Raw genomic sequence first — 576,716 nt, 5'->3', positions numbered from 1 at the left:
TGGAATGTGCTGGTTGGCTTCCAGTGGGGAGTTCCAGATACTTCAGTCAGAGTTCTAGCTACTCAAACTTCATAACTTTGCACTGGACCCATCCTGAACTTTGCAGTTCTTGGAGCTACCTATTATCTTAGGTCTCCATATTTGCCTCCCACTCTTCCCCACCCTCTGCCCCCCCCCACCAGTCCCACTCATCAGCTTCTTAATCTGTCAGTGCCTTTCTACTTACCCTTCTAGAACTCAGTTCAGATATTATAGGTCTGGGATTCCCTCCTTGCCCATCTCTCCCCAACCTGGAGCTGGAGTCTGGCCTCCAAAGCATCCCGCACTTCCTTCTTTCCTCCTATCTTTACAGTATCTCTTCATTTGTAAGGGTCTCCTATTCCACTATGAGCTCTAACAGGTAAGGCATGGTGACTGGTTTCTGTATTCCCGGTACAGAACTAAGATAGAGTAGCTTATCAAAGCATTTTTTAAACTATAGAGTATCTTCCATTTTTGCCAAGATGTTTTAAATCTAAAGATTAAGGTATCTGCTTGGTACAAATTTAAACAGTACAAGATGTAGCATAATGGATAGGGTTACCTGAGTTTGAATCCAGGCTTCACACCTTAACTTCCCTGTCCCTCTGTTTTCACATCTGTAAACAGAAGGTAGTAATAGAGGCACTATTGTGTAGTGATGAAGTGCAAGTGCTCTAGAGGCAAAGCTCAAGTTGCAGCTCTATCACCTACTAGTCATGTAATCTTGGGCAAATTGCTTGACATCTCTGTGCCTCAGTTTATGCAAAGGTAAATTAAAGATAATAAAATCTGTCCTATGGGTTTTTGGATGATTAAATGAGATGACATACCAGCACTTAACACACTGCCTTGCATAGGGAAAGTACTCAATAAATGTTAATTCATATTATTATTAATAGCAAGAGTATTATAAAAGAATATATATTAGAGATACCAGCTTCCCTGAACAATGACAAGTATTTTTAACATTTTCTTATGAATTACTGCAGAAATGCTATCTACATACCCAGTAATATATGTATGGGTTTTCAAAAACAAACAGCAAATTATTCATTTCTTACTTTTCCTCATTTAACAATATGCTCATACTTACGGCTAAGATGGAGGTGTAGACAGACATGTTGCATCTCCCTCCACAACTAAGAAGGAATACAACTACCTCAAAACTAAAAACAACCAGAACTTCCAGAAATTCAAACTACATGGAAGTCCAGCAAACAAAGATATAAAAAAGAAATATTCATCCAGACAGGTAGGAGGGTTGGAGCCGGGGCGGAGAGGACATGGTGTGGTGGCTGCAGAAGCGGCGGCAGTGGCAGGCCAGCATAAAGCGCAGTCACATGTTTTAAAAAGTCAGAAGGGACACCTGGGGAGCATTGCCAGCTCCTCACTGGGCCTTGCAGCTCACAATCCCAGCACCAGGTAAAATCAAGCCTCATTGCTTCTGAGTGTGCAGACTAGTGGGGGTTGGGATGGAGGCAGAAACTGCTGATCTCTCAGCAGAGTCTGCTTGTTTAAAGGGTCCCCATGGTCCTAGAACATCCGCAGACCCACCCACTTTGGGAATGACAACCAGGGCAGCAGCTATAGAGGCGCCAGTATAGTGCGGAAGTAGGAGAGGTGCCTGGAAAAGGGGCGAGTGCTGGGCAGGCAGCATTGTTCCCTCTCGGACCCCTCCCCCACATACAGCGCCACAATGTGGTGAAACAGGTCGCCCTGTACTAACGAATCCCTAAGGCCCCACCCCTTATAACATAACAGGAGCAACAGCTCTACCTAGGACATGGAGGCAAACAAACACAGGAGCCTGTCAGAATGAGGTGACAGAGAAGTATGGCCCAAAAGGGGGAATGGATCAAGGTTCCAGTGGGAGAACTAAGCGATGAGGAGATAGCCAACCTCACAGATGAGGAGATAGCCAACCTAACAGATGCAGAATTCAAAATACTGGTGATAAAGATGCTCACAGGCTTGATAGATATGCTTGAGTATGGCAAACACATAAGAAAAGAAGTGAAGGCTATGCTAAGTGAAACGAAGGAAAATCCACACAAAACCAATGGTGAAGGGAAGGAAACCAGGGTTCAAATCAATGATTTGCAACATAAGGAAGAAAAAACAGTCAACCAGTGCAGAATGAGGAAGCAAGAGTTGAAAAAAATGAGGAAAACTTCCCAAATTTTGCAAAGGAGATGGACATACAGGTCTGGGAGGAACGGAGGGTCCTGGGCGAGCTGGACCCAGAGGGGACTACACCAAGACACATCATGACTGAGATAGCAAAGGTGAAAGATAAAGAGAGAGTCCTGGGGGCAGCAAGAGAGAGGTGGAGAGTTGCCTACAGTGGGTTGCCTAAAGGAGTATCAGCTGATTTCTCAGAGGACACTTTGCAGGCAGGAAGGGACTGGCAAGCAGTATTCAGTGTGATGAAAGGCAACCTACAACCAAGATTACTCTATCCAGCAAAGCTATCATTTGGAATGGAAGGGCAGATGAAGTGCTTCTCAGACAAGGTAAAGCTAAAGGAGTTCATCATCACCAAGCCATTATTATATGAAATGTCAAAGGTACTTACTTAAGAAAAAGAAGATCAAAACTATGAACACTAAAATGACAGCAAACTCACAACTATCAACAACTGAATCTAAAAAATAAAAACAAAATCCAACTAAGCAAACGAGAATAAGAATAGAATTATAGGTTTGGGGATCATTTGGAGGGTTATCAGCTGGGAGGGGGGAGGGGGAGAAATGGGGATATGGTGCAGGGATTAAGAAGCATAATCAGTTGGTACAAAATAGACAGGGGGATGTTAAGAATAATATAGGAAAGGGTGAAGCCAAAGAACTTATATGCACAACCCATGGACATGAACTAAGAGGTATGGGATTGCTGGAGGGAAGGGGGGTACTGGGCAGAGGGGAAGCAAAGGGGAAAAACATTGGAACTACTGTAACAACATAATCAATAAAATATACTTAAAAATAAAATAAAATAAAGAAATAAAATAAAAAATAAAACAATATGCTCAGAGACCTTTGCCTAACAGAACATGTAGGTCTAACTCATTATTTTAATAGCTTCATTTTATGGCAGTTTGATGATTTATTTACTAGTTTCATAATTTTTTTTTTTTTACCAACTCCCCTCAGTATTGGTAATTATTTTCAGTTGTTTGCTATTGCAATGAAAATTTATTGTTGAGTAAGTGCATTCCTCACAGATACTTCTCTTTCCCTTAATAGAAAACAGTTTCAACTTACTCTCTAAAATCAGGAGGCTGCTCATCTCCAGGCTCCCTTGGTGGTGTCCTGCATTTTCCCATGCTAAGGGAGTAGAGATGCAGATGACCCAGGGCTACCTTGTCTCTACCTTGTCTCTCCCTCAAGGCCTTTTATCAGGACAGTCCTCTAACCCCACAGGTCATATAGCCTTTGGGATCCATACAGACTTAATTTTCACTAGTAAATAGTTCAAGTAATTGATTACTACTGTTAAAAATGATTAAAGAAGACCAGTTAGGTGATACAAACAAACTTTATTTAACACACCCTGAAGTGGTCAGTCTCCCATCAGAGAACTGCAAAATGGGCAGAAGGCAGGAAGAGTTTATATGACAAAGGATAAGGGACAAGGAAGCAAGTATTGAGCCCAGAGTTGATTTGGTGTTTGCAAATTTGCTGACTGGATACACTGAGTTTCTGGTCAAACAGCATTTATTGGGTCATAAAAATTATCTAAGCTTCAGTTTGCTGACATGGCTCCATCTTGGACCTAGGCATGTATTTCAGCACTGCACAGGGAAGAACGATGTGGAACTCTAAGCTCAGAGATGGCTGCAACTGGGCAGAAGGGGGAAATGTGCTCCTTCATCTTTTCAGAAGGGGAAATGATTCATAACTGCTGAAAATCTGACAAAAATTTTTACAAGCACATGCAATCAGTTACATAAATTATAAAACATAAGTCATGTTCTATTTGTTCTGTGACAACTTAAAAATGGCTAATTTTCATCAATATAGAAAATAAATAAGAATCACTACAATATCCAAGTGGTTGTTCCCCCTCCCTCTCTCCCCTGCAGACATTATACTCACTTGTGCCTACAGATGGAATTCAATATTGGGAGTGGAGGGGCTGGTGGGAGCGGAGGAATCCAAATGCAAGAGGTAGGGGAAAGTCAGAGAGAAATTTCCCTTGTGTCCCGTTTTGCCTCGAGCAGTTTCTACCTGGAGCTCTACAACAGAAACTATTCGGAAAAAAGGCCAAAGAGGGAAAAAAAAAAAACCTCTTTTGTGAAGCTTTCCTGGGTAAACATTTCTGAAAGCTGATTGTGTTTCTTCCCAATCATGCAGGTCCGTGGTCACCCACATCCAATCAGCACAAAGACTGAGATGATAAACCCATTTCACAAAAGTGTCTGGGATCCAGGCTTCTCCTCAGAGACAAAATTGCTTGAAAGGCACAGTTCCGCTCTGGAGATTGTTCATCATAGCCCCATGTTTTAATCACTGTCAACGGAAGAAGCAAAGTTAGGAATCTGTGCCAAGTTATTTGCATCTATCTTCTAGGGACACCATGCAGCACCAGGGATGTAAGAGCTACATCCTGCCTTTGCCCTGGAGGGGAAGTTCATCATTCTACTGTATTTTGTATAAAAACAACCATTTTTCAATCGGATCGAAGTTTTCCTACTTTTGTTCAAAGTACTACCCTATTTCTATACAATCAGTCAGATAGGCTGAGCAGAAAGACTAGCCTCTTCATCAGTGTCTGCAAATGCCAGAGGTAGTGTTTCAAAAAATCCTGGAATGCTTTTCATTGAATGAGGCCAAGCATCTCTCCAGAAGGTTCTGCCTGGTGAGTAGGGCAGGTGCTGCACCTGAACTTGACTCATTGAGCTGCTAGGTCTGCACCTCAGGGTGGACTCTGAGGGTCTGAGCTTTCCTGTGCATGAACCAGCATGCAGCAGTGGAAAGAACGTGGGCTTTAGAGAACGTTTATAGCAACATTTCTTACTAGCTCTGTGACTTCTTTTCTCATAGGTGGCACCCAGGACACACTAGCTAATATTATTACCATTTATCAGTAACCAGATGTTACCAGCACTGTGGCACTATTGTTGTCTAGTCCCTTGCTACTCATGGTACATCAGCAGGTTATCTGCATCTTCATTGCCTAGGAGCTGCAGACTAGAAATGCAGACTTTTGGGCCCCTCCCCAGAACTTGCATTTTCACAAGATTCTTGGGAGGTTCCCACACATAGTCATGTTTGGGAGGCCCTGCAATCTGGTTAATCAACACTGCCTGCCTCTCTGAAAGGGCCAGCCCTCCCACACTGCTTTATTCAGAAGTGCAATCTCTCCTAGTGTTCTTGTAGTGATTTTCCTACAACCCAAATCTAGACACCTGGTCAAGTCAAATGTGAACTTACTTAATGGGAGGAAAGGGGACAGAATATTTGACGTTGAGTTTGACCATCATCATGTTTAACTCCTATTTCATAACCATTTTGTTTTCTTCTTTCTGAAAAGAATAAAGAGTTATTTTAAAACAGTCCACCTCTCAAGTCTAGTCATGGATGAAACTGTGTGGTAGCTTTTTATAAATGTGTCTGCCTAAGATTCCTTACCAGACACTCCATAGGAATCTGCCCCCTCCCTACCTTGCTTCTGGGGGGGGGTGGTCACTGCTATCCCGATGGGGCCAGTCCATGTGGCAACCTGGCCTCTCCCTTCAGTGAATGTTACAGGTCCCACCTATTGCATACTGTTTCCTTCTGCTGCCTATGTGGGACACCAGGACATTTGCAATAGCAGTTTTTGAACATGACCTACAATGCATACTCAGCAGAGAGCAACTCCTCATCAAGACTGACTGAACTAGGGGCAGAGGGAGCAGCTGCTGCCAGAGCCCTGGTTTCCTGATCAGAGGCCTTTGTAACCATCTGTGACATCATGGAGACCCTGTTTAGAAAAAGCAATACTGCCTGAACTGTGAACTGTGACTTTTACTGTTTGTTCATAGAGAGCTCACATTTATATTTGATAACTTTTTTCTATTTTCTCTCTTAAAAATGTATATCTCTGCTCTGTAAAATGTTCAGCAGGCATGGTTTTTGTCAAGCACCTTTGAACAAGAGCTGTACAGTTCACAGACTGCATGGAATTGCTTTCAGACCACTGAAATTAAGGGATGATTTGGCTGTGGGTTCTGGATGTCGAAAGATATGTTAGCCAGGATTTGGTCATTTGTAAGTTATAGGAGTCCAACTAAAACCAACCAGGTTAGCATGGTAACTGGGAAGAGTGCTGAGTGGCATCCAGGAAGAAGAGAAAGTTGCACAGGCAGGGTGCTAGGGACTCTACTAGGAGCCTTAATGCTTCCAGCAATTTCTCTCCTTGCTCTGCATGTGCATGCCAGTTTCCATGGCGCCACCAGCAACAGTGACTGCAAATAGCTCTCTTTGCTTCATTTTTTCTGCACTTTCTTTACTATGACCCTAAGGGCTCAGCAAACTACTGACCTGGTAGCCTGTTTTTGTACACCCCCAACTCCACTTATGGCAAGTTAAGAATGCCCTTAAATGTTTAAAGGGTTGTAAAACAGCAAATAGCTATGAGACAAGACCCTATGTGGGCTGCAAAGTCCAAAATATTTACTATCTGACCCTTTACAGAAAAAAATATTTGACTCCAGAAAGGAAGGAGACAGTTTCTCACTCACTCCACCAATTCTAGCAGAAATGCCCCTGGGAGACATGTGCATCTTTGAGGCAGTCAGTGTGGTAAGGGAGGTTGGGAAACCCTGATTGACCAGACTTGAGTCATATGATCCCTGAGTACCTGGGGGCAGGACAGGAGTTCTCTTAAGGAAAAGTAGGTTGCAGTTTCCAGAAGGAAGAGAGTTGGGCAAGCCCAAACAACAAATACTTGGTAGGAAACAGATGTCACTATTAAAAGGGGTCAGTTTTCAAAGGTATGGACAGTGGTGACAGATGAAGAACACTTGGATTAGCCACAGGGGACTCATAGGCCTAAAGAGGTACAGAAGGAACCAATAACTAAATTCACGGGAGCTGAGACCATGAGATTGGTCACTGGGCAGGAGAGGGTGGGAAGAATACAGAAACCACCAAATTGCTGCCTGGTGGAGAGGAGGCTCACACTGTCCTGTCCTCTAGCCTTCTGCCAGCGCCTCCCAGTGGCCAACTAAACCAGACAGGGTACACAGAGAAAGAAAGTTTGTATTCTAACTACTCAAGGCTGGCTTCCAGGGATAATGAGCCGTGTGATCACAGAGGGACTTAGTTTAGAAAAGCCCCACACTTGGTTCAATACTCTCCAGTTGTCATCTTGAAATTCTTTTTTTCCCAAAGTATATTTTATTGATTATGCTGTTACTGTTGTCCCAATTTCCTTTCCCGTTGCTCCCCTCCACCCAGTACCCTCTTTCCCTCCAACAGTCCCACTCCCCTTAGTTCATGTCCATGGGTTGTGCATCTAAGTTCTTTGGATTCATCTTTTCCTATACTATTTTTAACATCTCCCTCTCTATTTTGTCCCTCCCAATTACGCTTCTTAATCCCTGAACCTTTCCCCCCTCTCCTCCTCTCCGCTTCCCAGCTGATAACCCTCCAAATGATCCCCATACCTATGATTCTGTGCCTATTCTGGTTTGCTTAGCTGGATTCTGTTTTTAATTTTTAGATTCTGTTGTTGATAGTTCTGAGTTTGTTGTCATTTTAAAGTTCATAGTTTTGATCTTCTTTTTTCTTAAATAAGTCCGTTTAACATTTCATATAATAATGGTTTAGTGATGATGAACTCCTTTAGCTTTACCTTGTCTGGGAAGCACTTTATTTGCCCTTCCATTCTAAATGATGGCTTTGCTGGATAGAGTCAGCTTGGTTGTAGGTCCTTGCTTTTCATCACTTTGAATACTTCTTGCTAGCCCCTTCTTGCCTGCAAAGTTTCTTTTGAGAAATCAATTGATAGTTTAATAGGTACCCCTTTGTAGGTAACTCTCTTCTTTTCTCTTGCTGCTTTTAAGTTTCTCTCCTTATCCTTAACCTTTGGCATTTTAATTATGATGTGTCTTGGTGTGGTCCTCTTTGAACAAGGGGCTCTGTATTTTAATCTCACACTCAGTCCCACACATTCTTGACTATTCTTAGGACTGTGTGATCTCAACAAGTCATTTTAGCTCTTCTGACTTTCAGTTTTGTGATCTGTAAAATGATCTGAACTATATTTTTGTTTCAGGGTTAAAAAGCAAATGAGAATGTATGTAAAGAATGAGAATAAGCCATCAACAAGGACTGTTTCCTTCCTTTCCCAAAGTGCTCTTTCTCCTGATTCCCTAGGAAATGCACCTTAATGGCATTGGGCACTGATTCAGGAAAGAGGAGCATGCCCTAAAACAACGTGTCTAGACAACCCAACTAGAAAGAATCCTGGTCTTACCTCAGGCCAAGGGCTGATCAGAAGGGAAGAAGTGAAAGATGGGTGGAAGGACATTGCCAATCTGTTGTTTTTGTTACTAGTCATTGGGAAACTTTTAGAACAAACTTTAAAAATCCAACAGATCCCTTGTTTGATGTATGAGGAAAGTGAAGCTCATATATAACAAACGCCTTGCCCAAAGCCACAGACCTAGTGAGTACCAGAGCTTGAGGTCAAGTCCAGAGAGCTTTGGACTCACTACTGTTTAATTAAACAAGGAAGCTATTAGACTGAAGTGAATCTAATGCAGTAACAGCCTGTGTAAGCAAGCCAAAACCTTAGCCTGTAAATGTCTCAGGTTTACAGAATCAAAATGCTAAGGACAACCATTCACAAACAGCCAGGAAGGCTTTAAGCTATTAAAAAAAAAAGGTTTCCTTTCTTTGCTTCTGCACTTTTTTTTTCCTGGCTCCATTGGCCAAGCACTCCTGACTGTTTCTGGATTGGTGCTGACTCATTCAAATGGGTAAATGCTCAAATAAACTCTTAAAATTTTAAGATGTCTCACTTTATCTTTTAACACAACACATTCATACTTGCACCAGAAACTTAACTATAAGGCTTGGGAATGATTATCAGTTTGTGGGGAACAGATTACCCTTTTACAATGTTTCTTTTCTCCTCCATTCCCCCCACTCCAAGAAATCCCTTCCCTCTCTCTTCCTCTGTGTTTCCAACTCAAGGAAACTTGGGGTTTTTATTTCCTTGAGGATATGTACTAGCATCATGAGTGTCATGGGCCTCAGGACACGATGCTACAAACTTAATGGAATTTGGATAGAAAACTTCATTTTCTCCACATAATGTCTGGGCTCTAGAATGTTCAATGTCTGTAAATCTTGTTAAGGTGAAATAATTCTCTTCTTACTGACTTATAGATTTTCTGCCTGCATATGTACCTAAAGGCTTTTTGCAATTCTCATCAGAATATTTATTTTTAATGCAAAATTGTCTTCTATCCCACAGAAAGCTTTAATGTGATGAGGACAGTCTGTTTCTTCTGGCAACACTGAGGATACTAGATGAACAGGGGTCAGCTGGGCAGTTTGAAGAGAAGCCTTGGTAATCTGTTAAACAAAGCTGGGAATTCTCTGAAGAATGTTTAGCAAAGATACTACAGTTTGAAGTGAATAGGAGGGTTTTGTTCACAGGCTCTGACTTGCTGTTGGATTCAAAGAGTGTTCAGCCCCAGGAAAGAACATCAATGTCTTACTTGGAACTTAAACACACACACAAAAGGCTTCTTTTCTGCCCACGCTGAGCTTTGCTGAACCGTAGAAAAAGTTCATTATGCCTGAAAATATGTATCTATGCCTTTGATCCAAAGCGAGTGTTATATAGGAACAAAGACATCATATCTTCTGTCTTTGGCAAAATGAATTGTCAAAGATTTTGTTTCAGAAACATCAACAAAAGACTCCAATGATTCCACAGAGTGGGACCTCGGAGACTGGACTGTGGACTGGGAGTTGGGGTCCTGTGTTGTGTTGGTTCTCAGCTTTATCACCAGTCCCTGTTTGTGACCCCAAACAAAGCACTTAAATTCTTTGTACCTTCGTTCCTCCATTTGAAATCAGGGATAATACTTGCTGCCTTCTTAACCTCAAATGGATAAGTGAGGATTAGCCAATTAAAGTTTGTCAAATGCTTGGAAATCAATGAAGGAAAAAATCTATATGAATATAAAGTATTATTCTCATTCCCCTCTATCTTTCTCCTCTCTGTCTCTTTCAGAGGATTACTGTCCTAGGAGACTCAGTGAGCATTACTTGTGCTTTTGCTATTGCAGAAAATGGTCTTCCAGTATTATCAAATGATTTATTCAAAATTCTATACTATCAAGAGGAGGTTTCCAAACCAAAGCATCCTAGATTGATTGTCAATGAGTTACACCTGGTAAGGTTTCCTTTGGGGTTATCTTTAGAATTCTGTAGAGAGCAGAAAACAACCATTTTAAGGTAAAATAGTAAGTGTAATTTGGAAAAAAATGCCCATTAGTGATTCAAAGCTAGTGAAGTATAAAAATAAAGTCAATTTAGAGCCCTTGTTGCAATCCTTAAAGAACTTCCCCTTTAAACCAAAACAATAATAATATTTTATATTTCATAAACATTGCCTCTCTGGTTTTAACCACCACCTGTAAAATGAGTATAACACAATTTGGTCATATTATACTCATTTTATAGTTGAAAAAATTGAGATGCAGAGGGATAGTGACTTTGCCCAAAGTGTCATTTAACTAAAGGGTGACAAAAGCCAGGACTAGACTCCCAATTTGTTTATCTTCTGGGTCCAAGGGCAGTTAGATTTTCCCACACACCTTGCTGTACATTGTTTGACTATGGCCCAGATGATATTAAAAGTCCAAATCTCATTGCTTTGGTACTTCAATATATATATTTTTTTCATACCACCAAACTGTTCGCTCAATTCTGACAATATCTGCATGGAGATAGAGTCAGATCCACAGGCCAAGTGTTTGGTCCCACAAGACTGCCCTGTCCCTGAACTTCAAAGGCCAGCCACAAGCAAGTTGTCACCTATGCTGCCAACCTATGCATTGTAGCTCAGCAGCTCCCACAACCTCCTCCTGGGCCCTATTAATGTGCTAGAGTGGCTCATGGAGTTTTACTTACTAGATTGCCAGTTGTTATAAAATGATGTAACTGAGGAACAGCCCAGTGGAAGAGAAGTACAGATATGAGGAGAGGGCATGAAGCTTCCATGCCCTCTCCGGGAGGGCCACTCTGCCCACATCTCCCTGGGTTCACCAACCAGGAAGCTCTTGGAAGCCCAAACTTTTGGATTTTGGCAGAGGCTTCATGGCATAGACATGATTGATTGATTGTCACTGGTCATTGGCTATATAACTTACTCTCCAACCGTCTCCCCTCCCTGGAGCTAGGGTGGTGGGACCGAAAGTTTCAACCTTCTAAACATTTGGTGGTTTACTGGCAAATGAACCCTAACCTTTGTTTACCTAGGGGCTTTCCAAAAGTCACCTCATTAACATGATGAGAGATGCCTTCACTGTTCCTCCTCAGTTAGGAATTTCCAAGGGTTTCTAGGAGTTTGGTGCCAGGAATAGGATGAAAACCAAATATATATTTCTTATTATAAACTACAGCATGGCAGAACCCTTTCCTTTACTTTGCAGGTCAGTTGAACTTGTGCAATGTACCTAATCTGGTATGAGAACTCATGGAGCACCTGGAATAGAACACCCTTTCCTCCCCGTGTGCTGTGGGATCGCGTGACGCCAAGGGCACAGGATTGCTTTAGGAAAGCTGGGAAGTCAGGACCAGAATACTTATTGGAGCAGCATTTGTCTCCCACTCTCTCTTCCACCTTGGCTATTGCTCTGCTATGTCTAGAGTGGGGTAAACAGTTGATCTTTCAAGAATACTTGGTAGGCCCTAATGCAGAGTTAGAAAATGGTCATCTTGTGAGATATAGTGGGTGTCGTGGTGTGAACCAGATTCTTCTTTCAGGACCAAGGCTGTCATCCCCCCAGATTCTGGGAGCTCTCAGTTGAGCTCCTCTCCAGAAACTGGCAATAGCCAAAGAGAGTTGACCCAACCAAGGTCACCCACCCTAACAGGTGGCAGGATATCGGGCTTGGGAGGGAGGTGGTTAAAGGTGAACTGTTAGGTAGGATAGATAGCAAACCAGGGCAGGGAGGAGGAGGGATGCATGTCCCACCAAGGGACTCAGCAGTCCTTAGACATCTTTGTATCTTTTCCATTATCTGAAAAAGAAAGCTTTTGCAACTGTGCTTTCATCCCAAGGCCTGAAAGGCAGGAAAGGGCCCATCTTGCCTAAAGGAAGAAGCCCATTAATACCTTTAGGTATTCATACCCCCGACCTGGAAAGCCAGCACCACTTCTACCTGTCAAACCTCCCCCATCCCACCAACCACATAAGTCCTTAGAACAAAGGATAACTCTCCTGCTCTTGCCACCCCTGCTCTTGCTGCCCTTACTTTTTGTCACCCATGCTCTTGCCTTTCTCCCCCACCTCAGCAAGGCCCATTCTCTTCCATGAGAACTTATCACCAAAAAAACCCTGCTTGCTTGCACCATAACAGACTTGCTGATCTGTAATTCTTTACTGCGTGGGTGTGAAGAACCGAGTTTCTGGGAGTTTCTCCCGTAACATAAAATCCCTGCCTCAGGGTAGGACAACTATAAAGAGCCATCAGGAATGCCTTTTAAGATTGATTGAAGCCTTATTATAATTGCAGGGCAGTTTGATTTCTTTCTAGGCCCAGCCCTTTTCCCCTTACCTTTTATGGTACTGTTCCTGAGAGTACTCTCCCGATAAACCTCCTGCACACAAATCTGAGAATTTCAGAGTCTGTTTCCTAGGGAACCTGACCTGACGCAGATGGTGCCAGAAGATACCCGAGAAGGCAGACTTCAGCCAGCTGGCAACGATGGCTCCATCGCTGGTGCGAGATAAAACATTAATAGCCGTTGGCATGTACTTGCAGCTCAATCATTAAAACTTCTACCAGCGGTGAACTGGGATGGGATACTGCTGCGAGGGAATGGCACTGGCAAGTACAATATTTCTGGCATTTGAGAGGTTTGTGGCAAATGGTAATTATAAGGACTTTGGAATTGAATGACTGTTGCTAGGGTTCATCCGTGCATTTGGGGAAGTCAATGAAAGGCTGAAAGCAACTAACCACCATTATAAGAGAAGTGTGAAAGCCAGAGGGCCATCTCCTAGGATTTAAAGACACTCTCGTCTCCTGCAGCAGGAAGGTAGAAAAACCTGAGGAGCAGGAGCAGGATTTAAGTATAGAAATAGCAGAGCTCCATGGAGATTAAAATTCACCTTGATAGGCTTCCTGCAGTAAAGTTATTGCCCTGTTTGGGAAAGAATGGGACCCTAAGATTTAGGATAAGAAATCTAAATCCTCAGATTCTGCTAGACTCTCTGGATCTAGAAAGGCCCACTCCTTGTTATTAAAGGTTGCCCCTCCTCACTTGAGCATGATGCAGAAGACTCTACTTTGCAACATGCATCCCTCATAATCTACCCCTCCCCTTGTAATCACCAGAAGAATAAGTAAAGTCAAGCCACAATATAAAATCCAGCTGAGGAAGCTGGAATTGCAAAGTGAAAAGGGATTATATGCCTAAGGAACCGAAGAACCCGGCCAACATCACTGGCATGATCCAGCAAAATATAAATAGACTGGATTCTTGGAGATGCTAGATTAAGGGAGAAGGAATATAAAATTTGATGAAGAATAGTTTATAGATATTGGAGCACTCACCTTTGCTGGCAAGAACCTTGGGGAGGGGCAAATGATAGAAGAAAGGATCTAAAAACTCAAGATTTAGGGCACAATGAAATGGCTGTAATATGCAATGTCAGAAAACCTGTTAGCTTATTATGTTCTTCGAGAGAGTTCAGAGGACATTCCATTTACCAAAGGAAATGAAGTTTTCTAGGGACACTAGCATTCTTAAGAATCCTTGTGGTGGCTGACCTCTGTAGACCAGGACTGATTTGGGGGGATGTTGTTGCAGAACTGGCTTCCAGATAGCAAAATGCTGATAGACGCCTAAAAGAACGGAGGCCAGGTGGTAGCACTTATGTATCCAAAGAAAAGTAAGCTCAATCACTATAAAGAGGGACAATGGTGGAGGAGAGTGGCACAATTCACGCAGAACTGTGGAGGTAATTAAACAATAAAAAGAAACAAAGGCCAAGGGATGCTGCCCCCATAAAATGTCATAATCCCCTACTAAGTTTCCGGACCTGATCCAGAGCCCATCTACAGAAAGAAAGGCTGGATCTCACGAGAAAAGGATCCTGCAAGATCATAGCAAGCACTACTGTGATGATTCTCCCAGTCATTCTCCAGAGGGATCAGGGAACCATGTACCGGACAAAGTTTCAAAAATGGTGTGTTAACATTGATATCTGGCTCATAGTAGGTCAAATAAGTGTATGGACCCAACTAGTGGTCATTTCTCCAGTCCCTGAATGTATAACTGAAACAGAGTTAACACAACCTCCATATCCATTCCTTGGCCTTGAGGTAAGAATTAAAATAATGGGAAAGGCCAAATGGAAGCCTCAGGAATTGCTCCTCCCCCACCGTGGACAAGATATTAATTAAAAAACAATAGTGCTTTCCCTTCCAGCAGCATACCCACACCTTTCTTCCTGCTCAGGTGTGCATCTCCTGAGCTCTAAAGGTCCTCACAAGACTTACAACTAGAGGAGCAGTGGGCAGCAGCAGCTCATCCTGGGCTTACCCCCAATGCTGTATCCAAGGCCCCCTTTCCTCTGACTTTTCAGTGAGCCAATAGCAGCCCCACCTTGGCTCACTTATGTCACTGTGACTTTTCTCAGTGAGCCAAAGCAGCCCTGCCTAGGTTATCCTTTTGCTTTTTCTGTGCTAAGCCATTTTTTTGTTTCATTGTCCCCAGCTGTAATAAATGTACTCTCAAAAAAAAAAAAAAAAAAATCAAAAGCAGCGTTGCATTGTGGGGGAAATGGCAGAGATTAGTGTCAGCCTGGAAAACCTAAAGAATACAGTACCCTACCCCCTACTTACTACCTTACCCCATTTAATTCACCAGTCTTGCACTAACTAAAGCCAGAGGGACTCTACAGTGTGAGAGTGGACTATGACAAATCAATTAAGTAGCAGCCCCAGTTGTAGCGGCTGTACCAGAAGTGGTACGGGACCTGGTTATCATGGAGCAGGTTATCATGGTGTCTCTCAATGGCATGTAGTCACCAATCTTCATAGGAGATAAACAACAATATCTACTTATAACCTTGCCCCAGGACTATATTAACCCTCTCCCTCTTTCATAATTTAGTGGCTGGCCTGTTTGAGCATTCCAAAGAACCATACAATTGTGCACTTTACTCGTAACATCATGTTAATCAGGTCAGATAAGCAGTAAGTGGCAAGTATTTTGGAGGCCGTCATAAGATACACAAACTCCAGATAATATAAGATACATTTAATGAAGATTCAGGGACCTACCAGATCAATGAAATTGATAAGGGTGCAGTGGTTTGGGGCATGCCAGGTTATCTTCTTCAAGGTAAAAATCAAAGTGCTGCCTATTGCCCCTTCTATCACCAAGGTGGGAGCACAATGCCTGGTAGGCCTCTTTAGTTTCAGGATGCAGCCTATTACATATTTGGTAATAATGCTCTGACCAAATGTTTATTGCTTTGTTTAAAACTTAGCTACAAGCCACAAGTATTTTGTTTGCAGTCACTGTGGGGCAGTAACCCAGGAAGGTCTCAGCTGGGTGGGTCTGGCATGGGTCTCTCATGTACTTGCAGTTGAACACTGGTCGAACTTAGAATAGTAGTGGGGTGGATGAGTGGAAAGGGGAAAGAGAGGAAAGTGAGAGTGAAGGGAGGGCGGGAAGTGCTGGGAGCTGTCAAGGCCTCTCTCTCCCCTTCCCACCACGCCCCCAGACCTTTCCACACAGTCTCACCATGTGGGCCAGGTGGGGCTTCCTCACAGTATGGTGGCAGGGTTCCAAAAGCATTCACAGAGGGCAAAGTAGAAATTGTATAATCTTTTCTAAACTGGTCTCAAAAATTATGCAGCATTACTTCTACTCTCCATTGGCTGGAACTGTCACAAGCTCCCATCCAGATTCAAGGTCAGAGGACATGGGCACGAACTCTTGATGGAAACAGTGTCAAAGGATTTGAGGGCCATTTTTCAAAAAATGCCCTACTGTGATAAACTGAAATCAGCACCAATTTTAGAAAAGGCTGGGTATGTGTGTTGGCTCCACTACATTCTGTTGGGTACTATGAACTATACAATACAATCCATCCTTTCAGGAATAATTTTTCCTCTCTCTTTTTGCTTTAATTTCCTCAACAGCAACATAGAGGATAACAATGGTTTTTCAGTCAGCCTCCCTTGGATGCAGGAAATAGACACTCACTCATATTACCAAAGGTTGCCAGTTAAAATCAAACCGAGAGCAGGAACAGCAGCTGCCACGTAACTGAAGAAGGATCCTAGTGACCTCCGCGGCAGGAAAGTCATGCAGTCCCTCTCTAGTGCCCTTTTATTTATCTGATTTGACTGTTTCCTGCCTTTCAATTTCTTCCCTCTCCCTGCTCACCTTCTGCTACCTCTATGTCCTGACTTAGTTTTTGCTCCCATAGAGCATTGTGGCCTCTCCAGTTTCTCTCTACCTCAAGACATTTCAACATCAGCTCTCAACACTGTCTTATTTATTAGGAATTTTTCGGTTCAGGTTCCCAGGAAAGGGGTAATTTCCTGACCTCAAAGTGTTTGAGTCACATCCTTTCCTTGTTCATTTAGTGATCGCTCTTGTAGAAAGAAAATTCAGCTCTTCACGATTAAAGCTGGAAGTAAAGGCAGCCACGATTGGCATGGCTACATATCCGTCAGCATAGGCCAATGTTGATGTTGACCTCCAAAAGCTTGTAGTGTGGATCAATTAAAATAAGAAAAGTAAAAGGTAAAATATAAAGTTATCTAAGAAGATATGACACTGTTTTAAACATATATTCAATTATATCCACAGATTCACTTAACAATCAATACATCAAGTTAACATCATTGTTCATTAATCTAGTAAACTAATATTTATGGATTAATGTTTTATTTCCAAAAATTATTATTGCAACTATTCTTATCTAACACTCAGCTATGTGCTAGCTATCTATTTCAGGACCTTCAAGAGTTGAGACCGACTCTTCCAAGTTTCAAGCAATTAGGTATTCAAATGAATGCCACGCTACTATATAGAATTTAGCATTGTATTTTCTTGGATTCTCTTTGAAAAGAGGGAAACTCAGAAATTATTCTTTGTTCAATAGGCTTGAAAATGCATCTGTTTGTAACTGCATGTGGTATCTACTCAAATCTGTATTGGAAAATTACACTGTAAATGCTTTGTAGTTTTTTTTTTTTTTTTCACTCATTTTCAGTCTCTCACAGTCTCTCACTTCTCAATCAATTCCTATTTTCTCAGCACAGACTGCGTTGTCACCAAGCTATCAAATAATAATTTTTCAGAACCAAAAATGAAAAGAAAAAAACCCAACCAAACAAACAAATAAACAAGAGGAAAGCTTGAGGAACCTTTTGAACTCATATCATTATATTCCGACATTCATTCCTCTGCACGTGGTGGGCTGAATTCATATAGGCACCTGGTATGATGATTACAATTTTTTAATTCAAATTTTTAAAAAAATCTAAAATGAATTTCCTTTCCCTTTTCTTCAGGCAAGCCTGCAAATGCCAAATCCAATTATAAGAGAAATTTAATTTCCCTTTTGGTCTGTGACACAGCACAACAATTATCTGTGGCTGTTGAAAGAAAATTCATCAAGTAGAATTCTCTTGGTTCACACCGGATAAAGTCCCCATGAAATGATGCCGCGGTTGGTGTCATCTGCTGACATTCATGCATGATTCAGCACCCCTAGATGACAATTTCCGGGAATCTGTTTCTCCAATACAAGCCAGACTCTGTCTTTTTTTCTAGAAACTGAAAGGATCAGAATTCCAGCTCTTAAGGCTGCCTGCCTCCTGTTACTCCCAGCACCCAGAAACAACCCAGTGCTTTGGGTGTTTCTCTGAAAGCTGTTGAGCGACACTGCAGAGATGAGGCAGCCAGGTGATTGACAGATTTCTCACTTGTCCTGTGGCTGCTTTTGCATCTGTTGTTATGGCCTCTGTGTTTATATCCGTGATTAGGCTGAGAATTCCAGGGTCAACCACCCACAGATTGTATAAAAAACAATCAATCAATCAATCTTATTTGACTGTCTTAACATTTTGGCTACTTTAGTTGTTAAGGCAACTGGATCTGATGAAGTATTCACTCATCAGTTTGATGTTCTGCAATTGTCTGTCATGGTTCTGAAGTTGGAGGGAAAAAATAATAAAAATCAGCTGTCAAAACAGTCAATCCCAAACAGTCAATCCAATCACGAATTTCTCCCTGACACGAGAGAGTATTGCTTCTCCTTTCTTTTTCCCCCATCCTCCTCCTTTTCTGCTGATATCTGTGCCTCCCACAAACAGTGTCTTTTCTCCAGTGATGCGGATGAATAGCAGTGAAGGGAGATTATTTTAGTTTCACAAACACTTACATTTTCCAAAAAGGTTTTCCTTTCCTTTGTTTTGATGTTAGATAATTCTTTTATTCTATTAAGTAGTCCTATAAGGATAGATACATTGAATGTACGGAGAATGTTTATCTTAATGGAGAATTTGGGCAGAAATGTCCTTTGCTTTCTCTTCAAGATGAATTTCCCTTTTTGGGGAGCATAGCTCCAAAGCCAGAGACAGGCAGCTGGCTTGCACAGCCCTTCCTGCCTCTGAGTCTGCTCCAACCTCCTTGGAACAGAAGAGCTCCGAGTCTGGCCCTGGTGTGGGATGTGGCTGGCTTTCCAAGTTGGGAAATGTGTTAGTAATTACTTTTTACTGCTGTCTCCATTTTAATTTCCAGCCTGTGTTTCTCCACCCAGCTTCCTACCTCACCATGACTGCGAATTTAATACTGGCTTCCTTCTTCCAGAAACATTTGACCTTGTGCAAGAACTTGGCATCAATTTCTCTCCTACTTCCCCAGACTAGGATAATTAGCATCCGCAAGCAGCACTGCCAGACTGCTGCCTGTGTCTGCTGGGCTCTTCCTGGTACAACAGATACCCCTTTTTTATGGGGAAAAGGCTAGTGGCCTCTAGTTTCCAGTGTCCAGGAGACCCTGTCCAACATTTTACTTCAGGACAGTGTTACCAGGGATGTGAACTAAGCCAATTAGCTTGTCTAATGAAGAAACTCTACAGGGGGGGAAAATGTAGAAGAACTGAAACCTCCTTAGTTCATGTATTCCCTGCTTTGAATTTGAAATGATTCTATTGGATTTTCTTATCAAGAAAGGTTATTCTGTGTCAATTGATAATCTGGAAAGAATTATAAGGAAATTAAGAATTGTTTAACCTCCTTAAGGGAACAAACTTTGCAATCACTTAAGAAATGCCTATTTCTTCCTTTGGTTGATAAGCTGATTACATACCACTTTTATCTCCTCTTTAATTAAGTCCCCAAGGACAAATACCGGGTCTTGTTTCATAACTGAAATACCAGTATATAGGTGCTTAAAAGTAATGCTACTTCAGTTCTTTAAAAATAGTTCACAATTCTATATTTTCACTTATCAGTCCCACCTTCCCTTATCACACTGAATGAGTAGTAGGGTTTCATGGTACATGTTGGTAAATGTATGTTTTTTGTGTTTATAGAACTATCTTTGTAAATGTCTTTGGCTATAGAAATTTATTATTAAGCTAGAAATTGGGTGTGTAGAGATGGTGATAAAATTATAGATAGGGACGTTATCTCTACTCATTTAAACTACACATTTTTTCAACCCAGACTATGAAGTACGAAATACAGAGTATAAAATTGTGGATAAGCTATGCTATCCTTCTATTTTTGGGAGGCAGGGATGTGTGGGTCCAAGTGATGTGATCTCTATGTTTAAGGAGATGGATATTCAGGGATGGGATCTTTCCATATTGTTTCCACATCTCAGATAAATGAAAACTGGGACTATCTTTCTAACAATGAGATTTTCCCTGCCCACCCTTTGGAGGACTGGCCTTAATTAAGCACAGGCTTTCAGTAATGAAGTAGTATGTTACATATGGCCAAAAAGAGTGGATGTGGGAGCAAGAGCATGTGCTCTGGAGCTAAAGTCCCAGCTTTGACTGTGGGACTGTCAAAGCATAATTGTTAGTAAGGTAAACACTTGACTCTCATACAAATATACAAAGAACAAATGTTAAAACTCATTTAATCTATTAATGAGGGAGCAATAGGATTGTAAAACTGGTTCAAGAATTGGAGAAAGAAAGCTTATATCTATAGATAGATAGATAGATAGATAGATAATGTCCCCTTGAAACATATATATTCTACTGGACCGAAATCACTTATATTTGTAGTAGACAAAAATCTACAAGTTATCCTAGGACCTCACAGAGCCTGGTAGTAATCAATAGTAAATATAAGTCAAACACAGGTACATCCCATTAAAAATTAATAATCTGTGGACTCTAGTTAGATAAAGCTCCAGTATGAAATAACTTGCATGCATCTTTTTGCCTTATTTTCAGGTTTGGGATAACTTTTCTTAATTGAAATTAAGGCAAATTACCTCATCCCTCTGAACCTCAATGCCTTTATTTGAAAAACGGAATAACAATGAAAAATACCTACCATATAAAATTGCTGCAAGATGTAAATAAAGTTATATACCTAAAGCACCTCCCATGATACTTTAATAAATGATCATTCCCTTCTCTCCATGTATTCCTTTTATTCCATATTACCTGACATTTTGCCAATCAGATCTCTTTCAGTTGACGCTTCCACATGTTATCTAAATAATGATAGTTGATGGTTATGGTGATGACCCTGAGGTTCACCACAGCTTCTGTGTCATTACAAAGAAAATTATGTATGCAAAGAAAGAAAAATAATAAGAAAGAAAAAAGAGGAAAAAAAAATGAAAAAGAACAAAAAAAGAAAAAATTATGTATTCAGCATAGTATTAAGTGTAATTTATTATGTTCTACTTTTAAAACAATTTGTTATCTATGAACCTTGACTCAGTTAAAACAAAATAATTAGTTAACAAAAACCATATTTATCAGATTATTAAGCATAAAAGAAAATTCTAGTAAGTATTTTTACCTGGAACACCAATTTGAATCCAGAAGTGCCTCTGTGAAGAGGCAGATTTGAACAAATGTCCTCTAAATTTTCTTCCTACTCAAAGATTTTATAAGTAGAAAAGAATACCTAAGAAAAAATAATATGCAAAAAGAAGAATACTCATGCATGTTAGTCCTTAGAAAAAGCATACAATTGTATATTAAAAATAATAACTAAGGGGATAGTGTTTTTATTTCTTTAAAAACATGCAATTATGAAGTTTCAAATATACAGGAAGTGATAAAAACACCCAGGTATCCACCACTTAGATTTAACACATCTTAATATTTTGTTATGTCTACTTGAGACATTTTTAATAAAAACTTATATATAGCTAAATTTCTCTTCTCATTCTCACTGTCTCCCTTTCTCCATCCCTCACTACCAAAGGTAAGCATTATGCTGAATTTGATCCATATCCTTATGACAATGTTATGCATCCATAACAATATATAGCATTATTTGGTGAGATTTTAGACTTTATTCAAGAGGTATCATATGCTATATGTCATCTTTCAACTTATCTTTTATTTTTCACCCAACATAAAGTTTTTAAACTTTATTTGTGTAGATATATTTAGATATACTTTACTTCATACCCCGAAATGTAATTATCCTACAATTTGTTGAACCATTTCTTTACAAAGTCATTATCTCCATTTTTTGCTAGAACAACTCTGCAATAATTCTTTGTGCATACAAAGAATTTTGTGGATTACAGAGAATATACACCTTTTACGTTAGTAGATCTTGCCATATCTCTCTCCAGAGTAACTATACTGATTCATCTATCTACTAGCATGTATATTTTCATATAATTATGGCCACTTGAATTTCCTTTCCAATAAAGTGTCTGTTCATAAGCTGTTTCCATTTTCCTTTTGGATTTTTTCTTTTCCATATTAATATGTAAGTGTGGGTGTATGTGTGTGTGTATAATTCTTTGAGGATTATATGCACTAAAATATTTTCTCCTGGTACTGGTTTGTATTTTTGATTAGTTTATATGATATATATTCTTTTAACTTGAACATAGTTAACTTCCCTCTCCTGAGAGCTGGTATAGATCCAGAATGCCTGCGATAAGCTCATACTTCTACCACTTACCACACAGGTTAGGGAAGTCAATAGTCTCTGCAGGCCTCTGTCTTTTATGAAGATCATCATAATATCTGCCTCACAGAGTTTTCATGAGGATTACATGAGCTAGTGTATATAATGTACTCAGAATACTGTGTAGCACATAAAATAGCTCAGTAAATATTGGCTTATTGTTATTATTTTACTTTATGGTTTATACTTTTTATGTCTCATTTAAGAAACAGTTATCTGCCGGGATATAAAAACATCTTAAATTTTCTATTAAAATTTTTAAAATGTTGTTTCTACATTGATCCACCCGGAATTTATTTCTAAGTGCAGTATGTGTAGAAATTCTTTTTCTTTTTTCCCCCCTCACATGGATAGCCATTTTTTAGCAGTATTTATTGATAATTTATCTTTTCTTCATAGTGTAACTCTGTCAGGATATCTCAAATATTTAAGGTCTGACAATAAGTTCTTGATATGTTCTAATAGTCTATTTATCAATACATGCTGCTTTAATTACTATAGTTCTATAAAACGCCTGCAAATATAACAGCATGGGCATTCCCTCACTCATCTTCAAAATTGGCCTTTACTATTCCTGACCTTTTAATCTTCCACATGAATTTTAGGATCGGGTTGTCAAGTTCCATGAAAAATTCCACTAGTTCACTTTGGTTTTAAGGAAGTTTCAGTTACAAGGCTAAATTTCATCCTAAGGAAGTTCATTTATACTCATGTCAGGCAGTATGTTATAAGGAAGGAGACCTGGACTAAACTCTGAAGATCTAGAGTAGAATATCTAATTATATACACTCCTATAAACAAGTCCATTCATAACTCTTAGCTTTGGTTTCCTTACCTATAGAAGAGGTTAGACTATGATAATCTAATAGCATACCTAGAACAATACTATTAAAAAAGTGATACATGGAAGAGCTTCTGTCAGCACCAACTGGAAGTTCATTAGTATTGCCAATTAGAATCAGAATCTCTGAGGATGGAGAGCCGGAATCTATTTTTAACAAGCTCTCCAGGTGATTCTCATACATAATGTGATGATTAATTTTATATGTCAGCTTGGTTAGGCCATGGTATTTGGATATTTGGTCATATAATGTTCTGGATGTTTCTGTAAGGGAATTTTTTACATCAGACTAAGATTTATATTAGTTGACTTTGAATAAACAGATTACTCTCCATAATGTGGGTGGGCCTCATCCAATCAGTTGAAGGCCTTAATACAAAAAGACTGACCTCCTCCTAAAAAGAGAGAAATCTACCAGCAGACTATCTTTGGACTTAAACTGCAGTTCCTCTATGGGTCTTCAATCTGCCAGTCCCTCAGCAGATTTTGGACTTGCCAAGCCTGCCTAATCACTTGAGTCAATTCCTTGAAATAAATCTCTTTCTATGGTTAGGTAATAAATAGATAGATAGATAGATAGATAGATAGATAGATAGATAGATAGATAGATGATAGATAATTTCTTTCTCTTACTAGTTCTGTTTCTCTGGAATAGAGACTAATATACACGGTAAAGTTTGAGAAACTGACCCATGGACGCACCTGACATAACTCCATCCTTTCACGTATGACTTATCCAGATTCATCCATTTGTGGAAAAGCTATGTCTAGAATCTAGGTCACAGAACAAACAGTTTGATGTTTTCTGCAGTGCAGTGTTTGTTATGGAAAACACATTGTAAAGAACTTAAGCTGTTTATGTTGAGTGGGTGAGTTAAGGAGAGCAGAAATTTTATTTTCACAAGAAATTAGTTTAAGAGTTGCATTTTAATAAGGAGCTTACCTGGCGATTCATTTATAAATTTCTATATGCTTGACAGAAAAAACATCAGCAGGGACTAACACATTAGGGCTAAATATTCATTTAAAGTTGAATTATAGATAAAAATAAAGTATCTCTGAAATAAAAATGTAAGACAATATGCACTTCTTTTAGCAAAATATTTTATTTCCCTCTATAATTTAAGAAGAGTTTGTGTGTATGTACAGTGGGGCATAAGGTATAAGTGTAGACATAAGCACTGTATACTCATTTGTTGGACCCTAAAGAGCATTTACTGGGAGAAATTCACCACTCGGGTCCCAGGGATGTGAGAGACCCCAAATCCCAATAAGGGAAAATGAGTAAACAAAGGACTAGACTTCATCCACTCCATAGAAATATACCCGGGATGTGGGGAGAACAGTTAGCACAAAAGGATCCAGGGTTAGATCATAGGAAAATTTCCATTGTATAAGCATTTTGAGATAATGGAATACTCTGTGCTTGACCTGAATCTGAATTGTTACCCAACAAACCAATGGCCTTTGTGATTCCCACTCAGCATAATGCTTTATGTTTCTAAAGATACTATCCGAGAGATTTTGCTGACGTGCACTCAATAACGGATCGGGTCTTAGTGAGTAACCAAAGGATTTAGAAAAAGGGAAATAAAAAAGAGCATCTTTCCAACCAGTAGATCTGTTTCTCACTGTGTGAAGCACAAAACACACAAAGCCATGACTTCTTAAAACACCTGGGAGAGTTTGCAGAGGGTGGAAGCTAATCCTCTCATGTGGACTATAAGCTTGGACACACAGACATTTATAACATTTTATCTTGACTAAAAAGTCTTCGGTGTTTTCAAATGGCTCTGGGTTGTCAGAGGCTGACCCTGGGCCTTGTCAGAAATTTAGCATCTTTTTTTGGCACCACTGTCTTTTTGGGGTGGGGAGACTGCACTGAGTCAGCTGTGGAGGCAATGGGAACACTGCATGAATATTTATAAGTAAAAATGTATTAAGAGAGCTTAAAGAATCTTTATCCTCAACCCTCCAAGAGACAAAAGAAATGTCCAAGGGAGACAGCTGACTAGAATTTTATAAGCTACTGATATTTTAAAATTTATTATTTTTAAATGGCACCTCTCCTCCCAGTATCTGGATGGGGAATTTCCAATACACACTGCCCATTCCCTGCCTTTATCAGTTCTCCTCTTAGGGACCCTGTTGGAAAACTTTCTTTTGAGTTTATCAGAACTGACTCTCCAAAGAGAAGCCCACAAAGCCGGCATGTTTCAGAAATGCATATGCTGTCATTAAACTAGCTGTCCGCTCTCCCAGAGAGCCTCCCATAAAAGCATTTTAATTCTCTAACCAAAATGTAGTTCAGCCTTTATTCCGCAAAGCCAATTTGTTTATGTTTCCAAGTTCAATCACAATCTATTTGTAAAACCTATTTAGAACGAGAGTCACATAGCCAGAAATGATCATGCTCTAATTTCCTTATTAGAGAGATTCTTGCTGCAGCTGGCAGCTTGATTTGACTGCTCCCAGGATCTGGATGACATGTTCTTAACCTTGTTTCCTGATTTTGTTTTTCATTCTCCCCCCCTCCCCACCCCCAACATACAAATATCGACTCAGAGAGGAACAATTCTCAACATTGCTTAGACAGAGGTGAAATAAGAGACTGCCACCTTTTTACCTTCCAAGAACTGAACAAAATTGGGCTATTTGTACTATCTGCAGGAGAGAAAGGAAGGAAATGTTCACAAAACACACCATGATGGGGGAAAAAATGCTTGAGGATTTAGGTAAAAGGTCAATTATTTCAGAGGACTTGGGAAATTATGTTTTCTGGATAACTGAATCAAAAAGCCAATGTGGCATTAGAGAAAACTTACTTTATCTACTTTTTCTTTAAATGTTTCCTTCATAAAAATAGGTGAGCCAATCTTTTTTGGCATAGTAAAACAAGCCTTTTGAGATAATTTTACAATTCTCTAAGAGCACAGGGTCTTTGAGTGTCTCTGCTTTACTTGGTGAAATATTACTCATCAATTAAGGTCTGATTCAAATGTCATTTTGTAAGCTGTCTCCAATGTCTCACTGTTTTCTTCATGTAATGTAGCATTTGCTTTATATATATCATAGATTTTACTAGTCTAAGCTGAGGATGCTATGAAAACTGAAAAGATGCTCCCATTTTGCTTGTAATGGTGTTTAAAATAATGTCGTATCATAGGTTGTCCCTGTAATAGGTTATCAGTTGCCCAGAGAGCTTGCCTACCATGTCTCTCAAATGAAACTAGACTGAGAAGCAGCATGGTCTACTAATAAGTAAGTGTGAAATAAATATGTAACACGTCACTCAGCACTAAGCTCATTTTCCAAAATAGCCTGGAGTACAGAGAAGCAGGCTAAATGACATGTTCCAGATCTCAACAATGAAGCTTTACTTTGAATTGGGCAGTTAAAACCTTTCTTGAGGTCATGTAATACATTCCACGACCATCCAAGTAATACATCTCCTTCACTCATGCTTCCAAATTTCTCTTGGATAACTCCATTATTTACTCATTCTTTCTCTTTTTCTTTCATCCACTTTTTTAAAAAAAGTATATTTTATTGATTCTGCTGTTACAGTTGTCCCAATTTCTTTTCCCTTTGCTTCTCTCCACCCAGTACCCTTCTTCCCTCCAGCAATCCCACCCCACTTATTTCATGTCCATGGGTCATGCATATAAGTTCTTTGGCTTCACCCTTTCTTATATTATTCTCAACTTCTCCCTGTCTATTTTGTACCTACCAATTATGCGTCTTAATCCCTGCACCATTTCCCCCCTTCTACCCTTTTCCCCTCCCAGATGATAACCCTCCAGATGATCCCCATAGTTTTGATACTGTTCCTATTCTGATTTGCTTACTTGGATTTTGTTTTTATTTTTGAATTCAGTTGTTGATAACTGTGAGTTTGTTGTCATTTTAATGTTCATAATTTTGATCTTTTTTTTTCTTAAATAAATCCCTTTGACACTTTATATAATAATAGCTTGGTAATGATGAACTCCTTTAGCTTTACCTTGTCTGGGAAGCACTTCATCTGCCCTTCCATTCTAAATGACAGCTTTGCTGGATAGAGTAATCTTGGTTGTAGGTCCTTGCTTTTCATCACCTTGAGTACTTCTTGCCAGTCCCTTCTTGCCTGCAAAGTTTCTTTTGAGAAATCATCTGATAGTCTTATAGGCACCCCTTTGTAGGTAACTCTCTACTTTTCTCTTGTTGCTTTTAAGATTCTCTCTTTATTCTTGATCCTTGGCATTTAAATTGTGATGTGATCCTTTTTGGGTCTAGCTTATTTGGGACTCTCTGTGCTTCCTGGACTTGATTGTCTATTTCCTTTGCCAAATTAGGGAAGTTTTCCTTCATTGTTTTTTCATATAAGCTTTCAATTTCCTGCTCTTCCTCTTCTCCTTCTGGCAACCCTATGATTCGGATGTTGGCCCAGGGGTTCCTAAGACTCTACTCATATTTTTCAATTCTTGTTTCCTCATTCTGTACTGGTTGACTGTTTTTTTCCTTCCTTATGTTCCAAATCATTGATTTGAACACAGGTTTCCTTCCCTTCACCATTGGTTTTGTGTGGGTTTTCCTTTGTTTCATTTAGCACAGCCTTCACTTCTTCCCTCATGCATTTGCCATACTTAAGCATATCTGTCAAGCCTGTGAGCATCTTTACCACTAGTGTTTTGAACTCTACATCTGTTAGGTTGGCTATCTCCTTGTCGCTTAGTTCTCCCACTAGAACCTTGACCGTTCCCTCTTTTGGACCATACTTCTCTGTCTCCTCAACTTGAGAAGCTCCTGTGTCTTAGGTAGAACTGTTACATCTGTTACATTGTAAGGGGCGGAGCCTTAGGTATTCCTTAGTACAGGGCAACTAGTTTCACCACGTTGTGGTGCTGCATGTGGGGGAGGGGTCTGAGAGGAAACAATGCTGCTTGCTCAGCATGTCCCCTTTTTCCAGGCACTTGTCCCACTTCCTATATAAGACTAGTGCCTCTCTAGCTGTTGCCCTTGTGGTGGTTCCCAGAGTGGGTGGGTCTGTGCTCATTCTAGAACTGTGGGGGCCCTCTAAACAAATGGACACTGCTGAGAGATGGGCAGTTTTTTTCTCTGCCCCAATACTCACTGTTTTTCACAGTCTGAAGCAATGAGGTTTTATTTTTCCTGGTGCTGGAATCGTGAGCTGTGTGGGCTGATGTGGCACTGGGAGAGCTCCCCCAGTGTCCCTCTCTACTTTTTTAATGTTCAACTGCTCTTTCTGCTGGCCAGCCACAGCCACTGTCACTACCACTGCTGCTGCCTCCACACTGCATCCTCTCCGCCCCAGCTCCACCACTCCTACCTGTCTGGAAGAGTATTTCTTCTTTATCTTTGTTTGTTGGACTTCCATGTAGCTCAGTTTTCTGGAACTTCTGGTTGTCTCCAGTTTTGAGGTAGTTGTAGTTCTTCTTATTGCTGTGGAGGGAGATGCAGTGTGTCTACCTATGCCTTCATCTTGGCCGGAAGTCTTCATCCACTATTGAAATGCCACTTTTTCCAAAAAATTCCTTTAAGACATACATTGCTACCTTTTTCAAAAATTCCTTTAAGCAAGGCCCACCAAATATTCATTTATTCATCCCTTTTTTTCTTACCAACTCAATCTTGAATCTAGTCAAGGCTCATGTTTTCTATTTAAAATAACTTGCAGACCCCCACTATTCAGGAATGGTCATAGGACCTGTTCTGGCCAAGGAGAAGAAACAACGAATCCTCTGGGTGCAAATTACAGGAGCTCTTTTTACAGACAATTTCAATTGATGTGTTCTTGCCCTTTTCCATCTTTTTACCTGAGACCTAGACTTAGTATCTGGAAGTGCAGCCACCATTTTATAATGTTAAGAACTAGAAGTTAAGGATGATGAAATAATAAGATGAAAGAAATCTGCACCCTTGATGACATTGCTGATTCACGTTCATCTTGGACTGCTTAACCCTGATCTTCCCTGCCATGAAACTGGTAAACTCCTCTCCCAAGATACCTTGTGTTATGTTTTGTTGCTTGATATTGATCCTGACCAATATAACCCTCTCGACTTTTTGAGAAGCCTATAGTAAACTTGCCTGGGATCTTCCCTGTCCAAATGTACAACTCCAACATCTCCTATTTCACTCACCACCCTACAGCTTCCCTTTACAATCATGCTTGAGAGGCCTTTCAGAGAAACTGGCAATCTACATCATCAAAATTCCCAGATATTATAAAGCCCTCTTATTTTTAAACAATTTTTAGGCTTTCCAGATAAAATATTTTTATTTGCTAAATCAAGAACTCCACCATTTTGGAGAGGAAACTATCTAAAATGTTTTGCATGTGCCTGGCCAGCATGGCTCAGTCAGTTTGAGCATTATGCTGTAACTGAAAGGTTTGGGATTCTATTCCTTGTCAGGGCACATACCTAGGTTTCGGTTGGATCCCAGTCTAGGTGCATAGGATCCTCGGTCCAAGTGCAGATGAGAGGCAATAAATTGAAGCTTCTCTCTTGCATCGATGTTTCTCTCTCTTCTTGTCATTCTAAAGAAAGGAATTTAAAAATGCCCTCAGATAAGTATAAAAATAATAATAAAATAAAGTGTTTTATATGCTTTCCAAATATCTTAAACATTTTGTCTTTTTAGTATTTTCTGCATGTTCCTGTCATTACTACATCCTGCTTTCTATATTATTTTCTCTGTTGATGTTTACTCATGTTTTTCTCCTATATTAAATGGTTCCAATCTGTTACATTTTTATTTATTATTTATTTATGTGTTTGTTTGTTTGTTTATAGAGAAAAGGGAAGGGAGGGAGAAAGAGAGGAAGAGAAACATTGATGTGTGAGAGAAACGTCGATTGGTTGCCTCTCACATGCATCCCAACTGGGCACCTGGTCTGCAACCCAGGTATGTGCTAGACAGAGAATTGAACCCCTGACCCTTCACTCTGCAGTACAATGCCCAACTAATTGTGCCATGCCAGCCAGGACCCAATCTATTAAGTTTTACATGTTTGTATGCACACACGCACACATACACACATTTTTTCCCTCTTGCCAACTGGCTCTTCTTTACTGTCAGAATGCCTGCCTATAGTATCTTGACCCCACTTGTCTAATTTACTCTTTAAAATCTGTTTTTACTGTGACTGTGTTAAGATTTTGTCTAAAATATAAATAAATAACTCTAAATAATGATTTAAAGGACTAATCTATAAGTAAAAATGATGTACTTCAGGATATTTATTTTGACTACTTATATAAATGTTTCCAACCGCCTGGTTTTTTATGATGTTTATTTGCAATACCTGTATATTTAAGTTATCTCAGTAAAAGAGGTGCTATTATGTAATATTGTCTCTTTAAATATTTGCTCATTGTCTTTTTGTGTATGCACACATGATCATTCCCTACATGTGCATGCCCACACATGTGCATTCTTCTACACATACACATACATACACACATTTAGTACTTATCTGATAGATTTTTTTATGCCCTGAAAGTCTTTCTGAACATTGTCCATGCCAGTGTTTAAGCTCCTTGATGAGAGAGAATAATTTTTTAAATTTACTTGACACCCCAGCATTACTCATCAGATGGGCTTACCCAGAACATCCCATTGGTGTTAATTCTTGCTACTCAAGCAAGGACTGGCAGCATGGGCAAAGCCAGTGACCTTGTTAGAAGTGCAGAATCAAAACCCCTCCCCAGACCTACTGAATCAAAATCTGTATTTTTAACAAAATTGCCAGGTCACTCCTGTGCACATTGAAGTTTGAGAAGCATTGATCTAGACCAATGGTTTTCAAACTTTAGTGAACATTAAAATCATTGGGAAGACTTATTAAATACTGATATCTAGGGTCCAATTCCATTATTTTGAATTCAGTAGGTCTGGGGTGGTCTAAGAATTTGCATTTCTAAGAAGTTCTCAGATGCTGTCAATACTGCTGGTCTTTGAACCACACTTCTGAGAACCACTGGTCTAAAGAAAACTGAATGGTAGAATTGGCCAAAATTCAGAGGTTTAATAACCAGAGATCTGAATTTTAGTTTTTATTCTTATAAAAAGATATTTCTATTGGCTGTTTTTAAAGAAGGGGGGGAGGGAGGGAGAGAGAGAGAGAGAGAGAGAGAGAGAGAGAGAGATTTGTTGTTTCATTTAGTTACGCATTCATTGGTTGCTTCTTGTATGTGCCTGGACCAGGGATCAAATCCACAACCTTGGTATATCAGGAGGATGCTCCAACCAACTGAGCCACCTATCCAGTACAGTTTTTATTCTTCTAGTTACTAGCTGTGTGACTTTGTGAAGGTCTTTTTTGTTCTCTCTCTTTTTCTCATTGGTAAATAAGACAACTTGAGGGTCAGCTCCAGTACAGCACGTGTCTTCTCAGTATCTGTTTACATGTCTGGTCTCCTCTCTGCAGTGTCAGCTCCTTGAAACCAGGAACCATATTATAATTATTGTTTTATCTCCAATGAAACCATAAAGTCTCTTGGTTGAATGAGTGAATAAATGAGCAAATAAATAAATGAATCCAAGATGTGAGATACTGGTTGGGAAAGTTTTTTTTTTTTTTTTTTTAAGAAAAATATTTTTATTATTGTTTTATATGATACCCAGTTCTTTAAACTACTATACTGTTAAGGACACAGATAATAATAATAATAAATAATACTTATATGGTGATAATATTGGACTAGATGCAAAAAATAAAATAATTGATGAAGAGACATATCTAAGATATTGCATGCAGTAAGCATGGAAACTATAAGACACCAGGAGGCATGATTGGGTGTGTCTAGAGAGATGAGAAATGGTATGACTAAGCCAGACTCAGAGCCAGCCAAACTCTAGCAAACTGGCAGCCAACTCTGCTTTAAGGGTAGTACTGTTGCTTAGGCGAGTTAGAGGACTTCTGAAAAAAAGAGTCTGCATTCTCGAGTTTAGCAATTTAATTTTCTTTTTCATGAGGGTTGGAAGAATGAGCAGTAATGGGAACTGCCAGCAAAGCACAACTTTGCCTGCACCACTGCCTTTATTTGTGCCCCGTCCCTCTGGTTCCTTTCATGACCTCAACGTACAATTCTAAGCTCCAAGCCAGGCCTGGGCCCTCACTCTCATTCCACAGGTTTGCCTACTTCCCCGGGACTCAAACTGGCTTAGAATCTTTCCATTGCCAGAGGACCAGATGCACAGGGTGTGACACTAGGAAAGTTCCAACTTCTTTGTTACCTTAGGAAGTATTAAAGTTTCTGTGGGCCACCACCTCGCCAAGTCTGATCACAACAAAGGCAAGAAACAAATGTTTCTGCCCATGCAGAGAGAATAAGAATTGAAGAAAGGAAGATTGAATCAACAGCTCTATACATAAGAAGATGAGTGGCCAAATGCAATCAGGGACTAGATTATCATTTTATTATAAAGGAGTAGATGAAGATGCCCTTGGTACTTGAGGACTCAGATTTGTTTTCTCAAGAAGATATCATTTTCTTCTGCCACATACATCTCCCACCAACTTGCTTGCATAGATATTTTTTAAAAAGATAAAATGCAGACCATAACTAGGATAGTTTGTGGTGGGGTTTAATTAGTATTTGGGAAGTCTTTTAAGTTTCTTTGATGAAAGATGTTAGCTGCCACTCTGGGTCTTACAGCACAATTTTTCTGGTGGTTTTAAGGTTTTAAAGTGAATAAAAATTCAACTGGATCTGGAATGCTACTGATGGGTGAGTTTTACTTAATAAGTTAAAGAAAATAGAACATTGGAATCACCTAAGCACATGAGTGCATCTATAATACTGTTAAGCTATAACATCTGCAAAAGAAAAAAATAGGTAACAAAGCTCAGGGAAGTAAGTATCAGCTTCCAACCAACCGGTAATTGCAGTGCCAATGTGGGTTCTTGAGAAGTATGCCAGTAAAATTACCAAGAGTCAGTGTCTGCAGTCGTAGGCAATTTATGTGAAAAAGTTGAATATAGTTACTACTTGAATCTACATTTGAGATCAGCAAGGAACAGAACACTTAAACAGAGCCAATGTGTGTGTAACAGGCATAAACATCTATGTATTTATGTATGCAAATTAGTATAAACATTTGATAGGCTTCGAATTATTTTGAACAGTGTTTCCTTCTCTCTGCTGACACTGAAATGTCACAGTCTCTAAGCTCTAACACTTCTCTGTGTATCTCAGCTTCCTCATTTATAAAATGAGTCAAAAACTTGTATCCACATCATAGAGTTATTGGAAGGATTAAATAAATTAGTGCATGGATGGCACTTGAAATAATTCCTGGAACATAGTAAGAGCTCAATAAATCTTAGCTGTTATGACCTCATAGGATTGTTCAGAGGATAAGATAAGATAGGATTCATATGTCTAACATATAGTAAGTACTTCATAAGCATTCACTATTATTTTATGTTTGTATATTTTTATCATTCACAGACTTGGTGATAATTATTGTTGAATTAATAAAGTCCCAGATCAACCCATCCAGGACAGTTCTAGATAGATGTCTTGTCTAGGTTGAACCTGTATAACCTTTGCCACTGAGATTCTAGGACACAGAGCAAGCAACTGGGCAAGTGTTATCCCTCCACAACCCACCTTGGAGAAGGTTGTTCTAAAAAGAGATTTTTGTCTGGTACATACAGTGTAATCCACCCAAAGGAGATTACATGCAATTTATTTTTCTGATGACATTGGTAATTAAAGAACACCAACCAAAAAGAAGGATTCAGCAATCTCTTTTGAGAAATCCTGAGGATTAAAGGTCATCATAGATTCCCTCCTATGAACCTCTTCCGAGATTCTTCCCAAAGAGTAAACACTGACATGCTGCTTTATTGGGGGCAGGGGAGAGTCCTTAATAATACCAATAAAAAAGCACTTCATTTTAAAGAATCATAGCTGTTCCTATGTACAAAAACTGAGAAAAGTGAGATTCATGGAAAGCGGCAGGAGAATATACTGACCATCTTTGCACCAGTCAATTAGTCAATTGAGATTTAGAATGAGGTTCACTAAAAAACAACTTCCAACTGGTGATTTACATGGTCTGAGTTAAATAATAAAGCAGCCACTGGGGTAAAACACACAAAAAATATTCTTTTCTCTGCTGTCTGACTCCAGGGTAGAAAGTGAAGCAATGCAATCCCCAGAGAAATTAGGAGACTGTGGGTGAGTGTGGAGGCAGTTGGGGGTGGGCAGAATCCAGTTAAAACGGCTTCCCCTTTACCCAGAGAGGTGTTGAAATTATGGAGCCAAAAAGGAAGCCTTGGCAGCCTAAGGTCTGTGATAAATAAAGCAAAAGCAACCATGTGACAAATAAGATGCCAAAAGAATATATGCTGTTTCAAAACAGCCCTTCAAATCTCCTGAATCACAGGTAGAATGTTCATGACATCAAAAAACCCAGCCTTAAAACATCCAATGTGAAGTTTATTTTATTTTTTTATTATATTTTATTGTTATACTATTACAGTTGTCCCAATTTATCCCCCTTTGCCTCCCTTCACCCAGCATACCCCACCCTTTCCCCACATCATTGTTCATGTCCATGGGTCATGTGTATAAGTTTTTTGGCTACTCCATTTTTTATCTTGCACTTTACATCCCCATGGCTATTCTGTAACTACCACTTATTTGTACTTCTAAATCTCATCACCTCTTCACCCATTCCCCCACATACCCTTACAATCTGGTAACCATCAAAACCCATGATTCTGTCTCTGTTCTTCCTGTTTGCTTAGTTTGTTTTTGAGATTCACTTGTGGATAGGTATGTATTTATTGCCATTTTATTGTTATAGTCTTGATCTCCTTTGTCTTAAAGAGTCTCTTTAACATTTTATATAATAATGGTTTGGAGATGATGAACTCTTTAAGATTTTTTCTTGACCGGGAAGCTCTTTATCTGCCCTTCAATTCTATATGATAGTTTTGCTGGGTAGAGCTCACTGCTTTTCATGACATTGAATAGTTTTTGCCAATGTCTTCTAGCCTGCAAAGTTTCTTTTGAGAAATCAGCTGACAGTCTTATGGGAATCCCCCTGTGGGTAAATAACTGCTTTTCTCTTGCTGCTTTTAAGATTCTTTCTTTATCTTTAAGCTTTGGCATTTTAATTATGATGTGTCTTGGAGTGGGCCTTTTTGTATTCATTTTATTTGGGACTCTCTGTGCTTCCTGGCCTTTCATGTGTGTTTCCTTCACCAAATTAGGGAAGTTTTCTTTTACTGTTTCTTCAAAGAGATTTCTAATTTCTTGCTCTTTCTTTTCTCCTTCTGACACTCTTATGATGCAAATGTTGGGATGTTTGAAGTTGTCCCAGAGTCTTCTTACACTATCCTCTTATTTTTGCATTCTTTTTTTTTCTTGCTGTTCTGATTGGTTGTTTTTTTCTTCTTTATGTTCCAAATCATTTATTTGATTCTCGACTTCATTTATTCTATTGTTGTTTCCCTGTAAATTGTTTTTTATTTCAATTACTGTGTCCTTTATTTATGCCTGGATATTTTTTATGCTGTTGAGGTCCTCACTAAGTTCCTTGAGCATTTTTATAATCAGTGATTTGAACTCTGCATCTGATAGATTGCTTTTCTCCATTTTGTTTAGTGCTTTTTCTGGAGTTTTGTTCTGTTCTTTCATTTGAGCCATCTTTCTTCCTCTCCTCCTTTTGGCAGCCCCCCTGTACTTGTTTCTAGGTATCAGGTAGAGCTGCTATGACTCTGTGTCTAGGTATTGTGGCCTAATGTAGTAGGTGTCCTGTAGGGTCCAATGGCACAGCCTCTCCTATAATCCAAGCTGGGTACTCGAGTTGTGCCCTTCTCGTGGCCTGAGTGTACCCTCCTCTTGTAGTTGAGTCTTGATTGCTGTTTACAGGTCTATGGGAAAGAATTACCCAGGCCAGTAAGCTACAAAGACTAGCTGTGACCATTGGCCAGCAACCTCCACCCTCCATGGAGGATCAGCTGTGCAGGAACAGTGTGGTGGTGCTTTGATATGGTCTGTAGCTGTCCAGTTGTGTGCAGGCTCTGAGGTTTCCCAGGTGGTGCAGGCCAAGGTCAGCCCTCAGTTGTGTTTTTCCCAGAGCACCCTGCATGAGCTTCAAAGCAATCTGAGATGGCTGAACTTGTGCTGGGATTAGAGATTCCCAGGCAAAGCCAAGCTATGAATCTACTCTGGCTGCTACTAGTATCAGGCCTGGGGCCACTTAGCAAGAGGTACAGGGGATGAGGGTTTATTGAGAATAGCTGCGGCTTGTTTGATAGGATTTGGAAGTTTTGAAGTATAAGCCAAGACCACTCATTCATATGGAAAAGTCACAGTTAACAGTTTGGGTGGGTTTGTAAGTTGTTTGGGGCAGAGTCTCAGGGGATCTTCATGGAAGATCAAACAGTATTAGCCAGGTTGATGGAGTCTCAGATATGGCACCTGTCTGTAGGCTCTGTTGCTCTCTTGGGGGAGAGTTCAGAAAAGGAACAATGGCCTCTGTCCACTTTTCTGTCTGCAAGAAAGCTGTCCCAAAGCTCTCACCTTGATGCCAGACACTTCAGTTTCTCCATGTATACTACTGGTGCATTTTAGGCTGCTGCCTTGGTGCTGGAGCTCAGAGGAGTGAAATCAGAGGGCGAGAGTCTGTGTAAGGTTGTGTGGATGAAGGGGAACTGCTTGGGTCTCCAGAAATTTCTTCCACTAATTCAATCCCTGCTGGTTTTTGCAGCCAGAAGTTATGAGGACTTATCTTCCTGGCACTGGAACCATGGACTGGGGGCCTGCCGTGGGGCTGGGACTCCTTGCTTCTGAGATATTCATTCCAAAGTTTTATCAACCATACATGGATGTGAGACCAGCCAATTCCACATCTCTTTCCCTCCTATCAGTCTGGATGGATGTGGTTTCTTCAATTCCATATTTATGAGACTTCCATTCAACTCAAATTCTGATGGTTCTGAGTGATGGTTGTTTTATATTTTAGTTGTAATTTTGATTTGGTTGTGCAAGGAGGCAAGCCATTTTTACCTATGCCACTATCTTGACTGGAAGTCCTATTTTATTTTTAAAAGAAGCAGCTTTGCATTCTCAGGCTGTTTTTATGGCTATGCAGTTACTCTGGCTATTCTGAATGACATGACCAGTCCATGCAATTGAGCCAAATCAAATAAGAAGTTTCCTTGGTAAAACTAATTGTTGGATTTGAATTCTACACTCTTCTCACTGTGAAGCACTGTGGCCAGCCAGCCACTCAGGCAGTCAGTCATTCAGTCAGGATGTCTAAGAATTTCTCTAGAAGATTCTGCCAGATACATACAGTCTGGCTCCAGTGGAAACCTAATTTAAAGTGGTTACCAGAGGGCTGGCCTGGAGTCACTCTGTCCCAAATACAGAGAACCTAGGGGCTATGCATTTTTATTTTGACATGATCATCAGCCACTTAGATTCCTTCTGGCAGGAAAAGTGAAAGTGAAACTTGTGTATACCGTCATTTTGACATAATGAAGCATTCCATAAACAGGGAATCTCAGGACCCAATTATAAAGGCCAAATTGCTATTTTACTCACTAAGATAAATAGCTATGGTGTCATCGATCTTGCCCTTGTAATTCACTTTATCTCATGGGTTCCTCACAATCATTTCCTCTATGAGGAAAGTGTTCGTTCTCATCAGGAATTTGTTCGGCGCAGGTTGCAGAAGCTCAGTTTAGCCTGAGAAAGCAAGAGAATTGGGGTTGGGAGGTTATTGTGAGGTTATAACAGCCTCACTGGAATCTAGGTAAAGCTGAAAAAACAGGTCTCAGGATAGACAAACTTGAGGGAGCTGTGTGACCTGTCATTCTCTGTTCCACCTTTCCCTCCCTTGAGTCAGGTGTCTACCCTGGTCTGTCCATCTGGAGGGGTGTGTAGTTGTGGTACAAAGATTCCCAATTATCGGGGGCTAATGTGAGGTGCACATTGCCAGAGAACAGGTTTCAAGCAAAACACTAACCCCAAACAATTCTCAAATAGTATTACTATCTACGTTTACCATGTAAGGCAACTGAGGCATGGAATAATTAGGAGGGCTTAGTCAGTAGCTAGCAAATGGCTCTCCACCTTCTGAGAGCATGGGTGTTGAATTCAGGCAGAGCTACGTTGAAATCCTATAGCTTATCTGCAGTTGGCTCCTAGACATTTTATTTAATCACTTTCTGCTTCAACTTACCATCAAAATGAGCTGATATCAAAGGTTTGTGTTTAGGATTAAATGAAATAAGGTAATCTATTTAACCCATTTAATTTAGTGTCTGGTATATAATAAGATGGGAAAAAATGATAATAATGAAAATAGTCTTTCTCTCACTTATGAAACCATGTCCTAAGCTGCCTCACAACTTACTACTGAATGCAATTGATCTTTTGCTGTTCTTCCTCCATGTCTGAGTGCTGCCACTCCCTAAGGCTGTTAGCTCCTTGGAGACCATGCATTATTTCTCTCCAACCCCAGACTGGGCTGGCAGACCACCTTGGCAGTCTCTTCAAATTCTTGTGGAATTCAAATGGCTGAGTCAGTTCACATGTCACTCTTTCCCTTGCAAATCCTCTAAGAACCATGCCTCCTCTCTGTATTTTATTGTCTTTCTCTGAGATGCTAACCTGGTTTTTTCCTCTTGTCCCTTCTGTCTCTTTTTCATGCAGCTCTACCTGGAGGTCAGTGACTTGAGTTTGTTATGAAGACAAATTTATCACAGAGGAAAAGTGACACCCCAGACCCCAATTCAAAGAAGACTGTTCAACATCAGATCACTCCAGATGAAGAGAAGGAATCCTGAATTTTACTTCTTGGGTATCCTGTCATGGGATTTCTTTTGGGGGGGGGGGGGCAGGGGAGAGCAAGGGCAGGAAATATTTATGCCAAAGGGGAAAATAGGGCAGTATTTAAAGTGAAGGACTACTCCCAAAGCAGGTATCAGAATTATGAGGGCATACAGAGTAGGAAGTAAATAATTGCTTGTCTAAAGATGGCCTCACATTAGTCATCATCTCACAAACCTCCCCCAGTTATTTGCAAAGTCTGGATATCACCAAGGTACTCAAAAATCTCCTAGATCAGGTGTTCACTTTGGAGAGAGATATTCCACAAGGATGCGTTAACTATGAGCACAGAAAATGGAAAAGAACTCATCTTTGTGCTGAGTAGAGCAGAAAGAAGGAATGGAGTTGCTGTTTAGAAACTAAACCACTAGTTAACCATCACTCAGAAGGAAAGATCTGCACCACTCCTTTGGAGCCATTGAAAGACCAATCTAATAAGTACAAAATCATTAGCACGTGGGCTTTTGAATCAGACTGAACTGAGCTCTACCTTTTATTACATATCCTTAAGCCAAGTTTCTTAACCTTGCTAAGTCTCAGTTTTCTCACATGTTAAAAAAGGAGAATAATAGTAATACCTACCTCATAGAACTACTATAGAGATTAAATGCTATAACTCGCATAAAGTAGTCCCTGTTTAGGAAAATGCCTGGTATATAGCAAGTACTCAAGAAATGTTAGCTATCATCTATAGTGGCTAATTTGAACAAAAAAGGGGGGAATTTCTTTGTCACAGTAATTGCTAGAAGGATGATAAATAAAATGTTCTTCCTTAATGAAAAGATGTGATTCATTTACAAATAGCACATGTTTACATGCAGACAATAATGTGATAATATCCTTAAATACAGTTTGTTTCTCTAAGAAGTTTGAATGTACCACTTTTCATTGATCCTGAACCGAACCCCTTACTTGTTTTCACAATTCAATTGCTTAGCAACCTCTCTTGTAGGATTGAGCAGAGATATAACATTTCAATGAAGAATAGGGCCAAGTACCACAATCTAAGATAAATATACTACTACCATATTAAAGGTTAAACATAAAAATCACATTTATTGTAAAGTATCTTCTCATGATCTTGACTTTCTGCAAATCCAAATGGTTCTTCCTACTCTATGCTAATAATCATGGTAGCTCAGTGTGTTGGCGGAAGGGTGAGAGTATCTTAGGAAGGGATGGGTCTCTCTGCTAATTGTTCCAGAGTTCCAGCTCATCATTAATCTTGTGTTTTCTTATTCTTTCCTTTCAAACATTAACTAGCTCAATAATGAGAGATAGGAGAAAGGTGTCAGTTACAAACTCTCCCTATATAGAAAAGGATAGAAATATTTACCTTTTATGTTTTCAAAAGACACAGCCTTTATCTCAGTTACTTTGTTCAGCAGCATAATTCATGAGCCTACAACACCCCAAACTTACATCAGTTTCCAAGATCCCTCTGCCAAGGATAATATCCTCAGCTTTCTGATAGAAGCCATCTTTCTTTCCACATTACCATCCTATCTATAACCTTCTCATTGGTATTATATTTTAAATCCCATTTTCTAAGTGTAAGGAAAAAAAGAAATAAGCAAGTGTTAGGGACTAGACCTCAGGTAAGTTCTTCAGCATGAATGTCTGAGGACTCATCACTTGGACTGCTAGAGCACAGGTTCCAAAAATTGTTCTCCATTTCTAATGAAGTCTTTTCTATGGTATAGTCTCTCTATTTCTATGTCCTTTCTTCCTTCTTGTCCTCTTGAATACTAAACTTGGGATCAGAAGACCCACCTCAAAATTTACCTCCAATCTAGTTTCTAGCCTTATTGGGTTTTGGCCTTGAACAAATCATTTTACCATTCTGAGCATCTATTTCTCAATATGTCCAATGAGGTAGCTGTACTAGTGCCAAAGGCCTTTTCAGCTCCAAAATTGCTAATCCTTTATACATCTGAGAGGGACATTAACTTCTGGATAAAATGTAGAAAGTCACAGCAGGCTAAAATTCACACTGTAGCAAGGAGGAAAAAAACAGGTACATTGCAAATATCATTAAGGACACTGGAGAACTATGCATGCAAAGAGAATCAGATAAACTAAAGTTTCTAAGTGTTCTTACAATGACCAGTTGTTTGATTCCCGAGGAGCATTTTCCCACTGTGGGTATAGGCTGAGGAGTAGATTTGGGTCAAGGAGGACTCTAGTGGGTTAAAGAGAAACCAGAAGAATTTTGGGTGAATGTGTGGGACTGGAGTGATGGATTAGAAAACCAAGAAGTGCAAAATGTAAGACCCATTCCCTTATGTTCTAGGATGGTGGGAAGGCTGAGGAGGGCTGAAACAGGAAGAGAGAATAAAATCTCTTATAGTTTCCTGTGTAAGAGACAAAGTCTCACTAGAAATATGGGTTTCCAATGAATGCACAATAACTTTTCCCCTTAAAATATGTACCAGGTTTTGAACTTGTGTGTAATGGAAGTGTAAGATGTAAGTTCAAAACCTCTGAAGAGACTTCCAGTCAAGATAGAGGCATAGACAGATATGCTGCATCTCCCTCCACAACTAAGAAGGAATACAACTACCTCAAAACTAGAAACAACCTGAAGTTCCAGGAAATCAAACAGCATGGAAGTCCAGCAAACAAAGATATAAAGAAGAAATACTCATCCAGACAGGTAAGAAAGGCAGAGCCAGGGCGGAGAGGACGCGGTGTGGTGGTAGCAGCAGCGGTGGCAGAAACAGGCTGGCAGAAGGTGCAGTCACATGTTTTAAAAAGTCAAGAGGCATACCTGGGGAGCATTCACAGCTCCTCACCAGACGTTGCAGCTCACAGTCCCAGGATTGGGGACAATCAAGCCTCATTGCTTCCAACTGTGCAGACCAGTGGGGGTTGGGGTGGAGGCAGAAAATGCCTATCTCTCAGAAGAGTCTGATTGTTTAAGGGGCCCCCACAGTCCTAGAACGTCCGCAGACCTACCCACTCTGGGAACAACAGCCAGGGCAGCAGCTAGAGGGCCGCCAGTTTGATGCGGAAGTGGGAGAGGTGCCTGGAAAAGGGGCAAGTGCTGGGCAGGCAGCATTGTTCCCTCTTGGACCCCTCCCCCACATACAGCACCACAATGTGGTGAAACAGGTCTCCCTGCACTGACAAATCCCTAAGGCTCTGCCCCTTACAATATAACGGGAGTGACAGCTCTACCTGGGATGCAGAGGCAAACAAACACAGGAGCCTGTCAGAATGAGGAGATAGAGAAGTATGGCCCAAAAGGGGAAATGGATCAAGGTTCCAGTGGGAGAACTAAGCGACAAGGAGATAGCCAACCTCAGAGATGAGGAGTTAGACAACCTAACAGATGCAGAATTCAAAATACTGATGATAAAGATGCTCACAGGCTTGAGAGATATGCTTGAGTATGGCAAATGCATAAGAGAAGAAGTGAAAACTATGCTAAGTGAAATGAAGAAAAACCCGCACAAAGCCAATGGTGAAGGGAAGGAAACCAGGGTTCAAATCAATGATTTGCAACATAAGGAAGAAAAAACAGTCAACCAGTGCAGAATGAGGAAGCAAGAAATGAAAAAAATGAGGAAAACACCTCAAATTTTGCAAAGGAGGTGGACATACAGGTCCAGGAAGCACAGAGGGTCCAGGGTGAGCTGGACCCAGAGGGGACCACACCAGGATACACCATGACTGAGATGCCAAAAGTGAAAGATAAAGAGAGAGTCCCGGGGGCAGCAAGAGAGAGGCAGAGAGTGGCCTACAGGGGGTTGTCTATAGGACTATCAGCTGATTTCTCAGAGGACACTTTGCAGGCAGGAAGGGACTGGCAAGCAGTATTCAATGTGATGAAAGGCAACCTGCAACCCGGATTGCTCTATCCAGCAAGGCTATCATTTGGAATGGAAGGGCAGATGAAGTGCTTTCCAGACAAGGTAAAACTAAAGGAGTTCATCATAACCAAGCCATTATTATTTTAAATGAAAAGGTACTTACTTAAGAAAAAGAAGATCAAAACTATGAACACTAAAATGACAACAAACTCACAACTACCAACAACTGAATCTAAAAAATAAAAACAAAATCCACAGCCCTGGCTGCTGTGGCTCAGTGGATTGAGCGTCGGCCTGCAAGCTAAGTGTCGCTGGTTCAATTCCCAGTCAGGGCACATGACTAGGTTGCACGTCAGGTCTACAGTTGGGGGCTCAGGAGAGGCAGCCACACAGTGATGTTTCTCCCTCTCTCCTTTCCTCTTGCTCTAAAAATAAAATAAATAAATAAACAAATGAACAAATAAATTAATTAAAAAAAAAACCCAGAGATGGGGAAGATGGCAGAGGAGTGAGGGGAGGTTGTGCTTTCTGGCTCCCGAGACCCGTCTGTAGTTTGGACTAATTGCAGACAGAACATCTCAGTGAGCAGCTGGACACTGGCAGGAGTCAAGCCTTGGCACTGCTGGATTAGAGAAAAACCATCTGAGAACGACCTGTTTGGTGAGGATAGCGAAGGAAAAAGGGATGAGATGGGATTCCTGACTGGAGTGGCTACCCAAGCTGCAGCTGGAAGTACAGAAAGGCATTTTGGCGACCACAGGCTTCCCCAGAGAGGAGTCGGGAGGAGAGCGGATCTCTGCCCGCTGGCAGTCAGTACTCGACCAGGTGGCATTGGCGCTGAAAGACAAGAGACAGCGTACTGCTGTGCATGTGAGAATGTAATTTTCCTTTATATTTTTCTCTTGTGGACTGTGGAGAGGGGAGAAAAGTTTGGGGGTGATAGGACATTCTTGAGGAATGCAGGCACAGAAGTGCGCTCACCCACTCCCCAACCCTCCCCTTGGGTCACGTGGGAGCGCATAGGGAAGTGCCCTCATTCACTGCCCCAAGTGCGCAGGGTGTGCATCCAGGTGCCCCTTGGACACACCCCAACAGACATAAGATCAGTGACCCAATGGGCTCAGGGAGGGCCCACTGGACATGCAGAAGACCGTGCGCAGACACCCCTGGCCAGCTCCAGTGGGCACCAGGCCAGAGTGCAGACCACTTGCTCAGGCTCTGCTCGTGCCTGCCCAAGTGGGTGCTGGAACAGCAGGCCACAGCGACTTACAGACACTCACTTCCACTGCGCACAAGTGTCTGGGGCCCCGCCCTAAGAGGCAAGAGACCAAATCCCGGAGCACAGCTCAGCAAGCCTGAGGCTAGTGCTCAGACCGCCCTGCGAGCTCACAGGCACGTGCACAATAGCACCTTGCTGGCTCCAACAGGCACCAAAGGAACGCGCCACGCCGGCCACCGCAGGCACACAGCACTGCTGCAAGGAACAGGCACCTCGGGCTCACCTCATTAGACCAGCTGTGGATGCAGAAAAAGAAGACAACACACAAAGGCTGAACTGAGTAAAAACGTTTTTTGTTTTTTTTCCTTAAAAAAACTATATCTCTAATTTGTTTCATATAATCTCTCCTTCTCATCCTTCCTCTTTAATTTTTGTTTATTTGTTTGCGTGTCTAGTTTAGCCACCCTTTCACACTAAATAAATAGAATATAACTACTATATAAATCTAATACTATACAATCCCACTTTATTACTATATTCTGCATTCTTCCATGCTTTTCTTCTATCATTATTAACACACAATGTAAATATTACCTACTGTCTTGCATAGTCTCAACTATTATTAATCTATCATCACCTCTCTCAAAAATAATATTTATCCTCCCTAAAAACAACTCTTATCTATTCTTCTTATAGTATCGAAGCTCTAATCTCTCTACATTTATAATAATACTGGCTCGTTGGCTGACGATAGCAGGATAGAGGGTGGGGGTTATTTTTGAGAGTGTGGGTCTCCTGCCTGGGCTGTGTGTTTATGTTTTTAACAGCATCTCCACAAAAGAACTCAAGACAAAGTGGATAGAGTGACTCTCAATCAACTAGCCAGAAGGGAGATCCTACCAAAGAGCATCTGAAACATAACCAGACAGCATAAACAAATGACATAAAGGGTACCCCAAGGACATCAGGCTCAGGAGCTCAAAGAGACTGCACCACTGAAACCCCCAGATCTCCTATAAAGAATCTCATACCACAAAGGTGGGAAGTCAGAGCGGACAAATCCAAAAAACAAAAACAAACAAGAAGAATCCAACATGGTAAGAAGCAGAAACAACCTCTCAATGAAAAGAAAAGAGGAATCCCCAGAAAGGGAGGTAGATGGAATAGACATAGCTCAAATGTCAGACACAGAATTCAAAACAATGGTGGTGAAGAAGCTCAATATACTTGACAACCTCAAAAACAACTATGACAACCTCCAAGGAAGTTACCAACAGCCCCAAGAAAATTACAGGGAACTTGCAGAGAACTACACCAGCATTAAAAAAGACATAGAAACTATAAACAAGAACCAGGAAGAAATGAAGAATGCAATCTCTGAACTGAAAACACAGTGGAATCAGTCAAAAGCAGACTAAACAAAGCAGAGGATTGGATTAGTAAGATAGAAGATAATGAAGAAAAAAATTCCCAGACAATAAAACAAAATTTAAAAAGATTGAAAAGGTACAAAGAAGATGTATGGGAATTACAGGATAGCATAAGGAAAAACAACATCAGAGTCATTGGAATTAAAGAGGGAGAAGAGGAACAAGGAATAGAAAGACTGATAGGAGAAATAATGACAGAAAATTTTCCCAACCTGATGAGAGAAAAACGTATGCAAGTTCAGGAAGCACAGAGAGTTCCAATGAAGAGGAACCCAAAAAAACCCACTCCAAGGCACATCATAATTAAAATGGCAACATTCAAAGACAAAGAGAGAATCCTAAAAGCAGCAAGAGTAAAACAGCAAATAACATACAAGGGAGCTTCGATAAGGCTATCGACCGATTTCTCAACAGAAACACTACAAGTCAGAAGGGAATGGTCAAAAATATTTCAAGCAATGAGAAACAAAAGCCTACAACCAAGAATACTCTTCCTAGCAAGGCTCTCATTCAAAATAGAAGGTGAAATAAGGAGTTTCCCAGAAAAAGAAGACTAAAAGAATACATCTCCACCAAACCAGCATTGCAAGAGATGCTAAAGGGAGTTTTAAGAAAAAAGAAGTAAAAAAGAGGAGAGGAACACAGGTACAAAGGGAAATGAATAAACACATGTCAATAATAACCTTAAATGTAAATGGATTAAATGCTCCCATTAAAAGACATAGGGTAACGGAATGGATAAGAAGACAGGATCCACATCTTTGCTGTCTACAAGAAACACACCTCAAAACAAAAAATTTACATAGACTGAAAGTAAAGGGATATAAAAAAATATTCCAAGCAAACGGACCTGAAAAAAAGAGCTGGGGTAGCAGTCCTCATATCAGACAAAATGGATTCCAAAGCAAGGGCAATAAAAAGAGACACAGAAGGACATTTCATAATACTAAAAGAAACAATCCATCAAGAAGATAAAACACTGATAAACATATATGCACCCAACATAGGAGCACCCAGATACATGAGGAAAATACTAGAAGACCACAAGAAGGATATTAGCAGTAACACACTCATAGTAGGGGACTTTAACACTCCATTATCAATGATAGACAGATCTTTGAAGCAAAGAAATACCAAGGATATACAGGCATTGAACAACACCCTAAACCACATGGACTTAACTGATATATATAGACCTTTTCATTCAAAAGAAGCAAAATATACCTTCTTTTCAAATGCACATGGAACAGTTTCAAAGATAGGCCACATGATAGGACACAAAACAAGCCTCAACAAATTCAAGAAAATTGAAATCATATCAAGCATCTTTTCAGACCACAATGCCTTGAAACTAAAATTCAACCTCAGGGAAAAAAATCAAAGACATTCAAACTCATGGAGAATGAATAACATGCTATTAAATAATGAATAGGTTAACAATGATATCAAAGAAGAAATCAAGAAATTTCTAGAAACTAATGATAATGAACACACAACTGCCCAAAACTTATGGGACACAGCAAAAGCAGTCCTAAGAGGAAAGTTCATAGCAATACAGGCATATCTGAAAAGGATAGAAGAATCTCAAATAAAAAATCCAACTCTGAAGTTACAAGAACTAGAACAACAACAAATAAAGCCTACAGCAAGAAGAAGGAAGGAAACCATCAAGATCAGAGCAGAATTAAATGACATAGAGACTAAACAAACAATTCAAAAGATCAACGAAACTAGGACCCGGTTCTTTGAAAAAATAAACAAAATCGACAAGCCTCTAGCCAGGCTCATAAAGAAAAAAACAGAGAAGACCCAAATAAACAAAATCAGGAATGAAAGAGGAGAAATCACGACTGATACCACAGAAATACAAACACCTGTAAGAAATTACTACAAACAACTGTATGGCAAGAAATTTGACAACCTAGAAGAAATGGACAAATTTCTAGAAACATATGACCTTCCAAAACTGAATCAAGAAGAAGTAGAAAGTCTCAACAGACCAATAACAAAGACGGAAATTGAAACAGTAATAAAAAATCTCCCTGCACACAAAAGCCCTGGATCGGATGGCTTCACAGGAGAATTTTACAAAACATTTAGGGAAGAACTAACTCCTACCCTCCTCAAACTATTCCAAAAAATCCAAGAAGAGGGAAAAATCCCAAACTCTTTCTATGAAGCCAGAATTACCCTAATCCCAAAACCAGGTCAAGACACAACAAAGAAAGAAAACTACAGGCCAATATCACTGATGAACAACTGATGAACATAGATGCTAAAATCCTCCACAAAATATTGGCAAACAGGATCCAGCAATACACCAAAAAGATCATACACCACAATCAAGTGGGATTCATCCCAGGGATGCAAGGATGGTTTAATATTCGCAAATCAATAAATATAATATATCACCTAAATAGAATGAAAAATGAAAATCACATGATCATATCAATAGATGCAGAAAAAGCATTTGATAAAGTACGACACCCATTTATGATGAAAACACTCAGCAAAATGGGAATAGAAGGAGCATACCTTAACATAATTAAGGCTACATATGAGAAACCCGAAGCCAACATCATACTCAATGGACAAAAGCTGAAAGCATTCCCCTGAAATCAGGAATTAGACAAGGCCGTCCACTCTCTCCACTCCTATTCAATATAGTGTTGAAAGTCCTAGCCACAGCAATCAGACAAGAAAAAGAAATAAAAGGCATTCAAATTGGGAAAAAAGAAGTAAAACTATCATTATTTGCAGATGACATAATAGTATACCTAGAAAACCCTATAAACTCCACTAAAAGACTACTCAATATAATAAGTGAATTTGGCAAAATAGCAGGGTACAAAATAAATATACAGAAATCTAAAGCATTTCTGTACACTGAGAATAAAATCTCAGAGACAAAGACAAAAAAGGAAATACCATTTACTATAGCAACAAGAAAAATAAAGTACCTAGGAGTAAACTTAACCAAAGAGATAAAAGACCTGTACTCTGAAAATTACATAACATTGAAGAAAGAAATTAAGGAAGATACAAGTAAATGGAAGCAAATACCATATACTTGGATGGGAAGAATTAACATCATCAAAATGGCCATACTACTCAAAGCAATTTACAGATTCAATGCAATCCTTATTAAAATACCAATAACATATTTCACAAACCTAGAACAAATACTCCAAAAATTCATATGGAACCAAAAAAGACCCCGAATAGCAAAAGCAATCTTGAGACAGAAGAACACAGCAGGAGGAATCACAATACCAGACATCAAACAATACTACAAAGCCACTGTGATAAAAACAGTCTGGTACTGGTGTAAGAACAGACATATAGATCAGTGGAACAGAATAGAGAGCCCAGAAATAAATCCAGGCCTCTATGGTCAACTAATATTTGATAAAGGTGGAGGGAAGATAAAATGGAGTGAGAAGAGCCTCTTTAACAAATGATGCTAGGAGAACTGGACAGGGACATGCAAAAAAATGAAACTAGACCACCAACTTACACCTCACATGAGAATAAACTCAAGATGGATCAAAGACTTAAATGTAAGCCATGACACCATAAAAGTCCTAGAGGAAAACATAGGCAGGAAAATTTCAGATATCTTATGTAACAATATTTTCATGGATACATCTCCTAAGGCAAGAGAAATAAAGGAAAAAAACAAATGAGACTACATCAAACTAAAGAGTTTCTGCTCAGCAAAAGAAAATATCAGCAAGATGAAAAGGAAACCAACCATATGGGAAAACATATTTGCCAATGATATCACAGACAGGGGACTGATTTCCAAAATATATAAAGAGTTTATATGACTCAACATGAAGAAAACAAACAACCCAATTAAAAAATGGGCAAAGGACCTGAACAAACACTTCTCCGAAGAGGACATACAGAGCGTCCATAGACACATGAAAAAATGCTCAACATCACTAGCCATCAGAGAGATGCAAATAAAAACCACAATGAGATACCACTTTACACCAGTCGGAATGGCCATCATCAACAAATCAACAAACAACAAGTGCTGGTGAGGATGTGGAAGAACGGGAACCCTATTGCACTGTTGGTAGGAATGCAGACTGGTGCAGCCACTGTGGGGAACAGTATGGAATTACCTCAAAAACTAAAAATAAAACTGCCTTTTGAACCAGCGACTCCACTGCTAGGATTATACCTGAAAAATCCTAAAACCCTAATTCAAAAGAACTTATGCACCCCTATGTTCATAGCAGCACTGTTTAAAATAGCTAAGTGCTGGAAACAGCCTAAGTGCCCATCTGTAGATGAGTGGATCTAAAAACTGTGGTACATTTGCACAATGGAATACTGTGTAGCAGAAGGAAAGAAGGAACTCCTGCCATTTGCAACAACATGATGGAACTAGAGAGAATTATGCTTACTGAAATAAGCCAGGCAAAGAAAGAAAAATACCATATGATATCACCTAATACAGGAAATTAAAGAACAACATAAACAAACTAACTAAATAGGACAAGGAGCAGAATAGCAGTCAATAGTGGGGAGGTAGAGAAGGGGGATAAGGAAGGAAAGGGTTTAGTCAAGGAACGTGTATAAATGACTCATGGACATGGACAACGGGGAGGGATATGATTGTGGGAGAAGGGGTGGGTGGGGTGGGGGAGAGCAATGGGGGGAAAAAATGGGACAACTATAATTGAAAAACCAAAAAATGAAAGAGGAAAAAAAAATAGAAAAAATAAAATAAAATTAAATTAAAATTAAAAAAATTTAAAAAGATCCAACTAAGCAAACCAGAATAGGAACAGAATCATAGATTTGGGGATCACTTAGAGGGTTATCAGCTGGGAGGGGGGAGGGGGAGAAGTGGGGATATGGTGCAGGGACTAAGAAGCATAATTGGTTGGTACAAAATAGACAGGGGGATGTTAAGAATAATATAGGAAAGGGTGAAGCCAAAGAACTTATATGCATGACCCTTGGACATGAACTAAGGGGGGTGGGATTGCTGGAGGGAAGGTGGGTACTGGGCAGAGGGGAACAAAGGGAAAAAAATTGGAACTACTGTAAAAACATAATCAATAAAATACTTACAAAGTAAAATAAAAATTAAAAGAAGATATAAAGAGGGGAGAAAGAGAAGAAAAAAAAGACCTCTGAAGAGCAAAACTTCTCCAACTAAGGAGACAGGAGCTGCTAAGTTCTCTATCAAAAGCCTAAAAGTGCCTTCTGCAAAGAACAAGAACAAACCAGAGCTAAACTGAGACTTACTAAAAACTTAAATCCAATTTTTGCCTGTCTGCCTATTAGAGAAAAAAAAGGAAACTTTACTGGTAGATATCTTCATCTGATCATTCTGCATTTTTGTTTGTTTGTTTTGTTTTGTGTTTTGTTTGTTTTGTTTGTGTTTTTTTCAATATGCGTATCTACTATATAACTCAAAATTACTAACATGAGAAGAGAATGGAAGATATGATTAATAATCAAGAAAAAATCAAACAACAGAAGCAAGCCCAGTTAATTCAAATATGGTAATTAGCAGAGAAGAATTAGAAAATATAAATTATTATATTAAGAAAATAGAGAAAATAGAAAAATGGATTAAAAATTAAGAATTTAACAGTAAACTGAAATTGCTAAAAATATAAGATGGTGATTATAGAATTGAAAAATATGATATTATAACTTAAATACTCATTAGATGAGCTTATCAGCATGAGGGACACAGTATATTTAACTCAAAGACAAGACCAATTTTTTTTTAATGTATTTTATTGATTATATTGCTACAACAGTTCCAATTTTCTCCCCTTTATTCCCCTCCACCCAGCATCTCCTTCCCCCAGCAATCCCTCCCCAAGTCCATACCCCTCGTTCGTAAAAAATAACTATCCCCCCCTCTCAGATATTAAGACCCTTTGTAATCTTGTAAAGGACAATGGGCGAAGGTCTCAAGCTCCTCTAGCTGCTTCAAGCTAGACATGGTCGTCGTCCTACCTACCCTTGGGTCCAGAAAACCCTAATAATAGTGGGGGTGTGGAGGGGAGGGTGGCCTTCCCACATGGAGAAGGACCGTGCAGACTCCAGGTCAGTTGGCTGTCTCCTGTCAACGGCGTGCTTGGTTTAACAGGCTGGCATCCTTGTTGTGTTCTGGGGGCAACAGATTTGGTGAAAAGGGTTAAAAGACATCATTCAATCCATAACTACTAGATGACAAAAGGCAGGGATTAATTTTTCAATGTTCCATATTAGGAGAAAGAAAAGAAAAAAGAAAAAAAGGGCTTCTTTGGAGGAAGGTGTGCTAGGCACATCTCACCTGTCCAAAACCCTTTTGCCCATTATACTTAGTTTGGGCTGAGGGAAATAGTTTAGGTTTTCCCCCTCTCAGACCTCTGGGCCCTTTCTGTCCAAGCCATCAGGATAGAAAAGAGAAACCAGTTTTAAAGTGAAGCTAACAGACCACCCCATTCTTCACCAACCCAGCCATTTAGTTCAGCCAAACCGTTGAGTCTCAGGAGGCAGCACTGCAGAGAGGATTAAGTGAGGCTTATGCGTACAGACAATCACTCAGGTAATGCGATCATAGGCTTATGTCCTTTGAAAACAGAAAACACGTGTTAATTTATGTAACATAACCCACAAACAAGTCTCTAAATCTGTAAGACTGTCTTATTGGGAAGACATCCAGTTGCACGGCACTTGAAATTCTATTTGCCTGCAACTTGAATATCTTTGATGATATCACAGATATGGTTTAATTTTCAAGTGAAACCATATTTTAAATGAGAAGAAACTTTTAAGACGGTTAGTTGCCCTATTTTATACTCTACTACTGATCATTGTGATTTTCCTTGAATAATGATTTTTCTCCCTAAGGTTACCCTCCTTGTCTTTAAAGGGACTGCATTAAGTCCATTTTTAATTTATCCTGTTTATTTGCATAAACATAACAAGAGCAGCAAATGATCACTTATGATCTTTAGTTCTGCTTTGCTGGAACTTACCCAAGGAATATTTGGGGTGACCCTCAGTCTGTTCTTCAGGGCACAAAAGGACCAGTTTTTTTAAAGTCCAAACTGAAACATAAAAGAGAGGGAAAAAGGTGTGGAAAGAATAAAACAGAAGGCACATGTGGGACATAGTCGAGAAACCCAATATATGTGTAAATTAAGTCCCAGAAGGAGAGGAGTGAGGGATGGGATAAGAGCAATTTTGCAGAGATAAAACTGAAAATTTCCCCTAATTTATCAAAGATATAAACCCACATATCCAAGAATAAGAAACACTAAAAAGAATACAAACAATTAAAACCACATGTAGGAACATCATCTTCAAAGTACTGAAAATTAAATACACAGAATAAAAAACACCTCATTGTGTTCAAAGCATTAAGACTGATAGCTAATTTTTCAGTAGAAACTAAGGAAGCCAGAAGATAATGCTTTAACATCTTTAAAGAGCTGAAATAAAAATAATATACCAAGTGAAAATATATCCAAGTAAAAATATACTTCAAAAGAAAAGCCAAAATAAAGATATTTTCCAACAAAAAATAAATAAATAAACTTGACAGAGTTTATCTCCAGAATATGGCATCATAAGATTTACTAAAAGAAAATTTTCTGGCTGAAGAAACATTTTCCCAGATGGAAATATTAAAATTTGGAAAGAATAAAGAGCACTCTAAAGGTTAAATATGTGTATAAATATTTTAAATATTAACTTTTAAAAACAAAAACAAGGAAACATTTGTGAGAACATAACAATGTAGAGGTAAAATTGAAAATAATATCACAAGGAATTGGAGAGTCTAAAACAAGGTTAACCTGTTGTAAGTTTCTTGCATTACTTGTGAAGTGGTAAAAATACTTAAGATGTGTATTGAGAAGCTAGAAAGGTATATTGATTCTCTAGGGTAAAAACTAAAAGAAAATCAAGAATGTATAACAAAAAACTAGTAGAAAGGAAAAATGGAATATAAATATTTCAAAGGCAGGTAGGAAAGAGGAATAAATAAAAAAAGAGTATGAAAAAAAAGAATATGAGAGAATTAAATGAACAAGTTCAGAAATTATATAAGTAAATGCACTAAACACTGTAATCAAAAAGGAAGGAAGAAAGCAAGCAAGCAAGCAAGAAAGAAAGCAAGAAAGAAAGAAAGGAAGAAAGAAAGAAAAAGAAAGAATTTTTTTAAACAAAAGACTCTAGACTTCCAGTCAAGATGGAGACATAGGTAAACACAGCTCACCTCCTCACACAATCATATCAAAATTAGAACTAAAGACATGGCTGGTGTGGTTCAGTGGATTGAGTGCCCACCTGAGAACCAAAGGGTCACTGGTCCAATGCCCAGACAGGGCATAGGCCTGGGTTGCAGTCCAGGTCCCCAGCTGGGGGCACACGATAAGCAACTGCACATTGACGTTTCTCTCCCTCTCTTTCTTCCTCCCTTCCCCTCTCTCTAAAAATAAATAAATAAAATCTTTAAAAAAAAATTACAACAGAATTAAAGAAACCACATCCATCTAGACTAGTAAGAGAGGTGGAGACTCACAGACATGGAATGAGCTGGTTCTACACCCATGTGTGGTGGATAAAAATTTGGGAGGGATGTCTCCAGAGCAAGGAGTCCCAGCCACACAGCAGACTCCCAACCCGGGGTTCCAGTGCCAGAAAGATAAGTTCCCATAACTTCTGGCCAAAAATACCAGTGGAGATTCAGACAGTGGAAGGAACTGCTGGAGTTCCAAGCAGTTCCTCTTAAAGAACCTGTACATGGACCTACACAGACTCACTCCCTCTGAGCTCCTTCACTAGGGTAGCAGCTTGAAAGGCACCAGTGGCATACAGGGAAAAAACCAAAGAGCCTGGCTTCAAGGTGAGACCTGAGGGACAGCTTCCTCCCAGACAGAAAGGTGAGCAGAGGCCATTGTTCCATGTTTGAACCTTCCCCCAACAGAGCCACAAACTATGCAGGCAGGTGCCATATCTGAGACTCCACCAACTTGGCTGACACTTTTTGCCACACCCTGGAGATCCCCTGAGGCTCTGCCCCACCCAAATTATGGGCCCAAACAACTGTTAGCAGTGGATTTTCCATATGAGTGGCTGGTCTTGGCTCATGCTTCACAACTTCTTTAACTCCTTCAAATAAGCAACAGCTGGCCTCAGCGAGCCTCCAGCCCTCATACCACTTGCTAAGTGGTCCCAGGTCTGGTACTACCCCGTTTCCCTGAAAATAAGACAGTGTCTTATATTAATTTTTGCACCTAAAGATTTGCTAGCTCTTATTTTCAGGGGAGACCTTATATTTCTAAGCACTAGGTCTTATTTTTGGTGGATGTCTTATATTTAGGGAAAGACGATAGCAGCAGCCAGCCTAGGTTCACAGCTTGATTTTACCTGGGAGCCCAGCACAAGTAGCAGCCATCTCAGATTTCTTTGTAGCTCATGCAGGGTGGCCCCGGGCAAAACACAGGTGGGAGCTGACTTTGGGCTGCACCACCTGGGAAACCTCAGAGCCTCTGCACCACTGGACAGCTACAGACCATGTTGGAGCACCACTACCCTGCCCCTTGCACAGCTGATCCTCATGAAGGGTGGATGTTGGTGGTCAGTGGTTATATCAAGTCCTTGCAGCTGACTGGTCTTGGTAAATTCCTCCATTGACTTGCCAACAGCAACCAAGCCTCAACTACAAGAGGAGGGTGTACTCAGCCCACACAAAGGGTGCACCTTGAGTAACCAGGTTGGGTGATAGGGGAGGCTGTGCCACTAGACCCTACAGGACACCTACTACATTAGGCCACAATACCAAGATAGGGAGTAAAAGCAGCTCTACCAAGACATTGAAACAAACAGAAGGAGGCTGCCAGAATGAGGAGACAAAGAAACATGGCCCAATGAAAGAACAGATCAAAACTCTAGGAAAAAGAACTAAACAAAATGGTGCTAAGTCAGCGGTTCTCAACCTGTGGGTCATGACCCCTTTGGGGGTTGAACGACCCTTTCACAGGGGTCACCTAAGATCATTGGAAAACACATATATAATTACATATTGTTTTTGTGATTAATCACTATGCTTTAATTATGTTCAATTTGTAACAATGAAAATACATCCTGCATATCAGATATTTACATTACGATTCATAACAGTAGCAAAATTACAGTTATGAAGTAGCAACAAAAATAATTTTATGGTTGGGGGTCACCACAACATGAGGAACTGTATTAAAGGGCTGCGGCATTAGGAAGGTTGAGAACCACTGTGCTAAGCATTCTATTAGATGCAGAATTCAAAATATTGATTATAAGGGTGCTCAAGGAACTTAGGACTTCAACAGCGTAAAAAATGTCCAGTCATAAATGGAAGATACACTAATTAAAATAAAGAACAATTTATATGGAAACAACAATAGGCTGGATGAAACTGTGAATCAAATCAATGATTTTGAACATAAGGAATAAAAAAAACAACCAATCAGAACAACAAGAAGAAAAAGGAATCCAAAAAAATGAGGATAGTATAAGCAACCTTTGGGACAATTTCAGGCTTTCCAACATTCATAATTGTGGTTAGGCTGGGCTGCTAGAATCACACCGCTTGACTTTTAATCCCAGCTCTATCTGTTATTAGCTAATATGACCTTGTGTAAGTATTTAAACTCCTGACACCCTGACTTTCATACCTGTAAAGTGAGTACTCTCAGAATTGTGAAAATAAAATTAGGTCACCTGTTAAGACACTTAATACATTACATAGGACACAATGAGGGCTCCGAACATAGCAGCCAGAGTGACTATTAAGACATGTCAAATTGTTACAGAGTGGGGGTCCCAAAAATCCCCAGAGCCTACGGGTTGGGGGATGGGGAAAAGGAAACAGCTTTTAAGATGCCTTTGCATGACTATGGCTGGTAACTAGTGTCTCAGTTATGCAAATGACTTTGGTTCTTCCAAGGCCCAAGAAGATGGGAGTGGTTTTGACCATGGAATGGTGCAGAAAGAGCATGCAGAGCCTGTGCAAGTTTCTGTGAATGGTCAGAACTGGTTACCACGCCCACTGTGTCACAGGATGCAGTCAGGGGTTTAAAAATAGGTGGCAGACATTTTGGCTAGGAAAGAATACCATGTGGCTTTGAAAGGAAGGAAGAAGAGAGGAGATCCATGCAGTTTGCTAGGAGGGGAGAGGAGATGTCCATGTGGCTTGGAAAGGAAGGAGGGAACTCCATGCAGCTTGGAAAGGAAAAAGAGAACTCCATGTTGTTTACAAAAAGGCTGGAAACTCCACATGGTTCTGCATTAAGAGCTGGAGAGCACCACAACACAGGCAAAACCTCCCCAATCAGGCTCGAATGATTGGGAGCTGCTGGTAAAGTTGAACTGTGTCTGGGAAGTAGGAAGACTGTATCTCTGACTTTTCTAAAACTAGCCTGGTTTGGTAGGGGGAGGCAGAACTATGTATATGTGGGTGTTTAAGAAAAAAATAAGACAATGGCAGAAATCTGCAAATAATCTAAATCTATATAACCATTAAATAAACAATACTTTTTCTTTTCACCAAACTCTGGTATTGAGAGTTATGCTTCTGGTAGTGGGCAGTCGGGCCCCTAATAACTGAACAGCCCATGGTTTCTGTTACAAGATACTGTAATGTCAATCATTTGCTCAAAAACTTCTAATATCTTCCTATTCCACTTAGAGTAAAAGTCAAAATCTTTACAATCATCTACAAAGTTCCTTAAGATCCATTAAGTCTTTGAATAGATCTACTACTTACCCCTTTGCTTACTCCACTGACTTTAGACACAGCAGTCTTTGTTCTTCCTCAAATAAGTCAGGTATGCTTGTCTCAGGGTCATTGTGATCATATAGTCCTCCCGGAGAGTTCTTCCCTCTGCAATCACTGCCTTGCCTCTCAGATCAGTATCACTTGCTCCTTTATTGCTGTTGGGTCTTCCTTAAGTGTGCTGTTCAGTGATGGCATTACAGGACTACCCTTTGTAAAATTGTACCCCACTGCCTGACCCCATCCCACTCCCCTGTCTTACTTCCTGGGTTTATTTTTCTCCTTAACAGAAATCACCATCTGACATTCTCTTCTATAAGAATTGTCATTTGTTATTGTATGCCTTCTCCCATTACAGTGCAAGCCCTAGCTGGAGGCATTTTGTCTTTGACCAGTAGAACTGCAATCCCAGCACCTACACAACTATCTCTCACATAGCAGGTACTCAAGAAATATTTATTAAATATAAGAATTTAAGAGTTAGTCACCATTATTATTACTTATTTGATTATTTCTTTCTCCTCTCCCTTCTTTTTTTTTTTAAATGTATTTTATTGATTATATTATTACAATAGTTCCAACTTTTTCCCCTTTACTCCCCTCCACCCAGCATCTCCCTCCCCCAGCAGCCACCCCCTCCAAGTCCATACCCATGGGTCGTACATACAAGCTTTCCCACTTCACCCTTTCATATATTCTTCTTCTTCTTCTCTCTCTCTTTTTATTAAAGTAAATATGTGATAAATTAATTATTTTAACAATAAAAAATAACTATTTCTCCCTCTCAGATATTAAGACCCTTTGTAATCTTGTAAAGGACAATGGGCGAAGGTCTCAAGCTCCTCTAGCTGCTTCAAGCTGGACATGGTCGTCGTCCTACCTACCCTTGGGTCCAGAAATCCCTAATAAGAGTGGGGGTGTGGAGGGGAGGGTGGCCTTCCCACATGGGGAAGGATCATGCAGACTCCAGGTCAGTTGGCTGTCTCCGGACAACGGCGTGCTTGGTTTAGCAGGCTGGCATCCTTGTTGTGTTCTGGGGGCAACAGATTTGGCAAAAAGGGTTAAAAAGCATCATTCAATCCATAACTACTAGGTGGCAAAAGGCAGGGATTAATTTTTCAATGTTCCACATTAGGAGAAAAAAAAAAAAAAAAAAAAGGGCTTCTTTGGAGGAAGGTGTGCTAGGCACATCTCTCCTGTCCAAAACCCTTTTGCCCATTTTATTTAGTTTGGGCTGAGGGAAATAGTTTATGTTTCCCCCCTCTCAGACCTCTGGGCCTTTTCTGTCCAAGCCATTAGGATAGAAAAGAGAATTCAGTTTTAAAGTGAAGCCCACAGACCACCCCATTCTTCACCAACTCAGCCATTTAGTTCAGCCAAACTGTTGAGTCTCCGGAGGCAGCGCTGCAGAGAGGATTAAGTGAGGCTTATGCGTACAGACAATCACTCAGGTAATGCGGTCATAGGCTTATGCCCTTTGAAAACAGAAAACACATGTTAATTTATGTAACATAACCAACAAAAAAGTCTCTAAATCTGTAAGACTGTCTTATTGGGAAGACATACAGTTGCAAGGCACTTGACATTCTACTTGTCTGCAACTTGAATCTCTTTGGTGATATCACAGATATGGTTTAATTTTCAAGTGAAACCATTTTTTAAATGAGAAGAAACTTTTAAGACGGTTAGCTGCCCTACTTTACAGTCTGCCACTGATCATTGTGATTTTCCTTGAATACTGATTTTTCTCCCTAAGATTACTCTCCTTGTCTTTAAAGGGACTACATTAAGTCCATTTTTAATTTATCCTGTTCATTTGCATAAGCATAACAAGAGCAGCAAATGATCACTTATGATCTTTAGTTCTGTTTTGCTGGAACTTACCCAAGGAACATTTAGGGTGGCCCTCAGTCTGCTCTTCAGTGCACAGAAGCTGGGCCACATACCTGGCATTCATCCTTGCCTGTACACACCTGTCCTTTCCAAGTCTTTCTGGTTTTCCATTGTGCCTTAAGGTCCCTTCTAGCCATCTTTCAGGAAAACAACCTTCGTTCCTTCCCTGGAGAGATTGCTGTGGACCGCACAACCAACCATGGCAGCAGGCCTTTTATTTCGCGGGCTTTTATTACCTTTGAAAGTCATTCCCAGTTCCTTAGGGCTTTTTGGTAACAACATGAGCCCAAGCATGTCTCCTTTAGGCTTGACATTCCAGTCAAAGGCTTGTTCAGAAAAAGGAACCTCTATTAACAACTGGTCTTATTAGGTCCATGCAAAGAAACTTAAGTCATTACTTATTTGTTTAGAATGCCAAACTCTGGAGAGATCAAATAGGGAGAAAAATATACAACGTGAAGGAAAATCTTTGTCCTAATATTCACTGAACTGGCATTTCCATTCTTCATATTTTCATTTTCCCCCACTAAAAAAAATTTTTTTGTTTGTTTTTCCATTACAGTTGTCTCACTTTTTTTTTTTCCCCTCTTGCTTCCCTGTATCCTGCCCCTCCCTTCCCCCACATTCAGTCCCCACTCAGTTGCCCATGTCTGTGGGTCATTTATACATGTTCTTTGATTTTACACTTCCCCTTCTTACCCCCTTTTCTCCCTCCCCCCTCCCCCCTTGTTACTGTTAGTCTACTCCTTGTTTACATACCTCTGGTTCAATTTTGCTCATTTGTTTGTGTTGTTCATTAGTTTCCTGTAATAGGTGACAGCATAACGTATTTTTCTTTCGTTGCCTGGCTTATTTCGCTAAGCATAATTCTCTCTAGTTCCATCCATGTTGTTGCAAATGGTAGAAGTTCCTTCTTTCTTTCTGCTACATAGAACTCCATTGTGTAAATGTACCACAGTTTTTTGATCCACTCATCTACAGATGGGCATTTAGGTTGTTTCCAGCACTTGGCTATTGTAAATAGTGCTGCTATGAACATTGGAGTGCAGAGGTTCTTTTGAATTGGTGTTTCAGGATTTTTCGGATATAATCCCAGTAATGGAATTGCTGGTTCAAAAGGCAGTTCCATTTTTAGTTTTTTGAGGAAATTCCAAACTGTTTTCCATAGTGGCTGCACCAGTCTGCATTCCCACCAGCAATGCACCAGGGTTCCCGTTTCTCCGCATCCTCTCCAGCACAAGTTGTTTGTTGATTTGTTGATGATGGCCATTCTGACTGGTGTGAGGTGGTATCTCATTGTGGTTTTTATTTGCATCTCTCTGATGGCTAGTGATGTTGAGCATATTTTCATATGTCTATGGGCCCTCTGTATGTCTTCTTTGGAGAAGTGTTTGTTCAGGTCCTTTGCCCATTTTTTAATTGGGTTGTCTGTCTTCTTGGTGTTGAGTCGTATGAGTTCTTTATATATTTTGGAGATCAATCCCTTGTCTGAGATGTCATTGGCGAATATATTTTCCCATATGGTTGGTTTCCTTTTCATCTTGCTGATGTTTTCTTTAGCTGAGCAGAAACTTTTTAGTTTGATGTAGTCCCATTTGTTTATTCTTTCCTTTATTTCCCTTGCCTTAGGAGATATATCAGTGAAAATGTTGCTACGTGGGATATCTGAAATTTTCCTGCCTATTTTTTCCTCTAGGACTTTTATGGTATCACGGCTTACATTTAAGTCTTTGATCCATTTTGAGTTTATTCTGGTGTATGGTGTAAGTTGGTGGTCTAGTTTCATTTTTTTGCATGTCCCTGTCCAGTTCTCCCAACACCATTTGTTGAAGAGGCTCTTTTCACTCCATTTGATGTTCTTTCCCCCTTTGTCAAATATTAGTTGACCATATGAACCTGGGTTTATTTCTGGGCTCTCTATTCTGTTCCATTGATCTATATGTCTGTTTTTATGCCAGTACCAGACTGTTTTGATTACCGTGGCCTTGTAGTATAGCTTGATATCAGGTATTGTGATTCCTCCTACTGTGTTCTTCTTCCTCAAAATTGCTGTGGCTATTCGGGTTCTTTTTTGGTTCCATATAAATTTTTGAAGTATTTGTTCTAGGTCTGTGAAATATGTTGCTGGTATTTTAATAGGGATTGCATTGAATCTATAAATTGCTTTGGGTAGTATGGACATTTTAATGATGTTGATTCTTCCCATCCATGAGCATGGTATATGCTTCCATTTATTTGTATCTTCTTTAATTTCTTTCTTCAATGTTATGTAGTTTTCTGAGTACAGGTCTTTTACCTCCTTGGTTAAGTTTATTCCTAGGTATTTTATTTTTCTTGTTGCTATGGTAAATTGAATTTTTCTTTCAGTTTCTATCTCTGAGTTTTTATTGTTGGTGTATAAAAATGCCTTTGATTTCTTAATATTGACTTTGTATCCTGCTATTTTGCCGAATTCACTTATTAGGTCGAGTAGTTTTTTTGTGGAGTCTATAGGGTTTTCTATGTACACTATCATGTCATCTGCAAATAATGACAGTTTTACTTCCTCTTTTCCAATTTGGATGCCTTTTATTTCTCTTTCTTGTCTGATTGCGGTGGCTAGAACTTCCAAGACTATGTTGAATAGGAGTGGGGAGAGCGGACATCCTTGTCTTGTTCCTGATCTCAGGGGGAATGCTCTCAGTTTTTGCCCGTTGAGTATGATGTTGGCTTCAGGTTTCTCATATATGGCCTTTATTATGTTGAGGTATGCTCCCTCTATTCCCATTTTGCTGAGAGTTTTTATCATAAATGGGTGTTGTACTTTATCAAATGCTTTTTCTGCATCTATTGATATTATCATGTGGTTTTTGTCTTTCATTTTGTTTATGTGGTGTATTACGTTTATTGATTTATGAATGTTAAACCATCCTTGCATCCCTGGGATGAATCCTACTTGATCGTGGTGTATGATCTTTCTAATGTGTTGCTGGATCCGGTTTGCCAATATTTTGTTGAGGATTTTAGCATCTATGTTCATCAGCGATATTGGCCTGTAGTTTTCTTTCTTTGTTGTGTCTTGACCTGGTTTTGGAATTAGGGTTATACTGGCTTCATAGAATGAGTTTGGCAGTCTTCCCTCTTCTTGTATCTTTTGGAATAGTCTGAGAAGGATAGGAGTTAGTTCTTTCCTAAATGTTTTGTAGAATTCACTTGTGAAGCCATCCGGTCCAGGGCTTTTGTGTGCTGGGAGATTTTTGATTACTGCTTCAATTTCACTAGCTGTTATTGGTCTATTCAGACTTTCTGCTTCTTCTTGATTCAGTTTGGGAAGACTATAGGTTTCCAGGAATCTGTCCATTTCCTCTAGGTTGTCAAATTTCTTGCCATACAGTTGTTCATAATAATTTCTTATAATCCTTTGTATTTCTGTGGTATCAGTTGTGATTTCTCCTCTTTCATTTCTGATTTTATTTATTTGGGTCCTCTCTCTTTTTTTCTTGATGAGCCTGCTTAAAGGCTTGTCAATTTTGTTTATTTTTTCAAAGAACCAGCTCCTACTTTTGTTGATCTTTTGAATTGTTAGTTTAGACTCTATGTCATTTAATTCTGCTCTGATCTTGATGATTTCCTTCCTTCTACTTGATCTGGGCTTTGCTTGTTGTTCTTCCTCTAGATCTTGTAGCTGTAGGGTTAAATTTTTTATTAGATATTCCTCTAGCTTTTTTAGGTAGGCCTGTATTGCTATGAACTTTCCTCTTAGGACTGCTTTCACTGTATCCCATAGGTTTTGGGTTGTTGTGTGTTCATTATCATTAGTTTCCAGAAACTTTTTGATTTCTTCCTTGATGTCATTGTTAACCCATTCATTATTTAATAGCATGTTATTCATTCTCCATGAGTTTGAATGTTTTTGAGTTTTTTCCTTGAGGTTGATTTCCAATTTTAAGCCATTGTGATCTGAGAAGATGCTTGATATAATTTCAATTTTCTTGAATTTGTTAAGGCTTGTTTTGTGTCCTACCATGTGGTCTATCTTTGAAAATGTTCCATGTGCACTTGAGAAGTATGTATATTTTGCTTCTTTGGGGTGAAAACTTCTATATATATCGACTAAGTCCATTTGATCTAGGGTGTTGTTCAGTGCCTCCATATCTTTGGTGTTTCTTTGCTTCGAAGATCTGTCCATTGTTGACAATGGGGTGTTAAAGTCCCCTACTATGAGTGTGTTGTTGTCTATATCTTTCTTGGAGTCTTTCAAAAGTTTCCTTACATATTTGGGTGCTCCTAAGTTTGGTGCATATATATTTATAAGGGTTATATCTTCTTGATGGATTTTTCCCTTAAGTATTATGAAATGTCCTTCTTTGTCTCTTTTTATGGACTTTGCTGTGAAATCTGTTTTGTCTGATATAAGTATTGCTACCCCGGCTTTTTTTTCATGTCCATTTGCTTGGAATACATTTTTCCATCCCTTTACTTTCAGTCTGTGTAGATCTTTTGTTCTAAGGTGGGTCTCTTGTAGACAGCATATATGTGGGTCATTCTTTCTAATCCATTCAGCTACCCTATGTCTTTTAATTGGAGCGTTTAATCCATTTACATTTAAGGTTATTACCGATAAGTACTTATTCATTGTCATTTTTCCCCTTTGTACTCGTGTTCTTCTCTGTCTCTCTCTGTTTCTTTATCTTCTTAGAGCAGACCTTTTAGCATCTCTTGCATTGCTGGTTTGGTGGAGATGTATTCTTTTAGCCTTCTTTTGTCTTGGAAGCTCCTTATTTCACCCTCCATTTTGAATGAGAGCTTTGCTGGGTATAGTATTCTAGGTTGTAGGCCTTTGTTTTTCATTGCTTGGAATACTTTTTGCCATTCCCTTCTGGCTTGTAGTGTTTCTGCTGAGAAATCTGAGGATAGCCTTATTGGAGTACCCTTGTATGTTATTAGTTGTTTTTCTCTTGCTGCTTTTAGGATCCTCTCTTTGTCTTTGAATGTTGCCATTTTAATTATGATGTGTCTTGAGGTGGGCCTGTTGGGGTTCATCTTCATTGGGACCCTCTGTGCTTCCTGGACTTGCGTGACTCTTTCTCTCGTCATGTTAGGAAAGTTTTCTGTCATTAGTTTTTCAAAGAGGTTTTCTATCCCTTGCTCTTCTTCTTCTCCTTCTGGAATTCCTATGATACGGATATTATTACGTTTCATGTTGTCCTGCAGCTGTCTTAGAACCTCTTCAGTCTTGTTCAGTCTTTTTTCATTTTGTTGCATTGTCTGGGAGTTTTTGTGTAGGTTGTCCTCCAGCTCGCTGATCCGATCTTCTGCTTCCTCTAGCCTGCTTTTAATTCCTTCTACTGTGTTCTTCAATTCAGAGATCGTATTTTTCATTTCCTCCTGGCTCTTATTGATAGCTTCTATGTCCTTTTTCATGCTCACGTAATTTTCTGTGAGTTCCTTGTAGTTTTTCTGGAGTTCTTTGAAGTTTCCGCTGAGCTCATTCAGCTTCTCCATAATCCATGTTTTGAATTCCATATCTGATAGTTCGCTCCCCTCTATTTCATTTAGCACTCTTTCTGGGGATTCTACCTTTCCTTTTGATGGGAGGTTGTTTCTCTGTCTCCCCATTTTTTTGACTCCTATTGTTTGTTGGTGCTTCTTGGAATGATCTGCACTTCCTGGATCTGCCTCTGGTGGCGTCAGATCATGTACCAGTCTGGCCCTAGGCAGCCTGTTGGAGACTTCCAGGGATCTACTGCTGTTGTCTGTCTTCTTTGATTGTTAATCTATTCAATCTGTGATTAGCTGTCAGGCTTAAGGACTGTGGGTGTGGCAGCTTAATTCCTGCAGGCAGGGCTTTTGCTTCCCCTCAGGCTAACGCCACTTGGAGGGGAATGGTCTACCCGCAGTACTGGGGATGAGTCAGCACTGGGACCCAGTCAGCTGCTCCTCCAGTTCTCCCCTCAAAGCCACCGTGCCAAATTCTCCCCAAGTGTCTCCAGTCCTCTCTGCCTTCCCTCTGCTTGAGCCCAGGGTAAGTGGTGGCCAAAATATTTTCGTATGTGATCCACTTAAGAGCTCTTTTTCTCCTGCTGTTTCTCTCCGGCTAGCAAGAAAGCCTGTGGCTTTTCGCTTTTCACAGCTGATACTATTTTACTTTCCACTCTGTCGCTGTAGGCTGGGAAGCCCAGCTGGGGGTTTAGACCCTGCCCTTCTCAGGGGGAATCCCCGGCTGCTGAGCTGTTTCTCAGTCCCTTCAGCAGCCACCCGTGTGAGCCCAGCCAGCCCTTCCGCGTCTCCGCACTCCCTACCGGTCACGTTGTGATGTAGCGGCCTTTTCTGTCTCTCCGTGGTTATAAGACTTCTTTCCAGCTAGTGTTCCGTTGGTTATTCCAGATGATTTCTCCAAAATTAAGTTGTAAATCCAGACTGGTCCTGGGAGGAGGTTAGTGTAGCTTCCACTTACTCCTCCGCCATCTTGGATCCTCTCTCCTCTCCCTTCTTTAGCAATCATTGGAGGTATCACGCCATACCTGAACTCAAGACATAGCTCAGCTTAGTCATCACTTCCTTCAGACATTCTCTCTGATTCCTCTATGTCTGCTCTTCCTGTTTTGTCCCATCACAGCACTTATCTTTATTGTGTGACCCTATGGTTTAAATCTGTCTTTTCAGTTAGACCCATGTTGGTAGAGGTCTCATCAACTTTTGCTTGCCTCTATATTCCCAACATTTAGTACAGTGCTTGGCACATAAAATACACTCAATAAATAATGAATATGTAAATGAGCAGAATGGTCTCTTGATTTATTTTGCCTATTGTAAAACTAATTTTACACATTCCTTGATCCCTCTTGCTGTGTTATGTTTAGTGTTTGTTTAGGATTGATAAGCTTGCGCATTTTATGTGCCATTTCCTCACCGACACTGAACTGTATAATTTAAACTAAGCTGTATTCTCGTAGGTATTCACAAACATCTCTCATTGCTTTGTATTCAGAGTAAAAGATAAAAGAGCAATAGGTTGTCAGTTAGCAAAAATCCATTTGTAATTGCTCAGATCTGTGAAAGTATCTAATTAACATTATATATTAAAATTTCATAACATGAAGGATCCTGCAGATCAGTTTAATAAAGAAAAGAACAAAGCAAAGATACACGCATTCTTCTTTATTGAGATGGGAGATTATGGCAACCGTAGTGTAGGCAAGAAGAAGGAATGATCCTTTATTAGGAACCTGTCACATACCAGACTCCATTCAAAGTATCAATACTTTGCATTAATGATCCCATTGGATCCAAACCACAAATGTGGTTGAGAAGGGGGGATGTTGATGAATGTAGACACATGTGGGCATGGTTTTATGTGTGCATATTTGTGAATGTTTGAAAGAACAAGCTCTAATCCTGTCTCTGCTTCATATTAATTGTGTAAGCATGAGGAGGTCAGTTAATGCCCCTAAGCTTCAGTTTCTACATTCGTAAAGTGTAGATCAAAAAGCCCATCTCACAGAGCTGGTATTAAGATCAAATAAAATCATGAATATGAATTTTCTCTGAAAACACTGAAAATAAATTTGTGTGTGGTATTATAAGGATCAAAACAACAATCTATCCCTTTGGATATCAATATTTTTACACTTTTCCTGGTAAAACTAGATCTGGGACGAAGTCACTTTGTATTAGCTCATTACCTAATCACTTACTGCAATTTAATCCAATAAATATATTGAACACCCGCAATGTGCCAGACTCCATATAACCATAGAGAATAAAATGAAGTAAATATGGTACTGTCTCAGGGAGTTCATGCTTGAGAAGAGGAAGCTTGTAAGTATAAAAATAACTATAGGGCAGAGATGGGACTCGACCAAGTGGCATTGACGCTGAAGGACAGGAGACAGCGTGCTGCTGGGCAACATATCCACAAAAGAACTCAAGACAAAGCGGATAGAGTGACTCTCAACCAACTAGCCAGAAGGAAGATCCTATCAAAGAACATCTGAAATATAACCGAACAGCATAAACAAACGACATAAAGGGTAACTCAAGAACATCAGGCTCAGGATATCAAAGAGACTGCACCACTGAAACTCCCAGACCTTCGATAAAGAATATTACACCACAAAGGAGGGAAGTAAAAGCAGACTACCCCCCCCCAAAAAAACCAAATAAATAAATAAATAAAAACAAACAAAAAGAATCCAACATGGTAAGACACAAAAATAACCCCTCAATGAAAAAAAAAGAGGAATCCTCAGAAAGAGAGATAGATGAAATAGACATAGCCCAAATGTCAGACATGGAATTCAAAACAATGGTGGTAAAGAAGGTCAATATACTCGACATCCTTAAAATCAACTATGACAACCTTCAAGGAAGTTACCAGCAGCTCCAAGAAAATTACAGGGAACTTGCAGAGAACTACACCAGCATAAAAAAAGATATAGAAATTGTTAACAAGAACCAGGAAGAACTTAAGAATACAATCTCTGAACTGAAAAACACAGTAGAATCAGTCAAAAGCAGACTAAACGAAGCAGAGGATCGGATTAGTGAGTTAGAAGATAATGTAGAGAAAAACTCCCAGACAATACAGCAAAATGAAAAACGATTGAAAAAATATGAACAAGATGTAAGGGAATTACAGGATAGCATTAGAAAAAAATAATTTAAGGATCATCGGAATACGAGAGGAAGAAGAAAAGGAACATGGAATTGAAAATCTGATAGGAGAAATAGTGACAGAAAATTTTCTGAACCTGATGAGAGAAAAAACTATGCAAGTCCAAGAAGCACTGAGAGTTCCAATCAAGAGGAACCCCCAAAAACCCACTCCAAGGCACATCATAGTTAAAATGGCAACATTCCAAGACAAAGAGAGAATCCTAAAAGCAGCAAGAGAAAAACAGCAAATAACATACAAGGGAGCTCCGATAAGGCTATCAACTGATTTCTCAACAGAAACATTACAAGCCAGAAGGGAATGGTCCAAAATACTTCAAGCAATGAAAAACAAAGGCCTACAACCAAGAATACTCTACCCAGCAAGGCTCTCATTCAAAATAGAAGGTGAAATAAGGAGTTTCTCAGACAAAGGAAGACTGAAAGAATACATCTCCACCAAACCAGCATTGCAAGAGATGCTAAAGGGAGTGTTCTAAGAAAAAAGAAGAAAAAAACAAGAGAGGAGAGGAACAGAGGTACAAAGGGAAATGAATAAATACACGTCAATAATAACCTTAAATGTAAATGGATTAAATGCTCCCATTAAAAGACATAGGGTAACGGAATGGATAAGAAAACAGGACCCACATATTTGCTGTCTACAAGAAACACACCTGAAAACAAAAGATTTACACAGACTGAAAGTAAAGGGATATAAAAAAATATTCCAAGCAAACGGACTGGAAAAAAAAAGCCGGGGTAGCAGTTCTCATATCAGACAAAATGGATTTCAAAGCAAGGGCAATAAAAAGAGACAAAGAAGGACATTTCATAATACTTAAAGGAACAATCCATCAAGAAGATATGACTTTGATAAACATATATGCACCCAACGTAGGAGCACCCAAATACATAAAGCAAATACTAGAAGACCACAAGAAGGATATCAACAACAACACACTCATAGTAGGGGACTTCAACACTCCATTATCAAGAATAGACAGATCATCAAAGCAAAGAAACACCAAGGATATACAGGCATTGAACAACACACTAAACCACATGGATCTAACTGATATATATAGAACTTTTCACCCCAAAGAAGCAAAATATACATTCTTTTCAAGTGCACATGGGACATTTTCAAAGATAGACCACATGATAGGTCACAAAACAAGCCTCAACAAATTCAAGAAAATTGAAATCATATCAAGCATCTTTTCAGTTCACAATGCCTTGAAACTAGAAATCAACCTCAGAGAAAAAAATCAAAGACACCCAAACTCATGGAGATTGAATAACATGCTATTAAATAATGAATGGGTTAACAATGACATCAAAGAAGAAATCAAGAAATTTCTAGAAACTAATGATAATGAGCACACAACAGCCCAAAACCTGTGGGACACAGCAAAAGCAGTCCTGAGAGGGAAGTTTATAACAATACAGGCATATCTGAAAAGGCTAGAAGAATCTCAAATAAAAAACCTAACCACAATGCTACAAGAACTAGAACAAAAACAACAAACAAAGCCTAGTGCAAGAAGAAGGAATGAAATCATCAAGATCAGAGCAGAACTAAATGACATAGAGACTAAACAAACAATCCAAAAGATCAACAAAACTAGGAGCTGGTTCTTCGAAAAAATCAACAAAATCGACAAGCCTCTAGCCAGTCTAATCAAGAAAAAAGAGAGAAGACACAAATAAACAAAATCAGAAATGAAAGAGGAGAAATCACGACTGATACCTCAGAAATACAAATGATAGTTAGAAATTACTTCAGACAGCTGTATGACAAGAAATTTGACAATCTAGAAGAAATGGACAAATTTCTAGAAACATACAACCTTCCAAAACTGAATCAAGAAGAAGTGGAAAGTCTCAACAAACCAATAACAAAAAAGGAAATTGAAACAGTAATCCAAAATCTCCCAGCACACAAAAGCCCTGGACCGGATGGCTTCACAGGCGAATTCTACAAAACATTCAGGGAAGAACTAACTCCTATCCTCCTCAAACTATTCCAAAAAATCCAAGAAGAGGGGAAAATCCCAAACTCTTTCTATGAAGCCAGTATTATCCTAATCCCCAAACCAGGTCAAGACACAACAAAGAAAGAAAACTACAGGCCAATATCACTGATGAACATCGATGCTAAAATCCTCAATAAAATATTGGCAAACAGGATCCAGCAATACATCAAAAAGATCATACATCATGATCAAGTGGGCTTCATTCCAGGGATGCAAGGATGGTTTAATATTCGCAAATCAATAAATATAATACATCACCTAAACAGAATGAAAGACAAAAATCACATGATCATTTCAATAGATGCAGAAAAAGCATTTGATAAAGTACAACACCCATTGATGATGAAAACACTCAACAAAATGGGAATAAAGGGAGCATATCTTAACATAATTAAGGCTATATATGAGAAGCCTGAGGCCAACATTATACTCAATGGACAAAAACTGAAAGCATTCCCCCTGAACTCAGGAACTAGACAAGGTTGTCCACTCTCTCCACTCCTTTTCAACATAGTGTTGGAAGTCCTAGCCACAGCAATCAGACAAGAAAAAGAAATAAAAGGCATCCAAATTGGGAAAGAGGAAGTAAAACTTTCATTATATGCAGATGACATGATAGTATACCTAGAAAATCCTATAAACTCCACTAAAAGACTACTCGATATAATAAGTGAATTTGGCAAAATAGCAGGGTACAAAATAAATATACAGAAATCTAAGGCATTTCTGTACACCAACAATAAAATAGCAGAGACAGAGACAAAAAAGAAAATACCATTTACTATAGCAACAAGAAAAATAAAGTACCTAGGAGTAAACTTAACCAAAGAGATAAAAGAGCTGTACTCTGAAAATTACATAACATTGAAGAAAGAAATTAAGGAAGAAACAAATAAATGGAAGCAAATACCATGTTCTTGGATGGAAAGAATGAACATCATCAAAATGGCCATACTACCCAAAGCAATTTACAGATTCAATGCAATCCCTATTAAAATACCAATGACATATTTCACAGACCTAGAACAAATACTCCATAAATTCATATGGAACCAAAAAAGATCCCGAATAGCAAAAGCAATCTTGAGACAGAAGAACACAGCAGGAGGAATCACGATACCAGACATCAAACAATACTACAAAGCCACTGTAATCAAAACAGTATGGTACTGGCATAAGAACAGACATATAGATCAATGGAACAGAATAGAGAGTCCAGAAATAAACCCAGGCCTCTATGGTCAACTAATCTTTGATAAAGGAGGAAGGAACATAAAATGGAGTGAGAAGAGCCTCTTTAACAAATGGTACTGGGAGAACTGGAAAGGGACCTGCAAAAAAATGAAACTAGACCACCAACTTACACCACACACAAGAATAAACTCAAGATGGATCAAAGACTTAAATGTAAGCCGTGACACCGTAAAAGTCCTAGAGGAAAACATAGGCAAGAAAATATCAGATATTTCACGTAACAATCTCTTCACGGATACATCTCCTAAAGCAAGAGAAATAAAGGAAAAAATAAATAAATGGGATTACATCAAACTGAAGAGTTTCTGCTCAGCAAAAGAAAACATCAGCAAGATGAAAAGGAAACCAACCATATGGGAAAACATATTTGCCAATGACATCACAGACAGGCGACTGATTTCCAAAATATATAAAGAGCTGATACGACTCAACATCAAGAAAACAAACAACCCAATTAAAAAATGGGCAAAGGACCTGAACAAACACTTCTCCGAAGAGGACATACAGAAGGTCCATAGACACATGAAAAAATGCTCAACATCATTAGCCATCAGGGAGATGCAAATAAAAACCACAATGAGATACCATTTTACACCAGTCAGAATGGCCATCATCAACAAATCAACAAGCAACAAGTGCTGGCGAGCATGTGGAGAAACGGGAACCCTACTGCACTGTTGGTGGGAATGCAGACTGATGCAGCCACTATGGAGAACAGTATGGATTTACCTCAAAGGATTAAAAATGGAACTGCCTTTTGAACCAGCGATCCCACTACTAGGATTATACCCGAAGAATCTTGAAACACCAATTCAAAAGAACTTATGCACCCCTATGTTCATTGCAGCACTGTTTACAATAGCTAAGTGTTGGAAACAACCTAAGTGCCCATCTGTAGATGAGTGGATCAAAAAACTGTGGTACATTTACACAATGGAATACTATGTAGCAGAAAGAAAGAAGGAACTCCTGCCATTTGCAACAACATGGATGGAACTAGAGAGAATTATGCTTAGTGAAATAAGCCAGGCAAAGAAAGAAAAATACAATATGATATCACCTAATACAGGAATCTAAAGAACAACACAAACAAAGGAACTAAATAGAACAAAGAGCAGAATAGCAGTCAATAGGGGGGAGGGGAGAGGGAGAGAAGGGGGATAAGTAAGGGAAGGGTTTAATTAAGGAGCCTGTATAAAAGACTCATGGACATGGACAATGGGGAGGGATATGATTGCGGGAGAGGGGGTGGGTTGGGTGGGGGAGAGAAATTAGGGGAAAAGGGGACAACTGTAATTGAAAAACAACAACAACAAAAAAAAAGAATTAAAAAAAAAGCCAAAAAAAAAAAAACTATAAAATTTAAGACAGAATATGCGTAATACTAGACATACTAGGAAATCGTCGTCGTCAGCAGCCGTCCGTCTCGAGAGACGATGGTGTAGCTTCTTAAGAGTCTATCTGCACCGCCGAGAATGGTTGTGCAGTCCGACTCGGGAATGACACGGTATCTGTCTCCTCCCGTGTTGAATCGACATCTTGCGATGACGCTGGAGTGTCCTCTCCAGTGAAGCTGAAGCTACAGAGCCTGGGCAGGGTGATATGGAGGGTCTGCTGTTGCCCATGCAGCAGACCCCCCCCTCTCTTCGCAGCTGAAGGGTCCAAGGGAAAGATGGAGTCAATACAGCTTGGTTTCAGGTGCGCCGCAGGAGTTGCCGGTGTTGACTACAACGTCAAACCGCCTTAGGGACTCCGGCTCCGGATTTTCTGTCGGGGTTTACTCCTTAGCCTTTCCCCTGAAGAGGTATGCCGCAAGGCAGCGGAGGTTTTTTGGAGTCAGAGTTTTCCTTCTCTGATGTGCCCTGACTGGAAGATCGAACCAGCGACACTTAGCTCGCAGGCCGATGCTCAATCCACTGAGCCAAACCAGCCAGGGCTAACTAGGAAACCACACCTAATAATTTATACAATAAATATATATTGAATACCAACAATGGGCCAGGCACTGTTCTAGAATCCAAAGAATTAGTAGTGAACAAAAAAGATAAGGAGCCTGTGTTCATGGGGCTTACATTCTAATGTGTGAAAAGAAAGGGTAAACTCATAATGCAATGGATAAGCAAACCAATTTCAGTTAACTGCTAAGTGGAAAATAAAATAGGGTAATGTGATAATGAGTTCTGGAGGGACAGGAGGTGGTCAGCTAAGGGCTCTGAAATTTGAGCTGAGACTGGAATGATAACGACAAGGCAGCTTCAAGAAGATCTTTTGAAAAAGAGTTCTTCACAGAGTACATAGCAAGTGCTAAGAATTTGCAGGCTTGAGACTCAAAGAAGGTGATGTGTGGAAGCTTGCTATGACAAAAGTGAGAGAGTGAGAAGAGATGAGCAAAGTGCCTACGGGCCAGATCACACACCACCTTTTGTTTATGGTGAAGAATTTGGGGTCTAATCTAGGTACAAGGGGAAGCCAAGAAAGTTTTTAGAAAGACAAGAGATCTGATCTGATTTGCATTATGAAAGAGCAATCTGGTTGCTATGTGGAGCACGAATAGACTGCGTGGGGAGAAAGTGGATCAAGGAAGACCAGACAAGTTACTATTTTTGTAATCCAGGTGGAGGATGGTGAGTGGTGACTTGTAACTAAACTAGGAGCCATAGAGATGGGAAGAAAGGGACAGATAGATGTAGGAGATATTTTGGAGATAAGCCAACAAGAATTTGAAAAGGATGAAAAAGGTTTTTTCTAAATGAAGAATACTTCAGTTTCTATCTTTAGTTCAAAATCCTTTTATGTCAACCAATAATAAATTCATTCTATAAATACATTTAAGCTCATTAAAATTCTTTGTCTATTTAAAGTTTTTCTATGTAAATATAGTACATGATTATTAAATAGTTTTAAAATAAGGCAAAATTTAAGAAAAATGTATAAATATATAGTATATAATATAAATATGCAACATATATACATATATAACTAGAATACCTATTTTCCTCCAGAAATATGATTTGATCTTGTGGTGCTGTATCAGATTTTCTTCCTCTTTTTCTGTAGCATCTTTCAAAAACTGAAAACAATTTAAACAACTCTAACACAAATGCTAGGTGTGACCTTTCTTCATATATGGAAGCTGACTTCCACCCATTGGGGCAAATAGACCTGGGAGTACCCAGACGCCCCAGTACGTCAGGGGCTGGGTGGAGGTGGATCCGTCTCCCCAAGCCCTTCAATATAACGCAGTCAAATTGCTGTAAATCCATTTTTTGCCTTACTTTGACGTGGGAGGAGAGGGGTTGTAGCTATTTACAGCAACAATTGTCTAAGCAAGCACTGAGTAATGCAGTCCCCTGGGAAAGCTAGGCTGGAAACCTTTGTCAACACAGTCGATGTGCGGTCCGCAGCTACAAGGAGGGCCTGATGTTTTTGCCTTTTGGGCCCTCCTCTGTTTAAAGACCAAGGATTCCTTCGAGGTAAGGAAAGAGCGGGAGTGAGTCCTTGGGGGTCAGGCCCAAGGAATGAGTCCTGTAGAGAGCAGCGCGCTGCTAACTGCAGGAGTGTTTCCTCCCACTCCCTCCCCGTGCGCAACGGAGGCTGGATGAAGTCCCCCGCGAGCCAGCGAGGCTGTAATGTGGCATGTGGCTGGCACCAGCTCCTAGCAGCATCCTCTCCCCTGCCGCGCACAATAATGGATCTTTGCGTCCTAAAACAGGAAGATAATGCCCGGTTTAGCTTATGAATAGATGGTTGTACGCTCTCCCTGCAAAGCATTGATTGAGAGAGCCAAGCTGACTATTGATCTAATTTTAACTAACATTTTAGTATGTACCTTCTCCGTCTGCCTGTCATTGTTCGGCAGAGCGCGGGGCACAAGTCTCAGGCGACCGCGAGAGGGCGGGCCGCTTGTGTTCCCGCTACCCTACCCTTCTACTCTCTGTTTCTGGAGACAAACAATACCCACCTTTGTTGATTTGGAAAAATAGGAGTTTGATTTTCCTGCACCAGGATGACCTCGTCACTCACGAAAGTCAGAGGAAAGCAGGGAATTGGATGACAGGCAATCTGGAAAAATAAAGCTTGCATTTCACCTCCTCCCACTCCACCGCGTACAGAGCACTGCGGGTGTTCTTCTCATTTGAAAACCTCATTGCTGAAGCTGGGAAGTGGGGGAGGGCGGTAGGAGTGGAATGTTAAATTCGTCGTGGTACCCTGGCACTGGGTGTGCTAAGGCTTCTGTTTAGAAGGTTATTATCACCTCCTCTCTGCCTGCAAGGGCTCTCTCTATTGAGCTGTCACCAAAATGCCAGTGTAGCCACGCTCCCTAGAAAACAGTGACCTGACTTTAAAATATTAGCTATTCCTAAATATGGTTTTCATCTCACCAATGTTTAAAAGATGGCCATCAGCAATGTTACTCTGTTGGCTTGTTTATGACTTCAAATGAATAGGGTCAGTAATTAAAGTTTATCATACTTGCTTGCCACCTTTTGGGACCATGAAGTATAGGGGATAGGAAGGTAGAAGACAAAGAAAGATGCCTCCTAAGACATTCCCCAGACCTAGACCTGAGCATTTGGAATTCCTTCTTGAGCTGAGTGAAACATCTTACTAAATATAATCTAATGTTTATAAGCACTTGCTATGTGTCAGGCATTGTATCATACTAACAATTTCACATTGGTTACCTCCTTAAATCTTCAAGACAACCTATCCGTTGAGTTCTGTGATTTCCCACATTTTAGAGTTGAAGAAGTTGAGGCAAAGTTACTTGTCCAAAGTAAGGCAGCTAGACAGAGGCAGAGTTAAATTCAGGTCTCAGTAGTGAGTGACCCCAGAGCCCTTGCTCTTAATCTCCATGTTATGTCTTGAAAATGAGGCTACCCTTGAGAGTCTTTAAGTTGTTGTATCCCTAAACAACAGAAATTGCATGTGAAGAGAGGATGGCAACTTTCTAATCAGACCTGCCTAGGTCGAAACCAAAAGGTTCTTTATAGGAAGAGCCATGAAAAAGTGAAAAATGTACAAAAAAATTATCATCTGCAGTCATGCTTCTGACAATAGCTTTTAAGATGGCAATAAAGGAACCAGAAGGAGGGAACTTTCACTAAAGGGTTCTTACTTGGCCAATCATTCAACAAATATTTGCTCACAGTGGACTAGCCACGGTAGTGGGCACTGGGATACTGTGATGGAGAGAACAGACACTGTCCCTCCCCTCATGGAGCCTCATGTGGGAGAGAGTTGTAAGTGAGCAATGAAAGACACTATTATTGTTGCCTCCAGTCAGAAAGGTACAGTAGTCCCTCTCTATATCGTGGTTCACTTATCGCAGCCTCACTGTATTGCGGGATTTTTAAAAATATTATATTTAATTATTTATTGCGGACTTTTTGCTATATCATGGGATTTTGCAGTACTGTATACGTATGTTGTTAAAGTTACGTAGGTTTAAGAGTGTAGAATAAATGTAAGGTTCCTGCTTCGCAGGGGGGGTCTAGAACGTAATACCCGTGATAAGTGAGGGAATACTGTATTAGTATTGTTGTGAGTAAAATGGATTAAGAAGACAATGAAGTGGTAGCATATGCATTTGCTTGTGTTATTAAAATTGGAGTCTGTGGAACCTTAAGAAACCAACTAGTAGCAGCTCTCAGCTTGTATAATATTTGCAGGACTAGTCAGCAGCACTATGGTTTAAAGTCCCACAAAACAGGAGAATCATGGAGTGCAAGAGTTGGAAAGGATCACATTTAGTTCCCCATAGGAAACTAAAGGCCCAGAGAGGTTAAGTGATTTGTCCAAGATCACACAGCAAAGCCGCAACTGAACAGGAAAAAAGAAAAATCAGATCATCTAGTTCTTTCCTAAGCCACTCTTCCCCCCAGGGGTTAAGGCACACAAGCCTTCTTCTTCATGAGGAGAGGTGCTAGCAATACACTTGTATCCAAACGCTGAGAAGTGCAAGGCTCTAACATTTCCCCAGAATTCTGTAATTCTCCAGGTTAAGAACCTTAACTTCTCTTAGCATAGTTTGGCATTTGCCCAGGCAGTCCTGCCTGAGGAACCCAGTTCCTGGCAACAGATCACTCTTTCCCAAGTCAGAAGGGGTGGATGGATTAATTCTTTCCCTCAAGGCAAGTAGGATATGTTCTTGAGCCTATGGGAGGCTCCCAATTAAAAAGGAAGAGTTGATCGCCTGCGATGCACAGACCTTTTCCCTACTGAGTTCTTCTAAGTCAATGAAGTAAATGCTAGCTGCTCCTTTCCTTTCTCCCCATTCTATTTTCTTGCCTTCCTGTCTCTGGAAATTTTACAGTTGGACTGGAACTGAAAATTGTATCCTATGCTAAAGAAGCACTTCTACTTTAGAGTAGTGGAAATGTCTGTTACTTTTTCCTAATGTATGTAGAAATGGGAGATATAATCAATTGTCCATCCACTTAGACTTATTAAGACTATAAACATAGATAAAAAGACAAAACAAGAAAGATAAAAATAGCTTAAATCCACTTAACTATCACATTATTTTGAAATAAAATTCTTTACAACTATGATTATTGGGGGTATTTAACAATTATGGGTTTTGGGTGTTAAGTATAAACAGTTCTATCTGCTCAAATTCACTAATTCCTTTTAATCTCTTCAAGTGATAAAATTTGTGTGTGTGTGTGTAAATTTTGTTTTCCAGTTTTATTTAGATATAATTGACATACAGCACTGTATAGGCTTAAGCTGAAAAGCATAATGATTTCAAGTGGTTTATATTATTGTTCTTATTTATATAGCATTTAAAAAATATTTATTGTAATTTCCAAAATTACCACAGTCTCTTCTAGTACAAAGATGGTGATATTTAATGGCATAGTTTTCTAAAGAAGGATACATTCTGAACTATGATTTGTAGAAAAGCACCTGAAGGTATTCATCAGCTGAGATCAACATTTATGCAAGATCAACATAATGCTTTTTAAATAAACAAGTAGGTAAAAGTAATGGCATGAGGAAATAGATATGAAATATTCTTATAGTACAGAATCTAATCAGAGGGCTGCCTATAATTTAATCAAATCACTTAAAGACTAAAAGCTGCTTTGTCATTTAGTCATAGTTCCTTTCCAAACTCTTCCCATATTGGCTAATGTGTATACATGACTTTTATTAAGAAAAAAAAAAGAATTAAAGAAAACTTATCCCATCTAAAAAAGATACCTCAAAATTAGAGGACTGTTGCATAATAAGAGGATGATCCTTCGATATTAATCTCCAGCAAAAATCATTTTGGGCAGGATACCTGTAAAAGCAGAGAGGACCGACCATACAAGCAAAAGGAGGAGCTTGACAGCTAGGAATACTGTTGATCAGGCTGCTCTTAAATAGGAAAATGTTTATTCTTTGAATAATGCCAGTGATTTCTAACCCATACACCAAGATATACACTGAAGTGACACAGCTTTGAATTGTTTTTCTAGGCTTGTGCTGGCCCTGAATAGAGGCATTAAATTCAAGGATGTCTATCTGAGATTAGGCATCCAGATTGTAACTATGAAATACAATGAGTTAACTGTCCTAGTTAGATTTATAGTCCATGGCTTTGATCTCATTAGCAGACAGTGACCCTACGCGTTCATCAGCTAGCAAAAGCATCAATAACCTAAAATGCAAAAGTAACAAAGGAAGAAAAGCAACTCAACTCTGTAAGAGCAGACCTTTCCCAACCAGTCAGCGGGCCAGGAGAAGCAGTCTCTTTCCAGAAGTTATAAACAAATGAAGTAAGAACACCTCTCTGAAATAAACAAATACAGAAGCATTTCCCCCCTGCTTTTCATGCTGCTTATCTGGCCTTGGCAAACTCTTCATTGATGAGAAAACATGTTTCCTTGTTGTGAACACATTATCTTGTCTATTTGGGGGGCAGGTAGAGAATTGAATTTGGCTTCTGATGTTAATTAAGGAAAGAAGAAAGAATGAACATGTTTAAAATATTTTTTTTTCTGTAGTTTTAAGACAGAAACAACTTTCCCACTTTTCAGACATTCTAACTGTCACCTTCCCCCTTTCATTTATTTAGTTTGGAGCTGTGGCTTCAAAGCTTTTCCTGAAGAAATCTTATAGACCTGTCTGTCCTGTGCCAACCATGGCTCACTGTCAGGGCGGGGGCGGGGGAGCGGAGTTAAGATGGACTCAGGCTGTTCCCCCTCCTCTACAGCTACTGTCCCTCTTGAAGTACATTGGACAAGGATAATCTTACTTTCACTCCAATTTACATGAAAAAATACCTCAATTACAACCTTCAGAACTTTTTTAGTTGTAACAAAATGCATGTGACAAACTCCACAACTGACTAGGACACTATGTCACCACACTGTGCTTGGGAATTAAAACTGTAATGTATTCCAATTTTCAAGATGAAGTGAGGGACAGAGTCTATAGCATTTTCCCACAGAGAGCCCCGAGACCCACCAAGCACCGTATTTCATATTTAGAGCAAAGATTTCTCTATGAGTCAGTGTGTAATCTGTAAGAGAGAAAATTAACTCTTTAAGATCTGATGAAAATTAAAAGAAATACATTGTACAAAAATAATAAAGCAATCCAGGTTATGAAGGTATATATTAACATGGAGAAACTACATTGATCAAAGCACTAAACATTTTTTTAATCCTCACCCAAGGATATGTTTATTGATTTGAGAAAGAGAGAGAGAGAGAGAAGGAAACATCAATGTGAGAGACATCAACCAGGGATCTAACAGCAACCTTTTTGGTGTATGGGATGATGCTCCAACCAACTGAGCCATCTGGCCAGAGCAAGGCACTAAACTTTGAATGGAAGTTCCCTCTTCTTTAAAACTGAGGGAATAATAGTACTTACCTCACAGGGCTGTTCATACCTGTAAAACACTGTATATGCTGCCTGCCATATAACAATCTTTCAGTAAAGGTTAGCTACATTACTATTACTAGTAACCCCATTACTATAACATGGACACATCCATTTTTGTGATTAAACTGAAGATAAATTCAAACACTGCTAATTTTATTAGCACTAAATTCACCCTTACTATGACATAACAGTGGAAGGGAGATATGATTATTGTTGAGCCAGAATAGAGGCATAAAGAAATAGAAAATTAGCCTTTAAAAAAATTGTTAATTTCTAGTAGAAGTGTAAATTGGGACAAAGCTTCTAAAGGGTGTTAAAAACCTTAAAATGTGAATACCCTATGTCCCAGCAATCCATTAACTGTGAATTTATCTTATGAAAATAATCAGAGATGTGTGAAGAGATACGTGTGTAAGATTCTTCGTCAAATTTATTTATAACACTTAAAAACTGGAAGAGCCTTAACGTCCAACAATAAGCTGCTAGTTTAGTAAAATATGTCCATTTATATAATGGAACACTGCACAGACATTAAAAATTATGTTGGAGAAGACTATCTAGTGAATTGGACAAATGTCCCTGATATGTAGTACAGTAAAAATGGCACATTACAAAATAATACATTATAAAAATATTATTCATATATAAATGTAACAGTTGGCCTGAGGTATATCAATGCAAATGTTTTTTAAGCAAAGTTTGCTATATTCTCAAAACTTCTTTGAATTTTCCAATCTACCCAGAGCATACATATTTTGGGACTTAGTGTTCTTTAAACCTTAGTGTGGTATGCTGAATTTTGTAATCCAATCTGGTTATTAAAGTCTTAAGTTCTTTCTGTTGAATACTCTGTCAAAATTCAATATTATTAGCTGTCACTGTTCATATGCTAAGCTTTCTCTTTCTGAATGCATACTGTCTACACCACCTTCACAAACTCCAAGCATAGCAGGGAAGAAAGAGAAATCCTCTTTCTCTGCCTGCCTGAGAAGATCAGTAGTGGGAGGAAGACCTTGTCCTGAGCTGGTGCCACTTCCTTTCCATGGCACTTGCTGCTATTGAATCTCCATGTAAGCTCTCTGCATGGTTTCCCAAGACCATATTTTCTGTCACCTAGCCCCTCACAGAGCATTACCTCACCTCAGAGGGACAGCTGCGTGTCCTTCTGGCCCCTACCCAGGAGGCTCTATACCTCCTATTTGGTAGCATGTACCCTTGATATGCTAATTTCTGTGCTCTCATTAGACATTGGGATCTTCTGAGAGTCATGGAGAACTGAGAAAGGCATGTCCCCTCTCTCTTTCAAGAGCACTCCAACATCTCTTTGAGCCCTGCTAGCATTGATTAGTCCATCAATCTTTCTGCCTTCTGAAATCACCTGATAAGCAGGAACTCTCAATCTTAAAAGGTCAAACAGCTCCCTCACTCTTTGGGGTGGTGGTGGGCATGATAGCAATGAGATGGGATGATGGAAGGGCCATGGAGCAGGAGAAGACAACTTGCCATCCCTGAAGGATCTCAGGGGACCATCCTCAGAATCCCTGCTAGGACTCCCTCTATTAAAAAAATTATTATAAGTGTATTTACATAAGATAAAATACTCCACTGTAAATGTACTTTGCTGAGTATTAACAAATGCATACCCTCATGTAATCATCACAGTCAAGATACAGAGTATTTCACTTGTCTAAAAAGTCCCCTCTTGCCCCTTTGAAGTTGACTCCTGCTCCTGTGTCCTAGGCAGCAGCTAATCTGCTTTCTTTTCTGTGAGATTTGTTAGAATTCCTTGTAAATGATATAACACAGCATGTACTTTCTTGGGTCTGGCTAAGCATGATGTTTCTGAGATTGTCCATGGTGTTGCTGTAGTTTCTTTCTTTTCATTGGTAAGTAACATTCCATTAAATGGAAATGTCACAATTTGTTCATTCACTTGTTGATAGATATTTGTGTTGTTTCCAGTGCAGGGTTATTACAAGTAAAGCTGCTATAAACACACATACAAAACATACAAGTCTTTATGTGAACATATGTTCTAATTTCTCTTGGTCAAATACTAGTAGTGGAACGCCTGTGTTATATGATAGTGTACATATAACTTTATAAAATTGTCAAACTGTTTTCATTTCCATGGGAAGTATATAAAAATTTCAGTTCCTCCACATCCTTGTCAACACTTTTTTTGTCAGTCTTTATAACTTTAGCCTTTCTAGTAGATGTATAGTGGTACCCCATTGTGGTTTTAATTTGCATTTTCTAATGACTAATGATTCTGAGGAAACTTTCATGTGTTTATTAGACTTTTGTATGTCTTCTTTGACCAAGTATCTGTTCAAATCGATTGCCCATTTTTTAAAAAAGATTTTATTTCTTTATTTTTAGAGAGAGGGAGGGAGAAAGAGAGGGAGAGAAGCATCAATGTGTGGTTGCCTCTCGCACGCCCCCAACTGGGGACTTGGCCTGCAACCCAGGCGTGTGCCCTGACTGGAAATCGAACTGGCGACCATTTGGTTCACAGGCCAACGCTCAATCCACTGAAATACACCAGCCAGGGATGCCCATTTTTAATAATTAAACTTTTTGTTCTATATAGTTTTTTGATTTACACAAAAGTTGCAAAGATAAAACATAGCGTTCCTATATATCATACACTTGGTTTTCTCTACTGTTAACATCTTACATTAGTATGGTACATTTATTACAACTAATAAGTCCATGTTGATACATTATTATTAACTAACTTTCATACTGAATTCTGACTTCCTTTCTTTTTACCTAATGCCCTTTCTACTCCACCCTCAGGATCCCCAGTACCCCAGGTCCCTAGGGTACTACCTTAAATATAGTAATGTTACTTCAGGCTCTTCTAGACTTTATCAGTTTCTCAGATTTGACTTGCTTTTGATGATCTTGACAGTTTGGGGAATATTGATGAGCTATTTTATAGAAGTCTATCAATTGGTGTTTATCTGGTATCTTTCATATGATTAAACTGGGGTTGTGAGTTTTTGGAAGAAGACCACAGAGTTAGAGTGTAATTCTCATTACATCATATCAAACATGATAACAACATGACTGATCACTGTTGACATTAACCGTGATCACATGGCCAAGGTTACATTTCTCAGGCTTCTCCATTATACAGTTACTCTTTTTTCCTCCTTCCCATCATGTACTCTTTGGGAGGGCATCATAATGCACAACTCGCATCTTAAGACTGGGGAGTAATACTTGACCTCCCTGAAGTGGAATATATGAATAAATTATTTTGAATACTTCTGCATATGAGATTTATTGATTTGCTCAGTAATTTATTTATTCAGCCATTTATTTATATCAGTATAGATTTCATATTTATTTTACACTTTGGATTACAATCCAATACTGCATTATTCATTTTGTTGCTCAAATTGTTTCAGCTTTGGCTGCTGGGAGTTTTTTCAGTTAGCTCCTGTATCCATCTGACATAATTCTCATCAGTGTGTTTTTTGGAGCACTTCTTTTCTGGAACTACAAATGCATCTGGAAGAAAAGATATGAGTTAATTCATTTGCATTTTCTCCTACCCAAGTACTTGCAAGGTTCAGCTGCTCCCATACCCTCTGGCTGCCATGCCCTGCTTGCCTCCCACCCAAGATGTCATCTCTTGTTTAGAGGACATAAGGCAAGACATGTAAAGAAATATTTCTCTACATGTTTGAATGGTGCTTGAATGGTGTTAGTAGGGAAAGAGGTTTAGAGTAACTGGTAGCCCTGTGACAACACTGAGTATAAGATTCTTCATGTCAAGGCAACAATGTGTCCTATAACTGTATAGTGTAGAGCTGGCCAAAGCAAAGCCAGACAGTGATATCAAATGTAGGAATAAACATACGTAGGTCAAACCAAACAAGTGACTTTCGTTCTGTTTTTTAAAAACCTCATGCAAGCTTTTTCCTCTGGTAACTCTGTGTCAGTGGTCAGAAAACTACAGCCCACAAGCCAGACCCAGCCTACTGACTGTTATTGTAAATAAAGTTTTATTAGAACACGGCCACTCATTCCTTTGCACATTGTTTATGCCAACTTTCATGCTCAAATGGCAGAGTTGCATAGTTGTAAAGACTAAAGAAATACATCTTTGGCCCTTTGCAGAAAACGTTTCCTGGCCACTGCTGTGTTTCATGACTAGCCTAAATCTTACACAAGAGAGGGACCTTTGCATCAGTAACTTCTGGGGAGACAGAGAACCACCCCATCATCAGTGCTGTCTCTACAAGTTACCTTCATATAAGATGTCTTAAATACTCGCTTGTTAAATTAAATAACACTGCTTATCAAATTCCCTTGGTTTGAACTTCTCTCTCTTATCTGAAACAATTATGCTTAACTGCTAAACAGGTTCACAGGTTAGAAATACGTATACAAAAGACAAACTTTTTCCTTCACTGGAGGCCCTTATGTATTTAAGTAAGTGAGGCACACTCCTAGATAGCTCACAGGGCCTCGGTTATTTCAGTGTTTCTGCCCCCTAAATTCAGGACATCTCATCTGCAGAAATGTTTTGGGCAATCTGTGTGGAGAAGACACCACAAGTGTAACAAAGGTTTTCAAAATAAAATGTGAATTAGATTCTAATGAAGTACAGTGATACCTCGGCTAACAAGGGACCCTGCTAATAAACTTTTTGGCTAACAAAGACTTTTTTTACCGTTTTCGGACTCGGCTAACAAATGTTTTAGTGGAAGCACACACTAACGTAAGGCAGCAAACATGAACGGTTGGGCCATTCCAGGAGCTTATCTTTTCCTATATGTGTGTGATAAAGGAATGAGCTGACCACATCATATAGGGGGACCCACCAACCCGCCTGGGTTGTTTACGTTGGAGACAGTGAGAAGTGAGAGGCCTGATAACATGAGCTGCTTCGCATTTGATGACGATGTACTGTAATAGTGTAGAGATCGTCAGTTTTTCATTCTACTTTCCATTCTCCTTCGTCCATTTGGGTAGCTGTTCCTCTCAACTTTTGGCGAGTTTTTGCCTTTTTATAGTGTGCTTTTTACTATTTTATAAAACTTATCTTTAAAGAGTGGGCAGCATCCAGAATGAATTAAGTGATTTTCTATAGAAACCTACGGGGAATTATGTTTCAGCTAACGAAGATTTTGGCTAACGAATGTGATTCTGGAACAAATTGTCTTTGATAGCCAAGGTACAACCATCGCAAAACCATGAAGCGACCGAGTTACTTTCTGTTCTTTCTAATTGACCTGACAGAGTTTTAATATATATACATTTTTATGGACATACTTCAAAAGAAAATGTGCAGACTACTGAGAATGGTTACGAGAGCTATCAAGAAGGATCTAAGCCTGCCAGTAGCTATCCTAACTCAGGACAAAGTGACTACCAGAGAATTCTGTTGTTCAAGCCTAGCCAAAGGTGTGTTTGTCTTTGTGACAGTTAGACCCAACTGGTGGGAAGACAGTTTTGTCTGGCCTTGACTGCTGGGTCACCCACCCATAGTCCATAAACTTCAGCAAATTCTATAGTCTCTCTGAGCCTACTCTGCAAAGTGGGGATTGTATGTGCCATGCAGAGTTAGTCTGAGGATATAAAATAATAAATGTACAGTATCACTTGATAACACTAGTTTTCATGACTATTACTATTTCCAGGACACTACACAGCTACATACTCTAAAAATAAGAGTGTCAGAGAGTGGAGTGAAATGAGACAGACCACGGGTATTCTGGAATGATCACTGTGATCACTTCACCGTCAAGAATCCCCTTTAATGTATACAGCTTGCTTAGACCTGGAGAAGGTTAAAAGAGCCCTGCCCTAGTCTCCATCCCACTCTCATTTCTCTCCTCCTTCTGCTCAGAAAGTCAAGGACCTCTGTGACAAATTGCAGACATCCTTGGAGGAAATGCAGACTCCAACATAATGAAGACTCAGACCACAGGGCAACCCTCAGACATGCGACACCCTGGCGGGCCCCTGCCTCTGATCAAAAATCCATTTTCTCTAGCTCCAGAGAAAAAAATTAGAATTGAAGTCAGAGCTTTACTTGGATTCTCTTCTATTTCCCTTCACAGCTGATGGGCCTGGTTTATTCCTGAAGGTGCCTAAGTAAGTCCACATTCTGTTCCTCTTTCTCTGAAAGATCAGAAAGCAATCCAAGGTTGGGTACTCCAGGCTCCACAGGGGTCAGACCTGGGAATGAGGCAGCGATGAAGCTAAGCTGCAGGGCTGAATCCCAGGCAAGGCTGGCATTAGGTAGGAGGAAAGCGCTGGTGCTTTTGGATTGTGGAGGGAGGAGGGTGAATTTGCTTGGGGGAGGGGTATGTTAGTTTGCTAGGGCTGACATAAGAAAGTACCGCAAACTGGGTGGCTTAAAACAACAGACAATCATTGTCTCACAGTTCTGGAGTCTAGAAGTCCCCAATCAAGGTGTTGGCAGGGTTCTTCCTCTGCAACCTGTAGAGGAGAATCCTGCCTTGCCTCTTAGAGCTTCGAAACCAGAAGAGCCAGTGTTTGTGCTGCCTGTCACCTACCAGACCCAATAAGCGGAGGCAGGGATTGAATCTTCATGGGTATTTTATTCAGATGTTGACAATCTGAGAAGATGGGAGGTTTGTACTCCAACAGACCATCTTAAATTCCATTTTAAACAGACTCTTTTTATAAGGAGAAGAAAAGTGTAGGTAAGGGGTTTGGAATTCAGGAAAAAGTGAATCAGATAAAAGCTGCAGCATTCTTCCATCTGTGTCCTGAGTGGTGGTCTTCATGTCCTGGGTGGTGGTCTTCATGTCCTGGGCAGTGGTCTTTGTGTCCTTTGAGGTGGTCTTTGTCTGTGTCCTGGGTGGCAGTCATCTCACCCTGGAGTGCAATGGCTCAGATACCATCTTAATTGCTTGCAGTCCTCCTGAGGCATAAAGGTGGAACTGCTTATCATCTCCTGGAGTCAAATCTGTAGTTCCTGAAACAATAGCTTTATACATACATTGATTACTAAGCTTCCCCCCTGGCTGGTTTGGCTCAGTGGATTGAGCATCGGCCTGCGAGCTAAGTGTCGCTGGTTCGATCTTCCAGTCAGGGCACATCAGAGAAGGAAAACTCTGACTCCAAAAAACCTCCGCTGCCTTGCGGCATACCTCTTCAGGGGAAAGGCTAAGGGAGTAAACCCCGACAGAAAATCCGGAGCCGGAGTCCCTAAGGCGGTTTGACGTTGTAGTCAACACCGGCAACTCCTGCGGCGCACCTGAAGCCAAGCTGTATTGACTCCGTCTTTCCCTTGGACCCTTCAGCTGCGAAGAGAGGGGGGGTCTGCTGCATGGGCAACAGCAGACCCTCCATATCACCCTGCCCAGGCTCTGTAGCTTCAGCTTCACTGGAGAGGACACTCCAGCGTCATCGCAAGATGTCGATTCAACACGGGAGGAGACAGATACCGTGTCACTCCCGAGTCGGACTGCACAACCATTCTCGGCGGTGCAGATGGACTTGGGAAGCTACACCATCGTCTCTCGAGACGGACGGCTGCCGACGACGACGACGACGATTACTAAGCTTATTAGCTATTACCTGAAATTAAACTTTTCCCAACATTTGAGTCCTGCATCAGCTTTTGGCATTTGTCAGCAGTCCTTGGTGATCTTCACTTCTGGACTCATCCTTCCTTTCTCTGCCTTTGGTGTCATATGACCATATCTCAGCTTTATTTATTTTTTTCTCCAAAAACCTAATTTCCAAATAAAGTCACATGCACAAGTTCCAGTAGAATTAGGACTTCAGCTTATCTTCTGGGGAAACAAAATTGAACCCATAATAGGTGGCAAGAGTGGGGAGGCAGTAGACCAAGTCCTTTAAGTCCCTCCAAACTTCTCCTTTCCTACAATAAGACCCTTGGTGCTTCATACCTTTAAGCTTCACCCAGGGTTTCCAGCGTGACTCCCAGCATTGCAGTCCCCTGTGGGCTCTTGTTCATAGTGTAGATTCCTAGTATGAGGGAGTGGGGTGTATTCAGAAGACCTGCAGCCCTGGAATCCACACCTTTTAGCCAGCCTGAGAATCACAGCCCCCAGTAAAAAACTGGGAGCATTGCTTTATCACCAGCCTCTTTCACTATACAGTGAATAGACTTCAGATTCTTTTGCCGTTAAGATGTTGATAAAGTAAAGGGAAAGAGGTCTGAGGAATTAGTGAAGGATAAAGAAAAACAGGGATTTGAAGAAGGATGCTGGGAATCTTAGGAGGGAAAAGAAAACTTCCCTCTACTCTGTTTGGCTAACACTGGGCCCTGGACGGTAGCCTTAAATGTGGAAACCAAGAGAAATGTCATTTAACTGTGCAACTTCAAACCAAGCATCAGTGTTGCCTCTATCCCCATGTCACTTGGCAATGTGGATGAAAAAGGGGCCACATATTAAACCTGACAAGCCTAGCAGAGAGAGGCCTGCATGATGGGCCTTAGAAACTCAGAGACCAAACGTGACCACATAGGATTGTCTAAACATAAAAATTCCTAACTAAAAACAGGTCATGGCAGATAGTAATGTCCTAGGCCTGTAGCTTCCTTAACAAAAGTCAATCTTTAAGTGAGCCTGTCTATTGTCCTTTTGCATCTAAGATAACATACCTTTGAAATGTCAGTGTAATCTCCTTTTCCAGATCCTTGAGGGTACAACCTCTGCACCAGAGCGTGAGACAGAATTCCTCTTTGTCATCCTGTTTTCCACATACCATCTCTATGTGCTGTAAGAGTTAAGCAACTATCCTGTACCCACCAATGTAAAAGAAGCATGTGCCTCTCAGTTTTACCTTTTATACAATACTAGAGACTTCTCTGCTTTGTTTCCTCCCACCCCCTTTATCTACCACTAATGGACTTTATGTAACCTTTCCTACGTCTCCTTCTTTTATTCTTTTTTGTAAAAGATTTTATTTATTTACTTTTAGAGAGAGGGGAAGGGAGGGAGAAAGAGAGGGAGAAAAACACCAGTGTGTGAGAGATACATCAATTGGTTGCTTCTCACACGCCCCAAACTAGGGACCTGGCCTGCAACCTAGGTATGTGCCCTGATTGGGAATTGAACCAGCAACCTTTTATTTCACAGGCCAGCACTCAATTCACTGAGCCAAACCACCCAGGGATATTCTAATGTATAAAATAAGAAGCAAAACGACCTTTCTCAGAAGCATTTTTTTCAATCTGTTGAGATTTTGCCTCCTGGCAATTGTCATCAGTTTGGCTCAAGTAAACTCATAAAGTTTTTTGACAGGTTTGGATGCTACCATGACAGCAAGTTAGGGCAGTTAAGCCTGCAGGCCAGGGCCCATGTTCTCCATTCCCCAAGTCTCACAGGACACACACTGGTCCCCTTGGCCAGAATGCCATCACCCAAGTAAACCCTGATCATTTCTTGCTGACGTGGGAATATGAAAGTGGTTCAGAATGAGTAATGTGGCCTGTCCTGCCTGATCTTTTAACAGGCAGAGTAAGCAATGGATACTTGGGGCAGCTAACTAGGAATAAGTCTTGTTTAGGCCCCACTCCAGGGGCGAGAGTACCTATGTTCTCTGCACACTTTGGGCACTAGAATTTTTACTGTAAACAACATTGGTGAGGAGAGCAGTAGGGGGAATGGTAGTCAACCAGCTCAAAAACCCCTCCTTTGTAATATCTGAGAGTTATTGAACCAGAACAACGTAATGAATTATCCACAATTCACTAAACGCACAGCAAGCTATAAATAGCAGAGTAATATCCTTGGTGTGCCTCTGATGTTTCCTGTTAGAAAGGTCCTGGCCTTGCAAATATTTGAAGGAGACCCTAGGTGCCTCTTCTTCAGTCTCTTTTCAATATTGCTTAAGGATTTAGCTTCCTGTGAGGCCAGTGGCTCTTTTGTAGAGGAGAACTATATAGGAATGTACTCAAGAACTGCATCATTGGTCTTGAGCAAAGTAGAAAAGGGGAGATGTCCCAGGAAGAGGTAATAAAAGAACTAAATAGATTTTGTGTTCCCAGGAGGAATGGTAATATTAAAGCTCCATGTAGATAGACAAAGGAAATTAGAAAAGGAAAAGTGTATCATGGCCACTCACACAAGGGATTGAGTTAGGAGTAAAGATTCTGTGTCTGTTGGGGAAGGAAATGGCCAAGAAGGAGTAGAAGGAGAATATAATCAACTTTATACTTTTATGTTTTGGGTTTAGAATGCTGGGATATGGCTCTGTCTTCCATAGTTGATAAACTGATATATGGAATGCAAATTGAACTTGAACAAGCAAAGCTATGAAACTTCGGACTGCCTCTGCCTCCAAGCTGGCTCATGAGGTAGGATACCCACAGTTAGAATTGTTGTACCCCACCACCCCTCTGCTCCCCGGATCTGAATCCGAAGTCCCTGGGTCTGAATCCTAAGTCTGTCCTAACTCGTGACATAATTCCAGTCAAATTTAATTAGTTCATCTGTTTCTTAGTCACAAAGAATTTAGCTATACAACAGGGATAAAAACACTACTTACCTCAAAGTGATGCTGTAAAATTGAATTAATCTGTATAAAATAGAAAAGTGCCAGGAACATACATAGCAAAGATCCAGTAAGTATTTGTTATTTATAAAGTAATTGGCCGAAATTATTCCCTTCAAGGCCTGATTTGGTTCTGGTTTTGTTTGTTTTTTTAATTTTTAAAAATTTATTTAATTAGAGAGAGTGTAAACTATGGAGAAAGAGGGAGATAAACATTGATTGGTTGCCTCTTCTACATGCCCCAGCCAGGGACTTGGCCCATAACCCAGGCATGTGCCCTGACTGGGAATCGAACTGGTGACCTTTTGCTTTGTGGGATGATGCCCAACCAACTGAGCCACACTGGCCAGGGCCTCTTATATAATTTTTTATAATAAGTCTCTATTCCAGACTACCAGAGTGGAAATTTGGATTGAAGAGTATTTTTAACTTAATGGATTTTGTCACATTGCTTTCTAGAAGAGACTGCAATACTTCATGTTTCCAACACTGTATGGGAGTTTTCATTTTCTTTTATATAATTCATATTACCTCCTTTTATGTAAATGTATAGCAAGCGTTCTTCTAATTTTTGGTTGTTCTGGTTTTTATCTGAGGTCTGATTTAACATTGTCTTTTGTTCTTTTTCTAGATGTCATACTTGTCCATATTTTCTAGTGTTCCACCATAATATGCGCTAAGTGAACAGGCCTTTAGAACAGGGTGAGTCAAATTTCAGAAGATGTGTCTGTATTTGTTCACAGTTCAGAATCTTTAAGTTTTTGTTTTTGTTTTTAAGTATGCTTCCTGTATCCAGCTATTTCTGTTTCTATGTGTTACTGCATAGATTTAGGCAGATTTTTCATCTTCAGGAGGAAGGTCTTTCTTAAAGTTCTGCAAAATGGCTGATGGTAGCTTCCTAGGAATGCCTTTTCCCACTTCCTCTGCTTTGGCGGGATAGGTTTGTACACTTTCCTAGCTTTAGGTGGAAAGAGAAAAACTTCTAGGATGCATTCAACCTTAAAGCTCTTCTTAGGAGCCATTTCCTCTATGTATACTTCCCATATTGTACTATTTTAGTCAATATCCTCTTTCTCTCTTTTTCCCCCACTTCACCCCACTGCCCTATCCATCTCTCAAGTCTTTCAGTGTAATACAAATACCCACAGAGAGCAGTGTTCCAAACTATTACTGTTTAAGGAGTTTGAATCTACGTATCTGTGCTTCATATATGGTGTGAGGTGATAGGTGCATGAGGCTATAGCTACCCCAACTATCATCTGGGTTAGCTTCTCCCGAAGTCTGAAGCTTCCATGATTAAGCCCCTTCCTCTGGTTTAAGGCATTTTCTCCCTCAGGACTTCTGTGAACATGTCTCTTTCCTTCCTAGGAAAGGTAACTCACTGGCAACATTCCCATGGTTTATCAGGTTCCCACCTGACACTGTGTGGCTGTAGTCTCAAGGATGTCAAATCAGTCTGTGAAGGAGAGAGAGGTATGACGTAGCAAGAAGAAAATTTCTTTGCCCATCAGCCTCCACCCATCAAAGGGAGGAAGCTGCAGAGGGGCTGGCTGGAGATAGTCCTGCAGTGTTGGGACCCTGGCAGGACTCATCAGATGGGGCCAGGGTGGGTGGAGGTGGACAATCCCAAAAGGGTGAATTGGGAAACACCAAAGATACACTCAATTTGTTGGCGGAAGGCCTGCCATAAAAAATATGGTTTAGTTTTGGTTTTAACTTCTAAAAGGCATGCTTTATGTTTTAGGAACTCTCTATTTTATTGCAACTTGAAAGAGCATATTTTCATTAAGTAACACTACGCCAGAGATGACATTACTCAGGATGTTGAATGTGCCGACATTTCCTTGAAAGGGATGTACTTCAGTTTCTTTGCTTGCTTTTAGCTCCCCTGAGACAGGCACAGCTGCAGGGCGCCAGGGCTCTGCTCTTGCTGGGGTGTAATTTCTTCCTCTTTCTGATTCTTCCTTCTCTTTTGATGGTCTCAGTGGCCCTGGGGCTCTCCTCCCTTCTGCACAGAGCATACCAAGATGGTCTTCTTTATACCCTTCCTAATAAGATTGTTTAGCCTGAAATTTTATTATTGTGCATTTTGAATTCTACTATTATTACAGTGAAGTCAATGACAAAAGAACAGGTTTATAGGGCTAATGTGAAATACAGATAGAGCACAGAATAATTAAATACAACAGAATCCCTTTTCAAATCTTCTATAATGTTTTGCAAATCTCTGCTTTAGGGTAATTTGAGAAGGGTTTCCCTCCTTTCCTTTTCTTTTTTTAAAGAAGGCAGTGGGCAGAGTGGGAAAACCATGAGCATTGGACCCAGACACACAGGAGTTTGAACCAACTCTGCCTTTTGTTTGAAGTGTGGCAGGTCAAGCTTCATACACTCTCTGATCTGTGCCCACTCAGTATGGATTGAAAGCTCTGTGTTGTAAGGATTCAAAGTAATTCTTAAATCCTAAGGTTGTTTTGAGAACTAAATAAATAATGTAGGTAAAATAACTAGTATAGTGTCTTGCCTGGCATTTAGCAAAAGCTAAATGCAATGTTTTCTTATTAATATTATTAATAAAAATGATCTAAGGAAGAAAACAAGAGGTGAAAAATGTAAATCAGGCAATAAAATATTATTCAATGCTAAAGAGAAACGAGTTTATCAAGCCATAAAAAGAGATGAAGGAAACTTAAATACAAATTACTAAGTGAAAGAGACCAATGTGAAAAGGCTGTATTCTGTATGATTCCAATTATATGGCGTTCTATAAAAAGGCAGAACTGTGGAGACAGAAAAAGATCAGTGGTTGCCAGGGGTTGGGGGTGGGGAGCTGAACAGGAAAAGCACAGAGGAATTTTAGGACAGTGAAAATATTCTGTATGAAACTAAAATGATGAATATATGTAATTATACTTTTATCCAAACTTACATAATGTACAAACTAAGAGTAAGCCCTAAAATAAACTATGGACTTTGGATGATTATTATGTTTCTTTGTTTTAAGTATATTTTATTGATTATGCTGTTACTGTTGTCCCAGTTTGTTATTCTCTTTGTCCCACTTTGCCCGGTATGCCTCTTCTCTCCAGCAATCTCCCCCTTAGTTCACGTCCATGGGTCATGTATTTAAGTCCTTTGGTTTCACCCTTTCCTATACTGTTATAAACATCCCCCTCTCTATTTTGTTCATACCAATTATGCTTCTTGATCCCTGCACCATTTCCCCATTTCTCCCTCTTCCCACCCCCAGCCAATAACCCTCCAAGTGATCCAATGCCTATGATTCTGTTCCTGTTCTGGTTGTTTGCTTAGTTTGTTTTAGTTTTTATTTTTTAGATTCTGTTGTTGATAGTTCTGAATTTTTGTCATTTTAATGTTCTTCTTTTTCTTAAATAAGTCTCTTTAACATTTCATATAATAAGGGCTTGGTGATGATGAACTCCTCTAGCTTTACCTTGTCTGGGAAGCACTTCATCTGCCCTTCCATTCTAAATGACAGCTTTGCTGGATAGAGTAATCTTGGTTGTAGGTCCTTGTTTTTCATCACTTTGCATACTTCTTGCCAGCCCCTTCTTGCCTGCAAAGTTTCTTTTGAGAAATCAGCTGACAGTCTTATAGGAACCCCTCTGTAGGTAACTTTCTCCTTTCCTCTTGCTGCTTTTAAGATTCTCTATCTTTAACCTTTGGCATTTTAATTATGATATATCTTGGTGTGGTCCTCTTTGAGTCCAACTTGTTTGGGACTCTGTGCTTCCTGGACTTGTATGTCTATTTCCTTTACCAAATTAGGGAAGTTCTCCTTCATTATTTTTTCACATAAGTTTTCCATTTTTTGCTCTTCCTCTTCTCCTTCTGGCACTCCTATGATTCTGATGTTGGCACATTTAAAGTTGTCCTAGAGGTTCCTAAGCCTCTCCTTGTTCTTTTCTTTCAATTCTTGTTTCTTCTTTCTGTTCTGGATGAATACTTATTTCTTCCTTTTGTTCGAAATCATTGATTTGAATCCCAACTTCCTTCCCATCACTGTTGGTTCCATTTATTTTTCTTTATTTCACCTTGTATAGCCTTCGCTTCTTCCTTTATCTTGTGGCTATATTTGATCATTTCTCTGAGCATCCTGGTTACCCGTGTTTTGGACTCTACATCTGATAGGTTGGCTATCTCCTATTGTTTAGTTTATTTCTGAGGTTTTGTTCTGTTCTTTCATTTGGGCCATATTTGTTTGCCTCCTCAATTTGGCAGCCTCACTGTGTTTGTTTCTGTGTATTAGGTACAGGTGCTATGACTCCCTGTCTTGGCAACATGGCCTAATGTAGTAGGTGTCCTGTAGGGTCTAGTGGCCCAGCCTCCCCTATCACCCAAGCTGGATACTCGAGATGTGCCCTTCATGTGGGCTGAGTACACTCTTCTCTTGTAGTTGAGCCTTGGTTGCTGTTGGCAGATCAATGGGAGGAATTTACCCAGGCCAGTCAGCTGCAAGGACTGGCTGTGACCACTGACCACCAACCTCTGCCTCCATGGAAAATCAGCTATGCGGGGGCAGGATGGTGGTGCTCCAACATGGTTTGTAGCTGTCCACTGGGTGCACTGGCCCCAAGAGGGGTGTCCCAAATGGTGCAGGACAAGGTCACCCCCGACCTGTGTTTTGTGCAGGGCACTCTGCCTGAGCTATAAAGCAATCTGAAATGGCTATTACTTGTGCTGGGCTTGGAGATTCCCAGGCAAAGCCAGCCTCTAAATCTAGGCTGGCTGCTGCTAGTGCAAGGCGGGGGGGCTCAGTGAGGCCAACTGTTACTTGCTTGAGAGGATTTAGAAAGTTGTGAAGTATGAGCTGAGACCAGTCATTCATATGGAAAAGCAACTTGGGTGGGCCTTTAAATTGTATGGGGTGGAGTCTTGAGATCTCCAAGGCAGGTCAAACAATGTTAGCCAGGTTGATGGAGTCTCAGATATGGCACCAGCCTGCAGGCTCTGTTGGGGGAGGATTCAGAAAAGGGGCAATGGCCTCTGCTTGCCTGATGCCAGACACTTCAGATTCTCCCTGTATATCATTGATGTTTTTCAAGCTGCTCCCCAGTACTGGACTTCACAGGGAGTGAGTCGGAGTAGGTGAGTCTGTATATGGGTTCTTTAAGAGGAGCTGCTTAGAGCCCCAGCAGTTTCTTCCACCAATTCATTCACCACTGATTTTTGCAGCCAGAAGTTGTGGGGACTTATCTTCCTGGCACTGGAATCCTTGGCTGGGGGTCCTGGTGTGGGGCTGGGGCTCCTTGCTCTTGAAATATCCCTCCTGAATTTCTATCCACCACAAGTGGATGAGAGACCTGCCCATTCCATGTTCACACTCCTCCTACCAGTCTCCATGCATGTGGCTTCTTTAATTCCAGAGTTGTCAGACTTCCATTCAACTCAATTTCTGATGGTTGTTCTATATTTTAGTTTTAATTTTATATGGTTGTATGGAGAAGTGATCCATGTCTCCCTACACTGCCATCCTGACCAGATCTTGGATGATTATTATGTTTCAATGTAAGTTTATCAATTTTAATATATGTGCCTCTCCAGTGAGAGCTACTAGTAATGGGGAGGCTGTGCATGTGTTGGACAGGGGGGTACATGGGAAATAGCTATACCTTCCCCTCAATTTTGCTGTGAAACTAAAATTGCTCTAAAAAAATTAAAGCCTTAAAAAATTTTATACCAGACAAGGAACAGAGAAGAAACACTGAGCAGAGAAGAGTAAGTTAAATTCTTTCCCAGTCTGAATTAAGGACCTGACTTGCACGACTCTGGGCATGCAGCAGTGAAAGAGAGAAGAGTTCTGCCCAAGGCAGGAACAGTGCAGCTTAGAGGAAAATGAGAGGAAGGGAGGTGAGTGCACAGGCTTTCAGACACCCACACTGTAACAGCATCTGGTAATAGTTTGAAAATGGGAGATGCTATTATCATAAAAGCATACAAATAAGGAAGTAGAGATGTATTCATTGTTTTAAAGTCACTTAGTCAATAACGTTTATCTTTTTATCTGATTATGAAAGTAGTATATGTTCATATTAAAATAAATTGAAATATACATAAACACAAAGACTAAAATGAAAGTAATCTGTGATACTAAGAGGCCCATTCATCATTCAGGGGAGGTTCTTACAGTATTTTAAATATAAATTGGTATACAATGTTTAACTGGAAAAAGTCCAGCCACTGTTAATATAACGAGAACAGTTTGAGCACCGTCGATGTAACCTGGCAACCAAGGAGAGTACACTGGAATGTGCATGTGTGAACAATGATGACTTCACTGTATTAGTCAGTGGGGGCAATAGATGACATTGAGTGAGCATGTGTACTGTGTGACCATCACATTCAAAATGACTGAGCGAGTAGAGCAACAAATCTGCATCAAATTTTGTATTAAGCTTGAACATTCCTCTGTGGAAACTATTGGGATGATTGAGAAGGCTGCAGCTATGGGCAGCTGGTAATTGACAGCTTCATGCATCAGCCTCATGCAGAGTTTTTGGCAAAACATCAGATCACCCAGGTGACTCAGCCCCCCTACAGTCCAGATTTGGCACCCTGCAACTTGCCTTTTCCCAAAACTAAATTCACTTTTGAAAAGGAAGAGATTTCAGAGTATCGAAGAGCTTCAGGAGAATGCAACAGGGCAGCTGATGGCAATTGGGAGAACTGTGTGAGGTCCCAAGATGCCTACTTTGAAGGGGACTGAGGCGTCATTGTCTTAATATACAATGTTTCCTACATCTTGTATCATCTTTAATAAATGTCTCTATTTTTCATATTACATAGCTAGATACCTTCTGGACAGACATAATATATATACTTACTTTTTTCTTCTACAAATTTGGGTTTATTTTACAAAGTAGTATACCTACATTTCATTTAATTATATAATGTGAATATTGTGGTGTCATTAAATATTCTCCTAGAACATTTTTAAAAATGTGTAATGAAAATTTTCACCCATATAAAAATGTTGTGACTAGAATAATGAATCCCCATGTGCCCATCACTCATATTCAACAATATCAAATTATGACCTGGTTCTTTCATTTATACACCATCAATTTCTTCCTGCCAATTCTTGGATTCTCTTGAAGGAAACTTCATGTACCATGAAATTTTCTCTATAAATATTTTAGTATGTCTTATCTCTAGAAGAAATGAAGTTCTTTTAGAAATGGTTTATAATAACATTATCACACCTAAAAAATTGGTAATAATTTCTTGATAGCATCAAATTGCTTTCAGTGTTTACTTATAATATGACTGGTTGTCATATTTAACTGTTTGAATCAAGATCAGATTTGAGGTATGTATGAAATTAGGCAAAAACCCTGTGTTTAAATTGGAAGTACTAATTTGAACTCACAATGTATTTTATCTAAACCAAATAGATTTTTTAAAACTCTGTACACTGAAAAGGCCTAGAAATGATGACTAACCCAGTAGCAAAGAACACTCTAGTGCCAAGATTCTAGACTCTATATACCATTTTCCACTAAAAGAAATGAGTGCCTTAGAACACAGGCCCCAACCTTCCTCCTCCCCATCTATGGACACCATTGCATTACCACTTGCGCTCTGCCTCCTGTCTCCCACCCACCTCCCCAGTCCATGGAAAAATTTTCTTCCACAAAACTGGCCTCTGGTGCCAAAAATGTTGGAGATGGCTGCCTTAGAGGAATATCAAATTCCAGATTTGGGAAAGAAAATGAACAAGATGACTCTGAAACACCTTATACTAGAAAGCAAAGAAAACATGCAAGATCATTAGGTTTATGTCCAAAGCACTCAGGAATTTGAATAGGTTCCCAATGGTCAACCATGTGATCATGTAATAAGATACCATGGATATAGATAACTGTGATAAATTGAAGTGGGTCAAATATGTGTGAATACATGAGTTCACAATGACATCACTCCCTATTTCAAAGTCCTCATAGGTAACAGATAATAGGAAAAAAACTTTTTTTTGATAATAAGCAATTAAAGAGAAAACATCTTGCCATTTCTTTACAAATTATACATTAATATAAACAAAAGAGAAAAGTCCCTCTTTAAATAATATTCCAACTCATAAAGTGGGAAATGATAGTAGCCTTTATGATTTAATGATGCTAACATCACCAAAGACAAACAAAACAAAACAAACCAGGTAACAGCTATTTGTTTGTAATTATTTATTTCCTCTCCAAACTCACTGTGATTCCTGGCATGCCCTCATTGACTTTAAACTTCCTCATGAGACTGCTTTTGAACAATGCAATGTGAGCAGGCCACCTCCAAACAGAAGCAAACAAGTGGGTTGGCTCTGCCCTCTCTGAGCTCCATCCTCAACCAAGGTAGTGGCAAGCACTAGGTAATGTCTGCTTTCTCACCTTGAGCCCCAGAATGAGAAGGCAGGGAGAGAAGACCTGAGCATAGCCCACAGCTCAGAGGAAGGAAGCACTAACCTGCAAAGCCTGTGAGCAAGAAACATCATTAGTCTTACTGAGCATCGAGATTTGGGGAGTTCACTCATGAAGTAATTTTGTCAAAAGTATCAAGCCTGACTCTGAGCTAGTTTCCATCTTCAGCAATGACTGGAAATATAAGAGACAGAGCAACATCAAGGGGTTCACTCAGTTAAGTCCAGAGTGTGAGAAATCTTATGAGACAAAAACTCCAGTGCCTTTGCAAAAAATAAGAAGGGGCTTAAAAAAATATTTAACCAATTGCACTTTATACTATCATTTAAATTTAATCAAGACACCCTGTATCCAAAAGTGACCAGAGAATGACCGTTTGCAGGCGGAGGCTGGAAGGTTATGGACAGAACTTGTTTATAGGCTGGGTGTCCATACACATGCCCATGCCCCTTGGGGTTAGATGAATATGACCAGCAATGGTGCTGGCAAGACAGATCAGGGGCTGGGAGGGGATTCCGCTGCCTAAGGGTCTCTGTTTTCCATACAAAGAAAAGAGGGGTGAGCCAGAGACATTATTTGTACCCTTATTCCAGTACTACAAATGTTAGGGGTGTGCCAGATTGGTCGAAAGAGTTTGCAGGATGGTTTTCCACAAGCAGTGGGAGCCAGGGGAGAGTTGGGCACCGACATGCCATGAGGTGAACGAGGTTTTGGAAGATTGCTTTACCAGTCCTGAAGAGGAAGAATTTGTGGGGGCTGGGAGAGAGGTAAGCAGCGCTGCTCAGAGGCTCTTCCAATAACAAAAAATGATGAAGCAGCTGACATGGGGATGGAAGAAAACACTGGAAAATCCTAACACTTTTAAATTAATCTCCAGTTCTGAAGAATTACAATATTCCTCCAACATCTCCAGGTCATAAAATGATGATGGTAACTACATCCAAGAATAATTTTTAAAATTTAGGATTTTATACCTACATATGGTTTCAAAGGAGGAAAGCGGAGGCAGAAATGTAAGTATCCATCAGGAGAGAGGACCCAAGGAGATGGCTACAATAGAGAGTGCTTTAACAGCTGGGTGTACGAGCTGGTAAGAGACAGCTAACTGTGAAATTACGGTGATGGAGAAAAGGAAATTTTCAGCAAAGGAGATGGGAGGCAGATGGGGGCACTGTGAAATTAAAGAAGAAGGCAGGATAGTTATTCATAGCTGTTCTTCTGTTATAACTCTGAAATACACGTGCTTAAAAATGAATAGAATGTAATCAATGTGAAATAGAAAAGCATTAAAGCTTAGAAATATGGAAACATGAGAAATGACCCTGAGTTAAATGTGTTTAAAATGGTTTTTAGGGCTTTCTGTGGTCCATATAAGTCACCATAATGAAATATTTTAATAAAACCCTCTGGAAAAAAAGTAGTCATTTGAATTTTTAGAAGAAAATCTCACTACCGATTCAAGGCGAACTGTGGGGTTAAATATTATGAAAATTGTTGCAGAGCTCCAAAAGACAGGCGGCTCTTGCCTTAGTGTGGGTGCTGACTTTTGCGGTACAGGGGCTGTTCCTGTCGTCTGCACCAGAGCTCTCTGCCCGTCCCAAGTGAGCGGTCCCACATGCAGACCTTGAGATGAGTGATGTGACCAAAGGCAGTTCTCTAGCGAAGAGGACAGCTGGAGGTGGTCATTAGCCAGCAAGCAGCATCTGGGGGACAGGTGTGCCAGCTGGCAGGGCAGAGCTGGGCGTGGGGGGCACCGAGAGCAGCCACTCCGCCACCTCACCACCTTCCACTCAGAGACCCAGCCTACATCAACAAGTAATGTGCTTTCAGCAAGATCAACATCACGAGGCAGTGAGGCAGCTTAGCGTGGAGAAAAGAAGCCCTGTGATGAAGGGAGCAGATCTGGACACGGTTTCTCTTCCACCAAAACTGGGAGATTTTGGACAAGTTACTCAGCCACCTCCAAGCTTGTTTCTTTATTTAAACATGAAAATGCCTATTTTGAGTCACAATAGAAAATAAATATGATGTATAGAGAAAGTACAGTTATGTATGTATACAAGTGAATCATAGATTCATTTTTTAATATTAATAGAAAAAGGTCTGGAATGCACTCTGCTAAGGTTAACTGTGAGTTATCCATGAATGAGGGGTATTGTGAATAGTTACAGAGAGGACTACAACAGTGTGGCAAAGACTTTGCAGCCAGACTGTTTTAGGACTTGGGGAAAGTTGTCCAGCCTCTCTGAGCCTCAGTTTCCTTGTCTATAGAACAGGGGTAGAAAGAAAAAAAACCTACCTCAGAAGGTTTCTTTGAGAATTAAGTGAGCTAGCATAAGAAATCATTTATAATAGCGCATAGCATGTAGTAAGGGCAACATAACTATTAGATATTTATATTTTATTTTGCTTTTTTCTGCTTTCTAATTGCTCTACAGTGATTACATATTAAAAATGTATAACCCCCTCTCCAAAGTTCTTTGTAACATATGAACTGTTAATATCTGGCAGACATTTTAATTAATTTCTATTCTAACTGGAAATAAAATAATCCAAAACTGTTAAAGACATACATCAAACAGAGCACAATAGCCATATGCTTTCTACTACACTACTCAAAAAAAAAAAAAAAAAAAAGTTCTTAGGATTGAGATTTATATATTTGCATGAGTCTGGGCTGCTGTTACCTTTATCTTACCCTTTGCATGGCACTGAGCACCCGAAGTCCTGCATTATACACTCTCTTGTTCGTAGCCAACTCTGGAGAGATGCAACATCAGTTCTTCAGCTGTCAGTGCTGGGGGTCAGCTTGCTGAGCTGTCCAAGCTGTGCAGTGCTTTTTTTTTTAAGGGTGTAAAAAGGCGACAGCTGCTGCCTCACTCACTATGGATAAATGAATACAAAGTGTTTGAATCACCAGCAGCTCCTGACAGACTCTGCACCCTGTGGACAATAAAGCTCTCCTGAGACCGGACACCTGTGTCACAGCCTCATGCTGCCCTGGCCATGCAGACTCAGCATGTTTTCCTCGTACTGGTCGTTGTTTGCCTAACACTTGCCTCAGGCATGGATTCAAGACAGTCGGTTGCTGTTGTATCAAGAATATTCAGCCAGCTGAGCAAGTTCAATGTTGAGAAAATTAATTATTTGAATTGTTCAATTCCCTAAGAAGTTTCCTCTTACTGTTCATGAGGAATGAAGAAATGGCAGTGTAACACACACACACACACGCTTTAGGTCAAATTATCATCAAGTAGCCGGCTGGATACCTCTTAAATGGGCAGTAGCAATCACACTTTCAATCCAGCCAACTACACTTTGTAGGTAATTGTAAGCCAGGGGCAAGACACAAATACCATTAAATACAGATATTATCATCCCCAACCTCCATGAGTGCCATCATAATAATGAACTACCATTATACTCAGATTCCTTGGTCATGTGGACGATGCTTTGCACAAGGACTTTTAAAGTCCAGATTAAGGGAGAATTTCTCTAAACTATAAGAGTTCTTTGGAGAGTAGATGAATTCAGAACAACAAAGTTAATTGAGGTAAAACAAAAATGGTGATGGATTTATTCTAAACTTAGAGAGCAGAAATAGTTTTCTTTTCTGGCTCAGCTTTTTTCCTCCAAGGTTTCTTTCTATCTTTTTCCAATGAGTCTATTAGCATAACTCTCCAGACCTAACTGGCAAACAGAAATAAATAAGTCATGGGCACCCTCCCAAGCATTTTGAGGGAATTTATAGCTGGAATGTGTACATATTGATTGAAACAGGCATCCTGCCATTGTTGATGCAGACCCTGGGAGACAGACCTCAAAAAACTGAGCAAAATTATAATACCATAAACTGTAGGATCACTAAACATTTCAGCACATACCACAAATAAAGCAATACAGTTTCTATCAGTGGAAATTATTCCTAATGCAGTCACCAGACTGTTTTGAGGCATTAGGTATGAATAGATGAGCTATTAGGAAACTTGTTTTATTTACATTAAAAAAAAAAAAAGTCCAATGAGATTTTATTTAAGATAATTTGAACCAGCAGGCCAAGTTAGGATGGGGACCCTCTAAGAAGAATGTTTTGTTAATAAATAAAGATTTTGGGACAAATCAAAGTTTAGGACTAAACAAGTATTTCTCTGTGTAAAGAAGCATAAGAAACAGAGTCTTCAAGAAAATGTGTCATTTAGCATATTTTATAAATATTCAGGAAGAGGGAATACAAAAAAAATACCTTCAGGGATATAAAGATATTAAACTTTTTAGGTAGTTTCATGGTATACTAAAGGAAATGATTGACTGTATAGCAGATAATGTGACATTTGAGCTTCAGGATGAGTAAGTCAAGAGGAAATACCTTTAAGGAAAAACAAAACAAAAAATTACTTACGAGATTATAGGCTCAGATATGATCTGTCCAGTGTCTTTTATTCTGAAGAGAAAGAAATTGCATTATAAAGTATCTCAAAGACATGGAACCAATGTGTTGCTAAAGTCAAAATGGAAGATAAGCATTGGTTATTAGAATAAGAATTAGGAATAAAATGGAAAATATTCCCCAACCTTTACACAAAATCATGTTGCTTGTACATTTGGGAAACTGCTTCAATTTTGGACATCAAGAAATGCTGTGAAGCAACTGAGTAGGGAAAATCTACTGGGAGGACAGAAGGCCTGGTTCACATATAAGGAGAGACATACACATCTTGAACATTAAAATAAGAGGAAAAGGATACTCAATGAAATTCTGAGGGTTATTGAAAAGGTCCACATGGACTTCATCCCTATTCTCCCTTTCTTGTGAAAATTTCTTAATAATGTATATATTTTACATTTCCAATTTTGATTTTCTCACCTCCATTTCACTCTTCAATCATTTATTCGCATATATGAACCCAATGCTCCAGAGAAATAACTCTTTCTAAAGGAATTGACAATTTCCTAATTCCAGATCCAATATAGAATTTTCTCTCATTTATTTGATCTTTCCCCCTTGACCATTTCCTTTTTGAAATTCTCTTATCCCTTGTCTTCTTTCTGCCTCTCTGATTATTCCTCGTCACTCCATTGGCTCCTCTCCCTCTACTTGCCCCTTCAATTAGGTTATCCTTACCTCTTCTCAAGTTACACACCTTCTCAGGATCTTAACCATGCCAAAACTTTCATTATAACCTATCCTCTAATTATTTCCCAAATCCCCCTCTCTCTCCTTCATCTTTCCCCTGAGCTCTACATCTATACTTTCAGTTGTCCACTGGACACCCCCACTGAATGTCCCTTGCAAATTCAAGGACAACATGCCTATAATCAAACTCAATATTCTTCCTACACTCCTGGCCTACTTCTCCTCAGTCTCTGTCTCATTGGATGGAACCACTGCCAGAGCTCATACTGGCACATACTGGGTATTAGGTGAATTAAAAAAAGGCACCCTTTTCTAGGCTGGTTCAGCCCTGCACTGGATTGGACAATGGCACTCATGAAAGACTTTAGCCCTCACACCTCCTCTGCTGGGTGTCCTTGTAGAGTGTAAAGACTCTCTTTACACTCTACAGTAGCTTGTAGCAGGTTGTCCTGCCATCTCCTTATCAGAGTCAACATCTCTATAACTACTCAGGCATCAAGTTCTGTCCATTTTAACCTAGAAATATCTGTACTATATGAGAAATGTTTTGCTTAATAACCATCTTTTAATTTATACAGTAAATAGTAGCAGGATAATTTCTTTCTCATTTGTTAACATAAATAAGCATCGATAGAAGTTCTAACATTTTTCTCTTTGTCTGGGCTGCTATAAAAATATTCCATTGACCAGGTGATTTAAATAACAGACATTTCTTAGAGTTTTCAAGGCTGAGATCAGGGTGTCAGTACCTCCGGGTTCTTGCTGAGGACTCTCTTCTAGGTTGAAAAGTGCTTATTTATCATTGTATCATCACATGTCAGAAAGAGAGCAGAAGGAAGCTCTCTCATGACTTTTATAAGGGTGCTAATCTCATTCATGAGGGGACCAACCTCATATACTCATCAAATTCTAATTACCACCCCAAATTCCCACCTCCTAGTATCATCACATTGAGGGTAGGGTTTCAACATATGAATTCAGGAGGAGACACAAACATTCAATTTATAACATTTTTCTTCATTCAGTGCAGTAGATCACTCATTAGGGTAATCCCACTGTGGAGACTACTGATAATAAAGTTCAAACTTTATAGCATAATGTAGAGGACTCTTAGCAACTGGTCTAAAAAAATGCCTTTCCAGCCCCAGGTTTTATCCACCCATTATTGCTCCACCCAGAGCCCAGTACTTAGCATTTCTTGGAAGAATCCACATGGGTTCCTACTTCTGTTCATTTGCACATGTCTGGTATCTCCTTAGCCCTCTTTTTTTCTAGTGCACTCTTCCTCATTTTTCAGGGCTTAGATGAAAGGTTAATTATTGTGTCAAACTTCCTCTAATCCTTCTCTCACCCTCTCCTACCCCAGCTGCCACCCAGGGAAGAGTTACTATCTCCTTCTGCCAGGACCCTATAGCTCCTTCCACATGAAATATATACAATTCTCATATTAATTAGCTATCTATTTTTAACATGGCTTTCTCACTCATTAGATTTTGCTCTTTATGAAACAGAAATCATGAATCATCTCTGTATATCAATGGCTTAAGATTACTTGATACATTTGTACATGTTTTGTGAAGGTTAAATAGATGGATGAATAAATAAAATGAATGAATTAGTTAAGTTAAAATTCTCTTCAAATATATTGGGCTTCCCCAGGAAGCAGAAAGTTCCCTTTCCCTGTGTCCAAGCACAGGCTGGTAGGAGGAATTAAAACATTGACTAGATATGTAGTCTAGATAGGATTCAACACACTTGAACAACGTGTGTGTGCACAAAGCTTCTTTTAACTTCAAAATGTCATTTCAACTTCTGGTCAAGATGGAGGCATAGGTAAACATGCTTTGCCTCCATGCAAAACTACAGAAAAAATTACAACTAGACTACAAAATAAGAATCACCCAGATTCATCAGGAAATTGAGCTGTATGGAAGTCCAACAACCAAGGACTTAAAGAAGCCACATTCATCCAGATGGGTAGAAGAGGCAGAGATGTGAAGTGGCATGGAAAGGCAGCAGAATCGGTGGTCCCACATTCATATGTGGTAGATAAAAATCAGGAGGGATACCTCAGAAGCAAGAGATTCCAGCCCCAGACCAGACACCCAACCCAGGGTTCCAGCACCAGGAAGATAAGTCCCCATAACTTTTGGCTATCAAAACCAGTGGGGGTTGGTGTGGTATAAGAAACTGTGGGATTCTCAAGATACTCCTCTTAAAGGACCTGCAATGGACTTAGGACTCATGCAGACTCACTCTTCTGGGATTCAGCACCAGGACAACAGCTGGAAGGGTACAAGTGGCATACGGGGAGAAGGGAAGTAAGTGAAGTGACTGGCAACAGGGCAAGAGCCAGGAGACAGATTGCTTTCAGGGAATTTCCACAGGTCAGGCAGTGGTATTGTCCTCTCTCTGAACTCTCCCCAACACAGAGCCACAAGACATGTGAAACAGTTTGCCTCATTCTGGTGATTAACTAAGGCTCCACCCCACACAATTTACAGGTGTCTTTTCTATAATAGACCACTGTACCAAGACAGGGAGTCAAAGCAGCTCTACCTAATATAGTAGTCCCTCTCTATATCATGGTTCACTTATCGTGGCCTCACTGTATCACAGGATTTAAAAAAATATCATATTTAATTATTTATCACAGATTTTTTGCTATAGCATGGGATTTTGTGGTACTGTATATGTATATTGTTAAAGTTACGTAGGTTTAAGAGTGTAGAATAAATGTAAGATTCCTACTTAGTTGGGGGGGGGTCTATAACATAATACCCGCAATAAGTGAGGGACTACTGTACATAGAAACAAACACAGAGAAGCTTCCAAACTGAAGAGACAAAGAAATATGGTCCAAATGAAAGAATGAAACAAAATTCTGGAAAAATAACTAAATGAAATGGAGATAAGCAATGCATCATATGCAGAGTTCAAAACACTGCTTATCAGGGTACTCAAAGAAATCAATGGATACTTCAACAACATAAAAAACACCCAAGCAGAAATGAAGGTTGCATTAAGTGAAATAAAGAAAAATCCATAGGGAACCAATAGTGGAAGATATGAAGCCAAGAATCAAATCAATGATTTGGAACAAAAGGAATAAAAAAAGCATTCAGTCAGAACAGCAAGAAGAAAAAATTGAAAAAAAATAAGGATAGAATAAAAATCCTCTGGTACATCTCCATATGTACCAATATCTGAATCATAAGGGTGCCATAAGGAGAAAAGAAAGAGCAAGAAATCAAAAACCTATTTGAAAAAAATAATGAAGGAAGACTTCCCTAATTTGGTGAAGGAAATAGACATACAGGTCCAGGAAACACAGAGTCCCAAACAAGTTGGACCCAAAGGACCACACCAAGACACATCATAATTAAAATGCCAAAGGTTAAAGATAAAGAGAGAATCTTAAAAGCAACAGCAGAAAAGCAGAGAGTTACCTACAAAGGAGTTCCCATAAGATTTCCAGCTGATTTCTCAAAAGATACTTTGCTGGCTAGAAGAGACTGACAAGCAGTATTCAATATGATGAAAAGCAACCTGCAACCAAGATTACTCTACCCAGCAAAGCTATAATTTAGAATGGAAGGGCAGATAAAGTGAGTCCCAGACAAGGTAAAGCTAAAGGAGTTCATCATCACCAAGCCATTATTATATGAAATGTTAAAGGGAACTATATAAGAAAAGGAAAATCAAAGCTATGAACATTAAAATGGCAACAAACTCCCAACTATCAAGAGCTGAATCTAAAGAACAAACTAAGCAAACAAGCAGAACAGGAGCAGAATCATAGATATGAAGATCATTTGGAGTGTTATCAGCTGGGAGGGAGAAGGGGGAGAATGGAGGAAAAGGGTGCAAGGATCAAGAAGTACAAATTGGTAGGTACAAAATAATTAGTGGGATGTTAAAAACAGTATAGGAAATGGAGGAGCCAATGAACTTATATGTATGACCCATGGACATGAACTAAGGGAGGGAATAGCTGGAGGGAGTGGAGGGGGTAAAAGGGGGAGTTGGGACAACTATAATAGCATAATCAATATAATATGTTTTTAAAAATGTCATTTCACCCCCCCCCTTATGACACCTTCAGTGTCTGACAGAAAAAATTGAGGTCCTATAAGTCTGCTATTTAATTTTACCAGACACAAATGTACCAAAATTACTTCTATTCCCTAATTCAATTGTTCATTATAGTGGTTTTAAAATGTATGCAAATCCTTTGCCATAGTTTTCTTCAAAATATAAAGCTTAATTTCCCTCTTTGAATGTGTGCTGGACTCTCAGATGAATTCTAAGAAATAAAATCAAGTGGAGTGGTGGTGTGAGACTTAAGAGTCTAGAATTTCAGATCATGAAAGACACTGTGGCTGCTCTCTTGGGCTATTTTTTTAGGGGGAGCCTAGATAACATGTAAGGACATTCAAGTCCCTTACAGAGGAGAACATGTGGTACCCAAGAGCAGAATTCTGCCAAGAGCCATGTGAGGAACCATCTGGGAGCAGATCCTCTAGCTCCAGTCAAGCCTTCAGATGGTGCAGCCCTAGAACATCTTGACTGCTACTTGGTGGGAGACCCTGAGCCACACTATCCAACTAAGAAGGTTGGTTTAGGAATATATATTCCTGACCCTCAGAAACCCTGTGAGATAATAAATGTTGTTTCATACTGCAAAACTTGGGGGTCATTCATGAGATTGCAAAAGAAAACTAATATATGTGTTGACTTTCTTTGTTTTGAGTAGCTCCCAGGATATTAGAAATAAGTTCTCCTTCCTCTCTGCAATCCTCTGAAAGAGATCATTTCAAGGTTAAAATAAAAAGGAAATAATATTTTCAAGGCATAAAGTAAATGTATGGAAGTCATTAACCCATGAGGCATATAATACATTGAATGTATTCTTAGGTTCAAGGAGGGCTTAGCTACATTTACGGATGATGTTAATTTATTAATTCATTCATAAGTCACTTTATAGCACCTATTCGGTGTCAGTCATTGTGCCCGAGAGTGGTAGAATCCTACTTGGTTACTAGGAGAAAATGACTTATGCTTGGAGGAGGCATCTGCAGCACTCCAAGTCTGACGCAAGGGCAGACATCCATGCCGTCCTTCAGTCCACAACAGCGTGGCCCTCTGGGAGAGGAACTGAGGGGGCATGCATGAAGTATGGGACCAGGCAAGGATTAATTATTCCTTCATAGTTAAGGTCTTTGAGTTGATCACTCACTGACTTCTAAATGATAACCCTGTCATTTTTATCTCTGTAGCATCCAATAAAGTTCTTTCCACTTTCAGAGACAGAGTGTGCCCTCTCCACAGAGCACTGCAGACATGAAAAGCAAAGGCGCACAGCACAGAATACCAGTACTGTTGAAAAGCTAGAGTTCCATCATCCTTCCCAGCCAGAAATTTTTAGACACTTTAACAGGATACTTGTGGCATAGATGAAAAATGAATTTCATCTAAGTTAAGCAGAGTAAATGAGGAAAAAATAACCTCAAAGATCAAAGAACTGTGTAAGAGATACTCGAAGAACTCAGATTATATAAATGCTTATAAGATACAAGTGTTTTCATACACTGCTATTAAGAAACCTGCAATTAAGGTGTTGGAGGTTTTTCTTCACTGCGCACACACACATACACTTGCAGGGAAATCAATCCCCTCATAAAAAAACAGTGGTAGGTATGTGGTGTGGTTTCTGTGCCCCAGGAAGGCACAGAGCTTCTTGTGGAGAAGCAGCCCCCTCAAGGCAAGTCAATGTCATCTGTGGAAAGATATAATTCCCTGTACCAGTGAGAGCCCATAGACAGCAACACCTCCATAGGAGCCTGCCGCTTCTACAAACCCCAAGTGAAGATGATGAAAAACCTTGCCGCTGAGCAGGGGAAATGTATTGTCTTCTGTAGAGACAAGGAGGGCATTTATGTGACACTCCTGTCATCATCTACCAAGGTACACAGGTGGGCTTCAGGCTGCATCCTTTCTGGAAGTAAGCCACAAGGCCTTTTCTAAAGGGCACCGATGGCACCCTAACATTTCAGCATGGCCAGTGCTTTGCCAGTGTTCTCTTTGTGATGCTGGTCCACGATTAAAGTGTTTGAGTAATTTAGACCCACTGCCTCTGAAAAAGCTGTCCACACCATGTGAAACTTTACCAAATGAGACTCACCTAAAAAAGTGAGATATGGGTAGAACCAGAATCTCATATCACACCTTTAGGACAGCAGTTCTAAAAGTGTGGTCCCTGGAATAGCAGCATTGGCAGCACCCAGAACCTGTGAGGAAGGAAAATTCTAAGACCCATCCTGGACCTCCCAAAGTGAAACCTGGGACGCAGTGTCCAGCAGTCTGTTTTAACAAGCCTTCCAGGATTCTCATGTATGTTAACATTTGAGAACCAGTGCCTTAGAGATATGTGTTGATTCCATTCTGTGGCTATTTATAGAATAACATTCTATAATTCTATATCTTATATATATAATATTCAATAATATTCTCTAATATTTATAGAATGGGAAGTTCAAGCAGACGACCGCCTAGCCTGGAGGCTCGCGGTCAGGCAAGGTACGACACGCGCGGAGGCTGCGCGCAACGAGGAGGCGGTCCAGAAAAGATCGAGGCGGAAGCAGCGTCAGCAGCAGCAACAACGGCCATCTGCCTTCACCTGTGACAAGTGTGGCAGGGATTGTCACTCCCGAGTCGGACTGCACAGCCATTCTCGGCGGTGCAGATAGACTCTCAAGAAGCTACGCCATCGTCTCTCGAGACGGACGGCTGCCGACGACGACGACGACGACGACGACGACGACGGTAGAGCAGAACCTATGTGGTTACTCCCAAGGGTTATAAAGCAATTATATTTCTGCACTTTTGGATGAGAACATTTAGTTTCTTGTCTTCCCTAGCTTGTTTCAGGAGCCATGGTGAAAATTCAAGAGTGCCTCCCACCGTCAGACTGATTACTGCTGTGGCATTTGTGAGGCCCTCATCAGCTAATGTTAACCCTGCCAAAGATGCATTACATGCCATGGAGTAACACTCTCCCAGAGGCCAGGGGCAAGCAGGCAGTGTTGCTTGCGTGTTGATATCAGGTAATTGTATTATGTTGAAAGTACACCAACACCCACACAGAGGAAAATTTTGTCCAGCAACAAACAACCACTTCCAGATGTCAGGGAAGAGCACTGGTTTCAGGGAAGGGACAGATAGCAGACAGAGATCCCATGGCATCACTCCTTTCTGTCATTCAAACTTCACTTTGAAAATGGAAGCTTCCTTCACAATTAAAAAGAAGGAGGACCCATGCTTTCCACTTAAATAAAATAGCCTCTCGATTCAAGACTCTCATAGCTATTAAGCTAATGTTAGTGCAGAGCTTCTGGGCTTACGAATACAAAGAGCTTAATGACTGCATGTGTAGTTTTATTACAAGCAACATGAAGCAGAAATGTCAGGGCTTGCAAAAACCACAAATCAAATGTCTCATTGTTCTCCTTGACACACTTACTCTTTTCCACAGGTGTTATTAGTCCCTGGAAGCTGACCTATAATTTCTTTAATCATAACTATCCAGTATTATAGCTCCAAATGTAAAATTTTCTTTTCTCCTAATGTTCAGTGAAAGATTTCTACAGTCATGTTTCCTCTATAGTGGTAGTCAGAAAGTGAATAAAATCTTGATTCTGAGATCTTTTGAGATGCCATGCAATATAATACATAACTGTCCTTGTGTTTTTCATTGGGTTATTTTTCCAAGAGAAGATTCCAGACTTTCTTGTAGTGGTAATTATTATGAACACACAGGAGTACCTGTTGAGTGGCTCTGTAAAGGCAAGAAAGTGGGAGAGGACTAAAAAGGATGCTAAGCTCTCAGGAATGGTTCTAAAAAATGTCCTCAGCCACATCAAATACATCATCATCTCACTATTCCTAGAACAGGCCTGAAAGATGAAACAGTATTTAAAACTCCTGGCTCAACTTTCACAGCAACATTATGATTTCTGTAAATGTTCCCACCCTAATGCCCAAAACTTGAGGTGTATCAATAAACCCTCTACTTAAGCCCCCATGTCTATAGTGTTATATCAGATGTCCAAGAGTTTTCTCAAAGCATCTCAATTTCTGTCCTGTTTCCACTTTGTGTGTAACGTTATTTTTGATCAACACAACAGTTATTCCTGGCCCTCGTTTTCCTGCACCATCTTCCACATAGAGGTCCAAAAAGTGATATTATCTGCTTTCCCAGATTCCCTTTCATCTGGAGATAAGTAAGCACATGGCCTAGATATAGCTAATAAACCAAAAAGAGGCTCTGGAAAAGCTTGTATTCTCAGTGATGTAAAAGATGCAAAAGCCTTTGGCTTCTGTCCATTGTTTAAAATGCTGATGTTGGGACATTCTGCCCTAACTTGGGTGAGAATCAAAGGACCTTGAAGGGCAAATTCAGGATAAAAGTGATTCTGCTGAGGATGGAAAAGTGAAAGGATGGCGAGAATCTAGCTTCTGGTGGTGTCACTGAATTACTGGGTCAGACCTGGAAATGCCTACCTTGAACTCATTGATAAGTAAAAGATCAAATGTCTTTATTGATTAAGATATCTTCAGGTGGGTTATCTATTATTTGCAGCCCAAGTTGCTCCTAATTGAAATACATATCATAGGTCAGAAATTGTCTTTTAATTATTTGTTTAGAAAATACCAAGGTACCATGGCTAATCACTTTCCTACATACATGTTTTATTCTCCCCATTCCTGTTGTCATCTTACTGGATACGTGAATCAAAACATTTTAGGGACTGAATGTTTGGTTCCTCTCTCAATTTATATACTAAGCCCCTACACCCCAATGTCATAGTATCTAAAGATGGGGCTTTTGGGAGGTAATCAAAATTAGATGAGGTCATCAGGGTGGGGTTTTTGTTCAATGGGATTAATGGCCTTATAAGAAGAGAGGCACCCGAGAGCTTAGGCTCTCTCTCTCTCTCTCTCGGGGATACAGTAAGAAGGCTGTTGTCAATAAGCCAAGAAGAGAAACTTCACCATAAACCAACCATGCTGGAACCCTGATCTTGGATTTTCAGCCTCCAGAACTAAGAGAAAATAAATTACAATTGTTTAAGCCTTCCAGTCTATGGTATTTTATTATGGCAACCTCAGCAGACTAACATATCTGTTTAGCCTAAGAATTTTTTAATACATAAGTGTAGTGTTAATTTTATTTTAGAGACATTACATAAAACAAATTAAGAAACAAATAATTGTTAATCATTTGTATATATCGAGAACTTTAATTCTAAACTTCCCTGTAAGTAATAAAATTATTATTATTGTTGTTATTGCAAATAGGAAAACTGAATTTCAGAAATGTTAACTTATAATATGTTGAAGGTCTCTTTAATAAGGATCAGAAGCAGGATAAGCCCCATAATCTGTCTACAGCAATGACTCTGCTCTTTGCTCCCCACCTACACCCTCTTTTTCCACAATCTTAGAGACCTTGGCTTGTTTCACTTATGAAATTTTTTATTATTGTTTTTCAATATAGGCATTTGTATATACAAAAACATGTGTACATCATCATTGACAATATAATGAATATACAGTCAAAAGATTGTTTATGTTTATTTCTCCTTTTCACCTTATGAGCCCTTGAGTCCAGGGCCCATAGAAATGAGAAATTATGTCTGTGCACTGCAGTGGCAGCACCTGGAGTACCTGGCACTTGATGAGAGACTTAAATTCCTGTTACGGAAAGTATAAGCTTATAACAATCACTCTGAGTTAGAGTTTTTATAACAAAACTATCTTAAAATAAAGATTGGTAGGACCTTTAATTTTTTTGTGAAATAAAACCTCAGTAGATGACTAAGGTAAAAAGTTGGGAATAAAATAGTTTTTAAATTGAATTATTATCTCACCACTAAAAAATAATAGGGTATAGGACTTCTGGCCAAGATGGAGGCCTAGACTGACACACTCTGTCTCCCTCCACAACTAAGAAGGAATTCAAATACCACAAAACCAGAAATAACCAGAAGTTCCAGAAAATAAATGGAAGTCCAATGTATGAAGTTATGAAGAAGTGGTGCTTGTCCAGACAGTAGGAGGGGCAAAGCTGGGGTGGAGAGGTCAAGCTATGCTGGCGGCGGCAGCAGCAGCAATGGTGGCAGGAGGGCGGTAAGCACAAACACCCTTATTTAAGGGGAGGTGAGAAGCACCTAGGGAGCACCCCTGGCTGCAGACCAGACCTGTCAGCTTGTGATTCCAACACTGGGGAAGGCAGATCCCCATTGCCTTGGACTGTGATGCCCAGAGTGGGTGGGGATGGAGAAGGAGGCTCCCGGCCTCTCAAAAGAGAGTGAACGGCAGGAATCCATCTTGGACCCCTGTCCCACACAAAACGCCACAGAGTGGTGAGACAGGTCGCCTGGTTGTGACGAGTGCACAGGGCTCTGCCTCCTATAGCATAGGAGGTGTGACAGCCCTACCCAGGAAGCAAAGGTACAGTGTAAACACAAAACTGTCAGAAGGGCACAGATCATGATAGAGATCCCAGTGATGCAGCTGACCAGACAGCAAATATCTAATCTAATGAAGCACCAGATAGGAAATATTCCTGAGGCACAGTTCAGAGCTTTGGTTATACAAATGCTTACAGACCTAATAGCAGGTCTTAAACAAGACAGGGAAGGAATGGAGGCTAGACCTGCTGAAATGAACAAAAACACATAAGAAACTAGTGGTGAGGGAAAGAAAACTAGGGATCAAATCAACAAATCAGAACATAGGAAAGGAACAGTCAACCAGTGCAGAAAGAGGACACAAAAAGTGAGGAAAATGAGGAGAGGCTCAGAAACCTATGGGACAGCTATAAGAAGGCCAATGTCTGAATCACAGGGTTGCCAGAAGGTAAAGAAGAAGAACTAGAAATTGAAAAGTTATGTGAAAAAATAACGAAGCAGAACTTCCCTAACTTGGGAAAGGAAATAGACTTACAGGTCCGGGAAGCACAGAGAGTTCCAAAAAAACTGGACCCAGGGAGAACCACACCAAGGCACATTATAATCAAAATGTCAAAAATTAAGGAGAAAGAGAGAATTTTAAAAGCAGCAAGAGAGAAGAAGAGAATTACATACAAAGGGTTCCAATACGACTATCAGCTGATTTCTCAAAAGAAACTCTGCAGGCAAGAAGGGACTGGCAAGAAATATTCAAAATAATAAAAAGGAAACACCTACAACCACAATTACTCTATCCAGCGAAGCTGTCAGTCAGAATAGAACGGCAGAGAAAGTGCTTCCAGGACAAAGTAAAACTGAAGAAGTTCATCAGATCCAAACCACTGTTATATGAAATGTTAAAGGGACTTGTTTAGGAGAAAGAAGATCAAAACTATGAACATTAAAATGACAACTGTATCACAGCAACCAACAACAGAAACTAGAGGACTGAAACAAAGGCAAACTAAGTAGACAATGAGAGAGGGAAAAGAATTATAGGTATGGGGAACCTATTGAGGGGAGGTCAGCAGGGAGGGGGAAGGGGGGAAAGGGAGGGAGATGGTACAGGAATTAAGAAGCATAGTAGGAGGGAGTCGAGTAGACAGAAAGATGTTGAGAAGAACTATATGTACAACCAATGGGCATGGATTAAGGGGGGGCAACAATTGAGGGGGGTCACTGGGTGAAGGGAAACAAAGGCGAAAGAAATTAGAACAACTATAACAGCATAATCAATAAAGCATATTAAAAATAATAATAACAGGGTATAGAATATGTTTTTGAATAAGATTGTGAGTAGAAATTTGCTGTTATAGATTCTATAGAACTCTTGGTGCATTAAGAACATTTCACAGATGTTACTTGTTACTATCACTTACAAAAATAACAGTGATAAGATTGGTAGGCATACGATCCAATATAAATCCTAGTAAAAAAATCACCTAAGGCAAAAACAAACTACCAAGAAGTGACCTTAAAATTACATTATTTGCTAAGCTAATCTAGAAAGCTTCCTAAATGTGTGTATATAATTTATACATACATTATTTATAACATTTATACATATAGTACATATAACCTTTATACAATATAAGGTCTGTCTGGAAAAAGTCCAACCATTGTTAATATAACAAAATAGTTCGCACAACATCAATGTAACCTGGCAGCCATGGAGAGTGGACTGGAATGCGCATGCATGAATAATAAAAACCACTATACTAGTCAGTGGGGGTAGTAGATGCTGTTGAGTGAGCATATGTACTGTGTGGTCATCACATTCAAAATGACTGAGTGAGTAGAGCAACAAATCTGCATCAAATTTTGCATTAAGCTTGAACATTCCTCCATGGAAACCATTCAGATGATTCAGAAGACTGCAGCTATGGGCAACTGGTGATTGGCAGCTTCATCACAACAATGCACTCACTCATGCATCATGTCTAGTGCAGAGTTTTTTGGCAAAACATCAAATCACCCAGGTGATTCAGTCCCCCTACAGCCCAGGTTTGGCCCCTTCGACTTCTGGCTTTTCCCAAAACTAATATCACCTTTGAAAGGAAAGAGATTTCAGATCACCCGTGAGATTCAGGAAAATGCAACGGAGCAGCTGATGGTGATTGGGAGGACTGTGTGAGGTCTCAAAGTGCCTACTTTGAAGGAGTCATTGCCCTATGTACAATGTTTCTTGTTTCTTGTATATTCTTCAATAAATGTCTCTATTTTTCATATTACATGGCTGGATACCTTCTGGACAGACCTCATATATATGCCATTTATACATATATAACATGTATTCATATTGGGCTCAAATAAGATAACTGAAAATATTTTTTATTTCATTTTTTAAAAAATAGTTGATATTATTTTAGGTGGATGGGCATAAGAAAGGAGTAAAAAACAATACTTTCAACTTGAACACTGGTAGTTTTTTATTTTTTTTTAAACTACCTAGCTCTTGTTCTGACTGCTTAAAAATAAAAATGATTTAAGAGCAAGTAGGTTTGAAGCAATCTTTAAGTCAAGTAGTATATAAAAGCAATTATAGGGGGTAACATGTTCTGTGCTATGTGGGGAGAAGTATATAAAAATGTCAAAATACTAGCAATAAAAAAACTATAAACTTCATTCTCATGTCCAGTCAGGAAATGAAAGATCGTTGTACAGCCTGTGCTTTGAAAAAGTTAAAGTGCTCTATGAGTTAAGACATTGTAGAATCAGGTCATCACTACTTCCCAGAAAGGAGAAGGGGGAGAAAGTATACACAACATAAAAGGGGTTGTTTTACAACTTTCTTTCCATTTCTTTGTACATGGGCTTTTGTGGGGAAAATAAAAGGCAGACAGGGTTTCTCTCATTTCTTCCTTCATAATGTGTGTGTCCTGAACATATCCTGCCCTTCACTGTGGTGCCCCCTCTCTCTGCAAGGGTCCAAGGTGTGGACCCCACCTGTTCTGCCTCCCAGACAGCTCCCTTATGTCTCGATCCCTCCTTCCTCGTGCTTCCCCACCCACATTTGCCTGCCCCCAACACCATCCTCCAGAGTCTGGCTAGGTAACTTGCCAATTAGAACATAATAAAAGCTAAACATTTCTCACTGATAAATGACAAAGTATGTTACCCAACCTAGGAGGCACTTCATTTTAATACTTTATTCCAGAAAGAAAATGGCATAGACCTTTTTGGCAAGACCTAATAAAGAAAACCTCTGTTGATATTTGAAATGTTTCCATTTAAACCTTTTACACATATTCCCAAACTGAACCAAGACTTAGCATGCCAATCTCACTCCTAGTTTCACCAGAAAAAAACCATAAAACATCAGATCTTAAATCCTGAGATTTCCTTACCTTAAAGATGCCATCATACATTTTTTTAAATGTATTTTTTGTTGTTCAAATTGGCCCTTGAACAACACAGGTTTGAACCATGTGGGTCATCTTATATATGGATATTTTTCAGTAGATATACAGATGACCTTTCCTGTTCTCAGGTTTCAGATTCCTAAATTCAACCAACCACAGATGGAAAACAGTATTTTGCACCTGCAGCAGGGAATCTGTGAATCTTGAGGTCCAACTATATGCATTGTTATGCATATTTATATAAGGGACTTGAGCATCTCAGATGGGTATTTGCAAGGAGTCCTAGAACTAATTCCCCACAGATACTGAGGGACAACAGTAGTTAAGTCTTTTGGGAGTCAAAAGTTATATACAGATTCTCTCAACAGTGCATGAGTCAGCATCTCTAACACCATCATTGTGCAAGGGCCGGCTGTATATTAATTAAAAGCTTAGTTCTGACCAGGTAGTTTGGTTGGTTAGAGCATCATCCCAATGCCCTACGGTTGCATGTTGGATCTCTGGTTGGGGCACATACAGGAAGCAACCAATGAATGCATAACTAAGTGGAACAAAAAATTGATATTTCTCTTTAGGTCTGAGTAGAAATTTTACTTATATGGTTGTACTAGCTTTTTATTGCTGCATAACACATTACCACAAACAGAGACTTAAGGCAACATCTACCTATTAGCTCATAGCTCTATAGGTCAGAAGTTTAGGTAGGCTCAACTAAGTTACCTACTTAAGTTCTCACTTAAGGTGAAATCAAGGTGTCCATCTGACTGGACTCTTATTTGGAGCCTCTGGGGAAGAATCACTTTCAAATTCCTTCAGATTGTTGGCAGAATTCAGTTCTTATGGTGATAGGACTGAGGTCTTCAGTTCAATAGCGGCTGTCAGTTAGGGACGACACTCAGTATTAGATGCCACTCTCAGGTCCTTGCTCTGCAAGTCCCTCCACGTCGACAACACAACTATCTTCACATTCATTCACTCTCAGGCATCCACTCTCCCTGAATTTTCCCTCAGCCACTAGCCTGAGAAAATTTCCTGCTTTAAAAGGGCTCATGTGATTAGGTTGGTCCACTTGGGTAACTCCATATCTTCAGGCCGACTAATTAGTAACCTTAGTTACATCTGGGAAATCATCTTTTGTCATGTAAGGTAACATAATAGTAGTGTTTACAGGGTGGAAAAAAAGGGGTCCCCAAAATTCCCCACAGCCCGTGGTTTGGGGAATGGGGGACGGGACTCAGTGGAGCACAGCCATTTTCCTGAGGGAGACTTAGTTTCTTAATATTTAAATAGCTATAGCCATTCCATGTGCCAAGGAAATGGGAGGGGCTTTGACTATAGAATGGAGATGAAAACCTTACAAGGCCTGTGAGAAATTCTACAAGTGACCACAACTGGTCACCATACCCACTATAACAGAGGCCATGGTCAGGGATTTAAAAATAAGATGGCAGCCATTAAGCAGTTACACCCAAGTGCCTTGAAAGAGAACAGAAGCACCTCACCAGCTGGCCATAAGGTCAGGTGGGTGGTGCCATGTGGTTCCAGATTAAGAGCTGAAAAACACAACACAAGCAAGACCTCCCCAATCAGGTACAAATGATTGGGATCTGCCAGTAAGACTGAACTGTGTCTGGGAAATCCATGGACTTCTATTTTCCTAGAGGGACTTTCTATTCTAAAACTAGCCTGGTTTGGCAGAGGGAGGCAGAACTATGTGTTTTGAGGTGTTTTAAAGAAAGTAAGACCTAATGGTAGAAATCTGCCATTAATTGAAATCTGTATAACCTTTAAATAAACAATTCATTTCCCTTCCACCAAACTCTGTTATTGGCGGCTGTTATTGCTTTATGGTGGCAGGCAATTGAGTCCCTCATAACTGAACAGCTCGTGGGTTCTGTTTCAGTAGGAGTAACATTAGGGGTAAAATTCATGGGGCCCTCTTAGAACCCTGTCAACAGTGGTGATCTTCAAGAAATTTTCTTAAAATACTTTTATAGTAGTAATTTTTGCCCTTTTTAAATAAGTGATTGTGTAATGTCTCAGCTGTCTCCAATAGAAAAATAATTCTTTAGGGAAAATAGATTTTTTTTTCAATAAATTACTTTGGAAGAGAGTTAGCTAAGACAAATAGAAAAGTAAAATACAGTTGACTTTTGAATAATGTGGCAGTTGGGGCATTGACCCACACACTATCAAAAGTCTGCATATAATTTTTGGCTCCCAAGAAACAAGTTCTCCCTTGGTATCCACGGGGGATTCTTCCAGGACTCCCACAGATACCCAAACCCCTGGATGCTCAATCTATAAAACAATGCATGCAGTTGACCCTCCACATTCATGGACTCCAAAAAATGGACCAAAAACAGTGCAAGTGTTTACTAAAAAAAAAAAAAAAAAAAAATCTGCATATAAGTGGACACATGCAGTTCAAAGGTGTTGTTCAAAGGTCAGCTGTATAAGGAGGGTGCCGAATTTGTTATGTCTAATCAGGTAGCAAACAGATAAGTTGCAATTTAGGTAAGGAGTTCAGAATTCTATCTAGGGAAATCAAATAATAAAAAGTTGAAAATTTGCGTAAGACTAAAACTTGAAAGACACACATTATGCTTTGGACTGTGAAACTAAATTTTATCCCAGGTGAAAACTGCAAGCTTGAAGTCTACCAAAAATAAAGCAGCTAAAACCAAATTTTAAAAAAGGACTCACAGAGTTGGCCTGTGGCTCAGGTAGTCTCATCCTTGATGCAGTACCAAGATGCTGTTCCCAGGCCACATTCCTTCCCCTTGAGACAGATTAGGAAGCCAAGACAAATAGAATAGGGAAACTGAGACAGTTAAATGGCCAAGCAGTTTACAGCCATCTAGTAAATTGCAAAATCCTATCTTCTCTAACCAAGGTCAGAAGAGTAAATGGTTTACTCTTCTTCTCCCCAACTAAACAGTAAATAGCTTAAATCACCCTACTCAGGGAGATAGAGAGCATAAATTCAATTAGTGCCATTTGTGCCAACCACATTCAAGGACAGATAAAATCAAGGGAATAAATCTCATTTTGGTGCATCAGCATAATTCTAATGAATATTCTATTGAGATCCTCCCCTAAGATCTCCCCTAAAATTCCTGCTTTCAGAAAACAGATAAGAATTCTCAAGACAAGGACCCAGTACAGGACTTCTGGCCAAGATGCTTTGCCACCCATCACAACAATAAGAAAAAATACAACTACCTCAAAACTATAAACAACCAGAACTGCCAGAAAATTGAACTGTATGGAAGTCCAACACACAGAGCTATAAAGAACCAATACTCATCCAGATGGGTAGGAGGGATGGAGAAGGGGCGGAGAGGATGTGGTGTGGTGGTGGTGGTGGTGGCGGCAACAACAAGGCTGTGGCTGTGACCAGGTGGCAGAAAGCACAGCCACACATTATAAAAGTTGGGAGGGACACGTGGGCAGCAATCCCAGCCCCAGATCAGACCATGCAGCTCACACTTCCAGCACTGGGGAAAACAAAGCCTCATTGCTTCTGGCTGTGAAAACTAGTGGCAGCTGGGGTGGTGGAAGAAACTACTGCTCTTTCAGGAGAGTCCATTTGTTTAGAGAGCCCCACAGTCCTAGAATGTCTGCAAACCCACCCCCTCTGGGAACTACAGCCAGGGCAACAGCTAGAGAGGCACCAGTCCCATAAAGGAAGCAGAAGAAGTGCCTGAAAAAGGGGCAAGTGCTGAGCAAGCAGAATTGTTCCCTCTCAGACCCGTCCCCTACATACAGTGTCACAACATGGTGAAACAGGTTGCTCCACAGTGATGAATACCTAAGGCTCTGCTCCTTACAACATAACAGGTGCTACAGCTCTGCCTAAGATACAGAGGCAAACACAGAAGGCTGTCAAGTTGAGGAGGAGATAGCCAACCTAACACATGAAGAGTTCAAAACACTGGTGGTAAAGATGGTCATATACTTGACAGACATGCTTGAGTACAGCAAATGCATAAGGGAACTGAAGGCTAAATTAAGTGAAACAAAGGAAAATCCACATGAAACCAATGGTAAAGAGAAGGAGGCCAGGGTTCAAATCAATGATTTGGAACAAAAGAAAGAAATAAACAGTCAACCAGTACAGAATGAGGAAACAAGAATTGAAAAAAATAAGGAGAGGCTTAGGAACCTTGGGGACAACTTTAAATGTGCCAACATCCGAATTATAGGGGTGCAAGAAGGAGAAGAGGAAGAGCAAGAAATTGAAATCTTATGTGAAAAAATAATGAAGGAAAACTTCCCTAATTTGGTGAAGAAAATAGACATACAAATCCAGGAAGCACATGAGTTCCAAACAAGCTAGATTCAAAAAGGACCACACCAAGACACATCATAATTAAAATGCCAAAGGTTAAAGATAAAGAATCTTAAAAGCAGTAAGAGAAAAGAAGAGAGTAACCTACAAAGGGGTTCCTATAAGACTGTCAGCTGATTTCTCAAAAGAAACTTTGCAGGCAAGAAGGAGATGGCAAGAAATATTCAAAGCGATAAAAAGGAAGGACGTATAACAAGATTACTCTATCCAGCAAAGCTATCATTTAGAATGGACAGGTAAAGTGCTTCCAGTCAAGGTAAAGCTAAAGGAGTTCATCATTACCAAGCCATTATTATATGAAATGTTAAAGAGACTTATTTAAGAAAAAGAAAAAGATCAAAACTATGAACATTAAAATGACAACAAACTCAGAACTACCAACAACAGAATCTAAAAAATAAAAACAAAAACAAACTAAGCAAACAACCAGAATAGGAACAAAATCCTAGGTATGGGGATAATTTGGAGTGTTATCAGCTGGAGGGAGAAGGGGGAGGAAGGGGAAAATGTGTAGGGATTAAGAAGCATAATTAGTAGGTATAAAATACACAGGGGGTTGTTGAGAATAGTATAGAAAAGGGAGAAGGAAAAGAACATACAGGCACAACCCATGGACATGAACTAAGAGCGGGGGCACTGCTGGAGAGAAGGGGGGTTACTGTGTGGAGGGGAGTAAATGAAATAAAATCGGGATAACTGTAACAACATAATCAATAAAATATAATTTAAAAAGAAAAAGACCCATGACAGGTTCTCTCTGGAGATCACCCACGCCTTTCTTCCCTCTCAGGTTTGCACCTTTACTTTTTCTCCTAAACTGTAAGGGCCCCCAAAAGACAACCAGGGAGCATTGAGCAGCAGCAGATGATCCCAGTCTTAGCCCCTAAACCTATCTCCAAGGCCCCCTTTTCTCTGACTTTTCAGTGATCCAAAGCAGCCCCCAACCTTGACTCACTACTTTCACTGTGACTTTTCCTTCTCAGTGAGTCCATGCAGCCCTGCGTGGCTCACTCCTTATAATATTTCCAGAGAGCCAAAGCTCTCCTTTTGCTTCTTCTACCATAAGCCCTTCCTTTGTTTCATTGTCTCCAGCTTTAATAAACATACTCTCAAAATCACCTGGACTCATGTTGTAACATCTTCTCTGTGCGAAGTCAAAAACCCACACACTGCAGGCCGGCCTGATGCAGAACTGCTCCAGTCCAGGTCCTGTCCAGTGACTACCTGACCTGGATCAGTAACTGTCTTCTGGTCCTAGGTTTTTTACCAAGCAAGCACGGAAAGCTCTCCCTTTTTACTCAACTTTATAATTGACAAATAAAGTGTACAACATGATGAGTTGATATATGTATACTTTGTGAAGTGATTACCACAATCAGATTAATTAACATATCAATCACCTCACATAGTTAAGTGTGTGTGTTGAGAACACTGAAGATTTCCTCTATTAGAAAATTTCAAGTATACAATACAGTATTATTAACCATAGTCACCAAGCTGTACATTAGATCCCTGGAGTTTATTCCTCTTACAAGGGTTTGTAGCCTTTGACCAGCATTCTCCCCATTTTGCCCACTCCCTTACCCCCTGGCGACCACCTTTGTATTCTGTTTCTGGTAATTCAACTTTCTGTTGTTTTAGATTCTACATATAAGTGCAACCATGCAGTACCTGTCTTTGTCTGTCACACATGACAGGGCCTTGATGATAATCTGCTCCCTTCAGTAGAATAACTGAGTGTGAAAGTTTTTTTTGTATAAGCTGTCTTGTAGTTATTGTGTTGCTTTATGTCTGCTTTATCTGTTTTAAGATGTTATAGGTAAGAGAATCTTCTTTATTAAATTTATAAATCAGATTTGTTAGAGTTACAAGAATTTTATAAAAAGATACATAAATATCTTGCATGTTATTTATGCAAGATATTTGCCTTGCTGGGTGTTTGAAATATTTGAATCACTTTATCAAATTAGTAATGATAGTTTAAATAGTCTAAGAAAATCTAGTTAATAAAGTTTCTATATAACGTTAACATTTAAGGGCTTAATCCACCAAATTTATAAGCTAACTGAGCATTAATTAAGTTACAAATAAATTTAAGTGTACAAATATCAATTGCAAATGTAGAGACAAGATTGGTGAGTTAAAAGTACAGCCTTATAAAACTTGGTTATAAAGCGTATGTATACCTTGTATTAATGAAAAATTAACACAAACATAAGGAAGTATAAATATTACCTTCTGGGCACTAAAACTCAATTATCATTTTTAAACACTGAAGAGCAATATAACTGCAATGGAGATTAATCATAATAGCTACTACTTATTAGGTACCAACTACATGTCAGTTCTGTGATACAGGCTGAATTTTTTCATCTATTTGTTTTTCTTTGACTATAAGAGATAATATAAAGTACCTTGCTCTACAAGTGTGTGTTGAATTGAGCTGATAATTTTTTTATTTAAAAATATTACTCTATATATTAGTTGGAATTTCTTTGCTCACGGGTATCAGAAAACTGAAGTCAAACTGTTTTAATAATAATAACAGCAACAACACAATAAGAAGAAAGAGATTTAATGGTCAAGTCATTTAAGAAATCAAGAGATAGAGAAGTACAGTGCTTGGATCTTCCAAAGAGAACAAACTGTCCAACTATAAGGAACGCAGGTAACTGACAGCCATCAGCTCCTGGGCATTCAGCGTCCTCTACTGGCAGCCCCTTGAGCTGAGACCGCACTCTTTCTGGATAGCCAAGTCAACAAGCATAGCAAGAATACCAGGACCTGGGCATTTCTGCTCAATGTGGGTCTTCTCCGACAAGCAAACTTTGTGCTAATGCTCCCTGATGAGTAAAACTATAAAATCTGCACCCACAGTCCAAGTGCCCCTTGCCCAATCCTATTTCGTACCCTGTTGCTTTCATAGGTGTCAGACTTGCACCGAGGATTAAAGGTTTTCACTGCCCAATATGTTCCTTCCTTTACCTTTATTGGACATTTAGGCAAAATTTGGTCCAGCAGTTTAACAATGCCATGCAGCCCACTGTCTTTCTGTCTCTCCACTCTGCCGTCCCCAGCGGCAGAATCCCCCTAAGGCTGTCACTCTTTATGACAACATCATGGCCACAAGCATTACCTGGAGCTACCTGCTTCCTCATTCACAACCAATGGAAGAAAAGAGCCTCTTTTTGTAGCATTCTTGAGAGAGAGAATAATTTTCTCCTCCAGATGCAGCCCAACAAACATCTCCTTTCTGTCCTTTTAAGACAGTTTGAGTCATAACCCTAAACCAACCATCATGACCAGAGCCCATCCTTAGAGCTGCCGTGAGATCAATTTCAACCAGTCTGCAAGGCTAGGGAGCCCTGGGTCCCATTAGAAAGGGCATAGAGAGAACGAACCCTGGGGATGCAACCACTGCATTTCCCTATGATGCTTATTTTCGTGTAGTTTCTCTTAAGAAGATGAAATAATTCATAATACCCCAAACAGTAACATTTTGAAATGGACTCTTACCATGGCCCACTAGCTCATGCACCTGACCTAATGTGAGACAACAATCAAGGCCAGCTGCACAAAGTACTTACTTCCCTGAACATCACCTATGCAGGACCTTAATTTTACGATTTTGTAATTACTTGGGAAAAACACTTTTGCACAATTAACAAACTTTTTCTGTTTTCACCCAACTAACTTTGAGCCCTAGACCATTATGAAATTTTCCTCTGAAGTAAACAGTATACCTTAATTTACTTTATTCCCTTAGGAATATTTTATCTGTTTTAGCTATTCACAGCTGCTTTGTAAAAATGGACACATGCCAGTTAGGTTCTTAGTTCTAGATTAAAAGAGTAAGTATCTTTGAACACCACCCACATCACACTGCAGAATTAGTCTCATGAGGATACCACTGTTACCAGCATTGAGCATAGACACCAGAACAAATAATGCAGGCAGCAGAATCCAAAAGCTGCCATTAGAACTGTGGCCACTGCAGCTTCTGGAATCTAGATGTCCTGTAACCTGTCTCAGACTTGCCAGAGTAGATTCCGTAGAGTTCTTCCTTCTTCAGGTCATTGGGTTCACATTAAAACAGGGACCAGTGCATCTGATTAGCAGAGCCTATGTCCTGAGCCCTGGCTGCAAGGGAAGGGGTGGGCAGAGATCTTTGTCTGTCAATTTCAGCTTTTAGAATGGGAGATGAGCTCTACCTTCACAACATGGGAGATTCCAGAGACTGGATTCTTTGCAATTGTTTTTGTTCTGCTAGAGTCTCTTATGTGTGCTCCTTAGACTTTATGATGAAGACTTTTGGTCAAGATGGAGGCACAGGTAAACACAGCTTGTGTCCTCACACAACCACAGCAAAAATTAGAACTAGACTATAAAACAATTATTACCTAAAATTGTCAGAAAATCGAGCCGTATGAAAATACAACAACCAAGGTTTAAAGCCACATTCATCAAGATGGGTAGGAGGGTTGGAGATGCAGACACTTGGAGAGGCACAGAGACATGGAGATACAGAATGGGCAGACCCACACCCATGTGTGGTAGATAAAAATCGGGAGGGATACCTCGGGAGCAAGGGGTCCCAGTCCCACACTAGACCACTTGGCCGAGGGTTCCAGCACCAGACAAGGGAAAACTAAAGGAGTTCATCGTCACCAAACCATTATTATATGAAAAATTAAGGGCACTTATTTAAGAAAAAAGAAGACCAAAACTATGAACAATAAAATGGAAATAAATACATATCTATCCACAATTGAATCTAAAAACAAACTAAGCAAATAAGCAGGGCAGAAACAGAATCATATATATGAAGATCATTTGGAGGGTTACCATTGGGAGGGGGAAAGGGGAGAAAGGGAGAAAAGGTGCAAGGATTAAGAAGTACAAATTTGGTAGGTACAAAATAAGACAGGAAGTTGTTAAGAACAGTGCAGAAAATGGAGTAGCCAAAGAACTTATAGCATGACCCATGGACATGAACTAAGGGGCTGATGTCAGAGGGATTGGGGGGTACTGGGTGGAGGGGAGCAAAGAGGGAAAAATTGGGACAGCTGTAATAGCGTAATCAATAAAATATTTTTTTTTAAAAAGGATTTGATGTGAGTTTTTTTTAGTATCTAATGCTATAAGAAAAGAATAAATACACTGGCGCTCAAATGTGTTAGTCAAGGACAGTGCCAGTCACCACTTTCAATGGTCCCATTCAGTTTGGACTTTTTTAGGAAAGCTGGTTACCGTGTTAATAATAACATTTGCATTTTTTTTTTTTTTTAGTAAGGCAAAAATATATTCCTTTATTTAAGCTAAACCCATAGACTTTATACAGAGTGCCACTATTATCTCACCATTCCTATAAACATTCATCTTGGGAAGAAGAAATTCGACTCAGGAAATGTTTATTCATCTCATAATAAATGCAAGGCATTGTGCTAAGCAGTAAGGGATGACACATTTGTCTTAAATTGTCACTGTGGTGACCACTGAGTTATTTTAATTCTTCATCATAGAAGAATTGGATATTAACTATTCATGATCTACTTTTATATTTCATTGTCAATTTTCCATTATTTCCAGTTCTACAGAACTCCAAAGTCTCCACAATACATTTTTAGAGGTTAATCTTGTTCTTTCTTTTTCATATTATGAATAGTATTTTGGAATTCAGGCAATATATATTTGAATATAAAATGCAACTGTTAAAATGTTAATTATTTATATACAAAATGTATTACTATTATTCTTAAGACAAAGGAACATTAGAAATTCACAAATGTAAGTATATGTTTGAGGAGAATTACTGTTTGTATTCGTGTTAATACTAACATGATATTTAGTATATTAACAGCAGAGGAGACTTAGAAGAAAATACTGATCAGAGCTCTGTTTTGATGCTGGAGCCTGGTGCAATTCCATACTGTTTGAACTGGATAAAAAGGTAAAGATCATGACTCATCTTTGAACTGAGTTTTGAATTGACTTTCATTATCACCTTTACATTCAGTGAGTTCTCACTTAACACCATCGATAGGTTCTTGGAAACTATGACTTAAAGTGAACTAATTTTATGCTAGGCTAGTAGATATAAACTAGTTTCTATGGCATATTTCTGGTCACAAAAACATCACCAAACTTCTAAATGAAGGTCCAAAACAGTTCTAATGTTAAACAAGAAAATAAACGTGAACCGTGCATTCATTTAAAAAAGATTAATAAAAACAAGTAAGAGAATTACTTTCCAACCTGCTTATTCACGTTTAGGGTCACAAGTGACCAGAGCCTGTCCCAGTAGCTCAGGACATTAGGCTCAAACCCACCCTGGACAGGACACCCTTCCATTGCAGGGCCACTCACACCCACCGCGCTCACTCTGATTGGGGCAAGTCAGACACACCAATTCACCTACCAGGCACATCCGTGGGATGTGGGGGAAGCTGGCGTTCCTGGAGAGAACCCACACAGACATGGGGTGAAGGTGCAAGCTCACACAGACAGTGGCCACAGCCTGGGAGCTGCACTTTTTTTCCTCATTAACATTATAACAACATGACGTGCCATATTTGCCCCTGTGTTATCCATTCTGATTTCCCCTAAGTCAATTCTATAAAGACTTTTCATGTTATACTCTAATCCTTTCATTTCTCCATCTGAAAACAAGTCTTATCACAGGGTGATGAGATGATACTTTTTACTTTAATATCCAAAATGGTGAGACATTCACTGGGATTAAGTTAGTAGTAGCTACAGAAGAAGTAATAGTTAAGACCTCAGTACCTGCAGTCAAACCACCTGGGTTTCTCCCCACTGGCCATGTAATTTTAGGCAATTACATAACTCTATAAGTGTAAGCTTTCATCTCTGAAGAGGAGCTCATAATAACACTTTCCACAAATCACTGCTGGTGAGAATTAGCTGACATACTATATTTAAAACTCACTGTTACACCACTTCTAGATATTTACCCAAGAGAAGCAAAGACATGTAACACCCCAAAACCTATACACAACTGGGTTCTTTAAGCAGCTTTATTTATAGTGCCAAAAGCTGGAAGTCGCCCAAAGTGTCCATCAACTCTTGAATTACTAAATAAAATATGGTACATCTGTACTATGAAATACTAGTCAGCAGTACAAAGGAACGAACAACTGATGCATGTAGTAGCATATGTGAACATCAAAAGCATTATGCTAAGTGAAAGAAGGCAGGCTCAAAAGGTAACGTACTATGTGATTCTACTTACATTCCATTCTAGAGAGAGCAAAACTATAAAAACCAAACACAATTCAATGGTTGCCGAAGTCTAGGGATAGGGATAGGAGATTGACCACAAGAGGGCATAGGTGAACTTGTTGCCAGAGTGAAAATAGTTTATATTTGGATTGGGCAGTATTTGCATGATTGTATATAGTTGTCAAAATTCATAGAACTGCACACTTAAAAGAGTAAATTTTACTATATGTAAATTAGAACCTCAATACCCTGACTAATAAATATCACTAATGGTGTCATGAAATGTTGATTTAAAATTTTTGTTTAAAAAATCTCTTGAACGGCATGCCTAGCACTAAGTAAGCACTTAAAGTTTTTGTTATTATTATTATTATTATTATTATTATTATTATTATTATTAAGTTGATTGACAGCAGCATGGAAAACTAATAAAGAAAGAACTGTTTATTTATTGTAGAACATAGGTTAGGATTTAATCTACTTAAGAGTCCCGAATTTTTTAAGTGTCTATAGATTCAACATTTTAACTCAGTAAGACATGTGGTCAAAGGCCAAACCATGTGGGCAAGTCTGGAAAAACAAAGGGGAGAGAACTTTCTAGAGAAGAGGAAACTGGTAGAGCTGTTATAAACAAAGTTGTCCTGTCAGGTCCCACCATTTACTTAGGGCATGAGAGATCTCCCTTCCGGCCTCTCAACTTCATTTTAAATGAGGTTTTTGTTTATTAATGTTTACCACATCTAGGAACTCAATATTTATCAGTTCACTTTGAAGTGACAAGGTTATAGGAGACTGATTTACATTAACTAATCTGCGAAGGCATTGATGTGTCAAGGTGACATCAGTCACCAACAGAGTTATAGCTGCCACTGGATCAGCACAGCCTTCGCTCTGGTGTGGGCTTCACAGCGTCTCCTCATGGGCAGATCCAAAGAGAAGCCTGACCAGGCAGGGGTGTCTGCACAAGGGAGAGCAGTTAGTGCTGAAGGACACACAATCCCAGTCAGAGTAAAAGCCCTGTCAACCATTCCTGTTTTCATAATTCACCAGAGAATGCCTTTGTTTATTGAATAGTGCAGGATAAAAAAAAAAAAATTCAGCAACTAAATTAAAAATCTAAGTGGCTTTATTAAATGATTCATCCGTCTAGCAAATAGAAGGGCTCCCTGAGGGACTGTATAAAATGGAAGTTTTTTATATAGGAAAGAGGGTGGGGCAAGGGAGTTATTAAGGAAAAAGAAATAATTATTTTGGGGCCGAGACATCTTCTTTTGGGGAGAACAGGAAGGGTTTTTATAATGCAGATTGCTTGTTCTTTCTATGAAAGATGGAGAGAGCCCCCATGACAGATTACTTCACTAGGGTTGACCAGAATATTCCAGACTAGTTGATTAAGGCTAGGATACTGGAAGAGGCTGAAACTGCAATTAGATCAGGCATTAAATCTGTTTCCTATCATAGGCTTTCAGCAAGAGTCATGCCAGTTTGGGCCTGTAATTTTCTCTTTAACACTTATAATCATACCTGTTCCTTCCTCCCTGAGATTTTGCCTGTACTGAATTTGGTGTTTCCAAGTCACCTCCACCTCATACTGCGACATTTTTATTTAATGTTACTTCTGCATATAGTTACTCTCATTCTTTTATGTATTACTTTTGCTAGTTTAACAATCAAAGAATGTTTTGATTATATATTGCCCCATAACCAAAGCTTAGTGGGTAAAACAATAGGAACCATTATATTATTAATTCTCCTGCTTTGAGAGGTTGACCAGGCTCCCTTAGGAAGTTGTTACCCCAGTACCCCATGCAGTTGCAGTCGAATGCCAGCTGATGCTTGAAGACTCTGAGTGCTCACTCCTCACATACCCAGCATGTAGGCTGGGAAAACTCAGCTAAAATTTGGAGCTTCTAGAGGCCCCCAAGCATGTCTCTTTATCTCTGCATGTTTCTCTACATAGTCTCTTCAGTGTAGCAGCACTAGGGTAGTTGGACATCTTACAGGATGGCTCAAAACTTCCTGTCTTCAGGGAGAGAGAGCCAGTCAGAAGTTGTATTGCCATTTATTACTGTGGTATTGTGATTTATAATAAGAAATATGTTATATATAATAAGAATATATAATAATTATACATAATTATATATTCTTATTACATATAAATGTTTTGCAACAAGACAATAAAGGTGTCTTTTGTTAAGTCAATGAGGTGACTTTTGAAAGGCACCTAAGGATGGAAGCTGGTTTCCAGTTTGATTAGAGAGCTGAAACTTTCAGTCGCAGCCCCTGAACTTCGAGGAGGGGAGAGGACTAGAGCCTAAGTTCAATCACCGGTGACCAATGATTTAATCAATAATGCTTATGAAATGAAGTCTGTTGTAAAACCCAAAGGGGTCGGGTCCTAAGCATTCCTGGTTGGTGAACACATGGAGACGTGGGAAGGGTGGCCCTCCTGGAGAGGGCATGGGGCCCCTTGCCCTTTCCCCACACCTGTCCTGTGCTTCTCTTCTGTCTGGCTGTTCATCATATTCTTTAATATATTGGGTTCGCCAAAAAGTCTATTCAATTTTTTTCATAAAATAAGACACATTTTTCATTTTCACCAATAATTTTATTAATGTGGATATTTTGAGTATGTCAGCTATCTCCTGCTATTGGCTCTAGTGGGTGGAGGCCAGCAGTGCTGCTAAATGTCTTCCAATGCATAAGGCTGCCCCAAAGAAAAGAATTATTTGGCCGAGTTGTCAAATAGTACCAAAAAACTTTGCAAATCATGTTTGACACGTTGGATCAGTCACAGCACCTTCTCCATACCCTACACTAATCTTTTTTTTTGCACTATAGTTGTGTTATTACCTTTCTTGAAATAATAAAACATACTAGGCTGAAAATGTTGCATATTTTCTTTCACCTTCAATATTAAAATGGCTGCACAAAAATTCACCAATTTTAATGTTTTTTTAAGTGCATGTTGTTGTGACAGCTGTCACAATGCAATCTAACGAAATTGTTTCAAATAAGCTCAAGACAACTAAGCACTACTAGGGCTATCATATGGAAGAAACTAAACAAACTTTTTGGCCAACCCAATAGTTCGTAATAAATGGGTAATCCAGTGAGGAAACTGGTTTCCTGAGTCCTATGAGCTGCTCTAACAAATTAATTAAAGCCAGGGAGGGATCTTGGGAACCTCTGTTTACAGTCTGTCAGTCAAAAGTACAGGTAACAGACTTGGCTTGAGACTGGCATCTGAAGTAGAGGGCAGTCTTCTGGGACTGAGCCCTTATCCTGTTGGATCTGACAATATCTTTGGGTAGATAGTCAGAATTGAAGTGAATTGTTTGTATTCTTGCTTTCCAGTAATTCCCAGTCCTAAGGACATAAGCTCAGGAGAGTAAAGTGACAGTCATGTTTAATAAGGTCATAGGCCTGCTCGGCAAAGGGGGCCATGATAGCAGATGGTGCTGGCTTTGTCTTTTTTGGAGGTGTTTTATTACAGATCAGTCAAGTGCCTATTTTCAGGAGTACTGAATGCTACGTTATAGGACCTCTCTGACACAGCACCTTTCCCCAGCCCTGTGAGGCGGGGATTCAAAGTATAGGAATTGTAAATGAATAGATGAGAACTTTAAGTGATCTTTTAAGCTGATAAATTTCCCCCTAAATATAATATGGAAATACTTAGGGATTTCTGACTCTGACCTAGTGAAATGTTTTTCAAAATAAAATTGGCGATTAAAAAAGAAGAACATATGCTAAACATTTTTTTAAACAGCTACTTGAGTCAGTCATGTTTCAGGTGCATGTCAGGAAGTTCATATTCTTATGTTTCTGCCTGGTGAGGGCCTTCTTGGCAGATTTGACTGGGAACTGGTTAAAAGACAGGCCTTAGAAGTTAAATGATAACTGGATAAGTAGAAAAAGATTTTCCTCCCAGGAGGCATGTGTTTACATTTCATGGGTGGATAGTGGGTATGGGAACCAACACCCAAAGCCTTGGAGACATTCTGGAGGCTATAAACTCAGAGATGATTATCTTTACTTTGCCCTGGAGACATTTATTTACTTTTCTAAGGATAGCAACCCAGGAGCTTTTTTCTTCTTTTCCCAAGGGGATTTTGCTTTCATTAAGGAGATTAAGTTTGTTTTCCACCCTCAGGAGGGGAAATTTTATACAAGCTCCCAGATTCATATTTGGAAGAGAAGTCCCTTGCTATAGTGCAGACCTTGGAATGTGTAGGGCTGACATCGTAGGGGTTTCAGTATGAGTCACCCCAAGATGTGCCTCTATTTTGAGCTAAAGGCAACTGAGACCCTGTGGGCTCAAGAGAAGTATTTTAAGTAGGGGTCTTGCCTGTAATAAGAGATTATCAGAGATAACCTTTTTGACCTTTCCATATGGCAGGACAAACTATTAATAACCGAACATCTGCTTTTCTTAACATCCTGTCCTCCCCTCTGAATCCCCAAGATGCTTTACTTCATCCTTAGCTCAGAATGCCATATATGACCATATATACATCATTTTTAACTTTCTTTGAACCTCTCGGGTATGTGGGGTTTTCATATGTAGATATGCTAATTAAATTTGGCTATTTCCTCTTATTAATCTATCTCATATAGATTTAATTATTAGACCACCCTAAAAAACTCTGAAGGGCAGAGGAAAGTTTCTTTTTCCCCAACAACACTGTGCTCTCATCACATCTCTCCAAAGGAGAGCCTGTGAGATTTTTACTGTAAATAATAATAATCTGTCTCAACCTCAGAAATCCCATGTCTATGTGAATATAGAAATTAAGGGCCAACAAATGTGAAAATGGTACAAAATATATATACATGTTTAAAGATTTTATTTATTTTTAGAGAGAGAGGAAAGGAGGGAGAAAGAGAGGGAAAGAAACATCAATCAGTTGCCTCTTACAAGCCCCCAGCTGGGGACCCAGGCGCAGCCCAGGCATGTGCCCTGACTGGGAACTGAATCAGCAACCTTTTGGTCTGCAGGCTGGAGCTCAATCCACTGAGCCACAGCAGCCAGGCCAAAATATATTTAAGTAACCCCATTTAGATACATAACATTTTAATTTTCTTTTTGTGGTTAATGTATTTAGCGTTGTACTGCTGTTGATCATAAAGAGTTAGAGTTTTTTGAGGTTTTTTTTGTTTTTGTTTTTGTTTGTTTGGTTTTTCTTTGTTCGTTTGTTTCTAAGCGAACTGTGGGGAAGAAATATTCTCCTCTACCCTCTTTAAGCCTATGAATTAAATTGATAGAAGACAAATTAACAGGAGCATAGCATACATATTGTATTAAAATACACATGTACATGAGAGTCTTCACAAAAGAATGAAGACCTGAAGAAGTGACCAGAGCAGGAAGCTTTTATATTTTTTAGGCAAAGAAACAATAAAATAAATGAAAAGAAAGAATAGACAAGACAAAAGAGTTCGGGCTCGGGTTAGGAAGCCCTGATGGATAGCTCAGTGGATTGGGCATCATACTGCAAACTGAAAGGTTTCTGGCTCAATTCCACATCAGGGCACATGCCTGGGTTTCAGGCCAGGTCCCCAGTTGAGGGTGTGCAAGAGGCAACCTATTTTTTTTTAAGGTTTTAATTTAATTTTATTGTTGTTCTGTTACAGTTGTCCCATTTTTTCCCCCATTTCTCCCCTCCACCCAACCCACCCCTTCTCCCACAGTCATTCCCCACCCTGTTGTCTATGTCCATGGGTTATTTATACTAGTTCCTTTACTAAACCCTTCCCATATTTACTCCTTCTCTCCCCCCCTCCATAACTATTTTTCTGTTCCTTGTTCAATTTTGTTCATTTGTTTGTGTTGTTCATTTGTCTCCTGTATCAGATAATATCATATGGTATTTTTCTTTTATGGCCTGGCCTATTTCACTAAGCATAATTCTCTCCAGTTCCATCCATGTTGTCACAAATGGTAGGAGTTCCTTCTTTCTTCCTGCTACATGGTACTCCATTGTGTAAATGTACCACAGTTTTATAATCCACTCATCTACAGATGGGCACTTAGGCTGTTTCCAGAACTTGGTTATTGTAAACAACGCTGCTATGAACTTAGGGGTGCATAGGTTCTTTTGAATTGGGATTTCAGGATTCTTCAGGTATAGTCCTAGCAGTGGAATTGCTGGTTCAAAAGGCAGTTCCATTTTTAGTTTTTTGAGGTAGTTCCACACTGTTTTCCATAGTGGCTACACCAGTCTGCATTCCCATCAACAGTGCAGTAGGGTTCCCTTCTCTCTGCATCCTCGCCAACATTTGTTGTTTGTTGATTTGTTGGTGATGGCCATTCTGACTGGTGTAAAATGGTATCTCATTGTGGTTTTTATTTGCATCTCTCTGATGGCCAATGATGTTGAGCATTCTTTCATGTGTCTGTGGACCCTCTGTATATTCTCCTTGGAGAAGTGTTTGTTCAAGTCCTTTGCCCATTTTTTAATTGGGCTGTCTGTCTTCTTGGTGTTGAGATGTGTAAGTTCTTTATATATTTTAGAGATCAATCCCTTGTCTGAGGTATCATTGGCAAATATATTTTTCCTTATGGTTAGTTCCCTTTTCATCTTGCTGATATTTTCTTTTGTTGAGCAGAAACTTTTTAGTTTGATGTAGTTCCATTTGTTTATTCTTTCCTTTATTTCCCTTGCCATAGGAGATGTATCAGTGAAAATATTGCTACTTGGGATATCTGAAATTTTCCTGCCTATGTTTTCCTCTAGGACTTTTATGGTGTCACGACTTACACTTAAGTCTTTGATCCACCTTGAGTTTATTCTGGTGTGTGATGTAAGTTGGTGGTCTAGTTTCATTTTTTTGCATGTCCCTGTCCAGTTCTCCCAAAACCATTTCTTGAAGAAGCTCTTCTCACTCCATTTTATGTTCCTTCCCCATTTGTCAAATATTAGTTGACCATATAGACCTGGGTTTATTTCAGGGCTCTCTATTCTGTTCCATTGATCTATATGTCTGTTCTATGCCAGTACCAGGCTGTCTTGATTACAGTGGCTTTGTAGTATAGTTTGATGTCAGGTATTGTGATTCCGCAGAGGCAAACTATTGATGCTTCCCTTGCACACTGATGTTTCTCTCCTTCTCTTTCTCCCTCCTTTCCTCTCTCTCTAAAAATAAACAAAATCTTTTTAAAAAATAACTAGGAAGGTAAGAATGAATTTAACAAAGTTTATTTATACAGATTTAATGACCCCAAGTTTCCTGCTTCTGGTGATAGGAATATTTCCCTCCTGGTACAAGGAGGGTTCCTTCGAGAAATTTATCTTTTGCTCTCAGGAGGAAAATATAACCATGCAAAAACTCCTTTTCTTTAACATGACCCTTTTTCCTTTCTGTCTGTCCCCTCCTTTCCTTAATCATCAAGGTCTTAGGACATCAGATTCTGCTCAGCATCAAACATCTCAAGATCAAAGCCTCAGGTCTCTTGACCAAAGAAACAGAGATTAGTCAGGTCAAGATAATGTCTAGACTTCAGTTGTGTTTCAGCCCCAAGCCCTTGAAAGCAGAACAACAGACCACACCCTCACGAAACCAGACAGAACAATGTGACGGCTGACGTCAGGACACAGAAGTCAACTATTCCCTACTCTGGCCCCAAGCAATCAGTAGAGCCTGTGACTCTGGGTTTGGCACTGTTTTCTCAAATAATAAACCCTTAATTTCTTGGCTGCAAACGTCTTTTTGCGTATGATTGAGCGTTGATGCGTGCAGGCTAATGAACCTCTTTAGTCTGGTGACAGAAAGGTAGGTGAGAATGGGTTAGAGGGACCTTTCTGCTTTTGCTCTTTTTTCAAATGCCTTCAGTTTAAGATGTTCACTATGCCAATGTGCCCTTCTGAGGGGGTAGCATGTCCTGAACCCCACCAATATGGAAGTCTTAATCCATGAGTCCATACCTATGAGTCCTAAATTCCTCTTGACTGGTCCTCTCATTAGGGTAGAGAAGCCTTAATTCCCAGAGAAGCCAGATTCAGCCCGCATAGAGATTGTGAGTACCTCTTTTACGCCAGTATGGTACGAGATTAAAGGTTTGGTGAAGGCAGAAATTTTGTGTTTGTCTCTTCCACAGTGCCTTTTGCCTTTTTAATAAGTATTGGTTGAATCGAATTCCATTAATCCAAAAAGATCTAATTTAAAGACAGTGAAACTCTCTGACTTGCTTAATTTATTCTCTATCTTACTATTTACAGGAACTATTTGTACCAGAGAACACAGTTCAGAAATGAAACACTTTACCATATCGATGTCAGTAGGCAAGAGCACATCATTTGCCCTTGGTTTCCCGTTTTCAGCCCTACTTCTGAGGCATGGCAGAAAGCCCGCAGATTTAAAATCTTTGCACATGTGCACTAAATCTTCTTCAACCTTTGAAATTAAACCACTGAACTTTTGTCAGCCCCACTCTTACCAAGTTTCCACGCAAGGTTTGCCTCTGTGCTACAGACATAATGGTGACATGAGGCAGGGCTGACCCAGGTTTCCTCAGGTCTAAGTATGAGTAGGGCGGTGGGAACAACTGCTTGCTGAGTCCCAGCCCAGGCCTGCAGGCCAGGCTGCTCATCTGGGTTACCCTGATACACATCACAGAGGAGATCCTACGAGCAAGTGAAAATTCCCTAAATGGACAGGGCCGGTCCTTTGCTGAGTCTATGTTAAAATGTAAGCTGCAGGCAGGGGTGCCTGTAAAGTAGCAATTCTCTGAGAACACTGTTGATTCTTAAATCAATTACTTTACCTCTTAGCAACACTTACTTTCTTCCTCTTGATTCAAAGCTTCTCACCTACTGAGATCCAGAGACACTCAGGCCAGGGAATGTGAGATAGCTGCCCAGATCTAGAGGTAGAGGGCCACCACAGAGGGCCAGAGCCACTGGTGGACTCATGTAGCAAATGCCAGCTGCGCTTGAATTGGTCTCCGTTGTTGAACTTCACAATTACTTTTGATTAGGATATGTTTACAGCATGAGAGAAGTCTAAATAATCCCACAAAGGAAGATACATATTACTCACACGTGTTGAAAAATTAAATATACTCTCAGAATTATTCACAAACTGATATTCCAGCAAAGCTAGTTGTTCCCAGAATGGTAATCAGTAATTACAATATCAAGACAGGAAAGAAAACATCCACATTATAGCTTTATTTCAGTGACTTAGGAATTTTCTCACAGGTAACATTTATATACAATCCCATTCCACCCTAGTTTAAGTCACTCATTAACAAATATAAGAACAAAATTAAAAAGGAAGGAACAGAAGACTTTTTTCCCCCCAGGGTAACTAGAGAGACTGTGTTCCCCGTAGGAGCCAAACGTGAGGAAGAAACACTCTTAGTATTTTACTCATTTATTCATTTTTTTAAAACACATTTGTTGAACTCTCATATATCACTCCTGGGAGTGAAAACTGGTACAACCACTTTGGAAAACTGTTCGGTGATTTCTATGAAAGGTCAAAATACACCAAACCTATCATCTATCCATTTTGCTCTTACAAATGCCAGTATGTGTGTACCAGAACACATATATAAGAACGTTTAGAGAAGTATTATTCATAATAGCCCCAAACTGGAGACCTAAATGCCCAACAACAGTGAACTGAATAAAATATGGTGTATTTATACGACAGAATACTAACAAGCTAGGGGAACAAAATAATTACAGTCAAACATATAAAAACACCTGGGTGAATCTTCCAAACATAGTGTTTTATGAAAGAAGCAAACATACACACACACAAATGCAAACTATGTTAGTACATTTATATGAAGTTCAAAAATAGGCAAAACTAATGTATGGTGTTAGAAGTTGGGACAGCCATTAGCTTTGAGGAAGGAGTGGCAGTTGGAGGACAGCACAAGGCGGGTTCGGGGTGGGGACTTCTGGGGTCTTGGCAATATTCTCTTCTTTTATCTGGGGGCTGATTACAGGTTGTGTTCAGTATCACAAAATTAACTGAACTGTAGAGGTATGATTTCTGTAACTTCCTGTGTTGTGCAATGCTTAATGAAAGTTTACTTTAAAAAATTGTGTTGTGTTGTATGTCAGGTACTGAGCAACAGAAAAGAACATTATTTTATGACAGTTTTGCCCTCTAGTAGCTCGCAAGCTGGAAGGGGAGTTAGACATTCCAGGAGATGATTTTAAACAACACTGAATGACTGTGAAAGAGATGGAAGCTCCGTGGCAGGGGCCTTAAAGTAGGTAGCAGGAGAGCTTCTTGAGGAAGGTGAAGCCCATCTGATGCCAAACTGGTAACTAGGAGCCAGCTGGTGAATAAAGAAGGTGGGTTAGCTGCTATTCAGAGGAAGGAAAGCAGGCAAAGCCCCAGGACCCCGCTGAAAAGCCAGCACATGAAGGCGCCTATTTGGTCTTGAAATCGGGGTAAGTAGTCCTTGCAAGGTCTCTGATTCCTCTCAGTTAACAGAAGAAGAAAGCTCAGAAGTTTCTGTCTGAGAATTGCGACCACATATATCAACATGACTTACCTGCTGTTCCCAGAAATTCTTTTGTCCAAGAACATAAGACAGTCCCTGGTCACAAAATATGGTCTCCCTATAGTCCTGAGCACTTGGGTTCTACTCAATCCATTTTGAAAGGTATAGTGAAGTTAGAGGCACAAACAAGGAGATTTTTCTTTGCAATAGACACTAGAAGGACTGTGAGCTTCCTATTTTCAAAGGTTGAAAGAAGTATTAATCTCTCAAGTGTTTAGTCAGTTTGAAAGGTTGGCACTAAAAATTGAGCCTGTAGAGGAGAAAAGATAATTTTCCCTCTGCCCTCCTGAGTTCTTGGCTGAGACCTCTATAATAAGGGGTCTCAGCCCTAAGACAAATTAACAAGAGAAAAAACCCAGAAGTTTATCAACATGTGTATACATGGTAGATACCCAGGAAAAATAAGTAATTCTCTGAGATGGCTCAAGTCATCTCCTTAAATAACATCTTCAATTAAAGACAAAATAAAAATGTAGGGTGGTGAGACAGGAGCCAGTTTTCCTGGAAAGTTACCAGGGAAAGCACAGTGAACAAGAGCACAATTTGTTATGCATATTTCAGTCTGTGCCTTCTCCATCGATTAGAATTTCTTATGAATTGCAGTCATATCTGTCTCTTTCTGGTACAGAAAGGGATACACCCTTATAAATGGAGATTTTCTTTATAAATGTAAATTTCCTTTACAAAACAGTAACTTCTTTACTTTCAGAGCTTCTCCTTCATCTGCTGTTTCTCAAAATAATCTTATGCCGAAGAGGCATATTTGGAGGTGGCATATCTGCTACCCTTCTAGCCTGTATGGGATATGACATGCCAGCAGGCCAGAATTCAACTAAGTTTCTATGCTTGGCCCTCCCAGGAAAGGAAGGCCTAGGTCAACCAGCACTTACCTGCTCAGCACAAGTTACCCGACCTGGCTCCAAGACTACCCTTTGCTCCATACAGGAAAGTAACCCTGCTTTAACCAGTGAACAAATGCCCAGTATTACTTTCTTGTTCCTGCTCAGGTTAATCTACAAAAATCTCTTGCCTTGTACAGCTCTTCAGAGGTCCTCTCCGTCTCCTGGGTTATATATGGCCTGATTCATGAGTGGCTGAATATAAACCTACAAGATCATAAATTGTCTCTAGAAAATAGTTTTTTAACAAGACTAAGAGATTGTCTTTCTTCTTATCACTAACCACTTGGCCATGTTTACACAGAAATATGTGCCTAAGGACTTGAAGTTTGTAGGATTTCTTTAAAACCGTCAGCTGAAGCTCTTCTAAAGAAAAGGGCCTTCTTCATTAGGGGGCCTCCCAGGCACCTGCAGTAAACTGCTCTCTCCCTGCAGTTTCATTTATATTGGCTTGGCCAAAAAGTTTGTTTAGTTTTTTTCATATGATGTCTCTAGTAGTGCTTAGTTGTCTTGAACTTCATTTTAAACAATTTTGTCAGATTGCATTGTGACAGCAGTCATATCAGCACTCATTAAAAAAAAAACAACTTATCAAAATGATGAATTTTGTGTAGCCATTTTAATATTGAAGATGGAAGAAGATATGCAACATTTTTGGCATATTATGCTTTATTATTTCAAGAAAGATAGAAACGCAACTGAACCACAAAAAAAAAAAATTGTGCAGTGTATGGAGAAGGTGCTGTGACTGATTAAATGAGTCAAAAGTGGTTTGCGAAGTTTCTTTGTACTATTGACATTTTGGCCAAATAATTACTTGCTGTGGGGCTGTCTTATGCATTGGAACATGTTTAGCAGCACCCCTGGCCTCTACCCACTAAAAGCCAATAGTGGGAGATAGTCAACATACTCAAAATACCCACATCAATCCTGTTATTGGTAAAAATGAAAAACGTGTCTTTTATTTTATGAAAAAAACTAAACAGACTTTTTGGCCAACCCAAAACTTGAATTAACTAACCTTTTGTATGGGTAACCCTGGCTTGTTCTCTTGTGCCTCAACCTGCTGTTTCCACTTCAGAAGACTGATGAGCAGTTCCTTGTGAACTTACCAACAACCCCTGCCCCTGCACCGTGCTTGTTAAGGGAGTTTAACCTGAAGTTGAGAAATTAAGGTTTTAACATTCTTATCTCAAAAAAGAGAGAAATAGTTGAAAATAAAGTTTTCTTCAAAAATGCTCAGGTATTAGTTTCTGCACACCAAAATGTTTCCTTTTACAAGTTGCAGAGTTACAGCCCTCGATGTCCTCTTCTTTTAGTGACTAAACTCAGGGAACTAGACTATTGAACATAATCTATAGATTCTTTTTCATACGCACGTCCCCTCACCATAAGACCTCGGGGCACCAAGGCAAATTAAGACCCAGGGATTTACCACTTGTGTATCCCACAGTTCTTCAAAGTACAGGGTGGGGCAAAAGTAGGTTTACAGTTTGTATGGAAAATAATACAATAATTAATATATAATACAAGAATAAACTCTATGTTTTGTGTACTCATACCTGTAAACCTACTTTTGCCCCACCCTGTAGTTGTACAGATTTAGTTGCAGTATCTTTCTGGATTAGAGCCACATACTGAAAGAAACAAATTACATCACCAAAAAGGAGATAGGATTGGCAAGATCCTTACTTCAAAGAAAAGATCATAAACTGAAATCTTGGAATAAGGCAGAAGGAGGAGTGAGAGATAGAAAAAGCAAATCTAAGTCAGGAGCCAAAATTTAGCTCAACAGTACTTGGAATGGGGCTGGTCATAGCACAGGTGCAGTAGAGACAAACTCAAAAGAAATCCAGAAGTGAAGCGTTATGGCTCTCAAGAAAAAAAGTGTATCAGGATCATAAACAGGAGAAACTGAAGTAGACCATCTCCACAGAGCTCAGGTAAGTAACTCCATTGGAAATACTACTATAGTTGGCTTCCCACTAAACCCATGCCTCCACTGGTGCTGAGAGGCTTCTGTGTTCATCATGACGTGGTTGTCAGGGCAGAGCAGCAAGCAGTGTCCCCTAGTTGAGCTGTGCCTGGGCCAGTGAGGTCTCAGGAGTCCTAGGGTCCCACCAGCTCACCAAGTATTTGAATAGGAAAACTGTTTAGATGCTAGTTTCAACAATATTATCTAAAAACTCTTCATCTGCAAAATACCTAGGGATGCTGTATAAACATAAATGAACATCTTTAAATTTTCATTTGGGAATATCAGAAAGTAAAGGAATTTCTAGTGGTCAAAAACAAAGAGTAAACTAAACAGAGTATAAGTGCTTGAGTTAATGCTGTGGCAGCTGTGGAAATGTAATGGTGTGTATTTCCATTACCTAGGGGCTTAGGGATGAAGGGGAGGAAAATAATTTTACCTCCACCTTTCTGTGTTCTTAGATGATATCCCTGTAATAAAAGACAGATTAACAAGAGAAAAAAAATTTTATTAACATGTATACCTCATGTATACATAGGAGATACCCAGGGGAAAATTGGTAACTCACCTCATGTATACAGAGAAGATACCCAGGGGAAAATTGGTAACTCAAAAGGGTAGCTTAGAATTCAGGCTTAAGTAGCCTCTTAACAGGGAAAAGGAAGATGTAGGCCTCTAAGAGAAGAGTAGATGAATTTTAGGAAAGATAAATGGGCCCTTAGGAAAACAGATGGGAGGTGTGATAGTTTGTGACAAAGTCTGTCTTGGTATGGTATTGACTTGTAGTCACCTCTCCTGTGATAAAATTCAGTCTTTTGTGGTTGATGAAGCTTCTCAGGGTAAGGGTGGAGTGTTCCTTATTCACCTGGTGCCTATTTACCAAATTTATAGCCACTTAACTGGAACACACAGCTGGTAAAATATATATATATTTTTTAATTTAAAAAAGGCCCTGGAATGCTGACCTTGTTACCTTGAGGTTGGTCTTTTGGGTGATGGTAAACACCCAGCTCAAAGCACATGGTATGTAACAGCAGCTGAATGTTTACACATGCTATAACAGATAAGTAGAATAATGCATAGGTTCCTATTGTGATATATTAATCATTCAGTGTGGACCTACTGTGTGCAAAGCAAAATAATAAATTCAATTTGGACATAAAAAAATAACACACGTAAGGCAAAATACACTCTAACACTGTTTTGGCAACTTCAACATTAACATTTCTTTGTGGGCACTTACAGATTTAACAGAAGAGTCCACCTTAATTAAATGAAATACATCTCTATAACAGATATAAATCAGTAGAGTTTAATGGTGAAGTGAAATAGTTTGAGAGTCATAGCAGTTATTCTTTGTGGATGTCAAGGTAGGAATACTGATTTATGTAGGAATATGGGAAAAAAGAATAAAATGATCTCCATAAACATTAATTCCCCTGGGCAAAACTCTATTCCCTGGCAGAAGAAAAATGAGAAAATAAATGAGTCCATACTCATTTCTACTTAAAAAGAGATCAATGCAGTTGGACTAAAAGTAATTCTCAGCCCTCGTTGCAAGTTAAAATCCTCCAGGGAAAGTTTGTTAAATGTCAGGGTCCCCAGCAAATGCACTGAATCAGAATATGTTGGGATGAAGTCTAGCACTGAGGCTTGTGAACTAATTAAGTGGACTTACAAGGACTTATATGAACAGAAAATTTAGAATTATCTAATTCAGTGGTTTTCAGACTATTTCCAAATTTTTGGAAACTTTTCTATAAACCCAATGAAAGCAAACAAATTAAGTATATAAAATACAAGCTGCCCTGGCTTAGTCAAAGCTGGGAGGGCAGTATTGGGATTGGGGAGAGGGTGTCCAGTTCCATGCCTATTCATGTGTGCTATCCTTCCTTCTCACCTCCCAGACCCCATGTGGTTCTGGATTCCTTGGAACCAAGTTTAAAAACTCATCTGAAAGTTTTTAATATTTCATTTTGATATAGAGACATCTGATTAAGATCACTGGGGAGAAGCAGGAGGGGCTGTAGGAAGAGTTTGCCGAGGCAATGGGAAGCAGTCTGGGATAGGATTGGCTGAGAAGCTGAGTGCCTCCAGAGCCAGTGGAAATAAAAAGGGGGCTGGCTCTTTGACTTTCGAGTTTTTCTGGCTCTTGAGCTGGCTCTCTCCAGGCTCTCAGGCTCTCAGGCTCTTCTTCCTCGAGGATGCCTCAATGGTTGTGCTGCAGCTGCCTGCGTTCCTTAATGGATGATATTTTATATGGGACGAAACTCCAGGCACAGCCTAGGATCAGGCTGGCCTGGCAGAGGGTAACAGGTTTATTCTCTGGGTGCTCTAGAGGGAACAAGGTCTGAGGCAGAAGTCTGCCATTCTTCCAAAACTGTGTCGCTTTTGTGTATTATGTTGTTTTAGTTTGTAAACTAACCCTACAGAAACTATAACTATCCCCTGTATAACACGGTACTTCTATAACACAGTTTTGCTCTAACACAGTTAAATAATTGGGGAAACCCCCCATTCAACACGGTACTTCTATAACAGAGTTTCACTCTAACACTATATGACTCTAGAAGATATCCAATAATTGCTGGTAGAAGAAGAAACTAATGAAGTAATTTTTGTGGAAATGACATCTGGAATGTGCCAAGATAACTTAGGGGATGATAGCACTGATGAAAACGAAGAAGTTAAACAGTTTACTCTAAAAAGCACAAAGAAGGGCTTAGACTTAGCCGAACACTTTAGAGTCATATTTCTTAAGTGAAGATCCTTGCACTGAAAGGTGCACAAAGTTTAAGAGAGAACTTCAAAAGTGGTTAGCACTGTATAACGAAATTTATAAAGATCTCTCAGCTAAAAGCAAACTATCTAAAATAACAGATTTTTTGCAAAAAGTACAGCATAGAAAGAAAGATAATGCTGAAGAAAGATCAGAGGATGAAGATATCTTGTCAACAAGAACACAGATTCAGTTAATGAAGCTTAGTAGTGATGATGAAGAAAACATTACTTAATTCATATTACTAGGTAATACTTTTGATGAAAATTGTTTTATTAAGGTTTTTTCCTTAATTATAAAAACCATAGTGTTTTTTTAATTTTTGGAACCTAACCCTCCTTTTTGTACTAGTTCTTTGTTTCGTATAACACAGATTCACATAACATGGTATTTGTTAGGAACCTAACAACCGTGTTATATGGGGGTTACCTGTAACAGGGAAATGAAAGGAGAACTCAGGTGTTAGTTTAGCTTTAATTGATAGGCTTAATTGATTAAAGCTGTGACTTGATAGGCTTAAGTGATGGCTTTTGAATAAAAGCCATACCTTTGCCTTCAAACCCTTGCCTCCGGAATTCTGCCTAGAGGATGGTGACAGCAGGCAGCAGGGCCCCAACTTGCTGTTTGGTAACAATATGACAGATTCAAAAGTGAAGAGCCAGATGCTGCTCATTAGTGCTTTGGTATAGGTTAATCATTCTTTTGATATCTATAAATAAAAAAACACAATAAGATCTAAAAAAGCTTATAAATTTTTAAAAAAAAATCTTTACAATGAGGAGGCATCTGTCTGCATTGCTTTAAATACTAACTCAGTGAAATGGACCCAGTGAACTCACGGGATTCCATTTTCACATCTGTTATTTTTCCAATCAGCTGCTCTTTTAACCACCTTTTTCTAGGAGAAGGGCACTAAGACTACTGTTGAAAAAAATTTTTTTAATATATTAGCTTAAGCCATTAATTACTGTTGCTGTTTAATGATTCATTTATGATAATTAATGTATTAAATCTTTGTACTTGTGCCCTAAAGCAATTCTGCAAAGGGCACGATTTTAAAAATTCAACAAATATAAATAACAAGCAGTAACTGTCCAAGCAGTACCATTTAAGTGCTATTTCATGAATTATAACCTTTCAATTCCATTAATTTAAAGGCATTAACTTTCAAGGTATTGTTGTGTTCTGATTTCTATTTTGTGTTAATTACTCTTGCAGTACCAATAATATCAGGGTTTGCACATCATATTTCTTTCACAGGATCTTTATTCACAGTGAAAGCATGAGTGTAAAAGAGAGGGGGGAGTACACCAATTCAATTCAATTAAACAACTATTTATGGAGTTCTTACTGTGTGCTGGACTCTGAGTCAGACATGAAGAAGTGCTGAGTCATGCTCGTGGTCCAAGGCAAGTTAATAAATTTTATGACCTAGTAACTTTAATTTATTGAGCACCTACGGTGTAGCAGAATAATGTGTATTATCTTTCATCCTCGTTACAATGGTGCAGGGTAGAAAGCAGAATCTCTATTTTACAGATGAGGAAAAATTAAGAAGAGTTTGATAACTTATGCACAGACACCAAGCTAGTATTTTGCATTGCTGGAATTTGAACCCAGAGATAACTAGCTGGAAAAGTTTGCCTTTTCCTAATAGAATACATAATCAGGAGACTCTAGGAAAAAATTGTGAAGTAGGCAATGCTTGCCTGTGGTTTTCCTGACAGCCACACCTTCTGTGACCTCATTTCCCTAGTGTAATCCTTCTGCTTCCCCGCAGCTTTTTCAGGAATTTCTTTGTTGTTTTGTGGGTTAGGGGTACAGCGTAGAAGTGGTTCATTTAGATGTGCCCTTTCCATTAAGTTTCCTCTACTCTACTCCAGAACTGTCTAATAAAACTTTTAGCAATGACTGAAATGTTTCACATTTGCACTGGCCAGTACGGTAACCACTAGCCACATATGGCTATTCGGCACTTGAAATTGGCTTATGAGACTGAGCAATAGTTTATTTTAATTAATTTAAATTTGAATTTAAATTTAAGTAGCCACACATGGCTAGTGTCTATCAGACTGGACAACATAGTTCGAAACATCCTCAACGAGGCTACCTCCTCGTTGCTTAGTTCTCCCCCCGGAGCCTTGATTTGCCCCCCGTTTGGCCATATTTCTCTGTCTCCTCAACTTGACAGGCTCCTGTGTTTGTCTCTGTCAACATTCCCTGTGTTTAAAACATGATTTTTCTATGTTTGACCTTTTTCAGAGCCTATTCAGCTGAGACATGGTATCACTTATTGCATCGAACATGTTGATGGTGACTAATTTGTATGTGTACCTCCCAGAAAAAAATGCTTACATTTGAACAGAGGCCTTCTGGACATGAAAATATGAATTTTCAGACACAATGACATACCACTAAGGATGTTTTCTGTCAAAGGGACCTTTAAATCTCATTAATTCCATGACATAGCCAGATGTTCATCCCACATATTTTTTGTCATGTGCACTCTTTATGATAATTGAACAATTTGTATCTTATACCTTGACACAGAAGTAGATGTTTTCAAGTATTTTTTCCAAGTACATTTCCAGGTAACATTCTATTCTGTTTTCTGCCTTTTTAAAAAAATACTGGAATACAAAAAGTTAACACCAACTGGAGTACTCAGTGTCATGAAAAACATTGCTGCTGGGAGCCCAACAGCCTGTCCCGCCCTCGCAGCACACATCTGAAAGGTGCCAAAGAGGCTACAACAGGCTCTCTGTCCCAGGGATATTGCCTTTTTTTCCTGCAGAGTTATAAAATTGAAGGCTTTCAGAGTACAAAATTGAAGGCTTTCAGAGTACAAAACTGAGGAGGAGCAGAGTATGCAGCTGAGACACAAAAGCAAACAATAAGGGCTGACTTCTCCCAACCAAGGGACTTTGGGGAGAGGGAGAGAGGCACACGGTGGGGCCAAAGCCGAAGCTGAACTCCAGGGACCAACTAAGACAACTTGGAAGCTTGAAATCATGCCCCAGGTGGGAGAAGACTGGCTCAAAGGGGTCTAGAAAACCACGCGCCCTCTGGAGGTTAATTCTTAGGGTTTGTTGGTCTAAGAGCACCTTTGCTTTCTGGAAGGGTTTCTATGTGACACACAGATGCAGAGGCAGATTAAGGTCGGTTGAGGCCCCAGGTGCAGAAGAAACTATTGGGCCCCTTTAAAAAAAGAGAGAGACAGAGAAAATAAAAATACATGTTAACCATATTTTTAAATAAATAAAAAATAGTATATACTATTAATGTTTTATTTTTAATAAAATTTGATATAATATATGTATAATATAATTAATGATAGCATAATAATAATAATCACAAAGTTTTGAACTAATAGTTGAACATATGTAAAAGTATAATTATAATTAATGATAGTGTATGTATAATAGGAGTCGGCAGCGGCGGCAGCCATCCGTCTCGAGAGACGATGGTGTAGCTTCTTAAGAGTCTATCTGCACCGCCTAGAATGGCTGTGCAGTCCGACTCGGGAGTGACACGGTATCTGTCTCCTCCCGTGTTGAATCGACATCTTGCGATGACGCTGGAGTGTCCTCTCCAGTGAAGCTGAAGCTACAGAGCCTGGGCAGGGTGATATGGAGGGTCTGCTGTTGCCCATGCAGCAGACCCCCCCTCTCTTCGCAGCTGAAGGGTCCAAGGGAAAGACAGTCGATACAGCTTGGGTTCAGGTGCGCCGCAGGAGTTGCCGGTGTTGACTACAACGTCAAACCGCCTTAGGGACTCCGGCTCCGGATTTTCTGTCGGGGTTTACTCCCTTAGCCTTTCCCCTGAAGAGGTATGCCGCAAGGCAGCGGAGGTTTTTTGGAGTCAGAGTTTTCCTTCTCTGATGTGCCCTGACTGGAAGATCGAACCAGCGACACTTAGTTCGCAGGCCGACGCTCAATCCACTGAGCCAAACCAGCCATAATAGGGGTAACAAGCAGAAATTTGAACAAAAAATCATAGAATTTTACTTAAAATTAAAATTACAAATGTGAAAATATTTAAATTTTTTTCTTGCTGATGTAAGAACAGGGGTTAATTTTATCTTAATATAATTTCAACAGTAGGAATTAATTTTATTTTAATATAACTTCAACTTACCTGAATATTTATTTATATGCACAGAAAACTATTTTTAAAACTAAATGAAACAAGTACATATCCACAAACTAATTTACATCCCTGTGTATTTGTGTATATCGTAAGTCTGTACTGTAGGAGAACCTTTGTGAGTACAAAGCAGCAAATACGGTTCTATTGCTCCGATTAGCAGTAGCACAGCCGCGCGGGGCCTATGCAGCGTAGTGTGTGTATAGTATGCAGCATAGTAATGAAATAATGAAACTAAGTGAATATAAACATACTATCAGGTTTTACCGCTGATTGTAAACTTGTATGTAGCTGAAGTTGCACATATGAAACCAAACTTGGTGTCATTAGAAAAAAGTGTAAAGTTGGGATTTTGCAGGGCCCTTCAGAAGTTGGGGTCCAGGGCGCATGCCTGGGGCACCCACCGTTAAATCTGCCTCTGCACAGATGCTCATCTGGCCTTACCTAATTTTAAAGCAGCCTGACAGAAGGATTTGCCTTGCCCTGATATGTCTCCTCTTTCTTGCACACAGATTTAGGGCTGATCCCTAAGTGGGCCATATGCCATTGGTCTTTAACTTCAGGAAACTGAGAGGGCTAAGTGTGAAATAATAAGATACACAAATACTGGTTTCTGACCCAAGTTCCAGCTAATATTTGGTCTTTGACCCCATTCTTAACACAGAGCTCCTAAATCCCTTGGAATTTTCTGAATAATAGGAGCATCTTTTTTCCAACAAGACAACTCTTCGTGGGACCCTGGATTGGGGCTGGTCACCAGAAAGACAAAGTCATAAACTTTGAACTCGGAACTGTCCACCCCACTCCCTATCCTCTAGAAGCCTCTATTAAAATTCTGAAAGGATGAGTTCCGATAGCTTTTGAACTGCTAAAGGCATCCACAGAATGGAAGGGTGGTGCACCCCCATCTCCGTGAGCAATTGTGAGCCTTCTGTACCTGGTCTAGGTATCTCTTTATCTGGCTCTTCAGACGTATCTTTTATTTATCCTTTGTTATAGATTGGTAAATGTAAGTGTTTCTATGAGTTTTGTGAGCCCTTCTTGAAATTTATCAAATCCAAAGAGGAAGCTGTGGGACCCCAACTTTTACTTGCTGGTCAGAAGTACAGCTGACCCTTTGACAACTGGGACTTGCAATTAGACTCTGAAGTGGCAGCAGTCTTGTGAGTCTGGGCTCCTTGCCTGCGGAATCCATGCTGCCTCCAGGTAGAGATATTGTCAGAACTCCGCTGAATTGTAGGACACCCAGCTGATGTCAGAAAACATGTGGGTGTGGGGAAAACCCCCACACATCTGGGGTCAGAAGTACTGGGAGTGTGAGAATAAAGAAAAGCCCAGGAGTTACCCTTAGACTGGAGGGGAAAACGCAGGAACCCACAGAAAACAACTGAACAAATACCTGCAAATTTTCACTCAAAAACAACGTAGGGAAAGCCACTCTTGTAGATATTGCCAATGTTTATTCTCAGAAATGTTTTAATTCTTTCGTTTACAATTGGCACACCTTTACTCTGGGCTACTCACATAAAAACACCATGTTGCTCAATTCTTATTGAAATTAGAGGGTTGCCCTTTGAGAAAGCATTGTAGTTTGTATTTCTACCATTAGATATGACTCTTCAGTACCCAGGGCCTCTTTCTGCAGGTACACAAGCATTACAGCATTAAGGCAGCAGATGTAAAATACTATGATTTCTCAATGAAAATAGTAGTAATTTAGGTAAGTAAAATAAACCGCTATATCATTTTAGAGGGTTTGCAACCATTAATTTTCTTTTGAAAACGACTTTCTTTAGTGTTTAGGTGGATTGCATATGCTTTGGTTCAAGACCCTGGACAGGAGAACTGGGTAATCTCTAACCTGAGGCTATTCTTGGAAGGGTCCCTTTCCAAGCCTCAGAAACAGGTACAGTTGTGCTCACTGTTCTAACTCTTCAGGTTTCTCTCTGAGTACATATTAAAAGGAGCTTATCCTCCCTGGCAGAGCCTTTCTGATTTGACAGAAAGGTATAAGATATATCCACTCAAGTGAGAAAAAAGGAAATTGAGGTCTGTTTGTATTTCCTTCAGGCCATAAGCTTCCTAAGCAGAGACTATATGTTTTTGCTCCTTAGTGGACTGTAACGAGGACATTATATTCTGCATCTAATTAGTCATTTCATTAATTGTATTAGATCATCAATAGTGACCACTGGCCTAATTCAAAGGAATTGCCCTTGGCTTCCAGGCTTACAGATAAACCCTTATAGTATTGAAGGGGAGATTCACTTTACAAAAGAGGTAACTGTCTGCTGCCCAGGACTGCTGTCTGCTTTGCATTTCTCATTTCCTTCAGTGGTCAGGCCTATGTGTGCTGCCTGGGAACAAGAGCAAGGCGGTGCCCACAACCCGAGAAGAGGGAGGGGCACAGGTGCCACTGTGTTGTGATCGGTGGCTTCAGCATGTCAGTTGACAGCTTTATGAGTGGATTATTGTTTTTTAAATTATGAAATAAGAGTATACATACATGTGCATTTATGTGTGTGCTTATATATTTATGTGTGTATATATTTTTAATCAAAAGATATTACTCTTAGAAAAGGTTGCAGTTGTTTAAGAACCTTTACCAAATTTATAATCTACATGATGACGAATATTTAAACTGACTTCTACCAAACACGATTTAACCAATTCCCCAAGCTCTTTCAAGGGTGCTACTGATAAGCTTCTGGCAGCACCTAGGGGAGCGCTCCTGTTGTGTCGAAGTCCACCACAATTCCAGGCTGAAAAAGAGAAGGAGCTGTCATTTTCACGCCTCACAGAGTTTATTTCCCTGTTTTCAGAAGCCAGTTCCTGCCCCAGTTTTCTCATAACAATTCATTATAAAAAAGTGACTTAGGAACAAACGGTTAAGCAGGAAGATTTAGTTGTCCTCTAGTTTGTGCTCTTTTATATTCACACTGCTTAACTATTCTGGTGCAAAGTACAATTAACATTTGAGCCTGTTTAGCCATGAAGAAATCAAGATTGCAGTTATTACGGAAAATAATTCATTTCGGTGTATTCTCACATTCTGCTTGCCCAATTTCTCCAAGTTCATCTAAGGTTCCCCCTCTCCGTGACAAACCATGTAACCTGACTTTCTTACTGCCCTGGTGTTTTATTACATACAAGCAAAGAATCACTTATGTGCTGCTTGATATGTTTTTGCCAAAAGGAAAAAAACTGTTGAAGACAGGGGCTGAATTATACACAGTATTTCTTTAAAAGCCCAGTCAGCATATAAAATAGTGTTAGGTACATAGAAAGCCCTCCATAAATATTTGCTAAAATGAAATGAAAAGCAAATGTTAAGTCAAGCTCAAACCCATAAATCACTGGCTATTAAATCTTTACAAAGCATTTAAGTAATTTCACAACTATTCCTTTAAATTATTAAGAGATCCTTTTTCTGACTTTTGTACTTGCCATTCAATCACATACTTCTTAAAATAATTTTTAGCCAAACCAAAGTGTCTGAAATTCTAGGCTAGCTGAGCAGTGGATTTTTTTTTTTCAGTGAAAATGTTTCAGTTTTTCTCATTTGGAAATAGTGAGATACCTCATCAGCTCACAAATCCACTTGTAACCAGAAAAAATAAAATGAGTGGCTACTGACTAATTGTTTTGAAAGTGAAAACTGTCATTTTTTTCTGTTTTATTCAGTGGTGGGTTCCTGCTGAAGTCACTGATACTATCTTGTCTTTCTTCTGGTACCATCTTGTCTCTGCTCTACTGTGACCAAGAAGAAATACATTCCTTGCTTTGCTATCGTCATGAAACCCCAAACGCACTGAAGTACATGCCCCTCCTTAAGGGCAAGGAATACGAGATCTGTCCAGAAAGTGACCAGCCATGTAATACGAAAAACAGAGACATTTATTGAAAATACAAGAAATATTGTACATAGGACAATAACACCTCAGTCCCCTTCAAAGCAGGCACCATGGCACCTCACAGAGTTCTCCCATCGCCATCCGCTGCCCTATCATATTTTCCTGAATCTCATTGACAGTCTGAAATTGCTTCCTTTTCAAAGGCGATTTTAGTTTTGGGAAAAGCCAGAAGTTGCAGGGCGCCAAATCTGGACTGTTGCAGGCTGAGTCACCTGGGTGATTTGATGTTTCACAAAAACACTCTGCATGAGCAGGTATGTTGTTGTGATCAAGCTGCCAATCACCAGTTGCGCATAGCTGTGGCCTTCTGAATCATTTGAATAGTTTTTCAGAGGAATGAATGTTCAAGCTTAATGCAAAATTTGATGCAGATTCATTGCTCTACTTGCTCACTTTGAATATGATGGCCACACAGTACACTGCTCACTCAATAGCATCTGCCACCCCCACTGATCAGTACAATGAAGTCATCATTGTTCTCTATGCACAGTCCAGTCCACTCTCCTTGGCTGCCAGGTTACAGCGATGTTGTGCAAACCATTCTCCTTATATTAAAAATGGCTGGGTTTTTTCCGGACAGATCTTGTATATCTCTTTCACTCTTGTTTCAGGATCCTATATTTTCATGTGTTTTATCTCAGTTTTCACCACAATCTAACCAGTAGTCATATTTATATCCCCTTTAGAGATGAGATATCTTTTCAATGGATAATTCAGTTCCTTGATTCAAAGATTTAAAACTGTATCTACATAAGATGAAAAATTTCCCTCCCCCACCCCTCATCTACTCAGTTCTCATTTTCCCAGCCCCAAACCACTTATGGTTGGTTTCCATGTATCTTTCTAGAGTTGATTTATGCATAAAGAGAAAACAGTGAATATATAGTCTGATTATCCTGTTTATTTTTAATTTTTTTGAAAAGCTCAGTATACTACCATGAAGTACGTGCCTTCATTGGAGGAATATGAATCCAGTTCTATTAGTCTTCAAAGCTCAAGCATTCTCCACACTGAAAAACTACTTTCTTTCTTTTTTTTTTTTAAGATTTTATTTATTTATTTTTAGAGTGAGGGGAAAGGAGGGAGAAAGGGAGAGAACCATCAATATGTAGTTGCCTCTCATGCACCTCCAAATGAGGACCTGGCCCACAACCCAGGCATGTGCCCTGAGTGGGAATTGAACTGGCGACTCTTTGGTTCGTAGGCTGATGCTCAATCTACTGAGCCACACCAGCCAGGGAAAAACTGCTTTCTTAACTAAGGAAAAGACAAAAAAGATATCTTGGACCTTGATCCATATTTTCACCCAGCCATGTCCCAGTCATGCTGACTGCTGGAGGCTCTGGGATTGATGATGAGCTGGGGAGTGCTCAGAAGATCATATGAAACTATTTTAACTTTAGGTTCTTGGTTTCAAGGTATGCATTAGGTATGATAAAGGCAGAAAAAGAAAAAGAAAATATCTATGATCCAGAATATTTTCTAACCATATCATCTTTTAGTCAGCTTGCATCTCAGTTTAAAATCTGTTTCTTTATATCAGTAGTTGCATGTTTTACTGGTGTTAGGATGTCTGGGGTGTATTACAGACCTGGCCCAGGTTGTTCCTGGGAGCTGGGTGTAGGGAGTAGGAGAGAAAGGGGCTCATTTCTTATCAAGCTCCTCATGGCCAAGAATCCCAACAGGAACCATTTAAAATGCAAATAGGATCATATCATTCTCTTCCTTGAAATCAGCCAACAGCTCTCATTACTTATAGATGAAAAGACCAGACTGCTAGTGGTAGCACCCAAAGCCCTCCTGAACGCAGCCCTTGATTTCCTTCAGGCCTCCTGTCTCAGGATACCTGCACACCACCGGCCACACATAAAGCTAAGATTGCTCTCTTAGTTTGCAGTGCTCTTTCATTCCCTTTCCCTGGTTAATTCTCATTTATTCCTCAAGACCCCATTGGGCCTCAACTTCTCCAGAAAACCTTTCCAGACACCCGTAGTCTGGGTGTGTTGCCCATCCTATGTGCGCTTCATTGTCATTTTCTGTCTCCCACGCCAGTCTTGGCGATCAGTCCTAGCATTTAATAGGTAGTTTTCAGAGTTTTATAGTGTATCAGGTACAAGCATGAGCCCTGGGATAAGAATTCTTGGGTTAGAATTTTATCTCTGCCACTTGTAGCTTTGAGAGCTTGTGGAGAGTTCTTTACCCTGCCTGTCCTTCATTTTATTCATTTGTAAAATTCAATGAAGAGTAGTACCAACATATTCTGATAATTAAATGATATGGTGCAATTAAGTGCTTAACACACTATAGAAAAAGTGTGATTAACTTGTTCATTTATTTTCTTATTTTTTGTGTTTTTTTTTCCTTTCCTTTCTGAAATATGAACTCCAGGGGGACAAAGAGCATGTCTAGTTTGTTCACTGCCATAACCCTAGCATCTAGAACACTGCCTAGAAGCCCGGTACATATGTGTAGACTATTCGGTGAATGGGTGTATCAATGATGACATGTGAGTTAGTCATAGTGTGTTCAAGCCACTGCAGGTCATCCAGTTTCCCTAAGAAGAGGAAGTACCACATCCTCCTAGCATGATTCCTAGACATATTAGTTACTCAAGAAATACTGATGCCTTATCATTCCCATTGTCAGCCACCAACTCTTGTGTGAGAATGAAGCCATTTGGCAATATCCACTTTGGAGTTGAGTGACAGTGACAAATATAAGTACAAATATCAGTAAGCATGATCTCTCACACAAGCGCATATAGAGCCTTGCTACAAACAATGACAGTCATCACAACTATTTCAAAACAACTCACACAAAGCAACTTTCTCATTATCACTCATATCTCTAAAGATATTGGAATTCAAGTCTTTTGTAGAGTTTATATCTTTAACCATAAATTCATATTTTGTAGTCACTGACATCATCATTTAACAAACTAGACCTTGACAGTTTCAATATGAGAAATTTATTGTGACTCCTTTTTCTGTGTAGAAGATATCAGAAGATATATTTTTTTAAGTTTTATTTATTTTTTAGAGAGAGGGGAAGGGAGGGAGAAAGAGAGGGAGAGAAACATCAATGTGCGGTTGCCTCTTGCGTGCCCCCAACCTGGGACCTGGCCCACAACCCAGCATGTGCCCTGACTGGGAATCAAACTGGTGACTCTTTGGTTTGCAGGTCAGCACTCAATCCACTGAGCCATAGCAGCCATGGCTACAAGATAATTTCTTAAAGTATCTCAAGTGAGGAGAGCATTATATGCTAATAACGTTTTTTGAGGGGGCATGAAGGCTATTTTTTATGAATGGATTTTGGAGGCCATTGTTAAATTCATCGAAGTTTGACTTTATTTTTGCTCAAGCTAACTGGCAATGCAGAATATAGGGAATAAGGAGCCCAGGTTTTATTACTATTCAGCGTGTTCCTATCTCACTACGCATGCAGGGAGTTGAGCAGGCAGTCTCCAACCTCTTCCAATCCCTCACCTTCTGGGTATTTTCAGCTAATTTTGCCCTAATAACTCTATAATGAATGAATCAATCAGGGAATAAAGTCCCGGTTCTGACTCTATGTAAAACATAGTAAGAGATGAATAAGAAGTGTTTTTTTTTTTACCCTCAAAAAGCTTCCCAGTTCAATAATGCTGAAGAACAATGTAAGTAGGTCAAATAAAGTTCAAAAGTAAAGCAATTTTTTGTCCCCTTGTTTTAATTATTGGAATTTGTTCTAAAAGAGTATTTTTAAAATCGTGCTAAAAGAGACATGAAAGTTTTTATGATCTCACAGAGAAGGGGTACAAGAAGTGGTAGGTGGTGGAAGTGGTGGTAGGACGGCTTGAAAGGCTTGATTAGCACTAGTCAGGTGAAACTGGACATGGGCCTCAGCTGTGTGATGCTGACCTATCTCCTTAGTCTCTCTCACTCTGTTTCCCAGCATCCACATCCGTGCTAACTGCATAACACACTTACTGCCTACTGCACTGCTTTGGGGGAAACTCACATTTTTAACAAGTTCATGGAAATGCTTTGAAATGGTAAAACCTACAATTACAGTTTAATTATCTAAACATCTACCAAATGAGGTAATGATAAATAATGCTATAAGTGACATGAACTTTATTCATAATTTAGATGTACGAAACATTGTTCATTTTCTACCAGTGAAGTTATTGTCTCTTTCAAGCCTAGAAACACACTTCTGCTTCCTTCCTACAGAATTGAATGCAAGTTTTAGAGTACCAAGGCATGGGTATGATGTCGGGGGGCACCTGGTTTTGATATTCTACACACATATATCTTCTGGGGTACGTACTTGTCCTCAGTTGTTGGCACACACACGTTGCCAGTAATGTATTCCTTCTTATTGTCCAACTGGCACCTTTAGGTCCCACGACGCTCCCCACTTGGAGGTGTGGGAGTTTCTCTGTGAGACTGTGTAAGGACCTGCTTCCTATGTTCTCTCTAGGGTCTTCCTATGTCTGGGCTCAATCAGCTCTTCTCATGTGTCTCTTGGTTCTAAGATCGTCCATCTCTCAGCTCCTAGTTAGTAATAGAAAGAACACATCTGTCTTCTGCTTTCTAGTCTCCACTGGTTCTGGGAAAATCCCTCCAAGCCCCCAGAGGAGACTTCTCCCTTATAAGCCCTTATAATATTCTCATTCCCAGAGATTTTGTTTTTCCCCCAAGCCCTCATCAACCCCAAGGCCTTATTATTCGCTTGCTCACATTCCCTGCCCTGCTCTACCCTCTGAGTCATATCCTCTCTGGAGCTGAGCACAGGATTGCCCGGATACCTGCAGGGACAGAGGCAGGGGGGCCATACTGATACAGAGATGAAAACTTGACTTCATATCTTATAAAACATAAAATAGTTTATAAAACTTAATATCCCACCATTGCTACCGACAATAGTAGTGGATGTATATAAATAGATCCAGGTTAACTGAGTTTGAAAGAGTTCACCCAGCCATAAAAAAGGATTTCAGATAAAGAGAAAATAAAACATGGTCTCTGTAACATGGTTGCTTTTGAACTTATTAGATTCATGGCAAAGAGCATAGTTTTGTCACATGACTCTCTTGCCTCTCTCCCAGGTCTGAGCCTGTCTCTGAGACCAGTGGGGAGCAGGAAGAAGTGCCCGGGTCTGTGCCCCAGGTCAGCATCCTTGGCACCAAAATTCGATGTACCTTGCCAGACTGGCTGATGAGAAAGCTGTCACCCTCCTCTGCTCCCTGTGCCCACTCCAATCCTCCACCTCCTGCTAGCCTGTCAGGCTGCATTTTCAATTACTGTCTTTGAAAAATGTCCAGGTGAACCTATTAGATCAATGAATGCGATGAGCTAAATACGAGGCAATGGCAATTCTGTGGCCTCCCTTGGGCTAATTGGCGATATCATGGGATGTTGAAAATCCACGCCTGAAAATCATTGCTTTGAAGGGAGGACAACTGAACCATTTCTTCTATTAAAATGCATGAAGTTTAAATAAATATCCCTGTTGTTCTTGGGGCCCGTCAACCTTCATTATTTTTATACATGGAAAAGTTTAAATATTTATTAACTTCAATGTACAGAATTCATTACAGCTACATTCAGTCAGGGAACATATACATTTAAAAATATATGAACTTTAAAATAGCATTGTTTAAAAATAAGAAGTAATTTTGTTTTTATTCTAAAGATACCAGGTACTATATAGCTTAATAAAATAAACGAACAAACAAACAAAAGACAATTCTTGCACAGTGGCCCACAATCAACAAGTTCACATTACTTAGGTCAGCTAGCTTTATCTGGTCATGTAAACAGAGTTGTTCACAATAGGGGAAGCATTAGCTGGACCAGTTTAATTAACTGACCAGTGTTGTGAGAGTGAGCAGAGAAACCTCTTTAGGAAGTCTGCTTCTAGCCTTATTCCAGGAAATCTAATCTGGCTCTTCTGTGAAGTCAAGAAGCTGGTTTGTACTATATGCAAATAAGTGAGACCCAGCTCAGACTCTTTTCACTTGGAGGGTCACCTTTTAATGTAGCTCTAGATGTCAAAGACTGGCCAAAGTGGGGGAGGGGAAACTGGCCAACTCTATAAGCCACTCACCCTCATTTGTGACAATTTGACTGTTGGAATTGATATTGTCACCATCTTATCTAAAGTAGTCAGAAACACCGTTTCAGCCTGTTCCTCCCAACAGATTCCTATACAGATGTTCTGGAACTGCCTGTCTATGTGTTTATTAATGACCATTTCCCACAAAAGCTATAAGAGATTAAGAAGATGCTCTGTCTTCCTTTCCTATCCCCTTCATAACTCTTACAGAGCCCCTGGGCTGCTCCAATTGAAAACAAACCCACAGGCTCTTTAGTTAGGGGTCCGATTGCCCGCCGCCAAAATTACAACTCTGAATATTATATTTGAGTGAAAAGAAAAATTGTTTATTTAACAGTTACACATATCCTTGCCTCCCCTCTACCAAACCTAACCAGTTTTAGGGGGGTCAGAAACACCGTTTCCTTACTTCCTAGGCACACTTCAGCTTTACCAGCAGCTGCCAATCACTCAATCTGATTGGCGAGGTCCTTTCTGAGCTGTGGTGTCTTCCAGCTCTCAATGCAGGACCACCTGGATTCTCAGCCTCCTTGAGAACTGTCTTCTTTCTGTAAACTGTGTGGATCTCCTCTCCTTCTCCAGAGCACCTCTGCGAACACTCACTAGCGAGGGAGACAGCCCCAGAGCGTGCCCCCCCCCAAAGTGTTCGCAGCTGCCTATATATCCCTGACTGCGTCCTCTGACACAGTGGGCGTTGCCAACAGTTCTGACCATTCACAGAACCCCACCTAGGCTCTGTGTGCTTTCCATACCATCACTTGGTTCAAGACTCCTCCCATCCACCTGAGGCTTTGGATGCATTAAAGCAATTTACATAATGAAGGACACCGGCCATCAGCCTCAGGCATATGGAGGCATTCTGAAAGCTGCTTCCTTCTCCCCATCCCCCAGCCACAAACTCCGGGGATTTTTGGACTCTCCTGTTTCTGTAACATAACCATGCTTTGTTACTCAACTAACATAATTTTGGGATATAGATTAGAGAAAAAAAAAGCCAACAAAGGAATATAATTTGAAATTCCACCATGCAGAGGAAACCATTTTTCCTAGTGAATTTAGACCTCTTCCAATTTATGCAATCATCAGTTTTCAAAGGTCTTGAGCAAATCACATTTTATACACATTGAAATGCTTTAGATTTGCTTCTGCTGCTTTTGTATCAGCACCAGCAGTGTTACTATTCTAGTTTAAAATGATCTTTAAAACTATTGAACGACCTGTGATTAGCCACAGTACTTGTACCAGGGAGGCTGTATTTTTCCTTTTATGCCTTCAAACAGACTGCTAGCCTCCACCTTATCGCCACACTGCAGTCACGGTTAGAATGCAGTGAAGGTGAATGACACCAACAACCTGAGGCCCCACCAGGTCATGGATGGGGTCAGAGTGGTGGCAGTGGGGAAGCTGCTGGGGGCTCGGAGTTGCATTTCCCACTATGCACCTCTGCACTGGGCTACTTGGTGTTGCACACCGGATATGAAAATGTCCATGTCTCTAAAATTAAATGATGTGCCATATGGAGCAACTTGCATGAAACAACTTTGTGTTCATTCTGTGTCCCATAACCTGGAGAACATCTATATATCTGTAGTTTTAAAATAAGTAAATAAATAAACACAGAAGATATGTACCACTTTGTAACTTGATTTTTTTGGTGGTGTTGGCAAATGCCTCTTTATGTCAATAAGCAAGTACAGACATTATAACCACTGGTGATTGCAAAATATGCCATTGTATGAATCTATAACAATTTCTAAAGTCTCCAATTATGTGACATTTTGGGTGTTTGTTCCTTGGGTTGACACTGCTGGGTCACAGGCCATGGTCCTTGGCCTGCCCCTGGTTGTAGCCACAGCTTCTATGGTGAAGTGTCACAAGAGCTCAAACTCATCTGTGCTGGAGCTCTAGCCTAGCCAGCACAGGGTCTTCCCAATGCTGAAGGAGCGAGGAAGTAATGAGAGACAGTTGTCCCGCCTGCCCCAGCAATCTTCAACCGTTGTGGGACAGAACTGGTGAGTCTATGCTGCTGCTCCCTCTCCTTCTAAAGGATATCTCCAGTAGGCCTTTTGAATGATACACATGAGGGCCTAGTGAAGTAGAGCCCCAGAGACCCAAACCATCCACATTATAGCTGCTTTTCCTTCTTCCTTTCTTACTCTCTCCCTCTGGCTTCTCAGGATCATCTTGGAAATAAATCCACCTGTATCCAGGCAGGTCTTGCTCTCAGACTCCGAACCAACACGAAGACTATAACAATGATGTCCTTGAATGTACCTCCCTGCTATCGATCTGCTTATTTCCTTAGGATCAGTTCCTGGAATTGTACATTGCTGAGTCAAAGGGCACAGACTTTTAAAAACAAGCTCCAACTAGTGCTCTGTTTAACAGAGTTCGTAACTGTAAGAGGATTGATTGCATTTTATTTGCCTGTGCCTACTCAATCCCAGAGTGATCATGAAGCGAAGCACTGCCACTAGCTTCCTGGAGTCTTTAAGCCACCCTCCCCGGAGCCTCCGGAAGCCCTGCCTTCCGCTACCCTGAAAGCATAATGAATGAAATAATTAGAATGCCCGCCCACTGTCTCCCAGATAGACATCTCACTTTATTGCTTGGTAGTTATTAAAAAATGAGTAGTCATTTTGCTGCTGAAAAGACTACTTATGGGAAAAGTAAAAAGTAAGAAAAACATTTACTCATAATGTAAGCCACAAGATAAACCAACCATCAGATAAAATGTCTGCTTCTCAAACGGCTCAATCTTTATATTATAGCAACAGTGGAACTCTTAATTATAGCCAGTAAAGTCTCTGGGCTTTATTTTTCACCCAGCATCAGTGGTAAGAAACGTAGCAGAAGTAACTGCCTGGAACAGCTCCAGAGGCGCTTTGGCGGGACAGCAGTGTGCTCTCGCTGGAGAGGGGACCGTGGAAGGACAGCGTCGGCGCTAGATTTGGATAAGTCACAGCCTTTCCATGAGAGGGACTGCTGAGCATATGTTTGCATGTATAATTTATATCAACACATATGTGATTATTTTTAAAAATAAATGAACTATTTTTAAATCATTTAAAGAGGCAATGTACCTTTCTGATATCTTTCAGGAAGTCATTTTTTTTTTTTTTTAATTTTAAGACAGAAGGAAGTTTTATTTGACTTTTGAAGGTAAGCAGGACATAGCGTACCAGATTTTAATGTATACTCCCCTTTTTTACCCCATCTGCATTTTGAAATCCCAGTTCTTCAGGAAGTCTATTTTAAAATGGTATATAAAATCTTTCTCTTGGCAAACACATGCAGGTTCTGCCCTGTTGGATGGCTTCCAAAAAAAAAAACTTCCTTGGCTGTGTTTGCCATCAACATCAATAACTGCAGCAAGGCATTCTGACTGCTATTTATTCTGTCATAATTACTATCACCAAACTTACATGATTACAGCATTAGTAATTCTGTTGATTATGAATAGCATCAATGCTGTAATATATCAGCAAAGACTGGCAGCATTATGGAGACATGGTCCATACACACATGAATAGTTGTACCTTTGAGAGTTATAATTTCAACATTTCCCAGAAAGTGTTATCCCCACTGGGCCTTTCCTTCCAATCGCTCATATAAAGGCTTCATTTAAACATTACTACCATTCTCCCTATTCAGGGTCTCCGTGGCCTTCTTGAATGTCCTTCATGCAGTCTAGGTTGTGTTTTGTATTCAAAAGATAATACCTTGACAGTATATGGACCTAGTAATGTCCTCATTTCTTGAATTTGCTAAAAGCAGGGACAGTGGGTTGTGAAAGCCCACTAGAGCCAATTCTATTTCTATTTTAACAGTGATTGATCTTCCTTTAGGCAAGAGTCCTATAGAGTGAATTCTTGTAGCATTGGATCCTTCTCTGCTTTTTTTTTTGTAACTTTTTATTTTTTGAAGGAGACAGGCAAAGGGCACAATTAGGCCTTTATGCCAAGCACTGACATATAATAAAGGGAATCTGCATTTGCTGCATTTACTGTGTAATTTTAGTTTTCAGAATTTATTTCACAGGGTCACCTGAGTAAAGAGAATTCCCTTGCAGAATAGTGTATTCCTGTCTTCCCCAGAGAACACTCTCCCTCCAAGGGATGATGCTCTCATTTTAAATGGTGTGTATTAAATAAAGCTGACATATTTCCTGTTTTCAGCTGTCTACCTGATTCCTGGGAGCACGTCCCCCCCCCCCCCCCCCCCCCCGCCCCCGTGTTCCCTCCCCTTAAAGGTCGGGCCTAGGTCACGTTTCGACGCTGGGAGCACGTTTTTTAAACATAAACTTTTTGTTATTGATTCAGGCCTAGAAAAATTTTTTAATGTGGTAATGATATTTAGTAACTCAGAGAAGTGCACTTTGGGCAATTCTCTGGTCTATGGAAAGAACGTATGAGTGTGTGTCTGTATACAAAAACTTATTTGATTTATTTTAAGTTGGGTTTATAAAAACAAATATATAAATTAGTATACTGATAATTGAGACTACAGCTTGATGTTTTATGACATTATTTTCTGCTCACATAAAGGCCCCATATTTTGAAGTTTCTTAGGATAATAAATATTTTAACTATTTTAAATATTCTGTTCTGTTGTTAGATCATTTATCTTGATGTGAGGGTATAGAAAAGATGTCACCTTAGGTAAAGACCGAAGAGAGGATAATTGTAAAACAGATAAAAATGCACAGAATATATTATCCCAACCTTCACTTCAAAATATGTATTTGTTACACAAGAAAGAGTTTTGAAGCAAATAAATCTTTTAATTGGCTCCTAAATTTATTTAAAATTAAATTTGTTTTCTGCTTAATCTTCTAACCACTTTGTAGCTATATATAGACACCAAAATAATGAAGCACATCAGCTGTCCTGTGTAGACCCAACTTAAAAGAAACAAAAGTGGTAGATAATCAGTATTGTAATTTTTATTCTAAAAGGATAAAGAAAAGTCATTCTCACTGTGGAGCTTATTTGTAGCATGAATTAACCTTCTTAACAAATAAAATCAATCTTCCTACTCTACTTGACTCTTCCCCAAACAGAATATAGACTGCACAAGGTTATAGAACATTTCTGAATAGCAACAGCCTTCATATTCTTGCACCAATTGTTACAAATGTCAGGTAGAGAGATTCTGATGGCATTTTCCTATAACTACTATAACCATAAAAAGACTTTTTACAAGGCCCCAAAATTTGGATGAACATTAGAATGTATCCAATGGCTCAAATGGCTGCTTGGGTCTCACATGCAGATGCATCAGGCATGACAGTGAGCTGGCTTTCATGTTGCATTTACTCTGATTGAAAATCTCATGGCTTGAAAGAGGGATAAATTACAGTTATCCCGATACTTCCAGAATACTTGTATAGTCATGTACCATTTAACAAGAGGGATATGTTCTGAGAAATGCACCATCGCACCAATTAGGCGATTTCTTGTCATTGTGCAAACATCACAGAGTACATTTGCAGAAACCTAGATGGCACAGCTTACTACACGCCCAGGCTATGTGGTACAGTCCACTGCTTTAGGCTACAAGCCTGTATAGCATGTCACTGTACAAAACAACACATGATTAAAAGAAGCAGCAGAGAAAATTATGCAATCAAGAGACACAGTAAATACAAGATGTGAGAGCCTGTTGCCTGTGTAACATGGCCTACTGTTTCACAACAAACTTTTTTAATAAGTAGAAAATTTCCATTTATTTTTAATACATAGAAAGTAAAATAACAAAAAGTATAGTGTAGTAAATACATAAACCAGTAAGATGGCCATTCATTATCATTTTCAAGTAGTACATACTGTACATAATTGTGTGTGCTATACTGTTATGTTCCTGGCAGCACAGGTTCATCTACACCTGCATCACCACAGACATGTGAGTCATGCCTTGCTACATGACTCTAGAATGGCTACAAGGCAATAGGAGTTTTCCAGCTCCATTATAATTTTTGGGGACCATCACTGTATATGTGGTTCATCGTTGACTCAAACACCATTATGGGGAACATGACTGAATGTCCCTAGAGAGAACAGGAAGAACATGGTCACAAAGCCTCAGTGAGAGTCACGTGTTGCTTGCTGATTCTCTAATGTGGGGAGCACTTGCCCTGTGTGGGGCTTGTCTTCAAATATGAACAACCAGGAGTTGATTAGATTGTAAATGTAGATGCCCCAGCAGGCACAGCGTACCCAGAGGGTGGGCAGGTCAGGCTGTTTTTTCTTTACTGGTTTGATTCAATCCTCTGGTGGCTCAGATATAACTAAAGCATGACTAAACTTTAGAACAAGCTGCCAGGAGGACTGTGAAATCTTCATCCCTAAAATTAGGAATGACAGACATTTGGCTCAGATGATTTCTGAAGGCAAAAGTTGGGACTGGATTTGTGATCCCTAAATGCTGGCCCATGTTCCTGGGCTAGACCACCATGTGAACACCATTCTTAGCAAAATGAAAAAAGTACAAGAGATATTATCATGTTTTTCCATAAGTTAAAGATATCCCATTTTAATTATAGATTTTATTTGTAATACAGCTCCCTTGGTTTGTAGCACCATATTGTTACTGCTAGTAGCTGGAAATTAATTTTCCCATGCCTTAGCTTGGAAAACTAAGATGTAAACAATTGGAATCTATATCAATTCCAATTTCTTTTCTGAAGTTGTAATAGGCCTTGAAATCCAAAATTCTGTGAACCACTAGTCTAAATAACCTTCACTCAACAAATATTCATTCATCTACTTGTTTTTATGACACACAAAGGAAAAATAATAATCCTATCCTACCAGAGAATTGAAATAATAAAATCAACTAACATCCCTTGCACATGACACTATGCTAAGTGTTTTATGTACATTATTTTATGCAATTCTTGCAACACTTGTCAGACAAAGACACCCAACCAAAAGCAGAGGGTCTCTCCCATAACTGACCTGGTTCTTTACCCACCTAAGAAAGCAAACTATTATTGGTATTTCCAGGGAGGTGGCATAGTACCAGAGAAACACTTTAAGATTTTTCATATATTGCTTTTTCATGAAACCAAGCTAGAGCAGTGGGGTGGGTAAGGCATGGCAATGAAACCAAACAAAAAAACAAGGCAGATATTAGAAGCTTTGGTGAAACTGTATGATGTATGGAACACCTCCATTCAATCAGTTTCCAGGTAATCAGGTAATCGTCCAGGTGGCCTAACCTTCCCAGCTCCATAATTCAATCATATCCCCCTCTGCATCACATGGTGTCTGTTTTGGGCTCTGGGGTTCATGGGAGCATTTCTGCATATGCTGAAGCACTAAACGTGGTGTGAACAGGAACTGGCTTTTAGCTAATGGTGATGGCTAGTTATAGAATGGAAAAAAAACAATACTTTGGTTTTGATTGAGCTATTTTAACCTTAATTCCGAATTCAAGATCAAAGGTAGGAATGTGAGTATATGCCAAGGCCACTCGGAACTACAATGCAGGTCTTTAGTTGCTGAGCCCTAGGTAAGTTAGGTTGTCATTTTGATGCTATTTTGAACAAGTAGGGTGAGATGCTCTCTTGGAGATTTAAGTAATTTTTTGTTCTTTTTCTGCAAAAAGCAGAGGAGTGCTCAGAAAGCATTTTGGCTTAGGCACAATAAGGGAAGTAAATCACCTCTAAGTTACAGAGCTAGTTCTACCCTGTGGGAGGGGTGTGGGATGGAGGGCCCCTGGAAGATAATCTGTTGGTGGCTGTTGTGCTGCTGTGGGCTACATTGTGTCTCCTCATCTCCCCAAAATCGATGTCAAAGCTCTAACCCCAGTATGATAATATCTGGAGATGGAGCCTTTGGGAAGTACCTAGGGTTAGTGAGATCACAAGAGGGGAACCCTCCAGATGAGGTTAGTGCCCTTGGGAAGAAGAAGAAGAGATGCCAGAGCTCTCTCCACCATGTGAGGACACAGCGAGGAGGTGGCTTTCAGCCAGCCAAGGAGAGAGGCCTCACTGGAACCAGTGCTGCTGGCACCTGATCTCAGACCTCCAAAACTGCAAGCAAATAAATCCCTGTTGTTTAAGCCACCCAGCCTATAATACTTATCATAGCGGCAGAGCTAAGATGGCTGTCTTTAGGACCATGAGCAGATCACTCGATTGGAGGAAAGTAACCAGTATTTTTTTTTTTTTTTTTTTCAGGTTTGAGAAAGGAAAAGCAGCCTGACCCCAAGGCGCATGAATCTTTAGGGTGGAGAGGGGAGAAAGGTCTGCATCCATAAGTGAGTCGAGGCCTGCTTCTATTCTGACCCAGGGCATTGGGAGCTGTGACCCTAAGCAAGTCAAGTAGGGAGTGTCTTCTCTGGCCATCTCTGGCACTGAGAGACTGTCTGGTCCATCTCAGAAAGTGGCATCTGAGGCAGTGATGGTTCAGCCGGTGGGGCCTGCTCTCAGCTGGGGCTGCAGGCAGCAGCACAAAGGAGTGGCCAGAAGAGGGCCAGAGGAACCCAGAGCTCTCTGGGAGAGTAGATGCAGTGGTCTCCTCCTGAGTCCTGCGTAGCCTGTGGCCTCGCACAATTCAGTGGGAGGGGAGCATTCACAGGGAGAAGACAGATTTGCTGACCATCTGGCACAGGGAGTCCTAAGCTGGTCTGTATTTTTTAATTGGAGAAATAGAGAAGATATGTACCTGTATTTGTACCCTTATTTTGAGTTCTTACAATAGTCAGATATAAATAAAGAAAAAACAGCTTCTTTTTGTAAGAAAATCATACAGAGCCAGTATTTTATGCTTAAGACCATGGGCCCAGTACCTTGTCACCTGGTTTGGAACCCAGTCCTTCCAATTTACCAGCTGTGTTACCTTAAGCAAATTCCTTTATCTCCATGTGTCTCATCTGCTAATGGATGTGATAATGCCATATGGTGAATAAGTATTAAGCTTAAAGTATTTACAACTGTGCCTTGTACAAAGTAATTTCTTATTATCAGTTCCACATTTAATATTTTATAGAAGAGGTTACTGAAACTCAGAAGTAATTCCCCATTCACAAAGCACCTTAGCATTGTTACCGTTTAGTAACATGTTACAATGAGCAACCGGCTCAGTTTTCCCAGTGCTATCTTAATTTTAGCATTGCAAGTCCTGCATTCTGGGCAAACTGGGACAATGGGTCACTCTACCGTGAAGTGGAATCAGCTGAATAAGGTCATAAAACAGAGGAGAGTTTCCTCTGGAAGGGAGCAATGCTGCTACGGAAGCTATAAACTCCAAATGCAAGCTTCTGGTGCAACTCAGAAAGCAGTTACGAAAGCATCTGTCAAGTTGTATGTGGCCGTATAAAGCAGAGGTTCTCCAGTAATGTGTTTGTTTGGTGGTCAGGAATTTTCCAGACTGGCTTTCTATCCCCTGGGGGAAATACAGCCGTGTAGATGTGGTCTGGTCTCATAAGCTGGAGGTCTGTCCTGACATTTACAGAATGGAGTTCTGAATAATAAGCTAAGATTGCATTTGTAGAGCATTTATCTCAAAGGAGCTCGGTGTTCTTGGCAGTCATGATTTAATTAATCCTCACATTGTCTCTCGGTGACGCAGAGCAGGCAGGTGTAATTATCTCTGTTTTGCAGATTACATGACTTGGAGGTACGCCTGGTTAGAAGGTGCCATGGAAAGAGATGCTCCACTCTGATAACGGGTTTGATTTGCTTCCCATTCTTTCCAGGGAGCCTTAGACTTGATGTGACTCTAGTGAACCCTAAATGAATATTATAAATGATACACTCCAGAGAGACAGTCCATTTGTCTTTGCTTGTCACACAATATATTTGGTCATCCCACTGAACAGCCTGTGCCCAACAGGCAGAGAGCTCAGTCCCAGGTCAGTCAACGTTCAGTCCATTCCCTGCGTGGGAAATGTGTGCACTATGCCTTTGTGTAAACTGTGAGATCTTTACTAATTGATTAAATAATGAATTAATAATTGAGAAATGTCATGCAGCTCAGTCCTCACCCTTGCCTCCGGAGCAGTTCAGTCCAAACAGGAAGAGGATAAATGAGAATAAGAATTGATTTCCCATCAGAAGAGACGGGTAGAGGAAGGTGGTGCTAAGAATAACAAAAGGACATTATCAGTCAACATGCACTGAATTCTTAAAGCTCACCAAGCCCCATTTTAAGCATTTATATGTAGCACTGCAATGGACTGAATGTTCGTGCCCCCTAAAATTCATACATTGGAACTCAATCCCTGGTGTGATAGTATTAAGCAATGGGGCCTTTGGGAGGTGACTGGGATGAATGCTGTTATCAGAGAGCTCCCTAACCCCTTGTGCCATGTGACAATATAAGCAGAACACAGTCATCTATGAACCAGGAAGTGGACTATTACCAGACATGGAACCTGCTGATGCCTTGATCTTGGACCTCCCAGCCTCCAGAGCTGTGAGAGACAAATGTTGTTGAAGCCTCCCCGCCTAAGGTATTTTTGTTATAGCATCCCAAACTGACTAAGAGAACCAATTCATTTAATCCTCATCAGTAAATCAGGAGTTAATTTTTCAGATAGGGAAACTGAGGCATGAAGAACTTAAATATTTTACTGAAGGTTACAGAAGTAGCAAGTGTCAGAATCAGGGTTTGAATCCAGGCATGTTGCTTTCAGACACTGTAAACTTAACCACTATGCTACAGGGAAGGCAAGGGTCAAACACAAAAAATAACTTCCTTTTTATTAAGTGGAATGCATGTTCTGACTAAATGACAAACCAATGGTTGCTTGTCCTTTGGTCAATCCTCAGATCTGATTGGGAGATGAGAAGAAAGTCGTGTCTGTCTAATCTGAGATGAGAAGTGACAATAATGAAAATAGCAGTGGGTTAGCCAGTATTGAAGGCCTTTCCTGGTTTAACTAGTTTCCCAAATATGTCATTCAGGCTAATCAGAGATCAACATTCTTACACTATGCCAAGTGCCTCCACATTTACCATGGTTTGCTTATAAGGATACAAACTCATCATTTATTGAGATCACAGCTACAGCAACTCAGTTTGTCCATCGTGAAAGTCAGGGGAAGGTAGGGTGAGGGAAATGCAGAGCAGAAGGGGAGAGGCTGTTTCTTTTTGGAACATCTCTCTAGTTGCAAAGGCCCAGAGATTTCACTGTGGGTCCAAGGCATACTCCAGGGTCAGGCGGCCCCTACAAACATTTGTGGCCATGAAAACAGTGCCTCATGAGCACAGAGCATTTGCAGAATGAGAGGTGCATTTACGATGCTAGTTTTGTGATAATCCTAAAATATTGCAGAATGACATCATGAATGAGGTCTTAAATCAAGTCCCATAGGCAAATGCAATCAGTAGTTGCTTTTGAAAAATTTGGAAGTTGCCACCAAGTCTTTGGGAGTGAAAACAATTCAGCACAACTGGTTTATATTTCTGTTGTACTTTTAGAACACAAATGTATCACTTGCCAATTTGAACATTATTCTTAGGCAGTCAAAAAAGTGTGTCATCAACCCCCAAGTTACTTCTGCCTTTCCCTGCCTCAGGCTCCCTTAGTGAATCTCCCACCTATATACAGGGTGGGGCAATAGTAGGTTTACAGTTGTGAGTAAGTAAAACACAGAGGTTATTCTTGTATTTTTATTTATTAATTATTTTATTACTTTCCATACAAACTGTAAACCTACTTTTGCCGTACCCCGTATTCTGTCCAGTCTCCCAGTTCCCAGAAGGCTGGAGGCAGAACACAGGGATATAGTGTAAACATGACCTTGCCTTTACCACCAGTCTCTCCGTGGACACTGGTTCCGCCTTCCCTGAGACAGAGCTGCTCATCCTCTGGGCCAGACTGCAGAGCCTCGTGTGTAACACTGGATCCCTGTGCAGTCCAACAATTCCTCTGGGGTCCTAGGATCCTTAGCATTCCCAAGGCGTGGAGGTAACCATTCATACAGCATGTATTTTATGTGTCAGACACTGTTGTAGGAACTGGGGACAGTGCAATGAGCAAGATGGACAAAGTCCTTGCATCTTATGGGAAAAAAGAGAAATGGACAATGAACAAATAAAAAATAATGCTAACTGAAGGAAGTGAAGACCGCTCTGAAGAAACATCATGCAAGGTAAGGAGATAGTGATGGAGATTGTAGAGTGGGATACAGTTTTGCCTCAAGCCCTAAACTGATGTTTGGGGCCATGTCACCTGAGAAGAAATGTCACCCTACCCTCCCTTGCCCAGGCCCCAAACACCCACTCAGGACTGGCCCAGGGCAAAATGAAATGCCAGGCCCCCAATTAAAATATTATTAAGAGTTTCAAGACCAGGAAAGCAGAGCAATCAACCAAGTTCAGAACTCTGCACACCTGCACAGGCTGCCAGCCCATGACGTCACCCTGCCACAGCTCCACCCCTTTGGATGGCCTGTCCTGGTTCCCACACAAAGGCTCAGCTCACCTGTGAGGTTGCCATTCTGCTTTACTGCAACCAAAGCCTTGCCTGTTTCCTCTCTATGGCTGGGGCTTGCTTAACCCCTGAACCTGAGCCTGCACCCCCACCGCCCCTTCCCACCCAGCCTCCAAGCACCTCAGCTGCCAGCCAGGCCCATTCCAAACCCTTGTTTTGCAGTAAGGTCCTGGATTAGCCTTCCTCACTCCCACTAGCTCCTCTCTCTACCCGTGCTCCATTCTTACCTGCTCAGTCTTGCTACCAGTAACAGGATTAGATCAAAGTATAATACTGATGTTGGTATTTGGCCTTGAGTTCAGAACCTCTGGGGCTGTTCCCCTAAGCACCACTTAAAGAGAATGCTCAGAGGATCGCCCACAATAAGAGCATGGCTGCGAGGAAATAGGCAGCCTGTCAGTCTGAGCAGAGCTGACCACTCAATTACTGAGCATGCTGGGATGGGAATACATGGTGGGTTCTTTAAACTACATGCAAAGGCATTTCAGTGCCTAAGTTTAAATGGAACGTTCATCCTGTCTCTGCCATTGCTACTGCGTGAGATGAAGGGGAAAGTATAATTGAATATGTGTTTGTTGAATCAGCATCTGTGACAGGAGAGATAACAAATGTGAGTCAGAAAGTGAAAGGGATGGGTCTTACAAATAGGAAGCAGTGTGATACTCTTTTTTCAGGGCTGGAACATGGAGCTGAGTCACGTGGAGAGGATCAGCTGGCTGGGTAAGCCTCTTTAGTGTACAGGAATGAGGAAGATAAGGACTCCTGCCTGGGACTCATTATTGTATGTGTAGGAAGAAGGGAATTGATCTAGCTTAGTAATGAAGGGGATTAAAAATGTGCTTTCAGGACTGTGTCAGCTCTTTTTTGCTTTCTATGGCAATAGGAAAGGACACATTAACGTGGTTCCATCTTCCCATCACATAAAAACTATGAAAAAGAATTTCTTAATTGTATGAGTTAATATGACTTAAGCATATTCAGATCATGTGAGATGATGGCCTATTCTGACACACTATGAAAGCACGCAATAGATTCCGACTGAAAAGAAACTGTCAGCCAAGGCCTGGTTTCACTCATATACTCCAACAAGAGCCCGTGGAAAAGTTCAAGCTTGCAACTGTGGCATGGATTCCTCCAAACAGAGGAAGATCTGCACGTGACAGCAGAAACAGGGCAGGAAGGGGGAGCGCACAGCTGCAGAAGCGCCGGGGCCCCCTGCGGCAGAGTGCTCAGCTCCCACCAGCCCTCCGCCCTCCGTGTTCTTAAGACCTCTCTGTTCTCTCCTCCTTTGGATCCTCCTACTTTATTTTGCTTTGCTTTGTTTTTGTTTTCTTTATCTTGACCCACTTCTGACTGTGTCGTCCTTGATCTCCAATCTCTCTCAAGTGTCCACTTTCACCCATCTAGCTTTAGACTCCTCTCTGGCTGCGGAGCGTCCCCTGAGATTCAGCGCAGATTCTGCACTCACGTGGCCGGAACCCCTGCAGCCTGCAGCTCCATCCATCTCTGCAGCTGGCCGTCCAGCATCCAGCGGCACACCGGCCCCCAGGGCAGTGGGTTTCTAGCAGTTCTTCTAACAGGGAATTTATAAAATGGAGTCACTTTAACCAATCTGCTGAAAGTATTAACATTATGAAGGTTGAGGCATGAGGAAAAACTACATTCTTGTGCTAACTATTGGGAACTTCAGCTTTTTTTTTGGACTTTCCAGTCCTACAGCCATGCCTAGGTATACATCTGGACCTCCAGAGAACCTTCTGATTACCCCCTGATGGATTCATACATTTACCTCAATTCTATTACCCAAACTGCCAGGCCTAACCAGACCTCCTGGGACCCATCTTCCAGACCACGGGGCATCCATCATCCTGACTGCTGGTGTCTGACTGATAACCACCCTGGACCAATCCTATGGCTAAGAATGCAGAACTGATTATTCTCAGGAATGTGTTTTTACTAGAAGAACTTATATCTTTTCTTTCTTCTTTGGAACACATCTAGGTTTTGGCATTTCCAGTTTGGAAACTCTCAGGCCTTGAATAAATCTTTATCATTTGTTTCTAGCAAAGCTTCTGGAGTCTTCCTGAGTGTGTTTGACAACCCCCAAACTGCCCCAGCCCTTACCCCTCAAACCGCATGGTAGCTGTGGCTTTCCCAAACCGCTGCTTCAGCTGGTACCAAGCACACCTGGATAATGGGTAAGCATCATTGAACAAAAGCATTTTCTACCTTCCTTTCTTGGGAGAGTTTTTCTAAAAATAATATATTTTTATTATGCCTGGTCTTATGAGTAATACACAGAATAGTTCTTTGATACTGTAAAGTGCTGTTCAAACATTAGATATTATGTTCTAGCTGAAGGAACCCTTCTGTAACAGCAAATAGAAATAAAGATTTCACAAGGGACATATCTACTTCCTTTAGATTTCTGTTTTGGTTTTTCAAAAACATTCTTAAAATTGAAGCACCATTTAATATTTGAAGTTCCCCTCATCCTTTTCCATGTTTGTAAACATATTGATCTTCAAGAATTCCATTCAGAGTACATGCCTGTTGTATGAAATTACAAATTACTTACCCAAGAGCCCTGATGATCCCTAACAGGCAAAGTTATGTGCCAAATAGAATGTTTCAACCTTCTCGTAAATACCTCCTTAGGGTAACTTCCACCAGAGACCTGTTTTAGACCCAAAGTAGGCTCTGATGTAGGGTTCCCAGGACATGTATGTAGAGAAACACTCCCATGGGTCTTTAGAGATATTTACCCAATTCTCTGTTACACTGATTTATCCATACAATTTTCCCCAAATTGCTTTTGCTTATTTTGTCTTTATTGATCTGATGTGATATATGATAGCAACATTAGATTTAATTCTAAATCAAGGTTTTATAGGCTCTTTAGTGATGTCATTAATTTGAAATGAACCTATTTCATCTAAAATGTGTTATATTGTTCCCATGTTATAGTCAATAATACATTTATTTGTTTGTTCAGCTTCCTCATGTTTGTTCAACATTTTGTTAGTCTCTAATAAGGACCTTAGCGAGGTCTGAGTAAAACAAATGGAAAGATATTTAGGAGTGCAATTAAGCAAGCCTGTTGTTGTTTTTAAGTATGCAGTAAAAATTATTTTAAGAAGATATTCATAGCCTTACAAATATTATATGTGTTAACAGCTCTATCTATTGTTGGCATAATAGTTAAGTCAATAAGTGCATTTAGAATTAGGTCCCACTCAGCATTCAGCAGTTGGTGTTATGCTACATTTGTATTTAGCATAAGATTTTCCATGTCACACTCACCTTGATATAAAAATTTTTAAATACACATTTCTAGACTTCCAGTCAAGACAGTGGCATAGGCGGACAAGGCTTGCCTCTTCACACAACTACATCAAAATTACAACTACAATACAGAACAAACATTACTCAGAACCATTAGAAATTGAGTTGAATGAAAGTCTGACAACTATGGAATTTAAGAAACCACATCCATCCAGATTGGTAGGAGGGGCACGGATGCGGAACAGGCTGGTCTCTCACCAATGTGTGGTGGATAAAAATTTGGGAGGGATATCTCAGGAGCAAGGAGTCCCAGCCCCACACCAGGCCCCCCAGCCCAGGGTCCTGGTGCCAGGAAGATAAGTTCCCACAACTTCTGGTTGCAAAAACCAGCAAGGATTGAGTCAGAAGAAGAAACTGCTGGAGTCTCAAGTAGTTCCTCTTAAAGAATCTACAAATGGACTCACCTACTCAGACTCACTCCATCTGAGCTACAGTGCCAGGGTGACAGCTTGAAGGGCACCAGTGGCATACTGGGAGAAGCTTCAGTGTCTGGCATCAGTGCGAGGAGACACCATTGTCCCTTTTCTAAACCCTCGCCCAGCAGAACAATAGAGCCAACAGGCTGGTGCCATATCTGAGACTCCATCAACCTGGCTAAAACTATTAGACCTGACTTGGAGATCCCCAGAGACTCCACCCACCCAAATTATGGGCCCACCCAAGCAGCTTTTCCATATGAATGACTGGTCTTGGCTCACGCTTTTCACAACTTCCTCAATCCTCTCAAACAAGCACCATCTGGCCTCAGTGAGCCCCAGGCCCAGCATTAGCAGCAGCCAGCCTAGATTCACATCTTGGCTTGCCTAGGACTCTCCAAGCCCAGCACAAGTATAAGACATCTCAGATTGCTTTATAGCTCAGGCAAAACATAGGTGGAGGCTGACCTTGGCCTGTACCACCCAGGAAACCCCAGAGCCTGCACATCCAGTGGACAGCTACAGACTACGTCAGAACACCACCACCCTGCCCCTGCACAGTTGACCCTTCACAGAGAGAAGAGGGTGGTGGTAAGTGGTCACAGCCAGTTCTTGCAGCTGATTGACCAGAGTAAATGCCTCCCATTGACCTGCCAACAGCAGCCAAGGCTCAACTACAAGTGAGGGGTGTACTCAGCCCACAAAAAGGGTGCACCTCGAGTACTAGTCTTGGATGATAGGGGAGGCTGTGCCACTGGACCCTATAGGACACCTACTATATTAGGCTACAATACCAAGACAGGTAGTAAAAGCAGCTCTATTTAATACATTGAAATAAACACATGGGGGCTGCCAAAATGAGGAGACAAAGAAACATAGCCCAAATGAAAGAAAAGATCAAAACTCTAGGAAAAAGAACTAAACAAAATGGAGATAAGCAATCTATCAGATACAGAGTTCAAAACACTCATTATAAGGCTGTTCAAGGAACTTAGTGAGGACCTCAACAGCATAAAAAAGATCCAGTCAGAAATGAAGGATACACTAATTGAAATAAATAGCAATTTACAGGGAAACAACAGTAGAGCGAATGAAGCTGAATATCAGATCAATGATTTGGAACATAAGGAACAAAAAAACCCCAATCAGAACAACAAGAAGAAAAAAGAATCCAAATAAATAAGAATAGTGTAAGCAGCCTGTGGAACAACTTCAAGCATTACAACATTTGTATCATAGGGATGCCAGAAGGTGAAGAGAAAGAGCAAAAAATTGGAAATCTCTTTGAAAAAAGAATGAAAGAAACCTTCCCTAATTTGGTGAAGGAAATAGACATGTAAGTCCAGGAAGCAGAGTTTCAAACAAGATGGGTACAAAGAGGCCCACATAATTAAAATGCCAAAGCTTAAAGATAAAGAGAGAATCTTTAAAGTAGCAAGAGAAAAGAAGTAGCTGCCTACAGGGGACTCCTATAAGACTGTCAGCTGATTTCTCAAAAGAAAGTTTGCTGGCTAGAAGGGATTGGTAAGCAATATTCAAAGTCATGAAAAGCAGGGACCTACAGACAAGGTTGCTCTACCCAGTAAAGCTATCATTTAGAAAGGAAGGGCAGATAAAGAGCTTACCAGGCAAGAAAAAAACTAAAGGAGATCATCATCACCAAACCATAATTATATGAAATGTTAAAGGTAATTATTTAAGAAAAAATAGAAGATCAAAACTATGAACAATAAAATGGCAAAAACCATATATTTATTAACAGTTAAAATGGTTTCCAGATGGGAGGAGGGTGTGAGGGAATGGATGAAGAGGTGAGGAAATTAAGAGGTACAAATAGGTAGTTACAGAATAGCCATGGGGATGTAAAGTACAGTATAGGAAATGCAGTAACCAAAAATCTTATACGCATGACCCATGGACATGAACAAAGGTGTGGGGATTGCCTGAAGTGCTGGGGGGAGGGGGCAAAGGAAAAAACATTGGGACAACTGTAATAGCATAATCAATAAAATATAATTTTAAAAATGCATATTTCTAAGAAATGTGTCCACCAGATTTATTAGTAATTCTCAACATTAGAATCACCTGGGGAGCTTTTAAAACTATGTGAACACTCAGGCTCCATCTAAGACCAACAAATTTTGAATATCTAGGTCATAATTCTCAAAGTGTAGTCTCTGGACCTGGAACTTCAGCATTGCATACAAATTCTCAAGCCCACTCTAGACCTATCTACTGATTCATCTCTCTGGGGTGAACTTGGGGCCCAGCCATCTGTGTGATTCTAACGCTGAAGTTCAAGAACCACTGCTTTAAGTACTAACATTTGTATTTTTGAAAAGCTTCCAGAGATTAAAATATGCATCCAAGGTTGAGAATCACTGGAATAGTAGTGGTATGTGATTTCCAAGGCAGAAGAAGAAGAAGAAGGAGGAGGAGGGGAGGGGGGGAGGAAGAGGGGGAAGAGGAGGAGGAGGAAGAAATTGCTAGAACAGAAAAACACATAAAACTTCTCTTTATAGGGGAGCTGCTTTCTATACCCTGAATGCACCTCTGTGAAGAAAATAAGTCAGTGTAGCTAGCCAAGTTCATGCTTGGTGACTGGAGTGGATGTGGCTGTCTTCATGGATGGGACATTACCCATGGCCCGGCCACGCACACCTGGCCCTCCCAGTCAGTCAGGAGGCAGGTGATGGTGACAAGAATGTCCTGGGACGCAAGACTCAACTGCAGAGTCAGAGATATTAAAGCCCTGTCTGGAGAGAGAGTATTTTAGACCACAAAGTTAAATTTTGGATTTCCAGTTCATAACATTTTATGTGAACTTTTACCTAATAAATTTCATTAAAATAAACATTCCAAGTGATTGTCTCTAAGAACATTCAGATAAATACATAATTATGACAAAGGAATAAATGCTTTCACTTCATCAAGCATTCAGATGAATACAATAAATCATCTTTAAAATGTTTGAAAATCTTTATTTTTGTTTATTTTTATTTTTTTACATTTTCTATTATATTTCTTTCCATTACCATTTAGTTCCCTATACCCCCTTCCCTCCCAGCAACCACCACACTGCTGTCCATGTCCATGAGTCTTTTCTTTTTGCTCAATCCCTCCATCCTCTTCCTTCTCCACAATTTAGCTGTCATCCTGCTCTTTATCTATGATTCTGTCTCTGTTTGGCTTGTTAGTTTAGTTGTTTATTAGGTTCAACATATGAGTGAAATCATATGGTACTTGTCTTTCTCTGACTGGCTTATTTCACTTAGCATCATGTTCTCCAGGTTCATCCATGCTGTCACAAAGGGTGAAACTTTCTTTTTTTTTTTTTTATGGCCGAGTAGTATTCCATTGTCCAACCATATTTTCATATTAATGTTTTAAAAGGGCTTTTTATTTCCAAAGTCATTGCTGAACTGTAATGGATGAGATTAGTTGTCTGCATGTTCCATACTAAGTTATCTACAGGCAACAATGTCCAAACAATTGAAAGATATAGTGAAGATTGGAAACAAAATATAATTTGGAAAGACTACAATTGCCTGATTTATGAATTTTATTATAAAACATTAGAATAATGTCATTAATAGATAGTTCATTACTTACTTAATTACTTAACAAGCAAAATTATATTGTTTAACACTTAACTTATTCAGAAAGTTGTACAGGGGATTGAACATTTTATTATTTATTTATTTATTTATTTTTAAAGTATATTTTATTGACTATACTGTTATAGCTGTCCCAATTTCTTTTCCCTTTGCTTCCTTCTACCCAGTACCCCTCTTACCTCCAGGATTCCCACCCCCCTGACTTCATGTCCATGGGTTGTACATATAATTCTTTGGCTTCGCCCTTTCGTATATTATTCTTAACTTCCTCCTGTCTATTTTATACCAACCAATTATGCTTCTTAATCCCTGCACCATTTTCCTATTTCTCCCCCTCCCTCCTCCCAGCTGATAACCCTCCAAATGATCCCCATACTTGTGATTCTGTTCTTATTCTGGTTGTTTGCTTGTTTGTTTTTGTTTTTATTTTATTTTTTTTAGGTTCTGTTGTTAATAGCTGTGAGTTTGTTGTCATTTTAATATTCATAGTTTTAATCTTCTTTTTCTTAAATAAGTTCCTTTAATATTTCATATAATAATGGCTTGGTGACAATTAACTTCTTTAGCTTTACCCTGTCTTGAAAGCACTTTATCTGCCCTTCCATTCTAAATGATAGCTTTGCTGGATAGAGTGACCTTGGTTGTAGGTCATTGCTTTTCATCACTTTGAATACTTCTTGCCAGTCCCTCTTGCCTGCAAAATTTCTTCTGAGAAATCAGCTGACAATCTTTGTAGGTAACTCTCTTCTTTTCTCTTGCTGCTTTTAAGATTCTCTCTTTATCTTGCACCTTTGGCATTTTAATTATGATGTGTCTTGCTGTGGTCCTCTTTGAGTCTAGCTCGTTTGAGACTCTCTTTGCTTCCTGGACTAGCATGTCTATTTCCTTTGCTAAATTTGGAAAGTGTTGTTTCATTATTTTTTCACATAAAATTTCAATTTCTTGCTCTTCCTCTTCTCCTTCTCGCACCCCTATGATTCAGATATAAGCGTGTTTAAAGTTGTCCGAGAGGTTCCTAAGCCTCTCCTCATTTTTTTCAATTCTTGTTTCTTCATTCTGTACTGGTTGACTGTTTATGTCTTCCTATGTTCTAAATCATTGATTTGAACCACAGTTTCCTACCCTTCACCATTGGTTTCATGTGGATTTTCCTTTATCTCATTTAGCATAGCCTTCACTTCTTCCCTTAGATTTGCTGCACTCAAGCATATCTGTCAAGTCTGTGAGCATCTTTACCACTAGTGTTTTGAACTCTGCATCTGTTAAGTTGGCTATCTCCTTGTCGCTTAGCTCTCCCACTGGAACCTTGATCTGTTTCCTCTTTTGGGCCATACTTCTCCATCTCCTCATCTTGACCGACTCCTGTATTTGCCTCTATGTCTTAGGTAGAGCTGCTGTACCTGTTATTACATTGTAAGGGGTGGAGCCTTAGGTTCTCCTCAGTACAGGGCGATTTGTTTTACCACATTGCAGCACTGTATGTGGGGAAGGGGTCTGAGAGGGGACAATACCTTTTGCTCTGCACTCACCCCTTCTCCAGGCACTTATCCCACTTCCTATAAGAGACTGGCACCACTCTAGTTGCTACTCTAGCCATGGTTCCCACAGTGGGTGGGTCTGCGGACATTCTAGCACTGTGGGGGCCTCTAAACAAATGGACTCTGCTGAGAGATTGGCAGTTTCTTCCTTTGCCCCAACTCCCACTTGTTTGCACAGTCAGAAGCAATGAGGCTTTATTTTTCCTGGTGCTGGGACCATGAGCTGCACTGTCTGATCTGGTCTGGTCCTGGGAGTGCTCTCTAGGTGTCCCTCCATACTTTTTAAAAAATGTGTTACTGTGTTTTCTGCCAGCCGATCATAGCCATTGTCACTGCCTCCCCTGCTGCCTCCACACTGGGTCTTCTCCATCCTGGCTCTGCCACTCCTACCTGTCTGGATGAGTATTTCTTCTTTATATCTTTGTTTGTTGGACTTTCCTGTAGCTAGATTTTCCGGAACTTCTGGTTGTGTCTCTAGCTTTGAGGTAGTTGTAGTTCTTCTTAGTTGTGGAGGGAGACATAGCATGTCTACCTATGCCTCCATCTTGGCCGGAAGTGAGTCAACAATTATCTTGAAACCCTCTTTGGGAGTGGCTCTTTAAGAGGTTGTTAATAGACATGTGAAAAAATACTGATGTGACTCAGTTGTTTACAAGTAAGTCCCTTACTAAATTCTTAGTAATTAAATATATTAAAGAATAAAAGGCCTATATATATATATTTACCTATAGTTCAGATATACATATCTTTTAGCTATAAAAATTTCTAGATGTCAATAGAAATGTCTTTTTAAATTATTTACTATTTTTAATCTTACCTTTGGCAGGCACTTTAGGAGTAAATAATTTTATTGATATCACTTTCTTCAGAAAGAATGGAAGACTTCTATTTATACCCAGTAATATATATTTTAAGAATTATTGAAAATATCCCTGCCTGACCAGTGTGACTCAGTTGGTTGGGCATCATTGCACAAACTGAAAGTTTGCCCATTTGATTCCCAGATGGGGCTCCGTCCCAATTTGGAGTGCATACAAGAGGCAACCAATTGATGTTTTTCTCTCACATTGATATTTCTCTCCCTCTTTTTCTCCCTTCTTTACCTTCTCTCTAAAAAATCAAATAAAATTTTTTAAAAAGGAAATATTAAAAATAAAATTATCTCAAAAGTGTAAGAAAAAATATATTAGATTTAAAGTCAACTCACTGCAATAAAATCCTCCTAAGTTGAAACTGTCTCATCAATCCTTGACCAGAAGACTGACTCCTATTTAGTGCCATTTTTAATTCTACTTTCTGTCTGGGAAAGATGTCATTTGAAACTTGAATCATCTCTCCTATGTTCCTCTCTAAATACCTCTAGTGACATGAAACCCACCCCCTTCCTGACAGAGAGGGTGCATCCTATTTTTGTTTGAAGGTTAGAAAATGACTTATTCACACTGGCACTTTTTCTCTCTATTGCCCGTCTTTGTCTAGCCTCTGGCCCCTGGTCTCATCAACTGTGGCTAATCCCTTTACAAATACACTAACCCTTCACATATTTGAAAATTATAACCAAGATAAAAATTTACTGAGCTCAATGTAAAGTTTTCTACTAGGAGCTAAGAAATAAACTCCATGAGTACAAGATTGGAACAGCATGAGTCAGTGACCCCATATTATTTTAGCTCCAATTTACAGAAGAGGAAGTTGAGGCTGAAAAACATGAAGGAGCCCCTTGCTCACAAGTCCAGGCCCATGCTGGTGAAACTATGGCTTGAGCCCAGAACATGTCAGTGAAAGTCCTGTTCTCTTTCCACCTCTCCATGATGCCACACTCTATTCTGTCATGTACAACATTTTAGAATTTCCTACTATTACTCAGTTTACAGTCCTCCCATGCCATCGCTCTCTACATTGTGAACTGTTTGCCTGGAGTCCCTTGCCTTCTGTATTAGAATGTAATTTTTCCCCCAATGGCACAGACCATGCCTTTAATGCAGTCTAATATTTCCCATATTGTCGCCCACATTGAGATGTGCACGAAGTATTTATTGATGTGAAATGAAAAGTTGAATATCTTCATTTTGACAATCTACTTTCTACCAAAGCAACCTCAGGAAAAAGAATGATCTCAATCTAAAAATGTACATTTTTTTCTAATGTGGTCTTACATTACATATAGTTGCTAGGGCCAAAGACTTGTCTTAGTGAAAAACTTGGCTCCCTTATATATTTCCCCCCTCAAGATATGAATGCTTTAAGTACAGGACTAACAAATGCATTTTCCACCTCTTTGATTAAACATGTCTTAATCAGTATCTCTGCTTCCTATTTTTCTTTCCCCCAGACCTGTCTATAAATTTTTTCTGCACTACTCTTCCTACATAATAAAAAGAGTCTCCTGGCCTTCAGAGTCAATTGCACACTTGTTGGCATTGTTCAGGAAAGTGTGATCCTGCTCGTTTATCTCACTCTGCTTGCCATGCAGGCGCCATGCATGCCTAGCCAAACAGAAAGAACTGCATGTCCTGCTCCAAGTCCATGCCAAGTTCTCCTGCTCTGCGCTTGCCATATTCTCTCCACTGTCCTGTTCAACTATGGTGTGTTAGCAGTTCCTTATATAATAAGACTTAGAGATAAAACATGGTTCATCTGGACAGCAATGACCTGAAAAACACATGTTGTATTCAAGGCCATTATTTATATTTGGAATTCACTTTTTGAAGTTGATTAGCTTTGTTTATTTTTGGTTCTCTTCCAAATTATTTAAAAATTTTCAAGTGACAGTCTATAAACAATAGACTAATCTGGTTCTAATATGACTATAAATCCTGAAAAGAACACATGAGATAATTCCTTGTTATTCCTTACATAGGGAGAGCACTGGCAGCAGAGGATCTGTCATTGATTTGTTTCAAGTTGAACTTTGTCAGCTAGAGGTGATGGTTAATTTCATGTGTCTTTGAGGGCTTGAAGAGAACAGAAAGGCAAAGAAAGGGCACATTTGCTCTCTTTGCTTGAACTGGGACATCCATCTCCTCCTGCCCTCAGACATCTGTGCTCCTGGTCCTCTGACGTTGGACTGAGACATGCACCACTGGTTCCCAGTTCTTGGAGCTTTGGACTCAGACTTATATCATCAGCTCCCCTTAGGCTTTTGTACTCAGACTGAATTATACCACTGACTTCCCTGGTTCTCCACTGTGCAGAGGTCAGATTGTGGGACTTCTTGGCTCCATAGTTATGTCAGCCAATTCTTCTAATGAATCTCTTATCTATATCTATATCATCTATATCTATATCGTATTGATTCTTTTTTTTTTTTTTTTAAGAACCTTGGTCAGTGAAGATTTTGGTACTGGGAATGGTTGCAGAGGAACAGAATTTTAAGGATAAATTTTTTGTTCTGGAGTTTTTGGAAGTCTCACTAATCTGATTAGATTAAAACTCTAATGGCTATATTTCCAGTGGGAAATAGAGCACTGATAGAACATATTGTTGACTGTCTACAGAGATCTGCAAAATATCTGCAGTGAATATTCCCAATCAACCAGTTATAAGAAGCAATGAGCTAAGTGAGTATGTATATGACACTTATAAGCATTTTGGAAAACTGAGGAATATAATGACAGTGGTTGGTTGCTCCTAATGTTACTGGACAAAGTGGTGGAAGAAAAAGATGAAGTCACGGATTTAAATTCCCAAATCAAAGGCAGCATAAATGACCTGAAAGCTTCCTTGTGCGCTGAAGGAGAGCCTTACCTCCTGTAGCCACAGAGCTGAAACTGCTGAAAAGTGCAGAACAGCCTCCTGTGATTGGCTACATTACAGCACAGGTTGAACTCTCACTGCCGTCACAGTGAAGCCATTGACCGGAAAAGGATGAGGTCCTGGAAGATGGGATAGTGATATGTGAGAAGATCCTGATGAAGCTGGGGACATTGAGCCCCTAAGTCATGATGACTTTTCTTTGCCAGTGAGAGGCCTCCACAACCCCCGTGGAACTGGCCTCCCGATTCCAGTAGAAACAGCCTCTTCATCTCAGTCTAAGAAATTCCCTGCATGCATGGGAAAATGGTAATGGCCTCTCCTGAGGCAGTTGCCATGCAAGGCAACGCTAATTCTCCTCAACCCCCACCCCCACCACCCCACCTCCTTTCTTCTAGACTTGTAATTAGACTTAAGTCCCGGCAGGCCCCTAAAGGTGAGGTACAAAAAGGGGGCCCATGAGAAAATGTGTTACATTCCAAGAGAACTACTGGAGTTCTTTCATTTATACAGACAGAAATGCAGGGAATATCCATGGGAATGGATACTAAGATGTAGGCTAATGGCAACAATAACATAAAGTTGGATCAGGCTGAATTTACCGATACGGGCTGAATTTACTGATATGGGCTCTCTAAGCAGAGATTTTGCATTTAACGTTGCAGCTTGGGAATTCGGAAAGGGTGCCAACAGTGTGTTTCTAACAGGAAGTCACAGCCCCTCAACTCATTCCCAGACTTGAGCCTGTTTACAGACCTAGAGCCCCTTGAATGAAGGGAAAGTCACATCGTCTTGTGGAAGGGGCTTAGCATATGACCAAAAATGAATTGTGTTACTCTTTCTCCCAGCCTTCCCCAAAGGGACCTATGGCCTTCTCTGAGGGTGACTGTACACTGGGGAAAAGGAAATAATCAGACCATTCAGGACAATTAGACACTAGCTCTGAACTGACCCTGAGTCCAGGAGACTCCAAACATCACTATGGCCCTCTGGAGGAGGGGCTTACGAGGGTCAGGTAACCAATAAATTTAAGCTCAGGTTCAGGTCACAGTGGGTCTCTGAACCCATCCTGTGGTCATCTCCCCAGTTCCAGGATGCATAGCTGAAGAGACATGCTCAGCACCTGGCAGAATTCTCACATTGGTTCCCTCACCTGTGGAGTGAGGGCTATTATGATGGGAAAGGCCAAGGGGAATCCATTAGAACTACTTCTAACTAGGAAAATAGGAAACCCAAAGTCATACCACATTCCTAGAGGGATTTCAGAGAACAGTGCCACCATCAAGGACATGAAAGATATAGGAGTGGTGATTCCCACCACATCCTATTTGTCCTGTGTGGAAGACAGATGGATCTTAGAGAATGACAGTGGATCACCATAAGCTTAACCAGGTGGCAGCTTCAACTGCAGCTGCTGCACCAGATGTGGTTTCATTGCTTAAGCAAATTAGCACATCCCCTGGTACCTGGTATGCAACTATTGATCTTGTCCATAAGGGCCACCAGAAGCTGTCTTATTAATTTTTTACTTTATTTTTCAGCTTGAAAGTCCAGCAATACAAATTCACTGTCATATCTGAGAGTATATCAACTCTCTAGCCCTACATCATAATTTAGTTCTCAGAGATTTTTACTGCTTATCTCCATTAAACTGTGATGTTATGCTGATTGGACCCAGTAAGTGAGAAATGGCAACTGTTTTAGACTTAATTGGTAAGCCATGTGCATATCAGAAGGTAGAAAGTAAATCTGACTAAAATTCAGGGGCCTTCTATCTCAGTGAAATTCCCAAGGGTCCCGTGGGTTTAAATATTCCCTCAAAGGTGAAGCCTAAGTTGTTGCATCTGGCCCCTCCTACAGCTAAGGAAGAGGCACAAGACCCTGGGCCTCTTTGGTGTTATTCAGCCTATCTACCTAGTGATTGAAAAGCTGCTGGTTCCAAGTGGGGCCCACAGTAAGAGAGGACAGCAACAGGCCCAGGCTACTGTGTAAGCTCTTCTGCCACTCGGGCCAGATGATCCAGCAGATTCAGTCGTGCTTCATGGGTCAGTGACAGTTAAGAAACCTTTCTGTTTGCAACATTTACAGCTCAGGCCTTTTGGATTTTGGAGCAAGGCTCTGCCATCATCTGTTGTAAACTACTCTCTTGAGAAACAGTGCTTGGCCTGCTCTTGGGCCTTAGTAGAGAGTGAACACCTGACTATGGATCACCAAGTTACCTCTTGATGGTGTCATCTGACCCACCATGAACTGGGTGCTATCTGACTCACCAAGCCATAAATTTGGTCATGTACAGCAGCACTCCATCATCAAATGTAAGTGCTATAGATGTGATCAGCTCTGAGCAGGCTCCAAAGGCACAAGTATAGGTTCCATGAGAAGTGGCCCAAATGTCCTGGTCCAGGAGCTTGCTGCACTGCCCCCTCTCTCCCAGCCTCACCTGTGGTCTCATGGGCAGTTCCCTACAATCAGTTCCCAGAGGAAGAGAGCCCCTGGGCCTAGTGTGCAGGTGGTTCTGTACAACATGCAGGCACTGCCTGGAAGTGGGCAGCTGTAGCATTACAGCCCTTCTCTGGGTCATCCCAGGACAGTGAAGGGAAATTTTCCCAGTGGGCAGAACTTCAGGCATGCACCTGGTTGTTCACTTTGCTTGGAAGGAGAAATGGCCAAACATATAGTTATATACCAATTCATGGGTTGTAGCCAATGGTTTGGCAAGATGGTCAGGGACTTAGAGGGAGCATGATTGAAAACTGGTGATAAAGAAATTTGGGAAAGAGGTATGTGAATAGACCTCTCTGAATGGTCAAAAGACATGAGATTTTTGTGTCCCATGTAAACACTCACCAAAAGATGGCCTTAGCAGAGAAGGATTTTAATAATTAAGTTGATAGGATGACTCATTCTATGGATACCAGTCAGCCTCTTAGCCCAGTCACCCTGTCATAGTGCAATGGGCTCATGAATAAAGAGGCCACAGTAGCAGGGATGGACGTTCTGCATGAACTCAGCAATATGGACTTCCATCAAGAGGGTTGACTAGGCTATAACCACTTCTGAGTGCCCAGTCTGCCAGCAGAAGAGACCAACACAGAACCTCATCCTCTGGGGTGATCAGCCAACTACCTAGTGACAGCTTGATTATATTGGGCCATTTCCATCATGGAAGGGGCAACATTTTTCCCTTACTGGAATAGACACTCACTCTGGATATAGATTTGCCTTTCTTGTACACAATGCTTCTGCCAAAATTACCAACCACGGACCTGTAGAATGCCTTATCCACTATCATGGTGTTACACACAGCATTGTTTCTGATCAAGAAGCTCACTTCACAGCAAAAGTAGTGTGACAATGGGCCCATGATCATGGCATTCACTGGTCTTGTAGTACCCACCTTCCTGAAGCAGCTGGCTTGATAGAACAGTAGAATGGCCTTCTGAAGACTCAGTTACAGAGCAAGTTGGATGGCAATACCTTGCAGGGTCAGCACAAGATTCTACAGAAAGCTGTGTGTGCATCCTGTGGTGCCATTTCTCTGATAATCAGGATTTATGGTTCAAGAATTAAGGGGTGGAAATGTAAGTCATACCACTCACTATTTCTCTTAATGACGCACTAGCAACATTTTTGCTTCCTGTTCCCTTTTCTTTTTTTATCTTTATCTGAGGATATGCTTATTGACTTTAGAGAGGGAGGAAGGGAGAGAGAGGGAGACAGAGAAACATGGATGTGAGAGAGACACATTGATCAGTTGCCTTCCATATGCATCCCAACCTGGAATCAAACCTGAAGTCTAGGTATGTGCTCTGATTGGGAATCGAACCTACAACCATTTTGGTGTACAGGATGATGCTCCAACCAACTGAGCTACCTGGCCAGAGCCTATTCCCATTTCTTTATGCTCTACTGGCCTGAAGGGCTTAGTTCCCAATGGAGGAACTATGTTCCTGGAAGAACTTCCACCAGCAGACACAACAATGATTCCACTGAACTGGAAGTGTAGATGCCTCCCACCCACTTTGGACTTCTATGCCTCTGAATAAACAAGCAAAACAGAGAGTTACAGTGCTAGCTGGGATGGCTGATTTAGACTACAGGGAAAATGGGACTGCTACTCCACAGTGGTGGTAAGGAAGAGTATGTCAGGAATACAGGAGACTCCTTAGGGTGTCACAAGATTTCCATGCCTTGGGCTTAAGGTCAATGAAAAACTAGAAACAGCCAATCCAATCTGCCCTACTAACGGCCCAGTCACTTCAGTAATGAAGGTTCAGGTCACCCCACCAGGTTAGAACAATGACCAGCCGAGGTGCTTGCTGAAGGCAAAGGGAATACAGAGAGGGTAGTAGAAGAAAGGAGTTACAAATACAAGCTACAATCATGTGACCAGTTACAGAAATGAGGATGTAATTGTCATGAGCCTTAACTTTTTATTTTGTTGTGAATGCATTTGTATGCTAACTATATATATTATACAAATATGTTGTTTTCTTTTCTAATTCTCTTATGTAACATAAGTTGCAACAACTGTATATCAGTATTTAAATGTTGTTAGTTTTACATCATAGTATTTAAGTTTTGGGAAACCAGAAGAATAGTAAACATCACTTAAAGACCTTATACATACTCTTCTGGGGAAGGGATCAATGCATTTTTGGTTGGACGCAGGATAATTGTTATGTTAAGCAGAAGCAATATTATTATTTTCTTTATTTGAAGATTAAGTATGGTTTAAGGACATGTGTTTGGGTACCCAGTTGACAACTGATGACATTTTGATGATTAATTTTATGTTGGTTTGGGCTAAGAGATGCCCAGATAGCTGGTAATGCATTATTTCTAGTTGTGTCTGTAAAGGTATTTCTGTAAGAGATTATTATTTAAATCAGTAGACTGAGTAAATAAGATGGCTCTCACCAACGGTAGAGGGCCCAAACAGAACAGAAAGGTGGAGGAAGAGGAAACTTGCTTTCTTTGCCTGAGCTGGATCATCATCTTCTCCTGCCCTTGGACATGGTGCTTCTGGCCCTCAGGACTTCAAACTTGGCCTGAATTATACCACCAACCTTCCTGGTTCTCCAGCTTGCAGAAAGCAGATTGTGGCTTCCGTAGTCATATAGTATATACCCCATTGGTTCTGTTTCTCTGGGGAACCCCAATTAATACACTAGAAAAAGCCTACTGATCTGTATTCTTATGAATATTCTGATCTATCCTTGGGCCAAATGGTGAGGTTGAGGAGAATAATAAGGAAAGTAACGGTAGCTGATTTCTACTGAGAGCTTACTAGATGCCAGGTACTATTCTAAGCTCTTCACTTGTATACTTCTATCCACAACTCTCTACATTCCTGTGAAGTTGATACAATTTTTAATGAGAAGACTGGGACTCAGAGAGGTTAAGTAGCTTACCCAAGGTCACAGAGCTAAGAAATAGTAGAACGGCACTTAAATCCACAGAGTTTGATCCAAAGCCCTGGGTTTTGAGCACCATGAGACTGTGTCCCCAGCTTCAAGGGTCTATGAACACTCACTCTGGGTAGATGGGCTCATACATCATATTTCATTAGTATCAGATCTGTTCTCAGGACCGAAGGACTGTGGAGCTGCCTCCCCACATTTAGTGCACAGAAGTACACCATCTGATAGTGTTCAGATGTTGCTGTGGTTCTCCACCTGGCTCTATTTGCAACCACCCAGTGGACTCTTTCAAAATAGAGATGGTGTATCCTGGAGATTCTGATTAAGCTGGCCTGGGGTGTCAGTAGTTTTTAAAAGCTATGTATTCTAAGGAGAGCCACTGTGGACAAATAAGTGGGCCAAGACTTTAATTTCATTGAAGAGGAGCCTACAAATCCACTCGCCAGAGTGCAGACAGTTCTCTAAAAGGGACAGAGCACCAGGACCCCTCTCAGTCTCCTGCCACATTCACAACCAGGTGTTACTCCAGTTTAGAGCCTACCTTGCTGCTCAGAGAAGGGAAGAGAAGCTGCAGGCAGCAGAGGGCCTTCAGCCAGTGTCAAGTCCCTGATGTCCCCACAGCCCTGGCCAAAGCCCAGCAGGCAGGTATAACCAGAATTTCCTTGGGAATATTCAGAGCAGATCCCTTAGCAAGCACAGCTTCTAAATTTGTCCTCAAGAATGATTAATCTGTTGAAGCAAATTCCTAGAACATAATTAAGATGCTCTAATCAAGGAAGAAGGTTGTTATGCGGCAGACTCTGGTGCTGATTCCGTGATAGGAGCTCGTGACCAAATGGCCTCAGTAACCTCGTAGAGGCTGGGAAGGTGACAGAGTGGGCGTGGCCAGGCAGGAGGGAAGAGCAGGCAGTTGGGAATTCGTGAATGTTGAAGGGGAAATGTCTGGGAGGGCACAGGGGTCAAACAGTGGAACACTGGTGAGGGTCAAGGACAACGAACCTTCAGATTTAGGGTGCAAGCTATTAATGGCTTTGGGAACAACAGCAATGTCTGTGGAAATCTTGCTCTGTCAGAAAAAATAGTTCAGGGGAGGTAAGAGTTGACTACCTGGCAATCAGTGGGGGTTCCCAAGGCTGGAAATTTGAGTGTCAGGGTCCCTGGGGGAGTCTTCATTAAAGGAGCTGACTCTCCCGCATGTGTCTCCCTCTTTGGGGAGTAGGGCAGGACAATGATGGCTCACATCACATATCGGGGCCCTGGTGAGCGATGGTGATATAGCCAAGGCTGAGCATCATGATGGCATTGGCCTTGTCCCCATTTGGTCTGGGCACTGGGGCCACTGCTGCCAAGCATGTATTCCTCAAGGGACACGATGACCTCCCCACTGGTCCCGGGGATCGAATGGCAGTGACAGGTAGATTATCCCTTCTCCTTTCCTCTCCCTTGCACAGAATAGTGCAGGTAGGGAGGACAGGGCCCCTGCCCCCACCCCTATCCTGGAAGAGGCTTGGTGAAGGGGGAGAGATTTGGAGGGGGAGAAGGAGAGAGGACTGGGGGAGAGCAGGGGAAGACAGAGTGGGGTCCTTTGATATTCCTAACCTCATCTCTGTCTCCGATTGGTCTGCACCCACCGCGGACCCTGTCCATGGTACTGTGTCACCCAAGTCCCTGGATAACACCGCATCTCACTAGTCCCCTCCTTCCAACCAGCCCCCTCAGGTTAGACCCAAGTCACCGATGAAATGTACGGCTTTCAGTGGGTGCTCTAATTTCCCTCTCAGCCTGCATGCGGCCCATTAAATGAAGCGCTCTTTACACCCAAATTCTTAACACAGAGCCGGCTCAGAGAGCTGCATGGTCAGAATAGGAAAGAGGGTAGCGAGTTTGTCCTGGCCCCTTCCTGGGTTTCGGGGACTGGAGCTCTCTCACCTGTGAAGCTCAGCTGGTGTTGAGGGTCCCCATGGTACAAAGAGGAGTGGTATAAGGACACTACAGATACAAGGGATGGCCTCAACACAGGCCCCTCTGCCACCTACTCAATGGCTATGCTCCCTGCTGGTGCATTTCCTGCCCTTCCAAGACCTTGGGCATCGTTTCTGAATGTAGGGGCCAGGTTAAGTGGAAGGAAGTGGAGTCAAGTGTATGAGGCCAGTGTGCACAGGCTAGAGATGAGTTTTCTAGGAATTCAAGGTAAGTACTCAGCTTCACCCTGGAGAAAAGCTGTGCCTCTCTCAATGGGGCCTAATTAATGGGGTCAAATGCATGCCCTCCAAAGTGAAATTAGCAGGAGCGGGAAGAGCAGCCAGTGAGGATATCTTCGAGGTTCCTGCCTTCCTTGCCATCCCCACCCTCTGAGTTAATCGTCTCTGTTCTCCAGTTCAAGGGCCCCTTTGAGTAGCTCACAGTCTTGATTCCAATTCAAATGTTTTCTAAGGTTTGTTGGCTAATATTGAGGACAGATTCCAACTCCCTAAAGAGGGTAGCTGTGGAACAATGTCAACAGCATTAATGCGCTACAAACACACGATATGTTTAACTAAAATATTTAAATACAAATGCTACGTTTTGGTACTGAGTACAGATGAAAATGCTCTGATGCTTTTAACTTCTGAGAGCTAGTGAGAGAAATCAAAATTATTAAATTACCACAAACATTTTCCCTAGGAAAAATCCATCAGGGTGCCATATACTGACCCCCCTTTTTTTCTGAATTGGCTGGACAGTGGGACAGCTTTCCCCCTGAAGTATGCGTCTCTCTCCGTACCTGGCAGACTTGAAGTGTGCCGTCCTCACTGGACTGGTTTGGAGGGCTGATGGCAGGGCGGATGTGCGGCCCCATTGGCAGGTTACAGCTTGTCTGCCCTTCAGGCGGACAGCCCAGCTCCTCTCAAGGTCAGAGCAATACATACACACATATAGTCCCTCCTCAGGAGCCCTTGACATTCTGAGATGGAGCTGACTAAAAAATACCAAATTATATCACCTTTCTCTTTGAGTCAGACACACAAAATGGGGAGGCTTAGAGCACGGAAAAAAATGATGGTTTCTCCTCCGCCATATATTTCAAAATAATATAATAAGATGTAAAATAAGCCGAGACTACTTTGGTGCCATCAATAAATACGTGTCCGCCCTGGCCCATGTGGCTCAGTTGATTGGACTGTCGTCCCGCAAACCAAAAAGTCGCAGGGCACAAGCGTGGGTTGAGGGTTTGGTCCCAGTGGGGAAAGTGCAGGAGACGACAGATCGATGTTTCTCCCATCGAAGGTTCTCTCCCTCTCTCTCCCTCCCTCTCCCTCTCTCTCAAATCAATAATCATGTCCTCAAGTGAGGATTAAATACATACATACATATGTATACACATACATACATGCCCCATGCCAGATATCTTCCATTTGCTGTTTTGTCTCACTCCCCACCTTTCTGTATCCTGCTCTCTGTGCTGCGAGGCTCAATGAACTGACTGTTTCAACAAGTTCTTCAGTTCTTGGATTTCAGTTGGGTTTGGTCAGCGGGGAACAGAGCAGGAGGTGAGGGGGCGGGAGGAGAGGGAAGTGGATGTCACCGTAGGATGACTGGCTATCTGCCTTCTCCACTCAGCTCCATGTGTCTCCAAGTTCAGGATATCTTTGCAGGACCTAGACCTTTTGGGCCTGGGAGGGAGGGAGTGTTACAAGGCCCATTGTTATTAGCCTTGCACTGCCTTTTGTGGTATCCCTACACCTTTGTAAATAGTTCTCTTATTATACACAAATTTGCTCAATTTGAATATGCCATCTATTTGCTGCTGGGACTTAACTAATACAATATCATATGTCAAATTATTGTTTTTTAATATTTTGGGGTGCCCAGCTTTGTTGATGCCTTAAAAGTATCCTGAGTTTTGTTTTGTTTCTTTCCTAGAGTATCGAGTGTCTCAATAGAGGGCCAGTTTGTAAGGTCTTGAATCTCCCAAGCAAGAACATCTACCCCAACATCATACATCAGGACATGTGTACTAAAGTGCAGATGGCCATGGGCAACCAACGCAGAAAAAAGAACAGGATGCCAACATTCAAAGGCAAAAGAATCAATACTTTTATTACAAAAATTCAAGGAATGATTACAATTTCTAGTTTAGTTTTATTAAAGATTATAAATGATTAGGAAAATCTAATTAAATAAAAATGATTGTGATTTCAGCATTGCCATCAGAAACATTATGAAGAAATAGGATTAAATGACCAAATTTTGTACATTTGTGCTCACTTGAAAATTCTTCCATGCCTTTTCTCTTTCTCTCTAAGCCATGGCTTTTCTGCTTCCTACAGAAATGAAACAGGTTAGTCCACTCTCCACAGAGAAAGGTATGTGGTCTGCAGTATACCTTCTGATTGCCTGGGTCACAGAGTTCAGATGACTCGCCAGGGTCAGAGAGGAGGCCTATCCTCCAGTTATGTCCCACATAAAGTTAAGGATTTGTTGCTGAGGAGATGGATAAATGAATCTGTGAGAGAGTGAAGCTCTATCACACCTCAAGATAGATTCATGCTTCTCAGATGCCCTAATCAATGCTGTATTACTTCCAAATGGGTGTCAGCATAGTGGTAAAGTGTGTAAGTCCTTTTCCCCAAAATACTGAAGTGGTTTAGTCAACAAAACAAGGTACCACCCCCACCCCTGTCAGCGGCATCAGGACTTTCTGGTGATTACATTAAAAAAATTTTTTTTAATACAGGTAGTCCCTCTCTATATCGCGGATCACTCATCGCAGCCTCACTGTATCGCGGGATTTTAAAAATATATTATATTTAATTATTTATTGCAGATTTTTCACTATATTGTGGGGTTTTGTGGTACTGCATAGGTATGTTGTTAAAGTTACGTAGGTTTAAGAGTGTAGGATAAATATAAGGTTCCTACTTCACAAGGGGGGTGTCTAGAATTTAATACCCACGATAAGTGAGGGAATATTGTCATTTATTTATTTTTAGAGAGGGAGAAGAGAGAGTAAAAGAGAGGGAGAGAAATATCAATGTGCGGTTGCCTCTTGTGTGCTCCCAACTGAGGACCTGGCCTGCAACCCAGGCAAGGAATCAAACCAGCAACCTTTCGGTTCTCAGGCCAGCGCTCAATCCATTGAGACACACCAGCCAGGGCTGATTACACTTTTGAAAACATTCTTTTATATCTGGAATCAAGCAAGAGCACCTAGGTAAGTGGGTAGCTGTCCCCCACAGAGAACTTTCTTTTTATTTTCACTTAGATGTAGTAGTTACTAATCTTTTTTGCATGTAGTCCAATTCAGGAAAAGGAAAAGTTTACCAATGATTTATTTTTCCCATCCAAATATTTTTTAAAGTTTTACTTTTTTCTTCCCCTCAATCCCAAAGGAAGAAAATTGTATTTTTTCACTTAGTTTGTTAAACAGAAGAATGTCAGTAAGAAAACTAACATGGCTTTTTAGCCAGTAAATTGTTTCTTTTTGGAGATATTAGAGAAGCATACATGTAGAGAAGACTTTCTAATTTTTTGTTTAATGAATAGACTTTATTGTTTATACTGGTTTTAGGTTTACAGAAAAATTAAAGAGAAAGTACAGAGTTTCCCCAAACCTCACATTCTTTAAACTCTGTCTTGTATTAGTGTAGTACCTTGGTTACAACTGGTGAACCAATATTGATACATTATTTTTTAATTAGTTAATAGTTTACATAAGAGTTCACTTAAAACATTTTTAAAAATCTCACCCAAGGACTTTTTTTTAATTGTGCTTAGAGAGAGAAAGGGAGCAAGAGAAAGAGAGAGAAACATCAAAGTGAGAGAGAAACATCAATTTGTTGCCTACTCATACGTGCCCTGACTGGGGATTGAACCCCCAACCTGAGTATGTGCCCTGACCATCATTTGGTTCATAAGACAATGCTCCAACCAACTAAGTAAGCCACACCAGTCAGGGCAAGAGTTCACTTTTTGTTGTGCTCATACTATAGGTTTTGACAAATGCACCATGCTATGTATCCAACATTATAGTTGCCATTCAGAATAATCTCACTGCTCTAAGGACTCTGTTCTTCATGTATTTATCCCTTATTCAACCACTGATCCTTTCACTGTTTATAGCTTGCCTTTTCTAGAATGTCATTTAGTTGAAATCATACAGTGTCTAGCTTTTAAAATAGGCTTCTTTCGCTTTCCGATATGCATTTAACATTTTTCCATGTCTTTTCTTGACTTGATGACTCATTTCTTTTCTCTGTATAACGTTCCATTGTATGGATGTACCATGGTTTGTTTATCCATTCACCTATTGTAGGGCATCTTGGCTGCTTTCAGTTTAGGGCATTCATTCATTCATTCTTTAGCTTCTATAAGCATTTGTGTGTCCTTCTTGTATGGATATGAAGTTTTCAGCTCATCTGGGTAAATACCTAAGGGGACAACTGTTGGATCCTATGGTGAACCTATGTTTAGTTTTGTAAGAAGCTGCCAAACCATTCCAAGTGGCTGTGCCATTTTCATTCCACATTCTTGTCAGCATTTGTTTGCTCTGTCAGTGTTTAGGATTTTAGCCTTTCTAGTAGGAATATAGTTGTATCTCACTGTTGTGTTAATCTGCACGTCCCTGATGACATATGATGTGAGCATCATTTCACATGCTTATTTGCCATCTTTATATCCTTTATATCTATCTTTTGTGAAGTGTCTGTTCAGATGTTTGCCTACTTCTTAACTGCGTTGTTTTCTCCCAGTCTATGTCTTGTCTTTTTAGTCTTTTAAAGCTTTCTAATTTTTAAACCATTACATCTGTGTCTAGAATTTTAGAGTTTATAAATTTGTTCAAATGTAATATCTCATTGCCTCCACAAAATGCCCCCTGCAAATCAATGTTAGAGTGCCCACATTAGTGATATGGAAACAAAGAGGTGAGGTGACTTGGTTCCGGTCACACAGGGTGGGAAGGAGGGAAAAGGTCTGCCCCAATCAATGGGACATTGGGTTGCCTGTTCTGTGTGCCAACCTGTGCAGGGTGGTGCTACAGGATAAAACAGCTCTCTCTCCTCCCAACTTGGCTCTCTGACTCTTGAGGATGTCTCTTTCCTGCTTAGGGAGGCTGAATTTTTAAATTAAGGTGGATCCTGGTTTTCAGAGATCCCACATCTGGCAGACCTCACCTCACATCCCTCATGCAGAAGAATCCTCTCCACTAGTTCTCAGCCTCCACCTTGGGGAGCCTGTGGTCTGGGTCCCCTGGGGAGCAGCTACTTTGAGACAAAAGATTTCAAAATATTGTTTTTAGAGTTCAAGGTGATTGTCCTGAAAACTCCCTCTCCTGCTTTGGCAAACACATACACACACATACCAGCAACAAACAATACCACCCCAAAAAGTGAAACTCTGTCTCTTTGTGAACTGAATATTGCACTTTGGCTCAGTTGTGAACACATTTGAGGGGCTGCTGATCACCACCTTACTCTGTAGTCTTAGCCTCCCAGTAGGAGGGTACTGCATGTTGGGGCTCATTGGCACCAGCTGAGTCACCTCAGGGTGTTGCTAGTGTAGGAAAGGGGCCATGATGAGGACGCTGAACCATATAGGGATGATCCCAATGACATCCACAGGGGTCAACACACCAACTTCTCCCCACTCTGAGCTTCACATCTTTCCAGAGCCCAGAGAAGGGAAGTCCCCTTTCTTCTTGCTGAATCAACTGAAATAAAGATAGCAGTAACAATAGAAATAATTTATTGGAGTGGTCAATGCCTAGGGTGATGTCAATAGGAATTTGGCAGCCTCTGTGAGGGTAATCTGAGAGGAATAATCAAGAATTGAGAACCCTTCTTTTCCTTCAGGAAACAAAATTGTCTAGTTCTGGTTATACCAGTTGTTCCTGGCTTCCCTGTCCACAAAAATCTCATGGTAATTCCAGTGGAGTTGTTTACAGAAACAGGAAAATCTGACCGTTTGATAACATGTTTCACTCACAAAAAAACGTTTAATGACACTCAAAGGCCTTCCAATAAGAGAAAAATTTCCTCCAAACTGAGAGACAAGTTATCTGGGAACAGTGCCCTTCCTCGGTAAGGCTATTTATGTTCATTGGGCTAATGGTTTTTGTCTGGTAATACATTTAAATTGCTTTTCATTTCATAGTTATGCTTCACTATCACATTTCAGAATGCCGCTTCTCTTGCCGGGCCCAGCTGGCAATTTCCTCCAGTGTGTGATGACAGCGTTGTCCTTTTGAAGTCATTTGAAATAGACCCGGTCTCAGCCATCTCAGGAGAATATTCTCCGGCTGATAATCATAGCCAAGTGGAAAGTACAAACGAACTAAGGCTGTCTGGTAGCTTTCTCTCTCACTGGCTCCCTGGAGGCCTCATCACAGGGTGATGGTGTGCCTATTGATCTGGGAAGGAGCCAGACAGTCAGCCTCCAGTGGTCGTGAAAAACAGATCCCCAGCTCAGGTGTAAGGCATGCAAAGAGGTTGAGAGGAGGTTCTCTCCAAGTGATTTATAAACTGAGTCACACTTATCTGATACAATGGCAAATAATAATAATAATAAATAAGGAAGCTCTGTAAAAATGGGCATAATTAGGTTTAAACAACCTCGTAGCAGAAGCTGCTCAGTGAAACTGGCAGCTAGTTCATGGGCAGTCAGGGAAAAAAGAACATTCTTTTTAAAACTGGAAAAGGTAGATCAAGCTGTTCAGTGGATTTGAAGCACATATAATTCTATTTAAGCATCGTGGGTAATAGATCCAACATCAGTGCTATAGAATACTAACTTTATTTTTTGAAAACAGAGGTAAAGAGGGTAGGAGGAGAAGTGCTCATTTCTAGCCTTTACTTTGTGTCCTAGGGACACATCAAGATAAGTTGTTTGTTTACATGAAATTGGATCACCCTTGCGCCTGATTTCAAACAGAACTGTGTATGTGGTATGTTTTGAAGGTAAATCGCTTAAGCTAATCCAAGGTTAACATTCAAGTTAAAATGTTTTATCCTTCATATATAAAATTGACTAGGAAGAAAATAAATAAAAGGGGCCAAGAAATGTGGATTGCATTGCTCATCCATAGCAGTTTCATCCCGAAAACCTCAGCTGTCCGTGTTTTGCAGGATTGCGAAGGCAGCCAGCGCTCCTCAGCAGGGAGACGTGAACAACCAGGATTTTGGGCTCTGTGACTGAGGTGTCTTCCAGGCCCCCTATGCCGTGCCACCTTGCCACATGGTTGGTTCTGTCCTGTATTTGACTGTGGGGGAAGGCGGGCCTTTTCCCAGGAAATATTCATCAGTGCATTTATGATTCAGTTCATCTTGCCACCACCAATTACTGACACTGCTCTCTGCAGCAGGCTCAAAAGCTGGGACGGATCCTACCTGAAAAAGATCTTTAGCCAAGGAGCAGGTGGTACAGGTGGCAAGCTAGAATGTCACACAAAGGCAACTTGGAAAAGTGCACACCTGCACTAGAAAACCATTTGTTTTTAAAAAGAAGACATACGGAATATTGGATGTGTGGGTAGGAGTGAAAGAGAAACCCCAAGGAAGTAATTCACATGGATAAATGCCCACATATAGAAGAACAAACCTTCGTCCGACTCCAGTTCGAACAGTGTCCGAGGGGGGACTGTAGCATGTTTATCTGTCAAACCCTGTGCGCTCCTGTTTGACTTCCAGGTTCCGTATTATGTGGGCTTGTGAAGGTGTTTGAAGACCTTCCCTGCTGCTTCAGCCACAGTCCTTGACACACAATAGGTCCTCGGGAAATGTTGCACCCACTCATTTCAAGTCTGATTTTGGGGAACTGGGGGGAGGTGAAGTCTTTTGGCAAAACACATCTCATTGACAGTCTTTGGGGCAACAAATGGCTGCTCAATGAACTTCACATTTAACTGTTTAATTTTCTAAAACTTTTCAAATTTCTTCCATAAATTTCAGTGCATACCTAAGAGAAATCAACTTGCTTCTTAAAGCAGATGACTTTGGAGTTCAAGAATGTCATTAACTATTCATCCCTAAAAAGGGTTTTATTTTTCTTGGGTTATCTTTTTTTTTTTTTTTTGATTGTCAAATGATCTTTGACTGAAATATTTTCCTTTGTAGTTCTTAACTAGTCGGGCATTCCACTGCTCCACTGTTGATGTCATCTCTGATGTCATGAGGGTAGCGACCTTCAACATTGCAGCCCACAGACCAGGCAGTCCCCAGGATCTCTGTAACGGTTCCAGAGAGTTCTCTAGCTAAAGTTCAGTGCCACATCTGTTGGGCAATGTTGACAATCTCATCAAAAGTGTATTTCCACTGTGCTTAAGGGTTTTTATTTTTGTTTTTGTCTTTCTTCTTTCTGTCTCGTGGTGGTTCTTTGAGCACTTTGATGATCAGGGCAGAGGCAGGAGACACTACTTCAATCTGAGCCTCTCCTGGTCACTTTCACGTCATCCTCAGACTCTTCCAATCACCAGATGCTTTGGTGATGTCGTCACCAATCTCTTTTGGAGACAGGTCCAAGGGGCTGATCTTTGGGGGCCAGGACAGATGTGGCACCAAGTTCACTGCTGGTGCACCCCAGGTATGACTTTGATCTTGTTGGGGTTGAACTTCCCCAGCACAGAGGAGGTGGCTGGTGTCAGATGAACCTGGAGTGGGGATGACTCCATCCAAAAAGCCAAAAAAAGTAAAAAGGGGGTTTTGATTTGACCATACTGAGGTAAATGTTTAGTTTAAAAATTAGATCCAGACAAGAAAAAGCTAAAGGAGTACATCACCACCAAATCAGCATTATATAAAATGCTAAAGGGTCTTCTTTAAGGAGAAGATAAAAAATAAGAATAAAATGGCAACAAATATACATCAACAATTACATCTAAAAAACAAACAAACATGCAGAACGGAAGCAGAATCATAGATACAGAGAACGTTTCCATGGTTGCCGGATGGGAGAGGAGTGGCGTGATGGGCAAAAAGGTGAAGGGATTGAGTAGTACAAATTGGTTGTTATAGAACAGTCACAGGTTGGAAAGTACAGCATAGGAAAGAGCAGCCAAAGAGCATACATGCATGACCCATGGACATTAATAATGATGTGGGGATTGCTTGAGGTAGTGGGGCGGAGGTTGGGGGAAGAATGGGTGGGCTGGATGGAAGTGGGCAAAGGGGGAAAAGTTGGGACAACTGTAATAGCATAATCATAAAATATAATTTTTTAAAAAGTAGATAAACAGCCTTCAGTACTCCCAAAAGGGAAGTAATTCTTCAGAGTCCTAGATAAGAAGAGGCATTTCCTGTAGTAAAGTCCTTTATAAAGGCTCAGGATTAATTAGCAAAGGAAGACTCAATTGACCACTTTAGATCCACATTGAAATGGCAGCAGCACACCTCAGAAATGAGAATTCTTCACAACAGCTGCTTTACTCTGGGAATTCTCCTGGGGCAAAGGATTTGCTGAGTCACTTACCCGGCCATAAAAAACCTTAGTTATTCTCAGTGGAGAAAAAAATAAGGCACACAGAGAAACCTAAACAGCTTTTTTAGGATCTGGAAGGGGATGTGCCATCATTGAAGAAAAATGCCAAGATTGAAAAAATTAAATTTCAGCAGTATGTAAGAACTGGGACTAAGCTGAAGAAGGAACGATGCAGTAAATTAAGAAGGAAAAGAAAATCATGTAGAATCACCTATCTGGCTACCAGAACTACCTCTCTAATTAAGGCTGAATGCTCAAACCTCGCTGCTTGAACTTCAGGATTTCAGATATTTCTAGGTCATTCCAAGGCTGTGCTACCTAACTGTGTGGTCACCGGAATCAGCCTAGTCCAGGGCATGCATACAGGACATGTACACTGATTTGCACCATGGCTCTTTTATCACATTTTGTCAGTCTCAGCCATCTGTGGTCTTAGCAGCACCTTTTTCTTTTTTTCTTGTGCCAAAATCTCTTATATGAAAAAGAATTTCAAAAGAATAAAACTCTTTAAAAGTACAACAGAAACACATAGTCATTTCTTAACAGTCTTCTAAATGCCAATGATCAAGTTTCACATGAGTTTATATGTAAATCCTTCCTGACAGCCTTTGATTTCCTTGCCCAACTCTTCTGTATTGCATTTCAATGGAGTCTCTAACCCCCAGAAGGTTGTCTTGTTGCTACTTTCTAGGTATCCAATAGTAGTCATTCCATGCAGACTTGCTGAATGAGTAGATTCTTAGAGCCAGATGAAAGCAGTTTAATGGACATGAGGTACAGGTAGCAGAACTTTTCTGGAGCCAAAACAAGGGATGTGAATTATTTTTCATGGGCTTTTGAAATAGCAAAATGGAATGAAGCAGCGTTTTTAGGGAATTTTATTCTAATACAATTTTGATTTCGATTGATATACAATACAGGTTTAATGCAGGTGAGGCTAGCATCGGCGTGTTAAATACTTCTATTCACAAAAGGGGTTTAGATTTTCAAGGACTTGTGTGCAAAATGTTCTTCCAGTTTTATTTTTTTTTTTTAATTTTATTTTTTGTTATTCAATTACAGTTGTCCCATTTTTCCCCCATTGCTCCCCCCTCCCAGCCCATCCCTTCTCCCACAATCATATCCCTCCCCGTTGTCCATGTCCATGAGTCATTCATATACGTTCCTTGACCTGACCCTTCCCTTACTTATCCCCCTTCTCTCCCTCCCCCCTCCCCCCTACTGACTACTATTCTAGTCTTTGCCTATTTAGTTCGTTTGTTTGTGTTGCTCTTTAGTTTCCTGTATTGGGTGATATCATATGGTATTTTGCTTTCTTTGCCTGGCTTAAAAATATGGAACGCTTCACGAATTTGCGTGTCATCCTTGCGCAGGGGCCATGCTAATCTTCTCTGTATCGTTCCAATTTTTAGTATATGTGCTGCCGAAGCGAGCACTGTTCTTCCAGTTTTAATATACTGCTGTAAATCCCCCAGCCAATATTTACTATGGGAGAAGTGAAAATTTAAACTTATTTTATAAAACGTCTTAACTTCTCCAGTACTTATATGAAGGATTATATGTATATCTTGGAGAAAAATTTTAAAAATTACTATCAATTCTGACTTCCTATTAAATATATGTCAATAAGTGTTTCATATTAGATGGTAACTCATTACCTATTTTTGTACCTACCTTGTATTATACTTCAATTGTTTGTATACTTTTTCAGTGCTTACATGTTTATTTCTGAAAGATAAGAATTTTATCTAATTCGCTTTTCAGAAGCACCACAGATATGGTGTCCAATAGTAGAAAAGATTAGGAAAAAATAATCATTATAGTTGAATATGTTTCTTGGAAATATTTTCATGCTGGCTTTAAAACCATTTTGATTTTTGACATTAAACTGTGAAGGCCTATTTGTATGCGCTTTCCCTTTTCCCCTTTTGTTCTCCATCACTCTCAAGACACTTTGAATTCTCACATTTCTCTCTTCTGACTCTGCAGTACACACTGGAGACAAAACGACCTTTTGCAAAATTCCTTAGGGTAAGAGATCTCCAGTTGTGGGGGCGGGGGGGTGCCTTAAAGTAAGAGCTACCATTTTATCTCTTCCAGCAAGGGATTTCACTTGATGCTTTAACTTCTGACCTATTAACCCAGAATGCCAGACTTTAAAGATGTTTTGTACCAGCCTTCTAGAGGTCATCCAAAATTTTGTCTTTACCTATCACCCATAATACATTTCACTCTTGCAAGTTTGGGGAAGAAAACAGTGGGAACAGGGTTGGAGGGAAAAGTGTAAAGGACATATAAAAGTTTATGAAAGTTTTATGTAAAATCATAAAAATTTTAGCACTTATGCCTTTCTAGTCATTAAGTCTAGCAAAGAGAAAAGATCATAAAAGAATGACATGTTAAGAAAGGGCTTTGTTTGATCAAGTTAAATCTCCTTGGAAAATTGTGGATCAAAAAAAGGTAAATATAGAAGTATGCAATTTGAAGTCTTTTCTACTTTCAAATAATCTTCACTCCAGCCTTATCATTCTTGTAGCTTGTGGATTCCTTTTGTTTTAGACAGGTAATAAGACGTATTTTTGGAATTGTGAGGTGACACATAAAAAAAAATAGTTCATATCAAAAGATTCGTTTTTAAAGGCTTCATCTAAAGTACTTACACGTGGGCTCTCTGCTCCTCCTGTTGCACAGACAGCCGCGTCTTCCTGCACAGGGCCGGCCTCAACCCTGAGTCACGATGGTAAAGGTCAGAGTGAACAGATGTGGCCGTACTGGGCGCCTGATTACCAGGGCTGCTTTTTACCCTGGCAAAGTGAATATTGTCACCATCAATGATCTCTTCATTGCCCTCAAATACATGGTCAACATGTTTCAGTATGATTCTACTCATGGCAACTTCAAAGGCACAGTGAAGGCCGAGAACAGGAAGCTTGTCATCAATGGAGAGTCCTTCTCCATCTTCCAGGAGTGAGAGGCTGCTAACATCAATGGGGGTGATGCTGGTGCTGAATATGTTGTCCACTGGTGTCTTCACTACCATGGAGAAAGCTGGGGCTCATTTGAAGGGTGGAGCCAAGACGGTCATCATCTCTGCCCCTTCTGTGGAGGCCCCCATGTTTGTAAGCTATGACAAGTATGACGACAACTCCACGAAGATTGTCAGCAATGCCTCCTACAACACCAACTGCTTGGTCTCCTTGACCAACGTCATACATGACAGTTTTGGCATCACGGACGGACTCATGATCACAGTCCATGACATCACTGCCACCTGGAAGACTGTGGATGGCCCCTCTGAAGAGCTGGGTGTGATGGCTGAGGGGCTGCCCAGAACACCATCCCTGCTTCTACTGGCACTCCCAAGGCTGTGGGTAGGGTCATCCCTGAGCTGAATGGGAAGCTCACTAGCATGGCCTTCTATGTCCCCACCCAAAAGTGTTGGTCGTGGATCTGACCTGCTGTTTAGAGAAAGGTGCCAAATATATCAAAAAGGTGGTGAAGCAGGCATCAGCAGGCTCCCTCAAGGGCATCCTGGGCTATACTGAGGACCAGGCTATCTCCTGCAACTTTTAAGAGTGACACCCACTCCTGCACCTTCGATGCTGGGGCTGGCATTGCCCTCAATGACCACTTTGTCAGTCTCATTTCCTGGTATGACAATGAACTTGGCTACAACAACAGGGTGGTGGGCCTTATGGTCCACTTGACCTCCAAGGAGTAAGAGCCCCCTGGATCACCAGCCCCAGCAACAGGAAGAGAGGCCCTCAGCTGCTGGCGAGTCCTTGCTGCAAATCGATTCCCCAACACACTGAGAATTTCCTGACCTCCAGTTTCCTAGACTGCCTAAAAAGGGGAGGGGCTTAGCGAGCCCTGCCTTGTCATGCACCATCAATAAAATTCACTGTACTCAGCCAAATAAATATTTATATATGAAATCACACTTCTAGGATAAATCTATCTGAGGTGGGGTGATGAAATGGAGGAAAATAAGCAAATTAGAAATGAAACAAATTGAGAAAATGTTATTTGCTGACATGGAATTCAATATACTAGCCTACTTTTGCATATATTTTTCCCTAATTTCAAAAGGTGAAGAGGTTTCTGATGAATTATAACTAACAAGTTTATGTCCTTTCAGTATGCATGCAATGGAGCGTTTAACTCACTTATTAAGAAGCATTTTATTTTCCTTGAGATTGCATGTCCCACCTGAAAAGATGTAGTATTGTCTAATACATGTAGGACCATAAAACCACATATATGTATATTCTGCCACCTTTTTATTCTAACAGTATTGTTTGGTAAACAGCCCCCCCCCCCCCAAACACATGACTCTCGGTGCTCCAAAGGAAGTGCACTGTAGTATTAGAAAAGAGTAATTCATTAGGCAGACTGATTTCAGAGAAAAATCTTAATAGTGCTCCATATTGAGATAGCTATGTGACTTTAACTTAGTTGCCCACACCATCGTACCTCCTGAAACTGCTTACCCCTAATGCATCATCTCCTACAAGTTGAGTACAAAGGAAGTTATACTTAGCATCTCTTTTCAATATTCTTTAACATATTTGCCTTAGAGTTGAAATAAAAATACAATCAATGACTACCATTTAATGAGTATGTCCATTACAGGCCCTATGCCAACATTTCTGAACCTACTCTTTTAGTCTCAGTGATGGCGTGAGGAGGCAGTATCAACACCATCGTTTAGATGAGTGAAGTGTGGTTCAGAGAGGGTAAGAAACCCTGTGGGAAGCTGAAGCCAGAATCTGAAGCCAAGTCTGTCTGAATGCAAAGCCTGTTTTATATAATTATACCAAACATGTATTTGTATCCTGTATTATTCCAAATAAAACATATCCAAGGTCCTAAGGTTCAGAAACAGTGTACTTAGCAAATCTGAGGTCCGAGTTTATAATTTAGGTTATAGTCTTAATGTCATTTGCCTAAGTTGTTATAGTTCAGGGAAAGACAGGATGTTCAGCTCACACTTTTCCCAGTGAGGCGCCTCAAAGATTCTTGTCCTGAGGAGGAGACTAAAGCAGATCTCCGTTCGGCTGATTTCTGCTCCACACAGTAGGGAAACACAACTGCCTGCCAGACAATGATGAATCCCAGGCCAACAATTTAGGGGAGACCATCATTTGAACATCCTGAAATAGGTTCCTTTTATGAAAGTATTGTCTATTTTTCACGGGCATGGTATACTGAAGGCACATGCTCTATGGCCGGTAGTGTGAACATAAAGAAATATATTTGAATATCTTTAAAATATTTCAAATTTTTATTAAATATTTTATTCAGTTTTAAGATCACAGTTAAAGTACTTTAGCATGTTATACACATGACTTACATGTGCAATTTTTAGAAATATCAAATTAAGTATAAGATTTTAAAGAAAAAATTATATAAATGTGTATATTGACTTTTACTACACATACATCTAAGAAAGCAATAATTTTGTTGTACCATTGAGTAGAAATCATTTATTACATGGCATGTTTACACCAACTCTAAAGAGAACTGAGCCAATTTCTGAAAGAAAAAAAAAAAAAAGCACAATTCGGTCATGCTGAAACTGTCAACAGACTTAAGACCTGGTAGCCAAATGAAGCTGTGGTTAATTTATGACAAGTAAGCAATTCAAACGTATGAGAAAAGATCATAATCGGCTATGTGGAATCTCAGGTGGTTTTAATTCTTTTTTGGATAAATTCCTGAGAGCAAGAGACTTGTTTAGTGCTAACGAAATGAGCAACATTGCTTAGCATGTGCTGAGCTCCAGGTCATGAACCTCCCCACCCCCAGCTCTGCCCCTCTCAGAACTGGAGGCACTAATACAGGTATCAGGGGACAGGAGCCAGACCCCTGGGGCCACGGGAGGGCTGTTAGTTGGTGAAGCATGCGTGTCTGCGATTTAGAGCATGTGAGGTAAGACTTGTGGTGTGGGTGGGAGGGTTGAGAGGCATTGAATTAGGTTGTTACTCAGTAACCAGCTCTGGCCTAAGTTATTAGAAAATCTTTGGAAGTAGTAGTATGTTCACAACTAATTCTGTGCATAAAAATCAATTTGAGGGCATGATCAAGTTTGACCACTGATTGCAACAAGAAAACAGTGGCCATGGAACTTTTAAGTACAAGGTTTCCTCTTTTAATTTATTAGTGTAACTCATACCACCACAAATAAAATTTGGCCAGGAGAGGAAACTTTTTTTAAAGAAAACATATATTCATATTTTTAAAAGAAAAGCTTAGTACAAACAGATGGAGGTGTATGACAGAATCAGATATATTTGTCTTATTTACTCTTGTTGTTTCTTTGTTCTGAAATGCAAGGAAGATAATGTCCCCAGTGAAAAGAACAAGGTCATTTATTATGGAGCATAATAAACTCAGCTGTCACTTCCAAACTAAAGCAACGCAGTCCATCAAACCCTGAATACTTCACCAGACATATCTGGTAAGATGAACTGAACACACTGTTTCTTTTTAAAGTATAATGCTAGTGAATCTAAGTAAGATAATTTTTAAGAATCTCCAAACCCAAAAACAAAAGTCCAAATTAACTCTTTGGGAATGCTTGTATAAATAAAAGCAATATCTATTTAACAATTAGTACACTCTTCATAAGGTGCAAAAGAAGGTCCTATGTGGGGAAAGCTAAACTTTAATTTCCACCTAGCAGTCACTCTGAATACTTTATAGGTCAAATGTAGTAATAGCATTTGCTTCTACTGCCCACTTTCAGCAATACATTGTTCTCTCTGGAGAAGGCGGTGTGTGAAGCCAAAACACTGCAGTGGAAAATAGTGGCACTGAAGGCAGAAGCAAAACAAGACAAACCTTTGAAACAGGACTTAACTGAAACGAACTTTTAAAGCCGAGGTAGCCCATTAGAATTGGCCTTATCTGAGGGCTCTATGGAGCAGTGCAATCAAAGGTGCATCTCTTCCTCAGCATCACATACACCCCAACGTTCCCTTTATAAACGAGGACTCCAGGCCTCTCGTCTTCCTTCCTTCCTCTCAGTGAAGAGGTGGCGCTTCTCCCTGGTGTGCGGGTGCTGGCCTCCGGCCTCCAGCCGCTGGTCTCCAGAACACTTAGGATTCATACAGTAGTTGAGCAGGCAGCATGGTCCCACTGCTTCACATTAATGCCAAATGCCAAACTTGGAACAGAGCTATTTGATAGTTCCCGCCCCTCCCCTCCCCCACATAATGTATACACAAAACATGTTATTCAGTTTGCAGCTTCCTCCTGGTTCTGTAGCAATTTCTAATTTGCTTGAGCTTTTACATAGGTGCAAACACTGTCATGTGATGAGCCAAAGACTGCAGAGAGCAAACAAAATTTTATGACTTAGGCAGAGTAGCATCTGACTTAATAAGAAAATGCCAGGATTAGACATCTTGGATTCTAAATAACCAGACCAGTTCAGATGCTGCTTGTTCATAGTGTTCACTTTTTTCCCCTCCAGCAGTTTTAATGGCAGGAACTAGAATATCAGTGATAAGGTGGGAATGGTGTCAGCATTTCGGCTTTGAGATGGCATTAGTAATAAGCGGATCTGACAGAATTAAATAAATATATTTCTGATATAAGGCTGTCAGAATTACAACAGTGTGATTTATCCTCTAAAAAGGGTTTTAATGAATTAACAGTTTTGATCTAAAAATCTGGGAACAAACCTAATTTGGGGATAAGAGCCTGTATCTTCAATGTGGAGGTGGGACATTTTCCTTCTCCTGATCTCATTACAGTATCCAAACAAATAAAAACTTACAAAGGATGTCTTACAGTATTTTTTCTTTCCCTCAGCTTCTTAGAGCTGCAGCTTCAGTTACTATAATATACTCTACACATTTCAAAATTACATAGGAAATACCCAGAATAACTAAATAAATAAAAGGCTAAAGGAAACTGGAACAGTACTGTGTCTCCAGCAGAGACTAGATTACCCACTTCCAGCATCACAGAGAAGGGCTAGGACAATTTTTTTTTTTTTTCAAAAGATTTATATACAGGTTTGAATCCAGAAATTAAGGTTAAAAGTATAAATATTGATATTTTCAACTAGATTCAGAATGGTTTCAGAAAGATATGATACAACAATTTAGAATAAAACAAAGCAGAAGAGCATCATATTTTGGTTTGCTTGAGATATACATAAGGTGCAACTTTTTCTCTCGAGGATGCTTGTGGGACAAATGTTAGTGTAAATGGTGTTTGCTGGCAGATTAAGGTACACACTATAGTAATACAATTCCAAAATAAAGAAGAATGAGAGAAATGAAATGAAAATGATAAATGGGGGGTGGGGGACAGACTACATATTGGTCTGAAATATTTGTGCTAACAAATGTTGTTACCTGAAAATACCAACACCCCTTTCCAGCAGATTCAGGGCATGAGAAAAGCATTATTATTGAAATCAAGACTTCCACCACTCAGAGAAACGACAAGGCGAGTGTCTAAAGAACTATAAAGCTTTGCAGGATTTCTGCTACTCTCAGTGCCTAACCGCTTAAAAATTAAGCATTTCTACAAAAAAAAATTTTTTTAAAGTATCTGAAAACAGTCATATCCAGTAGGCTGCCCTCCCATTCCCACCCCTGCTTAAGGGGAAAGCCACTGAGGTTTAGGAAAAGCAGATCAAGTAAGATATTAATCACATAGAAAAAAAGCAATCTTTTGTTTTGCTTCTTTTTTAAAAAAAGGTCCCATGAATATACAGCAATCTCTTGAGGAACTCTAGTGAAATGTAATTGGAGGGCTGAAGAAGGGTGCTCTGGCAAAAATAGATCTATTCTAACGTGTTCTATAGAATAACAAGTTAGTACCATTGTCAAGGTGCATGTTCTGCACCATACAATTTTTGTTGTTTTTTTCTTCTTTTGGATTTTAGCTAATAATTTTAAAATCACTGCTAGCAAGTGGTCCAAAAACTCCTAACAGCCACCAACACTGGGACCCAGCAACTTCCAAACATTCAATTTGTGTTTTGAGATTTAGAAAATATTAATAAAACAGCATCATAGTAAAAACATTATGCTGAAATCTGGGGCTGCTCACCTGATTTATTTCTAGGTGAATGGGGTTAAGCTTTAACCTCTGATTAACCTTGCTTACTAATTCCTTCTTCCTCCAGTCATACAATGAGTATGCATTGTGGATAATACCATACCAATGCTCTGCTGTCCTCTTTACCTGCTTTGAATAAAAAGTCTTTACATATTCTTCTTCAATTCTGTTAGTATGTTGTACATATTTTCCAGCACCGAAACTGAAGTAATATCTACAACCATGAAAAGCTAAATCTAGTCAGGACTAATAGAGTCATTTTTTTTTATATGGCTATTAGGTCAAATTACGATTAGAAAAAAAATTGTCATTATAATTCAGTCAAGTATAAATAAGAAAGCTAGATAAAACCTTGTAAACTGTCACCAGTTAGAGATCTAATTAAAAGCTTCAAACTTGAGCTAACACTATCAAAATTCCGCCAGTTTGAAAATCAATAAAAATTATTGCTGGAATCCAATAATTAAAATTTGGTAGTTTGTGCTGCGATGCAAGAGTGGGGAAGTATTTTGTGCTATGGAACAAATACCCTGTAAAATCTGTAGTCTCTGACTAATTTTGATTTATCACTTTGCATCTGTTGCTAGGAAACAAGACACTGTTAAGTCAATATGTTGAATGTTCTAAGCCAGTTAATCCAGTCGGCACTGGCATATGTGTATGCTGGCTTTTACGTTCAAAAGCAACAAAACACAACAAGGAAACAGAAACTCGCAGGTGGCTCTATGACTGAGAGTCCCACTCTGATCAGGCATACGTCCCTTATCATTGACTCAATACCTCCTTAACAACACAAACTCAAAATGGCTCTAAAAACCTTCAGTGCCGATTAGGCTGTGCATAGCAATTGCTACCCGTCCAATCAGTCTGGGATGGATGGAAAAGGTCTGTGGCTCAAAGTCCACGGGTGAGTGTCTTCAATGTGTTCAGGATACTGAAGTAATACTAAGGTCACTTCTGAATAATATTTTTCTCTCTTTTTTTGTTTGTTTGTATGAACAATCCATTGGTCACGTAGACCCCTGTGTAAAAATAAAAGAATCCTCAAGGCATGAAAACATCAGTAATCTGTAATCTGCAGGACTCTTCCCCTGTCTGGGAAAATATTTGCCACAATTTGCCCCTAGCAAATTCTTCTTGGTCACTCAAGGCTAAGAAAAAAATTCAGCTTGTAAGAATTGTAATTCTTTTCCTTTTTTTTTTTTGCCAGCAAACTACCACTCTGGTGGCAAATATAAAAGTGCAGAATATATGGACCACGAGGCCGAGCATACACCGCTAACAATGGTACATTTGCCTGCCCATGCTGCGTGGGAGTCTTGGAACAGGCTTTTTAATATTATTCTACAATATAAATGTAGGTATAACCTATTATATAAACAATCTTAGAACTTAAATCTCCATGTACAAAAATGACTAAGAATATCTAATAATAACTAGTGCAGTGCGTCAGTTTGTTTTTTGTTCTTTTTTTTGTTTTTTGTTTTGTTTTGAAAGAATAACTAGGTAATATACGAAACTAGTTTCACACTCTCCGGTTGGTAAAAGAAATGCTGGATGAGCTACAGTAAAGGCAGCCTTTTACCAAGTTACCACCTGATACCGTCAACAGCCTTCAATAGAAAGCAAAGCTCCAGGATCATTCCATTTCTGCTCATTATCAGACAGATAACATCATTCTCAAAGACTCTGGGTTCTGAAAGAACAAAAGGGCCCAAGATGCTAACATCTGTTTCAAGTGAATCTGGGCCATGTAGGGCAATAAGCATTTGTTTACAGTCTATGTTTCCCATCACATGGACTCACGAGCATCCCTCGGTAAAGACAAGGCTAGGGTAGTAGGTAAAGCACAATGTTTTACAATTATAGGGCGCTTCACTGGTCAGCGCAGGAAATAAGTACAGGAGCCTGTGGCATTTCTTTTGGCTGTCCATCGTGGGTGAGCGGAGTTGACCTCTGACCTCTGTGAAGCAAGAGAATGAAAAAAAATTCACTTATTCAAAGTATGTTATCAGAAATAGGACAGAATTTTAAATAACAAATAGGTTTCCAATAATTTATTTAATAGCTACCACTGACTTTATACTTATGCTGTTTAATTACAACCAATTTTGTCCTTAGAACTTCTTTCTTTCCATATTTTTTAAAGGATTTCTTACCTCCATTCCCCCCACACAACTCAACAACATAACTCTGTCCCCAACTGACCATGTCCACTTTGTAGAATCTGAAGCAACAACAGATTTGGGAAATTCCCTAAGAACTGGGAAACTTTAAGTCAAAGCTGAGGTTCTGGGACAATAATCTTCCAATTTAAAACTTAAGGCCAATAAAAGCAATGATCCCTGAAGAGAAGGAGGTATTATATACATTATTCCCTCATTTATTGCAGATATTACGTTCTAGACACAACTCCCCCTGTGATAGGTGAAAATCCATGAAGTTAAGAACCTTACATTTATTTTAGTATTTATATATATTTTAAGGCTTTATAAACCCTTCCCACACACTTATAAACCATTCCCGGTCCCTTATTAACCTTTCCCACTCCCTTATTAGCCTTTTCCACACTTTTATAAACACTACTTATGTTCTTAAACATATTCTATATCTTAAACCTACGTAACTTCAACAACATACGTATACAGTACCGCAAAATCCCGCAATATAGCGAAAAATCCGCGATAAATAATTAAATATAATATTTTTAAAAATTCCGCGATACAGTGAATCTGCAATAAGTGAACCGTGATATAGAGAGGGACTACTGTACTATGATTTAAAAAAGAAGTGAAAACAATGAAACCATCCTAACTTAAGAAAAGTTTCACAGGCATATGGACAGAATATATAGGGGGAAAAGGCAAGTAACGACTGAATTTTAGTGTGTGAGAAAATCCAGTGAATTTGTACCAAAATAAACAAATACGGAGAAAGAATTCTAGGCAAGACTAGAAAATTCATGAAAATTCCCATCATGTGGATTGGAACTACACTGAACATAGCTGATTTTTCTTTCAGCTTTCGTTTAACAAGTAGGACAAAATATAATTTATTTCATAGTTCTAAGAAAACTATTCAAAATTGTTGGTAATTTCTACAGGGCTTCTCATTCTAAAAAGACAGGATTGGGCGCTGCCCTGACAGTTCCCAGCAGGCCCACCAAGCCCGCACAGCGCACACCCGCTGCTCTGGTCCACAGTGGTCTGCAGCGCGCAACACAGCCCTGAAGATATGTGACATCGCAGCAATGTTCTCATTGGTTTGACGGTTTCAGTAGAGGATCCTCTTCAGATTATGTGCAACAAAAGGAGCTATTTTAAAACTTAAATGATATCTGCTCCATAACTATATCCAATTCCTTTCTCTTGATGCACAGAATATAACAATGATGTGCATAAGTAACAACATTTGGGGATGTCAGAATCCAATGGTCACTTAGCCTAAGATATTAAGATTTCAGAAAAACAAAACATGTATTATAATCAAAGTTCTGGATTAATCTGTTTATTCATATGGGGATGCTATAAGCATCAGCTGTTCAATATGTTCAACTCTCTTCAAGAAAGATGAAATACAATATTTTTTACTTTTAAGATAGAATATGTAATAATATTACAAAATCAAAGGAATTTTAATAAGTATTAGAAAAGGAAACAAAAAGAAAAAAATAAGAGTAAAAACGAAAGGGACAATGTAAAAAAAGAGAGAGAGCAAGAGGGGGAGAAATTGGGGTGAAAGCCCAGTTTAATCAATGGAAAAAAGAAGAAAGAAGCTTGATGGGAGAGAACTATGATTTCTTGTGGCAAGAATGCAGGTAACATATTTCTACCCCTAACTCTGTTGACCACCCTCTAAATTGTGAGCCTAGGTGATGCCTAAGCCATCATTATTTGATGTGCAACAAGGTACAACTACATTAAGCCTATAGGTAGGGGGCAGCCTGGCAGCCTGGCAGCTCTGCTTTAACAAGTAGGAGCTAAAGTTACTACTAAGATTCCCTGGGGGGAATCTGTTTTTCTAGATATTAAGAACACTGTTTGTTAAGTTGATAGTAAAATTCTAGTAAGCAATACTGTTCTGAGATGACGTTAAAAAAAAAAAAAAACACACCACCTTTACTCACACCACTTTTTCTATGTCTGCTAGCTAACTTAGGCAGTCATACTTTAAGAACACCTCAGTTATCCATTCGCCATTCATTTGTTCATTCATTCATTGATGTGATAGGAACTAAGGAAGCTGGGGACATGGAGAATAGAACCAATGCTTTGTTTTCAAAATATACTGGGAAGGAGATAGAGGCATGGACAAACAGTTCCAGACCACCATGGCCTATGAAGGTATGTGTGGAGAGTGCAGAGGCTTCAGGAGGAGAGAAGAGGACAAAGAGCTAGAGCTGGAAGGAGGAGCAGCAGTTCGCCTGAGAGGAGCAGGAGCAAAGACAAGAAAGCCCGTGGCTCATCTGGACAGGAGCAAGCAAGTCGTCCTGACTGCAGCGCAGGGAGGCGGCGTGGTGGTGGTAATGAGGGTGGAATGCAATGGCATGGAAGGACCTCGAGAGTATTATGCTCAGTGAAATAAGCCAGGTGGTGAAAGACAAATACCATGAGATCTCACCTGTAAGTGGAACCTAATGAACAAAACAAACGAGCAAAATAGAACCAGAGGCATAGAAACATGGAACAGGCTACAGTGACCAGAGGGGAGTGGGGAGGGGGATAATGGAGGAAAAAAGGGGAAGGGTCTAGTCAAGGAACATGTATAAATGACCCATGGACAGGGACCACAGGGTGGGAACTGACTGTGGGAGCAGGGTGGCAGAGAGAGGGTGAAGGAGACAGGGGGAGAGCAATCAGGAAAAATTGGGACAACTGTAACTGAATAACAATAAAACTTAAAAAGAGAAGAGTGGAGTGGTTTACAGAGGTAGGTTCAGAAGGAAGCGCTGCCAACAGCAAGTGGGGGCTGCATGGTAGCTTATTCTGAACACTGAATTATCATTCCCCCTCTAAATTCTTTTTAAATTTTTATTTTTGTATTGTTTTTCTGTTGCAGTTATTCCATTTTCCCCCATTGTTCTTCCCCGCCCCATCCCCCACTCTGAATTCTTACATTATTCCACAATTTATGGGGGCACTTACTAACACTCAGACATATATTTAATTTCTTTTGTACGTGTATGAGTTTCTCCTCTGTGCATGATTGTGAAAGTTCATGAATGAAGAAGAGCCCGTGTGTTCATCTCCCTCAGAGACCTGGGCAGATTTTCACAATGTCTGTCAGCATCTACTTGCTGTTAGGCACTCGCAGTGCACACATGAAAAGGAATCTGAGTTATTGGAAATATCTAGAGGCTATTTGTGAAGCAGGACTGGAACTGTAATGTGACAGGTAAAGAGCAAGAAGCAAACAAAGCTTACGTCAGGGCCTCCTAAACCTGGATGTAAGGAGAATGGAGCCTGCCGGGTGGGTATACAAGTTGTCCTTAATTCCAAGCTCTTTTGTACTGAAGATTGAAAGGCTAAGAAAGCTTATCTGTGGATAATCCACTCTGGATAAAAATATGAAATACCCGAATTTACAAAAGGCTTTTTTTGCCTTCTCAAAAGATTCACTAAGTCGCAGAACACTCAATTTTGTACTTAGAACTCAGTATGCTTTCTGTGGGGCTTTACTGAGTTCACAAGGCTTTCATAGCTATGATCTTGGCTGATTCTTACAACTGTGTGATTCTTTGGAGACATCGTTGTGCTCCATGTAAGAGGAGAAAACTGAGGCCCAGAGAAATAAATTACTTTGTAGCAAGCACAGAGAGTAGAAGATAAATCCAGACTTCCTGACTTCCTGCTAAGACAGAGACCTAGACAGACACGCTGCGTCTCCCTCCACAACTAAGAAGGAATACAACTACCTCAAAACTAGAGAGAACCAGAAGTTCCAGAAAATCGAGCTGCATGGAAGTCCAACAAACAAAGATATAACGAAGAAATACTCATCCTGACAGGTAGGAGGGGCAGAGAGGACTCGGTGTGGTGGCGGCAGCACTGGCAGCAGCAGCGGCAGGCCAGCAGAAAGCGCAATCACATGTTTTATAAACCAGGGAGGGACACCTGGGGAGAGCTCCCAGCACCAGACCAGACCGAGCAATTCATGATCCCAGCGCTGGGGAAAATCAAGCCTCATTGCTTTTGACTGTGCAAACCAGTAGGCGTTGGGATGAAGGCAGAAACTGCCGGTCTCTCAGCAGAGTCCACTTGTTTAAAGGGCCCCCCCGGTCCTAGAATATCTGCAGACCCGCCCACTCTGGGAACAACAGCCAGGGCAACAGCTAGAGAGGCGTCAGTCCCACACAAAGTGGGAGAAGTTCCTGGAAAAGGGGCGAGTGCTGGGCAAGCGGCATTGTTCCCTCTCAGACCCCTCCCCCACATACAGTGCCACAACGTGGTGAAACAGGTCGCCCTGTACTGACGAATCCCTAAGGCTCCGCCCTTACAATGTAACAGGAGCAACAGCTCTACCTAAGATACAGTGGCAAACAAACACAGGAGCCTGTTAAGATGAGGAGACAGAGAGGTATGGCCCAAAAGAAAGAGTGGATCAAGGTTCCAGTGGGAGAACTAAGAGACTAGGAGATAGACAACTTAACAAACAAGGAGAGAGCCAATCTAACAGATGTAGAGTTCAAAACACTGGTGATAAAGATGTTCACAGGCTTGACAGATATGTTTAAGTATGGCAGATGCATAAGGGAAGAAGTGAAGGCTATGCTAAATGAAACGAAGGAAAATCCACACAAAACCAATGGTGAAGGGATTGAAACTGGGGTTCAAACCAATGATTTGGAACAAAAGGAAGAAAAAAAAAACAGTCAACCAGTACAGAATGAGGAAACAGAAATTGAAAAAAATGAGGAGAGGCATAGGAACCTCTGGGACAACTTTAAACGTGCCAACATCCGAACCATAGGGGTGCCAGAAGGAGAAGAGGAAGAGCAAGAAATTGAAAACATATGAGAAAATAATGAAGGAAAACTCTCCAAATTTGGTGAAGGAAATAACCATACAAGCCCAGGAAGCACAGATAGTCTTGTGTGTGCTGGACCCAGAGGGGACCACACCAAGACACATTATGATTAAAATGCCAAAGGTGAAAGATAAAAGAGAGAATCCTAAAAGCAGCAAAGAGAAGTGGAGAGTTGCGTACAAAGGGGTGACTATAAGGCTATCAGCTGATTTGTCAAAAGAAACTTTGCAGGCAAGAAGGGACTGGCAAGCAGTATTCAATGTGATGAAAAGCAAGGACCTACAACCAAGATTACTGTATCAAGCAAAGCTATCATTTAGAATGGAAGGGCAGATGAAGTACTTCCCAGACAAGGTAAAGCTAAAGGAGCTCATCATCGCCAAGCCATTATTATATGAAATGTCAAAGGGACTCAAGAAAAAGATAGAAATTATGAACATTAAAATGACAGCAAACTCGTAACTATCAACAACTCAATCTAAAAAATAAAAACAAAATCCAACCAAGCAAACCAGAATAGGAACAGTATCATAGGTATGGGGCTCATTTGGAGGGTTATCAGCTGGGAGGGGAAAGGGGGAGAAATGGGGAAATGGGGCAGGGATAACAAACATAATTGTTTGGTACAAAATAGACAGGGGGAAGTTAAGAATAATATAGGAAAGGGTGAAGCCAAAGAACTTATATGCACAACCCATGGACGTGAACTAAGGGGGGTGGGAGTGCTGGAGGGAAGGGGGGGTACTGGGTAGAGGGGAGCAAAGGGAAAAAAATTGGGACTACTGTAACAAAATAATTAATAAAACATACTTAAATTTAAAAATTAAAAAAAAAATCCAGACCTCCTGCGTGCCAGGAGTCAGAAGCCAGTTATACTCCTCTCCTTGAACCAGCACTGTTGTCTGCTGCTGGTACCGCCACTACCACCAACACTGTCCTCAGCAGGGGTGTTTACCCTCTGTGAGAACTGGGACATTAGATTCATTCCACATAATGTGACTACAGAATGAGTACCAGTTACACACATTTTGTAGAAGAAAAAACAGAAGGTACAGAGGTGAATGATCTTGCTCAAGACCTGGAGTTTGCAAGTGACAACTTGGACTCAAACCAAGGTCTGAAGCCTGACTCCAAATCTCATGCTCAATGATTAGATAACGCTGCTTCTCTGCTCTCTTGGGCTTTTTGCAGAAATAGAAGTTTAGCCACAGAATAATATATTCAAAAGAAAATACTTGCCTGTCCACATTCTCTTATTTAGCACATGTATGTTCATAACCTCACAGAAACAGGAGTGCTCTTAAGCCAAGTCTTATGAATCACAATGCATTGTGAAAAAGACCACAAATGAGGTCAGAAAAAATGGTTTCGACTTCTATGTTGCTTCCTCCATCCATGTTTTGTGGAAGGGGTGAAATTGAACTGGATCCCCAAAATCCCGATGGAACAAGGCTTTCCACCACTGACCTGTGCACGTTTTCCATGGCGGCCACTTCAGCCAGTGCGGCCAGGCTAAAGAAAGCAGACACGGCCGGCATCTCGGGAGTGCTGCTCCGGGTCTCGGCGGCCTCGGTGCTCTGTGCGCACTCGTCACTGCAGCCAGTCTCGGCCACTTTAGGGAGACTTCTGTGCAGTTGCTCCTTTGGTTTGTCATCTGTAATGAAATGGAATTCCATCACGAGAGGATCCCTCTGTTCTCTTCAGAGAAAACTCTGTGCAGACAATGTAAAATGAGCTAATATTCTTTACTGTTCACTTTTGTGACCCGCCAAATAGTAAGGCTTTTATAGAATTTCTTCTTCCAGGGTCACAAAACTCTTTTAGGAAGCCCAGGTGCAACCATGGGCAGCAGTGGCCCTGAAGCTGGGCCTATGAGAAGATCTGTTTTAATCAAAATTAAAGAATAGGTCAGTCTTGGAGAAGGAAAAATGGACTTTGGCCAAAATAAAACCCAAGAGAACTTCTGCAGAGCGGCCAGTGTATGCTGTGAAAGGCCTTTAAAAATCCAACTGACCAAATTGTTATGCTGGAGCCACAGCATGCCCTGCCACACAACCAGACTCTCAACATGTGGTGGCACTCAACACTCAGGGTGGCCAACACTAATCCCCATGTGAGCTCGAGTTGTCAGTTTTGTTCTGAAGACATACCTACTGAAACAAAGATAAAGGGCCAGTAGATGTGCTAGAAATGAGTCCGCTTTCTTTATTATATGGCCATTACATAATAGCATGGTTTCAAAAACACTTCAACTATAGAAAATCCGTCCGTCGGCAGCCGTCCGTCTCGAGAGATGATGGTGTAGCTTCTTAAGAGTCTATCTGCACCGCCGAGAATGGCTGTGCAGTCCAACTCGGGAGTGACACGGTATCTGTCTCCTCCCCTGTTAAATCGACATCTTGCGATGACGCTGGAGTGTCCTCTCCAGTGAAGCTGAAGCTACAGAGCCTGGGCAGGGTGATATGGAGGGTCTGCTGTTGCCCATGCAGCAGACCCCCCCTCTCTTCGCAGCTGAAGGGTCCAAGGGAAAGACGGAGTCAATACAGCTTGGCTTCAGGTGCGCCGCAGGAGTTGCCGGTGTTGACTACAACGTCAAACCGCCTTAGGGACTCCGGCTCCGGATTTTCTGTCGGGGTTTACTCCCTTAGCCTTTCCCCTGAAGAGGTATGCCGCAAGGCAGCGGAGGTTTTTTGGAGTCAGAGTTTTCCTTCTCTGATGTGCCCTGACTGGAAGATCGAACCAGCGACACTTAGCTCGCAGGCCGACGCTCAATCCACTGAGCCAAACCAGCCAGGGGGTATAGAAAATAATAAAGGCAGAAATGTCATATATTAAATGAACATGAAAGTGCTATGTGCTTTTCTACATGAGAGAGTTATTTTCTAAAACCTTTCACTCTCCTTACAAGTAAAAATGAGGCTATAACCATTTACACATACACACACGAAAAAAAAGGAAAGGAGGGATGGGACGGCTGGACTAAATATTAGGAAATTAGATTCTAGTTCTCATCCTACTTCTGCTTAGTAGTTCAAAGCATTCAGAAACAAAATTCTACCTCTTTGAGCTTCATCTCTTATATGGCAGGATAAAATTGGGGATCTTTAGTATGCTTTACGGCTCTAATAATCTACACATGCAAAACAAGTGCATAAAATTCGCTAGTTGTCCTCTATCTCAGCAAACAATGAATCTTTATTAACTACATTAACCTAAATCAGACATTTATAAATTTTACTCTCAGAAATACTCATTTAAACATTTTTTTTCCTACTTATAGAATTTGGACCTTTGACTTTTTTCTGGAAATTGGACTAATGTTGGGGGAAGGGATGCTTCCTTCAGGGCCGATGGAATGGGATGCTAGAGTTGCTAAAAGGCAGAAAGGCAACAGCTAAGACCGCTAATGCTCAGCTGGTGTAGCACCCCCAAGATCTGAGGGAAGATGCTCAGTCACTCTCTGACCCCACACCTTAACTTGGGCCTATCAGGAACAACCACGGAGACCACCAGAACAACCAAAAGACCCAGACCACCACTGAAAATGGAGAAGTACACTGTAAGTTAAGAGTTGGTTAAAGACTAGCCTAGAGAACTCAAGAAATCCAGAGGCATTCTCAAGCTCCCTTGTGGTCTGCATCAGTTTTACAGGAAGAGCTGGATGTTTTCTAAGGTGTCTTAATTCATTGTTTTAAATACTGGATAATCTGGCTTGTGGTGACTTGAGCAGTGAACCATGGAGAAACAGTGACTCATCCAGTATTTTTAAAAGCCTTGAATCTTCCGGAATTCACTGAACCAAGACTGTTTTTGTGCATGCTGAGAAAGAGAAGAAGCAGCTGACAGTCCTAAAAATTACCTTTCCTTTCTAGGAGTTCAAGATATGCTCTTGGGAAAAAAGCTGTAATTGTACAACATGGACTGAAACACGGACATTTGGAAATCTGTAGAAAACTAGTTCTCAAGGAGATCCAGAAAGAGAAACTATCACTGTGACCGAGCCCACAGAACAGACCTGTTTCTCAGCAAGGACCCACAGTTGGTGTGGTCATTTGCTGGCCACAGTGGCCATGTGGGTCAGCTGCTCAGCCTGGTTTTCTATGCCTAATGTTCCCTCTTCTTACCCAAAGTACCTCCTGCTGGTGACACCCGGCCATCTGCTGTCCTGACCAGGTGTGTGATCTTGGTTTTCCTTGCTTTTCTCTTTTGGCTGCCCACCAGGGGTTCTTGCGTTGCTGTTGGCTCTGGAGTGTTGGGAATGGATGGGGCATTTTTAACTTTATGAGCAGGCTCCGTGGTGTTTTTGTCTTCTGTAAATATGGCTGAAATAGGACAAACCATATATAGTTACACACAAAAACACAAGGCACCAACATTGTTCTTGGAAGGAAACATTTATTAATGTCTAACCCATCTGAATGGAGAACTTACACTCAAGAGTTTTCCAAGCATTGATTGGGGGTGGGGTGGAGGGGAAATAAAACAATGCCCATAATTTTAAACGAATATGTTTATTTATATTAGTTTTGATAGATTAAGTACAGATGCCCTCTCTCTCTTTAATAGAATACTGAACACCTAGAGGCCACTGGAGTAACACTTTCTAAATGTTTGGATCTTGCAGGTTATTGGAGAGGATAGTGTATGCGAATCTGTGTAAACTCTGTCTCAAGTGACCACAATTTCTACATGTGGTGAGGGTCCCTATCTGAGATCCTTATGGCAAGCTGGTCTAAAGAAGATGGAAGAAATTTCTCTTCTTCTTGAGGACACTAAGATTAAATATGTGCTTCTTAAAAGTTATAGTGATCACTGGGACATTTGCTTTCAATCACCAAGTTAGACTGATCAGAAAAAGAAGTGGTTTGTGAGGACAGATCTTCTTACTGACTGCTCAGTAAGGACCTGACTGACATACATTAGTGAAGCCGGCACATAATGAAACTCTCTTATTTGCTAAATTCTAGGATCAGGTCAATGTGCTTAGTGAGATAATTTAATGAAGTACCATATGCCAGCAGGGCTCCTTGGAAAGTTTAATTTTAGGTACCCTTAATTCTAACTGGATTATCAGTAAATCATTTAATAGCACACGATTGTTTCTTAAATACAATAGTCAACAGTAAGGGACACATTTGCCATCAAAGACTTAACGTCCAGTTCAAAGAGTTTGGGAGTGCTTGCACTTTATATACTCATTTCTTTAGGAGCTCATCCCTCTCCCTTTCCCCTTAATTTCAAAATAATACAAGAATATGCAGATATTAGTATAGGAAGCATTTAGGAGTACAAACATGTAGTCAGGTTTCATGACTGGGGCTTTTTTTTTTTTTTAAGTCAGTGGCCAAAGGTCTCTTGGGCAGGGAAGAAACACATCTTTCCATTTTTTAACCCTCCAATCTCTTAAAACAGGCACAGAAATTGTTTTTGACAAAGACAGGGGGTGTAGTTCAGGAAGTCAAGGTCTGACATGACAAACTCCAGGCAAAGTCGATCTGGGGATAAGTGAACGTGCTTATCAGAGGAGGGTGTGAAGGCCAGCATTGGAAATAGGAATGTATATAATACAAGAAGAAAAAAAGCTGTAATGGATAAAAGAATAGAGAGAATAAGGGTGTGAAAAAATGCACTGTTCATATAAATACTTGTGTAGGCTTCATTTAAAATTTTTAATCTCACTCTCTAATGGGTTTAGTTAGATAAATCCTTGAGAAAGGAGGGCTATGAATCTGTAAAATCTTTGCCCTCAAGGGGGTGATTCCCCTTCCAAAACAGGTGGGAAATAATTTCAGTTACATCAAAAGAAAGAATATAAAGCATAAATCATAACATAATTTGGGACCTGGCTTTACCTCAATATTGCCTAATAGATGGCTATGTGGGGACAGTCTTAAAATCATCATCATCATTATTATTTTTTAAATGCACTGTTTGGTAATGCTCCCAAACACCTTTTCAAGCAAATAATCAACATTAGGAAAAAAGCTCCTTTTAAATTGTAGATCTATCCCCAGGCCAAACAGTCTTAGCATATTTATACTTTGATATTTAGTGTAGTGTAGGTCAGTAGTAATATATATTAAAAATTTTTTTTCAGTTTATACTTCAGTAAAAGCTACATACAAGCAAAATAAAAGATAATTTCATTAGAAACACTCCAACGATGTTTTCATGTCTCTGCATTAGCCTTGAAATTCAAAGCCTCCTATAGGTGAAAGAAGCCCAAATCTGAGTTCACAATGAGAATTAAAGCACCTCTACTGGATATTCACAAACTTCAGAATTTCTAGTTTCTGATCCAGACCCATGAGTTATCCCTTCTGATTACAGGGGAATGTTATTCACTTCTCCAGTGTGATCACTACATTATAGATGTACCTTCCAGAAAAAGCACTGGCCTCTTCCCTCTTCTCAGAAAAATCCAGAACTTGTGGAAATAAGAGTATAGCAAGTTCTAAAGAGGAGGGGTACTTAATGAAAGAAAGAACCAAGAAGGTCAAAGACAAGGCATGGACACCAAGAAGTCAGGGGATGATGGAAATAACACAATCACAGAGAATACTGCAGTCTACTCATGACTTTTAAATTCATTAATTGTGGGACCATGGGTCTGTTTCTTCACATAAAGATGGGGACTGAACTAGATTAGCTCTAAAGGAGCCACCCAGCCCTAAAGTTCTTTTCATTTTGCCACATAGACTAGAATCAGAGTCCTGATCAGGGAAAAACAAGTCTCCAACCTGCTCCAGAGGGTCAAGGCTAGGAAAGAGTATTCCCTTAAGTATACAACTATCTAACCACTATGCTGTATACCTGAAAGTAACACAAAAAAACAATAATACTGAATGCCAGCTCTAATTGAAAAAAAAATTTTTTTTAAGAAGGAAAAGAGTATTGCCTTGATTAGGACTGTTAAGATTTTTTGTTTTGGTAAGCCTTCAAATGGTTTCATTTCTACTATTCAATGCTCACTCCTTTTCCTGTGTATTCCAGATGCACTGGTAAACACGCAATAGAAAAGCCAAGGGATGGCTGCAAAGGGCCTACAAACGGGAGGTAGAGTTCAGGCCTAAAAGCTTATCGGGACTGGGGGAAGCTCAGACACCAGCATGCCAGGAGCACGGGGGTGAAAGGCGAGCCAGCTAACAGAAGCCAGCGATCATCACATCCCCAACGATGGTGCACTGGGAGACAGTAAAGGAGTGAAGCAGGTTGCTGACTAAGAGGCAAAAAAAAAAAAAAAAAAAAAAAAAGAATAATGGAAGTTCTCATAAATCACTGAAAAGGAGGCAATGCCACCTCTCTAGACATCATCTTCTCTAAACCTACTATCAGGACAAGAAGTAATTGTGGGCTCTGCAGATTGAAAAGGGTGTGTAATGTGATCTTGCCAGACTTTGGGGAGGAATTAAGAGTGAGCCCTGTCCCATGCTTTGACCTAGGAGTTAACCCCAGAAAACAATGTGCCTTGTCTGTTGGCCTGAAGCGATGACAACCTTCAGGGTCAGCACTCAGGGAGAGCTCCCCCACCCCCCACAAGACAGAAAAATAGGAAAAGGCAGGTAAGGCTAAGTCAAAGAAGTAGTTGTCTGGGACAGTACTGTAGATCCGAGTCCAGCAACATCAGTCAGCAGAGGCTTGGTGGGAAGTGAGAGGAAAAGAAAAAGCATGAAGCTGAGTATCAAGATAGCAAGCCAGGTCCTTTTTTTTTCTCTCTGGCAAACTAATGTAAATGCGAGAAAAGAAAGCCTTTGTCGTCTAAAAACAAATTAAGTCATTTCTCTTTCGGCTTGTAATTGAACACACAAACCTACCCAAGCGCTGCAAAACAAGTCCACAGGGCTAGTTTTTACACTCCACGATAATCATAACACACTTGGAGCGTACCACTGGAGAGTGATAATGTGAGCTCACTCCTGGAGCAGCATTAGGAATGTGGCAGTAACAGGCTCTTGTTTTCCAAACCCTACTCCCAAAATGTGGAGTTAAGTTTTTGGTATTGTACCCCAGGAGACCACTAGAGTGCTCCAGAGTCATGAATTCACATTCCAACTAGGGGAATCAACTTGCACTGAAATTATTATAGCCAAATCCGGAATCTCATTGCCTTTGGTTGGTCTCCTGTGAACTGAAAATGCAGTCAGAAGCTGACTGGAACACAGGAAAAAGAATCAAATGAATGAGCCTAATCTAAGATCCCGGGAGACCTTGCTGAAGTTTATAGCAACTATTTTGAACAGAAAAGAGATCAAGTAAGCCTGAGTGCTATGGCTCCTGCTTGAAAATCTAACTATAAACCAGATTTTTCTCCCCTGTAATTGGATGTATTGCAAAGAAATGAATCTTACGGCGATTCCTAGTCTGAGGGTTTTTGCTTTTCTTTTCTTATAGGGTACCATTTATAATTTCAAGATCTGAGCCAAATGAGGGACATCAACAGATATGCCTAAAAAATGGAAACTGCAGTAGCCAATGTGGTTTTCTGGAAAAGAGCACTGGTTTCTTCCCTTCCTGCTTATGCTGGCCAGTCTTCATTCCCTTATCATGTATTAACCTAAGCCTGCCTTAATTCACTGAGGTTGCTGTCAAGATTCATTTTCAATAAAAATATATGTAAAAGTCCTCTGGAAACTATAATGTAATATAAAGTATTAATTACCATCATCCTTTCTATTACCAATAGAAATCTTAATCTAGCTGCAGCATGAACATGACACCATAACTTGGTAGAAAGATAAATGAAGTGACAGTGGTAGGTTGTCTTGGTTTATCTGCACATTTTACCTTTAATTCTAGGCTATAGGCAATCTTCTTTTATGATCTGCTCAAGTTTCAAGAAATAGTTTAGTGATTTTGAATTTTTAAAAGCATGGGGGAAAATGCTTAAAACAGATTATAAACTTAGCATTTAAACCTCAGATGTGATTACTAAGCACCTAAAGATTTCTGATATTTTGAAAAAGAAATACAAAGTGCAATCCAATTATACTCAGGACGACGTAAAGAAAGCATAGTGACCTTTAAGTCCTCCACTTTCACAGAAGTCAGGAACAGTTAACAGCTGTGTAATCTCAGTTGAATCAACATTTCTATTACAACATCAGCTACAAACAACTCCTGTCTACCCCTTGCCTAGGGTGGCTTACACGTGCTACAATTATTCTGATTATGGTTTCATTTTCTTAAATTTTACACTCTCAAAAGTAAAGTTTCAATAAGCAGTGGTGTGGCCATAGGTGAGAGAGAGGCTTAAGTAAAGACATGAGATAATTCACAAAGCACATAGTTTACCACCCAAACAGGTAAATGTAGGGAATGGCATGAAAGTAAGTAACAAGAAAAGGTCAAGTTAAATTACTGGTAATTTCCAATGCTCGAACTGATTCTGTTTTTCCTGTAAAATGAATTTGCACTGTACATTAAAGGACAGTGTATGTATTCCAAAGTTTTGTTCCATATACATTAATCATATATATAATTAAATATCACCAGTAATAACTCTATTCCCAACTAAACCCTTGGGATTGCCCAGAAAACTCAAAATTGATTTACTTTTCTATTCCCAAAAAGGCAGAAAACTAGGGCTTCAGGATTAACCTACTTTTAGCATTACACCACCCACTCAAGATATCACAGTAATGAAATCATCAGGTGTTAGAGGGGAAATGAGATTTATGGTTCATGCATTACCACACTTCATCACTTACCCAACCCCTAATAAATGTATCACATACACACTGAGCACCAACAAGGACAGTGAATCCTAGTGAGGTTAAGCTATCTGTCCTGTTGAAAAAAGCTCGTTAGTGATGAATCCGCGACTAGTACCTAGGTTTCCTAATTCCTACCTAATTCATTCTTTCTACCACACTGCCATGCTGTGATAACCCATTTTATATGAGTGAAGGTTTTCATTGTTTAGAAAACAAAATATAAGAGCAGTATCATTAAAAAGAAAATGTACCGTGGTCTTAAATGCCTCTTTTAGATTCCTCTTATACTTCATCAGTGCCTCACATTTATTAAATCTGTGTAGAATATATTTTAAAAATATGCAAGGGCTAATGTGTATCAATTTTAGGATGTCAGGATTTAATGCTGAGAGCAAAACAACAATTCATATTTTGTTTTCCCAGATAAGTGCAGAAATAATACTCCACAGAGGTTGCAATATGAAATACCAGGTCAGAAAACAGATATGCTGCTGGCCTTTTTTTGTAGAAGTAAAAGGTGTAAAAGCAGGCATGTGGCTCATGGGGGCTGAAACTACCAAACAAAAATATTCCTCATGTTTCTAATGAACTAAAATATGAATGAATGTGATAAATATCTTTAAAACATGTGTCTTTTTGGTAAATGATTTAGGCTAAATGTGCATTTTAATTTTTTTCTCCTCTTTAGTAAAGGAACAAGGGTGCATTTGGGAGTCTGGAGACGTGGGCTATTCATTAAGTTCCCCTTTCTGGCCCTAAGTAAATCAAAGAGGTTGAACTGGATTGACCTCAAAGATCCCTTCTAGTTTCCAAGATAATCAACTTCTAATTAAACACTACAGAAATGGTCAGCTCTTTAAACCTACCTACAATGGAAACCAGGGAATCAGTGGGAAGAGGGAAGGATGGCCCAACAACCATCACAGAAATGAGCATTCACCTGAGAGGTCAATATTTAATAGAAATTAGATAACATCACAAATTAATATGGTTGTGAGAAATTCTGAAATAAAATGGACACCGAGGGTTTATAGCATTATATTGGCCTTATGTGGGCCATTTTTTGGCTATACATAAGCCTCAGGGGCATTCCATGTAAGTGTATTTACAGGTACTGGGAGGTTGGCTAGAAAAAGAAGAAGTCCAGGCCAGGAACCATTTCCTCAGGCCTGCCCATGCCCAGCCCTCCAGAACGACCCCACGCTGGTCCTGTTCTAACTCCCGTACGCATCCGCCTGCAACACCGACTGCAAAGCTAAATATTTTTAGTTATGAAAAATCTGGTTAATGTGGCTCAAAGGTTACAAATCCCCCTTTGACAAATTAAACTCCGTATGACACAGTGCCTGACCCTGAGCAGGGTCAAAAATATTATCAGTTTTGATTTGAAATTTTAAAATAACTCAATTATGCTGTGGGTTGAGCCCATATAAATTACGCCTTTTAAAATCTATTAAAATTGTGCCATTTCCAGCACAGATGACCTGAAATGATACAATGAATATTGTTTTTCTTTACCTTCTGTAGGGTGCATGGCATCCAAGAAGAATTGCTTGTTTGACCATTTATCCCCACTTCCTAAAAACAAGGACAGAAGGGAAAAGTGAAACTCCATTCCCACAACAGATATGTGCACTATAAAAATAAGACAACATACAAAACAACTTAAATAAAAAGCATTATCACAAAAATAAAGCAGGATTTTATGTCAACTATTTAATTCTCAGAATGACATTTGCCAACTAAAACATTAGGCTATACAGGAAATGGATCAAAAATAAACTTATCTTTTATGAAATACATCCTATGACTTTAATAAAAAAATATGAATATCAGTTAAAAGGGAATGATACAAACTCACATTTTACCTGAAGAGTAATGTTTCTCCACTGGAAGCAGAGAAAAAAGGACATTAACATACAAAACAAAACTGAGAGGCTGAAGGGGAGGTGAAAATAAAACCCAAATTAATTAACAGGTTACATACAGCAATACATAGGCACTTATGTCTACACATGGGAGACAGCTCTATTTTAGGCCTCATCCCAGAAACATGAAAGGCTTCGCATCTGGCCATGCTAGGAGGGTGCAAATGGGCTCGAATGAGTAGGCTCACAGCAGTCACGACACTGACATGCAGGGAGATGCTAAAGAAAGCCTGACTCCCAGGACACGTGGCTGTATTGAACAGAATGGGGAGATTTATCTTTCCTGTCAAAGAAGAATGGAAGTCCTGCACTATGAGAAGAAAAAAAACAAAAACCTACAGATGAGCCCTGATGAGGTTCAAGGGCCCATCAGGATCGTAACAATGGGACCGACGTTAGAAGTAAAGGGAGGGTAGAGTGCAATATATCTCTAGTGCTCTCTGGAAGGAACAGCTGTGCAACTGAAGGAGGTACAAAGAGGAGTCTGGCAAATGATGAAGTATATAGTTGGAAAAAAAGGAGGCTATCTATGACTTAGGAGTGAAATCCTCCTTGACAAGAATCCTCAAGTGTCAGAGAAAGTACAGAAGCCGTGGGACTTTCATGATTATGAAACTGGTAAGGTTTCAGGAGGTAGGAAAATGTGGTCCTGGTATGAAGGCTGCCAAACATGAGAAGAAGCAGAATAATCAAAGAAAATAAATGGATAAAAGAGCTCAAGAAAACTAAATTACAAAACACCACCAAAATACAGATGAGAAAAAGCAATTTTAGGTTTCATATGGAACTCTGAAAATAGACAAATACGGGATTTGAGTAGAAATCCAAGGAGATCTCTTTTTGCAATTAGCTGCAGAATCTAGAAGTAATGAACTTGCCTGCATCAGGGGCTGATGCCACTGAAGGAAGTGAAGGTGAGGAAGAGGCAAAGCCCGTGTGCAGAAGCGCTACTCAAAGATGGCTTCACAGTGGAGGTGGCTGAGAAACCTTAATGGAGGGTGGAAGGCACCAATACCTTTTTCTGGAACATTAGGCTTCTCCTTTTTGTGTTTATATTTGCTGACAATTTTGTGGAATAAGGTGTTTTTCTGAGACTAGAGAGAACCTATAGACAATATTAATATAAATATTTTTTTAATTCACAATGTTCTATAAAACAGTACTGTGTGTTTCTAAATAAGTACACCTTCCTTCCACCTGTAAAGTAAGCAAACTGAGTCGTAAGAAATGTCACCTTGAATTGTTACTCATGTAAACGGTGCTCAGTCTCCTTCTTTAGGCTTATATAAAAAACCCAGTGAGATTTTCCTTCGAAATGTATTGGGCAGAAGCCTCCAGTAGGGCTAGACTCCCTCAGCAAGAACTACAGATTTAGTGACTAGAGACAGACCACAACTAGCAAGAGCAGAGTAGCTGTGGTCTGTAACAAAGAAAAGATTTTACTTCTGATTCCTAAATACCATGAAGAAAAGGATGACACAGGCATTTCACCTCTCCCAAGAAACCGACTTTCACAACAAGGAGAGCACTTTCAGGATAACGGTTGGCTTGATACCATTAGATAGCTTTCGAGCCTTTTCTGAGGATACTCTAGGAAGAAAAAAGTGATTTAAAAATAAAAACATATTTGCCAACCCCCCCCTTTTTTTTTTCGCAAGGAGAGAAGTCTCAGATTGTATCTTACTTTTCTCAGAGAAAATAGAAATGAGAACTTCAAGTCACCAATCAGAAATGCCAACAATAGCACTGACCTCCATCAAATAGGTTATTTCTATACTTTGTTGATATTCCTATGTGAAACTGATATAACCATTTAAATAACTTCTGTTTCCTCCTCTTTAGATGGGAATAAGTGTCCAATTCACAGGCTTGATGTAAGGATGAAAAACATTAGAAGCTCCATAAACTGCCCCTACAGCATCTACCCACCTACCAGCACTGCAACCACATGTCTGCCTTCCAGGGGCAAATATGCATGTAAGTCAATGGCTTTTATATCCACAGATATTTGCAACCATTATCATTTGGGTACATTTTTATCACTTCAAAGATAAATTCCATATTCTTTAGCTATCACTCCTCCCAATAACTGCATTCCCCCAGAAATTTCAATGTAAATGAAATCAGACAATATTGTCTATTTTTAAAAAACTGTATTTTTTCACCTAGTATAATGTATGCAAGGCTCATTCATGTTGTAGCATATATCGGTATTTCACTCCTTTTTAAGGTTGAATAATATATCATTACATGGCTATACCACATTTTGTTTATTCATCAGTTAATGGATATTTGAGTTGTTTCTATCTTTTGGCTATTATAAATAATCTTATTATGAACATTCATATACAAGCTTTTGTGTGGATGTGTTCATTTCTTTTGGACATATACCTAGGAGTGGAATTGCTAGCTAGGTCATAAAATCATTGTGCTTCATCTTTTTGTGGAAATGTCAGACTAACATCCTCATTAACACTAACACACTCTACTAGTACTTATCTGTCTTTTCAATTGAAGCCATCTTAAGCATGTGAAGTGGTATCTCTCTCATTGTCATGGTTTTGACCTGCATTTTCCTGATGACTAATGCAAGCATTTTTTTCATGTGCTTACTGGCCATTTGTATACCTTCCATAGGGAAACATCTATTTAAATAATTTGACCATTTTTAAATTAATTGTTTGCCTTCTTGGGTTCTACATTTTTTATATGCTCTAGGTAAAAGTTCCTCATCAGGTATGTGATTTGATATTTTCTTTCATTCTGTGGGGTGGGATTTTTTTTCCACTTTCTTATTAGGGTCTTTTGAAGCACAAGTTTTAAATCCTGATACAATCCAAAGACCTATTTTGTCTTTTGCTGCTTGGGTTTCTGGGTATCATATCAAAGGATACATTAACAAATCTGAGGTCACTAAGATTGGCCCCTATATTTCCTCTGAAAAAATTCATAGATTTAGTTCTCATGTTTAAGTCTTTGATCCATTTTGAGTTAATTTATAAGGGCCCAATTTCATTCTTTGGAATATGGACGCCCAGTTTTTCCAGCACCATTTTTTGAAAAGACTGTTCTTTTTCCCTTGAGGAAAAATCTGTTGACCAATGATATACAGGTTAATTTCTGGACCCTCAGTTCTATCCCACTGACCTCTGTCTGTCTATTACAATGTCTTACTATTTTCATAGCCAGTTGTTGAATTAAGAAGTGTCTTGGCTCTTCCGAATCCCCTGAAATGCCAAATTAACTTTGGAATCATTTATCAATATCTACAAAAGTAGACAGGCTCTTTCTATCTTAACAATATTAAGCCTTATGATCCAGGGAACCTGGGATGTTTTTCCATTTGATCATCTTTCTTTAAACAATGTTTTGTAGCTTTCAATGTGTTACACGTCTAAGTACTTTATTCTTTTTGATGCTACTGTGAATGGAATTGTTTTCCTAAGTTCATTGAAAGTGTATAAAAAAACCCACTGGCTTTTGCATAATGATCTTGTATCCTATAACCCTGCTGAACTCATTTATTAGCTATAATAAGTTTTCTAGTGAATCCCTTAAGTTTTCTATATAGAAGATTATGTCATCTGAAAACAATGATAGTTTTACTTCCTTTCCATGATCTGGATGCCTTTCGTTTCTTTTCTTCACTAAATGCCCTGGCTAGAACATCTAGTAAAATGTTGAGTGGAAGTAGTGAGTGACAGTAAACAGCCCCGTTTGTTTCCTATCTTAGGGAAAAATCAGCCAATCTTTCACTATTAAGTAGGATGTTCGTTAGTTGTGGGTTTTTTGTCGATACCCTTTATCAGGTTGAGGAAGTTCCAGTCTACTCTGAGTTTGTTATCATGAAAAGGTATTAGATTTTGTCAAATGCTTTTTCCACATCTACTGAGATAGTTATGTGCTTTTTCGGGTATTGTTCTGTGGATATGATGTATTAACTGAATTCTGGATGTTAAACCAACCATGCATTGCTCGGGTAAGAACCCAGTTAACTATGATGTATAATTTTTTTTATATGTGGATGGAGGATTTGGTTTGTTAGTTTTTTGTTAAAGATTTCCTTGTCCGTATTTGTAAGAGATACTGGTCTGCATGCAGTTCTTTCTTGTGATGACTACTTTTGACATGAGTGTAATATTCCCATTACAGAATAAGCTGGGAAGTATTCCCTTCTTTTCCAATTTTTGGATGAGTTTGTGAAAAATTGGTAATGATTCTTTTTTAAATGTTTAGTAGAATGCAGTGGTAAAGCCACCCTGGCCTGGGCTCCTCTCCCTCAACCCCCAGTACTTTTTTGATTACTAAATTCAATCTCTTTACTAGTTATAGGTTTATTCAACTTGTCTATTTTTTCTTAATTTAGTTTCAGTAGTTCGTGTTTTCCCAGGAATTGTCTACTTCATGTAAATTATCTAATTTATTGGCATATAATTGTTCACAGTATTCCTTTAAGTTGTGTCTTCTCTCTTTCTTTTCAGTCAATTCAGCTAAAGTTCCTCAAATTACTGTTTTTTAAAAAGCAGCTTTTGGTTTCATTGATTTTTTTTCCTATTATTTTTATTCTTTATTTAATTAATTTCCTCTCTAATCTTTATTATTTCCTTTCATATACTTCCTTTAGGTTTAGTTTGCTCATTTGCTCTGTCATAGTGTCTTAAGGTAGAAGGTTAGGGTATTGATTTGAAATCTTTCTTAATATATGCATTTTTAGCTATAAATGTCTCTAAGCATTATCCCATAGCTATATCCCATAAATTCTGGTGTGCTATTTTCATTTTTATTCATTTTAAACTATTTTCTGATTTCCTTATTGATTTATTAATTTCTTCTTTGACCCACTGGTTATTTAGAGTGTGTTGTTTAATTTCCACATACTTGTAGGTTTCCAAATTTTATTTCTGCTGTTGAATTTTATTTCCATTTCACTATGGTCAGAAGGCATGATTTGAATAATTTCAATCCCTTTAAATTCGTTTGTTTTATGGTCTGGTACATGTTGCATTCTAGAGACAATTCCATGTATACTTGAGAAGAACATATATTCTGCTATTGTTGGGCGAAGTGTCCTATCTACAGAAAGATGGCTTATAGAGTTCTTTTCCTTCCTTGTGATCTTTTGCTTAGTTGTTCTATCAAACCTATTTTTTTCCCACAGCACTTCTCACCTTCTAATATGTTATATACTTTGCTTATTGTTTACATTTGCTTATCGTCTGGTACCCCCACCATAATGTAACCTCTGTGGCAGTAGGATTCTTTGTTTTCAATCACAAATATATGATTCTACAGATACATGCCCAGAATGGTGCTTAGCACATAACTCATTCTCAATAACATTTGTTGCATCAACAAATAAATAAAGCTCTTGAACCACTGCTTGGTACAAAGTAGGAGTTCAGGATATGACAGCTGTTGCTGCTATTACTGATAACAAAGTTGTGCAAGAGTTTTTGATGGCTATACCAAGCCATCCTTCCAAATCACCAATAGCAAATACTTCTGAATTGTCTGGTGGTGGTTTAAAATAGAAATAAAAATTCCTCTTACTGGCTCTTTTCCCTCAGAAAAAGTGAGCAACAACAAAAAGAAAGTAAATTTAACAAATTCGAAAACATATTATGTTTACATATTGCACTAATATTACAGGTATTCTCTATAATCCATTAGCAATCACTGCCTCATATATATTTTATACAACTGAAAAAACTTCAGATTAGTGCACCTGAATGACAGATACACGGGCAACCATAGAAAACAGAAGTAGAAAAAAAAAGAAGAAAAACCATTCTGAGATTTTGCAGGACCATAAGGATCCCAGTGATTTATCTGTGGAAAAATAATTTAATAATAAGGAATTATCTCACAGAGAGAATGATTTCTATACTCATCACTGTGTATCTGTATGAGGACAATGGAGACAGGCAGTAATTCACAGAGCAAACTGATGGGACAAAGGGGATGGGTTATGAAAGAAGAAAATGATACATATATTCAGATCCAACCATACTCAGAGAAATCTAAGAAATACAATTTAAGGACAAAGCTAAAGATAGAACTTGACGATTTTAACATGAAAAAGAACAACCAAAGTGGCTTCCTTGCCATCCAAAACTACTGCTATAAAACAAATTACATAAAGGACAACTTTAGATAAAAAAGAAAGTGACAAACTTGGATGAGCAATGTTAGAGTTAGGAAATGAACAACTTGATTTCTGCCCACCAGTATGCTACACGTGTTTGATATTCTGCCTGAAGGAAATAGTCAAATGTGTAATATATAGCAAATAAACAGAAACTTACAACTATTTGTTCCCTTAATTATTGAGACTCCATGCAGAGAAAAGAATGTAGGAAGTGAAAAGAAAAGAGATTTAGAAGGAATTATTAAGAAAGCAAAAAACTGGCAATTGTCTTTCAATAAACTAACCTCCCTCAATCTTCCCTCCCATCTCTGCCCCTCCCCTTTCTACCCAGTTTTCTTGAGAGTGTTTGCATCAGCTTCCGGGGCCTTATGACAAAATCACTTGTTGCTGGCATGTAAACTAGCTTAGGACTCTTACTTAAAAGTTTTGGGGCAGGATGGCCTGTATTTGCAGGCTCGCCACTTCCACTGCTGAGTAGAAAAGAGCAGAGACAAACAATCTGACAGGACAGGAGGGGTGTCATAGAGACATGAACAATAACAACTTTTCCAAACATTGATGTTGTTCCTGGTTTGCGGGGAAAAAAGAAAGACATTTTGGGGGTGAGAAGCTGCAGTGACACAGGAGCCTGTTCAGTATTAGCCTAGTATTATAGTTCTTCCAGGTGAGCGGTAAAGTGAAATCAGTGCCCCTTCCTCTTTAGAACTGTCATAGGGGTAACAAATGCTAGGCTTCACTCAAATGGTGGTGGTTTATATCCAGGTTCTACAGTTTCATGTTTTCAAGCTATAAGAAGAGCAGAAGCTTTATTCTAAAACTATGTTGTGATTTTTGTAATGAAGACACTAAGTAATGAATAACCAATGAAACAAAAGGTTCACAATAATTTATAACAAAATGTCCCCAGCTGCTGGTCATGTGGATCCGCTGACTTGAATAAGTTGGGAGTAAACCAGCCACAAGCAAGTTAGAATTTGAGGGGACTGAACCACTTCACTGCACTGGGCATGTGTATCTTGTTAAGGAACTCAGGATTATATTAGGTATTTCTTTGATACTTGCAAGTGTGCTATCACCATGCTCCAAAAAATGTTTGGTGGCAATGAAGACTTCCAAACAAACAGTTATAGGACAAAATAGAGTTCCGCCCAACCTGGAAACTGTAACCCCCTGATAGGAAAGGCTGGCCTGGCTAAGACAGATCTAAGTTCTTTAACACTGAAAGCATCCTCAGGTTGGCTCAATCCCAAATAGGGGATTTTGTTCTCAATCCTTAATTTTGTAAATCTGCTTCTTTTTATTAAAATCTCAGATGCCTAATCCATTTGAAATTTCAATTTTAACACATAAGTGTGGGTTGAAAAAAACACGAGAAAGACCAACAGTATGTTTGATGGGCTAAGAAACAATGTAAGAAGACAGAAGAGATAAAAGAGGAGAAGTGTAGTCAAGGGTCAAGCGGGGGAATAATTTAAACACTAAATTGAACTCAATTAACTTTTTCTCCATGACCCTATGTCATTTGAAAATTATTTATTTTGCAGAGCCCTCTTGACTTCTGACACTTCTGTAAAAAGTGCTTTATACATTAACAGTATACTTAAAATAATGTGTCAAAACAAATCTCTTAGGAAGTTACAATTAAATTTAGACTTATAATTTAAAGCTTTCATTTGAATATATACAAGTAACTGAAAGATAAACCAGAAAACATGTATTCATGGGCTGCTTCAGCTGAACTGCACTGAGTTAGATGGATGATCATTTGATTCTTAGAAGCAAAAGGAAATTCTGTTTCTAATTCACTGGGCTCTCTGCTTACTATAATGTAGCCTGAGTTCGGTTGGAGAACTTGGAGAACGTGACATTTAGTTATTTTCACCCTTTTTTGTTTTAGAGTTTCTGATGAGACCTATTACACAGACATAAGGGACAGGTTAGAGAGGGTGAAGGGGACAGGGGACAGTGAGAAAGGAGAAGAGACTACTTAGAAACACAGATATAAATAAGGAGACCACTGGGAAAACCAAAGTGTAAACCCAAGCAGGCACTATGAATCTGATACATATAACTGTATAAAGGCACCCGTATCATTTCCTCTAGAAATTACATTTCAGAAAAATTCTATACATTTTCTATAACCTGGAGTAGCTAAACATATAAAGCAGAAAGAAAAATACAATGAATGCTGAATAATAACATGTAGGAGAAAATACAGACAAATGGTGAACTATTGGAGGAGAAATGAGGGCACATGCTCTTTTACTAATGAACCAATGATCTCACACACAAGTGTTTGCTTTGAAGGATTCCTCATGTAAAGGTACAAAGGCTCTAGAGTCTAAGAAGACAATCTCCTCTATTGTCTAGAGATCAGGTAATTACAGCAGAGCTGAATGACAATTTCACTAATATCTTGTAGAAGGTACACTGGAGCTACTAATGCCAAATTAAAATCAGTCACAAATACCATTTCTTTTGTCTGCTAAATAGAGAATATATTATTTAATTTCTGGTTTATGATACTTGCATTTTGCTCCATGAGTTGGAATGCAGAGCAAAATCTAAGTCTTGAAAGACTTCCCACCTACATCATTACTGATATACTGTACATGGAAGAACCAGTGACTTTGTGGCTTGAGAGGCATAATGGAAGAGTTAAATGATGTTGTATGAAGTATAGCCCAAACCTCCAAAAAGCTATTTCACATCAAAAGAAATACTGTTAATGTCAGCTGGGAGAGAGAAAGCATGCAACAGACAACTAAGAGAAGGTTTCGTGAAAATAGGTTCTAACTTCAGGGGATTTTATAGCTTTACAAAAATAAATCTATTGTTACATTTCCTGATAGGTAATCGGCCATCTTCAGAGCTCTAAAAACGAATGTCTCCAGCTACAAGAGATGGAGGAAGAGAATACATCCTGCATATCAATCAAGTTCCATCCATTTTATTGGCTTGTCAGGCATTTATTTATCAGCAACTTTAAATCTAAGAATTATGGGAGCTCAAAATACCTGGCATCTTTGGATCATGGACTACTGTGCCTATTCCTAAGCATCTCTAGGGCACAAACAGTGTCATTACATTCGGTAATCAATCCATTACGGTGCTCGGCTACCTACCTGTCACCAAGGCTACTTGATTTCTTTCCTACCTATCTTGGAAGATTGTGATACAACCCTATTTTATTTTCCCAGGTGAGCAAACTTGGTGACTCAGCATTTCTTTTTTAGTTCTTTATTCACTAGGCTTGTTTTTATTAGCCACAGAGGAAAACTAAGCTAAGATCACTTTTACACTCCCCTCAGCCTTTAATCATGAAGGGGGATTTTCCTCAGCCTTTTAGAGGCACCTTAAGATACAGATCTCAAAGTGACGTGCCTCAGTTATATTAATACCCGTGCACAAAGGGGTTTTAGATACTGAGGGGTAAAGCTTCAGATAACTTCCCCTAGACAGATACCTTAGATACTCTCTCAAAATACATGAAGTTGTATCTCCTCATTAATTTATCTTTGATCATTATTCATGATTGCAAGAATTTAGGAAGATTTACATGAAGATATACTGTATCATTGGAAATACATAATCTAATTTGACATAAAGCAGGCAACAAGCAGCTCTTCTGCAGGATAATGACAAGAACTCCTCCATCCTATCCTGCTCAGAATCTGACCCAGAAAGCAACAGAAGCTCAGCCACACCAGTTCCATTCACTGTCCTTACAGAAAAGCTAACAGAACAAAGTCTCTCACATCTGTATGGAAAACTAGAGCTACATTTTCTCCACCAATCTTTATACCTACAGTAAAATTAGAAGACATGTTTCTCAAAGTGAGCAACACTGTCATTTTGGGTACAATCCTTCGTTGTGCTTGAATGACCTTGGCAGGTTAGGATGTTTAGAAATGCAGCCCCTGCCCAAATATAACAGGAATCCTAGGTGTGGAGAGCACTGAAAATGCCCCACATTCTTTAAAGCCCCGCTTTGAACTCTAGCATTGCTGTTGATGAGTGCTGACATGCACCCCAGTCGAGATCATTCTAAAAGCTTCCCTGATATGTGGAGGGGAGAATCTGATATTCTTGAAAATGAATATGCTGAATAAAGCCTTTTTCTAAATTTAACAAAACTAATAAAAAAATACTGTCAGTGTATTACAGGGAACTTTATTTTCATTTGGTTCATACTGCCAGTAAAGAATGTAGTCTGCTTATTAGACAAATGGAATGATTTCACGGTCCCAGAGTCCGACCTGTTGCAGGTACAGGGAACAGAAGAATTAGACTCAGCCAGCAGGTCAAAGACCGTGTGCAACACTTCCAAAAATCTATACCTTTAAGGGCAAATGTACAGATTGAGATGGCAGAGGACCGAGGCTGAGAATTAGGAAGGAAGAAGGGAGAAGAAAGTAAGGCAGGAATCAAGATAATCTTGGAAACAACCAGAAATTCCAACTTGCTACTGCCTTAATCCAAATCCAATTACGTCTAAAGGAAGCAGCAGAAGCTTAGAAGAGGGTTCAGTTGGAATTCTGACCACACTGCAGGAAGGCAGAGCACACATCTAACCTTTGCTGGTTTTAGTCGATTCTGAGGACATGTTTCCAGTCTTCTTCTTTTTTCTTGGAACTGATACACATTTCCGGTCAAATGTAAGAGGACTATATTGAGGGAGACTGTTGAATTTTTTTTCAAATTCTTCATCCACCTTTGCTGAGCTAATATAAGAGAAGGGATGTAATAGATCAGCACATGACATAAATATTTAAACAGAAAACAATACAAAATATGTTATTTCTTTTGAAAACAGGGTCCCTGAGAATTAGGTCATTATTAATAAATTCTACGCAAGGACAAAAAAATATCTTTTCAGAAAAGCTGGAGGGGGTTTACCAACGCCGTTTTCTTAGTAAACTCACATGACAGGTTAGCATATTACTTTAGAAAAGCTGAAACATTATTTAAAATACTGAGTATTTTTAAAGTGGAGAATTCACGATTCTCTCCATTGGCATGGGATTTTTCATTAAGTTTAATACAAAGCATATTCCATCCAGACAAGTGTCTCATTCTAAAGATTCATATATATGTGCCCATATTGCCAAGCTTGTTGGTAATATGGCATATTAGCAATTTTGTAAAACTGGTTTTTTAAAAAATATTTATTTTTTACAACATACACACACAAAGAAAACGCAAGCAAATATTTTGAATATTAGAAAATCATTCTGGAGAGCTGACCAGGATGAGGATAAAACACTCAGAAAAGGAAAGCCAGTTTTCAATGAACACACTGGCGGGAAGGCAACACCGCTTTAACACTAACTGCAAATGACTTCAGAAATGTCACAGCAAGGTTGGGAAACCGTTGGGCTGCTAGTGATGGTCTCCAAGGCCCCCCACAGCAATGGTAGCATGCCTGCGGGGTCCCAGGCTGGCTACTGGCTTTCAGTGACAGTGAGACTTACTAACTAAGATGCGGCCCAAACAGACGGGAAAAGCGGCAGGAGAATCACTGTGCTCGGTATAGAAAATGGAAGGCGTACTGGGAAGAGAGCAGCTTCGAGTAGCAACTTACAAGAAGCTAATGTGTTAGGCTGCTACCTATGGGATGTCCACCTAAAACTCTTCTCAGTCTCGGAAGAATGTATAAGAATTGGGGAGCAGAGATAAGACAGACAGATAACCATCAGATCGTCAACAGAAAGAGGCTACTACCAAGTTCTATCAAAGATCCAAAGGGTGGTGGGTGTGGTGATGTTTCTCCCTTACTAAAATCATCTTTTCATGCTCAGCTAAAAAAATGTCGATACTAATAGAAAATCAGATACTCTCTGATACTAATTAGATTCATCACAAAGCTATCTGTAAGATATGAATTTTTCAGATACTCTGAATAAGCAAGAGGAAAATATGAAAATGCAAGATCTAATTCCTAAGGTCTCTTGGTACTCTTTTTTTCTATTTTCAATTAGAATAATCACCTGTGTTTTTCTTGGATAAGTCTATAAAGTCAGAACTGTCAATACTGAGTGAATTTTTTCTTGGCTACTGTTAACTAAGGAGGTAGCATGTTTTCTGCGATAAAAAGGTTTAAAATGCTCATTTAGAATCTCAGCTAAAACTGACAGGAAGTGGCATTTCTCACTGCTCATGCACTATGGGGGTGTGTTCTTAACGAGGCAAACCCAGGTAGTCTGACTCTGACAGGCATTTATTTAAGGGAGAGACAGGAGGAAAGACCAGAAGTTTACCGCTGATTTAAGCATGCAGAAAACCTCCTTAGAAACAATTTTTTCAAACAAACAAACAAACAAACAAACAGACAAACAAGCCAACCCACACAACAATCTCTTTGCAGGGACAGGTTTTCAAAAGATTGTTTCATTTTTCTTGTTCCTCAAGGAGGACTGTGAAAACACCCCTGTCCTAGCTTCAGCAGAATCTATGGAAGCCATCAGAGAACTTGCTGTTAGGGAACCTTCTTGCCTGCTGTATTCCCCTAAGGCTTCACTATGTTTGCAAGGAGAGCGGCTTCTCTCTGGCCAAGTAGACAAACAGAGCACTGGTAGTTCCAGAAGTTATAGAGCATTAGTCCTTGGTCACTTTTTTAAGGAAATACTTCATTTGAAAAGTATCATTTGACAATGACAAATGTGAGGATTTTCATGTCATTGTTGAAGCATAATATAGGCAAGACTAATCTGAACTACTCCGGACTTTAAAAAATATTTGAAAGGAAATATGTAAAATTATAAATATATCATATCGTAATATAAATAATCTTGAGGATCATCATGAAAAATAATTTCTACTCTCACATTTTGTGATGACCTAAAGCTTTAGAATTAACCAGACTTTGAAGCGCTGTAACATCCAGGGAAAAAATATATTATCCCACAAATAGAAATGCAAATATTTATGAATAAACCAAATACAATATTGCCAATGCATAAAATTTGCATACCTTTAAACACATTTATGAAAAAATATGAAAAATATTAAAATATATTTCTTCTCAATGTATTCTTTTCAAATGGACTAAGAGAAATCTCAAAGAATTTTCAAAACGGTACAACTGAATATTCAGATGCTTTCGTCATCAATATAAAATATTAGATCTCTTAACTTGTAAAATGCTTTATATTAAGATTGGTATCAGAGTCTTTGGCATAACATAAAATGAAATAATTCTTAATGATTTTATCTTGATGTATGCTATTGCTTGACAATACATTTCAATATATAATTAATTACTGAATATTCTCTGTACCAGAGAATATTTAATCTATTATTTTCATTTTGGAAGAGAAGAACATGGTTTAAACAAAACAAGGTTAGAGGTAGAAACATAATTTTATTTACATTTTCAGCTGTCATTATTTTACAAACCTGTGTACATGCCTTTAGAAATACTACATAAGGCACATACAAGATATAAAATGCAAATATATTTATACAATATCCACAGAAAACTTCAGATGGGAAAATATGTCCTAGCAATACTAAAGGGTTTACAATATCACATCACTAATACACGGTGAATCCCAATTCAAAGTTGGCCCTAAGTCTGACACTTAACCCTTTGAGTGCCACATGTAATTGCTAAAATTCATGTGAGAAATGCCAGGCTATTTTGCCGAGAAATGCAGTTTATGAAAAATGTCTATAAAAACATTATTATTCATAATAATTTGCTGAAAATTTCACAACATATAGTAAATACACCCTTCTTTTGTAAGCAGTGTTCTTTGATGCACTTTAGCAAAAAATTTATTGCATTAAAATTATTTTATTATAATAATTATTTTAGAAAAAATTAATTCTTTCCTTCAATATGGTTTTTGAAGTATAATATAAAACCTATGATAATTTGAAAAAACACATAGCAATATGGATAACAAGCAAGAAGTATGCCAAATATTGCATAAATTTTTGAAAAAAATTTCATAATGTACAAAAAAATGAACACAAACGGCATTTACACTAGAGACATATATCAATAGATATCAACAGTGAAAAACAGTTTATAAACAAAATGCTAATGCTATACCGTGAAGCAATGAAAATATCCATTAGCAAATGCTTCCTTATCATGTACACTGCATAGTTTCGACGATTATTGCCAAGATAAATGAAATTAAAAGGACCATTTAAAATGTAAGTAAAAACTGTAACAGAATTAATATGTCAGCATTTGAACAAGAGTAAAAATTCGAAATTTGGATCAACATGAGAAAAAGTTATGTCAATATATAACCTGAGGTACAAAAAAAAGAGAACAAAACATAAAATACAAATTATTCCATTGTTATTTACATTTATAGCCATTGAAAAAAAGAGTCGCTGGAAGTGACGCTGACACTTTTGGGAAAATTTGTCAGCGTCTCTCACAGCGATGCTGGCACTCAAAGGGTTAAAATGTGAAAGACACTGTCACTCTCACAATCCTGTTAACAGCAGGAATCATGAGGTACACTTAATTTGTATCCCCTCCTGTGTTTGTTAAGACTGTAGCAAGTGCTGAATGAATACTCAAAGAATTAGCAGCTATGAGATTTAAGCTTGTCCTGAAAATCCTACCACACTTAGGGTCTGTGCAGTGCAGATGACTGTACTCATAGGCACTCACCCAAGGAAAGAGTCTTCCTTCAGCTTTGCCTTCTTGAACTTCTTGCTCCCACTGGTCCCACTCTGGTTAAATGTCCAGCTTTCTTCATTCCAACATCCTTCATGATCAGAGGAATTTCCTTTTCCTGAGCTTCGTTTCCCTGAGGAAATTCAAGAGAAAGGAAGTGTTCGGTATATTGGGATGGGAGGGAAATCAACTAGGTTGCTTCACAAGTGACCCCCTGACCCCTTAGGCATCATGGGCACCATGCTATTTGTAACTGTTCAGAGGCTCAGAGTGATTCACGACGGGCTATCTTTCATAACAGAAAACACACAAGAGTGACTCATATCCTCTGATGTAAGTTGTCTTGTCATAATTCAACAGGTATTGCGTGACTCCACAGACAGACCAGCTACTGCTAGTTTCCCCATTACAGAATCAGCTTAAGGTGTGGGGGTCCTTTACTGGTGGGCACTATTAATTCTACAAGATTTATTGGAATAATATCCCTGGGGAACTATGTACTCCTGAGGATCCTCCTTCAGGGCTTGCTCGACCTAGTATTCACATATTTCTAGTTGGAATTTAGCTTGGCAAGAGGTAATCTCCTAGTCAGCTGCTGTATTTTAAAACAGATGAATTTATATGAACCACTCTATGGAATAAAGGTATACACATTAATTGGATTCTGAATACTGTTATGTTTTAAAGAGCCTTCACTTTCATTATAGTTTTGATTATCAAATATGTCACATGTGCTTCTGGACCCTACATGTCATGATTCTGCTTGATTCAGAAAATTCTTTCCATCAGTTTTAGAAAACGGACAAAGAGCTCCAGACATGCAATGCTGATCCTTCAAAACAAAAACCCAGCCGAAATCAGTAAAAAAAAGGGTCTGAATTACTTTAAACACTTATATACTGAAGACACTGCTCAATAGTGCTAGAAAACATGTAGATAAAATGACAAATGTATGTGATCTATACACCATAAAGAATCATACAAATGTAAAAATACCATTTTGATACCATATTGTTCTTACGGTGGTTCAATAGGTCTAAAGGAGAAATTCTGCTAGGTTGCAATAATCTTTTCTAATTTGTAGAAGTCACTTACCTCTGTCAACATTAGCTCTCAGAGAGGTGAGCATGCCCTCAGACACCAGGGTTTTATAAAGAGCACCTTTGCAAGACCTCTCAGATTTCCGGGAGCCACAGGTCTCTATTTTTCTGGGACACTCACTGTCCTCAGGCTTGGCTTGTCCAGATAAGCTGGGTGGTGGTAATGCATCCTCCATGGGGGTCAATGGTTCTGACTTTATACCTTCTGGCACTTCACCAGAAATGTTCTTGCTGGTAGAAACACTAATGAAATCCGAAGGTCTTGACTCTTTGGTGGTGTCTGAGGATTTCTCCTTTGACATTTTCTTCTCCCTTGATTTCGCTTTTTTCTTTGGTGGTTTGGCATCCAAAACGTTCCCCTTACCACTTGAGGATGCACGGGACTTCTTGCGAGGGGTGTCCCCGAGTTTCTGGATGCCCCAGTCTCCCTTTGCGACAGCTTCAATGGTGTATATGACACTCTCGATATCAGACTCAGAAGACTGCCTCTTTTTGCAAGTCTTCTTGGGTGTGGACTTATCATTTCCATGTCGATCTGTTTTGCTTTTCTTCTTTTTCTTTTTCAGCTTTTCTGGTTTGTTTAATGCTGTGGGATCCTCGATGATCATAATTCCATGAGGATGGCCCATGTGATCCTTTCTACTGGGAACATCGCTTATTATTATCTTGCTACTGGCAGAGTAAGAAAAATCAGGGAACTGACACTTTTGATCTTCGTCTAATTCTTCCTTTTTAGTTTCTTTGGGGTCTTCCATTTTTGTAGCCATTATATCATCCATTCGCAGCTCCTCGAGATTTCTGAATTCCTTAGGATCTTTTACATTTTCCTTAAATGATTTTTCAAATTCTGCTTCCTTGTGCAACCTGGCTTCATCTGTTTTCTCCATTTTCATTTCTCTTTCTTCCTTTCCCCTTTCCAATTCTTTAATTCTCCCGCCATCTGATTCTTTAGCTTTTATTAGCTTGGATTCTTCCATTGTCACTCCCTCTGATGCCAGACACATCTAAACCATTAAAACAAAAATGGAAGAACAGCAACAAAAATTCTTATTATTCTATACTTGAATTTAGCTTAAACTTTAAAATTATTATCCCTTTTGAAAAACTTCAAATTTTACAATAATCAGTCCACTTCTGCCAAACTAACTTAAATGATTCAAATTACTGATAACAAAAGGTTTTGGACATTATGATACATTCATTATACTCTAGACAAGTATATACCTCAATTCTCATTTTCCAGCTTCATTGGAAGCTTTTCCTATGAAAACAAGATTTGATAAAAGGCAGACGGGATCCAGAGCTGAAAGACCTGAGTCTGAGTCTTAGTTTTGCTACTTGCTAACTTTATAGTTAGAATAAGTCATTTCACTCCTTACTTCTCTGTTGCCTTTGTAAAATAAAAATAATTCGTCTTAGAAGATTCTGTGAGGTCTAACAGAGATGATGTACTTATGGCAATGCTTAGCAAATAATCCTCAGACTCTATTCTGTTGTTTGCACTTTCTGCTTTCTTGGGAAATGAGAAAAATAGCAAGCATTTTTACCTATCTACTTGCTAGAAATCTACTTGAAATTGATTCAGTAAATAACTACAGAAGGTTTTGGTAACGAACAAACTTTACAGGGCACACAAATGCTGATAACCTGAAGACCACCAAAGCTCTGAAAACTAAGTGATTTTTTTTTTTTTTTTTTAAAGTAACTTGGTGGGAAACTCCATCTCATTCAAATTTAGTTGGCTGCAAATTCTGACCAGAACTAACGTGAAACCACTTAAGGTCTTAATTGATCTCACTTAATGTGACTACATATTTACATATATGCTTTTGCTATCAGAATCTTTTTTTTATTTTTTTTTATTTTTTGGTTTTTCAATTACAGTTGTCCCAGAATCTTTATGCATTTGAATATGCATCGGGGAATTAACTGCATAGTGTGAGATACATACACTATATCACGATTTTCCTAAAATCTAAAAAATTCTGAATATCAAAAAATATTTTACATACAGGACATTAAAGGAGAAAACCATGCTAATTAGGCCAAGGGCAGCTCAGGAATTCTTAAACGTTATTCATTTTATCTACTTTGCATTAAGCAACTGAGAGGAAAAGGAGTGGTGGGGCTAGCTTAGCCCCCAAACCAAGCACACGAGTAGGAAGCCAATCCATTTTACAAGAAAAATCACCAATTTGTTAAATGGCAAGTTGTCAGAGATTGTTAACATCTGTAAAAGTTATTTTTCAAATTCAAGTGATAACACACTGAATGGTCAGATGCTGTTTTACCTCACCGCCCTCGCCCCCTTGCACTCGTCTCTCAAATTCTTCCTTGAGAATTATGTTATGATTAGTAAGTCTGGGAAGAAATTGGAGAAGGGATGAAGGTAGGGGCAGACAGTGCAAATTAAAAAAGAAGATGAGTATGACAGGACTACCTAGTCCTTTGAATCACTCACAGCGAAGATCCGAAATATTATGGGTCCACGATGAAGCTTTTTCAGAAAACCAAGTTAAGTTCACTTTTAGACCTCGGCAAGTAGTTATGAAGACTAAGAACTTCCCTTTATTAAACCTAACCAGAAATAAGGCCACAGCAAAATGTTATCTTATTTCTGAAACAGTAATACATTTAATCTTCCCTGTATGTATTCTTCTCATGGGAGATCTGCTGGGTTTTGTATCAATTTTGAAGTAATTTTTATTTTCCTTTCTTAATTATCCTAGTCCTTCATGAATATAACTATCCCAATGTGGAGGAAAAGACCATACTGGTTCTGGAAAGAAGATGAGAAGCATCCTCAAGGTAAATTTTATGTTTTTTCGATCACCACTACTCTGATGGCCTTGAATAAGTCATCTCAGGGACCTTTTATCATATAGATGCTGGTTTTTAGAGCGATATTGCCAACAGTTTGCATTTGCACAAATTCATCTTATCAAACCTAATAATACTTTGCAAACTCTATTCTCTGATTCAATATATTTCAAAATGATTCTCCTCATCATCCTTGATAGGATTCTACAGCAAGGAATGAAATGGAACGAACGCAGACATCCACTCGGGGGACATATTCCGGGAAACAGCATAATGTTTCTTGTGAAGTTAATTACACTGAGCACTAGTCATGCTTTACTTCCTTGTCTCAGGCTCTTAAAAGTTTTTTCACAAATAGAGTATGTTAATCCTAAATTATAAGAAAAACAATTATGTTCCTGGAAGTGAAACTATAAAAATAAAACAAATTAACTTCTAATCAAAACCTACAAACCACAAACCTCAATAACCAAAAACCTAAAACAAATCAGGCAGGGTTGGATGTCACTCTGGAAGTTATGCATAACTTAACATTCTTTCCAACGAAGGAATTCATTTTACTACTATATTGCTGACAGTTAGTTACACAGCTTTTTTTTTTTTTTTTTGCACAAAAGCAATGACCTTAGGAGAGGGCAGTCTGTTTGACATTTTTACAATACTGAGCAAAAATCTGTCATCTCCTCAATCCTAGTTGTTTCCTGAAGCCACATAAATTCATCCACTCTTTCTCTCTCACATGACAGTTTCAAGTCATGGAAGACAGACTTTATGTTCCCACAAGTCTCTTCTCCTGACATGATGTTCCCAGTTTCCTTAACTGCTTATCACATGTAAAAGCTTCCTCACTTTTCAAAGTTGGTTCCCTCTTACCTAGATGCAGCATCATGTCCTGAAGTGAGAATGGGCTTTATTGCAATTAGCTGGGTTCACAACAAAGCAGGAGACCTTACTTGGCTAAGGCCACACAGTGAGCTATGTATTTTAGACTTGAACCCCTATGAGAAAATAAAGGCTGAGAAATAGGGTAACACTACATCCTCCACTGGGTTGTTGTGAGGCAAAGGCGAACAAATGTGTGCGAATACAACTTGCAAATGACATAAAGCTTTACAAGGGTTGGGGAACAGTGATGTTTCAATTTAGCAATATCTTTCTTAGGTTAAGTTTCTACCCTTCCTGTTATATTCCTGAAGATAAGCAGAACTATTTGTCAATTCACAGGGACACTAATCTTCTAATTGGACCCAAAGACAAATCCCACCCATCTCCCTCTTAAACATAGGTCACACTTCTGGCTTGATTGGGGCTAGTGGTCTGTTAAAATCCTGGATTTCTTTATCCACATAATATGCTGGGAAGCTAGGCTTCCCCTATTCTATATCTTTATATTTTTTGTACCTAGATGCAAGATTTTCCATGTTCCTTATAGAGTTTATCCTTTCAAACTTTGAATTAAATTAACCTATCAGCTTTGTGTTATGGACACACTTGATAAAAGCTGTTCTGTGTCTAGATCTTTGGTAACAATGTTGAGGAGGACATGGCTGAGGACAGAGCCTTCTGGTAGACCTCTAGAGCCCTTTCATCAGTTGGACTTGAACATTCATAAACTGTAACCATCTAAGAACTCATAATCCAATCTAAATTCCCCCTATTTTGTTCACAAGGACATTAAGATCATCTGCCAAAAGTCTTGCTGAAATCTGGATATAATATGCCAACAGCATTCTCTTAGCCTATTTTATAATCATATCAAATAGAAAATGAAAATGGCTTGTGCACCAGTCAGTGTCTAACTAGGCAAACAGAAATAATGTAAGCATATCTAGCAGAGGAAATTTAATGCAGGGAATAAGTTGCTGAACAGGTCATGAAGAACTGAGATACTCAAACAGGAGGTGGTGAGGCAACCCAAGTATCAGCTAGAGCAGAAAGCCACAGTAGGTATAAGAATTATTACCAAAGTCTAGGGGCTGGGTCCCCAGTAGAAGGTGGCACCATGGTGGCCTGTATGGGGAGAGCTGGATGCACCAAAGAGATGCTGTCTTTGCTGTACCTACAGCCCTCCTCATCCCTTCTTTGCACTGCCGGCCTCTCTTTTCCTCCCTCTCCCTAATGCCCTTATCAGTGTCTTTCATTGGCTGCACCCAGCTAGAAATCAGGAGACACAGAAATCCAGGAAAGACAGCCTGCAGTCACCTGGAATATAAAGCCAGCATGCAGGGCAAACAGACTCTGGCCTAGCACATTTGACAATGACTTTTTTCCAGGGAGACTGATAATTTCCCATTTTTATCTCCTTTCTAGGAGTTCCAACATTATATCCTTAGAAATAATTCTCAAAAGGCTCTAGGAATTAGCAGTCTATATTTCTACATGACATAAACAGAACATGGGAATAGTTATGGATGTAATAACTCTTAGACAATGCTATCACTCTTACATGTGTGCAAACTCTATACTGAAAGGCAGTCGTAAAAGGTAGGGATTCTAGAACCAGACTGTGTAGGACTGCAGACTGATTAGTTCATTTTCTCTAAATTTTTTTATGCTTTAGTTTCCCAATCTATACAACAAGATTGTTAATGTGCCTCAGCTTCTCAATCTATAAAACAAGGTTGTTAATAGTATTTGCCTTAGGAGTTCTGTGAGGTCCAATGTGTTGCACACACATAGTACTTAAATTAATGCTTAGTACAGAACAAGAATATATCATGACAACCATCTCTCTGGGGCCTTACGCCATACAGAATAGATGTTAGCTCTTAGTATTAGTAGTAATATTCATATTGGTATCATTAATAGCACATCACGACCCTAGGAGACTAACTGTTTTGCTCTAATTTCTCATTGTAGTGTTGAATGATTCTACAGCTGAAAAAGAAATATAAAACAAGATTAGATTTAGGAAGATCTTAAATCAGTTACCTCTCAAGAAGCAAATCTTATTAAGCTCAGTTCTACTTTTAGGTACAAGCATATCTACTTACATCTACTTTGGGTGCATATATCAACACGTCAGCGGGACTTAAAGTGCATGCACACTACATTATGTAACTATGCAAGGATGTGCGCACAGGTAAGCTTATAGTGGACACAAAAGAACATAAATATGAACAAAAATGAATAAAACTGCATTGTGGTAACACAGAATTAATGTCTGTTATTAATTAGTCAGGTTGCCCTTAATAGAAGGTTGGCTCTTAATCAGGCCCTTAAACACACCTTAGTGAATGACAATTTGTCCTATTATTATTTTAAATTGAATAATCACCTTCTTTTAAAATGAGAATATAAAAGCACCTGCAGGGCACCTTCTGGATAGAATTCCCAGGGCTATATTCAAAGACATTAAAATGTTAATATTTTAAATAAAATGCTGGCCATAAATATTTGATTCTATTGTCTATTCCCTCAGGTACTACCCTATTTTTTATAACTGTAACTCCGGATTATAAAATGTGTCCTTTGTATTCTTCACCAAGAGTTATCCTAGTGCTAATACCTACCTTCAAAACAAATACATTCAACAGATAATTGTGTTAAACTGAATGGTTCATTAGTCCCCAAATTAACTAATGAGTCTAAAATGCATCCTGATTGATACCAAGAAAGAGTTAATTTACAAGTCTATAAAAAAACAATGCTAATCATGACCCTGCTAGGGTGGGCCTAGATCAGCAATCACACTGTCCCGAGCTATGCTTCACAAGAGCACCAGTGAAAATTAATCACCAATATTTTAATTTTACCTCTGATGATATTTAAAAAAATTTTTTTAAAATATTTAATTAATTTATTTTTAGAGAGAGGGGAAGGGAGGGAGACAGAAAGGGAGAGAAACATCAATGTGAGAGAGCAACATCAAGTGGTTGCCCCTTGCACACCGCAACCAGGGACCTGGCCCGCAACCCAGGCATGTGCCCCAAATGGGAACCAAACAGTGACCTTTCAGCTGTGGATGATGCCCAACCCACTGAGCCACACCAGTCAGGGCTACCTCTAACAATATTTTAAGAATTTTAACTCTGAAGCAGTGAGGTTTCTCACTGTTTTACATCAGAATGGCACATCACTGATGCGCTGTAAGAAAAGTAACTCACTCCCGTAAGAAAAGTAACTCACTCCCGAAAGAAAAGCAAACACCAGGATGTTAAAACTGAGATCCTAAGGATGTACATGTTGGACAAACACATAAAAATTTATATATATATATAAATTATGCTCTTAGCAAAAACGACTGCAAAGAAAAATGCTACAGAATATTGAAGGGGTGAGATAAAATGGAGGGGTGACATTTTTATGTTCAGGGTTCAAGGAGGCTGTCATTTTCAGTTCAGATAAGACCACACCTTAGGTTCAGGGTTTGTTACTGGGGACTTGCTTTAAAGACATAATAAATCTGTGTACAGCAAGCTTTTATCTCTTTGAATCAAAGACATTTAAAAATGTATTCCTTGTTCAGAAGTTAAGGTGTCAATTCATTTCTTAATATCGCCAGCTTTAAAACCTAGAGAAATGACCACTGAAAAATAACCATGTGTGCTAGATAATACCACAGAAGTAGAAACCCTTTAATTGAAGCAAAGAAATGGGTGAGTAGTTCCAGAATGTACCACACCACATTATTTCATTCCTAATTATACTTTGTCTTTCATTGTCTATTATAAAGGAACCAGCTAGATTAAAAACAAGGATGTGTGAAAACAGACCTACTGACTCTAATCAGGAAATTTCAAAATCTCTGCTATTTAGTACAAAACAAATGTTTTGCAGCCAAAGTATGTTTACAATCATTTTGTACTGGCTTATTATCTGCCAAAACAATGTAGATACAACCTAAGGATGGCATTTAGCAGTGCCTTCCAAGATGTGCATCTCTCCTATAATTCAATAAAACCAGAATGTTTTGAGGTTTTTTTTTTTGGCCATAAAAATACACTAGCTGATGGTTTCAGAGAACAAAGAATAGCATCACCGCAAAAAAACAAAAACAAAAAAAAAAACCCTCAATTTTATTTATTATAAAAGATAACTGGTCAGAGAATAGTGGTCCAAGTGTCTCTCAACACTACAATCTGGGCATAGTAAGGAATTTACTATTTGGTTTGCAGAAACAATTAGGCCAGGTGACATGGGGCTTTTCTTCAGAAATGGTACAATCTCTGAAAACTCCAAATGGGGTGGGGGTGGCCTGTGCTACACCTACCAAAGGAGGTCATTCGGTACATTCCTGTATGCCAGTTCCTCCAGAAGTAAGCTTGTGCAATGTGGGAATGAAATGCACAGTTTTAGGAGTTTTCTAAAAATGACTCACAACTCCGTACAAAAAGAAAAGAAACATACCACTTCCAAATAAGAAGCCCCCTCAAACAATTATTAGAATTCAGCTCTGTGATGACAGCATAGGGGGAGCGGAGGTGGGAGTTACATACCTAGGTTCTGGGCTTCAGGGGGTTACAAGAGGATGGAGGGATAACGCATATCCACAAAACTTGAAGTCATACTCAGTCGAATATCATCTGTAATTGGTGGTGGCGGGGAATGTTATTGTGACTGGAGGGATGGGACTTGCTACTTTTTTCATTATGGTATATAATTTCTGTAATTTTATTGTAATTCAGGTTTTCTTAAAGTGAGCCATAATTTCCCCTAAGATTTCATTTTTATGGCTACTAGAATAGATCTATATTTGTTTTCAATTATAACTGGCTTCTGCAACTTAGAATATAAAGAAAAACTAGGGAGGAGTTGAAGCCTCTGACAATGTCTTCATCTTTTTTAACAAACAGGACCCACCAGATCTCTAATCTTGCTACCTTATATACAAGGAGTGAGTATATCTGGAGAAACTCAGCAGCCTCCCCCTTCACCCTCACCTTAACATATAACTAGTTTCATAAAGAAGAAGAGCACAACACAGACAACAAGGACCACGAGCCAACCTCAGCAACGCAGTGACCGTGTTTCACCTTTCTTCTGTGCTCGGAAGAATATGGGTCTCTGCTTTCCAAACTCAACTGTTTACCTAGCTGGCAATCCCCTCTCGTGTTGACATTTTTAGTACTGGATTTCTTCAGCTATCCCTCCTCACCTCAGCCTCTTTCCTCAGTTCTTTCATACTCAGTATTGGGCTTCCTCTTTGTGCACAGATGCCCAGCCTTCCTCAACAGAGCTCAGGGTCAGGGTCAAACCTTGGGAAGCCATTCTTCTCCCACACTCAGGTTCCGAAGTGAAGTCACCACTCCGACACCCGTTGTGCTTTGCCTCGCACATCAAATCAATCATCCAACTGAGTCCCACACAACTGTGCTGGTGTCAATTTCTGCCTCCTATTCCCACTGCCAGCTCCCCCTCCCCTGGTTCCTGTCTTCTCACACCTGGATGTCCACAGAGGCTTTCTACTCCATTCTACACACAGCTGCCAAGTGGCTCTTCAAGCAGTACTTTCAGCACTGCGTACCTTTGCCCCCAATCTTCAATGGCCCTTCATTATGTTCAGGTAGGAGTTTCTTTGCTTCACACTAAACACCCTCCCAATTCTGACTTGCAGCTCCACTCTCCCTTCACCTGCCATAAATCTCCTCCACCCCTGCCAACCTGATCTACATGTCATCTACTTATCTCACATGTGTCTGCCTTTAATCCTTCACTGTAACCTTACCTCTCCAGTGAATTATGCACAAGTCACAATCTCTACTGTGCATGGTGGTCAGGTATAAAAGAGGGAGATGGACAAGTGACAGTGGGCACTGGCAATGACTTCTGGCCTCAGAGCCAGGGCTCAGTAGGGAAAGGAGAGGACAGTCACATTAGTACAGCAAGCACCTCTACAAGGGGCAACTACTTACTAGTTCTGAACAACTGTTCTTGTGCAGGAAGGTTAGTTCAGTATTTCCAGACCTCTAAATTTTCATGAGAAAATAAGAAATCTGTATTTACTAAAAATCTATGATTTTAAAATACAGTATTAACCACTAATTAAAATATGAACTATAATACAGGTCAACAAATTATGGGCCAAACAAAGCAACTCTGCAAGCTGGCTGCTAGTTTCAACCTCAGTTCCCCAACCACTCCTTCATCAAGACCCATCTTCATGCTCTTTCCCCAGTGGTGGGTCCCCAGAACCCTGCTGCTAATATTAGTTTGTTTCTTTCCTGGTTTTACACATTCACTTTGTCTATCACTCATCGTTCAAGTGGAATTCTGTCTTTGCATTGCATCGTTCCCTATGAAACCATCTGCACTATTTATTTATCCCTTAACTTTGTATATCTTACTTCTTTGCAAGTGAAGAGTAAGTTCCTGGAGGACAGGAGCCATACACCATAACTTCCTAAAGCCCTCACGGTACCTTCCAAATTTACAAATACGCACTTACTTATTTAAGTGTATAAGATGTATCTTGGCAGTTTTAAAATTACAGACACTTTAAAAAAAAAGGAAATATCAGCTCCATTTTTGACAGCAGTCTTGAACAATCTGTCATCTTATTCGGCTGTACACATGTGTAGGAGTAAGCTGTCTTCCACAAAGCCTTCTATAATATGCAAACTCCTACAACAAGCAACCTGCACAGTCGTTTCTATTAATCTAAAACAAGGTACTAGAATAGCCCAGTGTTGAAGAGCCCAGGATTGGGGACACACTGCCCAGGTTTCCACTCAGGCCTAAACACTTCCTGTCCGCTCAACCTTAGGCAAGGCAAAAAGCCTCTCCGCCCTTCTGTTTCCTAATGTGTAAAAGAGGGATGATTATAGTTGCTATCCTCAGAGGATGGGTGTGAGAATTCAATGAAAACATATAAAGTAAGTGTCTAGCACACAGTAGATAATAAAAGTTATTATTATCTTAGATTATAAAACTTGTAAGTAAAATCAGCTATTAAAATTTAAATCTATAAAAGAACCTATGAAATTATTTCAGAAAAATCAGAAGACAAACAGTAATGATCTTAGGCTTATTCTCCAGCTCCTCGTGGCACACCGAACACCAGAACTGTACCTAGAGGTAAAATGTTCCAGTACCACTGACTGTAGAAGATGGCTCACGGGTCACCTCATCATCACCAACATATGCATGTGTAGGAAGCTTCAGCAGCCTCACTGTTTTTGGCACAGAGTAGACCCTCAATAATTATTGGTCCTTAGAATAAATGAATAAACCGCTCCATTTATTATACTAGGCAATTTTGGTACCAGAGACCTTCAAGTGTAGAAATTTTCTTTGCTAAAATGTACAGGTAAAGATGTCTCTGAGTGTCTTCCAACTATAGCAACTGTAATGCATAATGATCTCTGGGGGATGCTTTGTTGCTTTGCTGAACTTTACATGACCTGACCTAATTAATTTCAAAATGAAAGGAAACACAATACATTATACTGGTACCTGCCAATTAAGAAACTGATTAACTGAACAGTATGAACCTCATGGAGGTTCAAACATTAAGGATTTTATTTTACTTAATTCCCTGACTTCAGCAGCACTATGCCAAATCTCCCTTCCTAGTTGGGAGTACTTTCTGAAAAACACCTGGAACAGATCCCAGAATTTTCAGGTCACTTTCAGCTATTAACAATCAACCCAGTTTAAAATGTCAATCAGATTCTCAAGGAAGGGACTTCCCCAGGGTATCTTTTGGTCCAGCGTCCAGGGAAATAGAGAGGGGTCCATACAATGCCAAAACTGAGAGCATAGGCCCATCCAAATCTCTCCGTGTTTGCTGTCAGCTTCTCCGATTTTCTTTCTGCCTGCCTGTGTGGGCATGGGGCCCAGCAATACATACAGCAGGCCTGTAACATTTCTTGTTTCTCACCAAAGACAAGATATTTCTTGCAAGCCTCCATGCCAGCCTCCAGGAATGGAACTGGAGAAGGGTGAGTGGTTAATTCTCGGGCTGGCTGGTTCCTGGCCCTTTCTTCATAAGGCCTACAGCTTCTCATTTAGAGGATAGAAGAAATGGTGGAGGTAGGACTAACTGTCCATGGTTATGTCTTTTTTTTTGGTCTGTTCCTGCTAACTAACTCTACATAAGATGGAATGACCTTGTCAGGGGACGCCAAGTGCAGAGATGATATACAAAGTATTTAATAGGCAGGGGTGTAAACCAGTCAGAAGAGATGTGGTCCCAGAGCTGGAACAGGGTCCTGCAGGCCGCTGGTGTGCCCTTCTAGTTGCTGGAAGGATCAGAGATGTTGGTAGCATTTCTGCAAGGGTACTCAAGGGCTTGGGTCACAGCCTTTGTACTAACTGCCAAGTATTTTAGTACCTGGACAGCCGTACTGATGCAAACCACCTAAACATCATTCCTGTTTATGGAAGCTCATCAGAATGTCCTGGTCAAAGTGATTTCTACTGAATACTTCCTGATATGTGAACCTGTCCTACCATCCCAGGCCAGCCCTCTGCCAACCCCTCCCCAGACCATCTCATGGCCTCTTGTCTGATCAAGCCCTACTACTTCCTATTTGTCCACTTGACCTGGAAACATACATCTGTACAATGCCAAAACAGTGCAGCAGGCCATTCCAAGTCTCTCCCTGCTGCCGACTTCCTCCAGTTCTTTCCTTGCCCGCTCGGAGAAGTGAAAGGGACAGCAGTGAATCTATGTGTAAAACATTTCTTGCTTCTTGCCACTTCTTGCAGGTACCACTCCCAATCTTTAACAGGCATTCTCTTAGAGCTGTCTCTCCTTTCCTACTCAGAACAGGGAAAAAAGCCAAAATACTCTGGATGACTGGATAGCCTATGATATTCCCCCACTCACTGTGACTTGGGGCTAGAGTGAGGATGAGAGGAGAAACCTCTGCAGTAGTAAGTATATGGGACAGTAGCTGAATTAGGCCATCTCTTCATAAATCCCAAGAGCAGGGTCTGACCCAGATTGAAGGTGGCTTCTTGAAGGCTTTCCCTTTGGAATGTGCAAATTTAGAGCTGTTCCTTCAGATTTCAGACAATACCACCAATTATGACCAACAGAAAAAAATCCTCCTCAAAATCCTGTTATACTTATTTAAAGAGGAACCAACATAATTAAATATGTTTTGTTCAGGAAAAATGAGCATCAAGTACACATTGGATTAAAAAAATTGAGGAAGCTTATTTCTACTGGTGATTATTTGGAGATGCTGATTAATCCATTGTGCACATATTTATGTTTAATTAGAAACTGGGAAGGCTTCAGGATGTTATTCTAAAACACAGCCTATTAGCATTATGGCTTCATATTCATGTGGTACATATAATGTAAATTATTTTTTAGCGACCTTGTTTCATCAAAAGCATGTATTTTTTACTCAGATGTCATAAGAAACTAAGTCTGAGTATAAGCTGATTTGCTCTAATTGGTATAGGCTTATTGCAGTCATTTTACCCCTTTAAATTATGACGCCAGCATTCAAACATCTGTTAAACCATAGCATCTGTTTCATATTTGGGATGCATCCCTACAAATTAGAAGAGTGTTCTTTTTTAATGAGCTCAGATTTAATAGGAGATCCTTTTTTTATGACTTATGTAAAAGAAATAAAATGAGAGGACAGATTCATTTCCCTACACCCTCCTTCACAGCAAAGTACCTCAAAGGTCCACACTTTCCTAATACATTACTGTTTAATAAAGATGTATTAACATTGAAAGTTAGGTTTGTTTTACAATTTAGTGTTTAATATTTAAAAAACTGAATGTATCCATTCATCTACTGATGGACACACTTAGGTTGTCTCTGCATCTTGGCTATTGTAAACAGCGCTGCAGTCAATGTATGGGTGCACATATCTTCTCAAATTAATATTTTTGTTTTCTTCTATACTTAAATAAAAAAATAAAAACCATATGTATATGTTTGTATATGGGTGTATACACACATAACCAAGAAATGAAGAGAGGGCTATATATTCCTATTATTCAAGAAAAATAATCACTTCTTCCAAATAAATTGCCTTTAAAATCCATAGTCTCAAGAATATTAGACAAATTCATGACCACATGGTCTCTCACTATACTAAGTCTTGTTTATAACTCTAACTCCAAAGATACATTCGTTGCCAGATTCTTACCATTTTAGTTCTACCTGAAGTAGTACTTTGCTACTGACTTACCCAGTTCTTTTAAAAACTATCCCTTGTGATTTTCATAAGCTTTCTAGTCATTTATAGACCTCTCTTTGGGTTTGAATTTGTCTTCCACAAGAAGCACCATGTCAGCTTAATGTCAGACAACAATGGGTTAGTTTGTTTCACTGTTTATGAGGGGGAGGACCCAAAAACCCAAAGTTTATGTATAAAAATTGTGTATTTATTCTTACATGTTTAAACTTCAGTCACCTTCAAAGTACTCTCCATTTGATGCAATACACCTATAGATGTTTTTTTCCACTGCTCAAAAACAGTTTTTGAACTCATCGATTTTAATGCCTTTTAATGCTTTTGCCATTTTTTGTTTTACCTCTTCCACATTGGCAAAATGTTTCCCTTTGAGGACTCTTTTCATCCAGGAAAATAGGACAAAGTCACTCAAGGTGAAATCAGGTGAATAGGGAGGGTGCAGCGTAGAGGTCATGCCGTTTTTGGTCAAAAACTGCTGAACACTCAGCCTGGTGTAGACAGGTGCACTGGTAAACCACCCACCATGAAATGGGCAAATGCATTAAAAGAGTCCTCAAAAGAAATTCACCGAAGCCAAACGCAACCTCTCACAACAATGCCAGCTGGCGCACTGACACAAATGGATTCCTAGAACACTCACCTAGCAGCGAAGCCTACCCTCCAGAAGATAATTCTGGGTTTTTTGGTTTTTTTTTCCTTTACTATATCAGGCCTTTGTATTTTTATATTTCTAATTCAGATCTGGCTGGACTTTAAAAGCTTAATGTTAAGATATTTAAAACTCCTAAGTTTTAATGATATAAGCTACCATAAAATTTGACAGATCATCCCACTAAGTTAACAAACAACAAAAGACTTATAGAACTCTTACCACTCAAAATAAACAAACAAACAAATAAACAAAACAAACAAACAAACAAAAAACTTTAGAAGGAGCTCATGGGAAGGAAGCCAGAAACATGAGAGAAAAGAAAAAGCTGACATTATTAGAGATTTTTGGTTACCCATTTTTGTACCTGCTAATTTGTCTCAGCAAAAGGAAGAACTGTTACTATGGTGCCCTAGCGCTAAAGACGTTTCTTTTGCGCGTTCCCTCAAGGCAGAGCAGTCACAGCTCAGCAGAAAAAGTCACTGCTCTTGCCCACTCTAAAAACTGCTCCTGGCACCTTCCTCCCCATCCTATCCCCACCAAATGAGGGTTCTGTCCCGTACAGGATTTATGAAAACACATCTTGTACTTTGCCAAAGGAATTTTAAAACTATGTCCCATCACACGTACAACTGATAGATGTTATAAAACCAGACCTTTGAACATGTCATTTGAGTTCTTCACTAAAAGCAACAAAAATTAAAACATCAACCACCTGGTAAAAAAGTAGTGCATTCTAGGGATTTATAGATGTTACAAGAGAATCAGTGAAGAAGAAAATGACCTGGGCCATTCTTCTGGGTTCAGGCTAAACTTATTTAACCAACCTGAGAGAGACAAAACTGACTTTACTTTAAAATATCTCCTGTGAAAGATTTTGCAGTTTCCCTGGGTAACCTTTTTCAATGCTGAAGGACTTTCAGTAGCAAAACAACTTTTTTTCTTTCCCCTCTAAATTAAAGGTTAACCCTTTCACTGTTGAAAATTAGATACAACACACTTTATGGTCAAAGGTGAGATGGTACAATTTAAGGAATACTGTTATGATTAACTTTTTGTGATTTCTGCCTCTGCAGAGCTTATCTCAGGATATTCTTAGAAACTTGCCTCTGCTAGTTGAAAGAGTGCAGACTTCCCACAGCGTTTCACAGGTTCAGCACCACCCAAATGTGAAGTGTTCGAAGATATCTATATTGAAAACAAGTCACATAAAGAATATTAACTGTGATATCAGAATCCTTGCTTTCCATTCATACACACTGAGGAATTTTCCTTCTTTTATGAGAACAGCATTGCTCCCAAGTATCAAATAATTTGAAATGTGGTATGCTTAAGATTATAATTTTGAAACCAAATTTAGTAAATAACCCCCAAAATAGTAACAAAAAGAGGCATGACTTTGGGGGCTGTTTAATGACAAGGCAATGTATTATCTTTTCTATTCCAGGCTTTACACTTAATTCTCTAACCTTACAAGAGACACGCATTTCTGTTTCTACATAAATAACAATTAATGAAGTGTCAGATATAAAAGAGCTATTTAGAATCAATTTGTATTTACCAAAGCAATTAGTTAATTTTTTTAAAGGAATATATTTGGGAGCTCTGAGGAAAGAGAATCCAGTCAAATACGTTTTTGGAGAATCCAATATAAATGTCCTAGGCAGTATGGCAGGAGCTGGGGAACCTAGGAATTTTATATAAAACATTTGCTCTGGCTTTGCAAATATGTTCTAAGGTACACAAAGACTGACAACCCAGACCACAAATCTGAATAAGTGGCACAATTAAGGACCTATGTTATGGTACATACACACATGTATACAACATTACATTGACTGCATATTCTCCTTCCAGTGCAGCTCAAACAGCAGCCAGGCACTGATAACAGTGAATAATGCTATAGCCTTTATCATTTTTTAAATGAAAATTTCATTTTCAATTTCTAGCTTAACTCCATAAGGAGCTGAGAAGGACATGTTAAGGATCTTTATACAAAGTTTGCTTCTCCTGGAGTTCTGTCATTATTAGAGAAGCTAGCTGGATTTTTGTATTCTTTGTGATTCTGAATTCTTTCTCAGTTTAAAGACAGACGCATTTCTCAGTTCAGTATAGAAGGCAATCCTGCTTCAGGTGACCCCAGTCCCGCAGGGGATTCTATGGAGCTGTCAGCTCCAGGAGAGACTGGGTGCTTTGTTGCTAAAGGGACTTCTCCCTAGACCACCTGCTGCAGAAGAGGCCTTTGTAGAGGCACATATTTAATAAGCTACCTGGGCTATTTAGAAGGGCCTAGTGTAATAAGTTTTAAGAATTTTTTCTTCCTAGGTGCTATCGTTTTAAACATAGTCATTGCCTATTCACCCTAATCCCTTACATTATCTTTAGAAGATCAATTTATGGGGCTCAATCTTTCAAAGTTTAGAAAAATTTCCTCTGACTAAATTTTCTGATATAGGCTACTTCTACTTTTTCCAGACAAGCTGAATTTAATTACTCACTTATCACAAGATTAAGAGAAACAAATACATTAGTATAATCACTGATTCTCAGTGACTTGAGAAAATGAAGAGCTGAAGATGAATGCCAGTTCCTTGAACCAAGGTTGTATAATAGAAAGAACATGGCTTTTGTGTCAGACAGACGTGCCTTCATTAACTTTCTGCTGTGTGGACTTAAGCAATAACTATGACTTTGAGCCTCATTTACCTCGTCTTCAAAATAGAAACAATTATACCAGCCCCATACCACTGTTGTGAAGATTAGATTTTATGTTAATGAAGAAGTTGGTACAGTTTTGAGCTCATATATGCTTTCAACAAATAATGCATTTATTAGTGTTAAGGATCTATCATTAACACTAGGAAACACAGACTCTTTCAGTACAATTCCAAAAATTAGTTACCTAGTGAAATTGTAACAGAATAAAAAATTGCAATGTCAGAGGATAATTATTATTTAATACTTAGAATATTAAATCTGTCACATAACCATATAATACCCTCAAGATTTACTGAAGGACAAGCTGGGTAATGCTGCACTGATAGCCCAAGACACTGTTTCTAGTTCTTCACTGGCTCCCTCTGCTGTTAACTTTCATTGCTGTAGGTTTACTTATATGCTCCTTGATTCTATTCATGTTTGTTTACTACCATATATCCTGTGCCTGACGCAGTGGATGTATTATCTGCCACCTGCGTTTATGCTCTGCTGTCTGAGTCAGGGCTTAAAAATCGTCCCTTGCCTTTCAGAAGGAATCACTTATGTTTAGTCAGAACAATTTTCCTCACTGCCTAGAACAGAACTTTTACCTATTTTTAGGTACAGGGCAGTAGTTTAAATGCTCAAAGTTGCTGGAAACCTGATTTCCAAAGGGGCATGTGTAGGGAAGGATCAATGTATTTTAGCCCAAAATTTATATAACCATAAAATTTTCATGGAATGTCTTAGTGACAAGATACACTTTCTAAAAAAGTCATTGGTTTATTAATTGGGGTGGGAGCCAAAAAACCAAACATATGTTAAGCCCATGGCTTGAGCCTTATCTTGACTTCTCTGCAGCATCCCACATGGCTGATCCTCCTTCTGGAGGACTCTTATTTGGGCTTCTGTTACTGCAGGGTCCTGGCTTTCTTCCTACCCCTCAGGCCCCTTCTTGTTGTTCTTTGCTGGCTCTCCTCAGAATTTTGCTTTGATGCCCTCTTTTTATTTATATACTTTTTTCCTCTCCATAATCTTGTCTGTTCTGACAGCTTCAATTATAAGCATAGCTTGTGCGATGCCCATTTGTTATAGCACAGTTCATTCCTGCCCCTCCCTGTTTTTTTCCCATTTACGACACGTGCATTCTTTCAAGTAAGAACAATACAGTTAATATATTTTTCAATGACTGATCAGCTGGTGGCAGAAGTGCATGTTATATTCCTGGGCTCTAGGGAGCCATACTGCATAATATGTTCCTGGCTTTGCTTTTTTTATTTTTATTTTTTAAAGATTTTATTTACTCTTTTTTTTTTTAGAAAGAAGGGAAGGGAGGGAGAAAAGAGAGGGAAACCTCAATATGCGAGAAATATATCAATCGGTTGCCTCTCACATGCCCCCAACTGAGGAACCTGGGCCGCAATCCAGGCATGTGCCCTGCCTGGGAATCAAACCTGCAACCTTTTGGCTTGCAGGCCGGCACTCAATCCACTGAGCCACACCAGCCAGGGCCTGGCTTTGCTTTTCATTTTCCTTGAACTGATGGTGCTTGACAATCTGTTAATTTCTTTGTAGTCTCTCCTCTGGTTATTATGTATGTTTTGATTAAAAAAAAAAAAAAAAAAAAAGGTTGGGTGTAACAGATGTGGGGTAACAGCAAAAATGCAAGAAAAATTCTCACCCTAGATGTTAAACTGCTTATTTTATAGCTGGCCTGAGGCAGGGCAGCCCACTAAGGAAACAGGTGGTAAAAATCAAAAGCAAATTAGGTAATGGGGAAGTCTTCTGCACTTATAAGGGATATCATAAACATTGTACTCTGGGAGGAAATGGCCAGTAATAATAAATAAGGAATCAAAGAACAGATGAGCAATGTGAGACGACTGCTCTTCCTTACCTTAAAAGAAATATTAATGTTTCCAATAAAGCACATAATACTCTCACACTGATTAGTCACAGTGTGAGTCTGTAACGGTTTTTTTAAGTGTAATATTCTGTAACACACTGAGCATTTCATCATGAAAACAAATGCCAAAACTTGCACCTATTGCTTATATTCACTTGTGACAATGGCTTAAATTTGCTTATTTGTCTAAATCATCCAGATTAGCCCTCTGTCTGCAAAGTAAATATGTAATTTTTCAACACGAGGATATGCTCTAGGTGTTAAGAGTCAGTCACAGAGCAGAGGAGAGAATATGGTCATGGCTTTCAGGTATGTTAAATAATGAAGGCAAGAGCACCCTTCTGGCACTGCATTCAGTCATTAGTCTTCAGTAAATGAGATCTAAAAAGTGACGGATGTGTTACTCTACCTGTAAACAACAAAAGATGCAGATAAAAAACTCATTCTAACCAACTTTATGAATAGGGGCCTGGAAACAAAAGTGACGGCTCTTCAGATGGGCCCAGTTGAGTCTAAATGAATTATCAGTTTCAATAAGGAACGGGAGGCAGGCTGGCATGGGGGAAACAGGTTCTGCACTCCATATTTCTTTCTAGATCTTATAAAGCTGACATATTTCTCCCTTTAAATGTAAGTATTCATGAGGAACTTACAAACAAAATATTCTTTATTCAGTTTCATGGTTCCATATAGGTTAACTTCAATGAGTATTAAAATTTATCAGATTTGGTTAAGAAGGAAAAATATCCTTTTCAGCTTGCAAGGCAGAGCCTTAGGACTCAATGTAAAAGAAAAACATTTTTAATTTAAAGAAATGCCCAAGGCTTACAGTCTTTCAAAAGGTATGTTTCTAGGATAATGATATTGTACAATAAATGACCTACAGCCAAGAGAAGATCTAGCTAATCTCTTGGAGTTACAAACATTTGTAAATTAAATTGGCAGGAATGGTCTCTGAGAATTTTTGCAAGCCTGATATTACAACTAAACATTTTTAAACAGTAAATTGATTACTAAATTATATTAAAAACAACAACAACATTTTTCTCCATGTGTACAGAGGAAAACTGAGAATCCCTCTGAAATGGGACAGGGGTATAAAGTGGCCCACTGGGAAATTTTCTGTTACATGTCCATCCCTTCCTCACTTCATCCTTTCCCTATGAGGTCCCAGGGATACTAGGAACAGCCTTAATAATGACGAATGAACAACTTGTGGTAAAAACTGTAAACTACAGAGCAGTGGTCTCAAACTCTCTCTCGTTTCCTGATTGGAGACCATTTGGAAATGCAAATTCTCAGGCCCCACTCCAGACTCAGGAATCAAAAACCTCTGGGGTTGGGCTCAGCAATCTGTGTTTGAGTAAGACTTCTGGGAGACTGGTGTTATTTAAAGTTTGAGAACCTCTACTAAGACTAATTAAAACAAGAATTTCTGGAGTCTTTGTGTTTTCTCGAAGGTGAAGCATGTCTTATAAAGTAATTATAAGAGCTTTAGGGATATGATTACAGTAATTACAGCCTATTCTGTTTCTGCAATATATATATGCTCATAGCCAATTTTAGTAGATAATTTTATTAGTTCATCTAGTTAGGTCTTGTTTAGTTTTAAATAAACCCGCCCTGTATTAGGCTGACAATAAGGTCAACTCAAAAGATGTTAAGAGACTGAATCTTACTTAGGGTTCTCTTGAGTCAGCTGAGGAAAGTGACTAAAGAGGTTCTATATTGGAGAGAATCAAGTACTTCTCTTATATAATCACATATAACATTTATAACTCAACATCAAGGTATGTAATAATTTGTTTAATTTGCTTAGGAATTAAAAGGCTCATATTATCAACCTGGGCAAAATATAACTAGAAAAAAATATTCTGAGTTGGGAGGGAGAACTGCATTTGATTTAAGGGCAAAACATTTTATTTTGGTTTTTCCATTATGCATGCCTTCCTCTGTTACGATGTCTTGAAACAACAACTACTAAGTTTCCAAGTCAACTATTTTTTTTAAGCTTCCTCAAGTCATCCATATGTCCCACTGTCAAAAACCAGAAGCCCTCAGGAGACAAGTGCTATTAAGTAGAGGGGTGACCATCTGGAAGTGTCTCCTTGCACAACTCCCAAGTCAGAAGACGGGCTTTTCTTCCCTGGGGTGGGGGTGATGGGGGAGAACCTCTTCATGCTTTGAGGAGTAAGTATAATGAGCAGCAAGGACAAATTAGTTTGTTTAAGAGAGGCACAAATCCCATCCTCCAGAATCACAAGGCAGAGGCTATTTTACCATCCAACTGCTCCTTCAGAGATGCCCAGGGTTTCAGGAGCTCCTAATAAATCTAATGACGGTATTGCTTAAATAACAATCATGCTGGGTGGTGATAACTGTTAGAAACGCACCAACACCCACTAGGCCCAGACTTACATTTTATATTAAGTTGAAAACCCTTGGTACTTAGTAAATACAAGGTGTGTCAAAGTTGAGCCACTGCCTGTCTGAAGTTCATGCTAGAGTACAGAATTTAATCAAACAGAATATGTGGCAAATACATTCTGTTTTGAAGGAAGTGTTTCTATCAAGCTGGTTAGCCAAAATTCATTTTTAATTCTTGAAAAAGGTATTAGTATCAAATAAATGGATGTCAACAACTGGAGGAAAGCAAGAAAATATTGAACAAAACTAGTTCCCCAGACAGTGAAAATAGCCTGTTAATCATAATGAAAAATGATAATAAAATCTTAATTTATTCAGATTCAGTCAAGCAAATTGTTCTTCATGAAATGATGACATTTTATATTGTTCTTACCACTTCCGTAGCAGCGCCAAGCAAACACTGTGGCAGTGAGGCCTAACAGATCAGCAGGCCAGCGGGGGGTAAAGTTGCCGTGGTTGGCACAGCTGTCACAAGAGGTAGCAGTGTTTCTTGTTTGTTTGTTTGTTTTTTTAATGCAAGGGCTGAAAGTAATTTTTCTCATTTTCAAAGTAAGATGTTGGGTTTTCTCCTGCCAAAAGGATATGCTTTTATATTTCATTTATGCAGCACTCTTTATTCAATGAATCAAAGTGATTCAATATATCAATATTAAATAGAACAGTCCTGCTTGTCATTTTCTCTCAACCCTACACAAAATGGCTCAGTTTATGATATGCATTTTTTTGCTGGAATTAATAAAAAGGAAAAGGGAGCAAGATCTAAAGCAGATAGCATTTTATTTTCAAGAACTAGATATACCTCATTATTTGTCATGTAGTGCTCACTAGAAATGAGCCTACGGTGGAAGCCAGGGCATTGTTGCAAAATCAAGCATATCGGATTTGCCTCCTAATCATGCTAACCAAAAAAATGCTCTCTGGTGTGTGCTTTCTCTCTAGCAGACAAACGAAAGAAATCTGAGATCCTGCAAGAGCTGACCTGACCTAAGCCTGGGATTAAGCACTAATAAAAATACTGGGTGAAGCTACACTACAGTGAAATTTAAGCACCCATGATTTAACAGATCAGATTCACCATAGCATTTGCTGTGAGAGCTATTCATGAATTACAGCATATAACTTCACTATTGGAAAAATTTCATAAATTGGAATCCTATGGCTTCATGTTGACAGCAGTTTTTCCAAGCTTTAAACATAAATTAAAACAAGGCAAAAAAGAAATAATTACTGAGAAGTGTTTATCCTGAATAAACTCTTTAACAGATGGTTATAAAATGGGTATAATATATGCAGCTTATCTGACTATGGTTACAGCAAAGATGGCAAAAAGCAATAAGTATTGTTATGTATATTATGCGAAGAATGGCAAGAGGCATGCCAAAAGTTCACTATACGTTATTAAAACTACATTCCAATATTTCCTGAGCGCTAAGTTTTCTAAGCCCAGTAAATATTTAAAAAAGGAAGGCCATACCTCTGCAAACTGAAACAAGGCTGATGCTTGACACTGTTTTGAAGGACCATCAGGTTGGGATGTACTTGAAGATATCTGAAAAGAAACAAGTAATTTTTAATGCACAAGGACATTTCCCCATATCAGACTAACAGACTTTGCCATATATTTCCACTAGACACAGATAAAGATTAAGACATGAGTCATCATCCTCAATCCCTTTCAGAAGAACAGTATAAATGATAAAGGAAGACAAAGACCATGTTTCTAAAAAGAGATGATTGAAAAGAACAAAAAGACTGAGTTTGGCTCATTTGCCATGTTCATTTGCTATGTCTCTTGTAAGGGTATCACGTATGTGTCAAACAGCAGTTGAAACCTGGTGAAATAAATTTCCTTATTATTAAAAGGTGGAAGCTGGAAGTAAAGCCAGTCACTGTCTGTCTTCCCTACACCACTCCCCACCAAACTGTTTTCTGCTTAGAGGTGGCTGTGAAACAATATTAGAGACCCACATGGATGTGGGTCAGGGTATCTGGAATTGAATCTTGGATCTGTTCCTCACGAGCTACGTGACCTTGGGCAGCTCACCTAATCTGACACTTATTTTTCCCAAAATTGATGGTGGTGATGATAATCTCCATTTTACAGGATTATGGGGAGGAGAAAATAAGCCATGACACTACAACTCAATAAATTGCTCACTGAATATAAATAGCATTTTTTTTTTATAACACCCCATGCATTTTCTCTCTCTCTCTCTCTCTCTCTCTCTCTCTCTCTCTCTCTCTCTCTCTCTCTCTCTCTCTCTCTCTCTCTCTCTCTCTCTCTCTCTCTCCTGACAGTGGACAGAGGATTCTGCCACACCACATTTGGTTTACCTAGGACAGCTTTTGTTTCCACTTGGTAATTATGGTAGTCTCATTAGTTTGCTCTGAGGGCCATGCAAGAAAACTTTCTGAGAATTGAGAGCAGGGTCAATTATTAATTTTGGTTCCAAAGTGGAACAAACTTCTATCCAGCTATAATATAGGGTGAAAGTGAATCACAAGAGCAGAAAGCCTGGACAACATAAATTCAGCCCTTTCCCAGTGCAATAAAAGTCTTTTTCTTCAATTAACTGTGGTCACCAACTCCATCAAAGGGTACTTATTAAACAAAAAATTCACCTTACTCATAACTCAACCACAAAAATCATTTTTTAATCTCAAATTATGTTTGTTAGAAAAGCAATGAAACCAGTTGATGATATAGTATCAAAAATATACTTAGATATAAGAGTGATGGAATCACTGACTTTGACTTTATTCACTGATGAAGCCATCAGAAAAATTTTAATTCCACTGTAAGCGCTGAATCAGACATCTAAGCCTATCTATCTATCTATCTATCTATCTATCTATCTATCTATCTATCTATCTATCTATCTATTTTTATGTTTTAGAGAGAGAGGGAGAGAAGGAAGGAGGGAGAAAGAGAGGGAGAGAAGCACTGATCGGTTACCTCTTGAATACAACCTGACCAAGGACCACCAAACCGGCAACCCAGGCAAGTGCCCTGATCAGGAATCAAACCGCAGCCTTTTGTTTTGCAGAACGACGCCCAAAAAACTGAACCACACCAGTCAGGGCGACATATAAGCAAGTTTAGAACAAATATCAGTAAAAAGCAAGATGATCTCCCAGATCCTTTTTAACAAACTAGATATAAACAAACTATCATAAGCATGTAAGAGGTAACCAAGTGCTCTGAAGACAATGAAGACATTTGAGGGTAAAACTGTAGACTTCTTCTCGGTCAAATGGTGAAACCTATCATTTCAAAAGACCACCATGTGCAAGTTGTGACAGACTATAAATATGAATCCACGAGGATTTTCCCGAAGTCCTGGGAATTACAAACTGGGTAGGTCTTACTTCAGATATTTCTCTAAAAGATTGAAAAGATATAAACAGTCTGTGTAAGGAAAAATGTCTTTCTTCATGGCTTAAATCATACAGTGAATGAAATAGAAATAGTGGAGTAAATCATCTAGATTTCTGTAAAGTGTTTTACAAGTTTCTCAAGAAAAGGATGTTTTACATATTAATATTTGGATAAAGGAGATATTCCATTAACGGCATGAGTAGGAAGCTCCTGAAGAAATATTAGATCAGGGACCCTTTATATAAAACAACAGGGTCAGGAAATCTCTTTGGAATCTTCCATATGCTGTAGAACCCACAAAAATTTTCATATGCCAATACAACCAAATTTCACATAAAATTTAGATTTCATTAGATCCTTATGGGTTCAGAAATTAATGGTTAAGCAACTCTGCTTTCAAAGTTGGAACCAGCATTATTTAACATGTCTATAATAACTGGAGAAAGGGAGTACAGAGTGAGTCTTTACATTAATGCTTTAGGATACAATATACAAAACAATTGGAATTCATGGCACATCTCACAGAGGCAGAAAGGAAACTGATAGATAAGGACTGTTATGTCAGCAAATATGTAACATTCCTATACTATCTGCAGAGCATTTAGGCATGTTATAAACAGTGTGTTAAAAGGAATGACCTATATGCCACTGTAAAAAGCAGTCTGCTAATGAAAATGTTGAGAACCACCAGTAAAAGGACACTAGAGAGGAAAACTAAGAGAGGAAAATGTCTGAAACTCTCCTTATACAAAACTGTTACACAAGCAAATGGCTAGGAATGGTGCAGTGTGAGGCCTAGTGGAAGACAATTCATGTGATCAAGGGAAGACCACGTGCTTTAAATTCAGAAACTATCAATCAATGATGGCTCCCTATTGAGTTCTAGGGTAAATGAAGATATTTTGAGAAGCAGTCTTTTAACCTTTACACTTGATATCAAGGATAATGTGCTTTTCTATATCATCTTTTTCAACCAATGTTCAAGATGTGTTAAGCCCAACAGGTTTGACAAAAGACAGTAAGACTTCAGAAAATGCTGCTGCATGCTCAAGTTTCAATAAAATACTAAAAAAAATACATAGCCAGTGAACAGCCATGAGTGTCTTCTGTCTTCTGATTTGACACCTGATAAGTGACCAAGTTCTAACAATAATTCAGTTATATTCTTAATTTTACTTTTAATGTGTAAAAATTATTGATGAAGCTTATGTGTAATAATATTCAGCATGATTTAATAATGATCTTTTATAAACATATAGTTATTCCTTAATTAAGAGACTCTGGAGTTCCAAAATATCTTATCAAAAATTTGATTTTGTTATCCCATTTATGGTTAAATTGAGCTAAGCAGAGTTCTTCGTTGCTTTAAGTTACCATCATTAGCTTAAATTTAAACTCATTTTACAAATTCCTTATTAAGTATAAGTTGCAATATATTACCTCAGCAAACTGAAATAATGGTGACTTCTGACGCAATTCAGAGGGTTCTGAAACATCAGACCTGCAAGCGCCAGAGGATATCTGAAATAAATAGAGATGGTATGAAGCATTACAGGAATAGTTTCTGGAATACAACAGAAGATAAACGCCACCTAAAACGTTCCTATTTGAGGAAAGAATGATTTTGATTGTCCCAATTTGAGGCAATACTGTGACAAAAAAGTAGTTATATCTGGGAAAGTTTTATACAAGGGGTCATTCAACTGTAAATAATTCCGTAAATAGCAGATGAGCAAGATAATGCATTTTAGAAAGTTAATAGTCACCTAAGAAAAATTTCTACAGTGATGCCTGTATGATCTCTTGGCTTTTTGCCACCAAATCCAAAGAATTATCTACTTCTTTCATGTTCTGTGTTTTTCCAATATTTCATATCATCATAATATATCTGATAAGAAACTATCCAAGTCTACTGTGAAAATCTTTAAAAAAAACAAAACAACCAAAAAATAAATAAACACAGCATGAAAATCATCTGTAATGTTATCCCTTAAAGATAAGCAGTTAATATTCCATATATATTCTTCCAGTTGTGTATATAGACAACCCTTTCAATAAAAATGAGATATTGTACTATAGTTATGCTCTTTTCAAAAAAGTACATGAATTATCCTGTGTTATTAAGCCTTTTACAATATACATAATTTTAATAGCTGCTAGTGATTATATTAGATGGTTGGATCCAATGGGAAGAGGTCACAGTCACCCAGGTTATATTCTTGTAAACAGTTTCTCACTGAACCTCTTCACTAGACACTAAAGGTGTGATTCCCATAAAGTGTCATGGCCCCTTAAGAAAGGCAAGCATTTGAAATTTTAATTGTCATTTTTGGATTTGAAAGAGTAATGGCCACCTTCTCTCATAGAAAAGCTTCACAGAGAAGATACAAAGCTTCAGTTCACTTGCTTGACTCCTTTTTTGGCACGTGACTATTTGACAGGTTGTGTGCCTATTGGCCCAATAGTGTTTTTATTTGCTTCCAACATAAAATGCACTAAAAAGAAGGTCAACAAATCCTGAAATTACAAGCCACAAAAAATTCCATATTAGAATGAGTACTTGAACAAAATATATCTTTCTTTATATTGTAGTTTAGGAATGAAAAAAATCAATACTGTCCTGGTTTATAAAGATATACTGTGTCTGTAGCCCCTAGATATCTTGGTAAATAATCGAGATTTGATTTAAAATCAAGCATAAGAATAAATAAAAATTATAGTGTCTTTATGAAACTTTAATAATGTTAGTTAATAAACCCATAATAGACATTTAGAAAAATATTTCAAATTAAATATATTACCATTTAAGGTAGCTACACTGCATAAAGCCTATGTAATATATATTTTTATTTCAGATCTCATTATGCATGAGAAATAGTTACCATTTATAAGAACTTAAGTTACCCTATGGCTTAATTAGAGTTCATATTAACTGTAAGAAGAAAAATCAACTCTCTTTCAAGTGGCATTTATAGGTTATTTGGCCATAACTATACAAGCCATAAAGTTTTAAAGTTAAATGAGACTCTCTGAAAATTGTTCTGATGGCCTCAAATAAAACTTCTTTTTTAAAGGGAAAATTCAAATGTAAGTAATCATCAAGGTATGCATAATCCTGCAGATGTTATGTCAACTATGCAGTCCATGTCTGTATGTGTGTGCTTGTGCTCGCCGTGCACCTGGGTGCATAGCAGATGCACAATGAATATCTGCTGACTGACTTGATTCTGTGTGTGTGTGTGAATATGAAAAATCTCACAACAAAGGTTGTCCAATGATTAAAACAACAGTAACAGAATCACGAAGGCTATGCATTTTACTCTAGTGGACAATGTCTTCACTAAAAATCGAGTTACTTTTACTTTAAAGCAGTATGGATTTAACATATATCTTCAGTGCAGTATAATGTAAAGAGAACAAAATTAGTAGCTAGGAGAGTTGGGTTACAACTATGTGATCACCTGACTCTCTAATCCATAGAAGAATAGAAGCAGAAAACCAGACAGGGCCATACGTGGGGATAAGAAAAAGGAAGAAGGTTGAGAAAAAAATAGTGCCAGCAGCAAGAAGACACAGAGAGAAGAGAGAAAAGCCAAAAGAACAGACACAAATGCTCACAAAGCATTGTGGTCTATCTAACAGAAATTAAAGTAGGGCAAATGGTCCAAAAGTTTCTCCTGAAGGCATCAGTTCATTGCAGTACATAATATTTATAACTGTGGTTTTCAGTTGTCAGGATAAGTTTACAATACACCCTTTATTAAAAGGCAGAAATGCATGTGATCCATGCTAAACGTACTGCCATTTAAAATCTCAAAATGTAAAAATGGTTCAAATGCCATGGAATATGTGTATATGTAGAATTCATTCCTCACTGCTTGACAAATAAGGCATCCAATACAAGGTATTTATGCATACATAATATGTACATACACATTTGGTTCAGAAATCTGGGATTATGGCCACATAAAATGAAGAACATATGTCCCACAAAAGGCTCCCCTTTAAGTAATGTTGTTAGTCGGAGGATCCCAGGCCTCGTCACCTTGCTGTTTGTAGTTACAGTGTTCTCAATGGCTTATTAGGTGAGGCATGCATTTTATGGATAAACATTAATTCCTCAATATCTATTTCTATGCTGAACATAACAGAATATAAAGAGTCTAAGATGTTGGTTCTTTAAAGGAGGAAAGAAAAGACACTGAATAAGCAGAGGTTCAATAAAGGGAGAAAAAAAACCAACAAGCTGTTTCTAGAAATAAATAGTCTCTGAAATACCCACAAAGCCACTAGGTGTAGCTACATACCCAAGAAAGAAAACAGCTAAAGCGATTTCAATAGTAAAGTTAACCACATATTCAACTTTCTTTAAATCCAATCTTCCCTTTGATTTAGCTATAATTCACCATAACTAAGGACAACAAATGATTAATATAATTAAGAATGATGAAGTAATTATTTTTTCCCCACAGATTCAATTCAGATCTTGAAAACTATATATAGACAGAGAAACTTGATACAAAACAAGATCACACAAGTCAGATGTACTGCAATGCTTTTGAAAACTATAGATTGTGAAGAGCCTGTTCATATTTCACAAGGTACAAGACCAAAGCCAGTCACAGCTGGATTGTGATGGACACAATCAATAAAAGGGGTAAGTGTTGTATCTGAACTATACATTCCTGCCTTTGCTGATTCAAATATTTATTGAGTACCCATTCCTTCAACAAATAGTCAGTAAACACCTATTACGCAGCAGCCCCAAAGGCTGTTTTCAAGAAGCTTACATTACACTAGGAAATAAAATAATACTAAGGGAATGTGTCTGTCTCTTAAATTGCTTGCTGTTCAAATGCAGGAGGGAGCTATACATATAAGAATGTAAGAGCGAAACGATGGACTATTACAAGGCCTATGGGAGGATGGTGAAGTGGCCTCCATTCTCTTGGGGGATGGGTGAAAGAGGATTAGTAACATCTGAGATATAGCTAGAAGGAACACTAGAATTGTAGAAATGATGTTGTAACAGCAGGAGCAAAAGTAGGAAGGCAAGTGCTCTCTATATGTGAGAAACAGTGACTTTCCCAGTGTGGCCGAAGGTTAAGATGTCTGGGAATGTAATGGGAAATGAATCAGACTGAGAGGAATCTGAATTCTACGTTAAGTTTGAAAAGTAAGCAGAAGGTAATGGGGAGCCCGCCAAGGTCTGCAGTCAGAGATGCTGTATAATGAGAGATGTGCAGTTAGAAATTCTGTCAGTGAAGTGCAGGATGGCCTTGGCTGGGGAATGACTGGAGGCAAGAGACCAATTAGAAGGTTAAGGAAATAAACCAGTTGAAATATATGGCCCCAATTAAATCAGAGATGGTATTTTCGAGGCCTCAGCAATTGTCTAGAAGGATGTCAGAGCTGAGGAAAAAGAAAAGAGGTTGGTCAGTGCCAGTGTTTCTAAGGTGGGTTAAAGTCTTACACTAAAGAGAGAATTTGAGAGAAGGAAGATTCTGGCAGGTGTAGGGTACAGGGTTATCTGCTATGGGAAGAGGGGGTTTGGGGGTAGAGGATTCCATTTCAGAGTTCAATGTCAAGAATCTTGTGTGATTCCAACGTCCAGTGATCTGATTTTCACCCTCATTCAGTCTGACCCAGCTTTTCATACAACTGGTACCCTTCTGTGACAGAGTACCTGAGAAATCATTTATTTGTATTTAATATGAGATGTTAAATGAAGCTCTGAAATAAACTTGATCTTAAACACAGGCAAATTAATGTAAGCATATTACATCTAAGTTAATCCTTCAAAACGTTAAGGACTAAAATAAAGCCACTCTTAATTAAACCTCAATTAGGTTAAGGAGAACCTGGTACTAATGCATTGCACTTGGTTGGCTGATACCAGGACTGAGCTACAACTGAGAAGGATACCTACCGGGTTATCCTGTAGAGCATAACCAAATAACACTGCATAGAACTGAGCACTCCCCAAATTAGAGTACGTATCCAATCATCTGGCTGAAAGAAAAGGTAAGTCCCTGGTTTTCCTCAGGGCAGCAGACTACTGATTTCATGCCATGAGTAAAGCTCTCCTATTATTACAAGCTGTGTGGCAGAGCACTAGAATGGAAGTCCAGCACAGACTTCAGGCTACTTCTCCAAACAACCTGTACCTCTTTCACCCATCTCTGGAGGACTGAGGAACTCATGCAAGTTCATCACTGTCTTGAGCAATGCAGCCTGGGAATGACTGAGAAAGAGATGCTTGTCAATCAAGTTGGGTAAAAGGACCCAATTCCTTGGGCTCTGAGCCTCAGTGCTGACGGGTGGAAGAGGCTGGGGGTGGGGTGGGCAGTTTCAGCTAAAATGGACAGTGGACAGTGATGTAAAACATGGAGGTCTCTAGCCGGGAGGAGAGAGAGTTCAAACAGCCCATTTGCTATTGAATGTAAATTTAAATATAGTATATTTCACCACAAAATATGTTTAAAAGCTGTACAACTGTGAGAAAGGAATAAAAGCTTTGATAGTATGAGGGTAAGAGTTGGGTAGTGGGGGTTGGAATTACAAAGACAGATATCAAACTAGCTAAATGTATAAAAAGGTAGGAAAATTACTTTTCCTACATCACTGACGTCAAGAATTATAATAAAGGTAAAAACTTTCAATGCTACTTAAATCTATATTTGTTTTAAATTTAACACAGTATTTAAAATACAGATGTAATCATTTATTCATTTAACAAATATTGGTATAACTACCTTTTCTCTATTTCACATTTCACCTATCTCATCATTTAATGGAAACTGTATGGGTTTAAATCCTAGTATTATGACTTTCTCCTTCTATGACCTTGAAAAGGTTACTTTCATCATTTATGAAATGGGGATAATATTAGTAAACCAATCTCACAGGACTCATGGGAGGATGAAAAGAGATCATCAGTGTAAGCACAGTGCCTGGCCACCGAAACAGGACTCCACTAGAGAAGTGGCCTGAACTGAGGTCAGATGGGCTGAGTACAAAGGCCCCTGCATGCTTTTCGAAGACTAATGCTAGTCCTCCTCCTCCTGGAGTGTGATGTGATCTATTTCTTCAACTTTTTCTTTCTTGTTCCTTTAAATTAAAAAGAAAAGTGTATACGTTCACTTAAATCTCTGGGCCTTCTTTTGAAAAGAATGACTCTCAGCATTCTTGTTAGCCTGTTTTTGGCTAACACATCGTATTTCACTGATTGAACAACTTCCATTTGATTTCTGATTTAAATAGGTTTGCTAAAATCTCATAGTCATTGGAAACACTCCTTTCCATCTCCATCAACATTCTGGGGTTACTTCCTAATGACATGTCTATGCTTACACTGTATTTCACTAGGTCTCAGTAGAAACAAGCTTAGTCTGCGATTCTGAGCCAGGGGTCACACTTCATGCCAGTCTTGCTCACTCAATGCATCTTTTTTGTTTCCTCAGTCTCTCAATTCTTTAATGACAAACATTGCTTTTTAAAATTTATCCCAAATATCTAATGCATTTCAATGTACTCTGGGTATAAAGCAAATATAGGGTTGACCATTTACATAAAAGATAAAAAATCCAAAATAAAATTAAATGCAAATTTCACCCCTTCTTTTTATCAGAAAACACTATCACTGCAATCAAAACTACAAAACCAAGCTTGGCCCAATAACATCAGCATATAAAAATGTTGACTTAATAATGCCACAAATCTATTATGGCAGCTTCAGAGTTAATCAGAAAACTGAGGAAAAAGAGAAAATGCAAACATTTTGTTTGTTATTATTCATTCACTGATAGCTCAGGAACCTGTAATTTCTGTCTAAAAACACTAATAGTGCTTTAGGTAGATCTAGGAAATAGTATAGGCCAAAGAAGTTTTTAATATGGAATTTCATTATTTCAGTCATAGCAACTCTCTATCTTCTAGAATTAAAAAATTACAACTATTATGTATATTAAAATTTCCATATTTAAAAAATACTCTTGAGGACTTTTTCTATGTAGTTAGGTTTCAGATTAAAGAACAAAGGAAAATTTCCTCCTTTTAAGAATATTTCAGAATGAGAATTATGTCATGGGAAATTGTTATACTTAGACTCTCTGTGGCAGAATTGTGTAAAATGTCACTTTATTTGACTATCTATGAGTATACACAGACTTTACAGTAATAATTCCAAATGTTAGAAGTATATCTTTTGCCTTATTTCATTATTCTAATTTTTCTTAGAAAAATTCAAGTACCTATTTACTGTGTTTTATTTTCATCATCTGCCTATATGTATAAGCTCTTAAAGTTCTATGACCATGTCTCCATATTTGGAATAAGACTTTGAACAGAAGAAGAGTTGTTAAATGAAGTTTACTAATACCTATATGACATGAACTCTCAAACTAACTATATTTAGAGATAGCATTATTTTATACAACTCTCACTGCTTTATTGTTTCAGAATCACGATTATTTTCTCTAATGACCTACATATCTGAGATGAGAAATAGGGATTATGAAGAAAAAGCTTTAAAAAGCTGTTTTTCCTCAAGTAGATCTGGTTTTAATTTTGATTGTCAAAAGTATATTTACATTGTCAAAAGCGAACTTCATTTTGATAAACATCTAAAACATCCCACCCAAAATGGTAAGAAATAACATGACCGTAAATGGCTATTGAGTTTTTCCTAATAAAAGCTGCAGTTGTTCAAAATTATTTTTTTCTATTTATGCCTAAGGATCTTTCTTATTTACAACCTTAGTTTGTATTATTTTCCCATTCCTCACTTCCCCATCGTATGATTGCACTGAATGTATATTGTCTTGTCACTTTATTAAGTACTTCCTTTTCTAAAGCAAAAAGCAATAAATCCTTCGTAAGAGCAAGTGGGCATAAAACTTTCTTCTTAGAAGTGGTTCTTAAAGACTTAACTGCTGGCAACTTCTTCCTTAGATGATTCCCTTGTATATGATTCCCTTCTTAAAGATATTTAGCTCTGTTTCTGTAGCTTGAGAATTCTCAAAATGATTCCCCCCCTTCATCAGAAATAAAAGGCTGAACACTACGTGTATTAGAACTCTGCTGTTTTTAAGGTGGGGAGGAGAAATTCTCACTAAAACAAGCCCAGGAGTCAAACGTCAAGCAAAAGGAAAAAAGCATTCTTTTGTCTGACTAGCTTTTTTATCTACCTATAAGTTCTAGAGATGTTTATCAGTTTACGTGTTTCAGAAAGTTAGAAAGAATGTTAACAGATGTTGGGAAGAAAACATCATTTTAATCTAATCTGCTAAAAAAGATGACGCTGACTTTTGCAATACAATGAATGGCTGGAAACTATGAGTCAGATGGTATTGAAAGGTCAAGTGTGCATTATTATTCCAACATTCACATTCACCTTTCAGAACATGCTTGGCGTATCTACACCCAAGTGTGAGTTAGTCTGACTGCTATTAGGTAGAAGCCATGTGCTAGAAAGTGAAATGATGCTCAAAATCACTATCATGTTAGGAAGTACAAACATGCTGAATAATAAGTATGCAGAGGCACATAGTGACGTGTTTACCTTTTTTCAGCTGAAGATCAGTACAATGTAAATAACTACTCATCCACCAACTTACTTTTTGCTCCACTGAATTGAATGAGATCAAAATAAGTTAAATTGAACATCTGGTCAACTACTATGGATTCCAAATGTAAACTATTGATAATAGAAGGCTTTTGTGATATAAAGATCTTATATGGTATCTCCTAAAATCACTATCTGAATAGGCTTTAACTGTCATCTGTATGGTACACTCACAATTTTTTAAAAAAGAAAGTAAACATTATATGTATATATATATATAGCTATATATCTGCAATAAAATTGAGCTGACTCTTATTTTGCCCTACATAGCAATTCTGGTTGGAAATTGAAAAATTTCCATCTCAAGTACCCAAGTATGGTAAAATAACATGACCTTCAGGTTACTTCATCTGGTCTCTGTTAAATGAGTCTGGAAAATAGAAGAGTCCCACAAATGCGAATTATGCATGGTTAAGTACTACTACCTGCCCATCAAAACCATATCTAAAAATGTTTACAAGGGAATAAAAGATCAAAAAACCAAGGTCATAAGGGCCTGGGTCCTTTTCATTTTCCATTTTAAAAGAATAAAACAACCTGGAATGTCATGTCTCTTGATTTTCTAAAATAGAAGTTTGGATTTATTCAGGTATCAGAGAGATGGACAGTTTCATGCTTTTAAAACATCTTATCTTTCCCCCAGCAAGTCTAAATGAGAACATCACAAAAGTAGGGAATGTTATGAATAGAGTTGAATGAATCATTGGACCCACCCTACAGACCCAGGACAAAGTGATGGCAAATGCTAATATCTGTACATTGCATTTCTTACTCCTAGGCTCATGGAACCTCAAAATCTGCACCTGACTTGTGTTTGTGTCCTCTTGGACTCATTTGTACCAATTCTGTTACCCCCAAGGCAAAATATAATGCAAATATAGAGTTTACTAAAAACAGAAGTCAAGTCTGTTCATGAGCTGTAAATAGTGAACGTGCAGAACTAACAGTGAGAACAGAACACAAAGGTCTGCATGAGCAGAATGGAGAGGGATGAGGAACCAGTTTACCTCTGATGTGCCAAGAGCATGTTCTCCAGCTAAAAGCAGCATGCTCAGTCCTCCCATTTGAGTAGGATCTAAGTAAAAAACAAACACACCATCAATTTACAATCACAAAGTACATGTAATCCATAGAGTCAAAAAAGGAAACTCAAAGAGAGGTGATCAAAAATCCAAAGAATCACATATAGCTATATCTATAGAAAACTTTTCAAAACTCTTTATGCTTCGTCTATATGTACTTGATACTCATACTTTTGTCAGCATTTTAAATACCACTGCTGTGACTCCAATCCAACATAATACCTTCTTCAACACCACAGCTGTTTATAACATGAATTATCTCCTTTATGTAATACTTCTTTCCTTACTGCATGGAGAAGTTAGATAGATTTTCTTCTTTTAAACAGAAGAGTGCTTATACGTATCTTCTAAGAAGTTTGAGACTATGATCCTCAAATGGTTATTTTTGCCATGTAAAATCAGGGCTGATAAAAAGAACCAGGCTATCAGAGAAAAATTTTACAAATTGGGCCTGCAAAATCTAGTAGGCTTTGTTCAAATAATCTTTCTTTAAAAGTTAAAATTAAAAAAGATGCCTTTTTGACATACTCAATCTTAGGCGTATACTCAGGCCCTTCTTAAAATGAATCTTTTTCATATTACCAAAGGTCTTTGTTTTCATTCCTTCAATAATCAACAGAAACAGGAAGACCAAATAAAAACAGCAAAGTGGCAGATCTATGACTCAAGTTATATGTAGACAAAGGAAGTATTACAGACAATTAGAAACCTATATTCTTCAAGGTTGTCTTAAATGAATTAAATTTAAAACTGCAATGAAAAAATATATGTGAAAATGTCTAACTCAGTGCCTATCATAATGCATGTAGGTCCTCAATAAATGATTTTTTAAATTTAGGAGTCTACAATTAAAAATGAGGACAAGGTACACTATTGCCTAAAGATATTCAAGAGTTTCTTTTTCTTTTTTGAATTTTTGTTTAAAGGTATGACGTTAAGTATATCTTTGTGTACAATCTGTCTCAAGAACTCATGAAACAACCCTGACCACATTTTTTATACAATTAAAAAAAAATTTGAGAAAAAAATCTGAGGTAGGTAAAAATAAATAAATAAAAGGAAGAGGTTATTACATGGGAAAATATGTCACCAAATGATCAGGTGGTCAAGGATTAATGTTAGAAAGTAGCCACAAAGGAAGACACACATACAGAATACATAGGAACATGGTGTGAACAAACAAGGCTTTTTGCTGGTGAAGAACTATTGTGGCTGTTAAAATAGATACTTAGATCTATTTAAAAATGAAAATCAGGAGGGGGAAAAGAGTTTAACAAAATGGTAAAGTTTAACTTGCTCCTTTGGGCAGCTAAATACTTTTGAAGCTGCCATTTTAGAGATCAGGAAGATGGGATGATCTCTTGCCAATACATATAACTGTTAGCTCAGATGATAAAGTAAAATATGAAAATACTTATATGATAATTTTATTTAAGTTATATACCAATGTGACTTTCCAAGAAATTTGCTGTATAGATACTAAAACAGAACAAGAAGTTACTATCATGCTTTATATTAATTTATATTTATATAGTATTTTTTAGAAATATCAAAAATGTATATAAAGGATATGCTTTCCCTTCACCATACAGGTCTTGTACTAAATTAAATTCTACACAGCTTTCCCTTCTTGGAAATCAAGCAACTGACTGCTTTGAGGTTACTCAAAACAACAAAATGTCATGTGACAAGAAGTAGTGGGAAAACAAAAACAAAACATGAGATTTCATGTTGAGGAAAAGCTTAAACTGGCTCCTAAATACCGTACAGTATCCCTTAGATTCAAAGGCCCATGTTTTAATTAAAGGCAAATCAATTTGCTTTCATTGTACTGAAAAGGAAATGACTGAAAATATCAGACCTATATACACTAAATTACCAAAGGCTCTGATCATATGTTTTCAATATCCAACACAAGCCCTTATATAAGAAGATAAATGCAAGACAGGTGTTTTTCTTTTCTTTTCTTTTTTTTCCCTGTACTTTGCTATGAAGAACACAGTTTTTAAAAGCTGACCTGTAAACATCTTGGTTGAAGTCTTGGTCCCACTTCTAATTTGTAGGTATAAAAGTAGATTAACAAACTATCAGAAATGGTACTATAAACAGACATCATTCATAGCTTTCTCTAATTTATCTACAATTATTTTTGACTTGCAAAGAGCCACTGAATAAAAAAATCCTACACAGACTGAACTAGATTTAAAATTGGAAGAAAAAGCAATGGAAGATAATAATAATCAAAAGAATTCAGTTGGAAACAAATCATCCATATACTCTTTTTTGGTCTTGATAAACTGTTTTATAAAACACTCTAACTGATATAACCTGGGAAGTCCAGAATGCTCACCAACACTACTGGCAAGTGGTTTGAAATTGAAATTGTACAAAGTAATGGGTAAAACAAGCAAAGATCTCTGTTTTGATTCTCCTGAGATATGCAGAAGTATCATTTGGAAGGTTACTTAAGAGTTATATTACAGACACCTTACATAACAATCACCTGAAGGCTTTGTCCTCCAAGAATGCTGCCATTATATTAGAATGCATGTCTTAGGTTTATATGACACCACATCAAATACTTTGTTATACTATGAATCATGCACTTAACTATTAAATCAATGTGGCCTACTGGTTATTAAAAAAAAAGGGGGGGGGGTGGGGGGGTGTCATCACAACATTGTTCAACTTCACTTTCCATATTACCGATGGTTCAGGTCTCATTTAGAAGACAACTGCTTGTAATAATGAAACATGAACCCTATAGCTCAATATCAGTCTCATGGCTTCCACCCTGCCCAGTCTCTCAACTTCACCCTGGAAAACCTCTCGAGTACTACACGGCAAGAGCCAGGGAAGACAGAGCTATTTACAGGGTGGGTATCAATACTTTATCTCACAGTTCTAAATGCTTTACCCAAAGAGTATTAAATGCTTTACCACCCAAAGAGTATTAAATATTAAAGGTCCTGTAACGAATGGGGGCCATCTGGAATTTTTAATTTTCTCAGCCCATCCAGGAATAGGGACAGGAGAGGGGTAGAATGGGAATTCTCTCTAAGAAACAGCTGTCAGATCCATCTCAGATCTCTGATGGAGCTGTTTATATTCTTAACCTTGATGTTTCACATCCTCAGATGATCTACATAATTGTGGCTTTTTAAGTATTCCTAATAACTAAGGTGCTTACTGAGATAGTTGACTGTGTATGTGTCTGTAAATTATCTTGTTATGTTATAAAATTCCCTGAGCTCCTGACAATCTCCACATTGCTGTCTGCTTTTCCATAATGTCAATGTCAGGAATTCACATTAATGTGTAGGGACTCTACCACTTGGTCTATACCTCCTTTCTTTAATTATATACTCATTCTATATATGCTATGCTCCACAGCTTTAAGATATGCTATATTTGCCATTATTTCTTACTGGCATTTCATATATTTTGCTTCTCTTTCTCTCTTTTTCTCTCCTTTTTCCCTCATTTGGGAAACGTATTGCCTAAATGTATTGCCCTGTCCTTGAAGAATAGGTAGAAATAGTGTCTAAACTCACCGGCCATTCCAAAGTTAAGCTGAGGCATTTCTTCACTCTTTGTTTTCTTGGGGCTTGGCAAGTCTCTTGAAGAGTCAGGTGGGAAGGCCCATAATTTCTTTCTTGGATTGACAGTGGGTGCTGGGGATTTCACAGGCTTGTTTGTGGTAGGACACCATTTGTAGCCAGGATTTGCTTTCATAAATGCATCTTTATACTATAAATAAAGAATAGATAACAGGTTTTAATTAACACACAGCCTGAAAATGTTCTAAGATCCCCTCACATCATCACCCCATTTGGAAATGATTGAAAAACCTTCCAGTAACTTTAACAGCTTTCCTCATAGAAGAGTGACAATTCAGGACATGAATTCATTTACTAAAAAGTTTTCTGTGGGAAGAGAGAACAGAGGCAGCAATTTTTTAATTTTTTAACTCTCAGTATTTTATTAGTATACAAAAGCTGTATAACCTCGGAGGAGAGAGGGAGTTATTTGTCATGGAAAGGGTCAATGGCTTTGAAGACAGAGAATACAGAGTTCAAATCTAACACTTTTACTTAGGGCCACTGTGACCAAGGATGGAGACCAAAAAAGGAGAATATAACATCTCTGAGCCTCAGCCTTAGTTTCCATAGACTAAACCACCACCAAAATGCCTAGAGTTATTGTAACCAGTAGTGCACAGCACAGCATCTGGTACACATCACAAAGTGAGAGTCAAGGCCAGTAACCAGGTTCTTCTGCTTAATTTTCTAAGTACAGTAAAAATTAAACCTGTCCTTTGATGTACTAGTAAGGAAAATGCAGGCACAGTTATCAGAAGAAAGTAACCAGCTGTGGTGTAAATGAACCAAGATCAAGAACAGAAGAAGGGGAACAAGGTAAGGCAAAGTAATACATAATTTTCAGTCTTTTGAAGATGCAAGGCCACGTAGAATAAAGAGTACTGGGTGCAGTGTCCGGGGGCCTGGGTTCAAAAGCCATCTATGCTATTAGCCTGCTGTGGACATTCAGCAAGTTGTCTAACCTTTCTTGGCTTCAATGTCTCCATGCCTTAAGTGTAACTGTACCTGCCAACATCCCAGGGTTTCGTAATGAGCACACGAGATCGCCAATGTGAATGTGTTGAGAGCTGTAATGTGTGATGTTGCAATTAATCCATCACAATCTTCACATCTTTCCTTGGAGGTGTCAGCCTTCACTGACATCTTTCCTTCTCCCTTCTGTTGCTTCCCCTGTAGCCCCTTCTCTCACACCTGCCACCTCTTTCCCCTTTTGTAACAAAATTAAATTAAAAATGTTTATTTCTATTCATTATATATCACCAAAAAAGTTATGTTATCTGATAAAATATATTTTCTATGTATTCTCCAAATATTATGTGTTATTACTTCTGGATACTCTATTAAGTTAATGTAATTATTTTAATCCCATAAGTTTGCCTTTTAAAAAACAAAAAAAGCTCCAAAGCTTTTTATTTAGCTCAATAGGAAAAAAAGGTTCCTTTATTCTTTGGTGTAATCCAAATAAACTTTTCCCACCACTTCACTTTAAATCATATAAATGAAAATTGTACTGTAGATAGTCAATGGTTTAGAATTATTTACAATTACTTCATGTTAAATTTCTGAATAATCATTTTTTTTTTTACTAAAAGCTGTACATCTTCATATTGATACACAGGTACAGGTAGGAGGAAGGTAAGCATAAAAAACTGTAAGATACAGTTCGCTTTTCTTAAAAACCAATTAAAATGGGACACAAAGTCAGAGCCAAACTAGAATTTACCATCATATAGTAGAATGTATTTGGAGGTACCAAATGTAATAGAAGAGACACCCGATCCTACATGTGCACGGGGGCATTTACATATTAAGCTGGGGTAGACAAATAGTCTTGCCTCCTGTCTGGAGGTGGAAAGTAACAAATGGGAGCGAGAGGTGGAAATGGAAGCAGCAAGACACATGCATCATTATTGTGTTCCAGTAAAGGACACACAGGCCAGGTTTGTCAGATGAACAGTCATCTGCACAAAGGTCACCACTCTATAAAGTGACAAAAGATTTTCAAACAAATTAACATATTTGTCATGAGAAATAAAATATAAATTTGGTAGTTTTACAAGAAACAAGTTCCGGTTATAAAAGTTCCAGTTATTATAGTAAATCTTGATGACTTGGGAATCTGTGATCATGCAGGGAGATGCAGAGAAGTTAACTTTTGCACTGCTTGAAAAATTGCAAATTCATGCTGTAAACTATTTTGTAAGGTAAAAATTTAAAGTGTTTAAGGAAATTACTAAACCTTAGTAAACATTTTTTTTAAAAAAAAACAAGCATTTTACAATTAGTTAACATAAATTTATCTATTAATAACTTTCAGAAATGTAGATGTTTACTCACCCAGATCCCTATTTATTTTCTAAAAGTAACAAAATTAGACTTTTTAAAAAATTCTGAAATTTAATTTTTTTTATTAGTACAAACTGATTAAACTAACTTCTCTCCTAATTACCCAAACTAGTAAGTAAAATTGCCCTTTAAAAATTTACATATGAAAATGAACTACTGTTGCCACAATAATCCTATGGCCAATTTAGGTAACAATAGCTATAACTAAACTCCTTTGCATTCAACTTTTCCTTTATGACTTTTCCACAACAGAACAACCAAGGAATTCTCTGGCCAGTTAGTCAGGTCAGTTTTTGAAGTGTGTAATTTTTATTGAAGTGGTTTTATTATGAAAGTTTTGCAGGTCAAGGTATAACATAAAATAGTTTTGTTCTGTCAAAACCATAAACTTAATTCAATGTTGTTACATAAAGCAGTCTAATTTTCTTTCTATTAAAGATATCTAGCAACAATAATTTAGATGATAGTGCTATTAAGTCTTATTATCTAAATGATAATTTATTATTTTGTAAAAATTTTTGTGAGGGAAAAGTCCTAGAACAAAGGGAGATGAGTGCCACTTTTTATATATTCCTTTCCTCATTCACTTTTGCGAAATGTGGTTCTGCCTGCCACAGAGAAGAGGTACAGCTGTCTCAAATGCATTATGTTAGGGGTTCACTTAGCCCACTGCAGTTGTAACATTTTTTTATAATGTGTCACGTCTCTTTTTCAAATATCAGATCATTTCCTTTGTAATATCTCCTCCAAAATTCTGGTAGATTTCACATATTTGCACCAGAGTCAACTGTCTTTTTTGTATGGCATCTCCAGGGTCCCTTATTGCTGAACCTCCTCAGGGTTGCCATTCTCTTTCATTCTCTCTTTCATTCTGCTGAAGATCTAGACCGTACTGATAGCTAGAAATATTATTAAACTTTAAGGTAGCACCCCCCACACCCCCATTAAAAACAAACAATTCAAGAATAGTTAGTAAATATCTCTTTCATTAACATCAAGGTGCTTTTTAAGATCAAATTTCCAATCTTATAAATGATCTGGAAAGTAATGTTGAGACCCAATTTTTTAAAGATTAACGTAAGTTATTGTCTTTCTGTATATAACAATGCCATTGTCATATATGAAGCAGGCAAAATACTGTCACAAGGGGGATGACTTACTACCATTACTGAATAACAGTTATTCATTATTATTGCTAATGAAGTGTGGTGGTAGTTGGGGTTGGAGAGAAGGGAGCCAGCATTTACTGAGCACCTCGTATAAGTCAGGAGCTGTGTCTGCAAAGTAGAATTACTTAGGTTACCTAATGGGTAGAAAATTTGCAGGGAAAAAATGGAAGCCATGAGATGGCTTTTTACTAATTTAGTGGGAATTTTTGAAAATTTTATTTTAGCAAGAGTTACTTATGAGATAGGACCAATAGTTCGAGATTGATGTTCTTAGAGGACAACTGAGTTTACCCTCCTACCCCCAGCATGAACAGCCCTGCCCTGAGCATCCAGACTGGGGGGTGGGGGGTGGGGTCTATCTCTCTAGCCCTTTTAATCTTTTGATGATAGATTTTTGCCTGCATGGTTGGCCAGTTGACCAGCATGCTAAGAGTTTCACTACATACAGTCTACATATAGTTTTCCACCAGTTCTTTCTTACTCAGCTTTCTCTGTGATTCCTTTCCTTAATAACCTCATCACAACAAATGATAAGCATTCAGTTTAAGATTTTGCAAGATTAATATTGTGACACAGTGACAGCATACTGACCCTCATAGTGATTTCCCAGTTACCGTTTTTCCATAAAACTTCACTTATTCCAGGCTTTTTTCTTGCCCTTTATTTTTCAACCATAGGTAGCTTCCTTTTCACAGACCCTTTGCAAAACCATTTTTTATGCCTGCATGGACCATGTATAAAAAGAAATATACAAGGTCGGCCAAAAGTAGGTTTACAGTGGTGAGTATGTGAAACAGTTTATTCTTATATTTTTATTAATTATTGTAATATTTTACATATGAACAACTGTAAACCTACTTTTGCCCCACCCTGTATGTTCGTATGGCTAATTGTGGATTGTAAACAATATGAAGGCAGAGACTAATTCAGGCTCTTTTCATCCCCGATGTCTATCCAGTATCTGTCATCTAGTTGATGCTCACAGGTAGTGAGAGGGAGGTGGGTGGGTGGAATATGTGAAAGAGAAATGATCATAGTCTGGGACTATAACTGCTACATGGTAAGTCCATTTACGTTGCCCTTAATGAGCCTGATCAGTGCTTTAAAAATAGTTGGTGCTGCTAATTATTCCTTCATAAGAATGACAGTATAATCATTTCATAACATGTATTGACTTTCACCAAAGCATATTACTAAATGATTCTTAGCAAAGGATGTGACATCTTACTGGGACAGAATTCATTTAGCAGATCAACCTTGGAGGGGAGAAAGAGGACTCCTGAGAAGATATCTAAGTGTTAGGGACAGCATCTTTCATAAATGGAACTTTCTTCTTATAAAACTACCAAAAATCTTACATGAATTTCAGTATTAGATCCCTCAATCAATCTACAAATTAACAGCTGAAACCAACATCAAAATGAGTAAGAGACTGAGTTTAATTTCTCAATTTATCACTCACTATGAGATCTATTTATCATTATTTATGGGGTCATTATAAAGTCCTTGTAATTTTACATTATTTGAATACTTAAATGCTAGCATTTACTAATGATTAGCAAATTGATATTTCTGAAATCAAGTCATTAGTTCACCTAACTGAACATCTATTTTCTTAGGGGCTATTAATCACAGTGGCCAGTATCTGCTAAGTTAGGCAAATTATGTTTTTAGTTTTGATGATTCTTGTGTTCAGAGACAAATTTTGCACTTTTGTAGCCCTTCATTGTGTTCACAGTTCCTAATAAAAATAGTAAAGTGTCTTCTGAAATATGCCCACTTAACCCTGACCCCTAGTGCAGGTAGGGTCTTTCCCTAACACCCATGACATTTTATTGTTACCATTTTGCCAATTTACACAAATCTACTTAACTCACTCTCCGTCATCTAAAGTGAGCAGCATATAGGCAAGGGTATCCCGGCTCCACAAATGTATGAACAGTCAAGATACTAACTCCAAAGAGCCCGAGATCCCTGCTCTGAAGAATGAGGACAATCACAAGTGACTTTACATGCTTGTGGTCAAATAACATTAAGTCCAGAATGAACCAATCAAGCAACAAATGTGCGCCTTCAGTCTCATGCCTCTGATTCTACAGAAAAAAAGGGAGAGGGTATTATGAAGGTCATTCAAAATTGCCTTAACTTTCCAGATTTCCCCCTTTTTTTGCTTGCACTGACTGACTGCTCAACTGGAAGGTCAAGATATATGATCCTCTAAACTGACTGTGAATTAATTATAATCTTTAGTTTAAGTGAATAGTGGAAGGTTCCAGCAATACCTTGGCAATAAGGCAGACTTGTATTCCTATATTTGTAAGAATACATACATAAAGATGTTAAAAGGGAAAGTAATATTATTTCTGCATCTCCTAACAGACAGTCACAGTCAGAAATTAGAACCCGTGAACAGTCACATCACTACACCATTATGCACATTGCTGAATTTAAGAACACTACCTGGGTTATATTCTTAAGGTAGCATTTTTAGATTACTTATAACTAAATGATTGCTCTAATGAGATTCATCAGAGAACATGAAATCCTCATCCAATCATTTTTTTTTCAACAATTCAAATTAGTAATGGGCAATAATTCAAGAAACTAAAAACAAATCCTAGAACGGGTGCTTCCTCTCATTAGATGCACTAATAGAAGATAATCAGAAGCAACAAAAGGGAAAGTTTTTGCAGGTAAAAAATCTCTCTAATGTTGTATTAATTATTATTCACTGCTATTTTTAGAATGTTTCTTTTAAAAACAAAAAGGAAAAAATTAAGTATTTATCACTCAGTTGATAATGACAGAACAGTTGTTGGTGAATATTACGTAAGCATTCACATTCACACTCAGCTATGCTGAAAGAAGATGTCTTGTTCTAATAGAAAACACAGTTTAAATTAGGGTTTAAAATTAAGTCCTGGATGGCATGCATAGCTCAGTGAATTGAGTGCCAGACTGTGAACCAAAGGATCGCAGGTTCAATTCCTAGTCAGGGAACATGGCTGGGTTGAGGGCCAGATCCCCAGTTGGGGGTGTGGAAGAGGTAACCACGCATTGGTGTTTCTCTCCCTCTCTTTCTCCCTCCTTTACCCTCTCTCTAAAAATAAATAAACAAAATCTTTAGAATTAAATTAAACTAAAAGGTTGCACAAAGAAAATAATTTTTAAAATGATTGCCTGAGGGGGACCTTAAGGAACTGAGAACACATTCATCATTAGCAACTACCACAGGACCTTGAAGCCCCTCAGTAAGTTTTTGTTTATTATACTGACATTCCAATTGAGGCTGCAATATTAACACAAAAAAGCAACATTATAACATCACAATAACCTGCACTTTTATGTAATTTCATACCCATTTAGTAAGTTGAAACATGTATCACTTATGACTAGAAATCAATTGATTTTGGAAGTAGCTGAATAGAAATAAGTGCACTAGAAGTAAGACATTTCATAGGAACATACAGAAATAAGGCAAGATGCAAAGTGAAGATACATTTATGGTCTCCACTTGCAGCAGATTGCAGGGGGCCACCTTAACAAATTTAATTATAGCACCACTATGGCAAATATTGTGGCCCTAAATAAATAATTAGTAAGAGACTTCTTGTATGAAAATAATACTTCCTTGAGTGGCCATGCTGGCTTTGTAAATTAGCAGTGTTTGAGAAAAGGCAAACAATATACGTACTTCGTACAGGCTGCATGTTATCCAAAAACAGCAATCTAAAAACAAACTTAATTGTTTAATTATAGGAAGCTAATGGAGTTCCCTATGATGTTTCATGTAATTGTTTATTTTACCATCTAAGCATGAAAAGACCTAAAGCTATTTAATGAGAAAGTTACTGTTAATTATTGTTATGCTAGTGAGAATTTACTGAAACATTTAAATTGTATAGTTACTGGAATTGATTTTAAATCTTCCAGATGCTCTACATGGTTAAAATCCTGTCTTTAACAGTAGTCAATTCCTGAAGCTTTATGTGAGCATTAATTATATAGCAATTACGCTAATCATTTACCCTGGATTCAAATTACCCTGAACATTTCCTAAGAAATTTTTATGTTCCATGTTAGCCTATTAAACAACTCAATAAAACCACATCAATTAAAAATTTTTTTTCTCACACACTGAAATGTCTAATAACATGTGTCACTTGAAACTCTTTGTTTTGTCCCCTGCTGGTTCATCTTTTCATAGAACTTAACCAAATGCTTGGGTGGCAGGGTTTTAATGAATCAAGATTGCTTCCAAGTGGCAACATTTGCAAGCATCAACACTGAAGAAATACAGTTAGAATTAGTCCTTTCAGGTTTAAGCACAATGATATTGCCTTGCTTTCCACTTATGTGATAAATCCATTACACAATTTTACGTCCTGACTGGTGTGGCTCAGTGGGTTGGGCATCATCCCACAAACTGAAAGGTCATTGGTTCAATTCCTGGTCAGGGCACATGCCTGGGTTGTGGGCTGGGTGCCCGATTGGGGATGTGCAAGAGGCAACCCATCGATGTTTCTCTCACACACGGATGTTTCTCTCTTGTTCTCCCCTCCCTTCCCCTCTTTCTAAAAATAAATAAATAAAATCTTTTAAATAAATAAAAGTCTTTACACAATATATTTCAAATATACAATGACTCATTCGTTTCAGATTAATTTAGAAACAGAGCAGCATACGATTTTTAAAGAAATTTAGTCACTACTATTATTTTAGAATTGATTAATGTCCCATCTTTCTGAATAGCCTTTCTGCATGGAAATGCTTCTCACCAACTACTTCCTACAGTGTTAACATGCATGCACATATCACAGTATATCCTATTCCACTGCCATTTATTCATTTACTAGTTTTAAATATTCATGCTACACTACCAACAAAACAGAAATCAAAGTATATCTGTTGATACTGTGTATATTACAAAGTAAAAAAATGTTAGAGCTGTAAGGGATACAAATTTTTATCTAACTTCCACATTCTAATATAAAAAAATGAAGCAAGCCGAGATCCAGAGATTTACTCAGATACCATCATCACAAAGCTATTTAGCATCAGAACTAGATCAAGATTCTTTCCAATGACACAACTAGAGTAACCTACGCATGCCATCTTTACCACAGGCATTTTCTGACAGCAGAAGCTGAGTTCCTAGAAAAACTATTTAGAAAAAAAATCATATTAAATAAATCACCATTCATAAAAATCAATTCCCTCTATCAACCAGTGGAATATGTACAATGAGAAAAAAACGTGAAGATAGATTGCTCTTGGCACTGCACCTGTGTGTAGGAAGTGAACTCAGAATTCAGAAATAGGAACAAGCCTCTTATGTTTTCTCTTAATACCTAATTCACAATTCACCTTTTTGCTGCTAGGCCTTCAGCGGGAATGCCCTATTAGCTTACTGGGAATTACAGGATTGGTTGCTCCCATTCACCATAAAAACCTTATCATTGGAACCTACCTCCTTGGCCATGTCTGTGTATTTCTGCTTCTCCTTTGGATCGAGAACAGCCCACCAATCAGCTAGTATCTTGGTAGCACCTCGGTTATCAAGCCTCGGGTGTTTCTGACGTACAAGGGAGCGATGGCGTTTGCAAAATAAGAGAAATGCATTCATTGGTCTCCGGGCTCGCTGTTCTGGTGATTCATCATCTTCAGTCTCACCAGCATCTTGCTCTAGGCCATCAGCCCCAAGAAGTTGAACCTATTTCCAACCAAAACCAAAAACTAGATGTTTAACACATACTGGGCAATTTTGCTTTAATAGTTAAGTCTTGGTTTTCAAATTGTATTTTTTAAAAACATTAAAGAGTTTCAAGCATGGAAGGGATATATCAATTTGTGTATTTACTTATTTATTTTTTTATTTTAGAGAGCGAAAGGGAGGGAGAAAGAGAGGGAGAGAGCCAGCGATGTGAGAGAGAAACATCGATTGGCTGCCTTCTGTATGTACACACCAACTGGGGAGACCAAGGCCTAAACCTTCAACCCAAGCATGTGCCCTGATGGGGAATCAGACCAGTGTCCTTTCGCTTTGTGGGATGACACTCAGCCAACTGAGACACACCAACCAGGGCTCAAATTGTATTTTGTCTTAGCTTCATTTAAACAACTTTTAAAAAAATTATAAACCACTGTTAATGGTTGGTAAACAAGTTATGATATATTCTTTTGCTTAAGTTTCTATAGTAACCTGTGCATGTCTATTACAGCATATATTACATTGTGTTGTAACTGTTAATTTTTTTTTTTTTCTTACATAGCACCTAGCTCAGTGTCCAGTGAGTGAATAAACCCATTGTGGTATGTGGGTCTCAAGATTAACAACAATATTCAAAAGAGTACACAAATAGTAAGAGTTGTCTTTCTCTTCCTTGTAAAGTGCTTTTTATAGCTGATAATATGAAAATGTTTCACATGAAAATAGATAATAAAAACCTGACACTACACAAATGTTTTGTGCACAAGTAGAGAGGCCTCTACTGTGATCATCAAAATAGACATTTAACATTATTTGAAGGAAGAACTACATTGTAACTATTAAGATTCCCTGTCTAGTGAAATGCTCTGGTGATTGGAATAAACTCATCAAGGCTTAAACCCCCAAAATCAGTTCTGAACCCTCCATTTTTCTAAGGATTTCATTCAATGCAAAGTCTTCAAGGGCTGGATAATGCTCTGATCCTGTCTATTCCATCAGTGTAATTCTCATTGCACTTGTCCCAGTTCCACTCTGGCCTATGACCCAGTCTTCCTACTTTCGATCTCTTACAAATACTTCCTGCACATGGCTGAAGATTCAATTTCTTAAAGCACATCTTTGATCACAGAATCTCAGAATATATTAAGATTATTAAGTATCTTCTAATGCTAAAATGATTTTATGATTATTTCTTAGAAACAATGCAACTGTGAACAGAAGTCCAGAATGCTTACCAAAAGCAGTTCTTTAATTTCTTGTTTCATAGTTAAAATCAAGAAGGATCAAGGTTGTTGTTAATCTGCATAATGCAGTAGGATCAATAGTTCTCAAACTTGGGTGGGCACTGAAATCCCTAAAGGTCTTATTAAAACACACTGTTAGGTCCTATTCCTAGAGTTTCTGGTTCTGTCTAGGATTGGCCTTAAGAATTTGTCTTTCTAACAAGTTCCCAGCTGATGCTGATGCCACTGGTCTAAAAACCATACTTTGAGAACTACTGCTATAAGGCAACCATGTTCTATTTTATATATCATGTTTATTGGGCAATTGTTACAGATAAGATACTCTAGGACAAACCACTAGCTTAATCTAATCTGGTATTTTTAAAGTCTTTTAAGTTTAAATCAAGTATTGCAAATGCATTTAATTAACCACCAATTATTGTCAAACACAAATAGTATAGAACAAACTTGAAATCATAGCTATCTGATTTGGAAATACATAAGGAGTTATTATTGGGTTAAAGTATATAGATTTATTTTTCTTATTATGTATACAACCATTAACAATAATTTGCATTCTCAAGGAATATTTATTTAGTATCCTAAAAGTGACTAAGAAGCTAAAGAAAAACCAGGCATAAAAAAATGTATTATGTAGGTTGAGGAAGTAATTACATTTCCCTTCACAAAAGAATAACTTTTGATGCAGTTACTAAATTATAAAACTCAAGCCAAGAGCTGGAAAAAGAGATAAATAACATAAGATCCTGGCCGAAGGAGCTCACTGCTTTGGGAGGGGAGAAAAATATATATATGCAAATAAATTAAAAAGCAGCATGCTGACTGTAACAAAGAACCAGTGGGATAATGAAGCTCTAGTTGATGGGTAGTAGCACCGGAAGTCTCCCTAGGAAAGTGTTGTCTGAGCTAAATTCTGAAAGACGAATTGGAATCTGTCAGGTAGTCAATGGGGAGACATGGAGGAACTAACAGGGATTAAGGCTCAATGGTTTATTCAAACATCAATACACAATTCAATAGCACTGATATATGAAAGATTAGGCAGGAATCTGAGACACAAGATTGTAGAAAGTAGAAACCACTTCATGAAAAATGTGTTCTGTCACGTAAAAAAAAAAAAATGCTTTTTATCATGTAAACAAGTAGTTTCAGATTGTACAGACTAACAAGAAAACATTGGGGGTCCAACAAAGAGTTTTGGAGGTTCAACACAGATAGGCAACTTCTTATTTTGCCAAGTACAGACATGAAAAAAAATGTTTTTCACTACTATCTAATAATAGTAACTAATAAAAAAAGAATAAACAAATAAATATATGACTAAATAAATGAAATTAAATAAAAATGAAAACTATCTGAATTTACTTTTCTTTCACCAGGGGCCCAGTACTGTAACACTATGTAACAAATCAACATTAGTAATAGACTAGGATATGGAAACCCTGTTTAAAACCACAGGTGAGACATTGTTAGATTTGTATTTTAAGATAAATCTTGTCAGCAGTGTAAAGCATGAATTATAATAGCAAAGCTAGAAGTAATCAAAACTAGAGGGATCAGATAAAAGTTTATTCCAGCTGTCAGGCCAAAAAAGGGAACAGGGCTGAGTCAAAGCAGCAACAACGAGAATGGATAATGTGAACAAAGACAATATTTATTTATGAGATGAAACCAAGAGTAGTATCTAATTGGATTTCAAGTTTGAAAAAGGAACACTGTTTCTAGCTTCAGTGACAAGACTCCTTCATACAAAGAATACGTTCTCTCAAATGAAAGAAATTAGATCTGGTGGGGAGCAGAAAGATCAGTATTGAGCAGGCTGAACTTCAAGGTGCTCTCAGCCAAGACCAGGCACTGCTGTACGTGATGCACAGAAGGCAGTGAGTGTATAGATTCAGAGCAGTGAGCGTACAAATTTTCTGCTTTTGTGGAGCAGAAAAGCAGTACAACCAGCCTTCCATATGAAAGGATCCTTCTGGCTACTCTATTGAAAACAGACTGCAGAAAGGCAAGAGCGGAGGCAGAGACAGAGAGAAAGAGAATAATATGCACCAAAAATGGTGGCAGCTTAGAGTAAGTTAGTAATAGTAAAGTTGCTAGGAAGGGGTCAAACTGAGAACATACCTTGAAGGTACAGCTGATAATTTGCTGACGGATGAATGTAAGAACCGTGCAAAAGAAAACAGACAAGGTGTCAGGTGGGACCAACCTGAAAACTGGAGTTGCCACTCACTGAGAAAGAGAAGATGCAGGAGAATGGGGTTTGGAGGAGAGAAAGACAAAGGCTTCATTTTGTACACGTTCAAACTGAGATTCCAATATGATATCCAAGTGGATGTGTCAAGTAAATAGTCAGAAATTCGAGTCCGAGAATTAAAATAAGAGGCCCAGAAGAAATCAACATTTGAGGGTAGAATAATGTAGGAGCATCAACTGAAAGAAGAAACTAGGCACATATGTTTGGGAAGGTAGGGATAGAAGTCGAAGGGAGTGATGTCATACATATAGAGACAGTTTTCATGGAGCAAGTGATCAACAGGTGCAAATGCGTCAGAAAGATCAAAGTATAAACTTGGCAATTTCCTCAAAAAGAAGGAGTAACACCTATGTCTCTGAACAAGGAAAGGAGAAGGAAAAGATGAGTAAGGAGTGAGAAAAGTGTACAGGCGAGTAGAGGAAACTGAAGAAGTCATTTCTATTTTCTCTATGAAAGAGGAAAAAAGGTCAAGAGTGAAAGAAACCATAAATGTATGCAGAGAAGATATCTGAGAAAACAGGAAAAATGTTTACAATTTCAGCTGAGGCAGTAAGGAGGGAGCTGACACAAGCCAAGAGCAAAAGAATGAAAGGGTGTCAAAGGCCAAAATTTGCAGTGATACAAAATATGTAGGCATTTCTTCTTCTATTGAGCATATATATCTGTTCAATACCTACTATGAGTCAGGCACCATTCTAGGTTCTAAGGAAGGAGAGGAGCATAAGAGTGTCAAGACCCCTGCTCTTATTGAGCTTATATTCCAGTCTAGAGTAACAGATGTAAACAAGGAGACAGTTAAACACAAGGCAAATAGTGAGAGGTGCTATGAAGGATATCCTTTGACCTGGAATGAGTTGGGTGGGAGGAACACCTGAAATGAAGAGGTTCCATCTGTTGGGGAGATAGTCCTTAACAATGAAGAGCTATGCCAAGACCTGGAAGAATATGCGGTTTTCTAAAGTCACATGCAAGGTTGTGTGACTTTCTAAACAAGAGCCGTCTGCTCAAGTGTGAGTCCAGAGAAGGGGACTTGGAGGACTGATTGCCACAGAGGCTTGGTGGGGTGGGAGCAGCCCGGTGCCACAGAGATGAGGACCGATCAGCTCTGACACCGCCTGCGGCAGCAGGGCTAGGCTAGAAGCAAAGCAAGAGGCCAGAGGAGTAACGGGATGGTTGCCAGGCAAGCACACCAAATTCTATGAATACCTCCAGCTCCACTGTATCTGAATATTACCTTCAAATCATTAGTTAATTGACAGAAATACTATTTAAGAAAGCTCTGTTTCAGTCTAAGCTATTAGGAAGTACCGACACTTTAAGAGTTGTCAATATTTGGAATAAAAATGTAGATCAAGTAGTTAAGTAGGATTCAAATTACACAGACTTTAGAAACGCATCTTTCGCATCACAGGTGTTCACTGAAGTTTCTAGAATGAATGCTCAAATAAACTTAAAATTTATATAATAAATGGAGGAATTACCTTATCAAAATCCTCCTCTTCGTCTTCCTCTTCCTCCTCTTCTGAAAAGTCAAGGAGTTTCTTTGCAAGCAATGGATGCCACTGAAGACACTTTCGTTTGGGTCGTTTTCCAGCCCCTTCTCCTTCTGTCGAATGATCTTTATTTCTATTACTGCCTTTCATTACTGTGACCTGCGAAAAGGAAAAAGGGAGGAAAAAACAGAGAAATCAAAGTGTATTTGATTACAATTAGTTTATTTAGCCTGCTTAGCTTTAATTCGATTAAAGTTTTAATGACTTAAGGTGTCTACCAGCTCAGGCATTTACTGAGTTGAGAGAAAATTCTGAGTACATAATCAAACATTCACTTTAGTGGGCCAAACTAAGCTAATGAAATTGAAATTTGCCTTTTATGAAATCTACTTCCTTCCACTCTGTAACTTCTGAACTCAAATCCCAAATAAAGTGTTAGGATGATTACAAACTACTGTCACCTGCTCACATTTATCCAGGGCGGTGTTTCTCCATGTTTTCCATCAGAGAAACGTGAAACGCATCTCTCAGGGGAGCAGAAGCGCTCACAGATGTGCCCCTCCGTACCCTCTCGGAAGGCTCCTATTAGAATAACTTACATAAATGGTGCATTCTACACTATGGTAAACTGAGATTGGAAGTATTATTAAATTAAATGAATATTTTGTAACAATCAGAAGTTTTGGATTTAAAATAAAATGTTTATAAAATAACACACATTTCAAAAACTAGTTATGTGCAGCCTCCAAGGAGTAACTGAATAAACACGGTAGTTCACTTAGTGGGATGAGCAGCCCCAGTACCCATCCGTGACACACAAATTACAAACGCCTTTGTGTCTCTGCCTTACATATGCACTGCCGTCCAGTAACAAAGTTTTAACTCCCCCAAAAGGTGATTCGCTGAAACAACTAGGCAATAGCCAGACTATATTATGTTACTAAATCTTTCAGAAACCCAAAATTCTAAATTACTTTTCAATGACTTAAAAAAATTTTTTTTGAAAAAAAAAAACAACACATATTCATATTATAAAGGTAAAAACAGCATGAGGTTTACCTACATCATCATGCCCAGCCCTACAGCCCAGAGGTAAACTATACCTGTCCAGTTTCCTATCTATTTTATCACAATCTGTTTAATTTGTTATCTTTTATTCATTTCAAGTAACAATTTACATATTATGGTTTAAACATACACATCCATTCAGTAATATAATTAAATGCCGTCAGTTTAAATGGTTCCTGATGACATTTACAAACATAAACTCCATTGCTGAAAACACAGGGGACCTTTCTGGTCAGTATAAGTCCGTCTTGATCCACATGCTTCAAAAGTGATTATCAATAAACTTTTAATGCCATGTTGCTAAAAAATGGGGTCCATATATAGTTAAGATTCATCCCTTTCTGAAGTCTTCAAAACAATATGGCATAGGTAAATTATCCCTTCCTTAATTATTTCTGGATTTGGAGTCATGTTTAGGTCTTCCTCACTTCAATTTTTTTTTAAAGAAATCAATCATATTTCCTTCTAGAACTTGCATGACTTCATTATTTAAAAATTTTTTAAATATTTGATCTGGAATTCATTCTGATAAAAGGAGTGGGGATGGGAAATAGCTTTTTTCTAAATACCTAGTCAGACAACTGTTTCAACACCATTTATTAAATAATCAGGGTTTCTCTCATTCCTTTGAAATGCCACTTTTATCCTATCCTAAATTACCACACTTGTATGAGTCTATTTCTGAATTCTCTTCTGTATTATAAACATGCTGTCTTTTACCTGTCTTGCCTATCCTATCCAACTTTACTATCTTTAAGGACTATCATTCTGTACTTTTTTAATATACAAATATAACAAGTAAACATAGCCATAAATATTTTAAAATTGCCTATATCATGCTCTTCTAAGTCAGTATACCTTGATCATTCTCATTTGGTAATAACCATGTAACATTCATGTATCTCAATGTATTCAATTATTTCAACATTGATGAACATTCAAATTATTTCTTGTGCTGCAATAAAAATATTTTTCAAATAGTCATATTAATAAAAATCCTCATCAATTTATGAAAAGCCATGTCTAGTCAAAAAAATTAAAAAGCAAAGAAAAGAAAACCATATTCCTGTGGTTTTCGCAGCAAGAAACTTCTGTTGAGTATCTGAAGCAATTATGTGATTTGTGTGGCTGCCTCCAGAGTACAAGAAGTTATTGAAAACTCTAAATGGAATTAGTTATCTGGTTTGCTTCTAATAAAGGAACAAAGATTTCTTGTGAACTAATGATAGACCATTTAACATTTCCCATCCTATTTACAAATAAAACTTGGCACAGGCCATCCAGTTTCCAAAAATACCAATGCTATATCGAGAGAAGAGGAAATAGTTATTTTTGTGGCTTATTAATCACTTCAGGATGAGCTGCTTGAGTGGTAATTAAGCTCATACTGGAAGCCCAATATTTCACGAGATAACACATTTTTAAAAGAGTAACAGAAATCAATGGGAAACTCAAGCTGTTACCAACAAGAGAGGTTAAAGTGATTGCCAATGCCTAGAGGAAAATATATCATTTAGCTTTAAGAATTTTCATTATGCTATTTCACTTATGTGTGAATGTGTTTAAGTATATCTGCCTTTGTGTATATATTTATAATTTCAATATTCAACCAGAAAATAGAATACCAAGAATCACATTAATGGGTGGTATATGTGGCTTTTGGATTCAAAATAACCACATTAATCCCCTCACCCCGACTGTGCTAATTCTTACCATGTAGCTGACATGCCTCTACAGATACTATATAGTTGTTCTGATACTCCCCAAATTAATCTCTTCTTCCCCAGAAATACATTAGAAAGATTTTGTATCACTAATGACACTTAACCACATTTTACTGTAAATAGCAATTATTTGGATACATCCTACCTCCATCACTAGGCCTTTTTCTTGATGACCCAAAACTTCATTTATCTTTATGTGTTCAAGAGCATCGTGGCTCTCCAGAACATCAAGGTCAGTTGTGAGGGTTGTCATAAGCTGCTATATGAAACTCCATGCTGAATTTTTGCAATAATTCACTATTTTTATATACTAGAATGGTTTCAAAATTAACTCCCATCTCTCTCATTCTCCTGAATTCAGATATTATTCTCTAAGTGGAGAAACAAGAGGGAGGCTGAAAACTGTATAACGTATATGCAGGCCAAGGTGACATGTGGTGTGTGAGAACCAAGTGGACTCTGGGAGAAATAAGATTGACAACCCTTAGCACAGTGTCTAGAACCTAACAGGCATGAAATAAATATTATTAGCCCGAATGAAAGATGAATAAATGAAAAGTAAATTGGAGGGTGTACCTCAAACAAGATAGTCAAGAAAAGTGTAGCTGATCTAATGATAACGAAATACCTCAAACTATTAACAGGAAACTTTAATAATTTATAGTTACCTAATTATTTTTAATTACTTATGGCTCTATTCTCAAAGTGTTAAAAGAAGGCAAATGCATTGGGAAATGATATTCCTGATTTCTGGTCAGAAGTAATGAGAAAAGCAAAAGAGAAGAATGAAAGCAAGAAAAAAGAATGATGAAAAGATGACAAAAAAGTGGGAAACACAAGGGCAAAGAAGGCAGAATTTTAAGACTTAACCTTATCATTTAAATCAACAATAAGGAAGAGGAAAAACTGTTCATTTCTGGTAGTAATGGAGGACCACCCTTGTAATTATTTGCCGACAAAACCCCAACACATTGTAAAATTTGGCTTTTTTTCTTGAACAAGGGCATATTAAGCAAACAATCTATAGGAAATAAATGAAGCAACTGGTAGACTTTATTTAACAGAGGTCATTCTTCCATTCTCCAGTGCAATTCTAGAATAACTGAAGTCAGGTTATTTAACTATGAAAGACTCAATATAAAATTATGCTGCTGAGATTGTCAAATATGGAGGCTGAAGGTATCTATCCAAAATACTTAATATTCATTTATCTTGTAAAAACAAACCAACCTATGTGTACTCCTTTGTATACCCGGATGAACAATTAGATACTCTTTGTACTGAATTAAATGTAAATCAACTTGGTGATAAATGAGGAAAAACTTCATTTAATTGTATTCTTCAAATGCAGCAAGCCCATTCATGAAGACCTTTACTGAGCTCAAGCTTCATGAGAAATTTAAAGAAGTATCATAGAGTAAACAGTACAAAGCAAAAACCTCATTTAACAAAAGAAAAAAATGGACACTGGAGTCTGACAGGACTCATTTAGAATCCTGCCTCCGCCACTATCTACTTGTTGTGAAGTTATTAATTTTGCTGATGTTTCCTCATATGTTAAAACTGAATAGCTGCTCTACTGTGAGAACACTTTTTATATAATACCCAGTACAAAGCCTGGCACCTATAAGGTTCTCACGCAATGTCAGTAAATCCTCTCTTTACCCACAAGCTTTGTAGAGGGAGTGTGGGTTCAACTGGCAGCCTCTGATCACTACAACTCAGCCTAAGATGCTGTTCAGAGGAACGCAGATGGCTCTCATTTAAAAGTGGACCATCTGTGGCCCAGGTAAAATAACCTCTAGCCTCAGAAACTAAAAAATTAAGATGGAAAGCTTCCTTTACATTGTCTGAGAGATATTCAGTCAGAAACAGCACTTTGGCACAGTCATATGTTTTGTGAATAAGATCCTCACAGTGTTTCTACCATCTTGTCTTACAACGTAGGCAATCGGTACACTTCAGTCTTGAAAACATTGTGTGAATTTAACTATCACAGCGGTATTTTAGAGTTTTAAAGTGTTTCCTAAATGGCCAATATAATTCCATTCAAATCATATTAATGGAAATTTGGATGTAATAAGACAGGGCAAGGTAAGGGAGGCCCATGAAATCTCATTGTTGGAAAACCACACATTCTGGCTGCCAGGAAGGAAGGAAGGAAGGAAGGCCTCATCTGGGTCATGCTGAGACTGCAAAGCTTCACGGCTTTCTTGGGTCTATAGAGAAGAGGAAGAAACAACCCAAAGAAGTGGTGACAAGGTGGTAGCTCTAGAGCTTCCACATAAATTAACCTATGTAGAATCTTCCAGAAGAATCCTACTGTTTTTAAAAAAATTAATTTATTTATTTGCTTGTTTAGAGGGAAAGGAAAAAGAGAGGGAGAGAAACATCACTGTGTGGTTGCCTCTCACTCGCGCCCCCAACTGGGGACCTGACGTGCAAGCTAGTCATATGCCCTGACTGGGAATCGAACCAGCGACACTACAGCAGCCAGGCCTACTGCTTTTAAGGCACTCTTTGCTATTAATCTTGCAGGGTGTCCTGCTGACAGAGAAGCTGCCAAACACCCCAACTTAGAAGGCTTGGCTCACCTAAAATTCTCCTGTTTTCTGTCAAAATTCTTCTCAATCCCCAAGGCACAGGTCCCATATCCCTTCCTCTCTAAAGCTTTCTGTGAAAACCTTAAGTCAAAATCTCTTGAACTTTGATTTTACTTAACCTGGTTAGGTCAAGCACTCATCAGTGTTTTACAGTTAGTTTTACCTCCCCCACCCCTCGCCATCCCTCAACAGACTAGAACTTCTAGAGGGGAGGCACCATGGCTTCTTCCTTTTCTGCCCCAGTGCTTAGCACTGAGTCAAATACACAACAGTCCCTAGAAGAGGTATTTATTGGCTTATCATTTCCTTACTTAATACTCTACTACATGAAAACTTCCCAGAATGACGTGTTCCTAGTAATAATTTTAAATACCACTAATACACAGCTAATATTTATAAAGAAATATTTGCTACACACTTAATATTCATTATCTCATTTATTCTTACAAGAACACTCTTAGGCAGGTACTACTATGAATCCCAGATGAAGCTGAGGGTAAGTAACTTGCCTACGGTCACAGAAGAGCAGAGTAGAGGTTGGCACTAGAACCAGGAGGTCTAACTCAAGAGCCCAAAGGCTTACCTAGGACAAGGAGCGTTAACAGAAAGTCTTCCATCGGTTGACTCTCAAGGCATTTCCCATAAAACAGATAGCTTATGGGCCATGGAAATACCTCCAGAGAGCACTGGGGAGCTGGAAAGCGAACACTTTCAGGGTTCACTGGAGAAAAGCAAGCGCACCTCTCTGGTGACTTCAAGTGACAATTAAATTAGATTAACTCTAAAGCTGAAGACAAAAGCCCTACAAGTGCTAATCATTATTTATTGTCATTCTAATGACAATTCTAAATTGTAGACAGATTAAATGAAAAATATCTCTTTCAATAAAGTAATACAGTCATTTTAGAAGCAATTCAGTAACTCTATTCATGCACGGAGTGTCTTTAAATGCACTCTATTGAAAAGCATCGGCTCTTCAAGTTGAAACTTTAACTCTGTCAAGATGTTATCTATATACTCTTCATGAATACTAATAAGGCACCCAGAATTCAAGGACAGGCTTAGCTGCTGTACTGGCAGTTCTAGTCTGTGCCGTTAACTCATGAGAAAAGAATTTTTTTTATGATCTCTACACTCCCTGACATTTAGTCTTTGGCGAGCTGAACCCAGTTCTCAGAACTGCATGCTGCCTTAGGCTACAGATGGAGACAACAGCTACCTTGAAAGAGATAAGGCACCAAAAGGAGTGGCTTACAGAGAAACTGATCTTTATACAGAGAATTTAGTTAACAGTCTAGGACATGTTTCCCACCAGACCACTCTGCTGCCCCCACCCTCCAAGCCCCTCAAAAAGTCAACTTTATTTTCCTATGATTTTATGGTGGTGTTTACATTCTTAATCAGAAAGTTGCCACATTCACCTTCTTCAACAAGCCTAGTGTCACACATTTTGCCTCTTCTAGTCTCTAAATTAACAAAGGTTTTTTAATGCACTTATTACATGGTTAGGATATCATTACCACAATGAAAAGAATCTGAAGCACAAGAATATAAGCTCATGAAAGTCTCTTTCTCATTTATTCTCAATGCAGTGGAACACACACTTATTAAGTACCTGGTAAGCTCCAGCCTTACCTCCCACCCAACTCACCAGCTCTCCTGCTAGGCCGGTTTCTGTCCCACTGGCCACACCTGCCCTGTGCTGCTGCATTGTTCTTTCTCTGCTCTCCCAGACCCCAGCCCTGTACCGAAAACCCTCATTCTCGTTTCCTAGGCAAGCCTCTCTGAACTCCCATTTTTAAAAAGTTGTCTCGATTTGCCCCAGCTCACGTATCCTTCCTTCCTGGGCACCTTTTTTTGACCACCTACATTTAATAGCTGTGCCATTATTTTTGACATTTGATTGCATAAGGATTATAATTATTAAAAAAAAACACCTTAATTAATTTATTTTTAGAGAGAGGGGAAGGAAGAGAGAGAGCAAAACATTGAATCAATCAGTTGCCTCTTACATGTCCCCTCTCCCCCACCACCAACAACTGGGGACCCAGCCTGCAATCCAGGCATGTGTCCTGACTGTGAATCAAACCGGCAACCTTTCAACTCACAGGCCAGCGTTCAATCCACTGAGCCACACCAGCCAGGGCTGACTGTCATTTTTTATGAACAATATATGCATAATAATTTCATGTGAACTCCTTTCACAGAGAGCAATGAAAGGGAATGAACCTGCCAGATGCTTTTTTCTGGATCTGTCAGAGCAAACATCATTGTGCTAGGTGCTCAAAGAATATGTGAGGAAGTGAATATAGAAACAATGCTTCTTTGCCTTCTTATTATATGTTTCTTTATGTTGTTTTGCTAGAAGGCAGACAAAATATAAGGCTTGAAAAGAAAATATGCAGAGGAGAAAAAATAAGAACCAAGGAAAGGCTGTTCAGGAGGGGAGGGGAGAGAGAACAGAAACAGGCAAAATGACAAGGCGATGTAATAAATATAATAAAATCTAAGTCACCTCCACACAACAGCTGTCAGTACTAGTCCAAAAGCATGTTCCACTAGCTTTATTCCCTTCTCTGTTATTTGTCAATGACTCTCATTATTCTCTCAAAATCAGATATAGTAGCACCACCTTCAGCTACCTGGCTCTTTTCCTTTCATAAATGGTCTGTTAATAAACCTCAAGTCTGAACTCACCCAATCATTTTTATTCTCTAGGTATAACCCCAGCTTACTGGCTGCTCCTGTGGTCCAACGCCACTACAAAAAGTTTCCGAGCCCAGGTTGGCCTTCAGTGCCAGCTCTCAGTTACCCTACCGATGATTATGACTGAGGATAATAATTTTTATTAAAATAATTATGTAACAGATAATTTTATATAAATTTGATTTATATAAAATGCTTCTATATATAATGCAGATAAACATATGTCACATATATATTGCTTCCTATGTGCCAGAAGCTGGGAGCTTTATATTTATTAGTTCTCTCAACTCACAACAAACCTAAAATGTAGGTACTATTATTACCGCCGTTTGCAAATGAGAAAACTGAGGCACAGATAATATGGTTTGCCTCTTTCATTTTATAAATTAACAAAGGTTTTTATCATATGCATTTGTCACATGGGTAGGCCATAATTATCTCTTTGGAAAGAAGTCAACGCACAAGGAGGAAGACAAGCTTACGCAGTCTCCTCATTTACTGTCAATGCAGTTAATCACCTGATGACTATGTGTTATGTTTATAAATTAAATAATGTCCAAGGTCACACTGATGGCACATAATTGGTAATGCCGGTATTTGAACGCAGGAGGTATGACTTCAGAGTCTGGTTCTTGACCATTATAAAATATTGCCTGCTAATAATAATAAACTTTATGGAAAGTTTGCTACACGTTAAGTACTTTACATGAATTAATTTCTTAAATCCTTGGTACAGCTCTTAGAGAAAGGTACTGTAATGGTCACATTTTAAAATGAAGCAACTGAGAACGACGAAATTTGAACAACATGCTCCCAGAGCTTGAGCTTCCCATGACTTCTCCACACTGTCCTTCCCACCACGATCCCAGTTATTCTAAGAAAGTGCCTCTGCCTCCTGATCAATAGGAAGTCTTCATATGTGGGCTCTCCCGAAGTCCCACCTTGCCTACGGATTTCAAAACCTGTTTCTTCTTCGATGTTCTCCCAAAGGCAAAGATTCCACATCAACTCCTCTCACTCCCAATCTATATTTATAATCTCCCTTCTTGCTACCCTGAGCTATTTATTAGTCCTTCAGTTGTTTTTTTTGATTACTTGATAAACTGTCAACAGTTCCTTCTAGTTAATAGCTTCTCTTTCAGTCTATACAGGGCATCAAATCGAAAGCCCTCTCTGAATCCCTCTCCTTTTAGGTAATCCTCTTTTTTTGGGGGGGTGGGGTGGGGCTACAAACTGACCCTAGTCCTCAAGCCAGGAGACTGCCTAACTACAAGCCACACAGCTAACAGCCAAGAACTGGCCTGCCTACTGCTAGTTAACATGGTTCATAGGCTCCACCTTGCACCTCATTTACTCACTTGGTTCCTAATCTCCTTGGTTCTAAACCCCACGATTAATTTACTAGAAAGCACTCACAACTCATTCCAGCCACGCCACAGGCTCTGGCTTCTCACCTCACTGTGATTCATGCTTATATTTTTGATTTCTAACTTCTCAGGAAAAATACCTTGTCTGGGCTTGGCCACTGCTTCCACCATATCCCTGGGGACCATGCCAGGAAATGGATATTCCTTCCTGGAACAGAGAGAAATGCTCAGCCCCTCAAGTCTTGTTCAAGCCTGCTTTGTTCCCATGGCCTTCAGGCTAATAGCTTCTGCCTCATCTTGCATACAAACATGCCAGTCATTAGAGGAATTCTGTTTGCTTCTTGAGTTCTTACCACAAAGTACCTCCCCTGAGAAGATAAGGGAAGTATGTACTGTTTACCAAAGATTTTCAGAAATCTTGTGACAGGACTCATATCACCTAGCAAAATCTTCCTGGGACCCCTGCTGGTGCCCAGATGTCTGTGGTTGTCAGTAACATCTTGTCCCTCCTGTTTTTCCTTCTCCTGACTTATAAGAAGTCTCAACTCTGAACTTTATTTAGATGAATTTGAAGATTAGGTCTCCCATCTTCTCAGTTGGCTCCTTTTCTATCAAAAAACCTTTTTTACTCTGAACTCTGACATTTCAAAGCATTAGGCACATGGACTTTGGACTGGTAACATTCCATTCACTTAAACATCTGGAAAACACACACACATCTCTTCTACTTTTTTTACTATAAATTCAAATCATTGCAACTGGCTTCTTGCCCTGATATCTACTCTCTCAACAAGTTCTGCCCCTTGTCCCTTCTACTGCTTACACATGGTCCACTCTTCTGCATCCCCACCATACTGGTTTAGCTGTCTGGCCTTCCTTAGAGCTGTGCTGTCTTCAGTTCTCTACCCTCTAAATACCTGCTCATGCCCTTCCCCTGAATGACTCTCTTTAACAGTCCTGCAAGATACTCAGAAAACAGCCCAAACTTCTTCCTTAATATACCACAAAGACTCTTTCTGACTTGGCCCCTGTTTAGTTTTAGGGCCCAGGTTTTCCGCCTCCTCCATTCTTACTCTTGAAACTCTAAACACACTGAACAACATGTCATCCCCTGGAACTTGCCATGAATTCTGACCTCACAGCATTTGCAGTACCAGCTTCTCACAGTGGATGGAATTCTCACCCCTGCTTCAGGCCTTAGGTTAGACGTCACCTTCAGCTCAAGCCTCTGTTGGCCCTTTCTAGCCTGAGAGAGGTGCTTCCTGATTATCCCCACTGTACCCTATATTCAATAGCCCACAATAAAATGTCCTATTTCCTTCTTTCTACCCCATTTGACTGTAAACAGAGAATAAAGGCTCTGGAATGGTCACCATGGTGTCTCCAAGGCCTGACACAGAGCCAGGCACGCCGCGGGCAAATACTTGTTCAATGAATAAGCTCCAGGCCTGTTTTCTGAAGTCTATTCCTATTACCTTTATTCCTTCTCCTCATTTGCCACTGCTTCTTTTTTATTCCATCCCCACCATGCCCTGCTCTTCCTTTCTTCCCTGCTCTGTGACTATCCATCTCAAAAATGCTTAGCATCCACTCAAATAGCTAGCTCAAACTACCAAACCAGAACACCTAGCAATTTTACTTATTTAGAAATCATTTCTATGCAGATGTCAAAATGACTCAACAAATAATTGTGACCAAACAAAAAAAATTATTATCCTACCCTATAAAATTATGGGACTTTTACACAATGGAATACTTCTCAGCCATAAAAAAAGAAAATTTTACCCTTTGTGACAGTATGGATGGGCCTGGAGAACATTATGCTAAGTGAAATAAGCCAGTCAGAGGAGTATAAATACCATGTGATTTCACTCATAAGTGGAATTTAATGAACAAACTGATCTAACAAGGAAAATAGGAAAAGACTCAGAGAGAGCAGGATGACAGCTAAGGTGGTGGTGATGACATGGTAGAGGGAAGGTTAGGGGGTAGAGGGACAGAGCAAAAAGCAAAAAGGACTCACGGACACGGACAACAGTGTGGTGATTATGGGGTGGGGGAGGTATAAGGGGACTAAACAGTAATGGAAAAAAATACAATAAAGATTAAATTAAAAAAATAATTATCTACTCTTTTTTCTCCTGTACCCATCACTGGACACGATTATTTAATCTTCTGTGTACCAATGTACATAAAGCTCTTTAAATTTTGGGAGTGATCATGCACGTTTTAAAAAGTAAATCTGTTAAACTTCATCTAAAATGGTTCAAGTTTAAAGGAATCATTTTTTTGTTTATATGATTTAGGCTTCAGTCTAAAAAATTTTTTAAAAAAAGATCTGGATGTCTTCAATCATCCTGATCTTTATAACTTAAAAAGAAAAAAAAAATCTACTAGAGAGAACGTTCAGTTAAGAATCAACAATCTATAATCTCTGTACTTGGAATCTCTTTACTAAATTACTATTCTTTAATCTAAAAAAAAAAAGGCAAATAACTAAAATTAGTTAAATTTAGTTCACTTAAAGCAAAGTCTCTGTCTTAATGCTTGCAAAACAAAAATCTTTATTTTCCCTTAAGAATCAACATTTCTTATGTTAGTTGTTGTAGTATTTATTAAAGTAACTTATCCTAGTTATTTGAATGCCCACTGCTTTACACTGTGGTACACCAGAATTGAGTTAACCCATTACTTACTAGATTACATATCACGTGAAGATGGATGGAACTAAGAGCTTAGAACACTGCCTTGAATATAGTATGTATTTTAATAAACGGTGCTTGAAAATACATGAATTTAATAATTTTGTATCATACTGCACATTTGCCAAGGAAATTAATTAGAATGCATAGCAAGCTATGATGGCTTGTATTTTCTATTTAACTAGAGTTAAGCAAAAAATCATTTGTTTTGTACATGCTTCACACTCAGTAACTTTTTTTTTTCTTAAATATATTCCCATTTTCTGATGTAATATACATAGTACCAAAGCGCTTATTTGCTAACCCAGAGTCACAACAGTGCCTGTTCAGATCCTTAAGTCTTCCTTATATTTTTCTTTCAGGTGTTTGGGCTGAAAGCTTGTTGTTATTTACTAAATGTATTAAATTTATGGCATCTGTTTTAAAAAGTCCTTTACTTCATAGAATTAACCAAAAAAACAATTCCTGTTTGTATATTACTTGCTTGCCCCTTATTCCTTTTTAAAAACTACCAAAGAGAGAATATAAGCAGCTAGATGTTTTAGTATGACCCTAATTCAATCCTCCTTCCTCTCCACGCCCAGCATGAGAATGGGCGTTCCCCACAAGATACCTGTTATACTGAGGCATCTGGGAGCATTTTTCTTAAAGCCTAACTTACATAAATCTGCTCCTTCTACAAGAGAAATTTTTATCTTCTAGCATCCTATTTAAATACAAAGTTTAAGGTAATACTTTATAATATTTTTTAATAAGCCCCTCTATAAAGAATTATAAATAAACCTGGAATATCACTTAAGAAACTCTTCCATATCATGGTGTCCACTGATTTTAGGGAGAAGCAATCATCCAACTTGAATTAAACCCTGGTATTTTCAAATATAGTATCATTTTTCCCCTGAGTGAGAATCTTAACTCTTCCAAGACCATTTCTCATTAATTCAGTTCCTTTCTACATGAAATCTCCAGAGTATTTTGCAATGAGTAACTATAACCAGTCTTTGCATACTTACACAATGGCATTATGTAAAGGAGGCACAGGGGATGGAGTACTCTCACTTAAACACACACTAATTTGTCACAGCCACAAGAATTAGTGGGCAAAATACATAATCAACAGCAAGGAATACAGTGCTACCCATATGCTCACACTATGTTTCCTTTCACTTCCTTTTTCAAAGATGGAAGGTTACTTTGATAACATAGCTAAGAAATTGTTTTAGTTTTTATAATGAAGCACTATATGATATGGAATTTGAGTATATTTCGTTAATAAGTTCTAAACATATTTTCTGTAAGAAAAATCAGCCTTTCCAGAATAATGGAGTGTCTGTGCCAAGGTGCTCGGGAGTGAAGGGACCGAGATCCCCTGGGGCCACTCACTTTCTCACCAGCCACTGGGGCCGTGAGACCCAGAGCAGTCCCCGCCATTCGCCCACCCAGGAACGACCCTTCCCAGAGGATGCAGCTGCAAAACCCAGAGCTCTGAAGAAAGGAACCAGGCCCAGAGAAGCGAGGGAGTTTTGCAGTCCTTCACAGTTCCCCTCCTAGCCCTGAGTCAAAATGAAGTTCAATCCCTTTGTGATTTCTGACCAGAGCAAGAACCATAAAAGGCATTTCAATGCACCTTCCCACATTCGCAGGAAGAGTACTTCTCCTCCCCTTTCCAAAGAGCTGAGAAAGAAGTACAACGTTTGATCCATGCCGAAAGGATGATGTAGTTCAGGTTGTGCAAGGACATTACAAAGGGCATCAGATTGGCGAAGCAGACCAGGTTTATAGGAAGAAATACGTCATCTACATTGAAAGAGTGCAACGGGAAAAAGCTAATTGCACAACTGTTCATGTGGGTATTCACCCCAGCAAGGTGGTTATCACCAGACTAAAACTGGACAAAGAATGCAAAAAGATCCTTGAATGTAAAGCCAAATCTCGCCGAGTAGGAAAGGAAAAGGGCAAATACAGGGAAAAAAAAACAATGAAGAAGATGTAGGAATAATGTAATCTTATACACAACTTTCATTAAAAACTTGAAATGAAGAGGAAAAAAGAAAAATCGGTACTGCTATTAAAACCTCCTGTACCACCTTAATTACAACTTCCTAATCACGTACCATTTTATAACTTAAAAAGCCTTTACTGCATACATTGATTTACTCAGTATTACACAGTCCTTGAAGTGGGTATAATTATGCCCATTTTACAGATGAATCAGAGAAGCCTCAGAGACATTTACTCAATCTTTCCAGTGCCATTAAGGAGCAAACCAGGGATTCAGCCTAAAAGCTCTTAACATTAATCTCAAAACATGGTACTTTCTCTTATCTAATTATGACTGACTAGTTTTTAATCAATACATTTATTTTGGATGGGAGAGTAATCCCATTTTACCTTTATGTAGCATTTAATTTGTCTTTCAGCATTTACTTTATAGACAGAGGATTTCCAAATCTCCATTGCTATTTCAAAATTGTCCTTCATATGGATTTAGCCATACTAAATACATTCAGGGAGGGAGTGCATCAGGGAACAAGGACACATACGTATCTGTGACTTGGTGCACTTTTCTTCACTTTGCACTTTGTAAATGTTGATGCTGCAGCTCTTAAAGTGCTCTCAGAAGTTCTTGTGACTGACAGTCCATGAGTGCTGTCTTTCAAAACAAATATGCTTTATTTATGGAGAGCACATGCATTGCCACCTAATTATTCTGAGAGGCACTGAACACAACAGGCAGGTTACAATTTAACAGAGACGAAAGCTTGTCATTTCCATATGCAACACAACACGTAAGGAAAGGGTACTTACAAATCTGCCATATAATTTTCTATGTTTGTTGCAAATATTTTTTTAAGTACAAGCAAAAATTTAGAACATATTTAATACAAAAAAAGGTCCTCCCATATGTGCAAGTATCTACTGGACTTTAAAATATTTAGTAACATACAGTTTGAGAATAAAAGTAAGTTTAGGGGGGAATAAAGCATGCTTGATCAGCCTAATTTTAGAGGAAAAATAAATAAAACCCATCACTGTTTGATGCACAATCTAATAACAAATGTCAGACACTCTGTTTATATCCCATTATGGCATTTCTCAAACTGAAAGGTAAGGCTCATTGAGTCTCGCTGAGCTTTCTCAGCTGTCTGAATGTGACAACCACCAAAACTGTACTTGAAAGGTAGGCCAATTTCTCCTCCAGTGCTTACACATCTCCTCTACAAAGGCCTCCTGATCCCATATCAACCTTTGGAAGACTGATTAAGGACTAGCATTAAGAGAGATGACACATATAAAAGTTGTGTTGTACCAATAAGGGACCTGCTGGTGAAATACGATCTATGTAATAGTCAAACAATTTGGGAACTATACAGCATGTAATAGAGCACAACAAATGCGGTCCAAAGCATTAGGGACTAGATATTATATAATAATAATAAGACATTCTTGGCACCTCGATACTTGGCATTTACAAAAGCCACTGGAAAAATTCAGATAATTCTCTCTATTCACTTTAATGGCTCCAAGTTGTCCCATTAACCCTTTAATTAATGGCTAAACATACACACATAACTGAGGACTCCAGATTCCAAGAATTTCCTGTCACCAAAAACCTTGCCAGCTCTTGACTTGGTGTCTTCAACTCTGGGTATCAGTATAAATAAATAGCCTTTTGAAAGTATTTCGAAAGGAAGCATCCAGATCCTTGTTGTGTTATAACAAGACTAAGTAGGGTCTGCAACTTTCCACAGAATGAGGTAGCTGGAAAAAAAGTGAGGTGGCTGGCCATTCCTGAAATCTCAGTCTTGACATAAGAACTGGCTGGGACTTTATAGGAAAGTAATGCTTAAGGGAGAACAGAACTGGAATTTTGTTGGCATTCACACAGAAACTAGCCAAAGACTATCTGAGACAGGTATAAAGTCTAATAACATTTTTATACAGAGATTTGCATAGAGAGAAGCAGGGAACTACACAACCAGTGATAGTATCAGATTGAGGAAGGATGTCCAGTATATAGTCCTGGTTTTCACCTCAGAAAAAGAGAAAGATCCAAAACCAGGACCTGTTTAAAGACAAAATTAGCAACTGATGACACAGAACTGTGGAAGGTCTTCAAGCATTAGAAGGTTAGTCTAGGTGACCTTGAAGACCCATTATTATCATCCTCTGCTATGATGTTACCTCAAGATCTCCAGCTAGGACCAGCTGTACTACGGAGTCCCTCTCTCCTATACATAGGCCTCCATTCCCCTCTCCCTCTTCTTACCAGGGAAGATAGATAAAAATCAGCTTCACATAGCCTTTGTACTGGAGATAATTTCTTACCTGTATAGGTGAGTCTTTAAAAAATTCCAACAGCTGTGTTACATTTTTCCTACATTGTTTTTCTCACAGTTCATGCAAACCCTCTTACACTATTAACTAACACTGGATTCTAAAATTTGTAAATTGGATACGATTTTGAATTTTGTATATTTTGACTAAGTTTATTTTTTAATTACTAAAATTTTAAACACTTCCTAGGCAGTTTCTTATAATACTATAGTAAGAAAACATAACTTTCCTAACATTTAATTACGAGTAAGAGTTCCCAACATACACTCTTTTTTAGAGTGTATAGGAAAGCATTTTTCCCCTTTAAAGTTAATCTCTAATAGCTTCAAATCAAGACTGTGGAAGCTCTTATAATTCTTTTCCTTTATAAATAATTCAGTATATGCTTTATTATAGAGATGTTAAAACTTTTAGAGACAAGAAGATTCAGATCGCTAACATGTTGGTTAGATTTAACCAACTTTTATATTTATTAAGAATCACATGAGCTAATCTGGAACAAAACTCTGCCTATGACACTGGAAAATCTGAATACCACAATACACAGCTCAGACAAGTAATACATAAGCAAACCTGGGCCTTTAAATCTTGGGCCCCTTCACATCAATTCAAACCAGTCATGTGAAGAGGGGAACTAGCTAAAACACTGAAGACTCCTTCATGATGGGAAAATTGGGGGGAAATTCCAAGTGCCCTGATACATTAAGAGTAAGAAAAAGGATCCATTCTTGAAAACTGAAAAATGCTAAATTATTAATTATTCCAAGTCCAATCAACTACTATCACTACTCTTTCAACACCTAATGTTCTAGACAATTTAAAAAGAACTTTCCACCACCCTGGCTGGGTGGGTCAGTTGGTTAAAGTGTTGTCCTGTACACCAAAAGGTCGTGGGTTCGATTCCCGGTTAGGATACATATGGGAGGCAACTGATGGGTGTTTCTCACATTAATGTTTCTCTCCTGTCTAAAATCAATATAACATATCCTCAGGTGAGGATTAAAAACAATTAAAAATAAGTAACAAAAAACTTTTCTACCTAAAATGTGCCACAAATTTATAGTATTATACATCCAGTCATAACATATCCATTTGAGTATGTTATACCTACTATTAAGGATTTACAAAGTCAAAAGAATGCTATGTAATAAAAACAATCATAAATACTTCCTTTTCAGACATTTACTTTTAATTTAGGAAACTATATTTTATTGTAAATAAGGGAAGACTGTAGTTTTAAAATGAGAACCAAAAATAGAATTTTTGTGTATATCAAAGCACAGAGAATAGTGAGACTAGAATAGTATGACTTGTCTTTTTCTTTCTGAACTTAATCATACTCCAGAGCACTACTGTAACTATAATCACCAATTCATTTAAGTCTCAAAACAACTTTGTGAAGTAGAAATCATAATTATCTGAATTTTATAGAAAAGGCAACTGAGGCCTAGAGGGGAGCCTGCCCGGGGTAACACAGCTAGGAGATTAGTACCTTAGACGCCAGAATTTGAACAAGTGGACCAGTTGTCCATGTGTAAACGTCTCTAGAAGCATTTGGAGAAATGGTGAACTCTGCAACTGTTGCAACATTTTTTTTTTTTTAAATGGGATTAAACCACAGGTTCCTATTAAGTCCTCTGAAGATCAAGGGGCTCAGAGGTAAAATATATGATGATTACCTTTGCCAGTTTTAACCTGTGATTTTCTTGTTCAAGTGACATGCACCATGAACTACTGAAGTTTAACTTCACTTTAACTGCCATTATAAGCTTGAACTACAATGAAATCATTGCCTTACCCTGGTAGTTAATAAGGGTCATATTATTAAATATCCTTGAGTTCATTTAGTGGTTTTAATATAACAAGTAAATATTAGAATCCAGGTTAATATTTTCTTAGGTGATTTTTCCCCAACTCTTTCGTTGACTAATGATTTCACATCTAAGACCTGCTTTATTTAATATTCCCAAGTAACCTGGAGGCCATGTTATATCAACTTCAAAAATTCTGAGACTCATCTAAAAGGCATCACATCTCCCAAACAGCTGTATGAAACCCTAAATCCTAATTTCTCCTCTATTACTGCAAATCTCACATACTGGGTGGGGTCAAGCAAGTGTGCTAGGGCAGGGGGAAGGAGATGCAGGAGTTACAACTACTTCCTTCATGAATATAACAGATCTATGCCACTACCACTAGAGCTGGCTTTTGTAATTCTGTAGCTATTATTCCCAAGCTCTGCTTAGGATGCTCTCTAAATACACTACAGTCAGAAATTACTAGCCAGATATCCAACACCAACAAAGATGGAATTCGGCCTGGAGGGGTAGCTTAGTTGGTTAGAGTTGTCCTGATACGCCAAGGTTGTGGGGTTTGATCCCCCGTCAGGGCACATACAAGAATTAACCAATGAATGCATAACTAACTGAAACAACAAATCAACGTTTCTCTCTCTCAAATCAATAAATGCTTTTTAAAAAGATGAAATTCTGAACACAAAAAGGAAAAAAACAGCACAAACAGTTATTCTTATATTAAAATTGAACTCTACTGCTAAAATAGAGGCAAACCAGAAGGTTTCTCATGATTATTTCTAGATATTTTATTCTATGAGGCATAAACTTTGGTTCACTAAAAACCTATACAATACCAGAATTGAAAGGGACCTTAGAAATCAGAGTCCAACGCCATCAATTTAAAGATCTGAAAAACTTAAGTCTAGAAGAAGTTAGTTTAAAACTAAATATTCTTATCCTTCTGAGTTGGTATAAAGTTTGCATCCCTTTTGAGCAAACAGACGGTTATTAGGTTTTTTTTTTTTCTTTTACTAAATTACAAACCTGCGGTTGCTTTTAAGTTGTATTAAGACAAATGTGACCCTGACCAGTGTGGCTCAGTTGGTTGGGCATCGTCCCACAAAGTGAAGGGTCACCAGTTCAATTCCCAGTCAGGGCACATGCCTGAGTTGCAGGTTCGATCCCTGCATGGGGAATGGGAGAGGCAACTGATCGATGTTTCTCCTTCTCTTTCTTCCTCCCTTTCCCTCTCTCTAATAATAAATAAATAAAATCTTGTGAAAAAGACAAATGGATGAAGTGTTATTTTTAAAATCAGAAGTTGCCAAACTTATTTACAATAAGGTAACAGAAAAAACTTTTGGTTTCTTTCTTTGCCACTTTCAGCTTTTGAAATGAACTGGGTAAGTATAGGAAAAGTTTCTAAATGGCAATTTTACTCTCTTTTCCAAATGAGAAAAGTCACTGCAGAACAGAGTGTGCAACGTATTTTGAGGGAAATTTATAACTTACCAGGTTTCTTGCTATTTGAAAGAAAAAAAAAATATCTCAAAGAAAAAGTACATACCAACAAAAAACCTTGTGGCCACAAAACATAGGAAAGCAAAAACCTGCACTGTTTTAAATGAAAATCAATAAAGACAAAAGTCAGAAGAGTTGAAAGATTCTGTGGTTTTGGGGACTTTGGCCCCAAGTGCAGTATTGGTCAAAATGCTGTAGGACAGGGAGAATTTCTGTAAGGCATTACTTACTGCAGAGTAAGCAATCAGAGAAGTGGGAATCAGGGTCCATTATTCCTGGCAGGATAACCTGCATTAATGCTCCTACAGATGCATCACTGGTGAGAGCTGATGAAGAAATACGAAGGCTGAGAAAGGAAATGGTGTGTCTTTCACATGTAATTTTCAGCAAATTTTGATGAGTTCAATCTTGGATGAGTTTCCTTCCCTTTTCCTTCTTTCAATTTCATTTAGAAAAACCATCTTGTTTAGGTTGTTCAAGTGTGGCTTTGCAACTAGCCTAATGTGGCCCCAAATTATTGCCCTCAACATTCCTTACAGGAAGCATCTGATTAACACCTATCTAGCCTGATTCCAAAAACAAGAACCTTGCCAAGCCAACAAATCAGCATCTTTACTGTCAAATACTGTATCCTGTCAGAAGGGTTTCCTATTTCTTAAAACTTGCTTCTCCATACTGGCAGCCTCCTGTTGGTCTATATAATGTCCTGCCTCCTAAAGCTTAAAAATTCTTATTTTCTGCCAGTTTCTCTACAGATTATACCACTGACCTCTGCTACTGATCTGGCAGGAAGTTATCTGAAAGTCATCCCAAAATTAGAACTGCATATCTATGAGAGCTGAATTTATTTTCTAAAATACCAAATTCATTTGCCTGTATTTTAAAAGAACTCATAAAAAAGAACCACCATGACTAGGGTGCTGGTTTTTTTATTTTGTTTTTTTGTTTTTTGGCTTTGTCCATAGTCAGAAAAGAAGATGAAAGGCAGGAAGTGGCCTATCAACAAGCAGTTCTCCTTTGAAGACGAGATAACAAAATGCCACAGTTAAAAGTATGTTTGTAATTGCAGAGTTACCATTCTTGAACAAATTCCAAATATATTTATGTATCTTTGATCTTAGATGAGCATTTTTCTCACTGCTCACAGCTGACGTTGTATGGTTCAGTTAGGCACCCACTCCCAACTCTGGGAAAAATGTTCCCTGAAATTCAATTATGTGAGTTATGAGCCTTTAGATGTCAGCCTAGTAGCTGCCTTATGCTGCACCACTGCTGCTGCTTGGGTTATTTCTGCCTGTTATGACGATATAAGAACCTGTCCTAGTAACAGCATCCATCTGACCACCTGGCAGATCTCTCAATTTCTTCTTTGTGATGTAAGACAGTCTTGAAGAATCATTCAGATCTCCCTGAGTGGGGACTATTATCTCAGCAAATCATACTGCAACCATGAGAAAAATTTTGAGCACCTTAAAGTCAAACAGAGTTTAAGTTTCATATTTAAAAACAAAACTTATTCTCAACCTTTCACATTTTCTATTACAGCAAAAAAAGCCTAATGATAACATGTAGCTTCAATAATGAAATAAGCCTTTTCTAAAACAATAAAAATATCCTTAGTGTCTCCAGAGTCCATTTTAAACAATTAGGGAAGATAAATACCACAGCATTATATCACTTATTCAAAAATATTTTCTTAACTTCAACAGCTACGGTGTTTTAATACTAGGTAGAAACAAGAGATACTGACATGGTAAAATTATGGGGGAAGCTCTTATGTTTGATAACTAGTAGTCCTTAAAGCTCATTTAGTAAAGAGAAGCACTAAGGAAGATTTGTAATCATGGGTTAAGGCCCTCATTACAAGGGACTCTTTCCAGGAAATAAGGAAAAGAACACCTTCCGTGGAAAAGAACTATGTTTTTAAGTTAATGCATGTAGGTACATGCATAGTCTTTCTGTCTGTCTGTCTCTCTCTCCTGATAGATTGATAGAGATTAGACAACTACTATCTATACCTGGAACATAAAGTATTTCATGCTCTCATAAAATATGGTTTTAGTTGAACATGACCCCAAAAGCCAATCTAACTTTGGAAACTCATCCATGAAGTCAACACTCACTATATTTTTGACTGACGGCCTGACAGCTCAACTTCAAAAAGGAGCATTAACCACGTAAGCACATGAAAACACAGAACTCACAGCAGCTACGTATAGTCCTAGGAAACAGAATTAAAGAATGATAATCAAAGTGTCACTGTTTCTGTTCAGCATCAAGCAAATGTTGTCATAAACAGATCCTTATAAATACCGTGAAATTTTTACTCTCTAGTAAAATAGCTATTTTCTTTTTCCTGAAAAAGAAAACTTTTCCTCCCATCCTTATGAAATGGCAGTGATTGTACAGATACATAGAAAACACATAAAGAAGTATAGATTTCTGAAATATACAACTCTCCAGCATATCAAACTCTGAATTTAACCATCTTTGTGAAATACAAATAAAACACTAAAATAGGAAGAAAACTCTAACAAAAAAGGGCATAGGGATTAGATTATAAAATCAATAAATTAAAAGAAAATTTTTTCTTAAATGCACTTACAGTAATATTAATACTCCAAGACTCTGGTTTAAAAGAAAACAGACTGTATAAGTGTATCTATGCCCAGAAAACACACTAGAAGCATAAACACCAAAATGCTCACAATGGATATGGAGTAGAATACACACTGAGGCAATTTCCATTTTTGTCTTTGTGTTTTTTGACGTTTATTATTTTAAATAAACTTTAAGCAAAAAGGAAAATAAGTTACTTTAAAATCAAATATTTTAAATGTAATTTAATAGAGAACAAAGTAGCAGGCTTCTGAGGTACCAAATCAATATGCTGCAATGGAAAGTCATTTTCTCGGTCTGATCCTGTCTCTGACCATGTGACATCTTTTCACACTTGCTCAAAATTAACTGCTTTACTACATAATGACCACAACTATAGCAAATGGGTCTTTAGTCTGAAATTCAATTACTGTGGAAGGTTTTATAGTTTGAGTATTAAGAACTGACACACATACGTGACTATATACATAGAAATAAAGCAGATTTTCTACTTATCATATGCTAATTAAGAGTGTATTTAAAAATTCCGTCGTCTGTTTATCACAGTCATCCCTAGCTTGTTAATCAATGCTCCAGCTCTAGTGGAAGTGTAGAAACATTGTTCTGTCTCATGGAAATGGAACCTCAGTGATTTCCACAGTGATCAAAACCAGAGTTGATTATCTAGAACTTCCTCTGGGCCCTACATAGTCACAGTGAGATTATTACCTTGGATAGATATTTTCATGTTTGTCTTCCACACTTGACTGAAGCATACATATTGTATTACAAAGACAGCATTCAATAAATAAGGAAGGAAGGAAGGAATGAACTGTTCTAGAAATAACTAAACTTGGAGACAGAAGTCGCTGATGGCTCAAGAAATCACGGTGAATCATCTGTAATCTCGGTAATATAAAACATTGGAAGGAAACTAGTAAATGTTTCTTAAGAAGAGTTCCAACAGCTTAAGTCTTTTAGTCTTCCCTCAACTCCTCTTACTCCCAACCATGTTCCTAATATCTTCATAAATTTATTGACCATCTGCCTCTGAAAAAAGGGAACGTAACTAGTTTTATCTGTAGTACATTTAAAAAAAAAACAAAACCCAATTTTTCCCAACTACAAATTACTCTTTGGACTTCAGTACGCTGCACTGTTATGAAGAAATTTTGAATGCATGTCAGTTTTGTCTTCGATTGTGTTAGCAGTAGCTGTGGAGAACATGCTTTAGGTGTAGCTGTAGGTACAGTCTTTATCTAAGCTGACCTTTTATATCCACAGCCCCTGTTGCTAATTTTACTGAGAATGGGAAATAAAATTTACCTTCAGTTAAGCAACTCAGTAAAATGATCCACAAGATCATTCACTTTAATAAAATATTAAGTGTAGAAATCTCCAAAATTTCTATAAGATTACAGTGTCATCATCCTTATTCTTTATGTATGTGGCATGTATCCTCGGAGTCCAAAGAAGAGGAACTTCCAATTTCTTACCCAGTTCAGCTCAATTTACAGGAATATCCTGTACTCTAAATCAGCATTGCTCAGTGAGGATGCTTTTGGCATTCTGGGTGGGACAGTTCTTTATCAGGCAATACTGTTTCACTCACTGTGAGTCAACATACGCCTCCGCTCCTTCCACATCCTTTCACCTCCATTCCCATTTCCAGATGGCAGCATCCTTCATTCACTGAGATAATATCCCACAAATTTTCAAACATTCCCTGGGGAGTCCTATGACACCCCCCCATCCACTTGAGATTCACTGCCCTAAATAAACCCAATATATAAAAATTCACGTTTTGAAGCCTTCATAGCCTCCTACAAAATAAGCTCCACTGGGCTTTTTCCTCAATAATTACATTAACACCAAGGTCACCCTGACCCTCTCATCCTTCACAGTTTCAGAAATATGCAAGACTCACCAACATTATATTGCTAAGGTGTCCTTGGTCAGCTTGAATATTTTCTGTGACCTCATTTACAACATGATGTCATAAAACTTCTAAGTCAGTTAACATTTCCGGGTATATTTGTGCTGATTACATATGAGCTATCTACATTGGTTTAACCATGTTAAAACAGGTTGCTAAAGCATTATTTATTCATACTACCATTACATTTCCACTGTTCAGCCATTTTAAACATCCAAACTGTTCAATTAATGAAAGGTTTATGGAATTGTAACTCTGTATTTTTTTCATTATAAGAAATAATCACTCAGTGTGGAACTTGAAACACAAGTGATGCCCTTATCTACATGTGCATGGGTCCTACAGGATCTATCAACATCTGAAGAGATCTATTAACACCTGGCAAGCAAGACCTAGCAACTTAATAGAATCATAAATGCTCTCCTATAAATATTACATAATTAGTGGTCTTAGTGGTTTCTGACTCAAAACCCAGCCTCTTTTTGTCTCTCAACTACGACAAGTCCTTATGCTTTCATAATTTGGCTCTGTCACTAGAGTCAAGCCAATCAACATTCTCATTTTAATTGGAAACCACTTCACCCTTGCTTTTTGCATGTCTACTGACACTTGAACTCCTTGCCCTCTTTTTAGAAACCTTGTGCTTCCAAAATTTTATTCAGATTTCAGCATATTTGCCTTGGGAAGAAACACTCCTTGATATGGTAATGGTAAATGAGTTAAAACTGGGAAGCCAGATGTATTCATTTACGCCATCTTTCAACTCTGCCTTGTGAACAACTTTTTCAGACCTTCTAAGAGCCAGATGGCTCCATGTGGCCAATGAGCAAGGTCTGGCCTCTTCAGCCCTCCATCATCCAAAAATAAGGCTCACTTGTCAGTGTCTGACAACCTTGTAGCCACAGTAATACTTACGGGCTATACACTTCTTCCTCCCAGCCTTTCTTGATCTCTGGAACTCAGACTCTACTTTCTTGAGCAGTTCATTGCTATCAGACTTTCTGCTTTAAAATGCCAGTTCTGAATCCTCCCAGGCTGTCACAGACTGGGCTGTTCCAATGAGACAAGGGGCATTAAGTAAAATAATAAATTAACACGTATTTTTAGAATGGCATTGATAAAGAGTAATTTTTAATGACTAACTCTTCATGGAGAAATTTTGGGCATGTGTCATCATGGTGAGAGGAGCTTTTACAAATTTGGAGGAAAGACAAAGCCTGGACTGAACTAAGATCTCCCTGTTTTTGTTCATCTTTTCCATTTTATAAAGATACAATCCTAAAGCAAGAAACCAAAAGTCTCCTGCTTTTGGGATCTTTTCAATGCTGCTGGCCACACAACACACGGACTTCTAATAAGGATACATTTTATTTATCTTTGTATGTTCAGTGCCATCTCTGTACTCGGCACGTATGTATTAGGTTCGTAATAAATGTTCATTAAATAAATGCACCTGCAGCTAGGGAGCCGTGCAGCTTCCACTTTCGGAGCAGTTTGACCTGGACATGGCCTGTTCTGAATCAAAGCCCAGAAAGCCCCATGAGCCTAAATCATGGGTAATATACATTACGTTATTATCATGGACTATAAATACCATGAGTCAAAAATCGTGTATCTTTGTGTCATCTTCACAAAATAAAGCATTTGCTATGTAGCATTAACCGTAAGAAAAAAATGACAATGATATCATTTTTAAAGGAACTACATAAATCTATAGTCTTTTAAATGAAGCTCTTAAATATAGTTTTGAAAGAAATCCTGCACCATCTGTTTAACTCCACTTTGTTTATATCTTGGTGCTTCATGAAGTTTGGCACACAGGTTCACTGTGTGGACTCTCTTGTTTTTTCCTGGATCCATGAACATGGAATAACAGATTAACTGTGTGACCTGAGGCAGATACAACCTCTCTGTGCTTTGGCAACCTTATCTATAAAAAGGGGGACAATAATAGTATCTACCGCACTGTGAAGATTAAACCAATTTGTTTATATATACACAAAATGCCTTGCATATAATAAGTGTATACGTACCTTTCATAAAGTAAATGTGTATGTGGGTTTGCTATTATTATTGTCATTGTTATGATTAATCACAGAATATAAACATTCAAATCAACTTGAAATAAACTACAATTGACAACTATTAATCATTTACCTCACAGAGCCAAAAAGTAACAAATTCAATTCAATATTATTGAGAACTGACAATACACAAATGTTGTGCTAGTTTGATCCATGCTGCTATAAGCCAGCACTGTTGTTAGTAAATATTACAAGTAAAGGATAATCTCTGCATTTTGAAATTCTGTGAGCAGAAAAAAAATGGAAAAGCCTAAATATAAACAGTGGGAGATCAGTTAAAAAGAAAAAATATTTATAGTAATAAGAATTGAATAAAAACACTTTTATTGACATGAATACATGCTTGAGATAAACAAGTAAAAAAAAAGGACAGGTTTTATGGGATTATGATTTCTCTTTGATAAAAGACATGTAACTATGTACTGTATAAGCACAGATAAGGAAAAATGTCTGGAAGAATGAATACAACACTCTAGAATGTTTACATTATCTCTGTACGACAGGATTATGGATGCATTTTCCTTCTTTTTGCTAACTTTATTCTGTAACTTTAATTTAAAACACAATTCAAAAGCAAAAATGTAAGAAAACACTGGGGTGAGCATTCACAAATAATAAGCTTTTCAAAATACTAATTGGCTAAACAGATATTAAACACATCATTCATAAGTTTGTATGCACTGTTAATTATTTAACTATTTGGAAAAAGAAATCAAGTACTAAAAATTCTCCACAGGATCAGGACAGTGATCCTTAGAATCTTTACTTAAAAAGAACTTTGGAACCTTCAATCTGTCACAAGCATGGTGTCCTACCCTTGCCAGAAAATGTTATTTTCTAATTGGTGGGTAATCTAACCAAGGACCATTTTTTAATACTTGTCATATTCCAATAAAGTTAAGTAATTAGGAAAGCAAGCTTTCCAATGTTACTAATACAGGTTACCAACGCCAAGTTCTGTTTGAGGACATGTCAGGAATGTAAAAACATCCCTTACAATGAGTGGATGACAACAAAATGTCTGATAGAAACTTTTAACTTTAAAATTATTTTCAAGTTTCTATGAGTCCAGATGTTCCCGAACAACCAACCAACCTTCGGGAGAAAGACATCTTCTGTTTCAATTATATTCTCTAGTCAAGAATGCTGCAGGGCTGATTCTAAATACAATTATGAAGTGCCACCTAGTGGATGTTTTTATAAAGTTTTTCTGCTTACATTTAAATGTTAAATAATTTTTAGAAGAGCTACTCTGGGTAGTCAAAAGGTACAAACTCAGTTACGAAATAAATAAATACATTCTCGAGATGTAATATACAGCATGGTTACTATAGTTAATACTACCATAGTGTATATTTGGAAGTTGTTAAGAGTAGATTTTAGAAGTTTACATTACAAGAAAAAATTTCTAATTATGTGTGGTGATGGATGTTAACTAGACTTATTGTGGTGAGCATTTGGCCATTATACATATAACAAATCATTGTGTGGCAAACCTGAAACTAATATAATGTTATGTGTCATTTATCTCAATGAAAATAAAGAGCTACTCTGTATGAGGAAATAGCTATCCTTTCCACCATTTCCTCACCAATTACTGATCTGGTGGACAACACATCATTTTTTTAAAAACACACCTCTGACTAATAATATTGATTTTAAATCTCCAGTTGACACTCTGCCACCACCACAGAAAATAAGAACCCAATTATCTTCTAAGTGATCCAGAATCTATAATGACAGCATACAAAAGTTAGAAGACCCATTTTAACAAATGTGCTTTTATCATCCATTTCAGTAAATAATAATAAAAGATTAACATTGATATTATCAGGATAGTAATTACTGTTACTATTGCTCTGAGCTATATGGAAACAAATTCCCTTGGTCTGTATCAGCAACATCTGATATTTAGAAATCAGTAGGGTTACCAGCAAAGCCTTTTAAGTAGTACCATGTTTCTGCCTGTGTAAGCTACAAAGGCTTTCCTTTACCATTAGGGATGACAATCACACAAGTTATCACCGATTAAATTGAAATTAATGAATAGAATTAATAAGGAACAATTATATAATCAAGGGAAAGTAAAAGGCTGAGATATACAACTAGATATTTCTAATATTAGTCTGTGATCAATCAGATAAAAGTTTAGAGCTAGACTTAATCAGATGAAATCCACATCTACCTAAATTCTCCTACTTATAGACTCAATATTTTGTCTTTGGAAGCAGTCTATAAAATATCTTTTAAAACTTCTAATTATCTATCTATCTATCTATCTATCTATATCTATCTATCTATCTAACTATCACGGGCAAAGTGTGGTGACTGCAGGGCAAGGGCTAAGTGGGTGGGTGGAGGTGGAAGAGGGTGTAAGGGAGATAAATGGCAACAAAAAAATACAATAAAAAATAACGTATTTTTTTAAAGCTTCTAATTATCTAGATATTACATTGCTAAACAGAAATGACAGATTTATTTGCAGAGCATCCCAACTCACTCATAGAAGTTTTGACTTTGAAAAAAGTTGTCTGCAACCTGTTGTAATTGGCTTGAGAAAATTTCGCATGTTTTACAGCTGTTCTTTCTTGGGTATCATATTTAATTTACAGGATATTTTCTGTTTAAGAAGCTACTCTTCTAAAAATGCAATGCTCATTTCATAGAATTGTTAGGGACTGCAAATCCAGTCCTTGGAGGGAGATTCATGGGAGTCAAAGGTTAGCTTACAGTCATCAAACTAACAGAAGAGTTAAGATACAGGTCTCTTCACCACAGAATGAGAATTCTTTCCGCTATATCATACTGCCTCTTTATTCTTTCTCCACAGAGAAATTAATGTTTCCAGACAGTTAGGGGAGGGGGGAAAATAAGGGGGGAAAGAAGGGGAAGAGTCTAGTCAAGGAACAGGTATAAATGACCCACAGACACGAACAACAGGGTGGGGATTGACTGTGGGACAAGGGGTGGGCAGGGCAGGGAGAGCAATGAGGGGAAAAACTGGGACAACTGTAAAAGAAAAAGACAAAAAAAAAAAAAGAAAGAAAGAAAAAGAAAAGAATGTTTCCATTAAATTCTTCTCAGGGTACAAAAGTTGCATTGTTAATCTAAAAGGTCCATGTGGTAACTACTGTCCAGGTGTGCATGAAAGGGGGCTAAAACTGAGTTTCTTCACAATCCTCCAAGAAAAAAATAGCAAGACAAGGGGCAAAGCAGCTTCTGTGGAGCAATTTACATTAGTGGTTTCCACCAGGGGACTATGAGACCAGGGAACAGACCCAGCAGTTACTAAAGTGGGAAGCCGTTTCTGCTTCCCACCAGTAAGTTTGTGTTAGCTGAGGAGGCATTGTTTCCTAAACAGGAGCTCAAAATGTGATGGCTGATAAACAGAAGGTCAAGAACTAACCTTTAGCATTTGAGAAAAAAAACCTTTTATTTATCCCAAAACTGCCATCGTTTACCTTTCATCATCTCACAGAGTAAATATATACATATCACACATTCTTTTGGCTTAGAATCAGTTTCAAAGTCCAAGGTCTGAAACCTTTATCTATTTATGTCTTCCTGTGAGATTTCAGGCAATTAACATGTCTATTTAACTTTTAAGCTACAGTTTTAAATGTCCTTTTTGTTATTATTTTTCTATTTATTTCTTATTACTCATAGGACCATATTCCTGACACAGTAAATACACACAAGTGAAAACCTGAAAAACTTGGATCAAATATCAACTTGGCTAAATTACCTAACCTCTGAGAATCTCTGGTTTCTTCCATCTGGTTCTGGAGAGGCCCCTTCAGTTCTAAGTTATTCTAAGGGTATATTTCTTGAAAAGACTCTATAACAGATTTCAACACAACAAAACTTATGAAGCCTGGCCCTAACACCACTTCTTCAGCAAAGGCTTTCACAGAAGTCTGAGGCGTGCAGTGATGGTACCAAATCTAAAAAGGGTTCTTTGTAGGTTATAAGTGAATTGCTTTTGAGAAAGTCTCTATAGACATCTTATTTGGCTCCTCCTCTATACAGACTGCTGTGGGAGCCTAAGAAAAGCAGCTTTCAAACTTGTTAAGTGCAGATTTGGTACTGCTGCCGCCAGGCCGCAAGCACTGCCAGGGGACAAAGTGAGTCAAAGTAATTCTATGCATCACACGCCTCAGTGTCTTCCCTCTACTTGGCAGCTATATACACTGGGATTAGTCATCCAGCTAAATGTCAAGAGTCCCAAAGTTATTGCTAGTGCAAACGCTTCCAGCCTGAAACTTTACACAGTGATATAACTTTAAAGTCATTACAAAGGAGATTTTCTTATATTATTATTATAAGTTTGGAATAATTTTTGAAAAATTAAAAGTAGTGAGTGAGACAATGGCTTAGGAATTACACAATATGTGTGTCTGAAAGAACATTCACACGTAACTTTCTGGAGCAAAGGTATTACTGGAACTTATTGAGTAGATCAACATATGCAGTTTTAAATACTACTTACACAGTCTGAGAATTTTCCAAGATATTTACATGTGAATGCCTTTTTCAGGCTCCTGAAACATTTCAAACTTTTAACACATTACAACAGATGATTTACTTATAGGTTCTTTTCCCTTGAAAAGTCATCATGGGTATTAATGGTTTTGGTCACATTACATCATATATAAATTTGAATGCATTTTTTTTTGAAAGGGAGAATAATTAACTTTACATTTGTGGTCATACCACCCTGTATAAAGCAGTTCATTTCTCCAACATAAATGAAATACTTGAAGATTGTCAATGAAGTCAGCTCCTCTTACACAAACTATTTAGAAGAACTTTAGATAAAGGAAAAACTAACAAATGAAGAAAAGTACATGTTTACATATTAGAAAATGTATTTTTAACAAATAGGCTTCTTAATTTTTTGAATAATCCTGTATGTAATATGATATGCTAATTTCTGAAAGAACTTATAGTAGATATATGCTATCCTGAATAAGAGATATTTTAAGAAAAAAAATTTAAATGGTCTTACTAATAATATATTCTCTTATCAAAAGCAACTTATAAAAAAATAAAATCTTATTATAAAGGGTTTAGACACACTTTGATCTTTATCAATATTATTCTCATTCTCCAACGGCCTGACAATTTTTTAACTTGGGCTACATTCCTAATTTTGTGAGAAAACTACAATTCAGTTAAAAGAGGAAATGAATAATATGATTCCTGTGGTCTAAGGGGCAGGGTAGATAGGTACTAAAGCAAAAATGCTGAGGTTTAGAAAAATGTAGAATAAACCTTTACTAAAAACAGATTTCAAATGGCCCATTTTATCAGAAATTGAGCTTTTAGACAGATTATGAAAACTCACCATCTTACCCCAAGAAAAAACTCCGCTCTATCAAACAAATCTGTCCGCCATTACATCCCACACAAGGTTTTGTTACTATAAAACTCTTTGTACCATTTCTACTATAAGGATTATTTTCCTACCAAAATCTTTTTTTCCTCATCAAAATTCCACTAAAAACTTAGTGAACGTGGAACTCCTTTTACTAGCTTCATCCAACTTGATATAGGAACACTCATATTTATTTTGAATTCCTACTTTAAACGTTCTTCATTCTAAATCACGGATTTTCTAGAGTTAAAAACAAACTTTAAAGATTATCCATGTTAACTTTCTCATTGAAAGAATGACAAATTCAGGTCCAAATTAAAATATTTGCTCAAGGTCTCCAAACTTGTTCAAAGTGTTAGAGCTAGGCATAAATATTTTGTTTCATTAAAATTGACTTCATTAAAATTTGTCATTAAATTCATCTTATTAAAATGACCAATAGTCATTCAACATTCAAAATAAATGTACTGAACATCTACTGCCTTTCCAGGCACCTTGAAAAAAAGGCAAAACAATATATGGGAACTAAGAATGTGTTCAGACCTATGAGAAAATCCATCATAACATCACAGTATTTTCCCAGCAAGTTTGAAGTTTAACTTACTACACCCTATTTCAACAGATTTGAGCACTTAAAAAACAAAATAAAAACAAAAAACAAAAAAAAATACAAACAAATAAAAAACCATAGTCTGTACAGGGGTGGGCAAAGATAGATTTACAGTTGTAATACAAATAAATAATGCAATAATTAAAAATGATAATACAAGAATAAACTTTCATGTGCTCCAAGCTGTAAACCTACTCTTGCCCACACCTGTATATTCTTCCTCTGTTCCAGCTGCTTTTTCATAACACCCCCAACTTCAACCTGTTAATAATTCTCACCTTATACTGTATTCAGGTGATACTGTCCTGAGAACTGGTAACAATACAGCATACTACAGATTCAAAAACATTGAAACCTTCCCTGAATTTTCTACCTAGACTACAAAACGTTTTCAACTTAGGTCTGTTCCATGAAATGCCTCCATTCAAAGGCTGGCACACTGGAGGCATGTATCAATTGTCCTAAATCCCCTTTCACTTAAAACGCCACTTTGTATCATATGTCCATGAAGTAGGTAGGACCTTTGTACTAGTAGGTCAAATCCTCCTAATACTTACTTTTCAAATTGTGATTCAAGAATAAGAACAAGCATTCTCAAGTACTCTGTGCCAAGACTTACATACAATACACTTATTTTACATTTGGGGAGCTAAGGTGAAGTGATCCCTAAAGTATCACACAAGTGACTAAGACATCTGCTCTAATTCTTAATACAACATTTCAAATATAAGATTACATTTTAACTGAAATGAGGTAGCATTTCCAATTCACCAAGTTTTAATGAGTTTTATCAATGGTCATAATATGGTGTTTAGAACTTTTCCCAACCATATTAATCTTCTGTACCTACCAGGGAAGAACAGTCACAAGTAGAAACTTTGAAGATATGTGATTTGTAAGAAAAGGATTTCAGAAAAAAGAATTATAAAATTAACCTGGATTTCTAAGTGCAACAAAATTTATTCTTCTAATACACTCTTCCATTGTGAATATTTAGTTATGCCAGAAACTTATCAACATTCTTTTTTCCCCCTAAATATTTACAGCAACAGTCTCTCAAGGAGACGATCAGTTTGCATTTGCAGTCCTATGTGGATCTAATAAAATGTGTGAATAGTTTTATACCACTGTACTCAACTTTACAGTTTCTAGAAGTCTTTTGGGACATCCTTCTCAATATGCTTATAGCTTTGTCCATTTCATTCTTGAACTCATTTTCTTCAGTGAACTAAAGCATTCATCACTTTTCACCAAATAATACACACATAAAATTAAAATATTTTCATCTTATAAATAATATTGAAATGTATCCCTTGCCAGGTCAATCTTGAGGTTAAGATTTCATGTTTTCCTTTGAGGGGCAAGGAAATAATTTACAAGAAATAGCTAAGCACAGCCTCAATGGTGTTTAGGCTCAAATCTTTCAAAATTTCATCTACACTATATGCGGATTTCAAGATGTCAAGTTACAGACAGAAGTTCTTGTTACATCAGCCAAAATCAAATCTGAATGTTTATTTCTATTTCCTTACTTCCCAAATTAAAAACTTTTGCTGGACAACTGCAGATAGTCAGCTGAGTTAATGGACACATTTCAGACAGCTGCTTCTTGTTGGTGAACCGGAAACTATTTTTGCTGAAGGAAATGCAGGTTATAGGAAGAGAAATAAAAGTTAGTATTAAAAAAATGTTCGCACAAAAAAGGCCTCCACTTAGCACAATTTGAGGATGAAAACAGCAATCTGAAACATAACCAGAACACAACTAATAGATAGATATTCCTCAATTATAGAGGAGATTCCTTTTAGGGAAAAGTGAAAAATTATAACAAGCTAACATCAATTAATAAATAAAAATTCCCAAAATGTCTTAGGTAAGAGGTTTGTTCTTATGGGTAGTGGGCAATTCGTTGAATGTTACTACCTACTTCTTCAAATCTCCAACCTCTTCTATGTAGTATGATTTTTAAAACTGTAAAATAATTATTAATCATTAAAATGATGAACCAGATCATCCTCCCATTTAAAATAGGCTTCCCTATTAAGAAAGTCAGTTGTGTACTGCATTTTTACAATGACTTACAAACATTAAGATTTCTAGCTCACTTTCAATGGATAAGAAAATTAATGAAAATTCTTCTTTTGTAAAAATTCCAGTTTATCCTATAATTTTTATTCTAGAAAACTAGGACATTGATTTCAAGTCTTATATACGAGAATTATTATTTTGTAAGAAATGTACTCTTATTTCTCAATTGATATAAAATATATCAAGACCAAACTTTTGTCAACTGAGGTTTTTCTCAAATGCTGTGACTGAGAAATAGGTAAGGCTAGTATATAACATCTGTATCATTCAGACTCAGGTGTACTAATTTACATGATACACACACACAAATTTGAATATAGTTCTAATTTGAATCCACTTAATAATTCCTAAGAAGGGAGTATATGAAAAATCAAATAAAGAATTAAAAGTTTATCTGCTCTCTATTTCAATGCTCTGAGCATGAGCAAGGAAATAAGAAAGGATTGGACTTGGTAGATAGGGCTGGCTAACTTTTATCACTACTAATACCTACCTTCATAGATAGAATTTTAAGAATAGAAGTAGATAATACGGGAAACCCCTTTTAGAATGCCACACATATGCTGCCTTCTTAACTTAAAAAAAAAAAAGAGAAAAGGATGAATGAACGTAGTGTTTTCTCCTTTCCTCGAATCCTTTGGTGCCTCATCCCAAGAGATGATTATAATACCTTCTAAGTGGTGATCTCCATTTCCAAGCTAATCTCTATCACATTTATTAAGAATCATGCTTTGAGTCTGTCACTCTCTGAATCCAAACTCTTCAATGGCACTTCACAGTCTATTCTCAAAATTAATTCCTTGAATTGGCATTCCACACATTTGTGGGCCTCCCTGCCCCTATTCCCCCAATCCCTACCACCAAACTTCATCTTTTTGATTTCTGGTAAGATAAAGTCAAGACCCAGCTCCTTGGCATCTGAGTACTTTTTTGCATCTTATTATTTGCCCAGAGATCCCCTATTTAAAATGCCCTTTCTCTATTCCTCTCCATTCAGGTCAAATAAAAACCCGGGCAAAATAATGTCTTTTCTCCAAATTTTCTAACTCCCTACAGCACAAGCCATAAACTTGTGATCCTTTTCTATTATTGTCTTGAATGATTATTTTAAATCTATGGCTTTTAGCCTCTCATTTTTTTTCCCATTCCAGACACATCCACATCATGATCATCATCAATAGCCTCTTAATTATAGACAGTGAGTCTTAAAGTCCCTCACTGAAAATCAGATTTAAATCCTGTAAGTTAAATTGACCCATGGTTCATCTTCCCCACAAATGTAAACTCTAATGGAGGTGGGGCATGAGGAAGGGTTGGTATACCTCATTGGCCTTTGAAGTCCCAGGAAAAATGTAAAGGAAGAAACAGGAGAACACAATCCCACCATAAGCATCACCCTTACTAAGCAAAAAGAGTAAAAGAGCCAGAACCTCTCAATGTAAACTGACTTTGAAGTCATTTAAATACAAATAATTTCAAACGAATGAACAAAAATCTCTGGCACATTTGTTTTTTAAATTTGAAGGAAAATGAAACATACTAAAATCAATCCTTGAGTAAACTCCAGTAAGAGCAGAAGAAAGGCTGTCCTGATGAGCTTTAATCCCAAGAGAACAGCTGACTGGATGACTCCACTCAGTAAAAATCATACCCACTGTTGCCCTGGTGCTGATTATCTAGAACTTCTGGCTCAAAGAGTTCCAGAGCACCACCCTCCCTAAGTCCAGAGGGGTTCTAAGCAGTTGGAAGATTACTAACTGAAGGACACATAAGCCCTGTGTTTATAGGGCAGCTTGAGACTCACAGAAAATCACACTGCCACCTATGCAGTGGAAGGGTTAAGTAACAGCAAATAACTAGAAATGAATAAAAGCCAAAGCCAGGATTCCTCTAAGCTCAAAACATTCCTTAACCTAAGGGCAATGATGCCATCATTCAAATGAAACATGGTGCTTGGCTGACACAGGGAAAGTACAAAAGAAAACTGCCAGTAAGATTCGATGGGAGAAAGAAGATTGGCATACACATGGAGGAAAATCATATTTGATGATCTTTAATAACATTATGATGTCTATGTCTAGGTGAGCTTCCTAGGAGTCCTAATTCCTCAAAACAACTATCAATATGGAAGTACAGCTGCTGCTATACTTTGTTCTTTTGTTTTTATTAAAAAGTCAGTGACTAATTTTTTTCAGATTTAATAAAACCTGGTCAGGCTTTTAGAAATGTGGATTGCAGCTAGATCACGAATGGTAATATACTAGGGAGTTAACTTCAGGAAAACAGATTAATTGCTCACTACTTTTTCCTCAAAATTACAGACCCATATGAACATTTCACTGTTTCTTATCCAGATTATAATCTCCCAGACAAAATGAATAGTTATTCCAGTAATACCTAAATTTAAGTGAAGTTATTCAGAACTACTTTAATAAGGTAATCTAGATAAATTTTTATTTTATATAATTATGTCAATTTTGAGTTTACTTTTATATATATCACTAAATATGCTGTATAACATTTAAAAATGAGTAAAAATTAAATACATAATTCAAAATTTTTTCTTAAGTTAGCTCTTAAAAATTCCTCTTCCAAGTTAAGCCATTCAATACAGAATCTGTAATAAATGCATTTTCTAGTTCCCTCTACAGTAAAATTTTGTTATCACATGTTTATATTGTTTATATACATTATATTTATTATAAATTTTCTGCTATATTTAAAGATGATCCAACTTATTAACACAATATTTTATTTTTAATATTTGCTGCAACTTATTCATTTGGGAATATATGGTTTTCTTTCAAAAGACATTAACTAAAATAAGAATACTAAATGAGTGCTGTAGATTTTCTGAAGTACTTTCATACCTGTCTAAATTAATAAAATACTAAGTGAATTAGTATTACAAAGGAGACTTTTGTCACTGATAACTTAAAATATTAATGTGAATACTTAACAGGTCAAGCCTTTTACATTAATCAAAGGCACAATGTAAGACTGGTTAGAGTGAGTATTCTCCTATCAGTAGAGTTTTCCTGTCAGGTAATTTCTCTCATTTTTCCCTCATAAGCATAAAAGGATGTTTCTCTCCCTGCATTCTTGAGGAACAAAAAATTATCTGTTCTTCTAGAGATAGGATGGTATTATTAACTGCTTCTTGCAAAACAGAACATTTGGCATAATCTATTTCTGTAGAGTTTTGTCAAGTAAGCAGTTAGGAGGGGTGAATTATCAAAGGCAGTCTGGCTTCTTGTTCTTCATGGCTAGGCAGACCAGTAAATCTTGGGTCTTTTATGTTTATGAAGGCTGGAGGTGAAGGTTAACAACTGGCTTCTCAGTAATAAATAATTTAACTTAAAATTTTAAAAAAATACAAAAACTTTTAAAATTCCCAATCTGAATTGAGAATAAGTTAATGTTGTTAAAAAGAAGTCCTTCATTAAAGTTTTCTCCATTTTTCATTTTTTTGGAGGTTACAAAATTCTTCTCTTGCCTTATTCTCTTCTTAGTCTAAAATTTGCCAGACTTACTTGCTATTTTCACAAAGCAGATCCCTGAGATCATGATATTAGATTCTTTCGTGTCCCTCTATGAAAATCATAAAGAGCCTACTTACTCTTGGTTCATGGTCAAATACACAGCTCTCTGGTCAGGACCCTGAGGAGTGATTAGGCAGTGTTTACAATTTACAGAAGGTTAAGAGAGAGTTTGTGTCCCTTGCTGTGTGTGGCCTGTTCTCTGGTGCCTTTTGCCTTTGATCCACAAGTTCAGAGGCATTCATGAGATGAATTCCAAACAACAACAACAAAAAAAACGTTCAGGAACTATCAGTCATGTGAGAATACAGAGTCCGGTTACGTATTCCTTCAAAGTGGTTTTAGCATTCATCTTCTAAGATGGAATCCTCTCACAGGAAGACTGAGTGAAGGTAGCAAGGGCAGGAACTCAGGCCCTCGGAGTTGAGAAGTCCCTAGCAGAGGAACCACAGGAGAAAGGCAGCTTGCCTCAAGCATGAGATGAAACCAGACCCACTGAACTCAAGGAAAAGTCCAACAGTAAAAACCAACACTGACTCAAAAATGGTGAGAAAAGACATGGGGATAAGTTGGACAGCAAATAACAAAGAGTAGGACGAACTGCCCTGGTCACAGCTACGAGGCTGAAGGAACAGAGAAGGAGAGCAAGAGGGCAGAACTCAAGGTTTTACACTAAACAATGCCTGGGTTGCCTGGTGAATGAAATTTGGAAGCCAAAGGCATTCATTATACTTTCTCAAAGAAAAGATAAATATATTCTTTCTCTAGAATAAATGAACCCTAAACAACAAAGATGAGGGATGTTTGATGTATGCCCGCTGGCAGGTCGCTCTGGGCCAAAAGCCTGGTAAGGTAGATTCAGGCTTTAGTAATGGTGCCCAGACACACAGGGAGAAACTATTTGTCATTCCAATTGAAAACAGAATACAAACTGTTGGGAGTCAAAAGAAATCTTATAGATCACTGTTCTACTACTCTCATTTTTCCAAAAACCAGAGTGAAATTCAAAAGAAATGACCTGTGTATGGTTTACAAAGCTACTCACTGGTACAACTGCTTCTAGTACCCATGACTTTTACCCATTGCTTTTAGGGCAATTATTGCTGAAATTTCAGTGCTTACTGCATTTATATCTTCCTTTCTTCATACAATAACCATCTACTGAATAGTAAATACTAAGAACTAGGCTAGAACCTAGTATAGTTCCCTGGAAAACCTCAGAAAATAAATGAGGCAGATAGTGGTAACAAGTCTGACAATAGGCAAAACATTATGATCAAATCAACAAAAATTATAGACCACCAAGTACAGATTATAAGATTGGGAAGAACTGTGATATGAAAATTGGAATAGCATACAAATATGATCAGATGCCAACAGAATCACTGTCTGAGGAAAACAGAAGTGGGTAAAGAACAGAAAAAAAGAGTGGCAAACACAAGTCATTTACTCAAGCTCCTGGGACTTTTGCAACATAGAACAAAACTCCGGTGGAATAAGTCACTACAGCCCACAACAGTTGTCTGTGGGTCACTCTTTCTCAACTTGAATTGAAGAAAAAAGAAATCAATAAAAGATGTACATTTCCCTGCCAAACCGTCCTTAGAAATCAGGTACAGCTGACAATGATCATTTTACATAAAAGAACATTACATTACAATGTGGTTTTCTCCGGAGAACAAACAGCTAGCGATATACCCACCTATTTCTGTATCTCTGGACTTAAATGGGTTTGAGAAAAGGTGCAATTGACAACTGGAAAACAGAGAGAATTAAAAGCAGCTGCTACAAAGAATAAAACTAATTTAAAAAAAAGGGGGGGCCATCAAGGTTGTTGTTAAGATGGCGTTAAAGAAAACTTATAAAACTCTTTAAGCAAAAAGTCTAGTAATCTTAAAGAACTATAGGGGGTACATAGGAGAAACACTTATATTTGGTTAAAGGGAACATAAAATGTAACAAGTTCTATGGAAATCCATCTGCGATTATCTGGTAGACTTTGAAGTTGGGCATAACAATTAATTCAGCAGTTTTAGTCTGAACATATATCTTAGAGAAATAACGTACATAAAGAGGCATGTATAGGAATCTCAAGTATTTTTCCTGTTCAGCTTGATTTCTAATATCACAAAAATTGGAAACCAACTAAAAAAAGGCATCGGGAGAAAGTAGATAAATAACCTATTTATTTACTGTATTTTCACCGCATTTTCTTACGGTGAAATACAACTGTGATCACAAATAAATTACAAGCAAGAATGACTACCAAACAAGAGGCTGAGGTTTTGCAGGTCCAAGATGGTGGCGGAGGAAGAAGTTACCTCCTTCACGATCACCTTCGATCTACTCCTAGAGACAAAGCAATTCCCCTCAAGAAGAAAGGAGGGTTTCTGCCCAACAAACCAGAGAGACCAAATAAAAACGGGTAGGAGGGTGGGAGAGACGAATACACTTACTTTGGGAACCCCACCCCCAACACACAGACCTGAAGTAAAGAGGGATCACTAAAAGACCCATGCACAGACTCCTTTAAAAGTGGTTTAAAAATCACCTAGAATCTAGGTAAGGAAACCCATTTTCAAACCCTAGATTATCCGCCGAACAGGCGAACCGCGGATCTGTCTCCGGTGTTGGAGACACAGGAGAGCGCCATTTGTTGCACTCACCCTCCATGATGACACGATCCAGGCACTCTGGCCAACCTTGGAACAGGAGCACCCCGCTGCGCACCAGAGCTCCGGCCTGCACCAGGTCCACAGCTTGCCAGAGAGAGATCCCGCAGACTGTGCCCGCTGCTATCAGAGCTTGTCATTTATAACCTCGATAGTCCCACCCAGTCCAACTACAGCACCGGCCCCTAAGTCCCTAGTCCCAGAGACGTCCCACAGACCACGCCCACTTCAGTTACAGCTCCTGGCTCCAGTGTGGCTGCTTGTTCCCCAGAGACGTCCCATAGACCACTCCCACTTCAGCTACAGCTCCTGGCTTCAGTGTGGCGGCTTGTTTCCCGACTCCGTGTGGTTCTAGACCACTCCAACTATAGCTTCAACCAGCCTGTCCGGGCATCCCAGTGCGGCTTGCCCAGCTCCCGTTGCCCCAGGAGTCATGCCACTTGCCTTCAAGATTCTCCGTGTTCCAAGCCTACTCCAACTATGGCTCCAGCAAGCCTGCCAAGGCAGCTCCAGTACAGCTTGGTCCCTGGACTCCTGCAGCCTGAGCCAGCTCCCCAGGCATTCTATCAAGGTGGCCCTGGTGAGGCTTGCACCTTCAGGACACCCTATAGCCTACACCTGCTCCAGCTTCAACCTGCCTGTCAAGGTGGCCCCAGTGCAGCTTGCTCCAGATCTTTCTGCAGCCCCAAGCTCCCTCTAGTTCCAGCTACAGCTGGCCTGACGAAGAGGCCCCTTACATGCAGTCAAAAAAGAAAAAAAAGTTCCTATACAAGGCCATTCCTTTAAGACTGGGAAAGGGTTCTGTTCCCTCTAATTGACAGAAAAAAACACAGAGACAGTCAAAATGAGAAAACATGGAAATCTGTTCCCAAGGAAGAACAGGAAAACAAAATGAAACAAAACAAATGAAAAGACTAAAACCCATAAAAAAGGCTAAATAAAACTATCTATCAGATAGAGAGTTCAAAACAATGGTTATAAAGATGCTCAAAGAACTCCAGAGAAGAATAGGTGAACTCAGTGACAACTTCAACAAAGATATAGGAAAAAAAAAAAAATCAGAACCGAGGTATACAATAATAACTGAAATGAAAAATACACTAGAGGAAATGAAAAACACCTTAAAGGATGCATAAGAACAAGTCAGGGAGCTGGAATACAAGGTAATGGAAATCCCCCAATCAGAACAGTGAAAAGAAACACATTTTTTTTTTCAATGAGCATAGTTTAAGGGACCTCCAGGACAAAAAAACAAGCATATCAACATTTGAATCTTAGGGGTCCCAGAAGAAGAGGGAGAGAAAGGGACAGAAATTTATATAAAGAAATAATAGCTGGATAATTCCCTAAGCTGATGAAGGAAATAGACATCCAAGTTCAGAAAACTTGGACGATCCCAAACCAGATGAATCCAAAGAGACCCACACCAAAATACATCATAATCAAAGTGCCAGGAGTTAAAAGTAAGGAGAGAATTTTAAGAACAACAAGAAAACCAGCTAGTTACATTCAAAAGATCCCTCGAAAGACCATCAGATGATTTTTCAGCAAAAAGTTTGAAGGCCAGAAGGGAATGGCACAATATATTAAACATGATGAAAGGAAAAGCCTACTCAAACCATACTCTATCCAACAAGGTTATCTATCATTCAGAATTGAAGAGAGACAGTTTCCCAGATCAAATGTAATTTATTCTAAGGATGCAAGGATGATTCAATATTTGCAAATCAATCACTATGATACACCACATAAACAAACTGAAGGATGAAAATCATGATAATTACAAAAGATGCACAAGAAAATATTTGACAAAAATTAAACATACATTTATGACACAAACTCTCAAAAAGTGGGTATAGAAGAAACATATTTCAACATAATAAAGGGCATATATGATGAACCCACAGCTAGCATCACACTCGATGGTGAAAAGCTGAAAGCTTTTAAGATCAGTAACAAAACAAGATGCCCATTCTCACCACTCTTATTCTACATAATATTATAAGTCCTACCCACAGAAATCAGACTAGAAAAAGAAATAAAATATATCCAAATTGGAAAGGAAGAAGTAGAATTGTGACTATTTGCAGATGACATGATACTATATACAGAAAATTAAAAGATTCCACAAAAACTATTAGAGCTAATACATAAATTTGTGAAATTCCCAGGTAAAAAATTTAATATTCCAAAATCTGTTATGGTTCTATACACTAATAAGGATCTACAAGAAAGAGAAATTAGAAAAACAATCCTATTTATAATTGCATCAAAAAATAAAAATAAATATCTAGAAATAAATTTTACCAAGGAGGTAAAAGACTTAGACTCTTAAAACTATAAGGCACTGATGAAAAAAACTGAACAAGACATAAATAAGTGAAAAGGTATATCATGCTCATGGATTTAAAGAACAGAGTACTAAAATGTCCATACTACCCAAGGCAATCTCCAGATTCAGTGCAATTCCTATCAAATATCAGTGGCTTTTCTCACAGAACTATAAATAATAATCCTACAACTTGTATGGAACTACAAAGAGCCTAAAGAGCCAAAGCAATCTTGAAAAAGAAGAACAAAACTGGAGGTAGCATGGTCCCTGATTTTAAACAAGACTACATAGCTATAGTAATCACACTGTATGACACTGGCACAAAAAAAGACACACAGATCAATGGATAGAGGACCTGAATAGATATTTCTCCAAAGAAGACATACAGATAGCCCACAGACACATGAAAATACGCTAAATATCACTAATCATCACAGAAATACAAATCAAAACCACAAAGAGATATCACTCACACCTGTCAGAATGGCTATTATCAAAAGATAACAAAGTGCTGGAGAGGATGTGGAGAAAAGGGAATCCCCTGTACACTGTTGGTGGAGCCACAAATTAGTGCAGCCACTATGGAAAACCATACAGATTCCCCAAAAAGTTGAAAAGAGAACTACTGTACAACCCAGCAATTCTACTTCTGGTTACTTATATGAAGTAAATGAAAACACTAATAAAAAAAAATGCATCCCTATGTTCATTGCAGCATTGTTTACAATAGCCAATATGTGGAAGCAACCTCGGTATATAACAATAAATGAATGGATAGAAATTTGTGATATATATTAATAAAACGGATTACTGAATCACAAAAATTAATGAAACCTTGCCATTTGAAACAACAAAGATGTACCTAGAAAGTATTATGTTAAGTAAGTAGGAAGAGAACGACAAAAACCATATAATTTCATTTATATGTGAAATCTATAAACAAAACAAATGAACAACAAAAAAGAACAGAAATAAACTCATAGATACAGAGAACTGATGGATGCCAGAGGAGAGGAGGGCAAGGGAATTAAGAAGCACAAACTTCCAGTTATAAAATAAGTCAGGGGGATATAATGTACACCACACAGAATATAGTTAACAATATCATAAAAACTTTGTATGGTGACAGATGGTCATCAGACTTTCTGTGGTGATCACTTCATAAGGCATATAGTACCAAAATACTGTGTGGTACCCTCAAAATTAATATAATATTGTATGTCAACTATGATTAAAAATAAATTTGAAATATCTTTCAAAAGTCATATTTAGCAGCAAAAACAGGTGTTACAGAGAATGTGTATATACTTTATTATTTATATAAAATTCAAAAGCAAGCAGAACTTAATGTAGGGGATACAGAAATATGTAAAAAATGTAAGGAAAAACAAGGAAGCAATTCAACCTTCAGAGCTGGGGGGTGTGCTTCCCAGACAAGGTAAAACTAAAGGAGTTCATCATCACTAGGCAATTATTACATGAAATGTTAAAGGGACTTACTTAAGAAAAAGAAGATCAAAACTATGAACATTATAATGGCAACTAATTCACAACTACTAACAATTGAATCTAAAAACAAACAAACAAGCAAACTAAAGCAAACAACCAGAAAACAAACAGAATCATAGATATGGACATCATTTGGAGGGTTATCAACTGGGAGGGGGGCAGGGGAGAATGGGGGACAAGGTGCAGGGATTACGGAGCATAATTGGTAGGAACAGAGTATACAGGGGGATATTAAAATAGTATAGGAAATGGAGAAGCTAAAGAATTTATATATGCATGACACATGGACATGAACTACAGGGTGGGGGATTGCCAGAGTGAAGGGGGGTACTGGAAGGAGGCAAGCAATGGGAGAAGAACTGGGACAACTGTAATAGCATAATCAATAAAACATATTTTCAAAAATTGTATCTGTAAATCATGTTACAACAGTTTGTATTAACTTTATTCCATAATATACATCTTTTATTACTTCACAATCACAATTTACCTTTAAAATCTGTAAATTATAAAACTGGCAACAGATACTCATTATATTTATGTAAAGTCTCAACTGGGCCATACTTTTCATAACTGAAGGGAAGTTTAAGAAAGTTAGCTATTGGCAGGCTGAAATATAGCACTCTCATTTCACTACCCTCCGGTGTCAGGGATTCACTCAGGCAAGTGAACAGGCTTGGGAAGCCCATAGAAATTACTCACTCCCATCCTCTTTGTCCTCATATCTCTTCCAATCATACTTCAAAATCTAATTTTGAACCCTCGCGGGAGACCTGATTAATACCATCTGGTTTTCTCTACTCCATGAACTCTGAGACTCTTCAGCACACATAACTCATTTAGTATACAATTATTTGTCAGCTTTTTATTTTATTTTTGTATGTGTGACCATCCTGCAAGAACCACTGAAAAGAGTTTTCAAGTTTATTTCTTCTGAGTTATGCACTAACTTCTTTTGTCCCCAAAGCACCACCAATTGTGCTCTGTAAACAGTAGTCACTTAATAAATGCTTATTGACTTACTACAGTGGAACAGTTCGCCTCTGGTATTTCTCAATATCCCAGTGAATCCTTCACATCTATAAACATGCTGGAGATGATACCAGGTACCGCTAGAGGCGTGGGGTCTTCCTGAGGGTACCTGGGACAAGAAAAACACAGAGAGAGACCAAAGACAGTCAGGAGAAACACAGAGAGAAGGAACGTGGAAATAAACAGAGGGTAGAATAAAGAATAAGAGGAGCAAAAGAGCCAGGGGTTACAGAGAGATTAAGCAGCCAGAGACACTCAGAGACAAGGAGGACGTCAGCAATCTGAACTGGGGTTTGGAAACCACAGTTTTGGCATATTTACTCATGTAATAGATACCCTCATGTTACTAAATTTATGATATCCTCAACCAATCTAAAGTTATTTCTAAGCTTTTTCTGAACTTGTATCTATTAAAAATCATCTTTACAAGGTCTCATCTTTGGACATACATACACACAGGTACAGACACAATCCTCTAAACAACCAAGCTGTAAATAACTCTCCAATTTGGAAAATGGTTACTTCAGAGGTAATATGACTTGCCCAAGGTCATAAGGAAGCACATAATAATTGGGGCCCCAAATCTTATGAGTCCAAACCCAGTGCTTTTTCTGATATCCTATCCTGTCTCCATTAGAAGTGAATCACACATAAACTGTTTCTATAAAATAAAATTCAAACTGCACGGTCAAGATAAAACTTTCTATCTTTTGGGACACTGAAATATTCAGGTTATTCACTAGGCTACCTTACCTCAGGGCTTCATTTATTTTAAATATCATAAAAAGTACAACAGAATAAAAGTATCTCAGAATGATAGAAATTTTTTACACAGAAATGAAATTAAGTGACCATCCATTTGACAACATTTTAACATTAAAAAAGGAGCTTGACCTGGCTGGTGTGGCTCATGGATTGAGTGCTGGCCTGTGAACCAAAGGGTCACCAGTTTGATTCCCAGTCAGGGCACATGCCTGGGTTGCGAGCCAGGTCCCCAGTTGGGGGCGTGTGAGAGGCAACCACACATTGATGTTTCTCTCCCTTTCTTTCTCCCTCCCTTCCCCTCACTCTAAAAATAAAAAATTTAAAAAGCCTTTTAAAAAAAGGTGCTAAAATTAATTCATTGCTTTTACAACTTTGCAATTTGAAAGTCTTAACAATTCAACAAATTTCAGCTGGAACATCAAAAGATGCTCCACGTTTCAACAAATTCTTAGATCTAAATACTAGTAAACTTGTCTCAAACTTGTTCTCTCATAATATTTCACCTAAAAGTCTATACTGCAATTTAATTTCAGAGTAGTACATAAAGCACTATTCTTTGTAAGCATTAGCATTTTCTCTTAAGGAATACTTATCCTCTTCTAAACAATCGTGCCTTTTAGAGAAGCAATCAATATAATTGTTAGACAAGCCCCTTTGATATAACTGTAAGCATGCTATTGGATTTCACACCAGACAAGAAATTTCTATTCAAGTGTGCATCAATATATTTTATATGTTCAGCATTTTTAATCCAGTAATTTTCAAATAAGGCCTAAAGTATGATACTGCTCTGCCCTCTAGTGATTGGCTAGGATTTACTTACTAAATGCTTTAGTACATATATATTTGTTTTTTGAGTAAAACCGAATGTTTTGTTAAAAAATTTATATGATAGCTAATTTTTCATTATTTTAGTAGTGAACAGAGTACTGGTCAACTTTTAAGATTTGGCTTGTAGTATGGACAAAATTTAGAAAAGAAACACTGTTTCTTTTCATAGGAAAGGTTCACCAAAGTACTGCAAAACAGAAATTAAATTTAATATAATCTATTGCAACCCTTGTTTATATTTTTATGCCAAAAATTCAGTTTCATTTGTTAAAAACTTTCCAAATTTCATAACTTTGAATTCCAAATTGGTTGATTTTATTATTTTGGAGACTGAGGTATGAAGAAGCTATACCCTTGTGTATACCACACACAGATGAACAATCTTCTGTTAACAGACCAAAATATGCTTAATAAAAAATTATACTGAACATCATGTACCTTTTATTGTTCAAGTGGCACTTCAGGATTTTCCCGAGACTCAGTATTGTCATTAGGAAATTATCACTTTGCCGTGGAAACATTAATCAAGGATGCCAGTTAAGACGGAGTTATTATACAGAATTAACCCTATTATTTTGATTAAAGGAACGTCTTCCCTCTTAGTTTCTCTTGCCATAATTCTCTTGCAAGGAACCAACAAATTTCTAGAACAGCATTTCTACTCTCACTAATCCAAAGTGTATTACTCTTGCATCTATAAAATTGCTTTAAAAATAAACATTACCTTTGTAACGTGAATGTTAAGGGGTACCTGAACATATGAGGACAATCCATGTGGGGTGGGGTGGAGTTAGGAACACAAAACCTACAGCCAAAATGTCAGAGTTCCATCTCCAGCTCTGTACCTTACTAACAGTGTGACCTTAGGCAGATTATTTAACTTCTGTGTGCTTCAATTTCCTAATCTACAAAGGGGAATAAAAAGGGATACCTACCACTAGTAATGTTTATTATCTGGATAGGTATTTAGGTTACACAGGTGAATGCATTTTTCAAAATTCAGAGAACATACATTTAAGATTGTGTATTACACTAAATGTAAATTTTACATCAAAAGAAATACCTTATGCATAAATATTGAACTCTAGTCAATAATGCACACGTTGAACTATTTAGAGTAAGTGTAGTGATATCTATAATATACTTTCAAGTGCGCCAAAAATTAAAATGTTGGTGGATTATAGATATGTAATAAAGTAAGTATAGCAAAATGTAAATGGCTCAATCTAGATAGTGTCTATGTAAGTGTTATGTTATGTTATGTTTGAAAGTTTCATAATAAAATGTTGGGGGGAAATATATCTATTATACCTTTCACAGAGTTGATATGAATTTTAAGTATATATATATATATATATATATATATCATTGAATACACAGAAATGTACTTGATAATCAACAATGACAAATGGCAATATGTTTAAGCAAATGGAAGTTCTTCCCTAGTTGGAAGAAAAGAATAGGAAAGCAAGAGGCATTGAACTTCCAAACTGGAGTGAGTTGTTGCCATCAAGGGTGTTAAAACTCCAATTTCAAACACAGCATAAAACTGCATGGGCCATGTGGAGAACATGGTCTTTGAAAATCAGAAACAGCTGATTTGAATCTTGGTTCTGTTTTTAACTAGCCAAGAAGCTCAGACAATTTATATTGTTCTGAGCCTCAGGTCTTTCACATATATAATGGGAACAATGATACCTACATCTAAGGGCCATTATGAAAATAAGGAAAAAATGCAAACACACGGATATTAGCACATAAAATGCCAAAATAACAACTGAAGTTTTGTCATTATAATCATTACTACTACTTAGGGTGACTCTTACAACTACTCTGTGCACATGGAAACAAAAGTGGCTCCATATGTGATTGTATCTGATTCTATCCTAAAACTTGCATTTGAGGGGGACCCTACTACTCCAAAGAGCTTTCTAAAGAATCTTTACTGAGACAGTAGCCTTATTTGAAGTTTGACTGTACTGAGTATAAAAGAAGAGCTGGCAATGATAGAGAAATAATTAACCATTCTTATGTTATGCCAATCATAATATATATAAATACCACAGGAGAGGCATTTAGAATGTATGTTTGCTAATGTTATTTTAAAGAAAGTTGCAATACACTTCAGTGCATTTGAGGAAATGACATTAGCACCTGGATAAGTTTTTATCTGAAACTGTCTATGGTAACATATTTAATAAAAAGAATATTAAAGCTATACTTAAAGAAAGTGAATTTTATGCTCCCAGGAAGTGGGTCTGTAAATCATTACAGATTGCTCCATGAAGACAGTGGCTCAACATATAGTTTCAGCAAAAGAGAGAATCAAAAACTTGGCAATGAAAGGGGAAATATTGGAAACATTATACAACATGGCTTCTGCCTTGACCGCCGTACAAAAACTGCTTTCACCAAAGAACCACCGGGTCACATAACCCAAACACCTTTTTCAGGCATTTAGATATGTCTGTATTTTTCAACATTTTTGTTGAAAACTTTGCCCATCTTCCTCAGTTTCACACTTGACTGATATTTCCCACCAAAGATCTGATTGTCAAAGAATAAATAGCTAAGTGTTTTCAAAAGTCCTGTCTTAGCCACATTTTCTACTTTTGCCAATTATTAAAATTTCAGCTCTACCTCTCAAGCTATACTTACCTTCATTCTGACTCTCTTTCAAACTCATCTCACATTTATTACTATATCCTATATAGTCACATGGATAACCTCTCTGCATCTCAAACCCAATCCATCCCAAACTTTGTCTGCCCCTCCCACAAATCAGTTTCTATTACTATCTCTCTACTTCCAGATGTAGTGTTATCTAAATACCTATATTTTGTAAATCCACCTTTAACCTCCTTTTCAACACCCTCCACTGCTTTCTTCCCTCTTATGATCCCCTTCTTCATCCCCAACACAAGTTCAGTCCACTGCCAAGTTCAGTGGATTAGTAATTTGATTCAGGTAACAGGAAAGAACTTGTATTCTTCAAGAACAGTGAAAGCTAGATTTGTAATATTAAATACCAATAGACAGGCACACACACACAGGCTGAATAGTAGTAGGCATCAAGTGTTTGAGAACATTTTCAGTGAAGGAATCATTAAAACTGAGTACTAATTTTTGCCCCAAGGGTTGGGAAAAAACTTATTTGATTTTGTGAGTTGTATACATCAATCCAAATATCTTGAGATACAGGGTATAACCTTCATAAATCTCTCTCATAGCGGTCCCATTTACACCTCTCAGACTCTATTAGAAGAACACATTTCTTCTAATAGCTAAAGTTCCCAAATCAATCTTTCCAATGCCTGTCTCTTTTCCTTTCCAATCCATCTCATCTATATAATCTGCTTGAAAATTTTCAGTGGTTCATCTGGCCTTTTTGGGGGTGGGGGTGGGGGGATGTAAACTCACTCTGACATTCCAGGCCCTCTTACATCTGGCTTTCCACTAGTTTCCCATTTACCTTTATATAGGAGTATATCCCATCCAAATGGATTTGTTCATCTTCCCATTCTTCTGTATTTCCTTCTCTGCCCAGTTTTCCTTGATACTCCTATCTGGGATTTTATGTTGCTCAGAATTCTTAATGACATTTGTCTCTCTCTGCCTTCTCCACTTATTTAGATTTTCCCTTCTCTCATCATATCATGACCCTGATAGTGTCTAACACATTGCACATAGTAGTTCTAATAAATATTTACTAGGTAAACAAATAGAAAAACAGAAAGTAATTACTTTATCTTTACACTAAACATTTTTCCAGTGAGAATACTGCAGGAAGTCCACATTCTAAAAGGGAATAAAACAAAGCTGAAGAACATGTGAATACTCTTACAGGTGGGCAAGAATGGTTTAGAATTTCAATATATGCTAATAATTGAAAAAGTATATAACTTAAGCCTATAAAGTCCATGCTGGTTATGGTTAGAATGGTTCCCATATTCAACTAGGAAAAGATAAATTTTCTATAAAACCACAAACACATAACAAATACATGTTAACTTACAGAGCAATTTTTAGAAGGAAAGAGGGTATTCTCACAGATGGTACTAAATCATCTTCAAAACAACTTTAACATCTATTAATTAGTCAAAATTGATCAATGAAAATAGCTCTTATACTTTAAATTCATTAAGAATTCATAACACAGGTTCCCAGTTTTGTTAAAACAATGATAGTCTTTGAAGAAAATTATGTCAATTATAAAAATAATTTGTTTATTGGGGTGATACTTCTGTTAATACCAATAGCATGAAGCAGTAATATTCCTAATATAACTATAACCCACTGAATGACAGATGGTTTATCTCCTAATATTTTCATATATTTGAGCTTTGACTGGGTTTTGCAAAATTAATTGGGGAAATATAATTAAAATCAAACTTTTATCACATATAGTTGTATAGAAAATATTTTAATATATCTAACAGTATAAAAAGTAAATGTTATTATTTCCTAATAATTTAAAGTAAATCCATCCTGAATTCAATTCAATTCAACTTCTAATACAATAAAGATGTGTCATTTGAAGGCAGATATTTACCTCATTGTGAAGGAAGACAATAACATGCTTCAAATTCAATTTCAAGGAATAGTTAGGTAAGCAGCAAAAAAGTCAAATGCCTCTTCTGACCTTCTGTTCTTTTTGATAACACATTTCTTAGTAGTCCTGCCATATGCTGGGTAGCATTGCACCCTCCAGCTCTTCTAATCCTCATAACAATCTTACATGACCGGTATTCATCCCATTGCACAATGAAGCTAAGGAACTCTCCCATGCTCCAACCTCATAAACAGCTGAGTTACATTTAGTCTTATCTTGGGTCCATCTGATTCCATAGCCCAAGCTTCTGAGAAAAAGGACAGCTCAAAAGAAAAAGGTAATCCACTTAAATCTTTTACAGGAAAACCTTTAAGTTTCTGTCTATACATATTAATCTCAAGGAAGCAACAGTGAGCATCATAGAGTTGACAATCTAGAGACAAAAATAAGGGTGTTTATCAGCATTCCAAAGTAAGAGTTCTAAAGTATTTTTCCAAAGGCATATTATAAACTATAATGTCTGAAATATTTTATTACAATAGAAATAATTGGTAAAAAATTCTATGATTTTAATTATTAAGTAAGAGCACCTTTACCATTAATAAGATATATGGTAACAGCCTTATTAGAAAGATTTATCTATGTTCTCTAAAAAGTGAAGCAAGTTCTCAGTGAATAATAAAGAAAGGCAACACCCATCATTTTAACAGGAACAACTAAACGTTCAAACCTGAAACATTTATCATTCCTTTAAGTGTTCACTTCACCAAATGAACAGAAACGTTACCTGTATACTTCATCAAGTGTCAGGACTGACTAAATGCTATAGAAAGAAGTTTGGTATTTAAAAAGTGGGTCGACAGGGACTGCTCATTTCAAATTTCTCTCTATTGTCTCTTGTATAATATAATATACCTATCTGATGACTTGGTAACTCTTAATAATACCGAAAACATAGATATTCAAAAACTATACTGAAGGCATGGTTCAGAGTTTCATGCACATGTTCAACCAGGTGGTGCCTGGATGGATGAATTGGCTTACAGTATTCTGCACATGAATACATCTCACATTTTGTAGGTAGCACAATCTCTCTAATTGGGCATTCTTTATTGTAATTAGTGTCACATAACTAAAAATGCTTAGGACAGGGTTTACCACAACAATGGCAGATTTTTATTATTTAACCTTTGCTTAAACAAGGGCTGGTGAGGATGTGTAGAAAAGGGAATCCTAGTGCAGGGGTCCCCAACTTCCAGGCTGCGGACTGTGACCAGTCCAGGCCTGTTAGGAAGCGGGCACACACCAGGAGGTGAGCTTGAATGTAATGCATTTGAATCATCCGGAAACCAGCACCCACCCCCCAACCCACCAACACCACTCCCAATGCTGTCATGGAAAAACTGTCTTCCATGAAACTGGTCCCTGGTGCCAAGAAGGTTGGGGACTGCTGCCCTAGTGCACTGTGAAAATGCAGACTGATGCAGCCATTGTGGAAACCAGTATGGAATTTCCTCAAAAAATTTAGAAACAGAATTGCCTTACAACCTAGCGATTCCACTGCTGGGACTATACCCTAAGAATCCTGAAACACCAATTCAAAAGAACTTACGCACCCCTATGTTCATAGCAGCGCTATTCACAATAGCCAAGTGTTGATAACAGCCCAAGTGGCTATCAGTATATGAGTGGATTAAAAATATGTGGTACTGTACATTTACACAGGGGAATACTACGCAGCAGAAAGAAGGAATTCCTACCTTTTGCGACATGGTAGATGAAACTGGAGACTATTATGCTAAGTGAAATAAGCCAGTCAGTGAAAGACAAATACCATATATGGCCCCACTTATAAGAGGAATCTAATGAACAAAATAAACTAATGAGAAAAACAGAATCAGACACATGGAACCATGGAACAAACTGACAGCTGTAGGAGGGGAGGAGCTGGGGCGTGGAGAGGAATGGTTGAAGGAAGGCAAAGGAACTAGTCAAAGAACATGCATGAATGAGACGTGGACGATGGAGAGAGGACTGACTGTGGGCTAGAGGGGTGGACTTTGTGGAGGGGAGAAAAAGGAAAAAAATTGGGACAACTGTAATAAAATTAAAAAAAAAAATAGTAACCTGTGCACTGCACGTACTTGTGGTAATAGTTTTAAGTAACTTAAAACATTACCTGAAGTGCAGTCTTTCTGCCATGAAGAGACACCTGGTAATAAATGGTCTATAGTAAATACTAAGGAACACTGAAATAATTACATAATTCATCCACTTTTTTCAAGAGAGTAACGTAACCATGGCAGATGAAGAACAATTGCAAACTTAAGTAAGCAGGCTATAAAGGTCAATATAAAACCTAAACATAATAATCATATGTATCATCTTTATAGGTCAATTTGAATAAGGAAATATTCTGAAAATTCCCATCCCATCCTGCTAGAATAAAACACCTAAAAGTGTACTTTGGATTATTTTGCTGCTCATTTTAAGTTCTTAAACCCACTAATACTTACTGATTAAAGAACTAATTGCAAACTTAAAGGCACAGAGAGATTTTCTTTGCCTTTTTTTTTTACTTGTTTGTTTATTCATTGTTAGAGAGAGGGGAAGAAAGGGAGAAAACATCGGTGTGTGAGGAAAACATAGATCAGTTGCCTCTCATCCACACCCCAACGGGGAACCAAACCTACAGCGCAGACATGTATCCTGACCAGGAATCTAACTGGTGACCTTTCAGTTTGTGGGATGACATTCAACCCACTAAGCCACACGAGTCAGGGATCTTTCTTTTTGCAATTAAATTTTTTCCATTATCATTTATCCCCCCTATAGTGAGATATTTATTTTAGAAGAACATTCCTCTCCCTGAACTCAGACTGGGAAAAATAATTATTTCCAGGTAGACCAGAAGATGCTTATTAACACCAAGTTCAATGGAATACAGAATTAAAGAAATGTAAACTCCTGCAATAGTAATTCACCAAATGTTTACCAAGCAACTTCCATTTGCCAGACACTATATCTACGTTTTGCGGATACAGCCATGAAGAAAATATTCTCTAGTGTAAATTTAAGTCCCTTAGCTTCTCAAAGAGGTTATATGAAAAAATTATATGTATACACTCATATATACAACACTTATATGTGTTTATAAAGAATATCCAGGAAACACAGCACATATTCTATACTAAAATGCACAGAAATTCTGAGAGAAATGTTATGAGAAATTTTGTCCCACTATATTCATTCATTTTTCTGGAAAACATACTTCTCTATAACAGAGATCAGAGGATATATAGCCTTCAATATAAAAATACTCAATTCATCCACTACCTTTCAGAGTAATATTAAAGCATGGAGTAAAGCCACCCCTTAACTTATTTAGACTGTCCTTAACTAGAAAATTTCACAACCAGTAGATTGATCTTATTGTTAAGAAGAAAAAGACTGTCAAAATGCATTATATAGAGGACTACGGGTTTGAGTTGTTCTTTATATAGGTTTTGCGGAAAACTGAAATCACGAATAGGTGAGAAAATTAAGATTTCAACCACCAATTAAACTGACAACCAAAAACTAGAATACTGCTCAATAGCTTATCCTTTAGTCCATAAACACATGAGGTGAGATGATAAATTTTACCCATCAAGTGTTCAAGTCACAAAAGTTTAGCTCCTTTGGATTATATGTGTATCTTCTGTATCAGATAGGCATCAACTCACCAGAAATTGAAATTACTCTAGAGGTAGAATACATACACATCTTTTAAAGAAATGTTCAAAGATAAAACTAAGTTCAGTTGAGCCTACACCAATATCCAATAGGTAAATGCATTATTTACCCATCACTTACTCCAAATATTCACCAACTGACTTACCCAATAGAACAAGTATACTACTGTAAAGTAGAAAGAAAGAAGTACTATAATTCAATGAATTGCATTTAGACTACTGAAATTCAAACAACTATTACCTGACTGAAGAGCCCCCATCAGAAGAAAGAAGGGAAAGAAAGAAGGGAAAAGGGAATTTTAAAAAGCAGATGGAGGTAGGAAAATAAAACAGTAGATATAACAGATTTAGGACTTCTAGAATTCTGTTGGTATTATTTTAAATACATAATCTTTTCTTTCTGTTTACCAAAATCTTAAGTACCATATATACCATTCTCTGCTTGAATTCACAGTTGATTCACAAAGTAAAAGAATACTGTCTTGGAAAACGTGAATTGGATTGATTTTAAGTAAGCAGAAACAGATATAACCATAACCCAAGAATAACTGTCTTATTCCTCAACCTAATTTCCAAATACATTCTATTCTTACAATGAATACACATGGAAATTAATATTTACAATGATGTAATTCCTTCATTATACAAAATGCTCTGGTTTTCAAGTTTTTAAACTTGATTCTTTCACTTGTAAGAGACTCCTTTTCATGCACAGTGACTTCAAAGTGAAAAAAATATGAATTCAGTGATTTCAAATGTCTCCCACCTCAAAGATCCAAAGGCATTTTTAGAATCTTAGATGACTATAATAAACTAGGTTTTCCCATTTATATATTAAGTAATATATAAAGTATTTTCTTTTAGCTTTCATTTAACTCTCTGGTACAGAAAAACAATCACTTCTCTTATAGATGGAACTGGTTGTCCTCAAATTCATATGTCAGAGCCCAACCCAAAGTGACTGTATTTGGAGACAGAGCCTGTAAGTAGGTAAAGGTTAACTAAGTAAGGTCTTTAGGTTAGGGCCATTACCCAACAGAATTGGTGTCCTCATAAGAGAAGGAAGAGACACCAAGGAATGCTCTCTCTCTCATGTACAGAAAAAGGCCATGTAAAGACACTCTCAGAAACAGACTCTGCCCACACCTTGATCATGGACTTTTAGCCTCCAGAATTGTGGGAAAAAAAAAACCTGTTAAGCCATCCAGTCTGTGGTATTTTCTTGTGAAAGCCCAAGCAAACAATAAAAATCTCTAAAAATGAGAAGCTTATATTTTTAAGGTAGTTTCACTCTGATAGTCCAGCTAAATGAGTGGCTGATTGTTACAAAGATGATCCATTTATAAAAGACATAGGATTGGGCCAATCTAAAGAATAATTCACACACACACACACACACACACACACACACACACCCTGAATTATTATGTATGTGTGATTCTAAAACAAATTTAATTTTCATTTTAGAAACAGCATAAAGCTTTGCACCATAAGCATCGTCATGCTGTGCCTGACTCTGACAGTATATGAGATAATGTCTAGAGAAGTCCTCAAAGGCATCTAAATAATTTAACCTCATTGGAAAATAGTAAACAAAAAAGTCTTGAAAATTGAAATGCAGATTCTTTTGAAAACCAATAGCATTTGCTCTATATGGTTAAGAAAATTTCAGTGGCACTATCTCCTATTCTTGTATCTTGCCACAAGATTATATAAAATTTTATTTCTTTGAGCCCTGGCCAGGTAGCTCAATTGGCTGGAGAGTTGTCCTGATACACCAAGGTGAATTCGATCTCTGGCTAGGGTACATACAAGAAAATTTTATTTTTTTGATGCTGACCTCATTAATATTCAAAGTAAAGGCCATAAATCCACATTTGGACTTCCACATTCTCAGTGGCAAGAAAGAAATTATTAGATTATAGGATAGCTACTATTTCTGTAGGATTCACCCATTCATTGATAAGGATAAAGCCACTTCCAATTTTCAGTAGAACTGTAGAAGAATACAAAGGTTCTTATGCATTCAAGATAATTTTTTAAAACTCTGGAGGTAGGGGTGTGTGTGTGTGTGTGTGTGTGTGTGTGTGTGTGTGTGTGTGTGTGTGTGTGTGTGTGTGTGTGTGTTTATATAAATACACAAACACGCTTTAGACATATACACACACTGTCAGATGTTTTAAAGGTATTTTATAGTGCATTCAAAACTCCTGAATTTTGATCACATTTTTCTTTTTTTTAAAAAGTACTATTTCTTGAGTGTTTCCCATGAGCCAGGCAATGTTATCAGTCAGTCACTTGACACAATTACGTCATTTAATTATCACAGTCCCACAAGGTAGAGATCTTTATCCCATGCTAAGAGGACAACAAAGAATTTCAGGGGGGTTAAATGACTGCCCAAATTCCTTCGATTAAACAAAGCTAGATCTAGTGCCTATTTGTCTGAATCCACAGATGTCTAAGAATGTTCCTTTCCCCTAATTGTAAGGAACTGTAAACTATCAAAAAAAAAAGCATTCTTTACATACTCCTAGATTTTTACATTATCTTTATCCACACAGTGAATATGACCTCAGGTGGAGTACCTGAGAAAACTCCAGGTATACAATTGTTAACCTCCTTACAGCGTTGCATTCTTTCTCTCTAGAATGATTATTGAAATTGATCATAAGTGGAGGTATTTGGGTACTTTTATCTGGTAAAATTATTATATTCTATAGGAAAAAGCAAAGCACCCATTTTCTCATTCTCTTCCTATATCCAATTTGTTAACATTTGTCAAAGTTCTGAAACCTATTAAACATAGGTAAGAAATTATAATGAGTATTATTTTTTCCCTTCTCTAATTCTGGATGCAAACTAAAGAGGGCTCAGTCTACAGTAATTTTCATTTATTTTAAACCTACTTATAAAAACTATAATTTAAGTCTATTATGTATACCACAGACTCTCACTGCATGGTGGAAAAAATCATAATGTTCAAAAACATCAAGAAACACGTGAATTATATCAATTCCTCATTCCTTAAAACTTGTCAGAGATAAGGTGTAACAGCTCACATGTTCCATGTAAGAAGAAAAGGATTCATGGTCAAATAATTTTACATGATAAAGATACATTTACTACAGCAACTTCTTGGAAGCAAAATACACTATGTATTCTCTGTTGCTCTGTTAGATATTATTAGATATTATAGTGAAAATATGCACAGTGCTGCCCTATCAGCTTTTTCTTACTGCACTCCTCTTAAAAGGCCACTCTTACCCCATGAGATGAGGGCTAGCCATAAAACACGCTTTGGCCAAGGAAACATAAGGGAGTGACATCCACTTACAAGCAGCAGTTTTTAAGAGCTACCATTTTACCACCATCCCTTTCCCCTGCCCCAATACTTATACATCATAGAGCGGCTGCGCCTTCAGCGTTGGCCCCGGAATGGAGAGGACACGCAGCAGACTCATCAGGAACACAATCATGAGTGAACCACTAAATTTTTGGAACTCTATGGATAACGAAATGGAGCTTTGCTGAAGATGAATGATATATCATGGCTCTTGGATTTATTGGACCCTGGCATCCTTTTGCCACAAAATATTTTCTAGGCTATTCTTTCCTAAATTATTACTGGTTTTGAATGGCATCTTTTCTATTTCTTAGTTAACACTACATTTAAGATGAACATATATGTAAGCGAGAAGCATATGGTGTTAGTCATCTTTAATTGATGTTCTTAAATTTTATCAGCAATTTGAATTTCTGCCAATTTCTGCTTATAATAAAAATATTTTATTGAAATAATCTGATTAATATTTCAGAAATCATAGATCAAATGGCTACTTAAAAGTCATGATTGTCGTACTAATGCTGATTAACAGTTCAGTTTTCTGAACAGATCAGATAGTGTCCTCCTTTACTTATATGTATTCATGTTTAGCAAATTCAGAATACTGCTACATGTTGGTTCTTTAAATCTCACTATGCTCAAATTCCTTATTTGAAATTTTAGTATCAATATTTAAAAATTCTATAGTTCATTTTGCTGATTCAGTAAAACCATAGTCAACTGTACAATAACTGGCATTCTTAAATCTATATTATGTTTGTCTATCTTAATTTCATTTTAAAGGACAGAATAGAAAGGAGGAAAGGTGATAATTAAATCCTAATCTTCTCATTGGCATTAAGATTTTGTTGGGTGTTTAAATTTCTAGTAAATACACATTCAAGCTAAACTGCATACATTTTTACTATGTGTACAATCCTACACAATGACATTCAGAAGAATGGTCATAGGCCTTATATTTATGCTCACATTATAAAAACAATGTTCAGCCATCTATTGACTAAAATGAGACACACAGATATTCTAGGCAGATTTAATAAGCTAACAAATAAAAATACTTAAAAACAGAAAAGATTTAAGATTAATTTTCAAATAATCAAAAATTAAAGAATAAGTTCATGCCCTGGAAACTGTACTTAACTGTATTTTCTATACTTGTTCATTTTAATTTACATCAAATTCCCGGTCTTATAAATGATCAATTCACCATAAAGTGTTCAGGTATCAACTGAGCAATCAAAAATTTTATTCTCAAATGAGAAAGCTGAATGCATTAAGTAACCGTTATTAAAATTAATCTTAATATATTATTGTCATATATTAAACCATTAAAAAAAATTTCCTGAAAAAACAACTTTGAAAATAACATATATAAGAGGACAGTTGTATTTGTGAGTTTCAAAGTTTGATATAATTTGTCACATGTATATATTTCACAATCTCAACTTCTTCTTTGAGTGGTTTTCACATTCAAAACAGTATCATAATTGTTATACACTCCTCTATTACTGTTACTTTTTATAGGTAAGAATACCCTCCATAATGGTTTGATACTGATTAATATTTCAATTAAAACCTAAGGCAGTACAAAAATAGCTTTTGGGGAATAGACCAATTTACTATTTAGTTATGTAACCGCAGATATTTAGGACTTGAAAAAAATTGACATTTCACCAACGGTACATTACTATGGAGAAACAAATTAGAGACTTTGAAATAGTTAATTTATATAAATTTTAAAGAAATACTCAACTTACTTGATGATGGAGATTAAAATGAAACTTTAAAAATATAATAAAATTGACAAGAAAAAAATACACAATTATCACACTTCCCTGATCAATAAGGAAGGTGACTCTATCAGATAAGAAAACGTTGAGATACACTCTGAGGGACCGTAGTCCTTCCTTGACTGCTTCACTGCTTCGAGTTAAGCAAGTAAGATGGCACCTTCAGTGCTGTTCTTACCGGTCAAGTCAAGACTTTCCATTGTGATGTCAATAGAACATCAGAATTCCTAGCTCCCGTGATGCAGCAGGATTCTGTGAAAGATCACAGCAAAGCAGTTAAAATGGTGTACCATGAAGGCCTTCCAATCAAAGCTAACACTGCTCTTTACCATAACAATACCCCAAAATGAAATTAACAGCCAAACCATCAAAATCAAGGCAAGTAGTAAAAATCCCTATGTTAACACTATTTAGAAAAAGTAAACTAAAGTGTTTTTGTCAAGACAGTCATTAAAATTACACAATGAGAATTCTGAGATAAAAGTTACAGAAACAAAGAATTACAGCAATCACTTCTCAACTTTTTGGCTAAAAGTAAATGTAGAATTACTGGCAAATCCCCTGAAAAAACATGATGTATGCTAGCATCCTGACTAGTCATTTTAAGTTCTATAAATGACTGGCTCAATCCAACCAGATTAACTGTGGTTTGGATAATTAATATATTTTAAAGTTAATGAGTGGAGCAAGATAGTTTGTTTTTAAAAACAGGGGGTGGGGAGGACACACACAAATAGAAAAGAGCCGGAAATAAAAAATTACTTTCTAGCTACAAGTGATCTAGTAAATAAAAGAAGATCAAAATCAGCAAAAGGGTGTCCACACAAATTAAAGGGAAAATTTGACATAATACTTCAAATATAAACATATACCTAAATTGTATCATTTTTGAGAATTAAAGTATTTCAGTTTCTATGTGAGACATTCATTTAGTTTCTACAGTGCTTCAATTACACTAATTTACACTCAACTAAGACAATTTTCTGAGGCCCTGTAGATTAAGACAATATATCTCTTTATGATCAGTATACTATAACACACTCCAGAAACCAGGTATCACTTACCAGCTTACAGGTTTATCAAAATAATTTAGTCATTTTATGGTTTGGCTGGAATTTTTTTCCCTAATCAGTCACTAAGGTACGGAAGAACTGGCTCTTACACATTAAATATCAAAATGTGTAATGACTGGCTTCCAGGCAGGATGGCAACATAGGTAAATGCCATACTCGTATCCTCCCACAATCACATCAAAATTACAACTACGCTACAGAAAAACCATCATTCAGAACCATTTGAACAGAAGTTCTACAACTTAGAATATAAAGAAGCAGCCACATGGAGACTGGTGGGAGGGGCAGAGAGCAGAAGGGGCTGGTCCCACACCCATGTGTGGCGGATAAAAATCGGGAGGACATCTCAGTGGCAGAGATATCCCCTGAGGAATGAGGGGTCCCAACCCCACACCAGGCCTCCCCAACCCAGGGTTCCAGTGCCAGGAAGAGAAGTCCCTATAACTGCAGGCTGTGGAAACCAGCAGGGATTGTGGCTGAGTGAGCCTTACAGCTTTTGAACTCCCAGGCAGTTCCTCTTAAATGGCCCACACATAGCGTTTACTCAGACTCACTCCCTCTAAGCTCCAGCACTGGGGCAAGTAGCTCAATAGGTACCTGGAACATACTGGGAGAAACTAAGTTTTCTAGCATCAGAGTGAGAGCTGGAGAGGAAGATTTTTCCCAGACAGAAGTGTTGCCAGAGGCCATTGTCCCTTTGCTGACCCCCTCCCCCAAAACAGCCAGTAGGAGGGTGCCATATCTGCATGTCCATCATCTAGCTATCACTGTTCACCTCAAACTGGTGATTCCCTGTGTCCCAACCCCACCCAAGTAGTGGGCCCACCCAAGTGGTTTCCAATGGCTTTTCCTGACTTGGCTCATGCTTCAGACTTTCCTAAAATCTCTCTAAACAAGCAGCATCTGGCCTCAGCATGCCCAGTACCTCTCACTAAGTGGCCCCAGTCCTGGCAGCAGCAGCAGCTGGCCTTGGTTTGCAGCTTGGCCTCTGTTGGACACCTCTAAGCCCAGTACAAGTAGCAGCTATCTGCAGTTCACTCTGTAGCTCATGCAGAGTAGCCCTGGGCAGGGCACAGTCTGTGGCTGACTTTGGCCTACACCTTCTAGAAGGCCTCACAGCCAATGTACATGATGGACAGCTTCAGATCACATCAAAGCAATACCCAACCATCTCCAGAAGTGACACACTCAAGGGGTAGAGTCAGCAAGCACCAGAGCTTGCTCCATGGGGTGAGCCCCTGAACAGCTAATCCTCCATGGTGGTAGCAGCCAATCTGCTTGGAGGTAAATCCTGCCCACTGACGTGCCAATACCAATCAAGGCTTAACTACAAGAGGAGGGTGTACAAAGCCCACAGGGGGTGGGCGCACCTAGAGCCCAGTTTGGGTGAACAGGGAGGCTGTGCCACTGGACCCTACAGGACCCCTTCTCCAAGCCCAGGAGACATAGCAGCTATACCTAATACATAGAAATAAACACAGAGAGGCTGCCAAAAATGAAGAGTTAAAGAAATGTGTCCCAAATGAAAGAACAGAAAAAAATACCACACAAACGACGTGGAGATAAGCAATCTACTAGATACAAAGTTCAAAATGCTGGTTATAAGGATGCTCAATGAACTTAGAGGAAGAGTAGTGGAACTTAGTGAGGACTTCAATAGCACAAGGAAGGGCATAGAAGCCATAAAAGACAATGAGTCAGAAATGAAGAATACACTAACTGAAATGAAGAATAATTCACAGGGAATCAACAGTAGAAGAGATAAAGCTGAGAACCAAATCAGCAATTTGGAATATAAGGAAGCAAAAAGCACCCACTCAGAACAGCAAAAAGAAAAAAGAAGATAGTGTAAAGAGCCTCTGGGATAACTTCAAGTGTACTAACGTTCGCATCATGGGGGTGCCAGGAAAAGAGAGCAAGAAATTGAAAGCCTATTTGAAAAAATAATGATGGAAAACTTCCCTAAACTCGTGAAGAAAAGAGATATACAAGTCCAGAAAGCACAGACTCCCAAACAAGATGAACCCAAAGAGGCCTACACCAAGATACACCACAATTAAAATGCAAAGATTAAAGACAAAGTGAGAATATTAAAAGCAAGAGAAAAGCAGTAACCTACAAGGGGGTTCCCATAAGACTACCAGCTGATTTCTCAATAGAAACTTTGCAGACCAAAAGGGATTGGCAAAAAATATTCAAAGTGATGAAAAGCAAGAACCTAAACCAAGATTATTCTACCCAGAAAAGCTATAATTTAGAATTAAGAACATAGAAAGAGTTTTCCAGACAAGAAAAAGCTAAGAGTTCATCACCACCAAACCAGTGTCACAGACTTCTAGAGTCTTCTAGGAGGAGGAGGAAAATAAAAAAATATGAATAAAATGGCAGTAAATATGTATTATCAACAATTGAACAAAATAAATGAACAAGCACAACAGAAACAGACTCATAGATACAGAGAACATTTTGACAGTTGCCAGATGGGAGGGGAGTTGGGTGAAAAAGTTAAGGGATCAAGATGTACAAACTGGTACGGATAAAATAGTCATGAAGAAGTAAAGTACAGCATAGGAAATATAGCGAGTAATATTCTAATAACTATGTATGATTTCAGATGAGTACTAGATTTATCAGGATGATCACTTAGTAAGTTATATAATGTCTAATAACTGGGTTGTATGCCTGAAACTAATATATTGTATGGCAACTGTAGTTAAAAAATTTTTAAAAATTCTTAAAAAGAATAAAAAATAGAAATTAACCAAAAATGTGTAATCATTCATGTGAGTAACTGAGTAACCCTATGAGATTTAGGTGATTCAGTTGTTACCCAGTGCTACTGAAGAAAACAATAGCTGGAAAGAATGAATAAAATATTACACGGTCTCATGTAGCTTCACACAAGATACTGCTCACCCATATTTTTTAAAACAAAGGTATAGATGAAAGAATAAATTCAGATCTTTGAAGCTAACTACAAAGAACACATATGAATACTTTCAAAATAAATGACTATGTTTTTACTAAGGCAACATGTAATTCTTAATTATCATAAAATAGGCAACTAATATTATTTAAAATGCTCCTTTAAGAAATTACATACACTATCATATATTCATTTGTATACTTTTTCTTCATATATACTTTGCATACTTTTTCTTCATATAACTCCATAAAAGTCAGTACAGAGAAAAACCATAAAATAAATACTGTAAAATAAATGAGTAAAAATTGTGAAGTAAAAAATGACTATAAATGTCAGATAAATCAATTAGTATAAATTAAAAATTCAATACAATTTGTACTGCCAAAATGGAGAGAGGGGTTCTACCATTAATTTTGACAGAATGGGTTTAATTCTTATTTTGGTTTAAAGATTGGTTTACTTTTTTGTCTAAGAAGTGAGTATATGCTATCTGAGAAATGGCATATGCTAATATATCCTAGATACTGAACTTATTTTAAAATCAAAATACTCTCAATAGTCTTCAGGTACCCTTATAGATTGTTTCTACAATCTTATATATACCCCCAAAAGGACCATAACTATACCTTATTTTGATTACTGTTCAATAATTTATCACCTGTGATGAGTGGAAAGGAATGAGGTTGCCTATGCTGTGGCCTATATCAGTTTTTAAACTCAGGATAACAGAGAAATCATGCTGGACTTCACTGACTAGGGGAGAGAAGCCAGGGAGTCAGCCAAAGAGCAGAATCATTTGCAAGGCTGAAGACCCTGCTAGAGACAGACTTCCTTTGATAGCCAAACTTACAGACTCCAGATTTTACCTGGCTTTTACAAATGCCCACGTAAGTAGCTTCAGAAATGCAGTTTCAGTATAAGCTGTCCTGCATTTAAGTTACAAGTACTTCACAAAGTATTCTAATGTGATGGAAATGGACGGCTGTGTGACATGTCAGGAGGGCAGGCGGGCAAGCAGGGGGAGATGCCTAAGTGTGAACACAACCCTGCAAATTAGTGATTTGAATGTGCCCTTAGATCAAAGCCAGGGTAGATTTTCACCTGAGCCAACTCATGCTTCTCTGTGTTCTCTGGGTCCCACTTTGGCTTCCTCTGAACCCCCACTCTCGCCCACATAAGATCTTGAACTCCTGACTCCCCATGACTTAGTTCCCACTACCTCATTAAGAACCTGTTCCCTTTCCCTGCACAAGACCTCCATTTCCCACCCATAGCACTGCGTCCCAAAGGATGCACACCTAGCTAGGACTATGTGGCACGGCTCAGGATTCCCTCTGAAAAACTTCATCATGGCAGGTGGGACAGCTATCTACTAAATACCTATTATTTGCCCCTTACCACAATAGGTTTCTCAAGTACTCTATCTTAAAGATCTGGCCTAAGCAACCACTGAAGTATCTCAAAGCAACAGGATTTCTGGCACAGCTTACAAACTGCCCCTTGGGGTTACTATATTTTAAAAGCTAAAAAAGGCGGGGTGCCACTACTTACAAGGAGGCAGACTCCCAATTAGTGTTAATGTCCAGTATAACATTCAAAGTCGCATCATGGCAATATCCCCTTCTATGACAACACTGTATGCTTTGCACTCTGATGTCACAACCACCTAGTCAGTGCAGAAGGGACTCCAAGGCAACCGTGTTGCCCACTTACATGGAAGGATATTTAATCCCCATGAATGACTGCTTTTCTGATGTTTTCATCAATTCTCTGGTTAATAGATTAAGCTTTAACTAACTCATTTTCATACATAACCCTAATTCAATCAAGTTCAATAAAAGTCATTTCGGACTGCAATTATTTGCTAAGGAACAATTACATCCTCCCCTCACCCCCCAAAAAATGCTGGGCATGATACAAGGCATGGTACGGATGCCTCTCCATTTATGGAGCCAGAAGCAACAAAAATAGCCAAAATGCTAGAAGAAAGGGAAATAAATTTTCTCCTCAACTTCCTGAAAATAGTATACAGTATTCCCTCACTTATTGTGGGTATTATGTTCTAGACGCCCCCACACACACAATAGGTAAAAATCCATGGAGTAGGAACCTTACATTTATTTTAGTATTTATATATTTTTTAAGGCTTTAAAAACCCTTCCCACACACTTATAAACTGTTCCCAGTCCTTTATTAACCTTTCTCACTCCCTTATTAACCTTTTCCACACTTTTATTAACGCTACGTATGTTCTTAAACATACTCTACACTCTTAAACCTACGTAACTTTAACATACATATACAGTACCACAAAATCCCGCTATATAGCGAAAAATCTGCGATAAATAATTAAATATAATATTTTTAAAAATCCCGCGATACAGTGAGGCCGTAATAAGTGAACCGCGATATAGAGAGGGACTACTGTACTCACGCATTTTTACACCTGAAGAAAACAAAATAGAGCACTCAAGAAAGCAAATTTTTAAATTAGTACTTTTAATTCAGGTTTATGCTTTGAAAGAGGTTGCATTTCTAAGCTAAAAGTCAGCATGACCTCTAAGAGCCAAAACAAGGCCAGGTCACAAATAACAGTCTTAATATCCAGCCTTTCACCAAATCGTTCACTAGCTGTCTCCATTTTCCCAACAGTTATGTATTTCAATCTCCACTTTACAATGCAGGTTTTCATAAGAGTTTTCCTATCTTAAAACTACTTCTTACATGAATGCAATTCTTGTGTTTTCCTCAATTTGCTCTTTTATATATTATGTTTACAAAAAAAACTTTAACATATAATGTTTGTAAGTCAAAAAAATTCTCATTCTTTAACTAAAACCTTCCCTGTCCTGTGTGTGTATAAGGTCCCCCACCCACCTCATTATACTCTATATTCCTTTAATCTCCTCAGTAGTAAATTAGGCATGTTATACAATTAATATAGTACTGAAAATGCATACCAGCTGTTATGCAATTTTGGCCAATGAATTCCACACCTCAGGTCACTGTGATCCACCATAAGGCAAATAACATTTTTCCTAGAAATGATAAGCTGATAGTCTGGACTCCTGTCAAACTATTTTCTGAAATAAAATATCTTCATATAGATAAAGTTAACTACAGGGAGATACATATGCATATATAGACACTATATACATATACAGTAAATATATGTACATTACATATACATATGTATATGTATGCTTTTTAACAAAATTGTCATCTTTAGTCATACTTTATAAGACAGTGACAATAAAAAGTAAGAATAGAGATAACACTTTAAAATCACCCATCTCAACTGTCTTTACAGTTAAAGCTTAAATCATAGCTATTTCACAGGCATTTTTTGGTCAGGCACCAATCTTTCACAGAAATTACAAATCTCAGCTCTACAGAGAATAAAAAAATCTCTTTAAAAAAATGCAAATCTGAAGTACATCTTTACTACCTTCCCACCCCTACCCTTGCATTTCCTCATGACCCGGAGCCTTTCAGTTAAGAAACCATAAACAAAGCAAAGCAAGTCTTAAGCGTTCCCTAGATATCCAACAGTAAACAAGGCAACTACTAAATCATTCCAAACTTGCCCATCTGTTTGGATTTCCCAGCAACGTGTTAGAAAACACTAGTAGACAGACAGAAAACTCCAGCATTCATTGTTTGACATGAACCTCTTACATTATTCTATCGACCAATTAGAAAAATATGCCTTAAAAACTGCCTATTGCCTATCTACCTGCCAGCAGCAGAGAGATGCAAATCATATAACCTTTTACAGTTGATGAAATTATTAATGACTTACTATGTATTAATACTGCAAAATGTACTACAAGAATTACTGTTTTCTGGAAGCTGATGATTTAGTTGAGTAATCACACACACACATCACTTAATAAACAGAAATGTATAATGTCAAAATGATAATTTTTTAAAAACTGGAATGCACAAGGGACTATTTATGTAGGAAATAAACAGAGCAGAACTTGAAGCACCAGTGGCCATTGGGACGGGCGAGAGGGTAGAGGAGGGTGCTGGAGGCTCAGGCACAGGGCAAGCCAAGCTTCAATACTGGAAGGCGTGTTAAGGGGACAAAAGGCAGATCTGGTTGAAGCGCAAAGTTCATATCAGAAAATGGATCATGAAATGTGTGCAAATAAGAAAGTAATGCAATTTGCTCGCTCTTTCTCTCCAATGTCTCATAAAAGAGCAGACTTCAGTTACGAGCATGGTGTTCTGTAAAGCATACTGACCTTAGGGCCAACCTGCACCCACCATTTACTACCCTCCAATTGTGGACCCATTCCAGAGACTCTCTGAGACTCGATTTCACATCTGAAAAATTGGGATAACAATCCCAACACCTCTAAAGGTTGCCTTAAATTATTAAATGATATTTTAAGTACAAAAGGTTTGGTATATAGTAAGTTCTCAATAAAGGCTAGTATTCTCACTAGAGTTAAAGCTAAGTAATAGAAAAGCATTTAATAAAGATACATGGTGAATGACATCTGCCTTGAATATTCCCAGCATTTGCATGATTAAGTGAATTGCTAGTTTCAAATAGTGTTTTACTGTAGATTTTGTTTTAGTTTAAGTGGTTTTAACATATGTTTAATTCTGACAATCTCAGAAGTCATTTCTTACTCCTACCAGTTTCAAGGTGCATTCCTTAATTTGATAATAGGGATATTTTATTATAATGCTCATTTGCCGTAACATTGTTGTTTCAGGAACCACGGCGCAACCATGAATTTCTGCAGTTACCATAAGTAGAGGTGGAAAATGAGTAGGCATTAATCCAGTCAGATGGATTGGCAAAGAGGCTCTGAATGGCTCTTCTATACTCCTATTAACTATATAAATGTGCCTTTGACCTTCTCAGTCAGGAGAAATTGCACATTTCAGGCAGAAGGATTTTCACTTCCAGGAAGAGTATAAAAACACGCTTGCCAGCAGCTACATCAGGAATACCAACAAGAAACCACCAGGTACTTTGGGAATATTCATTAGTTCCATCAAGCCACTGGGCACTGAGCTGGAAAATAGAAGATTAGGATAAGTCAGCTCTGTGAGGTATCTCGCCTACGGGTAACCTGGGTTAGCCCAAGGAAACTCTGGCCTACGGACTTTAGAAATTAGCCTGTTCCTTCAGGGAGGGGTTCTGCGAAAGAAACCCATTGGAGGAACCATAGGACTGCCTTGTCCTTTGAGGTAAGAAAGGGTTCCTTTAGCAAATTTCACATTGGCAATAATTTACAATATACAGAAATTCTCTCTTAAACAGTTTAGTTCAAAGTCATTTCCTAAAAAAAGGAAGTCAAACATTAGCATTTTACATCATTTTAAACGGAAAATATGCTGTTTTAAGAAGAACATTAGTCTTTCTCGTTTTCCCTTTAAGTTGCACAGATATAACTTAAATATAAACATAAATTTAACGTTTGTAATGTTATTTAAAAAAAAAAACACTTGTATTAAAACTTATATTGTGTTATTTTTAAAAAACTGTATCATCCAGAAAGAATTCCTGCCCCTTTCAGGTGTGCCTACAGCATTTCTAGCAAATATCTTAGCAGCAGAAAGACTCTTGCTCCTGTCATGTTAACTGCAAGAATATTTCTAAGTGGAGACACAAAGGAGTCTGCTCAAAAGTGATTCACAGTAAGTGTCAATACACTCCCTTTGAAGTTACTTAATCACAAAGCAGATATTCCTGGGACAAATAATACCATACAGTAATTAGCTATTTTAAATCAGAAAGATCCCAGAAACTTTCCTTAGAGGGAAACAGGGAAGTCCAATCACAACACTTCCATAGCTGAAACTCAGACAGACCCACAAAGGTTAAGTGACTGGACAAAAAGCACTCAGCAGGTTTGTGACTAAGTTTTTCCCATTATTCCACACTGCTGTCACCTCTGAGGACTTGATATTATCTCCTACCAGGAATTACATTGTATCATGGAATCACAGAATGTTGGAGGCAGATGAGAACTGGAGGGCATTCAGTTCAACCCATTCTTCCAAAGAGCCATCTAGTCAACACCGAAAGTTTCATATAATCAATTTTGGGACTCTTCAAGAGATAGTCTAAGATATAGACATGAACAGACTTGAAATTAAGTCTATGTTTATAGTAAAATCTGCAACACGACAGTCCCATTCTCCTTCCTCCTCTGAAAAACAACCATTTTAATGTGTATACTGAGTATTTTGAACGTATGTTAATGTTACATAGGTCTGAGAATGGCACATTAGATGAACAGCAGCGGTACAGGAAAGATGTTATTAAGAGGGAAATCTCTTGTAAAGTTCTAATATAAGAATTCAAGTAATACTTTTCTTATGTTTATTTTCTGAGCTATACTTTTTTTTTTTCTCAGAACAAAATGTATTGAAGATTTAACTCTCTGCCCACTCCATCTTCACCACTACCTTGAACTTAAGTTAACTCTTGGATTAAAAAAAAAGGGCAGGAAGACAGGAGCTGATAATGCTAATGTAAACCTCACAATACCCAACAGGCCATACATCTTGCAGAGACGACAAAGCAGCTGTAAGCCATCTAGATTTCATTGTGTAAGGTTCCAAGAAACACCACAGGTTCTGTCCCATGAACGCTCAACTACGCAGCAAAGAGTCTCAACAGAACTGTTTGTTCATGCGTGACATGAACATTTAAAATCAGAAGAAAAGCTCTATAAAATTGGTCCTACGCAAAATTAAAGATGGGGTTTGGTGTCCTCAAACTTTCCTCACAAGTCGTCTCCCTTCCCCCAAAGACTCTACCCCACAATAGGTACCAGCCAGTTTCATTCCATCACCTGCCACATTAAAACCTGTTTTTAAATAAATGACTGAGAATGTTTACAATATTAACTAGGGAGTAAAGTTCACAAGCTAGCTAACAGGCATCATCTCTAAGTAAAAAGTCTCCAACTGTGGAACAACAAGAGCAGGTGACATGAAAGCACTCCCACAGATTTTTAAGTAAACTCCATCATCTTTATCTGTTTATATCACTGAAAGCTAACACCGATAGTCTAAACTTAGCAGCATCAACTGGGATGACTAAAAGTCTGAAAGCACAGAAAGGGGATGTCTACCTCAACTGAAAATATGTAAAGTGAGATATAGCAATGTGAGTCAGCAGAGTATGCAAAACGAAATCGGACTTAGAACTATGCTGTCCAAAAAAGGAGAGGAGAACCCGCTCTACCAGGTGTTATTTGTCTGCGTCAGGTAAGATCATAAAGATCTCAAAGTGCCTCTAGACCAGATCATTAAAGTATTATGAACAGGGGCTAAGCAACCCTGTTGGGGGCAGAATGGTTGAAGGAAATGAAAATGTTACTCTGGAAAAGAAGTGCTGTTTTCCTAACCTTTTGGCATCTTATGAGGAAGAGACATCAGGTAAAATTGTACATGGTGATTTCAGAGTTTAAAACTGGAATCAATTAGCAGGTGTTCCTAGCAGTCTAGGGTGTTCAGTACAAAGAAACACTTTCTAAATATTGGGTGGGCCAAAAAGTCCATTTAGTTTTTTCCATAAAATAAAAGATACATTTTTCATTTTTACCAATAACTTTATTGACTTGGATATTTTGAGTATGTCAGCTGTTTCCTGCATCATAAAACATTGATTGCTCTCAATTAATGTCTCTATTTGATCACTATCAACTTCAACGGGTCTACCTGACTATGGAGCATCGTCCAATGAGGAATTTCCAGCACAAAACTTCACAAACCACTTTTGACACATTCCATCAGTCACAGCACAATATACAAATCTTTTCCTGCGTTTCGGTTACGTTTTTACCTTTCTTGAAATAACAAAGCATTATATGCTGAAAATGTTGCATAGTTTCTTCCATTTCAATATTAAAATGGCTACACAAAAAATCACCAATTTTGATGTTTTTTTAAAATGCACGCTGATATGACAGCTGTCACAGTGCATCTAACAAAATTGTTTTGAATGAAGTTGAAGACAAGTAAGTGCTGCTAGAACCATCTTATGGGGAAAAAAACAAACATTTTGACCAACCCAGTATCAGAGCTGTCCAAAATGAAGTAAGTTCCTTGGATATTTTTCCCTTAATGGAGATGTTCAAGCAAAAAGAGTTCCTTGACAGAGATTCATGCAGGGCACTGCTGGCTGTTCTCTAAAGCCTTGGGGTCTAAGATCCAAATATTTCAAGATTCTCCAGCTTTGTGAAATCAAAGCAAATGAGAGTTGGATGCCGTGAGGCTTAGAATCCATTATGTCCAGCAATCATAATTCCCAGCAACTATCCCCTTGCTCCAAGTGCCAAATGTGCTAGTGCAGTAATATATCAAAGGAAACCTACTAAGCTTATGCTCGTATTGCTGCACTGAATTGAAACTGGAGTAATACAAAAATTCAAAACAAATAGTATTATTATCTATTTTCATAGAACTGTTTTTTGAAATCCAAAAGACTTTATGGACATTGGATCAAAACTACAAAAAATTATTATAGTAATTGACATAAGCTTCCCCCTCTCATTTTATATATTAAGAAAAAATAAAAAGAGCCACCAATAGCTATAGTTATAAATATCTAAAATAAAAACTATCAAATGGGTAAATAATTCAACCACAAGACTTCTCTATGTGCATTTTTTAACTCATCATTTTATGAACAGCCCTGAAGACTCAGCTACTAATTATAAGAGAGCCAATGATTTTTGAGATACTCACATTTGACTGGAAATTTTATTTCTAATTTGTATCTTACAATTTAGATCTACATTTTTATTTCATTACCTTATGAAATTTGCCTTTCCACATATTTTTAGCTTAACTTGCAGGGTAGTAAATGCATCCTAGAGTTGAAGGTCAAAAAGCTAATATCTTGGTAGAACTAACATACCTTTTAATTGACTCTCTGTAGGACTCGACCATTGTTTCCCACACCAGAATACATTCCTTTTCAGTTAAAATTCCACTGTACAGATAACAACTTCAATACCTGTTTGGCGAGCTCTTTCAGTAACCGCACATTTTTGTGAGCCATTCTCTAAAGGTTATCCCAAACATCTGACATTAAAGCAGAAAACAAACCCACATAACTCTAACATTATGAATCGTATTTCGTCAGTGGAAAAAAACTTCAAATAAAGTACAGGTAGATACACCGAGACACTTGCAAAAATAAGTAGAAGCAAGCATTTCTAGGACTCTATGAAAAGTTCTCATTATCTAAAATTTTATATAGCTACTATTGATGTTTCTTGTGGTTAAAAGAAAAATAAATTTTACATTTCTTAGGTACAGGTCAGAGTCTTTGGTGGCTAAGGAAAATTGGACGTGAGATTGAAATGTCACCAGGTTGCTACAGATAATCCACAAATAGCAAGAAGAATACATGCACTAATAATATTTATATTCAAGAGACCCCTACTAAAAAAAAGACAATGTCTTTAAAAACAAAACAGAACCCCAAAAGCTGACTTATTAGCTTTTACTTTTTTAGTTTTTAAAAGTTAATTCTAAGCAAGGAGAATGGTTTTAGCCCAAACATGCAAGAATAAGACAAACTATATTATCTGTCAAACACAATGCTTCATTAAAATCTTATAGATACCTAAATCAGGAGATTTAACTTGAAATTTTTTCCCTAACACTTCACTCAAACCCACTGAACAGATATTCTATTGTGATTTTTTTTTTCGTTCTCTTAACCTAAGTATCTTCACTATTTTCATCCAAATGGATAACTATCATCACTGCCCACCTGGGGCACTTTGTGAGGTAACTGTGATTAGACAATAGTCAGACATGATATGTTAAATGCAGGAGGAACCCAAAATGAGCCCAAGGGCTTAGAGACCTGGGCAGAATGACATGATGGTATTACACTACCATAATGAAAAAGCTGGGTGCCCTGGTGGTCAGGGGTGAATTAGCCACATGGAAGGTAACACAGAATGAACCAGAAAAGAATTGAGCAGACAGCAGAATCTGTGAGTTATCCAAACACATACAGGCTAAACGTGTTGTTGACAGATGTCATCCATGCTCCTCACCTAAAAATAAGGAGAACAGAGGCTCAAGAACTTAACTCTCAGGTAGACTGCACAGCCTACCTTTTGACAGTTCCATCATCGGTGTGAGAGCAGTTCGGAAAGAAGTATGAGGGATCACCACCTTTACCCATGACTGACACTATTGTGCGTTTTAGGAGTTAGTGTGAGCAGCCGTGGGGTCTGCTAACACTGACGCTCCTTCTCCCTCCCTACAGCCTGCCTGTAAGCATACACTGTTCTTCCAAGACTTTTCCTTATGTTTACAACCCCACACGTTTCAAAAGATCTCTACAAGCCAAAGCATATTTCACTCACTGAATAATGTTCCCTTGGCCAGATCATATTCTATTCTATTTTCCGTTAGAACTGGTTTAAAAGTGAAAAATAGGCTGTTTTGGTAGGTAACAGAAATAACCAACTCATCAGAAAGGGGCAGACCCTATCTGAAAATCTAACATTATTTTCCCCATTTCTTGTTTCAGTTCAAAATACAATAATTTAGTCAATGCTGCAACCAAAATAATGCCATTTTTTTTTCTTCCATGGTAGGGGAAAAACATATTCAAATATAAGGAATAGCTGTATTTACTCTGAGACATTTAACTAATAAGAACTTGTAGGGCCTCAGAAAGTTTCCACAAATGAAGTTTCCTTGAATCACTCTAAACCCGGACTGCAAAGCACAATCACAAAACACTTGTTAATCGCAGATGCCCAGTGCTTCATAGTACCTAGAACCACTGATGTGAGTGAGAATCGTCTGTAGGGTTGGTCTCAGGCATCCATGATATTATAAGCTTCCCAGGTGATTCTTAGGTGCAGCCAGGCTTGCGAATCACTATGGATACATACACAAGGACTGAAGTGATAGAAAATTAAGTGTTAAAAATTGTTAGGGGGTGGAAGAATCCTGGAAAAAGGACTCATGGACATGGACAACAGGGTAGTGGGAGTAGGTGGTGGGTGAAACAGGTGGTGGAAATGAGAGACACACTGTCTGTGAGATTGCTTAATTTATTTGACATTGGCTTAAAGAGAAAAAATCATTCCATAATCCTGCTCAACGTCATATGCATAATTAGTACTAACTTAGAGAATACTGTCTTTCATGATGTTTCCTTATCTTAGTCCCTATATTAGTAGAAAAAATGGTCCTTTTATGTAGAAATAACTAGGGACTTATATATTCATAGACTCTGAATAGTTTTCAAATAAAAGGCATAAAAGTTGTTTTTTACTTTTGTTTCCTTTTGGCTTGTTTCCTCCTCCTTAACAATTAATTTGCATTACAGCTTCCTTTGTGAAAAGAAGGTGCTAAGAGACAAAGCTAATGAATAAGTAGGGGACTTAACTACTCAGATCTCCCAGGGCATACAGCCACAGCTCTGTAAGCTCAGTACAAAGAAACTGGTATCTTATCAGGGGAAAAAACTGCTTAACTACCCTAGAAATTGCAAGCTTTCTGGGAGCTCAGATCAAACATTTAAAAAGCAAACACTTCACAATTATGAAGAAATCAGAACACTTTTTTTCAAGTAGAAAAGATCAAGGAAGTAAGTAAAAATGCTCTTTTTGAGGAACACAGTAGTTTTCTATCTAGCATTTTTCTAGACAAAATGATTCTTCCTTTAGTACTGATGGCATTTTACTAGAGTTTCTAATTTCTCAACTTTGTTAAGTTCCCATTTTACTCTAATACTCGAAAACAAGCCTTGATGCTCAGTTTTCAGAGCAAAACAATGTCAACTACACATCTGGACCAAAGAAAGACCCTGAAATCGGTGCTTTAACTATTTGATGCTACCTCTACTTTGGTTTTTGGTTCAATTTCAAAATGTATCTTAATGTTCTGTGAATTTTATTAATTATGTCACAGCATTCATGGCATGAACTACAGATTTTGTTACACTAAATGGAAATAACCTCAATGAGCCCTAAAACAAAAACATTCTCATATAAAAATGGTACCTATAGAAGAAAAAAAAACTTAATCTCTCTCTGAACCTCCTTTTTCACTGAGGTATTTCTAGTGACTAATTTTATATTTTGACATCTGAGCTGGGAGCTATTTTACTTATGAAGAAGTTGAGTAATATGTTTTATTTTTATTCAGATATAAGAATAAAGGAGAAAGCAAATACCTGTAAAATACACTTTATTTGCACATGCACACAATTTTAATTTATACTCAGCAATTACTTAATTCAATATCTTTTACTAAAAAACATGGAGCTCTTCATATCTTTCTGTACTGTTAAAAATGGTTAGTGACCATTTATAACTTTAATTTTTTAAAATATGGAGCCCTCTAGTGGCAAAATATTTATATAGTACCATTTAAAGAAAAACATTAAATGAGTTCTCTTCCCTTTATTTTTTCACAAATTGAAGTAATAATTGTATGTTCTTGTTATGCATCATTTAAAATAACTTAAAAAGTGTCTTCTTCAAAATAAGCTACACTTCTATCACTATCAACAATAACCTACAGTCTACTTAGAAAGAAAATATTTTGAACCTGTTTAACCTTAGGGAAAGTAGAAAAGTCTAAATGATATTTAATAACACACAAAAATGTGTCAGACTAGAAACACATTATTTTTTCCTAATTATCATGTGCCAGGAGGTAATATAATTGAGTTCACTGTGGAGCAAAATTGTTGCTTATAGAGTTTATTAAGATTCTTGCCTCAAACTCTAATTGCTACTATGACTTGATACCTACATCTATTTTCTAGAGAGACATATAAACCTCTCTCTCTCCACCTGGGAAACTAGAAACTCATTTCTATTGACGAGGAGCATGAATTAAAAACACAGTAATCAAACAGGTATTCTAGAAGCTTCACTGGAAACATCTCATTTAACTGTTAGAGGAATGCTGTAAGGTAAGGTGGCAGCCGGTCTTCAAGATGGCCCCTAGTGATTTCCATCTCTTGGTAGTCCCCTCCCACACCAGAATATGGATGACCTGTGTAACCAATAGGATACTGCAGAAATGACAGACTTCCGAGGCTATGTCATAAAACACATTGTGACTTCTGCTTTGATCTCTCTTGGACTGCTTGCTCTGATGAATGGCAGCTGCAATGTCAGGAAAACACTCAAGTGGTCCTATGGAAAGGTCCACGTGGCCAGGAACCCCATAAGCCTGCCCGCCAGCCAGGCACAAGCTTGCCAGGCATGTGAGTGAACCACCTTGAAGTTACTACCCTTCAGCCCCAGTCAAGGCTTCACATGAATGCAGCCCAAGCCCACCCTGCTAAGCCATTCCCAAATTTCTGACCCTCAGAAACTGGGAGATAATGTTTATTTTTTTAAGTTTCACATCAATTTATTATACTTGAATAGACAATACAGGTTGACCCTATTACTGTCTCCATCTTACAGAAGAGTCTGTGAATGTGTAAGGCTTTAAATATCTCTAGAAAGAGGTGAAGTTTTCTTTTTCTCTTGTTGAACTACTTTACCTATCTGTGTTTTATGGCCATTTCCCCAAAACATTTAACTTAAAATTGTCCAGAAATAATCCAATCAACCATACAGAACATTTCCTCTAGCTTTGCTTGTTAAACAGTATAACATCCCTAAACTTTAAAAAAATTTTCCTTTAATTCTTGAAAGAAATTATTTTACCAATGGCCATGTCTCAGCCAGTATTCCAAGTCTATAATGTGACTTGTATGTAAGTAAGTGAAAATCCCCTTTTCTTGTAACCTGTCTTTCTAGCTAAAGAAGGGTGCTAACACGACAAATAAAATTTGACTTAGTTTATCTAAATGCACAGATGTTTGTAGTGAATAAACAGCCCTTGCTATATGTCAAAAGCTATTCCAAATGCTTTATATTAACCATCTAAGCTTTATCACCACCCTATGAAGCAGATTCTATTATATCCATTTTATAGGCACATAGAGGTAAGGGAAGGTTAAGGAACTTTCTCAAGGTCACACACAATAACAGAGCCACTTTTGAACCAGCAGTCTGGTTTCCGAGCCTATACTTTAACCAGGAGTCTATACAGCCTCTCCTAATCTCTAACTGACTTATTTTATAAAGTACTATGGGTAGCACTATGTGCTTTAGAATTAGAATATCTGAGCTGTAAAGCCCCTTATATCTGCATGATTTAACTATTCTCAATGTTTTTCTCATCTGTAAAATGGGGATAAAAGAGGTTGCATTTTGACTTTTATGAATATTAAATAAAAACATAGTTAAAAAACACCCCACACTGTGCCCTACCCATAATCAATATTTATTTGAGTTTCATCTTTTCTCCATAGGTAGGTTTTTACTAAAGCCAATGTAACTTAAGCTTTACAGTCCTTTACTTTTGCAGCCTCACCCAAGACACTGTGCCTAATTTCATGTTCATAATTTATATTCCTTTCCTTTAGGAGAGCCTCCAAATTGAATGACCTTCAGTCTGCACAAAACCAAGGATCTACCTCTGTTCTTCCCATTGATTATTTCAACACTAAAGCTAGCCCAATGGGATCCAGTCTGGGTAAGAAGGAATAAACATACTCCATCTCGTCTGCCCCACTAAATGTAGCTATAAAAGCTGGGCAGAATGCATGTTGTAGCTACTTTTCAGAATCAGGAAAAGAGAAGAATAACAACAAATTTTGAAGTACTATTTTCTCCATTCTCTCCTGTGCTGGGACTCAAGCTTTTCTGTGGTAGCAGAGGGAGGTAGCAAAAACAGAAGCCCACAGGAGCAAAACCTCTGAACAAGGGGAATCTTCATTTCTTCCCATTGGAGGAACACTGGTTCCAAGACGCTGGGGCAAAACCCCGCTGTTTTATTCTCTCTTTATCTTCCCACCGCTTATCCACAGACATGGGAACTACACAGTATAGCATAACTACAGCCCCAGCTTTCCAATCAGGGCAATAAAATCAAAGTGGGAGGTGGCAGAGTAGTTTTTATGGACTCTTGGTCTCGAGCCAAGCAACACATGTATGGATCTAATCCTAAACCTCGTAGGCAGACATGCAGAACTGAACTATTAGTTAGAGCACTGCTGAATTTCCAGTCTGGCCACTGGGTGGCAAAGATGTGGGAAAACAACTCCAAATAACTGAATAGCCTTTGAAAACTGAACTGATACAGAAAACAATTCACAGAAGGCTGGTTGAAACTTGAATCCTGAACTTAACTGAACCAATTGCCTACTTAAACTAAAATGTCAATATTTTTCCATAGGATTTTAAAAAGATCAGAGTCTCAAAATATAATGTCCAGGGTAAAATCCAAAATTAATCAGCATATAAAGAAATAGGAAAAATCTCTACTTGCATAGGAAAAAAAGGATACCAACCCTAAAATGATGCAGATGTCAGCATTATCTGACAAAAATTTTAGAGACACTTTATAAAAATGTTTCAACAAGTAAGGCAAACACTCTTGAAAAGGATGAGAAGATGGGACTTAAAGGTGGTGTATCTTTCTTATGTTAATATGCATGTATTATATAACCATGCAATCCCACTCCTAGATATTAACCTGGGAGAAATCAAAACGGGCTCATACGAGTCTGTATACAAACGTCTATAGTTGCCATAAAATGAAAAGAACCTAATGGCTAAATAAATATACAGCTGTAATGGGTGCATGTAATATGTTATCTATAATAATATATGTAATACATGTTATATATATATATATATATATATATATATATATGAATGCAACTCAGCAGAAAAAAAGAATGGGCTCTTGATAGAACCAACAACTTGGATGAATCTCAGGCATTATAATAAGTGAAAAAATTGAGTCTCAACGATAACATACCATATGATTCCATTCACACTAGATGCTCCAAAGGACAAAACTATAGTAATAAAGAACAGAACAATGCTTGCCAGGGGCTGAGAGATGGGTGTGACTATGAATAGGCAGCATAATGATATTTTGGGAGGTGATGGAGCTTTCTAAATTTTAACATTAAAATGTACAGAAAACTTACTCATGTTTTAAAGTTCATATAACTATACACAAAAAGTCAATTTTATTAACAGTTAACCTAAAAAGTAAAAAAAAAAAAAAAAAAAATCCCAAGGTTCAAAAGAAAAGAAAAACAAATTGCTATAGATTTATGAAAAAAAATTATGAGAGATGAAGTACGTATATTAATTTGCTAATTTAAAGGGCATTTGGTCCTTTTCACTAAAGTCCAGTGGAATCAACTAAGCAGCATCAGAACTTAAAATGACTTAAAAAGGTGTTATCCTACCCAATATGCTTCCTGCTCTACTGTATATACAAAACCAAGACCAAAATAGCACATAGAAAGAAAATCAAAGAACATGGTGTCACTGTCAGTCACCAAGCAGCAAATCAGGTCTTCAAGCCGAAAAACATCTACATTTCCTGAGGTAAGAATCTCTCTGCCTTGGGAAGACCCAGTCCAATAGTAATAATTCCACCTGGAAATTCCAAGCTAAGTTCTCCATAATACCACTTATTCAACGTTTTTATTTTCTCTGCCACATTAAAAAACACTGTCACAAAAATGGTACAGATGTACTTGTCCCATAATTCTCTCACTATACTCAACAACAAAAGAAAACCACTGGATATTATATATAAAACAATCCTAAGACTCTGAATGTTAGAAAAAACATTGACTAGCTAGGGACTTTAGCACTCAAGGAAAAACAAAACAGTAGTGAGTTTCCTAGATTTTCTTTTTGCCCCACATATCTTAGACTTGGAACTGAAAAACCCATCCATCCAGATATATCCCAACTTGAAGGAAGAAAGACAATCTATAGATAAGTTAAAGAAAAAGATGTTAGAATTATCTAAGATTTTAAAGTAGCCACTATAAAAACGCTTCAATGAGCAGCTGCAAACATACCTGAAACAAATGAAAACAAAATGTCTCACTCGAAAAATAGAAGATATGAAAAAGAAACAAAGGGAAGAAAATTTTGAAACTGTAAATACAATAACCAAAATAAACTGAAATAAATTAGTTCAACAGCAGAATGGGAGAGACGGAGGAAAGAACCAGTGAACTAGGAAAGAAAAGAAAAGAAATAACCCAATCTAAACAAAATAAAGTAAAAATTGAAAAAAACTAAACAGAGACTCAGGGATCTATGGAACAAAAGAACAAAACATATAAAATCCATGTCACTGAAATCCAGGAAGAAAGGAGAGAAGAGGGCAGGGCTGAGAAGGTACTCAAACAAATAATGGCTAAAAAGTTCCCAAATTGGGCAAGAGACATATAACAAGACACACCACAGTCAAACTCCTGAAAATAAATCATCTCACCCCAAACTCGATCCCGATCTTCTACACGGAGAAAAAGCAATTCAAATAACTAGATTTCTAATCAGAAATCATAAAGATCAGATGGCAATGGCACATTTTTTAAGCTAAAAGAAAAAAAACTGTTAACCCAGAACCCTATACCTAGTGAAAATCTGCTTCAGGATAGAAGAGGAAATAAAGACATTCTCAGATGAAGGTAAACTCAGAATTTTCATCAGTAGGCCTAACCTAAAAGAGTGGCTAAAGAAGTTCAATAAACAAAAAGGAGAGAAAAATAAAAGAAGGAAACTTGGAATATCAGGAGTAAAAAAAGAACATGATAAACAAAAACGTGGGAAACTACAATAGGCTTTCCTTCTTCCTAAGTTTTCTAAATTATCAAATCATAACAATATCTGATAGCAGTTCTATGTGTATGTAAAGTATTTAAGACAATCACATTATAAATGGAGGAAGCAAAAACATAAGTAAGGAGGTAAATGCACTAATTAAAAAGTGTCAGGATTGAAAAAACATGATCTAATTATGCCATCTCCAAGAAACTCACTTCAAATATGATGATACAGGTTGAAAATATTAAAAACAAAATGACATATCACACAATAATCAAATACACCAAAAGTGTTATATTAATCTGAAAAAGCAGACTTCAGAGAAAGAAATTTACCAAACACTCAGAGCAACATTACATCATGACAAAGGCCAGACATAGAACCAAGACAATATAGCAATCCTAAATGTGTATGTACCGATAACAAAGCTACCAAATACGTGAAGTAAAAACTTACAGAACTGAGAAACAGATAAATCCACAGTTAGAGTGGAAGCCATCAATAGCCCTCTGTCAGCAATTGATCAAATTATTAGAGAGAAAAATCCAAAAGGACATATAAGAATATAAGAACACAACAACATCAAACACCAGGATCTAATACACATCCTTTTTCAAGTGCCCAAGGAATACATACTATACTGGTCTATAAAGCAAGTTCATGAACAAATTTAAAAGAATTTAAATCTCATAGAGAGTATTCTCTCTCTGATCAAAATAGAATCAAAGAGAAATCATTAACAGAAAGCTAATAGGAAAACATCCTAATGTGAAAACTACACAATATATTTATAAGTAATTGTGGATGAAAAGTCTCAAGGGAAATTTTTAAAAAATACATTGAATTGAATGAAAATAAAAATATAGCATATCAAAATTTATGGGACACAGCAAAAGTAATGCTTAGTGGGAAATGTGTAGCACTAAAAGCTTTCCTTTAAAAGAGAAAATCTTACAAGTCAATAATTTAAATAAACTCCCACTTTCAGAACCTGGAAAAAGATAAAAATCAACTCAAATAAGCAGAATTAAGAAAATAATAAAAAAAAAATCAAAGAAAGTAAAAACAGAAAAATTATTTTGGCATTACCTTGATACCAAAAGCAAACAAAGACAATACCAAAAAGGAAAGCTAAAAGGAAAGCTACACACCAATATCCCTTATTAGTACAGATACAAGAATCCCTAACAAAATATTAGCAAATAGAATTCAGCAATGTATAAAACTAATTATACAACAAAACCAGAAATTTACTTCAGGAATCCAAGTATGATTCAATATTCAAAAATCAATGACTATAATACACCATATTAACAGGTAAAAGAAAAAAATCCATATGATCATAGCATGGATTCAGAAAAAGTATTTTTTAAAACTTCTAAAATGGGTACGAGACTATATAAGGCTAAAATACAACAATCGATTGTATTTTTATATATGAACAATGACTATATGGACATCAAAATTTAAATTTTTATATATTAGAAATGAACATGTAGAAACCAAAATTAAAAATATAGTATCATTTATCTTGGTTAAAAAATAAAACACTTTATTGTAAATCTAATAAAACAAGTGCAACACATGTATGCTGAAAACTACAAAATGCTGATGAAAAAAATTTAAGTTCTAAATAAATGGAAAGACATATACTGTGCTCAAGAACTAGAAGACTAAATATTAAAAAGATGTTAATTTTCCCAAAATTGATATACAGATTTAACACAAATATTTTTAATCCTCACATGAGGACATGCTTATTGATATCAGAGAGAAGTCAAGGGCTGGTTCAATTCCCAGTCAGGGCACATGACTAGGTTGCATGTCAGGTTCCCAGTTGGGAGCGCAAGTGAGAGACAACCACACAGTGATGTTTCTCTCCCTCTCCTTCTCCTTTCCCCTCTCTCTAAAAATAAAATACATAAACAAACAAACAAATAAATAAATTATTTTTTTAAAAAGAGAGAGAAGGGAAGGGAGGGAGAGAGAGGAGAAACATGGATATGAGAAACATCAGTGGCCTTTCAGGGATAAACATGCAGCCTAGGCATGCACCCTGACCAGGAATTGAACTACTGTCTTTTGGTTTACAAGATGACTCTCCAACCAACTGAACCACACCAGCCAGGGCTAAGAGATTTCTTAAAAAACATCCCAGCAAGATTTTTGGACATACAGGAAATACAGACGGTGTGGAAAACCAAAGGAAGTAGAACAGCTCCAAAGTTTTGAAAAAGAAAGAAGGATGAGGAATCAATCTAGCTAATTTCAAGGCTTATTATATAGCTATATGCTAATCAAAAATGTGTGATATTGGTGGAGGGGCAGACACATAGATCAATGCAACAGAAATGAGAATCTAGAAATAGATCCATATAAACATGCCTATCTAATTATTGACCAAGGCACAAAAGGAAGGACAGCCATTTCAAACTAACGGTGCAGAAGCAACAGGGCATCTATAGGCAAAAAATAAAGACCTTGACCTAAGACTCATATCATATATAAAAATTAACTCACAATGAATCATGGACTGAAGTGTAAAAGACAAAACCATAGAACTTTTAGGGGGAAAATGTACAAGGAAACCTTCAGAATTTAGGGCTAGATTAGAAATTATTGGACTTGACACCAAAAACCCAATTTATAAGAGGAAATGTTGATAAAGTGAAATCCATCAAAATTTAAAACTTTTGCTCTGCTAAAAACCCTATAAAGATAAAAAGATAAGCTACAAGACTGGAAGAAGATACATTATCAAAAGCATAGCTGACAAAGGATTACGTAGTATTTAAAATATACAGGATGGGGCTAAAGTAGGTTTGCAGTAGTGAATACACAAAACACAGTTTAATTTTGTATTATTATTTATTAATTGTTGTATTATTTTCCATATAAACTTTAAACCTACTTTTACCTCACCCTGTATAGAAAAAACTTCCAAAATGCAACAGTAAAAATTGAACATGCAGTTATTATTAAGACCATGCAAATTCCTATGAAAACATGTACATGAATATTCATAGCAGCTTTATTCATGATAGCTCCAAACTGGAAACAACTCAGATGAATTTCAACATGTGGTTAAACAAACTGTTATAACTCCACACTATAGAATACTATTCAAAGTAAAAAAAGCTATTGCTATAACAAGTTACACGAATCTCTAGAGAATTATGCTGAATGAAAAAAAGACAATTTCAAAAGACTATGTACTATATGACTATTTCTGTAACACTCTTGAACTGACAAAGCTATAAAAATGGAGGACCAATTAGTGGTGGCAAGGAGTTACAAAGGGGTGGGGACAAGAGGGAATTGGCTGTGGCTATAAAAAGGGCAACCTGAGGGATTTTTGAGTTGAGCAAGATGTTCTGTATATTGACTGTAATGTTAGTATTCTGGTTATGACACTGTACTGTAGTTTTGCAAGAAGTTACCACTGGGAGAACATGGATAAAGGGTACATATCTCTCTGAATTATTTCTGATAACTGCAAGTGAATCCATAATAATTTCAAAATAAAACCTTTAATAAAAAAATGTATAACGCAATATTGATTTTTAAAACCCATAAGCAAAAAGCAGGTGAGTCCTGTGTTTTTTAATGTTCTCACTCCTTGGGTGGAAAGTGTCTCCTTTGCAGGGCCTTGGGTTAAGGTTACCAAGTCACTTGGTACTTTCACTGTACACTGTACACTCCTCCTTAGCTGGTATCATTCATTCTGGAAGCTTCAATTACCATATGTCAATGATCACCAAGTTTGTATTTCAGCCAATCCTCTCTACTACAGTCTGGATATATTTTACTGATAAATGAAAATTCAGTCTAAGTATCTCACAGGCACATCGAGCTCAGTCTATGAACATCTAAACACATCATCTTTTCCCTGCAGCCTCCAGTGCTGCTTCTCATGGGTTCTCTGTTTGGGTGGTTGTCACTATACCATCCAATGCACCAGATGCTAAGGCTAGTGTGTGGTTTCCCCCTGCCTTACTTTTACACATCTAGTCAATCACAGAACACCGGAAATTCGAGTTCCTAAATCCCTACTGTCACCATCTGGCCCAACCTACCACTATAACAATCTCTTAAATGATTCCTGCATCCCCATTTATGCCCCTCTCCACAGCATCCCTCCTGTAGCAACCAGACTGATCTTTACAAAATGCAAATCCAAACACCCTATGCCCTAGCTTAAAACTTTTCAATGTTATCCACTATGCTTGCCATCATCTCATCAAAGCAAACAAAATTCCACATATTCTGGTTTCTACCTGCATCATACCCCCTTTTTTGCTCTTTTTTAAACTTGAGTCATAATAGATTCTTCTAGCTTCTCTTAGGCATCCTGCTTTCTCATCTCAGGCCCTTTGCACCTCCTCCTACCACTCCCAGCCCAACCTATGTATAAATCTACTAGCTGCATCTTATCCTACCCAGCATTTTCTCCAAGATGGGTTTTCCTGAGCCCCCAGACTAGGGATAGGTCCCTTGTTAAATAAAAATAAGTATTCCTATATAAGGCCTGTCTGGAAAAAGTCCAGCCATTGTTAATATAATGAGAATGGTTTGTGCAACATCAGTGTAACCTGGGAGTCAAGGAGAGTGGACTGGAATGTGCATGTGTGAACATTGACAGCTTCACTGTACTAGTCAGTGGGGGCAGTAGACACCATTGAGTGAGATTGTGTACTGTGTGGCCATCACATTCAAAATGACTGAGTAGAGCAATGAATGTGCATCAAATTTTTGCGTTAAGCTTAAACATTCCTCCACAAAAACTATTTGGATGATTCAGAAGGCCATAGCTATGGGTAACTGGTGACTGGCAGCTACATCACGACAATGCACCCACTCATGCATCACATCTCGTGCAGTGATTTTGGAAAACATCCAATCACCCAGGTGACTCAGCTCCCCTACAGCCCAGATTTGGCGTCCTGTGACTTCTGACCTTTCCCAAAACTGAAACCACCTTTGAAAGGGAAGAGATTTCAGACCATCGATGAGATTCAGGAAAATACAACAGGGCAGCTGATAGCGATTGGGAGAACTGTGTGAGGTCCCAAGATGTCTACTTTGAAGGGGACTGAGGCATCATTGTCCTATGTACAATGTTTCTTGTATCTTATATAAATGTCTCTATTTTTCATATCACATGGCTGGATACCTTCTAAACAGACCTCAAACATCTTCGAACAAATCTGATTAAAGTGTTTTAATAAAAATAATCAAATAATTCTAAGATGATATATTAGTTATAAAGAAATATATTATACTTCAATGTATAAGTCTTACAGCTTTGGCTTGGTGCTTTACTCGGGTTAATTTAGGCCTTCTTGCTAAGGCCCCTGACATCCATTTTCTCTGGAGCTTAACAATAATAGTAATTCTCCTAGGAAGAGGCTAGGTCAGTCATAATCAAACTATGACTGTGATCTCAGATTTCTAGCCTCCAGAGCTATGAGAAATAAATATCTGTGGTCAGAAAACTGGTGCTGAAGGTATGGTACTCCTGTAACAAATACCCAAATATGAGAAGTGGCTTTGGAACTGGGTAATGGGTAGAGGCTGAAAGAGTTTGGAGTGCATGGTAGAAAAAGTCTACATTACTGTGAATACACCATTAAAAGCAACTCTCCTGAAGGCTCAGAAGAAGAGGGGTAGAGAAAGCCTCAGTCTTCCCAGCGAAAAACCTAACTGGTCGTGAACAGAATGCTTGTGGAAATATGAACAGTAAGGGCCATGGGGATGAGATCTCAGAAGTGAGGAACATGGTGGTGGAAAATGAAGGGAAGGCCACCCCTGTTATGAAGCAGCAAAGAATGTGGGCAAACTGTACATGTCCCAGTAGTCTGTGAATGACAGACTGTGTGAATGTATGAGTGATGAATTTGGATAGCTGGCAGAAACTTTTCTAAGCAAAGTGTTGAAGGTGCACTTCTTTTGAACACATAGAAAAACACAAAAAAAAATGATTTAAAAATGGAATTTTATTCAAAAGGAGAAAATTTTTAAAATTAGAAAAATCTAAACTTACCTATATTATAACAGTGTCTTAGAAGAGAACACTAAGGGTATGACCTAGAGACCTTTGGATAAAAAGATTAGTGTGGGCGTGAAGCCTGAATTTATTTGCCACCCCAGCAGGAAAACAGCCAATGTGAACTGAAGGGAAAGGAGACAAGAATGAATGAAGGTTGGTCATCAGACGTCTTAGAATATACAGGATGGGACCACAGAGGGATTCTACTGGGAACCCGTGATCTTCTTCAAGACACGAGAAGAAGGACCCCAACGGCAATTCAGAGATCATCAGGGCTGCCTGCCCTTGCTTTCAAAAGGGGCTAGGACATCAATCACCTGGTTTTCAAAACCATGGGAACCATTGGGGTAATGGCTACCTCCATCTAGTTTTCAAAGGACAGAGCTGTCTGGAGCTACAGGGGCAGAGGGACATGGCGAGGGTGAGGCCACCACAGTAACCCCCACTACGGCAATGCCCCACAGAGCTGTACCAAAAAGGCTGAAGCCACCAGGTAATACCAAACCGATAAAGCCACATACATGCCATTCCAGCCTGGGAAAGTTGCTATGTGGGGTGCACCCAGCAAAGCCATGGAGATAAGGTCACCCTGAGTATATCCAGAAGGTGGGACCCCTGCCCCAGTGGGGCCAGTGAGCAGAGTATCGAGTTAAAGATTATTCTCTAGCTTTAAGATTTGATGTCATTTGCCCTACTGGGCTTTGACTTGCTTGGGGTATATTACACCCGCTTCTTTTCTATTTCTCACTTTTTGAATGTGAGTATTTAAAGCTATGACTGTCCCACCATTATATCATGGAAGGACATAACTTGTTTGAATCATACCTTCAGTCTTACCCATAGCTGATGTAGATAACATTTAGATGGGATCTTAGAGGGCAACTGGGATGGAATGAATGTATTTTGCACATGAGGAGGACATAAACTTGGGGGTCTCGGGATAGCATCTATGGTCTGAATGCCTCCACCCCCCCCCCAATTTCTGTATTGAAATATTAGTGTCCAGTGTGATGGTTTAAGGTGGAGCCTTTCAGAAGGGCTTAGGACATGAAGGTGAAGGCCTCATGAATGGGATTGGTGCTTTTACTTTTATCCTATTTAGGGCTGCCATTTAAGAGCCCTTTATTTTTTTAACTTTTAAAATGTTTTTCAATTACAGTTTATATTCAATATTATTTTGTATCAGTTTCAGATGTACAGCATAGAAATGAGTGCTTTTATAAAAGAGAGCACCCTTAACCCTTTGATCATATGAGGATACAAGAAGCCTGTGACCCAGAAGAGAGCCCTCACCTGATCATGCTATGCTGGCAACCTGATCTCCACTTCCAGCCTCCATGACTATGAGAAATAAATGTTGTTTATAAGCCATCCAGTCTTTGGCATTTTGTTACAGCATCCTGGGCAGACTAAGACAGGCTTATTTATTATAAATACTTCAGCAACCAGTACACTGTTTTCTTCCAATTCTTTATCATTTTATAGACTTCAAGGGCTCCATACACATACACACACACACACACACACACACACACAAACTTTTTTAGAGGTTAAGTTCACTGTGTAAAAAAGACATGCTTTACAAATACCAAAAATTAACCCAAAAGTTCAGTTACCCAGCACTTTTTCTAAAGTTTGATGAGCTCCATCCAATTTCTTAATAATAACAAAAACAATAACAAAGAGAAAAACAGAAAAATGACTGCTGGGATGTGCCATGTAAAACAGTCATTTGGTTGAAGCTTTAGAGAATATGTCTCTAAACACTCTGAACAGTAATTTAGAGTGGTTAGGTTTTGAGGTCTTTACATTTTAATATTCTACAACAAGAAGTATTTACAATGAACCTGTACTTCCCAACCCCTGTTTTTTCCCTAATATCCCATCTTTTGGAACAAATTAAATATTAATACTTTGTACTGAGTACTACTCAAGAATTAACTATAACTAATTTCAGTAGTAACCATACCTTAATCTATCATTAGTTCTTAAACTATATTCTTTTTAAAATTATTTATTTATTGATTTGAATGAAATTGCTTCTTGTTTGTGCCCTGACCAGAGATTGAACCCATAACCCTGGCATTTTGGGACAATGCTCTAACCAACTGAGCTACCTGGCCAGGGCCTCAAACTGTATTCTTTTATATGGCTAATGTATACATGGTTCATGGTTCTATGAACATTTAATCCTCATTTTCTGTTAAAAACATCTGGTTAAAAGCACCATTTTGAAGCAAAAAAATAATAAAGGGGTTACAAGAATGAATTTCAGGATATGAGTTAAGAGAAATAGCCATGTAAAAATAAAACCACTATAAATTGAAGTAATTTAAATATGCTTAGAAAATAAGACTTGGGGACTATTAGGGCAAAAGACGCAAGAGATGCTCTAAAAATGCGGCTTCCCAGGTCATTAATGTTGATACACTACCAGGCTCAGGTTAATAAAAGCAGGTGTTTCCACAAAAAAACTACTTGACCTAATAAGTGAATTTGGCAAAATAGCAGGGTACTAAGTAAATATTCAGAAATTGAAGGCATTTCTGTACACCAACAATAAAATCTCAGAGATAGAAACTAAAAGAAAAAATCCCATTTACCATAGCAACAAAAAAAAATAAAGTACCTAGAAATAAACTTAATCAAGGAGTTAAAAGACCTGTACTCAGAAAACTACATGACACTGAAGAAAGAAATTAAGGAAGATACAAATAAATGGAAGCATATACCATGTTCATGAATGGGAAGAATCAACATCATTAAAATGTCCATATTACCCAAAGCAATTTATAGATTCAATGCAATCCCTATTAAAATACCAATGACATTTTTCACAGACCTAGAACAAATACTTCAGAGATTTATATGGAACCAAAAAAGAGCCCAAATAGCCACAGCAATTTTGAGGAAGAAGAACACAGTAGGAAGAATCACAATACCTGATATCAAACTATACTACAAGGCCACGGTAATCAAAATAGTCTGATACTGGCATAAAAGCAGACATATAGATCAATGGAATAGAATAGAGAGCCCAGAAATAAACCCAGGTCTATATAGTCAACTAATATTTGACAAAGGGGGAAGGAACATAAAATGGAGTGAAAAGAGCCTCTTCAACAAATGGTGTTGGGAGAACTGGACAGGGACATGCAAAAAAATGAAACTAGACCACCAACTTACACCACACACAAGAATAAACTCAAGATGGATCAAAGACTTAAATGTAAGCCGTGGCACCATAAAAGTCCTAGAGGAAAAAATAGGCAGGAAACTTTCAGATATCCCACGTAGCAACATTTTCACTGATATATCTCCTAAGGCAAGGGAAATAAAGGAAAGAATAAACAAATAGGACTACATCAAACTAAAGAGTTTCTGCTCAGCAAAAGAAAACATCAGCAAGATGAAAAGGGAACCAACCATATGGGAAAATATATTTGCCAATGATATCTCAGACAAGGGATTGATCTCCAAAATATATAAAGAACTCATACGACTCAACACCAAGAAGACAGACAACCCAATTAAAAAATGGGCAAAGTACCTGAACAAACACTTCTCCAAAGAGGACATACAGAGGGTCCATAGACATATGAAAGAATGCTCACATCACTAGCCGTCAGAGAGATGCAAATAAAAACCATAATGAGATACCTACCACCTCACACCAGAAGGATTGGCCATCATCAACAAATCAACAAACAACTTGTGCTGGAGAGGATGCAGAAAAATGGGAACCCCAGTGCCTTGCTGGTGGGAATGCAGACTGGTGCAGCCACTATGGAAAACAGTATGGAATTACCTCGAAAAACTAAAAATAGAACTGCCTTTTGAACCACCAATTCCATTGCTAGGATTATATACGAAAAATCCTGAAACATCAATTCAAAAGAACCTATGCATCCCTATGTTCATAGCAGCACTATTTACAATACCCAAGTGCTGGAAACAACCTAACTGCCCATCAGTAGATGAGTGGATCGAAAAACTGTGGTACATTTACACAATGGAGTACTATGTAGCAGAAAGAAAGAAGGAACTTCTACCATTTACAACAACATGGATGGAACTAGAGAGTATTATGTTTAGCGAAATAAGCCAGGCAACGAAAGAAAAATACCTTATGCTGTCACCTATTACAGGAAACTAATGAACAACACAAACAAATGAGCAAAATTGAACCAGAGGTATGTAAACAAGGAATAAACTAACAGTAACGGGGGGGGAGGCGGGAGGGAGAGAAGGGGGTAAGAAGGGGAAGGGTCTAGTCAAAGAACATGTATAAATGACCCATGGACATGGACAACTGGGTGGGGACTGAATGTGGGAGAACAGGGGGTAGTATGCAGGGAAGCAAAAGGGGGAAAAAAGTGGGACAACTGTAATGGAAAAACAAACAAAAAAATTTTAGTGGGGGAAAAAATGAAAATATGAAGAATGGAAATGCAAGTTCAGAGAATATTAGAAGAACAAGGATTTTCCTTCACACTGTATATTTTTCTCCCTATCTGATCCCTCCAGAGTTTGGCATTCTAAAGAAGTAATGACAGAAGCTCCTTTGCATAAAACTAATAAGACCAGTTGTTAATAGAGGTTTTTTTTTTTACCAAGACTTTGACTGGAATGTTATGCCTAAAGGAGACATGCTTGGGCTCTGATTGTTACCAAAAAGTCCTGAGGAACTGGGATTGACCTTCAAAGGTAACAAAAGCCCATGAGATAAAAGGTCTGGTACCTTGGTTGGATGCGCGGCCCATGGCAATCTTTCCAGGGAAGGAATGAAAGTTGTTTTCCTGAAAGATAGCTAGAAGGGACCTTAAGGCACAATGGAAAACCAGAAGGACTTGGAAAAGACCGGTTTGTACAGGCAAGGCTGAATGCCAGGTATGTGGCTCAGCTTCTGTGCCCTGAAGGGCAGACTGAAGGTCACCCTAGATGTCTCTTGCATAAGTTCCAGCAAAGCAGAACTAAAGATCATAAGTGATCATTTGCTGCTCTTGTTGTGTTTATGCCAATAAACAGGATAAATTAAAAATAGATTTAATGCAGTCCCTTTAATGACAAGGAGGGTGATCTTAGGGAGAAAAATTGTGATTCAAGGAAAATCACAATGCTCAGTGGTAGACTATAAAGTAGTGCAGCTAACCATCTTTAAAGTTTCTTTTCATTTAAAATATGTTTTCATTTGAAAGTAAAACTATGTCTTTGGTATCATGAAAGATGTTTAATTTACAGGCAAGAAGAATGTCAAATGCCTTGCAACTGGATGTCTTTCCAATAAGACAGTCTTACAGATTTAGAGACTTGTTTGTGGGTTATGTTACATAAATTAACATGTGTTTTCTGTTTTCATAGAGCATAAGCTTATGATCTCACTACCTGAGTGATTGTCTGTACGTATAGGCCTCACTTAATCCTGTCTGCATCACTGCCTCATGAGACTCAATGGTTTGGCTTAACTAAGTGGCTGGGTTGGTGAAGTATGGGGTGATCTGTAGGCTTCACTTTAAAACTGGTTTCTCTTTTCTATCCTAATGGTTTGGACGATAGGGCCCAGAGGTCTGAGAGGGGGGAAACCTAAAATATTTCCCTCAGCCCAAACTAAGTATAATGGGCAAAAGGGTTTTGGACAGGTGAGATGAATTTGGCACACCTTCCTCCAAAGAAGCCCTTTTTTCCCCTAATGTGGGACACTGAAAAATTAATCCCTGCCTTTTGTCATCTAGTGGTTATGGATTGAATGATATCTTTTAACCCTGTTGCTAAACCTGTTGCCCCCAGAATACAACAAGGATGCCAACCTGTTAAACCAAGCATGCTGTTGTCTGGGGACAGCCAACCAATCTGGAGTCTGCACGATCCTTCCCCATGTAGGAAGGCCACCTCCCCTCCACACCCCCAACTTATTAGGGATTTCTGGACCCAAGGGTAGGTAGGACGATGACCATGTCCAGCTTGAAGCAACTAGAGGAGCTTGAGACCTTCGCCCATTGTCCTTTATAAGATTATAAAAGGTCTTAAGTCTGAGAGGGAGGAATTGTTATTTTTTATTGTTAAAATAATTTTTTTTTTTTAAAGAAGAAGAATTTATGAAAGGGTGAAGTGGGAGAGCTTGTATGTACGACCCATGGGCATGGACTTGTGCAGGGATTGCTGGGGGGAGGGGGGTGCTGGGCGGAGGGGAGCAAAGGGGAAAAAATTGGAACTATTGTAACAATATAATCAATAAAATATACTTAAAAAAAAAAAAAGCAGGTGTTTCCAAACTGCAGAGGAGGACATACAATCAAACCTATATTGACCAAGAGGCTAAAAAAACTGCCTACTCTGACTGACTGAATTTACTTATAAAGGCTTTTTGTTTCAACCACTGCTATTAAAAACCTTTCCAAATGTATTAAGGTATACTTTGTTACTGTAGTAAGTAGAGTATGGTGAACATAATAAAATCACTGGTGACTGCAGGGCTTATCATACATTAGGCTCAGCCTTGTTGTAGCATCAGTTTTCATGAAGATGTGGTAATGGGCTAGATGAATAGAGACCAGCCCTAGGCTATTCATTTTTTAATGCTCTTCTTCTTCTTTTTTTTATTTTAACTAAATTGTTTTAAATCAATTTTTTTAAGGGGAGGAAAGGGACTTATTTTCCTGTAAGTCAAAAGCTGGGAAAATAAACCTGGTTACCTGAGCTTTTATTTTATCACTGGAGTTTTGTTTTTTGTTTTTTAAGTAATAGGTACTCTTGAAAAATCCGTTCCATTTCAAAACTTTTAAGGAACTGAGTGCCCAACAGAAAGTTGGGAGAAAAGAAAGGTAAATCCAAATCCTATGAGGAGAAGAAAACAATATTGAAGAAAGCTGTGCAATTTCCAGTTATTTACTAAGTATGTTTTATGTACTAAGGATGCTTATATATTAAATGCACTGTTAAGTACTATGGATACAGGAAGCCTTTTCTGCCTTAATCTCAGTTTCTTCATCTGCAAAATTAGAAAACTGGCCATATATACCTCTCCCTTAATATATAAAACTTTCCCATGGTATAATTCCTTGTACAAAAAGCAATATTACTATCAACTGCGTGTAGTGGGGGCAGGTGGGAGTGGGTGAATAACTTTCCAAGGGGAGTTAGGATGCCCCAACTCCTGAGAATACTATGCCTTGCAGTTAACTTGGTAATGCTATCTAGTCATTTACTCCTCTATTATTGCTCTGGGCAGAATACTAAATGAAAAACAAATCTAAAGTTGACTAGGCTATATGGTAAGGGATTAAATATTAAATATCCCAAAAGAGACAGTGGAGCATACACAGAGGCTTTATTTCCTTTCAGTTTTCTTTAAAGTCTTATCCTAAATTAACAAATGGCATCAGCACTTGCAGTTTGACCCACAGGGCACTGGAGGGAGTATCAGCAGAGCTGGAAGTGGGTTCTAGCCTTCACAGTAGTGAACTGTATGATCCTAGACAAGATCACCTGCTCATCTGCAAACTATTGTCTTCTAATTCTCTCATTAAACAAGAATGCCATGAGAAATTCAGCACATTGCCTTTTAAAATAAAGATACTACACAAATAGTTCAGGAGAATACCATGGAAATGATGTATTTTGATACAGGAAAGGCATTTAACGAAGTATTTGAGGGGGAGCAGAGTGTGCAACCCCAAAATATGCTTTTTGGAGATACTGATTATTTTAAGCTAATTACTTTTAAGAAACAAAAGACTCAAAAATAGTCTTTTACCTCCCTCTTACCTGCCTAAAGAAATTTAAATAGAAAAACCTGCTTAAAGGAAGGGAGCTACCTATCACCTTACATAAGGTCTGTCAACTAGCCCTAGACCACTACCTCCCTCCTCTCCTTGGTCCAAAATGGCATGTAAGCCTCAGCTGTCCAATTTGTCCTTGGATGCCGTATTCTTCTGGAGCCCCCATTTGTACATATGTAATAAACTTGGTTATTTTCTCCTGTTAATTTGGCTCGTGTCAATTTTACTATTAGACCAACCAGAAGAACTTAGAAGGAAAATTATTTTTCTTCCCCTACGTACTGATTACAAACATTAACATAGGCTGTATAGTCAAATGGGTTCTTAACTTCGAACAGTAAACGTTGAGTAATGAATAAGATGGAACACTGAAAAACAGACTGAGCTAACATTAAATTGAACTGTGGATTCACATGAATGGTCTAGATCACTCATTAAACTTGTTATTATACGCACATAATAAACTTTTGGCATTCCGTTTGGATACATCCTTCTCCTTGTGTGGAATAAATGATTCATTGGATTTTCCTCTTATATTTCACAAGCATAAATGTAAACCTGGAACTGCAGAAAAAGTAAATCTACACACATGGAGTCGAGCACAATTCATGTGAAAAGAACTAAGAGCTTGAGCTGAGTTCGAACTCACCATGAGTCACCAGTGTGACATGACTGCCAAAAAAGCTAGCATAATCTTTCCCGCCAATAACAGAAGTATAGTAACCAGAACAAGGGAGTTACAGCTTTACTGTACTCTCTGCATCCTGTGCTGGGCACCACACATCTGGAATAGAATGATGGGTTCAGTCGCCAGGACATCCTGTTTAAGAGTGATAACTGACAATGAAGAGCAATGCCGTCACAAGAGAGAAGCCAGAATGGGAAAGAACCTAGAAAGCAAGCCCTGAAGACTTTAGAAACTAGGACTCTTTAGCCTGGAAAAGCTAAGTCTTAGGGGAGAGATAGTAAATATCTGATGAGCTAGCTGCAAGTGACAAAGTTCAGACCTAAGAGGACACATACCAAAGCAGATTTGGTGTCGATCCAAATGGTACGCAAAACAGAATAGGCTGCTTCACCACTGAGGATGTTCAGGAAATGCAAACTATTGTCAAATCTGGCTACACATTAGAAACACCAGGGAATAGTTTTAAGCCTATTAATGCTCAGTCCCCACCCCCCAGTCCACCCTCACCCCTGATCAATTAAATTAGAATCTCTGGGGCAGGGCCTGGGAAATGGTAGGGCGATAGATGGTAGTGGAAAAAATACAATTTTAAAAAATAATGTAAAAAATAAATAAATAAACAAAAGACACTTGCTAGTAAAAACAAAAGCTCTCCAGGGGTTTCTAACATGCACTTGAGAATGACCAAATTAATACAATCAGGATGGCCACCTGTCTCTGCGGTGTAGCAGGGATTCCTTCTCAGAAGGCTGCTTTAGTTTACCTCCCAGATCTTCTGTTCTAGAATCTTTTATATTTTTAACTTATTAACATTATACTCTATGATTATGACGATTAGTTCTCCTTACACATATCTGAGAAGAAATGAAGTGTAAGTGGCATAGTCTCTTCAAGTGAAATATTTAGGTTAACTTATAATTGCTAGCTTATTCTATTCATGAATAAGAGCTTTCAACAACTTAAGCACTATCTTTGTGGGAAAGGGCATGTTTATATGTTGATTAACTTAAACAATTTAATTCCAAAGTTTGGTCAAATAAGTTTTAAACATGCTAACATTCAAGAATTCTCAAGTTTCTTAAATGATAATTCTTAAAATCAAGCAGAAACTATTTTGTAGTTTAAATGGTCTCTGCCACACTAGCTTACCCAACTTACAAGACAAAGTTGTTATATTTTCCTACTTTAATTATTCTCTGAAACTTTTTGTAACAGAACAGCCTGAGTAGTTTATAATCAATATATAGTACTCCATATATCCTCTGGTGTTGGTTACATTCTTATTCTAAATTGTATTCTTTTGTCCACTGAATAGAAATGCTTATACATATTTCCTGATTTCCGCTGAAAAGATACATCCATATGTGTTCAAAAGCCTTCCGGCCATAGTATAGTTCAGGCACCCACTCCAGTGAGTGGGGTTATGATTCTAAATTTTGGTGGCCCCTCCAGATTTCTCCACTTAGCCATAACACACCCTCTAAACTTTAAAACTTTCACTTTAGGGTATGGTAAAGTCAAACCATTTCCTTTTACTTTTGCCATCTGTCATGAAAATCCCCTAATGAATCTGAAACTTCTTCTAGACTACTGGAAGTCTCTCATTAATCTTTGTTGTGTGGTTCATAAATAATGAGAGAGGTATTAAAGATCATCATCTTGTTTACAGACAACAGCCACCAAAAGCGCCTGGAAGAAAACCGTGGATTTGACTAGACATAGTCAGCCTGAACGAACATTTCAGGAGTCCTGATGTGGGGACTAAGCACATTTTTAACATTTTACCAATAGCTGGTTAACTGTATCGCGTTTCAAGTAACGACTGTTCTTGCCTTATCGAAACACTACAGAGAATTCTGACCTTACAGCTATCCAAGCAGCTGCTGGGCGGACAGTCCGCTCCACAGCCAACAGCCACCTTTCCATTTTCAAGCACATACCTCTCACAGAAATGTTTTCAGTGCGGCAGTCTACAGAGCTGGTTGTAACACCGGCAAGATGTGACAACAAAATTCATGATGATTTTGCTTTTTCATCAGCCTGCCCCCTTTTTCTAAATTCCTCCCACCCCCATCCCCCCCGAACAAAACCAAACCAACGATACTTGAACAAAACCTGACTGAGACTTATGAATATAATGCTTTCAGTGAAAGCAGACCAGCTTTATAGGAGAACAGCTCAAGAGAAGAGAAGCAGGAAGCTGATCTGAGCAGCAGAGAGCAGAGATGGGGCGGAGCAGAAAGGAACTGAGCTTGGGGGGGGGGGGCGGATTGGAAGGAGCGAAGCATAGACAGTCCTGGCTGCTTCTAGTTACTTATTGACAAATTCATCTTATAGCAGATTTACGAACGGGGTGAACATCCGTCCTGCCATACCTTTTCTTTCTTTTACGAATCTCTGTCAATCTGGTAAACTATTACACAGGGGAAAGTGAGGCCTTACAGCCTCGCCAGAACCCAGTTGCAGGGAAATGATGTAAGCTTCCCACCTCCCACCAGCCCCCGCTCTGCCAATCCACCTCTACTCTGACCTGTTAACATCCCCCCGCCCCCAGTGCCACTGCCTGGGGCTGCAGGGCCCCAGGCTCGCCTCCCTGTGTCCCACTGTGCCACAGAAACTATTTGCCAGGGGATAAGAAGTATTTTTGTTTTCAGAAAAGTCTTCAATGAAAAAGCAAATGCCTCTCTATTTGAAAAATAATGCTGAGTCAACAAAAGCTCGGTCAATCCCCCAGGAGAACAATATTAAATAGGATTGAGGTGAGGAATGCAATTTAGCAAAAGGCAGCAAAAGGTGTGACGTAGCAAGGTGTAAAAATGGGAGTCAGGAGACCCAGGCTCTACTATTCTAATACCAACTCTGTGACCTTGGACAACTGGTTTAATCTCTCTGGTTTCATTTTCTGTAAAAGGAAAGAGTTAATACAAATTATATCTGAGATCTCTTGCACTGTTTTTAATTTTTATGAACTGATACCAAGAGAAATAAGCCAGAAGCAAAAAAGTAATCAATCTGTGGCCCACTGTTTGTTATTTACTCAAAAATGGCAAGTAACTCCTTATATTGAGCTATTTAAGATATGCTTTGCCAAAGTACGGATAAATGTGAGCAGGATTACAAAAAGATGTATAAGAAAAAAAGTTACGTAGGCAGTTAAAATGTTAAACCTGATTTGGAGAATTTAGAGAAAATTAGGATCATGAAGATTCATCCTTAGGAGAAGACAATGTATAAACAGATGCTTAGAAACAATTAAGACCTATGACATTGCCCTGGACAACTATTTACCCTGGTCAGCAGTATTCTAGGTTTAAAGGACACACGCACGCACGCGCGCGCGTGCGCGTGCATCAGGGATTAATTTTTTTTTTTTTTTAATTAAGAGCCAGTAATATACTGGTTACTAGCACAACAGTCTTCAAATTAGGGTAGGCAAACTCTCAGAAGTGAGTGGGACTTTCCAAAGGGTATGAAGAGTACACAGGTAAATAGACATTAAATCAGTTTCAGGTCAACTTTTCTAAGTACCCTTGCCTGAAACGAATCTACCTGAGAATGCCCCTGCAGACCAGCTTTAACTTTTCCACTTTCCCTTTTCCAATTCCCCTTCTCCCACTTTACCAAACCAAGGCACACAGCTCACTTGTCACAAATCTCACTCTGAGGCATTGCTTGGGGTAGGGAAGAACCTCTGGGCAGGACACAGGAAAAATACTTAGTGGCGAAAACGTGTATGGCCCTAATCACCCTTCTTTTGCAACTTAGATGTCTTTGCCGATTCTTTGCTTGAAATAAAAGTAGAGAAGAACCTAAATTGATTGTCAGCTGATAAATCATTAAAAGAATCTTAAGTGAAAGAGAGTTGTGATTTTGAATATAAGCCCGAAGTTCAAAGAACTGAGTGACACTGCTTTATGAACACTCTCATCCTCTTCGACTTACTTATGTAAACAAAATTCCATAGTGTATATATTTAAGAGAATAAATAATATGCTAAGCTTTTTGTAATTAATAATATTCATCCACTGATATATGAATTAGAAGAAAAGCACAATATATTAAAAGATAAATTTCCAATAAAATTGTCTTTTTCTCGAATTTTACCAAAATTTATAATTCACACATTATTATGATCAACTATACACTAATAATCACTGCAGAAACTTTTTTAAAAAACCACTGAGAGACCTGCCACTGTAAATTAAATTTTATCACTAAAGTATGATAGGGTGATCAAAAAATAATTTTTAAACATAATACATAAGGATAAAATTTAGTGGGAAAAGTGTAATAATAAAGACGTCAAAGAGAAAAATCAACATTAAAATTTCTGACTGTTAAAGAGTAGTTTGTAAATGGATAGTGGTAGATATCAGGTATGGTATTTAACTCAAATAATAAAGAATGATATAACAAGTTTATGAAGACATGTTAGTATTTACAATCAATTACACCATACAAATGATTTAAACTTATGAAAAGTTTTAAATATCAACGAGGGAATCCATAGTTTTCAAAATTCTTTTACTGGGACACAAATGCTTAAAGACCACTACAATACTGGTTCATCCTTCTATTCCAAAACACCTGTCAATCTAGAACGTCAGGAAATGTACCACTTAGAGCAACTAAGTTTTCCAGTTACCTCTGGTTATATTCTTCGAGAACCAGAATAGCTTTGTCTCCTAATTTTTAAAAAAATTTTAATCCTCCCCCGAGGACATTTTTCCACTGTTTTTTGAGAGAGGACAGGAGAGAAACATGCATGCGAGAAAAAGCATTGATTGGTTGCCTCCTGTACATGCCCAAACCAGGAATTGTACACGTCCAACAGGGGAACAAACCTGCAACCTTGTGGTTACAGGACAACACTCCAACCAACGAATGGTGCCAGCCATGGCATCTCCTAATTTTAAACTTATAAGTGAAAATCTTCTTAAAATGGGGAACTCTTTCCCACACCAACATAATTTAATCTTTTATTAGTGTTTCCCAGACATTTTCTACTAACACCAATCCTGCTGAGCATTCATATAATGCCCCCATGACCTATAATGTTCCTCCTATTTAGCTCTATGCAGTTTTTGCCAGCGAGGGGGTGTGTGGGTTCAATTCCTGACCAGCCAATTAAAGCTGCCAGCCCCTGAGCAGGTAATGCAACTCCCCAAGCTCCAATTTTCTTCCCTATAAAAAGAAGTTAATCTTACCTTCTTAAACTATTTCACAAAAATGAGATGCGTTCACAGAAGTGAACATGCTTTTCTTAAAGATTCCATACCAAGAAAACTTATGTTTTGGGTTTTCTTCCCCATTTTGGTCAGGCTCCTCCTATCACTTCACCACTGATTGCCTGCATGAAGCTCTCCTCTCCATTCTAACTGCTATAGGTGTGGAAATCAGTAAAAAAGCTAATTAGATCTGTTTGTTTAATTCTCAAAACAATGATTTAAGGAATGGGTATCTTCTATTTATCTCCAGAGGTCACATGAGTTCTGCATCACTGATTCTGCTAGATGGATGGCTGAGTTATGTTCTATTCAAAACCTCAATCTGCTATAACAAAAGATTCAAAAGATTCAAAGAAAGGGAAGGCCTAACATATTTTTCAGATGTGATTCTCTTTAGTATCAAATCCATGCCTGTGTGTTCACAGCTACATGTTACTTTTATTATCTGCTCACTAAATGTTTTCATTTATGGTGTTTGGTAGTCCAAAGCCAGTTGCCAAGCCAATCTAGTTACATCAAGTACCCTAGAACTTTAAGATTCATTCCCAGAAGCACAAAATAAAACTCTCACTTTCCAAAGTATCAAATAACCTCAAAGGGGAGATAATGTTTTAAAAAGTTAACTGATATTACCTGTTCAGTCTATTTAAGATGTCCATATAGTAAGCTAGGCACTTTATTGTCTTCCATGAATTATTATGTGGTTACTAGTATTATAGTCTCACTTGACCTTTTAAGCAACTCTACTATGATTTCCAGGTTACTGATTATGAATCTGAGCCTCAAAAGTATTTAAGTTAGTTATTTTCAAACTTTTTCATCTCAATGACACACATAAACTATTACTAAAATTTTTTAGCATACCAAAAAAAATTTTTTTGATGATCTGACAAAAAATAGATATAATTTTCATTCATTCATACTGAACAGTTATTGTTGTGTTGGCTGTTGTTATTTTTTCTATTTGACAGTCTAAGGGAAAAGAGGTCAGTGCCCCTGACTAAATAGGTATTACATGTTTTAAAAATTCTTGTGGCACACAAGAATCACTGATTTAAGTGACTTGCTCAAGATCAAAAGGCAATGAAAGCCAAAACTAGAACTCAAGCCTGTGGATGGATGGTCCAGCAAAGTTCCCAAGTGCATGTGCTGCTTGGTCCACAGATGCAGCTGGCATCACTGCAGGGAGCTGGTGCAGCATTCCTGTTGTTCTGTGATTCCCAGAGGGCATCACATTTTAGTCCAAAGAGCAGGCATTCTGAAATCACACAGATCTGAGTTTGAATCCAGACCACATGACCATGGGCAAGTTATTTAACTTTTCTAAGCCTCTATATCCTCATCTGGAAAACGTAGTAACAGCAACGACAAGGTTGTTGTGGGGACTTAAGCGATAATAACCTTAGCACTGCATCAGTTACAAACTTAAGCCTACTAAATAATAACTAACACTTTTGAGCTCTTATTATGTGACATGTCTTAATTTTTCTAATTCTCCCAATAACCCTATGGCATAATGGACACTGTTGTGATCATCTTGGTTTTACGGATGAGGAAAAACTTTGTCCAAGAGAGATAACACCATCTGCCTAGGTCACAGGACTAAGAAGTGAAAGAACTGGCACTGAGCCTAAGCAGCCTGACTCCAGGGCTCACACTCCGAACTACTGGATACTAACTCTCTGGGAATGAGTATAATGATAGCACTACTCTTATTCTCGGCATCACCAGCATCATCATCTCCATCATCACTCTTCTCCACAGTTAGCCCAGAGGGCCTCGGGTCTGCGGTGACCCCAGTGATGGGACATACAGAGCTGGGAGTTAGACTAAGTGAGACTGACAGGAGTGAGGGCTTCAGAGAAGTCAAGAAAGAAGCTGTTCCCTGGAAGAGAATAATGTGCAGCAGAATAAAGACACTAATTGGTGGCCTGAAATTGGGAACATGAAAAAAATCTCAGCTACTAGGCAGGAAGAAAAGCTTAGCCTCAGAAAAACAAACCCTTATATTTATAAAATTTTATCAGGTGCCTAAAGGAACAGTAAAAAGAAAATTGGCCAAAACCTGACTTGTGATATGTTTTGGGGCCCACTCCCTGTCCACATAATAATTATCTGTCCCTGGGGGGAAAATGTGATCATTTTAATCAACTTTCATTGATGACCTGATACAGGCAGAATAAAAAGCATTTGACTCAAAGTATCAAAGCACAGTAAAATGTCCCTCTCAACTACTGAACTGCAAATTCAATTCCTTTGGCAAATCTTAAATCATAGGTTCATGCAATGTTATTTCTGAGTTCCTTTGGATAACTATGTTTTGGGGTTTTAATCCACATTATTTTCCTCTGTGGCTTTTGTCTAAACCTAAAGTCTGTTTTTTTTCACTAAGAGATTGGTGGAAACCAGTTTGCCCGTTTCCTTCAGGCAGAGTTAGGCTGCATCCTCTGTGCTTCCAAGTGCTCAGCATTCGCCACTGTCAGAGTGCTGAGGATTCTCATTTGTTTTCTCCATTACCCTTTAAGATCCCGCAGAAGAGTTCATGTTTTGTTCACCTTCACAACCCTAGCACCTAGCACACTGTGTTGCACTCAATAAATGTTGAAAAAAATTAGTAGAAAGTTTTCCAGCCTGTTTTCTGACTGAGGTTTCTTTTGCCACTGGCCTTACTCTAGAAGCCTTTCTCTTTAGAGTGATAATCTTCAATCACCAAAAGTGATTAGGATTAGTGGATTAGTGATTACTTCTCTGGCAACAGGTTGGGGAAATAAAGAGAAAACACCCTTGGGATGATGTTTCAGTACCCCCTTTGTTGAACATATGCCCAGTACTCAGTTTTCAGACAAAAGAAATGACTTAGGGTCATGACCACTTAAAACTTATTGACTAGCTCAAGGGGCTTTGTTTATTCCATAATACCCAGGGAAGTGCCCAGCACAAGGTCAGTATCAGATAAACACTTTTATACTAGCTGGTTAATTGACTGCTGCTATTAAGACCACCACAGGACAAACGCAGACTATCCTTGAACTACCAACAAGGGTGATAAAAGATTTAGCAAAACACCAGTTTGCCTCCAAGATCACGCTTTTTAGAAGTGTAAAATTATGATCAAACATAGTCAAGATGATTTAAAAATCCCCAAAATATCATACTTCTAATTTTTTCCATATGAAGCTCTTTGGAAAAAGGTAGTAGCAACGAACTTTTTACCATAGTCAAAAAAATAAAATTGAAAGAAAAAAAACAAACATCTTCCATAAATTATATGGCACAATTTAACAGAAACTGGTTGGTGGCCCTTAAGGTATGTATAAGGAAGGAAGACTAAGCATCAATGACCATCCGGTATTACTGAAACTTGCCAAATCTGATTACTATTTTGATAAATCTAAACATAGGTATTTGAAGTTGTCTGGGGGCTCCCCAAAATCGCAAATGCCTCTTTTGTTAATAAAAACTGAACTCCATGTTTCCTGATAAACACAGCAAAATAAACTTTAAAACTTCAGGTTGTATGCAAAGATCTATTTTTAAATGTTTCAAATTTCCCTAAGATGTCCCTGTATTATTAAACTGTAAGAGACATTAAGATTGAGTATTCTTTAATGCGAAGGGACTATTATACTAAAAATCAGTTTTAAATGTTTTTTAAAATAAGCTATCTCACAAAGAACGTGTGGTGATCTTAACACACTTTTTAACCCAAAACATTAAGAAGAGAAAAAAAGAAGAAAAAGAATAGTAAGTAGATTACGTTTTTCATCCTGATAGGCTTACAAGTTTTCCCAAATATCAAAGTCATACTAAAGTGAGGGGTTATTAACTTCTTGAAGGGGTTAGTCTCTTTATTATAAAGCCAGGGTCATAGCTATCTCCAAGTTATATGTACCAATGTCAAAAAAATTCAAAGTAACGTTTTTTTGTAGCATAATGGTTATAAAGGCTAAAAAGCATAAATCTACTAGCCAGTCTCTTTACCACATAAAGATTTTCCTTTTACTTTAATGGAATCTTACTAAGACATTTCAATTACCTATAGTCAGATACTCTTCCTCAAGGAAACATTTCTATTACTATTAAGACCCTTATAAATAAACAAAATGTGATTAAGTATGTGATTGGGGTCCTCCTTTTAACCGTGTACAATTACTACCACATGTAACATTCACTGATTTTTATAATTCCTTACAAAATAAATGTTATATTTGATAGAAATATACTCATTCTCTCAAATCAGATAACATGCATCATTTATTTGCATGTTCTTTTTAATCTGATAAATTTCCCAAAGAAAAGGTTTATTTCTATTACGTATACACTAACACTCTCTAGGTTTAAGAGGCTTCATATTTGAAAACCATAATTTACAAATGTCTTAGCAAGTCCCTTCTAGTTACACAGACATCTAAGATGGGTCTACAATACACTAAAAATTTTATTCATGAAATTCGCTAAGACTGAGATGTCAAACATCTCACCTATTTAATAAGTTAAAAACTCAAGATTCAACATGGGTTTTCTTACTTGAAATCAGATGGTTTTAGCATATACTTAAAGTTAGAAAATATATTTATTCATCAATGAAATACAAAGTTTGAAGGGGGGAATTCTACATGCTTCTGAAATGCCTCCTTTCCCTCCTACCCTCTTTGAGCAGCTTACTGATTATTTCTGCATCTTAAAGCAGGCATTTTTAAGCCTCTTTTATTGGACTTGCACTGCTCTACTGAATTCTCTAACCATGATTTGAATCCATTTCACCCTTTCATTATTTTGATAACTTTCTTCACTGTCCTTTGGAAAATCAAGAACATTAAGGGGCTCATTGGAAAATTATCTAAGTTTTTTTTTTTTTTTCTTTAGATAGGTGTTATAGTTTGTTTTTTTCCCCTAAAGTCTTCTTTTAGGATTTAGAAACACCAAAGAGAAGGGATATATACCTTAAAAGATACTTAATCTATGATTTTTTTCTTAAGACTATGGAAAAAAAATCCATCTGGAATGGCATCAACCTTTAGGAAATTTGGTCGATTCCCAAGAGTGGATATTGCCTAGAAGTTAGAGGTACCATGGTAGTGTTAAGGAAGCAAGGTCATAAAAGGTCAGTGACTCCTTTCCGGCATTACTGGAGCAGGCAAAGCTGTGACTTCTGTTGGGACCACACACAACCTGTGCTGTTACTGATAAGTGAAACCCCTGACCTAGCACTCCAAAGCTTAATTCCCACTATCTGTCCCAAACCCAAGTGAGGGTCACAAGCCCACTGGTGCAGCTTTTGATGATGGAGTGATTGATTAATAAATAAACTCAGATGTGAGACAGAGGCAAGCAGCCCAACGTTGTCACTGAAAAAGAGGAATCCCATCTGTGAAGATAGGATGTGCTGTGGATAATACTTTAAATATGAAGTATTTCCTTAAAGTGAACCTTTGTAAATACCTGGATATATTTTCATAAATAACTATTCCATGGGACCAGTTTTAAAATTATTTTATAAAGCAAATAGTTAGTTACATGCTTTATAATACGGTTAAACAGGAAATTATTGATATATTGATATCACTTTAAATTTTAAAGTGATTTGAAGAAATAAGAAAGGGTCTGGGTAAAGTAAGAGAGGTAGAGATTTAGAAAACTGAAGTTAAAATATATGAATATATCAATAATTTCCTGTTTAACTGTATTATAAAGCATATAACTATTTGCTTTATAAAATAATTTTAAAACTGGTACCATGGGATGGTTATTTATGAAAATATATTCAGGTATTTACAAAGGTTCACTGTAAGGAAATACTTCATATTTGAAACTGCAAAACTCTATGTTGTACACATGAAGTCATATATTCATGGGAAAAAAAGAAAGGATTAAAATCTGTATAAAGGATGAAGAGACCATATTAGACCCCAAAATGATGGGAAGTACTAAACCAAAGGCATAAAGAAATGAATCAAAATTAATAGAGCTGAATCTCTAGTCAAATATGAAAATCACACTTTTTAAACAATTTTGTTTTGCTAGATCTTGCCCTTTTTCTAAATACATCTGTGTGCCTTTTCTGTGATTAAGAAAGCCAAAATCTCAAAATACGTATTTAGAGAAATTCTGAGCTATTTCTGTACTTGAACAATAGTCAGGTTTAACTGCCCTCTTGAGATCTTCCTAGAGAAAATGAGGAGCATAATTCCACTTCTGAAACTTTGAGCTATGTGGCACTGCTCAAAACCAAGTCAACAGTTAGGTTTTCCTGCTTCCTCTGGCGGAATTTCTTGAAAGACTGCCAAGAATCATTTGATCACTTAAACCAGTGCTGATGAGTTGGAAGCAGCTGCAGTACATGAATCAGCGGTCATTTCTCTGTTATAGTTTTGTTTTTAAATAATTATCTGCAGGACCAAGTAACCTGATCAAGAAGGCACCCAGGAAGCAAGGGAAAGACCACTGGATTAGGAGGCAGGAAACCTGGAGAATAGTTCTAAATTAGGATTAAACTGTTTTGACTTCAACTGTTCTCCAATTACTCTCTTCTATCTAATGCAGTGGTTCTCAACCTTCCTAATGCCACGACCCTTTAATACAGTTCCTCATGTTGTGGTGACCCCCACCCATAAAATTATTTTCGTTGCTATGTCATAACTGTAATTTTGCTACTGTTATGAATCATAATGTAAATATCTGATATGCAGGATGTATTTTCATTGTTACAAACTGAACATAATTAAAGCATAGTGATTAATCAGAAAAACAATATGTAATTATATATGTGTTTTCCGATGGTCTTAGGCGACCCCTGTGAAAGGGTCGTTTGACCCCCAAAGGGGTCATGACCCACAGGTTGAGAACCACTGATCTAATGGCTTTGTTTTCTTAGTTCTTTTATAAGCATTTGGAGAGTAAGGATCCAGGTAGACTTCTTTATCTATGTCCATAAGAACACTACAAAACAATGGTCAAATAGCAGATGTTCAAAGATACTGACTCACGGAGTATATACTTAATGAGCTCAAATAATAAAATAAAATGGTTCCTCATTTTTCCCCACTAAAATCAAGCTTGCATTAAAAATAGGTGAAATAGCATAAAATGATGTCTAAAGGTTCTAACTGGATATATCAATAGGCCGAATGGAAGCTTCACGGGGGTAAATGGCAGAAGTAAAAATAAGTGTAAAACACATCATCCCTATATCCCTGGAAACAGATGTTCTTTGTAAACATCACTTGTTATTTCTTAACTAATTTGGGAGATTTCATTTCTCACCTTCATGAATGCTCATAAGTACATGATATATGTGATTTTTAAATTAAAATAAGTATATATTATCTATAAGCACACCATTATTGACATTTTTTGACTACTAGTCTTTTAAGCCTGCCACATCAATAAGGCTCCCTGTGCTACATGTTCAGCTTTTACCCCATTCTTTTTTACTCACATGTTAGTTTTAAGAAAAACAGCACAAGCATTTCCCTGCTGTTATTAAAAATATTAATACACATAATCTTAATGGCTGAATTAGGATTTTTTTACTGAAATTGGGAAATTCAGGGACAGAGAAGTTAAGCATCCTGAACACAGTTACCCAGTTTATCAGTAGCAAACTCAGATTTGAATTTGAACCTAACACGTATGATTCCATGCTAGTAACCAAATTACTTCTCCTGGTGCAATGTTATGCCACATCCCTCTGCTCCTTCCATCTGTATCTCATTCGACCATCTTAGCTCCTAGCTTCTCTCCACACAAAGTGGCTACTCATTCAGGCTGGTTTTCTTACTACTGATCCTCCTACTCTCTACCCTTCCATCCCCCATCCCCATGCTCCAGGCCCCTTCTCTTTGTGACCATGTTTTTCATACAGCTTCCTATCAGTTACTTTCTCCTTTCTCTACCTCCTCAAAGCCTGACCATCTTATAATATCTGGGTCAGGTCCCCTTGTCTCCATAAAGTCTTATTGAACTATCAGAACCTTCATTCATTCATTCATTCAAATCATTCAATAATTCTTAAGTTTATTAACATCTACTGTGTATCAGGCACTGCTGTGAGCACTGGAACAGAAAGAGGAACAAAACAGACAACATTCTACTGTCACTGAAATAACAGAAGATAAATAAAAAATGCAAAAATAATTTGTCAGTGGCATGTATTAGGAAAACAAGGTGATTTCTGTACTATTTCTGGTTGACTTTCTGATAGTTTGCTGTAAAACTGAATTACTGAAGGCAAGGATTCCGTCTATGTCTAAAGCCTAGCACATCATAGGTACTTCAGTGATCAGTAAATTAATGCACATATAAACGAAGAAGATGGATGGATGCAAGAATGAATGAATGAATGAATGAACGAATGAATGAACAACTGCTTCCTGTGTGACTAAATCATTTCATCTCCACATTTTGCTTCCCCCAACTAGGTTGTTCCCACAACTAAGTTGAGGCTCAAGAACCTAGAGCCTACATATCAATGTTGGTCTGGCCTGATCAGGAATGGTGAAAATGAATCCATGTGATTTTAGGTAGGGCAGGCAACTCCAGTTAAGTAATGATCCCCACTATTTCCTATTCTCCTACCCAATGCCCAGTTCCCATATTCATGCTCCCTGCCTGACTAACTGCAGGCATCTGTCCCCTGACAAGTTCTCCTTTAGGACAGGGTCCTGAAATTTAATAATTAATAGTAGATAGCAAATAGAAAAACTTTATATTCTTACCTAATTCTTTAGGAATTGTGAGAATAGCAATTTGTAGTTCATATTATTTATAATTACAAGATCCAAATCATTCCAATATGACTAAATTCTCAAAAGCTTATCAAAACTAATTTGTTTTTTCTTTAAAAATGTTAAAAGTGGAATATATTTTTAAATAAAGCAACATGAAGTTCAAAGCCTCAACAATATGGAATCATTTGCTTTTATCATTGGACACAGTAATGAATCAAGCATACTGTTTCTCATACTTATCCTTGACAACAAAAATAAATCCACAAACAACTCTGGGGACCCCAGTCTAAAGAACATGATCTTAAACATTCACTTTAGGACACACTGAATTGTCAACAATATTATAAACACAAATGTAAATTTTAAGACAAAAATCTAATAGTGATGCTCAGTCATCAATAAGTTAACAAATTGGGCCACCCTGGATATACAATTTTCTTTTTTTATTTATCAGCTAAAGAAAACATTTTTAAAAATATTATATTCTCATTAAGAAGTAGCTCACCCCTGAGGATATATCTATTACTTGAACTTGACTGAAATTTAAGAAACCTAGTCTTAAAAAACAGGTGTAGGATATCTCTCAAGAAATAAATTTGCGTACATTTGTGGTATTGGCATATATATGTACAGCATACTAAACATTTTAACAACAACAAAAAATAACCAAAAAAAAAAAAACATTTTAACCAATGTTCATTCCTGATTAATATTCAAGTGCTAGTGATTGTTAAAATTTTTTAATGTTAAATTTCTCTGCCTATTAGCCACTATTCTCTAATGGACAGATAGTTAATAATATATAAACAAACATTTTCAAGTAGCAGATTACTAATATTTAATCATCCTCTGTTACTAAGTTCTGATTTTGCATTCGGTTTCTTAAAATGAAAACATTTGTTTAACATTCAAGTTATATAAAAGAGCATCAGAAAATCTGAAACTTCACCTTTTATTATTCTTCCACAAAATTGTCAAAAATTATAAACTGTGACCCTAACCAATAAAATTGCTGACTAAAATATAAAGATTCTGGAATCTCTTAGTTTAGGGATTCCTGACCTTCTTTGTGAAGTAAATATAATATAACTTAATACCTTGTTTTCTTGCACCCTCTACTGTTTTAATAATATAATTATAATAAGTCCACTTTTTAGTTATCCAGATAATCATATATATATAAAACAGAAGTTTCCTGTTTTGGAAATATTTCTCTTAATATTTCAAGTGGCCCATGCCAATTTAGGAGGACTAAATATTATGTATTTTGATAAAACATTTTCCAAAGAAAATAAAGAATTATACAAAAAGGAAAAGGATTGTACTTCTGCTGTACTGAGCTGGCTAAAAAGCCCCATAATTGGAAAAGAAAGGCTTCTTATAAACATCATAACTATAACAAATGTAATAATTTAAAGATTTTTTTATTTGTACTAGTTTTCATACATGTAGTACTGATCTTTTGAGAAATTAAGCTATTTCCTTCCACTTGGATATAAAAATATATCCTACTTATCTTAGCATAAATCAGCTCCCAATTCCATCTCCGAGTACTATCCTATCTCTCGTCCCCATTTCCAAGTAAAAATTTTTAAAGCATTTGTCAACAGCAACTATTACCTTTTTCTCCATTCTTATTTGCTCCTCACTCAACTATTATACAGACTTTCACCCCTTTGGTTTCTCAAAAATGACCCTCCATAAGATCACCAAAAGTCTGAACATTGCTAAATGCCATAGTGGGTTTACAAACTCACCTTATAGTTTCCTCCATTTGAGTTACTGATTTGACATTCTTCTGGTTTCCCTCTTGCCTTTCTAGCCAGTCCTCAGGTCCTATACTGTCTGATGCTACTCCACCTGCCCCTCCCTCTCTCCAGGCCTTCTTCCTATACCTATACTCTCCATTTTTGTCTCCCAAAGGCCTACAAATTAAGATTTCAACTGAAACATCACATTCTCAACTAAGCCTGCCCTGCTCCTACAGGTGTAGCCAGTGATCCGCTTACAATTTTCTTACTACTGCATTTATCCGCTTTTAAGCATTTATGATAATTTGAATTAAAATAACTGCATAAGTAATTTTTTGATGTCAACTGCCCTCATTAGAATGTAAGGTTAGGGGCTGCGGTCCCTGGTGCCCAGCATATAGCTTTCTATACATAAACAATCAGTTGGTTAGAGCATCATTCCCATACACCAAGGATGTGATACACCAAGGTTGTGGGTTCGATTCCTGGTCAGGGCACATATAAGAATTAACCAATGAATGCATAAATAAGTGGAACAAACTGATGTCTCTCTCTCTCTCTCTAAAATCAACTTTTAAAAAATGTTAATATACATTAACATTTAAGAGGGAGTGAGAGAAGGAAGAATGAGTTTCACAAACTAATAACTATTAACTTGGTTTCTAAAATGTAAAACGAAAGAAAAAATTGTATCATATAAATAATTTGATTCAGATGTTAAAAAACAAACCAACTGTGAAATTAGTTGAAGTTTAGAAGAACTAATAATATTAGAGATTATATGCAAAACTTAAAAGTACAATTATCCTGAAGATGAAATAACTGGCACATTTAAAAACAGGACCTAGTATAAAAAAAAAAGTTCCCGAAATCAAAACTGAAGAACTGAAGATTGGTTTTACAGAATCATTAATCTACTCAGAAGTAGCAGAAATCAGGCTATAATGAAGAATGCCATAAACATTAAATATTTCTTAAAACTGAATAAACATTTAAATCTCTTAATGACTCAATTTGCTCTTAAAATTAAATGACAAATAAAGCATTAATTACTCTGAAAGTCTAGTATCCTGTGTTGTTGGTAATAATGTGTAAATCATTAATGTTTTGTTTCCTCATTTATAAAATAAGTGGTTGAATAGCTGATCTTCGAGGTTCTTCCTAACACTTCAGAATATGTAAGAGTTATACCAAGTAACCTAACACAGTAACATTCCAGTTAGCCAGAAAGTCCGCTTATGTGACTTTTAACTACTCAAAATACAAAGTATTATAAGCCTAGAAAACATTAAAAGTCTTCTGAATTTGTTTTTATTAACCCCTAACGAGTCCCATATATTTAAGGCAGTCCTTAAACTTCACAACATGTTGATCATGGTTTTTATTTTGATCACTGTGCTTCACCATCTAGTAGCAAATACATATTAACTATGCAGCTAACAGCCTTGAGAAGAGTAAAAGGGAGACGGGATAAGAAAAGAGAACAGGAAAAAAGATTAAAGCACAGGTCATTCTCTAAAGAACAGCAACAGAGAGAATTAATAGTGAAACAAAGAGCATAATATACTTACATCATTCCATTATTCCTAAAAGCAGTAATGATTCTGAGTTATCAAAAAAAAAAAAAGAGCAAGTCAAGAAAATGTCATTGAAAAGTTCATAATTTAAACTTAAATTTTTTTAAAGTAAAAAACTGTTAAAAACAAAACCAAAAGGTTCTAGAACTTAAATTCACAAGCACTATACTTTAACTAGTACATTACAATCCCAGCGATAAAACATTATCACGGTAAGTAATACCTTAGTTATATGCCAAAAGCTTTAAGGAAGAAAAATACTAGTAAGGCAATAACATATACTAATAATAATACTAGTAAGACACTAATAAACAAAGAACTGTTCTCTACTTTCAATTAAAAACAAACAAGAAGACAATTAAAAACTGGGAGAAGAAACTCTTCTTTGCTGAAATTTACATCTGGAAGCTGTCCAAAAATTAGCATTGTTTGGCAAGTGGGAGGCTCTGGGTTTTCAAAGATGGCCACTTAACTGGCAGACTAAGACACTTGCACCCACAAAGACAATTTCAATACTTTATAAAAATCTTAGTTTTATAAATATTGTCTGGATACTGGGATACAAAACAGGTGAAAAGTGGTTAAAAGTTACAAATTTCAGGGAGTGGGGAAAATGTGTAATAAAAAGTTTCCACATATGCCATGTGTGCTGAAAATTCTTCAAGGAAAAACTGCACAAAGTTTTGCCAAATGTTTTCAAAAGCATAAAACAATTCTGTAAAATATTTGCCACCTATAGAAGGTACTTAAAAGATATTTCTACCAGTTTAGTATAAATAGTTTATTAAATAGAAAGTTAGCCAACATATCTAATGCCCTAAAAAGCCAAGAAATGATTGCTTCTGACTAAATCTTTTCAATAGTTTTTTAAGTTAAATTTTTAAAGAGGCTCATATATAAATATATATATATATAGAGAGAGAGAGTACTAAAGAAAACAGGATTTTTTAAAAAACATGTTTTATAAATATGCCACTATAGATGGAGTAATGTTATCTACAAATTGATAGAATCTATATTCTATTTTTAAAAATTTTAGCAGCAGTAATAATACCATAAGTCTTTTCCAAAAAAATATCATACAACTACTCTTCGGAGGACATAGTACATGAGTGAGAATTGGATTTAATAAATTCTATTATACAAAGTCTGCCCTATTGTATTCTTTATGTATAACTCAAATAAGTTTTCTTATGGTAGATTCCTATTTGCAAAGTATACATCAAACTCAAGAATATTAAATACCGAGGACATAGGTAATTTATAAAAACTGAACACCATCAGCTCAGGCCCATAACAGACACCAATTAGCAAAACTCTGATTATAATTTGACATATAATTCCATTCTCGAAGTGACTTTTTACAAACAGGGCTTAATTCTACAATTATTACCTGTCTAGTTATGCAAAGCAATGTAGGCTCTGCAGGAATCCTAAAAGAGACTGGCCTGTATCACCAAAAAAAAAAAAAAAAAAAAAAAAGAAAAACCCAAACACCAAAAACCAAACAAAAACAACAACAAAAAAAATCCTTCAACAGAAACGGGGAAAAGACTATTCCTTTCCTAGGATGCAGGAGAAAGGCTTTAAATTTCTTTTATCCAGCCCACACTTCAGAACTGCAGTGTGATTACTCTATAAAAGCTCAATAAGTGAAAGGGAGATATTTAAAGCAAAACTAAGAGCTTCTATAAAAGATTAGAAGCTTGATTTAAGTTTGCCTCTAAATATAGATTGTTCTGTAAGTAAAACTCATTCAAAATTCACTTATGAATAACAATTAAAAAGCCTAGCCTCAGACCAGATATAAGGTAGACTCTAGTTCTTCCATATTTAAACATTTATTTTCATAATTAAAGAAAACTAAAATCACGATATTTAACATCTCATTAAAAATAGTGGACATTTGATGCTTCTAAACCACAGAATTTTTTTTTCCCTGATAGCATGCTATATATCAGTCACATTTTTGGTAAACACTTACCTATTAAGAATTCAACTAAAGTTTAATGTGACCGACATCAAAAGACAATGTTCCTTTATTAATTGAATCCCACATGGAAATCTTACTTTTGAATCTTCAGCAAAATAAAACAAATTGTTAATGTGTATTATCACACAAGAGTGCTGGTAGAAGATAACAATACTAAACATTCAAAGAACTACCAAGGATGACAATGTTGAAAGAGAATAATGAGAATAATAATAAGAAAAAAATAACAATGAAAAACTTTTGGATTTAAGGTTTATCTTCTGTCCAAAATGCTAGCAAAACAGAAGCAATGTCTATAAATCAGATAAACAGTCAACTGAAACTATTGGTAAATTTTACTTTTTATTTTTTCATTTTAAAGAAGGCACGATGCATAGAGTATATTTTTATCACATTAATTTTTCATAATTTCCTATATCTGAAATTAAACTCTAACTGATATCAACTGCTTGAAATAAACTAGATAGAATTAACTGTCTATCTAAATGCCATAAGCAACTCAAAATGCCATAAGCAACTCAAATTTTACATAAAAGACTATTGGCTTTTTAAAATCTATTGCACTGATTTAAATGAGCTTCTCAAGTACATTCCAAAGTTACATGGGGTAAAAAATCCACTGCCATTAATATATAATTATATTATATCATTAACAAAACTTGCTAGCTCATGTTCTTAAAACTAGATTTAAAAATTTATTCTATAGAAAATGATAGTAAAATCAAAAGATATTCAATCCGTCATGGTTACTTTCTTATTAATATCATTGAGAACACAAGGACAGAAGGAAGACAGAGGTGAAAAGAAATAGCTACAGGTTAACATCTGACTAAAAGCTGTGCAATCTGGGAAGACCATATTATATATATATACATATACACATATATATATATATGTGTATATGTATATATATATAACCGTGAGGATTAAACTCATTTAATTTCTTCTCTTTGGTCATAAAACAGGTATCCTCAACATAGGTTAAGTGTCTTTGCAAAAAGAAGCACAAAGAAATCTGTTGAGATGGGAGGGACTGCAGAGCATCCATCAACATTTGTTTGAAAAGACCTGCCAGGCTCTCAGGAGTTACACTTAAATAATGCGACCTTTCCAGATGGGACAATAAGGAAACAGATTAGACCCTTCAAGAGGTGATTCATCCTCAGACACGTGGCAAGGGGGACCCTACTATAAAGCCAGGACGCCTGTTTGCTTAAGCGTCTGGGCAGCTCTTTCTGTGGCCCTGTAACTAACTAGTCGGTGTATGGCACCCACTACAGTCCTGGGACAAGTTACTAAAGGAAGCTCCAGGTTGAGCGATAAAAACGCACAACCCCTTCCAGGCCAGCCCTCCAACAACAGCACCTTCTTTCCTCCTCTTGTCTGAGCAGAGGACAAATCCCACTGCAAGAGCCACCACAGTGCTTACAAGACTTATCATCTCCCTTAGATTTTGAAGAAAATGCTTAAACATAAGCAGTATAATGAAACAATGAAAAGTGGCTCACCCGGAGCAGCAATTTTTCAACTTTTTTCAGCCTCATGGTACACATAAACTAATTACTAAAATTCTGCAGCATATATATATGCATATATATATATATATATATATAAAAAATAGGTATAATTTTGATTCATACACACCGGACGGCTACTGTTGTGTTGGCTGTTGTCATTTTTTTATTTGGCAATCTAAGAGAAAAGAGCTCAGTGCCCATGACTAAGGAGTCAGTTATTCCATGTTTTAAAAATTCTTGTGGCACACTGGTTGAAAATCGCTGCTCTAGAGGGAACACAATGTGAAAGTGAGAAACGAGAATGTGTGCATTCTACACAAACAACTCTCAGCAGGTGTAATCCTTCTCCAGTTTCTCACTGGTCCATAAACTTGACAACTGCCCACGCACTCCAGGGCTGGAGTATAAAACAAGAGGGTCCCTCGGGGTCCATAGAGTTACTCTATCAGGTACAAAATCTTTCTTGGCATCTCAAAAGCCTCAAGATTAACCCACCCATCAGTTGCCTCCTGCAAATGCCTCTTCCACTTTTCCAAATCCACCTCTCTCCTGCATTTCACAGGACGGAGAAAATGTCACAAGCAGATGACCAGCACACACTCTCCCTGGCCGTGTGAGCCTCTGGGCTCGCTCCACCAGAGGAGGAAGCACCTCCCCAGGGCCAGGGTGCTGCGCTTCTCCCTCCTTCCTGCAGATGGAGGCAGGCAAAGGAAGAGCCTGCTCTAGGGCCCAGAGCTCCTTCCTCTAGGCAGACAGAGGGGAAAATGAATCCACAGAAACCCCCATGCTTCTGGAAAATGAGAAAGGAGACCAAAAGGCAGATGCAACTGTTTTCAAAATACTGTAAAATTTTAGCTTGGCCACTAGGTCTTCTGTTTGTTTGTTTTTAAATGTATACATAAAACCTGGTGAGAAATAGGTTTACAACAACTTTACCCACTGACAAATGAAGTTTAAACTCCACCAGCTCTTCCAGGATGAAGTCTGTGTCCCTACTGGCTGGAGGGCAATGTGGTAAAATGTCCTCTCCTGAATGAATTTATATTCAAGTTGCTTTCTCTCTGTAGCTCCTCGCTGTTGCCTGGAAACAGGAAACCCTTCCCACCTACGAGCTTCCTGACTACTCCCCTCTGTCTCCCTCTTACAGTGCCGTGAATGTACCTAGCCATGCTTCTCCGTACTGCTATCTTAAAGAAGAGCCAGTTCTTCTAAATAAAGCAATGACAGGAATTTTGCCATTCGACTGTTTAGGAAGAACATTCACCTACCAGACAAACTAGTATTGAAAACTTGACTTACTTAGGCAGGAGAACCCACCCCCTGGCCCCCACAATACACTTTACCTAAAAGCACTTAAAATGATGAATGTTAAATACCAATTAATTAAAACAAGAGTGTCAAATAAAAGCAAAAGCTATCATGAATGTTATTTTACCCACTACTTTGCCTCAATGGTCTTTCTTTGAAAACCCTTTCTTGGGGTAAGGGAGAACATCATCTCTTTAACAGACAGAACCCTATGCTTGAATCATTAGTTACCTTGGTGCCCCCATAACCTCAACACCCACACCATGCCAGTTGCTAAGCTCCTATGGGGTCTAGTTATCTGCTCTTCATCACTTCTTTGATCTTTCCTGCCCATTTCTTTTGCTACCACTAAACTTTAGATATAAATTTTCATTTAAAATTATTAAAGCACCAACAGCTACTGCTATTATCAATTACTCAGAGAATGCCATGTGCCAAGAAGCATACAAACCATTTACATATTTTATTTTATTTCCTTCTATAGTCAATGAGAGAGGTACTATTATTATCCCACCTTTAAGATAAGGAAACTGATTGAGAATGCTTGCCCAAAGTCATACACACAAAGTAAGCCTCAAATTCCTCTCCTAGGAAGATAGAGGCAGAACATCTTTATCTTCCAATCCTTCATTCTATTTCCACTAATTTTCCTCTTTGGAAATGTTTTGATAAGTGTAAAACCAAAATGTGCTTTCACTTCCTTGCTAGGTGAATCAAAGTGGGCCTCACTCCGACAGTATCACACACTGGTTCACATCCACCCTTTAGAGAGGGACAGGTGTGTTAGGGATCCTTTTTGGTATTTTAATTTTGGGATTTATAGCAAAAATTTTATGTGCCTTTCAGAGATGCAGTAAAAAATAAATTTCTTCTTGTGATTAATGTGTATAAAAAGCTTTGGGAGAAAATAGGGTCCTAAGAAAAGTTCTGATCAGTCTCTTATAGCCAAAGCAGAAGTCCCTAATGCCAAAACAAAATTCACAAGGTAAAAATAACTAACCAGACGGATAGCTCAATCCTTGGAATGTTGACTCGTACCGAAAGAACACAACATCAGAGAGTTAATTTGCATCACAAGTTTATTCAGCTTAGAATTTTTTCCTAGTAACATACCCTTGTTCATAATTCTAAAAACTGCCTTATAATGTGTTCTTCATATCCTCGAAATATACAAACAAGCTTAATTACACTTTAGCTCAAACAAACGAACAAGAGCTCAAACAAAACTGAAAGCTAGGAACTGCCCCAAAGTTAGTGGATTGGTGAGGCCAACAAATTGACATTATAAACTGTTATTGAGAATTTCCAAATAACATATTCCCTAGTTTTAACAAAAGGTCAGTTAGAGGTAGTGTTTTGATTCTTAATACATTAAAGAAATCACTCCTCTTTGTGCCAACAAAATTATAAAATAGCCACTTAATTCTAAGCAAACACTATAGGCAGGACTGTGTTCCAGTTGTAGCGTTATAGTTTATCAGCCACTTCAACCTCAGCGTATCCCTTGCATTGTCTAAGCTCCAGTTTTCCCCCACCTGTAGAGATCATAATGGTAACACTAACTATCAACAGGTTATTCTGAAAACCAAATGAGAATATGGACAGGATCTAAAAATATAAAGTTAGGTTTTCTGAACTATATATTCCTTGGTTCTCATATTTTAAACTGTCAAATATGAATGAAAGACTTGAAGTCAGTACTCCTATAATTTCTGGCATACATGCTTCATTTATCTACATTTAGAAATCTTGCTTCCCTGTTTTTATTAAAACTTTGGAGATTCTTTGTTACTCAGGGACAACATGCCTATTAAAATTATTTAAATTAGACATAATTACTCAGTGGAATTAGTACAATAACCAGTACTGAGTCAGCAATTATTAAAGATACATTTACTTATAAAGTTTTCAGCCATGGAAATTGTATTTATCTTAAGCTAAAATCAAAACCTAAGAGAGCTGGGTGGATGATGTTATGTTCCGATAAAAATCAGTACTAAACTAGCAAAACCCTGTATACCACTTTTTCAGACTATAGATGCCCATTCCCATCAGATGGTCAGTATGGACAACACTGGTGGCAATTTTGCCAGAAACTAAATAGTTGTGAGATAGTAGGGTTTTTTCCTAAATGAAAATCCATGCTACTTACTGCAAAATAGTCCTAAAATATCATATTAATCAGAAAAATGATATAATCAAGCAAACTTTGAATAATCAAATGTCCATGAATACTGGCAACAGAATGAGAATGGCAAGTAAGCCCGAAATGATGTTATTAAATTTTTTCTAAATTTAGTATGGCTTATAATTTTATATACAACTAAGTAGTCTATGCCTTCATGAAGTGGTAAGGGGAGAGAAAAAGGAGAGGAGATCTGAAGGAGGGGTTGCTATCTTTAATTGAAATAATATAATTAGACAATTAAAGAGGAGGAAAAATTCTTTACACGACAGTTTATCAAGTTCATTGAAACAAAAATGCTTTTAGATCTACATTATCCAGGTAATGATCTTGATTTTGCCGCTAGAGTTTAGAAGGAAAGAAACAATGATTAACTACCAGCATCTTGTGGGTTAATTCTTTGGTTCTAATACACCTTTCATTTATCCTTCTCTGTTTTTAAGACTGAGACAATTCTAATATCAGTGGTCAGATACCTGGTGTGTCAAAACACAACTAGGCATTTGGGTGATGGCAACTACTATAGCACCTCACCAACACAGAAAGTCCACTTGAGTTGGCTTACACTGCCCTCTACAGCCTTGAGTGATTCCTTCTGAAAAATAAATCTGTATTTTTATAATCTGGAAGGACAGTGTTGAATAAGGAATCAAGAGATATTCTTTGGCATTCGGTTTCACCTGTAAATCACATTAATAATGGTGACTTGAAAGCTGGATTTTTAAATATTGTTTCATAGCTAGCTTTTGCCTATGTTTATTCATTAACCTCTCAATGAGGAATTTCATTTCAGTTCTACAAGTAATTATTGAGGATTATGCAGACACTGTGCTAGGTGTTAAAAGTACCAAAACATACAAAACATGATCCTTTATCCTTCATAATTTCTAAAGAGTAGCCTAAACTTCAATGGATAATAACTTAAAATATGTATGTACTTAAACCTGTGTATATTCTCTAAAATCTACTAAAAATAGTTAACAAAACTATAATTAAGTTTCATTTTTAATGCCTACATAATATTTTCATAAACATTTTATTTATTTGTACCTGAAGAAATTCAGAGTTTATACAAAGGGATACCAGATGATTTTACTAAATCTTCAAGAATACTTTTAATCTCCATTAAACATTACTTATTTGATTCTTTTTGTTGTTATTTAATCTATGTCCATAATTGTGAAACACTAAAAAAAAGTTGAATTAATGTAGGTTAATTATTGTGAACATGATTTTATTCCAATAATAATGGTGTGAGAGTGAGTATAATATTTTCATTGTTTTTACTGGGTTACTATTTATGCTTAACAGGATAATATTAAAAATTAGTAGGAGTTTCAAATTTACTTAAAATTTTTAAATAGGCCAGAAAGCACCTGTTTGTACACTGGTAGTAAATTAAAAGGCACTCACATCTTTGAGGTCAAAATAAATAGGGTGGCTCATTTAACAATACCACTTAATGAAATTTGTTTGGTGTTTTATATTCTCTATACAGCACAGGTAAGTCAGTAGTTTTCCTGAAAAGATTATTTTTCTAGTCATACTTCAATAACTATAATAATCTTTCATTTGAATGGTTGATGATTTAAAATGCTACTTTTTAAAATGAGTCTGTTTACCCATTTGTATGTTAAACATTGAAATGATTATATCATATTGATGGTAATTTTAACCTTTTTAAAAAAGAATGTGAAAACATACTAATGATCAGAAGGTTGTGAAGAAAGGAGGCAACAAGAGAGTTACTTGTAATTATAAAACATTTAGATACAAAGACCAACTAACATGCAATTACTTTTAACACATGACAATTTCAGGCATTTTTGCTTCTCTAAAGAACAACAATCTTGGTAAAACAGCCTTTTGATAGACACCAACTGTCTCAAAACAATGTATTAAATTAGTTTTAAGTTTTTGTTCTTATATTTTTTTAATAAATAAGTGTCAAAAATCCTTTTGCTAGAAATTTTTGAGAAGAAAAGAACTTAAATATTGCAGTTTCAAAAAGTTCAGGAAACAAAGAGTTGCAGAAGTAGTCACCAGTGCACAACAGTTCAGTTCAGGAATAACCGTACCATCCTAAGTATCTTAAATAAAGTAGTGTACTTTCTGGGTAATATCTTCAGTCTCTTAGTCCGGTATGATATAATTTCCTGTAACTTTTATTTACCCTTTCATATCATTTTGATAAATATTTTTTCACAAAATAAATACATTATCTTTTCAGGAAGAGTAAATGCCCTTGCACAGTCAATGGGAAGAAGAACCTGAACCATGTCTAGCTCAACTAATGAATCCCAACAACTGGATTAAACATTGTGCGTGAGCACACACATAGGGACCTAACACTGGTCAGAAAAACAAGGCCAAAATAGAAATCACCCCACATAAGAAATACAATCACGGGCAGACCAGATACACCTCTCTTGAAAATACTTTTTACTTGCTACATTTGGAAAACCAGTAGGAGAGCCAGTGGTCAAAGATATGCCCCTGCAATGAATTGCAACAACTAGAGAAACAAGATTAGTTACTTACAGAGAATTAAGATATCAAAATATTATCAAGAATATTTTCTTAGAGTTATTGTAAAGAAATTGTTGAATTCAATGACATAACATTTTGTGAGTAAAATGACTTAGTATAGTTCTTGGTATATTGTGTCTAGTAAGTTATGGAATTTCATTCCCATAACAATGTAATAGAGTGGCATTTTTATCACAATTTTGCTAGAAAATGCTTAAACAGAGGAATCAAGTAGTAGCCATAACACAGGTATGTGGCAGTAAGACAAGATCTGAACACAGGTCTGTGTAATTGTTGGAATCTATGTGCTTGTATCAGACATGTATTTTTACATGTATTCCAAAATCATGTGGACGTATTAAAAAAGATCCTGAATCCTGTACATGAAACTTGGGAAAGCTTAGAAATGAAAAATTATTTACTGAACTAAAAGACAATAGTAGGACACCATTAAAAGAATATCGCTGATGAAATAGTAAGCTCTAACATGAGCCAAAGATTTCTCCAGGAAAAAATAAGATAAGTTATGAAATAAAAGGTAAAAAAAGGAAAGTTATGATTATGAGACACAGAGCCAGAGGACAGTTCTATCTTCCATCTATCTATTAGCAATTCTAAGAGGCTAGAGAGAATGGAGGTGCAATATCTAAAACAGTGTATTTGAGAGTCTGACACAACTGAACATGATTCCAAAGGCATAAAGCCTCATATTTAAAGGAGCAACTGAGTGCCAATGGGATAAATTAAAAACAAAACAGTTGGACATATCATGAGATAATGTTTTTTAATTTTTATTGAATTTCTTGGGGTGACTGGTTAATAAAAGTATATAGGTTTCAAGTGTATGATTCCATAATACATCATCTGTATATTTTATTGTCTTCACCCCCCCCCACGAGTCTCCTTCACCACCCTTTATCCCCCCTTTACCCTGTTCTACCTGTTTCTACCCTTTTCCTCTGGTCATCATCTTAAATCTCTTCACCTATTTCACTCAGCCTCCAACTTCCCTCTCCCTCTGACAGCTGTCAGTCTGTTCCCTGTATTTATGAGGGAGAGACCCCCCAAAAAATCAGAATTATATTCTGAGGGGGCGGTCCCTTGTAGTACAGGCTTCCCCACTGGGTGAGTGTTCTAGGAACCTACCTATATCAGTGTAACCAACTGGCGTTGTTGTGAGAGGCTGTGTTAGGCTTGAGTGAATTTTTTTGAAGAGTCTTTCAACAGGTTTGTCCATTTCATGTTGGGTGATTTTTGAGCAGCAGATTTTCACCAAAACCAGCATGATCCCTGTGCCCCACCCTCCCTATTCACCCACTCTCACCACAAGCAATTATTTTTTTGTTTCCCCAGATGAAAAAAGTCCTCAAAGGGAAATGTTTTGCCGATGTGGAAGAAATGTAACAAGAAGCACTAAAAGGCATCAAAATCGATGAGCTGGAAAAAACTTCTCCATATGTGTATTGCATCAGATGGGGTGTAGTTTGAAGGTGACTTAAGTTGAAATATCTCAGAATAAATATACAACTTTTATTAATAAATTCCAGGCTTTTGGGGGGTCCCCCTATATGAGTCTGTTTCTATTTTGTTTGTTTTGTTATTAGATTCTACATGTAAGTGAAATCATATGGTATTTGGAAAAATTTTGAATAATGAGAATAAACCAAAAATCTTCAAAATATGAGGAAAAAAAGAGAAGAGATTATCTGTAAAAGAGACAGCAAACTTTCACTTTCAACAATAATGCCCTGTCTGCAGCGCTGCCTCCTGAGACTCAATGGTTTGGCTGAACTAAGTGGCTGGGTTGGTGAAGAATGGGGTGGTCTGTGGGCTTCACTTTAAAACTGGTTTCTCTTTTCTATCCTAATGGCCTGAACCGAAAGGGCCCAGAGGTCTGAGGGGGGGGGGACCTAAAATATTTCCCTCAGCCCAAACTAAGTATAATGGGCAAAAGGGTTTTGGACAGGTGAGATGTGCCTGGCACACCTTCCTCCAAAGCCCTTTTTTTCCCCCTAATGTGGGACATTGAAAAATTAATCCCTGCCTTTTGTCATCTAGTAGTTATGGAGTGAATGATACCTTTTAACCCTGTTGCCAAATCTGTTGCCCCCAGAATACAACAAGGATGCCAGCCTGTTAAACCGAGCATGCCATTGTCTGGGGACAGCCAAGTGACCTGGAGTCTAAACGATCCTTCCCCATGTGGGAAGGCCACCCTCCCTTCCACACCTCCACTCTTATTAGGGATTTCTGAACCCAAGGGTAGGTAGGACGATGACCACGTCCAGCTTGAAGCAGCTAGAGGAGCTCGAGACCTTCATCCATTGTCCTTTATAAGACTATAAAGGGTCTTAAGTCTGAGAGGGAGGGATTGTTATTTTTTATTGTTAAAATAATTAATTAATCATTTATTTATTTAAAAAAATAAGAAGAATATATGAAAGGGTGAAGCAGGAGAGCTTGTATGTACAAACCATGGGCATGGATTTGCGGCGGGGGGGGGGATTGCTGGGAGAGGGGGGATGCTGGGTGGAGGGTAGCAAAGGGGAAAAATTGGAACTATTGTAACAATATAATCAATAAAATATACTTAAAAAAACAATAATGCAAGAAGAAATTTCTGTCTTTATCAACTTAAGAGGCTCAAGAGACAGAATGGAAGAAAAATAAAGCATATTCAAGTTTTGTTTAGAGAAGGTAGGAGTTGTTAGAAAAGCATTTTAAAATATGTGCATTAAAAATGTTTTGTGGGACTTCCGGCCAAGATGGAGGCTTAGACGGACACGCTAGGTCTCCCTCTACAACTATAGTGGAATACAACTACTTTAAAACAAAGGATAACTAGAAATTCCAGAAAATAAAGCTACACGGAAGCCCAACATATGAAGTTATAAACCAGCGGTGCCATTTGGGCAGGTAAGAGTTAAAGAAGGCAGTGCTGTTTGCGGAGCGGCGGGGCGGGGCGGCGAAAAATCCTGGAGGTAATCAAGCCCCTGGCGTGCGTGACTCCAATCAAGCCCCTGGCTTGCGCGACTCCGGGCGCTGGGGAGCAGCCGCAGCATCGCCTTGAACAGTGAGGCCCAGGGGGGCGGGAGGACGGATCCCGGTCTCCTAGCTGAATAACTGTGTGAATCCATCTTGGACCCCCGCCCCCACAGAAAGCACCACAGGGCTGCGAAATAGGTCGCGGACAGGCAGGCACCCGCGGTCGCTGATTTGTGACGCGTACGCAGGCACTGCCCCCTGCCCCCGACAGCCGGCCCAGGAAAACAAAACGCATCTGTCAAAATGAGGCAGGCAACTATAGAGATCCCGGTAACACAACTCACCAGGCAGCAGATAGAGAACCTGACAGATGAACAGATAAGAAACCTGTCAGAGGCTCAGTTCTGGGCCATTGTCATCAGGTGGCTTACAGAATTCACAAAAGAGCAGGAAAAAGATATGAAAGAAGCGAAAAACTTTCATAACGAAAGGAACAAAACCACATACGAGACAGATGGTGAGGAATCCAGAGTCCATTTCAACAAACTGGAATATGGAGAAGGAACAAGCAGTCAACCAATGCAGCGAGAGGAAATAGGAAGCAACAATGAGAGGATCAGAAACCTCTGGGACAGCTATAAAAGGCCCAACATAAGAATCATTGGTTTGCCAGAGAATGAGGAAGATGAACTAGAACTTGAAAAATTGAGTGAAAATATAATAAAGGAGAACTTCCCAGACTTGGGGAAGGGAATAGACTTGCAGATCCAGGAAGCAAGGAGAGTTCCCAAGAGATTGGACCCAGGGAGAACCACTCCAAGACACATTATAATCAAAATGTCAAAAATTAAAGATAAAGAGAGAATCTTAAAAGCAGCAAGAGAGAAGAAAAGAATTATGTACAAAGGGGTCCCAATTAGACTATCAGCTGACTTCTCAAGGGAAACCCTACAGACAAGAAGGGACTGGCAAGAAATATTCAAAGTAATGAAAATCCAAAACCTACAACCACGAATACTCTATCCAGCGAAATTGTCATTCAGAATAGAAGGACAGAGAAAGTGTTTCCAGGACAAAATAAAACTGAAAGAGTTCATTAGATCCAAACCACTGTTATATGAGAAGTTAAAGGGACTGGTTTAAAAAACAGAAGCTAGGGAGATGAAACAAAGGCAAACGAAACAGGCAACGAGAATGGAAAAGGAACTGTGGGTAAGGGAAACATAGTGGGGGGAGGCCAACAGGGAGGGGGAGTGGGGAGAGGGAGGGAGATGATATAGGAATTGGGGATCATGGTAGCAGGGAATGGAATAGACGGAGAGAGGTTGGGAGGAACTGTAAGCACAACTAATGGACATAATCTAAAAGGGGGGGACAACTGGAGGGAGGGGGCCACCGGGTGGAGGGGAGCAGAGGGAAGGGAAAAGGGCACAAATGTAATATTTTAATCAATAAAACACATTAAATCTGAAAAAAAAAATGTTTTGTGGGGTTCAGAAAATTGGATGAAACTGGTCAAAAGGTAGGCACTTCCAGTTACAAGATAAATTAAGTATATGGTATATATGAAATTGTTAAAAGAGTGAATCCTAAAAGTTCTTATCACAAAGAAAAAAATTTTTGTATCTACATGAGAAGATGGATGTTAACTAAACTTGTGGTAATCATTTCATAATAAATGTAAGTAGTCATTATGTCATATACTTTAAACTTATACAGTGCTATGTGTCAATTATATTTCAATGAAACTGAAAACAAGTAAATAAAAGTAACCACAAAATAGGAAAAGAATGTATGCTATGCAAACCAGCAGAGCAAATAAAGAAAAAAACAAAGAAAATTTGATCATTCCAACAAAAGTCTAGGAAGTTAAAATGAAGAGATAGTAATTTTAAAATTTGGCAGATTTAAGTCACAATAAATGCAACACACCAATTCAGAAACATGTTCAGGCTAAATAAAAAAAAAAAAGTAAAATATAGTTATGTGCATATCCGTAGAAGACAAATCTAAAACAAAATGACATGCAAAGATTTCAAGTTCAGAGACGTGAAACCATATAGCCGACAAATGGAAAGAGAAAGTAATGTATAGCAACAGTGACAAGAGACAAAAAAGAAATCAAGGAGAAAATAAGAGATAAAGAAATGTATTTTAAAAAAGAATAATCTTCCAAAAGGGAACAGCAATCACATACTAGTCCACAAGTGGACTAGAACAACTGGCTTCCCCTTTGTGTGGAGAAGTGAGGGGCTGAGAGGGGGTAAAAAAATACATCTCTACCTCACAAGTTAACAATAAATTGTACATAGATTCTTTTTAAGGCTTAAACATGAGAATCAAACAAATATGTGTATAAGAGACTATACAAGGGAGTATACCAATGATACTGGGGTAGGAAAGGCCTTTAACAAAGTACAGTACAGAAAGAAAAAGCAAGAAGGAAAAGATTGATAAAGTTGACTACATAAACACTGACAATGTCTAAATGAGAAATGACACTATAAACAATGTTCAAAAACAAACTAAGAAAGATTTGCCATGTATATTAATATATAATAAATAAAGGTATAATATATAGACTGCATATGTAAAGCTCATTCAAAAATATACCAAGAAAAAAAAGAAAAGCCTGAAAGCAAAACGGGCAAAGAATATACAGTTGGTACTCCATGTTCTCAGGTTCCACATTCAACCAACCTCAGATAAAAAATATTGAGGAAAAAAATGTTACTTGGCTGCTGGCATACACTGTGTAGTTAGACTTATGATAGTTGTGTCTGTACTGAACATATAAAGACTTTTTTCTTCTTCTTTCATTATTCCCTAAACAATATAGTATAACAAGTATTTATATAGAATTTACATTGCATGAGGTATTGTAAGTAATCTAGAAGATTTAAAGTATACAGGAGGATATGCATAGGTTGTATGCAAATACTACACCATTTTATAAAATGGACTTGAGTATCCATGGATTTTAATATCCATGGGGGTCCTGGAATAAATCCCCCACTAACTCCAAGTGAGAACTGTACAAGCAGTTAATTTTTTTTTAATTGCCTAATCAATAGATGAAAGTATGCTCTACTTGGTAGAAAATTCAAATTAAAACAAAATGTCATTTTTGTACATCATCTGGAAAAATTCTAAAGTTTATACCAGTTTTGGTAAAGGTGTAGAAAAATGCCCTTTTTTTTCAAAGAAAAAAAAATGTATTTGTAAGTAAATTCATAGAAAGGGTTCTAAAAAATACATAATTTAACTGATAAAGGAGCGAACTTGGGGAGGTTTGTGGAGTGGATGGCAAAACATTAAGATTGGGAGTTTTTTCTTTCATTTATTTAGAATTCATTCACAAACATTTATTTAGTGTTTGGTATATGGCAGGCCCTGTTACAGCACTGGACATATGGAATAAACAAAACAAAGAGCCCTCTTCCCATGAAGCTTCCTTTTCTAGAAAGAAAGAGGCAGGCTCGAAATATATAAGCCAGTAATTAATTAAAATACTTTTTACTGTAAATTAAAGTAACTTCAGAAATCAGTAAATACTAGGAAAAATAAAACAAAATTATATTTATTCTGGTATGTGTTGATCTCTGACAAAAATATATTCATATACTACCTGTGAAATAGAAGCATTATTTTTCAAAACTTTTAAAAAGTTTATTTTCTATATAACAGAATGCATTTAGGAAATTTATGCATATAATACTTAACCCTGTGAAATGCCTGGATAGATATTCCTAAAAGGCCAAGTACAGCAATGATTTTTTGGTGTCTATATGAGATGTTTTATTAATAAACGGGTTTAATAAAAGGAATACTGACTTGTGGTACGATATCTGCATATCCACTGTGGCACCAAGTGGAGAGTAGCACCCTGTGTCTGTTCCTCAGAGACAGAGCTAAAAGCCACGCTGAGCGAGCTTCACATTGGGCTTGAGAAAAAGGCAGAAAAGAGTCACTGAGACCACCCTCAGGCCCTAGCTGGGCAAAGGAGACTGTCTGAAGATGTCTCTCCATTAACAACTTGCCACTCTTTCCCTTCCTCCTATCCGCGTTGACCCCCTCCCCGCCCCATAAATACACACTGTTGCCCCCAGCTACTTCCATACAGAAGGCGGGACTGCTGCAGAGCCCACCGCTGTGGGGTAAAGAAGACTTCTAAACCAAAGCACTATATTGTGAACAATGAAATAACTTTCAGGCTTTCAGGTCAAAAAAACAGATGTGTTTGTCTGCTTCCTAAATATTTGCACAACACCACACATAAAACTTTCCCTCGTATTTTGGAGGGAGAAAAAAAAAAAAAAGACCTCTAGCTTCTATGTCTTGTGGCTCATTTGGAAACAAAAAAACAAAAAACATGTTTTTGTGTGTGTATGCGTCTGTATCAAATACTGGTACTCTGTAAGTTATATTAAATATTTTGTAGAAGGCGGAAACATGTTATCTCATTTCTGTTCCGGTTACCTACAGTTCTTTCAGTAAAAATACCTATTAATGTAAATAGTACTCTTACTGGTTTGGAACTTCTATTTTCATTCTAAAATTTGAAATGCAAAAACACAGACTTCAAATCTGGTTTAACAAAAAGCAGTTTCCAAAATTAAAAAAGCTCCTCTACTTCTTAATTTATTGTTAATGTCTCCTAGAATATACTCACATGTGTATTTTGTTATTTAATTTGCTAAAAATTATATTCCAGTTAGTGTCGTGAATAAATTATATAAGTTGTGATATTCAAAATTTTTTAATTACAAAGGATAACTACAAACATATTTTTAAGTCAGCCCATTAAACAACCCCTACATTTGTCTAAATGCAATGACAAACTCTAAAGAACTATTATTCTTTTAAGATACTCATGTCCACATCTGCCTACTATAAAACACATGTTCAAGACATGAACATCTGAATAAAGGAAAACTTCCCTTAGAACAGTGTGTTTATTTGAACACACAATTTCAGAACCAAATCGACAAGTGTTTTACAGGTTCACGCTCATAAGAAATCACATGTGTGTTTATTTTAATGTAATCTCATTGAAATAAACACAGCTGCGTTTAGTTCGACGTGTGAGAATCCAGATCTGCACATGTTTGTGCAAAAAATGCACTGCGCAAAATCACGACTTACTGCATGGAAATGTGACTAGGAAATAGCACACAGCACAATCACTTCCTTCAAATACATGACTGAAAATTAAATCTGTAGCTAAAAAATTCTTCAGGGAAAGGTAAAATTCAGTATTTCCCAGAATGCACTGAAGAATATCAATTTATATTATCAAGTATTAAAGTATTTCATTTATATTTCATTTGAAAAAAATAAAGCAAAATGCAAGGAATGATAACTAATATGCATGAACCTACAACCAAAATTTAACATTTTTGTAGTACAGTTGATCCTTGAACACCAGGGTTTGAGCTGTGCAGGTCCACTTATAGGTGGATTTTTTTCAATAAATACTATAAATATATTTTCTCTTCCTTATGATTTTCTTAATCACGTTTTCTTTCCTCTAGCTTACTTTATTATAAAAATGAGGCATATAATACATGTAACACACAAAACATGAGTATATCGGTTATCATCAGTCAGCTGTAGGCTATTAGTCGTTAAGTTTTTGAGAGTCAAGTTATATGCAAATTTTCAATTGGGCATTGTAGGGGAGCACTCCTCACCCCAGCATTGTTCAAGAGTCAACTGTATATACTTCAGGCCTTTTTAAAAATATTAACATTACAATGTAAATAAAGCTGACATCCTCCCATTTTCTCTCCCTGGTCTCATTCATCTTCATTCCTTTCTCCTCAGAAGTGGACATTGTCATGAATTGGAGGTAAACAATTTTGGGGGGTGTTTTCTAAAATATATATGGAAGATAAAAATTATACTCCATGATTTTGTTTTAGTCCAACATACTGTTTTTGAGATTGATCCATACTTCATTCATTTTAACCAGTTGACATTTCTTCCATCAGGTTGAATACACCATAATGTATCTCTTTCCTTAGTGGTGGTGAATGATGTGTTCCCAGCTTTCCCTCTTACAAATCAATTCTTCTATGAATGTCCTTGTATTTACACCCTTGTGCAAATGTGTGACAGTTTCTCTAGAGTATAAGTACATATAGAATTGCTATTTCTCAACTTTTGCTAGATATGGGCAAATTGCTCCCACTAGTGGTTGTATCAAACTGTACTTTGATTTGGAATGGGTTGTACATAACCAGCTCAATCTCTCTAGATATGGACAAATTGCTCCCACTAGTGGTTGTATCAAACTGTGCTTTGATTTGGAATGAGTTTCTACATAACCAGCTCAATCTCTCCCAAGCACAGTATTCACAGAATTGGTTTCTAAAATGGCAAAATTTCATTTATTCCACACTTTACAACATCTAAATAGAGACTATTCAGACTTTCATATTCTTTTTTGATCCTCTTAGGTTAGTTAGCAAAGGGGTTCTCAACCCGAGGTGATTTTGCCCCTCAAAGACATTCTAATTGTCATGTCTAGGGGCATAACTAATGGTTAGAAGCTAGGAATGTCTCACTTTCCCCACTACCATCTTTTGAAGAACAGAATGTGCCACCTGGTTTACTCTAGCACACATTCCCTTTCACTCCTTGGCCAAGTACAAATTCCAGAAACTTTTGGCCTATATAATCATTCTGTAGATAATAACAAGCAGTGACACCAAGTGCCAAGTGTTTTCTGACATCACAGAGTTGGACTTAGAATTTAAAAAAAAAAAAGAAGCTAAAGCACATAATGACATTCTATAGCCCAATTATTCAGAGTATCTATAACATCTCTTTCTGAAGCAACTGACTATACTATACATATCTAAACTGCAGCAACTGAAAATTCAACTAAACTTGAGTCTCATGGTTTACCACAAAGAAATCTTATTCTTAATTCTTAGTTGACTTTACTCAGTACCTTGGCTAATACTTCTGCCTTTTATTTAAAAATCTAAGTTATAGCAAGAGCAAGAGAGAAAATTTTTCAAACCAAGCTATTTAGTTACCTCTTTTGGAAAAATAAATGCAGGATATTAAAAAATAGTCACAGCACTACCTAGGAATCACTAAAAAGACACGTTTGCTTTTGATGAAAAGGATTTTTAAGGATTTTTTTTCCCTCATTATATTCCCTACCCTGAGTTAGAAAGCAGTAAGAGGTTTATCTTTGTCTTAATTTAATATGCAAAATGTAACTTCATTATTCATTGAGACCATTTCAGTCAATGTATTTAAAAAACTGAACAAGGGACCAAAAATATTAATTCTGACACTGACCCTCTCTTATTGTTGCCATCTTTCACAATTGTATTATTGACCTATGACTTTCATTAATCGCCTCTACAATGAAGTCTTATCCATCCCCAAGTTTTAGGTCAGCATTTCCAACTACTTGCTTGATATCTCCACATGAGATTCCCTCACCAAATTCCACACTCCTGAACGTGAACTGTGCTTCCTCTGCACACACTCAAATACTTTCCACCATGGAAGTTCCATCCTTGTCTGAAAGACCATCATCCTCTTGGGCAGGCAGCTTCTTCGATGTTCAATGGCTTGCTATCCTTTATTCCCCCAGCTCCCTGCACTGCTTCTTCTGTGGCATCTTTTCTAAGTTTATTCTTTTCCAGTTTAACTGCCACAATCAAGAGCAGGTCCTAATTTATCGTGTACACCAACGATTTTCAACCAGTGTGCTACAAGAATTTTTAAAACATGCAACACCTGACTATTTAGTCAGGAGCACTGATCTCTTTTCCCTTAGTGTGTCAAATTAAAAAATTACAACAGTCAACACAACAATAGCCATGCGATGTGAATGCAACAAAATTTTACCTATTTTTTGTCATATCAGTACAAATATATTTTTTGGTGTGCTGCAGGGGCTTAGTTTATGTGTGCCATGAGATGAAAAAGGTTGAAAATCACTGGTGTACACTGACTGCTTCCAGACTAGTCTCCCTTCTGCTTATCCCCAGTTCCTCCTACTAAATTTCACCCTACATATCTGTTGTCATATTAATCTGAAGATTTGACTACATCACTTTCCATACTAAAAATCTTAACGTGCCTGACATCTAAGGATATCCATGAACTGGCTTCAAACCAATACTGAATGACTTTTCCTCCAGAATTCCTTAAAATGCCAAATCTCAGCCAAACAGAATAACTAGCTTTCTACACACAAACCTGAACTAGCATGCCATTGTGCCTTTTCTCAGGCTAGTCCCTTCTACCTAGAAAGCCTCTCACAAATTTGTACATGTCCAGATTTTATCCTACTTCAAGGCAAAATTAAATGGCACTCCTTTCACAAAGGCTTCCATTTCCTTCAGTCAGAAGCAACTCTCTCCTCCAAACTGTCTCTTGTTCATTTATGTCCACACTGCCATTGCTATTATTGTTCTGACCACAGGAGTCAGTATAGCTAACGATTAGGAAGAATGACTCTGGAAGCAGACTGTCTGAGTTCAAATCCCACCACGGGCTATGGGACTTCAAGCTAGTTACTTAACTTCCCTGTATGTCAGTCTTTTTCTACCTGAGTGGTTCTCAAATTTCAGTATCAATCAGAATCATCTGGAAGACTAGTTAAACCACAGATTGCTGCCCGACTCACCTGAGACCTGAGAACATGTATTTCTAACAGGTGATGCCAACATTGCCAGTCCAGGGACCAGTGTCCTCCCCCATCCTGCCTCTCTCCCTTGCTCTCAGGTTCCTCCTGAGACCTCCCTCAATAAATCACGTGTACAAGAATCTGCATCTCAGACTCTGCTTCTATGAAACCTGACCAAGACACACAGCTTCTTAATGTGTAAAACAGGCATATCATTAACTCAAATGATTATTGTGAATATAAACTCAGATTAATACATGTGACAAGCTTAGAATGGTACCTAGCACATAAAATGCTCTTAATAAGTATTAATTACCATCATCAGTTCCCCTAATATTACTAAATATTCATGAGCAAGGTTCTATCCCATAGTCAACTATGTATCTTTTATATAAGCTAACCTCAATATCTACAAGTGAAATCAATCTAGTGAGCTTACTGTATTGTACATTGCATACCTGAAACTTGGTCTCTCCTGAAAGGAAGCTTTAATATCAGCTCTCTGAAAGAATCTGGAGGAAAACAGAGGTAGAGCACTTAGTTGCAGGCAATGTTCACAAAACAATTCAAGAAATGGGAATTAAAAGCTGGACTGCGTCATCAGTGGGATTCCTGGAGGATGACTACGGCAAAGTAGAGTGTCAAATGTTATCCTGAAAAGGATGTTAAATGGTCACATACATGTGAGTTAAGACCTTTCTTACTATAAAGTAGATTACCAGTAAAAACAATAAATATGAATAAATCTTTAACTTCTGATCACAGATCCATTATTAGACTTTATAATAAACTATTTGCAATTAGAGAAATAGAAACTTTTTGATGTTTAGATGAACAGTGGGCAATAATCAACTTCTCTAGCAAATGTTAGGCTTTAGCTAAAGAAAGTCCATTACAATGTCTAGTCATTTTGCACAGCTATCTCAGCGAAGCCCACACTTATCAAAATTGAATAATCATGTCATATCCACTGTCACCATCCCTAGGGAATACACAGAGTGACATAATAAGCCATAAAATTTTAAAAGTAAATATCAATTTTTATGATGCAAATATTTGCAAATACTACTTCTATGTTAAAACATGTAGGTATATTCTTTTTTTAAAATCCTCACCTGAGCATATATTTATTAATTTTAGAGAGAAAGGGAGAGAGAGAGAAACATCAATTGGTGGCCTCCCATACACATCCTGACCAAAGATCAAACCTGCAATCTAGGTATGTGCCACGACTGGGAATTGAACCCCCAATCTTTTGGTGTATGGGATGATGCTCCAACCAAGCCACCCAGCCAGGGCTGTAGGTATATTTTGATAGGTGTGTGGATTATACCAGCATATGCTTTTATCAACACTCACCAAACACTATACTGAAGATCTATGCATTTCACCACGTCAATTTTACCTTAATTTTTTAAAAATATATATTATGGAAGAGAATGTAATATTCAAATGGATTTTTAATATAAGGCATTCTAGAAATTTCAACAAATATGAGCTTCTAGTAGCACAATTTGGCTTATGACCCCTGACTTCATAAGAATATAAGTTTACTTTCTTGTGGCACTCAGAAAGTTTAATCTTAAAAATTTGAGCCCAGGGTAGTGTGGCTCAGTGAAGACTAAGTGCTGGCCTGTGAACCGAAAGGTCATGGGTTCAATTCCCAGTCAGAGCACATGCCTGAGTTGCAGGCCAGGTTCTCATTTGGGGGCTTGTGAGACAGAACGGATTTGATATCTCTCACACATGGATGCTTCTCTCTCTTTCTTCTTCCTTTCCCCTCTCTCTAGAAATAAATAAAATCTTTTAAAAATTAAAAAAAAAATTCAGAAGCAGAACATCAAGAAAATCAAAGATCCCTCTGATTCTGGCTTCCAGGTTTATTTAAGAGATAGCTCCATAATCTAGCCAAGTGCTTGGTTCCTTAAAGATTTTCTATGTCTTCTTTGACTACTTTATATAAATTGAGCTTTTTCTGGCCATTTAAATGTGTGACCTGATAGAATTACCCCTTAAGACTAGTCTGTGCCTTAAAACACATTTCCAAAAGCAACGTCTTTAAAAGAAACACCAAAAAAATCACCTCAACCACAGTAGCCCCAGTGGGACATCCCCAATGGTTCTGCTAATTGAAGGAATAACTGCAGAAAGTTACCAGATACCATAATGCTGTACTGAGAGAAAGGTTCTGAAAGTTTCTCAGCAAAATGGTCTGGCTCAAGGCCAGCATCTAAAACAGCATCTGATGCAAAAAATACAATAAACATACATACATATCAAAATTATGAATCTAATATGAGCCATTTTATATATATTAAGCATGTAAACCTGTTCAATAAACATCTACTGAATCAGAGTTGAATAGGCAGTGGTTTATATTAACCAATATTTTTCCAAAATGGAAAGCAAAGTCATAACATCTTAGACAAGCTTGGCAGGATAGCAATAAAGAGGAATACCAGTGGATGTGAACAACAGAGCTGAGCAGACCCTGCGCCACTCAGGCGAGTACTCCATCTAACAGTAGAGACAAGTGTTTGTTGTGGAAGGTTATGGCTTTCTCCCCTGACATCAGCCTCACAAGATTACGAATAAGCTTTAAAACTTCCTACTTGCTATAATGCCCTGTTACTTTTTATCATAAATCTATGTAAGTTCTATTTTTTCAGAAATGTCTAATTTCTATTTTTATCTTCTGGGGACAACAGTTTATAATATTTTTGTCCTACTATTTAAGATGGTCATGCTTGGGGAGAGGGGAAATATTTGTCCAGAAATTTTTAAGACAGTAAAAAATTATCACTCATTCAAATTCATGAGAACTTGTGTGAAAAATTCTTTTCTGGCTTTATTCATGATTTCACAGGCTTACCAGGAGACGCTCTGAGCATTCAAAAAGAAAGCCTATTTCAGTGACAGCGCTCCATCCTTGTGGTGTTTCAGATGTCCTACCTTGGGGCTTCTTTAACTTCTTTCTAACCTGGAAATGCATATTGTATTTCTAGAAGATGGGCATCATGTTCTTTAACTTGAGTGGGACGGTAGTTTTGATGAATAATTTTTTGTTGGACTTTTATGATTACAGCAGTCAACATCTTCTTGAAAAACTTAACAAGTACTCTCCAGTTTGTTCCAGGGTCTTGAATGAAAAACCCAACTTGTGTAGATTATTTTGCCATTTGTACATCACTTTTTCTTTGCTAAAGAGCCTTTGAAAATCTTTTAATTCCTTTGTGACCTGGGTACACCTAAAACCTTAAACTAAGAGGCAAGCACAAGAAACGTATCCCAACTATACTACAACTGAACAACGTGGATTTGACCTGTGCAGGGCCATTATATACATATTTCTTTCAATAAATTCACACTAGGCCCTCCATATTTCCAGGTTTCATATCTCTGGATTCAACCAAATGGAGACTTAAAGCAGTATTTTTGATCCACAGCTGGGAATGTGCAGATGTGAAGAACCAGTTGTATGTATTGTTCTGTGCCATTTTATATAAGGGACTTGAGCATCAGAGGGTTTTGATCTCCATGTGGGTCCAGGAAACAATTATCTCCACAATTCTCCTCCTGGCTTTGTTTTCTCATCTTCACTTCAGCTTCTAAAATGCACCTCTCCTGTCTAAGCCCCAAAGTCTCTCCTCCCTCATGTTGCCTTCACAGGCACAACCCTCATCTACCTAATCTGTCATTTAGTTTATGCATTAAAAAGCAGAGGCCTCTGTTATTTCATTTATGTGTGGAATATAAAACAGAAAGCAACAAATGGGCAAACAAGACCAACACACTCACAGACACAGACAACAGAAGGGTGGTTATCAGAAGGGGGTGGGGAGAATGAAAAGAGTAAAGGGGGTCAAATTTATGATGATGGAAGGAGACTGAACTTTGGGTGGTGAGCACACAATACAATATATCAATGATGTATTATAGAATTGTACAATTGAAACATATGTTATTAACCAATGTCACTCCAATAAATGTAATAAAAAATAAAAAAGCACAGGCCTAGACATTAGCCATAATAACTTGGGAGCATGAGGAACAGTGGAAAACTAGATTTAAGACTCTAGAGTCAGAATGACCTGAATTCAAATCCTAAAGCATAGAAACAGCTACGTGGTCTTCATAGGTAAAATGGGGAATAACAATATCTATCTCATAGTGTAATTGTAAATATTAAATAAGATGATTTAAAATACCTATCACATGCTCAATATACAGTAGCAGTTATTATAAATACAGAAGAATTTATAAAAATGGTTAAATCCACTGAATGGTGAGGATTTTCACCATTTAATGTAATGGAATGTCTAAATATCAAGTAAGTCAAACTTTTCACTACTGACTGGTCTGTTCAAACTCAACCAATTTAGCAGATCCTTACCCACCTGAGGTTGCTTTGTTACTCCAAAAGAAAATTTTTGAAATAAGAATTTTTTCCTGATGAAGTCTTAAGGATGGGTAAAATGAGGTCTGCTACCTCAGTAAAAATGACTAAAAATGGCTTTTATCTATAGAGTCCCAAATAATTGCAATGCCCTTAGGGACTGCAGATCTCCCTGCCTCTCCTTATGGTTGTTGAGACTAGCTGAAATGTCCCTGGTTCTTCAGACCTAAATAAGGAAAATGTAAAGAAACCCAGATGAGAATTCATTATTCTACTTCAAGAGAAAGAACCTTAGTCCTGGCACTGATAGACAAGGTCGTGGGTTCGATCCCCAGTTGGGGCACATACAAGAATGAACCAATGAATGCATAAATAAGTGGAATAACAAATCAATGTATCTGTTTTTCTCTCCCCCCCTTCCACTTCCTCTCTTGTTAATCAATATATTTAAAATGTATTAAAAAGAAAAGAAGTTTTAGTTGGGAGAGGGGAAGTTGGGGTAAGTCTTATTATCTTGTAATTTTTTTCAAGTGCACACTTCTGCTGATTTGGACATTAAAAAAAATTTTACTTTTAACAATAATTTATAGAGTATACTCACTTCACACCTTTCCATCTGTAGCTGGCATAATACCTATTCATACCATAATGCTTGCTTTCTCTACTACTATGGAGGCTGACATTGGTGGTACCTATTTTTGTTAACTTTATAGTCACAAGGCTTAATACCATGCTTGTAAGACAAATGGCAGGACCTCAATAAATGTTCATTGAGTGAATGTAATGGTTTTTGTGACTGTCTATTCAAGAGTTGTTTCATCTGTTTCTCTAACACAGCAGAGGATCAGACCAAGGCCCAGAGCAATCCCTTAACACACTAATGTCTCTCACAGCTAAAACAAACCCAGCAATTATTTATTGGGGGCATCTTCCATGGGCCTTGTACTCAGAAAAAGGCAATGTTTTGCAAAAGTAAACATGAGCCTTTCAGCCTCCTCCATGAAAAAAGATACAAGTTGGGAATACTAAATAATCTGAATTTTGAAATATTACAATCTGTCAATGTCTATGGGAGATACTTCCTCTTGTGGCTCTAGTAAGAGGTCACAGAGTCACAAGGAGTTGCCCTGTAAAGGTCCCTCCTGATCATTCCAGGCCAGCCCGAGTTTCATAGATGAGAAAACTGAGGCTTATTGAAATAAAATGTCTGGCACAGGTTACACACTTCAGTGATGCAAAGGCCACGGCTAACCTCTGGGTTCATGAGTTTCCAGGACTTACACCTTAACACCCCAGTATGTTAATAAGGTCTGTGATCTTGAAAGAAAGAATCATACATATTACATATTTATATTGTCTCTTCTTTACAGTCTTACACAATTATACTACATGTGATACGATTTTTCTGAAGAATGCTTTTCCTAACAAAAATGTATTGTTCTAAACAAAATTTAAACATCATTATTATTCTAAATGTCCCTTTAAAAAAGGTCCCTCCCTGGAATGCTTTCTGGGAAACCACTTTATAAAACTGATGCTTATAAAGGTTTTTCATGTCAAAATCAACGAAGTGTTATCACTGGGCTACATTATTGATTCAAGATGTAGCATCAAATAAATAACTGATATGTGGTTATTTCTGTATTTCCTCTCTCCTGCCTTTCCTGGTGTATGTGTGTGTGTGTGTGTGTTTATAACACAGAATATACAAACGGCCCAAAAGGACTATAAAAATGTATTTACAGTATATAAAAATTGAACTCTGATTTAGATTACCTAAACAGTAATATAACTTTACTTAACACTTTTGCTTTCATAGTGTTTAAAAGATCTCTTGTGAGCATGATTTACAACTAAATTCTTTTAAAAAGTTGTTCCACTTAGTATGATTTGATGCTTTCAATTTCTCAAAGAGTTCATATTGCAAAAGGAGGCATTCAAAATCATTCCACTGAGCTACAGTTGAAGTAGCTCAGTGCACTGTCAATTCAGCCTCTAAAATATCTCTTGGCTCAGTTTGTGGCCACTATAGGTGAGTTCCTAATTACTTCCAGCCTCTAAAGCTGTAATAGTATCATCACCTGATGTTCCTGCCACTCAATCACCTTCTTCAATGTTACATGTGCATAATATGAAGCCTGCTTCAAAGACCCTCCACTGCCCTGCCTGGTGATTATGAGCCTCTAGACTCCGATGCATTATTACTCTGAAGCAATATTTCCCTGCACTTACCTGTGGGCTTCCCAATCTTCGGCATTCCCTTTCCCCCACTTTTCCCTTCACCAAGATTATCCTTTCCCTTTATTTTCTCATCCAACAAAAATGTGACAGCTGATTTTGTACCACCTGCTAAAAATACAAAACCAAATAAGGTTATTTCCCCATGCTCAACGGGTCTGCCCAAATCCCATTCAATCTTCAAGACACATTCCAAGTTTCCATGAAGACTTCCCTAATTACGAATCTAGATGTTACTTCTCCCTCAACTTTCACCTATCTTTTTAGCATATTGTCTTACTATTCTTAATGACTAATCACTTTATCCAAAAGTCAACACACAGGTGTTGAGCATCAGCTGTACCCAGGCATGTGCTAGCTTCTTCCCTGTTATCTCATTCATATCTCATAAGTAAGTTGTGTACTTCCTCTCCCTGTTGTATACACTCTTTGCAAGCAGGAATATCACTGAACTCAACTTTATCCTCTTGGTAACATTCACAGTGCCAGAACATAGTAGACGCTCAACAAATACATGATGAAAGAATTAACAGATATACAAATAGAGCTGGGGGGGAGGGGTTTGGGGGGAAAAAATATTAACTCAACACTACTTGTCTTGACTCTGTAGATTATTTTAAAACTTAAATGTACCCCTCCTGCCATCAGCATTAAAATAAACGGGGGGTAGGGGGGCAATTTAAAAACAGCACAGTCGCTTATACTCTTCTTCTCAGTCTGAAAGGTCGACTTACTAGCTAACTTGCCTGCTATCAGGAACTTCAAATTTCAATGTCTTGAAAAAAGTATGACAGCCAATATGGAGATCTAGACAGACATGCTGCATCTCCCTCCACAGATAGGAAGTAGTGCAACTACCTCAAAACTAGAGACAACCAGAAGTTCCAGAAAATCAAGAACAAATACTCATCCAGACAGGTAGAAGGGGCGGAGCTGGGGCGGAGAGGATGTGGTGTGGTGGCAGCAGCAGTGGCAGCAGTGTCAGGATGGCAGAAAGCGCAGTCACACATTTTTAAAAGTCAGGAAGGACACCTGGAGAATGTTCCCAGTTCTGACCAGACTGAGCAGCTCATGGTCCCAGCGCCAGGGAAAATAAAGCCTCATTGCTTTTGACTGTGCAAACCAGGGGGAGGGGGGGTTTGGGGCAGAGAAAGAAACTGCCCATCTCTCAGCAGAAACTGCTTGTTTAAAGGCCCCATGGTCCTAGAACGTCTGCAGATCCACCCACTCTGGGAACGATGACCAGGGCAGCAGCTAGAGGGGCGCCAGTCCGGTGTGGAAGTGGGAGAGGTGCCTGGAAAAGGGACAAGTCCTGGCCAGGCGGTATTGTTCCCTCTCTGACCCCTCCCCCACATAAAGCGCCAAAAGGTAGTGAAATAGGTCACCCCGAAGTGATGAATACCTAAGACTCCACCCCTTACAACGCAACAGGAGCAACAGCTCTACCTAAGACACAGAGCCAAACAAACACAGGAACCAGTCAAGATGAGGAGACAGAGAAGGTCCAAAAGAGAGGATGGGCCAAGGTTCCTGTGGGAGAACTAAGCGACAAGGAGATAGCCAACCTAATAAATGAGGAGATAGCCAACCTAACAGACATAGAGTTCAAAACACTGGTGATAAAGATGCTCACAGGCTTGACAGATATGCTTAAGTATGGCAAATGCATAGGGAAGAAGTGAAGGCTATGCTAAATGAAACGAAGGAAAATCCACACAAAACCAATAGTGAAGGGAAGGAAACCAGGGTTCAAATCAATGATTTGGAACATAAGGAAGAAAAAAACAGTCAACCAGTGCAGAACGAGGAAACAAGAATTGAAAATAATGAGGGGAAGCTTAGGAACCTCTGGAACAACTCTAAATGTGCCAACATCTGAACCATAAGCCAGAAGGAGAAGAGGAAGAACAAGAAATTGAAAACTTATGTGAAAAAATAATGAAGGAAAACTCCAAATTTGGCGAAGGAAATAGACATACAAATTCAGGAAGCACAGAGAGTACCAAACAAGCTAGACCCAAAAAAGACCACACCAAGACACATCATAATTAAAATGCCAAAAGTTAAAGATAAAGAGAGAATCTTAAAAGCAGCAGGAGAAAAGCAGAGAGTTTTCTACAAAGGGGTACCTATAAGACTATCAGCTGATTTCTCAAAAGAAACTTTGCAGGCAAGAAGAGACTGGCAAGAAGTATTCAAGATGATGAAAAGCAAGAACCTACAACCAAGATTACTCTATCCAGCAAAGCTATCATTTAGAATGGAAGGGCAGATGAAGTGCTTCCCAGAGAAGGTAAAGCTAAAGGAGTTCATCATCACCAAGCCATTACTATATGAAATGTCAAAGGGACTTAACTTAAGAAAAAAATCAAAATTATGAACATTAAAATGACAACAAATTCACAACTATCAACAACTGAATCTAAAAAATAAAAACAAAATCCAACTAAGCAAACCAGAATAGGAACAGAATCATAGGCATGGGGATCATTTGGAGCGTTATCAGCTGGGAGGGGGAAAGGGGAGAAATGGGGAAATGGTACAGGGATTAAGAAGCATAATTGTTTGGTACAAAATAGACAGAGGGAAGTTAAGAATAATATAGGAAAGGGTGAAGCCAAAGAACTTATATGCATGACCCATGGACATGAACTAAGGAGGGTAGGATTGCTGGAGGGAAGGGAGGTACTGGGCAGAGGGGAGCAAAGGAAAGAAAAAATTGGGAGTACTGTAACAATATAATCAATAAAATATACTTAAGAGAGAGAGAGAGAGGTATGAGTGAGCTGCAAGGAATGCACATGGTTTGCCCCTCATTTTGCCAGTTACAAAGAAAGCCATCCAGAGTACCACGCATCCTCTTCCAAGCATAACAGTGGATTCCCCCAAAACCAGCCACCAGGTACAAACTTCTGTACCACATTTCACGCTGAACAGGAATGCCTCCAGGAGTACCAGAGCACTCTAAAAATGGTGCAGAAAGAGACACTCTGGTCTTACAAGAGGAGAAGGCATTCCTGAAGTCAGTACCATGTTCTCCATCTTTCTATGAATGGCATTCCTGGACTTGCCCAATTCCTGACTTAAGAGGAAAACTTTTCTCTACTCACAAACCAACCATTCAAAGCTGCAACCCTGCACTCTGTCTCTCTTCCCTTTGTTATATTTTTCCTGTAATATATTACCTTCTAACACATCATACAACTTACTTACTTACTTGTCTTTCTTACCCCACTAGAAGGTACCCTCCCACCCATCCAGGCAGCGTTTTTTAAATCATCCTGCTATTACTCTAGTTCCAGAGCCTAGAACAGAGCCTAGCCTATAGGAGAAGCTCAATAAATGTTTGTTGAATGAATACTGCAATTGTTTCACTAATGTTTAAATGTATACCAATATCAGGATTCCACCAACCCAAGAAAACCACTTGTTTTTCTAAGCCTGGTTTTTATATATAAATGAGTGTAAATATAATATATTATGCTTGCAAACAGACAAATGAACATACAACATAAACACAGATACACTCAATATATCTAACACAGAAGAATTTATACAAAGTAGTATAAATTCAAAGCTTCTAAGTGTCTATGTGCAAAGCACTTGATTGCTTTACAGATTTTGCCTTTTAATTTTCAAAATGTCTTTAAAATGTAATTATTCTTTTTCTTCTTTATAGATGAGAAAACCAGAGTGCCAAGACATTAAAGTGCCTGGCCCAAACTCACAGAGCTAAGAGGTGGCATAGATGACATTCAAATGGGGCTTGTCGGACACACAATGATACTTTTAAACCACACTGTCTCCTAGGTATATATTAAAAGACCATTTAATTAGGTTTCTGAGAGTGTGGCTAGGCCCAGAACTCAGTTTTAAATCATAAAAAAGCAGCCAATCAAATGAGGAGGGGACAACTGTTCCAGCAATCAGATACTGAGTCCAGGTGTGATTTCCTGGATAAGGAAGGACACTGGAAAGGACACTGGCTTTGGACTTCCATGCTGTGGCCCCTCCTGTGTGATGCTAGGTAAGTTACTTACTCTCTTAGAGCCTCAGTTTCAAGACTGGGAGGGGAGGAAAGGAGAGGGGGGAAGAAAAACAGAAGTGAAAGAGGGTGTATAAATTTTATCAGTCAGCAAGATTTGTTATGCTCTGTAAAATGAGATATTTGAAAGCACATGAGTGCCTGATATACAATAGGTAGTCAATGCAGGTTATATTTAATGTCGCATTTTATTCACTCCATGAAGAGTAGGACAAATATATAGAGAAAAGAAAACCAACTGGGATAGTTTCATGAGGATCTGGGAAAAATTGAATTAGATCTTAAAATTAAATATATCAGAAAACCTGTAAAACTCTAAATTCAGTCTTACATTTCATTCCTCCATTAAGTAACTCCCAAGTGCCTTTTTAGCTGATAGATACTAAAGTAGATACTGCCAAGCATATAAGGCATAATGATCACCTATACAAATAAGACAAAGTTCAATAATTTCATTCACTGAACAGATATTCAGTAAGTGGTCAATAACGCCAGTAATTTACTAAAGATATGTTTTAGAACCATCATAAGTTCCTTCAAACTTTTCTTAAAATTCTGCAAGATAACTATAGTATATTTATGCCATCATCCTATTACAGCAGTCCCTCTCTATATCACGGTTCACTTATCACAGCCTCACTATATCGCAGAATTTTTAAAAATATATTTAATTATTTATCGCGGATTTTTCGCTATATCACAGGATTTTGCGATACTGTATACATATGTTGTTAAAGTTACTTAGGTTTAAGAGTGTAGAATATGTTTAAGAACATAAGTAGTGTTTATAAAAGTGTGGAAAAGGTTAATAAGGAACTGGGAACAGTTTATAAGTGTGTGGGAAGGACTTATAAAGCCTTAAAATATATATAAATACAAAAATAAATGTAAGGTTCCTACTTCGCAGATTTTCACCTATCACACAGGGGTCTAGAACGTAATACCTGTGATAAGTGAGGTAATACTGTACAACAATTTAAAGCTATAAATATTAACCAAAAAAATTTTGAGAACTTTTGAGTTTCATTTCGTGTTATCAGAGCAAATACTTTTCTAGCACTATTTTCTTATAATATAAAGCAGTTTGTTAAGATAATTGTTACTTAGCTAGCATTTATACCTTTACAAAGTAAGAAAATAAGTATTGATTAGTTTTTCAAACTATCTTGAACATCATGAAATTTACCTAAAATAGTGACTACTCCTAAGTCAAAATAAATACACTTGCAGAGAAGTTGTATGATAGACCATAAGAGAAAATGGGTGGGTAAGAAGTTACTCAACAAATCAATATAATTACTTTCCTTCTGAACATATAGCAGGATGAGAGAGACAAAGGAACCACACGTTACTTTCGGGTATAGTAACTATATCACATTTGTAATGAATAAAGCCAGTTTTGCAGGTATGCTAAGGGAAAGGGCCAGCACAACATGCAGTTTTCAGAATGTTATGATCAAATATCTAATTCATATATTTTAAATTAGTAAGACATTTAAGTTTTATTATTGCATTAACATTAGATTATGGAGTTTTATGAAGGCAAAATGTTTTTGTGTTATTTAACTCAGAAGTCACTTTTTATAACCTTAAAAAAATATTAATTCCACCTTTGGGTATTTATCCAAAGAAAATGAAAAGTAATTTGAAAAGATATATGTACCCCTATGCTCATTTTGACATTATTCACAATAGCCAAGATATGAGAGCAACTGAGGTGTCCACTGAATGGATAATGAGGATGTGGTATACATGCACAATACACAACAATAAAAAAAGAATGAAATCTTGCCACTTGCAACAACATGGATGGACCTAGAGGGTATTATGTTAAGTGAACTAAGCCAGGCAGAGAAAGACAAATACCATTTCATTTCACTTGTATGTGGAATCTAAAAACAAAACATCAGACTCATAAAAATAGACACCAAAGAGATGGTTACCAGAGGGGAGGAGGTGGGTGGATGAGTGAAAAGGGAAAGGGGAATATAGTCAATAATATTGTGATAAGTTTTCACAGTGACCGATGATTGCTGGAATTGGTGGGGTGATCATACTGTAAACTATTAAAATGATGAGTCATTATATTGTACACCTGAAAATAATATAATCAATAAGATCATATACCAACTATACTTAAATTTTTTAAAAAATCCAAAAGAGAACACGAGTTTCATGCAAAAATTATCTCACGTGGCAAAAATTATCTCACGTGGCATAAATTATTTAGTCACTTTGCTAAAATGATTTGTCACTATAAGACTTGATGATAATTTATTTAATCATGTAGCCCTGTGTATCATGAAATCTAAGAAATCTGAGTTTTATTTAGTCAACAAAATAAGCAAATAACCAGTGTTCTGAAAAAGTACTTTAAAAAATACAATACTTAAGCTACCCATACTAAATTTCCAAAAATTATGACAACAGTAGAATTACAGATGTGATCAATTCAAACACTAGTAATTTATGGGAAGGAATATTGGGGTTAAGGAATTAAATTATGAAGGATCAGCAGCTCCCAGGTCTCAGATAGAGCTGATCTTCAGAGGGCACGGTAAAGGGTGTCAATTCAACCAAAGAGGCACAGGAAGACAGCAGGCAAGTTCCGGAGAGGTGAGGTATTACGGTGTGGGCAAACTGGTCAGTGGCCAATGGGACCCAAAGAAAAGGTTAAGGATTACCTTGAGGCTCCATGTGTAATATTCCTACTAGAAACAATTAGCACCTCTGAGCTACTGTAAACAAGCACTTTCCCCTTGACAAACCAGCCACATTTTACTGCTGGTAAGAGAAGAGCTCACCATTTCAAACTCTTTGTTTTGAATCCTGTATTTTACAATCATGTCACTGAGCTGAAGGAAAGAGCCAGTATAACTCTTGTTCTAACTACTTAATGCATCATCACTACCTACTAAGCAAGACTCAAATTCAGCTAGGGAAGCACTAGACTATAAACACAGTAATGGATTTCCTGCTGAACATCCTACCAAAGGCCACTCCTTAAATAAGGAGAAGAAACATCACTATTGCTCCTTTTAGGAAAATAATTCCATGGACCAGCACAAAGATAGTGAATGCATTATTATCCTTCCACATGTGCAGGGAGGGAACTAAACCTCTACAATCGTAGTTGGCCAAACAACCACCCTCGAGTCAGACAAGCTACATTCTGAAACCTTCTGCTTCCAACTAAGCACAAGGTACTGATCTGCTATCACCATTCTTGCACAAAAATTAAGAGCTTTTATTTCCACTTAGCTGCCACTTAAGACTTATAAAAAGTTCATTTTTCTTTTTGTTCTCATAACTCAAGTCCTCACTGAGCATACTTTTTTCATCACAGATTGCCAATTTTTGGTATGTTAAAAATCCCATCATACTGCACTTATATGGTATAACAATTAACTGTTACTGATGGATAAAAGAGGTGGATGCTTAAAGTCCTTCTGCATTCTATTACTGCACATATCTAATTTAAGAAAGAATCTTTAGAAAGGTCAGAAGTTTTTCTTCTTTAATCAGAACTCTAACAGACACACTAACTTCAAAAATCTATTAAATTGGTTGGGCCAAGGCATGTGTAATAGAAGAATATAGAGCCTTTTGTCAGTACATTGCAGAGGTAAAGAAATGTCTCCATTATCTATTCGTTCCATTTAATTTCTATTATGCTTATACATTAAAAAATAAGGACTTCATACATAACTAGCATTTTATATTTAAGAACTATATTTATAGTTTTCTAGATGTAATGTTTTACTATCTAAAGACATTATCTCCTCGGATATAATTCCTCCAGGTTCTCCACATACAGCTGTGCAAGTTGTTCTGTGCACAACCCTAGGGGGCACCATACACATTGGAGAGCCTAGATCTATACATTTATTATGACAATTTCCTGCCAAAAGGCAGGAATGTATCTAATAAAATCAATCTATTATGACAGTTTTCAACACTTGGAACTAGAGTATCTCAAGAAAGGGGTGCCTTCTTTCTAATATACACAAAGGAGAAAAATGGGCTAGCAGCTGCTAGGACTACCTGGCTCTTGTTCCTTAGGAAGTAAGGAGTTGGGGGGTGGCCACTCCCAGGTGAACTCCCAGAAGCAGAGGTCTTATAAGGCATACCAGACTTCCTCTCTGAACTGCAGCGCAGAGATTAACTTCTCTCAAATGAGGAAAAGAAAAAAAAAACCACCAGCATTGAAAATATCATCTAGAGTTTTAACTCACTAATGTTTAGTCCACGTTCATTTGCGTGGCTTCAGAGTTACAGGGTATGCAGTCACCGTTTCACTACAGTAGTTTCTTAATAAGGCCACCATGAGGCGTCAAAGCACACAGATCAGTCAAGTCACTCTTTCAGAAATAAAGCTGATAGTTTTACAAACTTCTTTCTCCTGATCAACAGCAATGAGCAGTTTATACTTTGACGGAGAGAACACATTCTAAGAGCCCTGGACATTTTGACGGCTCTTTTAATTAAGATTAGGATGGTTTTTCCTAAAATCAGACTGTAATAAACTTAGGACATCTGATAAACTGGGATGCCATTTAACAATATGGTATTGTTTTTGCAAATTCTTCCTGTTTTTACAGGACTCAGGGAACTACACCAAAACTATGCTTCAGTTTATTATTTGTTGGTTACAAAAATTGTTATACTACTAAATAAATTAAAAGTCAACTAGTAAGACAATAAAATGATTTCAAAGTTAATATGTATAGTGTATCACATAATAAGCTTTATTCTAACATTTTAGTTCTTTAATCTTTTTAACTATTCATAAATAACAACATAAAAAGTCACATATTCCTGCTGTAGAAATGGTGCCATCAATTAACTACAACTATTTTTACGTTATTTTGGAGCTAAGCAGATTTCTAAAGCAAAACACCAAACCTGAAGCCTTACATATTGGGTTCTAGTTCTGCCATTCAAACAGCCTGGGTCCCAGTTTCTTAATCCAGGCCTTGCTTTCTTCAGATTTAAAATGGTAGATTATGCTACTCCAAGATCATTTGCATTCTCTCTTTTGGAGCTAAAATTCTATTATTTTCTTTGGATGTTAAGTTAGGTGAGTTCCAAAACTATTTTCTTAGGATATTATATAATACTAACTTTAACTTTAGAACTTTACCATATACTGAGAATGACCCAAGAAATAAAGTTATTAATAAGCCAGAAAGCTGTGCTTTAAACCCTCAGTGTTACATTCAGTAGGAGCAAGATAAGTACATGGCACTATGGAGTGATACCAATGAGCACAAGAGGCAGGTAAGGGAGTGAGGGAGTAGGAACCTGGCCTCCTTAGACAGAGTGAGCTGAAATGGAATGCCAACTCCACCAATTACCAGAAGAATGACCTTGGGCAAGTGGCTGAGCCTAGGACACAGTTCCCTCACCTAAAATGGAGGCAATTCCTTGCTCACAGGCTGTTTCGAAGTAGAAAGAGAAGGACCACTAGGTTCCGAGTTTACATGACTGCTTAAAAACTTAGGACTTTAAGTTATCCTCGTGACTTTTTATGTTTCCTACCCCATCTTAAATGAAAAGCCAACCTAAAGAAAAGAAAACTTAAAGTTTCTAACCCCTTCCCATTTTTATATGCCTTCTCCAATAAACACATGCTCTGGCTTTTCCTCAAACTGCAATTCTTCAACAGACTTTTTTAGCCATTACAACCTACATCTTGCCCCAAAATTGGTATAAATATTCAAATAAAAATTACAAAAATTAAATTGAAGTAAATAGAATCTATAGAAACAAATATTCTAGAATTATTGTTTTTCAGTCAGACTAAGTTTTTTAAATAAAAAACAAAGTTTCTGGAACTCTAATGCAGTCAATCTTTTATCATTCTCCCACAGTAAAATAATTACTAGCCTCTTTACTCTTCGGGCACTTTGAAATAAGATCCTAACAAAACTTTTCTACTGTGTAAAATAATAACTGAATAATTGATCCTGTAGTAATTTTTGGAAAAATATCTTTTTATAGTTGGCAGAGGTGATGTATTAAATTCTCTAACTAGCCTGTGAAATGTTCCTTTTCCACAAAGCACCAAACTAAATTGTCTTTTAACTTTAAAATGAAGAAAACTGTAGCACAGACCTTCATTTCTTTGAAAACACCAGTTGATATCTGGAACACATTATAATAGGAATGTGTTCCAGAAATGAGTATATCTCAAATATCTAGATATCAGTTCATATTTTCCAATTAATTTTCATTGTAATTTCAGAAATGTCTCACAGGAGAATCGGCCCAATACATAATCTAAATCTCACTTAAGAATACTAATATACACTTCAAAGTACTTCCTTGTCAGTGTGTGGTCCCTATACATTTCATTTTCCATCACAAGCTAAAAAGTCAAATGGACAGTTGTTACACATGCTCTGAGAACACTTACCGGTAATTTAAATACACAGATTGATTTATGTATACCAGAAATTTAAGGCCCAGCCCTGGTTGGTGTCGCTCAGTGGATTAAGTACTGGCCTGCAAACCAAAGGGTCGCTGGTTCAATTCCCAGTCAGGTCACCTGTGTGGGTTACAGGCCACATCTCCAGCCGGGGGCGTGCACAAAACAACCACACATTGATATTTCTCTTCCTCTCTTTCTCCCTCCCTTCCCCTCATCCTAAAAATAAATAAATAAAACCTTTAAAGAAAAAGAAAGAAAGAAATTTAAGGCCCATTTCAACATATTTTATATTCCATTAGGCGTGAACAATTAAATTACCATATTGTCTATGCCACTGCTGTTCCAGCTATTTACAATAACTTACGTGGTTGAAAATAAGTAAAAGAAAAAAAACGAATCTTTGTTCGAATAAGATAAATTCTGCTCTGCACAGTGGGTAGCTCACTAGAGTGGCCAGACTACTGGGTTCTGGTTTCTTGGGAGCTACTGCACACTCAGTGACCTGAGTCAAGCCACTTAACAACACTGAGCTATTTCCTCATCTGCAAAATGAAAATAATGATACCCCTACTATCTACCTCATGGAGTGGTTTTAAAGAGCAAGTGAGGTCAGTAAAATCACAGTGTAAACTCCAGATTGAAATAACAAGCATATGATATGTTACTACTGTGCCTTTAAGGTTGACAGCCTTGCAATAAAGAAAGATTTGATGATTTAATAACTTAATGATGAGTCTGTGCTAAAGATGCAGGAGAGCTCTCTGGAGAAATTTTTATCCAATGCTATGAAGCTTGGGCAGAATAAACTGTTTTTCTAAGGGCTAAGGGGAACTTCCTATTCACTATGAGGTATCAGAAATGCAAATTAGAGCACAGCAACTTATTAATTGTGCAGATGTGAAACTGCCTTAAATAAATATGTCCTAAGTGAGACAGAACTATAAGAGGGGGCCAGAGGGTACCCATCTTGACCAGTGTGATAGAGCCAAAAAGGATGGATGCCTTCATCTGGCCAACTTCTAAAGAGAGCTAATGCCATAACTTCTCAGGAAGGAAAGGTTTAGTCTCCTCAACTCTCACAGCACTCAATACAATGCTTGACAGGTTTATTTTATGACCACAAAATTAGAATTTGTACCTTTTAAAGGGGAAGTTTAATGAGAAAATTCCAAAAAGAGGAAAGAAAATACAAAATGCCTTATTTCATTTACGTGTAAATAAGTCCAGTCCTATTTGTAATAGTTTACATTGTGGTGATCCATGACATATTCCAGCTATAGTGATGGGGGAAGAAAGTATAGGATAATAGCATATAAGAAATAATTCTATTGTAAGCTCCATTTTCTTCAGTGATAATATGTCAGTAAAAGTATGTTAATGATGACCTTTAAATAAACAATTGTAATTTGGCAGTTGTGGTCACTAGAACCACCTCTGTGCAGGCAACACTGCCAAGGCTTAAAAACATATGGACATATGAGGTAATCCCAGAACCATGACTTTGCTTCAATCAGGGCAGGATTCATTTACAGACCTCCATCTTGACAATGATCCATTCCATACACACAGAGCCTCTTATACCCAGTACAAAACAGAGTAATTCAACAAAAATTAATCAGACACCTACCATACTATGTCTTAGGCACTGCGGGTAAAAAGATGAAAAATATCCAGCTCCCACTGCTTAAAAAGGCTATGTTTTTTGAGACCTTAGGTTACCAAAGCCATTCCGCCGAGACATTCTTACTAACACTGTGCCCTGCTGCCACCACCACCAGCAGCAGCAGCAGCAGCGGTAGCAGCTACCACTTTCTGCCTACCTATAGCTGGTCATACTCTGTCCTACCTTAGGGGACCTCCTGGAACTTACCTTTTCATGCCCAGGGATCTATGATCTCTGCCAGATTCTTCATGCTGAGCCACACACTGTCTATACCTCTATTCAGTCAAGTAATATTTACTGAGTCCCTACTATGTAGCAGGCACTTTTATAGGCAGGGAGACATAGCAATGAACAAAAATTGTTTCTATTCTTATCAGACCCCTCATGCTGAGCAAGCTTAATTCTGCCTGGTCATTCAATAGTATCTATGAGCTCTTACCATGTTCTAGGGGCTGAGGATGCAACAGTGAGCAAAACAAAGCCCCTGATCTAATGGAACTTACCTAAACTTAATGTAACACTGTCCTATTTTGGCCTATGGTCTCCATAGTGGGGTTCTCACACACTAAAACATAAATAAGGCATAGTCCACTGGAGTACATAAGAAGAAAATTAGAAGTTTTCTTTCTATTCAATTTATCTTTTTTTATTTTTAAGGTCTTTATGTTTTATTACATACATATTAATAGTTCAATATATCTAATTTATAAATACATGTACACGTATCGAAGATATACGCTCAAATTCTTTTGTTGAGGGGGATAGGACCACACTTAAAAAGTTCTGATGCCACTGGCTTAGATGACACATTTGGAATGAGTTATCAGGCCCCAGTAGAGTTAACCGGGGCTTTCCACCAGATTCATTTTTCTCTCTGATAAATTCAAGTAAGCATTCTGCAACAATGCCTAAATACAAAGCAATACAAACGAAGTTCAGGTCCATCCCAATTTCCTTTCCCTGATTGTCTCCTATCGCCCCCACTATATTCACCATCCCTGTGTCCCATGGGTATTATAGAATCTTTATTTTCTATCCCACATGTGGTATATGTGTCATTACTATACTAGAAACATGCTGAAGTCACAGCCGTTATCTTTTTACTCTGCAAGCCCCTGAATCCCTAATCCAGCTTTAAACTGGGTTGACCAAAAAGTGTGTTTGTTTTTTTTCCATAAGATGGCTCTAAAAGCACTTAATTGTCTTCAACTTCATTCTAAGTAATTTTGGTAGATTGTATTGTGGCAGGTGTCATATCAGCATGTATTTTTTAAAAAATCAAAAGTTGGTGAATTTTTGTGTTGCCGTTTTAATATTAAAGATGGAAGAAACTATGCAACATTTTCAGCACATTATGCTTTATTATTTCAAGAAAGGTAAAAATGCAACTGAAACATTAAAAAGATTTATACAGTGTATGCAGAAGGTGCTATGAGACTGACTGAACATGTCAAAGTGGTTTGCAAAGTTTCACGCTGGAGATTTCTTGGTGGACAATGCTCCACGGTCAGGTAGACAAGTTGTAGTTGATAGCGATCAAATCAAGACATTGAGAACAATCAACGTTATACCATGCGGGAGATAGCCAACATAACTCAAAATATTCAAATCAATAAATTAAAAAATGTGTCTTTTATTTTATGGAAAAAACCATATAATACTTAAAATAAATACATGTTGTGCCCTGGCTGGTGTGGCTCAGTGGATTAAGTGCCGGCCTGCAAACTAAAAGGTCATGGTTCGATTCCCAGCCAGGGCACATGCCTGGTTTGCCAGCCAGGTCCCAGTTGGGGGAATACAACAAGCACCCAATCATGTTTCTCTCGCACATCAATGTTTCCCTCCCTATCTTCCTCCCTTCTTCTCTAAAAATAAAATCTTTAAATAAATAAATTAATTAATAAATACATGCTGCATAAAATAAAGATAATATATAGAAACCAGAATTACCAAACAGATATGACAGAAGATGATCGTTTGCTTTATCAAAGATGGCTCTTATTCATAAAATGATCAGTACTGTACTCCTTTACACAGCTCCCTTATGTGTACTGTAAATTGATTACTTAATATAGGAACCTGGGAATAGTAAAATTTAACTCTGTGAAATCAGAGCCATTGCTAATTAAAGATCATTTAGAAATACACATGAAGTATACCGAAATTAGAATTTGTCAGTAATAATATATAATTTTGAAAAACTAAGTCAAAACTTTTCAAAAAAACATCTTAAATGAGGAACAGTACACCAATCATCCTAATTCTTAGGATCTATATATTAGACTTAAGGCCATTTAACTGTATTTGAAAGATATGTTAGAAATTACATATATGGTCACCTTTTTAAAAATTAAAAGGAAATCCGCTTCCTAACAACTGATTCATGATCATAGTTCCTCATGTAGTAAACTTATCACTATGTGTAAGATAAAGTTCTTATATGTATAACTCTGTACATATGTGATCAATCCCCTTCTCAAGCCCTTTCAAGCTACAGAAAATTTTTATATGGATTTGTATTATTCATGCAAAGGCTGTATATAGGAAATAACTAAAATAAAACAAAACCCTGGTCTTACAACAAATCTGAACATGTTCTCTGGGACTACTAAGAACAGATAGCACCAAATGAGATGAGAACACATGTCCATCGACATTATGTTCACTATTACCATGAGGACTGGTCAATAATGAAATCTGAATGGCTGTGCTTCCATGATGCCAAACAGACCCAAGACAAAGAATGAAAGACTCACAAGTATTATTCTGCATCCCTATTCCTTTTGGCTGCTTTAATGTAATTAGAATCATTATCAATGTGAACTTATGAAGAAACAGTTCCCCAGATCAGCTTCTTCTTTATGATTTCGCTTATTAATGTATTTGTTTGTTATCAGAAGTACCCAAAGCTAGCATCTGGAATACTGAGCACCATATTTTAGAAACAAAGTTTTAATCAAAAGTGAGCCAATATCCAGAAAGGATCAGTCAGAAGAGGGCCACAATTAAAACTGGTGAAAAGGTAGACATTCTGAGATATAATAAACCATGTTGTGATTAAAAGAAGCAATATTAAAGGTTTGATCAAGTCAAAGGGGAATCCAAAGACCAGAGGCCAGACCACTAAGGCAACCAAACTCATGAGAGTCTCCAGACCATGGCTTTCTAAGCCATGAGACAAAACATAGTTGTAAATACAGCTTGAAAACATCCTGGAAAACCTGAAAACTGATTAAAAATTATGCCCAATGCTTCCACCAATCTATAATCTCTTATGGAATATAGAAAAGTGCATTTTCACCTCTTTAGAATCCCATGTTGTGCTTTAATAATTGGGCCAGAGTCGTAGTAACATACTCCTAACTAGTATAATTTACCTAAGTAAAGGTAGGTATACTATAGTAGTTTATGACAACTTTATTGACATGTGTTTGGACCCCCAGTTTGGAATCTAGTCCAAACTACCAAATGATGTCAAAATCACACTGAATAGAATAATGATTTGGTATATATGGAATCTTCGAACACTTCCCTTCACTTCAGAAGTGTTGTCATTACAAATTATGACATTAATAGCAATAAATTAAAAAGGAAAAAGATAAAAAGAAAGTCTAAATCAATTGACTGAAACATAATTTTTTAATCCTCACCCAAGGACAGGCTTATTGATTTTAGAAAGAGAGGAAGGGAGAGACAGAGAGAAACATGAATGTGAGAAAGAAACATTGATCAGTTACCTCCCAGACACACCCCTACCAGGGAATCGAAACCGCAAGCTGGGCACATGCTCTAACCAGTACTCAAACCCGCAACCCCTTGTGCATGGGGCAATGCTCTAACCAACTGACACATCCAGCCAGGGCTGAAGCATACCTTTAAAAATAAAGTCAGTGGCCTTTTAAATAGACCAAAAGCCATAGAGATGCACTAATATTTAAATAAAAGCCAAATTAGGGTTAGAAATGTAATTTTTAACATCCACTCTAGTGCTTGGGACAAATTAGTTTTACAACCCTAATGACGATTAGGACACAGTGCCACAGCGAGAAACGGCTCCCCCACCTTTCCAGCGAGTGTCATGCTCATATGCTGGAATTAGCCAATTTTTCAGTGGTATTTACTCAGAACTATTTTATTCCGTATCTGTTAGAACAATTAGCATAGAATAACTTATATGATAGATATTTACATACAGTGGCCTTTTCCAGCTAGTAGAACACATTCGCTTTGAGGACAAGAGCTGTTCCATATTCATCTTTTTAATCTCAAAGTCTAAATCAGCATCAACACGTCACAGGCTCTCAATCTATGAAGACTGAATTAAATTTGATAATCGTTTTTGCTACCTTAATCTCACCAACACTGGACCAAATTATTTAATTCCAAAATGTTCTTTGAACATGACCCAAGAAAAGTTGAAAGAATGGTGTCAGCTGCCATGAAGATACGTTTCAGTTTACCATCCACTTGAGTGAGAATAGCATGGAACACAAGAAATGGAAGACCACCACCTTTGGCAAAGTATCAATCAGCTAAAACAATACAAGAGCATACTTTTAATAAGACTACCATCCACAGAAGCTACTTTGCCAAAAGAGGAAAGTACCATATTTCCATGTTTTATGGAACAAGGAAAAAGAAAAGCCATTTAAAAAAAAAAATGACAACATTTTGACCTTCTGTATCTTATTTAACTCTGACTTTGCTGAATTTGCAAAGATAAAAAAAAAAATTTAATTTCAGATGAATAGGACTCTTAGTATGAAAAAGCAACATATTATTTTGTATTTTCTAAGTGATTTGCTACTTGTATACAAATTATAATTTCTAAAATGTCTTCTACTTACCAGAGCACAAGTAAGTTTCTTAGGTAAAATAAATCAAAGGTACCTCAAACCCACTTCAAAAGCTGGCAACTTTTGACTAACCCTATATCTAATTCAAGTTTGATCATCAGACACCATGAAATGAAGTCCATGAATCTACTTATTAATTTTTTCATTAATAAGGAATTTCCTTTCAAAGTACATGTCAGAAAGCTATTTCATAACACTATCACGTTATGTTGGTAAATCCCTTTAGTAAAATGCAGGCCTGTCCGGAGAAAGTCCAGCATTGTTAATATAATGAGAACAGTTTGTGTGACAGCAATGAAACCTGGCAGCTAAGGAGAGCGGACTGTAATGGGCATGCGTGAACAATGAAAACTACACTGTACTAGTCAGTGGGGGCAGCTGATGTCATTGAGTGTGTGTACTGTGTGGCCGTCGCATTCAAAATGACTGAGAGAGTAAAATAAAGAATCTACATCAAATTTTGCATTAAGGTGAACATTCCCCCTTGGAAACTATTCAAATGATTAAGAAGGCTACAGCTATGGGCAACTGGTGATTGGCAGCTTCATCACAACAATGCGTCCACTCATGCATCACATCTCGTGCAGATTTTTTGGAAAAAACATCAAATCACCCAGGTGACTCAAATTTGGCACCCTGTGACGTCTGTCTTTTCCCAAAACTAAAATCATCTTTGAAAGGGAAGAAATTTCAGACTGTAAATGAGATTCAAGAAAATACAATGGGACAGCTGATGGCAATTGGGAAAACTGTGTGAGGTGCCAATGTACATACTTTGAAGGGGACTGAGATGTCACTGTCCTATGTACAATGTTTCATGTATCTTGTATCTTCTTCAATAAATGTTTCTATTCTTCATATTACATGGCCGGATACCCTATGGGAAGACCTGGTATATTCACCAATTTAAATATTTAAAAAGTACCACAGTAAAAATAGAATATTCAGTGAGAAAAACTTAACCCCTCATAAAAGAACAAATTATTTCTAATCATGTACCAGAGGAATTACTAAATAGTAAAATTAACTGTTGTTGTTAGACATCTCTATACTAGATATACCAACTAGAAAGAAAGTTCACTAAATGTCAATTTATAAACTAAGTTTTGGACTAGTTATTCTTTGTGACCTCACTGATAACTGGCCCCAGTTGAGTAGCATTCCAGGCCTATCAATTCAAAATGAAGATTTCTCTTTTGGGAGAAAGAAAAATTGGGGGAAATTCTTGGCTGGAAATTGCCCTAAACCTTTCATTTCTAACTTTTTGGAATGTGGTCCTAAAGACCGGTAAACACAGAAAAAGCCCCAAAGACTAGCACTACAGTCAGGCATACTTGCGTGACCTCAGATAAGTTACTAAACCAGGGACTTCATTTCCTCATCATTAAAATAGGGTTGCCTCTCATCAGAAAGTTGTTGTGAAAGATTAAGTAGTAAAAACAAAACCTGTGCTTCATAAAGAGGCCCTCCATCCAAATTAACATTCTCCCTCCCCACCCCCAAAGTAAAATAGTATTTGGGAAAGTCTTCTAAAGACGGCTTTCAACTTTCCCGTAACTAAATGAAACTATGTAGTCAGTCTATCACCCTAAAACACAAAAATAACTGAATAAGGAATTCAATTTATTTCATAAAAACAATAGGTAACCTGACTTCACATAGCCCTGCTAAAGGCACCTCATAATCCGGTCCGAGTTGCCACTTTCTTGCAGGCAATTGGCCGAAGCCTGAAACTCATATATCATCAAGTTTATTTTATGAGTAGTGATAAAAACTAAAACACCTCAAAAACTAAAAGCAAATCTTTAAAATCAAATAAGAGTAAAAAAACAAAGTTCCGCTCCATACGTATTCTCATTCTTAAACATTTGTAGGCAGTATCACAGATGCACGTCAGTGAATATGATAAAAGGCTGACAGCAAAAAAGAGATCAGATAGATAGACAGGAAAGAAGGAGAGGGGAAGAAAGAAGGAAGATGGGAAGGAAGAAAGGAAGGAAAGAAAAAATTGTAACTTCAGCAACTCAAAAGATAATCAAAGTTTGGCAGCGGAATGTAGAGAAGTATTTTCTCATTTTGTTCTTTGCTCCATCACATTTCCTTGCCATCAATGAGAACTCTACACTTGGGTGAGTTTGGAGAGGTAGACCAAAAGTGGAAAAGCAACTCAGCATTTTTTTAATGTTAAAAGAATCAGCATTGCTAATAAGAATCCCTCCAGGTTAGTCAAAGTGTGGCTTTCCTACAGTAGTCAATCAATAAATAATAAAAGAAGAAAAGCTTTCTTTAGCCATTTGGTATCAGTCTACAGCAAATGAAGACTGCTTTAAGTCTAACCATAACAATAGATCACATCAGCTATTACTTCATTCCTCGTGAATGTCATATAGACTTCTTCACTTCAGACTTCTCATTTTTCTATGGCTTTACAGAAAATTAAAACTACAAAGACAAGATCTAAACTTAAATGTTCAGAATTAATTATTGAAAATAAAGGTACCTAGAACCTCTATAAAACAATACAACAAAAAAACATTCTCATCTAATAAAAGACTAAATCTGCAGAACCCATTTTCGTTTTTTACTTTTCTGATAGAATGTAAGAATTGTGCAAATGACACTACAATAAAAAAAAATATATAACCCTTTTGTGAAACCTTGCAAAACAGTAAACCATAATGAAAGTGGCCTAAATTTTGTTCACTGTTACATAAGAAACATTCAACATGGTAAGCATTTCAATGTTATAGATTTCAGTGTGTTTGTTTATCTAATAAAACTGTCAATTATAACAACAACAACAAAAAAGGAATCACAAGGTCAAAATGGATATATTAGGTTCAACTAACAGGTGTGTGTGTGTGTGTGTGTGTGTGTGTGTGTGTGTGTTGAAGCTTTCTTACCCAGGACAGGAGCCTTTCACTCTGCTCAACTTAGGAGGTGTTGTACAAATGATATCAACTACCTTCATACTACCATTTCGCTTATCTGACTTTATTACCTCTGATGCCTTCCACTCTTGTATTTGAAGCCATGGGGTTCCAACAGATAGACAATTTTACTGAATTAAAATATAATGTTAAGATAACTTTAATCACTCACTAGATCACAATGAACTCAAAGTGTTCAGTGATCAGAACTGGCAAAAGAATTTTCATTGGGTGAAATGGGTAGAAATATTAGATTATTTTCACTCTGTGGACTAAGGAAATTAATATGGTAGGATCACAATCCCTTATTTGAAATCCTTAGGTCCAGGTATGCTTCATATTTTTGTGTTTTTTAAAAGTTAGAGGGATATTGTAAAAACTATGTATGGTTGGGGGGACCACTTTGTAAAGTACAGAATTACCTAACCACTATGCTGTACACATGAAACTATACAAAATAATATTTAATGTAAACCATAATTGAAAAATAAAATTTAAAAAGAAAGGTCAGAGAGCGCATATAGCACATATTATGCAACACTCCTACCTAGATCTAGGATAGACCACACAATCAAACATATTACTAATTCTATAGCAAAGTATATGAATTCTCTAAGTGAGCTTTAAAACTACTTTAAACAAGCCTTTGACAGTTTGGGTCAGGTTTTGCTTTTGTCACCAAATGAGTCTTGATGTCAGACTTGGAGGGGAAAAAAAACCCTTTCACTTTTTCAGAGATTTTCTTTTTTAGATAAAGGATTGTGAATATATATTCATACCACTCCACATCAAAGTTCAAAAGCATTTTCAAAATATATACATACAGCTAGTTAATGTACTGGAAATGAAAAGGTGCACCCAGTTAAAATTTAGCGATGCAGAATGATGTTCCTAGCAAATTTAACCTTAAGAATTAGGAAATGCAGTTATTTCACTTTAATTTATTCAAATAAATGAAATGTTCAGACTACTTAACAATAAATGTCTATGTTAGAAGTAATGATTATTTGAGTAAGGCAGTACTGTTTGAGAACTCTGATACTAATTGTAGTTGTTTGCATTTCCTTTGCATTTGGTCACATGTTCCATTTTCCCTAGTTTTTAGTTTTCACATTGTTTGAGATGTCAGGGGTTTGGTGTATTTCCCATTCATCTTCTTCGCCTGCCCCTCTTTTCTATTTAAGTGTCTACTTTGTGCAATGTAATTTGTTACGCACTCTGGATGTAATGCTTCTCAATCTTCACGCCTTGACACAAGGGTAAGTTTTAATTGGTTGTGAAGAGTGTCCCAAGTAATTACTTACAAATAGTTAAATTACCACAGCTTATAAAGGATTTCGCCTGTGTGTATGAGAATATTCAAGACTGTCATTATAATAATACAATTCTCACTTCTATTCTGACATTCTTTACAGTGAAAAGAAGTGGCTTTATCACACTATGTACTATGTATAAAACCCACTGCATAATTTATCTGTCTATAACCAGGGAAATCACAACATCCCATGTGTAAACATTAGTCACATGAGTCATGGTAGGAGAAAGTTTGAGAAGTGATGCTCTAAAACATTCCAAAATGTATCAAAGTCACCAGAGAAAATCCTCAACTAACCACTTTGAAATATGAAAAGAGCTGTTTTCCTCTCCTGTGATCAATCTTTTTTTAACAGGTGGGAAAATTCTTCTCCAAACCTAAAAGTGCACTGTACTTAGCTGTGCACGCCTTGGCTATTCTTTTTTTTCTTCTGGTTATTGTTAAAACACACTAGTTTCATGATACCAGAGTTGAGGACCAGTGATTTTCAACCTTTTTTATGTCATGGCACTCATAAACTAATTACTAGAATTCTGTGGCACACCAAAAAATATACTTTTTGCCAATCTGACACACACACACAAAAGTGTAATTTTGATTAATTCACATCGAACAGCTATTGTTGTGTTGACTGTTGTCATTTTTTAAATTTGACAATCTATAAAGGAAAGAGGTCAGTGCCCCTGACTAAATAGGTAATATTGCACATTTTAAAATTGTGGCACACTGACTGAAAATCACTGCTTTAGAGAAAACGAAAATTAAAGGTATAGCTTTGAGAAATTTCAAACTTGGGAGTCAGGATAAAGTGAGGTGTAACTATAAAGACTAATACTATATTTTGAGTGCTGACTGTGGATAAGGGTCATTACAGACATCATAGTCTTTATAATTCTCATTCTGTGCCTGGTAAATATTAATATGCCCTTTTACACATATGATAATGAAAGTATTCTGAAGTGACATGCTCCAAGTCTCTCAGCTTAGTAAGCAACAGAGGCAGCAAGAGTGGAATGCAGGTTCTTTGGCTGGGAAGCCTCTGGTCCTTGTACTACCACTTGCTACTACAGCAATATCTACAGAGGGCAATGAGGGTCCTCTCAATATTGCAAAGTGCTGGCTGAAATACAGCCATAGAATCTTGAAGCCGGAAGAGACCTCTGGAGTCAATGAACTCTAGCCCCACTTTCAGGACCTGACTCCCATTCGATCTTCAGCCATCTGTCCCTTATACTAGTTTCTCAAAGTACGTCAGAGGACCTGTGCTGCTTCAGTGTTCCCTGCAATATGGGTTGAGATGCAGATTCCTGAGCCCTATAACCAGACATACTGAATCAGAATACGTACCTGGAGATGGGGCCTGAGGATCTCCAATTTTAATATTAGTAAGCACTCCAGGCTGGTATTTCTCAAACTGTATTTCATAAAAATCAATTTAGAGTATGACACCCTGTATTTTTTAGTAAAATGGTGTGAAACAAATTAGATGTCCAGGATTAGCTAGGAATAGAAAATATCAGAGGGCATTACTCTTAGTACTGTTTCAGAAAACTTTTCAGTTTTTATATGTGGATTGTGATATAAAAGATATTTCTTTTCAAATATCTCAGTAAAAAACATTGAAGAAATACAGCTGCTTTGGCCAATTTTTGTCTTTGTTCTTATTTCTCCTTTGAAATAAGTTATTGATCTTTTATTTAATTATCCCTTTTATGGAATAATTCATGGATAAAATCCTTCCATGTCCTTTTTAGGATCTCACTTATTCCATTCCAGGAGCTTATTTATTCCCTAATCTTTACACCCAAGAGCTATGTTTAACTATTGGTTTAATTATTTAAACAGTATTTTACATCAGAGAAGGAAAACTCTGACTCCAAAAAACCTCCGCTGCCTTGCGGCATACCTCTTCAGGGGGAAGGCTAAGGGAGTAAACCCCGACAGAAAATCCGGAGCCGGAGTCCCTAAGGCGGTTTGACGTTGTAGTCAACACCGGCAACTCCTGCGGCGCACCTGAACCCAAGCTGTATCGACTCCGTCTTTCCCTTGGACCCTTCAGCTGCGAAGAGAGGGGGGGTCTGCTGCATGGGCAACAGCGGACCCTCCATATTACCCTGCCCAGGCTCTGTAGCTTCAGCGTCATCACAAGATGTCGATTCAACACGGGAGGAGACAGATACCATGTCACTCCCGAGTCGGACTGCACAGCCATTCTCGGCGGTGCAGATAGACTCTTGGGAAGCTACACCATCGTCTCTCAAGACGGACGGCTGCCAACGACGACGGATTTTACAGTATTTTTATTTTTCTAAGATTTCATAAAATCCAACTCATTCTTATTTTTACTTTGTATTTTATACAACCTTCTCACTCCCTGAAGTTATTTCGCTGTCTAGATCCTTGAACTGACTCACAGATTTTAACTTATTAAGTTTACATTTTGGTAGGTGTGTCAATGCTTCATGGTCTGTATTTAATCCTTTAAGTCTTTCATTCCCCTACTCTTCCACCTTCTATTTATATATACTTTTAGATAAAATTCTTTACTGGCTTGCCTTACTTTGCATTTTCATTGTATAATTGATACTTATTTTAATTCTCACCTTATCTTTTCCCTTGAAAGAAAAAAAATGAAAATCCCCATTAACACATGAGGATTTTCTGGGTATATCTTTACCATTTTAAAATGACATCCTGGAATTTAAAGAAATTGTAACTGTCTTCTAAGGAATAATATGAACACAATAAATGTTGAGTGAAGCTGTACTCACAAAGTGTTTTCCTCAGGTATGACTTAAAATATAGAAACCTGCAATTCGACACTGTGTATGATAACTGCCCTTGAGATAGTAAAAACCTCCTTTCAATCTTTAGCTTTAGTCTTGACTTCCTTCAGAGCAGTTTCTCAAAATGTAGCCTGAGGACCACCTGCATCGGTTTTACCTGAGACACGTGATAAAAACGAAGCCATGAAATTGCAATGTTCTTACAACTGAAGTTTGTTTTCATTTCAGTGAGAGAAAGGAAGCTGACTAAAAATATTGGAGACCACTCAGACCTATATTAAAAAGGTGCCCTTAATGAAATTTTTAAAAATGAGGTGGACTTCAAATGACAAATTCAAAAAGAGTATCATCCTCTTAAGTTAAGCACCCACTTAAGTTACTGCAATGTGCCAAAATTAATTGCCTAAATTTAGTAAGTTAAAACAGGTAATATCACAATTTTAAACATTTTTGCACTTTTGTAAGACAATAATAATTTTCTTTGGTACAGCAAAAACTGGCATGCCTGTAATGAGGCTATTTTCAAAAAGATTTTTTAATAGGGTTGAGATGTGAAGTCTTTGTTAGTTCTCTAATAGTAAAGTAATTGATATGTAGGTAAGATCTCAAAAAATATGGCTCTTGCTTTACCCATGCTCTTTATGAAATGTAGGAAAACTCAAACTTCAAGTATGTTAGCCATTGATTAACAATTTAAAATTATGCTTATAATTTTACTGAAAAATATAGTTAAATACTTTAACTGCCAACTTAGATTTTTATGAGTTGCACCACCTTTAGATTGTTTCTTCTTTATTTACTACACACAAAAAACCTTATCAGTTACTTACAACACACACAAACCATAATTATTATATGTTCATCCTAGCTTTCACCCAAATGTCTAAACAAATCTGTTTCAATGGCTTAAGTATGAAGATCAGATCTGTAAGATCAAAGGTGGCATACACTTTTCAAGTTGTATAGCAGAGCTTTATTACAGTATACCCTCACTTATCGTATTACGTTCCAGACCCCCCCCATAAAGTAGGAACCTTAAATTTATTCTACACTCTTAAACCTATGTAACTTTAACAACATACGTATACAGTACCGCAAAATTCTGCGATATAGCAAAAAATCCGCGATAAATAATTGAATATATTTTTAAAAATCCCGCGATACGGTGAGACTGCGATAAGTGAACCACGATATAGCGAGGGACTACTGTATATTAAAAGCAAAACTACCTCACAGACTCTTGAACCTGAAACTTTTTAAAAATTTGGGTACAAAGATCAAGATGGATTTATTTTTTTAAAGTATAAAAAATGCAAATATTTGTTAATATCTTAGTCTGTAATGAAAGATTCTTTCTAAAACTGCCACAGTACCTCCAAATATATAGCACTAAAAAACAACATAAATGAACCTCCTTTTCAATAGTGAGCATTAAGAATGAAATGCAATCCTGGCCAAATGACTCCATTGGTTGGAGCATAGTCCCCAAAAGGTTGCAGGTTTGACCCTGGTCAGAGCACATACCTAAGTTGTATGTTCCATCCCCTCTGTCAGGGCACATACAGAGTTCTCGCTTTCTTTTTTTTCTCTCTCTCTCTCTGTCTCTCTCCCTCCCTCCCTTCTTCTTTCTCTAAAATCAATAAGCATGTCCTCAAGTGATGATTAAAAAATAAAATGTAAATTAAGGCTTCAGTTTCAGAACTTCATAGAGGTTTGCAGAATAATAAAATGTGAAGTTTGGAAACACTTGGCAAAGTAGAAGCAAAACCTTTATCTGAATTCTTATTTTGATAATTAAGCCTCAAATCAAATAAATACATTTTAGATGCAAATAACTAGTAATTCATTATGAGGGAGACTCTTTTAGGTCCCTACTACAAGTTTTACATTATATAAACTACTCTGACTTCGAAGACCAAGACTATTCTTGAAAATATTGTTTTAATGAAGCAGTTATTTGATATCTTGAAGAAATATAAGCGATCATCAAACAAATTTTTATTCTGAAAAGTACAGATTCCCATTTTAAATTTTGAATTAGTCAAATATATTTCCACAGGGAAAGAACCAACATTAAAAGTTTGCTCCAGTGAACAAAATAATGTGCCTCGCATGTATAAATGTGGTGTTGTTTAGTAATCAGAAATGCACTTTTAATGCTCTTGCCATATGTTCAAAAATGAAGAACTTCTCTTCAAAACAAGCTTTTAAAAAAAATTAAAGACATTAAATCCACAAATTTTGGCATGCACTAAATTCACCTTATAGTTCATCTCATTCTGAGCACTTCAATTAGCCTGTTATATATATGAAGTATTAGGAAGTTCTCAAAACTACCTGAAATAATGTGATATTTACATTCCATCAAAAATGTTGAACACAAGAGTTTATATTATATCTCATCTAAAGTTCTCAGCCATGTCAAAGTATTTTTGCTGCTGTATGGAAACTACCAAAAAGGCCTGGTCTTCAAACTCAATTCCTCTTAATAGGAAGACAACATTTTAGTACACAGACAGTACCTCAGCAAATCAATAAGCAAAAAAGATAAGTTCCCTTTTCTTTTTTATGGAAAACTGAGTTTAAGTCCATTTTCATTCACAAAATGTAATCTCCATCTTCACTATGGTAGTATTACAAAGCACCGTGGCTGATTTATACAACTTAGTACAACCAGTTTTCTTAACATATCAGCAACTTAAGAGTTCCTCAGGGGTTCCTAAACAATGGAGGAGCAAAATTACAAGCTGGTTTTCTACAGTTTGGACTGACCACAATGCTTCCAAATGCTCTATAAACCCTCAGTTTTCACCTAAACCATTCCTTCTCACAAACTTTTCAGGCACTTGCTGTCCCACACATTATTTCACCAATTTCTCCATTCGGGAGTCACTATTATATATACAGGCTGTTAAAATTTAGCAAATTTCTCCAAATACATAAGTTTTGAAGGAAATTATTATCAATTTGGCCAGTAATTTGCCTTTACAATCAAGCTGGTTGGTGTGCTAAATGCTAGATTTACTACACTGCCCGCCACAAAAGTAACTGTCACAAACAACACAAGTTACCCAAGAAAGAGGCCTAAGGAAAAGAGTGAGCAAATGTCAGTCACTATAATTAGAGAGGCCTTCTGTACAATGCTTCCTTGGGTTTTTAATAATTCTCTCCACTCACAAGCTGCAATTTTTCTACAATATTATCTAGTATTAACTATCCTTGGCCTTCAACTCTTTCAATTAAAATGTCTATTTGAAATTAAGTTTCCAAATAACACTTACTTACTGATAAATGTGAAATGAACACTGAAACTATCTTAAAATAATAGTAATGGCAGTTGAAATCTAAATACTAAGGATCCTAAACTGGTTTCTGCTGTTGGAACCTCAGTAAAACAAGCTTTCTGGGGTGTTGAACCACCAAGAAAGCATCTTCTTCTGTAAACAGTAATGACCCTTTTGTCAGCACTAATAGCCATCCAGGTTTCCTGAATGAAGTTTGCATACTTACCCAGGAAGGCAAATGGAAAGTACACAAGGAGGAGATGAACTGCGGCAAAGCCTTTGTCATATGATAGTGACCTATAAAGTATCATATAAAGGTACATCATCAGTATGGTCGAGCTTTACAAGAGTCCCAACTCCTGCAACATCTATGAAGGACCGCAAACCCAGGAGGCCATCTCCCACCACCAACCTCTCCCCTCCCTCCACCTCGCCAGGGAACTGTGTGGGGCAATAAAGGCAAAGAAGATCCCTGTCTTCAAAGGGCAGAGGCTGAGAGTAGCCCAGCTGGCATTCCAACATCTCTCAAGCACCCTCTCTCCCCACTCCCCGTACGTACAAAGCAGAAAGTTGATCCATTTTGCAAACCCAAAACCCACACCGCAATCATTCATCAACTTGCACAAGTGATTGCCGCCCCCAGGACAAATAAACCAGTAACCAAGTCATAGCAATCGATTGGCAGCCCGAGCCTCCGCGGTGCCCAGGAGCCGGCCAGAGGTAGTAGGGCGATGGCAGTGGGTCCAGGTAGCACAGCCCTCAGCCCTGCAGATCTGGGCTGCCACAGCCTTCGCCTAAACACCCGGCTCCAGTCAGAATCCCGAGATTGGAGATCGGAACCGAGTGAGGAAACACATTAGCCAGAGCCCCGGGCGGCAAGTGCAAGGGCCACCGGGTCCTCCAGTTCGGGGTGGGGGGTGGGGGGGCTAGGAAAGGGAGAGGGAAGAAGGGAGCAAGAGATCCCACCCTGGCTTTGTTGCTGGTCACCATCAAGTTTGCATCTTAGTACAAAATGTCGATCTTAAAGGCTGACAAGACAGAGGCAGCGAGAGAAAGAGAAAGGGAATAGAGTCCATCTTGCTTTGGGGAAAAGGGGATAGAAAAAAATTTAAGTGCAAATCCCACACTCGAGGCGGAAAACTCTGCTCAACACCTTTCATAACGGAGAAGCAACGAGTGGGGTTTCCCTGTACCCGTGGCCGCTCGAACTGGCGGCAATCTGGGCAGAAAAAGCCTCCCTCTCCTCCTCTTCTTCCTCCTTCCCCTCCTCCTCCTCCCTCGGGCCCCGGCGAAGATCCCGCCGCCACCGCCGCTGCCTCGGCTGCTGCCCCCCGGGGAGGCACCGCCGCCTGGCCCGGCGCTGCCATTCCGGGCTTGGACCGCGCGGTGCGCGTGGGGCCGGGCGCCGGATGGCCGCGCGGGGACGTCCGCGCCAGGGACCCCCACACCCCCGCGCCGTGGACTGGCTACAGAAGTCGCGCGAGCAGAGGTGGTGGCGGCGCGCGGAACAGGGGGCGCGCGAGAGAGCCCCCCACGCCCCGAGTGGGCAACCCCAAGGGATGGCGAAGAACGCCCCTCCCTGCGCGGGGAAAGTACCCCAGTCCCCGCAGCCCGGCGTTCGCGAACGGGAGACGAGAACTGGACGTGTCATTAGCAGGACAGGCAATGGTTTCAAAGCCCCAGGCCAATGATCATTAGCAGAGGCAGAGCTCATTCCGTCCCCATCCCCCACCACCTCCACCCACCTTCCCCTTCATACCCCCCCCCACCTCCACCCCACCTCGAGAAACTTTTCAACAAGATCCACCTGGACTAATTTGTCCTCAGTTAAAATATTGACTAGACCCTACACACCGGGAGGAAAGGGGAAGGCACGCTTTATTTTCCTTTCTACAGAAAGGAAAGCAAAAAATAGCTTCTCTCTCCGTCTCTCCCTCTCCCCCCCCCCCCCCTGTCGTACATGTTGTGTCTTAGCTTTTTGCATCGTTTCGTTTTACCTTCCTCATTTAGCAAAATGATCGCAGATATTTCACACGTTAACGTGTTCCAGATTCTTGGACTCAAGGTCCTAGTAAATTACAGGACTCGGGTTTGGTCTCACTTACGTTAAGTTCCATACAATACCCCCCAAATTAAAAAAATAATAATACATTTCTGAGGGTGAGCGAGCGAGAGGAGGTGGAGGAGGAAAAGAAACCTCGAGTCTGATTTCTGTAATTTACAAGAGATCCGGATCGCGGCAAATAACAGTGTAACACGAGTGTGGCCTGAGAGGACTGGGGAGCTCTTTCTAGAGGAATCGACCCCATCCCCGGATAAAGGATCTGCAAGTTTTCTGTCATCGCGACCATGCAATGCCGTAACTTACCTTCAGAAATAAGACTTTAAACAGCCAAGGCCTTCCTCCTCCCCGCCACCACCACCCCCAGCCTTGATCTCTCCACCTTAAACTTATTGACACAACATAATCCCACATTCAGGCAAAATCCTGACACAGCTTCCCTCCCCCTCTTCCCCCTCCTCTCTTCCCTCCCGTTCTCTCACTCTCTCTCTCTCTCTCTCTCTCTCTCTCTCTCTCTCTCTCTCTCTCCCCTCTTCTCTCCCCCCCGCCTCTCACTCGTCCCCCCCCCGCCGCCCCCCGGCGTTCCCTCCCTCTTCTCTCTCCCCTTCTCTCTTGCTCTCTTCCCTCTCCCCGTATTCTTCCTCCTGGCTACTCTGGCACTAAAACAGCACTTTCTCTACTCGCCGCGCATTTGGTGAGGGGTGGGGGGTGAGAGGGCAGCGACCCGCGGGGCCGGAACACCCAAATCCCAACTCTCCAGATGAACGAGCAACTGGGCTGCTGTTCCCGGTCACCGACGCACACGAAACGTTCCATAAATCCACTGAAGGCAGGCTCCTCGTACCTTCCTCCCCTGCCCCTGCTCCCCAGGCCCCACCTCCCCGGCAGCCGAGACCAGGCTGGAATCCACGTACTTTCGCCGCGATGAAGTTTGGGGCTCCCCGGGCGGCCACGAGCCGCCCGCCGGCGTGAGGGCTCTGTTGTTGTTTTCCTCGGGCTGCTCCTGCCCGCGCCCCGGCTCCCGTGCCCCTCTCGGGCAGCGCTGCCTGTGTGCCGAGAGGTGCTGGTTGCAAACGCAGCCTGGCACCGGCTGGCCTACTACTCCCCAGCCCGGCCCCCAGCCTCCCGCCCGCAGGGCACTGCCTCCGCGCCCCGCGCCCCCCGCCCCCCGCTGGCGCGGCCGCCGCGACCCTCGCCCCCGACCTCTCCCGACCCAAAGTTTTGGCAGAGGGGAAAGTGCTCGGGGAGCGGGCCGGCTGGAGGCGGCTCCCGACGCGCGGGGTTCCCTCCGTCTTCCTCAAGTCCACCCTACCGGCTGCCGCCGCCGCCGCTGCTCCTGCCGCGGAGTCCTTGGGGCTGCAGCCCGGCGGGTCGCAAGTGAGAAGGAAAACAGAAAGTGCAGGGAGAGCGCCCGGGAGGAATGAGGGGCGCTTACCTCGCGGGCTCGCCCGCCGTGAGGGCGTCTATGTGGCTCGCCCTCCGCGGCCAGCCAGGGGTTCTCTATGGGAAAGTGGAGAGGAGCTCGCGGAGCCGCTCTGCCTCCGCTTCACTGTACACTGCTCCACATACAGTACATGCAACCCGGAGAGACTGAAAACACTCATTTTATATAAGGCAGCCTGCCATTGGCCCGCGCCCTGACAGACAGCCCACGCGGCCAAACAGAAGGCCTGTTACACCCAAACACACGCACACATACACACATTTCACAGAGACACACAAAGATCATCACATTTTCTATTTTCTAATGTTCGGGACCTGTAGACAGTAGGACAGGGCAGGTAGAGAGGCCCAGCAGAGTGAGGTGAGGGTGAAAAACCCTGTGTGCACCAAGTTGCAAGGCTTGAAACTGGTGTCCTTTTGACTTGGCAGGGTGATAGTAATAAACTACAACTCCGGTGGATATGGAAGTGAGGGTGGTTTTTAATCGATGCCCCATGGAAGAGGCATGCATTGTGTTATGATTTCACAACCTGACCTGGCTGACAAGTGGTCCAGTAAGGCTTTTATCAGCTTGAACTTCTTTTGTCAGTGGGTTAGCTATCACATAGGCCAAAATAGTGCAAGATAAGTTTATTAGGACTATAGTCCATTGAGGTTGTTAATACTTCATTCATAGGTAGATTCAGAAAAATCAATACAGAAACACATAGAAACAGAGGTAGATATTTTGTTGAACTAGCCAATCTACTTTTAGCTGGTCTGAGGACCACAAGTCACTTGTGTGGGCATACAAACAGTACTTTAGGTAGAATAAGTCATGGAAGATTGTCTATAGCCCCTTTCTTCTAAAAAGACCTTTTGAGTGACTATATGCAAGATTTACATTTTGCATATTATGCATATGATATTAACTTTGTATATTTCTCATCTTATGTGAACATCACATGTCGGGTTACTTTTGGATATGGTGAACCCAAGGAGTTCTTTGTGATTTATTTTTCCTATAATGCATTTTTGGCAGGTTATATTTGACAGTTCTATATGAAAAAGCCAACAGGTTGCTAGGGGGGAAAGCCATAGCTGGAAATTAAGAGGAGTAAATTCTAGACCCAGCTCTTGAACTAGCTGAACCAATTTTGAACAACTAACTTCGCTGCTTCAGAGCTCAGAATTGGTTTTAGGTTCTGTTTTCATTTTTCTTTTAAAATTAAAATAAGAAGCTTCCCCTGTTTCTTTTCATTGAATGTTTCTTCATCATCTACTATATGCCAGGCATTATCATAGACTCTAAATGTTTTCTTAAGATTCCTTCTGATTTAAGAATCTCTAGATTATTCTTAAACACAAATATTTGAAGATTAAATAAACACTACAATCGTATGGCCTAGATGCATAACTTTAAGACTTAAAGGAACGCTGAATAAGAGAACTTACTTCAAATCCTCTTTTATTTCCTTGATGCTATCTTACAGTATTCCTCTCATATCCATAAAGTTATCAAATGAGAGAGAGGGAGAGAGAGAGAGAGAATGTGTGTGTGACAGAACAAGAGAAAACTAGATACTGAGAAAACATAAGTTTATGAAGTTTAGAAAACAAATCATTTTATTTAGAAATGTGACATTTTGATTTTTTAATAAAAATAATTTTTTAAGGGAGAAAATATTTTAAAACACAGCACTTTAAACTGATACAATTAAAGGTTATGTTTAATAACACTGCATTTAGTTGACTGAAGGAACAGGGTTCTTTATCCACACTACACTGCTATGAAGTTTGTTCTAAGTATTATTATCTCTATTTTATCCATAAGAGAAATGGGACAGAGACAAATTATATAACCTTCTCAATATTACACAGAATACCAGTGAAGAAGTAACTTAAACCCAGAACTGGACTCTTCACACACAACACAGGTTCTAAGTAACTTGACAGTTTTTCCTTCAAAATGACAAACTTCAGGGACCAGAGGAAGATGAAGGAAAAACCAGAAAAAACTTTCTCAGGATTTCACTGTGCTCTTTTTTGAAGAGGAAAAAAATCAACACAAGTTCCTATATGTAATTGCTAAGTGAAGTGTTGTGAATTACTTGCTAGTATATTTGTTATGAAAAATATAAAAGATCAGCCCCCTCCCCACCGCTGCCCCTAAACCCAACCATTGGAAAGCATTCTTTATTTCTTTATGATCACGAGGATTTTTTTGGTTGATATGCTTAGCTTAGCGGAATTATTCAGAGCTACAGTTTTAAACTTTTAGATCACACCCTGGCTGGTGTGGCTCAATGGAATGAATGCTGGCCTATACCCTGAAAGACTGCTGGTTCGATTCCCAGTTAGGGCACATGCCTGGATTGTGGACCAGGTCCCCAGTTGGGAGCTTGTGAGAGGCAACCAATCATGTTTCTCTCACACATGAATGTTTCTCTCCCTTTCTTCCTCCCTCCTTTCCCATCTCTCTAAAAATAAAAAAATAAAATATTTTTAAAAATAAACTTTTAGATCACACATTGCTTTCAGTAAAACATTTCACAAGTACCTTCAATATGTATATATTTATGAATACATTTTTAAAATGTACCACTGCATGGATGTGTTACTTATTGTTACAAAGCATACACTCACAAAAGTGAAATGAAAACACATGAGATAAAAATAGAATAAATTAAGGGTTTTAATATTTTCTTCCCAGAGTCCTATGATATAGTCTTAGCACATGTCCCAGAGTTTTGCATTCAAGTTTAGAGACTTCTGACAGTGAGAGGTGCTAACTGACCCAGACTGGTGCAAGAAAGCATAAAATGCATAGAACTAACTACTGAAAAACTGATGAATGGACAGAACCTTTAGATTAGGAGAATGACACATTTAAAAAAAAGAATACACACATTATACAGTGTATCAGTGGTATATTAGGCTGCATGTGGCAGTACAAGCCATCATCCAATATTCTTTTGTGGATCATTTATTGGGAAGGATCTATGTGCTAGACAGGTGTGCATGCCAGATTCTGGGAAAGGAAAACTGCCTTCTCCTAGGAAGTATGTTGGAATAGAATACAATTCCAGTCTCCTGTGTGACAGATAGGGCCTCACCACTAAGTAAGGAAAAGAGGCCTAGAACTAAATGTAATGTAGTACTTTACCACTTAGGAAATACTTTTTAGATTTTTAATTATCTCATTTAAAAATAAATACCAAGAAATTTTAAATGTCAGTGATGCTCAAAATTTAAAATATGTTCAGGAAAAATCAAAGCTTTCATAGAGTTTATTTAATTTTTATAATGTAAGGTTATGAAAATGAAAACAACTGTTATGGGTAGAATGGCTTTTAAAAGGGTCTACATTTTTCCTTTCTTGTTTTCACATTTGACGATACAGGTTAAGCTCATGTGGTTAGCATAATCTTCCGTCTCACGGCCTTGATTTTTCGTTTTCTTAATTTTATTTTATATGAGACCTTTGTTGTAAGCCACTGAAATAATTTCTGCAGAGTAAATATGTGTAACTGTGTATGTGCAAATGTATATGTTATTTAAGTAGGTTTATAAATAACATTTTGTTCCTTTATTCAGATATTACTTCTTTATACTAATTCAAATCCTGATGTCACCACTTCCTAACTGTGTAAACTTGGAAAAACTCCTTAATCACTCTAAGACTCAGTTTCTTAGTTTGTAAATTAGCGATAATAAGAGTAACCATATATGAAATAATCCATATAAAATGCTTAAGCCAGGAACATACTAAAGATTCAATAAATATTATTTTATTTTTCACACACACAAGCCAATGGCAGCTGTTTTACAGAAAGAATCATAAGGCTTAATCCTCATATCAAATGAAATTTATGAAACCTGTTGCAACTTACTTGCCCAGTGTCAACAATTTCCCTTTAACAATTCTACTAACTTCGACATCTCTGCGCTAAAAAGGAGTTAAGCCTGATCCCAGGAAAAAGCAAATATCCTATTGGGTGGCCATTATTAAACACCTAAAAAGGCAAACTTGTAATAAATCACTCTTTGAAACAAGCCTTGTGTTGTGTATTGAGACTCTGGAGAGTTGCAGTGATGAGGGTCTGCCTGCACAAATTTTTGACTTTGTACTTGACCTTACTGAGCTCACTTTTTTTTTTTCTCTATAAGAGAAATAGATAAAGTAATACCTCTCTCCTCAAGGTCAATGCAAAGGGACTGAAAGTTCAAACTTGGACATGTGGATCAGTTCTCAGCACCAATGCCAAAAGGTGTAATCTTGAAGAGAACCATCTTCTACTGGGTCCCAGCAGAGTTGAGGACTAAAACAGCCAATACCTTGCTTTCCTAAAGTGATGCTAAGTAAAGCTTCTCAGAATTCTTACTCTCCTGTGATCTTCTGTGGCGTTTTATCTGTATTAGTCTTAAGACATTCGAATACCTGGCCTTGTATTATATTATTTGTGCATTGATAGAGATCTCTATTTGACGGCAAACCCCTTGAAGAAAATGATGATGTTGCATTAATCGTTTCATTATCCAACAGTGGCTAGCACAATAATACATACATTGCCTAACATGTAACAGTAATTCAACAAAGATTTATAAAACAAATGAACAAAACAAGCAAAACAAACAAGCAAATAAAAAGACTGTAAATTCTAAGAGAAAAATCTACAAAGAGAGAAATGCCAGAGAAAGTTGGGGGTCCCAAGTATTGTAAATAAAACTTACATTAGACATGATAGATTATACCTACCTTTTGTTCTTATTTTCCAAAGCGCATCTGAGATAGCCCGGCATACTGACTAATAAACCCACATGAGGTAGGTAAGACAGATAGAGGGACCTTGTTTTTAAACATGAAAAAAATTAAGCAAGGAAAGTTTCAATGATTTCCTCAATATTGTACTGCTAATATTAGAGCTCGATTAGTCCTAAAGTTCTAGATATCTAGTTCTGCAAGCTAGCTGCCTTTGGCGGTGGGGGAGTCGCCAAGGAGTCATTTAAGGATCATACCATAAAAATAGGACTCTAAGTGGACGATGGTTTTACCCTAATGGATTTGAAAATAAAATCAGTAAGCACTAGCATTAGATGGTCCTTCTAGCCACTTTCTCATTAGAAGCTTCAACAACATCTCTAACAAGGAACGTCTACTATGACACATCAAGCTCCTGGGAACTCCCTTCTTCAGAAGACACTCTATTTCATCTTTTGACTGTTATGACCACTGGAATTCTTTCCATATTTAACATAATTTTTCTCCTCTTAAGTGTTATCCATTGTTCATTTTTCTATTCCCTTGTTACCATGCAGAACAACCTAATTTCTTTTCCCTGTGGCACTTGAAATACATGAAGATAGCTCTCATGACTACCTCTTGAGTTGTGTCTTTTTTCAGGCAAATAGTCTCAGTTCCTTAAAACATTTTTCCTAGGGTGCCTTTCTCGTTCTCTATTCTTAGTCTCCTCTCAAATGCTGCTATTGTCTTTGTTTCTTTGCTCCTTTGAGTGGGATACCCAGAGCAGGTGGGGGCTGAGATTCTTTGCAGTACAGCATGGCCAAGGCTCCATTTCCTTGAAACAAAGTTTTTACTCCTGCAGCCTGAGATGGAACTTGTTGTCTTGATAGTAACATCACTCTGCTGACCAATATTGATGATGCTCTCAAAAAAAAAAAAATGTTTTTTGAAATGTGTACTGTTAAGCAACTTGTATTATTTAACTTATTTTGAGAAAACTGAGGCATATGTCTTAATAACCCAGGGATTGTATATAGTGGTTAAGATCCAAGGCTTTGGAGTTATAACAATATGGGTTAATAGCTTAGCTCTAGTACTAACTTTGTAGATTTGAACAAATTATATAACCTCTCTTTGTTTCAATTCCTCATGTATAAAGGGGATGGTAATATGTACCTCATAAGATTATTGTTAGGATTAAAGAAAATAATGTATGTAAAATGCTTAAAACAGTGCTTGTCTTATAATAAGCACCCAATAAATAATCGAGTTTTTTTTTTCTTTAGCTGCTGAGATTCAGCCCAGAATTCCATTTTGGCACATCTTTCTGTATGCTGATTATTTCATCCAATATATTTGCTATTGATTTTACCATCTTTGGTTCATTCACACATTTGATGACTTCTTTACATTTTTTCAAGTCATTTTTAAAAGCATTGCCTAAGGCAAAACCCAGAGCACCTACCTCCCAGTAGGTTAACAGTGATCATTAATCAGCACTCCCATGGCCACACTTGAGGAACCTGCAAATAGAGACACCTAATTTCACTTAAATTTAAAAAAAATTTAAACCTAAAGTGAACAATATAATATAGCAATCATATAGGAGCTTTATTACAACTTAATATTTATGATATTGCCTCAGATTTCTTCATAAGAGATAAAACACTGCATATACAATTGAAGTACCAGCCCAATCCCTCTCTAGTTCTCCCCAGAGGTAATCATTTTGAAATTCACTCTCATCCTATCCATATTCGTTGCAACCCATTCCTGAAAATACTTGATGTGACTTTATCAAATGGCTTTATGAAATTTTCACTCATTAATGTTATCAGAAAGGAGTTCTTTGGTGGGTGGGGTATACTAACTGGTTAACTGGAAGGATATGGAGAACTAGATATCAGAAAGCCCAGCAACACTGTTAACTCCAAGGATTGAGATCACTTTAGATGAGAATATCCTCATTATGATGAATTTGCTCCAACTCTTTTCCTTCCTTTCTTTAAGCCACTAAAGAGAATGGAACGAAAGACTCCAACTGTGTTTACTCAAGATTTATGCTTACCCTTAGCCTAGAGTAGAAGAGGACACTTTGCTTGATCCTCCCACCAAGACTGCATGGTTTCCGGTGTAGGGAGGAGGAGGCAGTGATGGGGGAGGCAGGGAGCTGAGTTAGGACGGAAACATTAGGTGCGTGAAATGTATGGGAAACATTTTAGATCTTGGTGGACTCACAGGAGCTCATTTTGTAACTTACGTAGATGCAATGTTATTATTTTACATGTAGTAAATATTTTTTGAAAATAAAAGTAAATTTTAAGAAAACAATAGAAAAAAAAGATTGCATAAAAAGGAGTTTATTGGGTTCCCAAAGTAAAATTGGAGTAGTACTACGAAGAGAAAAAGGCAAATAAACACTGGGCAGGGGAAAACAAGAGGCCTATAACATCTCCAAAAGCCACAGTGCAACTGAGCCATCAGTTTATTAACACTGCTACAAAAGAAAAATAAGTTTAGTCTTAGTGACCCCATGCTGTCTTCGAAGGATTACTTTGTGCTTTTTCTAAGTACATACTGATCTTTCCTCTACTTGCCTATCTTAGATTTCATTTCATTTCAAGGACCATAAAGCCACTCAGATAAGCTTAAGAAAAAAAAGGAAGTTAATTGTACAAATATTGGGGTCTCTCACAGAGGTCAAGGGAAGTAAGGATAAGCAGGCATGGAAACAAAAGCACATCACCTCTTCTACTGCCAATGTCACCAGAAAAGGGGCAAGGGTCCTTCTATTATGGAGGGCTGCTTTTTTGGCATTTGTAGGCTATAAAGTGAACACGGAAAGAGGAGGCTACAATGAGTGTTCTACTACATAGCACTTTCCAGGTTCCGAGTCTCATTCATCACACTTTAATTTGCAGAATCCAACCTTTTTTCCCCAATCCAAAAAAGTGTAACCATAATTATTCAGAATGTTTATGGCCTGATTTTATACCCACATACATTTAGAAATAGATTATTACATTATTTGTTTATTTACTTATCATATTCCATCACCCATTCTAGAAAGGATTTCAGTTGGTCTTCAACAGTTCAAACATACCTGCATGTTTTGTCAAGACTCTCAGGTATTATTCAATAGATCTAGGAAATCTGAACTCAGAGTATCTAGGTGGTCTCTAAAATTTTTTTAAACTTATTTTTTACTTACTATTGCATTCTACAACAATCCGCTCAAACTAGTTGAAGGCAAGGAGGATTTATTAGAATCACTACACAGGTAAGGTTGCAATAAGGAACAACCAACAGAAAGCTATAACTTAAACTCCAAATGAAGTGGGATTATCAGGGATCGGAGATAGGCAATAGGCCAGGGACATTTTCTCAAGGTACAGTTGCAATGCAGGAAGTACAGCTGGCAGAAAGATTGCTTTTCCCTGAAGTAGGATGGGACAGACAGGAGAGGCCTACAATTGAGAAGTTCACTAAAACAATGATGTTTCAGGTAAAGGAGATAAAACTAAGTTAGTGGGGGGGGGGGTTATGTTAAATAATGGCTTTGTATAGATTCGCCTCTTGGCTCACCCCCACCATATACTGAGTTACTGACTATATATATATATATTGAGGCTGACCTACAGGAAATGACAGCTTTAAAAAGAACAATGTGATAGTGCTTTGAAAAGGAGGCATTTAATATGTTACCTGAAATGAGGTTGGAGTGTCTTTGCAACGGAAGAATTGACTCCAGGTCTTAGGAGTATTTACTCTTTGGAAGGGGATGTTTTCCTTTTCCTGTCCTTTGACACTTTTTCTTACCATCTTCTTCCTCATTCAAAAACAAGACTCTCTAACCTGTTGAATTGCAGAAGTTCTCTTTCCAAATATCAGATTGACTATTAGAAGTTTGTTCAAGTGCTGACCGCTGGCTAGCTCTATTCCAGAGGAGGGAGGTGAAATGGGTAACTTTGCTAGTCACAGTATAGGAGGGAGGGAAGGAAGAAAGAAAAGAAGGAAAGAAAGGAAAAAAAGGAAGAGAAGAGAAGTAAGGAAGACATGTTCTAAGACAAGTTATGCTGAAATGACTTCAGAAACCACCACCTTCGACTTTGTATTTAGATGTGACCAGAGTAAGGGTCAGAGAAGGAGAGGAAATAAATACAAAATAAACATTTCCCTAAGTAGATAATTCTCAACACCTAGGTTCCCAACACCAGACAGAGGGACAAGGGGCTCTCTGCCCTCCAGGTCCCCAACTACTCTAGACATAAGCAAGTCGGCAGCTGCAGCAAGGACAAGGCTCATTTGGCTAATCCTGACTGAGACAATGATATCTTCCTATTAAACAGTAACTGCTGAGTGGAGTCCCGGAGTGTCTTCTCTCCATTTTACTTGTTCTGTTCAGAGTAGAAAATCAGGCAGCAGAAATCCCTCCCTTATCATTCTCTACCATTCCATCTAGTCTTCCCTACCTAATTTGGAGGCTGTATCTCCTCTCCTAGCCTTTACAGACTGGTGTTGTCTCTGGCACTTAGAAGAGCCTCCAACTCAAAAGGCATCTCCGAGTGATGAATGGAGAATAGCTGGTCCCAGGTCTTGGTGGTTAGCTGAGAAACCAGTGGCCTTCCAATCCTGACGGAAGTAAAGAAATCACATCCAATAAAGCTTCCCTGGTAGGGTGCAAGAAAGAACCATGCTCTAAAAGCCAGCCAGTAAGTTTCACGGGTCACACATTCACTAATTCATTCAAAAACATTTATTAAGTGCCTTTGTTACAGGAGAATGAGCAGCAGAGCGAGACACAACTCACCCGCTAACCCAGCAGTCTGGGCCTGGTCTGATAATGTTGCCAGGTGTTCCAGTATCACAAGAAACACTATGTTAGCAGGGAAAGAGGGAAGTCTTTGGAATTCTAAATGTCCTTTTCACTATCTGGGAAGGAAGCCTTTGAAACCCAAGGCCTGAAAGATGAAAGGCAGAAAAGGGCCCATAGGGCCTAAAGAAAGAAGCCCATTAGCATTGGGTATTCATGCCCTAGTTGCCCTAGTCAGGGAAGCTAGCACCATCTCCACCTATCAATCAATATGAAATTTCTTCACCCTATCCTCCATTCTGCCAACTATATAAGTCCTCAGAACAAAGGACCAACTCTGTTGGTGCTCTAGGCCCCCTGGCCCCTGGGCCTCTGGCCACACTAGGGCAAGCTTGCCACCCTGGCCTTTGGCCACCCTTGCTTTTACTCTTCCATTCACTAATAAATTTTGCATGCACGCTAATAGGCTAGCTGATCTGTAATTCTTTACTGTGTTGTCAAGAAGAACCAGGGTTTCTCTGATAATACTTTCTCTGTACCAGGTACCATGGTTATTGCAAGAGACAATGAACAGATGTGGTCCCTGTGCTAATGGAGCTTATTATGGTCTAGCAGTAGAGACAGATGTGGTAAACCACATAATACAAAATGTTCTTCAGGATCAGGGTTGGAGGCAAAGCAAGCCAAACTTGCAATGGTGGAAGAATCTAAAAGTGGGGGAGCAAATGCAGGATCTGAGTGTGTTCAGGGTTTAGTTAGCTGTTTTAAAGAGTGAAGAGAGTTTCTTTGGTTGGCTAAGGAAAAAGGCTGGATTATGGGATCTTTTGATTCTTAGGTTGGCTTTATATTATAAATTTTAAAAAATGCTACTTTAGAACTTGTCCTTTTTTATGGTCGGTATTATTTTTTTTAACTCTTGGGCTTGTGTATAATAGTGAGCAGTTGGAAGAGATTATTTTGTTTGCTTCAGAAGTTTTAGTAAAAGTTTAAATATATTAGGAGTATTCAGCAAAAAAATAAATAAATAAAACAAAACAAAAACAAAAAACAAGATATTAATGGTTATAAGAAGATAGGTCAGGAAATTCTATACATATGCTGGAGGTTTCAGGTGACAGCTACACTGAACAAAAAAAGTTTATGTGCTAGGAACAAAAATGACTAATTCCATAGATAAAGTTTGTCTGGTAAGAATGACAAACACTGGATATTGATGTAGATTTTAGTTTTTATTTATATTTTGTAGAGACATAATTACATTTTGATTTTACGTCATTTTTTGTGTGGAATAGACTTGCATATCCTCAGTAAGCTATGCAATTTGTATTGATATTTGCTTTATCCATGCATGTTCATACGGTGTGTGTGAACTAAGGCTCCCAGTGGAGGCTGAATTGCTTAGAGCTTAAGAACCGGTGCTTCTGGAGTGAGAAAGATCTGAATTCAGATACTGGCCCTGCTATTTACTAGTTGTACGACTTTGGATGAACTTCTTAAACCTACCAAGCCGTAGGCTTCAGTTTCCTAAACTGTAAAATGGGGATAATAATGGTTTCTACCTCAAAAGCTTGTTGCAAAAATTAAACTGCTTGCTACATATAAAAACAATCCTTGATGCTCAATAAGTAGTAGCTCTTGTTTTAAGCATGGCTTGTGATATAGAGTAAATGCTTTGTGTCCAGTGGTTTGAAGTCCTTACAGATAAATAGAAATTTTATCTTCTGAGGATAATTAAAATGTTTGAGAGATTTGGGTGACCCATTCTCTGAAGATTGCTAAAATGTAATACAGTAGAGAAGTAATTACAATGGATAGAATGAACTAAATATTTCCTTCTCTTTTCTTTTTCTTTTCAAATCCTAAACCAAGAGTATTTGTTTGTTTGTTTGTTTTTTGTTTTTTGTTTTTTTAATTGACATTAGAGAGGGAAGAAGGGAGAAAGAGAGAGAAACATTGATGTGAGAGGGAAACATCGATTAATCGGTTGCTCCCTATTAGACACCCCGACCGAGGACTGAACCAGCAACTTAGGTTTGTGCCCTGACCCACAATCTGTTTGTTGCACTGGACGACACTTCAACTAACTGAACCACCTGGCCAGGGCTCCTTCTCTTTTCTTTACAAAACACAGTGGTGTTCACAATTATTTGGTAACATTGAAGGATTTCAGAGTATTTATACAATTCTGACTTGACTGTTTAGTTTTCTGAATATGTGACTTCAGGAGAATAAGAACTCATTTTTAGCTCTAAGTCACCATTATATCTTTAGCACTCTGCAGTCTTATGATAGCATTTTTCAAAATGTGATTCATCAGGATCACCCAGGTGACTTGTTAAAAATTCAGATTCCTGGCCTTGATGTGTGAAGAAGTCTTTGAATTTTAAATAAATATCCCAACCCAGCTGGTTTTTATCAACACTTAAGCTTAAGAATGACTAAACCACACAAATAATGGTGTTCCCTATACAAGCTATACTCCCAAAGCTCAGTCAACTTGTACTTATTATTTAAATGGCAACTTGTGTAAAACATTTACGGGACACGCCTTAAAACCCTCAAAGGACATAAAACCTTTTGTCCTTTATGCCTTAACAACCATTCCAAATCACTTGGTTAATAATTATTTACTTTCTCGTCTGGTCTTCAGAAACAGTTATCTATCTCTCCTTGCTTGCTGTGGTAAGCAAGTAGGGCTGAAGATGGAGCAAAAAGTGAGTAGACATACATCGGGATCCAGAGAAAACTTCTGGTTCATGCAAACTTCTCCAGGGTTGAACTTGTTAAAAAGGGCCTTTCTCGCCTCAGTCCCTCTTTCCCTAAAGTCTCATGTATGCTTGGTATATATCCTCATGACATCCCCAATCTATATAACCCTGACTCTTCTGCCCTGATCACTACTCCAGTTGCATTTTGATCACATCCATTAGATATCTGTGATTGCTATCTGATTCTGTTTCTAGAAATCTGTTAGCCATGGAGGCAATAAAACCTATATTTCCATGTTCCAGTTTGTAAATAGAAAATGTATATATTTGTAAAGTGTCAACACAAATTGCAGTGTGGGGAAAAGAAAGGAGAAGATACTTCTGAAGGCAGGGAAGAAATTTCTACCTTCATATTGCCTGACCTAAGTGGTTACAGGTAAAGGGGGGTGAGCCATGAAGGCAAATCTGGTGCTCGCTGCCTTCAGTATGTTGAATCTGTGAGTACTTAGCTTGCTGAGCCGTGTTCTCCTGCGCAGGCAAGTTTTGCTAATTTGAAGTTTTGCTGTTTTGCAGAGTAATTGGTGGAGGAAACAATGCTAATTTACTTTTGATTTAAAATGTTTTTAGGAGATCCTCCTTGCTTTGATGAAAATAGGCATTCTTTATGTGATAAGTTTGGAGACTGAAACTTAGGAAAGCAAAATCTCTTCAACATGAAACTGTTAGCGTCCCATAAAAGAAGCCTGTCCAGTTAGCCACTTGAGTAAAATCCGGCCTGTGTGCTGAGATACTGCCCCAGCACCCTTTGGTGGCATAGCATGTTACAAGGCAATGGCTACAGACAGGGGCTTGGATTCAGATGTGTGTTTTTGAGTCCTGGCTCCAGCCCTTGCAGTTGTATGAATCTGGACAAGTTATGTAACTTCAGTTTTATCAACTGTAAGATGAGCATAATAGTAGCTGTGGTAAGATAAATATGGTACTGGCTTTAAAAGTCTTTGTGTTGTCCTTAGCATGTAGTAGTCCTCAGGAAGTATCCCTTTTTATTTATTTATTTATTTTTTTGTCTTCTTGTGATTCTATTATCCCCACCTTTTCTCTGCATCTTGTCTAGGTTTCTTTCAAATCTAATCACGCAATTTGTCAAGATGTGTCTAATTCCCTATTCTTCATTCTCTCAATTGCATTTATTAATTCAACAAATATTTCCTGAGTGCCTACTATGTGCAAGACAATGTTCTAGGTACTTAAGTCAAAGAATAAAACAGACTAAAATCCTTGCAATCATGGAGCTTACATTCTAGTCTAGGGGAGAAATGTAATGGATAAAAAAGCAGAGTGAATTAATTACATAATGTGCGAAGTGGCAGAAGGGTTATGGAAGAAGAAAGCCAGGGAATGGAGACTGAGAGAGGAGGTAGAGGTGTTGCAGTTTTAAGTGAGATGATCAGATAGACATCACTGAGTTGTTCAAACATAGAGGGGGGGTGGAACTGCCTTTTTGCATGAAGTCGTGCAGAGCTCACTATACGTGGGCAATTTTAGGCAAAGTAAGTGGCTGGAATGCCTAAGAGAAGTGCGTAGTCACTCCTTAATTTCTCAAATGCAGCGGAAAAGCAGCAGAAAGACCCTTAGTGATGCTCGCCCACTAGGTGGCAAGAATTGTTTGTTTGTTTGTTTGTTTTCTCTTTTTGACTTCATTCACCTCTAGTCTTTAAGGTCATAGAATCTTTTATCACTGGCTCCCCTGAGTTTCATGTCTCGTGACCTTTAGTGATGGATAATGTTATGAATAAAAGATGAAGTATTAGAGCTTCTTATGCTATATCTTTGTGTTCTATGTAACAGAAATCCATTGCAACTCAGGGAAACATATAAATACCTATAAATCCATTATTGGTTTTATTTAGAAAAAAAAAATTTGGATGTCTGCTTTTTTTTTTAAGTATATTTTATTGATTATGTTTTTACAGTAGTTCCAATTTTTTCCCCTTCGCTCCCCTCTGCCCAGTAACCCCCTTCCCTCCATCCATCCCACCCCCCCTTAGTTCATGTCCATGGATCGTGCATGTAAGTTCTTTGGCTTCACCCTTTCCTATATTATTCTTAACACCCCCCTGTCTATTTCGTACCAACCGATTACGCTTCTTAGTCCCTGCACCATTTCCCCATTTCTCTCTCTCTCCCCTCCCAGCTGATATCCCTCCAAATGATCCCCATACCTATGATTCTGTTCCTATTCTAGTTTGCTTAGTTGGATTTTGTTTTTATTTCTTAGATTCAGTTGTTGATAGTTGTGAGTATGTTGTCATTTTAATGTTCATAGTTTTGATCTTCTTTTTCTTAAGTAAGTTCCTTTGACATTTCACATAATAATGACTTGGTGATGTTGAGCTCCTTTAGCTTTACCTTGTCTGAGAAGCACTTCATCTGCCCTTCCATTCCAAATGATAGTTTTGCTGGATGCCTTTCATCACATTAAATACTGCTTGCCAGTCCCTTCCTGCCTGCAAAGTGTCCTCTGAGAAATCAGCTGATAATCCTATAAGCATCCCCCTGTAGGCAACTCTCCGCCTCTCTCTTGTTGCCCCCAGGACTCTCTCTTTATCTTTCACCTTTGGCATCTCACTCATGATTCATCCTGGTGTGGTCTCCTCTGGGTCCAGCTCGCTCGGAACCCTCTGTGCTTCTTGGACTTGAATGTCCATCTCCTTCACAAAATTTGGGAAGTTTTCCTCATTTTTTTCAATTCTTGCTTCCTCATTCTGCACCAGTGGACTGTTTTTTCTTCCTTATGTTCCAAATCATTGATTTGAATCCCATTTTCCTTCCCTTCACCATTGGTTTTGTGTGTATTTTCCTTCGTTTCACTTAGCTTAGCCTTCACTTCTTCTCTTATGCGTTTGCCATACTCAAGCATATCTGTCAAGCCTGTGAGCATCTTTATCACCAGTGTTTTGAATTCTGCATCTGTTAGGTTGTCTATCTCCTCATCTGTGAGGTTGGCTATCTCTTAGTTGCTTAGTTCTCCCACTGGAACCTTGATCCGTTCCCCCTTTTGGGCAATACTTCTCTGTGTTCTCATTCTGACAGGCTCCTGTGTTTGTTTACCTCCGTGTCCCAGGTAGAGCTCTCACTCCTGTTACATTGTAAGGGGCGGAGCCTTAGGGATTTGTCAGCACAGGGCTACCTGTTTCACCACATTGTGGCATTGTATGTGGTGGAGGAATCAGAGAGAGAACAATGCTGCCTGCCTAGCACTCATCCCTTTTCCAGGCACCTCTCCCACTTCTGTACCAGACTGGCACCTCTCTAGCTGCTTCCCTGGCTGTCGTTCCCAGAGTGGGTGGGTCTACCGACATTCTAGGACCGTGGGATCCCTTTAAACAAGCGGATTCTCCTGAGACCGGCAGTTTCTGCCTCCACCCCAACCCCCACTGGTCTGCATAGTCAGAAGCAATGAGGCTTCATTTTCCGTGGTGCTGGGACCATGAGCTGCGAGGTTCGGTGAGGAGCTGGGAATGATCCCCAGGTGTCCCTCCTGACTTTTTAAAACATGGGACTGCACTTTCTGCCAGCCTGCTGCTGCTGCCCTTGCTGCCACCACACCATGTCCTCTCCGCCTTGGCTCCGCCCCTCCTACCTGTCTGGATGAGTATTTCTTCTTTATATCTTTGTTTGCTGGACTTCCATGTAGTTTTATTTTCTGGAACTTCTGGTTGTTTCTAGCTTTGAGGTAGTTGTATTCTTTCTTAGTTGTGGAGGGAGACACTGCATGTCTGTCTATCCTCCATCTTGGCCGGAAGTCCTAGAAAATTTTTATTAAAACATAGCAGCATGATTTTTTTAAAGCCTAATAAAGTGGGAAGAACACTGCAAAGGAATTCCGAGACCAGGGTCAACCACAGTCCTATCACTGCCATTTGACAGTTCTGTGTCCAAGATTTTCTCACCTGTGAAATGGGGGTGGGGTGAGGTGTCCCTTCCACCTCTCTAACCCATGAGTCTTTGAAGAGCTCCAAGAATTATTTTCTTCTAGAAACTAAAGTAGGTATAATGTGTGGGCCTATTATCTCTTGACATCTGCTTTATTGAAAACTGTAATTATAGTGATTGGTCCATTTTTGGATGGGAACAAGAATGAGGTGCTAATTTTCCACATATTTTTGTGCCTCCTTACCTCCCAAACTATAAATGAAGAGGAGGATGGATTCTTTCCACGCACTACTCACCAATAAACCTTGAACTTCAAGGCTGAATTCATAGCCCAAGTTCTTCTCACCATTACGAAGGAATCAATCTGCATCTGGGCTTATAGAATAGTCTCTTTGAGAATTTATTAAGTGTGAAATACTGGCTTGAATCGATAGAGTCTGGGTACATTGACAAAATCAAGTTCCTAGTACCGTAATACTCCAGGTTCACTACCAATCTGGAGAAACTCCTCAAAGGTCATTTATCCTACATGGTCCAGCCATAGCTTCTGGTTGGCTACCTGTTTCTAATAGTCCTATTTTTGAAATTTAGCATCAGCATTGGCGACCTTGTAATATCACAAATTAATCTGCCACAGAGAACTGTTAACAAATTTACATTTGTATAAGAAGAAAAACTACTCTCATAAAAAAAGCCCAAAACTTAGATTTAAAATTTAGTCAGGTTACCAGATAAAAATTACATTTGATTCCTTTGGCAAAAACCCTACTCTGTAGGTGGAATTACTGAACAAAGGTGTAATCCGAAAAATATACTTTTGAATTAAAAAGGATTGATAGCAATAAATCAAAGTAAATGTTTTCTTCTAATGGCAATTTTATTTTCCCAGAGTGGGAATTCAAAATTGCTTAAATTGCTTCTAAGTTAGTGAGTAGGAAAAGTGCTTAAATGGTGGTAAAATGCATAACAAATGTTTGACCAGAAGGTAAAGGATGACAACAAAGAGAAGAAAGAGTAGTTCTGCAAGTGTCACAGTAAACCATGCACACTTATGCCACCCCATGCTGATTGTTCTAACCAGTTACAGCAAGGGAGAGCATCTACTTCATTTTAATCTTTTGCCTTATCACATATCCTTATGTAGAACTAACCCTTGCACAATGTATCATTTCTTTTGTTTCACAATATTTCTGACCCTTTGCTTCTTATGTTGTCATTTCTGCTGGTTCTTCACTTCTGAATTACCTCACTGTTATAGAAGTACTAAAATGTAGGTCAAAGTGTGTCTTTCGGAAATCACTGTAGGATCCTTAAAGGAAACAAATGTGCTTATACAGTATAAAATGTTCTTTTCTTATACAGTATACTGTAGTGATGACAATTGCTCACTGATGTTCTTGGGAGAAGGGCTACTATAAATGTGCAGCCTGGGTTACAATGGCATTCCTCTGGTGAACTCTACATACTTGAAAGCCTGCCATTCTCAAGGGAATCACACTAAAGCCAGGCTTTATCACAAGTAAACATGTGACTATAATCCAGCTCTGCATCTGTATCCATAGAGTAAACAATTACAAGGCTGCCCGGCCAGGCTTGATAATTCATCAATCTATTAGCAATGTAATATGGCGACTGCAAATCCTACTCTGAGGAAGTGGCAGAGCCCTGGTTAAGAGTGAGGATACCTGACTTTGTCTCAAGTTCAACTCTGTGACACCGGGGTATTCACCTAACCTCCTGCAGGTTCTAGTTTTTCATCCATAAAATGATAAGGATGGACTAGATCCACAAGATTCCTTCTAGGTTTAAAATGGAGCAGTACTTCCCCATTTTGAGAGAGGAAAAAGCCTTTCTTTAAAAAAATGGATTAGTGACATCTATGTGAGATGATATTTTGAGAATAATTACAATCTAGATGATTGCAGTACTAGTATAGTAAATATGAATGTTCTTAATGAAAATAACTGCATTTCTTTTAGTCCTGTAAACCAGTTTAAATATGAGCTTGCATCTTTGGCCTCCAAGCAGGTTCCATTGTGATTACTGGGATTCCCCATCCCTGCATGGGTTCATGCAAAATTGCCCCATTCTGCTAAAAACAAGTCTGGTTGCCCGAGGGGTCAAACGTCCTTTCCACTGGGACCTATGCCAGCCTAAGAGGACCTTTTTGTCGCAGGTGTTCTGACGCTTCAGTGACACTGCTTGGACAAAGCAATTTTGGGTGAGTCTGGTTATGTCTGTGCCTGGGATCCAGCTCTGCCAGGTACCCCAACCCAGGGTCACCTGCCCCAGAGACCCTCTACCCCTGCCCTCCACTCAGGCTGGAGAACAGCCCTCCTTCCCTGTTGCTACTTTCGAAGGGTCTTTCTTTTCTCCCTTCTCTCTGTGGAACACCTTCAGTGAGCATAAGCTCTTCAGCGAGTTTTGATTTTCATCCAAGTTGGAAAGGGAATTTGCCTCATGTAGCTTCTACTTGACCATGCAAACACCTCTGAAGAAAGGAAATACAAAACCTGAGGCTTACATCTGGGATTGAGAGCAGAGAAAATAACACACAGGCCAAAAGACAAATTCATATCTAAATAAGTTATCCTGCCACTCTATCAAATAATTTAAAATATTATCACATTTAGGGGGGTATAGATTTATATTTTTTATTATAATGTTTTATTAACAGCTTTATTGAGATATAGTTTATATATCATACAGTTAACCTATTTAATGTGCATGTATTTAAGTGGGTTTGAGTAAAGGCAAGTTTAATTGGAGGGGGTAGCTGGGAAAAATTATGGATGTTTTAAAGGGAACTTTTGAATACCTGCAAAGGTTTAAGAGGTGCTGGCACTTTTGTTACACAAAATTTCAATAAAATATTTCACTTTATAGGATGTTATGGGGTATATAATAATATTAAAAGTTTTCCTACTATAATGTTCACTGAAAAGGGCAGGCTACAAAATTGTACATATAATATGACCACACTTGTATGGATAAAAAGACAAGAAAAATTTAGTAAATCTGGCTAATTTAGGATAGTCAAATTTAGGATGCATATTTTCCATTTTTGTGGAATATTACATTGCTCAATTAGTGTGTGTACTTTTGCAATGAGAAAAGAAACTTTATATATGAAACTTTAGACTTGTCTCCTTTTTTGAAACACACTTCCTATGGGCACTACACATCAGACCGACATGGGTTATTTGGAGAGATCACAAATGACGACAATATACTGCCTTTGTGCTCTGCTTTATAGCTTACAAAGTGCATTTAAGAACATTATCTCATTCCATCAGTCAAAAAGGTAGGAAGTCTACTGAGGAAACTCAAAATCTGGGGAAGCCAAGGAAAGCAGAAGAGCCTTTTAAGAGGACTTCTAAGTGCTGGGAATAGCTGTCACCTAAGGTGATGGAAGCTGAGGGAGCTGCGGGTGGAAGAACACAGAACAGTTACAAGGGGCCCTCACTGACCTGAGGACAAAAGGGGGATGATGGAGCTGGGGGACATGGGATTTTTATACATATTTCTGTGCCTTCTATAGTGTCCTCAACTGCAGTCAGGTTGGTGGCTGTTCATAGAGAGATTGTTCAGAGGAGAAGGAGGAGTGAGGAGTAAGGAATTTAGTGTGAGAAGGAAGGAGACAACCAGAGAGTGTGGTGCCAAGGGCATCTATGAATCTGTCATTTGTAAGTCTGAAAACACTTGGCTTTGAAATAACTGGGGAGTAGCATACAACATGGGCTTAGGTAGAGTCTGTGTTGTATATGTTTTCAGGGAAATGGAGTTTTATTTCTTCCAATATAATGGGCAGATTGTATTGACAGTGATAAGTAAGGTGAGATGGATGAAAAAATGTAACTCTTGATAGATCCACATTTTACATTAAGATTCTAAACACTTCTTAAAAATATACATACTTTTGATATAATTGCTGGCTCCTAAATATAAAGAAATTCCTTCATTTTTTTTTTACAGATGCCTTATAAGCAAAGCTATGAAAATTCAGAGGAAAAACTATATCATCTATTTTTCTTAGTAGTAATAACTTATTTTATCAGAATCATCATTGTTGTCACAGGTTATATTTTTTGTACATAAAAACTTTTTGAAGTAACCACTATTTTTTTTTTCAGATTTAATGTGTTTTATTGATTAAAATATTACATTTGTGCCAATTTCCCTTCCCTCTGCTCCCCTCCACCCGGTGGCCCCCCTCCCTCCAGTTGTCCCCCCCTTTTAGATTATGTCCATTAGTTGTGCATACAGTTCCTCCCAACCTCTCTCCGTCTATTCCATTCCCTCCTACCTTGATCCCCAATTCCTATATCATCTCCCTTCCTCTCCCCACTCCCCCTCCCTGTTGACCTTCCCCCAATATGCTTCCCGTACCCACAGTTCCTTTTCCACTCTCGTTGCCTTTTTAGTTTGCCTTTGTTTCATCTCCCTAGCTTCTGTTTTTTAAACCAGTCCCTCTAACATCTCATATAACAGTGGTTTGGATCTAATGAACTCTTTCAGTTTTATTTTGTCCTGGAAACACTTTCTCTCTCCTTCTATTCTGAATGACAATTTCGCTGGATAGAGTATTCGTGGTTGTAGGTTTTGGATTTTCATTACTTTAAATATTTCTTGCCAGTCCCTTGAAGTAACCACTATTAACTCTTATTAGAATGTCTAGTACTCTAAAATCACTTGAATTGAGGAGTACTTTTTGGTGTCAAAGCCTAGGCAAGCACTTGAAAGATGCCTATATGCCATAACCATTAATGTAATGCTATTACAAAAAAAGAAATAGAATATAGACTGTTTCAGGGAGGCATACAGTGCACTGAAATGTATAACTGCTGCCCTCAGCACAGCCAGACTTTGGAAAACTCCAGTTCCTGATGTGTTGCAAAATTTCTGGCATGAGAAATTCTGTCAGTTCTTTCCAGGCTCAGCTGGAGTCTAACCTCCTTCAGGAAGCCTCACCAAACACACCTGCCTGCAGTGACCTTGTGCTCATTTGAATGCATCACCCCTATTAAGTGTTTTGGTAGGTTGACAATTGTAACAGGCACCTCCAGTGCCCTAGTCACATCCCTTTGACCCACCTTTGATTTCAGCGGCAGCTCTATTGCAAACTGAAACTCACCTCACTCGGTGGGCATCCCACCTCACCCACCTGGAAGGCACTTGCTCACAGGGCTTCCCTGATATAAGGCAACTCATACCATGAACAAGCCCAGACCGGAAGTGTGGGAGAGTAATTGTTCCTAGTGAAACCCTTCATCTATGGGCTGTGGGTACCAATGCGTAAATACTTTTGCCTACGTTTTTAGGCAAACATTTCTATTCTGCATGCTTCTTAGATATCCTGGCAGAAATGAGCCCCCATTGTCTACAACAATGACCTCTAAATGACACTATCATATTGATTTTTCCTCTTTCTCGTGCATTTTCCTTACTTCTTCACTTCTGCCTTAACTAAGTCCTTGCCTTGGATTCTGCCTTGAGAAAAACCCAAACTTAAGACAACAGTTGCACACTATTTTGCATTGCCCTTGTGTTTTACTTAGGTCAACCTTTTATAATCTTGTTGATGTAAGTCTTGCTTCCACAAGTAGATTATAGTCTCTTGAGGATAGCAAGAACTCCTTATATATTGTATCATGCCTGGCATATGGTAGATTTCTATTAGTAAATATTTGTTAAATAAGGACTAAAGATGATCTATGAAGATGCTGTCAATTCCTTTGAGAACGTCTGGTGACACCATGTCCAGATTCTTGTAAAAACACTGGGTGTTTTTCTGCATTTGTCTCGGGAATAAAGCTTTGACATTCCTTATGTCTTTCTAGCATGTGAATTCTTCCCTCAGAAAATGGGCAAACCTTATTGGAGGCACTGAAAATACCAGAAACTCACTTTCTAAGCTTCCCTTGCAGCTGTGTCATAAAGTCCACCAATCAGCTTCACCCACTCTGGACTTTGAGTCAAATTCTGGATGTGAAAGAACAGGGACTACTCAGAATCCTCCCTGGTAATGGGATAGTGACAGTTACAGTGGCAGCCACAACATGAGGCCAGTTCTGCAGCATGTTTTGGGGCACTGTGCCTGGCAGGATAGCCTCTGATCCGGGTTGACCAGGCTTCTTGGAGATACCATGAACTATTGAATATATTTTTAAGTTATTTTTTCTGAGAAAATTAACCAGAATGGCAGTTTGTGTTTTCAATAAGACCTTCAATTGATTCATTTCCAAGGAAACTTGAGGATAGTTATTTTAAGTTGCTTGTGAGAAATGTATAACAAACTCCATTGGGAGTGAGTGAGGGATCTAATATCTCCTGGGGAATTATAATGTATCTCATGGAACTATGTGCCATTCCTAAATAGAATACCCCAGAAACATCCCTAGTCCTCCTAGAACCCAATCCAAGGACTCAATATTGGATGCTGTTGAGAGGACAAAAATGCAAGTGGGTCATCATGCATTATGGAAAGCAAGAGGAAGAATGTATTGGGAGCCAGAAGAATGGGGTAGAAGGAACACTTGTAAAGCTACCATTTATTTCCTTTAGCTCCACTGGAATTGCTGCCAGATATTTCACAGAGAAAACACACACACACACACACACACACACACACACACACACACACACACCTTCCACAAAGATAGTATTTCAAATTCAAAAAACAACTGATTATTAACATGCCTACTATCTATAAGCTGGGAAAATTCACTCATATGTTGAGAAGAATGATGTCGTTAATGAATATTATAAATAATAAAAGACCTGTAAAGACTAGGTTGTTATGGACACTATATACTTTATCAGACAATCATAAAACAAATAAAGCTAAACCATATTTATTGTTAGCTTTTTTTAAAGCATATAGCTCAGTTACTTTAAATTCCCACCCTCCAAAATGCTTAGCATTGTCTATAGATTTTGCAAATATATTAAGTTTAACTTGCAGATAACCAAATAATAAATATAGTATTATATTTTTAGAAGAAAAATGTCTACCACATGTTTTAAATTAAAACTGAAATAATAACATAACTACGACTGGATAAAGAGGGGTAGAATAGAGGTGACTGATATTAATTTTGAGAAGAACCCTCTAAACATAAAATGAATGCAAGAAATACTAGAGAAAGGATTGGTTAGATAGTCAATACATAGTCAAGATACTTGACCATAAAAATTTAAAAATTTTCACACCTTTCATAACTAAAATGAAAAAATATTCAAAATATATGAAAAATCAGTTAATGGCCATAATATGTAAATAACTTTTAAAAATTAACTAACATCATATTGCTCTCAATTTTTTTTAAAAAACAGGCTGCATACAAACAGATACTTAATTTCAAAATAACTAAACATGAAAACTTACAATAATTACTAAAAATAAAAGAAATACAAATTTAAGTAAATAGTATTTTTGACAACTAAATTGGCATTGTTTTCAAACCATTTTGTTGCTGAGTATGCATTGAAATTCTATTCTCTTCTTAGAGTGCAAATTAGTTAAGATTTTGGAAAGAAATTTGGTAATAATTTCAAAAAACCATAGAAATATTTGTGTGATTTGATCTACTATACTATATCATCCTACTGATTTATTTTAAGGAAACAATGAGAGATGTGCATAAATATTTGTAAGAATGCTTATCTTAATAGTATTTTAATTGTAAAAAATTAAAACATTATAAATGTTTCATTAACTTGATAAGTTATTGGTGGCTTATTCATATGATAGAATATTATCAGCCAATAAAAATATGTTTTGAAAGAGTATCTAATGACATAGAAAAATTCTCACAATGTTACATCAAATGGAAAAAGCAGAATATAAAAGTTTATACATAAGAGCTTTTTCTTAATTTCAGTTTTTAAAATGTTCATGGAAAACAATACTAGAAATAACTACATGAAAATATTAACAGTTTTATCTCTGATTAGTAGAATATTGAATAATTTTTAGTATTTTCTTTACATTTTGTGTTCTTTACTCTGCAATTATAATATTTAAAAAATAAAAGCTTATTATTGAAAGAATAATCTTCAATTATTTTCTCACATGAAATAAGACATTTAGTAGCATGATCTGCTTTCCACTGTACTAAGGAATTAGGTACAACTATTCATTTAGTCCATTTTAAGAACTTTTGAGCAAGTGTTAATGATCCCAGTTAGAAGAGAAAGAAATTGAAGATTATAGAGACTAAATGATTTGCCAGTATTCAGTTAGTTCAACAAACATTTTTTTTAGCATATAGTAATTATTGTGAATTGGATTAGGCATTAAGGCATTAGGAACAAAAGATTAAAAATCATTCCCAATAGTGTGTCTTCTTATAGTAGGTGATATTATATTTTTAAAGACTGATATTTTCAATTAATAGGATAAGTGCTGGCAGAGGTATGCAGTAGGAATTATGAGAATAAAAAATTTTTGAACCACTCCAAGTTGCAAATATTCAACTATTTTGACCTACAAAAAAAGGCATTTTCATTCATTCATTTTAATACACCTGAACCAGAAAGGTGATGATGGCTGAGCTGAGTCTTGAGGAAGGAGAAGATTATCGAGTGAAGATGTGTTCATTGTCAGGGTTGAATCAGAGGCAAAAAGCATACACTGAATTGCACAGGGAAAGTTTAATATAAAAAATCTAGGCATCTGAAAAAAACCTGGGACTAAGTTTCTAGAAAGAATTGAAGAGAACTCTAAAGAATATAGAAAAAGTAGATGAAAGAATCAGGTGCAACCCAATGCTGAAATGAAATACCCAAGGAAGAGCTCCCAGGTCTGAGATCCAGAGAAGGTTACACCCATGATTGACTGAATGGTAGAGAAGTTGCTGTAATGGGAGTCCTGGAAATACACCCTGAGGGATGAAAGGGGAAAGCTGTCCACAAGGAGGTATCTCACTAAAGGGCACTCTGTTAGGAAGCAGCCCAAGCAGTGCTTAGGAAAACTGATGGTTGCTCCTTGCTGCTGTCAGCCTTGCACTGAAGAAGCTGTCTGCATGCAGAAGCCTGGTGCTGCTGAAGCTGCCTGCACTGCAGGAGGTTGGTGCTTGGGAAGCCATGTGCGCTACAGGAGCCAGGCACTGGGGACATTGTGAGTGCTACGGGAGTCTGGTGCTGGAGAAGCTGCCCATGCTGCAGAACCCTACTGAAGAAGCACACTGGAAACCAAAAGGAAAATTCATTTATCTTGCAATGTCTTTCCATCACCCATATTGCCAAAGTGTAGCACTATGTCAGCTGATATGTAAAAACTATTGAAAAGGTCCAGCTGCATTTTTGCATGGCAGGTAATAAAAAGTGACTTTGGAACTAAGGGGATAAATTAGTAAGGGGCACAGTGTGGAAAAAGAGTCTTCAGTTAACAAAACAGCATGAGAAAAGACATGTAAAGAGGACTTCCATGTATCTGATAGCAAGATGCACTGAGATACCCAGACTGACACTCCCAGTATAAAACAAACAAAACCCTAAATATGCTAGATTTAAAAAATAAGAAATTTTTATTTCAACACATAGTAATATGGCAAGAGCGTATGGAATATGTAGATGCTGAAAGTAAGTGAAAGCATGAACTTGAACACTGAGAATGTCTTTCAGTGGGAATTGCTAAATCTTTTGAACTTGAACTTTACTTTTTGGGTCTTGAGTACAAGGAAGATTAATTCCAAAGTCTTCTCAAATTGGGGACTCTAATTTTGAGATTCTTACATTTCACTAGAATGTAGAATACTCTGTGTGAAAGTAAGCTAGACACTGACGGTGAATCTGTACACTTATTCAGTGTGATAGTGAAATAAACCCGTATTATTACCCATTTCCTAAGGAGACTATAAAAAAACAACTATGGTATTGGTTAAAGGAGGAAAATTCTCTCCTTAAAATTCATAACCACAGTCAACCCCAAATTCACAAACCCACATGGTCTAAAATATTTGAAGGTGAAATTTAAGTTTAAAGTAATGCCAAGTTAGTAATGTTCTCCACGGTTTGGAAAAAGTAAACTCAAATCCTCTCAAAAGGAAGGTACCTTCAATCTAGGAATCAAAGAATTTCTACAGATAAATCCCCAAAATTTCCAGATCACCATCAAAAATCACAAAATACACAAGGAAGTATGGCCCTAATGAGCAAGAACCTACAGAATCGATAAGACTGCAAAAAGCTTTGACTATTTTAATTATCAACACAATTGATCAATTGATATATTTAATATGTTTAAAGAAATAACACACTAAAAGATGACTAAAATAATTTGAAAATGAATTACATAGAACTTCTACGTGTGAAAAATGTAATATTTAAAAAAAAATTAATAGATTGGTTTAAAACCAGATTAGAGATGGCTAAAGTCAGAATTAGTGAACTGGAAGATAGTACTAAAAGTATACAGAGTTTAATACAAAGATATAAACAGGTAAGAAATATGAAGCATTGGCCTGTGAGCCAAGTGTCGTTGCTTCAATTCCCAGTTAGGGCACATGACTAGGTTGTACGTCAGGTCCCCAGTTGGGGGCGCGAGTGAGAGGCAACCACACAGTGATGTTTCTCTCCCTCTGTTTCTCCTTTCCCCTCTCTCTAAAATAAACAAACAAACAAACATAAATAAATAAATTATTTAAAAAAAACAACAAAAAGACCAGATCTTCTCCCTCTGGTCTGCTTAAAAAAAAAAAAATAAGAAAAGAAATATGAAAAGACATTGAGACATAAATAACAGAGTTAGAAGATTTCACATATATCATAGAATTTCAGAAAGAGCTGAGAGGTAGATGAGACAGTATCAATATCGGAAGAGTTAATGATAGAGAGCTTTCCAGAACAAATGGAAACACGTATCCAAATATTCCAAATGTATAAACAGTATAAAAAAAAAAAAAAAAACCCAAAACTTAGCCATCTTGTAGATAAATGTACAACACCAGTGCCAAGGAAACTCTTAAAAGACGGGGGGAAGAAAGAAAAGAATAAGAGAAGATTACCAAGATATGATGATTAAACTGAGAACAAGCATGGAAGGCAAAAGGAAGTAAATAATTTTAATATAATGAAACAAAATAATTCTTACCCTGGCATTGCATGCCTGTAAAAAAATATATATTTAAAAACAAGGGCCAGATGAAGACATTTCAGATAAATAAAACCAAGAGTTTGCAATCAACAATCCCTAACCTAAGAAAATTCTAAAACATGCACTTCAGATGAAAGAAAGTGATTCCAAATCAATGGTATGAGATTCAAAAAGAGATGATAAAATAAAATTTAAAAATATGGGTTAATCTAAGTAAACACTGTAAAAAATAATTTGAGGGGTTAAAATAAAAATATATTTAAAATAGTTATAAATTGTAAAGGCTTATAAGAGTTAGTGTTCTAGAGATTTTATTGTTAAGGAGGATGAGAAAGATATTGATTAATTTTAGATTTTGTAAGTTAAATATGTTCAAATTTCTACAATAAATACAAAAGTAATGGAAACAGAGTGGGTTTATCTGTATTTTCAATTTTTTTCTCTATATATTTATTATTTAGTTAATAAAAATAACCGAACCAACTAAGATTGGAATAATTGACTTCTATGAAAAAGTTCACATGTATAAAGGGCTTTGTGAATGGTTTGATCTGGGCTTCATCATCAGTTTCTTTTTATGATTATCTCATTGACCTTAGTTTGTCAGTTTCACTTTTTATAACAAAATAGCTACAAAAGTTCTAGAGATTACATATGTACTTAGATTCCAAAGTAAGAGAAAACTTCTTTTTGCTCAATTAACAACCAAAAGTTTAGACCTCACTCTGAAGAGACCTGCACATAAACCATTCAGTGTGGCCAGGGTGATGTCACACACAGACTGTCCTAGGCCTGGTTGCACAGCCCTCTATCAATCTGACTGAGTTCAAGTCCAGTAAGATAAAGAAAAATAAGATAACCAGTTTTGGTGATTAGCATCCCTCTATCAGTCATTTTCCCCATGTATGCTCATTGAAACTTTATTTTAATTCTAAATCTCACCTTTAAAACTTTTAAAATAATTTGAATATTAAACCAAGCTCTCATTTCCAGGATAAACCCCACTTTGTCATGATGTAAAATCCTTTTTGTTTATGACTGGATTCAACTTTCTAATGTTTTTGGAGAACTCTTGAGTTCGTAGGGATATTGGTTTATAGTTTTCTTGTAATGTTTCTGACTGGTTTGGTATGATAATAATGCTGTGGTCATAAAATGAGTTGGGAAGTAGCCTTTCCTCCTTCTTTATTTTCTTCAAGAGCTGGTTAACTTTGTTATTATTTTTTAAATATTCAGTAGAAGTCATCAGTGAAGCCATCTGGACCTGTATTTTTCTTTTTGAGAATATGTTTAAATTATAGAATTCTAGTTATTTAATAGACATAAGATGATTCAGGATTCCTCTTTCTTCTTTTGTTAGTTTTGATCATTTGTACCTGTCAGGGAATATGTTGATTTCATAAAAGCTGTTGAAATTAGTGGCATGAAAACGTTGATAATTTTTTCTTATGTCTTAAATCTGTGAGATCTGTAGTGATGGTTTCTCTTTCATTGTTTTTAAAGTATATTTTAATGATTATGTTGTTACAATAGTTCCAATTTTTTCCCCTTTGCTCCCCTCTGCCCAGTACCCTCCTTCCCTCCAGCAATCCCACCCCACTTAGTTCATGTCCATGGGTTGTGCATATAAATTCTTTGGCTTCATCCTTTCCTATATTATTCTTATCTTCCCCCTATTTTGTACCAATCGATTATGCTTCTTAATCCCTGCACCATATCCCCATTTCTCCCCTCACCCCTCCCAGCTGATAACCCTCTAAATGATCCCCATACCTATGATTCTCTTCCTATTCTGGTTTGCTTAGTTGGATTTTCTTTTCATTTTTTAGATTCAGTTGTTGATAACTGTGTCTTTCATTCTTGATACTGGTAATTTATGTTCTTTTTCTGAAAGTTTTAAAATAACTTGAATAATGATATACACCTTCATATTGCATAATTATAAAAGGTAAAAAGCAAACTTGATGTAAATGAGGCTTGACTACTACTGAAAGTTACATCCGTAGATTTAGTACAAAGGAAATCTAAGAATGTTGGAGTTTCTTGAAGTTGAAAGGAATTAACTGTTAGTTAATCAATGGTAGTAATATATACTTGGTCACGGTAACTCAAAATAAGATTTTTGGTAAGTGATTGTTAAGTGAATAAATGGATAAATATCATTATTGCAAAATGAGGGAAAATAGATTGACACTAGCTGAATATTCAAGGAAATCATTGCAATTTAATTAACACTCCACCTTGCCATGTGCATTATATTTCTAAAACACAAATATGCTTTTGTAAATTCTCAGATTAAAAAACTTTAAAAAATAATTTTAAAAAACCTTTTAATGATTTTCCATTATCTTTATGATGCATTTGAATGTGTTGCAGTGACATGCAAGGCTTTTTATACCATGGTCCCATCTTGTTCATCCTGCTTTATTTTTTATCTCTTTCCCCAATATACTGCAGCCATCCTAGACACAATCCTTTTCCTACCTTAATTATTTTGCCTCACTTTTAGAATACTTTCTTGTGTTCTCTTTTGCCTAATTTTTCTTTCTTCTCTCAAGGCCAAACTCAAAAATCATGTCATATGCAGTTTTCCTTGTCTCACTTCCACAATAATTGATAGTTGTTGTTTTTTTTCTGTTCTCTCATAGGAGTTGTTGATCCTCCTAGTATTATAACGTGTGTCACAATAAGGTTTAGAAGGTTTAGTGATTGCTCCCGAACGAATAGAAGCTCTTTGAGGACAGTGATTATCTTACTCATTATTGTACTCCAAACTTCTAGCACAATGTTTTAAATGTTGTAGGCACTTAGCAAATGTTAAGTGATGAAAAGATACATTATAATTCATAATCCAAAATTACAGTCTCATTCATGGAATAAACTATAATTTTATAGAGGAAGACACTGTACTTTGGTCTGGGAAAACACTTCCAATTAGGATCAACTAATTTATAAATGTGAGTTTTATTTTCACAAGGGGGAATAATCCAAGTGTAAGTTCAGTTGGGAAAGTATTATTGTTTTCATGTACAAAAGAAACTGCACTCATCAAGTCAATTATAAAATAATTAGAAGTTGTAATAGTGGCTGGTTGAACAGCAAAAGTGTACCTTTAATTTTTCAGGTCAACATTATTACCTCAGATGTGAGTTTGCAAATGGATTATTAGTACATTATAAATGTAATCCCAAAAATGTGTTGGAAAATTGCTAAAAAGTGTACTGGGACAGACATAGTAATACCATTAAAGTCTACCAATAGATTAGACATTCTGTTGTTGATAGGCATATAAAATTGTGGCACTTATTGGTATTCCCATTTTGCTAAGCATAAATGTTACAAGAAATACACAGAAGGCGAGTAAATATGTAGGTCAGATTAAGGACCCAAAACAAAAGTGACATTTATAGCACATTGAGGTAATGCAAATCATTCTTGCAGTAACTCCATTTAATTTTTAGTTATTTAAGAATACAGGGTAGGGCAAAAGCATGTTTACAGTTGTGAATATGTAAAAGAGATTATTCTTGTATTATTATTTATTACTTATTATATTACTTCCATATGAAATGTAAACTTACTTTTGCTCCACCTTGTATATACCAAGTTAAATATTTCAAGGAACAACATTAGTTTGAAATGTAATACTTCTGCAAAGTTTTTCTCCTTAACATAATAAGTTATCATAAATCACATTGGAGAATGGTTTTCTACCTTTTATCCAGACAAGCAAAACTAAAGGACATGATATTCTCCTATAATGGCTTGTTACAGTGTTGTAGTGCAATGTGAAGAACAGACACCCACCTCCATCATGTTGAGAATCATTTTAATAGGGTACATAAAATGATGGCAATCATTTATTTTCCTCCATTCCGTTTTCTTGGAGAATTTGATCCTTCATAGCATGGGAAGAGGGATCTTTATATCACATATTCCCCTTCGCAATGCATCAGATTCTTGAACAAGGAATTTGACCCAGAGACTATGTTCATGGCCACAAAATCTAGATGTATAAGGTCAGATAGCAAGGTCACCATTTAGAGGCATTCGTTGTGGGACCTGTGATAAACAGACAATAAGCATTGAGATGAGCTGGAGAAATAAGTGGCCAGTTGACTTTGATGGCTTCCTAGTCCAGTCCAGCCATGAGACTGTGATTTGTCCTGCCATTGCATTTTGCAATTTTCCTTGGATCTGGTCTTCATGTAAGTGTCCAGTCTGTTTCTTATAATCAAATGGTTCTTGAACACTAGGACAGAGTTAAAAAATAAATTAGCAAATGTCCATGTGTTTTAAAGTTTTAAGATCTGATTAGTCTGACAAATATAAACACACCACAATTTTTTAAAAAGATTTTATTTATTTCTTTTTAGAGTGAGGGGAAGGGAGGGACAAAGAGAGGGAGAGAAACATCGATGTAAGAGAAAAACATCAATCGGTTGCCTCTCGTACATGCCCCAACTGGGGACTAAACTCACAACCCAGGTATGCACCCCAACTGGGAATTGAACTGGCGGCCCTTCACCTTGCGGAACGACACCCAGCCAAGTCACACCAGTCAGGACTAAACACACCACAATTTATCTATTAAAATACTGTCAGCATAGAACATTGTCAAACATTTTCAACATGTTTAGTCTTTATTGAGATTTAGAAAATAAGGATTTGGAATTTGTAATATTTCTTATTTCAGATGATCTTTTAGAGTTGTAAAAGAGTAAGTTGTGTTTCAATAAAATGGATAGTGGGCCAGGTTTCATCTTTAGCTGTAATCTGCTGCCCCATGGACTGAACAATTATAAATTCGTGGACCTACCAACTTCAAGTTTTAGCTTTCGTTTTTCCAGTGATTCTCTGAAATCTTAGAAATATATTCAGTGTTCTTCACATTCACGTTTTTAGTTTATAAAATGAGATTTGATGATAATTCTAACTGACCTTATAGAATTTAATGAGAAATATTTAATTAACATGTAATAAACACGGTGCCTGACTTAGAATTTATTCAATAAATATTGTCTTTGTCATATGCACTAGAGAGATCTCAGGGGGAAATCAATAAAAGTAGTGATGAGTGCTGTGTGTTATTTGTGAGAGGTGGATGGAACACTGGAGAGAAGTCCATAAATTCTATACATTTTACTGACCAATCACCTATTAAATAGTAAGTTTAAAAAGTTTAAAACACTGGTAAATTATATTAATTGCAAGGAGCTATAAATAGTCCTATGTCAAGAGGGGAAAAAATAAATCACATTGTAATTGCTAATAAATGTAATTTAGCGTTATGTTACATATAAAAGCTGTGCTTAATATTTTACTTAGCTTCTTTGATAACACAAAAAAACTACAATTCCAACCTGTCAGTTTAGATACATTCATTCCTGAATGAAGAGTTTACCACCTGTGTGCTAGACAGAGTCTAGGTAACTTCAGTTAAGTTTCTAATAAGTCTTGACTGGTGAGACTAAGGACATGAAAGGATCAGGAAACCTCAAACCTCCTTCCTGTGTTTCTTCCAGAAAAAAAAAAGGTCAGGGGTTGAATGACCGAGGTTTATATGTTGTTCTGGAGTTATCTTCCAGATTGCAGATAAGATAAAGGAGTTATCCTATACACTTTGGAACAACCAGCCCCCAGAGTCCAAGAAATCCTCACCCAATGTGCTCCAAAGTTATGGGGTTCTTGAAACAACAGTCTATTTGGCACCTTGGTTAAGATTTCAAACCTCTCATGGAATTCCTTAGTCTCTGCAACATCCTGGGGAGCACACAGGGGAAGAAAAAGATGGAGAATGTTTCCCTTTCTCAAAAGATGGAAATTTACAAGTTACAAGATTTTATTTCTAAAGAGAACCATAAATTGCTCTGCCCTGGCGGTAAGTCTCAGAGTTAGGCTGTGTCTGCCCTGAAAAGGCCCCCTGAAGTGCTGGCCTGACAGCTCTTGGGAACTGCTTGCTTTTTTCTCTGCCATTTGGAAACACAAATTGTTCTCAAAAGAATTTGCTGGTGAGCTAGACTCTAGACTAATGCACCTGAGCAGCAGCTACTTAATCACCTGGCAGGATCATTTTAAATGCAGATTCCTGGGCCCCCTCCCAACCCCACTGAATTAGAAGCTCTGAGGTATGTGTGCATGGTGGGGGAATGGGGAGGAAAAGAGTGGAGAGAGAGGTATGTCGCGGGGTAGGAGGCTGACAGTGTCCAAGAATCTGTATTTTTCTAGATTCCCCAGCAAAATAAAGACAAAGGCTATTTTCCAGAAATATTTTTCTAACTAATCCTTCCCCAGCACACTGTTCAATTTTTGTCATTGGAAGGGACATTGAATCCAAAGCTGCTGCTTTGTCAAGAGACTGTGTCCTGAACATTTGGAGAAACTTTCCTGGCCAAAGATTTTTGGCAATGATGGAGCTGCTCAATGGAGTTCCCTTAAGTTAAGACAGGCCAAACCGGGCAGGATTTAGCAGACAGTGTTAAGCTATTAAGAGTTCTACAGAGGGGTTTTAACCTGGGATCCGCAGGTCCCCCAAAGGGGTCCATGAGTGGGAAAACATTTACATCTGTGTTTTCACTATCTGAAAGTTAACATTTCTTTCTACTATGAATTTGGCAACAAAGCGCATTAGTGGTAGCAGTACCTGTGACTCTTTGTCACCAATAGAGATCATGGATTTACAGGGGTGGGCAAAAGAAGGTTTACAGTTGTAATACAAATAAATAATACATATTAAATAATAATACAAGAATAAACTCTGTGTTTCATGTACTCACAACTGTAAACCTACTTCTTTTTCACATTTTAGTTGTTACATATAGCTTGAAATATTCACATTTGTCACAAATTCAAATTAGTTGATTTTAGACTTATGAGTAGATCTTTTTAAAACTCTTAATAATGAAACACAGATATTGCCCTATTATGCAGTTAAAAATATTTTAATAAACGTAACCCAATGTACTATTTGGTTCCTTTGTAATCTCATAATTTTCTTGCACATTAGGAACATTATTCTGAGAAGCGGTCTATAGACTTCACTCTTTCTCAGAATAATGTTCTAAATACAAGTTGTGTGACTTCACAGATGATTGCCAATGGAGTTCATGGAACTTCAGAAAAGAGTTCCTGATTTAAAGGAATCTCAAAGCCAACAAATAACTTTTGAAACAATGAACAGTGAACATTTTGAGATTTTTGTTGTTTTAACTCTCTTAATTGTCATAATAAACTGGAGATTTCCTAAGTATTATCTAAACCTCTCAGACTAAAGACAAAGGCTTCTTCATCTTTGCCCATTTAACTCAAGGTGAGTAACCCAGTCAGCCAATGGAATCTAAGTCTTTGTGGTCCTGATGATCTTGATCTAGGTGCCCCATAGCCCTACTGTGGTGTGGCTTTGGTTCTTTATTTGTATCATGGTCATTAACTCAACAACCGCTCTTTGGCCTTTACTATATATGAAGCATTCTGCTCCTCGTGGAAGGAAATAGAAGAGAACTATGAAGCATGGTTTTTATCCTCGAGCACAGTGGTTCTCAAGCTCCAGTACTTGGCCCTATGATTAGGGGTTAAGTACCTGAGCAGAAATGCCTGGGCTCAGATCTTTCCTGTGTCACTTAACTAGCTGAGTGACTTTGGGCAAAACTGCTCTGTGCCTCTGTTTCTTCATCTGTAAAGTGAAATGATGCAAGAGTGCACTTGGGAGAGTACTTGGTATTTGTAAGCACACAATAAATGTTTGTTCTTATCCAATATAAAGAGTTTTCGGCCACAGCCCAAACTCAAGGCAGAATCTCTGGGGGCTCAATCACATGCAGTTTATCAGTTTCCATGGGTAACTTTGATACACTTTAGAACAGTGTTATAAGCAATTTTTTTCATTATTGACCCTCTAAGAAGTCATTTTAGACATTTCCCCTAATTGCTTCCTCCTCATGAAATTTTATTACCATAGATATAGCTACATATATCTACCATATATCTGTTTATATTCTTTGATCTATTGTAATATCTAAGGTTTTCATACCCCAACCCCACTCCAAGCACCAATTTCAGCCTCCATGCTGAGAATGAATGCTTTAAAACAGTAAATCCTCTGGCTGCACATTAGAATAAAATAAGGAAGTTCTTAAAAAATAGCCGTAGCTTGGACACTCCCCACCATCAGTTAAATGAGAACTACTAGGGGTGGAACAAAAGTAACAATGTCTTTTGAAAGACCCCCACACGATGTTAATATGCAAACAAAGCCGAGATCCACTGTTTTAGAGTTTGAGATCTTCTCACAAAAGGTTAAACTCTGGTTGGTAAACAGGACCTACAAACATGAGCATTAACAGTACAGAAATGAAAGGAGCAGTGGGTGCTATAGAAGTTCAGAAAAACTCACACAAGGTTTTCTGATTAGAGAAGCTTTGCGAGCTACACTCAGGTTCTGAGCAGGATCTGAAAAAGAGACTGGAAAAAAAATTTCAGGTGTGGTGATAAAAAACCCAAAGTATAAAAAGGACATAGGGTGCTTGGGGGACATAGTGGATTGAATGGTGTTGCCACAAAAGGTGTCCACCTGGAACCCGAGGATGTGAACTTATATGAATAAAGGACCGTGGCAGATGTAATTGAGTTAAGGATCTTGAGATCATCCTGGATGAAGGCTGGCTTAATGACAAATGTCTTTAGAAGAGAAGAGAACAGGAGAACACACAGGGCAGAAGGCCATGTAAAGAGAGAAGAGATTGGGTTGATGTGAAAATAAACCAAGGAACACCGACTGCTGTCACCGCCAGAGACTGAGAGAAGCAATGAAGGATTTTCCTCTGGACTCTTACGAGGGAACATGGACCTGCTGACACCTGATTTCAGATTCTGGATCCGAAACTATAAAAGAAAAAATTTCTGTTTTTTTCTTTTTCAGCTACCTAGTTTGTAGCAATTTGTAATGGCAGTCTCAGGGAACTAATATAGGGGACAATGAGGAAATCAATCTGAAAGAGTCAGGGGATTGGTAGAGGAGTGAAAATAAAATGGGAAATACAGAGTTGGTCCAAACAGGAAAGACATTGTCTGCATTGTATACTTCTTGCAACGAGAACAATTAAAGGTCTGGGGATAAAAAGTGCAACTTGATAAAATGCATGTTCCTGGAAAATTAATCTAGTAATTAATGCTGTTTAACCTACAAGTCGTAAATAGAGTTAGGAAAACCACCTTCAATTATAAAAAAAAAAAAAAAATTAAGTAAGGAAGTAGAGAAAGTCTGGATTAGTAGGATGGCTTCCGAAAAAATAAATAAATAAATGGGTTCATGCAGTAAAGGTCACAGGAAGAACAAGGAAGTCCTTGCTTGCTGCCTGATCTGCATGACCACGAAGAAAGGGAATGTTCCCATAATGACTGTAAGATTTGAGCTTGAGTCAATGATGTGCACATCATCTAGAATCAAAGGATACATTGACTTTCACTGTTTTTAAATTATATTATCATTTCTTTAACAACTTTATTGAGGTATATTTTACATATAAAGTTTACCTATTTCAAGTATACAATTCAAGGATTTTTAGTAATTCTATCAAGTGATACTACCATTGCCATAAATTGGTTTTAGAACATTTTTATCCCCCCAGTAAGATTCATCATGCCCATTTACAGTTAATCCCAGTGCATATCTCCAGCCTCGGGCAACCACTTTTCTACTTTCTTTTTCTATAAATATGTCCTTTTTTGGAAATTTTATACAATCTGTGATCTCCTGTGTCGTATTTCACTACACATAATGCTTTGAAGTTCAGCCATCAAATAGTTCCTTTTTACTGCTGAATACTATTCCATTTTATGGATAGATCACATTTTGTGTATCCATTCACCAGTTGATGGGTATTTGAATTTGTTTCCACTATTTGTTGGTATGAACATTCTAGTGCAAGTCTTTGTGTGGACATATTTTTATCTCATTTGTGTAGAATACCTAGAAGTAGAATTGTTGGGTTGTATGGGAATTTTATGTTTAACTTTTAAGAAACTGTGAAATTATTTATATTCTCATCAACAATGGATGAAAGATCCTATTTCTTCACATTCTTGTCAACATTTGTTACTGTTTTCTAGCCATTCTAGTGGGTGCAAAATGACATCTTATTGCGGCTTTAATTTGCATTTCCCTAATGAACAATGATGTTAAACATCTTTTCATGTGTCTATTAGCCATTCATATATCTTTTTCAGTCAACTCTCTTTTCCTGTCTTTGCTCACTTTTTGATTTAGTTTTTTATCTTTTTGGTGTTGAGTTTAAAGAATTCTTTATATAGCCTGGATGCAAGTCTTTGATCTGATATGAGTTTTGCAAGTATTTTCTCCCAGTGTGTTGCTTGTCTTTTCATTTTCTTAATGGTGTATTTTAAAGTGCAAAAGTTTAAAATTTTGATGAGGTCCAATTTATCTTTTTTTTTTTTTCTTGTATTCACTGTGCTTTGGTATCATATCTAAGAAACCTTTGTCTACTCAAGATCTTGAAGATTTTCTCTTATAATTTCTTTTAAAAGCTTTATTGTTTTAGCTCTTACATTTACATCTATGTAAGAGTTAATTTTGAGTTAATTTTTGTGTATGGTATAGGTAGGTTTTCTTTTTGTTTTTGTGTTTTGGGTGGAGGGGGTGATATTCAGATATCCCAGGACCACTTGTTGAACAGAATTCTTTCTCCAGTGAATTGCCTTGGTACCTTTGTCAAACTCATTTGACCACAAATATAAGATTTAGTTCTGTACTCTCAATTCTGTTCTCTTGATCTATAGCTATCTTTATGCCAGTACCACACTGTCTTGATAACTATAGCTTATGGTAAGTCCTACAATTTGTTCTTTTTCAAAATTGTTTTAGCAATTCTAGATGTTTTGTATTTTCACATAAATGTCTGAATCTGTCAATTTCTACAAAAAAAAGAAAACCCTATTGGAACTTTTATAAGAATTGCATTGAATCTCTAGATTTTCTTGGGAAGAATGGTCATATTAGCAATATTGAGTCTTTTCTTTCCATGAACATGGAATTTCTCTCCAATTATTTAGATCATCTTTAGCAAAGTTTTAAAATTTCCAGTGTACAAGTTTTGCATTTCTTTTGTTTTTATTCCTAAATATTGTTCTTGTGATACTATTTCAAATAGAATTATATTCTTTATTTCATTACTGTATTTTTAATTTCCTGTATATACCAATTTATTATCCTACCCATTATTTTAAAAATAATTTTTAAATTAATAGATTGGCATGTGAATGAGGAAGAGGAAATTTTTGGCCAAAGGAGAGAAATAAATGTAAGCTTCAAGATAGATTTATACAGCATAAGCTTGTTATCTCAATTTAACATTTGTGAAGGGGCATGATTTGTATACTTTGTGACTGAGTTTAGAATGCCTACCTCAAGCAAGGATTTTAAGGTTGAAATAGAATACCATATTAAAGTTCTGGGCACAAATATGACCTTCAGGTGCTCTAGGGCTGGTGTTCAGAATGGGAGCATTTTGGGCAGGAGTGATGCTGGTTTAGTGCTTATTGTTTCCTCACCAGTCTGGGGAACCGTGGGGTTGTCAGGATTCTTCTTCATCAATATTGTGGCTCTTCTAACAATTTTTTTAGTTGCATCTTTCTCCTACTGTTTCTTTACTCTTGATTTCTTTTTTCTATTCTCTCTACTCAAGTCAATTTGAATGATAATTATTATTTGGGTTCATTTCAGGCAAAAACATTTAGAAAATAAATTGATGCATTTCTCTATTGAGTTTTTAATTGCCTTAACTGGAACAGCACTGATTTTTTTCATCTTGTACTACTTTAAAATGAGAATAAAATTTTATTCATTTGTTTGTTCATTTATTCATTCAACTGGCATTCCCTTTTATTGAGTGCTTACTATCTGCCAGGCTCTGTAATAGTTGGGAGGTGATTCCCCAGCAACAAAAAGGCATAATAAGTCTTTTGCCATTTTCTGTGTAGAGAAGACTGAGTCTTTCAAGAGCAGAAGAAAGAACACAACCAATGGCCTCAAGAAATATTCTTCTGATCAGGATAAATAAGGTCCATATGAAAATATGCTATTTCATTAAGTTCCCTCTTTGGGTTAGAGACTTTTTGGAAAAGTTATCACAATCTAGCTAATGTTTCTGCTCAAAGGCACCTTTGAATGGGGAACAAAAACATGGAATTAAGTAATGGTGTGTTTTTCTAAATCTCTTCTTCAACCTTAAAGAATACTAGCCTAAGGTCTTCCACTAATTAACTGTGACTTTGGGCAGGTCAGTAACTTGAGAGGATTTTTCTTACTCTGGATTCTAGTTTTGGACTCTCCTGACCTCTTTAGACAAGGAGTTTGTGAGTGGGTGAAGGGTGGGAGATGGAAAAGAAGAGAGGAAACTCAGACGGGTTCATGTTTTCAGGATATGAGGCATCCAAGTGCACAAATGAACTAAACAATAAATGACTTGTTAGCGAGTATGGGACAAAGAGCTGGGCATGCATGGCTCTACTCTTTCTCCTCTTCTTTACTTTTGAGAATAAATTGCCATGAACATCAATTTTGGTCAGCTTTTTCATGCCTGAAGTTTGTTTTGCAAGGTACGTTCCCAACATGGGAGACCTGAGATTTCCACTTTTGTAGATGCCTTGATGGATAAATCTGTCTAATTCAGAGGCATTAGTATGCCTATTGTTGTTCCTCATCTAAGCCACATCTTCTAAACTGGCCTTTGTCTATGATGATGATTATGGTGGTGGTGTGGATGATGATCATAATCATGATAGTAATAAAGGTGATATATTATTTTCCATTGGCCTGATGTCTTGACTCAAAACTCAAGTAAAGAGAGCAGTAGTGTTATTTATTGGACCTCCACAAACTTCAGCACTTGCCTTCATCATTAATTGTCTGTTGAGCTTCAGTAAGGAAAACAGCAAAGAGGTGGCAGAAAGTCGCTCCAGAAATATTCTGCAGAGACTTTGGAGGTACAAATCAGCAGGTACATAGCCTTTGGAAAAAAGAAGTCAAGTGGCCAGTTTAGAGTATTAGTGAAGCTTGTCAGATGTGAATTGGGTGACTGCTTTATTTTATGCTTTAAAATTAGTTGCTCCCCTCCTGGGACACAATTGGAGTATTTCTGGAATCAGTCAATCACTGTTGTAAGGATATAGTGGTTCAGGTACTTTCAGCTGTCATTACCCAAAGACCTGAACAGTACAGTTATTGTTTATTCTCAGTTTGTACTTATAATTCTTATATTCTTACTCATAGAAATAAATTATATTGAGTAAGAGAAGGAAGCTTTTTATATTTTATAGCTCCAGAAGCTTTTTACTCTCAAATTTAAAACATAAATTGGAAAGAGAATTTCTATATCCTTATTAGTGGTATCCTGAAATGATTGTTCCAAATTATATAATATCTATAGGAAAACTTCACTAATTTTGAGTATTTGGTGGGAGGGGCAGGGTGGAGACCAACCTGGAGTTGTTTCACTTTATCCTCTCCTGTGGTAACTTTGTTTGGATGATTCCTAAATGTATACCTCTGGTTCCAGCTCTCTCATGAGGCTTTAGACACATGTTGCTATCTGACTGCTGGACTTTTCCAGATTAACAGCCTATCCTGAAATCTACAGATTCACATTCCCACCGCAAAACCTCATCTTCCAGCTATGACTTTGTACCTTAGTTAAAGACATCAATACCCTGAATCACCAGCCTTCCTCTGGGGGTGCTCCTCGGCACCTCCATCTTCTCTGGGAGTTTCTCTCAAAGTGCCTTGCACCTGAGTGACTTCTGTTTCCACTGTAAGTCTCCTTGGATCATCGCTCATTGTCTCACCCAGGCTACAAAAATAGCCTCCCGGCCACCCCCTTCATGCCATCCTCAACATTATGACAAAGTTTCTGGGGCAATCTTGCTAAAGTGAAAATTTAATTATGTCACTCCAGTCATCAAACATATTCTGTTTCCTCAAGACCTACAGGAGAGATTTTCAAGTTTGTAGACAGGACATTTGAAGAGGTCTTCTCATTCTGATTACTGCTTGTCTTTTTAGCCATGTTCTCCTCTATCCCGCTTTCCTTGTGAGCTAAACACCCTTTACCTGGGGCTGTGTTTCGTGCCACTATACACCCCTCTCTATCTCTGTGCCTTTTAGTCTTATAGTTACCACTGCCAGCATTGCCATTCTTGTGGGATAGGCTGAGTCTCTCATAAATGGATGGGGTTGCTCTTCTGTTACTTTTTAAAGCCTCTCCCAGATAAGGTTAACATTTCTCTTCAGGATCTCCCTGAAGAGCTCTTCTCTGCACCTGCACTGGTTGAAACCAGCCAACGCGGGAACCTGGAAAGCAAAGGAGTTCTAGAAAGCAGAGCTCCACTCTGTGCCTGTTTTGATGGATACCAGCTCATGACAGGAACCTAGAAAGCAAAGAAGTCTACTATGTGCTGCATGAAAAACCTGGCTCCTAGATAAGCCAGACCCCAGCAGCAGTTCAGACAGCCATGCTCTCATTGATGTGTACTCCCTTGGTGCATCAAACTCCCTCCCGTTCTCCTTTCCCTCCATATCACTTTCAGTAAACCTCCTTTTGAATTTGTTTTGCCTCCTCTCCTGATTTCTATCTTGGGGTGGGGGTAAGGGGGAGAATGACAAAAACCCTTTGCCTGTGACACCTCCATCACCACCTGCATCTTGTATGGTCTTACTAAAATACCACTTCTTCCAGCAGCCTTCTTTCATAATCTTCTCTGGAATTGTATTTTCCCCTTGCAGAACAGTTACCCTTAGGACCCTATCCTTCCACCTAGGAATATCATTCTCACAGACACCAACTAAATGGATTTCCCCAAGGCAGGCCACAAGAGCAGCTTTTTATTACTCAAGAATAGCTCTCAACCAATGAATGAAGCAAGCTGGAGAATAAAACCCAAGTGTCTGCACCCCTTAATTAGGAGAGCTTAAGTGTCTTTTGTACTGTGTCTCAGAACCACCCAGCAGGATTGAGCCCCATTTGCTCACAGCAGGAATCTGCTCAATATTACACCTTTATTACTGGCTATCTTGCTTTCTTGCCTATCATTTGTGCCCCCCAATGGTGCTTTCTGTAAAACCCAAATAAACCACAAGCATACATACTCTTGTTTCGGGGCAAGTTTTTTGTTGGAACCTGAAAACCCATACACTGTGTCTATAGTCTATAGCAGGCTGCTTATGCTGCTCCTGTTATAACTTCATTGACCTCGGGAAATATACATTTGGGAATCCTTGAAGTCAGGAGGAGCATCTGCCTCTGTGTGTTCCTTTCAACACCCAGCACAATCTCTTACTTGAAATAAGAACTCAACAACTAAAGGGTGAGTGAAAGTGTTTCAGTAAAGAGGAAAATCGCCATTACATAATTTAAAAGAAAGAAAAACTTTAAAATTTCAAGTACTTAACAGAGGTGTGAGTTGGTTATAAAGTACCTAAGGGTGCTTTAAAGTGGTTTTAACATAGCTTGTTTTTCAATAATCATCATCATAGTAGTCATTTTTATACCTATGATAGAAAGGTAAGACAGCAGAGTTCTATCATATTGCTTATACAGATTTTAAGTGGAAAGCATTAATTGCATTTTACTGTACTTCTGAAATTACTTGAACAATAATTGAAATCAGAATCTGTAGAGTATATGATACAGGTGAACAACTGAACAATTTCTGACTATTCTGATTATGTAGGCTTCATCCTTTAGCTTTTCTTTCTTTTTTTTTTTTTTTTTTTTTTTTTTTTTGCTGTCACTTCTAATGCAGCATTTATTCACATTTTGCTTTCTGTCCATGCTGGAGAGGCAGCCTACAGATCTTTTAACTTTTTTTTTTGCAGCTAGAAGATCTAATTCACCATAGAGGGCGCAATTGCATGTGTTCCCTAAACTGCTATAGACATAACCCTTTAAACATTAGCTTAGTTGACTTCTGGTCAAGATGGCAGCATTGGAAGACATGGCTCACCTCTTGCTCACCTCTTTGTACAACTAAAATATAGAACAATCATCACTCAGAGTCTCGGAAACTGAGTTGAATGGAAGTCTGACAACTACAGAATTAAAGAAACCACATCCATTCAGACTGGTAGGAGGGGAAAAGATGCGGAAAAGGCTGTTCTCACATCTACATGTGGTAGATGAAAATTTGGGAGGTATATCTCAGGAGCAAGGGGGTCCCAGACCCACACCAGGCCACCCAGCCCAGGATTTCAGTGCCAGGAAGATAAGTCCCCACAACTTCTGGCTGCAAAAAACAGTGGGGATTGAGTCAGTGGAAGAAACTGCTGGAGACCGAGGCAGTTCCTCTTAAAGAACCCACACATGGACTCACTCCCTCTGATCTCCAGCACTGGGGTAGCAGCTTGAAAGGCATACTGGGAGAAACTGAAGTATCTGGCATCGAGGTGAGCAGAGACCATTGTCCCTCTTCTAAACCCTCTCCCTGCAGAGCCACAGAACCACAGAGCTGGAAAACCAATGCCATATTTGAGACTCCATCAACCTGACTAACACTGTTTGACCCACCTTGGAGATCCCCAGAGACTCTGCCTCAACCAGCTTATGGGCCCACCCAACCTTCTCAAACAAGCAACAGCTGGCCTCAGAGAGCCCCAGACTTGGCACTAACAGCAGCCAGCCCAGATTCAGAGCTTGGCTTACTTGGGAATCTCCAAGTCCAGCGTAAGTAGCAACCATATCAAATCACCTTATAGGTCAGGCAGGGTAGCCCTGGGAAAAACACAGGTGAGGGCTAACCTTAGCCTGCACCACTTGGGAAACACCAGGCCCAGAACACCCAGTGGACAGCTACAGACCACGGAGCACCACCATCCTGTTCCTGCACAGCTGATCCTTCATGGAAGGTGGGGGTTGGTGGTCAGTGGTCACAGCCAATTCTTGAAGCTGACAGGCCTGGGTAAATGCCTTCCATTGACCTGCAAACAGCAACCAAGTCTCAACTACAAGAGGAGTGTGTACTCAGCCTACACAAAGGGTGCACCTCAAGTACCCAGCTTGGGTGATAGAGGAGGCTATGCCACTGGACCCTACAGGACACCTACTGCACTAGGCTACACTACCAAGACACGGAGCCAAAGCAGTTCTACCTAAGACATAGAAACAAACACAGGGAGGCTGCCAAAGAACCATGGCCCAAATGAAAGAACAGATCAAAACTCCAGAAAACAAGTTAAACAAAATGGAAATAAGCAATCTACAAGATGCAGAGTTCAAAACACTGGTTATAAGGATGCTCAAGGAACTTAGTAAGAACCTCATCAGCATAAAAAACATCCAGTCAGAAAATGAAGCATACTCTAATTGAAATAAATAACAATTTACAGGGAAACAACAGTAGACTAGATGAAACCAAGAATCAAATCAACAATTTGCAACATAAGAAAGAAAAAAACAACTAATCAGAGCAGCAAGAAGAAGAAAAAAATAAAAAAGCTGAGGGTAGTATAAGCAGCCTCTGGGACAACTTCAGGAATTCCAACATTTGCATCATATGGGTGCCAGAAGGAGAGAAGAAAGAGTAAGAAATTCGAAATCTATTTGAAAAGATAATGAAAGAAAACTTCCCTAATTTGGTGAAAGAAATAGACATGCAAGTCTAGGGAGCACAGAAAGTCTCAAACAAAATGGATGCAAAGAGGCCAACTCCAAGACACATCATAATTAAAATACAAAAGGTTAAAGATAAAGAGAGAATCTTAAAAGCAGCAAGAGAAAAGAAGTTAGTTAGTTACCTACAGGGAAGTTCCCCTAAGACTGTCATCTGATTTCTCAAAAGAAAATTTGCAGGCTAGAAAGGATTGGTAAGAAATATTCAAAGTCATGAAAAGTAGAGACTTACCACCAAGAATCCTCTACCCAGCAAAGCTATTATTTAGAATCGAAGGACAGAGAAAGAACGTCCCAGACAAGAAAAAACTAAAGGAGTTCATAATCACCAAACCATTATTATATGAAATGTTAAAGGGACTTATTTAAGACAAAAAAGAAGATCAGAAATATGAATGATAAGATGGCAAAAATACATATCTCTCAACAATTGAATCTAAAAAACAAACTAAGGAAACAAGAAGAACAGAGACAGAATCATGAATATGGAGAGCATTTTAATGGTTGCCAGATGGAAGGAGGGGTGTAGGGGAATGGGTGAAGAAGTGAGGGGATTAAGAAGTACAAGTAGGTAGTTACAGAATAGCCATGGGGATATAAAGTACAATACAGGAAATGAAGTAGCCAAAGAACTTGTACACATGACCCATGGACATGAACAATGATGAAGGGATTGCCCAAGGGAGTGGAACTGCTGGGTGGAGGGGGACAAAGGGGGAAAAATCAGAACAATTGTAATGGCATAATCAATAAAATATAATTTAGAAAAAATAAAATAAAAGCTTAGTTAAAGGAAATAAAATAACACAAAACAAGAAGGGTAAAATTGGTGTTTTATGGCATGGACCCAGTCATATCTTTCTTACAAAGCTACTCTTCCTGTGTTTGGTATTTCATCTTTACTTTAATTATCAGCAACCCCTGGTTATTTCACTTGGGCTTTGACCCTTAGGAAATAGTGTTAGAGGTTCCTCTGCCACTCACATTTGTAGCCAAAAAGGGCAAATTATGAGTCAGTCAGTACCCAGTTCAGTCCCCTGGACAATCCACAAATCTGCATGATTTTACATATGGAGATCAAAGTCAAACACTTTTAAATAGATTGTGCATGTGGATGGGCATAAGGCTTGTGGATATATCTAGTTCTGGTTCAGAAGCAGTTACTCAATAAAAAGGCCTTTACATACAATACAGATGTACAATATATAAAGGAAAAGCATTCTGCATAGAACTATTCATAGGATTACAGTTCTGACTTTTTTGTGTGTGTAAAATAAATTTTGGATTAAATAAATTTGAACCTTGCAAGACTTAAAAATTATTGTTAAAGAACAATAGAACACGTTGTTCGTCAGGGAGTAGTGCCTGCTTTGAATAATAATCTCTTCTGAAAAATATCACAACCAGGAGGAGTGGGGTGCACAGGCAGCAGAGATCTGCCAAAAGAGAGGGATGTGCCCTCCAGATATTACATTGTTACACTCAGGGCCAGCTAACTACATACTCTGACCTCAGTTGCAAAATGAAAATGCCCAGCTCTTTGTTCAAAACTTACTAAAACGGTCAGAGCAGCAACAACAGAGCTTTAAACCAAGTTGGGGGAGGAGGTCGTGTGTGGCTGCACTGGTCCCACACCCAGGCTGCTCCTGGTAACACTCCATTTATAGAGATCCTCCTCCACAAGGTTTTGTTCTCAGTGGCTCTTGACCAAATAAAGTGTCCCGGACACACATTTGAAATCTAAAGTGTGACTGAGTCTAGAAAGGGCTATGTAAACATGATTCTGTAATTTCTTAATACACCTGGAATACCTATCCAGACCACAGCGAGAAACATCAGAGATTTGTTTGATAGGGCTGTTTCTCTCTTTCTTTTTTTTTTTCATTGTATTTTATTGTTGTTCAATTACAGCTGTCCCAACTTTTCCCCCATTGTTCTCCCCTGCCCCGACCCCTCAACTCCCACCAAGTCAATCCCCACTTGTTGTCCATGTCCATGGGTCCTTTATACTTGTTCCTACGGCTGTTTCTTAATATAACCTCAATAATTAATTCTAGAAGGACATTCTCCCATTCCTTCCCACTTGATTGTCTGTTTTTAAAAGCCAACACCTCGCTCTTGGAATCCTGAAGTTTTGTGCAATCATCTACCCTCACAGTGCTTGGGAATGAAGGAGAAATGTCAAATGCACCCAAGTTATTTTATCACTATGGACCTTCCCACAAACCCCTCCAATTTCCCTTACTGGAACTTAATTCTTGAGCCCCTTTTATTTGAGGACCATCCACCAGGTAAGTCTGAGCAGTCTCTTCTAGGCCTTTCTCCTCTTCCACATTTCACTACTGAAGCAATAGAGAGATGAGAATAGATCTTCATGAGTTAGAGAACTTGTCTTCTTCACTCCTCCTCCCCAAACTCCACCCCTCTCCTTATCTTGGAGGCTCAGCTGTATCCTTGAGTTTATCCTTGACTTGTGTGACTTTACTCTCCCTGGGAATAGAGTGAGAGAATTGAACAACTTGTATTTTCTCTTGAAATTAGTATAACACTGTAGTGGGTACATGACCCACCTCTAGTGTACGTGCAGTTTTGTACTTGTGAGCCAATTGAGTTTCATGTATCTTCTAAGCCACAATTAATTTGAGAACAGCATGTATTAGTAACACTGAAAATTTTCAAGAATAGTTCTATAGGCGTGTCTCCAAATTTGATTAGGAATCTTTGCTCATTGTCATCATGTTTTGCCCAAGTCCTATAAACACATGTGCTGTGTTAATTAATTTTATTATAATTTTCCTAATTAATGTCTTTAAAAAGCATTGGCTCTTGCTTATTGGTGAGCTCCTATGACAAACCAGGTCATTAAACTTAATTTCAAACTAAGTTATGACACTGAGAAAAGCAAACTTATAAACATATTGTGATCCTTGTTATCAAAAGCAGTTAAGGAAAAAATGTTATGAAAAAGGCATGTTGGGGGCAACTTATCAGTAAATAATGTCTATTAAATGAAATAATCCTATCTTGTTAAGAATTTCTTAAGTGCCAAAGTTTTTTCTGGAATTTTTCTTTTAATGGGTAATTTAATAGAAGATATTACTACTACTACCACTATTACTATTATAATTATATTTAAGTATTATTTTAGTTTTCAGAATCTGTGACCTTTTAAGAACCAGTTATTTTTTAATGAACAGGAATTTAATAATAAATTTTTCCATTGAGTTAGGTTTTCATGGAACCTAACTTACTGTTTAATTGACATTTCACTCAGAAATTGGTAAGACATATTGGTTATACATTAGATATGATGAAGGTTTTGGTTTATCCAAATTTCCTCTTTTGTAGGTGTGAACCTATACTGAACACAATTATCAATCTGTTATTAGTAAAATAATAACACTGGTCTACTTCACAGGATTTGTGGATTTTACTTAATATATTTAAACCCAAATTTGTTTTTTATAGTTTTATTACACTATAATCAACATAAGAAGTTGCATATTTTAATTGTACATTTTGATAAATCTAAAAGTATTTAGACACCCTTGAAAGCATCAAGATAATGACATATTTATTGATCATCCCCAAAAGTTTCCTTGTGCCCATTTGTAATCCTTCCCTTCCTCATCTTCTCAGGGTTCCCTTCCCATCATCCCAAGGCAACCACTGATCTGCTTTCTATCGTTGTAGATGAATTAGAATTTTCTAATTTTTTTTTTTTTTTTGCTCTGGCTTCTTTGACTCACCATAGATATCTTCAGATTCATTCATGTTGTTGCATGTTGTTTCCAACAGTTTAGTTCATTATTTTTGCTAATAGTCTATTATATAGATACATCATATTCAATTTATTCATTCACCATCAAATATTGCATCTTTCTCTCTTTATTCTTTTCTAAACTCAACCTTTACTTAAATCATGCCTCCAGGGGCCCCTTGTAGTATTGCAGGAGCTTTGTTGTCAGCATATCTAAATCTAAATTCTAGCCATGACACTTGTGAGCTGTTTCCTCATCTGGGAAATGAATATAATAGTTTCTCCTTAATCGTGGGGTGTATGATCCAAGACCCCCTAGTGGATGTCTTAAACCACAGGTAGTATTGAACCCTCTATATACTATGGTTTCTTCCTACATATACGCACCTATGAGAAAGTTATATTTATAAATTAGACACAGTAAGAGATTAACAATGATAACTAATAATAAAAAAGAAAATTAAAATAATATACTATAATGAAATTTACAGGAATGTGTTTTCTCTCTCAAAATATCTTATTTTACTATATGTACAACATGGGTACAATGGAAGAGGTATGATTTACATCCCAGGCAGGATGGAGAGGGAAGGAGAGAGATTTCATTGTTACTCAGAATAGGAAACCGTGGGTAAAGTGGGGACTACATATATAGTAATCTGTACCTCATAAAGTTGTTGTAAGGGTTAACCATGTAAAGCACATGGAACAAATATTGACACACAGTGAGTGCTATTGGGGTGGTGGTAATTATCATGATTACTATTGTTATTATCACTATTAATTCTATATGACATGTTTGGTAGATCTTCTAGCCTACAATAAACCCTCAATAAATGTTAACTATTAATATTAATTCTACTAATATTACTATAGCACCTAACAGCTATTCATTTCCTTTTTTTCATTTCCTCTTGTGTTTTCAATCTCTTTGTTATACTGCTACTAGTAGTCTTATTGTTACCTGAGCAGGCAGAATAGAGGAAGGCAATAGTTCTGAAGCATAATGCAGCCATCGACAGCATTAGTACCAACCTGGGAACTTGTTGGAAACGTGAATCCTCAAGGCCTACCCTAGAAAGGCTGAATCAGAAACTCTGGGGGATGGGACTGTAATCTGAATTGTAATGAGCCTTCCTGGAGATTCTGCTCAATCTAAAGAACTGGAGCAGTGGGGTAATCACCAGGCTTGGGCAGGAGTTAATGCAGGCTCAGTTCACATCAACTTTTCTGTTAGCAAAAGCACACAGTTGACTAATTGAGCTTAATATCAACTAAAACCCTTAAGTCTTTTTCACACATGTTGCTGCTAATCCCCATATTCCCCATCCAGTACTTGTACGAAATTCTTTTTGGACTGAAGTATAAGTCTTTACATTTATCCCTATTAAACTTAATCTTGTTAGATTCGGCCCATCGCTTCAGTCTTGTTTGGGGAAATTTTAGTTCAGCTGGAATGAACCATGACAAAAAGCAGGGCCTGGAGACGGAAGGAAACTGCAAGGACAACGTGCTTTGACATATATTGGCTGAATACTAGCCCACGAGATTTGGGCTACAGTAGGCTTCTAATTAAACACTTGAGACCCCAGGTGAGGGGATAATTTGATTTCAGTTTAATTCAACTAACATTTACTGAGCACCTACCTAGCTCCTGGCTATGAACAGGTACAGGAGAGGTACTGAACAGCCCTCTCTTTAATGTCAAAGATAAGTAGAGATAAAGGGGTTGTTTTTGTTTTGGGTTTTGTTGTTGTTTTGTTCTTTGACATATGAAGCCCATATGAAGCAACATTTGCAAATCTCTCAAGGAAAAACTAATACATTTTTTAGTGCAAATTCTTTGCTATCTGTTTTCTTTACACTTTCATATTTAATTTTCAAGCCAATTCAATGATAGGAATGACTGCCCCATTTATAGTTGAGGAAACTGAGAACCAGAGGTTAAGGCATTTCCTCAAGGTCACACAGTTAGTTAGCAATAGAACTTGAGGAAATACCAGATCTATATGCGTTTATAGATCATGTTGTATATAAGCTTGGTCCCTGAGATCAAGAAAACTAAGCTCTTTAAATATAATAACTACCAGTTGCTTAACTATAAACCAATGATGCTCTTGGGTTGATTTATAATGAATATGTTTACAATCCCCAAACATCAAAATATCAGCCCTTGCTGGTGTGGCTCAGTGAAGTGAGTGCCAGTCTGGGAACCAGAAGGTTGCTGGTTCAATTCCCAGTCAAGCACATGCCTGGGTTATAGGCCAGGCCTGAGTGCAACTGACTGATATTTCTCTCCCTCTCTGTCTCCCTCCCTTCTCCTCTTTCTAAAAAGAAATAAATAAAAATTTTACAAAAATCAAAGTATCATATCAAAGATGACCCAATTCTATATACATTAAGAAGTGCATCTAACTGTGCTCACAGTCCTAAACTATAAAAAAAATCTTACATTTGGGTGCATTTTAATTTGCTTCTTTTAAAGTGCTAGCCATATATTTTAATCAATATCACAATGTTAATATTGTAATTGCAAGTTGTTACTGCTAGCAACCAAAACTTTGAAAGGGTATAATTTTATCCTCTAGGGGGCGAAACTAGCTAATTCTACTCCAACACATAATACCTACTATATTTTACTATGATATAAAATGTGCATTTTAACAAAGTAGGTTGTAGTGTAATGGAAAGTACACTGGACTTGGAGTCTGAAGATTAAAATTTGGTTCTAGTTGCTAGTTATATCACCCCTGGACAAAAAGTTTAAGATTTATAAATCTCAGTTTTGAGATCTCTAAAATGGGAACAATAATATTTGTAGAGTCATAAGAATTAACTGAGATAAAATCTGTGAAATAAGGTACTCTGTTGTCTTAAATGTTTTATATATAATATTATTATTATATTTTGGGTAACCTATTTTATAAGTTAACATAAAGAAAAAAATGTGAAATATTTTGGACATTTCTGGCACCTACACATCCACTTAATTGATAAAGCAGCATTCAAAGTTTTTGAGCTTTTCTGAAAAATACTTCCATAGTTACTTTTTAACAGTAGAGCTCCCAGTAGAATTATGTAAGAACAGTGTGGTAGAACTGATGTTAAAATACTAGACTTGGTTTGTTAACTTATTTCAAAGGTAAATTCTCTTTAACCAACACTAACGTTGTCAATACTACTAACATCATTGTTATAAAAGGACACTCATTAGGCACCTGTCTTCCTCAGGTTTAAACTGGGAATAACAAAAAACAAGTAAACAAACTAACAAACAAATAAATATGGGAATACTGATTGTACTTTCCTGATAGAGGTGTTGTAAGAATGAAATGCTGTGGTATTGGTAAAATCCTTAATATAATATCAATACTTAATGCACAGACAATATTAGCTATGTTAAAAGATAAACTGAATGTAAGTCGTGACACCATAGAAGTCCTAAAGGAAAACATAGGCAGGAAAATTTCAGATATCCCACGTAATGATATTTTCACAGATACATCTCCTAAAGCAAGAGAAATAAAGGAAAAAGAAACAAATGGGACTACATCAAACTAAAGAGTTTCTGCTCAGCAAAAGAAAACATCAGCAAGATGAAAAGGAAACCAACCACATGGGAAAACATATTTGCCAATGATACCTCAGACAAGGGATTGATCTCCAAAATATATAAAGAGCTTATATGACTCAACATCAAGAAAACAGACAACCCAATTAAAAAATGGGCAAAGAAACTGAACAAACACTTCTCCGAAGAGGACATACAGAAGGTCCATAGAACATGAAAGAATGCTCAACATCACTAACCATCAGAGGGATGCAAATAAAAACCACAACGAGATACCACTTTATACCTGTCAGAATGGCCATCATCAACAAATCAACAAACAACAAGTGCTGGCGAGGATGTGGAGAAATGGGAACCCTACTGCACTGTTGGTGGGAATTCAGACTGGTGCAGCCACTATGGAAAACAATATGGAATTACCTCAAAAAACTAAAAATGGAACTGCCTTTTGAACCAGCGATTCCACTGCTAGGATTATACCCTAAAAACCCTAAAACTCTAATTCAAAAGAACTTATGCACCCCTATGTTCATTGCAGCACTGTTTACAATAGCTAAGTGCTGGAAACAACCTAAGTGCCCATCTGTAGATGAGTGGATCAAAAAACTGTGGTACATTTACACAATGGAATACTGTGCAGCAGAGAGAAAGAAGGAACTCCGGCCATTTGCAATAACATGAATGGAACTAGAGAGAATTATGCTTAGTGAAATAAGCCAGGCAAAGAAAGAAAAATACCATATGATATCACCTAATAAAGAAAACTAAAGAACAACATAAACAAACGAACTAAATAGGACAAGGAGCAGAATAGCAGTCAATAGCGGGGAGGGGGGAGGGAGAGAAGGGGGATAAGTAAGGGAAGGGTTTAGTCAAGGAACATGTAAAAATGACTCGTGGACATGGACAATGGGGAGGGATATAATTGTGAGAGAAGGGGTGGGACGGGTGGGGGGGAGCACTGGGAGAAAAATGGGACAACTGTAATTGAAATACCAAAAAATAAAAAAAGATAAACTGAGGCATATTAAAAATTTTAACAGTTTATCTGTGCAAAAATTGATTCAAATCAAGTCACATCAATCCAGAACTATTTAGGAGCTCTCTGAGGACAGGAGCTCAGAGAGATATTTTAATAGAGAAAAGGCAGAAACAAGGTATAGGAAAGTGATTGATTGGCTATAGTTTGAAGCCTAGTTGGGTGTTTGTGATTTGTTGTCATTTGGGTTCAATTTCGTAATCATGAGGCATTTACAGACCTAGATTTTGGTATACTCAAGTAGGCCACAATAGCATTAGAGCTATCTCTGTATAATGGCCTCTTTGTTTAATTAATCTGACTGGTATTATTCAATCAAGTACTCTATATTCCAATATCAAACTCCTAAACATTTCACCTCTCCCTTTCTCTTTTATACCCTGCAAATAATGAGCTTTCTCTGGTCATAATGAATAATATGTGTAGCCTGAAAATTATTGTCAGTCACCCACACTGCTTCATTAGCTCCTTGAAATCACAGAATCTTTGAGCAGGACCCTAAACATTGGAGGTCATGGGAAGCCATTTAAACCAATGACCTTAATTTTGCAAAAGAGGGAACTGAGGCCAAAAGAGGTTAAGTGTCCTACCGAAGCTATAGGGCCCGTTAGTAACAAAGATGGACTGAAATCTGGACTCCACACTCAAAGTATGTCTCTCACCTTCTTCTACACCGACTCCAGACCCCCTGTTCTCCTTAATCACCTCTTACACTGGCCCTGCCAGCAGTACCTTGCTGATCTGGCCAGCTGCCAATTTTGGCAGTCTGGCTTCAGCTCAGTCTTGGTGGTTAATCTTGTTACTCATTTTCTCTTTTTTTCTTAGCATGTAAGTTTCACAATGTATTTAGTAGGTAAAAACATTAAAAAGCTGCCTTTATTTATTTTCTAAATAAAGTCTTACTTGTGCCAATAAATGAAACCAATAAAAGCTTGGAGTTAGGGTAAGGATGGGGCGGCAGGTCCACAGGCCCATTGGCTCAGCTTAAATATCTCTCCCATCCCTTCTAAAGTGGTCCCCGAGGGAATTCCACTGAACTCTCAAAGCATCTCTTAGCAATACAATTTAAAAGTTACTACCTAACACATACACTTAAGAACAATTATTCCTGGGGACTCTCAAATATCAGGAGAGGCTTAGGCCACTTTAATTTTTTTTTTAAACCAAGAAATGCTAAGCAAGATTGCACATATTATATTTTAAAGGTTTACACTGAACAGATTAACGCTTTCAACCCAGATACAAAATTGATGACAGCATATATGGCCTCATTTTGGCATAATATCAGAAGCTTAACTATGAAGTATACTATTCCCACCCCCAACTTTCCACTGGCTCTGACTTTTCTTAACCTGGCATGCTCCTCAGTCCTTTAGTTCCACCACTGCTTTCTCACTCAACCATCATTTAATCAATATCCACTCTGTGTTAAGTTTAATGCTAGGTACTGGGACCACAAAGATGAAAATGACACAGTGGCCTTACTTTCTAAATGTCACGTTATCTCAGACAAGTCTAAAACCCAACTTAATCCTCTTCCCTTCTCTATTTTCGCCCAAAGAAAATTTAGCCACTTCTCTTCATTTATGCACTTCTATAATTTCTTTCTATTACTCAGGCTTATAACCTCAGAATCACATCTTTAGTTTCCAACTTTCTCACATTTCTAATATCAGACAAGTTCAATTGTTCCTCCTTTACACTGTCTTTTATATCTTTTTTTGTTTTATTGCTCTCTTCTTTATAATTTCCTTAAAATCTGGTATTGATCTTGTCAACATACTGCTGACATATTTTTTTCAAGGCCATTGGCCTTGTAGCTAAAAAACTAGTCCCTCTACAATCTGGTCCATATCTATTTTTAAACAAATAGAATCATGCTACTTACACTGCTTTAAAAACAACATTTTATTTCATAAACTCACTGCTTCATACTATAGCTACTAAAAGGCCTTCATGTCAAATGTAATGTGGGACCCATCCCTATGTTTATGTTCTGTGTAAAACACCCCCTTTTTATCTTGCCAAACTGGGAAGTAAGTTCAGCTAAATTATGAGACTCTTTGAAGGGAAGGAAGGAAAATAAGAGATGACCTGTTTGTCTTTTCTTAGGGATTAGAGAAAGCTAACTAAAAAATACAAGATAAATGCCTCGATTTTGAGGATCAAATGCTTTCATGGGCTGGCAAGGAAGAATCACCTGGGAAGTGTACTAAAAGCACAGACACCCAGGCCCTACTACCTACAGCAGTGCGTCTCCAGCCTGGCTGCACATTGGAATCACCTGGGGCCCTTAAGAAAAATACTGATGCCTGGCTCCCACTACCAGTAAGTCTGGTTGAATTGGTCTGGACTATAGCCTGGGCATCAGAATTTTTTAAAGCTCTCCAGATGATTATAATGTGCAGTCAAGGTTGAGAACACTGCTCTAGAGGTTCTGTTCTACTATATCTAGTATAAGGATAATGAATACAGCCTCCCATGTGATTCCAGAGGGGTCACTGTTATAGATAGAAGCATTTGTTTCCCTATATATTTCTGGAAAAGGATTCAATAACTGAAAAAGGTGTCTCAGGTTGAATCATTAGGTCGCCAGCAGGTTGTTCTTCTAGAGAGGATAATAGACTGACTTCTGAGTTGAGGCTAGTGGTTACGCTGAGCTCATCCTCATGCCATCCCCTTGCCATGAGGTTATCCCACACTCTTTCAGTTCTCTCTTCCCAGAAATGAAATTGACTTAGTTTCCTCACTTCTTCTGCTCCATCTAAATTGTCCTGTTTTGTGTCCTCTACGATTTTTCAGTTTCATAACCTCTTTCTTATACTGTTCCTTAGCTACTTACATCAAAACTTATCCATTCTTAATACTCAGCATAAATTATACCATTTTAGCAAAAACTTACTCTCATCTAAAATTGATCTCCTGAAAATCTGAATGCCCATTTAGTGTATAACTTTATCATGGTGTGTATCATTTTAACTTGCATGTAAATATTTATGCATTTATGATTGCCTGATGAGTAATGCCTCTGTTCAAAATATAATGAACATATACCCATGATTAACATATATACTCACAGTTTTTTAAAACTTGAGGACAATGGCATTTCAATATTCATATATTGTACTAAAAGTCAGTTACATTACTCACCTATACAAGCAACTAAGTCTTAGCTGTTTTATTAGTTTGCTAGGGCCATAAAAATGTACCACAGACTGGTGGCTTAAACAACAGGAATTAATTTTCTCACAGTTCTGGAAGCTAGAATTCTGAGAACAAGGTGTCTTCAGGTTGCTTTCTTTTGAGGCCTCTGTGGCTTGTAGATGGCCATCTTCTCCCTGTGTCTTTGCATGTTCTTCCCTCTGCATGTGTCAATGTCCACATTTGCTCTAAGGATATCAGTCACATTGGATCAGAGCTCGCTCTAATGACCTCATTTTAATTTATTTTTTTTAAAGACCCTAGCCACAGATACAGCCACATTCTGAGGTACTTGCGGATTAGGACTTCAACATATGAATTTTGGGGTGGGAGCACAATTCAGCCTACAATAGCTATCTTCGTACATTATTGGCATGCCGTATCTGTCAGGTTTGTATGTAAATTTTAACATACTGAAAACAAAAAAGCAAAGGGATAGCTAGTTAGGGTTACACCTGTAGTTTATGGTCATGCTAATGATTTTGCGTTGAGTGACAATTCTATGCATAAGACTCAGGAGGGGAGAAAGAATAACTAAGCATGAACTTAATTTTAATTAATTTTATTAATATTACTTATAAAGTTTTTGAATCATTATTGCCCATATCAGAGTGTACTTTTCAAGCAATAGAAATACCTGCAGTTAAAATGGAAGCACACAAAAGGCTTTAGGATATAGCTGAAAGAGCCTGGGATTTGGAGGGTGACCTTGGGTGAGTCACTGATGTTTCTGAGCCTTTTTGGCTCACCATCAGCCGCCTTCCCAGAGAAGGTGGGATGAGGCAATGAATGGTGAAATGCTTTGCAGATTGTAAAGCACCATTCAAATATTATTCACTTATTATTGTGATGGGCCAGGGAGAAATTTAGAGAGAAGCCTCTAGAACTGTATCATCTTCACCCCCAAAAGCAGTTAAGAGAGTCTCAGAGAAACTGAGAGTAAAATGTCTGTTGCTTGAATTTTCTAAAATCTCCCCATGACAGGTGCGTATGTTTGTTCTAGAGGAACCGTTTTCATGAGCACTTCCTATGATTAGTAGGAATTAATTCATTGTTGAGGAAGTGCTTTATGCATATGCTTACAATGTACATAGCATTTTAGGGCTGTCCTCAAGTCTTTCACAGTTTTATGGTAAAATGTCAGAATCCACATCCCGTATGTGATAAAATGGATGAACCTAGGCATTGTGCTAAGTCGCAGAAGGATAGATACTTCGTGATTCCACTTAGATGAGGTATCTTAAATAGTCAAATTTATAGAAACAGAGTTAAGTGGTGGCTTTCAGGAGTTGGGAGAAGGAGGAAATAGGAAGTTGCCATTCAATGGGTATAAAGTTTCAGTTTGCAAGATGAGTAAGCTCTAGAGATCTGCTGCACAACATTGTGATTATAGTTAATAATACTCACTGTGCACAAAAATTTTAGAGGGTAGTTCTTACGTTATCTGTTCTTAGCACAAAAATAAAAGTCAGACCCTAAACCAAAGTGGGTAACCAGGCCTTTCCCAAGGCACTGACATAGAAATGGTCCTTATGTTTTGAAATAACACATTTAAAAGATCGTGCAAATTTTTAAACCACGCCCTACTTGGCCTCCCCTGAATCTCTAGTTAAAGTGACAAATTAACCTTGGGCCCTGGGCCAGCCCTCTTGGCAGCCAGCTGAGATGATGGAGTAGATCAAAGACCTGAGATTAGGAAACCTATTAATGCCTTCAGGATACCTCCCCTCACTCTCTTTTCTTCCCCACAACACTGATTTGAGGATATTGTTGTACTCTTTGACTGAGGTCAGAACTGCTACTATGGCTCTGAAAGGCATGTAAAAGGGTCAATAACTATGAAATAAATGCCTTCCTGGTCATAGCTCTTAAATTGCCCATTGTTAGTCCAAATCACTGTTAAAGGTAGTAAATAAATGTAGTAAGAGGTTTGAATACCCACTAGGTCTAGAGCATAGTAAATAAACACCTAATACATTTGTAATCCTTTCTTCTGGCTCTACTTACCAGCAACAATAACTCACTACTTTCTTCACCTATCTCTTGTTTATACCTGAATATGAGTATGTAAGCAACACCTGCCACTTAGTGAGTAGCCATTTCAATGGCAAGAATAGGAAGAAGGTACATAATGCTCAAGTGGATCATGTTAAATTTAAGCAGGATCCCCTGGAAATGATCTTTAAGCTTGCTGTTTCACTTCTTATGGTCGCCAGACTTGTCAGTGGTCTCAGAGCCATGGAGAATGGATAAAGTAGCTAAGCAGCACCTGAGAGGTGGGAAAGCAATGCTGTACAACCTGATTTTGGTACAGCATAATTTATTTCTTCTTTTAAGGGCCAGATCATAGCTTCTCTTCGTCCTAGGTTAGCTACCTGGGAAGTAAGGCAAAGTGACACAAAGTTTGAAAGAATGACTTCTTTAACCATTGTCTGGGCTCATTAAGTTGCATCTAGCCTAGAAAATAGCTGGGACCTTCTTCAGAATTGAGGACCAGTATTGTTGGCCTTGCTTTTTCAGGAGAGTGTGGAGATGAAGAGTCTGTCTGACAGACATAAGATTGTTAGAGTGGTGATGGCAGCCAGAGAAGCCATCCTCATGACCTCTTTTGAGCAGAGGAAACAACTGGACAGCTGATATTTTCATCAGCTATGTTTTTGCCCAGCTGCACAGATGGGCACTTAAATTATATAATAAATCACCAGCATTCCAATGTACCATCAAACCCATCAGTCATATTGCTTAAAGCATTTAAAATTACAAGGTCCTCGAGTATTTTAGTCACAGTCAGTCCAGTTTGTTTTAAAATATAGTATTTTACCTATTGTAAAGGAAAGGAAAGGAATCTATTGCACAAGGAGTGATAGCACTTGTATTTAAGTCCATGTTATATTGCCGATTCTCTCTCTTTGCTGTAGATCTTCTTGGCTTCTTAGAAAACAAGCTTTCTCGTCTATGAATGAGAATTGTTGTTATCTAGCCCTCATGTCTCTTCTAGGGTAAAACTGAATTGAGCTTTGTAAAATATAAAATTAGTAATATTTTTATTTCTTCAGATTTTAAAGAGTTTAATTTCATCAGTATTCAAGTGGTTTTGTATCATTTATGATGACTCAATAGCAACATGTCTACAAATTATTCAAGCCCTTTCCATGACTCATGCCGCTTATTATGGAAAAAGTAAATTATTTTTTCTCTCTCTTGGAAAAAAAAGCCTATTTTCTCAAGAGAAAGGTTCGATAGACATTCGGAAACTTTTAAGAAAGAGATTTTGCTAATAATATGAGTGGTTATTAACATTTAAAAAGTGAATCAAAAATCCTAAAAACCAAAGACTTCCATCTGATGAAACATGAACATCAATATTGTAAGGATTTTACAATGACTTCCAGAAATGTGAGGTACATGTAATAAAGTGAAGAGAGGCTGGTCTGTGGTCTACATAGATTTGGAACCAGCTAGACATGAGTATATCTGGAGAGCTTATTGTCATTGAGAGTGAATCTAACCCGTTTGAAATCTTCTCCATGCACCTTTCTTCTGGCCAATTTACCAAGAATACCAGGGATAAACTTACTTAGTGTAGAGGATGCGTTGATGGACAGGGCCTTTCCTGCTCCCAGTGCTGGGTATAAAGAGATCAGAAATATTTATCAGTCAGGACTGTCATTGCTTCTGTCTAGTGCCTCATGCCTCTCTGAAGCCTGTGCTCAAAGTCTAACAGATACCTATCTACTCTCTGTGATGCCCTTGCTGGTTTGGCTGCCTGGCAGCCTCACAATGGAGGTCTGAACTTGGGCTTTGAACATTAGGTGTCTTAGTTCATACTCAGTTATTCTCCCATTGTTCATCACAGCAAAACCTCTGTGTGTCACCTCACTATGTCATCATGACCAGCCTTAGTCACAGAGTATGGAAATCATTCCACAGATGTAGCCAGAGTATCACCCTCTACTTGTCCTTTTCTTGAGGTTATTTTAGGGGCCTCCTTGACAGTTTCAGCTCCTGAGCTTTGGGCAGGACCACTCTGTCCACCCTTCCAAGTCTACTTAACTTTGAGTCCCAAGGAGCAAAGGTCAATGTGTTGGGCCCTTTACTGCAGAAAGCCTAAGTTCCTTTTGCAAAACAATCCATCACCTTCCAAAGACAGGTTTTCTTTATGAAGTAGTAAGGCAGATTGTAGTAAAACAGATTTTTATAAAGTTATTGTTATACTCTCCTTTTAAAACTATGGCTATTTAGTTATTTGCATTACTAATTTCCTTTCAAATAACTCTTCTCTGAACTAGAAAATTACAGGTAATTTTTAGTCTATACATTTATTTATTTACTTTTTAAATATTTATTATTTATTGTTTTTCTATTACAGTTGTCCCACTTTCTCCCCCATTGCTCTGCCCCCCACCCAGCCCACCTTTTCTCCCACAGTCAATCCCCACCTTGTTGTACATGTCCATGGGTCATTTATATTAGTTCCTTTGTAGTCTATACATTTAGACATAAGAGTGAGATATAACTTTTAAGTACTTCTTTGCTCCCACCTAAGGGCACCTCATTTATGCTCAATTATAATAGATATACTAAATATACAAATATTATCCCAGTAAACAGCACAGTCTTCACCACATTGCTTAGGACAAAAACATGCATGATTTTCTTATTTCAATATCCAAATCCAAGTCCTATTGACCAAATAAGATATACCACCAAGATATACTTAAATGTAAACATCAGCCATTTCAATATATTATCAAATAATACTTCCCAAATATATCTCTAATTTCTCCATCTCAATAGTCACCCCTTAGTGCAAAACTACAACATCTCTCACTTGGACAGCAAGACTGGCTTCCTCACTGGTTGCCTGCTGCCTTTCTTGCCATACCACAGCAAGAGATAAAAGTATAAATCAGATCGCGTCACTTCCCAACTTAAAATCCACCAAAGACTTCTCCTCATCTTTATTTCTCAAACACAAAAAGCCCTTTCCCAACTCTGGCTGGGCATTTGCACTTGTTCTCTAGACTTGGAATAGTTCTCTCTTCCCAGGTCTTCACACAAACGGCCCATTCTCATCTTGTTTGATAACAAATCTCATATTGCTTTCTCGGAGAGGTCTTCGCTGATCCCATTCTTAGGCTGCCACTTGTAGTCACTCTCATATCGTCCTTTTTATTTCCTTCATGTAATTGTCATTTGAGTTTTGTTTCAAGAATGAGTAAAGTTCAGCCTGCAATATTTACTTGGCTATTTGGACATGCTTTTTTTTGAAACAAGAGTTATCACCATGCTATATATAGTTTAAAAATCTGCTTTTTATATATTAAATCATAAGCATTTATTAGATTATTAAATATTCATCTAGGACATGATTTTTAATACTTCATCTTATTAATGTGTCATGATTTGGTTAACCAGCTCTACTGCTAGACATTTAAGTTATTTCTAGACTTTTACAAAGGAGTTGGAGAAGATCTAGGTAATCATTAAAGCCCTCAAAAATAGGGGTGGACTTTGAAATTTAGGATTATACTGTGCAAAGAAAAATGATAGGTCATTGAAAGGGTAGAAAAAATGTATGTGTTCACCGTATTAGAATGGACTAGAATTGGGGTTGCCCTTGAAGATCAAAAAAACTAAATTCAGGACAAATAAAGGAAGTACAATGCTAAACATTACTGAGATCATTACACTGAAGTTTCTCACTTAGCAACATGGTGGATAGTGATAGAAAAGCAGATTTGGTTGGATTTTTAGAAATGTTGAATTTGAGATATCTGCGGACTCTCCAAAGGGGAGTTATCTAGTAAGCAGCTGAGTTTAATGATGTGTGACTTAGGAAGAAGTTCTGATTTAAAGTAAAGTTTGCATGGTAACTGAGACCAAAGGAACCAAGTGCAAAATCTGGGGAGAATATGCAGAATGAGATGTGAAGAGGGTCCAGGACAAAATGGTGAAGAACATAAACATCTGCAAAATGGACAAAGGAAGACGGGCTTTTAAAGGAGGTAGGATACAGAAGGCCAGAGAGCTAGGAGCAAAGCCAGGACAGAATGTCTTGTGAGATTTGCCATCACTGATTAGCCTAACCCTGCTTAACTGGTTGTGTGACTGGTGACTTCTTTTCCTCCTCCCGCTTTGTTTATATCTCCCCAGACTGTGCTCACACAGAGAATAACTTTTCCAGACAGAGCATAGTCTTCTTTAATAGAAGATATGCATCCTGTTTAATTCCCTGGGAAGAATATCCAATAAGTTCTTCAAGTTCATTGAATGAGTAGGTGAAGATCTCTAGGGTGTGATTTGAAACATTCAGAGAAAGCTGCTTCTGTGTCCTCAAGTATTTCCCTGGCTGACATAGTATGCACTCAGTAAACTCTTGTGAGAAAAGGGATCCATGAATATTGAATGACTAAGTATCCTATTAAAATGCAAAAATTCTGAGAGGGATGTCAAATAAATGGGCAACCTATATTTAATATGTTAGTAGTCTGGGGACTTTTCATCAAAATTCTTTCCATTGTGGCCACTTTCTGTGCAATTGACTCATAGGGCCAGCTAGTGTGGTAGGTTTATAGGCCTAGAGTGGAGGCTTACCTGGGAAGAGAATATCTGAGCACATTAGTTCAGTTTTATAACTATCTATACAAATCATCTGTTTTTGTTTCCTAAGCTGCCATAAGAAATCACCACAAACCAGGTGGCTTAGAATAACAGAAACTTACTGCCTCTCAGTTCTGGAGGCTCGAAGTCTAAAACCAGGGTGTGAGCAGGGCTGCTATACTCTCACTGAAAGCCCCAGTGGGGAATCTTTCCTTGCTTCTTCCTGGCTGCTGGTGGTTGCCAGGACTCCTTAGTGTTCTTTGTCTTGTATACCCAGTCTCTATCATCATCTTCACGTGGCATTCTTCCTTCCATGTCTGTCTGTTTGTTTCTGTTTTATCTTCTAATAAGGACACCAAGTCATTGGATTCGGGTGCACCATAATCCAGCATAACTTTATTTTCAACTTAACTAATTATATCTGCAAATGCCCTATATCCAAATTAGGTAGCATTCTGAGGTCCAAGTGAACAGGAATTTCTGAGGGATACTATTCAATCAGCATACTATCTGTTATGGCTAAACACTCAGCTCAGCCTTAGGAAAAGTCTAATTGTGAAGACAAGTAATCATCATATGATATGGGTCCCTGGTCTCTGATACTTGTGTGTGCGCGCGCGCACGTGTGTGTGTGTGTTTCCACCTGTTAGCATAAAGGAACTTGTCATCTAGTGTATATGAGAAGTAACCTGGGATTACCAGGCAGTATCAAAGAAAGAGTGAAAAGGACATTAATCAACTCTAAAAAATATTATTAGTATTTTTTGTGGGCCAGGCTTTGGGTGAGATACCGGAAGGAGAGTGGCAAGTGGAAGAGGTATTATTTATGTCCTTAGGGGACATACAGTCCAGTAGGACAAGATAAGAAATAAAGGTGAATAAAATAACTACATTTGAAATTTAGAAACTGAGAAAGTGTGAGATTTACAGAGTGCTTTCTGATAGATAATAACTGAGAAAAACCTTTTCAGATAAGATGGTCACAAAGAAATGTTTATACTATAACTGGAAGGTTGAGGAGGAGTCAGTCATTGGAAGAGCCCAGAACAGGCATTTGACTTCCTTCATCAGTTTTTCAGGGCTGGTTCTGAGCAGAGTCTGAAACTCAGCAAGGTAGATGAGGGCCTTCACATTTTATCTCACATCTTATTGTTTGTTGTATTTGCAAGCAGAGGAAGAGAGGCCTAGATATTTTTCTCCTCACATTTGCCCTGTACCTCTATGCACCATTCCCGTCCATACATACACAAAAACACACCATATTTGATGAATTATTTGAAAATTACAGATATTTTTACACTTTAGCCTTATAAATTTCATCATGTATCACTTAAGAAAAAGGACATTTTCCTACTTAATCGTAGTATAATTCTTATACTTGGATAGTTTAAAATTAATATAGCACTATTATCTAATATACTGTATAGTTCATAATTTAAATCTCCCAAATTATCTCAATAATATTCTTTATAACTTTTTCTCTTTTTTTCTGACCCAAAATCCAATGAAGAATCAAGAGTTGCATTCAGCTGACATGTCTTTTTAGTCTCCTGTAAACTACAATAATTCTCAAACACTTATCTTTTATGACACTGACTTTTTTAAAGAATCCAAGCCATTTATTTGTAGACTGTCCAACAGAGGCCCAAACATCTACTAGATTTGTAACACAGTTTTTAATACTTGTCTAAATGCTCACTGGGAAATTTACAACTAACTGAAATTGCTAGCAACATTTCCTGTTGCTGTGCAAAGTATCCCTAACCAGCCCTGACCAGGTTGCTCAGTTGGTTAGAGCATCATCTTCTACCCTAAAAGATTGTGGGTTTGATTCTCGGTCAGAGCACATACCTAGGTTGTGAGTTAGATCCCAGTTTAAGTGCATATGAAAGCTAAATGACCGATGTTTCTCTCTTTCTCCCTCAAATCAATAAACATATATTTGGATGAGAATTAAAAAATAAATATCCCAAACCTGTTACCCTGGGGTAAAAGATATTTTGTTAAAGGGGACTTGGAACTGTATTATAAAAAAGTAAAAACAGGTGGTTTTTTTTTCTTTTTTTCTTTTTTATTTTTGCTCCAGGACTTTTTCAAAAACTTTTATACACTAAAAGACTTTATGAACTTTTAGAGGGTTTCCCAAATGTAATTGATCGAAGAAAACTATGTTTGAGGATTGTATTAGCTATTTCTGAATAATAAATTACTCAAAATTTATGGACTTAAAGCAACAAGCATTTATTACCTTATACAGTTTCTGAAAATCAGGAATCAAGAAGTGGCCTAGCTATGTGGCTCTCAGTTGGAGTCTCTCCTCAGTTTTAGTAAAGATGTTGGCTGAGGCTACAGTCATATGAAGGCTTGATTGGGCCTGAAAGATCTGTTGTCAAGATGGCTCTGTCCCATGGTTGTGGGTGAAGGCCTCAGTTTCTCGCCAGGTGGAATTTTCCATAGAGCAGCTTGACATGGCAGCTGGCTTCCCCCGGAGTGAATGATCTATGAGAGAACAAGGAGAAAGCTGTAATGTCTTTTATGACCTAGTCTCAGGAGTCACACACCATCGCATCGACTAGTGAGTCAATAAATCCACCCCCACACTCAACAGAAGGTAAATTAGGTTTCACTCATTTTTTTAGGCTCCAGTTTTTGAAGGGAGCAATGTCAGAGAATTTGTAGGAATTAAAAAAAAATCACTTTATGGACTGTATTGGGGGTCCAGAATTCTTCATAACATACTTTAGAGAACATTAGTTATAATGTTTAAAGAACTCAGGGTGAGAAGTTACAAGAGGTGGGTCTGAGGTCCACCTCATTAATTGTATCACTTTGGGTTTGACTCAACTTTTTGAGCTTGAATTTTTATAAAAGTAAAATAAAGATGATAGTATCATCTATCTTTGTGATATCTTAAGGTTGTTGTGAAGATAGAATGAACCAATGTACATAAAAATGCTTAAATAATTACAATATACTACACAGATGTTAACTCTTACTAAAATTACTAGCCAGCATATGACCTGTCAAGTCATTGAAGAGTAGGTATCTGACTTTTTGTATTCAAAAAGTTCTTCCAGTCTTCCAGGAGAATGTCACAAGTACAGATGTGCTTAAAAATGGTTTTGATGAGCCTTGTAACAACTCCATAGAATGTTTACCAGCCATTTGTCTTCTTATACAATTGCTTCTTTGCTGGACATATAGAACTTAGACTTTGTAGGGTACTGAGTTACCTGTCAAATGAGTTGCTGTTGATGGTTTTAAAGACCTTTGTGCATTTCCACAATTTCCCAAACCATAAGGAGGCTATTTTTCTCCTATGTCTCAGAATCTAGCTCCAAAACAGTTCCTAAAGAGGAGTCCAGAAAAATATTTTAAGCAATGGAAGGCTGGCTCATCAAAATAAGTAAGAGTCTCTCATGGTTTCCATATGACAGGACAAAGCAGGTTTGGATGAATGAGTCTTGATGGGATATGCTTGTCCAAGATTAGTCGCCTTACTTTAAAGTCATATCTCATTACCAAATGGACCACACAGACTAGACATAAAGAAAATATTGCTGCCAACCAACTGCAGTTTTTAAATCCAAAGTGCTTAGAACACTTATAGGCATAATCTTGTTAATCTTTATAATACTGTGAGGTAAGTTAAAATACCATCACTCTAGAAGAAGGTATGGCCAAACTTCAGTTTACTTTGAGTCTCTGTTTTTCTAATATCTTGCTCTGTGCAACTATTATTTGAATATTGAATATGGTTTAGTCCTAGTACATAAAAAAAAAAAGAGAGAGATCATGAATACTATGGCTGAATTAGGATCAGGGTTCTTGACCTGGAAAGAGTTATTGGTCAATACATTAATTAAGGCATGAAGTTTACACCCTGTTGTCAACTGTAATTGTTTATTGCCTAACTAAACTCTCCTTAATTTATTATAGTCATTAGTGTCTGTTAGCAAGGGAGAATGTGCTTGAATTTTACAAGGGTATGTGGTTAACAGTTTTCTGTCTCTGAGCTGGGACCTGCCTCACTTGATCTTCTCACCTCACACTTAACACAGGACTGGGCCTTACTTAACAAATAAGCAGCCTTCACTGCAGAATTATTAACAGTCATCAGTCCTTCTAATCTGTGCCTTAGCTCTCAAAGCTATAAAATGAGAGGATACAATTAGATCTCTAAATTATCTTGCATATCTAAAAATTTCAGTTAATGATTATCAGTTTTGATACAGAAGTTAAGGCAACAATGACAGAAATAAATACCACCAATTTAGAGCATTTGAGAGATCTGAGTCATTTACATGTTTTCATAATTACCTAAGAGCAGTTTGAGGGTCAATAACTTGATCAGGAAAGTGCAAGTCCTCTGGTCATCTCAGTATTAGGTTTCAGAAAGGGAGAAGAAGGGGGATAAAGGTCCTGGAAGGAGTCTGTGAGAGTTGGGGGTTGTATAGGGAGAATGTAGAGAACTTTTGCTTTCTGATTCAGCAACAAATATTTGGGGCAGCAAGAGGTAGCCAGGAACCTATACATCACTGAGGAATAGGCTAGTTAAAGAGAATTGTTAAATATGTAGGGGAAAATCCAAGTTTTGTAGGACCTAAAGCTTTTTCAATCATAAAGGATGTATTTAAGAAAAGTAATTTAGCCCTGGCTGGTGTGACTCAGTGGATTGAGTGCTGGCCTGTGAGCCAAGTGTCACTGGTTCGATTCCCAGTCAGGGCACATGACTAGGTTGCACGTCAGGTCCCCAATTCAGGGCGCGAGTGAGAGGCAACCTCACAGTGATGTTTCTCTCCCTCTCTTTCTCCTTTCCCCTCTCTCTAAAAATAAAGTAAATAAACAAACTAATAAATAAATAAATTATTTTTTTAAGAAAAGAAAACTAATTTAAAATTAGGAATGAAGCCCTGGCTGTTGTGGCTCAGAGGGTTGTGTGTCGTCCTACAGATGAAAAGGTCACCGGTTCGATTGGTTGCAGGCCAGGTCTCCACTTGGGGGTGTGTGAGAGGCAAACAATCAGTGTTTCTCTTCCTCTCTTTCTCCCTTCCCCTCTCTCTAAAAATAAATAAATAAAACCTTAGAAAAAAGTTAGGAATCAAAATGCATATTCAGAAGTGAAACCAGTTGGAAGTGAATAATTATTTGAATGCTCACAGCTTCTACAATGCCATCCAAAACAGGGAAAGTGCCATGGAAGAAATTTGGACAAAGACTGGTCTTAACCAATCACTTTTGAAATATCTTAATCTTGACAATTTTACAAAAACCTATGGCCATGCGGACATTTGTGAGGCCTGTGAAAGTGAGGAGCCCTGAAGCCTGAGCTTCACTGGTTTAGCTTTCTTCCACCATTGAAAGCATGAAACCTGTCTAGAATATTCCAGTAGACAGTTCAATTAGAAGTTCATTAAGCTAAAAATAAAGCCATTAAAAATGAGCTAGATCTATGCAAACAATCATGAAAATTCCAGAATATATTGTTAAGTGAAAAAATAAAGAATGCAATAATATCACATGATTTCATTTATGCAAAAAAAAAACAACTAAACCAACATTGAAGCTGTGTGTGTGTTCTGTGTATGTATTATATACATTTGATGCACATCAAATTCTTAATAGTGGTACATTTAGAGAGTGTATGTGGTTGTGGGGTCGTCGTCGGCAGCCGTCCGTCTCGAGAGACGATGGTATAGCTTCTTAAGAGTCTGTCTGCACCGCCGAGAATGGCTGTGTAGTCTGACTCGGGAGTGACACGGTATCTGTCTCCTCCCGTGTTGAATCGACATCTTGCGATGACACTGGAGTGTCCTCTCCAGTGAAGCTGAAGCTACAGAGCCTGGGCAGGGTGATATGGAGGGTCTGCTGTTGCCCATGCAGCAGACCCCCGCCTCTCTTCACAGCTGAAGGGTCCAAGGGAAAGACGGAGTCAATACAGCTTGGCTTCAGGTGCGCCGCAGGAGTTGCCGGTGTTGACTACAACGTCAAACCGCCTTAGGGACTCCGGCTCCGGATTTTCTGTCGGGGTTTACTCCCTTAGCCTTTCCCCTGAAGAGGTATGCCGCAAGGCAGCGGAGGTTTTTTGGAGTCAGAGTTTTCCTTCTCTGATGTGCCCTGACTGGAAGATCGAACCAGCGACACGTAGCTCGCAGGCCGACGCTCAATCCACTGACCCAAACCAGCCAGGGGTGGTTGTGGGGTATTACTTGAATTTTACATAACAAATAACCATATGTTACATGTAGGCCTCCTCCTTAGTAATGGCATATCCCTCTAGAATCTCTACTTCAAGCATCCCATTCTCAAAGCATCACTGGCCACATTTCCGATTCACTTTCTTTAGAATTTAACTCCAGCTATTTTGACCTACCAGGATCTACAATCAAGCCTGTCATTTCAGTTTCCTCAGTCCCTTCATATCCCCACTTCCATTCTTACCCAGCTTAAATTCCACGGTCTATTGTTATGATCACTCTTTTGCATACATCTTAACTGCCTGCTATCTCTCGCTTGGTCATATTACTTGGTAAAACCATCCCTGCTGGTTTTAATTGAATGTGGTTGCAGATAAACCACACAACTTACACTGCCTGTTCTCACTTTAAATTTCTCACCTAACCTCAGAGGGGCTTTTAGTGCTGCCCTACAATCCTATGACATTTTCTGTAGTCCCTTCACTCCCCCACACTCCTTGGTGTCTGTTCCATACTTTTTCCTCTCTCTTCAAAACTTTATGCCTCTTACACCATTCTTACCCTTAGCTTATGACTATGCTTACTATTTTCATTGAGAAAAAGAAACAATCAGGGAAAAGAAACCCAACATACCCACCATGCACAAACTCCCTCCGTTGTATATACCCTCTACCTGCACCCCTGTTCTAGGCCTTTTTTTCTGTTCCTGTGGGTGGACAACCAGGGCTTCCACCTCAGGCCTACTACTGTGTCCCCATCCCCTTTTCATCTTAGGACCCTGGATCTATAGGGTGCTGCCCACACAGTGCCCAGGGCCCTTCTTACTTTTAGGAGCCCATGAAAAGGTTTAATTCCCTTTAAAATATGAACTTTTAGGTCAAAGAAAATGTTTTAATATATAATACTAATATATTTATTCTTATACCACATAGCTGCTATCTATCTATCTATCTATCTATCTATATATATATATGTTGTAAACATTTATATAGATATAGATATAGATGATATAGATATAGAGGGCTCATGAAGGTAATTTCCTAGGGCCCTATATAAGTCATAATGCAGCCCTGGCTACATCACTGTTATTTTTCATCTATAGCATTAGTTTCCCCTTCCTTTAGGCCATCCCATTAGAAAACATACTGTAATTTTCCCCATCTTCCACTGTCTTAGTCTTTTTCAGGGCTGCTATAACAAAAATACCATAAACTGAGTGGCTTATAATCAACACATGTTTGTTTCTCACAGATTTGGAGGCTGGAAATCCAATATCATGGCCCCAGTAGATTCAGTGCCTGATAAGCGGGCTTTCTCGTTAACAGTGTCTTCTCATTATAATGTCACACGGTGGACGGGGCAAGGGAGCTCTCACTCTTGCTCTCTGGGGTCTTATTTACAAGGTCACTAATCTTATTCATGAGTGTTCCATCCTGGTGAGCTAATCACCCACCAAAGCCCCCACTTCAGTGGAGGATTAGGCTTCAAGATGTGAATTTGTAGGGGACACAAATATTCAGTCCATAGCATATCTTAAACCCTGTCTTGACTCACCTTCCTTTCTAATCACTCACTCGCCATCAATGTTTTGCCTCCTTAAAGAAAAAAACAAACAAACAAACAAAAAAAAAAAACAGCGAAACTTAAGAGATTTGTCTCCGTTTACTCTTCTCAACCGCCCTCCTCCTATTCTCCTCTGGCGCCTGGTTTTCATGCCTGCGCACCATCGGAACTACTTTTCCCGCGAGGTCCCAGGGGCCTCCTTGACACTGAACCCAGGTGCCCGTTCTCAGCCCTCCTCTTATTTTACTTAGCAGCAGCATTTTAAATAGTTGACTATTTCTCCCAACTAAACTACTTTCTTCACCTGGTTTTTTTTGTAGGGAGAGCATAAAATTTATCACCAGAATAAAGACAATTTTGAGAGTGAAGGATGGGCACTACTGCTCTTACACTGACACAGACACCGACTTGGATCGTCTCGGGAAAACTGGACCATACAGTCACTGTTCTTCTAGGACACCACACCTTCCTGTTTGTCCTGTGGCACTGGCTCTTCCTCCTCAATCTCCTGTGCTGCCCTCCTCTTCCTCCTGACTGCTAAGTATTGGGCAGCCTTGGGCCTCCTCTGGTTCTTTCTCCTTCTCCTTTTCCACACTCTTTCAGAGCTATATTCCAACTCTTGCACACTAATATGCTCTACTGCTTGATGAAATGTTGAAACGCTTCCATCAAGTTAGTAAAGAGATGCTCTCACACTCTCCAGTGTCCTCTCCCACCCGCAACTCTGGCCCTACCTTGGGACCCTCACACCTACCTGTGGCCTGGTTTCTAAAATGTTAACACCTGACCCTTTAGAGCTGTGCCTCAGCACCTTCTGGTTAATTAGTGCCATTACCATTCTGGTTGCTAAATATTTTGAATATCGCCCTTGCACTCATTAATAGGGCTTTAGGTGAATGCCTAAATTTATACATCCAACTCAAGTCAACACATTTCCCCTGAACTCCAAGATGTGTATATCCAATCGCCTATCCAATATCTCTAACTTGCATATATAAATGGTATCTTAAACCTAAAATATCTTATTTTTTCTCTCCAAACCTGACCCTCATATAGTCTCCCCCAATTCAGTTGGTCAGGCCCTAAGACCTGGGTCTTTTCTTAACTCCTCTCTTTCATGCCCCACATTCAGGCCTTCAGCAAATACTGTTACCTCTACCTTCAAAACACACATTCCAGTTATCACTACCTTCACCACTGCCACTTTCCACCATCGTCTCTCACCTTGACCACTGCAGTAGTTCCTCTCTCCACCGTTGCTTCTTCTAGTTATTTTCAACTCAGCAGAAAGAGTGCTCCTTATAAAACATAAGACAGCTCATATCATGTCTCTGCTCAGGACCCTCCCAAATTACTCAGAATAAAGATCAGGCCCTTGTAATAGCCTCAATGTCCTATGTGTCTAGTTCATGCCACCCCACTCCTTCCCTTTGATCCCATCTCCAACTCCTGTCTCCATCCACTCCAGCCACACTCACTTCCCTGTTCCCCATCCCCACCCCACTGGGCCAAGCATACTCTTGCTTCAGAGCCTTGGCAATTGCTATCGCTCCCCACTTGGCCTATTCTTCCCCCATGCTGCAAACGGCTGCCTCTTTGCCTCCTCCAGTTATTAATTGAAGGTCACCCTCTCAATGAAGTCTCCTTTAACAAATTATAACACCCACCTCATTGCCCTTCCCTGTTTTATTTTTTGTCCACAGCACCAATAAGCACCTGATGACACAATATAGTTTTACTTTTATGTTATTTATCAGTTTTGCTCCTTACTGTCTTAATCTGCTCAGACTGCCATCACAAAACACTACAGATGGGGTGGCTTAGACAACATAAATTTGTTTCTCACAGTCCTGGAGGCTGGAAGTCTGAGGTCAAGGTGCCACAAGTTAGATTCATTCTGAGGCCTCTTCTCTGGGCTTGCAGGTAGTTGACATCTCACTGTGGCTATTTTGTACAGGCATCTGGGTAGAGAGAATGAGTGAGCGAGTAAGCTCTCTGGTGTCTCTTTGTATAAAGACACTAAACTTATCACGAGGGCCCTCCTTGTTACTTTATCTAACCCTAATTATTTTTCAAAAGCACCATCACATTGGGGGTTAGGGCTTCAACACATGAATTTGGGAGGAACACAGTTCAACATTTGCTGTAACTATAAGGCCTAAAAGAGTGCCTAGTACAGTGGGTACTCAGGAACTATTACATGAATTCATAATTAGAGAAAAAGTCAAGTATTTAATAATTTTTAACTTCTCCAGAAGTTTTACTACTATTAAATTTGACTGACAATTAATGTGTTATAGAAAAAAATCTCCAAAATAAGAGCAGCTGGTTATTTATAGCCCTGTTCTAGAACTTTTATATAGACTTAGTAAAATATAAATTTTATATATTATTTGGATGCTTATATACTAAAACATACATTGTGTGGATTTACAACCTCTAGTATCCATCAGTAGATGAATGAATAAAAATTGTGGTATGTGTGTTTTATCAATGGATAAATTAAGAAATTGTGTGTGTGTGTGCACGTGCGTGTGTGTGTGTATGTATAAACATACATGGAATACTATTCAATCATGAAAAAAAACCAAAATCTTGACATTTGCACAACATGGATGGACCTTGAAGGCACTATACTAAGTGAAGTGAGTCAGAAAGAGATAGACAAATACTATACAATTTCTCTTACATGTGGAATATAAACAAATAAACAAACAAAAATAAACCAGCTTATAGATTAGTGATTACAAAAGGCAAGAGGTGAAGGGTGGGAGAAATGGCTAAACATTTTTTGTTTAGTTTAAGTATATTGAATACATTTTTAAATGAAAATTTTCAAAATAAATAAAAGAGAATAAGGACAAAAAGGGAGGACGTTTAGCAGTAAGGCTGTTTTTAAGTAAAAGAAAAAAGTAAGGACAATAAAGTGGAAAATAAATTTTATTTGAATTATTTATTTTATTTGAATTAAGAACATTACACCATATTGAGGAGAAATCAAACAATGCAAATTAGAAATATAACACTGTATTTCAAAGAACATTTCCTTGCAGATGGTATAGCTGAATGTACAGTCTACTCTTACCTTTCCTCTGAATGGCAAGGCAACAGATGAGGAATCAAGAGAAGGAATCAGACTGTAACTGGGAGTAAAAAAAGAGAGAAATCACAGTGGGACAGCTATTATCAGGGTCAATTATTATTTAATTCAATTACTTGATTTACTTTTAAAAACAGCCTTAAGAACTATCTACTTATCTGGTCTTTCTCTATATTCTCTCTAGAGTTTTGTATTGGTCAATATTCTGATGCAGAGAACAGATTCTACTCTAGACTATTAGAATGAAAGGATTTATTACAGCATATCAGATGGCTTACAGAATTATTTAGATGGTTGAATAAAAATCTGTAGCACGAGATCCCAGATTCTACTCACATCTGTAGTGCAGAACCGGGCTGCCAAAGGAGCTGCTTCTCCTGACATGATCAGGAAACTGCTTGTCAAATCAGGAAGCCTCCCTTATTACATATATAAATATAGGACTGCCTCAGTTTAAGCTGCTTTGTTAGCTACAGTTACTGGTTCCAGAACAGCATCACTATGCTCCATTCAGAAAACATCATGTGAAAAATCAAAAAGCTGCCATTATAACTTCAGGGTCTCACATCATGCTACCTTTTCTATAATCAAGAAGTTATTTCTGCTAACTCAGCAAACCTGAGAGATAGAGTCTGGCTTCAGAACCATGCCACATTTGCTACAATCTACATTAATAAAATACATACCCAATATCCCATTTATCTCAGTTCAAATTTCAAGTCCTGTGTGATCTTGTCTGATGTGGAACCCGAATCAAACATGGATTACCAGCTGCAAAGGAATTAGAGAAATTTTTGTTTTAGCTTTCTGCTCTCCACAGGAAAGGAAAGTCACACTAGGAGAAAATTAGAATAGATATTCTGAGCCCAGACTCCACAGATGCATTAAATTTTGTTCTTACTTCCCCATCCATGTTCATCTTTGGAAATGCCAAACTTTTCCTTTGTTATACAGAAAATTATATATTTGGTCTATCTTTGAGCACATAGTCCCAGAGTCTAGAAAAGTCCTACTGTAATTAAATGCTTAATAAATATCCATTCATTTTTTAAAAAAGACATATTGTACAGATTTACAGCCTAGGGTCCGGAGAGAAGTCCAAAGCACTAAGGCCAGGCACAGTGTTGCATCTACACCAGTCTCTGGTCCTACTGTTAAATCCAAAATAACATGGTGGCTATAGAATTCTTGTTTGAAAACCATCTATCTCAAATACTATTGAGAAGTGAACTAAGGAAAAGCAAGAAGTAAGGCCCTCCACTCTTCAAGGAAGATCAGAAATAGAAGAAAGTTAAAAATGAACTGTAGGGTGGGGGAGAGAAATTAGGGGAAAAGGGGACAACTGTAATTGAAAAACCAAAATAAAAAAAAAAAATGAACTGTAGCTGTGGAGATGTTTGGTGGGGTTTTCTACTCATCATTATCTTTTCTTGCGATATTTACATTGGTGCTCCTCATGAAATCCACTAATCGACAGCATCATGAAACCCCTTCGTTTACTATCTACACTCTAGTGTAGACATGGACCTATTTTTTATTCTGGCCACTTAAGAATAGTGTAATTTACCAAGTTAATCAGGAAAATACAATCATAAAACTGAAGAGGCATTAATAATTCTAGTGGGTGTTTTCCAGTGTTTTTGAACATTAGCCTCTGAGGAGTCTCTTTAACATGCCCACACATACAGATATTCATCTATAAACCCCTGGACACCTTTGCAACTGTGTAACAGAATATTACTCATTTCTCGACCTTTCCAAGAAAACCTCCAGAGAATATCACTTCATATTTACAAAGAGATGGCAGTTGCCAATCACAGCCCTCCTCACTGCAGAGATATCCAGAATCATATCAAGCCTGGTTTCTTTACCTGTTAGAAAGGAGGTCAATTCAGTAAGTCACTCAGGATGGTTATAACCTCATAGGATTTAAAAGATGTAAGGAATTTAATGATACATACAATTATTATATTATTTATTCAGGGTAGTGATGCTTAAATTTTCCCTTTCCTTATTCAAAACAAACAAAAATATTTTGAGTTAGGCATTTATTTTCTATTTTCATTTTGCAATATCATTTTCTCTGTTTTCTGTAGGTAGGATGAAAGGGGACATGTTAATGCAATTATTATGAAAATGATATACATTATAATTATTAATTACTCCTAGAGAAGAGAAAAGGAGAGACGGGAAGTGAAGCAAGTGTGTCTTAAGGAAACTTAACTGGAAGAAATAGGTGTTGTTTTGGATTATGATGCAGCTTGCTACTTAATTCTTATACAGCTATTTTTATTAATATGTTTCCTCTCCTTCCAGTTTGAACAGCACTAGTTTAACATTATGAATTCGTAGCATCTTTTGCTTAGGGAGAGAAAATGGCTGCATAATCAAATGTGAGGATTTACAACAGAAAAGAACTTTTTTGTTCCTTGAATTTTTTCATGTGCCTTGCATGTAGATGCACAAATCAAAATTAAATAAATGGCTACAGAATTCATAAATATTTTGTTCAAAGCTATCAGCATAGATGCTTATAATGAATCCAGTGACCTCTAGTAAAATAAATTATGTAAACTGACAACAGAAGTCAATGATACTTTTTGTCACTGCATTAATGTTTTTTCTTCACTAGTTTAGGAGTCAGAGTAAAAATTGTTTAGTAGCTACTATAGTAACCGAACTCATTTTACTGATCAAATACAAAACAAAACAAAATGGACACATGTTTGAGAATGTGGTTTCTTGGGATCTAACTCAGAGAATTAATGCTATTCTGTGAGTGATTCCAAGAATCAATTTGGATATTTCTTTAATTCATTTTAAGGGTTATTTTTTTTAATTGAAAATTGTATGACTTGCATAAGAAATACAGATTTGAGTTGCTTTGCAGTTCAAAGTGTAGTGTTAATTTCCAGTATTGTATTTGATTTTCACAATGCCTCTCTTATGGTAGAGAGGACAGTTGAAATATACCTGTTTCACACAGGAGTTAACCAAAAGAGGAAGGAAGCTAAGCATGGCAGAAATCACAGAACTGATAAATGGGAGAACCAGGATTTGACTCCAAATCATTTGACCCCAAATATTTTCAATATACTGTGTTGCCTTTCCTATTTTAAGCTAATGTGATTATAATAGTGATACTCCTGAGCTAATTCACATAGATAGTTTATCTGGTAGCTTAAATTACTCAGATAACTGACTGGATATTTTTGCTTGCTTTACAAATTGAGAAATGACCTGAGTGTCACTGAGGAAGACATCATAAAAACTACACTTCTAAAAACGCCCCTTCTTAGGGGGCACCGGGACTTGCCCCCATTTTGTAATTCTATAATCTAAGAAGTATTTCTTGAGCCAAGAGTTCCCAAAATGTGTCTTTTTCCTTAGAGAATATAATCACTTTTCAGAAATATAGACTTGATTAATTCTTCATATCTTGCTATATTTCACATTATTTTCTTCAGGACTAAAGAATCTAAACATACCTACTATTATCCCAGGCTTTCTCCTTATTAGTTATCTGAAGTGAGTATATGAGCATTACTAATATACTTAAATAGTCAAGTATATAAGAAAGTCACAGTATTATTAAATGCTAAATGAATCTTCTAGGTGTGCAGATCACTTATCACTTGAGTTCAGTATATTAATATGAAGCCATTTTCAGGAAAGTGGACTATTGGAGTGTGTGTGTGTGTGTGCATGCTCTAGAGGTGTTATTAAATATCTCTATTATTTTTTTGAATTTTCCATAAATATACTCAAATTAGCATAAATGTACACAAAGTTTCTTATTTATTAAAGAGTTAACCTGATATAGAAAATTAATCTACACAAAGCCCTTACTTTAAGCGGCTGGTTTTGGCATGCCCTCATGGTTGCAGAAGATATACAAGGTTCTTCCTCACTGGTAGGCAAGCTTCTAGCAATAGGAAGTTTGAAAACAATTGCAGCTGGAGATGTTGGCTCTTCTACAGGTCTGGGAGGCCATTGTCTAACCCAGAGGCTGATGTGTAGCACGTGCTGGGGAAATATTTGTTAAATAGAAGAAAGATTGACCCACTAGCTGATTTGGAGGTCTTACCTGCTCTACGGCTCCATTAACTCTCTCTCCCCCTCAATAACTTGTAATAAGTGGGGAAAAGTCTGGGGACTCCCTTCCCTAACAAATGTTAGAAGAATGTAAGTAATTATAATTTAGCCAAAATCATTAATTCTAACTGGATATGAGAGCAAATAGAGGAATGCGACTGGCAAAGTAACCGAAGTTGGTAAGAACTCACCAAAAGAAGAGGCAGAGGTTGGAACTGTGATGAGCTAGAAATGGAAGGCCCTGGGCCAATGGATATTTAAGGTGGATGCTCTCTTCAGTTTAGAACAATTCAACAGATACTTATTATGTGTCTGGCACTGAACATAGTGTTAGGTGCTGGGCTACAAGGGGTCTGAAATTCAGGAAACAGAATATACTTATATTTAAACAGTATTTTAGTTGTGTTTTGAAATAATATGCTCAGTATGTATTTTTTTAACCTCCAGGAATCTTTCTAGGTTAAGTACCTCTAAATTTAAACTAATGGGGTATTCTGAAAAAAAGTATAGTACCCTGTTGTCCTGTTTCCAGAATTTTTTGGACATTCTGTACTATATTACAAATGGACCTATTGCTTTAAACATACTGAGCATATTATTTCAAAATATAAATCTACTTAAAGTAAATTAATCCTATGTTCTCTAATTTTTCTGATATCCTAAACAAAATTTATATAGCTAGATTCCCAAGGAGCTTCAGTCTAACCGATGAGAAGGGCTTGGGGTGGGGGAAGGGGGCAGTGGGGAGCATTACACAGACTGAGAGCCATAATAGAGAATGTACAAGGAATGGAAGTGGCCTCCTACATAAGCAAGGGATTATTAGTTTGTGGGGAATGCAGCAAAGGATCAGGAAAGAATTCACAGGTGTGGTACTGCCTGAGCAGGGTTTGGGGCAATAAATAGGCATTTACCAAGAGGACAAGGGGAGAAGGAATTCCAGGGAAAGGATGAGCATAATGCAGGAACACAAAAGCAGGAGACAGCATTGTATGTTCTGATGATTACAGCTAGTTTAATATTGCCTGAAGTTTTAATAAGAGGCAGAGCTGTGAGCCATGCAGAAGGTCGGGGGCTAATCATGTGATATTTTGCTTGCCATGTTAATGTGTCACATTTTACTCCATAAAGTTGATGGGAATCTGCAAAGGCTTTTCAGTAAGGAAATAATTTGCTCAGAGCTGTCGAGGAAAGGCAGTGTTCCAAATGGCTCCTACACAGTCTCTTAACATCCTTATGACTCAAGAGTAGATTAAGAAGGAAAAGATCAAAAGAAAAAGTAGAAGTCAGGATGTTATAAGCAGGTTAAATTTATTTGTTTAATGACAATGTATGACTATCCATGCTCAGTGCTTGAGGCTGAGGATGGAGTAACAGTGCCCTAGTTATTTTTTGCACTATAGTTCTCCCACTCTCCAGAACAAACGTAGAAATTGTTCCAGAATAATTCATTATACTCCATTTATTTCCTTCTTTTTTCCTACTTCTCAAATATCAGCAACAGGGTATGCATGGGTACGAGGAAGAATAGTGGAGGAATGGTAACTTTAGATAGGGCAGCCATTTTGCTTTTTCCCTCATGCCAAGCCTTTGCTTTAGCAATGGGAATTATTGGTAGTATAGAAAATGAAACTCTAGGGATCATCTGCAGGTTTTATTTTAGGAATTTGTTCTAGCCTTCTGCCATAAAACCTCTCTAGGTTTTTTACCTTTTATTCATTTATTTATTAAAAAAAATTTTTTCCCCTCATCTGAGGATATATATATTTTTTCCCATTGCTTTTAAAGAGAGAAGAGAGAGAAAAAAACATTGATGGGAGAGAGTAGCAACAATTGGTTGCCTTCTGTACACACCCACCAAGACCAGGGATCATAGGAGCCCAGACTGGGAAGAACCTTCAACCTAGGCATGTGCAAGCCCACTGGGAATCGAACCCAAAACCTTTTGGTTATGGGATGGCATTCCAACCAACTGAACCATACCAGCCAGACGAGCCAGGGCTTTCCCTTTCATTTTTAATATTAGGTTCTTGCCAGTTATCAGAAATGAAATGTTAGTTTCATTTGGTTTCTTTCTCCCTCTGGCAGAGAAGGTACAACAGTCAAATATCCAGAAGGCAAGTAATTAGAAGGGGAAGCTAAGGATAATCAAGACTTGGGGACTGCGATTGTAATTGTTGCATTATTTATATTCTTTGACTCCTCCTGGACTGACCTGATGTGGTTTGAATGGTAGAAAGAACACTGGACAAGGAATCAGGAGGTGGCTTTTTGGGTCTCATTCTGCAATTAATTGACCATGTGTCTTTGGACAAATCACTTCTTTGGGTCTGTTTTCTGACCAGAAAAGAGGAAGTGTGATTATATCATTGCTTCTCAAGTTCTACTTTGCACCTGATTCACCTTAGGTGGTTCCAAAATATACAAATTCCCAGATCTGACTGGAGAATATAATGTGGTGGTTGATCCTATGGATTGCATTACACTGTCAGGGTTTCACCCCCCTGCCATGCCACTTACTAACAGGATGACCTTGAGCAAGTTATTTCAAGCCTGCTACTGTAAAGCAGGGATAACAACAACAGTATCTATCTACTTCATATTGTCTCTGGAAAGGTAAAGTGATACGATGCTTTTAAACAACAAGGATATCACCTACCTCATGCTAAACATTCAACAGATACTATGTTATCATTTGTATAGCCCACAGTGCATATATATGGGGTGTGTGTGTGTATGTGTGTGTGTGTGTGTGTGTGTTTGGTGCAGGAGTAGGTTCTTCATAAATATCTGTTGAATAAGGAAAGTATAACTGAAGGTTTTCTTTTAACAACTTATTCTTCTGTCTCCAAATCTTAAATTCTGTTTTAGTCCAGGAATTACTTCCCCAAGAAAGGTAAAGATAGCTTGAGGAAAATGTTTAAGTGTTGTGCTCAATCTTCCCCCTACGCTTACTCTTAGACTCATGAGAGCCTCATGATAATTTAAAAAATAATTAAATGATTAAAAGTCCCCCTAGGGTGGCTGAGAGCGGCAGGAAATGAGTTCCCGATCCAGCCTGCCACTACATAATACAATGACTCTCACCTAGGTGTTGCATCTCCATTTTGCCTCACAAGATGCTGTGAAATTCTCAAAGTCATTGTCATTGCAATTGATTTTTGAATCACATAGAAAAGCAATATTCCATTTTCCTGGCTGTTGACCAAACAGGAAACAGTACAGTATAACTTTAAAACTTGAAAATCAGGCTATCTAAAATAGACACTGAGCTTCTATCCTCCATTAATCCACTGATCAAAACATTCTGTGTTCATTGAACTATATGTTTCTTCGGTGATGGTGGTGGTAGTCTCTCGTCAAATTTTCAGCATGTGATTCTCCCTGTTGTTTTCAGTGAGAAGAGTTACCAGTTTAGTACCAGCAGAGAGGAAACCGCCACGGAATCTCTGGAGGTGGCCTCCTAGAAAGATCGCTCAGGAGGGGAGGAGCCCTGATTGTCCTGGAAGAAAAGCAAGGCCCCATCCGGGAAGTCATGGCATGCGGGGCGGCTAGGGTTGGCCTCTTTCGGTAGCGGAGGTGGCAAACGGGAATGGCCAGCTCGGAGCTGGGGCCTGCGCGCCTGATGGGGACTCAGTGTGTGCAACTGAAAGATGCACAGCCGGTCGGACACGCGTGAGCTCTGGCCTCGCCCCACCACGCGCGTGTACGGGGCTGAAACTGGCCAGAGACCATTCTTGCTTGGCTCACGCGACGGCTGTCTGGGGTCTGCTCCTGCACCGACTGGCGCCACCCCGGGTCGGGAGCCCGGGGCCTCCGCTGGGCGCGGCAGCCCCTCCCCCCAGAGCCCTCGCTTCCGCTCGAGACCCAGCGGCGGCAGTGACCGTGGCCGCGCCGCGCCTTCCGCCTGTGCCCAGGAGCTGCTGCCGCCGTCCGCCCGTGCCCCTGCGAGTCGTCGCATTCACTGCCTGTGGGAGTGGCAAGCTCCTGGGCCCAAGGGCTCGGCCACATTCCGCAGACCCTCCCGGAGCAGGATGCTGGGAGGGGTTGGCTAGCTGCGTGTTTTGCTCTCGCAAGGGATGAGCCACTCAGCACCTGCGGCCGCTCTTAAGCTGGGACACGGCGGGGCCATGGCCGGTGGCTGACTCCATGGCGAACTAAGCCAGTGGAGCCGCCTTCGTTTCCCAGACTCGCAGCGACCCTCAGCGCGGGCAGGCGGGACCTCGGAGGGGACCCACTGGATCCCGGATCTACTGCTCCACCGGCTGATTGGGAACCGCAATACTAGTACTGTGAGCGTCTGGTGGGACTTTTCCATTGTCGTCCTGAAGACTCTCAGGGCTGTCTTCCTGCTGAAAGTGTAGTGTGGAAGACAAGTCTCTCCTTTTCTCTCCCTCCCTTCCCCTACTCACCTTCGTTCGTCTAAAAGAGCCAAGGCAAATAAAGACGAGAGTGAACAACTTGGGATACTGCAAAGTGTGTGTGTGTGTGGGTGTGTGTGTGTGTGTGTGTGTGAGAGAGAGAGAGAGAGAGAGAGAGAGAGAGAGAGACAGACAGAGAGAGAGAGAGAGGGGAGTGTTGGAAGGTAGTGGGTGGGAGAAAACAAAATAATTACAAATATCTCGGTATGTGGCAATAACACAGGTTCCCAGCCTGCTGGTGGTCTCTGCTATGTGCAAGTGGAGGCAATTTTTACACGTTTCGTCCTAATAAAATTTCACATGTACAAGGATCAGTGGTAGTCCAGGGTATCTGGAAGCTTCCTTTCGGTATTTACTTTTCTGAAACATATCCATATTCCCCCAAAAGGGATCGGAGCAAGTAACACGCTGTTGGGAGGCCATTCCTGGACACAGCTGAAGCGGCTTCTTGGGGTGGGTGGTCCTCTGCTAGTCGCTGGACTCGGATCAAGGTATAAATGTGAGGGGACAATCTTCAGAGGCTTGGGAAAACACCACGCTGTGCTCTAATGAATGGTCCCATCCCGATGGAGGACAAATGCTTTTCATAAGGATGAGGTGGACTGGTGAACAGGAGAGTGGCAAACAGAAACTGAACCTTGAGGTATCCTGGACCCGTCCCTCTGTTTCGCCCCTTCCGAGCCTTCACTGAACCAGCGTCAGATTCTTCTTCACACACAAATCAACATCCTCTCCTTCACTTGCGAGCCTTGCATTAAATCGCGGCAGGCGGAATCAGGTGTCTGCAGAAAACAGGCTCTCTGGAGTCCACTGGCTACTGCGTAGTCGTGGAGTGTATATATACATGTTTCTATTCAAGAGCCCCTTCCAGCTGAGGGTTATTTTCGCCTCACCACCGATAGGGGGCAGCAGATGCCCTACGATGCTTGGGCGACGTGCTGGAAGAGTGCCCTGTCGCTGGGAATCGGCTTAATTGAACGCCTGAGATAGAAGGCGGAACTACCGTCTCTGAGTCCACTACAGCAGCTCCGGGCGTCCGGCCTCGGACCCGGGGCGCCCGTGGACTTACCTGTCCATGGGGTGGGCAAAGCCATCTGTACATCAAGCAATGCCTGTAAACTTAGCGAGCGTACAGCGTAAATAAATTCAAATGCATGCAAATGATATGATTAATAAAATATGCCGGCATTTGAAAGTATTACAGAATCTGTTGACGCTTTTGATCGGTTTTTAAGTTTTCTCGATCAATAAAGAATTTACAAGTATTACAGTCTGTCTGAGTAATGGTGGTGGTAGTTCGGGTGTCTTGTTACATTTTGCATTTTAAAAGGGCTTCTCTCATTAGAAGTTGGGAATCTCTACGGATCCTTAGAGTCCTCAGATTACTGTGGTAAAGGTTCCAAGGTACATAGGAAGGGAAGCTGGGAGGACTTGGCCAGTTGGGCCAGGGTGTGTGTCTGTAACACAGGAAGACGTCTGTCTGCAGCGCAGCCCCGTTCCGCTCGGACCTATGGTAGTTAGATTGGTTCAGACCATAGATTTGCCAGCGGCTGGATTTTACTGAAAACCCACCTCACCTGATTTTTCAGAATTGCCTGAGAGGTATTATATAGCTTCTCCAAAGCCTGTATTTCCTCAGAACTGAGCACATTTTTTTCCCCTAAATTAAAAATACATTTGTGAATATATAGTTTTTTTGGAGAAAAGAGAAATTTCAAAATGTAAAAATTTAGAGACTGGCTAGTACAGACATCTCTAAATAGCTTTAAAAAGTGATTCCTTCTACGTTATCCGAATGAGAAAATATTGTACGTAATAGTAACAAGGTTGTGCCCTTACTCTATAAATCTCATACCCAATTAAAAACCCTAATTAATTCCTGAAATGCCTTTCGAAGGTAGGGAAGAATTAGTTCTTATTTATATAATTTATCATAACACGCGCTAAGATATTTTAATTTTATTACAATTAAATATCTACTTTAATTGTGTTTTTTTTCAACACCATAAAATATTTTAGAAATGCAGCCATAACTACTAAGGATGGGAAGAATTTTAATAGTACACTTAGTTGACAGAAATGTGGAAAGTCCATATCACGATTTAAGAATGTAAGATCTTCCCAATATAATGATGAATACTAAGTAAGGTACTTATAAAATTTGTAGGAAAAATATTAAATTTGTGTTTGAGAAGGATGAAGAATCAGTAAGAGAAAGAAAGAACTGAGTTGCAGTCCGGGTAGGGGAAAGAAAGTGAATAAATCTGGGTGGTGGATTTCCAAATTGGGTTCAAAATCCTAAGAGAAATCAGGGACTGTCTGCTTTGGTGGATAGTCAGCCTTACAGCTGTTAAACCAGGGGACTGGTTCGCCATGGGTTCTGAGAACACAGTACTTTGTGTTTAAAGATATACTTGAGCAATTTTAAGTGTGCCAAGGACCAATGTATGTGTATTAAGCACACTGAGCATGGAGATATGTCTGTTCCAAGGTTTAGAGGCAGCAAAAATTGCACCAAGGAGCAACCACAAAAGGTTTCTTTTTATAAAAACACAAATAAGCAGTAACATGAAATATCAGTGGGTTTTAACCTTTAAAAGAATATATTGTGTTGTAGCACACTTGATTTATTTGTTTAAAAATGATGGCCATCATTTTGTGTGCCACACAGCAACTATACAAGGTAGATGTCATCAGCTCCATTTCACGTGTAAGGAATGTGAGGATCAAAGAGCTTAAGTTACTTGCCTAAGTTTACACAGCTATTAACTGGAAATGGCCATTTTTGATTCTAGAGCCCAGGTGTTTACACAGTATCTTCAAACCTTAAGACTGCAGTGTATCCCTACAAGGAACACTAACCCTGGAATCTCAAATATCTGGTAACTGAGCAAAATGGGCAAAGTCATTTCTATCACAGCTAAGACAATGTAAGGTATGTAAATGTTGCATCACTATATTGTATATCTGCAACTAATATAATATTGTATACCAACTATCCATAACTTAAAAACAACTTTTTTAAGCCCCAAAACTAAATTTAAAAAAAGCCCTGTATGCACAGAGGATTTCAACTTCGAGTTTCTGTATCCCAAATGATTTATTGAGGTAATAATGGATAGAGAGGATTCTACAACCTATTTTAAAATTTTAAATATCCACACAGAAATTGTATGATTACTGTAGACAGAGAAACTAAAATTTTATTGTTTTTGCTTTGCCTGGTATTAATTACATGGATACAGAGCTGTATGATTAATCTAAAATAGGAAAATGAATTAACTGTTAATGTAGTTTGTTTGCTAGGTAATATATAAAAGGTTCATGGAGGCTTGTAACTGATAATAAATGTTAAAAAGGAGTCTTTGGACATGAAAAGGAACCACTGATACGTCATAAATGCTCATATAATTCAGTTAGTTTTTCTATGTGTAGTTATTAATTCTGCGACTTAATAGATCTTTGACTATATAGGAGTTTTCCTGCATCTGCGGGAATGTATATTGCATTTCCACAAGTACAATACATTGTTATGTGAAGAGCACTAAGTGTAAGTTGGTAATGTTTAAGTAATTAACACAATTCATTTGGAGCCTTAAAGGACTGAAGGGGAACTGGTATGTTTTGAGGTTATGCAATAGCTGGTCCCAGGGAAGTTTCCCAAGCTCTTCCTTATTGCTCCTTTTTCTCTAGTCTAGCAATTCTCAAATATTTTGGTCTCAGGACCCTAAAAGCTTTTTAAAATGTAGATTTATGTGAATTCCATCTATTGCTACTCATTGTGTTGCAAATTACAATTGGAGAGATGTTTAAAGTATTCATTTGTTACTTAATTTATAATGATATGTTCATTACATATTAACGGTAAGTGACATTTTTAATGAAAAATAACAATGTTTTCCAAAACAAAATAAATTGAGGAAAAAGTTTTACATTTTATAAGTCTCTTTAACATCTCTTTGGATTTAATATCTATCTGGCTCTAAGCAGTTGATTTCCCACATTTACTCTACATTGCATGTATTTTGATACATTGTATAGACTGAAGTATATTAAGAAAATCTGATTGCAAAGAGATATATAGTTGAAAAGGGGAGAAGTGTTTTAATAGCTTTTCCAGATAACTATGAATATTTTTGATACTCCATAATTCTTCAAGTGATAATTTAAAAAATTAGCTGCAATGAGGAATTAAAATCCACATAAATACACTTTTTATACTCTATTACACTAAAACCCATTGGTCTGAACAATGGACTTCTACCTATGTGTGATTTGTAATGTTATTCTCTGGTCATTTTGGAAACTGTTGGTTCACTGAATTATGCAGATCTTCCAAATGTTGACTTGATTTCATCAAACAATATCAAAAATAACATATTAGTTTTATCATTGATTTCATCTGGAAAATTTTATATATTAGGATACACTTTTTCCAAAATGCTAATTTATGCTTGGAAGTTCAAATTTTATTATTGGCGAGAAATACTGTTGGCTGTTTTCCTTGAAGTGGCAGGCTCACTTTGTTTATTTCTGAGAAAATGTCTGCCAAATACTTAAGTCTGACTAACAATAGTTTGTCAGTTTTCTTCCAAATAAAAATGTTACTGTATGAAAAAGTGAATAGGTCCACTTGAAACTCAGTTGTACCAGTGCTTTCCCTCAAAACAATTGTAAGTAGAAGAAGCATTTCATCCCTCTATTTCATTCAACAAACTATTAAAAAGAATATCAAAGATATTCTTAAGCAAAAGTGACTTTTTCTTCTTCTCCTTCTTCTTCCTCTTCTCATCTCCCTCTCCCCCTCCTTCTCCTTTTTACTGTTAGTGTGTGGTGGTTAAGAAAAATTAGGACTACTTCAGTGGGAGGCCAGCCTTGATTTGTATTGAGGCAACCACTCACAGTTCGAAAGTGTGATCAGTGAAAACACAGATACAGTGAGAAAGATAAATAACATTTTAAAATTATCATGAAAATAGTATTAACCTCACAGAACCCTTGAAAAGTTCTTGGGGACCTCCAGAAGTTTTTGAGAACCGTTGGGAGACCTCCAGTGGACCTCCAGAACCATTGCTCTAGTCCTACAGCAGTTGTAATTTGAATCACTCATTTGGAATTTAACTACATGCTGCCTTATGTTGTTAATCTTCTGCTGCCTATAAATCTAATCTCCCTAATCAGGAGTTGTATCACTTATATAGTTGTAGCCTAACTGTTGAAGAGCCTGACACTCAGTACAATTAAAGCTCCCCCCACTCCTACTTTTGCATCATAGAGTTACAAACCTAAAAGTGGAAATTGACCAAAACATGCTGAACATTGAGTCATGACCAGGTTTTCTTTGAAATTAGTGGTTCATGTACGCTTTTATGTTATCACATAACACATGATAGTTATGGTTTTTACTTATATTTGTAAGGGAGAATGATGGTTTGGGGGAAATATATTTATTTGGGAGAATTTGGAAAGGAGCATTTGTCAAAATACAACTTTTCCAAACAGTTAACATCATTGACAGTCATGTTCACATGCATATTGTTTTAGCTATTCCATTGCTAGTAATCAGAATAGAACTTCACATAACCACTGTGCAAAGATTCAAGTCCAGTTGGTGATGCATTTAAAATACTGAGATTACTAGTTGAGGTGGAGGTACCTCCAACACCCTAGGCTCAGTTGAAAACTACTCTGTCCAGCAGAGGCTTCATGATCACGGTGGAACCAAATTTACCCAAGACACTTTATTATGTCTGGGGGAAGGAAGGTGACTGCTCTCTCTAGGGGAGAACAGAAATTAGACCTCCTTTCCTCATGTCTTTTATTGGGGAGGATATACATGGGAAATACAAGGTCAAAATTTATGAATCATCAATAGCTTTTAGGCATTTGGATTACAGTTGACAATCACAGACTACATGTACCAGTACAGAGGGCACAGTGACCAGTCTGTGTCAGGGTCTGTCAAACATCTTGACCCCACACTGGCATTAGGTGCAAGGTTTCATACATTGATTGCTAGAAATTTTTTATGTTACATTAAAGATGAGGAAAACAGAGCAAGTTTTAAAGCATAATAAGCATTCTTCAATCCAACTCCCATGGAAACTCTCTGAGTGGTTTTTGGTTATGTTTCACGCACAGCCTTATGTTGAGACTTAAAGACAAGCACAGCTGGAATGTTGGTGGCAGGTCATGCTCAGGCCAGGGCTACAATTCCCTAAACCACAAGGCGGGGTTCCCTACAACTAGCACCACCAGAGGAATTGCTTCAGACAGTAAAGGGCTTGTCCAATTTGTATGAACAAACTGAAAAGCACCACTTAGCTTTGGACAGTTCATTAGTTCCACTCCTTTGGGTCATGCAAAACTTCTTAAATATGTGAGGGAGTTCTGTTGCCTGGGCAGTCACAAATCTATCTACTATAAATAGCAAAATGTCTCTGTTTTACACTGTTCACATCCTTTGTTTAGTGACAAAATTATTCCTAAATCCACTGAGAGGAAGTATTATAAAATTGTGCAGGCAATTTATTGCTGGGAGCAACACCTCATTTTTAGTATGGGATATTCTCTTTTTATAGATGAATTTGCTGAGAAGACTATCCTCACATGAGATTCAGTGATATTAAAGAGTGGCCAAATAGTAGGTAAGGATCCACAGTTTGCTTCTTTTAACATGATTCATAGTTAGATCTGAACTTGCTAAGTATAGGTGTGTTCAGGTCTATTCCCCATAAACTAGTATATTCCCAGAGAAGAGAAAAGGTAGTCAAATAAAGTCACTTCTAGCCACACATGAAATGTGGCTAGTACAACTGAGGATCTTGATGTTTAATTTTATTTAATTTTAATATACATAAATTTAAATTTGGAAACAAATTCAATAATAGAAAAATTTAATTACGTTGGGAAAAGCTTGCATATGTAAATTTACTTTTTATAAACTAGAGTTTATGAAATCTAAATACTGATCAAACATTTCCACTGAAAGTTTAGCAAGTAAATTGAGTTGTGCTGTAAATGTAGAATTCACATCAAATTTCAGTGAGTTAATACAACAAAAATGATAAAATATCTCAATTTTTAAATACTGTCACATGAATGTTGAAATGAAAATATTTGAATGTATTAGATTAGATAAAATTTATTATTAAATATTATTTTACCAATTTCTTCTCACTATTAATTTTTTACTGTGACTCCCTGATAATTTACAAGTACATATGTAAATTATCTCATATTTCTATTAGATGGAACTGTTACAGTTCTCTTTCTATCTATCTATGGGGATAAGAAGGCAAATGAAAAATATTATTTTTTAATTTTATGCTCATTATGTGAGCAAAAATTTATTATGCACCCAATTAGCATATTTCAAAGGCTTCTACATTAACAGTATTGTTTTTAAATATCTGTATTATATAGTATCCATTCTACTTTGTGTCCAATTTGGGAATACTCTGGGAATCTTTTTTTTTTTTTTTGAGTTAATTTTTAGAGAAGTTTTAGGTTCACAGAAAAATTGAGCAGAAAGTAGAGAGTTGCCATATGTCCCCTGCCACACACATGCACAGCCTCTCCCACTACCAAGGTGGGACATTTGTTATAATCAATGAACTTACTTTGGTATATCATTATCAAATCCATACTCTAGATTGGAGCTCATTCTCAGTATTGAACATTCTATGGAAACTGAAGAAGGAATTATATTTGAAAATGTATGTTATATATGATATCTCTGCTTTTCTATTAGTATACTTGATTTGAAAATAAATTGAAATAGTATTTTCATTGGTATGAAGACAACTCTCTTCCTGATTAAAATGTTATATTATTGAGAAAATTAGAAAGTACAGCGAAGTATTTTTTTATTTTTATTTTTAAAAAATATTTTTAAAATTTATTTTTAGAGAGAAGGGAAGGGAAGGAGAAAAAGAGGGAGAGAAACATCAATGTGTAGTTGCTTCTCTCTCACCCCCAACTGGGGACCTGGCTGCAATCTAGGAATGTGCCCTAACTGGGAATTGAACCGGCAACCCTTTGGTTCACAGGCCAGTGTTCAATCCACTGACACACACCAGCCAGGGGCCAAAAAATTTTTAAAAAGAAAAAAGGAAGGAAGGAAGGTAGAAAAGAAAGACATTACTGGTCTTACCACTCAAAAAAATCAATTAACAATTTGTTGTTAGTCTCTCTTCTTTGTGTATATAAATGTGTTAACATTATTCTATAATATAGTTCATTATAATTAGTTTAATAACACATTTTAATCACTTTATAAATCCTTAAGCATTTTCTAATGTAATTATTTTTGAAACTGAATAAATAACGAAATAGTATTTCATTACATGTATGCTATTATTTATTTTACCAATCCCAGCTGTGATTATTCTTGTATACATAAATTTCCTTTACATCTTTATTATTTCCCTTGAACTTACAAGACTGTGTTCTAAGGAATTGTTGGGCTTAAGGATAAGATCATGACTTTGGATATGTATTGTTAAATTATCATCCAAAAAGGTTATAAGTACCATTTTACAATACCTTTTCTGAAACTGGGTATTATAATTTAAAAATATTCACTGAGCTCTGGTTAGTGTGGTTCAGTGGATTGAGTGCTGGCCTGTAAACCAAAATGTCCCTGGTTTGATTTTCAGTCAGGGCACATGCCTGAGTTGCCAGCCAGCTCCCTGGCTGGGGGCATGGGAGAGGAACCCAACTGATGTTTTTCTCACATTGGTGTTTCACTTCCTCTCTCTCTACCTCTATTCCCTTCTTTCTGAAAATAAATTTTAAAAATCTTTAAAAAATATATTCATTGAGCCCTAGCTTGTGTGACTTGGTTGGGTGTTGTCCCACAAACCAAAAGATTGTAGCTCAATTCTGAATGGTAAGGGAATATGCCTGGGTTGACAGTTTGGTCCTAGTATGGGGATGTGCAGAAGGCAGTCAGCGAGTTGATGTTTCTCACTCACATCACTGTTTCTCTCCCTCTTTCACCCTTCTTTTCCTTCTCTCTAAAAATTGAAATAAATAAATAAATAAATAAATAAATAAATAAATAAATAAATTTATTTTAAAGGCAAAAACATGAAGGGTTAATTTGCATTTTTGATTGCTAATGAGATTGAACATAAAAAGTATATATTGAACAAGACTATTTCTTTTGAATTGTTCATAACTTTTGCTCATTATTTGCTGTATAGATATTTATCTTTTCTTATTATTTGTAGTTTATCTTCAGATATAAGGATATTAAAGCTTTACCTTCCATTAATGTTGAAAATTATCTTTCCAATTTACCATTAGATTTTTATTTATATTTATGATGTTTTTAATGGAGATACTTTTAATTTTTATGTAAACTCAATATTAATCTTTTTTCTTTATTGTTTTTCATTTATCTACAGTATAATCCAGTAGATCTTCACATGTGTTTTAAATAGACCTTTATTTTTAAAAATGGTTAACTCTATTTGGGTGTTATTTTGGTGTTTTTATGAAGTAGAAGATCAAATTTTATTTTTTTAATAGTTAACCAATTATTCTATCATCGCTTATTAAATGAATAATCTTCTCTTCTTTTAAAACAGTAACTTTAACACACGCTAATTTTTTTCTCTACTATGGTTTGTTTCTGTTCCATTCATTTGTTCTTATGACACTGAGATTTTAATTTATACAACTTATAAATTAATCTGAGGGAAACTGACATATTTGTAACTGTCAAATAACTTTAGAGGATAAAAATAAGAGGTTTTATGTATGTGTCCCTTTCAATTGGGCTATATAATTAGTGTTTGTAGAATATTTATATTTCACAGTAATTGTACTTAAAAAAAAAAAAAAAAAAACCTGTCTTTAAAAAGTGTTTTTTGGCATTGTCTGATAATAAGGAATGGATTTTGAATAAAGAGAAAGATTTAAGAGTGTAACCAGATACCGCCCCCCTTCCCCCGATCGCCCCCAGCCCTCCAAATGGAAAGGAGTGGAAAAGCCCGGAAGGCTGTTCTTGCTCGGGTCACCGCAGCAACCGGGACGCCACACTCAGGGCTCAACAGAAATAAAGCATAAAGGGCTGAGTTGGAGCTAAGGAGGTGATTGGATGGGAGGGACATACCCTCCCACCTACTTCCGCTGCGTGGGGGATTATGGGGGAGGTCCTTCAAAGTGAAACGCGCAGCCATGCCGTTTTGCCCTCCTTTACCCTGGCCGGCTGATCTGCAGGTGGATACTCAGGCTCCTGAGCTGATGGGCCTTACCAGAAGCAGGACTTACCTGGCCTGGAGTGCAACGAGCTTTGGTAAGAGGGCGGGAAGGACACTCTGATCGGTGGGCTTGGGACCGTAGTCGAGTGACAGGCTCCGTAAGCCTCTCCCACAGGGGAGGCCTTGGCTCATGCCTCCAGCGTGGGCCTGGCAAATCCCATGCCCTTTTCCCAGATGGGAAGCCACAGTAGCGGCAGCCCGCCCATGGCTAGTGATGGCTCTAGTGTAGCTGGAGGACAGGACGACCCACCACCCGTGTGTTCCTTCAACTGGAGCTAGGGAAGGGTGGTTTCTGCCATCGCTGCTGATCTGCCGGTGGGAGCAGCAAATGCTGGGACTACTTGGGGCTCGCGGCTGACACGGTTGGAAGCCAGTTCCAGGAGACAGGGTCCCACACCTGGATTTGTACCTCGCAAGTCACCAGCCTCTGAGACACTACTGCCCGGGTGCAGCACTGCACATGGGTCCTGAACTGCTTCCACTCTCAGTACCGGAGAAGAGCTGCGCATGGAGGCTCCTGGTGGATAGAACTTCCCCTGTATGACTGCCTAGAGTGATCTGCCACCTACCCCAGAGAGAAAGCGAGAGAGCTGCTGTGAGACAACAGTGACACTGAACACCCACCGATGCATATCCCAGAGAGGGCGGAGACCTGTTTGCGTGGCTGGCTTAAGTTCTAAAAGGAAAGATAAGCAATAATGGAGAACTTTTGGACGTGGTTTTGATATGCAGTCTTTTGGGATCAAGGGAGGTTCTATGGAAGAGTATAGAGCAGGAATGCTCCTAGCACCCCCTCTCTCATTGGGAACCCTGTTAATAAAAACCTGTTTTCTTCCATACAAATCTTTGTGTTATGCGTATATACAAGTAACTGGACTTAATGCTGCCTGGTTATAAGAGGGAATCGTATACATTGTTTATAGGACATAAAAGAAATTGGCCACTTAATAGACTTTCTAAATGAAAGAAAGATAAACCATTAAAGAGAATAGGACAATGGGAAAGAAGACAGAGGAGAGAATAAGCAAAAGGAAAAGCAATACAATTAGATCAAGAACAGATTATTAAAAAAACTGAATTTGTAAGAGGAAAAATATAGTAAGAAGGAGAGAGTGTAAATTTTTTATGTAAACAAATAAACACCAGAAAGGTGGCACAGAACTTTTATTTTTATGTCAGACCATAAATGTAGGAGAAACTAAATATAAAGGGGGAAATACTTCTGTTTTAGAAGCCTCAATTAAATACATTTAAAGGTTTTTTAAATAAACTTTATATATTGTTTTTGAATTTACTTTTTAAGCCATGTACCTAGGTTTTCTATATATATATATAACTATTTGAGCACAGAAAATATTCTGGAACTTGTTCTTAATGTTTTTTATAATTTAATACCTGAAAATGCGTGGTCTTATTGAGGTAGTTTTTACTTGATTGATAATAGTGAATTCTTTTCTGAGTATTATTTCTGAGCAACTTAGCAATGTCTGCTTGTTTGGGGAAAAAAACTAATAAGGCAAAAAAGTATACAAAAATAAATTAATAATATTTAGAGATATAGAAAAATATCTTAACAGGATGCTTCACAACTATGTTTAAAGAAAGGGAAGTTTAGAGTTTGGATATAAGGGTTTCCACTTGAGAATGCAATTGCAGATTCCCACATTTCTTCCTGAAGGTGGCAGTATTTCTGTGACTGAAACAGTGATGACAAGCTGAATAACTACCAGGAGCTTTCAGAGATCTATGAAGGTGTCATTTTGTGAAGCAAATTTTTCAGCAAGACTTTCCTATTTCTTGGTTTGAATTATATTCCTGTAGGGACATAAGCTGCCTCCCGTCTACTGACCAATGATTTCTTAGGGTGAGGACTTTGAAGAGTAAGACAGTCAGTTACTCTTTAGTTGCTCAGATATTAGGGAAATTTTTTTTCTTGGCATTGGATATCAAAGTTTGAATTTAGTGCAAAGCAGCAAATGTAAAGAGACAAGAAGCAGAGTGATGTGTTTTATGATTGTCAGACACTATCTTTAATGGACAAGTGTCCATTTAATCAATGCTGTTATTTTTTTAAAAGAGACAAACCAAATTTTCCAAGTGTCTGGTAGATGTAATGACTACATAAACACCACTTAATTTTTGTCACTACTTAATATATTGCAAAAATAACACATTTTTGAATAATTATATAATCAAAAGAAAATGAATGTTATAATTTTAAGCAGCAAATTCTAAGAAGAGAATGTATATGTATCTATACATCTTAACTAATATATGGAGAAGTAAATACAAGTAATTAACAAAAGTCAATACAGATGAGCAAAACCAATCCAAAAAGTGGGTGTGAAACTGGTAGTATAATTTTATTTTGATATTTTAAATAACCTATAAACATTAATTCGATTGATATTCAGACTTTAATTCATCATTTATTTCAGTTAATCAAGGCTACATTAAACTGATAATGTAATGGCTAATTTTTTATATTCTCTGATACTTAAAATACTTGGATTATAGTTCTGACAAAGGAATTTGAAACTACAAAGTCCCAAGGGTTGCAGGGGATTGTAGTCATCTGAAAGTTGTCATCAGGAATGGAAACTAATTCTTGGAGTAATAGCAGCATACATTATTCAGTTGACAATATTTTTAAAAAATATCCTGAAAATATTTCTTCTTTAGACTTTTTATCAATTTAGTGTCAAAATATACCTAGGTAGAATTATAAATGCTTTTTATATAATTATACCAGTTTTAACTTTCCTTTCTGTCTCAACATATAAATTGTGGCAATTTAATTGGCATTTTAAAAATCACTCACTATTTAGGAATGGCTTTGGAGGCATTATCAGATGTTAATGTAGATAAAAACTCAAACAGAAATAAAATACACCCTTGCCCCACCTGTACCCTGACTCCTCCCTGCACCCTCACTGTTAGGATGTGGAACCCAACTTGATTGTAGAAGGAACATGATAAACACAAGTTGACTACATTTCTTTTTATATTCTTTCTTTGAAGTGCCACAAAGAATTTTTTTAAAGCTCTCAAATTACAAAATGTTCTTGAACTGTTAAATATATCACCAGTGTTGTAATTGTCCCATATGGATTATTATCCTAGAAAGCTTAGAAAATAATTTTTGAGAAGATACTTGTTCTCTGTGGCTATTATTAATCTTCACATTCAGTAAGCAATATCAATACTTGCTATTTTCTCAGCTTTGGCTCTCCAGAAAATGGGTCCCTATTCTTTGTAGGTATTGTTTTGACACTTTTATGTATAGAATAATAAAACCAAATAAACAAATTCGTCGTCGTCGGCAGCCGTCCGTCTCGAGAGACGATGGTGTAGCTTCTTAAGAGTCTATCTGCACCGCCGAGAATGGCTGTGCAGTCCGACTCGGGAGTGACACGGTATCTGTCTCCTCCCGTGTTGAATCGACATCTTGCGATGACGCTGGAGTGTCCTCTCCAGTGAAGCTGAAGCTACAGAGCCTGGGCAGGGTGATATGGAGGGTCTGCTGTTGCCCATGCAACAAATAAACAAATAAACAAATTCCAAAAATGATAAAACTTCATAGGTAAGTGAAATTACCCTTGGTTGAGGGATCAAGACAGAGATCAAAAGAAGCTAATGGCATTGAAGACAAATATTTTCAGGGCAACAGTACGTACCTACAGCCTTAAAACTTGATACCATTTTGTCTAGTAATTCTGCTTTGAAGTTATTCTAATTACAATGTTAGTCACCATAACATCATTTATAACAGCAAGACAACTAATATTAGGGGAATAGAAAAAACCCTTAATATTTTTTTTTATCCTTTTGGTGGAAAGCCATTGGAATAACCTTGAAAACATTTGTCTTCCATTCCATTAACTTTGTTATCTCTATTTCTCTTCTGATCTCTTGACCAAGGGTAATTTCACTCATCATTGAACCTGTACATCATTTTTGAACATTATGTTCTCAGATTACAGAATGTGTATAATTATCTTATTGGTGCCCATTAAACTTGTTGAAGTGAGAAGCTTTGCCTTTCTCACCTTTTTCTTGAGTGTGGTGCATACTACTAGATTCTGCAAAAAAAAAAAAAAAAAATACAGATTAAAAAAAAAAAACTCCACTGAAGGAACTTTAGTTATCATGATTTAGTTATGTAACACCTGTTTCCCTGAAACATGATTCAAATTTCAGTAAATGTGGTATATTAATAGTGACTAATTGCATAAAATACAAACTTTACTGTTTGCTCTTCAGTTTGGAAATCATTTCCTAAATTGGAGACCCACATTGTGATCAGTGACCACTCACATCACTGCTTTCAAAAACTGTTAGTGATCAATCACTTTACATCTGTTATTTAGTTTATGCACAGGCAGCAAAGCATGTAGTTGTGTGGTCCCTTTGTCTCCAATAATAAACACACATGACATTTTTACAAAAATGGGTAAAAGAGGAAATTGGCTGAGAAAAATGGTCAGCAAAAAACAAGTAATAATGGAAGTGAAATTTGAATAAAATGTAAATGGAGTTATAGAAGAAAGAGCTGACCATGGAACTGTTGATGCTGCTGATGTTCAAGAATCTTGATGTGCAGCTGGAGGAAAACAATGAAAGTGAACTTATAGACACATATGATATAAGAATGAAGATGTCCCAGAGGAAGTGACGCTGGCAAAAAGTTTCACATCAAAGAAATTTTTGGGAATATTTTATGACATTGAAAGTGAAAAGGATAAAATGTTGGGAGCTGATCCAACTTAGAAAAGGGCATTACAGAGAGATCCAATATGACAAAGGAGTAAATGGAAGCTACACTGATCTCCAAGGACCAATCTGGAATTACACTAAATTGTAGAGAAAGTACCTGAAAACCAACTAACACTAGCAGGGAGAGAAGCTTTATAACTAAGGACAGACAGAAGGGATTACTTCACCACAAAAAGACTGGTAGGGAATGCAGAGGAAGCACAAGGGGGCTGGCTGGGCTCCTGCAGGTGGCAACTGAAGATTCAGAGGATATTTCAGTGGCTGGGGGTTTCCCCCTGAGAAGTGTGGGGCCTAAACCCCAAGCTGGGCTCTCCAGGCTATAGCACCAGAACTGTAAAGGAACCCAAATAACATCCAGCTGTGAAAAGTTCTGTCTGCCAAGGAGAGATGGCTGGAGACACAGAAAGCCTCTTAAAGGGCCAATGCACAAAAGTTTGTAGTCATTTACCCTGGGCTCCAGCAGAGGGAGCGCAGAGTGGACTAGAGATGGTTCAAGAGGGTCTGGGGTTGGTGGCTCTGGTGAGAGAACTGAAGGAACAGCCACCAAGATCCCTATGCTGAGTCATTCCCCAAATTGCAGATGCCAGCTTTCTGAGGCACAGCACCCCACTCCCAAGTGGCATTAGCCTGAGGAGAAGCAATAGCCCTGCCCACAGGAATTTCTCTGCCTTACCGAGTGGAGCTTAGGCCAGGCTGCTTACAGCTTGATTAGTTTAACAACTAATTAGTTTAACAAGTAAGGCAAAAGATACAAAGAAGCAGCCAAAATGGGAAGACAAATAAACAACCCCCAAATGAAAGAACAAGAGAATTCTCCAGAAGAAGAACTAGATGAAATGGAGACAAACAATGTATCAGGTAGAGAGTTTATATTGATAATTATAAACATACTCAATAGCATGAAAAAGACACAGAAACCAGAAAAAAGGACCAGTCAGAAATAAATAATGCAGTATCTGAAATAAATAGTACACTGGAAGGAATAAACAGTAGATTAGATGAAGCAGAGGATAGAATCAGTGATTTGGAAAACAAGGCAGGGGAAATAAATCCCACCCAGGTAGAGGAGCAAAGAGAAAAAAGAATTTTAAAAAATAAGGAGAACTTAAGAAACGTTTTGGAGAACATGAAGCATAGCATCTGCATCATGGGAATACCAGAAGGAGATGAGAATGAGCAAGGAATTGTGAACTTATATGAAGAAATAATGACTGAAAACTTCCCTAATCTGGTGAAGGAAAAAGACACACAAGTCCAGGAAGCTCAAGGAGTCCCAAACAAGTTGGACACAAGGAGGCCTGTACCGAGACACATCATAATTAAAATGACAAGGCTTAAAGACAAGGAAAGAATCCTAAAAGCCACAAAAGAAAAGCAGGTAGTTGCCTCCAGGGGAGCACCAATTAGACTGTCATCTGATTACTCAACAGAAACATTTCAGGCCCGAAGGGAGTGGTGTGAAATATTCAAGGTGATGAAAAGCAAGGACCTACAACCAAGGCTACTTTACCCAGCAAAGATATCATTTAAAATCGAAGGAGAAATAAAGAACTCCCCAGATAAGAAAAGATAAGAAAAAGCTAAAGAAGTTTATTAACACCAGACCAGTACTGCAACAAACTGTTAAAAGGCTTGCTTTAAGAAGAAGAAAAGGAGAACGGGGTTAGGGGAAAACCGAGGAAAATAGTCTAACAATAAAATGGCACTAAATACATATCTGTCAATAATCACCTAAAGTGTAAATGACTTAAATGCTCCAAACAAAAGACAGATATCAGGTAGCTGAATGGATAAAAAAATAAGACCCATATATATGCTGCCTACAAGTGACTCATCTGAGATTGAAAGATACACACAGACTAAAAGTAAAGGGATGGGAAAAGATATTTCATGCAAATGGAAAGGGGAAAAGGGCTGGGGTACCAAATACTTACATCTGACAAAATAGACTTTAAAACCAAGGCAATAGAAAGAGACAAAGAAGGATGCTACATAATGATAAATGGAACAATCTGACAAGAGGACATAACCTTTGTAAACATCTATGCACCCAACTTAGGAGCCCCTAAATATGTGAAGCAAATCTTGATGGACATAAAGGGAGAGATTGACAGAAATAAAGTCATACTTAAGGATTTTAACAGCCCATTGACTTCAATGGATAGATCTTCCAGACAGAAAACCAACAAAAAGACGGCGACCTTAAATGACACACTAGTTCAAATGGATTAAATTGATATCTTCAGACATTTCACCCCAAAGCAATGGGATATACATACATTTAAAGTGCACATGGAATGCTTTCTAGGATAGACCACATGTTAGGACACAAAACAAGTCTCAATAAATTTAAGAAGATTGAAATGATATCAAGCATCTTCTCTGACCACGATGCTGTGAAACAAGAAATCAATCACAAGGACACTGAAAACATGCAAAGATATGGGAACTAAATAACATTAAACAATGAATGGGTCAAAAATGAGATCAAGGAGGAAATCAAAAGATACCTTGAAACAAATAGAAATGAGGACACAACAATCCAAAATCTGTGGGACACTGGGAAAGCAATTCTAAGATGGAAATTCATAGCATTACAAATCTATCTCAAAAAACAAAATAAGAAAAAGCTCAAATAAACTAACTTCACACTAAAAAAAAAACTTAAAAAACAACAACAAACAAAACCCAAAGTGAGTAGAAGCAGGAAATAATAAATATCAGAGCAGAAATAAATGCAATAGAGTCTAAAATAATTATACAAAATGTCAAGAAATGCAGGAGCTGGTTCTTTGAAAAGATAAACAAGATTGACAGATCTTTAACTGAACTCATCAAGAAAAAAAAGAGAGGACCCAAATAAATAAAATCAGAAGTGAAAGAGGAGAAATAACAGCTGACGCCAAAGAAGTACAAAAGATTGTAAGAAAATCTTAAGAGCTATATGCCAGCAAACTTCAACCTCGGTGAAATGGATTAATTCCTAGAAACATACAGTCTTCCAAAACTAAATCAGGAATAATCAGAGCACCTGAACAGAACGATTATACCTAGTAAAACTGAAGCAGTAAAAAACAAACAAACAAACAAAAATACCTCCCAACAAACAAAAGTCCTGGACTGGATGGCTTCACAGGTGAATTTTACCAAACATTCCAAGAAGAACTAACACCTCTCTTTCATAAAATTTGAGAGGGGGGGGAAGGCTCCCAAACTCTTTACAAGGCCAGCATTATCCTAATTCCAAAACCAGATAAAGACACAACAAAGAAAAAAATTATAGGCCAATATCCCTGAAGAACATAGATGCTAAAATCCTCAACAAAACATTAGCAAATCGAATACAGCTATGTGTCAAAAAGATCATATGTCATGATCAATTGGGATTTATTCTGGGAATGAAAGGTTGGTACAACATTCACAAATCAATAAATGTGATTCACCACATAAACAAAGTGAAGGATAAAAACCACATGATCATATCAATGGATGCAGAAAAAGTATTTGATAAAAATCCAGCACTGATTTATGATCAAACTCTCAGCAAAGTGGGGTTAGGGGGAACATACCTAAACATAATATATGACAAACTCACTGCCAGCATCATACTCAATGAACAAAAAATACAAGCATTCCCCTTAAGATCAGGAACAAGACAGGGATGTCTGCTTTCACCTCTCTTAATTCCACATAGTACTGGAAGTCCTAGCCACAGCAATCAGACAAGAAGAAGAAATAAAAGGCAACCAAATTGGAAAGGAAGAGGTAAAACTGTTCATTATTTGCAGATGATGGATAAACCTAACCAAGGATGTAAAAGACCTGTGCTTGGAAAATTATGACATTGAATAAAGAAATAAAAGATGGGTAAGAAGAATTAACATCGTTAAAATGTCCCTACTACACAAATCAATCTGTAGATTCAATGCAATTCTTATTTCACAGAACTAGAACAAATATTTCAAAAATTTATATGGAACCACAAAAGGCCCCACATTGCAACAGCAATCCTGAGAAAGGAGAACAAAGTTGGAGGAATCATGCTACCTAATAGCAAACTGTACTCTTAAGGCCTTAGTAATCAGAACAGCACAGAACTGGCATAAAAACAGACACATAGTTCAATGGAACAGGATAGACAGCCTGGAAAGAAACCCACACCTTTATAGTCAATTAATATTTGACAGAGGAAGCAAGAACAACAATGGGCTAAAGATAGTTTATTCAATAAATGAGGTTGGGGAAATTGGACAGTTACGTGCAGAAAAATGAAACTACACCACCTTTTTATACCACACACAAGAATAAATTCAAAATGGATTAAAGACTTAAGTGTTAGACTGAAACCATAAAAATCCTAGAAGAAAACATAGGTAGCAAAATCTCGGACATTGCTCATAGCAATATTTTATTGGATATAGCTCCTCAGGCAAGGGAAACAAAAGAAAACTAAATGGGACCACATCAAACTAAAAAGTTTTTGCACAGCAAAGGAAACCAACAAAATAAAAGGACAGCCCATAGAATAGGAGAACATATTCACTGATACATTTGATAAGGGGTTAATATCCAAATTTCATAAAGAACTTACAAACCTCAACACCAAAAAAGCAATCCAACTTAAAAAATGGGCAAAGAACCCAAATAAACACTTCTCCAAAGAGGACATACAATGATCAGTAGACATATGAAAAGATGCTCAATGTCACTAAGTATCAGTGAAATGCAAATTAGAACCACAATGAGATATCATCTCATACATGTGAGAATGGCTATCATCAATAAGTCAACAAACAAAAGTACTGGTGAGGATGTTGGGAAAGGGGAACCCTTTTGCACTCTTGTCGGGGATGCAGATTGGTGCAGCCACTGTGGGAAGCAGTATGGAGATATCTCAAAAAATTAAAAAAGGATCTGCCTCATGACCCAGTGATCACACTTCTAGGAATTTATCTGAAGAAACCCAAAACACTAATTTGAAAGAACATAAGCGCCCCAATGTTCATTACAATGTTATTTAAAATTGCCAGGATATGGAAGCGGCGCAAGTGCGCATCAGTAGATGAGTGGATAAAACAACTGTGAGACGTTTACATAATGGAATACTACTTGACCATAAAAAGGAAGAAAACATTACCCTTTGTGACAGCATGGATGGAACTGGAGAACATTATGCTAAGTGAAAGCCAGTCAGAGAAAGACAAATACCATATGATTTCACTCATATGTAGAATTAATGAACAAACTGAACTAACAAGGAAAATGGGGATGGACTCATAGATGTTGAGTAAGATGACAGCTAGTGGGGGGTGAAGGGACTGAGCAGAAAGGAAAAAGGACTCATGGACATGGACAACAGTGTAGTGATGCTTTGGGGAGGGGGTATAAGTGGACTAAATGGTAATGGAAAATAATACAATAAAGATTAAATCAATCAAAAAGAAAAGTAAAGGGCATTACAGTTCACCAAAGCATAGAAACAATGTTTGCTTCTTATCATAAGTTAATGTGATGAAAAGAAGGCAACGTAACTAATCTTGATAAGTTTTTTTTTTTTCAAAGAAATCAGGCTCTTAAATGTTTCAAATTATTGTGTACTAAGTAAATACTAGTTTTACTAGTTTTATTTTTCTTTTTTTTACATGTTTAAATTTGCGTTTTTAATGTTTTGACCAAAACATTGCACTGAATTTAGGAAATAACTTATTAATATGAACATGCTAATATTCCTATATAATTATTTAATTTTTAAAAAATGACCACCATCTCTTTGGTTATGAGACTATAATCATTTTATCATTAAAATAAGTTAATAAAATATGGAAGTAAGACAAAAGCTAAGGTGAAAAACATTCAGAGCAAAAAAATCATTGCTTCACTTTGGAAAACAGAAAACTATATACATAACATTTACTCTTCTTTTCTAATTTACTCTCTTTGTGATCAGTGCTTCACATTCTTAAACTTCTCAGCTTCTTTCTGGCTCTTAGAACAAGTCAGAAATTGGAGTTTTACTGTGTGACCCAGTCTTTGTTGTTCCTTGATCTTCCTACTCAGTGTCCCCTGTGTGGGCACTTAATCAAGAAATAGGTCCTTTGCCTTCCTTTGACTTTCTTTCAAAGTCCAATTTATCATCCACTGATATCAGGATTAGACAATATCATAAAATTGCTTTATCCAGTCATGTTCATACTTTTTTTTAAGGCGGCAGAATGTATTTTTCAAAAAAAATTCTTAAATGGAAGCTGAGTATCAGAATCAGATGAAAAACTTAAGTAGAGAAGACCCATCTGACTTGGTTTCAAGAGGGGCTTCTGGAGACTACCTGCAAATCTTAGTGCTCAGAGCATTGTTGCAACATTTGTGGCTCAACTCACCAATTATTCTCCTACATATGCAGAATTCCTACCATTTTAATATTAAAAAAAAGTCTCATGTCTTTTCTCCTTTGAACCTAACCTTAATAAAGCACATTCAAAAGTGTCTTTTTAAACAGAACTTTTACCACATAGGGATGGAAAATTTAATGTCTTTAATTTCTATTTGCATGGCCGTGCACATACAGTGGATAAAGACACATTCATTGGGTTTCCCCAAGGTCAACGACAAGAATATATATAAGCAGTGCTAGTGGTACTATAAGGCTAATAGGAAATCAGTGTTCCAACTGGTTGCAAGATTGAGATTTAGGTAGTTTACTTGGGGATGAGTGAAATAGTGATGTGTACTTTAAATAGCCACATCTGATATTTCAGGTGTCATGAGACTTTCAAATACACACCAACTACAGTTACTTTTCTACAAGATGCACTGTAGATAGATTGCATTTTCTTTAATATGCTGCAATTTTGTTTTGTTTTCAAGATTCTTCTATTCACAGTGAAGTCACCTAAAAGAAGAATTCTCAATAAAAACAGTTACACTACAAAATGATATAGACTATATCTTTTGTAGCTTGTCTTAAAAAAAAAAAAAAGTCGTCATCGGCAGCCGTCCGTCTCGAGAGACGATGGTGTAGCTTCTTAAGAGTCTATCTGCACCGCCGAGAATGGCTGTGCAGTCCGACTCGGGAGTGACACGGTATCTGTCTCCTCCCGTGTTGAATCGACATCTTGCGATGACGCTGGAGTGTCCTCTCCAGTAGAGCTGAAGCTACAGAGCCTGGGCAGGGTGATATGGAGGGTCTGCTGTTGCCCATGCAACAGACCCCCCCTCTCTTCGCAGCTGAAGGGTCCAAGGGAAAGACAAAGTCAATACAGCTTGGTTTCAGGTGCGCCGCAGGAGTTGCCGGTGTTGACTACAACGTCGAACCGCCTTAGGGACTCCG

At 38.2% G+C, this 576,716-nt stretch overlaps 1 protein-coding gene, 1 non-coding gene and 2 pseudogenes across 3 annotated transcripts; 2 read left to right on the top strand and 2 right to left on the bottom strand.

Moving 5' to 3' along the window:
• Positions 1 to 203,289: 203,289 nt before the first annotated feature.
• Positions 203,290 to 203,397, bottom strand: LOC150021472 (U6 spliceosomal RNA). Its single transcript, XR_016513914.1, has one exon. It is a non-coding gene; the product is annotated as a U6 spliceosomal RNA (small nuclear RNA).
• A 1,301-nt stretch (positions 203,398 to 204,698) lies between these two features.
• Positions 204,699 to 205,682, top strand: LOC150021471 (glyceraldehyde-3-phosphate dehydrogenase pseudogene; annotated as a pseudogene).
• A 7,170-nt stretch (positions 205,683 to 212,852) lies between these two features.
• On the bottom strand, positions 212,853 to 471,945 carry BBX (BBX high mobility group box domain containing). 2 transcript variants are annotated; one of them, XM_090276338.1, is made up of 19 exons: positions 471,832 to 471,945; positions 468,561 to 468,631; positions 434,847 to 434,900; positions 359,917 to 359,990; positions 344,712 to 344,829; positions 299,107 to 299,277; positions 293,885 to 294,127; positions 284,852 to 285,047; positions 281,223 to 281,290; positions 272,031 to 272,111; positions 268,686 to 268,760; positions 261,289 to 261,369; positions 245,597 to 246,605; positions 244,496 to 244,634; positions 240,433 to 240,581; positions 229,300 to 229,359; positions 222,193 to 222,390; positions 219,536 to 219,722; positions 212,853 to 213,005 (listed from the first exon to the last, which is right to left on the bottom strand). In XM_090276338.1, exons 6-19 carry the CDS (start codon positions 299,266 to 299,268, stop codon positions 212,918 to 212,920), a joined length of 2,736 nt encoding a protein of 911 aa, XP_090132464.1. In that variant the 5' UTR covers positions 299,269 to 299,277; positions 344,712 to 344,829; positions 359,917 to 359,990; positions 434,847 to 434,900; positions 468,561 to 468,631; positions 471,832 to 471,945; the 3' UTR covers positions 212,853 to 212,917. The 2 variants fall into 2 exon arrangements, with proteins under 2 accessions (XP_090132464.1, XP_090132472.1); XM_090276346.1 differs by having other exon boundaries at positions 222,202 to 222,390.
• LOC150021470 (large ribosomal subunit protein uL24 pseudogene) lies at positions 312,852 to 313,281 on the top strand (annotated as a pseudogene).
• Positions 471,946 to 576,716: the final 104,771 nt, after the last annotated feature.

The sequence above is a fragment of the Furipterus horrens genome, unplaced genomic scaffold (assembly GCF_987537825.1).
Source record: "Furipterus horrens unplaced genomic scaffold, mFurHor1.1.pri manual_scaffold_1, whole genome shotgun sequence".
Classification (NCBI taxonomy): domain Eukaryota; kingdom Metazoa; phylum Chordata; class Mammalia; order Chiroptera; family Furipteridae; genus Furipterus; species Furipterus horrens.
The sequence above is the reverse complement of the archived record's forward strand: the minus strand, read 5'-3'. Positions and strand labels throughout refer to the sequence as shown.

Bases quoted from the DNA above. Each gene is read 5' to 3' on its own strand.
- BBX (XM_090276338.1), bottom strand. From the start codon at position 299,268: ATGAAAGGCAGTAATAGAAATAAAGATCATTCGACAGAAGGAGAAGGG. The intron at 240,582-244,495 runs GTGAGTGCCTAT...CTCTTATATTAG, and splicing joins AAGGAAGACTCTTTCCTTGG to CTCAGCAAAGGTGGATGAAG. The intron at 222,391-229,299 runs GTAAAGAAAAAC...GTCCTATTTCAG, and splicing joins TGCCATGCACCCTACAGAAG to CCATATTTACAGAAGACAAA.